Source organism: Equus quagga, chromosome 2, assembly GCF_021613505.1.
Source record: "Equus quagga isolate Etosha38 chromosome 2, UCLA_HA_Equagga_1.0, whole genome shotgun sequence".
Lineage (NCBI taxonomy): Eukaryota > Metazoa > Chordata > Mammalia > Perissodactyla > Equidae > Equus > Equus quagga.
In genome coordinates, this window is record NC_060268.1 from 107385840 (window position 1) to 107960232 (window position 574393).

Sequence of the window (574393 nt, forward strand, 5' to 3'; positions counted from 1 at the left end):
ATTAATATAGACAGGAGACTGAGGCTGTTTTCAATATTCATGGCCTTTCTCACTTTCATAGAAAGATTGAAAGGCTCCTGGATATGAGTCTCAGAAAGTTAATGTTCCTTCAATACTTATCATTTCCAGAGTCAAAATGGATAGCAAAAGTCTACAAATAGATAAAATTCCAATTTTAGACATTGTAAAGCTATGCTATATTTTAGCCATTCCTATTATTTTTGTGTCTTTTAGTCTTTATCTTCTAACTCAGTTGTTTTTCCTAAACCGGATGTTTGCTTTCCTGCATCGACAAGAAGCATCCATCTCCATGCTGAGAGTGAGGTTGTACTGTCATGGCTCCAGGTGTGGCATTGAAGGGCAACTGAAATTGTTAGATGATTATTGTCAGAACAAAAGCTTGAATTCATAAGAATTTGGATCTAGAAGAGCCTTTAGAAAACATTTAGTTCAGTTCCTTCATTTGATCAATGAGGAACGTGGCCCAGAAAAATGGAGTTTGCTAGTCCCTTGCCCCCTGCTACAAGATACTTTCCGTTAGAAAATGCCACTTTGTGTGTCAAATTGGGAACATAGCAATACCAAAATGTGTGTCTGGCAGACATTCTGTAACATTTATGCTGAAAACATAAACCAAAAAAATTAACTCACTCAGAGATGTGGGAATTGATCCTCTGTGCCACAGGAAAGGCATTTAAGTTTAGAGCTAGGGTCAGACCTGGCATGGGCCTGGCTCCTCCGCTCACCTTTGTTAGCCTTAGGTGAGTCTCTCGGAGACGCAATTTTCACATCTGTAAATTGGAGAAATCAATAGTATTTATCTCATAGATTATAAGGATTAAGTGAGGTCATATTGTAGGTAAGTGATTAGTATAATCTCTGGTACCTATCCAAATATACTAGCTATTATTTTTTCTCAAAATCTGAATATATGCAGACTTTTTCCAACCTGGCTGGGTTGTTGGTAGCAGCAACCTTTACATTTTCCTCAAGCCAAAACTATCTCGTCCATGCTCTGAAGCACTCTAAGTTTCAATTGCTTGCTTTTCCATGTACTTGAATATACAACTTCAGAATGAAGCTCAATACTAGGGGAAGTTCATCTTCTTGAAGAGCATTTTTGATATTCTTACACACAAGCCAAGTATATCACCCACTGTCTTACCTTTTACATTAGCCACCAGAAAGCTCAGATATAAATTTTAATGTCTGTTTTCAGTAACGACTTGTTACCAGTTACTGGTACAATTATCTCTCAATTTTCTTTAGCTTGTTTCTAATCTCTCTCTCTCTCTTTCTCTCTTTCTCCCTCTTCCCTCTCCTTCTTTTCTCTCTCTCCTTTTACTTTACATTTTTGTGTAGTATATGTATTTTATGCAAACTTTTCTTGAAGTATAACATTCATTCTTGAAAGTGCACAAATGACAGGTGTACAGCTCTGTGAATTTCCCAAACACTTTTGTGTAACAGCATCCAGGTCAAGAAATGAAACATTACCACAACCCTGGCAGCCCCCTCAGGCTCTCTTCAGCTGCTACTTCCCCTACCCAACCATCACAAAGCGAAATGCATCCTTAAATCCAACACCTAGATTCGTTCCACAGGACCATACGGTGTGCACACTTCTAGATCTGGCTTCTTTTGCTCAACCTTATGCTTGTGAGATTCACCCATATTGTGGCATATAGTTGTAGTTGATTACATCTCATCGTTTTATAGTTTTCCATTGTGCAAATATATCCCAATTTATTTCCACATGCTACTGCTAATGGACATTTGGGTTATTTTCAGTACTTTGGGATTAGGAATCATGCTGCTGTGAACTATATATACAGATATAGAGGGATAGGTATTAGATACAGATAGTTTATTTCTAACTATATATACACATTTGTGTTGGTAAGAATGGAATTAAACAGTTTAACAAAGTGGTTGTACCAATAGTATGCATGCTTTTGTTGTAAACTATCTCAATTTACTTTTTGGAATTACAAAGGCCACAGATATCAATCATTACGGTGAAAGTGTGGCAATATTGACATCATCCAAAATGCCTTTCTTAAGCGTGTTCACTACCTTGCAATATCAGTTCAGGTCAAGTCCAGGTAGGGGAATGTGTACCAGGAGAGGATACCTGAGGTTGAGACACAATATGTCAGTACTCCTGACCCATGTGTACCACCTGCTCTTGCCGGAAACTGTATGACTGACACATGAGCCCTTCTAACTAAAAGAGATCATGAACTCACTGGCCCCCTGAATTTAACTGCTAACCTCTATGTCAATTCAGTGCTATACTTCCCCCTCCTTGATGAACTTTGCCATTGAAATCTTACCTTCCATCCTATGCCCTATTGCCTGGCCCTCAACTAGAGGTGAGGAATCCAATTAAGTTATGGAAAAGAAGATAGATTCTTGACAAATGTGAGGGCAGCACCAGGTATGACCCATCGGAAGTAGTATAGGTTGGAAGACCTGTCCTGTGAATCTCTACAACCTTAAACATGTACATGAATAGCCATGGGTTAGGCTTTCTGGTGGGCAACCTAAAGAATGATCCAGCCATGCTTGGTGTCTCCCTCAAAAGGTGGGGCTCAGGAAAATGGGCTGGTTTCATGGGAATGCAACCTGTGCAGTTGCATAAGACCCTGTATTCAGAAGACCTTCATGCTTGGTTTAATGCTCTGCTGTTGTCATCTTGAAATTCTTAATAATTTTCTTTTTGAACTTGTGTTTTTGAGTAAAGTCTAATGGGACAATGATACATCCACATTAGCTGGGGAGATATGTGCATTATGTGTGTCCACCACTATTTCTTTCCACCACATTCACATATAGCTATGTGGCTTCCATAACACAATTACTTTGTACTTAGGGTTCCATGCTCAGAAGTGCCCTGCACTTGGTTTAATGTTCTGTTAACGGTGCCTTGACATTCTTAATAATTTTATCTCTGAATTTGTGTTTAGTAAACACACAAATTCAAGTCTGATGGGACAATGGAGCATGCACTTGAGTACACTAGATATGTGCAGTATGCATATTTATCATTCTTTGCTGCCCTGTTTGCATATAGTGTTTATGATACCCCATGAGCACAGAATTCCAGGACATTCACAGTGTGTGTGAGTTCAGTGAGACTCAAAGCAGTACAAAGTAAATGTGCTGTATCTACAACTGAGTAAGTGGAGGTGCTGATAGCATCGAGAGGCCAGGCTTTCTGTTGAACCAGAGCTTGCTTCAAACGTAGAAAGAGGGCAATGGTGTTCTAAGAGACATGGATAACCAAGGAACGCCATCAATCCTTTCTCATTCTTGTTACCTCCCTGTGCTGGTCAACCACTTGTGTTGAAAATGATGACATGGAAAGAAAGAGAAAGAGCAACACAGAGCTCCTTGTCCCTTCAGCTATTTCTTGTTCATCAGTAGGCCGTCAGTAGAGGGTGTTGGTAGAACGTGTGGGTGTCAAGAAGTGAAATAGATCAGTGGAGTTAGTTTAGTTTGGGCAGCGTTTCCACTGTCCATGTGCACATCAACATTACAAAATACCAATATGTAATTTTGATGATTCCACATACAAGTAAATGTTCTTTGTCTTTAAAACTGACGTTGCACAATATAAAGATGATCAGTAAAATTTATCTTAATCATTTAAAATTTTAATTGTTCTTTACTTAGAAAAACGTTAGTGTGATAAGCAGAATTCTAAGATGACCCCCAATGACCTCTGCCCTTATACAACACCCCCCCCCCCCCCCCCCCCCCCCCCCCCCGCCCAGGGTGTAGGAAGAACCTGTAATTTGCTTCTAACTGATAGAATATGGCAAAGGTGAAAGGACTTGGCAGATGTAATTAAGACCCCTAGTCAGTGAACTCAAAGTTAATCAAAAAGGAGATTATCCTAGGTGGCCCATACCAGTCAGATAAAGCCTTTAAAAGAGAGTTTAGGAGTGAGAAGCTTTTTCTCCTGCTGGCCTTGAAGAAACAAGCACCGCGAATTGTATAGCTGAAAAGAAATGTCTTCTGCCAACAACAGCATGAGTTTGAAAGAGGATGCCAAGCCTCCCATGAGACCCCAGCCCTGGCCAACACCTTGACCTAAGCCTGTTAGACCCCAGGCAGAGGCCCCAGCTAAACATGCCTGGACTCCTGACCCATGAATCCTAAGGGATAACACACACGTGTTGTTGTAAGTTGCTAAGTTCGTGGTAATTTGTTATACAGCAATAGAAAATTAATACAAATAGCCAATAAAAACACCATGACAAATTGAGAGAGACACCTTGGAGGAAAGGAAAAACCTTTATACTTTAGGCACTTTTCCCCTGCGTTTTGAACAACAAGCCCTGTCTTTTTTCTTTTCACCAAACCCTGTAAATTATGTAGCTGACCCTGGCTGTCACTCCAAGCTGGGAGAGGCAAATCCAATTGCCTACAGGCTTTCCTCTGTGTTATTCAAGTGCACGTAGTATTTGGCACAACTTTTCTGGACGTGGTTGGTGTGCATAATACTTGAGAATACTATGTTGGCGGCTGCATGCTTCCTCTGTAGAATCTGAACATTATCTTTTAAATTTTAATTTTACAGTCTGAACTAAATGCCTACAATTCACACCAATGACAAATTTGGATTCTAAAACCTTTATATGGAATTACTCACAGCAATCTTTAGAGGTAGAATTAATGTAATTCTCCATACAATATTTTAAGGGCATAACAAAACTATTGAATAATATATAACCATTTATGAACTGTTGTTATTTATTCTTGTCAAGTAAGGTGATTGCTACAGACTTTTTTAAAGACTGACTCTCTCCACAATGCTTCTTTAGCGCTGGTCGCAGACATCTACAGTAGTGCTGTTTCCTCAAAATGGTTTGTTTGGCAGATGTTCTGGGGATCTGCATGCACATTCAGTGTGGCCCACTTCCCTAGTTTGGGAAACAAATATAATGATTCTCCTTTTATATTCCGGTAGATTGCGCCAGCTCCACCTACTCATGTTAGCAGGAAATCTAGCATCAGACTTTTATGAACTCTACCATCCCAAATGTCCAAGATCCTGAGAAGCTCACTTGGTCTTACTTGTGTGGCCTCTCCTGCTTACAAGTGACAGGCCGTGTGACCTGCCCACCAATTGGCCTTGGTTTTCAACTGCTGTGGTTCCTGTTGCTGTGATAAAGTGTTGCATTTGAAGACCAGTCGTCCCCCTGGTCCTGATTCCAGTACAGCTCATGAGGGTAAAATTATTCTGGTTTTTTACTCACAAGCTCAAATTCAGAGTGGCTGGATCTGGAGTCGCCGTAAGCCCTTCCCCCAATGATCTAGATACTCTGTACAGAGCAAGGATCACTGGGACCAGTTCTTACTTTTCTCATTTTCTTTGGGGTCTTCAGGGTCCTTTCCTGCCAGAGAACTTTGACTGGCACTAACCTAAACTATCAGTTTCAAACCTCTAAAGGGGCGGAGTCATGGGCTGGATCCTGTTCTTCTCTGAAGCCTACTTAACCCCATGCAAATTTACTTTCCTTCTCTCAGTTTCCAACAAACACAAAAAGGATCTGCTTCTTAAGGCCAATGGATGTGAATTTTACTTATATTTACATAACAAAGAGGGACCTTTTGTAGTATTGTGAGAGAAATCCAAGAACTTCTAGAGAGTTTTCCGTGTCGTGTCCTGTTATGGAAAGGCAGTTGGCAGCACTAACTTAAAATAAATAAATACATAAAACTAATTTACCCACGCCAGACATTTCCTACACAGGTATATGTTGAGAATGTCTTATTCAGTTTCGTTTTCCTCCCTCATCCCCAGAAAGGAGCCCACCACAGTGTCTTTCATAATACATGCTTAATAGATGTTCGGGGAATTTAATAGAAACAATAATTAAAGCTGGCATCTACTCATAGTTTATAAATTAGGGTGTTCTATACTTTGTCTGCTTCACTGCTTAACTAAGAGCTCCTCTGCCGTTTAAGGGCTGGGGCATTGGGAATGGTGACTCATGAAACTAACTTACTTTTTCCCATGCTATCCTAAAGCATAAATCAAGACCAAATCTCTTTGGTGGATTCCTCCAACCAATTCATTGGGCTGATAATCTTTAGGTCCATCTGGGTTAAGAATGGAGGTGACCACAGACCAGGGAGCTCCCCCTGCCATTCTTGATGTCACCCCTGTTCTCTGAATTTATTCTCAAGATCAGTTATGAAGCAGCTCCCCAGAAACCTGGGAGCACTTTTTTAGTGGAAGTTTTTCTGGCTGATGACTATTCCAACATATGGCACCTCCTGAAGAAGCACCAGAAGATTGAAATATTCTGATCTCCGGGCTTCGACTGCATTTCTTGAAATAGCTTGGTTATAAAACTCACAACAAATAAAACTTCCTTTAGCACTCTCAGAGTGTTAGGAAGAGCTAGACTGTGACGTGTATTTAGACCACTTTGTGCCTGAATTTAAATTTTTAACATTCTTATAGGCAACCAGTTTTGTTGAGTGCGTTATAAAGAACAAGAATGTAAATGAATATGTTTGATGTCAAATCTCTGGACCCATTCACTTGTTTTTATTATGTAATATTTTAAACATTCAGAAGAATACACAATACAACAAAGTCCTACATACACATCATGGAGATTTAACCCAGTGTTGGCCCTGTGCTGTGCTTGCACTCTCTGCCACCCTCTGACAGACCCTCCCTTCCTCTCCTTCTCTCATAAACAAAGCAGACATGCGCAGCTGACAGCTCCTTTGTTCCCTCTCCCCACTTCTTCACCCTCCCTTCCAAGAGGTAACCATTACTCTGAGGTTACTGTGTGTTCTTCCCCTTCCCTTTCGGGGACTTATAGATTGTTTCCAGATTTTTCTTATTACCAACGATGCTGCAGTTAGTAGTCTTGTCCTTCTGTACACATGTGCTTAAATTTCCTTAGGATCCTAGGATAGGCCTAGAATTGGAACTGCCAGGTGTGCACATCTTCAGCATTGCCAGGTCACTCTCCAGAGCGGTTGAAGCAATTTACTGTGCCGCCAGCAGCAGACGAGAGTTCCTGTTTCTTCATATTCTACCACAAAACTTGGTGATATTAGACATTTTAATTTTTGTTGCTATATTTAACTACCCTGGCTTCACAGTAGGTGCTGAAATCCAGAAAGGCAAGTCTACCCCCTTCTTCTTCTTTTTTTATATTGTTTAATTCAGCAGTTCTCAAACTATGTCTTTTTTTCCCCTCTAGAGTTTATTATGCATAATTTCTCATTATAAAAAATATAGAGACACGTCACAGAAAATGAAGAAATGGAGGGGGAAATGACTCATCCTACTGCTCTCATGCAAGCGGCATCAGTGTTTTACAGGACAGTATTTCTTCCCAATTTTTTAACTGCATTTTTCTCATTAGTGCAATCATTTTGACACACAATTTTAAAATATTTCATACTTGTAGAAAAGTAGAGAGAATACCCTAATGAACCACCATATAGTCATTACTCAGCTTCAACAATTAACCAACACACTGTCAGTCTTATTTCCTCTATTCCTGCACCTACGTCACTCCCACAACGTTAATTTGAAGTAAATACCAGACATCATGTGATTTCACCAGTAAACACTTCAGAATGTATCTTTAAAAGACAAGCATTCCCCTTTTAAAACATGTCCCCCAAACAATAATTTCCTAATATCATCAAATATCGAATTAGTGTCTACATTTCTCTGATTGATCTCTAAATTCCATTTTCAAAAACAGTTCTCAAATTTTTTGATCTCAGGAACCCTGTACACTCTTAGAAATTATTGAGCACTCCAGAGAGCTTTGGTCTATGTGGATTATTTCTATCAATATTTACTAGAAATTGAAAGCGAGAAGTTTTTTAAATGTTTTGTTACGAACTCATTTAAAAGTGACATTAGTAAATTTATTACATGTGAACATGAATAACATATTTTTAATAAAAAATAATATTTTCCAAAACAAAAAGTTAAAAGAATGGCATTGTTTTATACTTTTGCAATCTCTTGAATGTCTGGCTTAATAGAAAACAGCTGGGTCCTCGTATCTGCTTCTGCATTCAGTCTCTGTGGTATTAGTAGCCTCTGGAAAACTCCACAGTACAATAGTGAGAGAGTTAGAGTGAAAAAGGCAAATTACGTCTCAGCATTATTATGAAAGTAGTTTTGACTTCATGGACCACCTCCAACCCTGGAAAGGGGTCCCTGCATCACACTTTGAAAATGCTTTTCTAGGCTGTTCTTGGTCCTTTTACTTCCATATGCATTTTAGGATCAGCCTATAGAGTTCTGCAAAATAGGCAGAAAATTTTATTTGCATTGCATGCAGCTTATAGATTAATTTTCTAGAAGTGATATATTTGTGATATTGGGCATCCATAAACACAACATATTATGCTATAGCTTTAAGTCCTTTTTAGTGTCCTTCAATAATGCTTTAACTTTTTTTTGTCAAGTCTTATATTTTTTACTGTGTTTTAATCAGGTAGTTTATATGTTCTTCTGCTATTGTGAATAGACCCTTTTAAATATACATTCTTCAATTGGCTGGTTGCTGGTGTGTAATTGGAGTCATGTTGATTTTTATACATTGATGTTGCTTCCAGCAACAGTCTTAAACTCTTCTTTTTTCTTATGATCTGTCTATAGATTTTCTTTTTTCTGTGTAGACAATCACATTGTCTAGGAATAACAGCAATTTTGAAGCTCTTATATCTCTTTTTTGGTGGAGGAAGGATAGGGATTCTTGTATTGGCAAGGACCTTTTTTGCCCAACATTTGTCAAGAGCCGAGCCGAACTGCCAGGTGTTGAGATGGCCAATTAAAATAGGACAAAATTAAAGTATCAGTCAGGGCATTCTGCCACAGTATAAGCAAGAATCTAAACAGAAAAAAGGGTGGGCTCCACCAGTGTTTATTTTTCTAAGGAATGGCTCCGGGTGAGGGTCAAGTGTATCAGCTTAGATGGCAGACCCTTCCAGTGCTATGGAGCTCCCCCTCCCAAAAAAAGGCTTCTGCCATTTATGGATCCAAGATGGCCAGGGGAAAGGCTAGGACAGTACTGAATACTGAGTCAGAGTGGAGAAAATTGTCTTCAAGGCCCCCCTCCTCAAGGTGGTCTTGACGGAGTCACCTAAAGAAGGCCTTGATACACAGCCCACCAATAAGGTGGCCTCTGAACAGAAGAGTTTAGGGGTGGAACATGATCATGCATAAAAGTACTGTGTGTGTGGTCGGGCGTGGGAGCTGAGTCCTTGACTGCAACTCCTCCTTCCTTTCTGTGCACCAAGTCTGATGTGGGGAGGTACGTTTCCCCCGTGAGTCCTGCCACATGACGTCTTGGTCATTGCCAGTGGTGGAGCCTGAAAGATGACACATAGGATGTTGGCCTACATCTGGATTCCTCAATGTTAAATGAAGCCTTGATTATGAGCATCATTTCTTATTCCTGACTTTAGAAGGAATGTTCCAAATAGTTCACCATTATATATGGTATTCGCTTTAGGTGCTTGATAGATACACGTTAGAAGGAAGTTCCCTTTAATGCTTAGATCCTTGTTATTGAATTTTATTTCTTAATCATAAGTATGTCTTGAATTTAATCAAACACTTTTGTGTATCTATTGGGCTAATCATATACTCTTTCTTCTCTAGTCTGGTAATGTGGTGAATTAAAGTAGGAGATTTTCCAGTGTTGAATCACCTTGACTTCCCTTCTTGGCTCTGATGCATTCTTATATATATATTGCTATCTTTCATTTGCTAATATTTTATGTGTAATTGCCTTTTCTTGTGCTATCTTTGCTTTCCCCATCAAGATTATAAGAGCCCTGAAAGATAAATCACGGAACTTTCTATTTCTGTTCTCTGGACTGGTTTGGATGAGATAGAAGTGATCTGATCTTTAAGGCTGGTACAATTTTTTGTAAAACTATTTGTGGTAGAATTTGTTGCTTAGATTGTTTTGGAGACCTGATTTTATGTAATTAAAAATGTCAGATGGATTGCTGTTCCCTAAAGTTTCAAAAATTTTAGTGTACTTTTTATACAGCTATCAAATGTGTAAAAATGTTTGACTAAAGGTTTTTATACAATTTTGAAAAGAAAAAAAGTAGTTGAGGATTGTACTTTACCCTCATGACTCCAGTGGGCACATGTCTGTATTCATCCTACTGACCTCTCAGTTGCATTCAACATCTTTGCCCGCGTACTTTCTCTTCCATGACTCCCATCCCTTGAATTCCTCAACATCACATTCTTTTGTTTTTTCTCCTCCCTTTCTGGATTCTCAGAACCAGTCTTCTTTTAGGCTGCTTTTCCTTTACTCTGTGTCTAAACACTGGGTTCCCCAGCTCTCACTTCTGTCCTTTTTTAATCCCTCCTAAACTTTCTTGTCTAGATTATCCCATCTCTCCAACAGCTTCTAAAAATACCTAAATCGTGGCGACGTCCCAATGTTCATCTTCAGCATACATCTCGCTTCAGGGTTCCAGTCTCAGAAGAGTGTCTCTAATTTAACAGGTAAAAAATGTGACTTTTAATTCCCACCCTCCCAAACATTTCCTATGTTAGTTTTCATATTGAACATTGTCCATTTGCACCTTCACAACCACTACCTTTCTCCACCTTTCTCTGTCACCTTTATGGAGTGCATCAATGGACAAACTGGATTCTGGCTTCTTTCAGAGTTTCTCAGTCGGGGGCACTGGCAGGAGATTGGATGATGGGAGAAGAGGGAAGTTGAAGCCCTGAACTCCCTTCCTGCCAGCCTTTGGCAGGATTGGTAGACCCTGCATTCCTGTACAGAAATAAAGTCATGGTTTTCATGGGACATTCTTCTATAGTTGTAGCTACACCACACTCTTCCTGAATTCCAGGAACTGACCACTCCCTTTGCTATTTCACGCCTAGGGTTGGTAACAGCTCCTTGCATTGCTAGTCCTGAGGTCCTTCCCCATCCCTTGTTGGTCTCCCTTAACTCTACCGCATCTTCATAAATAGTTCCATCATTAAGCTTTCCTCAGTTACCCTGTTTGAGTGGACCATCTATTACCTGCCAAGATCTTGACTGACACTTTCCAGCCTCAGTAAATTTCTACCACCTCTCTAGTTGCTCAAGCCAGAAAACTGACATCATCTTCCCTTCTGTTCTCCTTCCACATCCAATCCATTAGCCCATCCTGTGGATGTTACTTCCTACATATATCTTGAAATTTGCCATTTCTCTCCTCACCATTGCTAAATAGTAACTTCTTACTGGTTTCCCATTTTTGCTCTTGCCTCTTCTAATCTATTCATCACGTGGCAGACAAAGTAAGCTTTTAAAATTATGTCAGATAATATTTCTTCACTGCTTAAAACTCATTAATGGTGTTCTCTTAGGTTTTGAGTGAAATTCAAATTCTTTATCATAGGCATCCAGGGCCTTGTATGATTGGCTCTTAACCTACCTCTCCAAGTTCATCTCATACCTCGCTCCAACTTGCCCTCTGATGCTTCCAGCACTGTCCTCCCTGTTGTTCCTTAAACATAGTGAACTCACTCACACCTCAGGAACTTTGCTCATGCTTTTCCCTTTATAGGGAATTCTCCATTCCCTGCATAGAACTCTTATTACTCTGCTCTGCACATGCACCTGCTTATCCTTCAGGTGTCAGTTGAAATGTCACTTGCCCAGAGAGGCCTTATGACAACCCTATCAAGGAGGTTTCACCATCCCACCTTGTCCACACCCTGTTATTTCCTATGCTTGCACCTTGTTGATTCCTTTAGAGTTTATTACAATGTATATTTATGTATGTTAATAGTTCTTTCTATTTGTTTTCCCTCTTATTTATTTTCTGTCTTCTTTACTAGGCTGTAAACTTTTTGATGACAGAGACTTATGACTGTTTTGTTCACTACTATATAACATTTTTTTAAATACAGTTCCTTGTATTCTAGCACACAGCTGCATTTTATGAATATTTGTTCAATGAGTAGATACGTAAATATTTAAGTGGGAAAAAAGCAGGTAGTGTTTCCTTAAGAGGTTCACAATCAATGGGAATGGAAGCCAAAGAGATAATTTTCTTAACAAAAAAAAAAGAAAAACAGAGAGAGACAGAGAGAGACTTCATATATACTCCTTTTTCCTACTGAGGGAATGATCAACATTTAGATTTTCTTAGCCTATTGAGGATCCAGAAAAACCACTTAGCTGCAGAGGAAATTTCAATTACACAATGGAGATTAAAGTTTCAGCTCTTGGGGATAATTACAAAGATGTTTTCCATTATATTTGCTCAAGAAAAAGAGAAAGGAAGACACGAAAACCCAATGAAAAAGCATTTCAAATAGTAATCAAATTATTACCTTTATTGTAATCACAGGAAAATTATTTCAAAACCTCAGATCTTTGGTCTAAGGCCCGATGACTAATCACTTAATAATGTGGTTAAAAACTCAAGAATAAAAAGAAAAAAACTTGAATTGGGCAGGAATATTTTAAACCACCACACTATTACTAGAACCATTAAATAAAGGATGACATCTGGCTAATTATGCAGACACACAGCAATGTTTCCTCCTCTGAGATGCATTTGTTACTTGTACAACTAACTTATCAATTTAGTGTTCTTAGTTTTTAATTGCATTTGTTTTCATATATCTGTGGCTTATTCCTCACTACACATGTGATAAATTTTGTAGCTAGGGATGTATTTTAAACTTTTTTTTATTGTCTAAATAATCTTCTAGAGGACTGTGTGAACATCTATTAATCTTGCTACTAAGAATCCATTCACTTTTCTTTGGATACAATATGTCCCATAATTTTCCTCTGGGGAAGCCCCCTAGTCCCTACTCTTGACTAATGTCATTTGACGAGCTTGATCCCACTGCTGGTTTAAAACAACAAGCATATTTCCTCTTCTAGACAACAGTAATTGGTCGGACACATGATTCCACATCAGGAGATGTTTTAAAACTGTTCTGGGAGAAACATTCTCTTTTTCCCACTGGGTCTAAATGATGAAGTATGTTGGAAGCCATCTTGGAAGCAATCACGAGAGAGAGAGAGACAGACCGCCTGGAGATGGAGCCAACATGCAGAACTAGAAACAAGGAAACTGGGTCCTGGTCACGTTTGAGTCCTGGGTCATATATCTGAAGAGAGTTAATTCTTGGACTCTTACATTACATAAGCAAGTAAGTTCACTTTTAAAAAATAAAGACTGTTTTGGATTTGTAGGTCTGTCTACCACAACTAAAATAATTCTTGTACACAGTAGGCCCTTCATTATTGTTTATGATTAATTTTTACCAGGTCGCTCTTCATTTCTAGGTCTCTAACAAAGATCTAAAAAAGTTTTCTTGATTTTATTAAAATGGAAAAACAAATCTTTGCCATGATTTACCTCTTAGTTCTTCCGGGCCAATCATCTCTGTTTGAAGTACTGAAAATTATTTATGAATATATTGCTATTTCCAGGCCATTTCTGATGTCTGGAAAACTTTCCCTCTGATATCTCTGGGGGAAAAAAGTACATCTCTGAATTTTATACCTATTTAAAATTAGAATGTATTTCTTTATTCTAAAGAATGCTTTTCCTTGGAAAATTAGAACTCATTTCCTTGTTTTTGTCAACAATTATGTTTGCAATCAAACATCGATTTAGTTTGATACTATACATTACAAAAGAGTCTAAAACTGTTTAAAAACTGGAATAAATTTTTCAGAATTTGAAAGTGATAAATACTTTTGTTTAGCATTAAATGATTCAGGAGTATGAATGGAAAATGAAAATCACTTGTAATCACATCCCTGGAGATAATCACTGATATTTTGACACATATCTTTCTAGAAACTTCTATATGTAGAGATTATTTGTTCATTGAGAAAAATGAAATCATCCTATTTATGCTCTCTGTATGTCTTCTTCATTCAATAATAGTAATAGTAATATTATTAATGACTTTCCATGTCAACATATGTAGATATCATTTTGAATGACTACTCAGTATTCCATTGTATGGATATACCAAAATATCTTTTTAAAACTCTTTAATGATGGGGGCCAGCCCCGGTGGCCTAGTGGTTAAGTTTGGTGTGCTCCACTTCGGCAGCCCAGGTTCAGTTCCTGGATGTGGACATACACCACTTATCTGTCAGTAGCCATGCTGTGCGGGGGATCACATACAAAAAGAGGAAGACTGGCAGCAGAGGTTAGCTCACAGAGAATCTTCCTCAGCAAAAAAACAAAAACAAAAACAAAACCAAAACTCTTTAACCTTAAAGAATATTCCAATTGATTCCTTAACGTGAGTATTATAAGTGAGGTTGATAAATCATCACATATTTATGTAATTTTTTAAGAATAAAATTTAAGAAGTGTAACAGCTGGCACATTTGAAATTTGATACATATTGCCAAATTGCCTTCCAAAAAGTTGTACGATTCAGCTTTCTATATAAGCACAAACCATGTGTATGAACATTCTTGTTTATTTTTTCCCATCTCAAAGGTGATAAATGGTCATACTTTATGTTTTAGTTTGAATTTCTTTGATAACTCATGGGGTGGAAATTTTTTAATGAATAAACTATCAGTTTTTATTGCTGTGTAAAAATCCTCAAGACTTAGGGACAGTCATTCACTATTGCTCATGATGCCAGGTGTCAGGCGCTAGTTCTGAGTTGGCTGTGTTAGCTGTGCCCTAGCTGCAGGAGGCTAGATGACTTTGCTTATGGGGTTGTCTGTCAGTCAGTTGTGGCACCTTGGTTTTCTTCCACATGCTCTAACGTTCAGCAGGAAAGCCCAGGCTGATTCACACAGTAGAGGCAAGGTTCCACTAGAATGAACAGAATCTTGCAAAGTCTCTTGAACTGGACTTGGAAGTGGCACAATGTTGCATCTACCTCATTCTACTGGTCCAAGAAAGTCACAAAGTCCAGTAAGATTCAAGTGGTGGGCAGAGACTTTGTCACTTCTGAGGGAGCTACAAACTCACATTGAAAAGGAGCGTGGACACAGGGAGAGAGTAATTGGAGTTTTTTGTTTTTCAATCTACCATACATGCTTTCTTTAGACCAATATGTATTAAGGAGATCAGAGTTTTTCTCAATGTGAAAGGTAGATCGTGACAGACTTGTTTCTTGGATTAATAACAGGATCAACTTAATGTCTTCTATTAACTGTGTCCTTTCTCTACCACACCAGTTTTCACTTTAGGTTAATTGAAGTGTAGGTTTTCCAAATCAGTTTTTGCTTAGGCTCACTAAAATCAATCCATTATCTGTGAATTTCTTTCCAGACACACTTTGAAAGTTAGAATTACTGAAAGAAGTAAATTTTTTTTTCCATTCAAATGCACTTTGTTTATTATTTTCCAGGTTCTGCTAACAATATACTGTCAAGGTGGAAAACGTTTTTCCTTCAATTGAATTTTCCTGGCACTATGTCCAGGAAATTTCCTTTAAAATTTTCCCCTGAACATTTTTCTACTGCTGAGATCCTGGGGTTTAGAGTCCTTTTATTTCAGAGAGGTATGTCATGCTTGGTAAGAGTCATTCAGAATGAAAACAAAACCTAGATGCTGATAATGCAAATATCCTATTCTGAATATGAGACTGTTCTTACTGAAAGGACAATTAGAAGAGATATATAGTCAAATGATTAGGCTACATATTTTTTATCTGTACTGATTCCTAAGTAATGTAGAGTAAATTTTGAGTTTAAAATATTCCAGCTATCTCTAGGCATGGTACCTATCTCAATATTTCTCATCACCACTTGTTTGTTCAACAAAGATAGAGTCCTTACTACATAACAGACTTGGGAAAGGCATGAGGGATACACTGTCCCTGCTGTCACATAGTTTGCATTCTACTGTGATCATAAGAATGTGTAACAACCAGTTCTTCCTTTTGACCCAGACAAGAGGCTCCATGCTTTCGAGGGCTCCGCATTTCTCAAACCCAAAAGTGAATTCATAGGAGCGCACATGGGTGCTGTCAAGTAGAAAGATAAATCAGGCTCAGGTAAGGAGAGATGATATTCAAAAGGATTACTGCCATAGGGAGAACACTCAGCCCATGAGATCTGCACATCTCTGAGGTCAGGCAGAGAAGGGCTTTTTTTTATAGGGAGGAGAAAAGAAGGTTACGAAGAACTGGGTGTGGGACAGTGGGACAAGGGTTGATCAGAATGTTTCTTTGTGGTCATTCCTTTCTCAGGAGCAGTCCTTCAGGACAGCCTGCTCTGCATTCCTATGCTCAAGGGTGGGCCACTATTGAGGGACCTGGGAGAAGGAGAGGAGCCTGAGTCCACTTTGGTCAAGTCAAGTTAGCAGGCATTTTGTCCAGGTTGCTCAGTGGGGACAAACAGTTCAGCTAATCATTTATGAGACAAAGAATGGGAATTTGGAGGGTCTGTGTCTGGCCTTGTCATAGGTAAACAAGAGGGTCATCCCCAAATCTTACTTAAGTCCTATAGGAAAGGGTGGTTCTTGACAGGAAACCATTTCCAGAACACAAAAAGTGTGTGCATGTGACATTGCTAAACCTCTGCTGTTTTCCAGGAGCATAGGATTCAGGTAGAGCTCAATGTTGCCAGTGCCTGTGACACTGGAGACCTGCTGTTTACTGCTGGTACAGTGAGACCTTTAACCCTAACATCTGCTATCATGACAAAGTGCCGTGACGGAATGTACACGATGCTGTAGAAACCCACACTGAGGCACTTAAAGTCGTCCAGAGCCTTGTAACTCAAAGTGTCATCCTCAACCACAGCACTGACATCATCACCTAGGACCTTGTTAAAAATACAGATTCTCAGGGCCCACTCAGACCTGTGGAATCAGAATCTTCACCTGAAGGAGATCCCCAGGTGATTCATCCACACGTTAAATTTTGAGAAGCGCTGGTTGGGGAAGTCAGGGAAGCATGGCTAGAGGAAATGACACCCAAGTAGAAACATGAAGGAGAAATGGGAGGGGCAGCAGGCAGTGTTCAATATGTAGGGAGCACGGGGGTGGAAGGCTGAAAGAGGTCTGGTAAGGAGGGCCCCCTGGGGGAGACCTGTCCAGAAGGTAGGGTAGGGCCAGGTCACGGAGGACAAGGCAAGTCCTGTAACTTGGAATGTAAACTTAATCAGAAGGGCAATGGGAAGTTAGTGAATGGTTTTAAGAAACGGAGGAACAAGATCAGATTTAAACTTTAGAAATACCACTGTGGATGCAGTATAGCAATGTACGGGAGAATAAGACCAGCTAGAAGATGGCTGCAACAAAGCTGTGAACGCATAGAAAAACACTAATTTGCTACGGTAATGCTCTGGTTTGAAGATTTTTCTACATTTATTCATCATTCACTTAAAAAAATCTATTGTTTCCAAGAAATTTGTATTAGCATCTATTTCTAATAGTTTTCTTTTGCTCTGTAACTACCTGAAAATATAATGGCTTAAAACAACAATAAACATTTATTGTTATCAATAAATTCTCCCATTTCTATGTTTCAGGAATTTGGGGGCAGCTTAGCTTGGCCAATTACAGTCAAGATGTCAGTGATGGCTGAAATCATCTAAAGACTCGGCTGAGGCTGGAAGATGCTTTCGAAGAAGCCCACTCATGTGGCTGGCAAGCTGGTTCCTCTCCACACCAGTCTTTCTGTGAAAAATGTCGTTGGAACTTTGACAGGGGTTGCACTGAACCTGTAAATTACTTTAGGAAGCATGAACATTTTAACTATGCTAATTCCTCCAACCCAAGAGCACGGAGTATCTGTCCATTTCTTTGTGTCTTCTATTTCTTTTGACAATGTTTTATAGTTTTCAGTGTCCAGGTCTTTCACCTCCTTGGTGAAGTTTATTCCTAGGTATTTTATTCCCTTTGTTGCAATTGTGGGATTGTAGTCTTAAGTTCTCTTTTTGCTACTTCCCTATTTATATAGAAATGCAACTGATTTTTGTATGTTGATTTTTGTATTCTGCAACTTTACTGTGTTCATTTATTATTTTTAAACATTTTTTGACAGATTCTGTAGGGTTTTCTATGTATAAAATCATGTCGTCTGCAAATAGTGACAATTTCACTTCTTCTTTTCCAATTTGGATCCCTTTTTCTTGCCTGATCACTCTGGCTAGGATTTCCAATACTAGATTAAATAAGAGTGGTGAAAGTGAGCATCCTTGTCTGGTTCCTCTTCTTAGAGGGATAGCTTTCAGTTTGTCTCCATTGAGAATGATATTAGTTGTGGATTTGTCACATATGGCGCTTATTATGTTGAGGTACTTTCCTTCTATGCCCCTTTTGTTCAGGTTTTTACCATAAACGGATGCTGTATCTTTGTCAAATTCTTTCTCTGCATCTATTGAGATGATCATTTTGTTAAGGTGGTGTATCACGTTGATTGATTTGTGGATGTTGAACCATCCCTGGATCCCTGGAATAAATCCCACTTGATTATAGTGTATGTTCTTCTTAATGTACTGTTGTATTCAATTTGCTAGTATTTTGTTGAGGATTTTTCACAGACGTTCATCACTGATATTGGCTTGTAATTTTCTTTTTCTGCAATGTCTTTGTCTGATTTTGGTATCAGGGTAATGTTGGCTCTGTAGAATGAGTTACGAAGCTTCCCATTCTCCTCAATTTTTTGGAAAAGTTTGAGAAGTATAGGTATTAATTCTTTGAATGTTTGGTAAAATTCACCAGGAAAGCCATCTGGTCCTGGATTTTTATTTTGGGGGAGGTTTTGATTACTGTTTCGATCTCCTTACTGGTGGTTGGTCTATTCAAATTTTCTATTTCTGCTTGATTCCATTTTGGAAGGTTGTTTAATTCTAAGAATTTATCCATTTGTTCTAGATTATCCATTTTGTTGGCATATAGCTTTTCATAGTACTCTTTTATAATCTTTTGTATTTCTGAGGAGCTCATTGTAACTTCCCCTCTTTCATTTCTGATTTTATTTATTGGGGCCTTCTCTCTTTTTTCTTTCATTGACTCTAGCTAAAGGTTTGTCAATTTTGTTCATCTTTTCAAAGTACCAGCTCTTGGTCCCATTGATTTTTTCCTATTGTTTTTTACGTCTCTATTTCATTTATTTCTGCTCTGATTTTTATTATTTCCTTTCTTCTACTGATGTCAGGCTTTGTTTGTGCTTCTTTATCTAGTTCCTTTAGGTGAACTGTTAGATTGTTTATTTGGAATTTTTCTTGTTTGTTGAGGTAGGCCTGTATTGCTATAATCTTCCCTCTTAGAACTGCTTTTGCTGTATCCCACAAATTTTGGAATGTCATATTTTCATTTTCATTTGTCTCCAGGTATTTTTTGATGTCTCCTTTGATTTCTTCATTGACCCAATAATACTCCAGTAGCATTTTGTTTAATCTCCACATATTTGTGGCTTTTCTGATTTTCTTCCTATAGTTGATTTCTGGTTTTATACCATCGTGGTCAGAAAAGATGCTTGATATTATTTCAATCTTCTTACATTCATTGAGACTTATTTTGTGGCCTAATATGTGATCTATTCTGGAGAATGTTCCATGTGCATTTGAAAGGAATGTGTATTCTGTGGTTTTTGAATGGAATGTTGGTATATATCTACTAAGTCCATCTGGTCTAATGTGTTGTTTAAGTCCAATGTTTCCTCATTGAACTTCTGTTTGGATGATCTATCCACTGATGTAAGTGAAGTGTTAAAGTCCCCTACTATTATTGTGTTACTCTCCATTTCTCCTTTTATGTCTGTCAATAATCCCTCTACATATTTAGGTGCTTCTAGGTTGGGCGCATAGATATTTACAAGTGTTAGACCTTCTCATCGGATTGTTCCCTTTGTCATTATGTAGTGCCCTTTTTTGTCTCTTGTTACAATTTTTGTTTTAAAGTCTATTTTGTCTGATATAAGTATTGCTACCCCAGCTTTCTTTTCACTGCTGTTTGCATGGAGTATCTTTTTCCATCCCTTCATTTTCAGTTTGTGAATGTCTTTAGGTCTAAAATGTGTCTCTTGTATGCAGCACATATATGGGTCTTGTTTTTAATCCAAGTGGTCACCCTGTGCCTTTTAGAACATTTAGTCCATTGACATTTAAAGTAAAGTAGTCTCTGTTCCTTTCTTCTTCTTTTACTCTCTTCCCTTGTGCTTTGATTGCTTTCTTTAGTATTGTTTGGGTTCCTTTCTTTTAATTTTTCATGCATTTATTATAGGTTTCTGGTTTGTGATTACCATGAGGTTCATATATAATAACCTACATTTATAGTCTTCTATATTAAGACGATGGTCTCTTTAGTTTGACCTCTTGCTGAAAGCTCTACTCTTTTACTCCCCTCCTCCTACATTTTATGTTTTTGATGTTGTATCTAACCTTTTTTTTTGTGCATATGTATCCAATACCCTCTTAGAATGGAAATAAATACTTTTAGTGCTTTGCCTTCTGACTTTCATATTAGCTTCATAGGTGGTTGATCTGCTACCTTTATAGTATATTTGCCTCTACCAGTGATTTTCAAGACTGATTTTCAAAACTGATATTTTTTGGATGACTTTCCTGCTGCTATTTGCAGTCTTCTCTCTTCCAGTTAAATAAGTCCCTTTAGCATTTCTTGTAAAGCTGATTTATTGGTGATAGACTTCTTTAGTTTTCGATTTTGTGAGAAACTCTTTATCTCCCTCTCCATTCTGAATGATAACCTTGCTGGGTAGAGTATTCTTGGCTGTAGGGTTTTTCTTTGAGCCACTTTAAATATATCATGCCACCCCCTTCTAGCCTGTTATGTTTCTGCTGAGAAGTCAGCTGATAGACTTTGGGGTTTCTTTTGTACGTAACTTCTTGCCTTTCTTTTGCAGCTTTTAGGATTCACTCTTTATTTTTAATTCTTGACATTTTAATTATAACATGTCTTGTCTGGGCCTCTTTGGGTTTATCTTGTTTGGTGTTCTCTGTGCTTCCTATATCTGGACATCTGTTTCCTTTCTTAGGTTAGGAAAGTTTTCAGCTATTATTTCTTCAAATAGATTCTCTGCCCCTTTGTCTCTCTCTTCTCCTTCTGGAACACCTATAACACAGATGTTACTGTGCTTGATGTTGTCTTAGGGGTCCCTTAGACTGTCCTCATTCTTTTTAACTCCTTTTTCTTTTATCCTTTCAGCTTGGGTGATTTCCTCTAGTCTTTTGTCCAGCTCACTGGTCCATTCATCTTTATCATCTACTCTGCTGTTGAGTCCCTCTAGTGAAATTTTCATTTCCATTATTGTGTTCTTCATTTCTGATTAGTTCTTTTTTATATTTTCCAATTCTTTGTTGAAGCTCTGAGTTCATCCATCCTTCTCCCAAGATCAGTGAGTATCCTTATAACTATTAGTTTGTACTCTTTGTCAGGTAGATCATTTATCTCTGTTTTGTTTAGTTCTTTTTCTGGGGGTTTTGTCCTGTTCACTTACTTGGAACACATTCCTTTGTCTCCTCATTTTGCCTCTCTCTCTGTGTACTTATATCTACCTATTAGGTGGGTCAGCTACATCTTCTGATCTTGGAGACGTGGGCTTACGTAAGAGATGCCTTGTGAGGCCCAAGAGTGTACTTCCCTATCATCACAAGTTCCAAATGTTCCAAGAGTGTCCCCTGTGTTAGCTATGTGTGTCCTTCTGTTATGGCAGAGTTCCTCTTGCTGCAGGTGCCCAGGGAGGCTAGGCTGTCCCCCTGGCCTGCTGGTTGTAATGCTCAGTTGCATGTGGCTGCTATGGTCCTTTCAGTCCACTGAAGTGCACCCAGTCACCCCATTGCAGAGGCCCCACACACTCCACCAATACAAGCCCACCCTTTGCGCATGCCCTGCCCCACAGAGGGTGGACTCTTTAGCCTGGCTGCAGAAGATCCAGACACCCAGCCTATGCAGACCCACCAGTTGCAGGAGAGCTTGCTGTTGGCTCATGCCAGTCCATATGGTGGGCTTCCTTCCCTGACTAAGCAGGATTAAATTGGTGTTCTAATGGGTGAGGCAGACGCTGGGCTAACAGGCTCCCCCACTCAGGTCCCCCTCTCCTCCAAGGAAGGCTGAGTACCTTAGGATTGCTCCTAGCTGGCTGTGATGTTCCTCAGCTCAAAGGTGGCTTTTTTTCTCTCCAGAAAGGAATTTCCACCTCTTCCACTTCTGTCAGCACTGTCCCTTGTTATGGGGGTACTTTTTATCCAGTTTTCAGTTCTGTCTTAGGGATAACTGCTCCAAGAGTAGTTGTAAATTCGTTGTGTCCATGGAAGGAGGTGAGTTCAGGGTCTGCCTGTACCACTATCTTGACACTGTCCTCTTTCATGCTGTTTTGACAAGACAGAAATTTGTAATCACCAGGATGCCTTTTGAGAGGAGAATTGAATTTGTTGGTGGAAATCCATGATTTAAAGTTGAAAAGAGAGAACTTCTGTGGGTGACTAGGGGAAGACTTCGCAGTTTCTTTTGGGGCAGTATTTGGAGGTGGGAGGGATGAGAAACATAAAGAGTGGAGAGTAGAGCTGGAGAGATGAAAAATCCTGTGCGTTGTCCCATGAGTCGACTCCTCCCTGCTCTCCAGACTTTTGGTAAAGTTGTTAAGCTCATCTCGTGTACAAGAGAAGTGGTGTTTTTTACAGATTGTGAAGGGACCGGGCATCATGTCTAGACTGCATTGAACAGACTGAGACACACACATGGAGATATGGGAGGTGAGCAGAGAGAAGTAGAAGGAAGAAAACTTGGGGTATTTGCAGAATGGTGGTGAGGTGAGCCATGGTGCACCTTGAGAGAAGCCTCTCAAAAGACATGAAATTCAGGACCATGGGCAACTTTAGCTCTGTCTCTAAGGGACAAAGAGAGCTTAGCAGATTGGTGGTTTGCATTTGATTTCTGGCAATTCTTCCTCTTTACCGAGTCAGACATGCTCATAGTATTGTTTACTGAATTTCAGCTTCTAGTGCTGGCTACTTTTGTAACATTAGAAAGTACAGGAAAGCATCTCAAGTTGGAAGAAAATATTTAGTTCCTTTTTTCTGCTTAGCTTTGGGGGAATGTAGAGAGTGAAATGTAGTTTCTCTTATGGGTAACACATGTTAATGTTGCTGCCTTGATGTTCCCTCTGGATCAGCATGATTTCCAGTGTTTAGGATCCACCTAGTTTATAAGTGCCATGGCCTTTCTTCTGTTTCAGAACTGCATGATTTTAATCTTGCAAAACCCTAGCTAGAATAGAGTGAATGATCTGGAAAAAAGAGTCAATATGACCTTCTATCTTGTTTAACAGTTTTAAAAATCCATTTCAAGAAGCTAAATGCAAGATGACCTTCTTCAAAGAGATTTTTCATGTTAGGAGATTTAAATATATATTTTCTAAGAAGACAGTAAATTTCTCTGAATTCCACCTTCTAAAATCTTAAATAATTTTCTTTAATAGTAAGAAAAAAAAACCTGCTTGCAGTCCTGTTGCCTACCTCTCCTAGATACCTATTAATATGAAAGAAATCTAATGCATAATAGGCTTGTTCTCTGAATCCTGGATGGAAGCCAGCTATAACTTAACATTCTGTACAGCATTTGATGACAAATGATACTTTACGTACAATGCCTTAGTTACCAACTATTGTTGTTTTGAGGTATTGCAGGAATTCTTATCTTTTACCTTAACTCTTTTTTTTTTTTTAATCTTAGCTTTTAAAAGCGAAGCTAAGAATTTTGCTCAGCTCTTTGGTTTCCAGCACCACACGCTATTGGGTGCCAGGTGTTCAGAAACTATAAACTTTCAACTGATTAAGTTAGGCATGCAGAGGCAGAATATTTTTAGTTTATAAACTAAAGCAAATTATTTCTAATCCAATAAGGAAACCCAGAAAACTGGTAAGGGAAATAAATAAAAATTTATAATAAATTATTCAAGGAAACCCAAAATAATGTCACCAGTGTAGTTCACAGTCTAAATTCCTGGAAGTGAGAGTTGGATGGGTGGGGTATAAACATCAAACGATTTTATATTTTCCAGTCCCTGTATTCATCTGTGCTTTGTCAAATCACCCTTTCATGCTTCTCAACAATTGCTCAGCCCCATTTTGTAAGTGGTCCAGCTGAACACTTTAATCTCATCACTAACTCATTGCTCAGGCTCTTTCCTCCCCCAGAACAGGCCAGGCATCTGCAGGAGGGATTTGAAGTGAGATGAGGAAGGGCTCTTTCACTCCTCCGGCTCCTTCTTCTTTTTGTTCTGACTCTTCTGAGTTGGGGTGAAGAGATGGATGGAAAAGCACAGTGTCTTTTGGTACCATCGTAGTCCTCCTTTGGCTGTCCCTGCTTCCCTAGTTAATGCTAGGTGGCCATCAGGACCTGCTGTATAGCAGGTGTGCAAAGGTTGGCTCTCAAGGTGTGCATGTATCTGTTCTTTAAGGCGCCTTATTGGATGAAGGCAGACCTGCTCACCTGGCTGCAGAGGTTCCAGGCACTCTGCCTATGTGGCCCCACAAGTTGCCTGAGCACTTATTGTTGGGTGGGGCCAGTCCCTAGGGCAGGCTGCCTGCCCTGGCTGAGTTGGATTAAATTGTTGCTCTAGTGGGTGGGGTGGACCCCTGGGCAAGAACTCCAATGGCATCTGCCAATGCCTGTGTCAGCACACCTGTACAGGGTCACAATACTTGCCACTGCCAATGTCTCAGTCCCTAGAGACGTCCCACCTCTCACTGAGATGCCCCCAGAGCCTATTAGGTGAGTCTCTTTTCACCAAAGGACTGTGAATGTTTCTGTCTGGTGATTTTAGATTGCTTTCCAAAATGGGTGAATTCATGCATGGGCCCTTTAAGAGCAGACTTTTCCCCCCTTATGTCTGATAGGTTTTCTGCAGATATTCCCTGTGCACAAGTCCTTGACATCAGTTCACCCTTTTCCAATTATCCCCTACAGTACGATGCCCCATCTGCTTTTGCTGTTTGTATCCCCTGTTAAATGACACAACTCTTGCCTTGGGCTACTACCAGCATGGCTTCAAGCTCCACAACCTTCCATCATTCCACCTGATCCATGGGAAATTCTTGCATCCTTACCATGCCAGGAAGAGGTAATGCAGGTGGTTCCTTGGCCATACTATCTCCCTCCTCTGCCATTTTCCTCTACTCCTCCTTTCCAATGTTCATATAGGCACAGAAGCCAATGGCATCAGCAGACGTCAACCAGATGGGGATCCAGTCTCCTTCATTGCCAGCACCTGTAATCTCTGAAAGTGCTTCTCCTCAAGTAGGGGTCAGAAAACTTTTTCTGTAAAGGGCCAGATAGTAAAGATTTTCAGCTTTGTAAGCTATATATTTTCTGTTTTGACTATTTAACTCTGCCATTGCTGTGAGAAAGCAGCCATAGAAAATAAGAAAATGAATGAGCATGACTGTATTCCAACAAAACTACATTTACAAAAATAGGTGGTGGGCTGTATTTGGCGGCAGGCTGTAGTTTGCTGAGCCCTGTCCCAGAGCATCCCCCATTTGGTTTGACAAAGAGCTGAGGCAAGAATCCCATAGAGAAGTGAGGGGAAAGCCCGGCTCTCCTCACCAAGTGGTGGACTCTGGACTCAGATGCTTCTCTTCTCCCTCCCGTCACCATCATCCCCCCTCAACCCCACCCCAAATTTTCTGCTTATACTGATCACAGAGGAGCATGGCAGCAGGGAGTGTGACTGAGGGGAGAAGAATTGATGGGGATATTCAACAATATGGAAGTCCAGAGCCCTACTGCTTGCAGTTCTCTTGAGAATGCAGAGAAATCGAGGCTTCTTTGTCAAAGTTTTAGATCTGAGTCTTGAGCATAAGAAAAGGCCCACTCAACTGCCTGTGACATTCTCTATACATCACCATGTTTTATTCTGTGGGCCAGAGATTTTAAGAACAGAGACAATTCAGGAATAAAGAAATTCAGTTGTAGCTCACTGGGGACAGTTGCTCATTGACTTTGTCCTAATTCAAGCTGTCATGTTCTTGACAAAATTCTAATACTTTCCACATTCTAGAGCACATTCTAGTGTTGCCCCAAATATTGACTTATATAAAATGTATTTGACATTTCTTTTGCTTTACTAGGATAGAGGGGTTATTTTGTCTTTTTTGAGGAAGCGGTGTCTTTTTTTTTTTTTTTTTAGCTCATTTCAGCTTGTGGCCCAGGGCACATTACTGTGGTCAATACTCAGCCTGACATTTTTGACTCTCCTCTTCTCTTACCCCCCTCACCATTAACGAGTAAACTTCTCTCTCTTAATCCTATTCCATTTCAAATAATTTCCCTTTGTGTCCTCCATAATAAAGCTTGTTAGACTTAGTTTCGTCGTTTTGGAATCACGTCTTTTAGAAATGATTTTTTTTCCATTTCCACAGCATGTGTTTTCCTGTCTCATTTCCTACTCTCCTATTTCACTTTCATGTACGTGATGGCCTCACGTGCTTCCCCTGGTAGCTCTGGTCTCCTTCTTTTTTCTTTTTTGAGGAAGATTAGCCCTGAGCTAACTACTGCCTTTCCTTTCTTTTTGCTGAGAAAGCCTGGCCCTGAGGTAAAATCCGTGCCCATATTCCCCTACTTTATATGTGGGACGCCTACCACAGCATGGTGTGCCAAGCGGTGCCATGTCTGCACCCGGGATCCAAACTGGCGAACCCTGGGACACCAAAGTGGAACATGTGAACTTAACTGCTGTGCCACCGGGCCAGCCCCTCTGATCTCCTTCTTTATTTAATGTCTTCACCTCCTCCTATGGGCCACCTTGTTCTACATACCAGAGATACAAACATGAAGACTTAACTCTTGCCTTCAAGGAGCTCACAGTCCAGAGAAGTGAGAAGACAAACATTTAAACAAGCTACCGACACTGGGGTCATGTGGTTCTCTTCTTGGTGGACTGTAGGCACCAATGTCCATAAACTAGGCACACCCCTAACTGTATGGGAGAGAGTCAGGCTGTGGTACAGTATTGTACTCCAAGAGGAGGAGAGAAAGGAGTGGCATTTCCATTACATATGAAGAGCCAGCCAAGATACTGTTAGCTTGTGACTCAAGATACAACCTATTTGCATCATGCTCATAAAATGCCCTCCTCTCCCCCCAACCCAACAGAGCCAGACATAGCTCTCTTGTCCCTTTTACATTTTTCAGCACAGGCCCTAGAGAAGGTTATGGGGCTATGCTGTTCTTGTTGGGCCCACCAAAATGGAGAATGTACGTGGAAAATGATCAGGGTCATAACAGATCCCACAGATTCCTTGGATCTCTCTGTACTAGATCTCAGGGAAAATATACAATGATCCTGCCTTCAGATTGCTTGGGGTCTGTTTGGTAGGAAAGCTCGTCAGAAGGCACAAAGAAGAAACAACTGAATAACTTTCATGGAGCAACGTTATTATCCAGTGCAAAATTGTCTACCAGAATACCTAAAGTTCTGAGAGAAGACAGAAGAGAGGACAAATATGGTTGGTCATAGTTGGCTTCTGGAGAAGAGTTTTGAGTATGAAGAATTTGTTTCCAATCTTTGCTGTTATTTGAGATATATCATGATGAACCTGTCAATGCATAAATCTGTTACTACGTTTGTTTTATTTTCTCAGGACAAATACACCAAAATATAATTACTAAGCCAAACAGTTATCAAGGGAATAAATATTTTTAGAGATTTTGATAGATATTGCCAGATAGTTTCTAATTGCTTCCTAAAAAGATTATATAAATTTATACTCCTCACCTACAGCAATGTAAAAGGGGCCCATCTCACAAAAACATAGCAGAATTAATAACTATATTTTTAAAAACTGTCTGACATTCGTAAAAATATCTAATTTCTTTTCTGTGCATTTCCTTGATTGCCAGTGATATTGAACATTTTATGATCTGTTTATTAGTCATCTTTGTATGTTCTTTACCAACTAGGTGCCTCTTTTTGCATTTTTCTCTAATGATCCACTTTAGATGAGCCAAATGACAGCAAAAGAGCAATACCTAAACTGATATGCTATGTGATTTTGTAACTTTACACTGATCAGGTATTCAGTTGAAAGTCACAGTTCTTAGCACGTATTGATAAAGTTATGTTCACTAAGACAGGTAAAAAGACAGACACCCTTAGAACAGGACATAATTCTGTAACATCAGTGTGTTAGAGATCTGCTAGAAAACAGTGAAGGTTATACATATCAGCACGCTGCCTGAGGTATGTCTGCATATTATCCCCAAATAGGATCAAAACCCTTGATGTACAAAGGGAATTTCAGTTTTAAAAGTTCATTTTAAGGACTAGTAGGATCAACAAAGTGTATTCTAGTATGAAATGATACAAATCTGCATAAAAATTTAGGAGAGCTCATTCAATTTGGGAAAAAGGAATTTGGAATTGTTTTTATAACTTCATAATATCTCAACACAGAGTATGTTTTTATAAACCTAGGTTCCTACCAAATCTTGAAATAAGCCTAAATAATAATGAAAACTAATTTCTTGATATTTATATTTTCCCATTCAAGACTCACAGATACAATAAATTTTTGTTCTGCATTTCATAGAAGAAAAGTAGAAAAATATGCTTTTGATTATCAGGTTCCTGATGCTTTTGTTTGCCTCTGTTGATTACCAAGTTATTTTTGTATATATTCAGGTTAACTACCACAGCTCTATGCATAAATACCAAAGTCCTGTTTTTTTCTTTATTAGTAATTTTTTTTCTGTTCAATGTTTTTCTTGTGGTACAAAACATAAAATTTACCATCTCAACTGCTTTTGAGAATACAGTTCAATAATATTAAATACATGTATAATGTTATGCAACCATCTCTACTATCCATCTCCAGAACTCTTGTCATCTCGTAAAACTGAAGCTCTATACCCGTTAAATAAAAATTCCCCATTCTCCACTCCTTCCCAGTCACTGGCAACCACGATTCTACTTTCTGTCTCTATAATTTTGCCTATTCTAAATACCTCATACAAATGGAAGCATACAATATTTGTCCTTTTATGACTGGCTTATTTCACTCCATAATGTCCTCAGGATTCATCCTTGTAGCGTATTACACAATTTCCTTCTTTTTTAAAGCTGAATAACATTTCATTGTTTATATATACCACATTTTGTCTATTTAAGTTGATGGACACTTAGGTTGCTTCTATGTTTTAGCTATTGTGAATAATGCTGCTATGAACATGAGTACACAACTATTTTAAAGAGATATTTGTGCACTCATTTCAATTCTTTTGGGTATATAATGTTTTCACTCCTTTTGGGTATATACTCAGAAGTAGATTGCTGAATAAATCTATCTTTAATTCTTTGAGGAGCACCATACAGTTTTCAATAGCAGGTGTACCATTTTACATTCTTACCAAGAGTGCCCAGTGATTCCAATTTCTCCATATTCTTATCAACACTTGTTATTTTCTGGGTTTTGATAATAGTCATCCTATTGGGTATGAGTTGGTATTTTATTGTGGTTTTGATTTGCATTTCCCTAGTGATTACTGATGTTGAGTCTGTTCTCATGTTTTTTTTTGGCCATTTATATATCTTCTTTTCCAATTGGATGTTTTCTATTTCTTTTCCTTGCCTAATTGCTCTGGCTAGGACTTTCAGTACTATGGTGCTTAGAAGTGGTGAAATCACGCATCCTTGCTTTGTTCCTGATCTTAGAGGAAAAGCTTTCAGTCTTTCACCATTAAGTATGATTTTCACTGTGGGTTTTTCATGTATGGCCTCCCTTATGTTGAGGTAGTTTTTCCCTATTCCTAGTTTTTTTTCAGTTTTTTCATCATGAATGAGTGTTGAATTTTATTAAATGCTTTTCTACATAAATCAGCATGATCATTTGTTTTTTTCCTTCATTCTGTTAATGTTGTATATTCCATTGATTGATTTTCGTATGTCAAATCATCCTTGCATTCCAGGAATAAATCCCACTTGGTCATGGAGTATAATCCTTTTAATATGCTGCTGAATTCAGTTTGCTTAGAGTTTGTTGAGGATTTTTGCATCAATGTTCATAAGAGATATTGGTCTTTAGTTTTCTTGTAGTATCTTTGTCTGGCTTTGATATCAGGGTAATGCTGGCCTCATTGAATGAGTTAAGAGTGTTCTCTCCTTTTGAATTATTTGGAAAAAAATTGAGAAGGATTGGTGTTAATTCTTCTTTAAATGTTTGGTAGAATTCACCAGTGAAGCCATCAGGTCTGGGGCTTTTCCTTCGTAGAGATTTTTGATTACTGATTCCGTCTCCTTACAGTTATTGGCCTATTCAGATTTTGTATTTCCTTGTAATTGCATCTTGCTAGGTCTTGTGCCTCTAGGAATTTCTCCATCTCATCTAGGTTATCCAAATTGATAATGTACAATTGTTCATAGTCCTCTCTCATAATCTTTTTATTTCCGTAAAATTGATACTAATGGCCCCACTTTTATTTCTGATTTTAGTAATTTGAGTCTTTTCTCTTTTTCTCCTAGTTTGTCTAGCTAAAGGTTTGTCAATCTTATTAGTCTTTTCAAGGAAGCAACTTTTCGTTTCATTGATTTTCTCTATTGTTTTTCTATTATCTATTTCATCTATCTCTGCTCTAAATCTTATTGTTTCCTTCCTTCTGCTAGCTTTGGGTTTACTTTGTTCTTCTTTTTCTAATCCTTAAGTTGTAAAGTTAGGTTGTTGATTTGAGAGCTTTCTTCTTTTTAATGTAAGCATTTATGGCTATAAATTTCCTCCCTAGCAATGCTTTCACAGCATCCAGTAAGTTTTGGTATGTTGTGTTTTTAAGTATTTTCTAATTTTCCTTGTGATTTCTCTTTTGATCCATTGGTGGATTAAATGTGTGTTGTTTATTTTGCACAAATTTGTGAATTTTCCAGCTTTCCTTCCATAGCTGATTTCTAACTTCATCCTGTTGGAGTCAGAGAAGATACTTTATATAATATCTATTTTCCAAAATGTATTGAGACAATTTGTGGCCTAACGTATAGTCTATCCTGGAAAATGTTCCATGTGCACTTGAGAAGAATGTGCAAGCCTTTGTTATTAGGTAGAGTGTTCTGTATATGTCTTTTAGTTTTAACTGGTTTATTGTTGTTTATGTTCTCTATTTTCTTCTTATCTTCTGTCTGATTTTTCTATCCATTATTGTGAGTGGGGTAGCAAAGTCTCCAAATATTATTGTAGAACTTTCCATTTCTCCCTTCAATTCTATCAGTTTTTGCTTCATATATTTTGATGGTCTGTTATTAGATGCATAAATGTTTATAATTGTTATATCCTCTTGCTGTATTGAATCTTTTATTAATATAAAATGTCCTGCTTTGTCTCTTGTAATTTTTTTCATTTAAAGTCTGTTTTTTCTAATATTAGTATTGCCTGAAATATCTTTTTCCATATACCTATATTGAGATGTTTATCTCTCCATATGACTATGGGTTACTGTCTGGTGTCCTTTTATTTCACCCTGCATGACTCCCTTGAACATTTCTTTCAGGGCAGGTCCGGTGGCAAGGAACTCCCTCAGCTTTTGCTTATTTCGGGATGTCTTAAGTTCTCCCTTGCTTTTGAAGGACAATTTCACTGGATATAGGGTTCTTGGTTGACTGTTTTTTCCTTTTAGCACTTTAAATATATTAGCCTACTGCATTCTGACCTCCAAAGATTCTGATGAGAAATATACTCATTATCTTACTGAGGACCCCTTGTGTGTGATGATTCACTTCTCTCTTGCTGCTTTCATATCCTCTCTTTGACTTCTGAAAGTTTGATCATAATGTGCCTCAGTGTGTGTCTCTTTGAATTCATCTTACTTGGAGTGTGTTGAGTTTTTTGGATGTTTATATTCATCAAACTTGGGAGTTTTTGAGCAATTATTTCTTCAAATCTGCTCTCCATTAGTTTCTCTCTCTCTCTCTTCTTCTGGGACCTCCTCAATGCATATGTTGGTACACTTCATGGTGTCCTACATGTCCCTTAGGCTCTGTTCAGTTTTCTTCAATCTTTTTCTTTCTGATCCTCAAATTTGACAGTTTTCATTGTCCTGTCTTCAAGTTCGCTGATTCTTTCTTCTGCCTACTGAATCTACCTTTGAATCTCTCTAGTGAAATTTGAATTTCAGTTATTGTACTTTTCAGCTCCAGAATTTCTTTTTGGTTTCTTTTTAGGTTTTCTTTATTGATGTTTCAGTTTTGTTGAAACATTGTTTTCTTGACACTGTCCACATCTTCTTTTAGTTCTCTCAGCATCTGTAAGACAGTTCTTTTAAAGTCTCATCTAATATATCTGCCATTAAGTCTTTTTCAGGGACAGATTCTGTTGATTTATTTTTTTCCTTTGAATGGGCCAACTTTCCCTATTTCTTTGTATGTCTTGTGATTTTCTTTTGTTGAGAATTGGATATTTAATCTAATAATGTGGTAACTCTAAAAACCAGATTTTCCCCTTCCCCTAGGGTTGGCTGTTTTTTGATGTTGTTTTTGCTTTTTGATTGCTGCAGGTTTTTCTTCGATTAGCCTGAGGTATAAATTTAAGATCTTCTCAGGTCTTTCCTGAGCCTTTCCCTGGGCATACATGGTCACTTTTCAATTTTCCCTGTATATGCAGTTGTTTTTGAATGTCCTAGTCTTTAATGACTGGCTCCCGAAACAGGGAAAAGAGCAAAATGAAAGGAGAAGAGAAAGGGCACTAGCCTTTTAAATTTCCTGTAAGTCAATTCAGCCAGAGTGGGAGGGGCTTGCAGCAGTATGGGAAAGTAGAAACACAATGGCTGCCTGCCTCCTTGTCTGCACCTCTGTAATTAGAAGCTGCAATCAGCGATAGGGGCACAAATTCTCAATATTTGGAGGACATTTGCCCATCCCGGGTCATGCAAGTGATGTGCAAGCTGCTTCTGGAATACATGCACAGCTGCCTGCCATGAGGCTGGGGACGGGGGCCGTGTAGCTGTTACTGTGCTAAGAGCTGAAATTGACCAAAATTAAGGACAATTTAACATCTAAGCCTTCTTTTGTAAGTTGCAAGTCTTCAATAAATTCCAGAGTTCCAATAATAGTTATATCAGACAGATTCTGCCAGAGCAATTGCTGTCTAGGTGGGGAGACAGATTCTTAGTGTTTCCTACTCTGCCATCTTCCCAGAATCCTCTCTAATTATTTTCTTTAAGAGAAATGTAGGGTTTAGCATGAAAAAGCAAAAAGATGTAAAGTGTAGGGGAAAAAATTCTGTATGTTGCCTGAGACACTGTAAGAGCAAATCTCCCGTAGAAGAAACTGATATGTGGAAATGAGTTTTGGGATATGGCCTAAAACCCAGGTTCATTGCCTGACTTTGTCTGATGGAGTGACATCCACAGGTGATAGTTTTACTATTCTGTCATCTCTGCATTTATTTCATTTTGTATATTTTAACAAGTGCTTTCAGGCTGCAAACACCTCTTGGAAACATTAACTTTTCTCCTAGCTAAATGAACAAACAGTAATGATCTGCGCTTTGCATTCATATGATTTAAATAATTTTTAAATAATTGGGATTCTGCACAAGGTTTTGTGTAAAAATAGAGATATAATAGTTTTGTTTAAAGTTTGTAAACCACACCTTTAATACTTTGGTTCACTGTTACCTAGTTTCTCTCTCATAATCAGCATTCCATTGCATAGACATACCAAAATTTGCCCATTCTCCTATTGATGTAGTTTTGGGTTGCTTCCAACTTTTGAGAATTATAAATATATCTGCTTTGAACATTCTTGTACAAGTCATTTTTGTGGACATATGTTTTCATTCCTCTTGAGTTAAAATCAATGGGTCAAAAAGGAAGTCTGCATGCAAGTTTATAACAAGCTGCCAAAATATTTTCCAAATTGGTTGTACCATTTTAGACTCTCATCAGCAATGTATGAGAGTTCCAATTGCTCCACATCCTCGCCAATATTTGATATTACAGTGATCACTCATTGAGAAGTTTTAGTTTGGATTTCCTTGATGCTCAATGATGCTGGTCACGTTGTTTTTTTTTTTTTTTTGAGGAAGACTAGCCCTGAGCTAACTACTGCCAGTCCTCCTCTTTTTGCTGAGGAAGCCTGGCCCTGAGCTAACATCCATGCCCATCTTCCTCTACTTTATATGTGGGACGCCTACCACAGCATGGCTTGCCAAGCAGTGCAATGTCCACACCCGGGATCCGAACCGGCGAACCCCAGGCCGCCGCGAAGCGGAAGGTGTGAACTTAACTGCTGCGCCACCGGGCCGGCCCCTGATCACGTTTTCATGAGTTTATTGTCTCTATATTTATCTTCTTTTTTCAAGTGTCTACTTAAGTCCTTTGTCCACCTTTTTATTGGGTTGTATTTTTAGTTATTGAGTTGTAGGAATTTCTCATATATTCTATATTCAGGTCCTTTGGCAGATATACGTATTATGAGTAATTTCTCCCAGTCTTTGGCCTTTCTTTTCATTTTCTCAGTGATGTCTTTTACCAATAAGCTCCTTATCTTTAGCTCCTTCTTATATAAGAAGTTTTCAATTTTTTGATGCAGTTCTATGTATCAAATCTTTTTTCCTTTATGGATAGTCGTTTTGGGGTTTTGGTTTAGAAATCTTTGAATAGTAACAGTGAGACAGAACCTCTTGTCTTGTTTCTGATTATACTAGGAAATCGTACAGACATTTGCTATCAATGATGAAATTAGTATAGATTTTTTATAGATGTCCTTCATTAGATTGAAGAAGTTCCCTTCTATATCTAGTTTTCTAAGGGTTTTTCCATGGGTGTTGAATTTTGCCAATACTTTCATTGCATTTACTAAGATGATAATATGGTTTTTTCTTTTATTCTGTGATTCTATTGATATTCATGTAATATGATAATTGTATTGCTTGACATTATAATTGCATTGATTGACTTTGTAATATTAAAAACTTTGCATTTCTGGGGTAAAGCCCAAGGTTTTATGATGCGTTATCACTTTTTACATATTGTTGGATTTGATTTACTAATATTTTGTTAAGGACATTTGCATGCATGTTGATAAAAATTATTGCTTTGGACTTTCCTTTTCTTATAATGCCTTTGCCTGGCATTATAATCAAGGGAATGATGGCCTTGTAAAATGAGTAGGGAAGTGGTCACTCTCCTTCTAGTTTTCAGAGATTTTGTGTAAGACTGGTATTAGCTCTTTTTTAAATGTTTATTAGAATTTACCAGCAAATCTCTCTTGGACTCAAATTTCCTCTGTGAAAGGGTTTTTAATTACAAATTCAATTTCATGTGTCAGCTTTGGTAATTGGTGTCTTTCAAGTAAATCGTTCATTTTATCTAAGTTGTCAAAAGTATTAGCATGATGTTGTTTGTAATATTCCCTTCTTATTCTTTTAATGACTCTTACTTCTGATATTGGTCATTTGTGTCTTTCCTCTTTTTTATTGATCTGTCTACCTTGGGTTTTTTGCTCTTTTCAAAGAACAAGTTTTTGGTTTTGTCGATCTTTCTCTATTGTTCCCTCATTTTCTATTTCAATGATTTCCCTATACCTTTATTATTTTGTTCTTTCTACTAACTTTGGGTTTAATTTGCCCTTTTTTTCCAGCTCTTTAATGTAGAAGACAAGATCGTTGATTTGAAACCTTTCTCCTTTTCTAATATAAGAATTTAAAACTACAAATTTCCCCCTAGGGAATGATTCAGCTGCATCTCATAAATTTTTATATGTGATGTTTTCATTTTTATTCAGTTCAAAATATTTTCTGATTTTATCCTTGACTCGTGGTCTGTTAAGTGTTTTGTTTAGATTCTAAATCTTTGGGATTTTCCAGGTAGGTTTTGTGTGTTGCCTTCTAACTTAATTCTGTTATGATTCCAGAACATATTCTATATAATTTCAATCCTTATAAATGTATTGTGAGTTTTTATGACTTGGCATATGACTTATATTGATGTATGTTCCACGTGCACTTGGAAAGAATATGTGTTCTACTGTTGTTGATTTCAGTGTTCTACAAATCTCAATTATGTCAAGTTGATGATAGTATTGTTCATGTCCTCTATAGCCTTTCTAATTTTTGTCTACTTGTTCTGTCAATTACTGAGAATGAAATGTTGAAATTTGCAACTGTTAATTCTGAAGTTTTCTATTTCTCTTTTCAGTTCTGTCTGTTTTTGCTTCATGTATTTTGAAGCTTTCTTTTTATGCACATATGCATTTAGGATTGTTATGTCTTCTTGATTAATTGACACTTTTATCTTCATGAAATATCCCTTTTTATCTTTAGAAATATTTCTTGTTCTGAGGTCTACTTTTCCTGGCATTTACATAGCCACATTATCTGTCCTCTGATTATAGTTTATATGGTCTAGTTTTTCCATCTTTTTACATTTAAAGTATCTTATGCATTTATATTTAAATGCATTTATTTTATACAGTATATAATTATATACTGCTTTTTGGTCCAGTCTGATATTCCTGCTTTTTAATTGGCATGTTAGATCATCTATATTTAATATAATTATCAATATGCTTCACTAAATCTTACGTTTTCTATTTTCATATCTATTCTATGTTGCTTTCTTTTCCTGTTTTCCAATCTTCCTTTTGGACTCATTGAATATTTCTCAGAGTTCCATTTATTGCCTCTATGACTTGCCCTTTCTTTTATTCTCCTTAAAACTACTGTTTTTGTAGCATGTCTCCTTAACTTATCACAGTCTACTTTCAAATGCTATTACACCACTTTATGTATGATGAAAGAAGATCACAACCAGTGTACTTCTATTTCTTTTCTTCCTGCCCCTTTTGTCATACATTTTGCTTCTATATATTTTATAATCTCCACAATATTTTACTTTGGCTTTAATCAGTCACCTATCTTTTAAAGATATTTAAAATACGAAAAAAAAGTCTTCCATGTTTATTTACATATTTCTCCTTTTCAGTGATCTTCATTCCTTTGTGCAGACCCTCAATTTCATATGATATCAGTTTTCTTCTGCCTGAGAAACTTCTTTCTTCTTTCTTTCTTTCTTTCTTTCTTTCTTTCTTTCTTTCTTTCTTTCTTTCTTTCTTTCTTTCTTTCTTTCAGTGTAGGTTTGCTGGAGATCAGCTCTCTCCACTTCTGTTTTACCTTAAAATATCTATTTTTACAAAATACTTCTTAAATTTACAAGTATATTTTTGCTGGATATAGAATTCTGCTTTAACACTTTTCTTTCAGCAATCTAATGAAGCCATTCAGTTGTCTTCTGGTTTGCTGTGCTTATACAAGAATGCAGAAGTTATCCTTAGCTTTGTGCCCCTGTATGTAATGTGCCACATTTTTCCCTGGCTGCTTTTATGATTTTTCTCTTTACCACTAATTTTTCACCAATTTGATTTTGATGTGGTTTCACAGTTTCCAAAAACTGGGGGAAATTTCAGCCATTATTCCTTAAATGTTTTGTCTGCCATCTCTTTTTCTCCTTCTTCAACTCTAATTACATGTATGTTGCACTATTTGATATTGTCTCACAAGTAATGAAGACCTGTTACTATTTTTTCCATGTTTTTACTCTTTGCAGTGCAATTTGGATAGTCTCCATTGTTATGTCTTCCCATTCATTAATCTTTTCTTCTGAAATATCTAATTTCTTGTTAAGTCTACCCAATGATTTATTTTTAATTTCAGATATTGTATTTTTCATGTCTAAATTGTCCATTTAGGTTTTTTTAGATCTGTCATCTCTTTCTCTGTTAGGTTTTATTTCCTTTAAATTGTTGCATATACTTATAATGTGAATATGAATGCTAGTTTTATCATCTATGGCATTTCTTTGATTGTTTCTATTGGCTAATTTTTCTTCCAGTTTTGAGTTACATTTTCTTGCTGATTGGCATGTCTAGCAATTTTTGATAGGACACAGGACATTATTAGTGTTAATTTGATGAGGGCTGTTGCTTTGCTTTTAAAAAGTATGGAACTTTGTTTTGGCAGCAAGTTTAGTTGCTTGAGTGTCAGTTAGCTTGACCTTTTCAAGGCTTGTTTTTCATGCTTTGCTGTTGTAATTCCAGTGTAGCCTTTATTCCAGGAGTAGATTTGTTTTATTACTAAGATACAATCCTCTGGGTCTCCATTCAGTGCTCTAATTTTCCAAGAACTCTTCACTAAGGCTGATTGAAACTCATATTGCCACAACGTGAGAATGTGCACTTCATTGATATTTCTTGGCATAATTTTGAGTTGAATGGAAGAATTTTTAGACTGAGTAGATTTGTTTCTACATTTAGGGCTCTTCCAGATCCCCAAATGTCCTGCTAGCCTGCACTGCCATCTAAGGCTCACATGATTTCTCATAAACCTGTTTATCTTTGGCAGGCCTGCTTCTATATCTGCCTCAGGTAAAGATGCTGCTCCAGCTCTTTGTTCAGCTATGAAGGCTTGTTTTTTTGTAGAATTCCTTTCATCCAGGATTACCTGTGTCTAGTACTCTTTGTCCACCCAATAGAGAAATATTTTTATGGGTTTTTCTTATTGTTATCATGGGCAAAACATACATGATTTTCTGCATTCTAATTGAGCAGTTAAGTTTTTACTTTAATAATGGATCTTAATCCCTGTCATAGATGAATAAGTTACTGCACAAATACAGATACATCCAAATGGAGATGATGCGTTGTTGGCTACATTTATAATATTACGCTTTTTTAAAAATTGTTTTTATCCTACCTACCAGTTTAGGTACAGTATTTGTTTTATAATTTAATCTGTGTCGTCTGATATGAATCAGTTATTCTGTGGACTTATCTGAAATATATATATATTTATATGTAATTGATATATAATATAATAATATAATATATAATAATATATATTTATATATAAATATATATTTTTATGTATATACATACACACAGAGACTTATATATGTTTTTGTAAGTGTATATTTCTTATCCAACATAGTGTAGTGAGCACACATATACACACAAACAAAAATACATTTAAAACCCATTGAGACTACTCAAATGGAAGATCCTTAAATATATGAGAAAATTCTATATCCAAAGAGAATTGTTATAGGTGACACACACATTTTTGGCAACAAAATTACACAGCAATGCAATGCATCCATTTCAAGATGTTCTTTCCATGTAACAAATGTCTTTTGTAAAAAAGCAGTCACCTTCTCTCTCTTTTTAAAAAATAACCTTTTTTTCCCTGAAGGACAGATTGTGAGGTGTTTTGTCTTTATAAAGTAGTATCTAGCCTGCAGTATTGCAGCAGTCTCCCACTTGACTGTACTTGTATAATGCTGTCTCCAGTCTGCTCTCTGTACTGCTTTCGCAATCCGCTTACCTAAAATAAACCTGGACCAGCTCCCCTCCATCCCCATTAAAAAATCTCCACTGATTTTCAGCTGACTTCAGGATGAGTGCTAAACTCCTTAGCATGCATAAAATCTTTCACAGATATTCAAGGTCATTTCCAAACATTCCCAGTTGTGTACCACATGTTCCAGCCTTCCCGTCTTTTTTCACTGTTCCCTGGGCATGGAGCATCTTTCAGGCCTCTGCACGTTTGCATATGCTGTGCTCCTTTGTCTGGAATATTCTTTCTCCCCTTTCTATCTAAGAAGTTTCTACTCATCCCTTCAAGACCCAGTGTAAATGTCAGCTTTTCTAAGGAAATTGTCTTCTCATAACCAGAGATGATTTTTCCCACCATAGCAACTACTCTTCCTATTGCATTTAAAGTTGTATAATACTGTGCTGTAATGATCTGATGGTGAGGCCGATCTGTGTGCCCAAATAGACAGTGAGCAGCTTGAGTGTCTGACTCACCTTTGATCCCCCGTACTTAATAAAGGCTTGGGACCAGGTATAAACTCAATAAACTCAAGAAACGCTGTCAAATGAACAAATGAAGCAGGTAGATGATGACATACAAAGAAAAAATGTCATAACAAAATTTCTAAATGTTTTACTTAAATACTTTTATTTACTTTTATGATAAAGCCAGAAGGAAATCAGATAAGGCCAGGTCATCAAAGATTGGATAGTACATTTTCATTCCTGGATTTTTCTAGCACAGAAAGATCACAGTTCTCACGTTAGACTGCAGCTGCTTTTACTGTGAGTAGCCCTGTTTCCAGTAATCTGTATGATGATTAACTGCTAGAATTCAGTAATGAACAGTGAGATTAAGTGGTGGCTGAGGATTAATTTACAGACACAGTCTTACGTGAGGAAAAGATATTGTATTTTCCCCAATTTAAAGTATTATTTATAGTGTGATCAGTGGTAGAACAAGGAATAATAGATTAAAATTAAGAAGAGAACATTTTTAGAGGAAGATAAGAAAAATTCTCTAGACAGTGAGACCTACTAGACTGTGAAATAGGCTTTCAAGTAAAGTGATGGAAACACAATCCCTGGAGACATTCTAAATAAAGTGACAATGGACTAGAAAGTACTTTGCAGAGAAGAATTCTGCTTTGATAGCTGGAGCAAGAAGGGGGCAGGGAATTGGGATGATGACCAGCTGTGGCCCGTAGAGCGGCTCTGTGCTCTGAAGGAGGAAGGTAGGCTGAGATACAGGAGTCCTGAAGAGGATTACTCAGGAGGAGAGAAGCAAAGATAGTGTGAATAATGGGAGGGGGAACACAGAGTGTTAATTAACATGGTACACAGACAGTTATTTTCAGGTTTGTAGAAAAGACCAGCTAGAACCAAATGTTGACAATGGAAAAGAAGTTTGGATGGAAAGAGTAAATCTAGATCACAGAGGAGCTTGATAGATTAGAAGAGTTTAATCTTGATACCATGGGTAATAGGGGGCAAGTGCAGGCCCCTGAACTGGGCATTAGCCCTGCACCATAGAATGCATGCAAGCACTTACAGTCTATTTCCTTGTGGAAGGCAGGGGGGTTGGGGATTGGACAAGGTGTTACTTGTTTCTGTTAATCCAGTATCTGATAGATAATGAATATTTGCCCAATATTTGTTGAAGAAAGGAAGAATGAATGGATAAGAGTTATGTAGTCAGGAGATTTTGTCAAGTTGATGGGATAGGTGGACTCTGAACTCACCTCCTCCCACAAACACAACCAGATTACAACTATGCTTGGAAAAATTTCCCTGTAGAGATAACTGAAAACTGGATAAAAAGAACCCCCACAACAAGGGACAGTCTTGACTCGGGTGGAAGAGGCAGAAATTACTTCTGGAGAAAAAAAAAAAGCGACCTTTGTGAGCCATGGAGCTTCATAACTGGCCAGGCAGGAGCCACTCTAAGGTATGCAGCCCTCCCTGGAGGAGTGAGGACCTGAGTGGGGATGTGTTACTGCTATAAGCATCCTTCAGACTCAGCACAACTGAGCTGAGTGTCCTACTATCTGGCTTCACTGGCTATTAACTACAACAGGGAATACCCCCAGAAAAGCTATCAGATGAAAGCTGAAAAAAACCATCTCTTAAAGGGCCCACACACAAATTCAGGCATCTTAGACAGCAACCTAAAATTAGCAGAAAGAAAGCTTTGCAGTCCTTTGGTGAAAAGGGACTCACCTGGTAGGCTCTGGGTGCATCTCAGTGAAGGGTGAGACCTCTCCAGAGACTGAGACATTGGTGGTGGCCATTGTTGTAACCTAGTACAAGTGTGCTGACAAAGACGCTTGCAGACGCCGTTGAAGTTCTCCTGCTGGCCTGTTAGCCCAGGGGTCTGCCAAACCCACTAGAGCACATATTTAATCCAGCTCAGCCAGGGCAGGCAGCACACCCTAGGGACTGGGCCCAACCAACAGTAAGTCCTCAGCTACTTGTCAGCCTGAATAGACTGGCTGGCTTGATCCTCTACAGGCAGGTGAGTGTGTCCACCTCTGTTGGGAAAGGTCTGTGTGAGGACTGGGTGAACTGTGGGGGGCATGGGTGGAGAGGTGGGGGTCTCTGCAGTGGGGTGACTGGATACATTCCAGAGGGTTGGGAAGTGTGCACAGGTCAGGACTGTGTTGATGGTGTGTGTGGACCTGTGGGGGTGGGGCTTATCAGAGACAGAAAACCTGTGCTTCATGAACAGCCACAAAGGGGATCAGCCCCACCTTCCAAAGCCTGAAACAATTGGGTACTCCCATGCCTAGGGCCAGCCCCACTCAGCTGCAATCCTAAGAGAGCTGACAACAGCCTTTCAGGCCTGAGGCCTACAGCAACTGTAAACCCCTGAGCATAGCAACCAACTACACTGGGTGCCTACTCAATTAACAGGAAAACTGCAACAGGAATGTGCTATTAGACATTGTAGCCAATGGTGCTGGGGCTCCCCCAACTTGATTTATAAACAGCCAGCTAGGGAAGGAAAGCCTAGACTCCCTGATTACCTGCAGTAAGAGCACCCCTGCCACAGCAGGACACAAGTAGCCCACACAGAGGTCACTCCTGGATCATTTGGACTGGTGACGAGAGGGAAGCACACTGCCAGGCCTCAAAAGGCATCTCTTACATAAGGCCACTTCTCCAGGATCAGGAGACATATCTGACTCACCTAATACATAGGTATAAGCACAGAAAAAGAAGCATAATGAGGAGGCAAAGGAATACATTCCAAGCAAAGGAACAAGGCAAAACTCCAAAGAAGTAAATGAAACAGAAATAAGCAATCTAACTGACAAAGGGTTCAAACAAAAACTCATAAGGTTGTTCACTGATATGGGGAGAAGACTGGATGAATACAGTGAGAACATCAACAAATAATTGGAAAATATAAAAAAGAACCAAACAGAAATGAAGAATGTAATACTGGAAATGAAAAATTCACTAGAGGGACTCAATAGCAGAGCAGATGATACAGAAGAACGGATCAGTGAGCTGGACAAAAGACTAGAGGAAATCACCCAAGCAGAACTGATAAAAGAAAAAAGAATTAAACAGAATGAGAACAGTCTAAGGGAACTCTGGGACAATATCAAGTGCACTAACATTCATATTATAGGTGTCACAGAAGGAGAAGAGAGAGACAAAGGGGTAGAGAACTTGTCTGAAGAAATAATAGCTGAAAACTTTCCTAACCTAAGGAAGGAAACAGGCATGCAAGTACAAGAAACACAGAGAGCACCAAACAAGATAAACCTAAAGAGGCCCATACCAACACATTATAATTAAAATGTCCAAAATTAAAGATAAGGAGAGAATCCTAAAAGCAGCAAGAGAAAGGCAACAAGTGACATACAAAGGAAAGCCGATAAGACTATTGGTGGACTGCTCAGCCAAAACCCTTCACGCTAGAAGGGAGTGGCATGACATATTTAAAGTGGGGAGGAAAAAACCTACAGCCAAGAATACTCTATCTAGCAAGATTATCATTCAGAAAGGAAAGAGAGATATAGAGCTTCCTAAACAAGCAAAAATTAAAGGAGCTTATCACCAAGAAGCCAGTTCTACAAGAAATGCTGAAGAGATTTATTTAAGTGGGAAAGAAAAGACTACAAATAGGGATGAGAAAATTATTTTAAAAAAGAAAACAGCCAATAAAGTCACTGATAAAGGCAAAAATACAGTAAAGGTAGCAGATCAACCACCTCTGAAGATAATATGAAGGTTAAAAGACAAAAGTACTATAATTACCTATTTCAATGATAAGAGGATAATGGATAGACACACACAAAATAAGAGATGAGATATTATTTCAAAAATATAAAATGTGGGAGGAGGTGAGTAAAAGAGTAGAGCTTTTAGAAAGAGGTCAAGCTAAAGAACTCAATATAGATTGCTATATTTTTAGAATGTTGTATAGGAACCTCATGTTAATCACAAACCAGAAAACTATAATAAATAAACAAATAAGTAAGAGGAAAGAAATCAAACATATTACCAAGGAAAGCCATCAAACCACATGGGAAGAGAGTAAGAGAAGAAGAAAGGAACAGAGAAGAACTACTAAAACACCCAGAAAAAAAATTAACAAAATAGCAATAAATACATATTTATCAATAGCTACTTTAAATGTCAATAGACTAAATGCTCCAATCAAAAGGCATAGGGTGGTCTATTGAATAAGAAAACAAGGCCCGTATATATGCTGCATACAAGAGACACATGTCAGACCTAAAGACATTCACAAACTGAAAGTGAAAGGATAGAGAAAGCTACTCCATGCAAAAGGCAAAGAATAGAAAGTGGGTGTAGCAATACTTATATCAGACAAAACAGACTTTAAAACAAAAATTGTAACAAGAGACAAAGAAGGGCACTACATAATGATAAGGGGAACAATCCAACAAGAGGCTATAACACTTGCAAATATCTATGCACCCAACATAGGAGCACCTAAATATATAAAGCAATTATTAACAGACATGAAAGAATAAATAGACAGCAAAACAATAATAGTAGGCGACTTTAACACCCCACTTACACCAATGGATAGATCATCCAAACAGAAGATCAATAAGGAAACATTGGCTTTAAATGACACATTAGACCAGATAGACTTAATAGATATATATAGAACATTCCATCCCCAAACAGCAGAATACACATTCTTTTCAAATGCACATGGAACACTCTCCAGGGAAGATGACAGATCAGGTCACAAAACGAGTCTCAACGAATTTAAGAAGATCAAAACAATACCAAGCATCTTTTTGGACCACAATGGTATGAAACTAGACACCAACTACAGGAATAAAATCAGGAAAGGCACAAAAATGTAGAGATTAAAAACAATGATACTGAACAACGATTGGGTCCATGAAGAAATCGAAGGAGAAATAAAAAAATACCTGGAGACAAATGAAAATGAAAATATGACATGCCAAAATCTATGAGATACAGCAAAAATGTTCTAAGAGGGAAGTTTGCAGCAATTAAGGCCCACATCAACAAACAAGAAAAATCCTGAATAACCAATCCACGACTGCACCTAATGGAACTAGAAAAAGAAGAACAGATAAAGCCTAAAATCAGTAGAAGGAAGAAAATAATAAAAATCAGAGCAGAAATAAATGAAACAGCAACTAAAAAACCAATAGAAAAAATTAATGAAACCAAGAGCTTGTTCTTTGAAAAGATAAACAAAATTAACAATCCTTTAGCTAGACTCACCAAGAAAAAAAGAGGGAAGTCTCAAATAAATAAAATAAGCAATGAAAAAGGAGAAATTACAATGGACACCTCAGAAATACAAAAGATTATAAGAGAATATTATGAAAAGCTATATGCCAACAAATTGGATAATCTAGAAGAAATGGATAAATTCTTAGAATTAAACAACCTTCCAAAACTGAATCAAGAAGAAATAGAGAATTTGAATAGACCAATCACCAGTAAGGAGAATTCAAACAGTGATCGAAAACCTCCCCCAAAATAAAAGCCCAGGACCAGATGGCTTCCCTGGTGAATTCTACCAAACATTCAAAGAAGACTTAATACCTATCCTTCTCCAACTCTTCCAAAAAACTGAAGAAGAAGGGAGCCTTCCCAACTCATTCTACTAAGCCTACATTACTCCAATACCAAAACCAGACAAGGAGAACACAAAAAAAGAAAATTACAGGCCAATATTCCTGATGAACATCGCTGCAAAAATCTTCAATCAAATACTAGCAATTGGAATACAACAATACATTAAAAATATCATACATCATGATCAAGTGGCTTTTATTCCAGAGATGCAGGGATGGTTCAACATTTGCAAATCAATCAGTGCAATACACCACATTAACAAAATCAATAATAAAAATCACATGATCATCTCAATAGATGCAGAGAAAACATTTGACAAGATATAGCATCCATTTATGATAGAAACTCTAAATAAAATGGGTATAGAAGGAAAATACCTCAACATAATAAAGGCCACATATGACAAACCCATAGCTAATATCATTTTCAATGGAGAAAAACTGAAATCTTTCCCTCTAAGAACAGGAACCAGACAAGGATGCCCACTTTCATCACTCTTATTTAACATAGTTTTGGAAATCCTAGCCAGAGCAATCAGGCAGGACAAAGAAATAAAAGGAATCCAAATTGGAAAAGAAGAAGTGAAACTGTCACTATTTGCAGATGACATGATTTTATATATAGAAAACCCTACAGAAACCACTAAAAATCTTTTGGAAATAATAAATGAATATAGTCAAGTCGCAGGATACAAAATCAACACACAAAAACCAGTTGCGGTCTATACAGCAACAATGAAGTAGCAGAAAGAGAAATTAATAATAAAATCCCATTGGGGGCTGGCCTGGTGGCACAGCAGATAAGTTCGCACGTTCCGCTTTGGTGGCCCAGGGTTCGCTGGTTCGGATCCTGGGTGCAGACATGGTACCACTTGGCAAAGTCATGCTGTGGTAGGCTTTCCACATATAAAGTTGAGGAAGATAGTTATGGATGTTAGCTCAGGGCCAGTGTTCCTCAGCAAAAAGAGGAGGATTGGTGGCATTTGGCTCAGGGCTAATCTTCTCAAAAAAAAAAAAAAAAAGGAATAATATCACATTTACAATTGCAACAAAAAGAACAAAATACCTAGCGATGCACTTAATCAAGGAGGTGAAAGATCTGTACACTGAAAACTACAAAACGTTGAAAGAAATTGAAGAAGACACAAAGAAATGGAAAGATATTCCATGCTCTTGGATTGAAAGAATTAACATCGTTAAAATGTCCATACTTCCTAAAGCAATCTATAGATTCAGTGTAATCCCTATCAAAGTTCCAACAACATTTTTCACAGAACTAGAACAAAGAATCCTAAAATTTATATGGGACAAAAAAAGACCCCGAAGAGCCAAAGGAACCCCAAGGAAAAAGAACAAAGCTGGAGGCATCACGCTCCCTGATTTCACAATATACTACAAAGCTATAGTAACAAAAACAGCATGGTACTGGCACAAAAACAGACACACAGATCAATGGAACAGAACTGAGATCCCAGAAATAAAACCACACATCTATGGACAGCTAATTTTCGACAAGGGAGCCAAGAGCATATGATGGAGAAAGGAGAGTCTCTTCAATAAACGGTGTTGGGAAAACTGGACAGCCACACGCAAGAGAATGAAAGTAGACCATTCCCTTATACCATGCACAAAAATCAACTCAAAATGGATGAAAAACTTGAATGTAAGACCTGAAACCGTGAAACTTCTAGAAGAAAACATAGGCAGTACACTCTTTGATGTCAGTCTTAGCAGCATTTTTCCAAATACTATGTCTGACCAGGCAAGGGAAACAATAGAAAAAACAAACAAATAAGACTACATCAAACTATAAAGCTTCTGCACAGCAAAGGAAACCATCAACAAAACGAAAAGACAATCTAACAATTGGGAGAAGATATTTGCAAGCCATATATCAAACAAGGGGTTAATATAAAAAACATATAAAGAACTCATACATCCCAACAGCAAAAATCCCAACAACTCAATTAAAAAATAGGCAAAAGATCTGAACAGAGATTTCTCCAAAGAAGATACACAGATGGCCAACAGGTACATGAAAAGATATTCAACATCAGGGAAATGCAAATCAAAACTACAGTGAGATATCATCTCACTCCAGTCGGAATGGCTATAATTAACAAGACAGGAAACAAGTGTTGCAGAGGATGTAAAGAGAAGGGAACCCTAGCACACTGCTGGTGGGAGTTCAAACTGGTGCAGCCACTATGGAGAACAGTATGGAGTATCCTCAGAAAATTAAGAATACATCCACCATATTATCCAGCTATTCTGCTGCTGGGTATTTATCCAAAGAATCTGAAAACACAGATGCATAAAGATACATGCACCCCTACGTTCATTGGGGCATTATTCACAATAGCCAAGACTTGGAAGCAAACTAGGTGTCCATCAAGGGACGAATGGATAAAGATGTGGTATATATACACAATGGAATACTGCTCAGCCATAAGAAATGATGAAATCCTGCCATTTGTGACAACATGGATTGACCTTGAGGGCATTGTGCTGAGTGAAATAAGTCAGAGGGAGAAAGTCAAATACCATATGATCTCACTCATAAGCAGAAGATAAAAAGAACAAACATGTAGAGACAGAGAGTGAATTGGTGGTTACCAGAGGGGAAGATGGGAGGGAGGAGGGAGAAAGGGGTGATTAGCCACCGTGGGTGATGGTGGATTGTAATTAGTCTTTGGCTGGTGGACATGATATAATCTACCCAGAATTTGAAATATATTATGATGTACAACTGAAAGTTATACAATGTTTTAATCCAATGTTATTGCAATAAAAAAATAATAATATATATTTAAAAAGAACAACATAGTCAACGCATGGTTGTAAAGAAGACTAGTTTTACAGTAGAGTGCAGGACAAATTAGAAGAGAGAGAAGCTAGAGTTAGGGCAAGCATCGAGAAGCCTCTTAGAGCACTGCTCAGAGTACAGGCTTTCAAACATCGTGTCCAAGTAAGAAATACGAGTTATGTTGTGACTCGGCATACATGTACACATACTCACATACACGTTTGTCACAAAACAATATACAAAATAATATTAAGTATGATGGGGCTTGAAATTATTTTTGTATTCAATTTCATGTTGGCTAGGATACACGAAGTTGATTTCATGACTGGCTAATGCTAATGGGTTACAGCCTGCAGTTTGAAAAGCACTGATCTGGAGATAAATAACCAATTAACTATAATCAAATGAGACACACTGAGCAGGAAACATTCTTGAAGAACACAGTGAAGTACAACTTTTCTTAAAGTGGGCAATTCCCAGCAGCCGACAAACTGGTGAGACCATGGAGATGCTGCATCGGTCATATTGGAGTAACAGTACTGCTACCTCAGCCAAACTGAAAATTGTCCACTGAAATCTGCCAGGGCCTTTGTTGTACTCAAAACACAGAACTCAGAGCAGTTTTAGGAATCTTATGAGGGACTCTAGGCGGGGATCAGTTAAATATGCAATGGATTGTTTCGACAACTCAGAATAATGCCAGCATATTGACGAAATCTCAAAAGAAAAAACTATTTTTATTTTTGGCAGAAAATATATTGCTAGCCTTCTAATCTAGGACAAAGTTGAACTAAACTTGAGGATCAAACATTAATCACACCAAGCTTTTCTTATTCCAGAGTTTTTCTCAGTGACAATCTCTTCTTACAATGTTTTCAATTCCTTGTAGTCCAAGTCGCTTGGATAAATATGCTTATAAATTGTTTCAGTTTTCTGTCGCTCTTCCCACTGGTGGACATAGAAAACCATTTTGCTGTCTTAGCTTCTTAATAAGCCTGTTGATCTAATTCGCCCTTCATCTCTTCATATGTGTCGAATGATCCGTTCTGCTATTCATTTCTCTCCTGACAAACACTAAAAGGGCGTCTTACCTCCCTTTATCCCTCTGGCTGCCAATAATATCTTCTTTTCCTTTCTTGGCCTTAATCGACAAGAGTTGTTTATGCTCATAGGGATCCTGTATCCCTCTGCCTTCCCGGTAGCTTTTCAGAAACCACCTATGTCCACACCTCATTGGCTCAGGGCGTTACTTCGTGAAGCCTTGCTGGCAGTCACTCGGTCCTTTGCAAGCTCTTTTTCAATCTCAGCTTCCCCTCTGGGTCTTAACTATGTGTTTCTAAAAATTTTTCAACTTTCTTATAGAGAGGAGGATGGTGATGCAATGGGGTTTCAATTAATAGATCCTCTAGGAAAGAAATTTATAATCCGCTGTGTCTACATTTTGAAAAAGGCAAAGCAAAATAATTGTTGTAAGTCTTGGAAAGCAGTTTTAGCTTGCTTTAACAGGCTCTGTGGGGAGAGATTGCCCTTTACCACCCCTCTGTAAGATGCACATAACACAACTGCTGGGTCTCTGTGTGGTAGGGCTGAAAGAGCACAAATTTGGAGGTGCATGCTTTTGGGTTTTAATACTGGGTCTGCCATCTATTTGCTTTGTGACTTTAGGCTGCCTACTTAGTCACTCTGAGCTTCAGTTTCTCCATCTGTAAAATATATATAACATACATATCGCACAATGGTTCTCAAAATTTGATGTGTATCATAATTACCTAGAAATTTAGAAAGAATACAGAAGCCCACATACATTGAGCTAGAATAAGGTTTTTTGTGTTTTTACCAAGATTCCCATGTGATTCTGATACACGCGAAAGTTTGAGAAACACCAGCCTAGCATGTTGTAGACATTCAATATATATTAGCGCTTTGCCCCATTTTCACGCTCAGAATAATTAAAAAATAATCTTAAGTAACCTAAAGAAAATTAATTTTGACTTAACCTTGAGGTTCAAAGGCCAGAGATCTGAAGAGGAAAGGAGTTATAGTGAAGTTAAATCTTTTATCTTTCCCAATCTGTAGCCCTAGAACTGAGTTTTGGCCAGTTTGCTCAGCCTAAGGTTGCGATTCCTGACTGGTAATTGTCATCTTGCACATATTGATAGGAAATAATTCTCTAGAAATATGTAGCATTATACATTTTAAATTAAAAGTTAAAATTAACCTTACCTTTCATAAGCTTATTTTTATTAGCTGTCTTTCATAGTTTGTATTTTTACTACACTATTGTGCATATTTAATAATATTTTTAGAACATGGCCTTTATTTTCAGGCATAGAATTTTTTAACATATCAAGGCATCATACACTATTTGTATCTTTGCTAGCAGTATTATTTTATTTTGTTTATCTATTTATTTTATATCATGCCTCCTTCCAAAAGGATTTGAGGGAGCTTACAAAAATGTATATGGCTTCCAATTAGGATGTAGCAAGCTGGAAAGAGAGTTTCTCTCACTAGAATAAGAAAAACTCAGATAACCTGCAAAATCACAACTTTTCTTGAGTCTCTCAGAAAGCTGAAGTCACAGAGCAAACAACTGTCTGAAACCTAAGGAAAGATAGGCACCTGCAGGATCAATAAATAGGTCATGAGCCCTGGCTTACCTGTGAGAGAGGAAAGAGTAGTTGCTGTAGAAGTATTTAAAGAGATTTCAGCTAAAATTTTTTGACAAATTGCTAAAGGTTGAATATAGACTTAGCACAGTATCTCTGGGAGTCACAGATACAAGAGGAGTCTCCACCCACTTATGGACCTTGTTGTGTATTCACAAGCTTCAGGGCAGAGCAGGAGACCAGAGAAGGCTTCCCTTAGTAGCGCAGACTTGGAAGAGGGGAGCAGCCACCATTATGGGAAGGGCATAAAGCTACCCTTTCCCCAGATCCGTTTTCCCCATTTCCTCTATGACACAAAAGACTTGAGCCACTGGCAGAAGGACAACAGAGACCCTGGTCCCCGGGACAGTGGCAAAGACCCATCTCAGCTGGGGGAAAGCAAAGGACAAAAACCCTCTACATTTGGGGGAGAGGGAAGACACCATCATAGGCTAAGATCGTTAGAAATCTCTTACCACTGGGGATGGTGAGGAAATTCCCACATAAAATATGCCAAAAATACAAGACGGAGTTTGGCTGCCACAGGGAAGAGGGTCATGATCATTGGAATTCTCCACCACTGAGACTCAGTGTCAGAGGCCTAAGACTGAAGATGACTGAGGAAAACCGAGAATGCTGATCCATGGCCAGCCTAGCAAGTCTCAACTAACAAGTAACAGCAATCTACTACTGAGGAAAGAGCAAGAGCAGGGAGCGAGACCCTCTCTGAGGTTCAGGCACACAGGGAGAGTCTAAAGGTGAGGGTGGAACAGGAACATTGAGAAAAACCCTCCAGCAGCCCAAGCTCCATGCTAAACATAAAGTAATACTAGAGGAATACATAACACTAGAAGGTAATGTTGATGGTGCAATTACAGTAATCGTAACAACAAAGTCCAAATCCAGCTGAACAGGATTGTCCCCACCCCTACCTAGCATAACAAGAGGCATACCCACTTCCAGGCATAAATACTGCTTACCTCAGTGTCTACTCTTGTACAAATGATGTCTGCCTTTCAACAAAAAGTTAAAAGATACACAAAAGGAAAGAAAACAACCACTGTCAAGAGCCACATTCTAAGAACCAGACCTAGAAATAAACATGATGTTGGAACTCTCAGACAGAATTTTAAAATAAAAATGTTTAATGTTGTAATTAATAAGGAGGACAAAAATGCATGAGGAGATGGGGAATTTCAGCAAAGTGATGGAAATTATAAGAAAGCATGAAATAAAAACCTTAGAAATAAAAAACAGAGTAGCAGAGATGAAGACTGGCTCATCAGTAAACTTGACACAGACAAGGAAATAATCAGTGTATTTTTGAAGGTAGGCCAGTAGAAATAATACCAGCAAAAAGAGAAAAAAGAGTTGAAAAAAAAAGAAGATGATACATCCAAGAGCTGTAGGACAATATTGAATAGTCTAAAATATACATAAGTGGAATCTCAGAAGAGAAGAGAAAGAAAGAAGAAGATATGTTTGAAGAGATAATGGCTGAGAATTTTCCAAATTGAATGAAGGATATCAAATACCAAATGCATGAAACTTTGAGAAAATCAAGCAACATAAATATAACACATACACACACACACAACACACACACCTAGACGTGGCATATTCAAATTGCCGCAAACCAAAAAGAAAGAGAAAATCTTGAAGACTGCCAAAAAAAAAAAAAAAAAGCATCTATACATACATACCTACAGAGAAACAAAGACAAGAATGATGGTAAACTTTTCACAGGAAACTATTCAAGATGAAAGACAAAGGAAAGATATTTTTAAGGTACTGAAAGGAAAACATGTCAACACAGAAATATGTATCCACAAGAAAATATCTTTAAAAGTTTAAGAAAAGATAAAGATGTTTTCTGACAAAAAAAAAAACCTGACGAAATTCATTAGCAACATACCTTCCTTTCAAGAAATATTAAAGGAATTTCTTCAGGCAGAAGAAATATGGTACCAGGCAGAAATTTAGATCTATACAAAGAAATGAAGAGTGCTTGAAACTATGAAAATGAAGACATTATAAAATTTATTTCTTTTTAGTTTTAATCACCCTAAAATATTATTGACTGTTTAAAGTAAAAGTAGTGGCAATGTGTTGTGTGTTTATAGGATATGCAAGAGAAAAGTGTCTGACAATGACAGCAGAAATGATAGAACAGAGAGATCGGACCTGTATAGTTGTAAAGTATGTATACTACATGTGAAAAGTACCACATGATTTAAAGGTAGACTGTGATTAATTAGTGATGTATATTGGAAATCCCAGGGCAACCACTGGAAAATATTTAAGAGAGGAATAAATAGTAAGAGAAAAATGGAATAAAAAATGATTTTGTGGAGCTGGCCTGGTTGCATAGTTGTTAAGTTTGCACACTCTGCTTCAGCGGCCCAGCATTTGTGAGCTCAGATCCTGAGCATGGACCCACACACGGCTCATCAAGCCATGCTGAGGCAGCATCCCACATACAAAAAAAAATATAGAGGAAGATTTGCACAGATGTTAGCTCAGCAACAATCTTCCTCAAGCAAAAGGAAGAAGATTCGCAACAGATGTTAGCTCAGAGCCAATCTTCCCCACCGGAAAAAAAAAAAAAAAGATTTTGCTTTTGCTTCAAAAGTGTGCAGAAAGAGAAGAAAGGAGAAAAAGAATAGATGAAACAAAGAAAAGATGCTATGATGGTAGATTATCAATTTTCAAAATGCAGCTTTTTCATTTACTCTGCTGTTTCCCTATTTTCACTAATTGATTCCTGATCTTATCATTCTTTTCTTCTTTTTGTTTGCTTTGGGCTAAATTTTCTCTTCTTTCTCTAATTTTTAAGGGTAGAGGCTTAAATGGTTGATTGTAGACCTTTCTGTTTTTCTAAAATAAGCATTGTGCTGCCCCGGTGGTCTACTGGTTAAGTTCAGGGTGCTCCACTTTGGTGGCTGGGTTCTGTTCCCAGGCACAGACCTACACTGCTCTGTTAGCAGCCATGCTGTGCTGGCAGCCCACATACTAAAAAATAGAGGAAGATTGGCATGGATGTTAGCTCAGGGCAAATCTTCTTTAGCAAAAACAAAAAAATAAATTAAATTAAATAAGCATTTGCTGCTATTAACTTCCCTGTACGTTTTACTACAGCTACATCCTGTAAGTTTGATACATTGTGTTTTCATTCTCGTTCATTTCAAAGAATCTTCTAATTTCCATTGTGATTTCCTTTTGGGCCATGAGAAATGTGTTCAATTTGGTTTTTCTCTTATGTTCTTTCAACTGAACACAGACGAATGAAAACTGTCTTCAAAAATTTCATTTTGTATTTATAGGTTTTGGTGGTTTTGTCTTAAAATCATGGTGGCTATAATAATTGATGGGGATTGTCGGTTGGTTTGCTTTTATTTTTTCTCTCTATGATCCATTCTCTGCATAGCCTCAGGGAATGGTTAAAAATTGAAATAAGTATAACAGAGGCTAAAGAATATTTGTTAAATGAACACACAAATGAAAGAAGGAATCGTTTTCTTTCCCAAAACTTTTCGAGGACTTCAATTCAGTTAAAACAAAATTTAGACTTTTTATTTGGCCCTTTGAGTTTCTACACAATCTATCCTTTTCTGATATCATCTTGTGCCCCTCCCCTTTCCAGCATCATCTGTTTTGTTTGAAAACCAGTGAAGGTTTGCATGTCACGGCGCACATAGACCCGTAATATTTGTAGGGCACACAGGGGTAGACAGAGGGCATTTACCCCAGCCTAGGTTTGTCCTCCGCCTCTTCACATGGACACTTCGTCTCAATACTTCCTGTCTCAACTTAAGTGGAACCTCCTCAGAGAGGCCATCCATGGCCATGTTATATAAAGTGCCCTCCCTATTAATTCTATGTTATGATCCTGAAGATTTCCTCCTAAATGATGACCAAAGGCAAACATTCTTTTATTTTTTGTGTGTATTTGTTTATCCTGTGTGTCCCCATACTAAAATGTAAGCTCCCAGAGAGCGTGGGCCAGGTCTTTCCTGTCATGTAGTTCTGCAGAGGAAGATTTATTATTATTATTTTCTTTTTTTACTTTTTATTATGGAAAATTCAAACATAAGTGAAAATGGAGAATGCTATAATTATCGTCCATACCTACCACCCAGCTTCAACATATTTGCTATATGGCCAGTCTTATTTTATCAATACCACCTTCTCTGTCTCTCAGCCGGATAATTTTAAAGCAAATTCCAGACATCATATCATTTCATCCATAAATACACCACTACATAACCCTAGTGATAAGAACACTTTCTTTAACATAGCTATAATGCCATTATAACGCCTGAAAAATTAACAACAATTTCTTAATATCGTGTAATAGTCAGTCAATGTTCAAATTTCCCTGATTAACAGCTTGTTTGTTAGAATAAAGATCAAAGTCCACCATTGCATTTGGGTAATATACAACTGCTTTCTCTCCCCCTTGCTGTGTTTTAATTGCCATTCATTTGTCAAAGAAATTAGTCACGTATTTTATAGACTTTTCTACATACCGGATTTGGCTGGCTGCATTTTTTTTTAATTTTAGAGACTTTGAAAAAATTGACATATAATTTATATATTATAAAATACACACTTTTGAAGTATGTAATTAAGTTTTAGCCTAGTCACCAAGTTGTGTGACTATCAACACAATCTAATTGTGGAATATTGTAAAATCCCAAATAGCAGTCACTCTCCATCACCCCACTCCCTAGTCCTAGGTAACCACTAATCTGCTTTCTGTCTCTTTCTACTTTGCATATTCTAGACATTTCGTATAAGTGAAATCATACAATACTTTCCATTTATTTGCTCTTCTTTAGTTTCTTTCAGTGATGGTTTGAAGTTTTCAGTTTACAAGTCTTACATTACATTTCTAAAGTTTATCCCAAATCATTTTATTCTTTCTGATGCTATTATTATTGGAACTGTTTCCTTAATGTCATTTTTGGACTTTTCATTGATAGTGGACAGAAATACAATTGGTTTTTTGTATATTTATCATTTATTCTGCATTCTTGTTGAACTCATTTATTAGTTCTAAGAATTTTTTTATTCCTTAGGACTCTCTGTATATGATCATGCCATCTGCAAGTACAGATAGTTTAGTTCCACTTCCTCCTGTATAATCTATCTTTTTTTTTCATTTTCTTGCCTAATTGTCCTGGATGGAACCTCCAGTGTAATACTGCATAGAAATGGCAAGAGTAGACGTCCTTGTCTTCTTCCTAATTTTAGGAGGAAAACACTCAGTGTTCTACCACTAAGAATCATGTTAGCAGTGTTTTTCATCGATATTCTCCATCAGGTTGAAGAAGTTCCTTTCTATTCCTAGTTTTTTGAGTGTTTTTATCATGAAAAGACATTGTATCTTGTCAAATTCTTTTTCTGTGTTTACTGAGATGATCATGTATTTGTTGGCCCTTATTATATTAATGTGGTGTATCATAAGGCTTGATTTCCATATGTTGAACCAACCTTGCATTCCAAGGATGAATCATACTTGGTTATAGTGTATAATCACTTGTATAATCATTTATACGTTGTTGGACTTTGTTTGCTTGTATTTTGTGGAGAACTTTCGCATCTATATTTATACGAGATATGGGTTTGTAGTTTCCTTAGGATGTTTTTGTTGGTTTTGTTTTCAGGATAATACTGACCTCTTAGAATGACATGGGAAGTGTTCCTTGCTTTTGTGGTTTTTGGACTAATTTGTAGAGGATTGCTGTTAATTCTTTTCTAAAGGTTTGTTAGAATTTGCCAGTAAAGCCATCTGGACCTGGGCTTTTCTTTTTGAAGTTTGTTATGTCTTACTAACCCAGTATCCTTATTTATTCTAGATCTATTTAGATTGTCTATTTATTTTTGACACAGAAGCTCATTGATTCTCCTCCAGGATGCTGGGCTACTGGTTTTTGCAGATATCTTGATTGAGCATCTGTTCACTTTCAAGGCTGCACAGGGCTGGGGAGAGGGTTCTGGAAAAAGGGCAAGTTAAACCACCATAAAGCTTACTGTTTTTATAGTAATTCAATTATTTTTCTTAAACGAATACTCTTCATATTATTGCAAGCCTTTGATTAATTTCCAGTACCAGAGGCAAAATCCAGTGTTCTCAAAAAGTTTATGTGATGTTTTTTTTCGAGTGTTCTTCTTGCTTTGATAGAGGAGCAGATTTTTGTATCTTCTTACTTGGCCATTCCTACTTACATCATTCCCCCAAATTTATTTTTTTATGTCATAGCTGGAAGTAACTTTAGAGTTTCATCCAGTCTACCTCTCTCATTTTATATGTGTACAGCTGAAAAATGGAAGATGTGATTTCTCTCTTCTAAATTTAAGAGGTTTCAAGATTTGCTGAACTTTGAGACCCTTAATAGCAAGGACTTTTTCTTGCTCATTGTTTATCTATAAATACTATTACTGGGTCTGGCATGTATCAAGTATGCAAAAAACATGTTGACTTGGTTGTTTTATGCTTGAATAGTCCCCTTTGCCCTTTTCCCTTTACCCTGTGCCCTGAAGTTTGTAATTCAACTGGAAAAGGGAAGGTACTGGGTACCAACAGTGGGCTCTGCCTGGGGTTAAATTCTCTTAGATTTGGCAGAATAACTGCCCATTATGTGTGGAAATTTTACAGATTAATATTAGCTCAGTTTCCTAAATCACTGAACCATACATATACAATAATAATCACTTTAATAACGAGATTGAAACCCTTTAAAAGCCTGAAATACATTCTGAAATATATTTTTAAAATATTGGAGGGAAACTATTTCTTTCAAAATAGTTTGATTGTGTTATAATTCTTTGATAACTGTGAAACCATTCACTCATTTATTCATTTATGTATTTAACAATTTTATGGAATACTTACTCTGGGCCAGGACTTATGCTAAGTGCTGGAGATATAAGGGGGCCTGAGACAAGAATGATGTCCTTCTTTCTCAGGAAATCAATGGCAACTCGAATCCCAGCAGAAAGTGAAAATGTAATCATCAGAGTACCTCATTCACAACCCTTCTGGACAAATAGATACATACTCCAGGAATATCGCTAGAATCTCTTGTGGCATACAGCAAGTTTTTAGGAGAGGTGGAAAACATTTTCAAATAACTTCTCCATGTTCCTCTCCTTTTTCTTGGTCCCTTGGTGTCTCATTTCTCCAAGAATTCAGGTGTGGACTTTCCACTCCTTCTGTAGACTCTTTTCACTTTTTCCATCTTTTGCATTTATTTTGTTCTTCCTCATTCCCTCTGAGAAAAGCCTGATGGCATGTTTCCTTGTTTAAGTGGTTTGTTCCTGAGATGTGGAGGGCAGAGTACGATGTAGGAAGAAGTAAAGAAGGCCACCGAAGGGCTGTAGAATTTCAGACTCCAGGACTTCCCTTCCTCACCAATGCCTGATATTTCGTTATTAGAGACTCTTGTTTCAGAAAGGCACGGACTCTGGCTAAAATCTAAATACAGCTGGAGAAATAATTGTTTTGAGTCTTATAAGTCATTTCAATATTGGGGTGAATGAGTTTATTTAAATCTTTTCCTGAGAACAGGTTTTGGGTGAGAAAGATAGAAAAACTGTGAGCAGTAGGTAACTGAAATTTATTGGGGGAGGAGGTAGAGAAGAGAGGTTGAAGATACCACCATAGAAAGGAGAAACAAGCCAGCTTTTCAAGCTGAACTAAAATACCATAATTTTAAAGTATATTGCTAAGTTCCTTTAAAATGCTCTTGAAATATGATACTAACAATTAAAATTAGCTGAATGATAAGTATTCAAATTCCACTGAATATAACACTTGGGATAGAATGATACGGGTTATATGAGTAGATTTGGAATTCCTCTCTCTATATAGTCGGTGCCTCTGATGTGTTCCTTCTTGCAAACCCCCTCCCACCCCAATCTTAACGGTGTGAATTCTTGGCATTCTGAGTATAGAGTACTAAAGTCAGTGGACGCAAAGTCTAGATTAAAGAAAAACATAAAAAAGGATTTTGGAATGATCAAAGAAATGTTAAAAGGCCAGCCCCAGTGCTCTAGCGGTTAAGTTCAGCACGCTCCATGTCAGTGGCCTGGGTTCAGTTACTACACTGTTCTGTTAGCAGCCATGCTGTGCTGGCAGCCCACATACTAAAAAATAGAGGAGGACTGGCGTGGATGTTAGCTCAGGCAAATCTTCCTCAGCAAAAAAAAAAAATTAAAAATTAAAATTTAGAGACAGATCACTTGTTAAAATGTGATATATTTGGTATATATTCTGTCCTCTTCATATATCAATTCCAGCCTCATACACACAAACCTAGACATTTCTGTACAAATATTCTCACTCTCCTCAAGAAGCTCAGGTTTTAATTGTTAATTATTCTTTAGTTTCAGTAGGACTGTTTTAATCATTCTTTCAATTTTAACTGATTAATTTTAATGATAGATTTTACAGTCATATTAAACAATAAGGTTTTTAATATGAAAGAAATGCCTTCAATGAATCCAGCATTTATGTGAATAGCAGTTGTGTGAAATTGTGTGTGATACTATCCAGTATAAGATATGTGGGCATAACAATTACAGACCATCTGTTAAACTGGCATCTTGCTTGTAGAGGAATGAAATTTCAATTAAGTTTTATTATCGGGAAGTGTAAATGACAGATCCCATACAAAAGTCCATAGCCAGTAAACTGTCTAAATAAAGAGTGGGATGTCATACAGTTAATGAGTTGGATCAGGTTCCCTGATTACATACTTTGTAAATAATGTGTTTGTTCACCAGCTTTTGGAAATGAGTACCGCTGGTAAGCGTGGTGGTTGTTTTTAAAGTGATGCCCATATGGAAGGTAAATTGGAACAGTTGCACAACGTGGTCCAGAGTTGTCTGGCTAATGTTGATTTGCCACTTTAGCTGGAGAGACTGAAATTAAATCATGCCTGTGATAAAAGCATGATTTGAACGAGGAGAAACAAAAAGCGTATCCTAAAAGTCACTAATAAATTTTGATTTGCTGGAAGCCATGTATCTGTGGCCTGAAGACCAATTCACAGCTCCAAGGAACTGATGTTATGATCCAACGGTGTGAACCACTGTGGTTTTGAACCATCCCAGGAGGGAGAACATCTGACACTATCAGCAGGTCTCAGGACAAGGATCTGGGTTATTAACGGGAGAACAAATGGCTTTTAGCAGTGAAATGTATCTCACAACTCATAGAACAGAGTCCTCATTTTCTAATCTGTCATCATTATTAATATCTATTATTGCCGAGGATAGCCAAGAAAAAAGAAATCATACCAAAATTTCCTTGCTCAAGTAGTAGCTTGGAGAGTTGTCAAAAAGAAGTCTAATTTTCATTCCCATAAAATAAGCTAAAAATAATCTCAAGCCATTTCTCTTCAGTGCACTTCTGAAAAATGTATAATTAAGTAGAGCTCTAATTCATCACAGAAGGCATAATCCACAGCTGTGGACCCTTGGAAAGTTCTTCAAAGTCTTCCAGGACTTTTGCTGAGTAATGTCTGTGTGATTCAGTAGGCCGAATCCAGCACTGGACAGGATTTACTGAGGTATCTGCAAGCTGGGTGACCTGTCCCCTCTGGGCCCGGATGCTTCCACGTTGCAAGGTTGCCAAATGGCTATCATATTTCAGAAAGTGAACTCTTTAGTGACTTTTACTGTTAATTCAGCTCTTCTAGCTTTTAATGGAGAGTGGCTTTTTCTTTTTCTTTTGCTATTACCTTTTGAAAAAGAATGGGCAGATGACAAGATCAAGAAAAGTAAGCTTTTATTTGGATTGAGGCTAAGTCCCCAGGTTTTTTTGGAGGCAGAGTAGAAAAAGCAGTGTAGAAGTAGAAAATGAACGTGGCACTAAGGCCACGGCTAGCATTGGGCTGCACCAGAATAGTTGGTGGGTGTCAAGATTGCACATGAATTTTGACTTAATTTTTAAGATTTTTTTATGGAGATGTAATTTATAAACAGTGAAATGCACAGATCTTAAGTCTATAGTTCATTTTTGACAAATGATGCACGCATGTAATTCACACCCTTATCAATTTATAGAATATTTCCATCACACCAGAAAGTTTTCTTGTGCCTTTTCCCAAGCAATCTCTCTGCTCACCCCTGCCAAGGAACCACTGATTGGATTTTTATCACTATGGATTCACTTTTTCTATTATAGAATGTCATATAAATGGAATCACACAGTATGTGTTCTTTTGTGTAAGGCTTCTTTCATGAAGAAGGCTTTCCTTCTATGAAAGAAGTTTTAGAGATTAGCCTATGTTGTGTCTATCAGTCATTCATTTTCATTGATGAGGAGTATATTCTGTTGTATAAATACGCCACCAGAGAGTTTATCTATTTTTCTGTTAATGGACACTTGCTCTGTTTCTAGTTTGAGCTATTATGAGTAAAGCTGCTATGAACATTCTTGTGTAAAATTTTTGTGGGCATTTTATTTACCTTGGATTAATATCTAGGAGTAGAATTACTGGGTTATAGGGTATATTTGACTTTCTAAGAAGTTTCCAGTGTCCAAAGTGATTGTACCATTTTACATACCCACAAGTCACTCCATATCCTCGCCAACATTTGATGCTGTTATTTTTTTATTTTAGCCTATCTAGTAAGTAGGTAGAAGTTAAGTTACTTTCAATGCATTAAGAAGCAACAACAACCCAAGAGATCTACGGTCTAGAGTCTGGAAATAAAGGACCTGTATTTGAAGCTTGTACCAGCGCTTCAGGGGTCAAGGCCTGGGAAGGGCATGGCTGTAAAACAGGAAGATGTGAATCATGCAAAGAGGCCTAGATTTTCATCCATATCTAAGGCAAATGCCCAGAAGTCGTGTCACACGCCTTCCCTCACTCTCTCACTCCCCGCATCTATCTAGACACCAAGTCCTGTTAACCCTGCCTCCTTCACACCTCCCTTTTCTGTTTCAGTGACCCCTGCCCAGTCTTTATGCTTTGTTTTGGTCCTTTGCTATTTCTCATCTGTGTTACTGCAATAGCTTCCTATTCAGCTGACCTATGCACTGAGAGTGATCTTCCTAAAATGGAGATCTCCTCCTGACGCTTCCGTGTTTAAACTCCTTCAGTGGCTCCTCACTTCCTATAAGATAAATAGCAGCTGACATTTATTAGGGATCATGATGCGCCGGGCACTGTATTAGTTTCTTTATTCTGTTATCTTATTACATTGCCATGATAACTCTTTGAAATAGAGTTAGCATATCAGCCCCACGTACCTATGATGAAACTAATGCTCAGAGAATGGAAGCATCTTTCCAGAGTCACACACTGAATCAATGATGGGAATCAAACCCAGATGCATTAGACCCCCAAGCCTGTGATCTTCACCAACACAGCGTGATGAAGTGAAATTTCTGAGCACGGAGTTCTACTTCTGGATGTGGAGTGAGGAGCTCTGTGGGCCCGCTCCCCAGTGAAACAAACAAAACTGCTGAAAACTGTTTAAAAAGCTCAGCCATTTAAAGTCTGAAAATTGTCCCAAGGGCATGCAGCAAATGAAGAAACATTTATCCAAGAAAATCTACTAAAACTCAGTAAGAACAACAAGAGTCTGATATTTGAACAACGAAGCTCTTTTTTCCCTCTGCCTCACCCCCCACTCAGCTCAGTTTGATGGAATCTCTACTTCTGGTAGGCTGTGGCCAAAAAGACAGCCTCCCTTTCCCCTCAGCTCCCAATCAAGGGTTACCATATTTTACTGGGAGGGGCAGGCTGTCAGCTCTTAGCATCTCCTGCAGCTCCAAGTTGAAGAGGCTAAATTCCTGGTGAGTGTGACTGAGAGGCTGAGGGCTACCTTCCTCCATTCAGCCAATACCCAGAGAATGGATACTCCATTGTAGGCAGGGCAAGCTGAAAATACGGGGCCTGATTGCCTCATCCCACCTCGATAATAATAAGATTCCACCTCAGCGGGGAAAGCCAAGAAGACCAGAGACGCCCACAGCCAGCATGCAGAGTGGTGGTTCAGAAGTTTTGTCCCTGTGAGAAGCAATTGTAGGGAGGAAGACTTTTCCTCTACCTAAATGTGGTTTTGTCTGGCCAGAGAACGAATTAAATTCACATGAGACAGAATAGCAAGAGAAAATTAAACAAAGCTTTATGAGGAACCATGGCCCGGGGACTTTCTTCCCGAAGGAAGAAAGGGCACTGAAGAAGTGGGGTGCACAGAGTGGTTACATACCCCCAAACAAGATGTTTCACATATGATTGAAATGTCTTTCCCACAATAGTCACAAGATTGCCCTGTCGGCACAGCGCTTGATGGACACAGCAGTTAGTGGGTTGGCTGTCTCGGATGGTGTAGAAGGAGGCAAGTCTATTGTCTTGAGCTGGGCGGTCACAGGTGAGTGCAGCAATCAGTTCCCAGCCTAAGGAAAGATGCTTAATCCTTAAAGAAATGCCAATGTTGGGAGGGGGAGGGAAGTCAGTTACAGGAGGTTACCAGACAAGCACAATAAAATGCAGATTTAAGTCCTTGCCTTTGGCATTGATTAAGAGTTTCTAAAGAGAAGGTCATCTCCTTTCTTCTTCCTGGTACAGAGAGGGAGGCACCTTTTACAGATAGAGATTTACCTTACAAATGTAAATGTGTCCTAACAAAGGGCAAGTTCCATTCCTCAGAGCCTCCTTCCCTGTCCCAGTTTATCAAAAGCAATCAGCCTCAAATAATCCTGATGCCAAAGAGACATATCTTGCGGTGGCCTATTTCAGGTCCCCACACAATCAATAAGAAAACTCCAAAGCTCTCCAAAGGAACTGACTTTACTTGAAACAGACTGAGAGAAGTTCAAACCTAAGGGTGGTGTCAAGAGCAATAGCTCCTCTTAATTAAGAGCAGCAAGCTAGACCATAGGCCAGCTAGCACACCAGAGCTAATACCACCAACTAGTTGCTCTGAGGAACTCAAGGGTGGGTGTGGCAGCATTTAACTGTTTTTCCAAATTGTTCTTTTTCCTTTTGTTATGTTAAGGAGATGCACGTACCAACCACCCTGAACCAGACCAAGCCTCCTCAGAGAGCTGCACCTACGACCTTTGCCTTGTTTTTAATGATAAGATCTCCTCTCCAGGAGGAGCTTAGGCCTTATTACCATAACCTGCAGTGTATGTGGAAGCATGTTCTCCAACTGAGCCTGTGCAAGTGAATACTCACCTCTCCCTTTTGAATATTCATCCCCCACCTGAAATAAAGTCCCCTGCTTCCTTTTGTTCCAGGACGGCACAACTTTGGAAATGATTCCCCATCATCTCCCATGTGCTGCAAATATACTTTACTTTGTGAGACAACTTACTTCTGCTCGAGAGTCTGATTTAACTTGCCAGGAGGTGAATCCACTTTGGTTTCGGAAACACTAACACAAAATAAACTTTGCTTCAAGATCTTGGGAGGGGTTGTAGAGGGTGGGGGGAGGGGGGGTGGGAGCAGAATAACAGCGATTTCACCCCACTTAAATCCTAAATTTCCAAGAGAACAGAGTCTCATTGCCCTGGCTTGGTACACACCCTATCCTTTGACCAGAATACAGCGGAAATTCTTGGTCAATAGTGATGCGGGGTCGGTGAGCCAAGGAGTCAAAAGAAAGATTTCTTGGACTCTCAAGATCTGGCAGTAGTGCTCTTTTATTTAGAGAATAGTGTAGCATGGGGACAGGACCCATGGGCAGTCAGAGCTTCTGCTGCCGCTGCTTCTGCTGCCCCCACTGGCATGGGGACAGGGCCCATGGGCAGGCAGAGCAGCTGCTGCTGCCCCCGCTGGCATGGGGACAGGACCCATGGGCAGGCAGAGCTGGTGCGTGGGGACAGGACCCACGGGCAGTCAGAGCTCCTGCTGCTGCCCCGAGTTGAGGGTTAGGGCTAAATTTAAGGCATAGGCATGTGAGTCATTTCTTTATGAAGACAAAGGAAAGAACATGAAAACAAGTTAAAATGGTATCAGTGCAGGTGGGCTCTGGTCGTTGGGTGATCCCATGACTTTTAGACAAGAATCAAATCGGATTAAGTAAAGGTCAGAAGCCACCACCCTAAATCAGTTACATGAGATTGCCAGACAGCAACCAACTTAAGTTCTTGCCTTCCCCATTGAGAGTTTCTAGGGATAAGGTCATCTCTCTTCTTCTTCCTGGTACAGAGAGGGAGGCACCTTTTACAGATAGAGATTTACCTTACAAATGTAAATGTGTCCCAAAAAGGGCAAGTTCCATTCCTCAGAGCCTCCTTCCCTGTCCCAGTTTATCAAAAGCAATCAGCCCAAAACAATCCCGATGCCAAAGAGACATATCCTGGGGTGGCCAATTTCAGGTCCCTACAAGCTCATCCCCCCCTTCCTTCACAAATGCAAATATCTCTCAAAAGGGCAAGCAAAATTCCAGTCCTCGGAGCCTGCTTCTCATCTGTAGTTTTAAAAGTAACCAGCCTAAAATCCTCATCATAAACGATGACATGCAATGGTGCAGAAGGTGTTCTCTAAGGGAAAACCAGAAGGGAAAGGAATGGTGCCTGAGAAAATCCAGCAACTACTCTAAGGCTCTAAGTTGAAGTGACGGGGTTAAGACAGGGGCAACCCTTGGAGGGATGTCTTTGAACATGCAGAAGGTGAACTGGGAGAAATAGTGGTGGTAACGATGAGGATTTTACGCTGGTTAATTTTTAAAAACTGCAGATAAGAAGCAGGCTCCGAGGACTGGAATTTTGCTTGCTCTTTGAGAGATATTTGCATTTGTGGAGGAAGAGGGGATGACCTTGTAGGGACCTGAAATTGGCCACCCCAGGATATGTCTCTTTGGCATCGGGATTGTTTTGGGCTGATTGCTTTTGATAAACTGGGACAGGGAAGGAGGCTCTGAGGAATGGAACTTGCCCTTTTTGGGACACATTTACATTTGTAAGGTAAATCTCTATCTGTAAAAGGTGCCTCCCTCTCTGTACCAGGAAGAAGAAGAGAGATGACCTTATCCCTAGAAACTCTCAAGGGGAAGGCAAGAGCTTAAGTTGGTTGCTGTCTGGCAATCTCATGTAACTGATTTAGGGTGGTGGCTTCTGACCTTTACTTAATCCGATTTGACTCTTGTCTAAAAGTCATGGGATCACCCAACGACCAGAGCCCACCTGCACTGATACCATTTTAACTTCTTTTCATGTTCTTTCCTTTGTCTTGTAAAGAAATGACCCACATACCCATGCCTTATAAAATTAGCCCTAACCCTCAACTCGGGGCAGCAGCAGGAGCTCTGACTGCCTGTGGGTCCTGTCCCCATGCTACACTATTCTCTAAATGAAAGAGCACTACTGCCAGATCTTGAGAGTCCAAGAAATCTTTCTTTTGACTCCTCGGCTCACCGACCCCGCATTAGTAAGATACAATCAGTTTTCTTCTTTCATTCAAAAACCTGAGTATCTGTTATGTGCGGTGCCTTGGCCTGAAAATGTGAGTGTATAGTAATAGCCACTCCTCGTTTGAACTTACATTTGTACGGCAAAGACTCTGTGTGGTATGTTGGAATTTTAGCTTTGGCTAATTTGTCTGAAGACCCATTACTTTTCTTAGTGAAACTGATGAAGCTTTTAATGTTTCAGCTATCAGACATTGATAGTTCTATGTATCTCAATGCAAACATACTTCTGCAGGATGCTAAAATTCTAGGACCAGTGGAATATGAGAAGTTATTAAAAACTGTATTTTATTTTTACTGCATATTATTTATTTTCAGGTTTTGCTAAGTAAATTTTTCCTTCCTTCCTTCCTTCCTTCCTTTCTTCCTTCTTTCCTCTCTCCCTCCTTCCCTCCCTTTCTCTCTCTTTCAGCAAATATTTCTCCAAAATTTGGTAGAGAAAAACAGAATCATGCAGCAATCAACTGCCCAGAAATCCTTCAGCCTCAGAAACAGAAAGGGGTGGTGACATGTGTAGTGAATGAGATTGGGGATTTCTTATTCGAATAACAGCAAATCCAGAGAAAGAGAGTTATCCCTAATCATAGTTAGCAAGAAGGCTCAAGAGAAGAGCTGGGTTGGGAGCAGATTATCTCCAGGAATTTTCTTTGCCTTTCTTTATGGGCAGGAAGAAGAATATTCCTTCTATAAGTGTTTGAAGCTATTGAAAATTATGAAAGAGCCCTGTGTGAGGAGAAGTACCCTGTGGATTAGATGAAAACAGCAACGAGCCTGGGAAATCATAAATTAATTTTGGCAAACCATATTGAAGATAAGTGTTTTAAAATGGCAGAAAGAGAGTGAGAGTGGACTAGAAAATAATATAATAGAGGACTGTGAATTGAGCTATGAAGATTTTATTTTAATTAATATATAGGATACATTGTAGAATGTAATGATTGCTATAGGATTACATATTTTATTTCATGTTCTGTACTGAATATGCCAACCTAGTCTTAAACTGGGGATGCAGACCTGGATTGTTCAGTCCATACCAAAAACTTGAACAATTGTACCTAAATTACAATGGAATTTACTGAAAAATGCTGAAAGATTGTAATTCGATAATTTTCTGCTTTTGTGCTATTGGGACAGATTTGAGCATGTTTGCCACTATCGCCAGAAATCACTTGTAATGGTATTGGGAGAAGATGATTGTGCTCTAATGTGAATGTGGTGGCTGTAATGTGCTGGGTCAGCAGTCTGCCCCAACACCTGGACGGCAACTGCACCTGTGAGTCCTCATTCTGGAAGGATGCCCTAAGGCAGGGTTTCCAAACTCCACTGCACGTTAGAATCACCTGGGGAGTTTTTACATCTATCAATGCCTGGGGCCCACTCTACTCCAATTAAATAGTATCTTTGGGGATGGAGACCAGGCACAGCTATTTTCCCAAACCTCTCCAGGTAATTGCAATTTACAGAAAGAGTTGTGAACCAGTGCCCATGGGAGAAGCTGAACAGCAAATGAAATTGCCTGTGGAACTGACTGTGACAAAAGAAAAGAGATGAGAGTAATGGAAAAGGGGGCCAGAAAAAATAAACACAAGAGAGAAGGGCATGGTAAGTTTCAGACTGAGTAGCCAAAGAATACTCACATTTTATCCAAAGTGGGAAAGAGAGCTAGAGCGTCACTTTTTCTGACACTCTGAAGCCCAGAGACACAGCAGAAGAACTCGGAGACTGTTGGAATTCTTTGAGCAAAGGGGATCCCTAAAAAAGTTCAACCCATAGTGGACAATGGTTTCTTTAAAGATCTTGAGAGTCTTATTAACTCCAAAGAATTCTAACAAATCCAAAGGCAAGATAATCTTTGAAGAAGCAGGATTTCTCCACAGGGGTAGCAATGGCTACTGATGTGGGGTTGGTGAGCCGAGGAGTTGAAAGAAAGATTGATTGGACTCTCAAGGTCTGGCAGTAGTGCTCTGTTATTTAGAGAATAGTGTGAAATATCATGGGGACAGGACCCATGGGCAGTAAAGAGCTGCTGACATGGTGACAGGACCCATGGGCAGTCAGAGCTGCTGCAAACATGGGTTGAGGGTAGGGCTAAATTTAAGGCATAGGTATGTGAGTTATCTCTTTACAAGACAAAGGAAAGAATACGTAAAAAGCCGTTAAAATGGTATCAGTGCAGGTGGGGTCTGGTTATTGGGTGGTCCTATAACTTTTAGATAAGAATCAAACCAGATCAAGTAAATGGCTGAAGCCACCACCTTAAATATTATTTTTAGCTAAAGACAAAGGAGGATGTTGGGGGTGGAGGGGGAGTCGATCAGGGGAGATTACCACACAAGCACAGTAAACAAGATGCAGATTTAAGTCCTTGCCTTTGGCATTGATTAAGAGTTTCTAGAGATAAGGTCATCCCCCCTTCTTCCTGGTGCAGAGAGGGAGATACCTTTACAGATGGAGATTTCCTTTACAATGTAAATGTCTCGTAACAAAGGGTAAGTAAATTCTACTGCTCAGAGCCTCCTTCCCATCTGCAGTTTTTAAAAGTAACCAGCCTAAAATAATCTGTATCAGCTACCATGCAGGGCAAACCATGTTCTTCCTGTAGGAGGCAAAGAGAACGATGGTGGAGCCAACTTCAGTAAGCAAAACTTTTAGTAACAGAACAGATTGCAGTGGCTGCAATCTTCAAAAGGCATTTATGCATTTGACATGGCATTCCCATTAGGGTTGCCAGATAAATCACAGGATCTCCAGAGAAACTTGAATTTTACACAAACAATGAAGAACTTTTTAGACTTACATGAGACATATTTATACTAAAAATGTGTGCATTGTTTACCTGAAATTCAAATTTAACCAGTGACTTTCTAGACTTTTTTTATTCCCAGTGACTTTCTAGAAATATTTTCTAACATGCTAGTCTGGGAAGTGGGAAATGGCTGAGTAAAGGAACCAGACCCACCTGGGCGTGTAGATGAACAGATTCAGCTAAAAGTGCTGTACAGTGGTTGTTTGATGGAAAAGACGGAATGTCCACTAAGTACAGCCATCAATTTTCACTGTAAGCACAATGTTCAATAGGGTTTCGAAAAAAGATGCTAGTGTCTCCTAATAAGAAGGTACTCCGGAGTGTGCAGTACTAGAAGTTTCTTGGTTGGTATTCAGTACATAGGACAGTCAACAGGCTGCAGGCTCTGGTCCCAAGAGCAGCCCTAATGAGATCAAAGTAGAGACCCAGAACTAGGTAACTGGGACCCTAGACTGGAACCACAAGTAAGACTAAAAGAGAAGCTTGGTTAGTGGAACTGGGGTACCACAACATCAGGTCCAACTAGCAGCAAGGGCAAACTAGCACCAAGCAGCAATATGTACATACAGATATATCCCTATCTAACTGCATACCTATCTATCTATCTTCTGTCTATCTATCTATCTATCTATCTATCTATCTATCTTCTGTCTATCTATCTATCTTCTATCTATCTATCTATCTATCTATCTATCTATCTATCTATCTACCTATCTATCTATCTTTCTTTCTATCCAGCAGTCTATGTATCTCCTCAGAATTTCATCATAGGAAATGGCCTAATGCTTCATGCCTTGGACCAAAATTGATTCTGAGGACAAAGCACGTTGCTGAACCTGCTGGTGAGGATAGCCTGACTCCAGCCATGGGGGAGGGAACAATTGCAAAGACTTGGGATAGAGACCCACAGCCTAAGCTGGCAGTATCTGTAGGGTTTGTGGGTATCTTCACAAAGCATACTGGATAAATTGTCATGATTCTTATTTGACAGTTTATACGGTGGCAAATCAATGTTTTGTTTCTCCCAGCTATCCCCTGAAAGGGCAAAAGGGGCCAGTGATGGAAAAATGTCTGAAATCTCTGACTGCTAAGCCTCACCCACTGGGTAGGGTTGGTGTCTGTGCAGGATGGTGTGTGGTTGATTTCACTTAAAGAAGCCAGAGAATGTCCTCAAACATCCAGTCAGGAAATGTTCTGTTTAGGAATGCCATTCTTCCAAAAAGCCTAATCCTCATTTAATTTATAACTGTTTAATATTTAAGATCTCCAGTAGCCTGAGAATTCTGTGTTCCTCACAGTGAATGCAGATTCTTGTCTTTGGTCAAACCTGAGAAGTGTTGAGGTTTGACCCTCAGAAATGGTGGCAAGTGGATTCTGATAACAGTGCATGGTCTTTGAACTTCCAACTGCAGATATTTAAGCGGCAACTTCCTCTTTAGCTCTCTAGGCAGCTAGGACAAAATTGAGGGTCCATGATTTGCTAAATTCTGTATGGAATAAAGCAGGGTCATGATCATTTAGGAATCGATCCTGGGATCTCTGAAATCTCTAATATCCATGACGGTTTTTAGGTTGTGTCTACGGCAGTCTCCTAAACAGGTCATTTCAATACAAAGGATCACTTTGAAGGATCAGCTAAGTTAATGGCTTTATATAAAGGTAGAAAAATCAATGTACTGACTGAAGCTTTCTACTCAATGAAATGTCTTGAAAAGGGTATTTGTCTTCCATCTAGGTTTAACTTTGTAATGGAATAAATAGTATTGATCATATTAGACCTCATCGGCAACTTACCTTTGATCTCTAATTAGGTAGTTAAACATAAGAGGTCCACTTGAGGTGTGCTCTAGGAGTAGATACATTTGTTCTAAAGCAGCTTTTATCTTTAAGAGTGACACAGTTCTGTTCTTTTCATAATTAAATGGGAATTAAGTGATTGACTGGTTTCTGAGGTTGTGTGCTGAGTATAGCACAACTTCCATGAGCTTGGGCAGCAGAAAGGCTGGGCAGCATAGGTTGACAAAAGGCTGACTTGTAGCCGGGGCAAAGACAATCTTAGAATTAAGGGAGCCCTTGTGTTCCCTCACCTTTACAGTGTATACCCAAAGACAAATCTACATATTATTTGTACTCCTTTTATAGTTGAAGCACCAAAAAAACAAATTCTGGCAACATCAGAAACCACCTTGTTAGTTTATTGTGAGTACCCATCATCCTATAAACCAATTTAACAGGGTACTATCGTTGCCAAACTGTCTGATCTCCAGATTTTCTCCGCATTTCCCATCTGCTCACACAATAGCCAGAAAAGGTTTACTTTCCTGGGTATAGAATAATGCTTTAAGACTGCCTGAAGGAATCTACTCACTCAAGCTGTTTTAATAAGGTTAAGTATATAAAATATTCATCTCACAGGAAATATGGCCAGATGCTATCACATCATTAGTCACAGAAATGGACATTTAATTATTCTGGTCTCTAAAGTCCATCTTTATGGTTAGACTCTGAGGGACTCCACGAATCAGGCTGTTTTATTCATCTATGACAGTGTTTTTTTACCTAGTGAGCTGGACTTTCTCCGTATTGTCATAGTATTTTATTTGTCTCTCCATCCTGTAAATGGTTATTCCTTGTTGTCAACCATCTCAACATATTTGGAGGCAGATGGCCTCCTGGCATTCTACATACTGCCCTTAATCATCTCCTTTTAGGCTCTCTTATGTTCTTAAACACTCCTATTGAACATTGAAATTCTGTTCTCTCTTCATCAAGATCCAGGAAGGAAGTTGTTGCTTAAATATGTGCAATAAAAAGGCCAGAAACTGTTGACTGGAATCCTCCTTTCCACTCTTTCTAGACTCAAAAGTCCTAGCCCTGGTGCAGGTTGGCCAATAATAAGAAACCACATTCTATGTGGGGGAAGAAAGAGTCCTTGGGCTACTGAAAGGCCATGGTAATTCTTCTCTCGTCTTTCCCTGTTGAAAGTCATCACTCAGATTTGGAACTTAATGGAGAGAGAAGAGGTGAATGGATCCTTAGGATTTACATTTTTCCAGAAGCAGAATTGTCTGCACTTCTTGTTTGCAGAATTTTTAAATCAGCATACACATCAAATAGCACATATATATTTCTCCTGCAGATACTATTAGGTACCTATTTAGATCCATGTCTACCTATGTTTCTATTTATACATATATATCTCGAAGGGTATCTACTTGAATATTAAAAGCAGTTCTCTCTAGGTGGTATAATTATAGGTATTTTTATTTCCTCCTATTTTCTTTTTGGTAGTTTAAAATTTTTTAACCAAGAATATGCTTGACTTGTGTAATAATAAAAAAAAATGTTGAAACAATCATTTCTAAACTGAAAGCAGGATCTGCTTGTGAGCATAAATGATGTATGCTTATCCCAATTATAAAAGCCAGGGGAATCCAAAATAGCCTCCTGTCTATCTCTCCCATGGTGTGGACAGCAGTAATGCACTGATGTGTTCGTTTTCGCCGTGTGGCTGCTCCCCGGAAGAGCCCTAGCAGGGCACTCAGGGAGGAGTCCTAAGGGGGTCAGGCAGAGCAATTGCAATCTTGACTTTGATTTCCTGAGAAAATAGTGGTGGGCAGGAACGTACTATAAAAAAGAGAGTAGAAAGACACCAATGTTTAGGAAGTAGCTATTGATGGCCTAGGTATTTGGTGTGTATTTTGTCTCCTTTTTCCTTCACAGTGTGGTATCATTCCTACTCTGCAGACAGGGAAACTAACACTGGGTGGCTCCTGGTGACTCACCGACCCATGGCAGAGTCAGGGCTTGAACTGATCCTAAAAATTGCCGCTCTTTCCACTCTACCGCACTGCATTATGTTTCCCAATTTCTAGAGAAAATTAAGCAGACCGATGTGACACAGACAACCTGTCAGTCACCCATAACCACCGTGTCTCTAGTGCTTTCCTATCATGATTTCTCCTGACAATGGGGACTAAATACTCCCAAACTCTTTATAAGACTATCCTTTCATTACCCTTTGAGTTACAAACCTACCAAATTAATAAAATCCTTTTGGATCTTTGATAAAACCCTCTATGTATATGATATTGAGGTTCCAGCATATACCATAGTACAATATATGGTAACTAGCTTACTATCAGAGTAGAAATAGCTTTTCAAGGCAAGTCAGAAACCTTGGCATGAAACCATTGATGGATTCTCTAATTCTCCTTGTCTGACTCTAATTGACCATAAGTGGCATGAATAAGATATAATGAATCTTTCATCCACTTTCCAATCGGCCAACTTATTTTGACCTCATGTTCACTGATGTGAAGCTTGACTTGGAAGCTGCCCTAAAAAACAGGCTGGTCCAACCTCCCATGCAACAGCCCTGACAGGCAGTTGCCCTGGGAGCCCTGTCAGAGATGGAGATGGCTCATACTGTGGGAACTCACAACAGTTTTGGAAATTCTTCCTTTTATCAACCTGCAACCTACTTTCCTGCAACCACCACTCAACGCGGCCAGAGACAACTCTTCAGATGTTTGAAAACTGTTATTGGGTCTCCCTCTAATACTGTCTCTTCTCCAGGTTAAACTTGCAATTTCTTTAAACCTATCTAAGCAAACTGTTATTGGGTGCTTACTATATGTTCTCATATTATCTCTTTTCATCCCCACACATCCCTTCTCCCCACCATATAATGGTTTCCCAACTCTTCTCCCTCCTAGTCACTGTCTTTCAATCATATTATAATTTGACAAAAGTCTCTTACTGCATGGTGCCTATAAGCTAAAGCTAACCACAAAAAAGTTTATTCATCTCACCTGTTTCCCCTTCAGTCTTACCTGAAGATAGCACTTTGGTGTGCATCATTTTGCCACTTTATGGACATAAATCTTTCTCTATCTCTGTCTCTGTGTCTCTTGCTCTCTTTCGAATGATTATAAGTTTTCCCATCAGGCACAACATACACATCTCAACTCACTTCGGCTCTTGTTTGGCGTCTCTCAATAATATTTTATAGCTTGCTTCCGTGAGTCCTGTTCCTTTCCTGCTAAATGTTAAAACTATATTTACAATTAAAAACAGTCTTCCAATACTCTGACTAGTTCTAACATTTTAGACTCTCTCCTCTTTAGACTAGTGCTTTTTAAACCATCTTCATGGGAACCACATGGTAAAACACTTGTAAAAATGCACATTCCTATGTCCCCCCAAACCTGACTCAGAATCTCTGGGGATGCACCAGAAACTCACATGTAAATGGATTCCTCCGGGTAGTGTTTCTATACACTGGATGTTGAAGACGCTGCTTTGTACACTTTTCCTAAATAGGACCAAGCATGCGATCCCTCCCGGCCCTGCTGACTCAGATAGGACAGACCAGGCTCCAACAGCTTCCCCCGTCTTCTTCCACAGACCCATGCCACTGTCTTAGGGATGTGAGCAGTGATGTGTGCACCGCACGTGGAGCACTCTGGCATCTTTCAAGATACATTTTAAAAAGGAGCTAACATGGCTAAGCCCAACATTGTTTATTCTGGCAAGGCTGAAAATAGCAGCAACCAACAAATATTTTGCCCTTCATGGGGCCCCTTGCTGGGTTGCAGCTGTTGCCTCCTCTAGTGAAAGTGCCAGGCCCGGGGGTAAGCAGACCTTTAATTAGGTTAGGGTGAGCTCCAGAGACTTGCAACAGACAGGAGAATAATGCCCACTATGCTTCTCATGGAGAACACTTACTGTGTACTGAGAAATAATTGTCCCAAACCGGGGGAGCTGTGCTTTCTTTCTTTCCCTGCCCCCACTCTTTTGACTCTTTGGCTTGAATTCTATGATTTGATAAGGCGTTTAATCTCAAGGAGTGCGCTGGTGCCATTCCCTTCAACCATGCAATAGGAGTGGATGTGCCACGAAGCACTTGCAATTCAGTGTTGCTCTTTGATTCGAGTTCCAGCAAAGGGCAAGTTTCGACAACCGTTGGTATAAACAGTGGGGGCCTATTAGCAGAAGAAAAGCAGTCCATCCCTGGCCTGGCAGAAAAATCAAGACAAACAGGCTCCAACCAGAAAGAGATGCAGTTTACTGAGGAAAATTCTTACTTCGTGGGTAGGACCATGCCCAGGGGAGCCACCGTGGACATTTTCAATATGTTTCACCATGTATTTTATGGTTATTGTTGTATAAAATGACAACCATCTGCTGCCCATAGGCAAGGCTTCCAGATGGTCCAGCTGGAGTTCAGTGAGCCTCTTTTGCCTTCTGAGCGTGGCCAGCACAGTAGCCCTTCCATCTTCACCTCAGCCACAGACTGAGGGGACCCTGTTCCTTTAAGAACCAGAGGAAACAAGATCACAAATACACGTGCGCATGCGCACACACATTCCTTTAGACTCCATTCATTTTGGTGGGCCCAGAGCTTTGTTCTAGTTCCCGTCTTGTTTTTGGTGTCAATATTTTGTGTTTTGGGTTGTTTTTTGTTTTTTAAGATTGGCCCTGAGCTAACATCTGTTGCCAATCTTTCTCTTCCCACCCCCAGCCCCCCCCCCATACATAGTTGTATATCCTAGTTGTAAGTTCTTCTATGCAGGACGCCACCACAGCATGGCTTGATGAGTGGTGTGTATGTCCGTACCCAGGACCCGAACTGGGAACCCTGGGCCACTGAAGCGAGTGTGCGAACTTAACCACTACACCACTGGGCCGACCCCTTTTGGGTTTTTTAAACTATGTTGTTAGGATGGTTCCGTGGTGTGTCAAGTCGGCTAGCTAACCTACACGCCTCAGAATTCCTTTCCTAGTATGTGGGAGGGTAGGCTCTAAGTGACACTGTCTCTTAGAGAGGCGGAGAAAGGAAGCAGCAGGCATTCTGTAGCATGAACACACACCTTCTCCCAAGTATTCAATCAAATACTAATCGAGGTGCTGCTGTGAAGGGACTTTGCAGACATAACTGAAGTCTTTAATCAACTGACTTTAAGTTAGGGCAATTATCCTAGGTGGGTCTCACTCAATCAGTTGGAAGGCCTTGAAAGGGGACTTATGCCTTCCCTGGAGAGAGAGACTTCTCCCTTTGGACAGTAGTTTCATCCATGTCCATGGGGTTCCAGCTGCTCCTGACTTTCTCTTCCTGACAGCCTGCCCTAACAGACTTTGGATTTGTTCAACCAGCCCCAACAATTGCATAAGCCAATTCCTTGTAATAGACCCATAGATCCATCTGTCTATCCATCTGCCAGACCACCATCCATCCATCTATCTATCTATCTATCTATCTATCTATCTATCTGTCTATCTTACTGCTTCTGCCTCTGGTTAAACCCTGGCTGATATAGCTGTCAACTCCTTAAGGTCAAGAACTATGTCTTTTTTGTTTTTTAAGTCCACCATAGCACATAGCACAGTGCTCTGTAAATACACGACACTTTAAAGATTTACTCTTGGATTTTTTAGTAAGTATAGTTACTGTGTGATTTATCATCAGGTAAATACCTACTTCATAACTCACCGAGATTGTTTCAATTTACTTGTAATTACCGAGTACCTGACAAAGGGAAAAGTAGTGTGTGTGTGTTGTGCAGGCAGAGGCATACTAGTCCAGAGATAAAACTAGATTTACTTTTAGGACCTATTCTCAATTAAAGCAGATCCCATGGACTTGCTGGTTCATTCCCAAACTGAATTTTAGTGAAGGCAACAGTAACACAGAATTCAGGTTGCTTGACCTGGTATATTGTTATTCATCTGGTGTTCAGTCACTCCGTTTTCCAGTCATTGTGGCATAAAATGCAAACCTATCCATGCAGAAATATTCACTGAATTCAATAGATCTTGGAGTATTGGATCCACTCAGGCTATCACCTATCACTAGTACGACAGATACATTAGGCTATTTGCAACTGAGGGAATTAGACCGCATATGAAAAAGTACCAAGGGAGGATCTTGTCTGTTAGGAATGAATTTTGACTAACAACTTCTGTGGAAAGAGGCTGATGTGTTCAGTTGAGATTGATGAAGGAAGCCTAATTTAAGGGGAAAGATGGCAAAATGGCCAGGAAATCATTCAATGTGATCTGGGGAGTATAGGCTGCCTTTCCTAGAATGGCAGTCTGTGGGACTGACTGGCCTTTGAACCTCCAAGAAAATACCGAGGCTGCTGTCTGTGCTTGCTGCAGCTTGCCACTGAAAGGAAGTCTGCGTGTCTCATTTCCCTAGAGCTATATAGGGAGGATTTTTTTGACGATGACTGACCACATGCAAGGTCAATTTTTCTAGACCAATAAGATAATGTTAGGAGAAGGTTTTAGCCTCTTATGAATAAAGGTGATATGCAGACAGAGGCATGGATTAACAACCACAGGGAGCTGATCCCTGGTTTTCAGATCTGATTTGATCAACTCATTAAGTATCATGGTGTAACTGCTGGTTCCCTTAACACAGCATAATAAGCTAATTTTCTATTGTGATGTGATCTTTGAAATGAATTTTTAATGATTATTTTTACAAAGCATCTACAGATGCTCAGCCCAATCACATTGACCCTTTAGCTGAGCAATCTCAAACTGGAATGACAATGATAATGATGATGACGATGATGGTGATGATATTACTACTTTGCTGGAGGAGATTGTGCCTTCTTCACCTAGAGTCATTTCAACAAGAAATTCTTCCGATCACGTTTAAGTCTTTTCTTTTTGTTCCCTTCCTCCTCTCCTACCTGAAGCTAAAATCACTAACTATCCAGATAAGACTGCTTCCTCTATGCTACATTAATAGCAGCATCCTCAAATAATTTCTCTCCAGACAGGAGAGTTTGCTCCTGCCTGTTGAGGTGCCTCTCTGGCCATTACCTGGAAGCACAACCCTACCTTTTTGGTTGGAGGAGGGTGGCTCTAACCTCAGGAGACTGGCCTCGGCTCTGTGGCATGGCTTCCTACGGATGTGTAGGGAGGAGGAGATGGTTGGTGCTGGTATCTCCAGCCTGATGAGACAGTTTGCTCATTTGCTCATCCTTTTGTTCCATTGATGGCTATTGAAGGGAGGGAGGGATGAAAGAGCAGGTGCGCTCTGTGGCTGCAGGTGTTCACAGTTGTCCCTGGGGGAAGTCAGCACAACGGGGAAAGTCCAGGGTAGAATGAGGGCTGTGGTTTTGCCTCCCAAAGCCTCTGCAGTGACCCCATTTAAAAACCAGCAGATGTCTGCAGACAAGATTTAAAATGTCAAGGTGCCAACATCACAAGTTGAGGGGTGGGGAGGGAAGAAAATTACAGTAACTGCTTGTAGAATTTAATCCATAGGGTGCAATGGGCAGCCTGTGGGCTAGCTGTGACACATGGTCATAGTTTGGTTTCTCCCCGACAAAATTAGACCACGCTGTATTTTTTAAAATATTCAATTGTGCATCCCAATTTCAAAGCAGACTTCACATAGCATTTGCAAATTCCAGATTACCTCAAAGAATCAGAAACCCTGGTCACCCTGAGCCCCGTCCCCACATACAGCAACCCACAGGTCCTGAGCTGCAACCGCCTGTTTCTGTGGGACTGGAATTCTGCAGGGGGTGCAAATCGCACTGCTCTCTGTTGTCACCCCAACATGGAGCCCAAGGACCTGTCTCTATTTGTCATTCCACATGCACAATTATTTGTCTCACCCCGAAGATCAGAGGGAAGTCACCTTGTAGAAGTGCCAAGTAATCATCATGTTAATAAGATAACAGAGAATGTTGGAAGAACACAACTTAAGGAGCTTTTACGAAACCAATTTGACAACTCTACCCACCTATTTTACCTCCCTGGCCTTGTTGGTATTTGAGTTTGTGAACGTATTTTTAGTTAGTTTGGGGGACTTCTTGAGCTGTCTAGGAAGGGCAAGTTTCTGAACTCAGAGAGAAAGGGCTTCTGGAATTGGGAAGGAGGTAGGGTGACCAACTGTGCCAGTTTTCCCAGATCTGAAGGGTTTCCGGGGATGCGGAACATTCAGGGCTAAAACCAGGAAAGTTCCTGGTAAACTGGGATGGTCAGTCATGAGGAGGAGGCTCAGCCATTGTGGTCAAGGGATCACCAAATGAGTCCTGCATTCTCACAACTGTTTCCAGAGGCAGCCCTGGGAAGCTGCCTGTTTCACTCCCCTGAGCCTAGAAATACCTGCTTCCCTGGGACCCTGAGACCTCACCCATCACAAAGGACTATACACACATGCTACTTCCTTCCCTCTGTGTTCCTGGGACAGACCTGGCTGTGGGTTTAGGCTTGGGGTTTCTTTGAGAAACTCCCAAATTGCTAGTCCATTTAGTTCACTTCTAGCTCAGACACTCATTCCAGTCTCTTTCTGAGATGGAGAAAGAAGGGCTGGGGGCCATTTGATGGGCACTTTGGGATCTGGGAAGGACAGCAATGACACAAAACAAATTGCTTGGCCTGTTATTCATCTGGTTTCTAGCTTACCAGTCGCTCTACTTGAATAGCCTCTGAAGTCGTCTTTAAGAGAAAATCAGTAGTCATCCCTGCCAGAAGGGGATCTGTGGCATCTCCTCTTTGCAGGGTTCTTTGCTCTCTGAGACTGGATGTCCCCCAAGCTTCCTTCTGCAATCCCTGTCCATTCAACTCAGCACTACGCTTACTTCCCTCAAGATCCTTCTCTTGTCCAGCTCCACCTGACTCCGTCACCATCATCAGCCCCTCCTCCCCTGGGTCTCCTGCATCCTGATGACCCAGCATGGTATGCACATGTGATTCAGATTTCGCTCATCTGGAATTCCTGATAATTCCATCTGGGCTGAGATGAATTTTACTGTGGCTTATACTTTATGAAGAAAAGTTTTCACAAAAGAAATGAATACTGACAACAAAATTACGTGGATGTTTAGTTTAATAAAGAGAACGATCTGCCAAAATGTTATCCATGCTTTGGGGCCCGGTTCGAGTCCCTTGACAGATGTAGTGTCTGGCGCACAATACCTGCTGGGCCTCTTCTCTTCCCTTTTCTGGAAACCTTCCCTCATTGTCCCCCTGGGCTGACCCAACTGACCTCTCCCTTCTCTGAGCCCCATGGCAGTTTTTTGCCTGTAGCTTCCTTAGCCGGCATTTGCCTCTTCTGTAGTCAGTTCTCTTTACCCGTGTGAATCAGGCAGCTCTCGCATGCCACTTCAGATGTCTTGGCCTTACCTTCCTCTGGGGCCTTTGGCCACTGTTCTGACCAGTCACCAGCTGGCCAACCACCTGTGGCAACCAGCTCTGCACAAGCTCTGACCAACTCCCACAGCACGATCCCATGGTGCCTCACCTGTGTCCATGGCCTGAATCTCCTTCCCAGTTGATGCTACAGCATGAGATCCTACATGACCCACTAGGGACCCACACCTTGCAGGCTAGAGCTTGGGAGGGTTAACACCTAGGGGCAAATTATGATCAATAGGACACAGAGCCAAAGAACAGTTTCTTCTCCCTTCCTCTCTTCTGGAATGATTGCCCTGAGAAACATTATTCTTACAGCTTCTGGGAAGATGGCCCCATGTGACAAAGCAGTCAGTAGAGGTTGCATCCTGACATGGCTCTCCATCCTTCCCCTGTCACCACCCTTTCCTCTCTCTCCTGCTTCCCTGGGAGTGGAATGTTTAATGAAACAGTTGCATATTAACTTTGGCCTCAGGCAGTGCATTCTGAAGAACCCAAGCAGAGACACCATCTATCTGTCTTATTCTCCCATCCGTCCCTTTGTACCTACCCTGCCTTGAAGTGTCTTGGAGCCAAGCCAAGATGGAAACTTGGAGACAGTCCCAGGGACCAGTAAATGGGCAACAGGTCATGTCTGAGTGTGCCTTTTAGTTCAGGAGGAGGAGTCATGAGCACAGGTAAAGAGAATGCAGGGGTTGACTACGGTGTTACTGGGTCTCTTCCAAAGGGTGCTTAGAGTTTTCTTTGTGTTTTCTTTCTTGAAGTAAAATGATCATGTTTTCTTTGTTGCTGAGTAAATAGAGCACATAAATTTTATTTCTCAACGTATTATGCATGTCTCACACACTTTTCCTTTTCCTGTAAGATCTTAAAGATTATGCAGTGTAGGGTTCTGGCAACATCAGCCAAGCGCCTGCCCCAAGATGGACTCCAGCAGCCTTACCTTTAGCCTCCCAGGTTACACAAGAAAATACACCACATTTTATTTTCCCGAAGCCGAGCAGGGTCAGGCTTTCCAGCACCTGCAATGGAAAACATCCTAATTGCTGCACAGAATCTGTGGCGACATTTTGCCAACTAGTCGGTAAACTTAAAAGTAACAAAATGCTTCCTTTGAAATATTTTAAAATTCTGATTGTTCAAATAGGGTAGACCCCAACTAAGCTGAAAAAGATTTTGTATTTACTAAATATCTTAATAAAATAATGGTTTTTATCCATGTGCCATGTCCCCATTACATGCATACGTTTGCATACGTTTGCAGTTTAGAGGTTATGAATTGTTGGAAATTGGGGACTTGTCCTTTTCCTCCCCTGAAGTCACCAAAGCCTGATGTCTCAAGCTCCATGTCGTGAGCACTCAGGGAACATTGCTGACTCATTACAGGGAGTCTTTAAAATGTTTCTAGGAGTCCAGAGTGCCTTCTCCAAATCTAACACTGGATTTGAGAAGAGAACTATAAAAAGCAAGAAAAGAAACACAGGTGACAGGGTCATGTTTGGAGCAGGGACAGAGTCACTCCGAGTCTCGCCCATGGCACGGCTTCCCCAGGGTGCAGAGTGTCCTCTCCTTAGGTCGTACTCAGCCCTCCCGCCCTGCCCGAGGAGAGGAGGCTGGGGGCCTGGGGTCAGCTGACAGCATGCAGGGCCCACTGCACCCACCGCATCATTCCCTTATCTTCTTCACCGACCCTTAATCATAGATTTTGTTTTATTGTGGGAAAATACACACAACATAAAATTTACCATTTTAAACATTTTTAAGTGTACAGTTCCACAGTATTAAGTACATTCACATTGTTGTGCAGCCATCACCAACATCCATCTCCAGAACTTTTTCATCTTCCCAAACTGAGACTGTCTACCCATTTAAAACTAACTCCCCATTCCTCCCTCCCCCAGCCTCTGGCCCCCACCATTCTACTTTGTGTCTCTATGAATCTGGGCACTCTAGGGGCCTCATATAAGTGGAATCACACAGTATTTGTCCTTTTGTGACTAGTTTATATCATTTAGCATCATATCTTCAAGCTTCATCCATATTGTAGCATGGGTCAGAATTTCCTTCCTTTGTAAGGCTGAATAAATCAAAGAATTTTAAAGCTTAAAATTCTAAATATGTTCCTCCTTTCTCTAAGAGAAAAACAAGCTGAAAATCAGCTTTTGTCGGCTTTGCTAAGGGCTGAATGAGACCCCTCAGAGGCTGCTGTCTGGGTGATGACAGGGGTCACTGGGGGTGGAGGAGAAGGCCAAACTTCTCAGTACCTCAGCTAGGACAGCTCTGTCTTCATCAATCCAGTACTGGGCTTCTGTGTAAGATTTCACTGTGGGAAAAAGGATTCCGGTGCTGAAAATAGGTTGAAAACCCCTAGAGTCACCTCCTTCTTATCCTCTTCCATTCTCCTACATTTCTGTCCCCACCATTTCTCTCCCATCTACTCTTTACCCAGTACATATGAAGGTTTCCACCTCACCCTAGCTCTTTGAGAAGAGGCAAAGAATCTATTCCGGTTCAGACTTCACCAAGGATAAGAAGAATGACCCCACTCTCTGCTGGTTCAGAAAAGGTGGGTATTCTCTGGCACCGGGAGGGACTGAGTTCAGCTCGGAGCACACCATCCCACTAAAGAAATTGTTATGAGATCTATTACTATGAGATCTGTTCAGTGGACTTGAAAACAACTTCACATGCTGACATTGAACTTAATATTTTCCCTCTTCATCCCTACCTAGATCTCTCTGATGCCGGGAAGAAAACCAGAGATTGTAATAATTATAAATAGAAATGCCACACCCTGCATTCCAAGCTCTCTGAATCATATCCAGACTCATGTCTTCCTTCATAGTCTTTGTGGGCTACATAACGAGACTCCTTCCTGTTCTTCCAAACACATCCTAAGATTTCCCACTTTTGTTCATTTGTTAAACACCTTTTCTCCACCTGGAAAGGGCTTCATTTCTCAGCATCCACCTGCTGCAGCCTGCACCAAAGGCCTTAAGTGATGTTTGCCACCTGGAGGATCAACTCCACCCAAGCTTGAGAGCCAAACCCGAAAGGTCATTAAAAGCACCGCTTGACTAGCAGTGTTGGGGGACCTGGAAATAGTCACCTTCCCCTCCGCCCGGAGTCTGGTGAGCACTCGCGAAGGATATGGCACCTTGGCTTTCCAAGGTGGAATCGGACAGCAGCTGGCCAATTCCATACAAAAATGGGGGGTAGCTTGTCTCCAAACTGGCCTTTTGGTGCAGAATCATGGCATCTAGAACCCCCCCATCCAACCCTTATAGGGATGCCCATCATGCTGATCAGAAACTGATGACTGGAGGAATTTGCAGTTTGGTCCCAACACATAGTTTCTGCTAGTCACTTTCCTTTATGCTCTAATTCTGACAAAACCTACTGCTGAAGAACCCCACCCTGCCGGTCCTGGGAAGTAATTGCCATAAACTTTAATTAATGATCTGACCACTGTGCAATCTTAATTCCAAGGAACACCTTAACCAGGATGGCTCACTTTGTCAACGTCAATGTCGTGAATGAATGAATAAGAGGGGTCTCAACCACAGTCAAGACAGAAGCTCTCTTCATCAGGGGATTCCTCTAGCTCTTGGACTTCCAATGGGCTCCAGCCGGTACTTCTGTGCCCAGGGTCGGATGACCCAAAATGAACGTACTAACTGGACATTGAGTTAACAAGGTGTCACACCATTTACTTGCACGACAGCTTGACATCAGCTTCCGCCCATCGACATTTCATCCCAAATTCTCTAATCTCCAATTATCTTTGGTTCCATTTGTCGATGCTTCCCCTGGCCATGTCGCCTGGTAAATGGAGCCAATGCCTGCATATTTGATCTCCAGGCTGCTGTGGTAGATTTGCAGGTCATCTTTGCTCAGCGCTTTGGGCTGTCAAATGGCAAGCTGCAGAGAACCTTCCTAATCTAAGGAACCATCTGGACTACTCCCCTAGTGCTCTACATCCCTGTCCACCTCAGTTAGCACCCAGGTCCAAGTCTCCTGGGTCCTCCACCAACACCTAGACTTTCATCCCCATGCAGCTTTGTACAGCCCTCCCCAATGCCCTAAACCTCTGCTCTGAGCCCTGTGGAACTCCTGGTCTGTCACCAGGTAAGTCCTCTATATTTGTAACTGCTTCCGTGAAAGCTCTCTCCTCCTTCTTGCTCCAACTGAAACACTGCTGCCCTCAGAGGACACTGCTCCCCCTGCAGCCTCCTGAGCTGTACCTCTTGATTCTCACACACCCCATGTCCTTGGACCTGGAGGAACATAAGAGGCCTCCTTGGTCTTCATTGCCACTCCCATAGCATCACTTCTCCGTCCTCAAAAACAAAAACAAATAAACAAAACAAAAAACAACCCAGCTCCTTTAAAGAATGCCATCTGATGCTATCTGCCACTACTCCACCAACTTCTGGCCATGTACCCTTATTCATTAATGATGTTGCAGTGACCCACTGTCCTCTCTCCTGAGTCCTGTCTGCTTCTTGGCAAGTTCAACATTCATATCGACAATCTGCCCTTCTCCCTCCCCCAAACTCCCCAGCCTCTCGGATACTTTGCCTTGCACCTCATGGTCATATTCTATCTGGTCATCACCAAAATTTCATGAGCTCTAAAATCTTGATTTATGACATCCCAGTCTCAGCCTCTCACCTGCCCTAGCTTCCCACTCCAGCACTTCTTTGCTCTCCTAGGACCTCTGATGAAATGGCGCACCAACTTTCCACTGTCTGTCGGGCCCTTCCCCTAATTTCCTCACTTCCTTCCTACCTTGCTTAGGGTCTATGGCCCATTATTATTATTACATCAGTTCCCTTACCACTCTCTTTCCCTATCACATTCACCAAGAAAACCCCAGATGTAGTTAAATCCGACTCTCCACCTACTGCATGCCTGCATCTGAGCACCTGAACGTAGCTGCAGAGAAACACACAGCCATGCTGAGGGGTCTTACTTTTTTTTTTTCTTTTGAATTGAGGTATACTTGATGGGTCTTACTTTAATGTTAGCCAGCCCTGGTGGGCTAGTGGTTAAGATTTGGTGCTCTCACCACTGGGGCCTGGGTTCGTTTCTCAGTCAGAGAACCACACCACCCATCTTTCAGTCGTCATACGTGGCAGCTGTGTGTTGTTGAAGCAATGCCACCAGGATTTCAAATACCAGCAGGTGACCACGTGGACAGGTTTCAGTGGAGCTTCCAGATTAAGACAGACTAGGAAGAAGAACCTGGTCACTCACTTCCAAAAAAAGCTGGCCCTGAAAACCCTATGAATAGCAGCAGAACATTGTCTGATATAGCACCAAAATATGTGAGGATGGCACACGAAGACTGGGCAGAGTTCCGCTCTGCTGTCCACAGGTCACTAGGAGTCAGAATCCACTCCACGGCTCTAACAACAACAAAACCTTTAATGCTGTGACCACAAAGCTCAAGTAGGCCCTTCACGTGCCTCATGATCCCGCTACACCCCCTGGCCACACGACCCCTCCTCTCCCTGGTTCTCTTGCTTCTTATTTCATTGGGAAAGTAGAAGCTCACAGGAGAAAATTTCTCATCCACCCATCACCAAATCCATTTGTACCCTTTGGTCCCATCCTCTTTCTTCCTCCTATTTCAATGGATAATAATGGTGAGAAGACAAAGAACTAACTTTTATTGAGTGCTTACTAATCCAAATGCAGTTCTAAGTGCTTTACTTGCATCAACTCACTTCATTCTCATTGCAGCCCTGTGTGATAGATACATTATCACGTTTATTTCACAGAGGAGGAAACTGAGGCACAGGAAGCTTAAGTTACTTGGAATAACTGTGTGTACTTTTCTATGAGAGACCACTCCTCCATTTGTCCCCTAAATCATGTGCTATCACCTACCCAACGATGATGCTCCTGTGCTTTTCCCTTCCTGCATCTTCATCATCACTTCCTCTCTGCTAGATTATTCCCATTAGCACACAAACTTGCCGAAATATCTTCCATCTTAAGCAAAAATATACTCTTCTCTTCCAGTTATTGGTCTTTTCTCTCCTCCCTTTGATAGCTAGCCTTGTTGAGAAGTCTGCCCTGACCTGAACCTACTCCAGTCAGACTTTCATATCCATCACTTCAATGAAACCCTCCCATCAAGATTGCTAATGACCTCCACATTGCCAACGACCTCCACATTGCCAAATCCTGTCTTTCTCAGATTCTCAGCACCATTTAATACAGCAACCATCCTCTTCAGAAACCTTTAACCCTGGGAGACCACTTTCTCTTGGTTCTCCTCCCACCTCACTCGCTGCTACTTCTCAGATCCCTTTATGGCCCCTTTTCATCTTCCTGACCTAGAAATATCTGACAGTCTTACAACTTTCTCTCTTTTCTTTTCATACTCGCTCTCTAGATAGTCTCCATAGTGGCGTTCCCTATCAGCTCCCAAAGCAACATTATTGTCTGTTGCAAAGTTGGGCAACTCAGTGTCTGTCCGCCTTTAGCTCCTTTCATGTTGAGGAGTCACCCTGTATTTTACTGTTTTTCCCTGAGCTGCATCCACTAAGGCCTGGAACCTTGCCCAGTGGCAGCCTCACCAGCATAATAACAATGGTCAAAAAGAGGCTAACACTTGAAGTCTGGCTAGTTCTAGACAGGCTCAGATGTCTGGGTCATTACTGAGCCCCTATTGCCTCAGCAGGGTTGCATATCATGATTCTCCTCCTGTTGGCCTCATCTAGTTTCTGAGAACTGTCCCTAAATAACTAATCATTCTCGTGTTAAGACCTTGGCTCAGATTTTGTTCTCACTTTGAAAATCTGCTTCTACGCCTACTTTGATGCCCAGCAAAGGTCCCATTTGTAGCTCTAGATCTTCATTTTGAGGCTTTTTCCGGTCATTAAATCTCTCCTCCTGATTGACCATGGACCCATGCAACACTCCATCTGAGCCCTCCATCTCTCTCCATTTCTGTCCGTTCTCCCTGGCCTGGCCTCTCAGCTGTGAGTTGATGTGCAGTTCCTAGAGTCATCTCTTGCATCTAGCAAACACTCAAGAAACATCAGTTGAATTGAATGAACTGGAATGGTGTTTCAGTCATCCATCGTTTCAGGAAAACAAACAAACACCCCAAGACAATGATTTATCACTGCTCATGACTCTGTGGGTTGACTGGGTAGTTCCGCTCTGTGTGATTATGTGGTTTCTGCTGGAATTCTGGGACAGCTGGAAGGTGCACATGGCCACACCCTAGCATGAACTGGCAGCCACCACTTGGGAGCTGGGCTGGAGCCACGGCCAGGGCTTCAGTTTTCCTCCACATGGGCCTCTCCCCATGACTGCTAGGACTTCCACAGAATGACTGAGTTCAAGGCTCTACTTGCCTCGTGCTACCTGATGTCCTCTGGGCTAAAGCTGGTCACATGGCCAAGCCCAGAGTCTGTGTGAGGGGATTACACACAGGCAAGGCAACTGAGAGGCCTGTACCCTGGGGGCCCTGCAGTAGCAGTTAAAAATGGCACATCTCTAATCCCTGAGCAGATTCTCTCTCCTCATCCAATACACACTTCTTTCCAGGTAACTCTGCAAAGTGGTCTTAGGTTAGCAGACATGATTCATATGTCAGCACTTACCTTTGCCCAAGCACTGCGTACTGATGTGTTATTAATAGCATCACGTGGGTGGAGCACACAGCCTCCATGCCCATTTCAACTTAATACCATAATCCTTCACATTCACATGATCTTCTGAGGAGCCCCCAAATCTCCACCTTCTACTCTCATTAGTTCTTACGCCCGTAGAAGACAGGAAGGAGGCAGTTATTCCTCCTTGTTTTACAGATGGAGACTTACATCTCCGCTCAGGGTGATCTTTATAACTACCGAGGGCAAAGAAGAGTTGTCATCTTTCCTAGACTCTCTCAGCACACGGACTGCAGGGTAGTGACAGATTGTCATCAATAATAGTGGAAGAATAAACTTGGAGGGAGAAAACTGAAAACCCATTAATTTGGAAAAATATTTTGGAATTAAAGACATATAATCTAATATGAGCTGGGCCACCCAGCCAGGATGCCAAGTAGATGGAGCGTCTTTTCAGCTAACGTGTTCTTACTTAGAGCCGAAGCCAGGTTCAGAAAGACTCAAGTGCCTCTTAGCTCAATAATGCCGGGGTTTTTGTTTCACAGAGGGGCAGGGTCCCACCACGAGAATGAAAACAATGTTCTTTTCCCATTGCAAAGTTAGATTGTGCTATCCCCCAGAGAGAATTAATGCTGGCCTCCGCTCTATGTGCTTCTTCTGAGACTCGTGAGGAAACCGACCTCCAGCCTTGCTGGTCAGGAAGCGGTTATGGAACTGGTACCTTTCCTCCAACTCCTGTAACTCGAGCCCTCCTCCTCCTTCCCACTTTCCTAGCGCAGAACACCTGACCAAGGGCATCTTGTGCATCAAACCTGAGGCTCCAGCTCTAAGATGGAGACTTTTCCTTTGGGAAAGATTAGAACTTCCTGAGGCAGGCCTGAAGGCACCAGGCTTAGGGACTTGAAAGAAAAGGCTGTAGAAAAAGGAAGTAGTGTTGGAGAGAAAGAGAGAGAAAGACTTGAGCGATGCCCTTCTTTCCAAACCTGCAGTGTATGGTCCCAGCTCTTATGTGGTACAATGGAGTAGCTATGTTGGACCAAGTTACAACATATGCTTGGAGATTTGAGAATTTTGAAGTAATTGTAGTTGGCTGGGTATGGTGATAGGAGTGTCATGAGGAGGACAGGGATACTGGTAAAGCCGAGGCATCTAGGAAAAGAGAGTACCACTAACAATCATCCTAGCTTAGTGATACTTGGTTAAGCTCTAGGGGCAAAACTGTATTCTTCTCCCAGATAACATTACAGGGTGGTTAGGGCTACTCCATTCCAGGGCCTCTGCTAACCCATATAATGCTGTTGTGCAAATTAAGAAAAGATGCCCCAAATGAGGAGATCACAGGCTTATGGGCAGGTGACACAGCTCTGGGAGTAGCGAGGGCTAGCTGGGTTCCAGCCCCACTTTCTCCTTAATGGAGCAACTTGCAACTTGCATAACCCCCCACTTCCCGATTGTGCCCCGTAAATAACCAAGTGACCACTTGGAGACAGAAAATGAGTGATCCTGTCATAACTAGGTTATAATCATAACCACCTTTTTTAAGAGCTTCCTCTAGGCCACACACCAAGCTAGTGCTTTCCTTTTGTTACCTCCTTCAATCCTCCCAACAAGCAGAATGTTCCTATCATTTGCTCCTTTGCAAATAAGGATCCTGAGGCTTCATGAGTTAAATAACTTGCCCCAGGACAAACAGCTAGTAACCAGCAGAACTGCCACTTACCAGCTTCTCCCTCTATAGGTGCCCTGGCACCTCTCAATCTCTCCTCTTATGTTTGGAAGGTTGGCTCCCCTCACCAAATCGATGCCAAGAGGTTGTGTTTGCTCTTCGTTACTTTTATTTTATTTTGCCCATTCTCTTCAAACTACTTGCAGATCTAGGTAAGGTCTAACTGCTAGAAAGTGGTGGATCCCAAAGGTCTGCCTCTCAAGCCTGGGTTCCTTCCACATGCCTCGCCATCTCCCCTCCAGCGCCTCGCCTTCTCTTGTTCTTGCGCAAGTCTGGTGACCTTAGCAAACACTGTCCATCCCATGTGGTCCAGTGGGACAGAGCACCCAGGGCCATGCCCTCCTTGCTCCCACAGGCCCCACTCAGCCTTGTCTCCCCTGCCCCAGGCTGCCACTGCTTTTCCTTCCCCACAGCCCTCCTATTCTGCCTTCCCTGTGGAGTCTCATTTTGGCTGAGCCCTCACAGCATCTTGATTCCAGAGACACATCAGACAGACTCTGACTGCTTTTCTGCCCCTCTCCAGTCTGAGTGGGAACTTGCTGTAACAGATCTCAAGAACAGCTGCTTCTCCTGTATCCTCACCAATAAAGAAATAACCTCTCAACTGGTTCGTTTTACAGTCTCTAATTTTCACTCTCAAGAATCCCCTGAACCTTTAGGAAGAGGAATTTTCCTCTGTGGGAGCTGTGTGTGGCTTCCTCAAGTTCCTGTCATTCCTTGGTCTATTGAATGAACCATCTCGGAAGCAGGTAATATGTATACATACGTGTGTAGCTTTTTGTCTCAATAATTCCTTCCCATTAACAAGGAATGGCCTGATTGCCTACTCGTTAAAGTTTGGTGTGCTCCACTTTGGCTGCCTGGGTTTGGTTCCCAGGTGCAGAATCACACCATCGTCTGTCAGTTGCTGTGTTGTGGTGGCATCTCACCTAGAAGAACTAGAAGGACATACAACTAGAATACACAACTATGTACTGGAGCTTTGGGGAGGGGGAAAAAAAAGCAAAGAAATGAGCCTAATTGTCTTTCACACTCTTGCCCAGCCTCTACACAGAAGTTAAGAACACAGGAGAGTCCTAGTAGGAGGTTCTTCTCATCTTGAGGCTGTGCAACCCCGTGTGTCCTGGGCTGTATAGAAACAGCCCTGGGCAGCCACCTCTAAGTGGAGCAGAGACCTGCTAGGTGCATCTATGTGGCAGGACTGCAGTCACCAAGTGGAAAGACACTGGCAAGGAGACACTCTGTCCTTCTTTAAAAGCTTAGACACTTCTACGTATGTGTGCCTTCAAATTCAGATTATGGAAAAAAGAAACAAAAGGCATAGTGTTTAAAAAAATATAGTTGGGATGATTTATGTGTAACATTATGTCATTTAATGAGATGCAACTTTTCTGCAAATGCTAATTATACAAGGTTGGACTCTCTGCAGAAAAAGCAGAGTGGTAGAAAGGAAATGTTCCTTCTCCAGGTTGGAAGGAGTTTTGTCAGGTTTGCAGAGCCTCTGAGATGGGGGAGCCCCTCTGAGTCTGGGGGTGCTGGCCACGAGATTCCAGGTGAGGAGCTCAAGGCCAGCACCGACTGTAGCCGCCTGCAGAAGAGGGCCTTGAAACGGTTGCAGACTGTGCAAATAAAAATGCAGGATGCCCAGTTAAATTTGAATTTCCGATAAACAACAAATATTCTTTTAGTATAAGTAATATTTGGGACCTGCTTATACTAAAAAAGTATCTGCTGTTTAACAGGAAGGCCTCTGCACCCCACCCTGCCTCTACCCCAGGCCCATAAGAATCAGGAGACACAAGATAAGAAAGAGGTGAAGAAGGAAGGTATGCAGGGAAACTGATGTCTTCTTCTTGGATACCTGAAGGTAAAGAGTTAGAAAGGCTTTGATGTTAAAGATACCTTAAAAAAACAAAAAGACACAGAACTGAGTCGAGCTTGAGTCCACTGGACTTTCCAGCATAAAATATGGCTCCAATGAAATGGAAAGCTGTTTTCTTGAAACAAGACCAGAGTTACATTAAATGGCAATCAGAAGCAGTTCAAATTGGAGTGGACAAGCCAAAATGAGGATCTCTCACGCCCTGTGTCCATAGCGGAGCCAAACAGGAAGAAGAACTTCCTCTTCTTGATACGCAAGAAGCTCAGCCAATGAGAGACTGTCACAACTCAGCCAATGAAAACCCACTATACACCGATCTCTCAATTCCTCCGATGGACTCTGTTTACAAGAACCCTTCAAACTTCCTCTTCCTCTCTATAAAAGAGTTTCCCTTTCGTTGCTACGGGACTTGCGTGGTGACTCAACCATGGGTGCAGAGTGTGAATCGCAATTGTTTGCTGATCTGGAATAAACCCATTTTTTCTGGAGAAATAACTGGCTATTTGTTTAAGGTCAACACTTTGTTTTCCCTATCTTGTTTTCTTTCATTGAATAAATATTGTTGATCAACTCTGTGCAAAGCAAACCTTCAAAATATTCATATTCTCACTCTTATCCAATTGCATCTTTCTTGAAGAGTTGTTAAAAATGAGAGTCACATAAATAAACTTCTATACATCCTTTGGGGCCTGGGGAAGAAGGATCTAGAAATAAAGAGGCCAATTTTGTTAATTCATGCCAACCTTGAGCAAGCTATAAGCTTCCTGCTCCGGTAAAAATCTAACAGCATTGCCAACCCAGAAAAGAGCAGACGCAGTTGTTTTAAAAGTAAAACTCTGAAATGTGCTAAGCTGTGCCTAAATCTCCCTTTGGAAACCCCTCAACAAAAATGAAAAGCGACAGCTTGGGTCATAAAAGAGGCAAAACCCAAGACAGGGAAATATAGGTTGTTTCTGTAATTAATTCTTATGCTGATATTACCTTCAGAAATAGTTTCTAATAAGCTCCTATCATTGCTAGACAGAAGAGAATTAGAATGAGATGTAGAAGGAAAATCATAAAATCTTCTTTGTTTCTGTATTTTTCAAAATCTTTGTCCAGATATAGGGCAGGTCATTTCCGATACCAGGGCCTCCACGTGGGACACTGAGAGACAACCTAACAGGGTTGATTAAATAAATAGTCTGTAAATACTTATCAGCCAGCTTTTATTGTGCATCTCTATCAATTATGAGCTCTGATTTCCCAAACTAAGCAAGTCTCACATTCATGACAACCTTCTCTCTATCTGTGGGTATCGGACATGGACACTTAGTTTCCCGAAGTTTCAGTTTGCTGGTTCTCCCATTAGTACTCACACAAACAGATGTCAGTCGTCCTCCCCGGGCTCATCTCTCCAGCCCTTCTCATGCCATCAGGGAGCTGTCACCGTGGGCAGCCTCTAATTCACAGCCTGTCTCTTTTGGCTGTTTTTAGGCTTGATCTGCCTAAGCTTTGTACTTGAGCCCATCACTCTGCATGAAAGGATGTTCCTGAGAAAGAGTACATTGCCACCTTTCGTCCCTTTCTTCAAAGGGAAATTAGTTCTGTTATGAAATCATTGGTTGACATATAATTTGTTCTTGCTATGATCTCCTAGACAATTGAACATTAAAAGAAAGACTTGACTACAGCAGCACCCAGGCCGAAATGCTCCTGTTATTTCCCAAAGAGACGGACAAAAAGCAAAATGTATCCAAAAATATAGGGAAGAAATGGAAGATTTTCATTAGTGTTGGATGGCCAGCTTGACGATGCTGGAATTCCAGTGGCTATAATTTAACTCCACGCTCAGTCAATTGTATTAAATGCTTCCTTTCCGGCCTATTTTCATGGCCAGAGTCACTGCATCCTATGTGTTTTGTGTGCACATTCTCTTCAAATCAGCTGCCTGCAATTTTGTTCCAGTTCACAGTGTCTTTTGGCCCAAAGATACATTGTGAGTCCAAAGGAGACACAAAGTGATGTGGCTGAATGGCAGTTAACGTTGTTTGCAAGGTCCCAAGGTTAGTACTGGATGTGATAACTTTTCATTCTTTGCACATACCTTTAGGGGTTCATACATAGCCAGTAATTTCAATTGGTGAAATTATTTCATGAGTTAGTTGTATTTACCAATGGTTAGGATGCTTCTGAGGACCACCGAATGTCAGCTCTGGAAGAACCTTCAAAGATCATTTAATGTAGTAGATTAATTTTTTTAGATTAGGAAATTAAAGCCCTAATAGTTATTAGGAGGATTATAGATTATAGATTAGGAAACTAAAGAAAAACAAACTGGTCAAGATCATATACCTCCCTTATTTGTTTTCATTGAGAGTTCTTTTCATTATGCACCAGCTGCCACCCTTGGCAGGTCTTCTGTTTTACACTTCTCTGAACTCCTTACAGAGACCAGCATGGAAGATGGCCATACTCTGTTGAGTGCACGTACATACTTAGAGGCAAAATAATAATAATGCCTACTATTTATTAAACATGGGCTATGAGAAGTGGTTAAATATATCACCTATATTCCTCCTAATAACTATACAGTGTATGTAAAAAATACGGGAAGAAACTGAGATTGAGTGCTTAAGTAACTGGTCAAAGGTCACACAAGTAACAAATAATAGAGATGGGTTTTAACTCAGTTCTTTCAGCCTCAAAAGTGCATGCTTCTTCCACAATATCATCCTGACTCACAAACACCATAGGTTTCAAAGATGCAGTTAGAATTCTTAAGATTTCAATAGAAGCAGCCTGGTTCAATTTGTGTCTCTCTACTGACAGTCATGTGATAAAGTCTCTAATACTAGCTTGAGAAAGCAGAGGACACACAGCTTGTAAATAGCTTCCAACAAAGGCTATCAACAAACCAAAAAAATAAGCTTTACAAGTCTGGGGCCTGAAGGAGTATGAATGGTGGAGGAAAATATGATTTCATCTACACTTGTTTGTGTGAGTCATAATTCTCTATTACTAGAGTTACTTAGAACAGGGAAAACAGAGTTATAGGAGCTGAATAATTCAAGGGTCTTGAAGGCTAGTTGGTGTCTCCTATAGGGGCACCTTGAAAAAAAGGAATGGCTCTCTTACATTAAAATTCCAGGCTTCAATGCATGTGAGGAAGAAGGGGTTCTTAAAACAAGGGTTGGGTTCTCCAGTGTGGTAGGCAAAATAATGGCCTCCAAATATATTTATGTCCTGGAATTTGTGAATATGTTAGGTTACATGGAAAAGGGGAATTAAGGTTGCAGATGGAGCTAAATTTGCTAATCAGATGACCTTGAGATGAAGAGATTATTCTGAATTATTGAGGTGAGCCCAATGTAGTCACAAAGGTCCTTATAAGTGGAAAAGGGAGCCAGAAAAGGAGAGTCAGAGAGAGATATAATGCTGGAAGCAAGGTTGGAGTGACGTGATGTGAGGACTCAATCTGCTACTGCTGGCTTCCAAGACGGAGGAAGGAACCATGATCTAAGAAACACGAGTAGTCTCTAAAAGCCGGAAAAGGCAAGGAAACACATCCTCCCTCTTAGCTCAGAAGAAACATAGACCTGCTGGAACCTTGATTTTAGGACTTCTGACCTCTGGAACTATAAGATAATAAATTTGTGTTGTTTTAAGCCACTAAATTGTGGTAATTTGTTACAGCAGCAGTAGGAAACTAATACATCCAATCTCCCCACTTATTCATAAAACTGACGTTAATTATAGGAACAGCACTGTGTTAGTTAGGATATTGCTTTGGCTGACAGAGACCAAAAAAGCAGTGGCTTACATAAGATAGAACTTTCTCTCATGTAAAAGTCCGAACTGGTAGGTGGTCCTGGAGATAGCTCTGCTTTGCTCCACAAGGAGCTCCAGAGACCTGGGCTCCTCCTATCTTGTTGCTTTGTTGTTCCTCAAGGGGATTGCCCTCATTGGCATGGGTGAGGACAGCTCACCACTATACTCTGGACTCTAACACATGAGAGGAGAAAGGGAAGTTTTATTTCTTTATAAGGACCTGAGGCAGGCAGAGAGATTAAGCAGGGAAACATCAGGCAGCCCCATCGCTGGAAGGGGATGGATCATGGGTCAGAATCTGGCATTCTTAGAATAATCCCTGCCCAATCTCTCTGGATCAGACTAATGAAAAAGGTACCAAGTAACAGAGATTCCTGCAATCGCTGCCACTATCCTGAAAAATATAGCCATAGGCAAAATTCTAAATTGTCCCTATTAACGTTTATGATATAGAGGTATCAGATGGTATCATGTGATGCTAAATTGCGGCCAGGACCATGAAGAATATGTTGCACATCTCATCCCTCAGAATCCCAGTCAGCTTTCTGCACAAGCTCTCTGTCATTTCATTAACCAGTAGAAACTTTGACCTGTATTTCACACAACTGAATTTTTTTGGATGCCACTTGCTGTAAAATGGCAAGCTTTTTACTGTTTTATCTCCTTTAACCCTCACAACAACCCTATAAGGGACATACTACTATTATTTCTATTTTATAAATGAGGAAAGACAGGCCTAGAGATATTTAGTAATTTGCCCAAGTTTACACAGCTCATAAATTGTGGAATGACATTTGAATCACCAAGCAATCTGGCTCTAGTCTTTGAAAAGGTAAGAATGGATCCTGGGGAAAAATTAGCAGTCTCTTCCATAAGTTCTTGGACAGATGTGAACCAAAGAAGACTGTGGTCATATGTAATTTTGTACCAAATAAAAATATACACACAGCCCAAAAGGTAGTATCCAATTGTTCAGAGATGAAAGCCAATATTAAAACTGTACTGGAAGAGGATTCTGGGAGGATGGTAGACTAGAAACACCAGAATTCTGTCTCCTCACCTAGACAACTGCAATGGCAGGTTCCGTCTGATGTAACGATTTTGGCACTCTGGAGTCTATTGAAGGCTTGCAATTTCCAGGGAAAGCCTTGGATGATAAATTGCAGTTAATTTTGGTCAATTTCAACTCCTAGCACAGTAGCAGTTACACATCTCCCACCCCAGCCCTGTGGCAGGCAGCTGTGCATGTGTTCCAGAAGCAGCTTGCACGCAGTTTGCAGGAGCTAGGGTTGGATGAAAGAACCCTGCACTCCAAATATCAGGGGTCTGTGCTCTAACTGCTGATTGCTGCTTTTGATCAAAGAGGTGCAGACAAAGAGGCAGGCAGGCATTGTTGCTGCACCTCCTGGCGTTGTTGCAAGTCCTTCTCTCTCCAGCTGAAGTGACTTCCAGGGAATTTGAAGGGCTGGAGCATTTCTCCTCCTCTTCATTTTATTCTTTTTCTCCTCTTGGGACCCAGGCATTAAAGACTAGGACATTCCAAAGCAACTCCATACATAGGGGAAATTAGACAGTGACCATACATGCTCAAGGAAAGGTAAAGGCTCAGAAAAAGGCCTGGGAAGAACTTAAGCTTACAGCTCAGGCTGATCCTTGGCACAGAGACAGCCTACAACAATCAAAAGAACAAAAACAATAAACAATTTTTTAAAAACCCAGCAAACTCTCGGGAAGGAGAAGAATCTGATTTCCAGGGTTACCACATTATTAAATCCAAATGTCTAGTTTGAATCACAAGGCATACAAAAAAAAGATCCAGAAAAGTATGGCCTATTCAAAGGAAAAAAATAATAAATCAATAGAAACTGTCCCTGAAAAGACCTGATTGCAGACATAGGACATAAAGACTTTAAAACAACTATGTAAAAGAGTCTCAGAAAACTAAAGGAAGATGTAGAATATTAATAAAGAGATAGACAACCTAAAAGGAAACCAAAATGAAATTCTAGAGGTGAAAAGTACAAGAACTGAAATGAAAAATTCATGACTCAAAGGCAGATTTGAGAGGGTAAAAGAAAGAATCCACAAACTTAAAGATAGGACATTGAGTGTGAGGAACAGAAGGAAAAAAGATTGAAACAAAGTGAACAGAGCCCAACAACTCCTTGTAGGAATCCCAGAAGGAGAAGAGAGAAAGGGACAGAGAGAATATTTGAAGAAACAATGCTTTAAATCTTCCCAAACTTGATGAAGGGCATGAATCCAAGAAGCTCAATGACTTCAAAGTAGGATGAACTCAAAGAGACCCACCCTGAGACACAGTATAATCAAACTTTTGAAAGACAAAGACTAAGAGAGAATTTTGAAAGTAGGATCCCTCATCACTTACAAGGGATCCTCAATAAGATTACCAGCATATTTCTCATCAGAAACTTTGGAGGCTGAAAGGCAGTAGGCTGATATATTCAAAGTGCTAAAAGAAAACACATTTCCAACCAAGAATCTGGTGAAATTATCCCTTGAAAGTGAGGGAGAAATTAAGATATCCCCAGATAAACAAAACCTGAGGGAGTTTGTTACCACTAGATCTGCCCTGCAAGAAATGCTCAAGGAAGTTTTGAAGAGTGAAATGAAAGGACACTAGAGGTAACTCAAAACCATATGAAGAAATAACGATCTCAATAGAGGTAAATACATGAGCAATTATAAAAACTAGTATTGTTGTCGCAAGGGTTTGTAACTGCATATTTTGTTTTCTACACGATTTAAGAGATTAATATATTTGAAGAAAAATTTATTATTAGTCTAAAAGCTAGGATTATTGTACCTTTGGTTTGTAACTACAAATCTTATTTTCTATGTAATTTACAAGACTAATGCATTTAAAAAAATCATTAGTTTATGTTTTTTGGCACGCAATGTATAAATATGTAATTTTGTGGCATCAACAATGAAAAAGGAGTGGAGACAAAAGGGGTAAAGGAGCAGAATTTGAATATGTCATTGAAATTAAGCTAGCACTAATTCAAATTACAGTGTCATAACTTTAGGTTGTCAAATGTAATCTTCCTGGTAATGACAAAGAAAACATCTATAGAATATATACAAAAGGAAATAAGAAAGGAATTTAAATGTTTCACTACAAAAAAAAATCAACTAAAACACACAAAAAAAGACAGTAGCACAGAAAATGGGGGACAAAAAAGCTGTAAGGCATATAGAACACAAATAGCACAATACAGAAGTAATTCCCTCCTGATCAGTAATTACTTTATACATACATGAATTAAACTCTCCAATCAAAAGACAAAAATGGGCAGAATGGATAAAAACACATGATCCAACTATATGATATCTACAAGAGACTCACATTAGATCCAAGACACAAAAGTTTAAAAATGAAAGGATGGAAAAGATAGTCTATGAAATTAGTAGCTAAAAGAGTGGCTGCACTAATATCAGACAAAATAGACTGTAAATCAAAAAAGTTTACAAGAGACAAAGAAGGATATAATAAGCTAATAAAAGTTTCAATATAGCAAAAAGATATAACAGTTATAAACATTTATGCACCTTTTAACAGACCGCCAAAATATATAAAGCAAAAACTGACAGAATTGGAGAGAAAAATAGACAGTTCTATAGTAGTAGTTGGAGGCTTCAATATGTGACCCAACTCTTAACAATGGATAGAACAAGCAGACAGAGATAAGTAAGGAAATAGAGAACTTAAACAGCAATAATCCAACTAGATCTAACAAACATATACAGAACACTCTAGTTAAGAGTAAAAGCATACGTATTCTTCTCAGGTGCACATGGGACATTTTCCAGGACAGATCATATATTAGGCCACAAATTAAGTCTCAATAGATTTTTAAAAGGTAGATATCATACAAAGTATCTTCTCCATAACAACGGGATGAAGTTAGAAATCAACAACAGAAACTAAACTGAAAAATTAACAAATTTGTGCAAATTAACACAGTCTTCCTTCTTTTATTTTTTTTTAAGATTTTATTTTTTTTTTCCTTTTTCTCTCCAAAGCCCGCTGGTACATAGTTGTATATTATTTTAGTTGTGGGTCCTTCTAGTTGTGGCATGTGGGACACCACCTCAACATGGCCTGATGAGCAGTGCCATGTCCACGCCCAGGATCTGAACCAGCGATACCCTGGACTGCTGAGGTGGAGCACATGAACTTAACCACTCAGCAATGGGGTTGGCCCCTAAACAACACATTCTTAAACAACCAATAGATCAAAGAATAAATCACAAAGAAAATTAGAAAATACTCAGAGACAAATGAAAACAAAAACACAACATATCAAACCTTACAGGATGCAGTAAAAGCACTGCTTTTACTTGGGAAAATTATAGCTATAAATGCTTCCATTAAAAAAGAAGAAAGGTCTCAAATCGACAACCTAACTTTATAACTTAAGGAAAAGAAAATGAACAAAGTAAACCTGAAGCTAACAGAAGGAAGATAATACAGATTAGAGCAGAGATAGGAAAACAATACAGAAAATCAACAAAAACCAGTTCTTTCTTTGAAAAGATCAACAAAATTGACAAATCTTTAGCTAGATGGACTAAGAAAAAAAGAGAGAGGACTCAAATTACTAAACTCAGAAATGAAAATGAGAAAATTACTTCCAATTCTACAGAAATATAAAGGATTATAAGAGAGTACTATGAACAATTGTATAACCTGGATGAAATGGACAAACTCCTTGAAACACAAAACCTAACAAGACTAAATCATGAAAAAATAGAAAATCTGAATAGGCCAATAACAAGTAAGGAGATTGAATTAGTAATCAATAATCTCCCAATAAAGAAAAGCCCTGGATCTGATGGCTTCACTAGTGAATTTTACCAAACATTTACAGAGGATCTAACACCAATTCTTCTCAAACTTTCCTAAAATATCAAAGAGGAGGAAAGACTTCCTAACTCATTCTATGAGGCCAGCATTACCCTTATAACAACGTCAAAGGCACTACAAGATAAGAAAGTTAGAAACCACTATCTCTTAGGAACATTGATGAAAAATTTCTCAACAAGATACTGAACTAAATTCAGCAGCATATTAAAAGGGTTGTACACCATGACCAAGTGAGTTTTTTCCTGGAATGCAAGGACGGTTCAATATACAAAGATCATTCAATATAATACACCACATTAACAGAATGAAGGGGGGAAATCGCCTGATAATCTTAACTGATTTTAAAAAAGGCATTTGACAAAATTCAACATCTTTTCATTATAAAAACACTCAACAAACTAGGAATAGAAGGAAACTACCTCAACATAATAAAGCCCGTATATTAAAAACCCACAGTAAACATCATACTCAATGGTGAAAGACTGAAAGCTTTTACTAAAAAATCAGGAAAAGGCAAGGATGCCTGCTTTTGCCACTTCCATTGATTGTAGTACTGAAAGTTCTAGTAAGAGCAATTAGGCAAGAAAAAGAAATAAAATGTATCCAAACTGGAAAGGAAGAAATAAAATTATCTTTGTTCACAGATGGTATGATCTTATATGTAGAAAACCCCAAAGATTCCACAAAAAACTGTTAGAATTAATAAATGAATTCAGCAAAGTAGCAGGATACAAAGTCAACACAGAAAAATTAGTTGCATTTCTATATGCTAACAATGAATAATCTGAAAAGGGAATTACAAAAACAATTCCATTTACAATAGCATCAAAAAGAATAAAGTACTTAGGAATTAACTTAACCAAGGAAGTGAAAGACTTGTACAATGAAATCTACAAAATATTGCTAGAAGACATAAATAAATATTCCAATGGAATATTCCATGTTCATGAATTAGAAAACTTAATATTGTTAAGATGTCAATACTACCCAAAGCAACCTACAGATTCAATGCAATCCCTATCAAAATCCTGATGATGTTTTTTGCATAACTAGAAAAACCCACCCTAAAGTTCTTATGGAATCTTAAGGGACTTCAAACAGCCAAAACAATCTTTAAAAAGAACAAAGCTGGAGGACTCATACTTCTTGATTTCAAAACTTACTATAGAGCTGTAGTAATCAAAACAGTGTGGCATAAAGACAGACAGAAAGACCAATGGAATAGAATTCAAAGCCAAGAAGTAAACCCTTGTATATAGTCAAGTGATTTTTGACAAGTCTGCCAAGGCCATCAATGAGGAAAGAACAGACTTTTCAAGAAATGGTGCTGGGAAAAGTAAATATCCACATGCAAAAGAATGAAATTGGACCCTTACCTAACACCATATACAAAAATTAACTCAAAATGGATTAAAACACTAAATCTAAGACGTACAACTATAAAACTCTTAGAAGAAAACACAGGACAAAAGCTTCAAGACATTGAATTTGGCAATAATTTCCTATATATGATACCAAAGGCACAAACAACAAAAGAAAAAATAGACAAATTTGATTTAATGAAAATCGTAAAATTATGTGCATCAAAAGACCTTATCAACAGAGTGAAAAGGCGACCCACAGAATGTGAGGAAATATTGACCCATCATATATCTGATAAAGCATTACTATCCAGAATATATAGAGAACTCCTAAAACTCAACAACAAAAAAACAAACAACCCATTCAAAAATGGATGAAGGACTTGGATAGACATTTCTTTAAAGAAGACACACAAATGGCTAACACATAAAAAGATACTCAACATCATTAATCACTAGAGAAATGCAAATCAAAACTACAATGAGATACCACCTTACATCCATTAGGAGGACTACTGTTAAAAAAAAAAAAAGGAAGAAAATAACAAGTGTTGGCCAGGATATGGAGAAATTAGAACTCTTGTACACTATTGACAGGAAGGTGAAATGGTACAACTACTGTGGAAAACAGTATGGCAGTTCCTCCAAAAATTAAACATAGCATTACCATATGATCCAGCAATTCCACTTCTGGTTATACGCCCACAAGAACTGAAAGCAAGTCTGGAAGAGATATCTGCACATCCATATTCATAGCAGTATTATTCACAATAGCTAAAACATGGAAGCAACCCAAGTGTCCGTTGATGGATCAATAGATAAGCAAAACGTAGTATATACATAGAATAAAATATTACTCAGTCTTAAAAAGGAGGGAAATTCTGACGTGTGCTACAACATGGCTGAGCCTTGAGGACATAATGTTAAAGGAAATAAACCAGGCATAAATCAGACAAATACTGTATGATTCCACTTATATGAGGTACTTACAGTAGTCAAAACTGTAGAGACAGGAAGTAGAATTGTGGTTACTAGGGGCTGGAGGGAGGGGGAGACAGAGAGTTACTGTTTAACAGATAGAAAGTTCCAGTTTTACAAGATGAAAAGAATTCTGGAGAAGGATAGTGGTGATAGTTGCCATAATACTATGAATATATTTAATACCATTGAACTGTACACTTAAAATGATTAAGATGGTAAATTCTATGTTACGCATATTTTATCACAATATAAAAATTGAAGAAAATGTGGGGCTGGCCCCGTGGCCGAGTGGTTGAGTTCGCGCGCTCCGCTGCGGGCAGCCCAGTGTTTCGTCGGTTCGAATCCTGGGCGCAGACATGGCGCTGCTCGTCGGACCACGCTGGGGCAGCGTCCCACATGCCACAACTGGAGGAACCCACAACGAAGAGTACACAGCTATGTACCGGGGGGCTTTGGGGAGAAAAAGGAAAAAATAAAATCTTTAAAAAAAAAAAAATTGAAGAAAACTTCTACTGAACCATTGGGCTATCAGATAAGGCCCTGAATGACAAAGAGAGGAGATACAATAATTTGAATAATATTTAAATATTACTTTACTTTTTTGTGCCGGACACCTGACTAAACACTTTATATGCTTCAATGAAGAGAGCCAGGGTATCCTTTATTATGGGGTTAAAAATTTCATCCTGCAACTTCCTTTTCCATGTGACAGCCTGGATACTTTAATCAGTCAACTTTTTCTATGTAACAACCACTCCAAAATTCAGCTGTTTAAACAACAACCATTTATTAGCTCATGATATTAAAAGAGAAAATAGTCACGGTCCAAGAACAAGGGTGTGTTCCTCTGCAAATTTCACACTGAAGGTGAGTTTTATCAGTCTAAAATGCAAAGAGCATCTTAAAATAACATCCAAAGCATTCATGCCTAAATAACCCACCATATGAAAAAGAACAACAGAGAGAATTCGTACAATATCATTTTACTAAAAAGAACTTGGTCTCAATTACAATGGAAAGCTGAAATGCTCTTAAAATAAAACATGGATAATGGTAACTGGATCAAGATCTCTGTTCTTATTATTTCTCCCCTCTTTCAACATTCACATCCACTCTTAAAACCCCAGGGTCTCAATCACACATTTTGAAAACCTACTTCAATTGCAAGGCCACTTGGCAAAGGGGGTGGCTCCACTGGGCTCAGGCTGCAGCCATCCTGCTTGGCAAGACTCCCAGGCTCCATGTCTCATCTCTGGGCCCCAGAGGTGGGAGTTCCCAGGTATCAGAGAGGCACTTCACTGATAAGAACAAGAGTGTTTACCTGCAACCCAACTGCCAAACTCTGAACATTTAGGTCAGCTTGATGAGAAAATAATTGCCTGTCAAAACACTTAATTGCATTTGAGAAACCTTCTGTCCATCTTTCTTTGTGACAGGTATTCTCAGATTTCTTTTCCTAGATCCAGAACTCTCAGCTGATGCTGGCTTCAGTCTGTGAGCGATGGACAAGCTGTCAGGACACATTAGATTTTGCCTGGTGCCTGGGGAGCCTCCTAGGTTTGAGGAAAGTTGGCAATGGAAAAAGGAACATCAGAGTGAGGAGTAGACTGTGAAGTTGTGGGGTGAGTGAAATTTTATTTATTCACATATCACACTCACAAAAAGGGCATTTCAGGTGGTCTCCAAAAATATATGCATAACAGAATTTTAAAAAATAAATCAGAGTGAAGGGAAAATAGGGGCAAAAAGAATTAATGAAACACTAATGGGGCACAGAGTTTCTTTTTAGGCAAGTCAATCAGGAAAACATGACCAATTATATGAGTCCCAGTGTTCATGAGACAAAATTTGATCAGTTCCTTGGGAGAAGAGCATTTCTTCCCACCATTAGGCTTTGAAGAATATTTCTCCTGGGAGCCCTTACAGAGAGGATACCCTGTAATGTTGTAAACAGCTTCCTCACCGGCCTCCTGATTTAAATACTGGGGTGACCAGTGTTATAGGGCTAGAAGTCAGGAACCTCTGAGCTCTGGTATCACATACATGGGCCTCCTCAGCCCAATTTCCTGATAGAACCCAAACAGACAGACAAGGCTCAGTGGGTTTGAATATGCTGGCCTATTTCAAAGAGCATAGAAAGATCATCAGCAAGAGCTTTGCTTGCCTGTGGACCCCTGAGGGGTTTTTGAAAAGGTACTGTGAGATAAAAGAAAATATATATATATTGGCCTCTGTCCCCAGTTCCTAGCATGGAGCTCTTTGTAAATTCTTGAGTGATAAGAGCACCAGTAGCATCCTTTGTTCTAATGAGGTGACTCTGGGTGGGCTCCTGGATGAGGGCTGGTCACCAGAAAGACCAAGCCATGATTAGAAGCTTGGAATTTTCAGCCCTACCCCTATCCTCCAGGGAGGGGAGAGGGGCTGGAAATGGAGTTAATAATTGGTCGTCCCTATGTGAGGAAGACTCCATAAATCCCAGGACTAGAGGGTTTAGGGAGCTTCCAGGTTGGCAAACACATCCACACTGGGAGGGTGACATACCTCAACTCTGCGGGGACAGAAGATCCTGTGCTTGGGACCCTCCCAGGCCTCGCCCTATGTATCTCTTCATCTAGCTGTTCATCTGTATCCTTTACCATATCCTTTAATAAATTGGTACATATAAGTAAGTACTTCCCTGAGTTCTATAAACTGCTCTCTCAAATTAACTGAACTCAAGGAGGGGGTCATTGGAACCTCTAATCTATAGCTGGCTGTTCAGAAGCACACGTCATAACCTGGGAGTGGGGGAGTCTTGTGGGACTGAGCCCTTAACCTGTGGAAACTGATGCCATCTCCAGACAGACAGTGTCAGAATTTAATTGAATTGTAGGACTCCCAGGTGGTGTCACAGAGAATTGTTTGGTGTGGGGAAAAACCCTTCCACATCTGGTGTCAGAGTGTTGTGAGTGTGGTGGCAGTGTGAAAGTAAAGAAGACACACAGAAAAGAGAAACACAACAACAGGGAGAACTCTAGATTTTACCAGCACAGGTACCAAGAGTTCTTTCAAGGTAACCAAAAGCTAGGTTCCTCTACTTAGAGAAGAGACATTTATCTGAAGGCCACACACAAGTGTATGCCATGGGATTAGCAGAGGGACAAGGGAGACTGCCCAACCTAAGCCCAACTGGGATTGGGGGCATGTGCCTTCTCTGGGGCACAATGACAGGGAGATGTATGCCTAACCAATCCTGAGAAGGTTCTGGACTCTTTCTTTGAGGAAGCTGAAGTCACAGGACTACCTGGGGAACAGGGATGGAAGTGATGAGGTTGTTGCAGGAGGCTCCTGAGCCCTTGGATAAGCCAAGATTGCTAGTTCTTATGAAGGAAAAGAACAAGCTGGTCCAGCACAGGTGCTGATGTTCAACACACCTGGACCTCAGCATTACCACTGATGGGCTGTGTGGCGTGGAGCAAGAGACAGTCTCTCAAACCCTGGACTCCTTCTGTGAAAACAAGTTATGTATTTGCTACTAATTGGCTGCTGCCAACAGAACACTCAATTTCCCCAGGCTTAAAGAGAAAGCTGTTATTCATCTCACACAGCTAGAAGTCCCGGGGTGTGTGGTCCAGGGCTGGTAGGATGCCTCAGCAGCAGCATCAAGGACTCAGAGAAGAAATTTCAGCTTATATTGCATTAGTCAGAAGTAGGTCACATGGTCATCCTTAGCTGCAAGGAAGTATGAGAAGATTGCTCTGTTTGCTGCCCCCTGAAAATTAGAGAAAGACGGGAGAAGAGTCGCACAGTAGCCAGTTCACATCACCTGTCCCAAGCCAGCAACAATACTCCTGTCAAAGCTTTGGCTTTAAGCATTTAGCCCACTCTCCTGAAACATGGAAAGTACACAATAAATGTTCCTATGACTCATGCCACAGAACAGAGCCCCCCAAAACAGGATCTTGGCTAGCTGGACTCAAGGAATTTGTCATCCAAATGTCTCAGATTTTCCAGGCCAGTCACAAGTAAACTATTGGTTGTCTCAACCTGCATTAGATAATGAATCCTAACTTGGGGTTCAGAAAATATGATCAATCGCCATGCTATGAGTTGGTGACAGGAGTTAAAGTAAAAGTTAATTGATATGGTTTTCAGGAAATCAACATACAAGCCCAGGAAATGGAAGAAATATATCCATGAGGTATTTCTATATAGAAATGCAGAAACATAACAACTGTGCTCTGAAAAAACAGAGACTAAATCTCTTCGAAAAATCTAGGCTTTAAGGAAAGAGTAAGGTGTCTTTTCTTCGCCCAGTGAAAATTACAGAGGGGAGAAAGGAGTTTCTTATGGAATTGAGTACAAATATACCAGAGCCGGGATTCAGAGCTCCTTCTCCACCGAAGGAGACTGAACAGAAGCCCTCAGGGCACATATATTGAGAGGCCCCTTAGAATGAAGCCCCTAAGGGGACAGAGTGGTGACCACAATTAGTCCTGGGAGCCAGGATGATCTTGCCACAACTCCCTCCCTGAGATCTGCCTTTCCTGGAGGAAGCTCAATCCCCCCATCTGGTGGTTGGGAAGCGAGAAGGAAACACCAATAGGGAAAGCTTCTATCATCCACCTGCAAATGGCATGAGCTGCCAGCTCAGCTGCGGCCCTCTGCAGCGCCTCACGTGAGCTTCTAATGAGAAAAGATGGGCTGCTGAGTATGACACTGAGGGGTGGTGTCTGGGCCTCTCTATGAAGGAGGTGCAGTCTCTGTGAAACTTGGAAACTTGATCTACTTCCTTGCTGGTGCAACAGTGTCCTTTTCAGTTCTGTATGGAATTCCAGGTCTGCCCTGCTAATTCTCAAAAGCTAAGGGGCCCTCTCTATGTAACGCACACACACCAATTAGAGAACAAAATCCCAAGATGTGGAGGGACATTTCACTATTGAGTCAACCAAGCGTCATAGAGCCCAAAGCTTCAGCAAAGTGAGAGAGCCCTTTCCAGGTGCTCCATGACCTGGAAGCTGCTCTCTGTCTGTCAAAAGCCAGAGCAGCCCAGGTTACCATCCCAGCTGTGAAAACTATGCAGAGAGAGAGAGAGAAGACAGGAAACCATTTCCTGCTAATAGGCAACTGCAGTCTTCACCGTAAAGAGAATGCACTGCGGGAGACAAGCAGATCTTCTTAAAGGCCAGATTGCATCTACTACCTGCTGCTAATTTAGGAATAGAAATCACCAGCGTCTGCCCTTTCTGGGGTCCTCTAAGCCAGCCCATTTCTTTCAGGCATTACAACCCGCATGCCTCTAACACCAAGGTGGCAGCTGGAAAGTGTTACTTTAAAAATGCTACGGCTCCCACTCCCCTCTCTTTTGAAAATGTGGAAATAACATTTCAGCGCCCAGATGATGACAGACACAAAATGGCTGGAGAGAAGCTGCAGCAGCCGGAGAGCAGATAGAGAGGCCTCTGGGAAGTTCTTGGAACCACATAGCAGACCCCTGCGAGAGCCCATGGCACAGTGGCTGCCATCAAGATGAGGAAAGAGAACTCCACTCCATTGTATTTATTTCTGCCATCATGTGCATTCTAAGGAAGGCGTTCGAAAATGTAGGTTTTATTATTATTCAGGTGTGGCAAGTCCAACAGGTCAGGAGACGACTGCCATGGAAGAGCTAGTTTGTTACTCACCGTTCCCAAGAGGAGGGGGGCACGACACACCACAGGGGGCCACACGGGGAAGCACCAGGGCCAGTCAGGAGGAGGTGGAAACACGGGCAAGAGCCTTTATTGTGGTTTCTGTGGGAAGGAAGGAGAGAGGCAAGGTCAGAAGGCTCAGGATTGGCTAGTTTGAGTAATTTCAGGGCTCCGGGGCATAGGGACTGTCTGTGGTTGTCTGGTACCTGCCCTGGGTGATTAGAGCAGGGGGATAGTGGCCCCAAGTGAGAGCCCCATAGAGGAGGAGGCTGGGATGTAGGCTCTGGATTGGTCCATTGGCAGATGGAAGGCATGCTCCCAGTTGAGTTGTTTACTACCTTTGGGCATTGGCTAGCTCTGAGAGGGGCAGTCCCTCCAGGGTAGCAAGGCCCCAGATGTCAAAGCATCACATATAGAAACTAGGAAATGTGATTATTTTGCAAAAAATTGCAAAAATTTTTTCTTGAGCACCTATGCTTGTGAGACCCCATGATATCTCAAATCCCTACTCAAATCGTGCCTCCTCCACGGGGCTTGTTGGAATCTTTCTCCCCCGCTGCACTTTCTTTCCCCTGAAGTCGGCAATACCACTTGTTTGTGGTCATTTACACATGTCTCCATCTCCCCCACTACGCCGTGAGCCTCTGGGAAACAAGGACGTGTCAGTCACCTCTGCATCTCCTCCTGACATCTACCACAGGCCTGGCACAAAAGTGGCCCCCATGGGTGCTTGTAGAATTCATGGAAATGCAGCACTGGGGGGCATGAGGTGAGTGGACGCGCATTGCCTGTATTTGACAGGGTTTTCCCGCTGTGGTAAATCCTCAAGTTACTATCCCACCATTCTTACTAGGGCGGTGATGGAGAGGTCAGATGCTGCTGCTCCACTTCCTGTTGTTTCCCCTCGATGCCCTGCACTCCTAGGGGCAGGAAATTTCACCAGATAATTTTGGGGCCAGGATTTCTTGTTCTTTGTTAATGTCGAGTTATTTGCATTTCAGGAACCTGCATGTAAATGGATGAAAACCACAACTTAATTTGGAATAAACCTGGGTGGAAGCAGCATACTCTTTAAAAAGTTAGGGGAGGGTGGAGTAGGAAAGAAGAATCAATCTGTGGAAAATTCAGTCCCAAATTGGGTTTTCTTTTTTTCTGATACTTTAATTTGCTCCTTCCACGCTTTTTTTATTTGACTTTAAAAAAGCAAATTTAAACGGTGCCAGTAGTGCCTACAGTTAACTATTTCCTTTCCCCTTAATGGTGGCAGCTGCATGTAGCTATATTATTAGCAAATTAGATGATTTCTAATAATTCAAGTCAGTCTGTTTTCCAACAGCTATTTTCTTATCTCCATATTTTTTCTTTGCAGCTCTTCTAAAAAGTCTTTGCCCCTAATCAAGCAAATCAACTTGCATTTTCTCCCTTTCTTGCTCTCTCCACGTTACTGAAAATCAAATGGTTAAGCTTCAGGTCTCATTAAAGAGTAAAAGGATATATTATCAAGGATAGCCTTTTCTAAAACTGTGATTTTCAAACTGTTTCATGTCTTCTGGATGGCAGCCAGCAGTGTAAGCAGGTACAAAGCAGCAAGAATTGTGTCTCTACAGTCTATGTTTTTAAATGGTGCTTTTTAAGCGTCTGACTAAGTCTGTCGCCATGGCTTTAGTGTAGGGAGCAGCTGTGGCTTTATTTCTTTAGGACATGAAGTGAACCCTCCCATCCTCCATCCTACCAGCCAGGAGCAAAGTGGGGAGAAGCCGCCTAAGCCGATTTTCTTTCTCTCTCTTCTTTTCTCCTCGGAGGCAAAGAGCCCTCCAAGCTCAATGGGGGCTACTGTGACTGTCCCTGTAGCCCAGGGGACGTGGGCAGATGTCGGCTGAGCAGTAAAGAGCAGCAAAGAGCATCAGTGACAGCTACTGCTATCAGGAGGCATTTAATTGTGCTACGTAAAAAGCAAATGATGGCACCGTCTGTGGGGACCTGCCTATGGCTTGGACACTGGGCCAGAAGTGCATGGTACATGACACTCAGTAAATAGTTGCTAAATTAAGTTGTTGAATTGAATTGATTCTTCTTCTAAATAGGGTTTAAAATATCACTCCCATTGCAATGGCACAGGAGAGAAAGAAATGGAGATCGGCCACATCACGTATAATCCCATTAACTCATTAAAGAGCAGCCTTTTGCAAAGTACATTAGTGAGAAGCAAACTTTCTGGAAATCATCAACTGGTAAACACTCAGCTCATAAAGACTTTGTCTTCAGTAAAGAGAGAAGCAAAGAAAGAGCCCTGGAGGAGGCACCGAAGCAACCACTGCACTCCCGGGCCAGCACCTTCCCCTCCTTCACTCTGCTCTTGTCTTGTTCCTTGTTTCCCTGAGAAATGGAAGTATCAGGAGAGAACTTTCACACATCTTGCCCCACGAAATCCCCCACTTGGCCTGCTTCGTCCCCCTTCTGTACACGCTGGGGGCCATATCTGAGCCCTCCGCCTCAAGGACAGCATCCTTCAATCGTCCCCCCTTTCATGTTGTTCATCTCTCCCACTATCTTATAAACTTGCTGTAACAGCTCTCATCTCAACAACAACAGTAAGGACAGAACAAGGATTACAATGAAACTCTCGATCCCACGTCCGCTTCCCACTGCAGCATCTTCCCTTTGCTTCCCTTTCCGGCTCCATTCCTGAAGAGTTAGTTACAACGCCTGCCTGTTCCACTTCCTCTCCTCTCATTGTCTCATAAACCTGCTCTAACCAGGCCTTCGTCCCTCCTATTCCTCTGACTCCGCTCTCGTTCTTATAACTGGTGACTTGTGCATTGCTGAATCCATCTGTCAGCGTCTCAGTCTCTGATGACTCCTGCCTTCTAGAAAGACTTTGTTCCCTAAGCCTCTAGGACACCCTCTCTTGGGGTCCCCTACACCTTCTCAGCCTCAGTGTCATTTGCCAGTTTCTCCCCTTTTTCCCAGCTTCTGAGCACTGGTTTCACAGGAATCCATTGTTCTTTGTCCTTTGTTAAAGAGTCCTCTATTCTTTCTGTGCTTACTCCCTGTCCCGCAGCTTTAAAGGCATGCAGAGGAGGAAGACTTCCACATTTATGTCTCCCTCTGATCTGTCTTCTGAATAGCACACTCACGCACTTAATATCTCCCCTGAGGTTCTATAAACCTCTCAAATTTGACACGTTCAAAGCCAAACTCTTGATTTTTATCCATAAACATGTTCTCTCCATAGTCCTTTCCCATTTCAGTTATGGCATATTCATTCTTCAAGCTGCTCAGGTAAAAAATTCTTGAGTCTCCATGTCCCACACTGCACTTTTCCAATCATCAGCAAAGCCTGTTCACTCTGCTTCAAAACATACCCCGAATCTGATCACTCCCACTCCCTGTGCCCTCATTTCCGCCATGGATTGTTGTGGTAGCCTTCTAACCAGTCGCCCTGATTCTGTCCTTGCACCTACCCCACCCCCTGAGAGTGGCACTCGTTCTCAGTCAACACTGGCGGGAGAGCTGAGGCACCATATAGCTGGATTCAATGAGAGTGACATACAGGGAAATGGACGGATACTGTCCCAGCTAGTTCCTGACTGTTAGACCAAAAGTAAAGCCACCACAGTGGTGATGTTTCTGGTAACAAATGGCTCAATTTCCAGTTCCTCGCTTCTCTCTCATTTTCAGGTCTCTGAACTGGCAAAGAGAAATTATAGAAAAATGTATCCTTTCCTTCTTCCCTTTATCTGGGCTAAAGAGTTTGAACATGGATCTATACATGCATGGACAAGGACTTAAGCATGGATCTTCCTGTCAGGGGCATCAAACAGAAAGCCCACCAGACATGCTGAAGGATAATGCAGTTAAAGCCATGAGATACATTTCCAGGAGTTAGGACACAGGTTTTAAAAAATGCTACTGTAGGGGAGGAAGACAATTCCTCTACCTTCACTAGGTCCTTCTGGCTGGGCTACAAATTAAATGGACATGAGATAGAATAATAGGAGAAAATAAAACAAAGGTTTATAACATGCATACAAGGGAGAAACTCAATAAACTGAGCAATTCACCAAAATGACTGAGGTCGCCCACTTAATTACCACCTTCAGCTAAAGACAAAGGGGGGGTCCTGGGGGTAGCAGTTTGGGCCTACAGAGGGAGGAAGGAAATTTACGTGGAAATGGAAATGCAAATAGGCCAACTATAGACAATGTGACCTGAGAGGCACATTTTACATTACATTACAGTTAGCTTATGGTATTAGCTTCTTCCTGGAACAGGCCCTTCTATTTTAAATTCTTTTAGGCAGCTGCAGTGGAGGTCAAAGTTTCTTTCAGAGTCTTTTGTTCTTGAAAATAATCAAGCCAAAGAGACAAATTTTAGGGTAGCCAAATCTGACCCCCCACAGTCCCACCTTTGAAACTTTAAGAAGTTTCATAGTCCAGAAGCTGAGTTGGTAAATTGTTCCATCTCACTGAACACATTTCTTAGTCCTGATAGATAATACAACAGTCCAGTTAAATTCATTTTAGAAGGTGGTGATGCAGGTGGGCTCCCAAAGTTAGACCTATATTGTGAAAGCACACAATCAGGTATTTAAGAGGAAGCATTTCTAAGAAAACAAAAAGAAAGACAAGGTTAATGGTTAAAGCAAATTATAAACCAGTTTCTGAGCCCGAGGGGACAGCCAGTCAAGAAGATTTTCAGATGTCACGGTTGAAGCATCTTATGTAGCTTGAAATGTCTCTGATGATGTCATCAAGTGTTCAGGGATCCTTCTGAGTGGCTTACACAGCAACAGGCATGCTATTTTGGTGATCTCTCAAGTTTACATCAAGTTGTCCAGCTTCAGTTTGCAGGGCTTTAGGAACAAGTGTGGTTTCAGTTCTCAATGATTTCAAATAAGAATGATGGAAAAAATTGAAAACAGTAGCTTGGAGATTTTTGCCAGATATTTTAGGAGACTAGAAGAATTCAGGACCTCCTCTGTTTTATAAGTAGAAAACAAAAACCTCAAAGACAATTAACAGAACTAGAATCTAATATTCTCAAATGTGTATTATAGTTTTTTACTGAAACATAATTTTTCTCTCTAAAATCACCCTCATTTTTACCAAATATAGCCAAATTAAGACTAACTGGTTTGTAAAGTAAGTCTAGTTTCAATAAATTTGGTCCAATTGTTTACATAAGTACCCCAAAATAGCAATAGGTCATACTGGCTCCTTTAAATCTGCTTTGCTGGAACTTTTTCTAAAGAATCTCCAATTGACCTTTAAAGGCCTCTTGAGGCCAGGAAAGCCAAGCCAAGCACTTTTTCATGCAATACTTATAGACTTGGGTGAATCTCTCTCTTCTTTTAAGGTTCCCCAAAACATTTCAAGGTTCCAGGTACCTGCCAGAGAAATGACCTTTTTTACTCACCCAGTAAGGTTGCTTGGAACCCTATAAACAAGATACCAGGCAAATATTTCCAAGTGGGTCTATTTCATAAAGTCCAATCTTTGTTTCTCAAAAGCTGTCTGGTTATATCTGAGTCTATGCATGTTTCTCAAATATGCTATTCCAGTCAAAGCTTTGGTAACATAACAAATGTTTCCTATTGTGTCCGGTTATAAAGAGATCAGATTCTTACTGAACTTATGCAAATAACTATATTGTAATAAAATAGGAATATTTACTCACTAAGAGTTTTTAAATTCTAGAGGGATTGGGTAGGGAGAAAAAGATAAATGTTTCAATTGTGCTTACAAAAAGCATAATTTACCAAATTTCTATAAGTCATAGCCTGAGAGAAAAGAGAAAAAGATTGCCTTAAATCTGAAAAAAAAAACATTTTTAAAACTCAGCAATATTTCAAACAAAAAGTCATAAAAATTAAAATCATCCTCATCAGTTCATTCAGCCCCATGCAATAAATGCTTTTTTTTAAGGATTTTATTTTTCCTTTTTCTCCCCAAAGCCCCACAGTACATAGTTGTGTATTTTTAGTTGTGGGTCCTTCTAGTTGTGGCACGTGGGATGCCACCTCAGCACGGCCTGATGAGCAGTGCCACATCCGCACCCAGGATCTGAACCAGCAAAACCCCAGGCCACCAAAGCAGAGCGTGCGAACTCAACCACTCGGCCACAGGGCTGGACCCCCCATGCAATCAACTCTTGATGCTGGTCTTCTGTTAACAGTTTTATGAAGTCATCAATTTCTCTGTTAGAGTTCTGTGATTTCTTACCCAGTTCAGTTTTGTTATCTGAGAGTCTATCAGAAACCTATATTCTAGAGTAAATGTCAGAGTCTTTTCCGAGAATCTCTCTGAAGGTGAAACATATTTGTAAAAACATCAGGGTAAAACAATAACTGTCTGTAAATGATGAAAGATGTAAAAATGAAAATAGACCAAAAAAACTTGCCTATTTCTGAACATACAACACTAAGATAATAACTAGAATTAAGATTGATAACCAGAACAGATCAGAATTTTAGGAATGTTGTATAATTTTTAAAATATTTATTATATCAATAATATTTACTCACATAATATCATAGGTCCCTATAAAACAAGGCTTAGCTATCCATTTAACCATGGTAACAATTAAAGATTTTCAGGTGAGTGCAGAGAATTAAATAGCTGTGAGTAAAACTCTAGAACCCATGATTAAAGACCTGATAAAAACAATACAAGAAGTTAATTTTGATAAAACATAAAATCCCTACCCTTCTGGTAGACTACTCAAAGAAAAAACCTTTCATAATCTCTTCATTCAGGGAAGGCTAAAAGTTTAAGAAAATTATCCTTTTAAGAGAGGGAAAAACCAAATTCTAATTTTGTACCAGTTTACTTTTGATATTAAAATTTATTCACTTAATTAAATTTATTTCAATCTTAGCCAACTTGACCACACATAAAACTCTTTTTTCAGAATTCCTCTTTTACAAACCTTCTATAATTTTCCTTCTTTCTTTTTTTTTTATTTAAAAAATTGGCACCTGAGCTAACAACTGTTGCCAATCTTTTTTTTTTTTTTTCCTGCGTTATCTCCCCAAGTCCTTCCTGGTACATAGTTGTATACCTTAGTTGCAGGTCCTTCTAGTTGTGGCATGTGGGACACCACCCCAACATGGCCAGATGAGTGGTGCCATGTCCACGCCCAGGATCCAAACCGGCGAAACCCTGGGCTGCGGCACGAACTTAGCCACTCGGCCAGGGGGCTGGCCCCTATAATTTTCTTTTTACATTCAGAATTTGTCCCATGCCTTCTTTTCTTTCTTTCCTCCTAGTGCTTTAGGACAAATTTATCTTTCTTAACAAAACAAACAAATATCTCTATTCTTTATACCTTCTTTACTGAAAACATACATTTTACTTTCCTTGAATACAAAGATGTTTTCCTTATTAATTTTTAGTAGCTTTAATCACATTAGAATTTTTAACCCTTAGAAACCTCAATTTTTAGTGAAAACTAAGTAAGCAAGCAATCATGAACTATCTTTTACATTAGCATTCTCTGGCTTGGAAAATTTATAAACATTTTTCATAATTTTTAGAAGCATGTTACTTTATAGTAGAAGCTTTTAATAAAAGACAAGACAAGTTTACCAATAGACCCAAAACACCTTTTAGTTTTTCTGTAATAAGAAGCCAAAATGAGATAAACATGTATTTAGTAAATAATGTATACTATTTTATCTTATTTGAAAATGATCTAAATACCCAATGAATTTTTATCATTTAAGTTAACCTACCAAAACACCAAAGTTTCAAGTTACCAAAGAGATTTTGGAAGTTATTTTAAATACACATGCCATAAACTCTAATTAGTGCTAAAAGTTTATCTATAAACTCTTATCTCACTTAATCTAAATCTTTTGTTCCCAACAATTATGTTTAGATTAGCCACAAAAACTTTATGAGACATTGGACAAAATTAGTTATCACTCTAAGCTATTTTTGCTGACAAATTTTTAAGAGGGATAAGAGGAGCTTATTTCACTAGTAAACCTAGACTGCGTGTCTGCATCATATCCAATGCTTACAACTCTGAGGACATGTCTATTTTAATCAAAAAACAAATTTAAACAAGCTTTCGTTCACCACAGATTATTTCATATCATATTAACTTGAAAGACCTTTGGGTTAGTTTCTATTATATTTAGAAATAATTTATGTAAGCGCTTACTTTAAATCAATTAAACAGAGCTCTTAATTTTGGCCACACCATCCAGAGGTAAAATATCACACATATATAACATACTCATGAACACATATGAACACACAGGTAGACACAGACAGAGACTTCATAGCTTCCATTAAGTTTTTGGTATGAATCAGGTGCAATATAAAACTCACTAGTTTAAGAGAGACATTTACATTTCAAAGAATGGCTCTTAGCTCCTAGAGAAGATAAAGAGCAGAAAATCTACATCATAAAGGCACAGAGAAAGCAGTCAAGTTTTCTTCAAGATGGAGTTTCTGGGGCATATTTGCCTAATCAGTTTCTAATGTCCCAATCTTTCGTCTCAATGAATATCTAGGAGGATTTTGAGAGGAACAGGGGATGCTTTGGGATTGGCAAGAGAACTTTGAACTGCTTTCTAGAGCCATACCTCTGGCCTGAAGAGATTTGCAAGACAAAGACAGTTTCTACCAGTTCCCCAGAGAACTAGATTACAGCCTGAATGACAAAAAGAGGTTGACCCACCCTTCCAACTACATTTTCCCATTGCTTTTTTATATCAGGGAAATTTTTAACTTAAGAGGAGAATCAAAAGATTTTTATGTTCTAAAAGTTCAGAAAAATGTAACATGCCTTTAAAAAGTATGCACAAAGTGCCTAATAACAAAGGCCTTCTTTCAAAGTGTACAATTTAACCCTAGACCAATTTACCTTGAGGGGAGGAGAGCTTTTATAATCCTTTTTATTAGCACCTGAGATTAGCCTTTAGTTTTTGTTTTGCTTTGTTTTTGTGTGAGGAAGATTGGCCCTGAGCTAACATCTGTTGCCAATCTTCCTCTTTTTGCTTGAGGAAGATTGTCGCTGAGCTATCTCCCATGCCAATCTTCCTCTACTTTATGTGGGATGCCACCACAACATGGGTTGACAAGCAGTGCTAGGTCTGTGCCCAGGATCCAAGTCTGCAAACCTCAGGCTGCCAAAGCAGAGTGCATGAACCTAACCACTACACCACCGATTAGCCTCTAGTTTTTATCTCATACTGTGTGGGATCAGGCAACCCTATTGACTTCCTTTTTGTAAATTTAATTAACATTGTCTGAAGGGCAGATTTATATGCTGTCTTACAATCAGCCATGGGAAACATTCCCCAGTGAGACACAATGTTCATCCCCACAAAACAATCTGTAATACAATCAGGCAAAAAGACATACAATCACTTCACATAAAGTCCTTAAGTACATCAATTTTTCTACAAAGTTTCATTTGAATCCCATCAACTCTTACACTTCTAATCATAGCCCTCATTAGGGCTTTATCAATAGGTCTTGGTCTTATAATTTTGGATAGGGAAAGCATTCCTAGTGAGACATTTCAAAACGTACTCAGCCAAAGTTTATACAACCTCTTTATATAAAATTAGCTCAAACATTCTGTCCTCTATAATCTTATCAACATTATACTTTTACATTGTCTCAATTTACTTGTAACCTGAGTCAAGCTCTTAATGCTAGTCATTATTATTTTTTTATTTCCTTTTTTAATTTGGCCTTTCCATAGGTACCAATAAAACAATTACGATGAGAGCTCTCAAAAGATTTTTGTTTTTCCAATTTAGAAGTTTTTCCAATTTAAATGATCCACTGTCTGGCACACTGACTAGTAGGATCTTAACAGCAACTCATACCAATATGCCTAACCATGGACACAAGAGGCATCCCCAAAAGAGATCCAGAAAGTTTACTTCAAAAAACAGTCAAAGAAAGCAATGGCTATCGTTGCACAACAAGCAAAGAAGCTTGAGACGATAAAGCCCCTTGTGAAAGCAATTGGCAACCCTTATGACAAACTCCCCAAAGAGCTGACACAGCCGGACAAAGAGAGTGTGTCCCGGAACCCCATTCTACTCAACTGGCCACCAAGATGCATGCTAGTACATGCATCTGCCAGATAGCAGAGACCAGAAAGTTCACAAAGCCAAGCTCTCAGGCCATAGAACAAGACAAAAGAAAAAACATCATCATATATGCACATTAACAGCATTAGCTAAGCCTTGGGGCTCTTGGAGGCAAATTAGTACCTAGGCAGCACAGGGTTGGGGACTGTGTGTGGTTTTACAGAGCACCTCATTGTTGCACGGATACTTTCTGGAAGTTGGCAGGAGATCTGTGTCATCTACCCGGTTCTGTGACCAACTCACTAGAGACTTTTTGAGGTGGTGAGCACCCTGATAGCTCCTAACTGCTCAACCCATGCCCACCAAATCTGTAGCTTTTTTGGCTTCCAAGAGGACCCTAGCAACAGCTTCTACTTCATGCATACATTCCCAGACAACAAGCTTATAGATGCCTACTTCTTGCCTCACGGTTTTTCCTTTTCAGGACAAATGACCAAAAAAGAGACAGAGACAAGGGAAAATAGTCACTATCTCTGGGAGGAAAAGGATAAATTAACCAATGAGTACTCAAACCAAATCCTAGAGTTGCTGAGTCCAAGAAGCTAGCTTCACCAATATTTTCTCCTGCTAATCTAAATTTAGAAAAGGAAAAAAACTCACCACTCTCATTTCCATTGGACCCTGCAGGCAGAGATCTGGGAGACTGGCATGGTAAGATCTCTTACCTCCAGCTGGCTCTTGTCAGGTTTCCATGATCTCTCAGCTGCAGCAGTCCAGGAGCGAGTAGTGTCCAGCCAGTGAAATTTTATCCCATCCAAGTTGCCAAACTGTGAGGGAGGAAGACAGTTCCTCTGCCCTCTCTAGGTTCTTCTGGCTGGGCTAAAAATTAAATTGACATGAGACAGAATAATAGGAGAAAATCAAACAAAACTTTATAATGTGTATACAAGGGAGAAACTCAGAAAAACTGAGCAAGTCTCCAAAATGGCCAAAGTTGCCAGCTTAAATACCCCCTTCAGCTAAAGACAAAGGAGGGTGTTAGGGGTAGTGGTTTGGGGCTTCAAGGGGGAGGAAGGCAATTTACATGGAGATGGACATGCAAATGGGCCAACTATAGACAATGGGACCTGAGCAACCCATTTTACATTATATTCTAGTTATCTTAAGGTATTAACTCCTTCTTGGAACAGGCCCTTCTATTTTAAATTCTTTTAGGCGGTTGTGGTGGAGGTCAAAGTTTCTTTGAGAGTCTTTTGTTCTTAAAAATAATCAAGCCAAAGAGACAGAATTTGGGGTGACCAATTCTGATCCCCCACACTACTTATGAGAAACATAAGAAAAATTTGGAAATTTTCAAAGTCAGGTTCTCAAAATAATTGAAGAGAACTTTATAAACCTAGTGAAGACAACTTTTTGAGATCATGAAACAGTGAATGGAGATGACAAATGATCGCTAAAAGGAGAACCCCAGTGAAGGCAGTGCGAAATAGGTGCAGTGTATGGAATATGAGCCAAGTGACTCTAAACCAAGAATGAGGAACAGCACAAGAACACATACACGCAAGAAGGAAAAAATAACACAGAACTGAGGAGTAAAACATAAGCAAATATAGAGAAATCCCAGAAGAGAGGAGAGTAAATGTAACAAAAGAGAGAATAATTGGAAGAAAGCTTTCCAAACAAAGGAAAGACTTCGACAGCAGTTCAAAAGGCTTGCTGAGTTCCAGAGAAAAACGAAAGAGACTAATATTTAGTCGCAGCTTGGGGGAGAACTTGAATTTCAAGCATAAAGTAAAAAATGTTTCTATATCCAGGCAGGAATACCTGAGGAAATCTGGAGAATAAGAAGCTATCTGCACAGGAATGAACAGACTTCTCTTCTGCTTTCCGTTCCAGAGCAATGGAGCTACAATGGAACGCTCTATCCAGCTGAAGTGTCACTGATGTGTGAAGTTAACAGGAAGACATCTCAAACTATGCAAGGATCCAGAAAGTACATTACCTTGGACTCTCCCTAAAACCATCATCTCGTTCTACACATCAGCCAGTTGATCACTGAATTAAAATAAACCTTGAAAAGAGAGAATTGTGTTAAGCTAGTGAAAGAGAACTAGTGAAATAGGGTTAGTTCAGCCCAACCAATTCTTTTGATTACGATATAATATGATACGAACGTTAACATAATCATTGAAAGAGATGCTACAACAGTAACAAAGTTTTAAATAATTTTGATTGTATTATATTCCTCGATTATATTCAGAAGAAACAGAACAAATTAAAAGGGCAGGGAATGTGGCTGAGCCCAGCAAAAGACTACCCACGTCCAGGCATGGTGTATGTCCATGTGGTGTGTGTGACGTTTGTAGTAAAGTGTTGCAGTGGTCCCATTCCTGGGTACATGGCGAGGGTAGCAGTTACCAGTTCTCAGATAAAAGAGCTTAGGAAAAGAAGATACCTCAAAAAATAAAAACTGCAGAGGAGATGGATGATGCTGTTTTATTCCAGTTGTTGATAATAGGGAAAAAGTAGTTTGTGACCTACTTCTTGAGTGTCACCACTAGCAGAAGAAAAATAGGATGGATAGTTTCTAAATTTGTAGCTATAATAGCAGAAAAAAATTCAGTCATTTTCCAGGAACCTTTTGTTGACTTCAGAATAACTGAATTTAGGAACTCTTCTGAGTATTGTTAAAATGGCCACTTGAGCCATGAGGTCATTTTGTGACTATAACTGTCATGATTTCAACACCTAGTAAGGATAAAACCCGGTGAGCAGCATCTTTTTCTTTTATAATTGTAGGAAGAGTACAACCACTTTCTAGTGCATGCATAAATTAGATTGCTCTTCTCATTTTGCTTTGTTTTTAAGCCCCTGTGACAAAATCCTAGCAGACCATGTCCTCTGAATGGACACACCACAATAAAGCCAAGTTATGATTGCTAAAAAAAAAAAAGAAAAGAAAATTGCAAAGTAAATCTTGCTCTAATGAGATTTATTTCTATCAGAGTCAGTTACAGATTATTGGATCCAGAATTTAAAAAGTACATGGGTTTGTTTCTGGTCCTCTGGGGCAGGCATTTCCCAACTCTCTGGAAGTTGCAACATCCTGTTGTTCATTTAATTCTCTAGCTTCCTCTCCAATCCCCTCCACCCAAATTAAACATGCTTTATTTATTTAAAATTTAATGGATGTGAATTTAAATTTTTATTGTTCTGAAAAGTTTTAGACTCTTACGGTATCCTTTTACATAATGGAAGCTATTACCAGACGCTGAGGATCACAGCTTTCTGGCAATATTCAAAGGAAGGAATGGGACGCAGAGCCAGGAGGGGAACAAATAAATCAACAGAGAAGGAACGTGACATAGAGTCAAGAAGGGGAAACACCAACGGAGAATTTAATTAATAAAAGACAATGGATCCCCCGCACGTTCTCCCTCAGAACACGAAGTGAGGGTGGGGTCATATTCATGTTATTGCCAAGGGGACTAAGTTTACTCAATTCCTTAATTTGAAAAGAAATATTTTTGAGCACTTCCTACCTTATGGGCAATGTGCTAGGCATTGCAGAAAAAAATAAAGATGAATAAAATAATGTTTATTCCCTTGAGGAACTTCCACCCTATCATGGAAAAGAAAGGGTAAACTGAGTCAGGGAACAATTAATAAGTATGTTCCTTAAGACAGGACCAGAAAACAGACCCCAGTCTCACCTTCAGATTCCAGCAAAATAGGGCTCCCTTTCTTGTTCTCAATACCACTAGGTGACAGAAAGAACAGCTGCTCTGTTAATTAACCTTGTTGTACCAAACAGCTTGGGAATTGCTCATGAAAAAGAATCCCTGAAGGAATGAAAAAGAATACCCAAGAGAGCCCTTTTGATGTATCTACATTTATCTAGTCAAGAACTTGTTACAAAGATGTCGGTAGTGAGGGTACAGCTCGTGTAGGTAAAGAAGGAGTGTGTATTTGGGAAGGTGAAAGAAAACGGGATGATGAATTCTCACCATCTCATAGCTCATAGCTTTATATTGTATCCTTGTGTCTGAAGATGAGACTGACAGGTCGGAAGGGGATTCAAAGAGAAGTTTAGAGCTAGGTTTCAAGGCTGCCCCTAGATTTCATTTGCCAAAGGTGCACTCAGCAAATGTCTGCCCAATAGCTGGGGGCCAACAATGTTGCATGGCTGGATGGCTGCCCAGATGGATGAACATGAGGAGCGTCTGCTAGTTAGTTCAGATGCAAGTTAGTAAGTAGCTCAAGCACCTTCCCAGGAAGAATCCTATAGCCAGAGTCCTCCAGTTCCTGCTGCTGTCAGGGCATACCGCTGGACAAGGTAAAGGACGCCCTCAAAGAAAAGACCCTAACCCAACGCTGTCATGTGGACTCCTACCTCTGTCTTAGGCTACTTCATCCTTGTAGGCTCACCTTCTGGTGGAAAAGACCACTTCTGTCCTTCACGTGGATTCAAGCTTCCACCAGGCAGTGGACAGAGCCATTCAACAGAGCCCTTTCAGGCTTCCTCCTATCTCATCAGGCTGTGTCTCTGCCTGTGTCCGCTACTCTTTCTTGCTACAGCTACTCCTTTAAGACTATAGCAAAGTAAACGTCCCCAGCAATCGCTCCACACTAACCCTTTTGTGTATTCTCTTCCTTAGGCAAATGCCATCCACAATTATAATGTAGTGCTTATAGCTGTTTGTATTCAGTTTTCAGATTCTTATTGGTTATAACTGCTCCTAGCTTATAATGTCAAATAGTTCTACAAGAAAACCAGCAGTCTCCTGCTATGCTCCTCTTCTCTCCCAATTTTCACTTCCCCCATGCAAGAATTTTAACTCTTTTGCTGTTTTTTATACTGTCATTTCTTGATATTTTTAATAGCTTAGAGACTGTTACCATTTACTAGTTAAAAAAAATAAAGATTTCACTTTCTTACTTCCTACACCACTCACATATTTTTCCCTTCCACACTCATATTCCCTAACATCGAATTTTGTTGCATAATAATTTTTGGATTTAGTGTTTACATTATGACTCTGTAAATATTTGCAGCTTAGCTATTTATCAAGCTCTGATTACATTGTCTTTCTTGAACAAAGTATGTTTCCCTGGAGTAAATGTCTCTGCTGGAGGTATACATCTGTCTCAATACTGTAAAAGAGGTAATCAATTAGTTTCATTCTTTTTTGTGGAGCCCTTCCTCCTGGACCCCCCACCATCCCACCCAATATGCAGAGGTTGCTCTCCGGGTATGTTTTACAACAATCATCTCTTCATCTCTCTTCGGCATCTCCTGGGGGTCGCTTCACTTCTCTCTTGTTGGATTCCTCTTTTATGGAGCCAATATCCTTCTCCTTGTAGATTTATTTCTTTGTTTTCAAAGAGCACATACAATATTTCTTAAGAAAGTGTGCATGGAAGAGTTTTTGTTTTGCTTTGTCCTTGTCTTTGTTTTGTGAGATCCTACATGTCTGAAAACATCATTACTCCTGCAGCTGGACTGGGAGGGCCAGTGCCACTGGGAAGACTTTCCACCCACACCAGTCTGACTCGAAGTTGTAGGAAAATGAGCCAAACTCAGAGGAGACTTTTTCAAACGAGAGGAGCCCTCAGAGGTGCAGAACTTAAGGAAGAGGCCCCATGGCACATGCTACGGCCCTGCTGGTAGAACAGAAGGTACAAGGGGAGATCGCCCAGATGAAAACAGGTGGTATGGACGACATGAGGAGACTGAAGGACAGAGGCACAGAAAAGATCAGTAGAGAGGAAGACCCCACCTGAGGACATCATTTTGTGCAGAAACCATCTGACGACACAAGGCTGCACACATGATGAAGAGTGTTAAGATGAAGGTGAAGAGGAAAGGGATCCTAGAACACAGGAGCAGAAAATCAACTCCAAGAATGCAGATCATATGCCTATGAACTTGTAGAAAACCTCCATGCTTCCTCAGCAAAGAAGACTGTAGAATATCTTCCAAGTGGATGCTAAGCAGCATCCCCATTGTAGGCCTCCACATGATGCTAAAATAAGAAATATTTTCATGGAGGATGCTAAGGCTCAGCTGCTGGCAGAGCAGCAGAACAGAAGAAAGACAGTGAGACATTCTGTGGGTCTACTATTGTGGCTGTGAGTTATGGGCAGCAAACCAACCTTATCACCAGGTTTTCAATGCCCCTAGACGGAGAACAAAGGATCCCTCCAACCACAAGAGTCCTGTGAAGGACAAGGCCACTGATGTCCATCACTATGAGAAGTTTGAGAAAAATAACAGGTATTACTGAGGGTGGCTGAAGGGGAGAAGGGCAGGATGGTATGTAAACAGCACCTTCCCCCCCAACCCGTGATGAGAAAAGGCTTCCTGGAAAGAGGCCTGCTGGTTTGCGGGCAGCTCCAAAGACAGACTCTACCAGTCCTGGTGCTTACTTGCTGGATTTCTCAAGCACTGAATTTGTAACCTTCTGAAACAAAACAATACGCAGTTTTCCTATTTGGGAGCAAACTCTATTCTTATGAGCATTATTAAATCTTTCTTGTTTAAAAAAAAAGTCTTTATTTCCTATACTTAATTGATGGTTTTGCTGGGTATAGAATTCTATACTGATTTGAACTCCTGGTTTATTCAGCTGTATCTTCTTCTATACTCAAGGCTCTTGCTTGTCTTTCATTGTGGTCCAACACACAGTAGACATTAAGAAACACAAGTAGGGGCCGGCCCAGTGATGCAGCGGTTAAGTTCACACACTCTGCTTCTCAGTGGCCCAGGGTTCGCCAGTTTGGATCCCAGGTGTGGACGTGGCACCGCTTGGCACACCATGCTGTGGTAGGCATCCCACATATAAAGTAGAGGAAGATGGGCACAGATGTTAGCTCAGGGCCAGTCTTCCTCAGCAAAAAGAGGAGGATTGGCAGTGGTTAGCTCAGGGCTAATCTTCCTCAAAAAAAAAAAAAAGAAACACAAGTGAAGTGACCTTTATATCACTCTGACCCTTCTCAAAGGAAGAGTTGTAAGGAGAGAAGTAACAACATTCCAATTGTGGCATATGATTTAGAGCATGAAAGTGGTAATCAGAATGTTCAGCTTTCTCTCAAATTCAAGAAAATTTGATTGCACATCAATGCCCCCTCGCCACAAAAGAAAAGAATTCTAAGTTGAAAATTGTTTTCTCTCCAAATTTTGTAGGCACTGCTCCTATATGGGAGGGAGAAAGTGGATATTACTTCTCTCTAGAAGATTTTAGATCTCCTCTTTGTCCCCAGTATCCTGAAATTTGTCCATGATATGTCTTGGGGTAGTGAGTTTTTTCACTCATCTAACTGGGCATTAGAAAGCTACTTTGAATTTCAGTTTTAGAAGTTTTATTGAATTATTTTGGAGGATGATTTTCTTCTCCACTTTTCCTCTATAATCTTTTTTTGGAACTCTTAATACCTGGATGTAGATCTCAAGAATAATCCTTTAACTTTCTTAGCTCTTTCTATTTTTAAAATTTCTTTGCCATTTTATTCTCTATTCCAGATTTCCTCAACTTTTTCTACCAAATCATCTAAAGAATTTAAAAGTTTTTTACTAAAGTGTGTGCAACCACAAGTATTTTGCTTGATGAGTTATCTCCAAGTGAATACATCTGGTCACCACCATGCGGATCAAGAACCAAAACCACATGCCCATTCAAGAAGTCTCCTTGAGTCCCTCTCAGGCACTGCCCTCCCCACCTCTCCGAAGATAAAGCAATTCTGACTTCAACACCAGAGTTTAATTTTGCCTACTTTTGAACTTTCTATAAATGGAATGACACTGTATGAAGACTTTTGTTTCTGTCCTCTTTCACTCAACATTAAGATTGTGAAATTCTTCCATGTTGTTGCATGGAGCAGCAAATGTTTGTTTATTCTCATTGCTTTGTAGTATTTCATTGTATAAATATGAACCATGGGTTATTTGTCTGTCTATTCTGTTGACAGATATGTAGATGGCTGTTAGTTTGGGCCATTACTAATAGCACTGCTATGATGATCTTGTACAAGTCTTTACACACACACACACACACACACACACATATATGAAATTGCTGTCATAAGTCATGAGTTTATCAAACTGTAGTAGATAACGCTGAACTGTTTTCCAAGGGTGTACAAACTTCCCCTCCCACTGACAGTATGTGAGAGGTTTAGTTGCTTCACAACTTTGCTAATACCTGGTATTGTCTGACTTTTTCATTTTAGAATATCTAAATGGCAGGGGGTAGAGGCATCTCCTATGGTTTTAATTTGCACTTTGCTGATTACTTTTCATACATTTATTAACCCTTTGGAGATCTTCTTTTACAAAATGCCTGTTCAAGTCTCTTTCCTGTTTTTCTATTTGGTTGTCTCTCTTTTTCCGTAATGACTTAACATCTTCTGATAGGAAGCCTTTGTTGTTGTATGGATTGTGGTTATGTTCTATCACTCAGTGCCTGGCCTTTTCGTGTTTTTAATTGTGTCTTTGATAAATAGAAATTCTTAATTTTAACACTGTCATTATAATTTATCGGTCTTTTCTTTATGGATAGTGGGTCTTTGGTTTTGGGGTTTTTTCCTATCCTGCTTAACAAATCTTTTCCTATCCCAACGTCCTGAAAATAGTCTCCTATGTTACTTGTTGAAGTTTTATTGTTATAACTTTTCCACATAGATACGCATTTGAATCTTCACCATTTGTTGAAAAGACCGTCCTTTCCCCAGGGTGCTGAAATGTCATCTTGGTCGTAAATCAAGTGTCCATACACAAGGGGGTCTGTTTCTGGATTCTCTTTCCTGGTCCATTGGTATATTTGTTTCTCCTTGCCCAATACCTTTCTCTTAACTTATTTCAGCCCATAATAATTCTCAAAACCCAGCAGTGAAAGTTCCTCCACTTTGTTCTCTGAGATTGCATTGGCTATTATTGGCTATTTGAATTTTCATACAAATTTTAGAATCAGCTTGCAAAATTTCACAAACTCCTATTGGAAACTTGATCTAGATTCACTGAATCTACAGAAAACAATTGAAGAAATTCACAAATTCACAATGTTGCATCTTCTACTTCTTGAACTTGATTTATATCTGCATTTATTTAGGTCCTCATTAATTTCTCTTAATAATATGTTGTGGGTTTTTTTGAAGCCTGTAGATCTTTCATTAGATTTATTCCTAGGTATGTGATACTTCGATACTGTTTTAAATGATATCATTTTTATAGTTTTATTTTCTAATTGTTTTTTGCAGCTATATAGAAATACAATTGATTTTATATTCACTGACCTTGCTAAACTCTCTTTCAATTCTCCTATTTTAGCAGTAGTTGACTTTGGATTTTCTATATGCACAATCACGTCCCCTGTGAGTAATGACATATCGATTTGTTTTTTTCCCAATCTATAAACCTTTATTTATTTTGTTCCTATCCTTTCACACTGCCTAGGACACCCAGACCATACTGGCACTTTTCTCCACCTCTTGGTTCCTTGTTGAGGAACCAAGGCAAACCTTAGGAAGAGTGTTTCTAGGAAAAAACATTTCTCTCTGAGGTTTAGAGCAAAGCTGGCCTAATCTACACAGTCCAGGCCTTCCATGGGGAATATCTCTAGAAAAGAACTTAGGAGAATATTGGGGTTTTCCTAAAGTATCTATCTTGGGGAAAACTGAGGCCTCAAAGAAATAAATTCCAACAAATAATATAAAGAAACAATAGAGAGCTCTCCACCCCCAACCCGCACACCATGTAAGGAGCTTTAATTCCTTGCCTTGCACCATCTCCTACAAATGCAGTCTTCTTATATCCTCCAAATCTGTATTGAATAGAGCTTAGGGAAACTGGCACGACAAAACCGTTATGGGTCTAATTGTACCCCTACAAAACTCATATGTTAAAGTCCTAACCTCCAGTACCAAAGAACATGACCTTATTTGGAAACAGCGTCATTGCAGATGTAATTAGTTAAGATGAGGTTATTAGGAGGAGTCCAAATCAGATATGACTGGCGTCCTTACAAAAGAAGAAAATTTGGACACATAAGGAAAATGTCAAGTGAAGATGAAGGCAGAAACTGGAGTGATGCTTCTACAAGCCAAGGAATGTCAAAGGTGGCTAGAAGCCAGGCAAGAAGCATGGGATAACTCTTTCCCTTACAGCCCTTGGAAGAAATCAACCCTGCTAACATCTTGATCTTGAACTTCCGGCCTCCAGAACTGTGAGACAATAAATTTCTGTTGTTTGAGTCACCCAGTCTGTGATACCTTGTTATGACAGCCTTACCTAATCCAACAGAGTTTTTTTTTTTTTTAAAGATTTTATTTTTTTTCCTTTTTCTCCCCAAAGCCCCCCGGTACATAGTTGTATATTCTTTGTTGTAGGTCCTTCTAGTTGTGGCATGTGGGACACTGCCTCAGCATGGTTTGATGAGCAGTGCCATGTCCGCGCCCAGGATTCGAACCAACAAAACACTGGGCCGCCTGCAGCGGAGCGCGCGAACTTAACAACTCGCCCACAGGGCCAGCCCCTAATGCAACAGAGTTTTAATTTTCTTTTCTCCTACTACCAGCAACAGAGAATATTATGTGCTTTTTGTTTACTGATTGTAATTTCAAAGAGAATTTATGAGTATTAAGAAGTCACTAAGATAACAAAATAATGACTTTATATTGCAACGTTGCACAGAGTATACCTGGCAGAATGTCTTTATTAGAGTTACCTGAGATGCTTAAATGCCTGGACCCCTCCTATGAGCTAATGAGGAAGATTCTCCAAGAGTGGGATAGAAAAATATGCATTATTATTATGCTCCCCTGGTGGTTCTGATGTACATTAAAGTTTGAGAACCACTGCTCTAAAGGTAGACTTTAATCATTGGTGGAGAGATATTTCTCACTCAGGTATTCTACTCTGTACAACTCAAGTCACATTCTGATGGCTAATTCTAGAGGTCAACTTGGCTAGGCGATGTTGTCCAGATATTTGGTCAAATAGCACTCTAGATGTTGCTGGGAATATTTTTTTTTAGGTGAGATTAACATGTAAATCAGCTGACTTTGAGTAAAGCTGATTAATGCGGGTGGGCCTCATCCAATCAGTTGAAGGCTTTAAGATAAAAGACTGAGGTCCCCCAAAGAGAAAGGAATTCTGCCTCCAGACTGCCTTCAGACTCAAGCTGCAACGTGAACTCTTCCCTGTGTCTCTGGCCTACTGGCCTTGCCCTACAGATTTCAGATTTGCCAGCCCCCACAATTGTGTGAGCTGATTCCTTAAAATAAATCTATCTATACATATATAGGTTATATGCATAATGTATAGAAGTCTATATACATCCTGTTGGTTCAGTTTCTCTGGAGAATCATGACTAATACATACATCATGTCCATGGCTGTCTATGCTATCCATGAATAAGGCTGGGCCTACAATTGGTTATTGTCATCATTAGCTCTTGTTGGTAACACTAATTCTCCTTTCATTATTCTGTAAGTAATTTTAAGCACCTACCATGTGCTGAGCCATCTACTAGAAGTAGCAAGACTTTTGCACAAACAGAAATAGCTGTCTGTGTTTTGGAGCCTCAATTTCATCTCTTACTGAGAATAACACCTTAGTTCATGGGGATTTAATGGTTCTTGTTAAAGATGAGTTATAAAATATATTCATTTCCTTTACTAAAAAGAGTTTTATATACACATTTAGGGAAAAGATGACTAAGAGACTTGAACTCATAAGCCAATGGGGATAATATGATCGTGGCTTCCTGGAGCACTGCCGTGTGGGGAGGGCTCTGAGATGCACTTGAGTTCAGAGAGAAAGGGACTGTTCCTGACATCTTCCTTGGGCATGGAGAGGGAACCAGCATCATGGGTGCCCCGTTTCTGCCATTCCCTAGAATTCTGCTTGTCATCTTAAGAACTCAATGAGCTTGATTTCGAAAGCCAGTGCCTTGGCTGAGTTAGCGTTTGGGAGTGGAGGTGTTGTAACTTCCTATAAATAATATCTTGAGCAACTGGTCATGACCATTCGGAATGCTCCAACATTGTGTTAGCATCAACTTAAATGAAGGATTAGATGTTATTTACTGCAGTTTTTCCTATGATTTATATTTGGAATTGGCCTACTTACAGCTTGTTGTGAGTGGTTGAGACTACAAGAACTGTTGTTCCACTGGAAGAGAAAAAGAAGGAAAAATACCATCATAAAATACAATATGATGACTCACGTTCACATTCCCTAAAGGGCAGGCTAACATGAGAAAATGGAGAACAGGGAGGTTTCATTTCACAATGTTTTTATTCCATTATTAAAGCTATTCATCTTTTGAGAAAAAAAAGTTTATCTTATTTCCAATGAAGGTGCCAATTAGACTATGAAATAATACTGCTTATTAAAGGCATAAGAAACTAGCAAAGAGGAGAACTAGTATATGTTCACAAAGTTAAAGGAAATTAATGGAAATTGACAAAAATCTGAAATTATTTGTCTCTTAATAAATTTGTTTACAAATGTCACTTTTCTTACAATAAAATCCAGACACAGTTTTAGGGTCCCTTCCTGACTGTAAAAATTGTAGTAAAATCTTGGGATCAACCATTTAGTTTTTCAGGAAGTAAAAAGCATTTTAAGACAACTTACTGCACATCTCACTGTCTGCTAGAAGATGTAAAGATTAAAAATTAAGCAAAATATATGGACCCTGATTTCAATAATTTAGAATTTTACTAGAGATATTGAGGTGTGAGGCATCTAATTCTCAAAGGAATCTTGTATGTGTTTACTCAGGAGTAGCAATTTGATTGTTTTGAATAAACTTGCCTGATGACTTAGTCAAGTAAAAAATTTAGCTGATTTTTTAATTTTCTGCCTTAATTGGTTATAGACTTAATTGACCAAATGAATTCCTATTTTGGCACAATGATGGCAAATTCTGCCTACCCAATGATAGATCACATGTTCCATTTATACTTTAAACAAGGTGGACAGCACTCCAAGAGTGTATTTGCTTTCCTTTCTTGAAAAATTGGTGTCTTTCTCAGTAATAAGTGGACTCTGGGGGAACTTTTGCTTCAAATATGCTATGTGAAAGCACTTGACAAATCTCAAGTTAGATCCCCCGGTTGGGAAGGCTGAAGCAGGAAGTAGAGTGAAGCGACGGTAGATGTGCATTAATTCTTCCAGATCACTCTCTGGTTTCACGGGGCAAATTCCTACTTCAGTCTCTTGGGTCCAGGGGAGGACCTAACTCGCTCAATTTGTCCACTGTGAGCGGGTAGCTGGCCAGGAGCAAGGGTGAATGAGGACCTGCCACCACTCCCGCGGCAAAGGAAACATTCCAGCTCTCTTTCCCCACCCAAACGTGACTAGGCTGTGCTGAGCTGGTACCTCTTTCCCTGTTGTGGTTGTGAAGGGAGGGAAGATGGCATTTATTGTGAGGCTGAGATAAAGGTGAAGAAATGCTCTTCCAAAAGAAGGGTGGCTTCTCACGACAGGATCAGATTCCGTGACGCTGATTGCTATTGTTTGTTAAGTCAGGCACAGACATGGTGTTAGGCATTGATGAGGTTAGAGCTTACCAGAGACCAACCCCAGGTTGTGCCATCTTGCCCTCTCTTCTCTTCTCCCTTGTGGACTGGGTTACAGCCATCATTTCAGTCTCTGGAAGCTGGTGGAGATATGCAAAACCATCCCTAATTCCTAAGCCATTCACTAAACCAAAGCGCAGCTCAGAAAGGAGGGAAGAACCAGGTGCTGACTGGACAACTCCTTGTTGGCTGCCTGGCCGGGCCCAGGGCACCTCCCAGTTCACAGTGGCAAAGGAGCCTTGAACTCAATGTCACCTTTAGGCCCCAAAGACTCTTCATGAGTGTCTATAAATGCAGACACTGTAATTAAGTGTCTCCCAAAACAACAACATTGGGCTGGAGTTTATTGTGGCAGAGTGAAAAATGACCCCAAACCGCCATCTTCCGTTTTAATGGGGACTATTTGTTAAATGGCATTGCTTGAGCCATTGAAGGACTCCTATGGAATCAGGAAGGGGTTGAGATTTCAAACATCTTCGCCTTTGGTTCAGGGAAAGAAAATGTAGACGTGCATTTATCCCAGTCACAGGGATACCAAGAGTACCCAGGGTTGGGGGTTATGGGGTCATCTGTCTGGTTGTGTCTGCATGAGCAAGGATAGAGTGGATGGGACTGAAAATTCTTCTGCTTTGTTCATGTCTGTATTTCTGAGTTGTGCTTCATGCATGACTGCAAGGACAAACCGCAGGGAATTGGAATGACCTAACATTTCTGTGACATCTGCTTTTGTTGCACCTGAATTCTCCAAGAGACCACATCACAGGAGGGAAATGTATATGGAAAATACCTCATGAACGTCTCCAAGACAGACAATAAAAACGGACCATTCAGAGCTAGCAAAGATCCACTCTGGAGCCTAAGTAACCCTCTTTTGCCATTTATCATGAATTGACTAAATTTCCCAGATAATTGCTACGGCCCCATGTTACCTCTTGATGAATGGACACCGTGTTAGGGTGATGCAAGTGAGGTTGAAGTTTATTAATAATTTTCTAGCCCAGAGACATGCATAAGAGAAGAACACCAGATGTTAGGGCTAGAAGGGACCTCAGAGTACACTAAGTCCCACTGCTGATTTTTACGGATGCAAAATCACGTGCAGTCAGGGTGCTGACTTACCCAGGACCACACAACTAACCATGGCCGTGCAGGGACTAGAGCCTAGGACTGAACACCCAGCTCCGTGCTTTATTTAAAAGGGGGACTGCCCCATTGGGAACAGTAGGTCTGGTGAATGCACTGTTGGCCATACGGACCATGCTCCACTAACCAACTGAGATAGACCGAGACTTACTTCATCAGCCAGGAAGCCAGAAGGGGCAAGGAAACAATTTGGCTCTATAGGGTGGAGACGAAATGGCTTCTTTCAATAGAATGCTAAGTTCTTCATTTTACAAGAGCCAAAGTACAAGTTCAGACCAAAAGCATCTTACAAACAAAATTCTTCCTCTATATAGACATCTGCACTTCTTCAGTGGGGGCTGTGGGCCATTAGGGCCATGTGCTTGTCACTACTACTTGAAGACTTCCCTGTGATGTGGTTATTGTTTAATTCTCCTGTAAAGAGAGGCCTGCTCAAATTTGACAGGATGGCTTAAATTCAAACCAGGGTGCAATGCCCCACTGTGCATTAGTTACAGCGGCAGATCAAAGCTGTAAGAAAGAAGTTCGGGGTTTCTTTGAGTTCTCCAAAGGCCCTCGAAGCTCTGTGCTGTGGTGAGTGGGAGAATCTGTGTCTCATTCTCGGATGCATTTATGTTCAGCTACATTTGCAGGATCATCCTGTTAGGCCTATTGTGCCTTTTGTTCAAAAGGCTAGACTTCGCTTTGAAGTGACCTGACAAAACACAACGACAGAGGGCCACTTGGGCAGGGCCCATGGCCAGAGCCTTGAAAGGGGTAGAAAAAGCCAAATTCCTCATGGGTGCCCAGGTTGCCCCACTTTGCACAAGCAAATGGACTTATTTTAAGAAAGAAGTGTTAAGAAGTTAAATAGTGATATGAAAAATAGCTGTCCACTGTGACCCATGCATGCTGAGGCTGAGAGAGGGATCACGGGACTCCAGTCAATAGATATTTACCGAGTCCCTCCCATGGGCAAAGAGCAAAATGTTGAACAATGTTTTCTTTCAAGAGGTGCTTGTAATTTTAAACCCACTCTCTTATTACCTGGGTGGCAAGCTAAAACACGAATGTATTAGCCATTAAAGAAGGAAGGTTGAAATAATATTTAAAGACGATATATTTAAGCACAGTGATTCACTAAATGAAGAGTGTGCACTTGCCATGGATCCAGGAAGGGAGAGGCTGCTCAGGCTGGACACAGCTTTCCAGGAGAGGGCTTTCCTGGTGGGAAGCATCTGGCCTGGACTTTACTGGATAGTATTAGTTTCTATGTGGCATCCTCTCTTGTGAACAAGTAAGGCTTTATTAGTTTTGATAAGGACTTAAGAGCCAACTGACCTCACAGACCGCAATTCCTTTATGATAAGATCCAGTATAAACAAGAGAAAACACATGGTTAATGATGGCATGGTCTTGTTCTTACATGGCAGCAGGACCAGCAAACTTCCAGATGCGTGTATGAGACTGCACAGCTTTCCCAGCTAACAATCTTCTGCCACACAGCAAAGCCGAGACCATGGATCCCAGCTCACTCTCCTCTGGGCACTCAGAAAAACGGCCCTGTGCTTCCTAGGCTTTACTCGCATAAAAGTTATGGTTCAGATTCTCCTAGCTCCTGGCCTGACCCTCCTCCTCGCCTTCCGGATACTTTTCCGGGTTCACAAAAATGGATATTTATAGAGCTCTTGTCTATCTCTTGTCATAAATAGGCATTTATGGACCTCTTATCTTTTTCTCTCTAGGGACAACTAGCAATAACCTACTTCTGCCTAAACTACATTCATTCCTTTCTTCATTCTTTCATTCGACAGTATTTATTGAGCACCAGCCATGTATCAAGCACTGTGCTGAGAGCAGGGGATTCAACAAGGAACGTTGGAATCTACAGTCAAGTGAAAGGATCTAGGTAAATAAAGAGGGGTGAAAATATTACATTATGTGTAGTGACCCTGACTTGGGGTGTAAAGAATATATCCAAGAAAAGTGACATCAATGCTGAACCCAAGCCAACAGGAGGTGGTCCCGCAGGGTGGACAGAGGAGAGGGGATTCTGGCCAGACAGGACTGAACATAAAGGGGCCTGGAGGCTGGTGAGCGGGACATGTTGCAGAAGCTCGAATGTTGTTTCAAGGGGCTGAGCAAAAGGCGAGGCCAGGGAGACCAGCAGGGGTCAGTGGCTGAAGGCCGTGTACAAATGCCCAGAGCTTTGACTCTGTCATCAGGGCGACACGGAGCTAATGAAGAGCTTCAAGTTCTTCAGCATGACAAGCTCAGAGTGACTTGCCATTTAACACTCACTGGGCACTTTCATCTGTCTCAGCAATTTAAAGACGTGACTGCATCCCAATGAAGGCTTAGCAGGCATGCAGAGAAGCAGAGGTTTTCTCATTTTACAGGTGAGGAGACTTGAGATATATGGAGGTGACGGAGCTTGCCAAGGTCACACAGGAGCCCAAAGCAGAAGTTAACAATCAGCAAAGTCCGTGACAGGACAGGGAAACGTGATGAGAGCACAACAGATATACTGTCCAAATAGAACCGAGCTAAAACACAGTATAAATTCTTTAAATGATTTTTTTAAAAAACCAAATTCCCTGCTTTGTGCATGTTAGGACATCGAAGGTCAAGGCTTTGGAATTACACTCCTCATATCTCTCGTCCTGCCTCCTAAAATACAGCCAGAAAAGAACCATGTCCCCAGGCGGTGGGTGAAAATCAAGAGCTGCTGTGTTGCGGGAGGAATGTGCTTCACTCACTATCTATATAATTGGCAGAGGGTCAACAACAGTGTAAGTGATTTTAGTTCTAGGAAGAGAAATGCAAAAACTAGTGACCTTTGACATATAGAAGTGCAGAAGGAAGAGCTCAGCATCAATCATTCAAAACCACAGGTAGATAGTGGCTTGTTTCCTCCGCTGTAAGAGGAGGTAAGAATTGCACCCACCTCATAGGACTTTAGCAGGAGGACAGCAGGAGTTAATGCATGTGAAAATGTTAGGGCCGTGCCTGGCATGTGGTAAGTACTCAGTCTGCTAGCTGTTCTTTCTCCTGTGTTCCCTTAAGGATATGCACACCCAGTTTGAGAAACATGGTGGTAGAAACGTCTTCTAAAAGCACAAGGCTTCCTGGTGTCTAGGAGTGCTAGAACAGTACCTTTAGCAGAATAGAATCAGGCTAGCCGTGGGACATGTCTCCCTGCATAACCCAGCGTGTAGAACCACAGTACTTCATCCTTCCAGCAACGGTCACCGCACAGCAGAGAAGACTAAGTAATACCTGTGCGCACTCACCGGGGTGAACGTAAAATCGCAGCGCCCCGGATCCTGGTGTGGATCATCAACAACAGGTGACCGAACACAAATGGACAGACACATGCCATGGGAAGAGTGAGTTCACTAAAAGTGCGGTGTTTGAAAATTATTATAGCTTTTAAATTTCATTTGTAACTTAATGTTATATGTACTTCAACTAAATATGTAATATTTAATAAAAATCCCTGGGAAGCCAGATCTGGGTAATACGTGAAAAGGAGGGGAAAATATACCATTTTCTATTTGAAAGGCCACCTTTCCAATGACTTATGTCAGTTTAACAAATCCATGCTCGCTGTCCTTCGTTTACTGACTGAGCCTTTACACCAATCTCTGGACCACAGATTCTATGAGGAATGAAGAAACTTCACTCTTTTGTAAAAGCCTTTGACCCTTAAAGTCACAGTTTAGGGAGATAAATCTGCATAGCAAAATCATCCTTAAAAATCTCTTTAGTCTTTTCTGTGAACAAGAGAGCCAAAGGCGGCCAGGGGTTGTCTAGTTCAGCAACAATTGAAAGGCAAATTCTTTTCTTTAGAAGGCTTCTAATCATCCACCAATGGCTTGTAGAGTGGAAGAATGGGTAGTGCCTGACCTATAAAATTATTTCTCTACCAGCTTTAATATTATGTTATAATTTTATAATTTTTTACTGAATGACCCCCTCATTGCTTTCCTCTGGGTAGTGTGCATACATGAGGTTATGACACTGGATGTTTGTTTCATTTGATGATTTCTTTTTGCTTAGCTTCTGCAGGATATAGAAGGAAACAACCAGAAACAAGCTATTCTCTCTGAACTTTATGCTCTCCAACATGACTAACTCCTTTGACCTCCTGGATCCAGTTTTTTCCCCCCGCTCCAGACTTAACCAGAATGGATGTGCATAATAATCTTGCTTTTTATGTGGCCATGGCAGGAATCAGTACTTTTCATTCCAGCAACAATGGGCTCTGCATATGACCTCTGGTCTATTGAAATTACAAAAGCAGTCAGAGCTAGTAAATCTGACCCCCATTTTAAACTCCTCCCACCCGCAATGTGTAACGTGGGGTCTATAAATGTTTAATTGATAAAGATTTCAATGTTTCTAATATGTCTACTTAATGCTTTGATTAAACTCTAGCACAGCTAATAAGTGCCAGAGCCAACATTCACTATTTATCTGACAAAGGATTTGTATCCAAAATATATGAAGAACTATGACAACTCAGAAGACAAACAATCCAATAAAAAGTGGGAAAGAAAATTGAATAGACACTTCTCAAAAGATATATGAATGGCCAATTAGCATATGAAAGATGCTCAACACCATTAGTCATCAGAGAATGCAAATTAAAAACCCAAGATATCATTCAATGGAGAACTTTTTTTTAAAAAAACTTGACAATACCAAGTGTTGACAAGATGTGGAACAACTAGAACTGTCACACATTTCCAGTAGCAATGCAAAATTTTACAACCACACTGGTTATTTGGCAGTTTCTGGTAAAGTTAACATACAACTGCCATATGGCCCAGGCTTCCACGGCTAGGTATTTACCTAAGAGTAATGAAAACACGTGTCCACACAAAGATACGTATACAAGTGTTTATAGCAGCTTCTTTTTGGTAATAGCTTCAAGTTGGAAACAATTCAAAAGTCCATCAACAGATGAAAAAATCCTGGTATGTCCATACAATAGAATACTATTCAGCAATAAAAAGGCATGAAAAGGAAGGAATAAAAAGCTCCTTGAAATAAATTTGTAGAGCTATTTACTGCTGTACTTTGTGCAATGTCGGCCTGTGTTTTTTTCCTCTTTTTGTTTTTTCTAGCTTTGCAGCTAAGTTTATATAGATGGGACCCCCAGGTTGTAACTCCTGGAACCAACAACATGACTATTATAAGTGAATAAAGGCAAACACACACAAAATATATACTACATAGCATTCTAAATAAGGAGAAATAAACTGTTGTAGTAGAAATCAGATCAGAGGTTGTTTTGTGTATGTGTGGCAGCAGGTTTGTCTGGAACAGGGCATAAGGGAATTTTCTGGGGTGATGAAAATGGTCTCTGTCGTGCATTTGTTAAAATTGATCAAAGGGTGTGAATTGTTTATTTTTAAAAGCGCCCATCTCAGTAGTGTTGTTGTGTGGATTAAATGTAAAACATTAAGCCTATGAAGCTTTAAGCACAGAGCCCCACAATAGGTCCAGCAGTATTAGAAGCTTCTGGTTTCAAAATGGAAACCATAATGAGCTAGAGAAAAACACATATTGTAAAATTATCTATGAATTTAAAACTTCTCCCCAAATCCCAAAGACTTGGGGTATTACAAAAGCAAGTCTAAGAGCTTCAAAGGAAATGAATTAAGGGGAGGAAGAAGAAGGAAAATAGCTTCTCTGAAAAAGATAAGAAAGGAAAGATTAATTTTTGTCTCCAACTTAAAATAGTGTCTTTGTATAATTAAACTACCATTTGTTTGTAAGACCTAGTAGACAGGCAAAGTGTACACATTCAGAATTTGCAATTTAACAAAACATGTTTTAAATAAAGCAAGAAAAGCATTAATTATAAGTTTCGTTTTTTTAATTAGTGTAGGAGACCATGAGGTAGTTTGGTAAAGTCCTGCAGTTTTCTGAAAAGGACTCCAGGCTTAAAGTTCATGAGTAGTTTAAAAGTAATTTATATCCATCTAAAACTACACAGATGCTTTGCTACTCTGAAACCCAGAGACCACTGGAACAAATCAAACCTGGCACAGAGGAGAACTAAGTGAGCCTTTATAATGCGAAAAGGGGAATTTGAGAGTGGTTTCCTTGTCCAAAAAGAACTCAGAGATTTAGAGCAAAAGTGCAGATTTCTGCCATATTCCTTGGTATAAAAGTGGTTCTGAAAAGTTCTTTGAAATAAATTCATGGAGCTATTTCTTCTTGAACCCTGAGCAATGTCAGCCTGTGTCCCTTCTTCCTCCTTTCGTTTTCTCTAGCTTTTGTAGCTGGCTTTATACAAATGGGCCCCCCAAGATGTACCCAAGTCCACTCCAGGGTCTCAACCAACCAGGGATTGGTATTTTGTTGTCTTGCAACTAGTCCTGGGATAAGGGGTGCTGGAAATGCCCCCTGGGTGCCATCATTGGCACTTGGTGTGCCCTATCCAGCCTGGCTTACTAAAAGGTCGGGCTCCTGCAAAGCAGAGCAACACTAGCAGCAGCAGGCAGACCAGCCAATGAGGAGGCGCCATTTGTGTCGTGTCCATATGCAAGGACCGTTGAGCTGCAAACTTGACATGTTTTCCAAGTAGGGGCTGTGCAACAAAGCTAGAGTCATCTTTCCACTTACACAAAATGCAATGGTTTATAGACCACGCATTTGTGTCTTTTTCTGGACTTCTATAGTAAGATTACTAAATCACTATTTCTTGACATTTGATTGTTAGAGAGGATGTGGCAGTGAAATTATCGTTAGGCCAGAAATGACAGTGGGAGCTGCCGTCATTGAACTAGATTCCCTGCATTCATTGGGGATTTTAGGACCCTGGATTGTGAAGCAGAAGCACCGAGTCACAGGCGAGAACATGTGGTAATGGACAGCAGAGCCACAGCTTTCAGTAATCAGACTATTCGGTAATCAGAATAGTCTGACCTGCAATGCCTTTGCTATTGGTCACGCTGTTCCTAGAACTGAATTGTTGGGCACTTAACTAAACTCTTCATTTGTGTAAGTGAAAAAGCTCTACATCTGGTGAACAGAAGTCTAAGCTGAGTCAACACAATAGACCGTTACAGCCTCTCAACCAGTTCTCAGATTTGAGTCAGTTCAAGCCCAGCCCAGGGCAGGGACTAGAGTGAGGCAAGAAAGATCCCTAGGGTGCAGCATTTAAGGAGGTGCTCCCTCTCAGGGTTATGCAAATGCGAGATCACTGCACGCAGGACCCTGAGAGTAATCACTTCCTTAAATTTTGTACACAAGTCCATCTCTTGCCTCACCCTAGCCCCAGCCAAGAGAGCCCCTTGAATGAAAGGGATGCCAAGCCCTCTAGAGGAAGGACCCTACTACACAGCAGACATTCATACTGTACATCTGCCTCCAAAAGGACCTGTGGCCTTTGACCAGAGTGAGTGTGTGTTGAGGAAAGGTAAGTAATTAGACTTTTCAGGGACTACAGGACCTTGGCTCTAAACAAACCTAATTTCTGGAGCCAAACCACCACTGTACTCCTGGAGTCAGAACAGGGGCTTACGAAGGTCAGGCGACCAATTAAGTTTTGTTGTAAGTCCATTTCACAGTGGACCCAGGGGGTCCCAAACCCACCCTTTAGTGATTTCGCCAGTTTGGAATGCACAATTGGAAAACACATGCTCAGCAACAGACAAACTCCACACATTGGTTCCCTGATCTGTGGAGTGGGGGTGTTATGGGAAGAAAGGCCAAATGGAAACCACTTGAGCTGCCTCTACTTAACAAAATAGTAAACTAAAAGCAAAACTACATTCGTGGAGTAATATCAGAGATCAGTGCCACCTAATCAAGGTCTTGAAAGATGCAAGAGTAGTGATTCCTACCATAGCCCCATTCTACCCACCGATTTGGCCTACACAGAAGACAGATGAATCCGGGAAAATGACGATGGATTATCACAAACCTAATTGTGCTGTGACTTCAGTTGTGGCTACTTTTCCAGATATGGTTTTATTGCTAGATAGAATCAATACATACCCTAGCGAGTGTATATAGCTGTTGATCTGGTGAATGCTTTTTTTTTTTCTCTACATCTGTTAGCAAGGACCATAAGAAGCCATTTGCTTTCAACTGGCATGGTTAGAAACACATCTTGAGGGACCAGCCCAGTGGCATAGTGGTTAAGTTCATGTGCTCTGCTTCAGCGGCCCAGGGTTCACTGATTCGGATCCTGGGCATGGACCTACACACTACTCATCAAGCCATGCTGTGGTGGCATCCCACACAGAAGAACTAGAATGAATTAAAAGTAGGATATACAACTATGTACTGGGGCTTTGGGGAGAAAAAAAAAAAGGAGGAAGATTGGCAACATATGTTAGCTCAGGGCCAATCTTCCTCACCAAAAAAAAAATGAAAGGAAGAAAGAAACACATCTTGCCTGTCCTATCTCAGAGCTATATCTACTCTCCAGTCCTAAGTCATATTCTAGTCCTCAGGGAACTTAATCAACTCTCCATTTCACAGGACATCATGGTGGTCCATTATTTTGGAGCTATCATGCTTATTTTTCTCTGGTGAAGAGAAAGAAGCATCCATTGGGAGACAATGTTTTTCACATTTCTGCATGTCTTGCAAGCAGAGGCACTGGCTGCTTTTGTTCTGAACTATCCTTTCAAGGCAGTTTGTATACTGAATAGCCTTGGAAGATAGAGATAGTGTCTCCCTCTAAAGCAAAGTTTAGGCATGCTTACAGTAACATATAACAATGATAATGTCTCCTTCTGGAGCAAAGGGCAGACATGCTTCCTGCCCATTATAAAAGATTCAGTTCTATAAGTTCAGGATTCTTCCCCTGTGATGGAACCCACCGTGTGTGTGGGTGTCACATGGTCCTATTGGTGTTGTCCTGTAGGAACTTGAGCTTGGGGAACTGCTACAAGAAATGCTGATACTCTAGTTACTGCTGTTGCTCTCAGTGATAAAGTCCTTTGTCTCTGACCCAGGAGTTTCATGTCTTCTACCAACATCCATTAAACTGTAACAGGTAACTTGTTAGCTTACAAGCAGGGTAAAATCTAGAGTCTTCACAGTTCTCGACAGCAATTACTCTAGATACTTTGATAAGACTCAAAAGACAGCAACTAAATCCCGCAGAAATCCAGAGGGCTACCACCCTCTTTGTTAAATTTCCAGGAGACCAGTGATTTGGAGTCTGTTGAGATAACCCTTCCAAGATGAAGAATAAGCTGCTGCATTTGGCCCCTATGATACTGTGATTTATAATAAGAAATATATATCTTTGGTCTTCATCCCCATTTCTGGCACAGAGTCCCCCAAACCCTGGAATTTCCTAAGTGATGAGAGCAGTAAAGATATCTTTTGTTATATTAATGAGGTGACTTTTCCACAGCACCTAAGGATGGGGGCTGGTTGTCAGGAGAACCAACCAAGTGATTAGAGGATTGAAACCTTCAGTCCCACCCCTGACCTTCTGGGAGAGGAGAGGGGCTAGAGATCGAGTTCAATCACCAATGGCCAATGATTTAATCAACCATGCCTATATAATTAAGCCTCCATAAAAACCCGAAAGGAGAGAGTTCAGAGAGCTTCTGGGCTGCTGAACACATGGAGATGCAGGGAGAGTGGCACACCCAGAGAGAACATGGAAGATCCACACCCTTTCCCTCTGCCTTGCCCTATGCATCTCTGCCATCTGGCTGTTCATGAGTTATATCCTTTTATGATAAGCCCATGATCTAGTAAGTAAAATGTTTCTCTGAGTTCTGTGAGCTGCTCTAGCAAATTAATCTAACCCAAGGAGGGGGTTGTAGGAACTTCCAATTTATAGCCAGTTGGTCAGAAGCCCAGGTGACAACCTGGACTTGTGATTGGTATCTGAAGTGGAGGAGGAGGGCGGTCTTGTGGGACTGAACCCTTAACCTGTGGAATCTGGTGCTATCTCTGGGTAGATAGTGTCAGAACTGAGTTGAATTGTAGGACACCCAGCTGGTGTCCAAGAATTGCTGGTGGTGTGGAAACTCTCCCACACTCACATATCGGAATTTTAGAATTTTAGCCCTTCTTATCACTAAGAAAGAGGTAGCACGTATTTCATCTGTGCTTGCTACTCCCACCCATTTATTGAGTAATCTGAAAAGTTGCCAGTTTTGAATGGGGCCCAAAACACTGTCCATGGAATTATGGAGAGGCTTATTCTCCCTCATATTATTCCACATAGCACTGCTTCTAACCAAGAGCCTCACTTTTCAGTAAATGAAATGCAGCAATAGGCTCATGCTCATGGAATTTCTTGGTATTACTGTGTTTCCCATAACTCTGAGTTTCATAGAACAGTGAAGTGCCATTTGGAAACTAAGTTACATTGTCAGCTGTGTGACATACAATGTATAATAAACATTCTAAATCAGCTACCCAAATATGATGCCATTTTCCATAGCCAGAAGTCATGGGGCTGGAAATCAAGGGGTGGAAAATAAGAGTGGCTGCTCTCACTATTACCCCTAGTGAAATACATTTTCCTCCATACCATGACTTTGAGCTCTGCTGGTCAGGAGGTCTTAGTTCTCAAAGGATAAACGCTTCCACGAAGAGACATATCAGTGGTTCCACTAAAATGGTTGGTAGGACAGCCCGCTGACCACTTTGGGATCCCCATGCCTGCCAGTCAACAGGCAAAGAAGAGGGTTACTGTACTGGCTAGGGGGATGGCTCCTGAGTATCAAGGGAGAATTAGGTTGTTACCACACAATGGAGGTGAGGAGAAGTGTGTCTGCAAAGCAGCTATTACCTGGGGCTTCTCTGAGGATCTCCATGAAATAGTCAATGGAAAACTGCAGCAACTTACTATAGCAGGACTGCTAATGACTAGAACCTTCTCAATTGAAGCAAATGAGGAGCTATTTCTCAGAGGAGCTTGCTGAGGGCAAAAGGAGTGGGGAGTGGAAGAAGGCAGTTATAACTACCAGCTATGGCCATACGACCACTTGTAGAAATGAAGAATGTAGTAGTTTGAGTACTCTTTCTTTATTTTAATGTGTATACATTAACCATGTTTTCCTCCTCTGTTTTATTCCCCTACTATCTAACATATGTGTTAACGGTGGTTAACCCTGAGTGAGACCCAGCTAGAAACTGATGATCATGCAAAGATGGATAGAGGGGCTTTATCACACATCTTCCTTTGTTTTGATCTTACAAGGACTCACTGCGTCATGCTAGGCAGTAGCAGGAGCTCACTATTATCTTTACTTGGAGGTTACATTTGGTTAAGCGCGTTGTACGTGGGTGCCATGTTGTCAGAGGGTAGACTGCGATGACTTTGGACTGTGTCAACTTAACTAAGCTGCAATTACATTTTCTGGAATTCCTGTCCCTCCTCCATCCTTCTGGGTTAGCTTTGGCTGCAGGGAGCATCTCGTGCAAAATATGAAGGCAGCCCTGCATGTTGTCACTGGTCTACCAGCTCTCCTTGTTACTAGGGGCACACCTGGACCCTCAGCTCTTCTAAATCCAGCCAGTTCTCCATCAGCTTCTACAAGCTCTGGGCGGGAGTATGCAGCTCTGAGGAAAAGAGGCCAGCTTCTCCCATAGTCCCACACGTCATCGAGGTTGGAGCTGAGAAACAAACTCAAGCGCGCCCCTGCTCTCAACCCTGACCAGCTCCCTCCATCCAGCTGACCTCTAGGGGTGTCAGGTCAACAGCAGACACAGAGGCAAGCTGGCTCCACCAGCTCCCACAACTGTGTAAGCTCTAACCTGTAATGAATCCCTCATTCTGTGTCACCCTTAGAGGTTTGGTTTCTCTGATCTAACTATATCTGATACAGAAGATAACATTATTAACAGGATCCTCTTTAAATAGAGAGGATAGAATTTACTAAAAGAGGAATATATGGGAGGGAACAAGAGAAAAAATGATGTGACAGTGAGAGGTTTCCTCAAGGCCACAAACGAAAGCATTGACCAAGCTCCTCTGCTGGGCTGGGCCCCATGAGAGTGGCTGAGTGTAGGCATATTTGCATATGTGTGTGAGTGAGGAAAGGGCCCCTCACAAAAGGGCACAGGAAGACCACTGGGCTCTGGCCTCAAATGATCTCCTAACACACAGTCACGATGATGCACTGAAAGGATGTGAAGATGAAGACATCATACAACTTTAAATCAGACCAACCAACTTTAAATCACTGCTAGACCACATCATGCTTCATGATGGTTAATTTTATGCGTCAACTCGGCTGGGCCACAGGGCCTAGATATCGGGCCAAACATTATTCTGACTATTTTTGTGAGGGTGGTTTTTGAATGAGATTAACATTTAAATCAGTGGACTTTGAGTAAAGCTGATTGCCCTTCATACTGTGGGTGGGCCTCCTCCAATCAGTTGAAGGCATGAGTAGAACAAAGACTGAGGTCCCCTAATCAAGATGGAATTTTCCAGCCTGACGTCCTTTGGACTGGAACTATTCTTCCCTGGGTCTCCAGTCTACCAGCCCACCCATCAGATTTTGGACTTGCCAATATCCATAATCACATGAGCCAATTCCTTAAAATAAATCTCTCTGTTTCTATATGTATAGATAAATACACACACATCCTATTAGTTCTGTTTCTCTTGGAGAAGCCTGACTAATAAACTCAGAGTGAATTAAAAATTCATTTTGAATAATTATTGTAATTATCTTGTGGAAAGCATGGTTATATTACATTGTATTTCCATTTTAAATTTTAATTTGTTAAATGTAAACATTCTTTTAAATTACACAATATTTTATAATCCACTTCTACTATTCTGCCTCTAGCTTACTCTGCTCCAGCCATTCTAGCTTTCTTCCCTTCCTCAAACGTGCCTCAAAGACTTTGCATTTTCTATTCCTTCTGCTGGAAATGCTTTTCCCTCAGATACCTGTATAGCTTGCTCTCTTGCATTCTAAAGATCTTTACTCAAATGCATCCACAGACAGTCTTTATCTACCCTTTGCTCTTCCAAAATTACAACCTCTCCCCTTGTTGGCTCCTTGGTGTTAGTTAAGACTCACCAGGTGCACAGAAGGCCAACCGCTGGCTGTAGACTTCATTTCTGGAGCTGGGAAATGACAGAAAGAGTGAATGATCAGGAAATTTTGTAGTAATCGAAGAGAAAGAATTGGGCATAAGTGCAGATTTATATCTAAACAATTCTATTTCCAGTCCTCAATCTTCTTTCATAGTTCTCTCAGAATGTGAAAGATTCTCAGGCCAGCCCGGTGGCACAGCAGTTAAGTGCCCACGTTCTGCTTCTCAGCAGCCCAGGGTTCGCCAGTTCGGGTTCCGGGTGGGGACATGGCACCACTTGACAAGCCATGCTGCGGCAGGCGTCCCACACGTAAAGTAGAGGAAGATGGGCACAGATGTTAGCTCAGGGCCAGTCTTTCTCAGCAAAAAGAGGAGGATTGGCAGCAGTTAGCTCAGGGCTAATCTTCCTAAAAAAAAAAAAAAACAGGAAAGAATGTGGAAGATTCTAAAACTATATTAAGTAATTTATACACTGACACCTGTGTAGGGCCATGTTTTATTTCTTGTCAAAGAGTTCTCCACTTATATAATGTCAATATTCTCTGATTATGAAAGTGACACATTTGTTGTAGAAAACATAAAGATACAGGAAAACATAAATAGGAGAAAATCAAAATCGTTCAGAATCCAACTCTCCAGAGATAACCAATATGAAGGTTTTAATCATTTACCTTTTAGGCTTATTTCTGTGCACACATTATATATATGTGTGTGTGTGTGTGTGTGTACACATTTTAAATAAATTTTAAATAGTTTGGTTCCTTTTTTTAAAAACCAACATATTTTCCTATGCTCATTAAAATTCTTCATAAGCAGAATTTTTTCCTGGCTACATAAAACACAATATTCTATAGTTTAACTTGGTTATCATTTACCTAATCTTACCATTATTTTAGGACATTTAAATTATTTCCATTTTTCATGATAATTAATAGCAATAAAGTGAATATATTTGTTCACAAATATTTGACATGACCTCCTTTAATATTTTGATACTAACCTTGCCTTTTGACTTCAAGCTAGGTCTGCAAATCCTCAAATTGCTATCTGAAAAGAGAAAAATTCAGTCAATCTGATCAGTGTGGTACTGTAGAGATATTGGCCAGTGCCCTGTCATACACAACCATTTTTTCTTTTTTTTTTACCTTCAAAGATATTCTAAGCCTCAGGTTTTGCTTTTCCTTCTCCTAATTGCATCTCAGAATCAGAATTTGAGAGCCCAGGAATCCTTATAGGCTTTTCAGCCTAATTGCCTCATGGTGCCAAAGAAAGCAGTGGGGAGGGGACACTTGCCAGGGCACAGTTAGTAATGGGGTACCCTTAGGGTTGCCTGCTTTAGCCAAGAAAAATATAGGATGCTTACTCCATTTGAATTTCAGATAAACAATAAATAATTTTTTAGTCTAAGCATGTCTCAAATATTAAATGGTTAAAAAGGACTACGCATTGTCCATCCATATTTTTCTAGCAGCCTAGACACACTGCAAACCCAGGCCTCCCGTCAACCTGGGGCAATGCGCTTCTCATCACCCAACACTGCATTTGGGGACTATAGGCCACTTCTCTCTCCTCTAGCCTCTTCCCTCAATTCTGGGCCTCTGTTCCTGAAATTCTCAGAGGGACTACAGAAAACATGACTTCACAATCTGAAAATTTTGGTTCCATTACAGTGTTGGTGGGACGGACACCTAATTTTTGTGTTTCTCCAGAACTCACATGGCAGAGGTGCTAGTGGCTTCTTTCCTGGATGTAGAGTCCAGCATCTAGTCCTTTCTGAGGAGGTCCAGGCTGTGCAGAGGCAGTGCTGGCGGGGTGAGGCAGCATGCAAAGCACTCCAAGGCAGGCCCTCTGGGTGGGAGCAGCACAGGCTTCCTTCCCCTGAGTGACCCCGAAGAGCCTACGACCGGGAGAAGGAACCACTCAGGAGTGGGGTTGCAGCAGCAGAGTTTTAAATGAGGTGAATCTGTGCAAGCACGTATATACACGAGGGAGAGCTGCTCCTCGTCTCATTGTGCATCTCCCATGTCACTTGTAGACTTACAGCTGCTTCCCTGGGTCACTGCACAGAGCCTATTTAAAGGGTTACGCTGCGTCAAATAGTTCTTTTATAATATTCATTTTCAGAGCAATTACTGAGCCATAGTGGGTACTGGATCTAAACACACCACGATGCATTCAGATCCCAGCAAAGCCCTCAGTAGTCCCACGGTGAAATGAGTCAGATCATCAGCTTATGCATAAGAACAACCCAGATGACGTCCTTCCTTCACCTACTTGTGGGGAATCAGCACCCTTATTCCTGGCCGTGCCTAAATCCCACAACATTGTGTGCATATGTTTGTGGGGGGTGTGTGTATGTGTATATTTTCAAAAGTGTTATTCATGGGCTGGCCCTGTGGCAGAGTGGATAAGCTCGCAAATGCGCTCTGCTTCAGCAGCCCAGGGTTTCGCAAGTTGGAATCCTGGGCAAGGACATGGCACCGCTCATCAAGCCACGCTGAGGAAGCGTCCCACATGCCACAACTAGAAAGACCCACACCTCAAAGATACACAACTATGTACCGGGGGGCTTTGGAAGAAAAAGAAAAAAAAAAGTGTTATTCAGAATTCGGAAAATACTAAATAAAGTATAATGATGAAAATTAGCCATTTTCCCACTGCTCATCCACATCACTGCTCACATTTTGGATTACTTCTTCCCAATTGCTTTTTTTTTTAAATTACTATTTTATTTTATTTTATTTTTATTATTTTCGGAAGTACATCCTATTTCAAATTCTGTGTACATTACATCATGTTCACCACCCGAACACTAATTATAGTGCATCCCCTCACATGTGACCCTAATCACCCCTTTTGCCCTCCCCCCACCTTCCCTTGTGGTAACCACCAATCCAATCTCCAAAGCTATGTGTTTTTTTGTCGTTGTTTTTATCTTCTACTTATGATTGAGATCATATGGTATCTGACTTTCTCCCTCTGACCTATTTCAGTCAGCATAATACCCTCAAGTTCCATCCATGTTGTCACAAATGGCCGGATTTCATCATTTCTTAGGGCTGAGTAGTAGTCCATCATGTATAAATACCACATCTTTATCCATTCGTCCCTTGATGGGCACCTAGGTTGCTTCCATTTCTTGGCTATTGTGTATAATGATGCAATGAATATAGAAGTGGCAAGTATCTTTATGCCTTTGTGTTTTCAAGTTCTTTGGATAAATACCCAGCAGTGGGATAGCTGGATCATATGGTAGATCTATCCTTAATTTTCTGAGGATACTCCAAACTGCTTTCCATAGTGACCGCACCAGTTTGCACTGCCACCAGCAGTGAACAAGGGTTCCCTCTCTCCACACCCTCTCCAATATTTGTTGTTTCCTGTCTTGTTAATTATAGCCATTCTGACCGGAGTGAGGTGATACCTCATTGCAGTTTTGATTTGCATTTCCCTGATAGCTAATGATGTTGAGCATCTTTTCAAATGCCTGTTGGCCATCCATATATCTTCTTTGGAGAAATCTCTGTTCAGATCTTTTGTCCATTTTCTAATTGGATTGTTGGTTTTTTTGTTGTTGAGCTGTATTAGTTCTTTGTATATTTTGGATATTAACCCCTTATCTGATATGCGGTTTGCAAATATCTTCTCCCAATTGTTAGGTTGTCTTTTCATTTTGTTCATGGTTTCCTTTGCTGTGCAGAAGCTTTTTAGTTTGATGTAGTCCCATTTGTTCATTTTTTCTTTTGTTTCCCTTAAAAATCCCAATTGCTTTTAATTTAACTTTACTTTTATATAGTTGTAATCACATTACACATGCAATATCCTATGCTGTTCCTTTACATTATTTGAGAAGTATCTTTCCATTCTACCAGTTAAAATTCTTCTAATTGCAAATGACTTAAATTACCTGGAGACGTGACAATCATACGCCCCAAGACAAGGCTGGCTCTGGGTAAGTGTGATTCGGAGGCTCAAACAATTACAAGGAACAGGTTCCTTGTTTCTCTGATGCAGCTTCTGCAATGCCAGCTTCCTCCTGGGCTCCACACACTTATGGGAAAACTCAAGGAGAGTGGACTAAGCAGGCCCAGGGATGATGCAGGAGGAATCTCGCAGGAGCACTGGCCTGGTCCAGCCCCCAGGGATGCAGCAGAGCCTGAGGCAAGAACTGGATACAGAACGCCCTGCTAGGACCATGGCTGGAATTGCCATGGCCACCAATCCCATGGCCACAATGTCCTTGTGTCTTTAGCACCTAATTAAGGCCAAAACTGGCATATCTGACTGGTGTGGCCTCGGTCACTTGCCTTTTCCTTGGCTGCAAAGGAGGCTGGAAACATGGTATCCGGCAGGGAAAGAGGGGAACTCTGCCTCCTGCAAAGACTCCTAAGGTGAGCAATTTCTCAAACAAAGGAAAGGGTTTAGGTGCTTGGCAGCTGAAATGAATGTCAAATTTTAACTACGCTATTTCATAATACTGTAGTGAAAAACAGAATGAGATAATGTGTGTAAGAGCTTACCGCATAGGAAGTGAGCTTAATAAGCTTTATGTTTTATGACGAGAAGAAGAAGGAGAAGCTGCTACTTGAGGAATATTAAACTCTCCAAATCTGATGTACATCTGGACACATCAAGAAGAGGCAGTGTCATCCCAGGGCAGGCCTTTGGCTGAAGTCTCTTGATGGAACACCAATCTAGAAGAAATACAGGAACAGAGGAGCAGGCTCAAGAACGCCATGGGGACACATGAGCAAAACCCAGACAGTGAAAAACTGTGCAGGACAGTCCACCAGTTTCTTTAACAAAGAAAGTACAAGGAAAAAGTGAGATGGAAGGGGTCCTTTAGATTAAAAGGATACAAGATGTTTTCAGTTAATTATAATGTATGAACCTTATGCAGATCCTACCCAAACAAACTAAAAAATATAATGAGCTAATTAGGAAATCTGAATGCTGAGTTGGTATTTTATGATATTAGGAAATAATATTTTAGGTGTGGTAATGGTATTGTGGTTATGTTTTAAAAAGTATCCTACTATTTTAGAAGTGCATATTAAAATATTCATCAATGAAATGATAAGATGTCTGATATTTTGCTTGAAAAAGTTCATTGTGGGTTTAGGAGGGGAAGGAGAGCGGGGCAGAGATGAAATAAGATCAGCCATGAATTGATAATTGTTGAAGCTGGGCTTGCGTTCATGGGGCTTAGCATTCTTTGTCTATATTTTCACGTTTGAAATTTTACATAATAAAAATTTACACAAAGAAGAAAAAAACTTCCTGGAGTATAAAAACAAGTCTAAGAAAAGCTTCCAAGAGGAATGCAAGACCTATGAGAAGGTGCCAATTACTCATTAGGCCTGTTCCACCTTCCAGACACTTAGGAACTCTGGGATACAGTAATACCGGCTGATTGACTTCATACTTTATAAGAGCTTCTCCATAAATAACCTCACCTCGTTCCTACAGCACACCTGAGTGCAGGAATTTTACTTTTGTTTTTCAGTTATAGACACCGAAGCCCAAAGACGTTGAACAACGTGCTCAAGGTAAAATAACAATCTGGTCTCAGCTCAATGGCTTGAATTCCCAGGTGGATGCTCCTTTCACATTTCCGAATGTTTTTCTATCAAGAGCGGCCATACTTTCTGGTGGCAGGGTGGACAGCCAGGGTGGAAAATCAGGCTGCAAAGCCCTGATTTTGCTTACGCAGGTTTGGAGGGGCCTGCCCTGTTGGTAAAGATGGGCATGTCCCCACTCCCCAGCCTCAGCTCTGCAGGATGGCAGGGGGTTGCTTACCTGGGGTGGGGTGGTGGGCTCCAGCACCATCACATCCATAAGTCCTGTTCTTTCCCACTTTCCCTTCTGTCCTTGCTCCCCTGCCTGTCCAGTCTGCATATTTGGGAAAATGGTCCTCCAAGGCCATCTGTCAGCCATTTAGACAGAATCTGACTTGAGGCAGCTGCTAGAAAGGAGCAGAATAGGGCCAAGGACAATCCCAGGTCTTCCAGCTATCTGTGCTGAAAGTCTCTAGTTGGCATTGTTTCCCAGGGACCAAGAGGGGACACGCATCTCCTTATCCCAACCAGGCCTGTGGGACCATAATAGGACCCCTAGAACCATCTCTCAAGGATCTTCGCCAGCCCTTAATTTCAGGAGCTGATTTGCCAGGATTCCAGCTGCAATGAAAGGCCTTGCTGGATAGAAGATCTGCCCTTGGACATCCGGGTCATTCTGGACCAGTGAAACTCTTTCTCCTGGCTTTCCTCCCTTCTTCATGCTCACCCATTCAAGTGACGTGTCCTCCACAGCCCAGCTCAAGCCACATCTTCTCCCAAACCCCTTCTCTGATCACTCCAGCCTTTACTGTTCTCTTTTCTTCAGCCTGACTTTCCATATATTGATTTGTTTCCTTCATTTTTATTGTGGTAAAATACACATAACATAAAATATAGCATCTCAATAGTTTTTAAGTGTGCAGCTCAGTGGCATTAAGCATATTCGCAATGTTGTGCAACCATCGCCACCCTCCATCTCCAGATCTCTTTTCCTCTCACAAAACAGAAACTGTGTTCCCATCAACCAATAACGCCCATTTCCCCTCCCAAGCCCTTGGCAACCACCACTCTACTTTCTGTCTCTATGCAGTTGACTCCTCTAGGTACCTCACTATCGGTGAAATCATACAGTATTTGTCTTTTTGTGCCTGACTTACTTCTCATAGTGTAATGTCCTCAAGATTCATCCATGTTGTAGCATGTGTCAGAATCTTCTTCCTTTTCAAAGCTGAACAATATTCCATTGCATGGATATACCACATTTTGCCTGTCCATTCAACCACTAATGTGTTGTTTCCACCTTTCGACTATTTTTAACAATGCTGCTATGAACAGGGGTGTACAAAAATCTGTCCAGGTCTCTGCTTTCAATTTTGGGGGTATATACCCAGAAGTGGACTCAATGGATTGTATGGTAATCCTAATTTTTGGAGGAACCGCCATACTACTTTTTATAGCAGCTGTGCCATTTTACATTCCCAACTACTGTGCACGAGGGCTCCTATTTCTCCACCTCCCCACCAACACTTGTTATTTTCTGTTTGGTATTTTTTTTGATAGCAGCCATCCTAATGGGGTGTGAGATGTCCATAGCATTGATTTTTATGTAGGTTTTATTTGTATCATTATGTAATTGTGCTATGTGTATTGGTGTGGTTTACAAACTAGATTATATGTATTTTTAGGGCAAAGATTCTGTTGTATACACCTTTAGTTAGCATAGAATGCCTAATAAGCACCCTGTAAGATGTAAAAGTGACAAATATGATGGACGACACTGAAGTTATATTTCTTCTGAATGCTGGTATGTGCAGTAGGCTGCTACTATTCATTTGTATTTCTTTCCAAAATATCTTTACCACAAAGGAGGATTTTCAAAAGTGTTACACTGAAAAATAAACTATTGAATTTATCAAGCACAATTCAACACCTAGATGCAGGGGATAAAGTGGTGAATAAGCCCAACCCAGTTCTCTCTCTCATAAAGCTTTCAGTCTAGCACAAGAGAAAGTCATTAAATAAGTTTAAATAATTAATTATTCAACTAGAATTATGGTAAGTGAAATGAACTAGAAGTTCAGGAAGCTAGGGGAGCATATATCAGGGACACTTGGCATGTTCTAAGGGGTCAGGAACAATGAATAAATGTTACCTAGGGGAAGATGATGGGGGAGAGAGCCTTTGAAGCAGGAGAAATAGCATGTGCAAAGGCCCTGTGATAGAGAGCATATGATCCCTGTGGCTATGTGAAAATATTTTGTGTCTTCTCCATACCTAGCAGGAGCCCTAGGAAACTCAAGGTTGGCCCAGCCCTCCCACGCAACAATGCCACCATTTCCACTCTCCTGCACCAAGGTGGCATGAGGATATTCTTAGTATCTTGCTGGGCTACATCCAGGCACAGCTGCCTAGGAGCCAACTATCCTCACCTCTTCAAACATAAGAGTCTGTGGAGCAGTGAACAGGACCAGACATTGAGTCTCTTCTTTTCTCAACAACTCTTTACCCTGTTCTTGACTCAGCCTGGAGCATCATCGCAAAATGAGGACTGGAGGTATGGGTCTTCAAGAGGAATGGTTCTGTCTGTTCACATCTCTGTGAAAATCTGCTTTGTCTCACACTGGGGTGACTGAAATCAAGAATCTAGGATCTTTGTTTCACTAGCCAGTGTGGGATTGTTCATTGGGGGGAGAACAGCACCTGCTTTAAAATGTCCCACATTATTTATTAGTCTGCCACAAATTAATGCTTCATATATCCAACCCCACCAGCTTTCAGACCTCACACAGAGTTAGAAGGGGATGGTGGAGTTTGATCAGAGAAAAAAAAATCAATGCACATTGCCCCTCTGGGAAGACTAAAGACATACAATAAGAAGGAAAATGAATTATTCCTAAAGTTTCCCCTTAATTTTCAGTCAGCAGAACCTTTATTAACTTGTCAGGCAGATGGAGCCGAAACCACCCCCTTAACCAGTAAGGTACAAGAGAGCGCGTGAGACAGCGAGGAGGGCCAAGGCTCCTTGAGGATGAATGCACCTAATTAAAACCAACAGCCTCCTTTGCCTGGGCTCCATTGTGCAAACAATTCTGGGGATGATGTATTTCGACCAAATTAAAAAGCAATTAGCTTCCCTTACAGATGATTTATAGGGAAAGACAACGGACTTTGAATGAATGCCATTGACCTTAGACCTAAGTCAGAAGAGAGATCCTTCATGATGTGCTGGCTAAGAGGGGTCAGGAGTGTGTCTGATTCAGCTTTAGTGGGACAGTGGCAGTGTCCCTCTGAGAGACAGTGTGCCTGCCTGGCCCACTTGATTACCGACTAATCCAGGGATCTCCAGGTCAGCTGGTCCACAAGGACATATGTGATAGTGATTATCATTCTGGAAAGCCCTGGGGAGCGGAATGAGATTAGACTCAGGCAAAGAGAATGCCCCCGATATCTCCATGTTCTTACTACTGTAAGAGCAACTTTAGGGCACTTGTCACACTGTAATATGATTCGCGTTTTCCTAGAAGAGGGAAGAGCAAACAATGGCCCATGTCTGCAGTCCTTATGTGACCTTTCTTGCTTTTGACATTGCCCACCACCTATTTCTAGGAGAAAAGTTAAAAATCTACATCAGACAGACTCTGGTGCCCAAATACAGTCATGTGCCATATAATGACATTTCGGTCAACTATGGACCGCACATACAATGGTGGTCCCATAAGGCTAGTACCATGTAGCCCAGGTGTGTAGTAAGCTATACCATCTAGATTTGTGTAACTACACTCTATGATGTTCGCACAATGACGAAGTCACCTAACGACGCGTTTCTCAGAACATAGCCTTGTCGTTAAGCAACACACGACTGTACCTAAGTTTGAGTCTTATAGACACATGTACACACACATATGTACAAAAGAACATATATACACACCCATATACACACACACACATATATATGTATACACGTGTGTGTGTGTGTGTGTGTGTGTGTGTTGCAGCCTTAGGCAAGGCCCTTAGCCTCTCTGTACCTTGATTTCTCCATATATGAAATGAATTTTTTGTGAAGATTAAAGGAGATAATGTAATTTATAATGCTCTGAGAAGCAAGCCTGACAAATACTAAACATAGTAAATGTTAGCTATCATCATTTGTTAAATATGTCCAAGTATTAAAAGGTTGGTGGCTAAAATGCAAGGCCAACTCTCTCACTGGCAATTTTTATTCAATAAGGTAGGTAATCTAAAGGAGCAGGAAAGTAATTCTTCCCCCTGGAGCTCAAATAAAGGTGTTTTCATTTTGATTGACAAAATGTAGCTCATGAATATTTATTTATTTATTTTAATTTGGACCTCAGGTATAAAAGGGTGATCATCGGTACTTCTGATTGTCTTCATCTTCTCAGGACAGAAGCTATTTCAAATGTATCTTTGATTCCTACTATTTACCACAGTGTACAGTGTCCAGAATAAAACAGAAGAAAGAAGAAAGGAGGGAAGGAAGGAAGGAAAGAAGGAAGGAGGAGGGAAGGAAGGAAGGAGGGAGGGAGGAAGGAAGGAAAGAAGGGTATTAAATAAATAACCAGTTCTATTTATATCAGGTGTTGAATATTCATTAGATGCAGCAATTTTTGGTTCCTACCCATCAGACACAGGTTCAAACCAGAACAAGTGCCATATTATTCTGCAAACAATAGACTCTCCACTGATGGGATCTGGGTGGAATGAATGAATATGAACCTGAACAAAACACAGCCGTGCAATGTCAGCATTCTGAGGAAATGACATAAAGCCAAATCCAAGCTCTGCCAACAGGCCTCGTTTTTCCCTGTACCTCTCAGCTCGTCCTTGGCAATTCACTTTTATAACCTTCCTTGTTTACTCCGATCATTTGTTACGAGGCTAGAGAGAATTTCCTTCTTTTTGCTGGTTTACCATTCTTTGTGGAATCTTGCAGCCACTTGATCAACTGCCATCTGCATGGCTTTTCTGCACTTACTCTGACAATAGCCACACTTTTTAAAGTGCACACAGCACAGCCAAAGGAGGGGGTCCAGACCATAGCCCAGGGCCATGGCCAGTGACCACAGTCAGAAAGTCAGAACGCTGTCCTCTATTTCCAGTTCTCCCACTGACCCTGACAATGAGCCAGGGCTTCTGCAACGCTCCATTGTCCCCATCTCTACACCAGGACATGGTGGCCATGAACGTGTAGCAACTGGTCAAACGAGATGGCATGGATACAAACATTCCCCCCACCCATAAACCTGCACACACGGGCGTGTCACACACACGCAATTACTCCTACATTTAGTATTTGCACAATAATTTGAACTGTAGTTAAAAAAGAAACCCCACTCACTATAGAAATTCAATAAGGGGTTGACTTTAAATGAACACAATACCACTTTATTTGTCTGAAAACTATAAACAAAGTCGATCGCTAAAGTCAATGAGTAATATAGCACGCATTTCGAAGGCACCAAATCTGGTTCGGGTCCCACTTCAGCACCTAATAGTTCTCTGACTTTGGTGGGGCAGGTTATTCAGTTTCTCCGAGGCTTGATTTACCTATAAAGGGGTGGGGTGGGTGCGAGAATCTCTGCTTTATAGGTTGTATAAGAATTTAGCAGGTTAACGTAAGTCAGGTGCTTAGTTCATGGGAGGTGTGTTTTAAGATGTGGTAGCTTGAAAACATGTTTTTAAATTCTTAGACAGTCATCCAGCTGAGAGGTTGGGTCTAGGTCCTCAATATCACTCCAAATACGACTAGCAGGGTACCAGGGCCTGAGAGTGGAGCTGGCCAGGAAAATTCTAGGATGAGGCTGTAGATGAGTGTGCACATGCAGATGCGTGAGTGGACTATTAGTTTTCCACTGCTGTGTCACAAATTACCACAAACTTGAAAACTTAAAATCCTACCTCTTTTTTTTTTTTTTAAAGATTGGCACCTGAGCTAACAATTGTTGCCAATCTTTTTTTTTTTTCCGCTTTATCTTCCCAAACCCCCCGTACATAGTTGTATATCTTAGTTGCAGGTCCTTCTAGTTGTGGGATGTGGGACGCCACCTCAATGTGGCCTGACAAGCGGCGCCATGTCCGCGCCCAGGATGCAAAACCTGGGCCGCTGCAGCGGAGCGCACGAACTTAACCACTCGGCCACGGAGCCGGCCCCATAAATCCTACCTCTTCATAAGCTCAGAGTTGTGTAGGTCAGAAGTCCAATCACAGCATAGCTGGGTTTTCTGCTCAGAAGATGAGGGTCAGGCCAAGATTTTTGGGGGCCTCTGGAAAAAAATCCATGTTTAAGGGCATCCTTGTTCTCAGCAGAATTCAGGTCTTTGAGATTGTAGGACTGAGGTCCTGTTTCCTTGCTGAGTGTCAGCTCGCTCTCAGCTCTAGAGTCTACCCACATCCTTGCTACACGGCCCTTCGATCTCGAAGCCAGCAAAGGTACTTGGCATCCTCGGGCTTCGAATCTCTGACTTTCTCTTCTGGAACTAGCCAGAGAAAGCTCAGCTTTGAAGAACTTGTGTGATTAGGTCAGGCCCACCTGGATGATTTCCCCATGTCAGGGTCAAGTTAAGACTATATAATATAACCGAATCATGGGAGTAAGATCCATCATATTCACAGTCCTAGAGATTATGTACAGGGTACACAGGCTGGGGGGCAGGGAATTCGGGGGGTGATCTTAGAATTCTGCCCACAGTAGGTGGGACTGCTGCTTCTCCCAACAGTATACCTGGGGGCTCCTGAGAACAAGTCTCCCAGCCAGCTGGCCAGCACTCCCTCCCTTCCCCAGCCTAGCTCGGCAATTTCAGGTGACCTCGGCAAAGAGAGCTGGGGACAGTGTGTGTGCCTGATGGGTACCATAGAGCTGAGACAGGGAAATTTCCCCTGGGGCTTGCTGTCCCAGTACTTAGTCTGTTCTTCTAACCAACACCCAGTTGTCTGTATTAGAATGGAAAGCCCTAGTACGTCAGGGCCCTGCCCAGCTGGTTTGGTCAAGCCAAGTCTCACCCTTGTGCTCCAGGGACATCACCTGAGGATGATTATTTAACGTTACCTCAATGTAACGCTGACACTTTAAGGCTTGGAAAGCCTGTACGATTCTCCTGCCCCTCTGCCATCACTCTTCTTCCCTGACAGTCTGGTGGCGTCTGCGTGGATGGCATTCATTTATTCAAGAAAACATTTACTAAGGACCTACGGCATGTCTGTGCCAGTAAATGCATGACCTCATCTGGATTTTTATGGTAGCCTCCTAACTAGTCTTCCTGCTTCCACCCTTGCCCCTCTACAGTCTATTTTCCACACAGATGCCTGAGGATCTTTTTCTAAAAATAACTTATACCAAGCTACCCCTCTGTTCAAACCCTGTTATGGCTTTTCCACTCTTCTACAGTAAAAGCCTATAAGCCACAGCCTATAAAACCTGAAGGATCTGGGCTTCTGCTGCCCCTCTGATCTCATCTCCTATCTGAATGTCTCTCCCAATCTGCTCCAGCCACCCTGGCTTGCTGCTATCCTTCCCTGAGGCCAAGCACTTCTGCCTCAGGACCTTTGCACACACACTTGTCTTTCTAGACTGCCTTCCCCAGGATTCCAGCTGCAATGAAAGGCCTTGCTGGATAGAAGATCGGCCCTTGGACATCCGGGTCATTCTGGACCAGTGAAACTCTTTCTCCTGGCTTTCCTCCCTTCTTCATCCTCACCCATTCAAGTGATGTGTCTTCCACAGCCCAGTTTTAAAACAAGGACAGTCCTGGCAAAGGAGAGAGATGAAAAACAAAGATAGAAACAACCAAAACCCCTGTGTTTTTAAGACTTTGGGAATTGTAGAGACTTTAGGCATGTCCTCACAAACTGCTTTATAAAGAGCCATACTGCATGCTATCAAGAGGGGGCCTGTACCTGGGTGCTGCAGGAAGAAAGAATGAGAATGCCTGTTCCTCAGGTAACTCTACTTGGTAGCATAGCAAGCAAAACTTAGATTCAGCACAGTACTTTAATAACCTACTTGTTTTTAAGTGTGTTCCTAATTCTGCCCTCCTTTTGTTGTTAACCTCTCATAAAAGGTACTTCTACTGTTATTGATGGACAACACATAGAGGAAGCGGTACAGAAGACTCAGATCAATGAATTCTCATAAAGTGAGGACAGCCATGTAATCACCACCCAAAGAAACAGTGTTTAATGGAAAAAGAACATCCAACTATGGAAGAATTTTCTTTTTGTTCTCTGAGACAGCAATTCTCTACACCTGGAGTCTGTATACTCCTTGAGCTATGTAAACTGAAGCCTGCTAGTAGCTATGGGAATTCCAGGCATAGCATCAAAAGAAAATAATCCAACCTTTGGTGAGCCTTGCAAATATGAATTGCTTTTTAGTGATGGAAAATTTTACATAACTGGCATTTAAAAATAAATGTTTTTAATAAAAACAAGAGTACACATATGACTGTGAACATGTTTCCTTCTTTTGGAAACTACTCTTTTGGGTTTACTTGGCTACCTCAGCTGTTCTTGATTCCAGTTTGCATGGAGGTGAAAGAAATATAGACAGAAGGCTCTACGTTACCAGTGATGCAGTTAGAATTGTTGCAGAAATGACGGTGGCAGCTACACGGTACAAGTCTGCCTTTTTTTTAGATGATTCCTTTTTAAACAGCAAGAAACTGAGGCCATTTGACTGGTGTATATCCCCCTGGAGGTCCCGCGTGGGCACAAACCAATTAAGTTGAGCACTCACTGAAACTGCTTTCCCAGCCAGGATGGAGGTTGATTGATCATTAAGTCAAACTGTTCACCTGTTAGACTGAAAGAGTTTACAGGTAGATCGGGCCCAAGGCCATTGACACTCCATTTCACTGGCTGAAACACTTCAAGTGGTTAAATGAGGCGGGGGAAAGCCATTTAATTCTCTGCACCTGGTGATGGTCCAACTGGGTCTTGCGTTGGTCTACGATTATGGCATGGAGGTAGGAAGGGGGAACTGCTCTTTATACGCATGGCCGAAGACTGGAAGTACGCCTAAACCAGTGGTTTTCAACCCCCGTGGACTTGAAAGTAGCCGGGGAACTTAAACAACAAAAAGAGAGCCAGATGCTTAGGACTTGCCCAAGACCAATGACTCCGAATGTCCGGAGGTGGAGCCAGGCATCGAGCAGGTTTAATCACGTAATTCCACCCTGCAGCTGTGGCTGACAACGCGGAGCAAAGAGTTCGACTCGGTAGCAAAGCCTCCTCTCTTGAGGAGGGCTTCCAGGACCCAAACCTCCTTCAGAAGGGTTGTCCCGGAGCCTGGGGGAATTTCAGCTCGCTGGTCCGGGTCCCAGAGGCAGAACTCGGGCAACTAGTTTAGCAAGAGACGGTCTCATGCACATCACCGTGCAAACACGCCTCGTGAGCCCGGCGCTAAGGCTGAAGTATAGCGACCCGGACACGGTTCGAACAAGACCGGAGCCCCCAACCCCCAACCCCTGTAGGGGCAGACACCGCCGCGCGCACCGAGGCCGAGAGCTGAGGGCGCAGGCGCGGCCCGAGGAGTGGCGCGGAGGCGCATGTGTGGACAGCGACCGAGCGCTGAGGCGCATGCGCGGCGGGGAGGGCGGTGCTTCCGGCCGGCCGATGTGGGGCCTGAGGCACGCGGGGGGCGGAACCCGTACCCCGGATTGCGACCGGGACCCCGCCTGCGACCCGGGTCGCGACCTCCACCCATCCCACCCATATGGCCCGGCACGTGTTCCTGACGGGGCCCCCAGGTAACCCCGCTTTCGTCCACCTCCGGGATGCCGAGGGGGGCCCATGGGGGAGGGGGGCGTGGGGGGCGCGGTCCGCGCTTTGGGGGAGGGGCGGCCGGCTCCAGGGCTCGGACTGCTGGCCTCCAAAATTCCCGATTTAGATGACAGGCTTGGTGGTTTGAAGCCTGCCTATCCTTTCCCAGAAAACGTGATTGTAAGTCCATAAGGTAGATAGGATTGGAAATGAAGCCAACAATGGAAAGAGAAAGAACGGACTCGTGATTTGGTCATATATGGACTTCTTTATCAAGATATTAAATCGCAGGGTCCAGCGGGGGCAATAAGATCTACTCTAGTGTTGATGTTGTGGTGTGCACAAACCACATTTCAGGATAGCTGCCACAACCGTGATTGACAGGAAGGTGTCTGATGTCTACGGATAGGCGCACGTGCTGGCCTGCTGTGACTCTGGCCTACAGACCTAAGGAAAGGAAGGGCGGAATTTCAGTCGAAGGATAGTGCAACTGAAGATGTAACCTTTTTCGCCCCGTCCAAGTTCACGGACCGCCTGAATTCCCCCCATGCATGAGGCTGCAGGTTGAGAAGACTTGATACTTACAGGAACTCCTTCTCCGTCTCAGACCCTTTGTCTGTGCCTCTCCCCCTAATGCCTGTCATTGGGCAAATCCCTCGACCCTATGGGAATATGTGAATGGGATAGCGTTTTCAAATGAGAGACTAGAAGAGGAGCTGCTTTTTAAACCGAGGTGCTAAACATGTATCTGGCCTAAGAGAAGAGGCAGGAAGGTGGGGGCAGCATCAGATAGGCTAAGGAAGAAAGATGTCTTAGAAAGGAGAGAGTGATTTCTTCCTCTCCTTTGCAAGGTGGGTCTAACTTTCAAGTTAACTGTGAGTTCAGATATCAAAGATTGTAAATCTGGGCCTGGAATTCTCTTTCACTTTATTTTATAATGATTATGTTTAGCCTTACGTAGTGAAGGCTACACTTAATGTTGCAGACTTGAAACTTTTTGCCAGGCAATGGGGAAGCAGTGAGGAGGAGGATGGTTTGAGAAATTTCTGATATCCAAAGGTACTCCCTAGTATTGCAAAGGACTGTTTTCTGAAAGTTGATTTGTCAGTCCTTTATTTGAAACTTGGAATGCCATTTTCACAGCAGGCTGGCCCTAAGACATCTATGTGTTTCATAACGGAGGAGACCTGTTATTGTGATTGTTTCTGCCTGAGTCCTGGAGGTGTGTGGGGACAGAGGTTGGCCAGGCCAGCACTGGGTCTTGTTTTTTCCTTCTTTTATTTATTTATTTTTTTTGGTGAGGAAGAGTGGCCCTGAGCTAACATCTGTTGCCAATCTTACTCTTTTTGCTTGAGGAAGATTGTCCCTGAACTAACATCCGTGCCAGTTTTGCTCTATTTTCTGTATGTGGGATGCCTGCCACAGCATGGCTTGATGAGTGGTGTGTAGGTCCGTGCCTGGAATCAACCTGTGAACCCTGGGCTGCCAAAGCGGAGCACGTGAACTTAACCACTACGCCACTGGCCCGGCCCCTCCGTTTCCTTCTTTATAAAAGTTTTGTGTACACACGGTTGAAAGATGGTTCTACAGTATGGCTTTCTTAAGCCTGTCCTAAAACCCCCTTACCTTCTCTTTCTCCCCATCTTCTTCGTGCAGTTATAATGTGATTTGAATTAACTCAGTAGTCAGTGTTTACAGTATTATGACTATGTAAAAGCTAATCTATAATTTCTTTTCCTTTTATGCACAACTTTTTTTCTCCTTTGTAGTTACTGTCTTGTTGGGGTGTGTGTTTAATTTGTTTGGTATCTATCACCATCTCAGTCCCAAACTCTGCCTGCTGTCTAGATCTCTCTGCATGTTCAGACGGTCAGGTAAAGAGGTCGCTTTTTGCTGTATATGCTCTCAGTGCCCCACCTATGTCTTCTTGGCACTTAGCATTTTTCCCAACTTCCAACTGTTCAGCCTGTGACCTATTGGAGGGCTTCCTCTGGTCGCTGGAGCCCACTCTGCCTGCACACAGGGCAGGCCTGAAGGCCCAGGGAATTCCTGTCCCCCGGAAGCAGCCTTCGACGCAGGATAGGTGGGAGTTGGTGGATAAATGCCCTACTTCCTCATCCCTCAGACAGGATACCTCTGAGCCTTGTGTCTCCTAGGATTCCCCAATGGGATTAAGCTCCAGCCACCCAGGTGGTAACTTAGCTTGATGATGCGGTTACCTCCCTACCAGTGTGTCTTGGGATCACTTCCCAAATTAAACTACTTACACTTGAATCTTTATCTCAGGGTTGGCTTTATGGGAGAACCAGAGGCAAACTAATTCCAGAGCTTTCTGACCTGCTCTTCTTGTCTGCGTATGGTGTGGGGCTGTCATTTTGGGTCTCCTTCAGAGCAGGCCATTTCTTAGCCAGTGTAGACAGCACTAGGGTAGCTGCTTAATTAATAGAGATGAAAAATTAACTGAAAGAATATTTCTAGAGCTGAAGAGGAGAAAAGGGATTTGAGTCAAATGCCTCCTCTCGCTTTACCATGTCCTACCAAACATACAGGACCCATAGTGTCCCTTTTATTACAGCTGCTCCATTTTATCTTTTTCAAAATGTAAACAGTTTTGTTTTTTCTTACATTAAGAGTAATACCTACTCACTATAAGACCAAAAAAAGTCAAGAAAGTTTTAAAGGAGAAAATGACAATCATGTGGAATTCCAGCATTTGGAAATAAGTATAGTAAACCTTTCCATATTCTTCTCAGTGTTTTCTTCTGTAGGCACATACGTAGTTCACTTTTTGTTTATTTATTTATTTATTGAGGAAGACTAGCCCTGAGCTAACTACTGCCAGTCCTCTTCTTTTTGCTGAGGAAGACTGGCCCTGAGCTAACATCCGTGCCCACCTTCTTCTACTTTATACATGGGACGCCTACCACAGCATGGCTTGCCAAGCAGTGCCATGTCTGCACCCGGGATCCAAACCAGCAAACCCCGGGCCGCCGTGATGTGGAACATGCGAACTTAACCGCCGTGCCACTGGGCCGGCCCCATACTTCACTTTTTAAAAAAAGAAAAAACATCATGAAATAATACTGTGTATGTGTGCTGCTTTTTAACCTTTTTCTGCATTTATTTTGGTATATTTTGGTCTGTTTTATGTACTAATAAATATAGGTAAACAGTATTCTCTTTAATGGCTGCATGGTATTGCTGTGTATTTATGTGTCGTCATATACATGGTACCATAATTTAATATTCCCTTACTGAGCAACATTTCCATTATCACTGTTTCTTTGTTGTTTTTTTTTTAAGATTGTCACCTGAGCTAACATCTGCTGCCAATCTTTTTGTTTTTTTTCTTCCTCTCCCCAAAGCTCCCCAGTACATAGTTGTATATTCTAGTTGTAGGTCCTTCTGGTTGTGGCATGTGGGACACCACCTCAGCATGGCCAGATGAGTGGTGCCATGCCCATGCCCAGAATCCAAACCAGCAAAACCCTGGGCTGGTGAAACGGAGCGCACGAACTTAACCACTCGGCCGCAGGACCAGCCAACATTATCACTGTTTTGCTGTTGTAAAGAATGCTGGGGTGAACGTCCTGTTTCCTGTATCTTTGTACTGTGGTCAGATTCTTTACTGAGGCTAAATTCCTAGCCACAGAATTGCTGTGTGCTGTGGTGGCCACCATGCCACTTGCCTACATTAAACAGATTCTTTGTATTTTTAAGATTGCCCCTGAGCCAACATCTGTTGCCAGTCTTCTTTTTTTTCTTCTTCTCCCCGAAGACGCCCAGCACATGGTTGTATATTCAGTTTCAGGTCCTTCTGGTTGTGCTGTGTGGGACACTGCCTCAGCATGGCCTGACGAGCAGTGCTAGGTCTGCACCCAGGATCCAAACCGGTGAAACCTGGGGCTGCTGAAGTGGAGTGCGTGAAATTAACTACTCAGCCACAGGGCCAGTCCCTACATTAAACCGATTCTTCAATGACTTTCCTAAAGCAACAATTACTGAGGGACAGAGCTGGGATTACACAGTTCTCACAGAACTCCACAGTTCTCTTACTAGCCACAGTGAGCCTGTGGCTGGGATCGTCTTAGCTTACTGTTCCAAAAGACCAGATGCCATTGTTAGTGTCAAGTTTGGAGGAGAGATTCATTAAATAAGAGTAATGGATCATATTTTATTTCAAGGAAGCTGAAAAGGCTTCTTGGGGAACCTTAATGACTTTTTGTGGGCAGCTGTAGAAATAATTTGCAACCCTGTGTGTGGTGTCTCAAAATAGCTCTATTGCAGACCTGCTAGAAGTTTTCCCGTTTTTGGGTAATCATGATGTCACTGACTTAAATCTTTATGGGAGTAAAGCTTGTGGGAGTAAAGCTTGTATAAACAAAGTCGTGGCGACAGATCAAGGTCCCTGTTAAAATATATGCTCCTTAGTAGTTGTGTAACCTTGAATAAGTTTGCCTACCCCCTCTGTGCCTCAGTCTCTCCATCTGTAAAATAGGGACAAGGATGGTAACTGACTCAGGGTGGTTGTGAGGCTTTACCCAAGAAAATGCTTGTGAAGCAAGTAGAACAGTGCCTGGCTCCATGATGTCAGTGATTCGTATGTTACATAGCACCTGTTGGTGCTTGTCAACCCCACACGAGTTAATTAGAGCAGTCAGCAGGCTGGGAAGAAAGGAAGGGGTCAGAGGTGTGGAGGTGCATAGCTTCTAATTTGGGAAGGGCTTGGGAGCAAGTCACAGGAATGCTTCCATGTGCTGGAGGAGACGATGGAAGGGATTGCCAACCTGATAGGATTGCTTTTGTGAAAAAGTTTAAAAACTACCATTTCTAGTGGTGTTACTGGTATTTAAGAGAGAAATTTTCAGGAGACAGCAATGTAAGTCCCTGGAGGCATGAAGTGGCTTTGCCAGTGTTCACTGTAGGTCCAGAGTGCCTTAAAGGTTGAAATCCTAGTGTAAAGAGCCAAGCCTTTGACTCAAGCAAGACTAGTTTTACTTCCTAGGTGATTAAGTGTGGCTACCCAAGGAGGAGAGGAACCCCAGGAGAGAATAGAAACTTGTCTCACAGGATGCAAATTGCACTTGAGACTGTCATCAGAAAACCACTTAATTGGTTCTAGGATTGTGTATGTGACAAAATTAATAATGTTTCAGAATTTAACAATAAACTTTAAGATACTATTCATATTGTTGTTATGCTTGTTTCTTCTCGAAATTAAAGTTTTAGCATCTGGAGCAATCAAAATTAAAGCGAAGTTAATATTCATATAATCCCTTTGCATCCCATTTCTCTCCCCACCATGATTGCTGTCAGAGTCAGCGAGTATGTGCTCCAGCAAGGGCGTGGTTCCTAATGAACGCTTTTTTTTTTTTTTTAGGAGTTGGAAAAACAACATTGATCCAGAAAGCCAGTGAGCTGTTAAAGTCCTCTGGTGTGCCTGTTGATGGATTTTACACAGAAGAAGTCAGACAGGGCGGGAGAAGAATAGGATTCGATGTTGTCACGTTGTCTGGCACGCGGGGACCTTTATCTAGAGTTGGGTACTGATGTTTCATTTCTGTGGTGTTTTGTTCTCCCTGGGCACAGTGTTGAGCTGATTGATCTATTCTGTCTTGAAGAATCTTGGGCCTTTATGGATTTCCCAGAGAAAGAGATCAGAGATTGAAACCATCATACGAAAAACACAGTATAAAAATAATCACATTTCACTTAATACTAAGTCCACTGAGTAATAAGCTCTTCTCACTTTGTAATTCATAGCCCATTTCTAGTGCTACTTTCCAAGAACAGTTGGTGCACTAGCTTCCTGGAGTTTCAGGGGTGGACCCGCCAGGGTGACTGTGGCACCCATTGGTGGTGGTGTGCACGCTTAGTGGTAGTCCTGCCCTCAGGACTGCATGGAATCAGATCAGCTTTGCACACCACCGCTTTTTGTGTAGGTGATTTTGAAGGATGATTTAACGTGTGGAAGGCCAGAGGCTCAGTGGAACAGCTAAAACCTAGAAGTCAATACAGGGGTCTTTCAACAAAGAGCATGCTGTCTTTTCATTCAGGTTGGAGCCTCCGCCTGGAAGACGTGAATGCCGAGTTGGGCAGTATGTGGTGGATCTGGCTGCCTTCGAGCAGTTGGCGCTTCCCGTCTTGAAGAATGTGAGTGTGTGGTTTCTGCTTCTTGAGCCCATCTGTTCTTAGTGCATTGTGGGGATTGCTGGCCCTGGGAACAGAGTGGCTTTGGCTCTTAAGGAGACGTCAGTTTTGCATTTTACAGTCTAAAAGTCTTCGAGTGATTATGCCTTAGTAAGGATATGCAACATAATTTGCTGTCACTCTGAACTACAAGTCAATTCCTTGTCATGTAAGTTCAGCACATGTAAATATTTTATATGGGCAGGGCTCTAAGTCCCAGCTACCGAGGTCCCCAAAGTGGTCTTTCCTTTGTCTTCCCCTTGTTTGTATCTTAATGTTGTTTTCACAGCATAGCAGATAAACATTGAGGAAGGGAAAATATTGTATGAACATAGTGGTAAGCACCTAGCAAATTATATCACTGTATCACCTGTTATTTTTTAAAACAGCTTTATTGAGGTATAATTCACATACCAAATAATTCACCCTTTTGAAATGTATAATTCAGTTTTTCCTAGTATATTCAGAGGATTGTGCAAGCGATTATTACAGTCTAATTTTTGAATATTTTTGTCATCCCCAAAAGAAACCCCATACCTACTCAGCAGTCATTCTCCCTTTCTTTATCCCCCCAGCCCCTGTCAATCACTGCCTTATTTTCTTTGTCTATTGGGTATTCTGAACATTTCCTAAAAAGAGAATCGTGCAATATGTGGTGTTTTTTTCCCTAAGGAAGATTCGCCCTAAGCTCATATCTGTTACCAATCTTCCTCTTTTTTTCTTTCCTGAGGAAGATTAGCCCTGAGCTAACATCTATGCCAGTCTTCCTCTACTTTGTAGGTGGTTTGCCAGCAAAGCATGGCTGATGAATAGGGTAGGTCCATGCCCAGGATCCAAACCTGCGAACCCGGGCTGCTCAAGAGGATGCACCAAACTCAACCACTAGGCCACAGGGCCAGCCCAATATGTGATCTTCTGTGACTACCTTATTTTACTTAGCATAAGGTTTACAAGGTCCACCTGTAGCACAGCACACGTCAGTACTTCATTCCTTTTTATAGCTGAATAATGTTCCATTATATGGATATACCACATTTTATTCTTCAGTTGATGGACATTTGAATAAGTTTCCATTTTTGGTTATTATGAAATAATGCTGCTCTGAACATTCGTGTACAAGTTTTTCAGTAGACATCTGTTTTCAGTTCTTTGGGGTGTATGCTTAGAAGTAGAAATGCTGGGTCATACAGTAATTGTATATGTAACTTTGAGGAATCACCAGACTGTTTTCCAAACCAACTGCACCTTTCTACATTCCCCCCAGCACTAGAGGAGAATTCTGATTTCTCTACATCCTTGTCAACATCTGTTATCTGTTATTTTAATTTTATCTATTCTAGTAGGTGAGAAGCAGTATCACATGGTGGTTCTGATTTGTGTTTCCCTAATGACTAGTGATGTTGAGCATCTTTTCATGTGCTTATTATCCATTTCTGTATCTTCTTTGGAGAAATGTCTAATTCATTTCCTTTGCCCATTTTTCAATTGGCTTAGTTCTTTTTATTACTGAGTTGCAAGATTTCTTTATAAGTTTTGGATAACAGTCTGTTATCAGATGTATGATTTGTAAGTATATTATTCCATTCTGTAGTTGTCTGCACTTTCTTGACAGTGTCCTTTGAAGCACAAATGTTTTTAACTTTGAAAAGTCCAGTTTATCTATTTTTCTTATGCTCTTTGTGCTTTTGGTGTTTTATCAAAGAAGGCTTTGTGTAATAGAGTTTCACAAAGATTTACTCCTATGTATTCTTCTAGGAGTTTTATAGTTTTGCTATTACATTTAGACCTGTGGTCTACTTTCAATTAATTTTTGTATTTGATGTGAGGTATGGATCCAAATTCATTGTTTTGCATATAAATATCCAGTTGTTTCAGCATCATTTGTTGAAAAGACTATTCTTTCTCCATTTTATTGTCTTGGCAATCTTGTCGAAATCAGTTGACCATAGCATAAGGATTAATTTTAGACTCTCAGTTCTATTCCATCTATCCTCATTTTACTACTGCAGTGTCCTGATTACTGAAGCTAGGATTTTGATAGAGAGTGTATTGAATCTGTAGTTCAATTTGGGGAGTATTGCTCTCTTAATGGTGTTAAAGCTTTTGATCCATGAATACAAATGTCTTTCCATTTACTTAGATCTTCTTTAATTTCTTTCAACAATGTTGTTGTGTAGTTCCCAGCGTATAAGTCTTACACTTCTTTTTAAAAAATTTATACCTTAGTATTTTATACTTTTGATGCTATTATAAATGGAATTATTTTCTTAATTTCACTTTTGGAATTTTCATTATTAATATATAGAAATACAATTGATTTTTATATATTGATCTTGTATCCTGCTGCCTTGCTAAACTCATTTACTTAATTTTTTTGGTGAGAGAGATTGTCCCTGAGCTAACATCTGTGGCAGTCTTCCTCTGTTTTGTATGTGGGATGCTGCCAGAGCATGGCTTGCTTGATGAGTGGTGTGTAGGTCCACACCCGGGACCTGAACCTGCAAACCCCGGGCCACCAAAGCAGAGCATGTGAAAATCACTATGCCACTGGCCCAGCCCCACTAAAGTCATTTATTAGTTCTAATAATTTTTAGTGAATTCCTTAGAATTTTCTATATAAAAAAATCATATCACCTGCAAATACAGATCATTTTACTTCTTCTTTTCCACTTTGGAGACCTTTTATTTCATTTTCTTGCCGAATTGTCCTGGCTAGAACCTCCAGTACAATGTAGAATGGAAGTGGTGAGAGTAGACATCTTGGTCTTATAAAACATTCAGTCTTTCACCATTAATTACAACTTACAATGTTAGCTGTAGGTTATTTGTAGATGGCCATCGTCAGGTTGAGGAAGTTCCTAGTTTGTTGAGTGTTTTAGAATGAAGAAATGTTGGATTCTGTCAAATCCTTTTTCTGCATCTACAGAGGAGATTATATGATGTTTATTCTTTATAATAATATAGTCTATTACATTAATTGATATTTGGATAGTAGGTGAATCTTGCTTTTTTGAAATAAATACCTCTTGGTCATAGCTTTTTATATGTTTCTGGATTGAGTTTGCTAGTATTTGATAGAGGCTTTTTGCATCTATATTCATAGGGCGTATGGTCTGGAGCTTTCTTTCCTTGTGATATCTTTGTCTAGTTTGGTAGATGTCAGGGTAGTACTGGTATCATAGAATGAGTTAGGAAGTGTTCCTTCCTCTTCTAATTTTTGGAAGTTTGTGAAGGATTGGTATTTTTCTCTGAATGTTTGGTAGAATTCATCAGTGAAGCCATGTGGGTGTGGGCTTTTCTGCATGGGAAGCTTTTGAATTAAATTTAATTTCTTTACTTGTTATAGTTCTGCTGATTTTGTATTTCTTGTTGAATCAGTTGTGGTAATTTGTATCTTTAAGTAATTTGTCAACTTCATGTATCTAATTTGTTGGCATATAGTTGTTTGTATATTCCCCCATAATCCTTTTTGTTTTGTACGCTCTATAGTATTTTCCCTTCTTTCGTGCATTATTTTAGTTATTTAAGTCTTCTCTCTTTTTTTGGCCCGTCTAGGTAATGGTTTATAATTTAGTGGATCTTTTTTTCCCCCAGTCTTTTAAAAATTACTTTACTGAGGTCATATTGGTTTATAACATTGTGTAAATTTCAGGTGTACATGATTATATTTCAGTTTCTGTATAGACTGCGTCGTGTTCATCACCAGTAGTCTGGTTTTTATCCGCACCGTATGTATGTGCCCTTTTACCCCTTTCGTCCTCCCCACACCCATTTCTCCTCTGGTAACCACCAATCTGTTCTCGTTATCTATGTGTGTGTTTGTTTAGCTTCCACATATGAGTGAAATCATGTGACATTTGTGTTTCCCTGTCAGATTTATTTTGCTTAGCATAATACCCTCAAGTGCCATCCATGCTATCGCAAATGGTACAATTTTGGGGTTTTTATATAGCTCAGTAGTATTCCATTGTGTATATATATCACATCTTTATCCATTCGTTTGTTGATGGGCACTTGGGTTGCTTCCGTGTCTTAGCGATTGTGAATAATGCTGTGATGAACATAGGAGTGCATATATCTTTTTGAATTATTGATTTCATGTTCTTTGGATAAATACCCAGTAGTAGAATGGCTAGATCATATGGTATGTCTATTTTTAATTTTTTTTTTTAGTGAGGAAGAGTAGCCCTGAGCTAACCATCCATTGCCAATCTTCCTCATTTTGCTTGGGGAGATTGGCCCTCAGCTAACATCTGTGGCAACCTTCTTCTGTTTTGTACGTGGGATACCTCCACAGCATGGCTTGATGAGCAGTATGTAGGTCAGTGCCCGGGATACAAACCTGCAAATCCTGGGTTGCCGAAGCAGAGTGAGTGAACCCAACCACTCTGCCACTGTGCTGACCCCCACTATTTTTAATTTTTTGACAATTCCCCATACTGTTTTCCATAGTGCCTGCACCAGTGTGCATTCCCACCAGCAGTGTGCGAGGGTTCACTTTTCTCCACATCCTCTCCAATACTTGTTATTTCTTGTCTTCTTAATAATAGCCATTTGGTCAGACGTGATGTGATATCTCATTGTGGTTTTGATTTGCATTTCCCTAATAACTACTGATGTTGAGTGTCTTTTCATGTGCCTTTTGGCCCTTTCTGTATCTTTTTTGGAAAAATGTCTGTCTACATCCTCTGCCCATTTTCTTTTTTTTTTTAAAGATTTTATTTTTTTCCTTTTTCTCCCCAAAGCCCCCTGGTACATAGTTGTATATTCTTTGTTGTGGGTCCTTCTAGTTGTGGCATGTGGGACGCTGCCTCAGTGTGGTTTGATGAGCAGTGCCATGTCCACGCCCAGGATTCGAACCGACGAAACACTGTGCTGCCTGCAGCGGAGTGTGTGAACTTAACCACTCGGCCACGGGGCCAGCCCCTCCTCTGCCCATTTTTTGATCAGGTTGTTTGTTTTCTTTTGGTTGAGTTTTATGAGTTCTTTATATATTTTGGAAATTAACACCTTGTCAGATATGATTTGCAAATATTTTCTCCCAGTTGGTGGGTTGTCTTTTTGTTTTGTTGATGGTTTCCTTTGCTGTTCAGAAGCTTTTTAGTGTGATATAGTGCCATTTGTCTATTTTTTCTTTTGTTTCCCTTGCCTGAGGACACATGGTATTTGGAAAGATACTGCTAGGATCAATGTCAAAGAGTGTACTATGTATGTTTTTTTCTAGGAGTTTTATGGTTTCAGGGCTTACGTTCAAGTCTTTAATCCATTTTGAGTTAATTTTTGTGTATGGTATAAAATAATAGTCTACTTTCATTCTTTTGCATGTGGCTGTCCAGTTTTCCCAGGACCATTGATTGAAGAGACTTTCCTTTCTTCATTGTATGTTCTTGACTCCTTTGCAGAAGGTTAGCTGTCCATAGATGTGTGAGTTTATTTCTGGGCTTTCAGTTCTGTTCCATTGATCCATGTATCTCTTTTTCTGACAGTACTATGCTGTTTTGATTACTGTAGCTTTGTAATATGTTTTGAATTCAGGGAGTATGATATCTCCAACTTGGTTCTTTTTTCTCAGTATTGCTTTGGCTATTCAGGGCTTTTTGTTGTTCCATATAAATTTTAGGATTCTTTGTTCTATTTCCATGAAGAATGTTAGGATTCTGATTGTGAGTGCATTGAATCTCTGTATTGCTTTAGGTAATGTAGACGTTTTAACTGTGTTTATTCCTCTAATCCATGAACCTGGAGTATCTTTCTATTTCTTTATGTCATCATTGATTTCTTTCAATAATGTCTTATCCTTTTCAGTGTATAGGTCTTTCACCTCCTTAAATTTATTCCTAGATATTTTATTCCTTTTCTTGTGATTGTAAATGGGATTGTATTCTTGATTTCTTGTTCTACTATTTTGTTATTAGTGTATAGAAGTTCAACTGACTTTTCTGTGTTGATTTTGTACTCTGCAACTTTACTGTATGTGTTAATTATTTCTAATAGTGTTTTTGGTATATTCTAGGGTTTTCTGTATATAGCATCACGTCATTCACAAAGAGGGACAATTTTACTTCTTCCTTTCCAATTTGGATCCCCTTTATTTCTTTTTATTGCCTAATTGCTCTGGCTAAAACTTCCAGTACTATGTTGAATAGGAGTAGTGAGAGTAGACACCCTTATCTTGTTCCTGTTCTCACAGGGGTGGCTTTCAGTTTTTGACCATTGACTATGATGTTGGCTGTGATTTTTTTTTTAAAGATTTTTTATTTTTTCCTTTTTCTCCCCAAAGCCCCCCCGGTACATAGTTGTGTATTCTTCGTTGTGGGTTCTTCTAGCTGTGGCATGTGGGACGCCGCCTCAGCGTGGTCCGATGAGCAGTGCCATGTCCGCTCCCAGGACTCGAACTAACGAAACACTGGGCCGCCTGCAGCGGAGCGCGGGAACCCAACCACTCGGCCACGGGGCCAGCCCCATGTTGTTGGCTGTGATTTTGTCATATATGGCTCTTATTATGTTTAGTTACTTTCTATACCCATTCTATTGAGAGTTTTTTATCATAAATGGTTGTTGGATCTTGTCAAATGGTTTCTCCACGTTTATTCTTCATTTTATTAATGTAGTGTATCACATTAATTGATTTATAGATGTTGAACCATTGCTGCATCCTTGGAATATATCCCACTTGATCATGGTGTATTGTCCTTTAATGTATTCTTATATTCGATTTGCTAATAGTTTGTTAGGATTTTTGCATCTATGTTCATCAACGATGTTGGTTTGTAATTTCCCTTTTTTATGTTTTCGTCCTGTAGTTTTGATATCAGAGTAATGCTGGCCTTGTAAAATGAATTAGGAAGCATCCCATCCTCTTCAATATTTCAGAATAGTTTTAGAAGGATAGATATTAAGTCTTCTTCGAGTGTTTGGTAGAATTCTCCATAGAAGAAGAAAAGTCCTGGCCTTTTGTCTTTTGGGAAGTTTTTGAAGACTGTTTTCAATCTCTTTATTTGTGATCAGTCTATTCAGATTCTCTATTCTTGATTCAGTTTTAGGAGGTTGTATGATTCTAGGAATTTATCCATTTCTTCTAGGTTATCCAATTTGTTGGTGTATAGCTTTTCATAGTATTCTGTTATAATCCTTTGTATTTCTGAAGTGTCTGTTGTAATTTCTCCTGTTTCATTTCTAATTTTGTTTATTTGAGCCTTCTCTGTTGTTCTCTTGGTGCGTCTAGCCAAAGTTTGTCACTTTTGTCTGTCTTTTCAAAGAACCAGCTCTTAATTTCATTGATCCTTTCTGTTGTGTTTTCAGTCTTTGTTTCATTATTTCTGCTGTGATTTTTATTATTTCCTTCCTTCTAGTGACTTTGGGCTTTATTTATACTTTTTTTCCAAGTTCTTTTAGGTATAGTGTAAGATTGTTTATTTGAGATTTTTCTTGTTTGTTGAGCTAAACCTGTATTGCTATAAACTTCCCTCTTAGTACTGATTTTGCTGGATCCTGTCAGTTTTGGTATGTTGTGTTTTCATTTTTATTTGTCTCTAGGTATTTTGATTTCTCCTTTGATTTCTTCAGTCATCCATTAGTTGGTCAGTGGCATGTTGTTTAGTCTCCACTTGTGACTTTTCCATGTTTTTTCTTGTAGTTGATTTCTAGTTTCATACCACTGTGGTTGGAAAAGCTGCTTGATATGATTTCAGTCTTCTTAAATTATTTGAGGCTTGGTTTGTTTTCCAACATATGGTCTATCTTTGAGAATGTTCCACGTGCACTCGAGAAGAATGTGTATTCTGCTGTTTTGGGATGGAATGTTCTATATATACATCTGTTAAGTCCATCGGTGGTCTAGTGTTTCATTTAAGGCCACTGTTTCCTTGTTGACTTTCTGTCTGGATGATCTGTCCATTGACGTAAGTGGGGTGTTAAAGTTCCCTACTATTATTGTGTTGCTATCAGTTTCTCCCTTTAGGTCTGTTAATAGTTGATTTATATACTTTGGTGCTCCTATGTTGGGTGCATCTATATTAATAAGTGTTATGTTGTTTGGTGGAGTGTCCCTTTTTCATTATATAACGCCCACTTTTGTCTCTTGGTATCCTTTTTGTCTTGAAGTCTGTTTCGTCTGATATAAGTATGGCTACACCCACTTTCTTTTCCTTTCCATTTACTTGGAGTGTCATCTTTCATCCCTTCACTCTGAGCCTGTGTTTCTCTTTAGAGCTGAGATGTGTTTCCCAGAGGTAGCATATTATTTGGTCTTGTTTTTTAATCCATTCAGCCACTCTGTGTCTTTTGATTGGTGGATTCAATCCGTTTACATTTAGGGTGATTATTGATATATGAGGGCTGATAATACTCCCATTTTTCTCTTTTGTTTTGTGGTTGTTCTGCACTTCTGTTATTTCTTTTTCCTTGTGTTTCTCTCTGCCATTTCAGTTTGGTAGTTTTCTGTGATGTTTTTCTCAGTTTTCTCTTTACTTACAATTTGTGACCCTGCTCTGATTTTTTGTTTTGTGGTTACCGTGAGGTCTGTATAAAAGATCATGAAGATAAGATAGTCCTTCTTCTCATAGCCCCTTACCTCCATTAGCCTGTGCCAGTTCCGTCCTTTTCCTCTACTTCTCTTGTGTTTTTATTGTCACTAATTATTCTTTGTGTTGTGAGTTTGTGGCCTAATTGAAGTGGTTATAATTATTTTTGATGCTTTCTTTCCCTTTTTTATGTTACAATTCTTTACTAAGCTATTCTGATATGAGCTTATTCTGTCTATTTTCTTCCTTGCTCAAAGCTTTGTAAACCTTTGCCTTTTTGTTTCAGGTAGGAGGGCTCCTTTCCACATTTCCTGTAAGACTGGTCTAGTGCTGATGAACTCCCTCAGCTTTTGTTTGTCTGTGGAAGCTTTTATTTCTCCATCTTATCTGAAGGTTAGTTTTACTGGGTAGAGTATTCTTGGCTGATACTTTTTGTCTTTCTGTATTTTGAATATATCATTCCACTCTCTCCTAGCCTGTAAGGTTTCTGCTGGGAAATCTGCTGAAAGCCTGATGGGGGTTCCTTTGTAGGTTATTTTCTTCTCTTGTGCTGTCTTTAATATTTTTTTGTCATTGTCTTTGGATAGTTTTAATATATGCCTTCTAGGTCTTTTTGCATAAAGTAATTAGGAGTTCTATTAGCTTCATGTACTCTTATGTCCTGTTTCTTCCCCAAGTTTAGGAAGTTCTCAGCTATTATTTCTTTGAATAAAGTCTCTGCTCCTTTCTCCCTCTCTTTTTCTGGGATGTCTATTATCCTAGGGTGCTGTTCCTAACTGAGTCAGATATTTGTCCTAGAATTTCTTCATGTTTTAAAAATCTTAGTTCTCTCTCTTCCTCCAGCTGAATCATTTCCAGGTTTCTCTCTTTGAGCTCACTAATTCTCTCCTCTACATGTTCTGCTCTATTTTTAATGCTTTCTGTATTATTTTTCATCTCATAAATTGTCATCTTCATCTCCAGAATTTCTGGGGTTATTTTTAGGGTTTTGGGGAAGTGCTCCTTCTGTTCATTAATTTTATTCCTGAGGCCATTGAACTGTCTTTCTGAGTTGTCTTGTAATTTGTTGAGTTTCTTCACTGCAGCTATTTTGAATTCTGTGTCAGTTAGATTCTCATCTTCTGTGGCTTGAAGTTTGGTTTCTGGAGAGTTGTCATTCTCTTTCTGTTCTGCTGTGTTACTGTAGTTCTTCACAGTGTTTGATGAATTGATGCTCTGCCATTACTTTTGTGGTAGTAACCACCTTTTTCTTTGGGTACGGCTGTGGTTACTTTGATTCTGAGCTGCTTCTGGCTGGATTTGAGAGCCTGCACTTTCCACCCTCCACTGTCTCTGCCAGAGGCATCAGCAGTGCCCTCCTTGTGCCTCTGAGGTTGCTGGTGCCTTACTGCTTATGATGTCACAGGTGTCACCACTGGGGTCACCAGATTGCGAGTACTTCTGTTTCTGAGATCACCTGGGTCTCGTGTTCCTCCACTGTTTCTCCATGGGCTCTCTGCGGGCTTGGGTGCTGCTGCCCCATGCACCGCCTGTCCTACTGCTCTTGGATTATCTGGAGTTGTTGGCTGCACTACTGCCAAGGTGCTAGCTTCACGAGTGTTGCTGTTGCTGCTGGGGTCTGGGGACCCAGGGCTTATATGCATCCTCTGCTGCTGGTGGAGGCAGTGTCCAGTGTGCTGCCACTGGGGGCTGGGTCAGCAGTTCTCCTGTGGTTACTGAAGCCTCTGGTCGCAGGGGACACCTGCCACTGCTGAGGGGGAGCAGGAGCTAGGCAAGGAGAGGTTGTTATTGCTGCTCGCTCATAATTCCGTGTGAAGACTCCAGCTTTGGGCACTGGATCAATACAATGAATTGATTTTTACTTACTTTGCTTAGAGCAGACTAAATCCTGGGAGGGCAGCGTACACAAACGTGCTTAATGTCTATCTGTGAGATTATGTAAGAAATTGTATGCCAATCGGAATAAATACTTGAATCTCTTCTTTTTTTAATTAAAGTAGTAAGAAAAGCAGACTTCTCTCAACTTTTTATACTTTGATTACCAAACCTAGACATTCACATTCTAGGTAGGAAAAGTTCCTGGGCTGCAGGTTCTTACACAGTCAAGGTCATGGATTTCTTTTCTGAAGCAGAAATTTTCTCCCCATCTCATGTATTTTATTGGGATGAAGAAGGGAAAAGGGATTAGTGTTTTGCTTTTATACTTAAAAGAAAAGAAAGAAAAAAAGTGACTAGGCAAAAATAGTGGACTATAAAGAGAAGTTTTATTATTGGAGATTGGAATGACCAACTAAAGTGAACTGAAAGCTTTAGACAGGTGAGAGCATTTACGTGGGTGAAAGCTTTATACAGGTAGACAGCAGGTTAGTGTATAGTGTTGGGATGTATAAAAACACAAACTCTGACAGTAAGTTAAGAAATATCTATTAAGTGCCTCCTATGTGTGAGAAATTTCACTGTGGGTGAAAAATATTTTGAGTTGTTTTCTTAAATGCTATGAAAAACATAGGAAATATAATTCTCGGCTTGCGCTATCAGGGCTATGCCTGCTGTGTACTGGGAAGCATGAGTGTGGCTGGGAGCTGAGAAGCACCTTGAGTCTGGGAAAAGGCAGGAGGAGCTGGCCCAGGCATGACCCATCCCCATCACACTGTGGCACCCTGTGTCATTTCCTAGGCAGGAATGAGGACCTATTGACTACCATGGGTACATGTGGGAAATAAAGAAAAATAGAGCAAGATTGGTAAACCTTCTAGACTTCAGTAAGATTTTTAGAAAGTCCTTTGTAGGGTTAATTGTTGTTGATTTTTTTTCATTCCATGGGTGACATCTTTCCTTATTTGTCAACATTTATTTTTTTCTTAAGTATTAAACTTTACATACTCAAGGTAGAAAATATGTAAAAAAAAAAATGAAAATAAAAAAGGAAATATGAGTAGTTCATAATCTTGTCATTGAGTTAACCAGTATTAGCATATTTTGTTTCTGCCCTTTTTCTATACCTAGTTTATTTATTCAGTCATCCAAAATTGGGGAAAATGCTATATATAGTTTTATAGGCTTGAGTATTTTTCCGTAATATGATCGAGTGATGTGGGAATGGTCTTAGAACATGATAATCTTCAAAACTGATAATTCAATGATTGCTTAATGTTTCATGGTGTGGATTTTTACCTCTGGTATAACCGTCATTCCCTCAGTGTCAGACATTTAGGTTATTTACCACCATTGTGATGAGGAACCTTGTAACACACAGGCTTTGTACATCGCATCAGTCTCTCCAGCTGTGATTGTCTCCCTGGGAAGGGTCTGAGAGTGGAAGTACTGGGTGAAGGGGGGTGAACGTTCAGGGTTTTGCTGTGTGTGCTGAGGTGCTCCTGGGACAGCTGTGTCACTTTTCACCCCACTGCCAGTGCGTGAGCGTGTCTGTCCTGCCGCACTCTTGCCAACACTGAGCACTATGCTGATTGCCCATACTAAACATGCTTTTATTTAATTGAAATTTTATTTAATCTTTTATTTAATCTAAATTATTCATTCTTTTCTCATTTTTTTGTCTTTTGGCTTAAAGAGATCTTTTATAAGGCAAATAACCTTTTCATATTTACTGACTATATTCTTCTGAGTTTGTCACTTTGGTTATTTTTTTTTCTTTTTTTAACTATTGAGAAGGTCTGTCCCTATTCTACGTTAATATAAAATTTGTTTCTTCTTCTTTATACTTTTTTTAATGTTGATATTTTTAATCCATCTGGATTTATTTTGAATGTAATAGACAATGAGACTCTCAATTGATTTTCTTCCAAATACTTAGCCAGTTTACAAAAACCATTTGTTAAATGAGCCATTTCTCATTAGTTCATATGCTTCATTAATTATATTAAAAATACGTGTGGGTATGTATAATATTTAGGGTATCTGTTCTCTTCCATTGATATGTTTGATCCTTACATCAGTACCATACGTTTTTAATTATCATGGTAATTACTTGTATTATTATTCTTCAGAAAATTATCTTATCTGTTCTTTTTTGTTCATTTTTCCAAACTGTATTAGGATTGGAGGTAATAGTGGTGATGGTGATGATGGTAGTAGTGGCAGTAGTAGTTAAGAGCTGTTGAGTACAAACTGTGTGCCAGACACTCAGTCATTTAATCCTCAGAATAACACTATCACTATGTTTCTGTTTTACTTGTGAGGAAACTGAGGCATAGAATAGAAATGAACTTTGCCCAGAGACACACAGCCTGAAGGTGGTAGAGCTGCCATGAATTGTAGAATCAAAACTTTATTATCCATTGTACAAAGTCGTATATGGAGTAATTGGAACTCTATGAAATTTTAGTTATTTAGATATAAAGAGTATCTTAATTTTTCAGACAACCTTCATGCTCCACCACCAAAACCATAGTATCTTTTTTCATTTCTTTCTTTAAAATATTTTTGGTAAGATTATTCATAGGTCTCTTCCATTTTCTGCTGCTACTATAGCTAGGATTTTTTTTTTTTTTTCAGTTTTCTTATGATCAAGACTGATAGGATAACGTGGACCTTTTTCATAATGGTCTTTTTGACAACCACATGAATGCTGTATTAGAATTTGATGCAAAGTAGGATTTAACATTTTGTTGGCTCCCTGCTTACACAAAAAAATAACAATAGGTTATAATATTTTGAAAAACAAAGGACATCTACCCAAAGCCCTATTTTCTAGGCTGAAAAGTGTCATTTTTTAATCAAGATCTGTGGAAGGAATTGTAAGCTAGAACCAGAACACCCAGTGAAAGTATTTCCCCGTTTTGATCAAAATAAGGCTTTTAGTTTATATTTGTTTTTGAAAGCAGGATCTACATTTGAATCTGGAATAAGACTCTGCTTCAGATCTTTGAAATTTCATTTGAGAAAACTCCTGTCTCTGGAAGGGTTAGTTTTTATCACTTGACCTGCAAATGCCATTTAATATTTCAGGCCTCTAGGCTTTAGACAGAATTTAGAAAACTCAAGTTCTAGTCAGGATCCATTCTTGAAAGGTTGCCAGGAGCCCAAGCATTACTTTAGAATTTCCCTCATTGTTAGCAAATGTGACATTTGTTTCTTTGTTCCTCCTCACTCTCTATTTCTGTACCTCATGATTACACATTTGTGTTGCAAGATCAGCCAGGGAAATTAAAAGCTCTCTGATGCAAACATAGAAATTAATTTTAACATTTTCAGTAAAAACATTTCTGCAGTGAATCAAAACAGGAAATGAACTGAGAGCTCAGTGTGAGGTTGGCTCTGCAGTTAATGTAGGACTTGTCACAGTGACCCTCCCTGTAACCTCCCTGATTCCGCTGGGTAGGTCTGATGCGTCACTGTTGCTGTCTGCTGGCCTTGGCGAGGGTCTCTGGAGTTCAAGGCTGCGCAGCTTCTGCCTTGGGTTTTGGTACCTTCATGCAGTTCTCGCAGCCCACTCCTGAGAAACATGGAAGAATCACATGCTCCTTAAGTGGGACTAGGGGAAAATTTGTATAAACTGCCATCTTTCTCCTTCTTACTCATTCGCTTTGTCAATTTCCAATACTTCCTTCCGGCTGTCTCCTCCCGTCCACATCAGTCCAAAGCCCTCCACTCCGGGAGGCTCACACGTGATGAGCTGGGGGTTTCCTTGAATCTGATGCTGAGAGAGTGTGCGTGTGAGTGTCTCCCTTTTTTGTATTGATTCTAATTTTAAAAATTAGGAAAAAAAAGTTGTTAAAAAAACTTTATTTGGATGTAATTTTACTGTCAGAGAAAATTGCAAGAATAAAAATAGTGCAAGACCACTGGTATGCTTGCTATCCAGAGTCAGCTATTTTTAACATTTGCCCTATCATTTGTTCACTCTTTTTCCCCGTGTGTGTGTGTGTGTTTGTGTAAATATATAAATTTGTGGGGGCAACCATTTTTATTTTGCATTAATCGGGGTACTTAACTCATAAATGTTCAGTATATTTTTCCTAAGGATAAGGATATGCTCTTATATAATTGGTACAGTTAGCGACCACAGCAAATTTTACACTGAGGAAATACCTTGATCTAATCCACCATCCCTCTGACAGTTTGTCAGTTGACTTAACAGTGTTCTTTGTAACATTTCTCTTCCTCCAGTCTAGAGGTACCTATTCCATTTAGTCATTGTATCTGCATAGTCGCCTTTAATCTGCAGCGTTTCCAGTCATTCTTTGTCTTTACGGCATTGACGTTTTTGAGGAATACAGTTCTACTTTAAAAGGACATTCCCCTCTTGGAGTTTTTCTGACGTTTTCTCACGATTAGGTTTAGCCAGAATACTGCATAAATGGTGCTGCCTCTTTCTTGGGCATCACCTCTGGAGGCATGTGGTGTTTGGTGGTGTTAATTTTGATTTTCTGATCAAAAATTGTCCATTTTATCCACTGCATGTTTGCTGTTTTTTCCTTTGAAACTAATAAGCGGTGAGCAGGGAGACACTTTCAGACCATGCATATCCTCCTCATCAGAATTTCTCCTTGTTAATTTTAATTTTTTTATCTTCATTAGATTATCTTAAGATAAAAATAATTTTCTCTTGAGGCTTTAACTAGAAAGCCAATTTGACTACTGCCTTTTGAAATACTTTCTGTAACCAGGTGAGCAGTAATTAACAAACATATGATCACTGTACAGGGGCTGGCCCCCTGGCTGAGTGGTTAAAGTTCCGCGTTCTCCACTTCAGCAGCCCGAGTTCGCAGGTTTGAATCCCAGGCGCAGACCTACTCCACTCAGCAGCCATGCTGTGGAGACATCCTACATCCAAAATAGAGGAAGACTGGCACAGATGGTAGCTCAGAGCTAATCTCCCTCACCAAAAAAAAAAAAAAAAAATCATTGTACATTCAAAAGCTGAACTAAAAAAGCTGTAATAGTTGATTTTTCCTAATCTAAGCTGTTCTCTGTATTTGTATCCAGTTACCTCATTAGTTAGGAAAAAAGTAATCACCATTTTACAGCAGCAGAAACAAATTTCTCCCCTCCAGGCAATGTCTAATGAAAGGATATCGGGTATCAAAGATACCAAACTTTTATCAAAAGTTTAAATATTGACTAAAATTTTTGCTAAGTGAGTGAAACTTAAACAAAAAAAGATGTTGGGGCTGGCCTGATGGTGTAGTGGTTAAGTTTACATGCTCTGCTTCAGCGGCCCAGGGTTCATGGATTTAAGCCATGCTGTGGTGGCATCCCACGTATGAAAAATAGAAAAAGATTGGCTCAGTGACAATCTTCCTCAAGCAAAAAGAGGAGGATTGGCAACAGATGTTAGCTCAGGGCCAACCTTCCTCTTACACACACACACACACACACACACACACACTCAGAGTTATTGTAAACACTATTAGCTGGTAAGGAAGTGGCAAGAGTGAGTACATTGGGACATTCCTGGTCATTTCTCTTGTGCTGTGTGTAAGGAGTTGTGCTTCTAGTAGAGGGAAAAGGTCCTTTCACCTGCAGGTCGCATCTGCCTACTGAAGGGGACCATTCTCTGTACTTGATAAACTGATGTTGGTGATAGTAACTGTTCTGAGACCCCAAACATGTAGGTCTTTTTGTGTAATTGAAAGTAGTACAGTTGCTCCCCCAAAATTAGGATTTTCCTGGCTCTGCCTCTGTAGGTCCCTAGAGACTAAAGTGTTGCTTCTCATTGGAGAGAAAAGTAGTTTCTTCATGGTTTGACGACTGTCTTAGGTTCCTTGTTTTCCCTATTTTATATCGAGAGTGTGCAGGTGGTATTGCACACGGGGTGTGGAAGAGAGCTTTGACATCAGGTGATCTTGGGTCTGACTCGCAGCTCTGTCACTTGGAAGCTCAGTGACTTCACACTCATTGTAAATCACTTCCTTTCCTCATCTGTAAACCAGAGATGCTGATACCTGCTCCATGAAGTTATTAGGACTGAATGTGATAATGCTTGTAAACGGCGTCAGTCCCTGGCGGAGAGGAGGTGCAAACACAGGGATGGTTCTGAATATTCTTCTTGAGAAAGTGAGCGAGGTGACTGTCAGCCGTATTGTGGGAGGAGCCTCATATGAACAGTCTGATTTGTATTTACTGGGAACCCGGGGGCCAAAGAGAACCATAAATCTGTCATGGGCACCCACGAGCCCAAATGTCCAGGCTGGTCCCCAGCACTGGGATCACAAGGAGTACTGGGTGCTCGATCCCTTGGGCTGACTGTCAGCCAGTAGCTGCTGTTTGAGTCCCAGGATAGTTCTTGCAGCTTGGAAAATGCCAAGGGTGCTGTTCTGGTGCCCTGCGATCAGATGCTTGTGTCCCGGAGAGTCCAGTTAGGACACAGGAGGAGCCTCAGAGCTAGTCTGCCGGGCCCTGGGCCAGGGATCTCCGGCATGTCAGTGGGGGCAGCTTCCACCCAGGGCACACACGCCTCAGATGGGAAGGGCTGGGCTGCAGGGCGAGTCAGGCAGTCTAGGTATCTCATCCTGGCTGCCAGCCTGTGATTTTATTCCCTGAGGACAGACAGTCGACTTGCCGCCAGACTGCTAAGGGCTTCTGAAATTTTAGGCTTGGAATAAACACGCATAAAAGTCTGATTGGAGCCCTGCATGTTTAGCTACTGACTTCAGAGGATCTAGGGGTTGTGGGCCGGCTTGGCTGTGGCTGCTGTTATCACCGTTCACCTTTCCAGCTTCCCTGGAACTCGTGGCTCTTCGGGGCGAAGGGCCACGTTCTGCCTGACTTCTGAGCGACACCCCCCGCTTCTCTCCCATGATTTTTGATACTTGCTGTCCCAGACAGGCAAGCTCAGAAGCCAGTCTATGTGTCTGATGTTAAAAAAAGCTAACCTTGATACCATCAGAAATATTAAATGATTCAGAATAAGGCAAAAAACACTTTAGCGTTCTCTCAGTTCAATATTTTGGTTAAATTGCGTATTTTATGTTTACATTTTCTTTGTATTCTTCAAAGTACATACAAAGATTAAACAGAGGACCAAAAAGATCACACTATTTTCAGGTCTCTGGCACGACCAGTACAAAGATATTTTGTTGTTGCTCTAAATCGATTTAATCTTTCCAGAAAGCAGACTAGCTGAGTGCAACCAAAGCTATAAAATTATTCATAGTTTCTCTTACCCCTGGCTGGTCAATTTTAGGACTCTATCACCCCAAGGATATATTTTCTCCCTCAGAACAAACAGACGGAAAAATAGGCTTTGCACAAAGAAGTTTTTCTGAGTCTTTGTCACCGTGAAAATGTATAATCAGCTGAGACAGAAGCCTAGGAGGAGGGCGTGGTTGGTGACAGGGGCTGCGGTGGAGCTTTCGGCAGTCCTGCAGCCTGTGTTGCCCTCTGGGGAGAGAGGTATGCGAGGGAGAAAGTGCGTGTGTGCGTCTGGATGGTGTGTACCCAGGACTTGCGCCTGGTGGCCCAGAGCCCTCGAAGTTCTTCGGGAGCTCCCTCTTCCATTTTACTCCCCCTGCAACCTGAAAAGGGGAGGAGGGGGCGGTTTTCAAACCTGGGTCCTAGTGTTGTAAGGCCGTGTCTTTATCAGCTCAGAAGAGAATTTGGAACAGTGTAAACAGGGTGAATATTTGTGCACTGGCTTATTTTTTGTTTTCCTCTAAAGTTGCTTGAATTTATTTAGAAATAAAACAGTTTTGAACATGAGTGATTCTTTTATTAAGTTCTCGAATATGTGTTATTTAGAAAAACAAACTGAGGGGTTTACAGGTTTCTGAGTGGCTTAGCATCTGAGATCTGTCTCTCACTTGAGCATGAATACTTCCATTTTCCATTAAAAATCCAAGATTTATATTTGAGATTCCTGTAGTTCCTGGATAATAAAGTCCCTCATTCTGGACAGAAGGAGGCTTTTATATAAGCTCAGGTTTTAAGATGAGCGTTTCCAATTGGTAGGAAACAGTGTTTGCCTGTGTGTCCAGGGACCTTTGTGCGGAGTTTAAATGCTGCTGTGAGCTGTCGCTGGTGTGTGCTGTGGAGCACAGTAGGCTGGCTGTAGAGCCCTGTGCTGTGCATTTATACCTGCTCGTGTGTATTTGCATCCGTGACTGCCCACATATGGACACTCCAACAAACACATACACGGGTACGCACATCCTTTCTTATTGTCTCTCTCTGAGTTGGCTGCCTTGCTGTCATTTTCATGGCCAGAGTAGAGTTCTGTTTGGCTTTTAGATAGTAGCCTCTGGAAAAACAACATTTACCTTTATTCATTGTCTCTGGAGGCAGCAAAATGCCCCAAGTACTCCTTGATAAAGAGTCAGGGCAATTGGAATGGCTTGCTCTTGTGGAATTGTCTTATTTTTATGCTTATGAGCAGGTGGCTGATAGTTGTTTTATTTCTCCCAAATTTGACATTCATTTCTGAAGAAAAAGTTTGGAATAAATAGTAACTTACTCCACAGACACTCCCCCTTACTCCCCATTCCTCCCTCACCCCATCAGTGGAGGTGATGTTGGCTGCCTCACCTTAGCCTTGCAGCATCATTCGATCCCATGAGAAAGAAAAAAATGACTCTAACTCTGTCCCTGTATGTATGTGTGTGTGTATATATGTTGTCCCTGTATATGTAGATACGCACAGACGTAAACCAAATTGAACGGTAACAATGAAGTGCATTAGAAACAGAAGTTTGCGTGATTGTTTAGACGTCTCTTGGATGATCACAACGGATCCTTTCCTGGTCTTTCTGCAAATAAAATGAGTGGAAAATAAGTTATATGTATGTGCTATTAGGTAGGAAAATAGAGTACCACTTACTTAAGAGTTTGAAAACTGCTGCTCTGATGCTTTTCTCCAGTCACCTCCTGGGTTTATACCCCACAATCTCATATTGTCTATTCCAAAAAATGTCCGATGTGTCTTCCTGACTCCACACAGCTAGTAGCCTTTCTAGCACAGCTTGTGATCCTCCCTGGCTCAGAATCTCTCAGCTGTTGGCCAAAGTCTCCATCCCTCTGTGCATCGTACACAGGGTTTTAGGATCTGCCCCTCACCCTGTCTGTCACTGGCTGCCGCCAGCCGCACTGTACCATAGCTTTGGTATTTGGAATTTGAGCAAAATCTAGCTTAACTCACACATACATTCTGAGAATGTGCTGATGTCATTATTTAAGGAGTCTAAGAATTATCGTGAACAGTACTTTGTAACTCAGCTTTACATACAGGCTTCAGAATGACCTTTTATGCAAAGATATATGAAATGTCACCCAGCATTCACTGCAGAGTTTCTTATGTGTTCTGTTGTGCCCCTGCTTTGGAAGAACTGCTCAAAGTCATGGCACCGTTCTCTGGGAGGGCTTTCCAGAGAGCACGTGAATATTAGTCGTCCGTTCCTATGTAACAAATTACCCCAGAATTTAGCAGTTTAGAACGAACGTTTACGACCTCTCACAGTTTCCCGGGGTCAGGAATCCAGGGAGGGCTGCGCCGGGTTTTCAGGCCTGGGGTTCTCGTGGGTCGCAGTCATCTGAGGCTTGGCTTGGAGGGACTCGCTCCCATGCTCCCTCTCATGGGTGCTGGGAGGCCTCAGTTCCTCTCTAGCTATTGACTTGAGGCCTTCAGTTCCTTCCCACGTGGACCTTGTCGTCGGCTGCCGGAGCGTCCATACAACATGGCAGCCGTCTTCCCTCAGAGCAAGTGATTCAAGAGAGAGAGAGAGAGAGCATGTGAGCATGCACCAGTGAGAGAGAGAGACAGAGATGTTGAGAGATTGAGACCAAGACGGAAACAATGGTCTTTCTTACCTAATCTCAGAAGTGACATACCATCTCTTCTGTCATATTCTAGTGGTCCCACAGACCAACCCTGGCACTGCATAGTAGAGTCTACACAAGGGTGTGAATCTTGGAAGCTGGGAATCAGGACTCTTAGAGGCTGGCTGCCACACCTGTTCCTAGTGGGGTCTTCAAGGAAGTACTGGATATGAATTGGTCATAAAGTCACTAGAAATGTGAGATTTAAAGGGCACAACCCTCACTTTTTTTTTTTTGAGGAAGATTAGCCCTGAGCTAACATTTGTCACCAATCCACTTCTTTTTGCTGAGGAAGACTGACCCTGAGCTAACATCCGTTCCCATCTTCCTGTACTTTATACGTGGGATGCTGCCACAGCATGGTTTGACGAGCATTGCATAGGTCCGCACCCGGGATCTGAGCCAGTGAATCTCAGGTGGTCGAAGTGGAACATGCGATCTTACCCACTGTGCCACCAGGCCGGGCCCTCACTTTTTTCTTTTAACCAAGACTCTTTTCCTTTTTCTTTTAACTTTCAATTCTTTCTACCAACCCTCGTGGTACAGATTATGAAACACAGGCGTTTGCCTGCACCAGTTACCTCCTCCCAGCAGACAGGGACCCTCATATGACTCAAAATGGACAAAAAGAGACCAGTGTTAGTAAGTCCACCCACGTTTGCTGTCTCATTTCTTTTAAACCCAAGGCATTTGGGTCTGTTTACTTTCTGGGTAAATATACATATAAAGCGTGGTTGTTCTTGGAACCACTGAAAAGTTGCCAGGAAAACTGGGTGGCTCAGAGTGTTGAGTGACCCAAGTGCTGCCATCTCCCAGGGAGCTCTTCGGGAGGGGTCTGCTAGGTAATTGCTCCCTGTGGACCACCAGGTGACCTCCTGTCTTCCAAAGTGTAGTTGACTCACCCTGGTGTGACTGCTGGTCAGTGAGTGACTGAGGAGTGGGACCCCAGTGCCCTTTGCTTAATGTGACTGCAGCGTCCCAATTAATGTCTCTGTCATCCTTAGGCGGGTTCCAGCAGTGGCCCAGGGCAGAGAGTGTGTGTCATTGATGAGATTGGGAAAATGGAGCTCTTCAGTCAGCCTTTCATCCAGGCTGTTCGTCAGACACTGTCCAGCCCAGGGACCATAGTCCTTGGCACAATCCCAATCCCCAAAGGAAAACCGCTGGCCCTCGTGGAAGAAATAAGAAACAGGAACGACGTTAAAGTGTTCAGTGTGAGTACAGCCAGTCCTGCATATCTGCAAAATGGAGCAGGTGACCCAAAACAGCGGATGGCTCTAACATATACCTTTGTCACTGAATTACTGTTTTTTTTCCTCTTAGGCTAGAATATAGGTGAGTCTGATTTTCTCGGAATTTATAGGACCTAAATTGTATCTCTACTCCATGAAAAAACAAACTTGCCCGTAGGGGAGCCGCCCGCCCATCTCAGCTGCTCTGGCTGTGTTCTCCACCTTCCCCACGAGGCACCAGGACCTCCCCGGCGTCCAAGTCCCCAGAGCAGCTGGTGCTGTTGGTCTCAGCACATCTCTTCTCAGGGTGATGGTCAGGTTGGGATACAGAGGCAAATCAGTGCCGTTTTATTGTAAAGGTTTCCCTTTCGAACTGACCCACTTCTGCTTGTGGGGAGAGGAAGCTGTAGCTGTGGTTTGAAGCACGGCTTCCAGGTGCTGTAGAGCAGCATTGTCCAATAGAGTTTTCTGTGATGATGGAGTGTACTGTCCCGTGCAGTAGCCGTTAGCCACATGTGGCTATTCACATCTAAATAAAATAAAAAATTCAGTTCCTCCACTTACACTGGCCACATTTCAGGTAGCCACATGGACAGCACAGCTGTGCAGTCCTGCTAGGCAAAGTGAGGTTTGCAGACCAGCAGTGTGGGCATCACCTTGGGAGCTTGTAAAACGTGCATTGTTGGAGGCCTCGCCCTGATCTAATGAATCGAGCTCTCTGGGCCTGGGCCTGGTCCTGGTCATCTGTTTGAATGTGCTCTCCAGTGGTTCTCAGGCCCCCTGCAGTTAGAGGGGCCGTGCCGTGGAGCACATGCGAGAGATGAGTAGTTCTGTCCTACTATTTGGTGGCAGTGTCTGAGCCAAGTTGTAAGGGACTTTGATACCACTGCTGGCACTTTGCCTAAACGCTTGGCTTTTCTTTCCTCATTGTCTTTGTGTCCCCTTCGTAGTCAGATATTGTCTTGCCCAGCTCCACTTTGGTTTGTGTCAATGATAGCCACATTCTTGGCTGAGCTCTGCTCATGCCCCTCTCGCCCCACCCCCCAGTTTAAAAGCTGACTGGTCCTGTGGGTACCAAGTGAACAAATCAGGCTGACAGGGCCACCCCTCTCGGGGAGAGCAGAGAGAGCTCTAGCTGCCGAGTACCCATGAGCACCTTACACCACTGGTTAAAATGTCACCATGGCTGGCTGGCCCTAGTGTGATATCCACATTTGTCACCAAAGTATCCTGGGGTACTTTGGGGGCAGTAAACAACCATTAGGATTAGAGCAGCCAGACTTGAAAAAATTTGTGCATTCCTTCATTCTTTTACTCTTTCATTCATTTGGTAAATATTGGTTGAGCATGTGTTGTGTGCTGTGCATCAAAGTCTTGGTGATGAACAAGACTGACCGAGTCCTGTGCTTACAAAGCAGACATTCCAGTGGAAGGGCAAGATAATAAATGGAAGCAAACAACTGGGCAGTTTTAGATATTGATAAACACCAAAAATAAATGAGAGCAATGTGGTAGTTGGGGCTGGAGGTGGGGGAGGGAGGTGGTGATCAGGGAAGGTCCCTCAGAGCAGCTGACATGTGAGCTGAGGCCTGGGAGCCATGCAAGGTCGTGTCCTCAGTGATGGCTTTGAAAAGAGTGTGGGCTCTCGTCTTCCGAGTTTTTAAGTTGCCTTCTCTATGTCTGCCTTTACATAGCCTCCATATTAGAGCTTTTGGTTATGATTCTAGAGTTTCTACGGAAATAGAGGCAGTGAATAGTTAAGATCATGAAAGACAATTAGTTTTCAAGTCAGATAGCTTCCAGGCCGGAGGCTGGGAAATTGCTAGTGTTAAACTCCAGGGATTGGCTCTCTGCAAACTAATCTAATCTAAAAGTCCTAAGGTGGGATTGAGGGAAGTTAATTGTTAAGTCCAGAAAAACACATTATGTCTTAAGATAATACCACGCTTTGTCTAAGACTGGAAGTTATTCTCCTGGCAAGGTAATAATTGTTCCTAATGATGTGTAAGTACAGTGATTAGCTTATGGTTAATTATGTAAGAGAGAGAGGCTCACATGCCCCATTATTCTTGCCTATCTTGTGTTCCTTTGGGGCTTGTGTGGTCTTTCTGTTACTGTTTTATAAATGAAGAATCTCCTTTTCCTTATCTGCAGACTTAGGGATTGGATGAGATATTTCTTGGTCCTTTTCTAATACACAGTGAGGTTGTCTTAGTGCAGTTTTGAGAGCATCCCTTGCACCCAGCACTTGGTCCATGGACAGGCACATGTGAGGCATGTTCCCTTCCCTCAAGAGAAACAGACCATGGGATGATCAAAATCTGGGGGCAGAGGAGGGAGAGATTTGTATGAGCAGCAGTGGGGAGAGGGGTCCTGAAGGAAGTGGTTCTTGGGTGGATTTTTGAAGGAGGAAGTGAGGAAAAGAAGGGAGAATATTCCAGGTAAGGAAGTAAGTTATGAAAGTTGAGGCGGGCAGGCTCCCCTTGCTAACAGGTGAGCATGTGAGGGTGGAGACGGAGCTGAACTCATGATCTAGGGAAAGGATTCCACTCAAAGTTGCTCATATTATCTCGTCTTATTATTCTTAATAGTGTCAAGTAAATAGAGCGTTACTTTTCAGAAAAACACTTGAGAACAGTTGTAGTTCTAGACAAGGTGGAATGGACACACTTCTCCCTATTTCTCCTACTAAGTACAGCTAAAAACCTTGGGTGTTATACATAAAACAAGCATAAGGAGACCTGAAGAGAAGGCGGTGTACTGGCTGAGGACCGCAAGGAACCACACAACAGACACAAGTGAAAATCACTTCTCATACCAAGAACCAGGAAAATCGACTTGAATGAGAAAACACAATCATCACATGCCAACAGCAAGATGACATAGATGTTGGAATTACAGGGCAGAGATTTTAAAGCAGCCATCAGAGAAATGCTTCCTGGATCACTTACAGACATGTTTGAAACAAATGAAAAGTAGAAAGTCTCACAAGAGAAATCAAAAGTTTCAGCAAAGATATGGAAGACATAAAGAAGAATCAAATGAAAATTTTAGAACTGTAAAATACAATAACTGAATGAAAAAGTCTCTGGATAGACACACCAGCAAAATGGAGATGACAGAGGGAAGAATCAGTGAACTTGAAGGTAGAACAGTGCAAATTACCTGACAAAGAGCAGACTGAAGAAAGAACAGATTGAAGAGAGAGCCGAGCCTCAGGGACTTGTGGGGCTGTAACAGAAGGTGTAACCTGCATGTCATTGGCTGATGGTCTTAATAATTTAGAAACTTCTGTCACGGTGCAGGCTAGGGTATTGATACTTGCCTTCTTGAAATTTCTTTCTCTTTTAGAAGTTTGGTTAGAATTTTTTTTTCTCATTTCTTCTAGAGTTTACTGCTATCTAAGTATAGCCACTGGAAAATGTTTTTAATTTATTTCAATATTTGGTTATTTGAGGCTAATTGTCAAAAAACATTTAATGATGTTAATGCTGTAGAGGCAAGAGATGAAGACCTTCATGGATCAAGATTACTAGAAGGAGCTGTGTGTACTGTTTTCATAGTTTTCTAATTAACATGAAAAGAATATTTTTGTCTCTGCTAATCACTTCTTACTAAAAAGTACATATAAATGAATTTGGTCATTTTAATGGCATTTAGGAAGCATGTTTCATCATTTCCTTTGAAATATTTCCTTAGTGGAAATGCCGGAGAGCATTTGTTACCTGCTGAAGGGACAGCAGTGGTGCTTGGAGTCTGCAGAGCATTCATTTCAATACAGGGTGGCTCGTGCATACGGACTTCACAGCAATCTGGGGAGGTCAGTCACACCTTCTCCATTCTATCCATGGGAGGTTGCATGGCTGGTCCAGGGTCACTTAGTTAGCAGGCGGCAGAGCTAGCATTCAAACCTCGGTCTGTCTCTCTCCCAAGCCTGAGCATTAGCACAACCTTGCTGTACTGCTACCTTCATTGATAGAGGTGAGGCAGGTGATTTTGCTATAAAAATCTCAGATCCCTAGAAATTATTTGGTTTTTCTACTTTATAAAGATGTTACTAAAATCTATTCTCTTCTGAATTCAGAGCCATTTAAACTTGTTTTTTCCATAAAGCAGTTTTTATTCTTTTAGTTTTTATTTGTGGATTGAAGATCACAAGAATAGTGGGAACTAGGTCCCAATTTTCCTCCAATGTGGAAATTTTTAGACTTCCTCTTCCCTGCCATGAGTTTTTTCACAAAGAGTGGCATAAACCATTTTAATCGCACCAGGAATTTGATGCTGTCCTCTGGGTCCATGGACTCCTGTACTGTAGATACAGGGGTGAGAGTACATCTGCCAACCTCTAGGTCAAAGTGAGTAGGCAGGGTTTTTTGTAGAAAGTGACAAGCTAATCCTGCAATTCACATGGAAATGCAAAGGACTCAGCTAAAACAATCTTGAAAAAGAACAATGTTGGATGACTCACACTTCCTGATTTCACAACTTACTACAAAGCTACAGTAATCAAGACAGTGTAGCACTGGCATAAGGATAGACCCAGACCAATGGAATAGAATTGAGAGTCCAGAAGTGAACCCTTACATCTTTGATCAATTGATTTTTGACAAGAGTGCCAGGAGAGTTGAATGGAGTTGGACCCTTACTTCACATCATACACAAAAATGAACTCAAAATAGACCTAGACCTAACTAAGAACTAAAACTATACAACTCTCAAAATATAGGAGAAATGCTTTAAACTTAGGGTAGACAAAGTCTTATTTATACAACACTAACAGAAGAAAAAACTAAATTGGACTTCATCAAAATTAAAAATTCTTGTGCTTCAAAGGAGACCATCAAGAAGGTGAAGGATAACCCACAGAATGGGAGAAAATATTTACAAATCATTTATCTGATAAGGGATCTATATCCCAGAATATATAGAGAACTCTTACACTTAATAATCTGAGGAAAGAAATGGGAAATAAGAAGTGTTAGGGAAGATGTGGAGAAATTGGGACACTCATACAGTGCTGCTGGGAACGTAAACATTCAGCCACCATGGAAAACAGTTTGGCAGTTCTTCAAAAAGGTAGACGTGGAGTTACTGTCTAACCCAGGAATTCCCCTGCTAGGTCTTCGTGTGCCCAAGGGAATTGAAAACATATGTTCATGCAAAAACTGGTACATGAAGGTCCATAGCAGCCTTATTCATAATAGCCAAGAAGTGGAAACAACCCAAATGTCCATCATCTGATGAATGGATAAACAAAATGTGATACACACACAGTGGGATATCCTTTGGGAATAAGAAGGAATGACATAGTGATACATGCAACAACATGGATGAATTAACGTCGCATTATGCTAAGTGAAAGAAGCCTGTCACCAAAGATTACATCTTCTGTGATTACATCTGTATGAAACGTCCCACACAGGCAACTTTATAGAGATAGAAAACGGATCACTGGTTGCCAGGGACTGGAGGGAAGGAGGAAGTGTTGAGAATGACAATGGAGTTATTTGGAGGGAGCTGATGAAAATATTCTAACTAGGTAGTGCTGATGATTGCACAACTCTGTGAGTATACTAAAAACCATTGAATACCCTTGAAGAGGTTGAATTTTATGATATATGAATTATATCTCAAGAAAGCTGTTTTATATACACACGTCAGTAGACAGGATGCTCACACAAAGGAGCCATCACACCGTTCCTCCTCCTCCGGGGGCGCTTCCTCCTCGTGCTACCCGGATGTGGACATATAGTCCCCTCCCAACCGTGGGCCCTGGCTTCCTCATATCCCCACTGGCAAAATAATTCTTTGTTTAGAAACTTTAACTTTCAAGAAAGAGTAGAGTTCCAGGGTTTGCATTCATGAATGATCCTGTTTTTAGGTTCAATAAAATAAAGACAAAACATGAAACAGAGAGACTAGTAATAACTTATGTATTAAGTTATAATAATGAGCATTGTCAAATTAATCTCAGTTTGTAATCCCTTGTTTATGAGAAACTTCAGGGTCCTTCCCACAGTTTCAAGGAAATGTATGTGGTTTTGCTTTTCTTTCTTGCACATAGTATATGTACTGAGAGGCATTTTCTCCCTGACTCTCGCTCTGTCCATATGTTCACGTTTTTCCTGGTGTTATTTATGGCACCCAGGTTGTTGACTGTTGACTCTCAGGCCCTTCCGAGGCCCCAGGAGGCACAGAGCTACTTAGATGGTCTAAGTCTTCATAATCTTTATGTAACCACTCAGCCCTATTTCAAAGTGTCTTCTCAGCTTAGAATTTACTAAACATTTATTGAGCACCCACCATGTGCAGAGACAGGATGAAGGAGAGGCAGCACCGTCCCCATAGAACTCAAGGTCCAGTGTTCACCTTGCCTAGGCCGGGTGGGTGGCCCTCTTGCAGCCACTGGGCAGGGCGGAGCTCAGGCTGCCCTCAGCCTCCTGCATTTCTCTCAGGGCTGCAGTGCAGAAGGCGGGGAACAGGCCACCTTGGTTCCTTTCCACAGTCTTTTCACCTTCTTGTTCTGTTCCCAGCCCCCACTTCCCTCTTCTCATTGGCCTCAGGAAAGACTTTCTGCAGCCAAAATTCTGTGGTTGAATAAAAAGACTAGAATTCTACATAAAGAGAGGGGCCCCAAGGTCAACAGATGATGCCATACTTGTCCTCGCATGTGAGAGTTTGTCATCTGTGTACAAGGAGCATAACTGAATACAGTAGACAGTTTCACATAGACATCTTCCTGCATAACTTTCAGAAATAATCTAAGGGAAATCGGGGTGGGGGGTAGCAAAATAGTGTAGTTTTTGCATTCTGTTCATTAATTTTTAATGAGAAAACGTTCTCCAAATGCGTCTTTTCCAGTTTTAGTGTTGATTCTTTTTATATCTAACCAAGGCTGGGAGTTCTCTGAGTGTTGGGGCGGCCAGCACTGCCCTGCTGCAGCGCCCTCAGCCGTCAGCAGCTCCTGAGGAGGGAGCGAGGCAGGGTCGGGGCCTCACTCGGTCAGGACCCCTGGGTGATGGGTGAGGTGTTTGTGCTCATTAATCTTTGAAATGCTCTCGTCTCCTGTGCCTTAGTTTTCTCTTGTATGAAGTGGGGATAGTCGTGCATGTCTCATGTACCATAGAGGCCTGGTTTGAAGTTGAAATGAGGTGAGAGAGGCCTTGACAGCTCTGTGTACTGAGGGCTGCCACACGGTTGTGGTGATGGAGAGGACGAGGCATTTCCCTAAAACACCGAACTGGAGCTGTGTGGCATGCGAGCGCTTCTTGGGCCTCTTGTTTTATCTCTGAAGCCTCACTCTTGTTAAACCCAACTCTGCAGGCCTTGGCTATGCCACTTAAACAGCCTTTGCTCAGGACCCGTATCTTGGATAATGGGGTTTTCCACCTTGTCGCCCTTCACTTCCCTTCATGTGCCCCCTAACCATTCTATCGAAGGGCTTGGGGATTGAGAGAATGGAAATGAAGCCTTAGTAATGACCGTAGGAAGACAGCCTCCCTTCCTTCCCCCATCCTCATGCAAACTGCTCGGTTCTGTTACCTCATGTCTATCTCATCGCACCAACGCGTATTTACAGTTGATCAGCATCAGAGCTGTCCGCTGCAGAAGTGGTGAAGTCGAATGCTCAAGCTCCATCTGTGATAGCTCTCTTTCATTGCTGGAGGGAGAAATAAGGGTCTCCTCAGGGATAGTGGAGGCCGTGGTGCCTTGAGCGGGCAGTGATGTACTTGCCTCTCCTCAGTACTCACTCTTGCAAAGTTAGTTAATTCTTTCCATCTGGACACAGTGTTGCCTTCCTTTCCTCCTCTCCCCCAACCCCATTTCTCTTTTGTGCTTCTTCCCTCTCCATTTCTCCCCTTCCCAGCTCAACATCTCGTCCTTTCTTTTACACTTATAAAGGACGTGATGAAATGTTCAGAGAAGAGGAAATGGACCAAAATGCCCCTCATCTCCAGATTTTCCTTTGAGGCATGCGGTACATTCTCACAGACTCTGAAGGCAGAACCTGTTGTAATTCCTGGTGACGTCAGGGTGGAGAAAAGGGAACTAACAGCTCCAAGTCTTGCCACCTGTCCTTTCTCCACGCTGCTGCTAAAGCCATATGAGGCTCCCCGGCGAGCCTACTGAGTTCCCACCACTGGAAACCCACCTGCCTCCCCCTTTCCACTGTTCCACATCAGGGGATTTCCTTGCATGCAAACAGCAAAAATGGACTTAGGCTAATTGAAAAGAAAACAGCAACAAAAAGCCTTGCATGGCTGTGCGATTTCTCTTCAAGCTGAAGGCAAAGCTAATGGCCCTCACTTCAGTGGAGCCAGAGTTGCCCCAGGGACCGGCATGGTGAGGACCAGTGGACAGTGTCCCTGGACACTACTGTTAGTGTCTCAGCCTCAGGCATTTGCCACTTAGCTGACTTCTTTCAGGATTCTGATTCTCAGGAAGATCTCCAGGGCCCGGCTTGCACTCCTTGCCTGTGGGCTGGTTTCCTAGCCTATGTAGTCTCTCAAAAGAAAACCAAAGCATTCTTAGAAGAAGGGTAAGTGGCTGCTGAGGACCCCAAAATGATGAAGTCCACTATGCATTTCCTCATGAGACATTTATTTAGCACCTACGGTGTGCCAGGCCCTCTGTTAGACACAGAGAGTGTGAAGTTCTGCAGTGGGACCAGGCCCATCTCTCCTCTCAGGGTTCACCTACACTGAACCCGCTGAAGATTTCCAGATGCACGCCCTCTTGCCATGATTCTTTGCTCAGGGCCTTCTCTCTGTCTGGGTGCCCTTCTGTTGTTCACCTGTCAAAATTAAGTGCAGGCATCAGTGCCCGTGGAAGCCTTTCCTGCCCCCTGCCCCCTGCCTGGCTCTTGCGCGCCTCTCCAGACTTTTCTCGCAGATCCTTTTCCATTCGTTGCTCTCCTTGTTGTTCATGTCTGTCCCTCTGTTCTGGTCTGTAGGCTCCATGAGGTTAAGGTCTTTTTATGAGCATTGCTGTATTCCCAGCACCTTGCCCCATTTCTGGTCAAAAGTCCATCAATGTATGTTGAACAGGTGGATGTTGTATGGTCCCAAACAGGAAGGGACTGGTGATGGGAGAAGAGGTGGCCCTGCCCTCATTTGAACCTCCCCATGGTGTCTGAATGCTTCTGTTGTACTCATTGGGACTGTGGTAGTGAAAGAAAGAAAATAAAAAACACACCACCACCTAAAGCTTAAATAAATTCTGTTACTTGTGTTTGTTTGGGTAATGCTATTAATTACAGAGAAGGCACACTGGGGCCAGGGGACCTGAGTTCTAGTCTGTACTGTGTTACCAACTCCCCTGAGATCTCAGGAAAATCGCTGCACTTCTCTGGGCTCCACTTTCCTCATCTTTCAGATGAGGAGTTGACTGGTGTCAGGGGTGCCTTGCAACACTCTGATTTTCTAAGCTGGTGGAGAGAGGGAGTGGATTACTGACCTTTGTGAGCATCCCAGAATTCTGGGTGCGACTCATGGCCGGAGGACCTGCCTCATGGGCGAGTTCTCCCGGCTTCACTGAGGCACTTCCTTCTGTTCAGTCAGGGTGCACTCGGGCCGTGTCCCAGTGTCCCACCCCGTCCTGCACTCCCATCATCCGTCCCAGAGCGCCTCGCATGGGGCTCAACTCCCAGCTCTTCCCGTGGGTAAAATCCAGCAGTCATCAAAGCACACTTTCACTTTTTGAGCCGCACCTGTCCTGTGTTCAGAGTGCTCCTGAAGAGCGGGCCTTCCCCCTCTCCCAGCCTCCTGGGTTCCCTGTCAGAGGACTGCAGAAACAGGAAGGAACTCTGAAGCCCACTCTCTTGCTTCTTCCCACAGGTCACCAAGGAAAACAGAAACCACCTTTTGCCGGATATCGTGACGTGCGTGCAGAGCAGCGGGAAGTGAAGAGGATCTGTGTTGTGCTTGTGTGCACGGGAAGGACTGTTGCCAGCTCACAAGGAGCCTGAGCAGGGCGCTGCCCACCGAGGTCTCCTGCCTTAAGGTTTAGGGAACCTTGTGGGCTCTTCCCAAGAAAGCCTAACAGCTGGTTTCCATAAAATGTTTAAAAGATCAAATTAGCCCTAATGCTGGATTGACTCTACAAGATTAACAGTGCACTGTGGCTTGTTTATGCTGAGAGATTTCTGTTTGTTTCCTCTTGCAGTTGTGCGTATGATTTGGGTAAATTACAAAATGAGAAATGGTTTTCAGAGTATTCGATGGAATTTGCCCCATTGAGTTTGTGCACGTGTCCGGGGAAGCGGGAGGGAAGAGCCCACTGCCTGATCAACTCTGCGTGTCATGAAGATTCACTCCTCCTGGCGCAGCCGCGGTCTCCTGCAGCTTCAAGTGATAGCAGTTCATTGATTTTTAAAAATTATTATTCAAAAGAAAACCATTGTAGGTCATCCTCTGACCCACCTCTGTTTGTTTGTTTGCTTACTGCTTAATAAAATAAAAATAAATGTGGTGGTTACACACATGCGAGTCCTCATGTGGGAGGGATAAAGAGTCTTTAGCGACATTGGTAGCAGTTGATACTCAGCGGGGTCAGGCCTGTGGGTTCAGATCAGAGCCCCACTTTGGCCACATTAACTTAGACATGTTATTAAACCTTTCTGTGCCTCGTTTCCCTTCCAGAAAAGGGGGGAAATAAGTGTTGTCGAAGGAAGGCAGTGCCACACCATGGAAGGAAACCATTATGAGCCATCCACATGATCCCCGGAGAGTGCCCAGTGCCGGGGCCTGGAGCCGGCAAGGATAGTGATATAGAAGGATGAGGTTCAGCCCACAGCAGGGCACTGTAGAGAACACTGCTGAAACTCCAGAACTCATGAAGGGTAAAAACGGCCCTCCAAGTGGTTGCTGGTGCTGGAACGATAAACAGTTCAGTGTTTTTAGGTCATTTTTGGTGAAGATTTATGAATTTCCAGGATTTTTTAGCAACTAGCATTAGCTACAAACCCAGCTGGTGTTAATGCCAGGTGTACCCCTGTCTCACCGTGGACCAGTCCAGATGTTTGGGGGGCGAGGTGTCCCATGAGCTGAGCACTGGGCGCAGTGGACAGTGCAGGAAGCATTCCAGTCTGTAAACCACGACAGCCATTTGCAGCCTATGATAGGCTCTGAAAGTCAGTATCTTTCCTTAGTGCTTTCTCCCAAGGGAGCTTTCTGAAGCTTGGTCTGGATTTGCCAAGCCTTTGAGGAATCATACCTGAAAGGCCTAATAGATTGTGAACTAATCCCTTAGAAAGGGTGCTTTGTCCCGTGCAAGGAAGAGGGTGTCTCTGTCCCCCTGTCCCTGCCCGTTTGGGTTGCTCAAGGAGGCTGAGCTCAGGACATCTGACAGGCTGGGTGCGACCTCAGCCATGCTCGCCGGGACAGGAGGTGCACTGAGCACAGCTGTGGTCTGTGAGCTTCAGGAGGCTGGGATGGCCCCTGCCTGTGAAGCGGGTAGACGCCTCTCACAAAGGCCGGGAGCCTGGCCTACAGGAAACCTACTCTCATCTGACTCGCACTGCGCTGAGTGAGCCCCACTCAGCTCTCAGGAGACTGAGAGAGAGGGAGGCAGGCTGGGGAGATGATGTCCCCGTGCTCCCCAGAGTCAGGCCCAGCACCCAGGCCCAGCAGAGCTGGTCTGCCCCTGCCAAGTGGGACCCCATCCAGACGGAGCCTTCACAGGCGCCTCCAGGAAGGGGCTCTATCTACGAGGGTCCCCATCCATCTGAGGTGTGAAGGGACATTGTCCTTCTGCCGCCTATCCTCTGTATTCAGTGTTTTCGGTCTGGACGGTTTAGTAGCCTTTAATTTTGCCTTAGCTTAGAAGGAATGCTAATGAAATTTATTCAGAGGCACTAAGATAGCTAGTTTGAGGGTTCTTGGAGCCGAAGCCCAGTGTGCTCGTGGAGGGCGAGAGTGTTAGCATCCCCTCAGAAGATCCACGGTGCAGAGCAGAGTCGGGACGGCCCCTGGCATCTGTAAGGTGCTGGGGGCTTCTGCACTTTCTCTCTAATCGTAAAGAAACAAGCTTATGGTGGCAGATCCAGGATTTGAACCCAAGTCTGTGTGGCTCTGAAGCCCATGCTCTTTCCACTGCCCCCACTGCATCCTTGGCCAGGCTGGCTATCTGTTCCAGGGCATCAGGCACCCCTAGACCTCAGAGCTGACATTTGGCTGTGACAAGCTGTAGCTGCTATCAATCAAAAGAGCATCTAGTGTTCACTGAATAATTACTGTATGACTTCGTCACAATGACCAGGGAGCATGGATGAAGCTGTCAGGTGCAATACCTGTATTTTTAGAAATGAAATTTAATAATCAATAATGTTATGGTCTGAATGTGTGTGTCCCCATGACAAATTCATATGTTGAAATCTAACCCACAATCTGATGGTATTTGGAGGTGGGCCTTTGGGACGTGATGAGGTCATGAGGCCAGAGCCCTTATGAATGGGATTAGTGCCCTTCTAAAAGAGACCCTGGAGAGCTCTCTCGCCCCTTCCACCATGTGAGGACCATGAGAAGACGGCTGTCTATGCACCGGGGAGCAGGCCTCACCAGACACCGAATCTGCCAGCACTTCCATCTTGGACTTGCCAGCCTCCACAACTGTGAGAAATAAATTTGTTGTTTAAGCCACGCAGTCTATGGTACCAGATAAGATGAATTCACCAGTAACTCCAACTCAGGGCCGAAGGTGTCCAGCCTGTAGGCCAGCATTCTGCTGAGGTTTAAAGGAGGAAGGGATACTGAGGTCCACTCACTGAGCACAAGCCAGGACCAGAGGAGGAGACTGAGCACTGAGGTGAGGGGCTCTGGGAGAGGAAGGAGTGTGGCAGGAATTCTCTTAGACCTGAATTTGAAAGGTCTACTGTTCAAACAAATCCAGATCCCTAACAGCTAAGTGGGTATGAGTCCAGACTTCAAGGAAAAAGTCACTTTGAAGAGCACCAAATTGGCATATGTATGCCTGTATGAGGAATTTAGGTTAGCATGGTTTGATGAGACAAAGAGCTGACCTGGGGAATGAGCTTACAAAATCATTCTTTCCTCTTCCCCTGTAGCACATTGTACCACCAGCCACCAAACACAGCATTTTAAAACCCTTCTTACTCTGAGTAAGAGTAAGCACACGTAGGGAGATAGACAAGTCTTTTAAATTCTTGAATATAATCTCTCTGCTTATCAAGGCTGACAGGACGAGGTCTCCAGTAAGGCTGCAAGTTCAGTCCTCACTCCTTCCCAGCCCTCAAGTCATCAAGTAGAGGGTAGGGGTGTTGGGAGCCCAGAAAATATGGAATGGGCCCTGACCCCCTTTCTCTTCCTGTCTGTCTCGGTATTCATAGAAGCTTGTGTCTGCGAAGATGGCACATTGTGTGTGTGTGTGTGTGCGCGCACACGTGCACGCACTGTGATGATGGCAGGTGCTGTGTCCCTGAAGCATAATGACTTGGGACAAAACAGCAGAAAGGGGCAGGCGGCTCGAGAGGAGAGGGCCAATAAACAGGCACTGCATTGCACACTTTATGGGCGAAGAGAAGCTGGAGCATCATGTGATTTTAGAAAACTACTTGCCAGGCACAGATGGTCTCAACACAGTGCAAAATTTAGAATCAAGGATGCCAAATTAGCCACATGATTTATATAAAACCAAGCACTACAGTTTTTGTTACCTTTAAAGAAGAAACAATTTTGTTGAGGGCCCAAATGGAGAAAATAACTCTTCAGCTGTATGCTGACAGAAGACCTGAATAACCGCAGGGAGAAATGCCACCTTAGGAATATCTCCTTTGAAAGGGGGCTAATAATACAATATTTTGCAAGGACCACTGTCTGATAAACAGCTGACTGGCTGAAGACCAGATTAACAAGCTCATGAGTTGTAAATATAACAACTGTTATAGTTGTTTACCACAATTTAAAAAAAAGTGACTGCATCATTGACAGCCACGAAGAGTCCTGGAGTGAGTCCAACAGTGATCCTTTGGCAGGCACATACACCTGTGGATGTAAGTGTGTGTGCATTTACACCTTCTCAGTACACACACTCAGGATCATTTGACTCTTTCTTGGGCAATGCACAGTTGCATGCATATCTGAGGAATTTGCCCCACCGTTGTTGATAAACTAAATTTCCTCTCCCACTGCCACCCCCAAAAGTCTGCACGCAGAACTAGGGTAAGCAATGGATTCAACAGAGAAGCAACTCACGACTCTGCCCAGAGGAACAAGATGGAGGAGCACCCAGGGCACTTCCGCCTTCTCTCCTGCATCTCCATTTCCCTACAGACTGGTCTTCCAGCTCTTTCAGGAGAGTTCACTTTCTGGAACCTGGTGGCTTTCTGTGTTTCTTACTTCTGGATGCCCGAAGAGTGATCAGCTGTGCATCAGGCTGACTGCTGCTGGGTATTTGTCATTTTTCCTACTAAATTCAAGGAGCCACCCTAGTGCAGGCCACGCTCACAGCTCAGGGCTGCCAGTGGTCCTTAGGGCTTGGCTGTAAAGCCGCCCAAGAGGATTTCAGGAGCTGCCGGCCAAGTTTGGTTTGAGCGACCTGGGGAACTGCAGTGAGGTTATATCAGGTCCTCATGAGACAAGCACATGCACGTCAATCAGCAATAACCACGTTTGCTTCTCCGGGGACGGCTGATCCAAGAATAACGTCCCATGTCTCTGATTATAGAGCCCACTTATTAATTGCTAATTCTTATTTTACTGAAAAAGCAGCCTTGCAATCTACTTCCAAGGGGTAAGGAATTCTCTACAATACCCTCCTCTCTCCCCACTTTTCCAAATCCTAGATACCTTGAAGAAGTTTGTGACTGTTTCCAAATTGAGTATTACTAACTCTTGTCTTTCCGCAAGAGGTGATTCCCCAGGTCAACGATGATGCTCCTCATGGACTGTGTTCTAGACCCCTGCTCCATCCCTCACATCAGCAAGAAGCCAGGTTTCTGCTCTGCCCGATGGGAATCTAAAGATGAGGGTTGTCTCACAATTTGCCCAAATTTCATTCTCACAGTAAAGGAAACATTTTTTGAGAAATGACAGTAGTTTTAGCAGAACTCAAAGAACTGGACACGGCAATAACTATAAACACTTTAATTTCAAAAACAAAGGTGTGTGCAAGTGTTCTGTGACACAGTAAGGACTGCTTGGCTTGGAAAACAAGTGTGCGTTCCTGTGAGGCATCTGGGAGCCCCGGGCGAGGTGTGGCTTGTCGTAGGAAGTTGCCCTGACTGTAGGTGAGTGTCAGGTCGGCTTCCTGCTCCGCCTTGCCTTGACCGCTGTGCTCCCATCGCTAGGTATTGTCGTTTCCTCCACAGGGTAGTGTAGACGTGACTGCATGCACTAAGTTTCTTCAGTAAAGCTGTCACTGGTTTATACTTAACATCTGCATAAGTATTATAAAGAAGGGAGACTGACTTCATACACAGATTTAACCTTAGCGTGTTTGCCCAGCTGATGGTGTGACACGGGCTGCTATTCATTTTTTTCATGGTAACAGTAATGTATACAACGCCAATTATTTAACATGCAGTTGTCTTATTTTCATCAGGGCAGGAAACATTTAATGTGCTCTACTTTAGTCATTTGAAGATATCACATGGCTTCTGTTTGAATTTTCAAATTCTGGAAAGTGCCCTGTGCCTCCCGCACTCTGCAGCTCTGGGGCAGCGGGCGAAGGAGGCGCAGCGCCAAGGTTTTTATTTCCATCATGTGAGATATTTTTCAAGAACCTGAGATAAAGTTATTCTGTTTTCTCCAGCAGCTCTCATTTCTCCACAGGAAGGGCCTCCCAGGGATGGCAATATTTGCTCGGTTTACTTTTGGGGAGCACAAGGGAGAAAAAGAAAGGCGAGGCCGTGGGGGACTCCCTCCCCTGAGTGTGCGGGTCCCTCCCGGCCTCGGGCTCCCTACTGCTCATCAGAAGCACTCTGCTGGGAAGCCGTGTCATCTAGGCCCATGTCCTCCTGGCTTGCTCTTCTGCAGATCATCCCGAGGGTCTCTGCCAGGGCCTCAGCCAGGCGGTGGTCGTGAAGCTGTCCCTCCTCGGTGGCCTCAGTGGGTTCACATGGCTCCGAGAAGTGCTTCCAAAGAGAACAGAGAACACTTACTGCCACTTCTACCTACGACCCGCACTGCTGTTGGTATTAACCGCCCATGTTGCAGGAACCTGAGGTCAGATTCTGAAGTCAGGCCAAATTACAGAGAACCAGCGGGCTGGCCACATGCAACCGAAGCCACGGATCTAACCTGGTGGCGGGGAGGTGCCTCTGAACGCGGGGACCTTTTCTCAGGTAGTCTGGACATGCTGGGAAGAGATGACCTTGAGTAAAAGGTCATTTGTGTGCCTGGGTTTCCTGGGTTTTGGTCAGTGTCACTTCATATACACTTAGCCCCTCTCACGAATGCTCAGCCCTGCAGCTTTGACCCCGAACAGTAATACAGAGGCTGTTTTATTCTGGATGCATATAATCCCAAGGACTCACTTGTCCATACTGGAGAGAGGGAAAGAGAATTTACCAGAATCCCAGAACTAAACCCACAGACTGTGTCTTCAGCACAGATTGGGGGTGGGAGAAAGGTGTGATACTGTGTACATTTTTATTGAGGATATGAAAAAAAGGGAGGGAACTTTGTTTATACTTTAGTTATCTAACTAAACTCAGTTAAAACTCCTAAAGTAACCAGAGTCCTTGCACTTGGCCAGTCTGGCCTGGGGACTCTAGGAAACCCATAAACCCTGCCCTGAAAGATGGCACACCACTGCTGCAACCCCATGGCTCTTTCTAGAGGGTTCCTGCCAGCTTGGTTTCACGGTGGCTAAGTGTGGCTGCTGTATTGTTTTCCCTGGGGGGAAAGCACCTGGCTGGAGGGCTTCTCCCCATGGCAGGGTCGGGGGTGGGGGAGTGTAGCCCCATCACCCACTCTGAATAGCTGCATCTGGAACCAAAAGCCGGGCAGGCTGTGACTCTGGTGCTTTTTAAAGAGCATGATCTGCAGGCAGGAGAATGTGGCGAATCTCCACCCTGACACAGATTTTTCCCTTAGTGTCTCCTCTTTTTCCCTCCCTACCGCGGTACCTAAGAGAACTATTTATTTACTTGTGAAGCTCAAGTATTTGTCTAATGTCAGCTAGCTTGGAACTCTGGATAAGTAACAGACTATTTGGGTGAAGTCCTCAAAACTCTTTTTCTAATATTTAAATCCATAAAAGTAGAAGGTCATCTCAGCGGCTTTAAAATTAAACCAGGTGGACAGGAATCAATGATAATCTAACTCCAGTGGTGATGTGTCTCCTTTCCTCTCCCTCAGGCCAGACTAAATGCACAAAGAGAATGAAGGAAAACACATTCCCACTGCCGGGATGAGTGAAGCTTCCTGCTCGCATCCCGGGTTCAGGGCTAAGGAGAACAAATCTGCTGAACTGGCATCCAGCACCCCCAGTAACCCCTGCCTGGGTGTCATTGCTTCCAAGACGAATGCTGTATATCTTCTCTGCCTAGGAGTGCAGCTGACCCATCTCTTGTCTAACTACCTGTCATCTGTCACTCAGGAATCCCTATGGGGAAGGTGACGGGAGTCTTCAGGCAGCTGGATGAGCGTCATCAGGCCAGGAGCCCACACCCCACCTGGCCCACCCTGCTGAGCCCCTTACCCGTGTGGCCTGGCTGGCTGCCCTGGCCGAGGGGCCCATCACGATGTTGACGCTGCTGGACGACTGAGTGTCACTGGTGTTGCCCCCCTCCGCGGCAGAGAGTCCAGAAATGACGAGAGCACTCGAGAAGCTCCTCTTGCCAAAGAGGAAGCTCAGGGTGGAGCTGGTGGACGAGCCCAGGCTGGACCTGATGAGCGCCTCGGCCCGCTCGCGGACACTCAGGTGGCCGGTGGTCGTGACAGGTGGGGGCTGCGAGTGCAGGGACGCGGCCGAGGTGTGTAAGGAGAGCCGGCTGCCCGAGAGCCTCTGGGCTAGCTCGTGGACTGACGTGGATGTCTGGAGGAAGGCCTGGTGGCTTTCTAAGTTCGGGCCAGACGAGCTCAGAATGGGTGGCCGTTGGCCTAACGCCCCTGGTGCCTGGACAGACTGACTCCTGCCTTTCCTCCTCCCTTTAAAAGAAAGCAGAACAGGTTGCCAGAGCAGGTGGTCACCAACGTTGGTGTCGGTACAGTGCGATGGTGCCCTGCTCTGGCTGGGCTTGAGGGATCCGGGTTGGTCCATCACCTTCAAGGCCAGGCCTGAGAGCTGGAAGCCCCACTGCAGGTCTCGACCGAGGCCTTGAGAACTGAGGGGTTGACCCCAGGGTGCCTGGCAGCCCAAGCCTCGGGTGGGAGGTGCTGATGTGGGGAGCAGCGGCTAGGATGATGGATCCTTCTGATGGCCCAGGACTCCCATGGTTTTAGCACTAAAGTCCCGCATCCCTGGAAGCCCCCAGCCCTGGCAAACCAGGACGATACCAGCACCATAACTTGGCCTCACAGAGCAAATCCGATTCTGTTCCTGCTTCAAGACCTGGGCTCCTACACTCACCTGATAAGCAGTGATAAAAAGAAAACATGAAGGTTTTTATCATTTTTAGTTGCCTTAAAAAAGGGTAAAAAAAAGTGAGACACCTTTGTTTTCTAGAAAAGTTTTCCCTTAAGATCAAGATCTTTAAGAGGAAGTCCTCACAGGCCCCACATACTGGCCCGGCCCAGGCCTCAGTTAACACATGTGTGGCTCCCACTTCCCTTGTGCCAGCCCTCTTCTGAGGGGTCCCTCCCAGCCCAGCTCATGCAGAGACTTGTCAAGATAAGGCCATCTTTGACGAAAGGGACTGGACTGTCCAAAGGTTTGGGCCCGTCCACGTCTCTGGAAGAAGGACTTGAAGTGCACATCTCGTGCGTGACCTGCCTGTGCAGCTCCACAGCCTAAGCAGTTAGGAGGAAAACCTGTGCTCACTACAACGCTGAGCTGCTTAACGTAAGTGCCAGTAATTACTAGGGTCTGATTTTAAAGTATTCTTTTGAAGGGAGCAGCTAATGACATCGCCGTTCTACCAGCTGCTTTGTCGCCATTTCTCCTGAAGCTGCTACAGTCGGGCATTCAATCAATAAAACAGAGGAGGCCGAGGAGTGGGTATGCAGAAGGATTGCCCAAGCATTTTCTCACGTCCCACCTCGCCCCAAACGCCCACATTATTAATGGCGCATCTGATGATTCTAAAATATTTATGTGCGTCTGGAGGAGGACCCGAGAAGAGACACATCTTTTCAGAGATAGAGCTCCTTAGGGAACAAGTGTGAAAATGGAGATTCCGGGGAACCCCTGCAGCCCCACTCCTCCCCACAGCAGCTGCAAGGGCCCTTCTGCCTCACACTGACCTAAGTGCAGTGTGGACACTGTGATGGTGGGGTGCCCATTTCCAGAGGGCATGTGTTCCCACCTGGCCTGTATGCTGAGAAACGGGGTGCCCCCCCCATCCATGGTGCTGTTCACAGGGCTGGCCTGACCCTCCCGGGATGAGTGTGGGCAGCCCCTGGCATGGGGCCCATCTGAATGGTCCTTGCTCAATAGTTGAATAAGTTACCCTTTTAGAGGAAAGAAATGGAGGAAAGGGACCCTGACAAATCAGAATTAAGAACGGAGACAGTGATTTGTTAGTTTATTCAGAATTTGGCAAGGCCAAACATCTGTTTGTGATTTATACCATAACGCTGATTGCTATCCCAAAATACTCCACATTCATCCGCAAGTCAGTGATAAGATGCTGGACAGAAGACCACCCCTGCTTGGTGGGGGAACGTCTCAACTGATTCCAGAAACAAAGGGATGAAGAGCCTTCTGTGCGTCAAAGGGGAATGGTCTACCTTCTATGCAAGATGAAGACCCCCTCCCCAATTGCATTGCTTCAGATTTTCTTTTTGATTTTTGGTCACTCTTGATTTTTTTTAAAAAGTTAATTTTGCAAATGGAACAAATACGAAACATGCTAAATGCATTTGTGCTACTCAGGATCATTATTTTATAGTTTAACTTATTTCCCAATCACTTCATTATCAAATTATTAGTGTTTCTAGGGAAAACCTCCATAGACCCTGGGTTGAAATTCCACCCACATACAATGCCCTCTTGGTTCATTATCCTGGCACTATTCCTTCATCCTTGGCTGTTATCTGAAAGGTTATGGAGCACATCCTCAGCCAGGAGAAGAGCTGAGTCTTCCCCTCCGCTGAGTCTTCCCCTCCAATTTGGGATTCAGGTTAGTTATGAATCTCTAACTGCTCTCAGCAGTAAGACACCGGCCTCCAGCAACGGGCCAAGTCCCCTTCCAGCTGGACATACACTTTCACCCCAGAAGAGGGCTGCAGGTTGTCAGGCCACAGTCGAGGCTGCATAGTGAGAGTGTGCCAGCCCAGCATGAAGTGTGGGGCATGCTGAGGAGCACACACACAGTGTGGCTGCCCTTGGGAGAGGGACCCCAGTCCCCTGAGATTTCGGCAAGGGCCCAGGATTGGGTTACTCAGCTGGGAACTGAGGCAGGGACAAGGGAGGGAGCACTTGGGTCCCCAGTTATGGGCACTGAGCCTTGGCACTGTGAGTAAAACAAGGGCCCTGTTATTAGAATTTGGGTCGCATTCATCCTTCAGAAGTGTTCAGTCACTGCTCCGTGGCTAAGCGGCTCTGTCAAGCCCCGCCCACAGAGTCAGGTGCTCCCACTCCAGCCCTGGGACTCCCTCCCGCATGGCACTTAGCACACGGGTCTGTTTGCGTGTGTGGTCTTACCAGGCCCCCTCCACCATCCGCCCTGCCTCTCTGAAGTGACGGGCGATGACTGCATTTCTACAGGCTCAACACACAACACACTGACTGGCAAATAAGGGGCAAGAGGGACCAACCTGTACAACTGACTTTGCGTTGAAACCTCAAGCTTCTTAAATTCCTGATTGGGAACAGAGTTAGCCCCAGAAAGTTGGGAGTGGGCAAAGGCTTCGTAACCTCGACCAATAGAACCCTGTGGGAAGCTTAAAAAATGCTTTGACCTAGAAGCTCAGACCCCAGGTGTGCACCCACAGTCTGAGGCTGGGGCCTCCACTGTGGCCTGGAGGGCAGGCTACGGGCCGGAAGCTGGGAATGTGATTTCCTTGTTCCACGGTCAAGTTCAAAGATCTGGGAGCAGGAATATCCTCCCCATAGCTGGAGAACAGCCTCTGACTTCCCTGCGCTGGCTGAGCAGGCTTCTGGCTTCCTTTCCGAGAGCTGTGTCTCTCAATTCACAGTGGTTTGATTCAACAGGAGGAGGGCGAGAAGGAGCCAGACAAGCCCCATGGCCGAAATGAATCCCACTCTCTCTGCAGCACCACAGGAGGTTCCCTTCAGGCGTCCTGCCCTGTTGGGAATGGAGCATGGGAGGCCTCTTGGACTGCTCTCCTTCCTTCAGGAGTGGTCAGGCTTCTCATCATTGGCTGCATCGTCTGTGAAAGAAGTCCTTGGAGGCAGGTACAAGTGTCCTGGGGCAGGGCCAGCCGGCCAGGCAGGGGCTACTGTCCACAGGGCCTCAGTAACTGACAACTTCGTGCTCTGACCCCTGTCAGAGCCAGACACCATCCCTAAATGCCCGTACTGTCTGCATCAGCTAAGGAGGAGGTCGGCATAAGGGGGAACCTGGCCAGGCCTTAGAGGGCCATGAGCCCCTGGGGGCAACTCTCCTCTCTTGTGTATCACAGACACGCTATGAGCCTTTGTTGTTTATCAGGTGCTGAGGGTCCCCAGCGAGGGAGGCCTCAGGAAGCTTCCACCTTTCTGCACGATGGTTCTGAGTCCTGGAGCTCCAACAGGCTGCTTACGAAATGGGGCATGTTTCTAACCATGGAGGGATGCGGAGATGGGAGACACAGGTCCCGTGCTTGTATTGCCCACAGAGAGCGAGCAGGTGCGATGAACCACAGCGGAAGGTGGCCAATGTCCCTGGGTGGCTTTAACCACAGTGGCAGTAAAAAGGTGATATTTAACTTTTCCAGGGAGCAGGAGGAAGACGTGTCTGTGTCCTGAGTGTGGGGAGGCGAGTTGTCCCTCTCCATACTATCTGGGGCCTTTCCAGGTTTCCTTCAGGGACCTGCTGTGGCCAGGAGGTCTCGGGTTTCCCTGCGGTCTTGAGGCTTTCCCGGGGGTCCCAGCTGCTGGGTTCAAGCAGATGTCCCACACATTGCATCCTTTAGGGCATAAGTTTGCACTCCAACCCTGTCCAGTTGGCCCCCTGGAACATGTGTTTTGCTTATGCTCAGCTGTGAAACCCCCAGCAAGTGTTCAAAGAGACTCACCACAGGAGCCCTCACTCAAGGTGGAGCCCAGGGTTGCTGCTGAGCAGGGGCGTGTGGGGAGGCTGGGCAGTCTCTGCATCCACCTGGAGCTTGGGCAGGGTGAGGGGGCAGGAGGGGCAATCCCTGTCATCCAACCTCGGGATTTGTGCCCCTCAGCTCACTGGGTCCCCTCGGGGACTCTGATGCAAATGGGCTGAAAAGGTGGCTGCTCTTCAGCACTTGTGTCCTTCAGTGGACCAGTCGGGTTGCATCTGGAGACAGCCTGGCTATTCTAGGGGTGGGGAGTGGCCTGCAGGGGACCATGGGTCTGGTCCTCAGCTGCCTTCTGGGGTTCCACTTCTTCCCAGTATTATGCCAGCTTGATGTGGCCAGGGGTCTCTCCCCAAGGCATCACCAGGAGAGCATTCAGTCTTGGGTTTCCTGGAGAACCTTTTAAAGATGTGAAGTCGGGGTCCCGGTGGGATTCTGGCTGGGGGCTTGGGGCACCAAGGACAAACCAATAGGACCAGCAACTCTTGGCTCCAGTGCCCTTGGCTGTGATGAATGAAGCTAGCTACAGCTGGAGTCCCACGTGGGAATTCTGTGACCCAATGGCCTGACACCCTAGCCCTCTAGCGAAGCCTTAGTGGGAGTGGCTAAATTTAGCCCTCTGAGTTGGGGAGAGGGAACCATCCATTCATTCATTCTTCTGGTGTCTATTGAGCACAACTCCACCTTGGACCTGAGTGGCCAGCTGGCCCAGCACTTTAGAGGACCCACTCGGGCTCTCCTCCTGCTACACTTCCCTACCCAGAGACAAAGGACATGCTGACCAGCCCCCACAGACTCTTGCTGGGCCATATGCTAGGTGACTGGAACAAATTCCCTGCCCAAATCGAGAGCCTGCACAGACCTCTTCCCCAGGCTTCCCTCCCAGGGTGGACCTTGGGGGGGGGCTTTCCTGCAGGCATGTGCACCCAAGGCCTGGGGCAGGGGCAAGGGCAGCTGTTGGCAGAATGTGCACATGGACATGTAGACTAGGTGGTCTACACATGTGTACAAGACCCCTTGCCATGCAAGAAGGAGTGGGGGAAGAGTGGGCCACGGTCTCCACATGTGCTTCTGTCCCGGGGCCTGCAGAAGTTAGGGCTGGCCTGACCAAAGGTCCACCATGTGCTGCACTGTCCTCGGTTCGGGCAGCAGACAGCTCACAGGCCTTGACCACAGACAAGCAGACACAGTGATTGGTGGGGCAGGGCAGAGCCGGGGGAGAGCTTTGTGGATGGCTGGTCAGGGGCCACTCTGGTAAGGTGGCATTCGATCAGAGACTGAGCGAGTGAGCAAAGAACCATGCCAACACTGGGAGAAGCACGTCCGAACGAGAGGAAGCAGCAACAGCAGAGGCCCTGAGGGGGAGGACGCTTGACAGGAGTGAGGGACAGCGAGGAGGCCCGTATGGCTGGGGCAATGGCAGCCAGCAGGAGTGGGTAAAGAAGGTATCAGAGAGATAGCAGGTCATGGAGAGCCCTGCAGGCCAGGTGATGGCCCCCTAAATTCATGTACTGAAGTCCTAACCCTCGCACCTCAGAAGGGGACTTTATTTGGAAATAGGGCTGTTGCAGGCGTCATTAGTTCAGATGAGGTCACACTGAAGAAAGAATGGGCCCTAATCCAACATGACCGTGTCCTCATACAAATGGGAAATTTGGACACAGACGCACGCAGGGAGACGCCACGTGAAGATGAAGAGATCAGGGTGATGCTTTCACAGATAAAGAATGTCAAAGATGGCCTGCAAAGCTCCAGCAGCTAAGACAGAGACATGGAACAAATTTCCCCTCACAGCCCTCGGGAGAAACCAAATCTGCTGACACCTTGATCTTGGACTTCTAGCCTCCAGAACTGTGAGACCATCAAATTTCTGTTGTTTAAGGCACTCCGTTTGTGGTACTTTGTTCCAGCTGCCCTAGCAAACGAATACGGATCTTCCTTGACTTATGATGGGGTTATGTCCTGATAAACCCACTGTAAGTTGAAAATATCCTAAGTGGAAAATGCATTTAATACACCTAACCTACCGAACATCATGGCTTAGCCCAGCTACCTTATTACGCCAGGAATACTGACATTAGCCTACAGCTGGGCAAAACCATCTAACACAAGGCCTGTTTTATAATAAAGGGTTGAATATCTCATGTAATTTATTGACTACTGTTCTGAAAGTGACAAACAGGATGGGTGTCTGTACAGAATGGTCATAGGTGTATCTTGTTCACCCTCGTGATAGCATGGTGATTGGGAGCTCCTGCTGTTGACGCTGCCCAGGATCACACTGCATATCGCTAGCCCAGGGGAAGAGAAAAATTCAAAATTCAAAGTACAGTTTCTACTGAATGCGTATCATTTTCACACCACCATAAAGTCAAAAAAATCATAAGTCGAACCATTGTAAGTCAGGGACTGTCCATACAGGCTTATTCAGGGTGCGATGGGAAGCCATTATTCAACAGAAGAATGAACTGAATGGACTTAAGTTGAAGTAACAGCACTCTGGCTGCTATGTGGAGAAGAGAGTTATGATTTTGTGCAGTTGTCAGGGCTGCATGAACAGCCAGAGAGAGAAAGAGAGCAAGAGAGAGGGTTTTCCTTTGTTTGAACTGGGGAGGCCAGTGGTGGGCCTTGGTCCATCTCCTTTCTCCCCCCAGCTCTCTGATCCTCTGCAGGGGGCACCCAGTGTCAGGATAACTCCAGGGAAGTGCCTTCTTTCTGCAGGCATGTCAGCTTGTTGAGCAAAAAGAGGGCCTTGTCTGTCCCTTGCCCCCTGCCCCCCGCCCACAGTGGGGACCCAAAGGAACCCCAGCTGGCTGCTTCAGGAAGAAATGGGTGCCAGCATTGCCTGCCTGTGGGCCAGAAGGAAGACCAGTTGTAAGAGGAGTCCTTGCCAGCCACAGGACAGGACAGGGACAGGAGAAAGTCAGGCGGGGCAGGGACACTGCCAGCAGCACAGATGGTGGCGCACTGGGAGCGAGTGCAGTGTTGTCGCTCCATCAGCTCATTCCCAGACTAGAGGACAAGGTAGCACCTGATGAGGAGAGGCATTCCCAGGGCTGGATGACCGGACCGCGTACGGTGGTTAGGATCACAGGTTCTCGGCTCGCCTTGCCTGGATCCGAATCCCAGCTCAGCCACTTACTAGCTGGGTGAGTCTGGGCAGTGACTGAACTTCTCTATGTCCCAGTTTGTTCAGCTGCAAGAGGAAGATGGGGAAAGTGCCTATCTCTTGGAGTCACGGGGAGGATTAGGTGATCCTGCAATTGTGAGCCACTCAGGACGGTATCTGGCACACAGAAAGCACTGGATGAGTGTTACTTACTGCGTTTTATCACCGCAGCAGGGGTGCAGTGAGTGCAACCAGAGCACAGCAAGAGCAGGAGCTGTGGCGAGGCGGGTTTCCTTCAAAGCCGCGGGTACTTCGCCGAGGGCTTCCCAAAGTCCCCGGAGCAGGAGGACACTGGTCTCAGAGCCCGGGGCAGACTCAGGCTGCAGGTGGGGCCAACGGGCACCATGTGTGCCTCGTTACCTTGTAAAGTACCAGAAGCCAGGAGTGCCCTTGGTAGGAGCCGTTTTCGGAAGTAATCATAAAAAATTTACAGCTGGTTTGGGCTCCGGAAGATCCTGCTCCAACATCTGCCACAAAAGCCTGTGGCTGCTCCCCGCCCCAGGCCTCTAGCATAATTGGAGGAACATTCACTACTGACAGCATCAGGAGAGGAAGGAAAACTAGCTTTCCCCAGGCCAAGCCAGTGCTGGCACCGTTCTACCCATTAGAAACAGAAGAGGCATCTCCTAAGTCAGAGGCTGGTCCAGCACACCCGTGTCCAACTCTAAAAGCCCGTGGCCCCTCCGGCCAGGCTCCCCATGACTCCACCTTTCTCTTGTTCAGACAAGTCACCTGGACATTACTAGCAAATGCCAAACCCTCAGGCGTCTCTCCATTTGGAAGCTACCTCGCATTTTCCCATCTGGAAAATCACTTATGTGATTTTGAAACATACATTTCTCATACGCCTCAACTGTTAACTAAGCAATGAGAAATCCTGGCCTGAGAGCTAGCCATGCACTGGATGCCTCTGGCGGGGCAGGTGCTCTGCTCAGGGCCAAGGGCAGATGGCGCTGGGCTGGGGGAAGTGGGCCCTTCTCCCCTGAGAAGCTAGAATCAATTACTTTGCCCATCTACCTATCTACCCACCTATTTATCTATCCACCTCTCTCTCTCTTTTCACCTACCTCTCTCTCTACCTACCTACCTATGTATTTTCCCTCATTCCTTCCTATCTAGCTATCCTCTATCTTCTAACAATTTATCTATCTTCTATCTATCTATCTATCTATCTATCTATCATCTATCTGTCTAACTATCATCTGTCTCTATCCCCCATCTATCTATTATCTGTCTGCCTGTCTTTCTCTATCTCCCTGACTATCTATCATCTCTCTCTCTCTCTCCCTCTCTCTCTATCTATCTGTCTATCTATCTATCTATCTCTCTGTCTATCTTCTATCTCTATATCTATCTACCATCTGCTTCTGTTTATATAAATCCTCACTATTTCAGTTAAATCCTCAGCCTTGCTCTGAGTACGTCCAGGAGGCAAGGACTGTTCCTTGCTAACGCATTCAGTGCAGAGCTGGCAAGTGGATCATGTACAGTGAGGTGCTTAATGAATGCTTCTGGATGGTGAGGAAACACTGAGGCCAAAAGGCGAAACCACTAACAGGCTTTGAAGGGCAAAGCCAGGCACTGATGGGCTGGCGGAAACCAGGACAGAGCATTTGTCTTTCCTGCATCCACCTGGGTGTGTCCTCTGTGAGCCCTCAGGGTCGGCTTTTCTAATCCAGCCTATCCTCTTTCCAGTGGAGCGGGGTTTCAGAACCTCATCCATCTTGTCAACCCTAACTAGGTGGGCGTTAGTGTAAACGTGATTTTAAACTTTAAATTTGGACCAAGTCACCTCCTCCATTACCCTCTGCGGGCACCCTTCTTCTCCCCTTTTCTTATCCTCTGAAATGTCAGGTATAAGTAGAAGAAGGTGAGAACTAGAGAGAGGCAGGGAAGGGAGGGCTGGAGCCTGTCTGTGCACACACACACTTGGAGAGGGTGCAGGGGTCAACCTGCAGGAAAACGAAAATGCCATCATGGCGCAATAGCCATGACACAGCGAGACACAGAAGCCACGTGATCAAATGATCACTGAATGAGTAAGAGAAGAGATGGAAGAAGTGACTACTGGACAGATGGACAGACAGAACGATGCCCGGCTGACGTAATGGATAGAGACAGATGGATAAGGGATAAAAGCTGACTCTAACAGAGTTTTTTCCAAGCAGAACCTACAAGAGTCAGTAAATTTTGGGCATCCTTTGGCTCAAGACTGATTTTTCTTGCAAGAAGCTCTTAGAGATTAGAATGACAATATAACCCATGGCATTGGTCACTGGGACCAAAGGCGGCTTTATCAGTAACCAGGAGACCCCTGCAGCACCCACCTGTCCTCCGTGTCCTTGCATGAGGTGACCAGTGGTGAGTCCCAGCTTTTCTGGGCTGTTCTGTGCTGCTCTCCTGGCTGTCAGCACTCGGGGCATTGCTGCCACCTGCAGGTGGGCCCCCTGGTGGGGCCCCCCCTCCATCCACATCTTCAATGTTGCCCCCGTGGTGCTGGCCAGCATCGCAGTCCTTCCTCACTCTGTGGGAGGAGAAAGGCTTCAAGGACTCTCACCCAAACATTTCCAATACCCTTGAACACCCACCACCTTCATGTCTAAGTCAAGATCAAAGATGACACTCTACAGGTGAGCAGCACACCTGTGGCACAGGTGGAGAGAGGGGCTTCTGTTTCCTGAACCTCGTTGTCTAAGACATGAACGAACAGCACCAGGACGAATCAGCAGCATCTGAACCTTCCACAGGAACCCTCAGCTGTGAGGGCAAAACATCTTAGGATTCCTTCCAACTAACCAGAGACATTATTACAACCAGGTAAGGGGACTTGTTGGATGAGAGATGGGTGCCGGGGGAGTTCAGGCCTGGTTTTCTGAAACTGATGTGGGACAGTTACTCCTGAAGACCCATCACCTCTGCTGCTCTGCAAGAACTCAAGCCAGCTTCTCAGCCTGTGTGAGTGTGAGGGGAACAGATTCTCCTCTGTAGGAGGTTTCCCACTGATTGGTAATCTGAAACTGCTTCGTGAAACGAATGACCTGTCAGATGACACTGGGTAGGGCAGTTTCAGTCACAGGAGAAAACAATGACCCACAGTGGAATTCTAACCAGAAGGATGAGAGCTGTCTATGCCCCCACCCCCTCCCCAGCACCCAGATAAAGCCGTCTATTGTAAAGACCCACCTTAACCACTTGGTTAGGAACCACGTCCTGATGTTGTCCAACGTGACCGGCCCGCTCCAGATGTTCTTCAGCTGCCTGTGGGTCCCTAGATAGGATGTGGTTAGGGGGGAGACGTACATGGGGTACCCCAGGGGCTGATCACAGGAGGAATTAATCAAGTTTCGTAGGACCTGCTTATTGTTCTGGATGCTGCCACGCTCTGGGTTGCGGTTGCGAAGGAATATGAGCTCCTGCTGCTGCCCGGCCCAGAGTCCTCGGACACATTCTTTGTTAACCTACAGGTGGGGAAGGAAGAGGGGAGAAACGCAGATGGTGCGTGTTTTCCAGTCTGATAGTTTAACCTACAATGAGGGAGCAGGGCTCAGGGTCTGAATAGCTGTGACTACAACAACTGGCCTAAAGCTCTTTTCATAGTCAAGCCAGAATGGCAGTCGTACAAGATGGATAAGCTGCCATTTTCATGGGGAAACACAGCAAGTAAAAGAAAGTACATTTTGGTTTCAGCCCAGTGGTTTGAAGCTAAATGAAAAGAATCACTGGGAAGGAAGTACTGGGGTCCAGGAATAACTGGAGGAATTATTGGAGAAAGGTCTAGAGTTTTAGAGAATTAGAAAGTCTAAAAACAAGCTAGATCCTGACCTTCATCTACACATGTGTCTACCAGGACTTCTTGCCAAAGCTCTCACCTGCGTACTGGTTCCCTGAGGTGGGAAGTGGCCCTGGCAGGGGAACGCAGCCCCGCCTAGCTCCTCGGCCAGCCTCTGCTTGCTGGCCAACGCTCCTCCGAGCCTGTGTCTCTGTACAGAAGATGCTGGCACAGGGACTCGAGCATTGCTGCTAACTGCTGTCCTATTGCTTCCCACGTATTCCCCTAACTGGAGACTTGTGCCAACCCGGGAAGTATGGCCACTGTACCTTGATCACCTTGAAGCTCAGGAAGCTTCTGTGGAGCATGATGACCTTGTACTCATCGGTACCCTCGTCCACCACGTGCCGCAGGGTGAGCAGCTCCTCCTTGTTGGAGAGCACCGCGCCCCTCCAGGCCGGGTCACCCTCATGGCAGATCACCACTTTCTTCTCAAAAGACTGGATGGCCTCATAGAGGACCACTGGGTCTTCATACTCATCAGGACAAGTGAACTGGTCCTGGGGGAAAGAAGTTCATCCGTGGGCTCCAAGAAGACAAGAGAGCCAATCCTTGGGTAAGTGTGCAGATGGCGACTTGGCCAATGACCTGCAAAGCCAAGTCCACTTCCATGTCGCACTCTCTCCCTGCTCTTTTTCTGAGCCTTGAGCTGGAGAGAGGACACTTCCTCATTCAACTGCCCTAACCTCTGGAATGTGCCTAGGGAAATGTGGCTTAGGTTCCTATGACCTTTCAAAACAGTTTGGGCCCTTCTGATATGTCATTTTCTCTGGACGATTCCCCTCTTCCATCCTAGTGGATATCACCACCTCCTAGCAGCTCCTGAGGGCAAGTCGCCACTGGCCAATGTCAAGAATATCCAGGTGGCCTCAGTGCTTTAGTAAGCTAAGCAATAAACCCACCCACAAATGTCATGCCAAGAAAGGGGACCATATTTTTGAAAGGTCATTTTTCCCTAACGTTTCAGGCTTACACTTTTTTTAAAAAAATGGATTTTTACCTGGTGAAGCTTCAGGGACATCCTGATAGCTGGGGCGACAACTTTATGCAGTAAGTCCATGTCAGCAAATACCCACTCGTCTCGTGCTGTTATTCTAAAGTCACCTTTGAAGAGGGTGTGAAGACCATACAGGAAAGAATCCAGGCTGTAAAATAAAGTCTGAATGACTGTCCCTTCACCCTGAACGTACAGTGTTCAGAATGTTGTCACTTTGAGCGAGGTCCAAGTCTCCGATTTGTTACGTCAAGAATGATCTTAAATCTACAGGCTGGTCCAGCAGGTACTACGCCTGCCCTTGCAGCCCGCATTCAGACCCTCATGACAATTGGCGTAACAGTCATCTTCAGTAATTTTAGGAGCCACCGAAGTATTTGATCCCTACATGTGACAGTAGAGATAGATCTGGCCAAACATGGATGCACTCAATTAGGGGGCTGAGACAACAGGCTAATCTATTCCAATGATCCGCCAGGTCTCCAATTCTCAGGAGGGGCGGGGCTAACTGTGGGACAGGCCAGGAGCTTTTATTTTTCTTTTCCGTCTTTCTGGATATCACTTTTGGACTATGTTCCTCATAATAAAAACTGGATTCTCCCACAATATGGAGAGAGAAAATGAAGCCAAATGAAATCTCAAATTGGTCATTTAGAGTCTCAGAGAATGTCCACTTTCCAACCCCACCCCTTTTATAATGACTAGGGGAAGAGGCATAAGAGAGAGGTTTAAACAGAATGACCACAGGATCTTTCAGGATTATCCAGGTTTCTATGTTTCTAGGTTTTTCCTTCTTTGCTTCCATTCCCTGCATGTCTTTGAGCATTGCCTGCATTGGGAACATGAGAGTCACTCAAAGGAAATCTTTCAGGGTCTGGGTCCTTTACCTTCTGAGGAACACAGGGAATCTGGGTTTGGGAAAGTGACTCACCCTGTACTGTGAGGAGAGGAAAATCAGTTCTTCCTTTCTCCTTTCCCTTTCTTTCCATTAATATACTCGATCACCGATCACGCCGCCACCTCTAAAGACCTGGCCTCTGCCGTCCCTGAGGGATAGTTATGAGGCAAGTACGAGAAACAGCATCCCTGATAGCATGGAACTGGGACAGACTGAGCAGGAAAATGTGTGTGAAAGCATCTCTGAGGATGACTGCTCATAAGGATTTAATGAGTTGGCTTACTGAGCAAGACTTTTGATTCAACACAGCGCATGAGACCTGCACATCAGGGAAATAGTTCCACTGATTGCTATTTTAGCATTTCATTGCAAAAAGCACCACTATCATTAATTTCCTTCTAGAACTCCCTTGAGAGAGAGGCTGAGGCTTCGAGTCAGAGCAGACTGTGGGAAACGGAAGCGGCCAGGGTATAGTCAGGGTACTGTGTCCTGCAGGAGCCCAGAACCTTCCAGAAAGAGTTCCAGGAGGCAGCCCTCCTGAAAAGGCTCCCCCCTCAGAGAACAAAGACTTCCTGAGGCTGTGAGCCTTAGCAACTGACTAGGATGCACCGAGAGGGGAGTCATCGGACAGCAGAGCCAGGCTGCAGTGGGGCGAATGCCAAGTGAAGCTTTTGAATAACGAGTACTCTCTGCATCAAGTGAAAACATTTGAAAATGCTCCTGTCGTTGGTCAGGAGCTAAGTACTGCTAAGGGAGAGCTGAATCGTAAAGCATGAGGGGGTTTCTTCTGGAAAGGATTAGAAACGCCACGTTGCTGGCCCACACATTGAGAAGACACCCCTCCACTTGTAGGGATGGGAACAGTGGCACAGGCAGCTTAAGGAACTCGTCTGGATACCCAGAGCAACGTCCGCAGACAGAACAGAAGAGCAGGAATCCCAGGCCCCGGGCTGCTGTTTGCTCGGCAGCATGTACAGGGCAAGCGCAGACGGCCCAGTTACCAGGCTCCCTGGGAGCCACTCCACAGTGCCTGCGTTCCCATCCAAGGCCCCCAACAATAAATGCTTTATTGTCATTTCTATTTCCACAGAAAAGTGACACATTGTGACACTTAACGCCGTTCCATTAAAATGATTCTCAATGTGGAAAACAAAGCCTGCATCAGAATCCCAAGATTGGGGGTATTCTCCCCAGCACCTCAAAGGTAAAGGCATCTGAAGAGGAAGGTGTTTCATTACCTGCGTGTTATCCTCGAGGGGATGAAGGCAAGGAAGGCAGAGGGATGTGACAAGCTGGGGAGGCCACTGAGGGGAGAGAGCAGGGGTCTGCAGGACACCTGCAGCACATTTCGGATTTGGAGCTTCACAGGGCTTTGTCTTTTTAAGACTCTGCTGAGAGATGACAGGCTCCCACCCCCAGGCCAACAGCTGGAGTGGGGAAATAGTGTCCCATCTGAGTCAGTCGAGGTTGGCCTTGATGGGGACTAAAACAGCCACTACTCGGCCCCCTGCTCCCTCCCTCACCCCCAGCCAGGTCCTCTCTTCCCATCCATCATAGTCTGTCAGCCAGGCCATCAGCAATGAAGGCACAGTCGTGTCCAGTTGTGTGGGATTACGTAGGGGACAGGGCAGGGCAGGCCCCAGAAGAAACCTGACACGTGTGTAATCATTGTTAGAGAAGCAGATCCACACAGACACCCTAAGACTGTGGTGCCGGGATGTGCATGAGCTTATATGGCACCACACAGGTGCTTAAAATTTAATAAACAAAAATAGCACGAAAATATTACCGTCTAGTATGATGACGAGTAGTGGGTACTTGCATGTGTTTTCTTTTTAACTGGAAAAGGCTGGTCTGTATCGCTCAGGCTGTGACACTGCACCACTCAACCCAAGAACAGTTCTACCGCTCCACCCTCCACTCCAGTCCGTTCGAGGGGGCCACGTCTGCACGCCTGCCTTGTTAGCCCCCTGCCCCTCTTCTGCAGGGCTCAGTCCTTGTTCCAGAGAGTCAGGACTTGAGTAACGGTCTTGCCTTTGTAGCTGAGTGTGCATGTGTGCACGTTTGTGTGTACACACATCTGCATGTGTGTGTTGGAAAGAATATTCCAGCCTTGGCTTCAGAGTGACTCTGCACCCCAGCAGACACCGACAACCATAAAGCTGGGTCTCAGTGATCCTCTGACCGTACTAACTCCTGTTCTTGTTGTCTTTCTGGTTCCCCACCCAGTTTCCTATTATACAATGATGTAACCGCTGGTGATGCATACAGATGAGAGGCTGAGCCCGTCAGTACTTAAGCGCAGTTCTTCACAACCTTCCTGGAAATGGGCGTTTTCTGGCTTTGGCTGTTACTCACAGAGCTGGCCACTGCCGATACTCCAGCTCACGGTTTGCCCCAGGCCGATGCTTCAACAGGTCCAGGCCATTTCAGTATCCCCACCCATCACCTTTCACAGCAACGACAATTTGAGGATGCCCAGATGAAGCACAGTCGTCTTCCCTCTCTTGTGTCTCAGTTTTCTTTATCCACAGAGGAGTCTTCAGAGCTCTATTCGAGCCAGAGATCCCCTCTAAGCCTTTCTTTGGTTCAAAATTACTGACCAGTTCAGCCCAGTTATCACCAGCACCCCCTCTCACTGATTCTCAACTGGTGCAATTTTGGCCCCCGGGGGATGTTTGGCAATGTCTGGAGACATTCCTGGGTGTGACAACTGAGGATAGTGGGGCAGTGCTACTGGGATCTAGTGGGGAGAAGCCAGGCAGGGCTGCTGCTACAAGGCACAGGACAGCCCCCGACAACATGGAACCATGCAGCCCAAATGTTAATAGTGCCTCTGCTGAGAAACCCTGCTCTTTCATAAAAATAAGAGTGCCATTGGAGGACACAGATTTTAAATTTTGGACAACGGGGCCATTATCTTGGATCCAGCTTTAATGAATCTGATGATTCAGAGGGAAACAACTTTAATGCTGAGATAGTTTCTGCAAGACACCCAATGGGCACTCCATAATAATGACAGATTTATTCACTTTAGTTAATTTCCAAACAGGCCCATACACCATGTGTTTACAGATCGGCATTGCGAAGGACCTTCTGTTGCAGCGTATTGCCATAAATGGTGCGCTCATAGAACATATGCAAGCAATTCAGTGTGATTTGCAGGCGGGGTTTCCCGTGTTTGCTAATTGGTAACGGAGATAGAGAGACAGTATGTGCTTGTTACCTAAGTCCGTATCCTGGCTCAGAGAGCATCCCCACTTCGGGAGCAGCACCATGCTTCACACTCGCTTTATTCCTCTCTGTGGAATCCTGCAACTATGCACTGGTTTCACGGTCAATTCCATCACTCTTGACCACACTCTCCTGCTAAAGTTCCCCAAACAAAAACAAGGTCCAGGTCACCAGCACCACCTCTGAGCAACTAGAAGTGAGGCAGAGAAGGACGATGCTGTGCATTTGTCTGGTGGTTTGTGGACTACTAAGTGTTTTCCATTCCATCAGTTCATCTCATGCTTGTGGATGCCTATACAAGATATATCATGATAACCCTTTCATATAAGAGGAAACAGGCTGGAAAGAGTTGAGAACGAGGATGAGACAGGTGGGAACAAATATGCAGTATCTCATGTCACACTGAAGAAGCATTGGAGCAAACTCAGGGCTGCCTCCCGCCTACTTTCCTCTATAGGAAGCAGAGTTGCTTTAAGACGTGGAACTGGAGCCATGTTCTTAAAGGTCAGCTCAGAGGTCGGTCAGAATGAACTAACTGCTTAAAGGCTTCAGTGGAGCCATACAGTCAAGATACTAGGAGTTCTTGAACTCACCCCCACCTCACCTTGCTGAGGTCGATCACCAGCAATTTTCCAGTGTCTAAATTGCTGTAAATACTCAGCCCACATCCTGAATTGACAGCGTGTTTATCATTCTTTCATGCCCTCTTTGTCCAGGAAGTTACCCTAGTGGCTTGAAAATCAAACCTGGTTTGGGCCCCAGCTCTCTGCTACCTGGTGAAGAGCACTCGGAAAGAAAGCAGCGGTGTCCCCCATGTAGCTCCAAGATACTTTACTTGGTTTTAGAGTTCTGGCACCACACAGAGAGGCAGCATATGACCCAGCAGAGCTGCAGAGATGAGAGCCAGAAGCTCCAAACCTAAGCTTCAATCTTGGCTCTGATACTCGGGCAAGTGTCTTGTCCTAGTATCACCTATTTCTTTCTGTGTCCATCCTTAGGATCAAGCATGTCCAGGGGTACGTGGAGGCTGGGTGAGGGGCTTGCTAAGCAGGACTCTGGAGTCTGGCATGACTCTGCCATGGTGAAACATTGCACAGATCACTTCTCTGTGCTTCGAGTTTTCCAGCAGTAAAAGAGAGCCATTAATACCTGCCTTATCTTCTCCCATGCCTCGAGAGAGGACAAAATGCATCAGCTCATGTAAAGCACTTAGCACTGTCCCCAGTACAGAGTGAGCATATCGTAAATGTTCACTGCTACTGTTATTTTTATTTTCACCTTGAACTGGTTTGCACAGGCAATACAAGCTTTGGATATAAATGAAGGATGTTTATACTGCAGAATCTCATATAATCATTAGAAAGCAATCATGTGGCTGAAGGATTTCAGTGATATGTTTTCAAATAAATCCCAAATAAATTGTGAAATCGTAATTCCCAAGCAAGAAATAATTAAAAGGTAAGATTTGGTGAGGAGCTTTTTAAAAATACATTTGACCTCATCGTGTTATAAGGCCCAACAGTTCTATGCTTCTGAGCCTCCATATCGATGGGATCAACTGCTATTATCTAGTGCGAAAACCTTCCTAAGGCCACCCTGAGGACCAGTGTCAGGTTGGCTGCTGAGGAACCAATCACCTGGCAGCTTGTTCAAAATGAAAAATAGATTTCCAGGCTCAATTCCCAGAGACTCTTAAGTTGGCGGTTTGTGATGGGACCTGGGGTCTATATTCTTATCAAGCTGCCCAGGTAATTCTGAGGAGCAATGAGGTTTGGGGTTCAGGGGACAAGAGAACCTGGATGTCTTCTAGAAGTATTCAGACATTTCAGAGAAGCAAGGGAGCTGGGAACATGGACACCAGGCCAGGGTAGGAGAAGACTTTCCCACACGGTGTTACAATTGAAGCTCCCAGAAATTCTTGCCACTTCTTCTAGGTTAAACATTTTTTTCTCTGCTTTAAACTTACATATTTTCCCCATGCTCCAAGATTTGGAATTTACCTTGATGCCTCACTTTAATCTCCTAGGTCAGGATGTCGCATCATGTTTACTTTGTCTGTTTTTGTTCTAGATTCTGATTTCTGAGTTTTCAGCCCCAGTCTGGCAAGTGGACCTTAATCTCTTCTGCAAGATGATCCAGTATGACATCTGGCCCTAGTTTGGGGCCTCATCTCCAACAGAAGATTGGGAGGAGACACTGAGCTATGTCCTGCATTTCTAAAGAGCACTATCTTCCTCGTCCACTGCGGGCGAGAGGGGTGGGTAAGTGGTAGACGTGACCTCAGACCACAGCAGTGACCTCCTGCCACAAGGTCAAATGTCAGGGCTCTCCCTGTCAGCCTCCCGCACAGGGCCTGGCATAGCACATCTATGGCTGGCTTGTTTGCCTATCATTTTTCAAGGTTACATTTATCTTGAAATTTTCTATCCTCTTGGAAGCCTAGTCTACTCCAACAGTCAGTAAAATTTCTTCTTCAAGGAAACACGTTGCTGCCGTAAAATGCAGCCATCTTCTCACCTTTTACCTCTATAAATGGACCATCAGCCAGGATCTACTCATCACCTTTCATGAACTTAAAGACAGCAATTAAGGCTTCTCTTGGCCTCTGGAGTCAGTGACACCATTTTGACTTCCTATTAAAACATCCCTTCATATCTGTATGCCTTTATTCAGTAGGAGACACAGTTCTCCAAAGGAGATACGCCCCAAACTCCAAATTAAAAAAATTATCAGTGTTGCTTGTCACATCCACATTAACCCATTCTAGCTCCAAAAGTATCGACATTTTATTTTAAGACTTTTTTATACTCTTTCGCCCACCTACATTCAGATTATCATTTAAGATGATTCTCAATTTATTCATCCTCCCTAATTTTGCATGCACATATTTTTCTGTCTTGAGAATTGTCCATCAGAGTTATGTCACTATGGTAAAGTCAAAATATTTCCCCAACAAATCCATCAAATGAAGCAGAGCTTGTGACTTTGCTAGGCCACTGTATAAGACTTACCTTGGGAGTCAGTGTTCAGAAATCATCTGTTACTCTTTAACTTTAAATATGTGAGAATGACATGTTGGGCCTCATAAAGTACACCTAAGGGCATACTCCTGACTTCAAAATTATACAAGGATAGAGTGCACGCGCGCACACACACACACACATCATGAGCCACTCATACTTTGAACTTAGCTATAACCACACCAAATAAAATATTAGCAAATTGAACCCACCATTGTATAAAAAGAATACTATATCATGACCAACTCTGTCTCAGAATTGCAAGGATGTTTCAGCATGAGGAAATACATTAATGTAACCCACTACATTAATATATTTAAGGAGAAGAATATCATCTGAACATGTACCCATAAATTTTAAAAGAATTCAGCATCCTTTCCTGATAAAAGGTTTAGCAAGCTAGGAAGAGAAGGAAACTCCCTGACTTGATAAAAATGGTCTCATAGGAACCTAAAACAAACCTTATAATGCTAAAATATCGCTTGTTCCCATTAACATCTGGATTAAGGCAAAGATGTTGTCATAGGCAGAATAATGGCCCCTCAAAGATGTCTATGTCCTAATTCCTGGAAACTGTGAATACGTTACCTTACGTGGCAAAAGAAATTCTGCATACGTGATTAAACTGAGAATTTTGAGATGGAAAGATTATCCTGGATTATCTGGGTGAGCCCAATGTCATCACAAGGGTCCTTAAGTGAAAGAAGCAAGCAGGAGAGGTAGAGTTTGAGTCAGAGAGAGATTTGAAGATGCTACACTGCTGGCTCTGAAGACAGAGGAAGGGGCCAGGGGAACGTAGGCAGCTTCTAGAACAGGGAATGGATTCCCCCTCAGAGCCCACAGAAGGAACACAGCCCTGAGGACAACCTGATCGTAGCCTAGGGAAACCCATTTTGGACTTCTGACCTCCAGAATTATAAGATAATAAATTTGTGTTGCTTTAAGCTACCAAGTTTGTGGTAATTTGTCAAAGCAGCAATAGGGACCTAACACAGATGCCCACCTCCAACATTGCATTAGAGGTCATAGCGAAGGTAATATGAAAAGAATTGAGCATAAATATTGGAAAGAAAAAAATCAAAATTGTCATTATTTTCAAATATGTCTTTCCACCAGAAAATCAAAGAGAATTACTGAAAGACTATGTTTATAATGGAGTTTAGTAGAGGAACCCAGAATAAGATCAATAAAAAAAAAAAACACTTTCTGTATACTAGCAGTAACCAATTAGAAAATATGATGGAAAAAAAATTCTGTTCATAAGCACAATAAAACTATAAAATACCGAGAGATAAATCCATTAAGAGATTGCAAATCTCCAAAAAATGATAAAATTTTACTAAAAGACATTTAAAAACACTGAGTGGTTACAAAGATACACCATATTATTGAATGATGTTTATGTTTTCCTCATGTTAATTTGTAAATTCTGTATAATCTCAATCAAAATTCCAACAGAGGTTCTAATAAAATGTGATTCTAAATTTCACCTGAGGAGAAAATGAGCAAGAATAGTACCCCACCACAAAACTATAAGAGACAAGAAAAAAGTAAAGACAGGACTGGGCTTATCAGATTTCAAAATGATAGATCACTCTAGTAAACCAAATAGTATGGTTTTGTTGCAAGAATAGAGAAATTAATCACTTTAACAGAAGACTAAAGCCAGAAGCACACCACTTACGCATGGAAACATAGTATATGGTATTTCAAGCCAGTGATGATTTTAACTAACTAATTGACTAAATAACTAATGAGCTACTTAGCAAACACTGTTGGACTGTCAGCTATCTATTTGGGGAAAAAATTGGATCCCTATCTCCCACTGTGTATGAAAGTATATTCTATGTGGATTTGTTGGGAGCCAATACTCTTTAGATCTCGTTCTCCAACATGTCCTACTGGGAGAGCTAAGAATGCAAGGCCCAGGCCATTTCTCAGGGTGAACATCCTTGAGGAATGAAGTAACATCTCTCTTTGCTATAAAGTGGCTGGTTCCCTGAGCTCAGTGGTCTTTCCTGTAATGGAGCATGGGTGCTCTGCATCACCCTCACGGGGTTGGGGGCAAGGGGAACTGATACAAATATGCCGATGCTCATCCTGCTGCTGTGCTTTGAGAAATAAAGTCATTTGTCTCTGACCCAGGAGTCTCATGTCCTCTTACAGAATCCATGAAACAGTAACAAGGAGCTAATAAGGGGAGTAAAATCAAATCCCAAGACCTGTCAAGATTCAAAAGCTAAAGAAATAAAACTATAGAAGTAACAGAAGAAAATAGGGTCTAATACTTTTATATCCTGGAGCTGCAGAAACATTTTAAAGAAAAACACAAAATCCATAAATCATAAGACAAAATTTAAAAAAGATGTCATAGATAAAAATAAAAGACAAACGCACCTTGATAGAAAATATTTTTAACACATAGTAATATCTTAATATGAGAATAGCTCCTCAAAATCAGTAAGTACCTAATAAAAATGGGTAAAGCATATAAATGGACAGACAATTCACAGAAAAAATATGTGACTGATAAATACGTAAAAAGGTTCCTACCCTCACTATTAATAACAGAAATGCAAATTCAAATAAGAATGAGATCATTTTTCACTCGTTTTCACCCATGAAACCAGAAAAATGTAAAAAGACTGAATACCCAGTATTAGTGAGGGTATGGCAAAACTCTTGGTGAGAGTACAAAGTGGGCCGGCTTTTTTGGAGAGCAATCTGACTATATCTACATAAATTAGGTTTAAAAATTTTGAGCTGTGGAACCAGCTTTATAAGAAATGTAGAGCACAGCTGCTGGCTTGAAGCCAAGGTGGGGGCTCTGTCAGGCTCCAGCCTCCCCTTTGCATGTGTCCCTTGTCACTCCCCACAACATATCCAACTAAGTCAGAACTTCAAGGACTTTAGACCCTGAAACCACTGGCTTAGGGCAGTGTGTAAAATAAGTTACCTTTTGTAAGACAAAGATTGAAATGAAATCATCTCGTAGGATTTGACTGTGGTATGGGACCCCTCAGTAAAGTGAACGAGTCCTGGATCATCAAATCTTCCCCTAGAACACCAAGAGTATTACTCCCCAATTTCTCTCATCACTCTGTTTGGAACAAGTGGAGCTGACACTGAGTATCAGAAACTGTCTGAAACAAAGAAAATCCCATCAAAACAAGGTTTAACAAAGCAGCTGGTTAAGCATGGTGCTTAATCAAGGAGAAAATAAATAAAAACAACCAATCAAGAAATACCTTGATGAGGAATATTTGAACAAGTTACCCAAGAACAAGACTGAAGAAGTCTTTGAAAATAGATAGGAACTGAAAGAGTGAAATCTTTGGAGCATTTTACTTGCGATTTGTAAAGAAAATTTGAAATTTATGAAAAATCTCAAATTGATCACACAAAGGACCATCTGCCTGGATGCTATGAATACTTGAAGACTCACGTTGTGATTTTGAGTCCAAATCTGAAGCTTTTCTCAAACAGTATTCTCTGTTTACAAGTTAATAAGGATTCCCCGTGGGAGCCACTGTTTCGAACAGCCTATGAATGAGCCTTCTGCTAGACTTTCATACAATCAGCAAATTTAGTCCCAGATGACCAGAGGGGAATTGCCCGGATCCAGTATGAGGCTGAGGCAGGTAGGGGGACAGAGGGAGGCTGGAAAGCCAGGCAGCAGCTCCCCAGAGTATTTTCCTATAATAGGTATTAACTCAATACTTTAAGGGTAAGTCAGTTAGCCTTTCTCACCTGCAAAGAAAATCATAAACTTGTGAGAGGTGGGAGCTGAGAGAGTAGCTGATGTCACAAATTCTACCTACCTCAGTTCTCTCACCTTTCCATCTTAGTGAGTCAAGGCTACGCCTCTAGAGAGAAATGAAGAGAAGTGCCAAGCACACCTCTTCACCCTTGATCGGTTCACAGCACGTAATCCATGATGCCTTTCCACAACTTGCCACCAGTAATGACTCAGCCATCGCTGGCAGGAAGGGCATTCGGAAACACAGTCAACAAGCCTTCATGGACTTGTTGACTTAACGGCCAGGGGTTGTGAGAGTAGTTAAACAAATAAATAACACAAACCTCACTCAAGTTGAATGTCAAAAGAGCTCCTTCTGCAGAGCACCATATCAGTGATACAACAGAGAAATATTGAAGAAAGTCCAAGTAGAGGAGAAACCAGTGAGGGAGTCTAGACAGAAGAACTCTTTCTTGGTTAAGCTCCCAGGTTCTATATGATTCTCAAGCTGGGCAGCTATAAACATCTGTGGGGTCCACCCACAGAGGTTCTGATGCAATTGGTCTGGACTTGGGTAGGTCCTGAGTATCAGAATATTTAAAAGCCCCTCAGGAGATTTAATGTGCACTCATTGACGTGATTCTAATGGATAGGCAGAGTTCAGAACACCTGGTCCACAGTGCTAAATACCAAAGGAGAAGTCTTCGAAATGGCTCCCATTCGGGTGATGAGAAGGTGACTGGAGAAATTCATAAGATCAGTTTCGCTGGAATACCAGGAGAGGAAGGCAAACCGGCCGTGAGACGGTGGGCCGTGAGCACAGTTTCATTTGTGAATGAAGGTTCGAGTTTGTTTGTGAATGCAAGTTAAGACCCCAGTGACAGAGGGTGAAAGGGCCAGGAGAGAGTTTAATTTTGTTTTTGTCCTTTAAGAAGAGAAACTTGCTCTATTTACATACAGAGGGGAAGATCTGGTAGAAAGAGAGTTTGAAAAAACAGGAGAAGGGACATCCAATTAATCAAAGCTCCACTGAGATAGGGCAGAGTAGGGTCTGGATGAGAGCTGAGCTGCTGTGAGGAAACTAACATTTATTGAGCATTAATTTTGCTAGATACCAGGCTAGGCACTTCATTTGCATGATTTCATTCAGTCTTCCCAGCAAATCTTTAAGGACCTTTGTAACATAGAAGGTTCTATATCAAGAATTTGGGGTTTTGACTGTTCCATATTAAGGCCATTTCCAAATCTAACACTCCAAATGATTACAGTGATCAAAAAAGTCTTCTCATCGGCCTAACATGATTTACTATAGGAAGAACTATCTAAAAGAAGTATAAAGCAGTCCAACTTTAAAATAAAGAAAATGATTGACAGAAATCTGTCAAACGTCTAGAGTGCCTGTACCAACTGTTCCCCCCCAGTACCTGAGGGCCATATTGTGAGCAGCCGTTCCCAGAGCTCTCCTCCCCAGGATACAGAGGGCAAAGGACAGAGTCACTAAAGGAGAGTCCTCGTCACTGTCCAGGTTCTTCGAAGACTGAAAGAGCAAGGATGTTAATTTAACTTTCACGCGGGTTCCAACATGCACCAACATAGAGTCATAAATGCAGAGTTCTAGGAGGCTAAGTCAGCATCGTGGTCCTCCAGTCCCCACTAAAACGACCAGAGGGATGAGGAACCCTCTGCTTCCTGAAGCAGTTTCTTAGTGGTTGGACATGAAAAAAAGATTAAAACAGAGAAGCTACTTTAGGAGAGAAAATGGGCTAACATTTGGCTCCCTTGCCTAATTTCCTGGAATTTTGAATATGGCACTTCAGGTCATGAAGATGGTCAGAGCTTACAGTCAAATGAATGCTCACCTTAACACTATCCAGTGCCATTTTAACACTATCTGGTGCCACCTTAACACTATCTAGTGTCACCTTAACACTGTCCAACTCAGGGGAGAGGCATGCCTAACAGGGAAAGAGGAAGTACAGGAATGTCGCACAAATGAGGGTTTTGTGTTTTCCCTATAATGAGGAGCCCACTGAACTGACCATAAGTCCACAGTCAACAACTAAATTAAGGGGGTCATCCAAAGCCAGCTTTAAAAAAGAGGCAGGGGGAAAGGCAGAAGAAATTTAAAGTCAAAATGTCTTCTGCAAAAAAAATGAAATGATTTTATGAAGCAACTAAGGAAAGAGGAGAGCCATCACGGGGCTAGCCAACAACATCAACAGATTCTTTGAATCTCTCAGTCACCTGAAGAGGCTTAGCATGGGTTAAGATAGCAACACACATTCTCCTTGTTGCACCTGGAGAAAGCGAATTCTGCCACCTGCTCTTCCTACCATCTGTTTTTAAGCACTCACGAAAAAGTCAAGGACCTGGGCTAACGTCATACTTTGGTTTGCCCTTTACAGGTCATAGGATACTTCATCAACTGCCGAGGGGGTGTCTTCACCTTGGATCTATTGTCTCCATCAATAACATGTTGATTCAGCTTTTGTCAAATCCTGACAACCAAAGTCAACCATCAACCGTCTCGCTCCATTTCCATTCTTCCCCTTTCTCCTCCCTTTCCTCCTCCTCCTTGCCTGCCCTCCTCCTCTTCTTTTTATAAGCTGTCATTGTCCTTGGTTTCATTTCTAAGAGGCCGCATTCATCTCCAGAAGTGTCCTCAGCACGTGAGCGATAACGCACAAGAAAAGTCACTATGGAAGAAACTTGAACCATCTGATTGCTAAATAGAATTTGCACGTCCACGATTTGGTAAGTTCAGTAAGTCCTCTGGATTTCAGCACAGATGTACTCTGTACAGAAATCTCAAAAAGTAAATTTACAAAGAAGTAAAATTACAAAGAAGTTCCCAGAATTTTAAAGACCTGCTAGAGGTTTAAAACTGCACTGACCCCTGGGCACAGTATAGACAGAAACATACCTTCAAGTCTCCTTCATTGGAGACATGGTAATGAATTCTTAAATTTAATTTTGCTTAAGTGTTAAATAAACATTTATCCAAATACACTTTTTCTCTCCTCTATTTTATTATAGTCTACCATAAAGTATAAAGACATGGACTTTACAATTTTCCTTGTTTTTTTAAAGTATTCGATGCCTCCAGCTCTCACCTCCCTTACCTACCTCTTGTCTTTTCTGTGCACAGTACTGAATCCACTCTAGATAAACATTACAGTAGCTGGCTCGTGTTATCCCCTGGAGACAGGGGACATAGTCATCATCGATGTTAATGTTGAACATCGCAAGGTCACGCTCAATGTAATGCCACTTGGTGAAAGGCTGCAGGGACGTCAGGAGTGGTTCATTTTTGATCCAGGAGAGGAGTTTGGGGGATGTCACCATAAAGTATATTATACTCTGCAGAGAGAAAGCAAGATTGTGAGCGCTTACAGCGATTCTAAAGCCAGAAAGACTTTTTATTTACTCTATCTCCTAAAGTAAATAAAAAATCAATATCAGTGAAATATGAGACATGAAATCCCCACATGTGGTATCATTTGTAGTCCCTGCTAGATTTAATGCATAGAGCCCATTTGAGACATTCTAAAGTGCCGTCTTTTTAAGGGTCACTGTAGGGAAGTGAGAAGAACAGGATGCTACAGAATGCACCAGAACAGAATTTCCCTGGTGAGAAAGAGTGACAGCCAGCCCTCTCCTCTCTGAGGGAAGCACCCAAAGGCACTCTTGGGTTACTGCAGGCTTCTGTGGATGCTGGGCTGGGCTGATGCAGCTGAAAGACATTGGGGCAGACCCTCTTCCAGGGCCCTGACCAAAGAGTGTTTAATGAACTAAAACAACATAGTTCTTGTGGGAAGCACTCATGGCGTAAAACTCTTGCAACACACATACACACGTACTTCTGGGTGCCCAGACAGTGGACATCTGTGATGCGTTCAAAAATAGCCCATGTTTCCCCTCCATCAGACACTCCACTTATGAGTCCCATTTGGGGAAAATGATACCATTGGGCTTTCTTATTCTGAGTCACAGCTTTACTGAAGGCCATCTTGTAGTTTTCCGATGAATTCACCCTTCAAAAACGCCTGGAGAAGTAAAAATGTGACAGAGAAAATGGAAACCCAAGTTTCGTGTGGGTACATCAGCCAGAGATGAACGTATACAGTGGGGAGTCCCTTCTACGCTTTACTACATCTTCATTTTCTCAGGAAAAGGGAAGTGGCCCTCAGGGCCACTGAGGCTGGGGAGGATCCTGGGAACTCCTTCTGCACCTCCTCTGGAAATCACAGCAACAAGGAGGGGCAGCATTTGATGCAAGGAGGCAGTGACGCGTGTTCCCGCAGAACCAAAGCCTTAAAGGATGGCCTTCTCTGATTATAAAAGCACATTCTTTCCAAGTGAGAAGACCGAAGTGACGCATGCGGAATGGACGTGACAGGGCTTAGGGGATGAGGCTGTGAAAGTGAGCCGGCAAAGAGGCACTTTTCTAGGCAGCCTCCCCCGTCCCTCCTGCTCTTCCTCCCTTTGGCTGGGATATGAAATCTGGAGCTCCAAGGAGGTTGCTGAGGTATCTGGTTTCAGGTGATTTCAGGAGTTTGAGCAGGTGAGCAGACAGCAGACACACATGGTCTCTGGATTTGGGCTAAACCACCACAGATGCCTGACTCAGCCTCTCTCTGCAGGGAGGACCGAGGGCGGCCCGGGCAGGGGGAAGGCTAATGTGTGGCTCATGGTGTGCAGCCTTCCTTCTTTTGAATATATTCTCTAGTGGGCTCCACAGTCCACCTGACCCCAAAATGGGGGAGGAGGCAAAGTGAAGTCCACAGACAGTAAGTAGAATTCAGTAGTTCACTTGTCCTCCCACCTTCCGTAGCCCTACACCCAGGACAACAATGCCGGCCTTAAGAAATCCCTTCGATGAAAGGAGGAGGGAGAGAGGAGAGAAGGAGGGTGGGAAGGCAGAAGAGGCCAAAGGATGCTGACAGCGGAGGTGAGAAAGACAGAAGTGCTATTGATGCCCCCTTTTCATCAGTGTTTTGAGGTTTAAAATGAGAGAATGCCTATGAAGCACTTAGGTACATATGCAAGAAATAAGAGCAACGGCCCTATCTTTGGCATCTATGACTTACCTACCCAGCAAGCTCAAGGCTCAGGGCGGGCAGCAGTAGCAGCAGCCTAGGAGAGGTTTGGAGCAGGGGGTGAGGGGCTGGTGGCATTAGGGCACAGGAGACAGCTGAGCCTGTGGTGGCCACGGGAGGGCACAGCTAATATTTAAACATGTAAATTCTGAATCTGGAGGGTGTTCTATTGTCTTCTTGCTGGCAGGATAATTGAAAGCTTCTGTGAGGTAGAGGTTAAGTACCTGGTCCAAAGTTACAAGCAGAAGAGGTTCTGTGACCGTGGCCAAAGGCACAGCTCCTCAGCTGACAGTTACGAAGGGTAAAAAGAAATGTGGGCTCTCTGAACATCTGGCTCTAGCAAACATCTGATCTAATTTTTCCCAATACATTCTAATCACGTACCAGACAGGAATAACAAACAAAAATTGAAAGACGAACGTTTACTTCTTCATTCATTTCGAAGGAAGAGTTAAAATAACCCCTCAACCGATGAAGTCAGCATAGTTAACGAGGACCTTGAATCCCAGAGGCTGAAACTTCCTCCTCTAGGTCTGGCAAAATCTTGCAGTGTAGACATCCGAGAATAACCCTGGCCCCACGCTCAGCTTTCCCATGCGTGCGGGACTCAGTACTACCCCTCTCACCAGGAAAACACACAATCCCCCCAACTAGGTGCAAACCATACCCATTTCCACTTTACTTAGCAAGAAATTCTGTCAGACAGACATAGTCAATGAGCAGTGTGAAATCCTTCAGAATCTGTCAGGGTGAAATGGATACAATACTAAGCAAAACTGATAAGTAAGGACGTGAAAATGAATTGACTGTGGAGAACTTGATCCGCGTCGAAGGAAGGGCGTCCTCGGCATTAATTCACCCTATCTGGCTCCTCCAGCAGGGATCCTCCTGGTTTCTCATTTTAATTGTAGATCAGCGTATTCCATCAGACAACTCACTCGAGGAAGGGGGCCCTGGCAGGCAGACCAACGTGTCGGGTCTTTCACTCTTCATTCTGCAAGGCAGGCGATAAGCGCATCTCCTTTTGGAAGGAGCTGGGCAGAAACAATGGCAGCAGGAAAACCAGCCCCGCTCAGAAAGCTGATTTCTTGACTGCTAAGAGGGTTTTAAACACTAATAAATGGAGGCGAGATGGAGGAGACACCAGGGAAAGCCTCAAGTCGTCAGGAAGGAAATGATTTCAAATGTATTCATAAAGGGTGGGGGGAAACTGACCCAGTTTATTAGGAGACAAAAGGAATTATTCCAAGTGTTTCTTCCTTTTCAATTTGCCTGTTCAATAAAAGAATGAAACGAACTCTTGAAACTCGAAGCGATTCAGAGCTACAAAGGCAATTTTGTTTACCAAGTAGCCAAGGCCAAAGAAGAAAATATTCATTTGTTTTTGCCCTAAAATGCTGTTTCTTCCCAGTCCTGAAATTTCCTTTAACTAACTACACCAGGGCCGTGTGTGCAGTTCTGAGCTGCCGCTCACTGGAGGGTAGGAGGCACTGAGTGCTGAGTTCAGAGAGAGCCTCGCCTGAATAGGCCTATTGGTGCAGAGGTGAATTAACCAGGAGGGACCCACCGTCAGGCCCCACCTGCCCCCAAATCTCAGCCCCTCCTGAGCGCTGATTTGGAGTTAAGAAAATTCTGTTTCTGTTGAGCGCAAATATGTCTATAGCGGTTCTCAAGCTATGTGTCACATCACTTAGGAAGTTTATTTCAAAATATTGGCGCTTGGGCACACCCCAGGCCCATAGAATCAGAATTTCTGGGTAGGACATGGACATCTGTAATTGTCTAGCTTTCTGGGGGAGTCTGATGCCACCAGTCTGCCCCTGGATTGTGAAAAGCATCCTGCTAGGTAACAAACCATCTCACTGCATACCTCTCCTCTCCGCCTGAAATTCTCATGTTAGCATCGCTCCCCTTTCTTAGGAAGCAGAGTTAAGGCCACTGTTTTCCCACAAGCCAACTATTACCTGGCAGATTCTGGGGGCTTCCCTCAGCCCTCTGCCATTTGCAGATCATCTTGGATTTGTTTATCAGATTGCAAATTGTCATTTTAGAAAACATGCAAGGGATTGGGAGGCACATTTCCAGGAGTTAGGCGAGGAAGAATATCAATTACCAGTCCAATGGAGGGAGACATGAAAAAGCAGGTCCTGATAGGGGGCCCCCGAGGCTTCTGGAAAAGCCAAGAGGGTAGATCCAGAGGGCACCTCATCCATTCTCTCTGCCTTCTCTCCCACTCATGGTGACCTCACGTGATGGGGCCAACTCTGTCTACATGACTGGCCCATGGAAAGGCCATTTATGGGGAGCTCTAGATTCACAGAGATATGGTTCAGTATTGAACCCCATTCTCGCCAATAATACCTGGAGCAGGTCGCTCAGACTCTTGCCTAAATTTGGATCTTGTCCATCCAGACTATATGGCCTGGACTCTGGATTTCACATTATCTGGAAGCTTTGTTCATTCAGTCCAAAAAAGGCGCTGGGTACCTTGATACGCACGTCATCACACTGAGCTCTGGAGACCCAAAGAGGAATCTGTTGTGTGCAGTAGCTGTGCTTAGGGAGTTTCCAGAAGGTGAAGTAGAAAAGATTTCAGAGGAAGGGGAGGTGAATGCCAGCCACAGACCCCAGGGCAGCCTGGAGCATGCAGAGAATACAAGGAGAGAGGAGCAGGAAGAGGATGCAGCCATGAAAGGGGGTAGAGATGGGAAGCACAGAGAGTGTGTGCATGTGCATGCATAGGAAAATGAGGAAGCGGGGAGTGGAAACCCATACAGAAACAACAACGGAGGGCTCTGGATGGCAAAAGAAAGAGTGTAGCCCTATTCTTGAGGTAACAAGTAGATGTGTGGCTTCAGGGCTCATCCAACTGGCCAATCTAGACTCATACTGCTAGCCCCAGCTATCCTCTTCAGAGTAAACTCCTGGCCACTTGCTTCATGGGCCTGCCAGTCTCCTTGACCAGTCAGGCCCTGGATCCAGCCCTCTTGCAATGACCCCATCCTGTTGCCACCTATGAACTAAAAGGGATACTCAAGGGACATTTTCTCTCCTATTTGAGGGAGGTGTCAGAGAGAGCTGGTTGCCATTTAACATCTGTTTTCTCTTTCCATGAAAAAAACAAGCATTTCTATCTGAGTTCATGGCCGCCCAGAATACACTTTCCAGACCCCCTCGAAGCTGGCAAATGACAACTTTCTGGCCAACATGATACAGCAGGAGCATACTGTGACAACTTCTAGGATCTTTCTTAAGGAACAGCTGGTGCATGCCCTTGGTCTTCATTTTCTCTGTCCTTTTGTCCATCCATTTAAGCCTGGAGCTTAAGATGGGGGAGACACTTAAAATGGCGAACCTGGGAGCCGGAAGGAACCTGGGTCCCTGAGAAGTTCATGGAACAGAGCTACCATACCAGCCTTCATGTGTGTGTGAGAGAAATATACTCCTTGTGTGTATGTCCCACTGTTATTCCATGATCCACGCCAAATCTAATACCAATCGATATACTGAGTTTGCCTAGAGTGGACTCCATCTGAAAAACTTCTCGTTGTCTCATTTGTAATGGCTACTGGAACACCACGGAAGCAAAAGGTCACAACTCTCTGATCTCCCCAATTTATGTTAGGTTAGGCAGAACATATATAGTGTTGTGTGAGAGTTGGATGTAAAGTTTTGCATGTCTCTAGCACACACAAAAGTGGTGAGTATGAACCGTTAGATCTGTTTTAAATATTCCGCCACAGAGAAGGGTTTCACAAACATTTCTTGCTGAAACCACTTTGGGTTGTGATAATTAGAAGTTATTTAACCTTCTGGCTTTCACAGTCTGTTTTCTATTTTCTATAAACTTTAGCAGCGATTGCTGCAGATGCTGGGGCTCCTCAGAGCAGCTATTCCAAATTTCCTCCTTTTTAGTTGGTTGAAACTCCTGAAACATCAGGCACCCAGGTTATCTTTTTATTTTATATTTCCTCATTTCTGCTGAACCACCTGTCTCAGCCTCAGCTGGCAGGGAGTTTGGGGTCTCAGATGGCTGAGCTTCCTCGTTTAGAATGTCATTAAAATGTGGACCCCTCTGAGGATCATCCAGGGCTTCCAGCACACAAAATGCTCCCTCAGAATAGGAGCCACCACAAAGACTTCCTCAGCTACGGCTGTCCTCGCCTGTTCCTTCTCTTAGAAAATACCGTTGCTCCTATTATCACGCTGCATCCTTGGGCAAGTCTCACACTTGTTCTCCAGGAGACTTATTCCAAACCAGTACATTTTCTGAGGTTGAACACAGGTTGGGCAGAGGTGGGTACGGAGCAACTGAAACAATATGGCCTTCGCTCCCACACGAGTGAGGAGAAAAGGCTGTCATCGTTAATCCTGATTGGATCATTTAGCTACATTTTTGAGTTTTTATCATCAGCTTAAAAAAATAATTCTAGTTCTAAAGCGGAAATTGGCAGAGCATCTAAATTGACATGGATAACTCGTAAACACTGAGGCTTGGTAATCTTTCCAGGATGTTTCAATTTATCATCACTATCATCACGAGCAACTCAATGCTGTGTTACAAGTGAAGAAACAGATCTAGGTAAGAAAACAGACACCTCTTAGTGCCTAGGCTTAGAATACGACCTGGGGTATGAACCTTAGGCTAACCAAAGCCCTTGAGAATTCTTCATGAAACCAGTGGTTCCCAAACCTCGCTGGGCCTCTGATTCAGAAGCTGAGGAGAAGCCTCAAAATCTAACTCTTTATGAAGTTTTTCAGGAGCCTCTTGAGCCAGCCCAGCATCACTACTTAGACAGGTGCATGGATCCCAGGGCAATACCTTGATGTAGAATCGGATGAGGATCCTTCGGAGGTCAAACACCTGCAGCATGGTGGCCGCGTTGTTGTCAATGATGCTGTAGCCCTCCAGGATGTACTGCGTGCGTGTGATCTCCCAGGTGAGCCAGCGGAGGTTAAAGGCGGCATTGCAGGACAACAGGTGGGGCAAGTGGCCCGGTTTGCAGCAGCAGCAGCCTCTGTCATCCTCGTCCCCTTCCATGATGGCTTCCACCTCTCTCTGCTGGCAGTAGGTTCCTGGCAGAGCACAAACACGAGGGAAGTTATACAAGAAGTCCCAGGATAACCGTTTAGAATGGATTTTCCCTTTGCCTTCATTAGAGGGGAAGACGCTGAAGAGAATCTAGGAATCAGGAGATTTATTTAATTCTTAGTTCAAACAGTGCCCCCAAGTAAGTCACAGTTCTCATAATCAACTCTTGTACTAATTCACATTCATTCTGATTCTTGTCTCCTCCCCCATTTTTTGTGTAAAAGGAGACACACTCTCATGGGGGTCATAAACACAAATGGCTGAAATGTAGGATGGTTATAGCCTTGAGTTCCCCTTCCAGAAACGTGCAAGTCAAGGCTGAGCAGATAGGATGCTAAAGAAAGACAGTAGGGGATATGTCTGTGAGCAACCAGGTGCATGTTGAAGTGTTAGCAGGAGGGGCGCCCTGGAAGAGCTCCACTGCCAAGCTGCAAGGGCACAGCACCTCACCTCATGACGGGGAGCAGGACGTTGGGTGGGTTGAATATATTTCCAAAGGAGTTAATTACAAAAACATGATAAAAGAATGAGTGTCAACAATCTTTGAAAATGAGACACCATATCTTCTTCAGCATTTTTGTTAATGATTTGAAGGAAAACATATGTAGTATGCTAATGACATGAGGTTACTGGTACCATCTGGAATGCAGAGTTCACAATCCAAAATCATCCTAGCAGATGGGATGGCAAACTGAAACTAATACACTGAAAATTAGTAGAAATAAATGGAATATCCTACATCTAGGTTCAAAAAACCAGCTACACAATTTATGAATATACAGTAACATATTTAACAAATACTTTGGTAATTTCATTGATTATCTGAACCCCAAGTATGATAATACTTAAAAACTGAATGTGATCTTGGTAGCATCAAAACAAAGGGATAGCATGGTGCAGAATACACCTGGTATTATTCCTTTGTATGCTACACATAAAGAGTCACTGATAAAATGAAATAAAGCTGGAGGATCTGAGCAAGTTTCACTTTCTCCATTAAAAAAATGATAGTACATTAGTACTGATTTGAACATGAATATAAAGATTGTTAGTTATACATCAAGAAAATACAGGGTTGTAAAATAACTCAAAATTATCTTACTGAAGAATGACTGAAAAATCCAGGACTTTGACTTTGCAGAAAAGAAGACTTTGGGGAGAATGATGGTTGCCCTCAAGAACTATCTGAAGCTATCATACGGAAATGGGAACTGGATGTTCTCTGCAGTTCCAGAAGGCATCATTATGACCAATGAGAGAAAGCTTCAGGGCATAGAGTTTATTATAACAAAGATCATTTTAACAACTGGGAGTTCAACAATGAAATGGACTGCCCAGCAAGGATAAGAGGATAAGGACAGAATTGGTGGTGACAAAACCAAAGTAAGAGGTAATAACCATGGGTACAAACCACTTGAAATATGAGTCACAGTGAAGAGAAGACTAGAAATAAGAGCCAAGCTAGGAAGGACAGCAGAATCAACGGAAGTAGTTGTTATTGGTGGTGGTGGTGGTCTGTCTATTTTTCAAGATAGTTGAGTCCTAAGCATAGTTATTGACAGAAGGGAAAAAGAAGGACAAAAAACTGAATCACAGAGAAGGATGAAATCAGAGTTCTAGAGGACAGATGAACTGGGTAGCTTAGGAACAGCAGAAAGAAAAGGCGGATATAGGGATGAAAATAAAGTTAAATGAAAAAGCAGCTCACACTGGAAAATAAAATAGTCATTTGAAGCAGAGTCAGGAAGGAGAAAAAGTACAGGAAGTGGTAGAGAGTGGCAGAAAAGAAAGAGGGTATGAAAGTCCTTCATTTTAAGAGAAGTTTGCTTCAGTATGGGCCTGCATCCAGAAATTATTTGTCAAGAGTTACTATTTAAATATGTTTAAAGTATTTAAAATAATTTGGGGGTATAGGATATCTTATAAATTTCAGCAGAGAAGAACATTATTTCAGTGGAAGGCAGTTGTTAACAAACAGGTTTTGAAGGAAGGTAGTAGCTACTTGATTTTGGTCAAGTTAGTTGACTGGTCCACACTTATTTCTTCATCTGTAAAATGGGCTGTTGTGAGGATAAAATAGAGTGGCGTTTGTAAAGTCATTAGTAACCACTCAATAAATTACTATTATTTCTACTAGACTGTAAGCTCCATAAAGACAGTGACTGGCAGGTAGAAATTAGTGAATAAATAAATAAATGAATGAGCTAACATACAAATTAATTCACTCACCAAATATTGAGTACCTGCAGGGTGTCAAACACTGTTCTATGCACTGGGGATATAGCAAAGAAAAATATAAAAATCTCTGTCCTTGTGTAGCTTATAAACTTAGGTTGAAGAACACAGACAATAAACAAATCAATAAGAAAAATATAAAATATGTCAGATGGTGAAAAGTAAAACAGCAAAAGAGCACAGGGAGTGCTGGGGTGGGTATAGCTATTTTAAATGGGTGGATCCCAGGAAGCTTCTGGGGCTGTGTGAGTGGAGTCATGGGAGAGCAGTCAGTGCAGGTAATGTCTGAGAGAAGAGTACTGGAGGCAGACAGAACACCAAGTCAAAGGCCTTGGGGTGGGAGCATGCTCCTCATGTCCCCAGAACAGCAAGGAAGTGGCTAGATCTCTAGGGGAGTGAGCAAGCAGGAAAGCAAAGTGGTAGGAGATGAAACAGAAAGGTGACAGGGAAAGCTCCCACTGGAAATGAGTTGGGGAGCCCTTGGATGGCTTTAGTTCAGGAGAAATGTTGCCCCTAACTTATGTTAGAGGAAAATCACTCTGGCTGCTGTCCAGAGGATGGACTGTCGAGGGAGCAAGGGTGGGAACCAGGACATCAATCATGAGACTGTTAGTTAACAAAGATGAGAGACAATGGCGTTTTGGAACAACATAGTTGGAGGAAGTAATGAGAAATGATGTGATTCTGCGTATATGTGAAGGTAGTCTGGTAGGATTTGCTGACCAATTTGGATATGGGATGTTGAAAAGATGAGCTAAGAATGATGCTAAGTTTTCTAACCTGAGCAAGATGAAAAATGAAATTACCATTTACTGCGAAGGGGAAGATTGCAGAGGGAGCAGCCTTTGGGTGGGCTGGTGGGAAGATCAGGAATTTGCTTTTGCATATGTTAAGTTTTGCCTGCCCATTACTTATCAAAATGGAGATGTCAAGTAGGCAGTTGGATTAAGAAATCTGAGTTCAGGGGAGAGGTTCTGGGCAGACATTTATAACATCTGAGAGAATTATCAGTATGTAAGGGTTACGTAAAATAATCTGGGGAAAGAGTACAGATAGCATGGAGAAAAAGTCTGAGAACTGAGCTCTGAGCATTCCAACATTTAGAGGTTGGGGAGGTGAGGTGATACCAGCAAGTAATTGAACAAAGTGGCCTGTGAGGTCAAAAGAAAACCAGGAAGTCACAAAAGTCAAGTAAAAAAACAAAGAAGAGTTTCAAGAAAGAGGCAACATCAGCTATGTCAAATGATGCCTATAGGTCAAATTACATGAGGAATCAACTGTTAGATTTGACAATATGGAGATGAATGGTGATCTTTGCAAGTTGCAGTGGAATGAAGAGAAAGGGAGGGAACACCCGATTAGAGAGAATTCAAGACAGAACGGAGGCGAAAACTCACAGACAGTAAATGTAGGCAACACTTTTGAGGAGTTTAAAAAATCTTTATGACCTTATTTTTATTTTTTTGGCATCTCATTGCACAGGGCCTGTACAATGTTGAAGAGAAGTGGTGGCAGTAGCATCTTTTCCTTGTTCTTGAGTTTGGGGGGAGGTATTCAGTCTTTTAGCTGTAAGACATTAGCTGTAGGTTTTTCATCATGGCTCTTGATCAGGAGGAGGAAGTCTTCTAGTTTTCTAAAAATTTGTATTGAAATCAGCAATAGGTATTAAATTTCAGCAAATGCTTTTATTGCATCTATTGAGATGACAATATGATTTTTCCCGCTTATTCTGTTATGGTGAACTATCTTGATTAATTTCCACATATTAAACCAATCTTCCATTACTGGGATAAACATCACACGTTTATATGTTGCTGGATTTGGTTTTCTAATATCCTGTTAGGAATTTTCGCATATACATTCACAAGCTACATTGGTCTTGTTTTCTCATGGTGTCCTTGTCAGTTTTATATATGGAGTTTATGCTGACCTCACAAAATGAGTTTAAGAAGTGTTTCCTCTTCTTCTATTTTCTGAAAGAGTTTAAGCAAGATTGGTGGTAATTCTTGCTTAAAGGTTTAATAGAATTCAATAGTGAAGCCATGTGATTCTGGAGTTTTCTTTGTGGCCAGGTTGTTTTGTTTTTGTTTTATTTTCCTTACGAATTCAATTTCTTTAGAACATGTATGTCTATTCAGATATTCTTTTCTTCTGGTGTCAGATTTGGATAGGTGTTTTTCAATGAATTTTTAATTTCATGTAACATGTTAAATTCATAATATTCCCTTATTATTATCATAATGTCTGTAAGATCTGTCGTAATGTCCCCTTTTAAGTTCCTGATCTTGGTAATTTGTGTTTTATTTCCTTTTTTCTTAATTGGTCTGGGTAAAGATCTTTCATTTGGCAGACATTTGGTTTCACTGATTGTCTTCTATTGTTGCTCTATTTTCTCGTCCATGGATATCCTGTGTTTATCTTTTTTATCTTCTTTTCATTTGCTTTGTGTTTTACTTTATCTTTTTCTTCTAGTTTCTTCAAGTGGAAGCATAAGTTAGAAGTTGCCAACTTCTTTTCTGTAAAGAGCCAGAGAGTAAATATTTCAAGATTCGTGGGTCACATATGGTCTCTGTCACTGCCTTCTTCTTCTTCTTTTCTTTCTCCTTCTCCTCCTTTCTCTCTCTCTGTCTCTCTCTCCCCCTACCTTCCCCTCTCCCGTCCTTTGAAAACTGTAAAATTCCTTCTAAACCCTGAGTCATAATTGGCCAACCTCTAGCAAAGATCATTGATTTAAAACCTTTCTTCTTTGCTATTATAAAACGTTAGAGCTGTAAATTTTTCTCTATGCATTGCTTTAGTTGTATCTCACCAATATTTTATACGCTCTGTTTTTGATTTCCATTCCATTCAATTATTTTGTAACTCACCTAATCAGTTTGTATTTCTTATAGCTCTGCTATTAGGTGTATGCACATTTAAGGCTGTTTTGTCTTCTTGATGAGTTGACTTGTCAGTTATTATGAAATATCTTTATTTTTGTAATATACCTCATCTTGAATTCTGATATTAATACAGCCATTCCAGCTTTCTTATAATTATCATTTGTAAGGGATATAATTTTTTAACCTTTTATTCTAACCTATCCATATCTTTGTATTTAAAGCATGTCTCTTGTAAGCAGCATATAGTTAGAACTTGCCTTTTTATCTAGTCTGATAATCTCTACCTTTTAACTATAGTGTTTAGTCCACTTACATTTAATGTGACTATTTATGTGACTGGGTGTAAATATACCATCTTGCTATCTGTTTTTATTTGTCCAATTTTTTTCTTTTTGTCTTCTTTCCAAACTTTTCTTTCTTTCTTTCTTTTTTGGATTGAATAACTTTTAGTATTTTATTTGGTATCCTCTATCAGCTTTTATATCAATTAGCTATAACTCTTTATTTTTGCAGTTTCCCTAGAGATTACAATGCGTATTTTTACCTTATCACAATCTGTCATGGATTGATTTCATACCACTCTTTCTATAATGTAGGATTATTACAATGGTATATTTACCTGCTCATGTCCTTTGTGTCAAACATTTTACTTTAGCCTATATTTTAAACCCTACAATATATTGCTATTATTTTGCTTTAAACAGTCAATTTTTAAAGGCATTTTAAAAGAAAAAAGTATCTTTTCTCACTTATGTGATTTTCGGTAATCTTCATTCTTTTATGTAGAATCAATTCTCCATCTGCTATCATTTTCCTTCAAGCTGAGGAACTTCCTTTAATATTTCTTATAGTTCAGGTCAGCTGGTGATTATCTCAACTTTTGTTCATTTGGAAATATTTAAATTTTGCCTTCACGTTTGAAGGAAATTTTCCCTAGATGTAGAATTCAGAGTTGATAGTTTTATTTTCCTTTCAGCACTTAAAAAATATCATTCTATTATTTTCTGGCTTGCATTATATCTTATGAGGAGTTAGTGATAATTCTCACAGTGGTTTCCTTGTATATAATGTTTGTTTTTAAAACTCTCTCAGGGTCTTGATAAAGTTATGATAAAAAATCTCAGATGCTCTTATGGTTTTTCTTTACCTTTAATTTTCAGCAATTTGATGAGTATGTGCTCAGGTTGGGTTTTCTTTTCATTTATCTTGCTTGGATGTATTGAGCTCCTGGGATTTATGGATTGATATTTTTCATCAAATTTAAAATATTTGAATAATGTTCCCTCAACTTTCTTTCTGCTCCTATTTATCACTTCTCCTTTTGGGACTCCAATTACACATATGTTAGAATGCTTGATATCGTTTTATTTTCTTTGGTCTTTTTTTCTTTTTCCTGAGGAAGATTAGCCCTGAGCTAATATCTGTGCCAATCCTCCTCCACTTTATATGTGGGTCACTGCCATAGCATGGATGAGGAGTGGCGTAGGTCCATGCCCGGGATCCAAACCTGCGAACCACGGCCACTGAAGCAGAGTGCACCCAACTTAACCACTACACCACAGGGCTGGCCCCTCTTTGGTCTTTTTATTATTTATTTGGATAGTAGTTACTGCCTTGTCTTCAAGTTCGTTAATCTTTTCTTCTGTTAAATCCATCCTCTAAATTTTCCATTTCAGACATTGTTATTTTATTCATTTCTAAAATTTCAATTCTTTGATATTCTTTTCTTCCCTATTGATAGTCTTCATTAGTTCATTTTTAGGATCATTTTTCCTTTGAATTCCTAAATATTTTAATATCTGTTTGAAATTTCTTTTTTGTTAACTCCAACATCTTTGTGTGTGTTTCTATTTACTGTTTTATTTTCCTGGTTATGGATCATGTTTTTCTGCTTTTTTATATATCTAGAAACTTTTATTATATGTTGGGCATTGTTGACATTATAGTGTTGACAGTCTGGACTTTTATTTTCCCTTAGAAAGAGCTATATTTTGTTACAGAGTTAATTTACTTGCACATCAGCTTGTCAGTTTGATCCTTCTGGAAGTTGTTTTTAACCTTTGGTTGGTAATGTCTAGAACAGTCCTTATTCTGAGATGATAAGATCTCCATTCTTAAAGTTTGGCCTTCCTGGGGTCTCAGTTGAATTCCTGGTATGTTCAATAACTCTCCACCAACTGAGTGGAATTTCTACATCTCTCAGATTATGGCCTCCATAATCTCTACTTAGCTCACAACTTCCCAGTTACTGTTCTCTGTCAGGCTTTGCCTACATTAGAGCAGGTTAATATTCATCCAATCACTAAAGGGGATCCCTATAGTGATTTCTGTAGCTCCATCTCTGTGAAATTCACTTCTGTCTGGTACTCTGACCCACAAAGTCCAGCTACCTTAGCATCCCAGAACTCTGATTCTGTCTCCCTGGCTCAGTAAGACCACTGTGCTGTTTGGGTCCCACCTCCCTGTACTACAGATAAGAAAGTGCCTCCAGGAAGAAAGCAGGGGCAATTATGAAGTTCACTTCGTGTGTTTCCTTTCTCTCAATGATTCAGAGCCTTGTACTGTCTATGGTCCAATATCTGAAAACAGTTGATTAATATATTTTCCCCACTTTTATAACTGCTTATGGCAGAAAGGATACTCCAGTACTGGTTACTTAGTCATGGCCAAAAGAGTAAGTCTCTGAATCTTTCTACATGTCTTTTCAGACTTAATTCAAACATGAAACCTGTCCCTATACTCATTTCCACACCATTCACTTTTTCTGGAATCCCTTATCATTATTCACAGTGCCTGGTACTCAGTAGGTACTAACAAAGTGGAATGATTGAAGGAACAAATGAAAGAATTCTTATCCAGATCACTGTATGCACAGGAAACAGATGCCCTGTTGAGAAAATACATGGCAGATGCAACATACTCTATTATGTTATTTACGGACACAGATAAAGAAAGGCAATGGTCAGACTAAGCCTCTGTACAGAACCCATGAATGAGATGGTCATTACAGTCAGAGATGGAAAATTACAACCTTCAAATAATACTGTACACACACAACTGTTGGGAAATCAGTCTATGAAAAAGGAGTCAAGATCAAGAAGGAGAAAGCAAGTAGGTTATATAACATAAAGTGAAACAGTAAAAGGCTGATCCCAGATCTATGACTCCATTTGTCTTTCTCCAAGACCTTATTGCTTTGGGTCTTAGCCGAAAGTACTCTTTTTCAAACATTTCAAAATTCTCTTAGCTCATTCTGCAATATAAAACTTATTCCCTCTGGTAAAAATATACAGAAATACATAGGTGAATTGTAAGCAGTGAGTAATTCAGACCATATGTTCTGAGGCATCCAGAGTGAGTAATGACCACCGAGTCCTAACTGATCTGCCCCCAGAACCAAGGACTGCAGGCACTAGACTCCAGCGCTGGGAGACGTCTCCTCCCACCAAAATGGCGCACTGACAACACTGGTTTGCTGCAAGTTAGTAAACTAATTTAGGAAGAAATTATTCCAATGGGAGAAGTAGAACTATTCTTAGAAATAGACTACATGAGCAAGAAGCATAAAGGAGGATTTTCACCTTGCAAAATTGGTTAAATAACCTGCCTCCAAAATCTGAGTTTCTTTCCAATTTTTCCCTCCTTCATTCTTCCATCTGGGTCTAGCATTTATCACATTGGGCTGAATGTCAGGTTCTTTAAAAAATTAAATCAAACAAACTGGAAGGATTGCTCATGTGTGTGTGTTTCTGTGTGTGAGTGCACACACACGTGTGTGTCTTCGTGTACAAAAGATGGTGCAGATTTTGGATTTCTACCATCCAAGTGAAGTAAGTTATTAAGTGAGCTAGGTCTCCCGTCACACACTGTGAGAAGCATGGGTGCATTTCTACATTGATGGAAAACCAGTTGAGGAAACAGTTGGCTATGAAGGATGGCTAGGCTTGGCAGAGACATCACAACCGTCAACTGTTGAAACACTCAGCTCAGGGGGCTCTCGGTACCTTCTCTGAGGAACAAAAGATTCATACTCACCACAGCATAAAAGAATGTGAAAATAATGAAAGCCAATCATTTTTGCCAATGCTCTAATTTTGCTGTTCAAATGCAAATCAAGGCCCATATTCTTCTCAGAGAGGCTCACAAGGTTTAGAGTACATTCCCTTTAAAGGGAACACTGAAGGTCAATTGCCCCCACATTGTGACCTTTCATGCCACTGGTGGAGATGAATGATGTCTGTGTCTGGTGTTTCCATTAAAACTGACTCCTAGCATCTTTTATGTTGCTGTGTTCTCATGGTCTAAGTCAGTAGGACATAAAAGGCATTCAATAAATATTTTTTAAATCAATTTTCAGAGTATCTTGGAACCTTTTAGTTCTGATAGACGAGAATGCCTCATTAAAGCTGATGAAATTTAGTGTTTGAACTGAAAATGTATCTAGTAGATCCCAGATGTCTTGCCACACAGGATATCTATCCATTTCCTGCGTGTGGCCAAAACGTGAGGCAACCACTGCTGCTGCGACTGGCAGCCCCCTCCTGACCAGCTGACCCCTTCTGCCTCCCTTTTCTTGTTTCCAAAGGAACAAGCACTACCCCCATTTAAGTGCTGTTTGCCACATCTACCAGCGACAGGCCAGACCTGGTTTATCTATGCACACTTAATTTCAAAAAGGAATGAAGTCGATCTAAAAAGGCATATACAGTGTGAAAGCAAGTGATAAAATTTAAGTGAAAATGGGAACAAGAAAAACAGGATGAAGCCAGGATAATGTCAAGAGACCCTAACTGTGTTCTGTGATGCCCTCTGTATTTATTAAAGGTGGGCCACAGATCTCACTTCGGCTTTCTGGCAGCCAGTGTAGAAAGATAACTTGAATAGTTTCTTGAGTCCTTAAGACAAAAATGAAATAATTGCTTGGAAGGACCATAGCTATTTCTGGCAAAGACAACAGAGAGATGATATCCCCAGGATCCTCATAAAGAGAACATTGTGCAATACGGTGAACATCATCCTTAATAGCATCGCACAGGAAGCCCAAACACAAGGTTTGCTGAGCTGTTCTAATATGGTCAAAGTGCAATAAAGAAAAAGCACTTCTTTAGGTGGCCCAAACAATTCAGCCCTAGGCATGTGATTCTCCAGAGATCTGGTATCACCAAGAACAGATTTAGAGATGCTTGAGGACTGGGAGAAGTTCATACCTTTCAGGAAGTCCTTGGTATGGATCATTTCTCTCCCCCTAGTTTTGACAATTATTGTGTATTGAGCAGCAGTGAATTTTAATGTGCTCTCTTTGACAAGCACAGGAGTGTAGATATTCTGTGTGGCTGGTTAGTGTAGGCACACCTGCTGTGATGGTCAGCCAGGTGGGGCTGATACGCCCTCGGGAAAGCCGGGAAGCCAAAGGAGAAGGGTTGTCTGAATAGAAGGTCCAGCAACCAAAAATCAACCAAAAGTGCCCTCACCTCCATTCCAAACAACCCGTGAGGGAGGCACCTTCCTGGCTGGAAGCCTGGGCCCAAGGACAGGATCCCTGAAGGGGGAGCAAGGGGCCAAGGCAGGCCGCTGGAGTCAGACTGTGTGGGAACCTGACTCCTAGGGAACTTAATTCTGAAGGTGACAGGCAGCCAACGGGGAACCTTAAGTCCCAAGGAAACATGAGGGAAGTTGCACTTAAGAAACATTCCCTGGCCACCTTGGAGGACTAAGGAGAAGAGACCAGTGATGGAGAAATCAGCCACTCACAGCCCCAGGTCAGTGAACAGGGGGTTCACTGGAACCAGAGGAAATGATGGTGAAGCTGGCCATTATGTGATGAGGACATCAAAGGGACACATTAAAAATGGTCCCTGCAGCAGAAAAGCTACACAGCAAGAACATGCATATTAAAGCCTAAATGCACAAGACGTTTTAAAGATTGGGTCTTCTGGCCCTCCGAATTTCTTCCTTATCTGATACCAGTGCTTTGAGAAATAATGCTCAGTAGTCTCAAAGAATCTGACTAACTGGATTCCACAGAAAACCCCAAATATCATCAGTATCATATTTAGCGTTATCTACTAATAATGTTTTAAATAACTTTACTAAACATTTATTTGAGCTGAGTTTTAATTTAAAATAGCCACTGACCTCATCATCCCAGTGTGCCAGGCACTGGGCTAGTGACATGACTAAGGTCACAGAGCACAACTAAAACAAGCCGTAGGATTGGCCTGTTCAGACACAATGAGTTTAGTTCTTTATTATTTTAGCGGGCAGTTTCTCCCCTAGTCCCAATTTCCAATCCTTCAGCAGAATGGGACTCATGCCTCTTTTAACTATCACACTGAGAGTCCAGGAGACCTCCTGGTGACCTCATTGCTTGGCATATGTAAAACACTAGCCAGCGTGCAGTAGAGGAAAAAGACAAAAATACATTAGAATAATTTATGACATGTTTGATTTTGTGGGCATAGCAGAGATTTTTATTACAACAATTTTATATTCCAAAGAGCCTCACTCTGCTTTAAGATCTGTCCATAAGAATAAAATTTTTCCTGGGGCCTGTTTGGCAACCTAGATTTCAAATGTGGTGTAATACCTTTAACTGAAACAGCATAGATTTTCTCAGAGAACTTTTATTGCAAAACGTGATGTATTTTTGTGAGGATGTGACTTACCAACTTAAAAAGTGATGTGTCAGACAGCATCTCATGTGATGCACACATCAACCTGGTTACGCATGTGTGATTTCTCTTTTTATAAAGAAGGACATTGAGTCTCAAAAGCCACTTGTCCCGTGGAAGAGTCTGGTCTTTTGAATGTAAAATCAGTATTTTTCCTTTATCACACGCTGTCTAATGAGGCTTGGCAAATGACGAGCGAAAGTTTCCTGAACTTACTTTATTCTACCAGCCCACAGGAGAAAATGAAATGAACCAAGTCGCTTAGTACACAAGACAACTTACATTGGTCAGCTCTGAAGCATAAGTATGAGAAATGTGTAATATATAATAATTATCTCCGTAAATGATATGTTTTTCCCCCACTCCTGCCCCATTTATGGATGAGAAAAGCAATGTGCTCAACTGTACTCAGAAGAGTTGGGTACTTTCTAATTCATATTTAATTCAAAGCTGTATTATCTTCCTTTTCTCCCACAAACCTATTTTTGAGTGTTGAATGTTAAAGTATGCAGACTCTGTGACTGTTCCACAGGAAAGCCCCTTTTCTTCCCAGACTTGCTATCTAGACAAGTATGGCTTTATCTCTCCCCCCAACATGTCACACAATTTGAAATGAAGAAAACCATGTGTTTAGGAATTCTGAATGGAGAATCTAGTATTTTATGGGTAAAGTTTGGGACCAAGGGGTTTAACAGATTACCCAAGTTATGTGGACATAAGAATTAAGGACTCACTAACGACCTAAACGTTGCCATAGAGAAGAGAGAATTCTAGATAGTTCCAAGATTAGGGGGAGATCAGTGGCTCTGCATGGATTAGCCAGTTAGGATAAAGGTTTGGGTTGGACTAGCTTTAGATAAGATTAGGTTACATAGATATTTTTAAAATGTCCCCCTAGGCTGGTGATTATGGGGTGTTAGCCAAACTCTGAGATGGCTGATAACATTTCACACAGACAGGAACATAAATCCTATTTTTTGATGTTTTCCAGACCCAATGGTCACGTGTAGCTACATCCTGATAACCACAACTTTGCATTCCATGTTCAGTCTGCAAGAGGCATCCAGGCTTCACGGTTGCTAAGGCAGAAAGTAATTCAAGAAAGTGAGCTGCTCAAAGTGATGCTGCCATATTAACATTTAGGAGCACATTCCGGTAAAGCTTTTATTTTTGAGTTTCAACAACCAAATAGATTGTTAAAAAAAAAATGGTTACTCATTCTTTTCTTTCATATTCTCTCCTTAGTTATTCTTCCTTCCGTCTCTTCCTCCCTCCCTCCCCTCTTCCCTTCCTTCCTTCTTTCCATCCGTCCTTCTTTCCCTCTCTTACTCTCTCCTTTCTTTCCTTCAATGCTTCCTTCCTTCCTCCCTCCCCTCCAATGCAGTGGGGTCTACTTCTTTCAACTCAGCCACATCTAGGTGTTGACCCCTCCTCCACACCGATGACCGTGAAGCCTTGGGCAACTTGCTGAACCTCATTCACCCAATATTCTCATGTGTAAAATAGGGAAAATAAGATGTACTTACTTCCTGAAGTTATCATAAGGAATATTCTGATAGTATAAGTAAAGTGCTTAGAGTGGTACCTGACATATAACTGGTACTCAGGACACTACAGACTATCTCTATTTTCTCACTCAACCAATATTTACTGGGCATCCTACCATGAGCCATTCAATGTCCTGGGAGTGGGACCTGAATAAGGAAGGTGTGTCAGACTTTGAGGGTCTCACAGTCTAACAGAGCCTGGCTTAGTCAGCTTTTCATAGCCCGCAGGAATAAAGAACTGAGTATATAAACTCTGCAAGAACACTGAAGATAAACTCGCTTTGGTTTCCAAATTATTACTTATTATTTTTTTATGAAGAAACATCGATACAACATGCCCAACATCATGGGCAATGTCCTGATCTCAGGATTAATGATTTACACATATAAACACCTAAATACAAACATAGTTTTTATCACAACTTTGTTTTAAATAAAAGGACAAAGTAACCTACATTGATTTTGTGTTGTTGTTTGAACTAGTATATGAGCAAAATACTTGATCACACAGCAATGCAGAAAATATATACAAGTGCAGTAACATTCATCGCAAGGAAACACTGAGAAGTGAATAAATTAAGAGATAAAAATGTAGTTACACAAATAATAGAAAAGGTAAGTGTCCACATAACACCATGCATTTCTGATTTCATTTTTCCTGAGCTTTCCAAAAACCCACTTTACCAAATGACTTTTTTATATTTCCTAAGACCTCCCCTAAGAAGATCTCTGGAAAAGATCTTGCTGTGATAAAATTGCAGCAGTGCTATGCTAACGAGGATAATGAAAGTTGCATGCATACCTACACGCATAACTAAATTTCATTTCAGCAGCCTCAAAACTTTCCAAGCATGTGACCCAGGCTTAGATGACAGGATCCACTTCATCATCCCAAGAGACAATGTTGCTTTACTGCCGTTCAAGTCATTTGCATGGGAAACCCAGGACTCCCTGCAGGCTAATTTCCATACTGTTCTACAAGTCACATTTTCTAACCCTGTCTTAACCACCACCCCAGGCAGAAACTCTTGAAGCCCTTTTGCCGTACTCTCTGGAATTCATGATCTATTCCTCAACTTCGTTTCCAAATGTTCTCCCCTTGTCTTTAGTGCTCTACTGGAAACCTGCCTCCCTCTGTTCCTCTGCAGCTCTCCCAAGTGGGACTGATGGCTCTCACACACTCCTCTCACCATTGGGTCTGCAGAGGATAGAAGATATCCTCTTGTTTCTCACTGACACTTTCAGGACATTCTCGCACCATACGCCCCCCCCCCCCCCCCCCCCCCCCAGCACCATCCTCTCGTGTTGACGTCTTCTATGGCCCCTCTAGGTCACTTCCAGTCCTTCCATGAAGATTTTGGCTCTGGGTCCACTGGCACTCTCCAACATACCTCTTGCCATCATTCTTGGGATTTCAGTATCCACAGGGATGCTACTTTCTATATCCTGGCCCCCAACCTCCACTCCTGCAATAGTCTCATCTTCCATTTAACCTCAGCCACTCATTTCCATTGTCAAAACCCTAGACTGCTTAACCCAAAAACTGGTTCCCCACTATAAATATTGGTTTCAAACATTATACTCTCCAGCAACCACCTCTTATCTTTCCAGCTTATTTCCTCTAATATTTCAACCTCAACAAGGGTACAATCCTTGAACCCTTTGTGGATCCAGGAAGTCCTATCACCAGGTCCTCTTTCCCACGTCTCTCATACCCTCACTTCCCTCCTTTCTCAACTTACATTCCATAGCAAGGCATTATAATCATTACCACCCCCTTGTATACACTGTCAGTTCCCTTCTCCTTGTCTTACTTCATGAAACGCATTTGGCTTAATCCCATCCTGATTAATTCCAACTTTGCCCTTCCATACCTGCACTCATGAAGCTGAACATGGCTGAGAAAAACACAAGCAATATTAACAGGTCTTCCTTTAAAATCATGATCACTAACCTCAAGTGAGCTCTTCACGATGCCCAACTATATTTCCCCACCCCACTCCTTCTCCCATTCTCCTGCCTTCTCTCTAACACCCACTCTCTACTTGCATCTGTGCTCTATGTTCTCCCTTCTCTCCTGTGACTGTGGATGAACTACCATGGATTCCATCCTCCCAGCCCTTCGGATTCCATCACTTTTCATCATAGCAAGTCCTCTTCTTTCCTTTGCCTGGAATTCCTCCATTCTGCTTCATCGCTGTGGTAGGGCTTCCGACGCCCACTCCTCTCCCCAGTCTACAGACTAACGTTTAGGCTGTCAACCTTTCCTGTTACAGCAATGTATCAACAGGAAGTCAGCAGCTGCTCAACTTCTCCCCTTGATGCCAGCTGTGGTCCCAAGCACTGGGATAACCACCACCAACACCTACTCCCTGGAGGGAATTATACTCAAACTCCAGCAAGGAAAAGAAGTTCAACTTCCCCCCAACTACGTCGTATGGTGGAAGCACTTCATATCTCCTGAACTGATGCGCTGTCAGAGCTGGAAAGGAAATCACACTGAGGTGCTGGCGAAGAAATCGAGGCTCTGAGAGGCCAGGTCCCAAGTGCTGCCCTGTTGAATATCCTGATATAAAGTGGGGGTTTTTGAACTAGAAAAATGATATGGGGTGTTTGTAAGGCTGAACAAGTGACTGAAGGCATTACATCCCAGTTACTTAGTGTTTAATAAACCAGATAAACACTATGGCACAAATTTCAAACAAATACCTGAAAGGAGGAGTGAAGGAAGAAGAGAAAATGATCACGTAGAAAGAGAGGTTCTGGTTAAAGATAAAGAATCATTATTAACTAGCGGTGAGCCTCAGGAAAGTACTCATGTCCTTGGGCCTTGCTTCTCCCATTAGTTAAATGGAAGAAGGAAGTGATGGGATTGTGGCTGTCCTGAGGGTGCATGTCACCTTCACAGGGGAGTGCTCCCTCCTTAGCTCAGAGTTCACCACTGTCTCATAAAAGACTCCCTCCAATACCTTTGTCTTTTTGCTCCTATTCTTGGTTCTCTGCCTCTTCAGACAGTATTTTCAAGTTGCCTGGCTCCTCTAGTTAGCAGCACTGTGACTCTTCATTCATTCCTGTCCTCTTCTAAGAGAAATAAACTAACTCACCAGCCTAGGTCACCTAGACGACTAAAGGAGAACAGAAACGGATTGAACAGATAACCAACTCTCATTTTTCCATTTTCCTGTGTGCACCTACTCAAATGACGGTAAATGGAACTTAAAATCCAACAGATTCCATTTCTTTTAAAAACCCTTGAACTCGGTGCCCCTCACACTGTGGCCTTCTGAAGCGCATTATCTGTTACCTTGACTTGGATTTAAAGCCAATGATTAATCTGTCAACTCTTGAATGGTTTCCTTAAAGACTGGTTAGGTAGATGAAAGTAATACTCATAAACCCAAGAGCACCAGGGGAACTGCAACCCTGTTTCCTTACATTAAAGAGAAAAGAATACATTGCTATTCTGGGATGCATGAACCAAGAGGAGTAGAAGAGAAAAACACGGCTTCCTTATTTGTATTCTTGATTTGAATTTGTACCGATCATTCACTATAGTACCAGCCAACAGAAATAGGATGTGCCATGGACCTGGATCAATCTTTTGGGCTACCTAGGATCTAAGTTTGGAAAATTATCCACTGTGCCAGAAACTGGCTAACTGTTCAGCAAACCCCCTTACTTTTTCTCCTGGGTACTTAGCTATACAACATTTTCCAGCTTCTCTTGTAGTTACGTCAACTGTGGACGTTAAAATGTAAGAGCAGGTGATATATCACAGGTTCAGGCCTGGCCCATAACAATCATCCATGGAATTCTCTACTCGGCAGCTTGATATTGAAACCCAGGGTGACCTCAAAAGCAAAGTGCTAGGGAATAGGCAGAGCTTCCATTAGCCAGGTCCCTGGTAGTGTGGACTGGAACCATCCGCCACCCCCACTGCCTTCTCTCACTGACTGGACTCTATGTGAGTACAAAATAAACATCTATTGAGTCAGTCATGAGATTTGAGACAACTATTACAGCAGTTAGCATGACTTCAACCAAGGTACCCATATTATGAGTCTCACCTCCCACTACAGGAACTGAAAAATCAGACACTCTCTTTCCCAGACACCTTTGCATCTAGAGCACATACACGTGATTTCAGCTTTGTCCATCAGATGCATCCACACCAGATGTTGGCTAATGAGCTGGTGACACAAAGAAGCAGGGCTCATGGGGAACACATTCTGGAAGGGAGGTGGCCTCCGGGGCTCTTCATCCAGTTTCCAGGGCAGCAGTGGTAGCGGCAGCATCCAGTATCTGGGGTCATAGTGATGATGTGAGGGCAGTGCCTGGGTCCACCAGCTGCGATGTGACCTCGTCACAGGATTAGTGCTGCGGTGTGATTTTACACCTGGCTCTTGTCTGATCGCCACCAAGCCTGCTTCTCCAGCCTTCTCAGCAAGTTTGTGCCTGTGCAGTACCTTATCTCGCTTAAGCTAGAGTTGATTTCTGTCACTTGTAACTAAGAGTTCCTACTGATACAAATGCATCCGTTTCAGTGAGAGAAAGACAGGTGGACCTCCTTGCTCCCTGGCCTTGGGGAAGCTGCCGTCCTCCGGGGTGTATTATTCATTTCCTGAGAGTCAGGCTGTGCTGCGAGCAGCTCGGGTTTCCACTGACGGCTTCAGTGCGCTTCAGGAGGAGAACCAACACATCTGTATTTTGACTGCCCCAGGTTGTGCTAAAGTAGTTTAAAATTTGACCAGAAGCAAGCCGGCTATTTGGGAAAGTAGGAAATTGGAAAGAAAAGTGAAATGCTGAAGAGCTCTTTTACAAAAATACCTGAGGAGGAGAGAGAAAACAAGAGCTTCCCTGGAAATACTGTATTATACGGTACAAAGAGATAAAAAACAGAACAGTCATTTTAGGTCAACTGGATTCTTCCTGCAACAAAAGCATAATTTAGATTTTGTCAAGCTCTATGCTCTCTTAATAGCCCTGTGTTCCAAACTATAGCAGAACTAGGTCAAAGAAAATGTATTGTACAAGAGAGGGGGGTATGAGGGCAAGTCAAACGGCATGTTTTTTCTCAAGACATCATTATTGTGCTTCAGCCACCCCTACAGCTAGGTAACTTTTCTCCTCTGGTTGGCAGGAGGAAGGAAAATTACCTCAAGGCGGTTTCACCTTAAATACAACCACTGCCTCTATCTTGTGTCTGACGGACCACATCTACCTCAGTTTCAAGCCTCCTTCCACCTTTCACTGGATGCAGTTTCTGGAGTCTGGTGTGTTGTTATAAGATGGGTCCCCAGTGAATCATGCAATGGGACAGGGCCCCTTTCCTACCACTTGAATCTGAGCTGTCCTTGGGAATGGCTTTGGCCAATGGAACGTGGCACAAGTGACATGGTGCCTGTCCTAAAGGCTGGGCCGGAAGAGGCCTTGCAGTGTCTATGTTCCCCCTTTTGGAGTCCCAAGACCACCCAGCTGTGAAGATTCCTCATCCAGTCCACTGGAGGCTGAGCAGCATCTGGAGGAGAGCCACAGGGCCAGGGTTGGTAGCCAGTCCTGGAAGTGGCCATTTGAACCTTCCAGCCTGGCTCAGCTGCTGGGTGAATGCAGCTGCATGAGCAACCTGGGGTGACAGCAGAAGTACCAGACGACCCACACAAGAGTAAGAAAGACCACGTCCTTGTTGTCCAAAACCATTAAGTTTTGCGGTGGTTGGTTATGCCCCCGAAAATAATTGATGAGGTGAGACCAAAACATCTAAATGTGGTAGATTAAGATGTGATGAGGAGCTGGCAGACAGACAAAGTACTACAAACTTCTAAAACCTAATGAACTTTAAAACCCTTTAAACTCAAAGATCAGTTAAATTTGCTAAAGAGGCTGTAAGCTGAAAAGAACTGCGATAGAAACTATAACTCAGCGTTAACAAGGCTAACTTTAAAAGTTCTTCCTTTGAAATCCAGGAAAATTCCAGGAACAACTGGAGTTCTCAAAATAGATGATTCTGTTGCATTATTGCACCAGAGACAGTTAATTTCCACCGCCTCTTCCGGCATTTTCTGGCATTTGTGCAAAATCTCAGAGAAACTCTGCTTCTCTGATTCTTCTGTAGAATCTAATCACTACTCCCTCAGCCCAAGAACCTTTTCCAAAGCAAGCTCCCTAAACTAGATTCCTAAAACTCATAAAAATGCACAGAATACACGCCTAAATCATAGACCCCACCACTCTAGAAAAAAATCTTTTGTACAAGTTTGCTTATGAATATTAACAAAAGGAATGGATATTCACAAAACTTAGAGATTTTCATTCAAAGAACCAAAAGACTTGATCTTCTTGAGGTAATGGTGTTAAAGATGTGAAATGGGGCAATTTATTCTTGGCTAAGAGGTGTCCTTCTGTCACTGTGAAGTTCTTGGTGGCTGCGACCTGGCTGCTACCTACCTTTCTAGCACTGTCTGCAACCCGTTCCTCCTAAACCACCTGGAAACCACATCTGGCTACTTCGTGCCTCTCTGTTATCACCACAGCAGTTCCCTTCTCTCCTGCAGCCTCTCCTCTGTCAAACTGACCCACACTTCAGTCTGATTCCAGTGCCCCTGCTCTGGTCCCCGTGGCACCTCAAGTATGGCGCTGCCACAACACTAATCGCTCTGGACAGTAATTGCTTATTACGCATCTGTCTTCTACTCAGGGCTCCGAGTTCCTGAAGGTGGGGGCCTTCACTTCTGTATTCGTAGCACCCAGTCCAGTGCTTGACGTATAATTAGTGCTGAATAATGTCTCCTGAATGAATGTAAGACTCAGCTGTCCAATTAGCTATTTGATATATTCACTTGGATGAATCAAGGGCATTTTAAAATGAAAATATCCAAAACGGAGGTCTGGATTATACCCCCAAACCCTAAAGTCATGCTCCTCTTCCAGGCTTCTCAGTTTCAGTAAACGTGCCTCTGTTCACCCAGGCACGCAACCCAGAAACTGGGGAGCATGCTGAGCGCCCCCCACTTTCCTCACTCCCCCATCTAGTCCGGCTGTTCCCGCTTCCCAGTCTCCCAGCACTTGTCTGTCTCGATCATCTTCTCCTGCTCGGGTGACTGCAAAACATCCCTAAACAGGCTCCATGTTTCCGCTCTTGTCCCCTATGATACCTTCTCCACACAGCTACCAGAACAATCTCTTAAAGTGCAAATTAGGTCAGTCATTTCCCTTTCCAGGACCCCTACAGGGCTACCCATTACGCACAGAATAAAATGCAACCTCCTGGCCCTGGCTGTGAGGCCCTGCCTGACCCAGCCTCCCGCCCCATCTTGTGGGACACTGCCACCCGCACGCTATTTAGCTCTAGTCACATTAGTCCACTCAGGTGTCGGGAATGCTCTGAGATACTCCAGACTCATCCATTCAGCACTTATCAGTTCCTGGCCTGGAACATTCTTTCTGTTCTCCTCCTCTAGAGGCCTCTCGTGATGATCCCATCTAAGGTGGCACCTCCTCACGCTCACCCTCTGCAGTGGTTTCCATCACAGACCCCATTCACGTCCTTCAGAGCATATTCCCCAAGCTGTAATTAGCTGGCTCCTTTATTTACTTGTTTATTTTCCATGTCTCCCACTGAAGGGAAACATCCTGAGGGTAAACTCAAGGTCCCGTGCCCACTGTGTCTCCAGCATTAGAACAGTATCTGGCACAGAGGAGGTGTTAGAAAAACACGTATTGAATGAAGGAATAAACAAAGAACACAGAAGAGGGGAACATGAGTACATCTGTCATGCTAACCCCTGTATACCCCACACATGACTCCAGCATCTGATTAATGGGAAAACTGGGTCACACTTTCAACATTCAGGCTGACTCAGTAACCACAAAGCAATAAGCATTCATGCATGCCTTCAGACACACCATCTCATTAAAACCACACAACTCTACGAGGCAGCCATTCTTCTTCTTATTATCATTTTACAAATGAAAAGAAAAGCTCAGAGACACTCAATGACTTGTCTGCAACAGCCCCCAATACCTGTAACCCACAGAACTAGGTTCTGTTTTAGGTCTGGCTGACTCCACACAGAGCCCTTGCATGTTCCACGACCTCCTGTTGGTTCTGAGTTTTTCCCAGAAGGATTGAAACCAAAGTTCTGACTTGCTTTTCCAAAGGTTTACACTAGACTATATGTTTCACTTTATTATTCTCCAGTTAACTGGGGTTTATTTATGTCAGAATACATGGATAAAGGCAGTTGTAGCAAGCTCCCTAATTCTCATTCTATAGGACAGGCATTAAATTCTTCCTCTTTAATGGTGGCTTCTTATTGAAAGCTTTGCATGATAATTAACTCCAGTGACTGACTTCCAACAACTTCCGCAATGAAGAGATTCTTACCTCGGAATTCCAATCCTCGAAGTTGAAAGGTGACAAGACCATTGCCGATTTCAATCAGGTGAACAAAAGCATTGAGGTAATCGGAAGCCAAAATAAAGCAATCGCCAGAGCTGTAGTTACCCCATCGACCAAGAACTAAGTCTCCACACAGGGACTCCTGGAGGGCCCTGGTCAAGTGCTCGTAAAAGATGGAATTGAGATTGTTGTCATCGTTCCCTAAAGACAGAACAAGAAATATGCTCAGTGAATGTTTATTCCCCATGTACTCGGATCTAGGAAGCAGTGAGTTGTCATTTGATGAAAGGCAAATCAGACATTTCAGATGCTTTGCCCATTTTAGTGGATTTTGTGAGACCCTCTGCTTTTTTCCCTCTATACTCGTTCTGGGCAATCTCATCTACACAAATGGATTGAATACAGATCTGTCTAAATGCAGACCACTTACAAATCCCTATCTCCGGGCGGCATCTCTTTTCTATCTCTAGACCTATACACCTTCTTGTCCACTTAACATCTTCTCTTGCACGTCTCAAGTGCTCCTCACTTTCAACATGCCCAAGTTGGGCCCCACTTCTGTTCCCCATCTTAGTCAGCCATAACCTAGGGATCCTTGTTTCTACTCCTTCATATCTAAGCCTCTCAATTTTACTTTCTTCAAGTATTTTTTGCATCTTTCTACTTTTCTCCATTTCCATTATCCCTACCCTATTCCACGCTATATTATTTCTCAAGGGGACAACCACAATAATCATGTCTTACCTATGTATCTTCACTGGGATCTGCTACCAAATCTATTCCCTACACCACAGCCAGAATGAGCTTTGCAAATTGAAGAGCTGAACAAGCTACCTAGGACCCCCCAACACCATTGCTCAAAGCCCTTAGTGGTTTCTCAATCTGCTTAAGATAGAGGGAAGACTTCTTAACATCACCTATAATGGATCCCATATAATTTATCATTCACAGGTATAAGCTAGGACGGTCCTGAGCAAACTCAGGATATATGGTCACACAGAGGCACTGTGTGGTCTGCTGTCTACTTCAATCTCCATCCTTACCTCACACGAACTCCATTCCACCAGCTCCCTTATGCTCAGCAACAGAGAAGTTCTTTCAGTTGAGTGACCCACGTGCCCCTTCCCACCCTGGGCCTTTGTAGATACTGATCTTTCTGCCTGGGTTGCTCTTCTACTCCCCTGTGGCTTATTAACTCTACTATTCTTTAGGCCTCAGCTCAATTACCACTTCAAGGAAGCCTTCATTGACCACTTCACTGGGCCAAATTCCCTACTACAGGCTCTCAGCACTGTGATCCTCTGCTGGGAAGCACTTGTCACGGTTGGAATTTGACATTTGGTTTTGTGTGTATGTGTGTCTATAGTTATTTGATTAACATCTGATTTCGCCAATGCACCATAAAGTGAAGGAAGACAGATCTATGTCTGAATTTGCTTCTCTTTGTATCGCACTAGTAGCAGAATTCCTAACATGTAGTAGGAACGAACTATATAGCTGTTGAATAATAGATAACCCCATAGATCATACAGCTTCTTTAAGAGAAATTTTGTTTTTAAGAACATACCCATCAAGTTACTCCAGGGGTTTTTTTGAAATCAAAGTCATCGAGGCATAATTTACAGACAATAAATGGCATCAATTTATATATGTATATTATATAATACATATATTACATACATATATAATACATATAATACATAATACATATATTATATATGTATACATATATTATATATATTATATAATATAAACAATTATTGCTACTATTATGTTATATACAAATATACATTTTTATATATGTTATATATACACAGAGATAAATTATCATATTATATAGATGTCATTTGTTGTTTTTAATTATATATATATAAAAAACTCAGACTTCTTGAGAAATATATATGATAAGAAGATCAAATTATGAATATCTTTGCCGGGCATTCATAATAGCTAAAAGCTGAATTGAAATCGGTGCATTTATAACCTAATTATGATTAATGGAAAGAAATAAACCATTCTGTGGGCTGAGTCATGTCATGTAGTTTAATAAAGTATCAGGATGCTTAATCTCCTATGCAGATTAAGCCTGCCTGACCTGCCATTAAATTCATTTTCTATGATGAATCATCATGCATCTAATTAGACGCTAATTAGAGATTACTTTGGGTCTCCGGCACTTTTAAAAGAAAAGCCTGAATGAGAGAATTTACTTTTAATTGTTCAAACTCTTTGATGTTTAAACAAAACAAAACAATTTAAACCATTAAAAGTGGAGATCTTCTTAGAACACATTGACCACACATCTGCATGATTAGATTAAAATGAGACAACAATTATGGATAACTAGAGGCATGATGCACTTGTGAAACTGTCGTATGCCTGTATCAACGGCCCTGCAATGCCACAGAGTCCCACCGCTGCACATCAGAGATATTTGTACCCCAATCGCCCCTCCCAAGTTGTACTGACACAAAGTTCTACAAAAAATAAAGCCCCCTCTCCAGGTATTTCAAATTTCAAATTATGATTTCAAATTAATCATGTGTATGCTTTCAAATACAGATAATGAGCATGATGCAATTCTTCCTAGACAAAATTTTTGGCACCGGGGGAGAGGGAGGTGGATAAAAATAGAGAACAGTTAAAATTTGCATTCTGATATGAGGGAAAAAAGGGGTAGAATGGTTAAAAATGAGATAGATTATGAAAAGAAAAAGCAAAATAATTTTCTAGCAGGTAAATCTTTCCATAGCTTAAAGTTGAATGAAGTTTCGGAAGACTTCTGGAGCCTGGATCTTGGAATGGTTTGCTTTTGTGGACATCATAATGTTGATGTTTTTTCAAAGAATGTTTTGCTAAAAGACCAATACCAAGGTTTATAGTCTGTATTTGACATTTATCATACACATACTAAACTGTCTTTAATTAAAAGTCATTCAATGCTGAACGGGTACCTAGTCAATTCTAAATAATGGAGGAGTGCATTTCCAAACCAAGTCAGGAAGATTGATCAGTCTACCTGCACAGTTTCATTTTTCCAGTTAGCATATTTACCAATAAATGCATTGTCTCCACCATGATTAAAAAGAGTGAGTACTGAATTCCCCTTTTTGGACTGAAGAAATCCATCTATACAACAAAATGAATAAAGAGTTTTAAAAAAGAGAAGGAAGATATCCTCTTACCTGGATCTTTTTCAATTTGGACAACCAGTCTTGTGTTGGAATTATCCACACGCCTTGTACTGGAAGGGGCCACAAAAGGGTAAAAGGTCATGATTAGATCTCTATGAATGAGCTAGTGGGTTTGGGCATCAGTTGTGTGACTGGGAAATGCAGGGGAGATGGAGCTCACATATCGGGATGACTGGTCCAGTTGGCAATGCTGCAGGAAGAGAGGGGTCTCATGTAAAGAAGGGAGAGAAAGTACAAGAGACGTGGAGGGAAGAGATGACTAGTTCAAAGGTTTAAGGAGAATGGCTTTGTGCCTTCTATCAGTTTTGAGCACTGGGTCCACAAAATAGATGCAAGCACTTGACCTGCCAATGAAATGTCACTCACTTTCAGAACCTGAGAGCAGTGCACACACAAGCATCTTTCTTTTCAAATTGATTCCAGAAAATCATGGTGAGTCGTCAACGTCTCCACCACTTGTTTTCAAGAGCTGGGCGCGTTCTTAAAGGCCTTTCTTAGGTTGCACCACGAGAATAAAAATAGCTCTCACCAACTTAGGAGAAGATGAATTGTCTGTAACCATGGTAACAAGTGGCCACAAGAACCAGTTTTAAACCTCTTCAATTATGACAACTCATCTCAGTTCACAGCTTTTGCAGGCCAGCCAATCCACGGCTGACCCTTGCTTCTGAAAGTCAGCCAGGGAGGGAGAGACTCACTCCAGACTTCTGAGGGGTGACCGATCAACAACAGTCTCCCGAAGTAACTGCCTGTGCAGATACCCACTCGTGCCTCTAAACCGTCACAGTCCTTGAACTTTGCATGTCCCGAAAACCCTTTATAAGTGCAACAGTCTGCTGCGCTCAGAGAAACTGTACCTGACCAGCTTTGTCTTTTTATTTCACATATTGATTGGTGGTCTTGTCATCCTTTGAAGAGGGAATATGAAATTGACATCAACCATATGGAGTTGATATTATCCAACGTTTGTGACCTACAAAATGGCACTTTCATATGGTTTAACCTAAACCATTAAGAAAGGGCTTTCACTAAAAATATATCATTCACCATAGGGTTACATATAAATTTCAACATAACAAGGGTCCTATTAGTGTTTGTGAAAAAACTGAACTTTAGCTTGCCTGTCCCCTGCCATTGCCATCACTCTGCCCTTTGCTTTCTATGCTCAAACCACACTGGGCTTCGTTTTCCATGCCTTCAACACGGCCCAACTCCCTACTTCTGTCACCCTCCCTGCCCTCCATCCTTTACAGCTGCTGAGTCCTCCAGGAGGAGTACTCGATTTCCAGTCCCACCCACTTTTCCTCCCGGACTCAGCTCATCCTTCAAGTCTAGCTCAAGTATCACTTTCTCAGGGAAGACTTCCCTGATGCCTGCTCTAGGTGACATTCGTGTGTCATGTGCTCTTTCACACACTGGGCCTCCCCTTTGGAGCACCAGTCAAGGTTAATATTACTAATAATGATGACAGCTTATGCTTAGGTAGCACTTCCTTGTGTAAGTACTTTACACGTATTAACTCATTATAGCCGCACAACTACCTTATGACGTAGATGCTACTATTATACCCACTCTCACCGAGGGGGAACCTACGACACAGTGAGATAAAGTAACGTGCCCAAAGTCACAGAGCTAATAGGTGGCAGAGCCAGGATCTGAGCCCAGGTCAGCGGGCTCTGGAGCCTTTACTCCACACTACGTCATACACTTCTTTGTGCAATTATTTGATGCTGTCTGCCTCTTACACCAGACCATGTACTACGAGGGCAAGATTTTTGCTCACACCTCGCATGTTGTAGTCCCTCAATAAACATCCGTTGAATGAATAAAGGAATAGTCAAAGCTAACACTGTTTCTGAAGTTTTGTTCTCTCATGATACCTGCTAAGAAGAAAGGGCACTAGCTGCTACGAGATAACATTGAAACATGATCGTTGACATACTGAGTATGATTTAATACATGACGAGCACTTGTTGGTAATGATGCTTAGGAAGAAACCTCAGACTGTAGACTTCTTTTGTGAACTTGTCTCTTGGGAATCAGAAGAGATGAAAAGATACTTAGATGGAACTGCAATTTGAATAAATGAGAAAGTTTGTCTCCAGAAAAAAAAACGTATTTACTTTTCCTTGCGCTTCTCAGATATTTGAGAACCATCTAGGTCAGATCCTGTTTGAGCTTCCTGGAACAGACTCCACAGATGGGCTGAAGAGAAGAAGCATTCCATTGCATCTCAAAAAGGCTGCTAGCTCCAGCATGCTGTTCTGTTACTGCTTCAGTTTTCCTTCTAAATACCCCGAGATCAGCTTTGAAAATAAAAGAGCCCAGGGTGGCAGAATATGAAGCAAACAACAAAATTTCCTTCTAATGAAGGCTGAAATCCCATGTTGGCATAGTTGGTCCCTAAATGGAATTTTAATTTCACCTTAAGACCCAGGACAAATGGAATTTTCAGCAGCAGAATAAACAATTTTTAAAGTGGGATTGAGCCAAAAGAAAGTCATTTACCAGACTCCTTAGGGAATTAAAACACCTTCTAAAACTATGTTAACTGGAAAGCTATCTTTTCAAAAGGCTACATAACGCAGGGTGCTAAATTCTGATGAGCAATAACTAAGCTAAGCTGCCTGTGCACCCCAGAGCCTCTGGCTCTCCACCAGACTCTAAGAAGGTGAACTGTCAGCCATACTGGGTAATTTGAGCTTTTCTCCAGTGCTTTCCTCCTGTAAATCTGGTGCTTACCACTCAAAGGTGCTAATTAACTCAGTAATTGGATTTCTGCCTTAACTGTCCTATTGCATGAACATCAATTCTGTTGCTCAAAGAGAAAATGGGGGCTGTATCTCACTCCCCAGTCTCAGGGGGACTACAGAATGCTGGTGCATCTGCACACGTATGCTTCTTAACACCTGCCTGGCAAAGTCACTGTGAATTGCTAGGCAACCTTGTCCTGAGGACCACAGGCAAAGAGTCTAATAATAGTTCTTTCTAGAGAAGTCGACTTACTCCAAAGCGTCTCTCCCTGATGTTAAGATGAAATGCAGATAGAAAAGCCAGTTTCCTCCCTTCAAACTTTGCTTTCCCACCTCCTGATCTGTCTCCCTAAGTCAAGAACTTTCTCTCTTATATGGTTTCATCAGAAGAGCTTAAATAACTTGAGTAATTTCCTTAATTATACTGCTTCAAATTCCCATTTGTCAGTGCACACAGACTATTTACGGTAGAAGTAATCCCATTATTTGATGGGCAAGTGTGACTGGCTGGAGTGAGTGTCTGTTTGATGGGTGTCTGTTCATATGGCAAACCAAGATGGAGTTACAAACGGACTATATCCTTCTATTCATGGGCAGGGCAGCCTTAGAGAAATCTGGACAACGAGAAAGCAGCCAGAGCTTAAACAGAAGGACGCTGTCACCTTTTAAGTTGAATATATACTCGAGGTTCACCTGAGTTTGTTTTTCATCTTTCATTTTTGCTGCCACTGACAGCCACATTAGTTCTCTCAAAGCCAATGGTGCTCTTCGAGCTCCTGGGTCGCCATGTGCTTCCGAAGGACTTGCCATAAGAAGAATCTCCTGAGGGTACTGTATTGTGCAGGTGGCAAGGTGGGCTATTCCCGAGCTCAGCCGTCTGGGAGGCCTGGCTTAGTTCTGGTTCCCCGGTACCTTAGGAGACAGCTGTTTGGAATCCTAAATTAAAGGTGGGGGTCTTTGTCAACATGGTTACCTCAGATGGGACTGAGCTTTGACTTTCTTTCCACTTGCCTTTCAAGACCACAAAGCATAGTTCAGTGTGGCTATTCCTTCTTCCAGGTCAGCAGATGCTCTTGGGGTGAAAATGGGTGTAAGTGCTGGGTGCTTGCCTTCTCCTGGATTTTGGCCTAAACTCTTCAGTACCTTGAAGGTTTTAAGAAAGTTATGGGTTTTTTCTTTATATTTCATCCATTTCTCTTTAGGTGCCCTCATTATGGAAGACTGCTCTTAATTACCTAGAATGTCATTACTAGGAATTAAACTACTGTTATAGCTTGTAGAAATTATGAAAAGGGGAGGGGATTCTTTTAATTGCCTAATATATAATCAGTGTTTGTTAATATTCCATGGGCACTTGAAAAGGTATATCCCATTTCCTGTATGTACATGTAAGTGTGTGTGTTCCATAATACATATTAGAACTACATTATTAATTAGTTATTTAGGTCTCTATTTGGGAATCTAACTAACCTATATCCTTACCTAATTTTTGATTACTTGATTGGTCATGAACTGAGGAAACTGAATTACAGTTCCTACCCCTACTGTGTTTCTACGTCTTATCAAATTTCTTTTTATTCTTTTCTTTATGAATTTTTCTTTGTGAATTAATGCACTGATATTTATAACATATCTTCATTGTGAATTTTAATCTTCATCATTATAAAATGATCTTGATCCTAATGAGTTTTATCCCAAATTCGTCTGTGTTTATTTTTAAACCACAACCTCTGCTTTCATTTGTTTTCATTTGCTTAATACTTCCACCCATTGTCTTATTTTCAACTTTTCTGAGTCAATATATTTTACTTGTGTCTTCGCATTTGCTGAGATGTATTTGGTCATATCCTAACTTAATAGTTTATGTTATTATCTAATTTGATTGTTTCTTTGTTTTTAAACACATTACATTATCATCTGATTACAAAATCACAAAAGCAATACTATAAAGTCATAAATCAAAAGGTAAGCCCATGAACAACTCTTTCCCAATAAATGTGAAAACAAATGAAATAAGTAATGTCCTATAAAAGTACAACATACTAAAACTAACTAAAGAAGAAAGAGAAGAACAAAATAGACTTACAACTATTAAACAGATGGAGCTCAGTAGTTAAATAACCACCCACACATAAGAAAATACAAACATCTAACAAGAATGATTTACCAAAAAAAGAAGAAAAAAAGGTGAAAGGAAGAAAAGAGGCAGGGAGAGAGCGAAAATATGAATAATTACAGTGGAAAATAAGAACACAACTACATATATTCCTCTATTGTCTCTATTTAGAAGTCTCCTATCTGACAAATAAAAATGGCAAGTAATAGGATATATTGGAGAATATGAGGAAGCCATTTGGTGTAAACCTAATTCAGCCTGACCTTGTCTTTCTAAAAGGGCCTGACCAAGGCTGTTGAGCATGCATTGTATATCTGCTTTAGAGATTTCCTATGGCAAGAGCAAAAGGCCCTTGAGATAAAGGTGCAACTTCTCTCCCCCTCGCAATGTTGGCATCTCCTTAAAGATTAAGCATCTTTCTTTAGGCTGGGAACTGATTGCAGCGCTCATCTGTGACCCCCCCAGCCAGAGGCAACACACCTGCCATCCGGCGGCGTTCACTGAGACAGCAGACCTATCTGCCGTTTCCGTCAATCGCTGTGCTGACAGAGCAGCCTCGTGACTATTGTAAAAGGGACATTTCAATCATATGTGAAACATACTCTTTGAGAGTATATAACCACCCTGTATACCCCCACTTCTTTGGAGTGCTCTGTTCCTTTGTGGAAAGACTCTCCCGGGTTATAATCCTAAGATTTAAGCTCAGAATAAACTCACCCAAATTTTCATTTATAGATTGGTTATGGATTATTTTTGTCGACATATCAGTCATTCTATTATTACTTAGCGGGTATTTTTCTGTTGTTTCTGAATGCTTTTAAGATCTTTTCTTGGTTGTTATTAACGCTCTGAAACTTCACTATTGTGTTTAGAAATGTGGGTTTATTTTTTTTATTATGGTCATGACTTGTTAGATTCCTGAGTCTAAGAATTCATATCTTTCATCAATTTTGAAAAATTCACATTATTTTCTCTTGAAACTATGCTTCTCCTTATTTGTTCTATACCTTCTCCCAAAAACTGCTTCTAGACTTCTAGTTGGCATCTTTCATATCTCTTAGCCCTTCTGGAATATTTATCATATCTTCATCTTTCTCTGCTGTATTCCTGGCAATTTTCTTAGAATGCTTTCCAGTTCAGCTCTGTTTGACTACTTATCTGTTATACTATACATTTTAATTACCGTACACATTTATATTTTTAAGCTCTATTTGTTCCAATTCGTCATTTTTGATAGCATCTTGACCTTATGTTTTTATTTCTTCTTATATGACTTTTCATTCTAAATGTGCGTACAATTTATTCGTTTATTTATCTAGAGCTTTGGAGGTCTGCTGTTTATTTTGTTTGCTGACTCTCATCCATGATGACTATTTTTCTCCTATGTTTTGTGGGATCAGATTGAGCGCCCGCTTCCAGTGGGTGTTCAGCTGTGGGATTAGGTGAGGATATGTCCCTCGAGAAGAAGTTCACATGTGCCTCTGTCAGTTACTCCAGGGGTATGATATACAAGTACCATTTTGATGTTACTGTCTCAACTTGAGGATTTCCAGACACAGGGAGTATAGTTTTGAACGCCAAATCCACACGTGGCACAGGCATAGCCTTGCACACTCACAGTGGAGACTTGTTCCCATTCTGATCTCTGGCTGACACAGCTGAGCTTCCTTGTCCGTGTTGAGAGTTCTCCTTCACTGAGGGAGAAGCCCTCCAAGGGTTTTGGCTTTATGTAGAAGAGTCCGTTCAAACTTTCTGCCTCTGTAGAACCAAGGCCTCAACGCCCAACCTGACATAGGTTTTTACATCTCAGCCGCTAAATTCCTGAGACCCGCAACCCTGATTCCCTCCCACCCTGACCCTTCCCACACAGCGGCAGTGGTTTTGCTGCTTTTTCTCCCTCTTTTTTCCAGCCCTTGGGAATTTGCTAACATTCTTGCCGTGCTCAAATAAGCATCGAGAAGGGATTTTACTATCTACCATTTCTCGGCACTTGTAGGAGGAGAAAGTTTTGAGAATCTCTAATCTACATCTCTTGTACCGAAAATTTCAAAACCAGATTTTCATTAGGGATAGAAAGATACTTCAATTACACAGCTTTTGGAGGTAATTCAGTTTTAAATTACAAAACTGAATTCAACTCCATTTTCTTCATTCTATGCTTATAAAGCTTGCCAAACTTTACACCACCCTCTTGATGAGGATCCCATCATGACTGATTTTGAACTAGCCTTTTTGCGCTCTGTTTGCATTTTCTTGACTCTTTTCTGATCTGCTCTCGTCTCCTACAGAAAATCTGTAAAACATATTCAGTAACTGCACTGTGTTCAGCCTACCTAAAGGTAACATTTCTAGGACTCTATATAAACCAATATGTGTGCTCACATGTAGTCATATGGGCAAAATGAGGCAATTCTCCTAACCACTAATGTTAGTGTGAAAGTCTATTTCCTGAAAGTCTATTTGAGGCCTGCAGTGAAAGAACACCTCATTATACTGGTGTCCACCACATTGCATAGTCATAATACTCACCATACAAATATGCAGGGGACGGACCTAAGCATGAATGAATAAATGCAGGTTTGTTGTAGTCTTCTCAGAAGATGGAGTTAATATGATCTTCCCTGTTCTTCCCACTAAGTATAACCAAACCCCTGAATATTATATATAATAAAAATACCTTCTAAAAGGTAAAGAGAAGAAGGCAGATCATCCAAGGACTGTGGGACCCAGGAAGGATACTGAGGTAAGTCCCCTGGGTTTTGTTTTTGCCTCATATATCCCAGAAACTGGCACCCAGAAACACCAACAGGAGCAGAAATGAAAACTCCAACAAAACCACACTCTTTCTAGCCTAAGAATGAGGAAAAGAGTAGCCTAGTAAGATAGAAACCTTTTAGACAATAACATCGCTATTCCAGCCAAACACCACAGAAAAAACTGTGGCCCCACCTAACCCACACTAGCAAAGGCTGAATGGAGAACCTAGACTTCCACCCTTGCGAGGCAGTAATGAAGTGCTCCTTCTCCTCCCGCTGGGATGGTGTCAGAAGGCCCAGTACAGAGTTTGGATTTTCATAGTTGCCCGGGGTAAGGAGGCCTCATGGAGAGCGGTAACAAACTACTTTACTCCCTCTCATCCAGGGGAGTATTAGTGAAGGTCTAGCGGGAAGTCTGAACTCTCACCCCCAACAAGCAGTAACAAGCAACTTTCCCCATCGCAGGCGTCAAGAGAAGCTGAGTGGGGAATCCGGGCTTCTAACACCACCTGGAAGTAACAAAGCGGTGGCCCCCTTTGTCCTGCCAGAGTGGTGTCCGAGAAAGCCAGTTGAAACAGAGGTTTAAATAATACCCAGAATGTCCAGATTTCAATAGAAAATTACTTGTCATTATAAGAAACAGGAGGATCTCAAAGTGAACGAAAAAAGACAACTAATAGATGCCAACACTGAGATAACAGAAATGAGAAAATTATCTGACAAAGATTTAAAATTAGTCATCACAAAAATGTTTCAATGAGCAATTAAGAACACTTTTGAAAAAAATGAAAAAATAAAATCTCAGCAAAAAAATAGAAAGTCTCAGCAAAGAAATAGAAGATATAGAGTCAAATAGAAATTTTATAAGTAAAAGAAATACAATAAAAAATTTAAAACTCAGTGGAAGGACTCAATAGCAGAATGAAGGGGACAGAGAAAAGAATCAACGGACTGGAAGACAGAACAATGGATATTACATAATCTGAACAACAGAGAGAAAATAGACTGAAAAAGAATGAACAGTCTCAGAAGAAAATAGCACAATATTTTCAAGTGCCAAAAGAAAAGAACTGTCAACCCAAAATCCTATATCCAGTGAAAATATCCATCTGGAATGAAGAAGAAACAGACATTCTCAGATGAAGGAAAACTAAGAGAATTTGTCAATAGGAGATCTACCCAAAATAATAGACACAGGAAGTTCTCTAAAAAGAAAAGATACAATAAAAGGATGAACCTTGGAACATCAAGGAGGAAGAACAAGATAAGCAAAATATGAGCAAATATATCAGACATTCCTTCTTCTCATGTCTCTTCTAAATTATATTTTACAGTTGAAGCAAAAATTATAAAACTGTCAATGAGGTCCTAAATGTATGTAGAGAAAATATTTATGACATTATATTAGAAATAGGGGAGAGTAAGAGGACACGAAAGGAAGGTAAGGTCTTTGCACTTTGCTTGAATTGGTAAAATGACAATACCAGTACACTTTGATAAGTCATTTATATATAATATAATGCCTACAGCAATCATTAATTGATACACTCAAAACTTGTTATTGATTTGAGAAATAAATCAAAATGGAATTCTAAAAAATTTTAAAGAAACACAAAAGAAGACAGGAAGAAAACAAACAGGAGAATGACAAACAGAGCAAACAAAAAGCAAAAAATTAAATGGCAGACCTAAGCTCTAATACATCAATAATTACATTAAATGTAAATGTTCTAAATACACTAAGACAGAGATTGGCAAAGCGAATTAAAAACATGACCCAATTACATGCTTTCTACAAGAAGCATACTTCAAATATAGTGAGGTAGGCCAGTTGAAAGTAAAAAAATGGAAAAAGATATATTAATCACAGAAAATTAGGAATGGCTATATTTATATCAGATAAAGAAGACTCAATAGCAAAGAAATTTACCAAACACAGAGACAAAATGATAAAAGAATTATTCCGTGAAGAAAACATGTTAATCCTAAATATGCATGCAGCAAACAATGAGGTTGCAAAATATGTCAACCAAAAGCCGACAGAACAGAAAGAAGTAGACAAATCCACAATTATAGTTGGAGACTTCAACACCCATCTCTCCACAATTGATAGAAAGACTAGACAGAAAATCAACAAGGATATAGGGGAACTCAACAATATCATCAACTAACAGTATATAATCAACATTTATTGACCACTCAACCCAACAACAGACTATGCATTCTTTTCAAGTGCCCAAAGAGCATATACCAAGGTGGACCACTTCCTGGGACATAAAACAATCTCACAAATTGAAAAGAACTAAAAGAATACCAAGTGTGTTCTCCACCCATAACGGACTCGAACTAGAAATCAATAACTGAAAGATAACAGAAAAATATCCAAACATTTGGAAACTACACAGCACAATTCTAAATAACCCATGGGTCAAAGATAAAGATTAAATGGAAATGAAAATACATTGAACTGAAAGAAAATAAAAACACAACTTATCAAAATTTGTGGGACACTGCTAAAGTAGTATCGAAAGAGAAACTTACATCACTAAATATACACATAAGAAAAAAGGAAAGGTCTCAAATTAATTGTTTAATCTTCCACTTCAAGAACCTAGAAAAAGAAGAGCAAAATAAGCCCAAAGAAAGAATAAGAAAAGAAATAAAGAGCAAAAGTCAGTGAAAATGAAGACAAACAACAAAAAGAGAGAGAAAAATCAAAGAACAAAGAGCTGGTTCTTTGAAAACATCAATTAAGTTGATAAATCTCTAGCAAGCCTCTCAAAGGAAAAAAAAGAGAGAAAACACAAATTACCAATATCAGGATATATTACCAACCCTGCAGACATCAAAAGGAAAATAGGGATTACTATATGCACCTTTCTATGCATACATTTTACAAGTTAGATGAAATGGACCAATTCCCGAAAAAACGCTAATTACCACAATTCACCCATTATGAAATAGATAATTTGTATAGCCCTGTAACTATTAAGAGAATTCTATTGGTAATTTAAAAACTCCCCAAAACAATCTCCAAGCATTGATGGTTTTGCTGGAGAATTATATCACATGTTTAAAAAAGAACCAACACCTATTATACACAATCTTCTCTAGAAATTACAAAAGGAAGAGATGGTTCTCAATTTATTTTATGAAGCTAGTACTACCCTGATACCAAAACCTCAAGTAGACAGAATGAAAAAAATAAAACTACAAACCAATATCCCCCAAGAATATAGATGCAAAAATCCTTAACAACATCTTAGCAGATAGAATCAAACAATATATAAAAAGAACTATATACCATGACCACGTGGGGTTTATTCAAGGATGCAAGGCTGGTTCCGTATATGAAAATCAGTCAGTGTAATCCACCATACTCACAGGCTAAAAAAGAAACATCACATGATCATGTCAGTTGATGCAGAAAAAGCAGGTGGTAAAATCCAAAAACAATTCCTGAAAAAGAAAAACTCTCAGAAAAAATAAAAATAGAGAGAAACTTCTTCACCTGATAAAGACCATCTATGAAAAACCTACAGCTGGGGCCAGCCCAGCTGGCCAGCGGTGCAGAGGTTAAGTTCACATGTTCTGCTTCAGCAGCCTGGGGTTCGCCAATTCAGATCCCAGGTGCAGACCTATGCAGTTTGTCAAGCCATGCTCTGGCAGGTGTCCCACATATAAAGTAGAGGAAGATGGGCACAGATGTTAGCTCAGGGCCAGTCTTCCCCAGCAAAAAGAATAGGATTGGAGGCAGATGTTAGCTCAGGGCTAATCTTCCTCAAAAAAAAAAAAAACAAAAAAACCAAAAAAACCCTACAGCTAACATTATACTTAATGGTGAAGGACTGAATGCTTTTCCCATAAGATTGGGAACAATGCAAGGACATCTACTTTAACCATTCTTATTCAACATAGACGTTTTAGCCAGTGCAGTAAGGCAAGAAAAGCAATAAAAGGCACACAGTACAGAAAGAAAAAAAGCACATATTTGCAGATGACATGATTATCTAGAAAAAAAGCACATATTTGCAGATGACATGATTATCTAGTAGAAAATTCCAAGAAAGCTACAAAAAAAAAAGGAAGAAAGAAAGAAAGAAACCTCTCAGAATTAGTAAGTGAGTTCAGTTAAGTTTCAGGGTACCAGATAAGTATACAAAAATGAAATGTATTTCTATGTAATAACTAACAATGGATACCAATATTTACAAGCATTGAAAGAAAAAAAGGGAAAACTTAGATTTTGTTAAATCTAACAAGACATACACAGGACTTGTATGCTGAAGAATACAAAAATTCTGATGAAAGTAACCAAAGGAGCTCTAACTAACTGGAGAGACATACTATATTCGTGGATTGGAAGATTCAACATAGTAAAGATGTCAGTTCTCTCCAAATTGATATAAAAGTTTAGCACAATTCCTATCAAAATCCCTGCAATTTTTTTATATATATTTAAGGAAGAACACGAATTATACACAATCTCTTCAAGAAAAATAGAAAAGGAGAGGACATTTCCCAATTCATTTTATGAAGGCAGTATTATTCTGATAACAAAAGCCAGATGATGACAGATGGAGAGGGAGAAAGAAAAGAAAGGGAAAAAAGGAAGGAAGGCAGGAAGGCAGGAAGGCAGCAAGGAAGGAAGGAAGAAAGAAAAGAGAGAGAGGAAGAGAGAGAGAAAGAAAAAGAAAGGGAGAGAGAGAGAGGGAGGGAGAGGGAAAGAGAGAGAGAGACAGAGACAGAGAGAGAGAGAAAGAAAAAAAGAAAGAGAGAGAGAAAGAGAGAGAGAGAGAAAGAAAGAGACAAAGAAAGAGAGAGAAGGAAACAGGGAGAGAGAGAAAGAAAGGAAGGAAAGAAGGAAGGAAGAAAAAAACTATAGATCAACATTCTTCAAAAATATATATTTATAAATATAAATTATTCTAAAATTTATATGGACAGGCAAAGAAATAATATTAACTAAAATAATTTTTAAAGAAAGAATAAGAAAGTGAGAGTTTACTCAATTTCAAGACTTCTCATGTAACCTACAACTAGAATGTACAATTACGTACTGGAGGGCTTTGGGGAGACAGAAAAAAAAGATTGGCAACAGATGTTAGCTTAGGTCCCAATCTTTAAAAAATCTTTTACAAAAGACTTATCATGTAGCTTCAGTGATGAAAGCTGAGTAGAATTGGTGGAGAGAATGGCATAGATCAACAGAACAGAACAGAGAATCCAGAAAGAGATCCAAACAAATATGCCCTACTTATTTTTTAAGAATTTATTGAGGTAACACTGATATAACATAAAATTCACCATTTTAACCATTTCAAAGCATACAATTCATTGGCTTTTAGTACATTCACAATGTTGTATGACCATCATCACTATCTAATTCTAGAATATTTTCATCACCCCCAAAGAAACCTCCTACCATTAAGCAGACCCTCCCCATTCATCCCTTGCCCTAGCCCCTGACAAGCACCAATCTGCTTTCTGCTTCTATGGATTTACTCATTCTAAACACTTCATATAAATGGTTTCTTCAATTTTGTATAATGTTTTCAAGTTTCATCTATGTTGTAGCATATATCACTACTTCATTCCTTTTTATAGTTGAATAATATTCCATTGCATGACATACGACATTTTGTTTATTCATTCATCAGTTGATGACATTTTGGTTGTTTTCACTTTTTTGGCTACTATGAATAATGCTGCTACAAACATTTATGTACAGTTTTTTTTAAAACCTTCTTTGCAGTTTTCTTGGGTATATACCTCAGAGTGGAACCATCTTTTCATTTTCTTGATAGTGTCCTTTGATGTACAAAAGTTTTTAATTTGGATAAAGTCCAATTTATCTAAATTTTCTCTTGTTGCTCCTGCCTTTGGTGTTTTATCTAAGAATTCATTACAAATCCAAGATCATGAAGATTTACTCCTGTATTTTCTTCTAAGAGTTTTATAGCTTTAGCTTTTATACATAGGTCTTTGACCCATTTTGAGTTAATTTTTGTATATGGTGTGATGGAAGAATTCAACTGCATCTTTTGCATGTGGATATCCAGTTGTCTTAGCAGCATTTGTTGAAAAGACTCCTTTTTGCATTGGATGGTCTTAGCACTCTTATGGAAAGCCAACTGACCAATAGATACATGGGTTTATTTCTGGACTTTCAATTCTAATCTATTGATCTATAAGTATACTTGTACCTGTACCACACTGTTTTGCAGTAACAATGTAACTTTGCAGTAAGTTGTGAAATCGGCCAATGTGAGTCCTCCAACTTTATTGTTTTTAAGATTGTTTTGGGTATTTAGGGTCCCTCAAAATTCCATATGAATTCCAGAATGAACTTGCATTTTACGCAAAAAAGGCAGTTGTAATTTTGACAAGAATTAACTGAATCCTTAGATCAATTTGGGGTGTATTGCCTTCTTAATATTGTCTTCAAATTCATCAACATGGATGTCTTTCCATTTATTAATGTCTTCTTTAATTTCTTTCATTGATGTTTGTAGTTTTCAGTGGCAACATCTTTCACTTCCTTGGTTAAATTTATTCCTAAGTATTTTGTTCTTTGTACACTATTGTAAATGGAATTGATTTTTAAATTTCTTTTTCAGGTTGTTCATTATTGGTATATAGAAATACAACTGACATCTGTATATTTAACTTGTTTCTTCAAAATTTGCTGAATTCAATTATTAGCTCTAATAACTTTCCGTGAATTCTTTAGGGTTTCCTATACACAAGATCATGTCATCTGTGAATAGAGATAGGTTTACTTCTTCCTTTCCAATTTGGATGCCTTTTTTTCTTGCCTGATTGCCATGGCTAGACCTTCTGGTACAATGTTAAATAGAAATGGTGAAAGTGGACATTCTTGTCTTGTTCTTTATCTTAGTGAGGAAGGCTTTTAGTCTTTCACCATTAAGTATAAGGTTAACTGTGAGTCTTTCATAGATGCCCAGTATCAGGTTGAGGGCATTCTCTTTTATTCCTAGTTTGTTGAGTGTTTTTATAATGAAAGGGTGTTGTACTTGGTCAAATGATTTTCTGCATCGAGATGCACTTGTGGTTTTTTCCTCTTCATTCTACTCATATATTACACTGATTAATTTTTATATATTGAACCAATTGCATTCCTGGGATAAATCTCACTAGATCGTGATGTATAATCCTTTTAACAGGCTGCTGAATTTGGTTTGTTAGTATTTTTTTAGAATTCTGAATATTTTTTGAGGATATTCAAAAGGGATATTGGTCTATGTTTTTTCTCTTGTGATGACTTAGTCTAGGTTTGGTATCAGGATAATACTGGCCCCACAGAATGATTTCTAAACCAATCCTTCCTCCGCTATTTTGGGATGTTTGAGAAGGATTGGTCTTAATTCTTCTTAACATATTTTATAGAATTCACCAGTGAATGCAACTGGTCCTGTGCTCTTCTTTGTTGGGAGTTTTTTGATTATTAATTCATTCTCTTTACTTGCTATAGGTGTATTCAGGTTTTCTATTTCCTCTTTAGTCAGTTTTGGTAGTTTCTGTGTTTCTATGAATTTCTTTAGTTCATCTAGGTTATCTAATTTGTTGGCATAAAATGGTCTATAGAACTCTCTTACAACCCTTTTAGTTATGTAAGGTTGGTAGTAATGTCTTCACTTTTATTTGTGGTTATAGTAATTTGAGTTTTCTCTTTTTTTCTTGGTCATTCTAGGTAAAAGTTTGTCAATTTTGTTGGTCTTTTCAAAGAACCATTTTTTTTTTGATGAGGAATATTCACCCTGAGCTAATATCTTTTGCCAATTTTCCTCTTTTGTTTGAGGAAGGTTGTTGCTGAGCTACCATTGTGCCAATCTTCCTGTATTTTGTATGTGGGATGCTGCCAAGGCATGGTTTGATGAGCTGTGTGTAGATCCATGCCTCAGACTTGAAACTGCGAACCCCAGGCTCCTGAAGCAGAGTGTGCAGACTTAACGACTATGCCACTGGGCTGGCCCCCATCAAAGAACCAAATTTTGATGTCATTTGTTCTCTCTATTGTTTTTCCATTCTTTATTTCATTTATCTCCACTCTAATCCTTATTATTTCCTTTTGTCTGCTTGTTTGGGGTTTTGTTTGCTCTTTTTTTATTTCTAGTTCCTTAAGGTGGAGGATCAGGTTATGGATTTGAGACTTTTCTCATTTTTAATGTAGACAATTACAGCTATGAATTTCCCTCTGAGCACTGCTTTTGCTACATCCCATAAGTTTTAATATAATATATTTTTAAGTACCAGTTCTTATGCTATTAAGTCTAGCATCTAAAATATATAAAGAACTTTCAAGACTCAACAGTAAAAATCAAAGAATCCAATTAGAAAATGAACAAAAGACATGAACAAACATTTCCCAGAAGAGGATCTACAAATGGCAAACAAACTCAGAAAAAAGATGTTCAACTTCATAAGCCATTAGGGAAATACAAATTAAAGACACAATGAGATATCACTATATACATATTAGAATAAGTAAAATAAAATTTAGTGAAGACACCAATATACTACCAAGAATATGGAGAAACAAGATCTCGTACACATTGCTGGTGGGCATGTAAAATGATATAGCTCTTCTGAAAAAACAGTTTGGCAGTTTCTTTTAAAAAAATCAAAACTACCACATGACCCAGTAATTGCATTCCTGGGCAATTATCCTAGAGAAGTGAAGATTTGCGTTCATACAAAAATCTGTAGATGAATGTCCATAGCAGCTTTATTCATAATAGCCAAAAGCTGGAAACAACCCAGCTGTCCTTCAAGGGGTGAGGTGTTAAACAGACTGTGGTATATCCATACCATGGAATACCAATCAGCAATGAAGAAGAGAAAACTATTGACACATACAATGACCAGGATGAATCTCCATGGAATTATGGTGAGTGAAAACAGTCAATCCCACAAGATTAAATACTGCATGATTCCACTCATATAACATTCTTGAAATGACAAAATTATAGAGATGAAGAACAGATTAGTATTTGACAGGAATTAAGAAGGGAGGAGGGAAGGAAGGAAGAGTGTGTGCCTATAAAAGGGCAACAGGAGAGATCTTTGTGGTGATGGCAATGTTCTGTATCTTGACTGTATCAACATCAATATCCTGGTTGTGGTAAATTTGCACGATGTTGACACCTGTTAAATGGGTAATGGGTACACAGGGGAGAGCTCTCTGTATTATTTTTTTCAACTGCACATGAATCTATAACTGGGCTTTAAAAAGTTTAATTTAAAAAGTCTCCATAGCTAACAGCAGGCCTAAATTTAGTGACTATAATGCATTCATGTTTGATTCTCATCTCTGATGCTGACTTGTTTACATTTTGAATTGGGATGGCTTCTCCCATTTCAGCCAGAAAGATCCAAGATTATCCAACATTTCAAACCCAGGATATGAAGTTCAACAAGTCATTCACTGGAAAGTCATAAATATTTAGGGGGTGAAAAGTGTTTCTTCTCTTCCTGCAAAGGCAACTAATAAAAATAGTAATAAAAAATTCAAGTTGCATGCGGTTAGGCAAAGAGTCAGCCAAATGGGGAATTGAATAAATGTTACAACTGATACATAAGGATTAAATTATCGAGGTGCTGCTGGATTTTTCCCCAAGTTTAATATGCCTGATTTAAGGTTTTGAATTCTGGATGCAACATCCTTCTGGTAAAAAGAAGTCCAATGTTATTTATCCGATAATGTTTTATTTAGAGTTGTGGGTGAAATTCCTCTTGGGGATGGAGACATATTTATTTATTTTTATTAGTTACCAGTGGTATGTACAGAATTTGGATCAAGATGAGCACCCACATGGCAAAAAGAAACGGCAATCCTTGGCAATGGAACAACACTGTTTACGCAGTGACACACACAGCCCTGATGAGTTCACTCAGGTCCTTCAGTTTTCATGGGCACTTGTCTCAGGAGAGACGGCAACTTGAAAAGACACGTTCCTGGATCATGAAGCCCATTAATACACAGTGCTGTTTTGTCATCAAGGGATGTGGCACTTAAAAAAAATCTCACCACCAACATTTCCCACTGAGCTGGACTTCACTTTTCCTTTGCTATTTTATTCACTCCCAAAGCATACCACTGTCCTTTGCTTGCATTCAATCTTCAAATCTGTTACAAAATCAAATCCAACTAAAATTATGCTCCTAATTCTACAATCATTTTGAGGTTCCTTGTCAAAGGAGTTACCCTGAGATTATAAGCGAAGAAATTTATTATAAGCAAGTTTGACACCTCGTGTTTGCATTTTTCATGACGGTGCACCCTACGTAAAGTAATTTAGCCTGGAAACATTCCACTAATGATAAGGCCCAAGAATAAGACTGCAACTTGAAATCAATAAATACGATTTCTAACAAGTGCCTAACTTGCTTCATGATTTATTAAATTATTTGAGGGTGTAAAGGAGGAAATCACCTGGTTCTTCTAAACCCCAGTTTTCTGAATGTATAAATGGCAACTAAATATAGCACAGGACTTCGGGTAGGAAATTAAGATGCAGAGTTGCATCTGTGACTGCGGACTTACTGCAAAACCACAAAAACAATCATTAGAGCCAAGTTACCCAAGGGAACCATGAGCGACAATGGCACAGAGAAGATAGTGTTGATATCACTGAATCAGTATATCTGAGGGTAGAGTTCTTTTAATGAGGAAAAAGGAATACTATTTTTGATCCCGACAGTGTTTTTCAAATACTGATAGATTGTGTTGAATCTTGGCTCCAGGATTGCAAGGACAAGAGTCAACAGAAAATCAGTTCATTCACCTGTCCCAGTTGTCCTCCACTGGCCCAGCTTTCCCCAACACGGGTTCTTTGACAGCGAGAAAACCTCCTCAGGGGGCTTCCCAAGTGTTTCTCCTTTATCCATGATAACTTTAACGAGAAAGCTAGTGTTGTATCATTCTGGACCACTCTTAATATTAGGCTTTTTAAAAACTTCATTTTCTAGGGGCTGGCCCCGTGGCCGAGTGGTTAAGTTCGCGCGCTCCGCTGCAGGCGGCCCAGTGTTTCGTCGGTTCGAATCCTGGGCGCGGACATGGCACTGCTCGTCAGACCACGCTGAGGCAGCGTCCCACATGCCACAACTAGAGGAACCCACAACGAAGAATACACAACTATGTACCGGGGGGCTTTGGGGAGAAAAAGGAAAAAATAAAATCTTAAAAAAAAAAACAAAAAAACTTCATTTTCTACCCAAACAAATTTTCTTTAAATCTACTAGGAATTTTCTTTCCTTCCTTTCTCCCAAACCTCAAAGTATACCTCTCTCCAAAGCCTTCGTCCCTCAACTATACAACCTCCAAAAGAGAGAATTTTTTTAACATAACATAGTCAGACATCACACAATGGAAAAGGAATACAATACATTAAATTACCCTTATTTTTATTGGATAATAGATTTTTTTTTTAATTCTCATGTATGTGATTATTTTTCTATTACTGGCCATTTTTCATTTAGAAAATCTTGAAGGGGAGCATCAATCTACTTAATTGTGTTTGCAGAGAGAAGCAAACACAGCAATCCAGACATGAAAGAGCATTATAAACCCTATGGAATGGTGATGATGGCAGAACGTTTCCAAAATGACAAGAAAAAAAAAGTATGGCTTCCTTTGTTTACATAATGTATGAAGTTCATTAGTCAGTCAATACTACCAGGTACCACAAAGCAGCAACCATATGCGAAGTCTAGGCAAGGTCTTGGCTTTTAATAAAGTAGGATTAAAGTCAGCCTTGGAAATATGCTCGGGGTAACAAAATTAAAGAAGCCCCACCTATTTCTAGAATGCTAAGGAATGAGTTTGAACCTGGAGTCTCAAATTGCAAAGTCCCCCAGGACCTAGAGCGGCCTTCCCATAGCCTGATCTCAGTAATGGGAGGGTGTGGCTGGTAACATCCACTTCCAGTGTTGGCCGATCACAGAGAAGACTTTTAACATGCTCGGTGCTTGGCATTGAGGAGTGAACCCTCACTGTGCAAGACCCTCGGATCTGCCCAATAAATCTCTTGCACCGTGTACATTTGAGCCATGCAGTAAAAGGACTTGAGACAACGCAGATGGAAAGCTAAACATTTCATGCCTTCCTTTGTTTAAAATAAATCAATCACATCTGCAACACTTTCCTAAAAGCTGGAAGAGCTGAAGACTCTCCTCCCCTCACTTGTTTCTGCCTTCATGCTGTATCGGACTTACACTCCCTGCACCATCCATCAACCTGACTCGCCCACAAGGCCTCGCTCCTGCATGACCTTGAAGCGTAGAGTCAGCAGCACGAGACAGCCAGGAGGCAGGTGGGCACGCTGGACTCCTTCCTGTGGGCACACGGTCAACTTCACGACTCTGCACTTTTTAAATTCTTGAACTGCTCAGCAAAATGGAACACAGGACCCTGAGTAAAATTATGCACCGCAGCATAATGAATAATAAGCTCGAACCAGTGGATTTGAGAAATTTAACACACTGGAGTTCCTCAAAAGCATCATCCTTCTGGAATATATTTGCATAATAGCTCATCACCATACCTGAAGTGTCAAACCTTACCCCTGGCTATGTGTGTGAGAGCTTTCTCATCCATCAGCAAAACAGCGGGATGGGGCCACACTCATCATTTAGTTTCTCAGACATAACAGTGTTCAGACACAGAGCTGGAATCCCAGTTGAGGAAACCCAAGGCAGAGAAGGGAGGTGGAAGGATTGGCCTAAGACATAGGGCCTCTCAGACACAGAGCCAGGGAAGGCTCGAATGCCAGTGTGCCGCTCGACCCTGGAGGTACACTGGAGGATGCTGGGTACCTGCTCTGCATTCTAGACAACTTAGACCCACAGAATTATGGCAACAAAGGTCTGACCTTTGTGTTGTCACTCCCCAAAAGTAAAAGGTGTGGGGGAAGTACCCCTCTGATGACAGCCGTCACTTGCTTTTTTTTAGAAGTTTTTTGATTTCAAGTGACAGAAAACCCAACTGAAATGGCTGAAGCAAAATATGGAATTCATTAGCTCCCACAGCTGAGAGGCTGATTGGGCTCAGCTGGACTCAGGGGTTAAGGTGGTGCCATCTCCGTGTCCCTTGGCCCTGCATTCCTCTGTATTTGCTGCATTCTCAGGCCCTTCCTGCCTTGTGGGGAGACAAGAAGCCTGCCAACAGCATGAGGCTTGCATCCCACACCGCCGAGCCCAGTGGGAAAGAGAGGATTCGCCTTCACTGCAGGTCTCCCCTGCCTCAAAGTCCCAGAAATCACTGCGGCCAGGGGGGAACAAGAGAACCCTGGAACTCTGGGTTTCACACCTTGTCTATTGCCTTGGCCCTTCTGGCCACAGTCTCACTTGCTTGTCTGTTTCTTGCTTACCTGTGGCCTAAAGTCCGGGAAAATATTTTACGCAGAGCTAAGTTTTCTAGAGGGAAATGAAACACCAGGCAGGCACTGCACGGCCGTAAGTGTACAGCCCCGACGCGTGGCCCCCACCACCTGGCTGAGGTTTACGGTACAAACCCTTGAGTTCCTTTGGCTCCTGGGTCTGTCTTAGCACCTCCATTTCATTGCACATAACTAAGAACATTTCTTGCTGCTGTATCTCTTCTTCTATTACTTTTGGAAAGTTCCAGACTTGCTCCACACTCCTACTCTGGCTGTATCTGTGAGTCCGGGAGCCAGTGCCTACCCAGACGTGGCCCTGCCACAGCCAAGCCGTGTTAATCCCTAAACACAGCTCGTTTACCAATAGACAGACATGTGCAATCTCAAAGTGACTCCCAAGCATTTTACATTGCTCGAAACTCGACATTTATATACGCGTCCAGACAACTGTGAGTCCCTTCTGGGGAGGATCCTCAAAACCTACCATTAGCTCCTAGGAAAAGTGAGGGCATTTCTTGATCGTTTTCACAGATGTATGAAGTTATTTAACACTCTCGAACACTAAGGGCAACGATGGCCTCAAACAGGAATTTCTCAAATCACCCGCTTAGAAAGAAAATTGCATCTGAAATTAACTAGTTTGACTCCCTTTCTGGGCTTGAGATTTTATTCAGAACCACAGGCTTCTTGCCCTTGAAGGTCATCAAAACTGCCTCCTGCTCTAATTTCATGGCTACACACCTGGAAAGGACTAGAACCAGCACGCCCCACACCATTATTGGTGATGGTGGGTTCCCCAGTCTGAGTGGTGCCACAGTCACAGCTCTGGCCACACTGGACAGCAGGCCACCCCAAAGGGCTGCTCCTCACGCCTCCAGGGTGTGGAGCTGCTGAGCACCAGGCCGGGCCACAGACACAAGCAGGGCCTCCTGAGGGAGGTGGTCCCACTGAGAACCGCTGCGCCCTGCCTCGGGGACACAGGGAAGCACCAGGAAGACCCCTTCAGATAGGAAAAGACAAGCTCACCAGCAGATGCCTTTTCCAGACCTTGCAAAGTGGCCCCTCACCACGCTCTCACACAGCCTGAAGAGGGGGCTGCGTGCATTTGAGCTACGCGCCTTCTGTGGTCCACATATCACAAGTGTGAAGCTCAGTCTGATGATTTAAAGAACAATCTTGAGAGTCCTGTTGGTTCTGACTGCTCAAGGAACCACCGTCTGCTTCCGAGGAGCACTTCGAAGATGACAGGGACCACAGTGCACCTCAGCAGCACCTGGAGAGCTCCTGCCACTGGGAGGGTGCTGCACAGTGCTTCCCTCTGGGACGGAGAGAAGCCAGTCCTGCAATAAGGGACACTCAGTGAGTGGCCTCAGCCCTTCCCGCACAGTCCCCTCCAGACAGGCTCCAGTGAAAGCAAACACTCTTTCTAGTCACACGCAAACCTTTAACTGGCATTCACTGAATTTTTCCTTTCTCTCTCTCTTTTTTTTTTTTTGGTGTGGGAAGTCTTTGAGAGGCTTCAGGACATAATGGAAAGTGCTCGGGGCTGGAAGAAGACCAGACCCGGGTTAATGTCTTGGCTCAGCTACTGACTTGTTCTGTGACCTTGAGCAAGTTAGTTACCTTCCCTGAGTTTCTTTTTTCTGATCTGTGAAATGAGAAAAATGAAATTCTACTTCCAGAATGAATAAGGACTAGAATGAATATATTTGAGAAGGTGAGCAGGTGTTCAATAAATACAAAAAGATGAGGATCGCTATGGCTGCAGCTCCTGCTGCTGCTTCGCCCCTATGACCTTTATGATTATCATGAATAATAATACATCCAGCACCCAACACACTGTGGGACAGATCTGAGAGCTCCGACAGCCCTGAGACCTCTGACAAAGGAGCTTCAGGACTTTTAGCTCAACAGTAAAGATGTCCAGACAGTTTGTAAACATACCCAAATAAATTATGGGGTAGCTTAATTGCAAGTTGAAATATGTAAATCCCTCCCCTGAATAATTGCAAATTCTATTATAGTGCTGCATTTTCCTATTAACCCATAAGCCATATACACTTCCTGCTTTGTACTTAAGAAAAAAACTGCCTTTTGAGAAGCTCAATGTTTTGCACAAAGATCTCACAAACCATGTTTAAAGCAACTCAGTAGGTAGAGAATATTCAGCGAAATCCTCTCCATTCTGAAAAAAGTAAAAAAATAAAGTGTGAAGTTGAGAACTTCTGTCTTTGACTTAATCCAGTCAGTCATCCCCAGTTCCGTCTTGCTCATCATCATTAACAAATCATGGATGAAGACCCAGATGGTGACAGGCAATCCCATCTGCAGACAGCACAAGTGAGGGGGCTGGAGAGATGATGAATGACTGAATTCAACCTCTATGGACTGGAATGTTGAGTTAATGCCAATAGGCTGGAAGTTGATAGAGGAAATGTAAATTTCTGATTTTCAGTAAAACACACACATGAGATCGGGATGATGAAGATTTGGCTTGGCAATACTTGAGTGAAATAATCGAGAGATTTTAGATTTTAAGAGGCATAAATGAGAGCAGAACATCTGGCTCACAGGAAGTAACAGGTCCCTCTACTCCCAGCTGAGTAGATGACATCTGGAGCAGGCTAAAGAGGAGAGGGTTAGGGACAACCCAGTAAACATCTGGATGAGGCTGGCTAGGATGCCCAAGGTCTACATTATGTTACACAAAGAAAAGTTAGGGGTGTTTAGCCTGAAGAAGAAGGCAGTGAAGGGAAGGAGAGCTGCCTTCAAAATGGTAAAGGATGATCCAGCTATCCCACTACTGGGTATTTACCCAAAGAATATGAAATCAATAATTCAAAGAGATTTATGCACTCCTATGTTCATTGCAGCATTATTCAGAATAGCCAAGACAAGGAAGCAACCCAGTGCCCATCAATGGATGAATGCATAAAGAAGATGTGGTATATATATATAATGGAATACTACTCAGCCATAAAAAAGACAAAATCATGCCACATGCAACAATATGAAAAATGCAAAATAAGTCAGACAGAGAAAGACAAATACCATATGATTTCACTCACATGTGGAAGATAAACACATAGATAAAGAGAATAGATTAGTGGCTACAAGGGAGAAGGGAGTAGGGGGAAGGCAAAAGTGATAAAGGGGCATATACATATGGTGATGGAGAAAAACTAGACTATTGGCAGTGAACATGAGCAGTCTGTATAGAAACTGCAATACAATAATGTACACCTGAAATTTATACACTGTTATAAGCCAATATGACCTCAATAAAATTAAAAAATGGTGGGGCCAGCCCAGTGACACGGCAGTTAAGTTGGCACACTCCACTTTGGCGGCCCGGGGGTTGCCAGTTCAGATCCCGGGTACCAACCTATGCACTGCTTGTCAAGCCATGCTGTGACAAACATCCCACAAATAAAGTAGAGGAAGATGGGCACAGATGTTAGCTCAGGGCCAGTCTTCCTCAGCAAAAAGAGGAGGATTGGTGGCAGGTGTTAGCTCAGGGCTAATCTTCCTCAAAATAAATAAATAAATGGTAAAGGATGGAATGTGCAGGAGGCAGGAGCATGCTGGCTGCTCCAGGATCAGCAGGTGCATCCAGGTGACTGTGGTATCCAGGTGATACCACAAGGCGCAGACTCAGCACAGTGAGGAGCCCATAGTTGCAGCAGACAAAACTCACAGGGGCTGCCTTTTAGGCAGAAGGTCTGCTCCTCCACCTGGAGTAGGAAGAGGCCAGAGGTCTTCCTTCTATGGATAGCACAGAGGGAATTCTGTAACTCCAAGAGTCCATGCTAGCCTCACTTCTATATTACAAACCCAAGAGGGGGCTGGGAAACAACACGGTAAGATTCACCAGACGCCACTTAGACTAGTTGAACTATTTTGATCATATATTTTGTTATCTGATAAATCACCAAGAGTGGAGCTTTAGAGACCCTGTTTTTCCACCAAGGCGGCTGTGATGCTCAAAGAATAGAACCTGGGCTCTATGACTGGTTAGGCATCAAAATAAACACAGCCCCTGAAGGTGAAGACTAATATTTACGGGGCATCTCACAGCACGCTGGTTGTGGATCTGACGTTACGTGGTCCACACATGTGTCCTTTCACTGGTTAATACGATTGTGTTCTGCCATTTCAGAAAGAATTTCAGGTAAGTTGCAAGGATACATAAAATATGTTAAGACATAATTGAAGTACAAGTTGAATGAGAGAAGACAGAAACCGGGAAGGAGAACAAAATGGGGCCAGGAATAAGGATAGAAATGCTGTACATTCACCACAATGAGCCATATCTCTTCTGGTGTTTATGACTTCTGGGAGGCACACAGAGACAGTCATCCCATTTTACAGATATGTTAATGGACGCTCACAGACTGAATAATTTCCCAAAGTCAAACACCTAACCAAGTAGATGGGCTGGGATTTTAATGGAGGTCTGACTGACCACACAGCTCGCGCTTTCCGATGTACCATCACCACTTCAGGCAGAGCTGAGGATTAAGTTGGCTGATTATCTTCTCGCTGACAAGGGTGGGATCAAGGACACAGAATGCAGAGTTGACGTTTTTTGCAGACCAATCCTGTAGAGCGATTCCTATTTGTTAAAGCCTCGCATAGTGCCCTCACATGGATGCTTAATGCATATTTGTTGACAAGGAAAACGCCCAGAATGATTTAACATTGTAAAACCAATCTGGAGAGTACGATAGAAAGGTAACAACTATGAAAGCTACATTTGCCTTCCAGGTAGTTGTTACATGTGTTTCCTTATAGCTATAGTTTTTCACATTTTTTAAAGACTTTTGATATATCAAAACAAAATCACTGTCAATGGGACTTTTCACTTTTAGAGCTGAAGATACTTAACTTCTTTAGGACAAAGACATTTGCTGAAACAACCATGGACAGGAGTCAAATACTTTCTGGTTTAAACATTTGTTTCATGTTAATGACAAAGTTTGGCTATTTAGTGGTTGTTTATATGTAACGAGAAGGATGATAAATCATAGCAGAATTTGTTTCTAAAGCTTTTTAAAATGCTCTGACATAAGGGCATTTATAAACACAAGGCACTATTATTACAGTGCATCTGCTATCATCGCCTGGAATTTAAATGGAAGCACCAGGCAGAGCTCATCAAGATGTATTTTAAAGACCTTATTAGTCAAGAACACATCAGTTTAATGGAGAACATTCTAACAACGGCAAATGAAACCCAGATTGAGATTTCCTTTCCCTTTTACATAATATTGTTGGACTTAATTCATTTAAGAAATATTATAGAACAGCTACCATGTGCTTGGCCCCATAGGGACACAAAGATCAAAAAGAAATAAGTCCAGACTTTGAGGGAAATGCAGTCTATACGAATCCTGGGCAGAATTTACTGATGGCCACAGAGCAAAGGTATTTTCTAAAGACGACTGCGACAATACCTCATATCCTACAAGTCCTTCTTGAAGCTTACCACTCATCCATCAAGAGGTGGAACATAATTCCCCATCTTTTGAGTCTGGGTGGGTCTAGATGGGAAACAGAGAGGTGGAGGGAGAGATGAGCATGTGAAGGGCACAGCCCAAGGAAACGTTTGAAAAGAAAAATCCACAACATGTGCTGCATGAGAGTGTTGTGGGAGATGGGCTAGAAAATGAGATTAAGACTGAGGAGTGTCTATATCTGCGCTGTTCAAGATGGCAGCCTCTAGCTACATGTGGCCATTAAAATTTAAATTAATTAAAATTAAATGGAATTAAAAGTTCAGTTCCTCAGTCACACTAGCCCTGTTTCAAGTGCTCACTAGCCACATGTGGCTGTTGGCTACCATATTGGACAAGGCAGATATGGCGCATCTTCCTCAGCACAGAACTGTACTGGACAGTGCTGGCCTTTGTGGTATTTCTCCTTGTTCCTCAGGCAGCAATGGGCCACCACAGGCTTTTGAGACAGGACATAGCCTGGTGTTATGTGTGGGGAATCGACTAGAGAGTGGGTTAGGAGGGCAGAGGACACGTTTGTCGTCTGTTCCCCTGAGGAGCAGACCTGGGAACAGCAAGTCTGCGGATTTCAAGACAGCCCAGGCTGGGAAAGCAGCCGAGCCAGCGTTATCAGGTAGCTGGGGATTTACTTATCGGCTCCTCAGAGTATTAAAATGGTTTCATTACAGCACAGCGCTCGCTGGAGACTTGCAAAAACCAAGCCAGCTTTACAAGGCCTGAAATAAACACCAGGGGACTGGAAAGCGAGAGAGCAGGGGTGGAAAGGGAGAGGAGGCCCAGGGGAGGGGATGGTAAGTGCCTCTCCCCACACCCTCATGTCTGGGGTGGCTGACCTGGGCACCCACAGGGCAGAACGGGCTCACCAAAGCTCCAGAGGACAAGGTCTTTTAAAGTGCCAGACACCTAGTAAACAACTAAACAGAGTCGATCACGCTAATCCTCTGCTCCTTTGTATCAACTGAAAGGAGGTAATGAGAACAGCGGCAGAGACGCCCTAAAGGAAGCACGCTAGAAGTCATTAGTACCGGAAATAAAACCCAGCCGTTTAAGACAGATAGAATGAGCTTTCCAGAGCGTTGGCAGGCATCCAGATGAAATTTCCCGCCATTTTCTTCCCTGGTACCCACCACTCTTAACTGTCCTGAATTCCACCGCTGATCTTTTCAGCAGACAGGCCACAGGACTCTGTATTATGATGCTTAACACAAGATGACAAGAGACCTTCAGGTGACTGCGTTTTGTATCATGAACGTTTTCCCCAGCGGGAGTGAACATTTTCTCCAATGTGGCTCCCTCAGAGACACCTAGCAAAGGGTGGACGTTCTTATACACACCCACAGACCCCGACCCACAGTCCCCCTCCCACCATGGACAGGCCCACCAAGGGTCGATCCCTCCCACACAGAACAGATGCTAAATTGAGGAAAAGAATAGACCACAACAGAATCAATTCTTGGTGAGACTGAATAAAAAAACATAAATCCTGCTCTACAAGCCCTTACTTTTAAGTAACTCACATAAACCGACAATTCAGACCTAAATGTATCTTCCAGAACGGGTGGCATAATCTTGGAAGCAAGGAGGCTAAATAAGAACGCGCATAACTTGCTCTGCACAGGTGTTAGGATGCCTCCCAGTAATAGGACCTCCTCACAAACGTTTCTCCATTCCCCTTTCGACGGGGAAGCTGGAAACCCTCCCCAGCTCAACGGGGGGTGGGGGGGGGTGCATTTTGATCAAACCAACCCTCCCAGGCCAAAAAGACTGGTTCCTGACTTATCTGAGAACAGGAGACAAAGAGAACGTTTTGCATTGAAGATCAAGTTTTAAATAGCTTGTACTTTCCTTTCCTACATAGTTAAAAGCGGGAGAGGTTGCCACTGCTCTTATTTACAAGCGTTTCCAGAAGTGTGATTTCCAGAGCTCTAAAAACGTTCCCCAAATTGTTTTCTCCTAAAAAAGCTTAAAGGCAAGCCAGTTCTGGTAGTTTTCTTTTACTCTCTGGCTCTGTAAAGATGCACAATATCTCTTTAGACAAATGTAAAACAGGACTCTTGTTTATGAGAAAAATTCAGGATGACTTGACTTGTCCTGCAAAAATCCTGCCTCTCTTAGAATATGAGGAATCTGCCAGGAACGCGAGGGCCCCCCCCCCCAACCTCTCCTTGGTCTCCCAGCACCGGCTCGCCGTGGGGTGCTCTGGTCCGGTTAGTTTTCCCCAGCACACCCCTAAATGTGAGCTCGCGGGATGTCACGCACTTAGTCGTGGTAAACACCTGTCAGTATGGGTCAAGAGGGAACAGAGACCTCTCTGCCAAGCAGTCAGAGAGGAACCACCCAGCGCAGGCTCCCATGGAGCTTACGCCCCGCAAGGTCCTCTTCCAGGTGCTTTACCTAAGTTAACCCACCTTCTCCTCACGAGTCCGTGATGTGGGTCTTATTATTTTGCCCCCATTTTACAGAAGAGGAGAGACAAGCCTGAGGTGACCAGTGTGAAGCGGGAAAGGTGAGGTGTGAGCCCGGGCAGGCTGGCGGCCCAGGCTGTGCTTAACCACTATGCTTTCCTCCTGTCCTGGAAAGATGCGTTTTGGGTTCACGGAAACCGTCTAAGGGGAGAAAGAGAAGCCACAGATCTCCTAACTTAATGTTGACCTCTGTGAGCCACAAAGGGCACGCTGTTGTGTCAGAGTTGTGCAAAGTATAGACATATTATAGGAGGTGGATTAGGGTTTATACGGCACAGCAGAGGCATGGCTAGAAAATTGGGACCAAAGAGGTCTGAAACGGAGTCCCAGGACACAGAGCGATTCCTCTGCCCCAGCTGAAGACAGGCTGGCTCACCAGGCCGCCTCCTCCGCTGTTCTCAGGCCCTTCCCTCCACAGGTCATTAAGAGTTCTTGAAAATTACTTAGTGAACCATTCCTCCTCTCTCTTCACCTTCCCTTAAAAATAATTGCCCCCACTCCATCACTGTTTGCTTGAGGAAATATATGACCAGCCAGACCATGCACTTGAAGAAAAAGTGCATAAATCATCTTCTACGAGTTTAATGGTGCTGAGAAAAATTGGTGTTCTCTTTATGTTGAGCTGTGATGCGTGTACACGTGTACATGACACGCATATTTAGAACGCTCACAGAAGGGAACATGCGCCATCCAGGGGCGATCTCGGCATGTCTCGGCCCTTCAAACGACCTGACGATGGTTCCGTAAGCAACATTTCCCAGGGCAACTGCTAAAATTTGGCAATTATAGCTCATTTTCCATTCATAACTGGTGAAACCTGGAGAAGTGTCCCAATTGCAATTTTCGATCAGTTATGTTTTGTGCTAAGCCTGGAAGCCCCCGTGGGTGCCCACCCCACAGCAGGATGAAGCATGAAGCCTGGACCTTTCACAGAGGAAGGTTAAGGAGCATTGTGCAGCCCAAATCTTCATCAAGCAAGCCAGCATCAACTTTAGGTCTTACTTGTAGTTCTTCTCCCAGAATTTCACTGGCCTGACATACGAGGTGATGAAAATGACACTCCCGAGAAACGGGCTCAATGGAGTAGAAAAGATGGACGTGGCAAACGTCTGAAAGAAAAGCATGGCAGAATCTGAGAATTTTGAGTTAAGGTGAAAAATTTTTTTCATCGTTATATTTCTAAGTATCATTTTAGATTTGGAGTAGTTTGCATTAAAACTATTTTCTCACCAAAGAAAGAAAGATGCCCATACACTTCTCTCTCTACATACATATTTGGAAATATAAACCTTTCAGTAGTATCCTGCTAGGTCTCATTTCACCGTCACGAAAACCAAATGATTCTCATAAAAATCCCAGAAGTCTCAGTATAATTCATGGCAAAGATTTAATATCGAAGGTTTGAAAAGAACAGTTTCTTTTTACTAAGATATCAGTAGCCGAAAAAAAATACACTATGGATTCAAGTACTAAGTACATTTATAAATAATTAAAATTAAATTACACTTTTTAAAATAAATAAATAGCATCATTTGGGCACGCAGCATCTCTGTTTTTCAAAGAATCTTTTCCCACTACTCAAAAATATGTATTCTTTATCATATATTGAACACCAATGGCTCAATTCAAGTCATGTCTGGTTTATAAGCTAAAAATGAATATATATAAAGTCACAGCATTTTGTGGGCCAAGTCGCCCCTTTACACTCTGTAGGGGTTTCTCACTCACTGGCGTACCTCATTCTCACACAGCTTGGTTCGTCAGAAATGCAATTGTTCAATATTAAAATCAGGTAGGCTGTAATATTTGGCTTACACCCAACTGATCTCTGCAAATCTGAGGGAGGTGCCAGAAGGGCTGGTCCCTCCCCACTCTCGCTCCATCATTGGCGACCTCCTCCCAGCTGCCAATCACACACACATCACTGTGGCGCAGGGGCGACGGTGGGGCCTGTGGCTGGAATCGGAGAGGGAACTGAGGTGGCAGAGGTCAGCCGGGGGCCAGACTGCCCAGGTCTCACATGTGCACATTGTTCCTTGTCCCCAGGGGAAGACTCGGGGAGTTCCACTACAGGTCTGATCTGATCTTCCCACCTGGAAGGGGACATGTGCTACTTTCTCACCGCTGCACAAATGGAGGTCTTATTTCTTTAGCCTGTGTTCCAAAAGTTCTGGCAGAATGTGAAAAAAGAAATGTCTGGCATAGATAGGGAGACTGTGTGTCTCAATTCCAACTAGAACATGGAAGAAGGAACTCAGGTTCAAAGCGCATGCGCTTATTATCAGTGGCGGGGCTTAAGTTCCGTGATAGGGGAGGGCTGGCGATGAGACCTTCATAGCCCCACTTATATGAAAATACAGAAAAGGGAGTGACAGTACTTGTGCTGTCCACAGGCACTTCTCCATGCATTTATGCATTTTCACAGATTTAATCTCGGAGTTTTGCTTCAGGACTAACTGTGGCATTTCTTTCTCTTTTTTGCTATTTATTTCCAAACACCTTCAGGAGTGAAATGATACATCCTCCATCAGTAATCCATTCTGGTGGTGAATTGTTTGGGTATCAAAAAGATCTCTATTGTGCTACAATTTAAATCCAATTCCTTTCCTTTGACCCAGGTTCAAATGGAGGACTATAGCACAATCCGCCACAGCCACGTCTGTCATCACCCGTCAGCTTCCTCTTCATCTGCAAGCGGAAAGCATCTAAATACCTCTGTCACAAAACACACCAAATTAACTATGCCCCCCGTCACTGGAAGAAAAGGGAGCTACGTGGGAGACGTCATTGAGCAAAGGTACTGGAAAATGTGAGAAGGCAGAGTGAGGTCCCAGGGGGAGTTCCCTGGTGGGAGAAAGGGAGCCAGGGAGGAGGGCAGGAGAGGAATGTCCACACCACCAGGTGACAGAGGACACTGTGGGGCTTGCAGAAGAACCAGGACAAAGCCGAATGCAGCCAGGACTGGGCAGAATGCTAGAAGAACTGGCATTGCCTTTCTTTTTGATTCTAAACATTTCCTCCCAAATTATCTTGTCCATTTTTTAAAGGCTAGAAACAATTATCCAGAAATTAAGAAGGGAGAGAAGTCGTGCTAGGCTATAAATAGGTAGGAAAGGAAATGAAGTTCAACAGGCCAGAGGGCAGAGGTGGGGCAGAAGTGAATAGGTGGACTCAAGGTTATTTTATTTAGGGAAGATCAGGAAATAAATATAGCATGCTCCGGGCAAATCTGAAACTGTGACTATTACTGCTAAGGCAGGGCCGAGAAACAGGGACTCCTAAGCGAGTGAGCACATGCAGCCCTCTTTATTTCTTACTGAGAGCAAGCCAAGAGGTTAGCCTAAGAGCTTTAAAAGCTTTAAAAGCTCCAGGTTTATTTGAGTACATTTAAAATGAAAAGATCAACGTCAATACTTAAAGTAAAAAAAAAATCATTAGAAGCTCAAAAGGGTATACCAAATAGAAGGCAGCCTTCCCCATACACCCAGTTAACAGAGGTAATCTGGCTAAGTCTGTCTAATTATCAGAAGACAGTGGTCTTGCCTGGTCTCTGCCATGTGAAAAGGGTGAGCGTTCTCATCTTTCCCTGGAGGTCACAAGCTCAGACACCAACACAGGCGACCGAGGGAGCAAACACGCTAGGACTGAAAAAAGCAATTTCCTAAACAGTGCCCTGCTGGCCTGAGAGCTAATTCAATTCCAAAATGGAGCAAATTAGTCCCTTCTCAATGCCAGGATGGACCCATAGCTTCTTAATAGAGTGATAAAATAATTAACATTTCAAAATTAGTCAAGATCCAGGGCGGGCATTTAGGAACCTGGTAGCTTTGTCTTGAAGGCATGTATATTCCAGTTTTCTAAACCATTTATCTCTTTACATTCGGAATGGTTGGACATTAGATTCCAAATAACAAATATCAATCTTTACAAGTGGCCAAGGATGGGAAGGGGTCCTTGGATGATGGAGAGGGGAGCTGAAGGCCCTGTGAGCCATCACACAGCTTAAGGGGTCAGGCTCCTCCGTCCCTTCGAAGGCTCTGTGGCTTAGCAGAAGCGAGGAAGTGGATGTCACTAACAGGGACAGTTTTTAGGAACAAAGCATGGGGATCCATCCAGTGTTCAAAATCAGAACTACCCAATGCCCAATAAAATGCACATCTCAAATGTGTTCAGTTTCTTAAGAGTCCATCCATCATGGAAGCACCTAGATTTAACGCGCGCTGTGTGCAACTTGAGATAGATGCTAACGCTGCTTTTATCCTTATGGGCGAAATTAAGTGTCAGATACGATGTGCTTGTGTGAGAACCCTCAACACACATATAGGTCAGGTAATTGAAAGTGACGGCTCCCAGAACGGTCTTAATTCAGCTGTGGAACTACAAGGAGTAATTAGCATTAGTGAACTCACCTATCAAGGCATAAACAGCCAGGAGAAACGCTGCAGAGCCACACGAGACCAAAGGTAGGGGGAAACTGGGAACCATAACTTCAAGTTTCAAATTCTCAGTGCAACTCCTCAACCACTAATTTGCATTAATCTAATAATTTTTATTTAATAAACAGCTTTACATTCTAGACAGCATACCTTAGACACACTTCAGAAATAAATAAAAATCGCCTCACTCTTTCATCACACTGTCTTTGTTTTAAAGGACTCTGCTTAGAAAAACTAAAATTACTGGTATTATAGAAAATGATTGCAGTTAAAGGAAAAGGGTGGTGCATAAGCTTACACTTGTGAAATTTTTTTTCCTTAGCTTGTTTTGCCAAATAACCTTGAAACACTTTAGAAATATCAATGCAGGTTTAAAAATAGGAACACAGGACAATGTGCATTGTGAGGCCAGCTCTTGGAATACTTAAAAAAAAAAATTTTTTAAACAAATGAGTCTGGAGGAGAGCATTTTTTAAATTCTAGAATATATTATCACTTGATGACTAATCTCAAGTGTGTTTTCATCCCTGTGCACGAAGTTCAGACCCCAGAGATTCTTTAGGAATTGTCTTAACGAGCCTTATGCAAACTTCACATGAAAGAAGGCTCTGAGTGGTCATTAAAACCAGCTAATAGCACCCATAATGGGACGCTAGAGTCTAGAACCGTGGGGCACACACATCAGTGGGTTAAGAATCCCAGGCGGCGTGTGAAGATGGAGATTTTAGGATCCATGCCCTGAAATGTGATTTTAAAAGGATGTGCTGGGCTCAGGAATCTACTTATTTAACAAGCTTCCTCAAGGATTCCAACACAAGCAGTCCCTGAACCACATCTGGGGAAATACAGGTTTAGAAAGTACACATTCAGTGGGAAGGACAAACTTTGAGGGCAAATTTTAGGCCTGAGTCAAATATTTTTGTTTACTCTCTGTCTTCAAGAGTATTTTTTACTAATCTCTCTCTTTCTTTCTCTCCACACACCCACACACACACACAATTTAGCTCTCTGGTCAAAGTGATCTTTAGAAGGACCAACTCAAATTTGTTTTGAAGTAAATTGAAACTAATTGCCATTATGGAAACACTTAAAAACATACAAGAAAACCAAATGAAACTACACATGATAAAACTAGGCTCCTTGGCTAATAGGAACTAGAAAACAAAACCAAAAATTATTTTTTTAGTCTTCAAAGATATTTGGGTAATTCTATTTGCACCTAATTCTGGGTTTTGGAATATTACTCAAGTAGCTGGCAACTATATCACAATATAATGTTATATAATCTATGATAATATATCGAGTACATCAAGCTTATCCACACTGCTTAATAAGAGCAAATTGATTTGCACTATTTTGGACAAGCCAAGCTAATCATTTAAGCAGTAACTTTCCATTTAAAAGACAGGATATCTTAATGCAGGTCTGGGCAAGGGAAAAGGAAGAATCAGAAAAAAATAAAGTAACTCCTGAATATGCATTAAAAAGGAGGAAGAGTTCAAAATTAAGAAACATCTTTTAAGGCTAAGTAGCCTAAAGGGAATCCAAAGTGCCTGCCCATGTCCCCACTGAAATGCAATCTTAAAGACTTTCACATCTTTTTACTGCCAGGGTTCATTGAAAAGCTTGCATCCGTAAAATGTAATCTCAGCTCTCAGGTGAAACCAGAAGGAGAAAGGATACGCGGGATTGCAAAGAGCTGAGCAAACACATGAAATGAAGAACCCCAAGCCATCTGCCAAGGAGCCACATACGTCATGACGAACTGTAACTTGTGAAGCAGGTCCCCGAGCTGAAAGAAAAGAAGAGAAAGATTCGTCAGAGACGACAACCACAGTGGTAGCTGTGTCAAGGTCATTTAAGGCGCAAGCCTTGCAGTCAGGAAGAAGTGAAACTACTGTTTTCCCTCTTATTCTTATCTTGCTCTGTCCTAAATGTATGGCAGCTGTTTGAGAATATTTTATAACAGCAATAAGACGATCAGAAGAAACCCTGTGTGGTTAATCTCACCAGATTAATGATTTCAGCCAATACAGTGTCATCTCTGCCTTTCTAGAAGAACACTCACAGCTTGGTCTTCACACTGTGTCTTTTAGAGGGAGATTCATACAGAAACGTTTCATCACTGACATTGTTCAAGTTTTTGTGTATGAAGTTCATCTTACCTCTTCAGCTGCTCTTGCTGGAGATAATAGCTCCATACCATTGAATTTCAAGTAGGATATGGAAGCTGTTGCATTTGCTAGACAAGCCAGCACTGGAAAAAAGTGAGCTCTGGGGGAAGTAGGCGGTGGAGAGGAGAGCCCTTATCTGGACTAAGGATGAATATGAAGGGGAAACATGCTCAATGGTTTTGGCTGGAGATTGAGAATATGAACATGCTGAGAAGGATGGAGAAGAATGGACTGCCCTGGCTGTAGACCTCTGTTTTGTGGTGAGAAGCAGCTGATGAATCCCAGATGCGAAATTCTACTGCTGTCACTTCCACATACAGCAGTAACTCCAGGATGTTCCCCAAGATTCCATAGATACTCTTTGTCTATAATGGAAACTTCAAATAGCAGGATGTGTTTGTTCCTAGACTAGCTATCATAGGAGGTAGTAAGATACATGCATGAAAGTAAAGGCCATGATGTGAAAGGGGGAGAGAAAAGAGAATTCTTAATTAGGTGCAGTAGGTGTTACAGAGAACATCAGAAGACCACAATGAAAAGAAGGCAAAGGTTGGGAAATAGGGCCATTAAGGAAAGCTCCAAGGAACCAAGATAACTTAGTCCTTCAGTGAAAGGTCAACCTTGTGATTTTGAAACCAAAAGACGAGGTTACTTTGAATTGTTCCATTAAAGTGTAATGAGAGAAAATGAAGTTAACTAGAATCCTCTCCAAATCTTCCTGTCACTTTTCTTGTCTCACCATATTCTCACAAATATCCTGGTTTGGGAGAATAACTTTAAAGTAGAATTTAACATCATTGGACAGGCCACAGAAGATGGACCATGGATAAAAACGTGGAATTCTTAAGAAGTTACAGGCATCTGGTTATGTATAGAAACCCTGGGGTCTAAATGTGTCCACTGGGGACTCTGGTCACAGACATAGTGATGAGGAATCAGAGGTAGAGAGAAGGGAAGGGAAGGTGGCAGAAGGAGAGGAGGAAAAAAGACAAAGCGAGAGGGATAGGAAAGAAACAGAGAAAGTGGAGAGGACAAAGCGAGGGTAAAAAAAAGGAAGAAAAAATGGAGAAGAAAGATGATATGATTAAACTTGAAGAACTGAAAAGGAATATGGATTCTGGGAAAAAAAGACAGATGTTTGTTTTTTGCTAATAAATTTTCTCTCTTTCCTCTTGCTCACTTGCATCAAGCTGAGAGGGCTGATCTCAATTAGCTCCCAAGTTCTTTCAGAAAGGGCACTTTTGTTTTAATCCTGGGGTTGGTTTAAGCTTCCTAAATCCATTCTGGATGGGACTCCACAGCTCCCAGTGCCTTTGAGATTCTGACCATTGAGAGAACAGCAGCTTACTCTGTCATGTCAGCTTGAGGTCTCCTCTCTTAGGGTCACATTACAGTCTTCTCCCCACCACCTTACTTTTCACCAGTCACGAGGTCACTTTACAGACTGAAACTGACAGTTCTAACACAGACTCAAACTCTTGACTCACTCCTGTTAAAAGATATGATTTCCTTTAAAGCAATAGCATTTCCTTTCATCCCACCATTAACCCAACCAGAGGAGGAACGTGGTCATTACAAAAGAGAAGACATTCAAACACAGGATTCTAGATTCCATCAAAAGCAAAAGTCCTGAGAAGTAGTGCTGGGCTCTTTTCTCTTAATTTTGCTCATTTATGCCTAATCAAACTCATCAGACAAAATACCTCTGGATTCGAAACCCTCTAGTCACCCCACTGTTAAGAATTCTTAGTCTAGTTATTAAGAACCTTGTGACTCATGCCTAAGTGAAAACTGCAGGCATGAACAATATTACCTTATGTGATGTATGACGCCCCTAATGGATCATGGGTTATGGAAAGTTACTCCTGTTGGGTTTTCAGTGTATGACTATACCCTGGGAGGCTTTTAAGCCACCTTCTGGAAAAGCTGATAAGTAGGTCAGGCACAGCAACTACAATCAGACAGGCAGCCCTAGGGAAGCCTCATCTGCAAGTTCAAAGCTCTAACAAGTTAAACTTTGCCGCATTATGATTAAATGAACGTATCACAATTATTTTTTGCTTAGCACAGCAACTTGTATTTACACATAAGCAAAACCAGTAATCAGACACATGCACTCTCACGCTCTAATTGCAGCCACAGCCTCAGGTATCTTCGCTCTTTTCCTGTGTCTCTCTGTGCCTCAAACATCATGAAGAATAAATGCAGCCTTTGTAAAAGATTTTCTCTACGTGGCTTGTATAACAGACTGCTGTTCTCAATAACTGAAGAAGCTCTATCTCCGGAATGACAGTCTTTATGTATCTACGATTCCCCCACACCATGGTAATTTAATGTTCCTCCACAAAGCCCACCAGGAAAAGGATGTGCTGTCGATTTGTCAGATGCCAACACAGCGCAGTGTTTAAGAGCATGGGCTCGAGGGCATGTGGCCTCGGGTTTGAAAGCCAGTTGCTACCTATCATGGGGATGATAACAGTACCTCCTCACAGTGTCATTTGAGGATTAAACGACTTCAACTGGAAGTGCAACATAAGAGTTTGATGAATAAATGTTGGGACAAGTGGCATCTTATTTTGAAGATGTACTTAGCTCACAATCAGGAAATTCTAGAGCCCCGTCTAAAACAACTGAGGCTTACCAAGGCCAGGTCCTCTTATTTTTCATGGGAGAAAATCAGACCCAGAGAGGCTAAGCGGGCTGCTTAGATCAGACTGTGAGTCACTGGCCCATGTGAAACCAGAGGCTTACGTTCCTGTTCCCTGCACCTGGTGATAGATATTTCTACCACCAAACCTGACCACGTCTCCTTGAGGCCATGAGCCTTCCTTGAAGGACAGTAGCAGGAAAACTGCCTGATGTACAGCAGGGGAGGAAAGGTGTCCTCTAGCTAGGCCTTCCTGCTGACAGCAAAGGGACAGAGTTACAAGTGTGGATGTGACAACTGCGGCTGCAGCCACTATCAGGGACCTCTTCTTCATGTGCACAGTGACCAAGGGCCCTGCTCTGTCCTGGAACGCCCCTCTCAGTACAAATGCCCAATTAAAAAAATACGATACCACCTAACAAGCCTGGTGATGCTCAAGCAGATCTTAAAAAGGCAGGCTGCTGGGTTACCTGTGCTTCTTGATTGCACAGCTCCAAGAAGATTGATGTGACCTACATATTTGTTCTTAAAAGTGTGGAGAGGTATGCTCCAGGTTAAAAAGACTCAACTTCATATTCTCTCTTTGTACTTTGTCTTTCTCTTCAAGAGTGAAATCAGGTGAAAGAATGAAAAATCTGTGAGAATCAAAAAAGTGATATCTAAGCACAGAAGAAAACCTAAATACAGTCACTCATCACTTAACAACAGGGAAACATTCCGAGAAGTGTGTCATTAGGCGATTTCATCATTGCGCAAACAGCATAGAGTGTACTTACACAATCCTAGTGACATAGTCTACTACACACCTAGACGATATGGTACTAATCTTATGGGACCACCGTCGTATATGTGGTCCATCATTGACCAAAACATCACTATGCAGCACATGATCATATCGATCATTAATGAGAAGCGTATATGAAGAGGCACTTTACATCATATTAGGTCATTGCATATAAAACAATAAAACATTTAAGATAGGATTTAATGGAAACAGCAACACCAACACCTTTCTAGTAAGCACCACCACTTGCAGTATAACACTGCATTGAAGTACTTTAAATAGAAATCCCATTTAGATTCACTATGAACTTGCATCTCCCTAGACAGTTTGAGGCCTCTGTTTTTATGAAGCTTATCTCACTCCTAATCTTCTGCTTCCAAGATCTTAAATCCCAGCCCTATTAAAGCATAATAAACTTCACAAGTTACCCAACTATGACTATAAGAAAAAACAAAATCATTTGGGTCTTTTCCACTGAAAACACTAGGAAAAGAGTAAAGAAAGTCACAATGGAGTAATTCTGGCTGTTTCCCAAAGAAAGACCCCATAAATATTCATTTTAAGTGACTCTTCTTGGAAATATCTTTTCAATTAGGCAGAGACATGCTGTTATATCTCTGCTATAGATAGGAAACCCAATCTGCATAAATCCACAAGCCATCTTAAGAGAAGTGTCACCAAATAAAGATGACCCCAAAACATTTCTTTGCTCATATATTCTGAAATAAAACACATGTCATCCTGCCTCTGGGGACTGCCCCCACTTTACCCCCAATGAAAAAGCTGACCATTTATGGAACGCTTTTACGTTGGGCACTGTCTTAGGAGGCTGCACATATGTGATTCCATCTCATTAGAGTAATTCTCCCTCACGATCCCAAACACCACCTTTTCTCCTTGCTCCAGGTTTACTAATGTCCCAGATTAGTTCTATCACTTGCCATTCTTTTGCATTTTGTTGTCAGATTCAGCTAGATTCCTTCTTAGAAAGATATGCGGTTAACTTCACACCAAACTTGTAATGATCAATGTCTCAACTTGAAGAGGCATGCAAGACTGAAAGGAGTTCCAGGAACTGGTGCTGAATTCAGGAGGAACTGAGTTCAAAATGAGAGAACACTGAGGGGGCAGAGGCTCTTGAGTGCTAGGAAAGGAGATAGAAAAATGGGAAGAAATTTGGAGATTCAAAAGGGAACAAATTAATGAATTCAGGTGGGAGCCCAGCTGAGGGATTAAAAGCCAGGAAGAAAAGAACTGGAGACAACTATGAGAACTTTTGAGGCACAGCTGGTGATGTGGGAAGTAGAAAAATGTTCAGAAAAGAATGGAAAAAGTAAAGCTAGTGACATCTCAAATGTGGGACATGACTTTTTTGGAAAGGGGGAGCACTACATTTATAGAATAACAGATTGATAACAGCAAATATGATAATTAAATTTGGGGATATTCGCTTTAAAATGTAAATATTCTCAAATAGGGGCTGACACTATGAACTAGAATTTTACAAGTTAAACAAACATATTCAGGAAGTAGTTAGAACTGGTTACAAGACTGAATTCCAGAAAGTCAGAAACAGATTCTACCTCAATATGCAACGTGTATTGGGAGCCTATTAAATAGCTCACAGTTTAGCAAAAATACCGATGGGCTTCAGGGAGCATGGTAATGCAGAGAGGTTACCACCCCACTGTAAAAATAATATAAAGAAACCTTAAAGATTGTAAGGAAATAATAGTTGAATTCAAAAGAAGGGAAACCCTGAATAGTCAGAACTGAAGAGGGAATTTAAAATGAGAATGATAAGTCTGAAGTGACACCATCATAACCCGAGAGGACAAGACATGGATATGGATCTTAGGAGCTGAGGACTTGGATTTTAATGGACTTGAAGGGCTACCATGTCCACAAAAACATGGATTAGAAAAACCCCACCTACCAGTGCTGGGAAAAAGCAAAAAAGGTTACCTTCTGCCTGGTGTAGGGTAGATAAAAATCTGTCACCCACAATACACCAAAACCCTGGCCATCATAATGCAGAGGAGTAGAGTTTAAACGTAAACTATTCCACAAGAACAGGAACACAAAACCAAAGAAACTAATATAAAACACAGTAGAGGATGAGAAAACTTTTTTTGCAAAAATAAGTGCTTAAACAGCTTTCAGCGACACTTTCATAACCAGAATACATAGGTCTCCCACAGATAAAACAACAACGTCCCACTAAAGGTCAGTCCACAATGAAAATTACAAACTACACTAGGAAATGAGCAAATGAGCAAAAGTCAGTAAATGCAACACACAGGATAACCAGCAACCCAAGAATTTGAGGTAATAGAAAAATTATAAAAGAATCTAAATAAATGCATAAAGAGCTGACATAAAAAAAGAAACAATAATAAAAGAGTAACATAATATGAAAGATTAACAAATGGAATTAAAAAAGAAAGAAGTACAAATTCTATAAGTGGAAAGTGAAATCATTAAAATAAAAAAATCTCAGGAGACGGATTAAAAACAGATTAGTTACAGCAAAACATAAAAGTAGAGAAATGGAAGGACTGAGTAAATTAGCCAGAACACAGCACAAAGAGATGAAAAGATAAAAAAAATCTGAGGGGCTAAGAACATGGGTGACAGAATATGAAGATATACATACAAGTGGACTTCCAGAAGGAAAGTATAAAGAAAAGGGGAAAGAAAATATTTGAAGAGCAAATGGCTCAGAATTTTCCAGAATTGAGGAAAATATCAGTCCCTGATTGAAGAAGTACATCAAGTCCTAAACAGATAAATAAAAAGTGCCCCCACCTTACTGCACATGGTAGTGAAAATGCATAACACCAAAGTCAAAGAGAAAAATCTTTCTTATAGATTACCTACAAAGGAATTATGAATGGAAAGCAGACTTCTCATTAGCAAAGATATATTTCAGAAGACAATGAAATAATATTTTTAAGATATTAAGAAAAAATATCAAGTTAGAATTTTGTACAGAACCCCAGTGCCATTTAAGTGTGAGATGAAATAAAGACCTTTCCAGACAAAGACTGAAAGAATTTATCACTTATAGAACTTTGCAGATAAAACAAAGAATTTACTTTAGTAAGGAGGAAATTTCCTCCTGAAGGAAGAAATGACATACAAGAATAATGGCGAGAAAAGAAAGTGCTAAAATGTTAGAATCAATAAGAATTAATTATAAAAACAATCATAAAGATAGCGACTCATTAATTACCTTCATATGCTAATAAAGTGTGCTTATTAATAATTTAAGCATAACCATTAAGCCACTGAAGTTTTCAAACTTTAATATGCATCAGAATCACCTGGATAGCTTGTAAAACAAAGTTCCTGGTTCCCACTTGCAGAGGTTTTGATAGAGTAGGTTTAGGGTGGAGCCCAAGGATCACTTCTCAGGTGATGCTGATGCTTCTCATTTGGGGACCACACATTGAAAGTCATTGCACTAAAGGACTAGAAACACAATATTCAATTTCCAAAGCACTAGAAGGAAAAAAAGGATCAAAAATAGTTCATTACATTCAATAGAAAGCATGAAAGAAGTGGTGGGAGAACAGAAAAAAAAAGCATCTTAAATATAAAGCAAAAAAATCATGACAGAAAAACATACAAACGTATGAGTAGCCACAGTAAATGCAAATGGATAAAATTTGCCTATTAAAATATAGAGATTCTCAGTCTGTATTAAAAAGAAAAATCTTGCTAGATGCTTTTATAAGAAATATTAAAATAACTTGGAAGTTTTAGGTAAGATAATGAGAAAACAAAACAGGTAAATCCCAACCAAAAGAAAGCTTTCTTACCATATTAATATTAGACAAAATAGGGGGCAGCCTGATGGCCTAGCAGTTAGGCTCACGTGTTGTGCTTCGGCGGCCCACAGTTTGCCAGTTTGGATCCCGGACACAGACCTGCACACCGCTTTTCAAGCCATGCTGTGGCAGGCATCCCACACATTAAGTAGAGGAAGATGGGCACGGATGTTAGCTCAGGGCCAATCTTCCTCAGCAAGAAAAAAAAAGGAGGATCAGCAGTGGATGCTAGCTCAGGGCTAATCTTCCTCAAAAAAACCCCCCAAAAACCAAAAATAGACTTTTATTCAAAAAAGGATAAAAAGTACTACATATTGATAGAAGAGTCACCAGGAAGATAAAATACTTGGAACGTATGTACTTAACCACATAGTTTCACAATATATAAAGTAAAAATGGACAGAATTACAAGGTAAGACTAACAAATCTACAACAATGGGGGAGATTTTAAGACATGCATGTCAGAATATTACAGTCTAATTAGACCATAAATAAACATGTAAAACATTTGAATAAAAGAATTAACAAGCTTTACCTAAGATGTGTGTATTAGAACCTTGCAGCCAACCAAAAGAGAAAAAATATAATTTTCAAGACTATGTAATTTATAAGAATTGATGACTTAGATATAATCAACAACAACAACAACAAAACACTGAGTTAACTACGAATAAATGATAATCAAAACCAGAAAATATTTAAAAATAAATGACAATGAAAAGCAGTAGTACCAATCACGATTTGTACTCAGCTAAACAATTTGTAGAGGAAAAGACATAGCATTAAAATATGCATGTTAGAAAACCTTCACAATTTATATTGGGAGGCTATTTTTTGATACAAAAATTGAACAAGAATATTATGAGAAATAAAAATATAGATGTTCTCATCTATTAATATAAATGCAGAACTCCTCAATAAAATATTCACAAAATGGATCTATAAATGTTTAAAAATACATCATGATCAAACCTAGTTCATCTCATAATGGCTTAATATTCCAAAAAATGTCAACATAATTCACAAAATTAAGAAAATAACAAAAGAAAGACCATACGATGCTCAGTTGATGCAGGAAGGATGCTGAAAAGTAAATTCAACAGTCACTCAGAAAAATCCCTTGCAACCTAGTAATAAAAGAATTCTTCTTAAACCTGATAAAGGGTTCAGTGCCATATTGCATTAAACATTTAATAGTAAAACGTAAAATATCAGAATTACTCAGCTCTAAGAGTTATCAAGCAAGATGAATCTGATTAATCTACAAAAGAAAAGTGAAAATAAAACCATTAAAGGAGACTAAAATCTAAGGAAGGATAAAGGAACCCAGCATAATACTTTATCATCTGTGAAGCGCAGTTTGGAAAATTGTAACCAAGAAGAGAAAGAGGGATAAAGCTAGGATGAGAGTACCCAGCAGGGGTAGGCTACTTAGGCAAATGACTGTGCAGCTAATAAAGGAAAATGCAACAAGCCCTGATTCTTTGATTAGCCAACTTTATGCAGCCAGACAAATTCAGACCCCTAGGAAAATATGAGAGAAAATATTAGTTGGGTTCATATTTCATCACCACTAATTAGTGTATCCATAAATGCAAATGAAGTCACCACTGCACAATGAAATCTTACAATCTACTAAGAGGTAAGAACGCACAAAACTCAAAGGTCTTGTCGAGACTCCTGAGAATTAGGAATTAAAGTAATTCTGTATCTGGACGTGAGTTTCTCCTTGTGGTGGACAGCAGGGGTGCAGCGCAGGTGTGTGGAGAGTGGGTCACTGAGGAAGGAGACAAAGGCAGACTTCAATGGAAGAAACAAGAGATAATGAAAATAACTGTGAGAGAGGATTACCTTTGCTCTGTAGCATCCTGCCCAAATTGACCTTGGAGGGAAGTAGGAGAAACAATATAGTTTATGCATACATTCTGCCTTCCTCTTCAATTTCTTAATCCTTTAAATGCCTACGCTAGCCTCCATCCAGCTACTCCATATATGATAGTTTCCCCATCTTTGTTTTGTATTTTATTTAGCCTTCTCTTTCCTGTGGAGAAAAGGCAGCTTTCTGGATTCTGTTTGGAGGGGCTTCCTCCTTCTTGAAGGTCCTCTATAATCTTATGGGGGACAAATGCTGCCTTTAGGAAGAAGGTGTGGAGCCAAGTTCACAAGCTTCCTATAGGACACGCTGCTGTTTTCACCCACATAGCATTTTAGTGAGAGAAACAAATCACACTAATATGAGCAGCCATGAGGCAGCTTTTCCTCCATCTTTCTTGAATGTCCTCCTGCCCATCCCATCCCCCACATACCTCCTGGATATCTAACTTACGTCCTCTCCTGAGATCTTGTAGTTGGAACAACATTTCACCAACCTAGTATACACAGGAATAAGGTGAGTCATATAGCGATGTTCCATATAACTGAAGCTTTCTGATTTAAGCACCTGAAGTTTCAGAATTTGGTTTTTTAAATAAAAATATAATACAGGGTCATTTAAAAAATATCAAATAGTTCAGAATTGCATAAAGGGTAAGCAAAAAGTTCCTGTTACCCACCTCATTCTGACCTAAGCTCCAGTACTAGCCACTGTCAATAACTGGTTGAGAAGTTCTCTTTCTTGGCATTTTCTACACATACACATGAACAATACATGTATGTGAATATATATATATATTTTAAATTGAAATTGGATTAACAATGTATACTGTTCTGAAACTTGATTTTTCTATCTCGTATATCATGAACATCTTTCAACACTGGTACAGATCGCTCTACCTTACAGCTAAGGAGCTGCATGATACTCCATTGTTTGGCTAGACAATCTACTAAATCATTACACTACTGAGAGACATCTACATTGCAAAAATTAATTTAAAACCACAGCTGAAGAAAATTTTACACACTTATCTAAGAGATCAGACAAAGTCAGTGCAGTGGCTGTTAATACGGTGTACTCCCCCAACCTTGACCACTGGGCTGTGGGCACATGGTCTACACTGGGCAAGTCACAGTCTGACATCCCCCTCTACACAAGAATTGAAGCAGGAGTAAGCAGAGTCTGAGATACAGACAACAAGTATAGGATATTATTTTTACCAGCATTGCTACACAAAAGTAGCACTTCTGGTAGCCATCTTGTTCCTTGAATGGAGAAAAGGTGCATGGAGAAAGAAGCCAAGCAGAATCAAGCAAAAACAAACAGAAAAGAGAAAGTATAAAAAGACAAAGCCCCACTATCATTGTTTCTCTGGGTATGGCTACATACCAAGTGAGATCCACATGTGGTCATCCCACTTACATAAAGCAATGTAGTTCCAACTTTAAGTTGAGTTTTTGTCACTTGCCATCAAAAGGTTCTGACTAATATATCAAAATTTCATGTAAAATTAAAAAGTTGTTCAAAGAGTTTCCAGTCTCTTCTCTGGGACATAGAAAGCAGAAACAGAGCATTCCTCTTACCCTTAAAATGAAAAAAATCAGACAAACTTCAAATTCATGACGTGTTTTTTTTTTTTTTTAACCCAGTGGAGAACTGGGTTGTAGAGCAGACACCTACTCTAAAACCTAAAGACAGACAGGCATCTTAAGGGAGAGAGGAGACAGTAAGTACTCGCTCCCCTGGGGTAGATGCAACCAGACACCGGTAGGAAGAGTTTGGCCAGAAGAGTTGATGAATTGAGGACAGCCAAATGTGAGCCGTGTGACACCGTGAAGCCCCTGGGGGCCACAGAAATTGTAGGCTCTTCCTCCCTGAACTCCACTGGGTGCTCAAAGAAAAGAGTGGAGGGAAGCCTAAAAAAGTATTTGATGTGGTACAGACCTGAAGGAAGGAAGCAGCATACACATGGAGAGGCACAAAACTCTGCTGGATGCTTTCTCATGATCTCTCCTACGGAACACCAATTTTTGTGTGGAGGAAAGACTGTCAGTAAACATTGTTGTCTTTAGGGCATCGGTGAAAATTCAATGCAGCTGGGGGAAGGGAACATCATCACCAACAAAACTCCACTCCTGAGAAAGGGGCAGGAGTACCTGCTGGACCCGCAACTGGAGCTGGGGGCAGGACAGGAGAACTTAGAAGGACACACCCCCTCAGACCAAGGGACATCGTGAAGGCCTAAAACTGAGGTTTAACTGGAAAACAGAGAACGTCCTCTCCTTCCACCCTCTCCCCTCACCACCAAGCTAACAAGTTTCAAGTAGAAAGTAAAAGCAGATACTGAAGGGAGAGGGTCAGGATGTGCACAAGAACACACAAAGAGACATCCTGAGGGGCTGAGGACTGAGTGGACATTCTCCAGCAACCCAACTCCCAACCTAAACACAAGGTACCCCTCCAGGGGTTTTGAAGCTTGTGGTGCCCTGAGGGTAACCATCGAAACAACAAACCCCCAACCTGACCTACTTCCTGACTAGACTAACTTACACTCCTACATTAAAAACCTAGCAGAAGGAAAAGCATGCTCAGTCCCAGACATAAAAACTATTTACTTCATGGTCCTCCACTTACCTTATTAATTTTAGCACTGTCATCTTTTCTAAGTATACATAAAATGCCAAATCTCTCTCATTTACCAGTTAGAAGTATCCCCCAAACATCATCTAAACTTTCCATTATCACTCAGTTTAAATATTTTCTAATGTACGTTATGATTTATTCTATGACCTAGCTTTCAACAAAAAATTAGGAGGCATATGAAAAGGCAAGAAAAAAAATATCCTAAAAGACAAAGCAACAGAGCAAGACTCAGATACGATACATATGCTGGAACTATCCAACAGGAAAATTAATAACTATGATTAATATGTTAAGGGCTCCAATGGAAAAGGTATATAACATAACATATTAGATGGGTAATTTTAGCAGAGAAATGGGAACTACAAAGAAAGACTCAAATGGAAATGACAGAAATGGAAAACACAGTAACAGAGATACAGAATGTTTTCAACACACTCATAACGCTAACAGCTGATGAATGAATGGATGAATTTGAAGCTGGGTCAACAGAAATGACCTAAACTGAAACACAAAGACAAAACTGAGTGCATTCAAAGAAGAAAAAATTACTGAATATCCAAGAGCTGCATAACAATATCAAACTCTATAACATATGCATATTTTAAACCTCAGAAAGAGAATAGGACAAAGAGGTATTTGAAGAAACAATGGGCAAGAAATTTCCAAAATAATGACAGAACCAAGCCACAGAGTCAAGAAGGTCACCTAATACCATGTGGATAAATACGCAAGCAAATGACAAATGAATAAACAAACAACAAACCCTACACAACAACTAGACATGTCATGTTCCAACTGCTGAAAACAAAAGATGGGGAGAAAATCTTGATGGCAGTCAAAAAGAATAAAAAGACACATTACACAGAGAGGAGCACAAGTAAAAATTACAGAAGAGTTTCATGAGAAATCATGTAAGCCAGAAGATAATGGAGTGACATGTTTCGAGTGCTAAAAGAGGTTAGGGGGTGGCTGTCAACATAGAATTCTATACCCTTGCAAATATCTTCAAAAACGAAAGACAAATACTTTCTCAGGCAAATGAAACTGACAGAACTCATTGCCAATAGACCTAAACTACAAGAACTGTTTAAGGATGTTCTTCAGACAGAAGAAATATGGTATTGGTTGGAAACCTGGATCAAAACAAAGAAATAGAGCATCATAAATGGAATGTGACAATAAAATAAATTTTTTCTTATTTTCAATTGCTCAAAAAGAGCAATTTTGCAGGAAAGCAAAAATAGTAACAGAGTATTATGTGTTTACAGCATCTGTAAAAGTAAAATGTATGACAATAGCACAAAAGATGGAGGGAGGAAAGTGTTGAAATTCCTTACACTACACATGAAGTGGCATTACATTATTTGAAGGTAGATTCTGATAAATTAAAGTTTTAAAATTTTAATTTAAGAGCAATGATGTAAAAAAAAGGTATAAATAATAAGTCAATAGAAGAAATAAAATGGAATTAAAAGTAGTTGGAAGTGACATCCCCTCTAAAGTTTGTCGTGCTACTCTTCCCCTCACCGCCCTAATTATCTGCTTCCTCTGGAGGCCCCCACAATATTTGGCTTATAACTTTCTATCACGTAAAATGTAGTACAGCATCCTAGTGACAAGATTTGGCTTTGGAATTAGACAAACCTGGGTTTTTTCCAAGCTCTGACTCTCACTAGTTGTGTGATTTTGGGCAAGTTTCACTCCCCTGAGCCTTAGTTGTCTCATCTGCAAAAGAGATATGGTAATGGTACCTATCTCAGGAATTTATTGTGAAGACTAAATGAGATAATCCATGTAAGTTTTTATCTCAGCATTCAGCATATAATAAGTACTCAATAAATACAGGTTATTTTATTTATTGCACTTGTGACATTGTTTTAAAAGTATTTTTCATATGTTTTTCTCTCCTGCATCCCCCATTGGAGTGTAAGCTCTTGGCAACAGACATTGGGTATTATTTATAGTCATACATTTATCTTCTAGCACATCAGTAGTATCGGCACATAGTGGATGTAAGTGCTGTAAGTGTTTTCCAGAAAGTGAAACAATGTGTGAGTGGGAGCTGAAGGTGTTTTTCCAACTCATCAGTGATATAACCCACAGCTGGAGTGGACATGTGTTCAGTGGAATTTTCCTTGTTACTTCCTGATTCTCATTTACATGCCAGATCTTTGAAATTGCCATGAATTTTCCTTCTAAGAGAGGCATTTATCATTTTTTTTCTCCTTGGATGTTTTAAACGTATATAGAAACCATCTCAGTCTCATCAATAGTCTTTCTTCAACTGAGGCAGAGGCACCATGCTTTGGTCCATTCAAAGTACTTCCATAACTGGTAGCTCAAGGAAAGAAAGAATGGAAAAGTCTGTGACCTTGAAGATCTTGTCCTAAATATGAACACCTGGTAAAGGACACTATTTGGAGTCTGCAGGTTCATATACATACGTTGTGTAGAATCAGAAGCCTTCAGCCGGTCAGGAGGACAAATGCCAGTGGTTGGCTAGGTGAGAAAAGTGTTGCCTTGGCTTATCACCAAACTGAGCTCTCTCTTCAGGAAGCATTTTAGCGAGGGCTTTAAGGAGGGCACTCCCAGGTGCTGAGTAAGGGAGGTTTTCAAATTCTTCCAGTGAAGAAGTCTAGAGTTGTCACTGTTCCTGAATTCCCTGAAGCCACTCAAGCAGCTTTTGTGTGCCTTAAAAATATGTCACTGCCCCATTCTGGTGAAGATTCCGCAGCAGTGGCCCTTCAATCCTCTGTCTTAATGAAGGAACATCGCCACTGTCCTAAGGGGAGGGACTGCCACGGTGAGCCGGCGAGCAGCCTCCTTCAGTAGAGAGAGCTGTAGATTGTTTTTTTAAATGGGAGAACCGTAAACACTTCTTTGACAAATTAACAGAGACACACTTAACTATGTAGATATTTGAACAACAGGACTAAATCCATGTATTTATTATAGTGTACTTTAGCATGAGAACAAAGGAGAAATGAAGAAAGTAAAAGGTATAACTCTTGCATACCAAGCATGATGTCCCAAATGGGGAGGAAAAAACTGATCCTTCCTTTGAAGGTTGAGGTGGAGAGTTGCTGCCAGCATTCATTTCAGCCCCACCTCCCTTCCCAGGAGATAAATTACAGTAACTTGCATGGTTTGAGTTAAGGGAAACCCACCCCCCTGATGTGTGGGTGCTGTGTTGGGGAGTGGAAGACAAGAAAGTTGATGCGTTAGGCTATAAATCTGGACTAAAGATGTTTGGAGCTATTTAGGCACTTCCTAGCAATTACATGACACAGTCAAGAGTGGAGTCACGGTTGTGGCCACATGTAGTGAGCTGGCCATCAGCTCGTTACCACTCGGGCAGATGCACAGCTAGAAGCAGACTGTGTCTTACCCCTCTCCGTTTTGCAAGAGGGGCTCGGCTGATCACACAGCACAGAGCAGCACATTCACAGCAGAACAGCCAGCTCTGCCGGCCATGTGTTAACTTCCCCACTGTGAACAGGACAGCAGGCAGCAGGGAGGCAGCTGCAAGATTTATAAGAAGCCAAGAAAATCAAAACATAAACCATGAGAAGCCCGAGGAGGGAACTCTAATGACCCAGATGCTCGATCTAAAACCTTCCTGCCTCCCACGTACTCTCCTGCCCCTGCACTGTGACTCGTCATCTTTCTAGAATAATAAAACGTCATCCAACCGCCACATCCAAGCTAAGACTTCACCGCTCAAAAACCAGTTTTTCCATTTCTGAGCTCTCCACTGAATTCAATTAGTATGTATTAAGGACTCACCGTGACCTTGCATTTTGTCACATGTTGCCCAAGGTAGGAAATAAATAAGCACACTCATGGTCCCCCATCGAGAAGTTTCTAATCTCAGGAAGACAGACATATTGGACTGTATTCTTTGTTTCTGGACATAGTGCAGAGCTTGTGAAATTCTTCTCCTGAACCATCCTGGGCAGCCACTACAAGTGGACAAGTATCCCTGAGAGTCAGGAAGATGTGCTATGCTCCTGCAGCGGCTTCGTGAATCTTCTGCAAACCATTCTTTACTTCTGTACTTGGGCAGACTAGGAAAAGGACTGAGTTCAAGTCTGGCTCTGCGAGACAGTGACTTTGGATAAGGTATTGAATAATTGGTGCAAAAGAGCAACATTTAACATTGCACAGAGGTTGATTGTATGCTACTGTGTGCCTGACTCTGTTCTGGACATTGGGACATACGAGCAAAAAAAATAGGCAAAGATCTTTGTCCTCATGAAACTTACATTCTAGTGAGAGAGACAATAAAATAATAAACAAGTCAATGAGAGAATATGCTAGAAGGTGATGAACGCTATGGCAAAAATGTTAAAATAGTGCATGTAAGACGATTGGGAGGCTGTGTGGAGAGCAGAGTAGGGGCAAGTTGCAATATGAAACTGGGTGGTGAGGGTAGGTCCCACTGAGAAGATGAGATTCTAACAAGGCCTTCAAAGAGCTTATGGAGTGAGCCCAATGGATGTATGAGGAGGAGCATTTTTAGACGGAGGCAACAGCTAGACAAAGGGGTCTAAAGTGAGAGCATGCCTCCACAGTGGAGGAATTCCAAGGACAGCTGGATTGAGTAAGGGGGAGAAAAGGACAGGAGGTCCAGAGGAGTAACAGGGAACCAGCTGGTGTTGGTCTGTGGAGCAGTGCAAAGGATTTGGCTTGACTCTGTATGAAATGGGGAGTCCTCTCAGGGTTCTGAGTAGAGGCAAGCTGTGGTTTGCATTTTAAAAGAAAAACTTGAGGGACTTCTAGTTTCAGCTCCAACATGAAAAGAAATTAGAAGCTGTTACTCCCATTTACAACAAGAAAAAGCTGGACAAACTGAAAAGCAATGATTCTTCTTAACCCATCAGACAACTGACGTCTCCAGGAAAGCCGCCACTCTGGAACCCGGAGAGAGAGGGGAATCCAAAGAGTCAGGCCTGCTTACCTGGGGCAGAAGCTGCTGGAGCCATGAACTGAAGGAAACAGACAAATGATGATTTTGACAAAGTGCTGGAGGCTGAGTGTGAACTAGCATGAGATGAAACTCCTAGGCACCACTATCTTAGGGAGCCCTCCACACTTTCATGGGTTTTGCCTTCAGAAACTTCAGCAGGTTCTCATGGTGAAGAGCTAAGAAAGATCTCCTCAGGGGTCTGGCATGGAGAGGGAAGATTAACCACTGTGAAATGCAATGGCCCACCCTGAAGGGTAAAGGGCCCTTCCTGAGCCTTATCCCAGTTAGGAGAAGGGAATTCCTTCTACTCCAGCTTATCTCACCTAAGGGAACAAAGCACAGTCAACAGGGCCAGGGCCTCAGGAAATCGACTGAGAATGCTCCCGCCAGGGAAGGGAGTAGAGTGCAAGGGGGGAAACAGGAGTGAGACACAGGCCCAATAAAAGACTGAGATTTGACTGGAAGATAATAGAATGTTCTCCCTCCCCCATACCTTAGAAGCACACCAACCAGGATCCAGAATAGTAATCCTAGATTACAGCTAAAAGAACTACAAGACACAAACTCTCTCTGAGGAGGAGTTTTTAGGGAAGCCAAAAGTCAAGAGGAGAGAAAAACAAAGACAGCAGGAAAATCTGAAGCCTCTGGGACCTACTGCTACAGCAAACATTAAACATAATCCAAATCCTAATCAGAAGAACAGAAATCCTCACACTAAATGCCTATTTACTGCAGTTCCTATTACTCTATACAACACATCCAGCTTTCAATAAAAAACTAAGAGCATGCCAAAAGGCAAGAAAAAACAGTCTGAAGAGGCAAAGCAAGCATCAGAACCAGACTCAGATATGAAACAGATGTTGGAATCATCAGACAGCACTTAAAACAACTATCATTAATATGTTGAGAGCCCTAATGGAAAAAGTAGACAACTTGCAAGAACAGATGAGTAATGTAAACAAAGAAAAGGAAACTCTAAGAAAGCATCAAAAGAAAACCCTAGAAATTAAAAACACTCTAACAGAAATGAGAAATGCCTTTAATGGGCTCATCAGTAGACCTGACACAGTCAAAGAAAGAATCAGTGAGTTTGAAAATATGCCAATAGAAATTTCCCTAACTGATTGCAAAGAGAAAACACCAAAATATAAACAGAACATCCAAGAACTGTGGGATGATATCAAAAGGTATAACATATATGTAACTGTACTACCAGAGGAAGAAGAAAGAAAGAATGGAGCAGAGGAAATATCTGAAGTAACGGTAGCTGAGAATTTGCAAAATTAATGACAGACACCAAAACACAAATCCAGAAAACTCAAAGAACACCAAGCAAGATACACACACACACACACACACACACACAAACTCCTAGACATATCATATTCAAATTTCAAAAAACCAACAGAGAGAAAATCTTGAAAAAAAGCCAGAAAGAAAAAAAACACCTTATATACAGAAGAACAAAGACAACAATTGAAGCAGACTTCTAACTAGAAACCATGCAAGCAAGGAGAGAGTGGAATAAAATATTTTAAGTGTCAAAAGTAAAAACTCCACCAACCCAGGGCTCTATGTGCAACAAAATCATCCTCCAAAATTGAAGGGAAAATAAAGACCTACATGGTCTTTTTAGATAAACAAAAACTGAGGAAATTCATTACCAGCTGACCTTCCCTGTAAAAAATTGGATAAGAAGTTTTTCAAGCTGAAGGAAAATGATACAGTTCAGAAATTTGAATCTATATAAAGAGCATCAGAAAAGAAAAACTGAAGGTAAAACAAAATATTTTATTATTCTTATTTTCGATTGATATAAAATATAACCCTTTGTTTAAAGCAATTATAGGAACAATGTATTGCATGATTTTAACATATGGATAAATGAGATAAATGACAGCAGTGCCACAAGGGACAGAAAGGAAATTTGAAAATACTCTGTTATAAGGTACCTGTGTCAGAAATGAAGCAATATTGTGTCATTTGATAATGGTTCTAGATTAGCTTAAAATGTATATTGTATGCTTCCACTTTGGGGAAGATGAAGTAGACATACTTTTCCATATTCCTCCTGTTAAGTACAACTGAAAACCCTAGACATGAGTTATAAAATAAACCTAAGAAGATTCTGAAAGTTGGAGAGAAGGTGGGGGGAGACCAGCTGGGGACCTTGGGATCTAGGGAAAGGACTGATGGTGAGCTCCCTGGATTTTTCTTTTTACCACATATATTCCAGACTTAGAGCTGAACAAGCCAGCAACCCAGAAATGGCAAAAGGCATGGAAAAACAACCAAATCCTGCTTTCTCTAACCAAAGGATCAGGAAAAGGGCAGTCTAGCAAGACAGAAAAATTTAGTAAATAACCTCTCTACTCCAGCCTAACACCACAGAAGATCTAAAAAACTACACCACTAAGAGAATGAAAAGACAAGACTAGAAAATGGATATCCAAAAAAGGACTTGTACCCACAATACGCAAAAATCTCTTAAAACTCAACAATAAGAAAACAAAACCACCCAGTTAAAAAATGGGCAAACTATCTGGAAACTTCAACAAAGAAGATATACAGTTGGCAAAAAAGCATATGAAAAAGAGGTTCAACATGATTTGTCATTAGGGAAATGAAAATTAAAATGAGATACATTATAAATACCTATTAGAATTGCTACAACCCCAAAAACCAACAGTATAAATTGCTGGTGAGGGGGTGGAACAATAGGAGCTCTGATTCATTGCTAGCAAGAATGCAGAACAGTATAGAGCATCTTGGAGGAAATCTGGAAGTTTCTTACATAGCTAAACATAATTTTACCATAAAATTCACCAATCATGTATTCATCCAACTTATTTGAAAATTATGTTCAAAACCTGCACGCAAATGTTCATAGCAGCTTTATTCATAATCACCAAAAACTAGAAACAATTAAGATCTCCTTCAATAGGTAAATGTATAAACATCTGTACAGTGGAATACTATTCAGCAATGAAAGGAATGAACTATTAAGCCAAAGTCACACAAAGACATGGATAAGTCAGAAATGCATATTGTGAAGTGAAAGAAGGCAGTCTGAAAAGGCTACATAAGTATGATTCCAATTATATGACATGCTAAAAAAGGCAAAACTGAAGAAGCGGTAAACAGATTAATGCTGCCATGACTTTGGGGAAAGGAGAAAGGACTGAATAGATGAAGCACAGGGGATTTTTCAGGGCAATAAAACTATTCTGTAAGATACTCTAATGATGTGCACATGACACCATGTATTTATGAAAATACATAGAACGTTCTAACACAAAAAACTTAATGTATGCAAATTTAAAAAATCATCTAGGAAGTGGGAGGACCCCAAGATGGAATGCAGATTGTGACAAAACAATCTAACTCTATTACAAATGTATGAAACAACTTCACTAAGGGAGGCCAAGAAAAAAGGTACCAATCCAAGTAACTTTGAAAATGAGTGGATTTTTAAAAAATTATTTTATTTAGATAATGGTTTACAACATTGCATAATTTCAGGTGTACACTATTATTTATCAGTTTCTCTATAGACTGCATCATGCTCACCACCAACAGTCAAGACTGGAAAGAAATACAATTGAAAAAAAAAGGACTTGAAGGAGAAGGAGCAGGCAAAAAAGAAAGAAAATGAGTGGAATTTGTAAGACTAACGACAAAAGAATAACTACACTGCATATAAGCAGTGTACTCTAGTTGATAAAGTAGTTTCCCATGGGGTGTGGGTTAACAATTATGAAACCACTATGCAAGTATGCCGAAATTGAACAGTTAAGTAAGCAGATGACAGACGGTGGAAGTCAGGTTTCTCACTGATGGAGTGGGAAGTTATGGCAAGCAAGAATTGACTAGAATGGTCCATGTGGTAACGAGTTAGACTTGGAGATATCAGTATTAACTCACGTTTAGCTTAATATGATGCAGGTGGTTACACATGGAAATATTTCTATATATGTGTATATACATGGGTATAAACACATATATTTTGTTCCTCTGTCAGCTAAGAGGGACTGAAAGCAATGACACTCAAATATCAACAAGCACACTAGAGTCCAGATTTTGATTTCTAAATATCATTCTCTAATAAAAGGAAGCAGGGCTCCTTGGAGAAATGGCCAATTCTATGACTAAGGCAGGAAATATGGAAGACAAGCCTAGAACATCTTATAGTGTCAGAAAGCAAGAAAGTGCTAAAACACACACGCAAAATGATGGGCTTACGTCAAAGGTAGGGACATAGAAACCAAGTGAAAGAGCACCAAATAGCCAAAAGAGCAACAGATGAGTACAGTAATTTTGTATTATTACCCAAAATATAAAATAAATACCTATGACTCCATACTGATATAGATCAATCGATACATGATGGATAGATAGATAGATAGATGTAACAAATCTCCCATGCAGAAGAATCAAAGTATTTTAAAAATAAATCACACAATTTATGTAGACACTCCCCTTCAAGGAGGTGGAACATTAGTCCCCACTGTTTAAACATGGGCTACACATAGTGTCTTTCTTCCAAAGAATACGGAAAGATGGACAAAAAGGTAACTTTACAGTGGAAAACCTGACAAATACTCCCTAAGGCAAGTTCAAGGGCAACATCAGCAGTGATGTCACGTTGCTAGCATGAATCATTGATATGATGTGATGGGAACGGCACTTTATCTCTGTTGTGTTCCTCCCAGAAACCTGTAAGTCCAGTCTTAACATGAGAAAACATCAGATAAATTCTACTAGAAGGACATCCTACAATACACCTAACCAGTGCTCCTTAAAGCTGTCAAGGTCATCAAAAACAAGGAAAATATGAGAAGGGTCATAGCCACGAGGAGCCTAAGGAGACATGACAACTAAATGCAATGTGGCCTCCTAGGTGGACTCCGCAAAGAGAAAAGAACATTACAGAAAAACTAAGGAAATCTGAATTACATATGGAACATACGGACTTTAGTTAATCATAAAAGATCAATTTTAGTTCATTAATTGTGACAAATGCACTAAACTAATGTAAAATGTTAATAATAGGAGAAACTGAGTATATGGTGTGTGGAAACTCTAAGTTCACATCTTCTCTACAAATGTAAAATTATTCCAAAATAAGTTTACTTCAAACAAACAAACTCCTCTGGCCACTCTGTTTAGAATACGCTGTAGGGTAATGAGGGTAGAAACAGCAAGGCCAGTAACCCATGTGAGAGATGATGATGCTAGAACCAAAATGGCAGCAGTGGAGGTGGCGAAAATTGAGTAGACACTCGTTATATTTTCAAAGGTTGATCTCTGCATAAGGAGCTGAGAAAGCAATCAGAATTTTAGAGTGCCTGATGATGTAACTTAACTCTTTGCTATCTGTAACTATTCCATCTGCCCCACTAGAAATGCTCTAAGAGGGCATTTCTGCCAAAGCATCTCAGTTCCTTAGACAGCATACTTAGTAGTCAGTAAATAACAACTGTTGAATCTAATTCTCTCTGCTGTATAATGAGATACTTCAAGCCTCTTTGCTTCTGTTTGGGCTTAGCACCTCCCAGAACACCGGTAACCCAACCTCAAAGCAAATGTAATTCTCCTACTTATCTTACTGGAGTAGAAACTTTCCTTTAAAAATCCATCTAATTAACTTTCAGATTAATTGACATTATATTTGCTCTATAAGAGTTATTGATGAATCCCACAATCCAATGAGTTCTCAAGGCCAGGAAGTCATTTTTTCATTCATTTGTACACTCTTGACCAATTCTACCACTTGCACTGAATGGTGGTTATGCTTAACAAGACATGGTTATACTTGTTGCCAAAACCGTTTATATCAGTTTCACTTGTCACTATAATGATTTTGTACTTCAACTAAATATACAAACTGATGCAATACGAGTACAAACGAAAGAGAGTTGCTTCTATCACAACGAAGTGAAGTGCTAATGACCTGATGAACACAAGTCTCTAAAGATATTGCCGTGGACTTGGGTATGAATGAGAAGAGATTTGGGAACAAAGAAAATGTGAACTGCTCTCAGAATACTTCACAAATAACTTTAACTTCTCACTTCATGTAGAACTTAAAAAACAGAAACAGAACATCCTAGAAACATATTACGGGCATGGTTCATGCAATAAGAGCATAATTCAGTAGATTCCCACCCAAAGAAAAGGCTCTGCTCTCCCTCAAAAAACTGGTAACAAGAGTTCATTATAAGTTTCAAGCTACTATAAAATTATAAAGATCGGTATATGTAGGTATCATTTATTATTATTTCCTGCTTAAGTTTTTCAGTTAACCAACCAACCATCTGCCAAATTTAGACAGATACTGTATAAAGTTCCTACTGCACTGATCCCCCTTCCCACTCATTCCTGTTTTCCTTTTCTCTCTCCCCATTTCTTTCTCATCAATACTTTTAAATGACAGGCTGCCAGCATGATCCAGATAGATTTCCTACAGAAAGTTGCAGATGACTTAAAAGTTTTATCAGAGCAGACTTCATTTCCTTGAAGATAGGGCATCGCAAGTTATAAAGATCACTCCAGGCCTTATGAATTAATGTTATTACAGGAGTTAGTCTAATCTATATGAGCCTGCAAGGTGACCTTACTAAAGACTCCAAAATTATGAAAAAGATCAATAAACCTGATAAGTCCATTCTTCCACTCAGTGAAGGAAAGTGAGCTAAAAATAAACTGAAGGTGGAAAATGGAGCATCAGTCAACATTATTTAGCAAAAAGATAATGCAGAGATGCTACAACCACTGGTTTATTTCAGGATAGTGAGAATTAGTCTACATAATGACCCTGTGAAGGAGGCGGGTGCACATGTTAGCATCTAGAAACTCAGAGGAGGCAGCGGGAAGCCATGCTGAAGCGAAGGGCACCAGAGAAGTAACATTCGTTGTCCATGATTTCCTGGCTGGAGATGCCTAAGAATGCAATTCTCATATTAAGTATCAAGCCCTACACTATAAATCTAGAGATGGCGGCATTAAGTAAACGTTGTACACTAGCCCTTCACATCACATATTTAGCATGTTTATGCCTGGCAAGGGCAGTGGACTAAATCTTTTATACATAAGGGGAATATCGTGTCTAAAGGCTTTACCTCTTATAAGCCAATAAAGTATCAACAGCCCTAAAGTGGGGGTTGTTGCAGAGTTTTCTCTTAAAGACAGCTTCACTGAATAGCACGCTATAATGTTCCCCACAATAGCCACATTTACATACACTGACCTGTGATCAGTGAGATACTCGGTCATTCTAAACAGGCATTGAGGACCCACTGTACCAAGATCACTGCAGTAGGCACAGAGGATACAAAAGATAACATAGGATCCCCGACCTTGAAGAACTGACATGACCCCTGCCAGGTCCACATGTCAGCAATCTCATCAATGACTTCTCCATCGCCGAATTCAGTGGCTACCTTTTGGTCTTGGGCTTTGACCTCTGTGAAGCCTCTGATATTGTTCACCAGTCCCTCTTTCTTAAAACTGCTTTCTTTCTTATCATTAGACTTTACTTCATCTTGTGTCATGGGTCACTTCTCAATCTCTTTTGTCACATCTTCCTCCTCTACTTGTTTTCTAAATGCTGGGTAATCCTTGTTGAAGGCAATGTAAGTCTTTGGGAAGGATTCTCTACTGAGATTCTTTCATGTACGTCCTGTTGACCCAGCTATTCCCTTTAGGAATCTAAGTTTCTGAAGCACTCATGAGCACCAGGATGTTAATTATGATCTTTGTGTGGTCAAATGCAGTAGCATCAGACACTTCCCGTCTGCCCTCTTTCTTCCCTCCCTGACCCCCAGTGCCTGTAGTTTGGTTAGGACTCAAGGGGCAGGCAAGAGACCCAGGTCTCATTGACTAGAGGACTTGCACCCCTCTGGCCACTGTACCTGGTCCATGGATGAACACATCACACAAAAAAAGTCAATGAGACTCTCCCCCAGGACTTTGGCGGAAACCATCAGGAAAGATGCTTTCTCTTCTCTCTGGGATTATTAGCTGTAAGATTGCCATAAACCTAGAACTGCTGGTGACCATAGTTACACCATGTGGATAGAGCCAATCTAAGAATGAAGCCAACAGAGAGGACAGTCAACAGATGGGCAAGAATGTGAAATAAAAACAGAATTTTGATGGCATTTAAGCCTCTGAATCATCCATCCAGTTATGTGAACTATTAAATTTTCTTTTTTTATTAAGCCATTTTCATTTAGGTTTCTGGAGTTTGTGAACATAGAAATCTCAATTACTACAGAAAAAACCCTGAAAACAAACTACATGTCTATCGATTTGGGAATGGTTAGTCAAATTATGGTATGTGCTATGGAATATTATGCAGGTCTTAAAAGGCAGAGGCATTGTCATACATACTGTCATGGAACTTCTCTAAGATATATTTTTAAGCAAAAAAAGGGAAGGAAAAAATATGTAAAGAATGATCCTATTAATATTTTAAATTTGTGTGTGTGTATGTGTGGAAATGTGCAGAAAACAGAATGGAAGAAATTATTCTGAAATGCTTACCATGATTATCATTAGGGAGATAAGGAGTTAAGGAGTGAGAGATGTGTATAAAGACAGATTTTCTCTGTATTTTTTCAACTTTATTACAACTTGCATACATTTATGTATTACTTATGTAAATTAAAATATTTAAATGGGAAACAATCCTGTTCCCTAGGTCTTTACTATTGGTACTCATTGCTTCTCATTTCACAATTCAACACATCTAAAATCAACATTCTTTTTCTCCAAAATGTCTTTCTTTTTTTTCCCCTCATCTAGTTAATGACACCACCTAGTCACTAGAGTACGTGATCCGAAAGTTCTCCCAGATGTAGCTTTTCCTCCCACAGTCCACTTCCCCCAATATCCTAATGGTCGCTGAATGTTATCAACTCTATCTCCTAAATACCTCTTGAATCTGTCCCCCTCTCTTTGTCCTCACTTCTGCCACCAAAGTTCAGGCTTTCCTTATGAGTTGCCTGGATTATTACAATACTCTCCAATTTCCAAGACTCCATGCTTTCTCATCTTTTACTTACTCAGAGTTGTTTCTAAAATGCAGTTCTGATCCTGTTACTCCTCTACTTATCAACCTTCAGCTGATGCAATAATAAAGTCCAAACTCAGAAGCGTGGCATGCTTGGCCCTTTGTGATCTGACTTATGACATCACCTCCAGTTTCATCTCTCACCACTCTCCTCCCCATGTCATCACACTTACCAAATATCTTGCAGTTCCCAGAACATGCTAAACTCTCTTGCTTCTGTGCTTTTGCACAGGTGGTTTCCATAGCTCCCTTTTCCCTGCCTTCCTTGTCTGAATCACTCCCTCGCTCTTCAAAGTTCAAGGTAAGCATCATCATTTCTGAGTCTTCCGGGTGGGATTGGGTACCGCTTTTATGTGTGCTCTTGAAATTCTCCGCCATGGCCACCGTCCTTATCATACTTTACTGCAATTAACTCTTTACCTACCTGTCTTCCTTCTAGATTCCCCAAGCAAGGGAAGCAGCATCACAAAGTACAGCCTATTAAATCTGCTCTACCATTTAATAGCTGTGAGACCTTTGGCAATTAACTTAATTTCTTTGCCTCTGTTTTCTCACTTGTACGATGAAGAGCACCCACCTACAAAGTTGCTGTGAGGATCAATGCGGTCAATATGTGCAAAGTGCTGAAAACAGTACCCGGCCCATGGAAAGCACCAAATAAGGATTTGCTATCATTCGTATTATTAGTAATCTTTGTGCCTAGTACAATGCCTGACACTTAAGAGATGCTCAATAAACAATTACTTTTTTGAACAAAATATTTTTAATAAACACTTCTGTAAAAGCATGCATTCCCCCCAAAATGGTTGTATTTTAATGCAAGACTTTCCACTTGCATACAGAAAATACAGAAAAATGCCATGTAGAAACTCTGATTTCAAATAATTTGAATGCTAACTGCAGCCATCCATAAAATAGCCACTCATCATGACTATGGTGTGATTATTCACACAACTTTACATAAAAAAAACATCACCCATTAATTTAAATTTCCTAAATGGTAAAAGTGCTAGTAGCCCCCGTGTTGAACTAATGGCCTGTAGAATTTCATATTTAATGCATTCTGAAAATGCTGGCAGAATTATCCTCTGGCAGGATTTTTTCAAGTCCTGCTTCTACAACTAAAAATTACTAAAAATTTCAAGACAAGATAGTTCCTAAGAACTCTTTCAAGACCAGTGGGAGAGCATGAAAGAACTTTGTCATCATTGTTTCTGTCACAACCAAATATTCCTTGCAACCAAATGGCTTCACCTGGAGCATATCTTACTGTCCACCAAAGATCTAGGCAGCACAGAAATGGTGCAAATCCATTACAGTGGTTAGTTCGTAGAAGAATGTCTAATGGGCAGAAGAGAGAGAGGAAAGGGACTGAGAGAATGAGGCACCAAGGAAAGATGGACCTCACTTCTCAAAGGTGATGAGCCACACGGGGTGTGTGGCTGGAGCATCACATCTCAGGCTATGATATGCAGGGGCTGTTCTTTCCCTCTGGCCCCGACACGCGAGCCCAGGACACCATCCATGATGAACGTCCCATGCACCACGTCAATGCATGAGCTGCACTTAACCTTCCCCGTTGGACTCTGGCCCTGGAACTCATTATTTCCCATTTTTCACAAGGTCTGTCAGACTGAAGAGACTAGTCGACATCCATCTTCCAGACCTCAGGGGGAATTCGAGGAGTCAGGGAGGCAAGGGATAACACGCAGGCAATGCCCTCTGGAAGCCACCTATTGTATTCTCTGGCCTCCTGGTGCTTTGACCTCACTCTGTAGATCATCTCTTTAATCGCATCTCTCCTATCTTACTACCGATAAAGCCTGGAGGATGAGGGGCAACAAACTTATAATAAGGAGTCCTATATTCACACAGCTCCCTTCTTTCGAGGAACCTGGATGCCCTTCCCGGGTCTCTTCATTAATCTTGCAGCCCTTCCGTGACGTGGCTGCCAGGCATACAATGACTCTCTATTTAGCAGAACAGAAGCAGGGCTGGGGAAAAGGGCATAGAGATTCTGAAATGGCCAGATGAGAGGACATGTCATAAGCAGGACTCTAATGAGCCTAGTGAATAAATAAAATTTCCTATTGTGCAATGAAGAACCCTAAAGAGCAGTATTCCTTGCAAAAACAATATTGGAGGTTTCTAGAAAGTCTCTAGGAAATATATTAATAGAGACAATTTTTTTAAAGATATATTAAAATGAGGATAATGTACAGGAAACATCAGTTGGGATTTGCAGGCAGGACATTTACAGGAAACAGTAACTGTGGGCTTCCTCATTGCCACCACCGTCTTCTGTCAGTAATTTCTACTGGCTTTGTTTCCAGGAAGATCTCAAATGCTTAAAGTATATTTTTTATCAGGGAATCAGATCTTGTTTCTCATTCCGGAAGATGCACTGCTGCCAGCTGTCCCAAGATAAAGAGTCAGCAGGCGTCAGAAAGAGTTGGGATATGTCAGGACTGACTCACTCGACGGTATGTTCATTTTTCTAGCTTTTGTCTCACTTGCTTTGCTTTCTTTTGCTTTTAGACTCAGCTATTAGCCCCAGCCCAAAAGTAGACTATTCAAATTATGTGTGCTAATGTTCCCTCAATTAGAGAAAATAAGAATGCTGCTACTACAGTTCTGTCTGAAATTATTAGTATTTTATTTGATGTTTCAAAAAGATTATGGCAAGTGAAAGGCAAACGCCTACAGCAACTAAGTTTTTATGGATTTAGTTTCAGATTGTGTCCCGTCAGGTCCCCCCCGCCCTGTTACCCACAGGACGGCACTGTGTCCTCCTGGACGGGAAGAATGACAACAGCTATGCATAATTCCTTTTTTCACCCCAGCAAGCCTCGTCATCCAGACGCCTGCATCTGGCCGCATACTTTCAGCAGTGCCCTGCTCTCCGTTGACCAGCAGGCAGCTCAGTGGGGAAAGACGCCTGAGCCCCAGAAAATGAAAATCACTCTCCTATCACAGATGTAGAATCACTATAAGCCGTGTTCTGAAGACTTGCACAGCCAAACCCTCACGGCACTCGGCTGTGCTTTTGTTCACCCAGCACCTCTCACTTTATAAGATGATACTCAGGTGGACAGTTCGCTGCGGAAGCTGGTCACACTCCTCACGTAGCACGCAGTGTGTTTAAAAAGAAAAATGATCTTTTTCTACTTACAAAGGCTTTAAAAATTCTGCCTTGTATTTGGAAAGCACATTCTACTTGAAAACTTCTTTTATAGTTACAGTAATTAATCCTCTCAACACCTGGGTGAGCTTGGCATCATTATTTTCAATTTTCAAGAAACAGGTTCAGAAAGCAATATCAATATCACCATGTCAAAATATAAACAAGGTCAGGGTCAGGAATTCAACTCATCACAGCATGTTTTGCATCGGATAATAAGCTCTTACCTCCACGTGTAGTAAAATTATTTATAATAACTTTATAGATGCTTTAAAGATCATAGGATATAATTTTACATTTATTATGTGAGATAATGGGAATTTATATATAATGAAGGATAACAGAATATGGAAGCCTGTGATTTGAACCATCAGAAAAATGGGAAAAGTTTATCAAGACCAGATAGAACGCAGACAAACAAGAGAACAAATGTTTGGAGGTAAAGGGCGAAGGCCAGGCTTCTGGAATGATACGGAAACTGCAGAAGTAATAGTAAGAAGTGACAAATGATGCAGAAGGGACTTAGACAACTGAAAATTCAGTGTTCTACCAGCATTCTAAGAGGAAATGTGCAGGCAGTGATGGGGTGATCACAGTTACTTATGGCGCTTCTCATATTCCTTAAAACATGAGACTTTCAAATTTTTGTTACCTAAAACAGGCAGAGAGAAAGTCAGTAGATGGAAAAGATAAGTAATAAAGAGAAAAATTAACAGAAGTGATTCAAAAAAAGGTGAAAACTAAGTTCAAGAGGAAAACCTTAAAATTTAAAAATTATTAACCAACAGGGGAAGTTGTGGCTATGTCCCTCTCAGGGCAGAAAGCCCCTGGCTGCTGCATTGAACTGAGTGCAGGAGGAGGCCGACGGGAAAGGACCTGTGGGGTCACTGAGCTTATTTACCAGAACTGTTCCAAATTCCTTTTCATTTCTGTTTACAAACCGGGGCCTTGTTTCAGTGCTCCGAACATACTCAGGCGGGTATACAGAGGCCCTTCTCTCCCTCATGTTATGAGGGAGGCGTGAGGACACCATCCTCATAGATTTGCTTGAATTGTGATTTCTCATTGCCCATGGATGAATTTTCAATAGATGGAATCCTGACCTGAGAATAGCTAAGGGAATGAAAATACTCCGAGGACCCGGCTCTAGGGTACCAGGTCTCAAATTTTACCCCAAGAGACAAAATCCTAGCTAAGTAAAAGAAAAAAATATTAGTCTGGTAGCTCATCTTTAATTGAATTCAGAGCATTTGAGACCTAGGGAAGTTCCATAATGAGATTGTTAACAGAGACAAGATCATAAAATTTCAAGCAACACTAATGGCTAATTCATTTTAATTAGTGATTTTTGGCAAATAACATGGTATATTTCTATTCCATGACGAATGTTCCTAAAATGGCAGCAGGCATGTAACATGCATATTAATTCAATTTAATTTCATTCTACAATTTTTTTAAAAAAGACAATGTTGAAAACTCTCAAAACATTTGATAAGAAATGCACCTTTTAAATTTTAAAATGAAGATGATAGCTAATGAACTTGCCTTGCTAAATAAAATGGACACCATGAAGAAATCCAGTAAGAAACTCTCTGAAATATCTTTGTAGTCAAAATGGAAAAAGATTACAGTAAAGCTCAAGTGGATAAACTGGTGAACTGGGTTACAGAAAGCCGTCCGCAACAGCTTCATGCCGGCGATGATCATCAGAAAAATGTCCCAGCTGTTGGAAAGGAAAGAAAAGAAGTGATCAATGACGCCATGCGAACCGGTAGGTGAGTCACAATAGCTCATGTTTCTTGAGCATTTACTGTGCATTACGCAGTTTACAGGCACGAGAAACCAACTTGGTGGGCCCCATTATTATCCTCACTTGTCAGTGGAGTAAACTGAGTCTCAGAGTTCGAGTCACTTGTCTGAGGTCTCACGGGGCGGAGCCAGGATTGAAACTTAATGCCAAGCAACTCTGGAGCACAGATTCTGCAACTTGAGGCAGCCCTTTTCCACCATATGCTTTTCACAGTTCCCTGTCCTTTGGCAAGGACACAGAGCTCCATGGAGCTTATCTGAAGGACTACTGCAGGGACAGATGCCACGGACAGCTTGATGGAAAGTGACAAAACAGAGAGCATACTGTCCCTGTTAGCATCTGCTCAGTACGTGCCTTTTTATTATGAAAGAATCTCACTGAAGCAGTGACGTCATAATGGTTAACAGTAGATGCTGAGAAGAGGAAAACTCCCAGCATCTTAATAAAGCCATTTTTACCATAACATATTAACTTCCAATGTTTGCCAGCATATTTGTCATCCTAGTGAGCATAAGCTGTCTGGTCTCCCTTTTTTTCTGCTGAAAATTATATCATCAACATTTTTTCCCGCATTGCATAGGCCTCAATAAGGAGCTCACCGAAGCAATCCAGCAAAGAAATACCAGGACTTTGCTTTGAGGACTGAACTCCTGAATGCTCTGGTCTAGGGAGTCAGATTGTTAACCTGTGTAGAGAGCATGTGTTATGTGTACTATTCTACCAGTTGATGAGGTCAACAATGAACGGCCTACCGACCTTGAGATTGGAAGGTAAATGATAAGAGCTCAGAACAGCCTGACAGAGCAAGCTACTACCTCCCAGAGGGCTCTGTCTTTCTGCAGGAAAGCTCTGCAGAATTTAACTAGGTTCTTCTCCAATTATAACATCCTATGCGGGAACTCGAAAGACAGAAGTGGGAATACTTTCCAGAGAATGGTTGCACCTCTAAGACAGAGGTTTCCTTTTCTGGCTAAGTACAGAAAACTGGGGCTGTACCTCCATTTCCACAAGCCTAGAGAGATCCTGGGCTCTAGACCCTTATCAGGATTATTAATGTGTTTAAAAAGTGCTTTCAAAGTCTTTGCACCTATCAGGTGAAAAATTGTCATTTTTGTAGTCAAAAAGGTCTAATGTTAGCAATTCCATCTGCCTCAATCTGATACTTTATACCCTGCAGACCTTGGGCTGCGATTGTTTCCACTCTGCTCCAGGATGCGTGGGGTGAGCTTGGCCCAAGGCCCTGAGTGAGAGGCTTAGATTCAGCTTCTGAGAAAAACCAGCCCTTGGTTATATGCAGATCTGGGGAGAGAGGGAATGTGTTTCCGTAACCTCTTATGATCCTGCCGAGGGCTGAGCATTGCCCCATGACCTGCCTTCCTTTTCTAGTGGACAACTAACGCCCACGATGAAACCACAGCATGAAAACATGACCTAGACAACGGCCCAGGGTACAAGAATCTCTGTGGGCCAGCCAAAGCCCTGGGGGAGATATGGCATCTCAAGACTAGAGATATCTTGGTTTTCAGGGGCGACTGGTGATTTGCTGGGTTATTTAAGCCAAACTGAGATGAGGGTCAACTCTGAACTTTCTGTTTTCTGTGACTACAGTTAGAATGGACAAAATTCACTTTATGTTTATTAATGGTGACTGGTTAAGACTATGGAGATCTTGAAGACTGATGTTTAAGGCTTTTATAACATTGCAATAGTAATGGTTACAGTTATTGGTTCATAGATAACTGTAGGCTTAGCTGAAGGATTTATACAGGCTTCTGTAGCCATCTGTGAACAATGGCCTGGGAGAGATGCAAAGCATCCATTTAGATGAGGCTGGAAAATACAAATACTAACAAGATATCACAATTCACCCACTCATCCATTTACCAGCCTCCTCTCCCACTTGATCACCCATCCATCCATCCTTCTACCATTTACTAGAGGTTTGGCATTGAAAACTGAATAAGAAACAGTGCCTGCTGTTGAAGGGCTCGCTATCTGACTATCTTACAGTGGTTCTCAATGAAGGCAGAGTGGGGGCTAAGCTTATACAGTTTGAGCCAGGTCTCTGATACTGATATACAGCCTCCTGCTGTCCTGTTTGGAATAGCTGGTCTAGTGGGATGCTTGAAATGTTGAGAGATTTTTTTTAAGTCTTCACATAGATGTCTCAAGAATATAAGGGCCTGCCCTTTGGCACAGCAGTTAAGTTCGCACATTCTACTTCGGCGGCCCGGGATTTACGAGTTCAGATCCCGGGTGCAGATCTATGTGCTACTTGTCAAGCCTTGCTGTGGTAGGCATCCCACGTATAAAGTAGAGGAAGATGGGCACAGATGTTAGCTCAGGGCCAGTCTTCTTCAGCAAAAAAGAGGAGGATTAGTGGCAGATTAGCTCAGGGCTAATCTTCCTCAGGAAAAAAAAAAGAATATAAAGGAATTGTGAGCTTTGGGCTTTCAAAAAAATAATTCTGCTGGTATCATCTGAGAGTTGAGAATATTTGGAGGTTTATATGTAAGGTGCTACTTTCTAACTTTAGTGTCTGGTAAAAACTTACAGGGGACAGAGAGTAATATTACTTTAAACTGGACTCTATCCAAACTGTCTGAATCTGCTTGACTCCCAACCCTCACATCCATCCTCTGCCAACAGTCAGAACTCCTTGGCCTCGACCTGCAGGCTTAGTTCAAGGTCCTCATCCTGATGCTGCATAGGGAGAAATTTAAGTCCTTCAGCCTGACAGCCCAAGGCAGCAGTGCCACCTTCTGTGCTACTTAGCTTCTGACTGAGAGCCCTCATTCTAGAAACTGAAAATCTGCCTTTTCCGGGAGGTTGTCATGGGGTCAGCCACGACTGTACCATACTGGAACCACCTGCCACTAAGAGAACACACGATGTTCTAGATGGAGAGTCATCTCCTGGAATGGGGACCCACCCAGACTCTAAGAGATCTGCAGTCCCCTTGTCTACTTCTTTATTCAGTGAAACTAATTTTCATCCCTGGATCTTAAGTATAGGATTTTAAATACCAAAAGGTATGGACTTCTTGCCCTGGCCTAACTCAAACAGGTCTGGACTGGAAGGAAGGCAAAGTCTGATAAAGACAGGAAGGCTCTAGAATCGTTTCATGTCATGACTGCTTTGTGTGACCATGAATCTACCCAGAGTCCGACAGAGTATTCAAACACCTTTTATCTTAGCTTGCTCAATCTTTGGCAAATATTAATTAATCTGTCCTCATCACACCCTGAAAGGGGTTGACTTGGGCGCGTAGTGTTTAAGCAACGTGACTAACAAGCAAATCTGGGGAAGAATCTCTTTGCATCCTCCTACTCTAACAGCTTCTTTGACCCGAAACTTCAAGCCTTTGTCAGAACGACACATACACAAACCATCGAAGAGATTCCCATTTGTAAATTGAGTTAATGTTAATATATAAAACTAATAATTCAACTGTACATTGTTAATGCTTTGCAAAAACACAGACTTGATGGCATGAAGTCTCTGTGCTCCATTTTTTTAAATTATGAGGCTCCTCCTGATAAATGCAGCGGGAGCAGTGATAGTGATTAATTTCCCCCTCCCTCAAGCACAAAATGATAGCGTATTCGCTAAATGAAATGACACGAGGCAGTTCATAAAGCTCTAAGCATGATGGTAGGAGCTCCAGGAACCCCGGGACCATACTGTGCTTCCGTCATCTTATTAAGGCTCACTGACTAAGCTCTTGCAGGATGATTTGCAAATCTACTGACATTTATTCACAACATCACTTCAAGCAGAGCCAACTTCATTTGCACCCCAGTCACTCCACAATAACCACGTAGCTCTAGTGAGTTTGAGTAAAAGACCACCATGGCTTACTTTTACATGGCCAATAATTAGTAGACAGAAGTTGGCTTCTGCTGTGCCTGTTTAGAGAAAACCCATTAGATTTTGAAAACGTTGTGATCCAAATCATTAAGAGAATAAACCATGATTCACTTACTGGGTACCAAGCCTCCGGTAATTGCTTATTAAAAATGCATCAATAGTGAGGGCATTCAAAATTATTGCTGGGTACAAGATATATTTTTCAAAACACTGAAGCCAAACATAGAGTCTTTCAAACCACATTAAATGGGCGACATCTGAAAGAAACACAAAAACCACTTAGAACAGCCATTGATCAAATTATTTTTCTTTAAGAACACGTAATAATAAGTAATATCCCCCCTTCAATTCAAAAGCTGCTGATTCAGAACTCCAGATACTAGATGTTATATACCAATTTTCTTTCCAGGCAGCAACTCTTAGGTTTGTTTCTACATAGTTCAGAAATAATAATATACAATAATATAGGTCAGTATCCCAATTTTTCAAGTCAATTGATTTTTCCATATATAATTATCACTGGAACCAGTGAAACGAGCTATGACACAGCATCAAGGCATCTCAGAGCAAGCAAGGGTAGAAAGTGAAAGATGAAGAATTGGAAAAAATCCCACGTGCCCATTCCCTCTTAAGGTCACTTCTGAGGCTGGGGCTGGGTCTTGGCCTCTCCTCTTCCTCTTTTTAGTCTTTATATCCACATTCAAATCCCTGGGAAATACATACAAATAAGAGAAAGCTGATCCCCAAGCCCGTATCACTATGAATGTAGACCTTCTCGCGAGCCTTCGTGACAAAGGCAGCACCATGGAGACGGAGGTCTATTCCCACAAGGTCACAGTTTTAAGTCAGGCCAATCCGGGTTTGCATTCAGACTCGACCAACCACCAGCATGTGACCGCAAACTATCACCCTCATCATTATGAGCCTGTTTTGTGTGTCCCGCTCATCCTCTGAGTCTGCGACTGGGGAAGTAGTCATCTCTCTTTCCTACTATTCACGGCAGAGGAGAACTCTGCTCTCCCCCCATGAGGGGGTAATGTGGAATGTATACTTGCAGCCTCCCACCCATCTCTTACTAACTTTTCTCTCTGGGGAGGAGAAATGGCTGGTCTGATTGGTCAGAGCACAAACTTCCTTAGGCCATAGTATCAGGAGGTGGGAAAAACTTTATCCCTGTGAGAACTCTCCTCTGCCTCCACCTCTGTGAGGAGGGCATACCAGGTTCAGGCCCAGGGTCCTCAGACAGGGCCATCTCACTCCTTGCCAAATCTTTCTGTCTGCTAGTAACTGTGAGGCTGAGGTTGACCCCAAGCCCCCACCAGACAGCTAGGCAAATGAACCAGACATGCTGGCAGTTCAGTTCTCTCCACAGGAACTCTCAAAGTCTAGATCTGCAAAGGGCATGGGCAACTCCATCAAACTTCTGGAACCACATTCTTCAACAATTTATAATAAAAAAGCTTATACCCCAGGAATCTATAGTAAAAAACAAGAGAGCCATGTAGTTTTTACATTGTTTGGATTACACAAGAACCAACTCAGGAAAGAGAAACAGTTGACGCCTACCGTGCAGAGAGACACGGCAGTGACGTAAAATGCGCTGTCCCCTCCAGTATCTTACCCAGGATTGGGACACAAATTACCTGTTTCCAACATACTTCACTGGGACTTCATGTAAAGGATCTCAGGAAGCAACACAAACACACACACAGACCACACACACCAAACTGGGAACTGATATTTCACTTTCTTCTCTACGTGGCCTATGTTTCTATGTAGAAATATATTATCTTTTTAACTCAAAACACAAAAGCTATCTTCACTTGATTAAAAATATGAGGAAAATTTTGGCATTCTGAAATCTTAATTGAAAAGAATTCATTTGAATGAGATAGGAATGGTGAGAGGAAATACTTCATGACGTGGGAAATAATAAGAACAAACACCCCAACAATTCACTTAATAAGTAGAAGAGAGATATAGTAGGAAACTACCAATATAAAAATAAAAAAGTTTTGGCTACACTCACTTTCTCCATAGCTTAGCTCACTTTCTCTCCTGTGTCCACTCCAATCAGAGTCTCACCCCAACCTCTCCACGAAACAACCTCCCCATTGCTATCTCCAAGGGTCAATCTCAGTCTCCATGTTACGCAACTTCCCAGCAGCATTTGTCCCAGTTAATTTCTACCTTCTTCTTGTGATTTCCTACATGATCTTATTCAGTTCCACGGCTTTATTAAATATTGTCAATATGCTGTTGATTACTAAAAATATAGCTCCATCCACAACCTCTTTTCTGGCCTCCAAACCAGTATATCCAACTATGTAACATATCTTGAATGTCAAAGAAGCATTTGAGCAAAGTTCTTCATTCCATGTTCTCACTTAAACCTACTCCTCCCCAATGTCACTATTCATTCATTACACAAATCATTACTGAGTGCCAGCTATGTGCCAGGCACTTTTTTTAGGCACTTAGGATAATTAGTGCCCAAAACATTACAAAATTCTTGCCCTGATGGAGCTTACATTCTAGTGTAGTCAAGAAACAATTAACATAATAAATAAGTAAATTACATAAGTATATTAATAAGAAGGTGATGAGAGATGAGTGTTTTATGTAAAAGAACAGAGCAGAGTGAAGAGGATCAAGAGTACTAGGTCATTCGCATGGGCTACACTGTAAAATAAGATGACATAGAAGCATAATTGAGGAGGTGACATTTGAGAAGCAAGATGCCATTTGAACATCTCATTAAATGGCCCCACCCAGTCATCTAGTTTCTCAAGCCAAAATCTTTCCTCTACTCTTCCTTTCACAGCTTACATAGCCAACCTATAAGCGAATCTCATCGGCTCTACCTTCAAAATCTCTCCCAAATTCAACTACATTTCTCTTCTTGTGCTGCCATCACCCTGGTCCAAGTCACCATCATTTCTTGTCTACACTAATGAAACTTCCTTAAAACTGCTCTCCTTACTTCTTTAGTGTTTCCTAGACCCAGAGCTGATACTCTACCAGCAGCCAGAGGGATCTTTTAAGACTTTGTTTTTATCCTATTAAAGAGTCTCCAATGGCTTTCCATCCTAATTATGATAAAACCTATCTGAAACAAATTTTATTTAGCTGATCTCCAAAAATTTAACACTCCTCTTTGCATAGAGCTGACATTGGGAAGTGGCTGACCAGCTGAAGATTACATTTCCTGGTTATTCCTTGCACATAAGAGGACCACATGACTCGTTATTGCCAGGAGAATGAGAGCAGAAGTTCCGTGTGTCGCTTCCAGGTCAAGTAGTTAAGTCCTAGGTACCTGAGCTTCCATGTTTCCTCCTTCTATCCGCTGACTCAAGAATGTTAGGATTCAAGGGTGACCTTGAAACCACAATACGACAGGTTCATAAGATGGAAGAAGCCTGGTCCTCAAGCGACCAGAGCCCTCCACTACACAAGGGACAGTCTCACTAGGAAAAATCTTTTGACCAAATTCCCATTGGACTTTGCATGTACAAAAAATAAGTTTTCACTTTGCTAAGCCACTGAGATTTGGGGGAATTTGCTATCATTTTTAACCTCTTCCTGCCTCCTAACTAATAGAAAACTCAATGTCCTTACCATCTCTTAGAAGACCCTAAATGATTTGACACCTTTTTGATCTTATTTCCAACCACTTTCTCCATTATGTACTCTCATCCTAGTGATGTTCCTTGAATATTAAATATACCAAGTTTGTTTCCTTCCAGAAGCTTTCCACCTGCTGTTCACTCAGCCTGGACTCTTCTCTCCAGACATTTTCATGGCTCACTCTCTCATTGTATTCAGGTCTCTGCTCAGGCATCACATCCTCCGTGGGTCCTCTCCTGACCACCATATCAAAAACAGCCTCCTCCTTTCACTCTCTACTTCTTTACTCTAATGAATTTTCTTGATAAAACATATCTCACTTTGACATCTTGCTTATTTATCTGTGTGTTTATTTATTGTCCACTTTCCCCACTAGAGCTTAAGCTCCATGAAGGCAAGGACTTTTCTTGTTCACTGCTGGTATCCCCAATGCTGGCATAGGAATCACTCAACAAATGCATGTTGAGTAAATGAATGAATGATCTCCTTCGCTCCAGCTTCTTTATGCATCATCTGTTTTTCTGCTCTGTTGTCCCCAAAGATCTGTTTCAAACACAATCTAACCATGGTATCTCTGTGGCTCACAGCTTTCAACGGTTCTCCGCTGTGGCTGTCCACACATCCCCAGTACCTTAACATGGCATATAGGCTTTCCGTAATCTGCCGCTTCGTAACTTTCTGGAGTCATCTTCCATCGATTTCGACTTACAGTTTATGCTGAACCGGTTACCTGAATTAGCCATGCTGCATTTTAAAAAACCTTTTCATTTAACTTTCTATACACAGAAATATGTACAAATCAGACACGTAGAGCTGTGTCTCTAGAATCTAGATTAGGAAAGGTCCCCATGCCTGCTAACAGTCACTGCCCACAAGGTAACCACTGCCCAAACCCTGAACTCTGCTGTTCAGCTTTGCCTACTATCCTTTGTGTCTTTTTCTCAACATCATGAGATTCACCCACATTTTCATGTGTAGCTGTCATTTGTTCATTCTCAGTGCTGTATATGAACATACACTGATTATTTTTCTAGTCTACTGTTCACGGACATTTGGTTAGTTTCCAGTTTAGTTCTATTATGAAGAGTGCTGCTATCAACATTCTTGTACAAGTCGTTTGGTAAACATGTACATTTCTGTGGAGTATACAGTTAAGAGTGGAATTGCTAGGTTATTAAGCATGCATACAGGAAGCTCTAGGAGATGCCAGCAAACAATTTTCTCAAGTTATTGTGCCAATTTACACTCCCACAAACAGTGCAAAGAGATCCTTCTATTTGTTCCACATCCCTGCCAAAACATTTTCTCTCTCCTTCCTTTTAGCTACACTGGTGGGTGTAGGGTGGTATCATATTATGGTTTTATTTTGCATTTCCCTGATGACTAACACAGTTGAGTACCTTTTCATATGTTTCCCGGCCACTTGGATATACACTTTTGTGAAGTGGTTCTTCACATCCATTGCCTGGTTCTTTTTCCTTCAGAATTACACATATTGGGAAAATCTTCTCCCCTTTTATAGTTTGCTTTTCACTCTCTTAATAGTATCTTTTGTAGAAAAGAAATAATTAATTTTAATATGCTCCAACTTCTCAATACTTTTCATTTTAGAGTCTTTTGTGTTCTGTTTAACAGACAAAGATCATGACCACATTCTCCCATGTTCTCCTCTAAGACTTTTATTGCTTTATCTTTCACATCTAGATCTGCAATCTATTTAGAATGGATGATTGTGTACAATGTAAGACAGGGATCGAGACTGACTTTTTTCCATGTGGCTATCTAATTGACCATCACCATTTATTGACAATAACTTCTATTTCCCCCATCCACTGCAATGAACCATGCTGTTTTGTATGCCTTTCTACATGCTGGTGCCTTCTGGAATGTCCTTCCGTATTTCCTACCTGGGAAACTGGCATCCTGCCATGTGGAGCTTTCTTTGACCTTTTACCCCCACCCCTTCACCACTCCCAATACAGTCACTACCAGTGGTTGCCAGGGGCAGGGCATTTGAAGTGTCCATCCCATAGAAGGAGGGTTTATCACCGATACTGTTTAGAATTGTCAGCACATGGTGGCAGTACTAAGGAGTTCAACTCTTGATTGGCTTTACTATTGTTTGTAAATTCTTTATAAACAATGCACCTGGCTTTCTCCCTTCTCCTGGGTGGACCCCCGCCCTTTCCCACCTTTGGTGCTCCACTGCACTGCCATATATCCAGCACTCGTTAGGTGTCTGCCAGACACTTAGCCAGGCATTCCGTGCATATTATCTTTAGTTTTAAGGCAAAATATGTTACTCCTTTGTGCCATCACTGTACACTGTGAATTCTGCAATTGCAGTACCTGTCACATCATAGAGTAAGTATTCATTTTAATATTAACCTTCCCACTAGATTGTGAGTTTGTCAAGAGAAGGTGCTAGGTCTTAAATGGTGTAGTATTTGAAGTACCTGGCAAAGTGTCTGGCCTAAATTTAGGGTTCAATAAATGTTTGTTTATAATCTTAACATTTTTTAGTAGTTGGGGCAACTCTGAATAATTAAATTGAACAAAGGGGGATTAAAAAATATAGCCCCTTGGGATTATTTTTTTCATTACAAAACCAAAAGCTTTCTAACTTTAACATTAAACATTTCCCATTTTAATCTCCCACAAAGTACAAATGGTTACAGTTTTGTTTCCTTCCATACAAAATTATTTTTTCCAATTTCTCCATTTATAAGAGATCAACAGTGTCAGATTGGGGTGCTCACATCAAATGCAATTCAGTCTGCTTATAAAAATCCATTTACAGAGTTCTATCAACATTTGTCACCAATTCAGAGAAACAGGAGAACCTTCACTAGATTCCTGCAAAAATATGTAAATTAAGAGACATATAAGCCAATCTCATCCAGCAGTGCTGTTAGAAAAACATTTGAATTAAAAGAATCACTTGAGTGGCTCATCACCATAGAATGAACTGGGTACCATTTGGATAGGGGAGCGCGGCCAGACTTTCAAATGCTTGTCACATTTACTTTTAGAGGATGAAATTTTCCACTGAGGGGGGATAAGGCTGACTTGAGGGCAGGGACACAATCCCATTCCAGTCTATAATGATTTACTGCAGATAATGATAACAAATACGGTTTGCTGTAAGAATTTCAGTGTATCCATCCCAGAAACACATAAAGCAATGAATTTCAAATAATATAGAAATTACCTAAGCTCTGAATTCACCATCCACGTCTTTCAAAATATTTGAGAGCAAAAGATATTTGGTGAGATTTTAACCCTCTGTGGTACCCAGGTGTGTGTGCATGTGTGTGAAACTATATCACAGACACAACTTTAAGGCATGTGGCTAAGGCATTTAAGACTTTTGGAAGTCTTGGATCGTAAGCACCATTCTGTTGTCTGGCTTTGGAACAGCATGTTCAAAGGAGCTATGTTCAACATGGCCACAATAACATATATGAACAGTCAAGGACCTGGATCTTTAAAAGGCAATAACTGGGTCTCTAGTTAGAAGCAAAGCAAGAGGATAGCTACAAAGGAGTTCTATGTCGGACTTTTGAAAGATAAACAGAACTTCTAGAGAACTAGAAATCAACTCATTCATAAGTTAGAAAATCTTCACTATTTTTTAATAGCACCCTTAAGCCAGAGACACAAAAAAGATTGAGCTGGAAGTCAAGCTGTATGATATAATTCAGCTCTAGTTTACTACCTGAGGTGCCGGAAGGAAATGAAAGCGACAATGACTGACATCTGATGGATACAGAAGCTCCCACATGCCTCCCACTGATTGATTCTGAATCTCTAAATGAGAGGATAGCAAACGCATTTCACAGTCTGCACACACCAGCAAGCACGGGTACACACACTGTATATTAAGGGGAAAACATTTTAGGTAAAGATTTACCCCAAGGCACGGTTTTCCTAGCTGGTGCTCAGCACAACATCTAACCCAGGCAGGGGTAGACAAGGATGTGGAAAGGAAGGGAGTTAAAATGAATATCTAGGAATGACAGAGAGGAGAGCAAACCCCCGAGATCACCAGCTCCAGACTTTTGACTTCGGGTTCTGCTAATCCTGTACATTGAAAAAAAGTTAATTTCACTTTAATTCTTACATATCTGTAGAATCCTACCAAGTTTAGTAATTTACTCCAATGAAATGCTACGATCTCCAGATTGTAGAAAATCTTTAACAGATAAATGGAACTCGTACTGAATGTTTATATTTGGACGGGGGGAACAAATAGAAAAGTGAATAACAATGTAGAAGGAAGCGAAAACAGAAGTGTTCGTGCAGAATTCTGAATTCTGAAAGACCAGACTTCTGGCTTTCTTATGGGGTAACCATGAAAAGCTAATAAAAAGGAAAGCTGACAAGTGCAATAACATGATAAATATGTTTCTTAAGTCTGCAAACTCTCTCAGTGTTCATACAAAGTTAAAAAGAAAATCTTTGCAATGGTATTTTATAACTGCCTTTCTGTAATGTCCTGAATATGCAGAGAGACCATAAAAAGACATTACTTTAGCATCGTTATTTCTCTTTTCCCTAGAATATTAGGCCCTTGAGAAAAAGAATGCAGACTAACTACGCCATTTACAAGTTTATATACGACTTATTACAACTGAACGCTTTAAATTTTCTCAAAGGCTTTTCAGGTTGTGTTTTACTTAGATGCTTACGTTCCTAAAATAAGTCCTTCTCAATAATTAAAAGTTAGTCAAAAATCCCCAGGATGCTTTTATCTGTAGGAAGGTAGTTTTCTCCAATTCAAATCTTGACTTACGATTTAAGCTGCAAGGATGCACGGCCCCCTGCTTCACAGGGGCCAGATGTGTTTATAAGCACCTGAATATGGAGGCAGCTCGGTTCAATTGGCCCTGTCACCCTGAGGCATGTAAGGCAGAGACCCTGCAGAGTGGAATTACCACGTCCAGGCTGGTAGCATCCCCTTATTAGAGGTAATTGTTTATTCCTCTGAGCATCTCTCCCTCGCATCTTTCTTGCTGGGTGACATCTCAGATTGTAAAGTCCTCAGCACTAACATGTACACATGTCACGGTTTATTCTCTAGAACCAGGCTTCACCTCCAAAACAGCAGCACGAACTGAGGGCGTGATCACCCTTAGATGTAAAGCAGATCATATCACCCTGCCTCTCACACCCTATCATTCTGCTCAGGATAAACCAAGGTCCTCACGACCTTTCCATTCTCATTAGCCAGTGTAGGGTGTGCCCGTGGCATCTTCTCATGCCTAGATTCCCCCTCTTCCACTTTGATGGCTAACCCTCTCTTTAGCCTTCAGGCCTCAATTTGAATGTCACTTCCTCAAAGAAGCCCTTCTTTTTCCCTCAAATCTAAATTAGGATCCCTTTATACTTCCTCCTAGCTGCCTATAGTTTTTCTTCATTGGACTTCAAACACTGTGTGGATATATTAATCTGTGTGATGAATGTCCATCTGTCAACTACAGCCAGGGGGCCAGGGCTGTCTTTTTCCATCATATTCAGCATTTAGCACTGTACCCTGTCCACACGAGCCATGCAGTAGATTCAGGCGGTACCACTCATTAACTGGCTGATTAATAACTTAATTAACTAAAGCAGACGCCTAGTAGAATAAAGTCTGAGGAGAAACTGGGGCTTCCACAGTGGGGCGCTGCCTGCCTTTCAGGGGTTCATGACTTACTCCTGGTGGACACACTCCCCTTTCTCAGAAGGGTCACCCCCAGGTGAGGCCATGCAGGCCTCGCTCCGAGGGCTTCCCCAGCATTCTGCACAGTCCCTGGCACATGATAGGTTGTATAAATATTTTTGAATAAATTAATAAATATTATCAGGTTCAGCATCATGGTAAACTCCTCAGAGAAATACAAGGTGGAAAGAGCATCATGTGGGGATCAGAGTATTAAAATGTACATTTTTGAGCAAATAAATTCTTTTAGTTGTTTCTTTAGTAGTTTTTGACTTTGGGGTCACGCTTGGAAAATTATTTTCCTCTTGGCCAACCAAGATTACATAACTTGATCTGTATTTTCTCGCACTGCTATTCTGGTTCTCTCTTTCTTCTTCTTCCTCCTTTGTAAAAAAAATTTTAAATCTTTAATCCATCTGGAATTTCATTTGATTCAAAGTCTAACGCAATTTTTTAAAACTTTTAGCTCATTTTCCCAAAACCATCCCATTGATTTTTTTCATTAATTCAGTGGGAATAAAATGCATCCTTCAGGGGCTGGCCTGGTAGCATAGTGGTTAAGTTCATGTGCTCAGCTTCAGTGGCCCCAGGTTTACGGGTTCAGATCCCAGGCACGGACCTATAGACTGCTCATCAAGCCACACTGTGGCAGCATCCCACATACAAAATAGAGGAAGATTGGCACAGATGTTAGCTCAGCAACAATCTTCCTCAAGCAAAAGGAACAAGATTGACAACAGATGTTAGCTCAGGGCAAATCTTCCTCAAAAAAAGCATCCTTCACATCTCCTCAAAGGGATGGAGAAACTCTTGGGAGAATCAGTGCAATAATGTGCTTTCTCTTCTTGACAGAAAGGTCCTCAATTAATACGAAATCATAGTATTTAAAACAAAACACCAGTGAAATCATTCGTAAATTTTTGACATAAAAAAGGTTAGGTCAAAATTTTCACACGAAGAGGGTTAGGAGGTTAGGAGAAACTTTCCAATGTTCTCACCACGGCCACATGAAGGAAGATGCTTCATATTAGAACGACCTTCTTGCTGAGAGCAAGAATTCTGCTCTCGCTCAGCTTTGCATTCTCAATACCTAGCACAGCGCCTAGGACATAGCAGGTGCTCAGTGAATGTCAAATTTATAAAATCAGAATTCCTCCCCCAAGTAAAGTGTGAGTGGTATGTTATATAACTTACAAGATTACTTTAAAACACCATTTCTACTTTTCCACTGGCATCTCCATATATTATCGATCATAAAGTGCTATGAGGATTAAGGTACTTCAGATAAGATCAACAAATGTACATCTTGCATACATCGTGAGCTGCATATTAAGACTTCCTGACTTTTGGTGTTAGTTTTTTTATACCTCTCCAATTATTGACAATTCATTTGATTTCTGCATTGTTTTAGACTTATCCGCAGTCTAGAAGAATCCTGCTTGGGTAAACACCCGCTGGCCTGCTGAAGAGCTGGAGTCTGAGATTGGCAGCTAATCACGGAGCTCTGTGCCCATGCTCTTCCCCTCTTAACGCTGGCTGGGGTGGGCCTGTGCTTCTCCAGGCTTTCCTCTGCCTCGCTCCCCTTTGAGCAGAGGGAACTGGATTCCACTTTTCTTTTTTCCTGCTGCATTGTGAACCTGGTTTCACTGCCAAGCCCCTGCAGCCACCTCCATCCAGCCTTGTGGAGACTGACAGAAAAAGATAAGTTTCCCAGTGGACTAGAAGGAGATCAGCCAGACTGTGAGCGTGCAGGAGGAGCAGTGCCTGGCAGGGAGGGCAAGAAAAGGAGAGGAGGAGAAGGTGCATGAAAATAACAACAGGCGGAATAATTAACAAGACAGGCTTCCTTCCAACTGACAGGCTATTTTCTGACACGTCAACTCTAAGCCACTTCTTTGACATCTGGAATGCACTTTCCTACAGAAGCATTGTAGCAAGTGAGACTATGTTACTCAGCTAGCACTAGTTCAGTTCATGCTCCAAAGTATTTTAGTCACTTTGAATTAAAGAGGCTTTGGAGGGCCTTCTAGTTCTCTAACTACCTCCAGATGCTAGCATTCTTTTACGTGGAGAAAAAAAGGGGGTAAGCAATACATTCTTCCTCCCAGAACCACAGCATCTACCTCATCACACACAAAGATGAGACCTTCCCAAAGACCCCAGCACAGCCTTTATGTTTGGGAATCAGACAATGCCTGCCATGCCATATTCTTTTATCTAGCACTATATACATTTTAACAAATTTTTACTTATATTATTGGGTTTAATTTAATCATCACAAAATTCTGTGAACTTGGTCACTGAGGTAGTACTATCACCTGTTGACAAAACTTTCAAAACTGTAGGATATGGACATCCAGATTGTAAAGGCCTACCAACCACCTAGCACACTGGGTGAAACAAGGCACAAAGCAAAGTGCAAAATGACTGGATTTCAGAACCCTGGGGAAGAGGAGAAGGAGGGTGCACTTATTAAGTACCTTCTGCCTGCCAAGGACTGTGCCAAATGTCCTTCAGCTATTATCTTGATTAATTTCATCCCCCAACAATTCTTTGTTGTGGGAACCCTCAACTATAGAGGACAAAACTGAATCGTGATGGTTAAGCACAACTAATATGTGACAGAGCCAGGATCTGAGTTCACCCAGTCTTCTTCCAGAGACTGTTCTCTGGGCCATGACACCATGGTTCCCTTCTAAACTTTCCAAAAGCTTCCTGCAGAGAAAAAGCTGGACACATATAAAGGAGCAGAGAGTCAGAAAATCATCAGACTGCTCAGCAGCAGCAGTGGGAGCTGGAAGACGATGGAACATTACCTTCAAATTCTGAAAGAAGTGTTTCTATCCTGGCAGGCTACACACTACAGACTACCCTTTAAGAGCAAAGTAGACTGAAAACACTTTGAGACAGATCAAGTCCCAAAAAGTTTCCTTCCCATGAACCCTTTCCCTGGAGTGACTGGTGGATGAGTTTATTCCAAATGAGGGAGTAAACAAAGAAGAAATGGAGCAGGTGCCAGGAGGGAGTCTGAGGAAATGGAACCAATAAAGTATCTGACAGGTTTGCCTGTGTAGAAAATGGAATGGAGAGATATTTTATACAGCTATTGGAAAGGGTGGCAAATGCAAAAACAGAAATCTGAACAAGAAAGGAAATATATTCATGGTATACAATCAGCACGAGAAGTGAATAACAATTACACCAACAGTAAAAAAACAAAAAAAAACAGTATATGTTCAACAAAAATATTAAAACTACACTGGGAGGAAGGAGAAAGGGGAAATGTTAATGTACAAGGGAAGATAAAAGAGATAAATCCTTATCTTTCATAACAGGAAGTCAGTAGACTGGCAGCTGAAATATCGAGAAATAGCAGAATGTGCACACTATTTAGAACTATGGTGAACACCAGAAGAAACGTGTAAGGAGTAGGAAGCAATTTTTTCTGGAGAAGGAGAATCAGAGATGGGGAAAAGTTGACAGAAGTCTGCTGCTTTTCATTACAATGTGTTCTATTTGATTTTTAACACTATGTATTACTTTGATAATAAATGAAAAATACGTTAGAAAAGGCAAAATCTCTCAGAACGGTGTCTGTCGCATGGCGAAACCAGTCTATCTGCAAACCAACAGGCAAGATTTGCTAAAACGCAAAGTCACTCTCATTTAGGAATTACAAATTCAGGATTCATTTGTGAATTAGCTTTATAATAGTGAATTTCTAACATTATAATTTAAAAGAGACTTTCAATTGATTTTTTAATAATTTCTATAACCTTTTATCCATTTATTCTAATATATCCAAAAATTATAACTTAAGCTTTTCAGCATCCATTTTTTCACAGAGTGATGACCTGTTGGTATATATGTTCTTATACACAGGTACACTTGAGTCCTTCAAACCAGCCTGTACCTCACCAGGTTTTTTCTGCCCATGTCAGCCTACGGGAAACTCTTTCTTCAGTGAACTTACAAAGCACTAATCATTCCTTTGTTCATTCAACCAATATTATTGAACACCAATGCTCCAGACATTAATTCAACATTTAGTTATAAATTCCCATATATTTTCCATTTTATATGCAAATCCAACCAGCTGGAAAAGCTTAATCAATGAGCATGAAATTAATTGTAACCTCTTCACTTAGGGCCTTCTACTTCTTTGTATTTCCTGCAATGCTGAACACAGCACTGACGCCACGTCACTGTGTGTGTGACAATCACAGCTCTTCTGTTCTGGCACAGCCATAGGTTTGCTTACTAGATTAGAAACTCTTTGGTTACAGAAACCATGTTTTAGTCATCCTATCTCACTTGTTCACAGGCTTGGCATCATGTAGGAACTCAATAATTTTTTTTAATGAATAGTATATTCATAGCATTTTCTGAGTGAATAAATAAGTAAACAAGTGACTACCAAGAGTGAACTTATTCTTTATCTCAATCTCTTTTAAAGCCATGAAAACCCACTTTTATGGTTAAGAGTCTGGTCATCAGATCAGATCACTTCAACTTTTCTTAGATTCTTATGAGCCAAGAATGATAATATTATAGAAATTTCTTTCTGTAGGCCCATGTGAAAATGTGACAAACACTATTATTCCCTTCTAAAATGACATGATTCCCTTGGAAAGTTCTTATATAAAACAAACTGTCAAACAGATTCAACCTCTTAAATAGGGGCCAATCAAGGAAGTCATTTGTCTAGAATCATCCTCATAATTCACGATAATAGATTTGTCTTACTTTCTAAAAATCCAATGCTCGTTAAAAATTTAGTCTCAAAAGTTCCATACAGGACTAATACGGTGCCATTCGTAGCACTGCCTATCCTGTTATTTTCAGCATTATTCACTTAGATTGGTGGGAAATAGAGCAAAACAAAGGGCAACTTCACGCATACCCATTGATAGAACAGTTATGCCCACATCACCACCACGGTTCATTTGACTGCTGAGCTGTACTATAACTAATAGAGTTTTATTCTTTTAGCTCAAATATTGGTGAAATATCTTGCTGGGGATAGGATAGGATTAGGTTTACTTAAATAAGCCTTAAAAGTAAAGAACTGAATTGGTTAAAAAATATATGTTTCAATTTACAGTTTTCAACTTGAGTTGTAACACAGTTCCATTTTATCACAGTCTGAACTTCATATCTAAATTAATTTTGTACCTCCAAGTAGTTTTACATACAAGTAAAATTACTTATCGGAGGTATGTAGGAAAAAAGTAAACCGAAAGAAAGTATATGCACCAAGTTTAAAGTTTGTTCTAGCAAATATAGGGCTGAGGATATTTAAATTAAACGCAGTTCAGTAAATGCAACTCTGTGCCTGGCACCACAGCAAGCACTGGACTTTGGAGAATATAATGGAAAGGGAGGTTTGAGGGAGCAGCCAGGAAGTCACTCTGGTTTAGGTGGTCAGGGAAGGACTTTTGGAGAGACTGATTTTTAGTCATCTGGCATGAGTCTAGTGAAGCTTGAGGAAAAGCTCACAGGCAGAGGAAACAGCAAGGAGAGGACGTGAGAGAATGTGGTGTGTTTGAGAAACTACAAGAATGCCCAGAATTTATTGCGGCAAAGGGGTTAAAGCTTTATTGCGTTCGTATCAGACAATGGCATGTTAGACTTTACAGGACCTACCGTACTGACGTGGCTCATCTGGGTAATGACGCCTGCAAAACAGTCTGAGAGCCCCTTTCAGATGGCATAGCATCTGCCCCTGGACTGAGAGCACCATGGTACCAGAGAGAGCACCCAGCTGGAGTGAGTGAGATGACCCAGGTACAGGTCACTCACTGGCTACAAACATGGTAGAACCCAAGTTATATCCCCTGACTTCTCTAAACTTCCTTTTCCTCCTTTGTAAAATGGTGGGATAGGATTATATTAACCGTAAGACAGGGACAGCACATATACCTCATTTTACATGCCAATTCCAATTGACTGGCAACGTCTGCCGCTGGCCCCATCTTAGAATTGTTCTAGTTAGCAGTGTGTGCTGTGGGACCAGGGCATTCCAGTGGTATGCCAACGACTTGCCAGCTCTGCTCTGCTCTTCCTTCTTTTCCAGTTATAATGTCTGTGATCCTATAAGGAAGATTTGAGCATAGTTTTCACATTAAAATTATATGATCAGTCTGAGCTTCCGGTGCATGTTTTCTTGCTAGTAGAAGAAATGAAGAGTGAAATACCTAAAAGGCAGAAGGCCAGGAAAAGGATGCAAGGAAATTCTGGGCATGGATGATACCAAAATGGGTAACAGGGTTTCACTGAGTTCATATGAATATATTTTAAATATTTGGATTTTCCAACATACATAAATTTAAAATGCAATCTGTTCTTCATTATATGCATAATTTGTGAAATCTATTACTCTTGGCTAGATTTCAGGTGGCTTATAAACAGCTAACGGAGGCAAGTGAGAACATCCCCAGAGCCTCTGCTGGAGCTTGTGCAAAGGGGCTACATTTCTCCCAGCCTGCCCTACAGGACAGGGGCCAGGGCCGCCTGCTCGCTCGCCCCTCAAAGAGAAGTCAACATACAAACTCACTCACCTTACTTGCTCTGGATTCTTGTACTGAAAAGGCCATGCAGGCTTGAAATATCTAAGGATTCTAATTTAAACTGGGCTCTGTTAGATTCAGGAAGAAAACAACCAGACTAAAATAAAAAAAAGATTCCCCAATTTTAAACTGCCCACTCTTATCTTGCAATGTTGAACTCCACACTCTGAACTGCCACAGAAGGGGAACCCAAGGGTCATCTGTCTCATTTTCCTTTCTCTCAATTTGGCAAGTTCTCTGTCCTCATGGCGAAGCATATAAACATCCGGGTACAGGTACAGATCCAGACGATATAGCACAGTTTCCTGAATCAAAGCATCTTACTTCCAATCTCCATCAAAAATCAATGATGCCAAAATAACAAACTCCCAAATATTCCACTCATTTCACCCAAACTTAGTCTTTCTAAAGGTTTAGAGAATGACAGGGAAACGTGGCCTTAACATTGCAGAAGTTCAACAGAAACCCGTCTTTTCCTCAGCAGGCTCCTGTTTGGGACAGATCTTTCTCCCCAAGCGGACTGTGAAATGAACCAGCCGTTATAAATCGCAGCAACTCTGAGCTTCTCTTCCTTCACCTTTTATAATACTGATAATAATTTGCATTTAAGTAGCACTTGAAATTGAGCAGAGCATTTAAAAGCTATATCACGCAGCGTGACCCTTACATGAGCCCCTCACGTCAGAGGTGGGAAGAGCAAGTCCCCAAAGGCAGAGGGTCCAAGTTACCCTTCTCCACTTTCTAGCCCTATGCTGGCAGCAGGCCCACTACGCCTTATTTCTCCCCAGAACAATCCAGTTTTCCAGATTTGGCTGTTTCAGATTAAGGCAGCTCCTCATATCCACCCAGAGATATTCCTTAAAGAAATGCTCTCCATTCTTTACAGCATCTTAAGTGATTCTTTCGCTTCCTTATTTTTTTTATAATTCTCCCCTCTTTTCCTTTTGTCACACTGTCTACTGAAGTTACTGATGACAACAAACCTGGCTGAGTCCAGGACATTCCTGCCAGTGAGCAAACTATGGTGTCACTCATGTACCCTTGTGGTGGAGAGTACCTTTGTGTCTGCAGTGGGAGATGACTAGATAATGCGCGTAACAACGGCAAAATTACAATGGGCTAAGCAGTTCTGTGCAGAGTTAGCAGCACTAACTAGTTATAAACTATAGCTGTAAACTGTGACCAATAACTTGGATGTGTCTGAAAATGGAGATAAATCAATGCTTTTGCCATCTGTTCAATCACAGAGCAAGGGGAGACCTGGCAGAGAAACTCCTGAGAGAGTTCTTTTCTAGAAGCTCTGACACTGTCAGGATTACCGGGCTATTACACGATGGCGGCCAGAGACAGCCCAGGAACAGCTGAGTCAATCACATACAGGTCTAGGCCCAGGTGATCAAGCAAGTTCAACAAAATTCAAGGGTTCAGGGGTCCTAAGGGTTAAAGGTCAGTCTCTGCCACATCCCCCCCATTTTGTGGAGGATGGGAAGGTGGTCAAGTGATGCTCTTTCTGGTTCCCAGTTCAAGGTCAGCTGGAACAGCATAATCTTCAGGTCTGAATGATATAAATTAATTTTTCCTCAATATTAATAACCAATTACTATTTTTATAAAACATACTTCTAATTCACCCCACTTCAGCTTTCTTGTTCTGGGAACAACACTGTATACTACAAGATACATGCTCTCCTTGTTTTTATTGTGGTAAAATATAGATAATGTGACATCTACCATTGTCACCATGTTTAAGTGTACAGCTCTGTGGCATTCAGCGCGTTCACATTGCTGCGCACCTGCTCCGGTTCCGGAAAGCCTGCCGCTGCATCATTTCTTTCATGAGGGATGCGTTACTAACCTCGCACTTCCCGCTGCTGGTACTCTCTGTTTTTAAGCACGGGGTGTGAAATCCACATCCACGGATGGTGCTTGCGGAGCTGAGGCAGCATGTAATGGGTCACAAATCCCACAGCGCCAGCCAGGGCAAACAGCACGACGCTGAGGAAGGGCTGCGGCGAGAGAGGGCAAAATCTCATTATTTTGCTTAGAAGGATGGGGCGAGGGATGCCCATGAATAATACATGACACTATTGTCCTCTCCCTTTTTCCTCTTAAAGAATAGACAGCCAAGCCCAGTTCTTGCTTCAGGCCTCTGAAAATGCCTTCCATCTGGCCGGAGACCCATCACCGTGCTGAGAACCGCGAGGGGGTGGAGCATTGGCCCATGGGAGCACAGAGGCCTAAGGAATTCTGCCCATTGGACTATTTTGCTTTTGTTTTTCCTTAAAAGAAGAGGTGGAGAATAATGAACTTAGCTAATAGACTTTTCTTTGTTGAAAGAAGAGTTCATAAATATATAATCCTTTTATAGAGAGAGATGGCAACTGCCTGTTAGAATGGTAAGCCAGAAACCCCATTTAGAGCTCACTATTTTTGTTGTTCGAACTGAAAACAGTGTTCCAATCATCTTTTTGGCTCTGATATGGTAACTCCGCCATTCTCTGCTCAGAGGAGCCGGCCGTCAGCCTGTCTCATCACTACTGACCCTCCTCAAGGCGGATTCCACGAGATGGGCTATTGTTCTTGCAAACAAAACAACTCCCCAGATGGGGACAGAGAAAGAGTGAAGCACCTGAACCTCATCTGTGATGCAGACCAAACAGCATCTTGGACATAACTCGTAACAGCACATGGATACGTTTCCTAAACCTCTCAAGTGACACTTGGCTTTCTTGCTCTGGCTCCACTGTCCTGTCAGTACCCCGGAGCTCCACCATGGGCTCTGTTATCAAGGGGAATAAAGATGTGGAAAGAGGATAAGTTTGAATGGTACATACTCGCAAGGACAGGAACACAGTGCTGGCACTGATTGCAAATGACAGAACAGCAGCCACCGAGCAGATAATGAGATCCGACTTTAAGATCTCCCTCTGTAAAGAGAAAACAATGGTACAGTTCGCTCTTCTTTGTTTCTCGCAGCACCTCTGTGTCACCATGAAAATCAGGAGACAGGATATTGACCCTGGATAAATTGCTCTTCAGCCCATCGCTTACCTGATAGATTCCCAGTGGTGCACACTGGAAGGGCTGTTCACCCTTCCTGTTTGAGGAATACCAGGGAGACAAAGGCAAAGAGTAGGGGAAACGCTAATAATCTGGCTTTAGCACAGCATGTATTCTAACATGCAAACAGCCTGGCCGTGCCACACAGACGTCTCTTACACATCTACTTCTTTCTTTGGATCAGAACAGATGTTACATTTTAATTTACCCCTCAGATAGGGTAAAGGCCATTTCCAAATAATTTAAATATGTATAAGTATTATGTACACATATGTGGAAAATGAAATGTCAGTAACTTGCTAATAATTTTCCTTCACACAAAATTGTGGTGCAAGCAGCGGCTAGGAAAACAGAGCAAACTTAGACTAAAGAAGGTTATTCATACTGCAGATGTACGGAAGGCCTGTCGGCTCAAATAGGGCACAGTGTTGCTGACTGATGGATCTGAAAGGGATGTATGGGACCATCAGTTGTTTTCTTTCTACAGAGGCTGGCTAGCTGCAGCACACGATTATTGAACATTTTAAGGTATCACAGTGTTACCTGGAAACTCTGAAACCATCAACACAAATACATCAATATCTCATATTCAAAAGGAATTATGCTCTTAAATAACTGTTTTGAACACCACCTGCCAGAAAATTGTAGAGAATATACACCTTTGTTGCCCTACATCCCCAATTTTCTTTCTTCTCTTGTTTTCATTTTTTTATTTATTTTTTTATTTTTTTTATTCTTTTTTTTTTTTTTGAGGAAGATTAGCCCTGAGCTAACTACTGCCAGTCCTCCTCTTTTTGCTGAGGAAGCCTGGCCCTGAGCTAACATCCATGCCCATTTTCCTTTACTTTATATGTGGGATGCCTACCACAGCATGGCATGCCAAGCAGTGCCATGTCCGCACCCGGGATCTGAACCGGCGAACCCTGGGCCATGGAGAAGCGGAATGTGTGAACTTAACCGCTGTGCCACCGGGCCGGGCCCTCTTCTCTTGTTTTTAAAAGTAACATATAGTTTCTTGCAAGCCATACTGCTGGCTTTCTGGTTGAATTAAAATCCAAAGTGATAGGAAGAAATCAGGAGGATAGTTTAAATAGAGTAATAACGACCTGAACCATGTGACAAAAAAATCAACATGGCTTGGTTAGAGTAATTAATAATACAGTGATGAGTACGTTCTCAACATCAACTTATCAATTATCTGCTAAAGTTGTTTTGATTTTCCTATCTCAAAAGTATACAATTCACATAAAGATACTGAATATGGGAGGACTCATACAGTGATAAACTATATTCTTAATAATGGTAGTCTGATTTTTGAGTACAGAAAATGACGGGTTTTTAATTCTGAATCTATAAAATTTTGGCCATCAGAGGTTTTTGCCAAAAGTTTACTATTAGCAAATGGCCAAAATTCAGGTACGTCCTTTCATTCTACACCCTTACAAAAGGTGAGACCTTACCGGAGGAAATCTCTGCAATTCACTGCGTCTTCAGGCTGTGGTGATACGCTAATTTTTTTTTCCCTATTTTTCACTGACATGGCTTTATGTCACTCAAAAATTACTGAATGCATATCCAAAAGGAAGATGAACATTTTCCCAAATATTCTAACTTAAAATTGTCATCTTTAATTGACCACTCATCCTGGTCTAAAGGCAAAACAGTGGGTCAGCAGGGCAAGTGCTGGGGGAGGAGGGTTGCATTTCTAGCAAGAGGGAGAATGAGCTCAAATTATTGTTAATTTTTTCACCGTTGGATGATACAAACGAATTCCACTGATTTTTGTCAATGCCACGAGTATCCCTTGTAAATACAAACCATTAAACCACCTTTACTCATTAAAATTTTCTTTTTGCCCAATTCTTTTCTGTATTGTAATTTTTAAACAGTTCTATTGAGGTATAATTGACATACAAAAAGCCTGCATATATATAAAGTGCACAATTTGATGAGTTTTGACATATGTATCTCCTCATGAAACCATCACCATAATTAAGATAATTAGCACATCCACCATGCCCTAAAGTTTCCTCTCCTGACCTTTTCTAATCTATGCCCCCTTCTCTCCTCACTCTGTCCTCAGGCAACCACTGATCTGCTCCATCACTATAACTTGTTTTCATTTCCTAGAATGTTATACAAATGGAATTCTAGAACATTTATTCTTTCTTGGTCTGGGTTCTTTCACTCAGGGTAATTATTCTGAGACTAATTCATGTTGTTGTATGTATCAATAGTTCCTTCTTTTTTATTACCCCATAATATTCCTTGGTATGGATATACCAGAGTGTGCTAATCCATTCACTTGTGGATAGACATCTGAGTTGTTTCCAGTTTTTGGCTATTACAAATAAAGCTGCTATGAATACTCACGGACATGTCTCTGGACATGTGTTTTTGTTTCTCTTGTATAAGTATCTATTAGCAGAATGGCTGGATCATATGGTGGGCTTAGGCTTAATGTTTTAAGAAACTGCCACACAGTTTTCCAAAGTCATTGTAACCGTTTTACATTCCCACTGGCAGTACATCAGAGTTCCGATTGGCCCATATCTTTGCCAACACTTGGTGTAGTCAGTATTTTTTATTTTAGCCATTCTAGTGGTTGTGTAGTGCCGTGGTTCTCAACTGGGGACATTTTACCTCCCTAGTGATAGTTGGCAATGTCTGGAGACATTTTTGACTGTTACATTTCTGGGAGACCGAGGAGTGATGCTAGCATCCGGTGGGTGGAGGCCAGGGATGTAGCTAAACTTTCTATAAAGTACAAGACAATCCCTGACAACAGAGAGTTACCAAGCCCAGAACGTCAACAGTGTAAGGTTGAGAAACTTTGGTATAGTGGTATCTAATTGTGGTTTTAATTTGCATTTTCCAGTGGCTAATGATGTTGAGCATCTTTTCATGTACTTAATTTTTAAAATACCATTTACAATAGCATCAAACAATAATAAAATATTTAGGGATAAATTTGACAAAAAATGTGCAAGACCTGTACATTGAAAACTGCAAAACATTGCTGAGAGAAACTAAAGAAATAAAGGAGAGAAATACTGTGTTCATGGATTTGAAGATTCAATATTGTTAAGCAGTCAGTTCTTACCAACCTGATTTATATAAGATTCAATGGCATCCTAATAAAAATCCTAACAGGACATTTTTGTACAAATTGGTAAGCTAATTCAAAAATTTATTTGGAAATGCCATAGACCTAGAATAGTAAAATAACTTTGAAAAAGAAGAATAAAGTTGGAGGATGTACAATATCTGATTTCAAGGCTTCTTACAAAGCTACAGCAACCAGGTACTGATAACACTGCACAAAACACACATCTAGATCAAAAGAATTGAATAAAGTCAGAAATAGACCAAAATATAGACGGTCAACTGATTTTAAACGAAAGTGTCAAGGTGAAGCAACAGCTTTCCCCTAAATGAGGGAAAGAACAATTTTTTCAACAAATGGTGTTGGAACAACCATCTACAAAAAACAAAATAACAAAATACACCCTGAGACTTAACTTCATATCGTATATAAAAACTCACTCAACGTGCATCATATACCTAACTTAATCTGTCAAATTCCTCAAAGAAAAGATAAAAGGAAGTCTCAGTGACCTCAGGTTTGGCAAAGCTTTCTTAAATAGGACACTAAAAGCAGGAACTGTAAAATAAAAAAGAGGCATTAAATTGGACTCCATGAAAATTTAAAGCATTTGCTCTTCAAAAGACGTTATAGAATGAAAAGGCAAGCCAAAGACTGGAAAACATACTTGCAAAACATATACCCAACAAAGGACTTTTATCTATAATATATCCAGAACTTTACACTCAATAAGAAGTGAAACAACTCCCTCGACCCCATTCGAAGCTGCACACGGTCAAAAGGAGACGGCAAAGGGTAACTACCAAGCTTTTCACTCTTGATGCTAATTAATGAAACTATAGACCATTCTTTTGAGATTGGTGAATGTAACATCAGCAAAATAAAAAGGAAATGGTTTCCTCTTTCCCTACAGCCAGCAAAAAGCAGATATTATCCTGCTCCAAAAATTTATTCTTGAAAATACTATTTTTAAAAAATAGTAAATTTTGAAATGATTGATAAATCACTGAAATAGTGAATCCTGAAAACCACTTGGATGTCAGAGATGGTTGCTATGTCCTGTGAATGTAGCCTTTAATATTGTAAAAAGTTTGTAATTTTGATTGGTTTTCTTGTTAAGTAATTTTTTGCTCATTTAAATGTATATTATTGTACATCTCTGTTTCTAAAAGATATAAATATGAGTTTTGGGGAGGGGTTTCTTTTAGTTTTAGTTTTGTTACACAAAAGGAGAATTACTGAGAATCACATGCTTGAAGAACAAAAAATCTATGATTGTTGAATTACTTATTTAAACAAGAGTTTTAGAATTTCTGTTTTCTTTTGATAAATACCCTAATCTTAAAAGTGAATCATACGATGTTAGATCTTACAAAAATGAGAGTACAAAAGACCTAAGCAAAACGCAAATTTAGGTCTCTGCAATTTTTCATTGTTAACTAATGTTTCCATTATGGATAACAGAATAACACTGCAGTACTCTAGAACGTAGAGAAAAAAGGGGAAAGACCATTCACAACCATTACATCCCGATTCTAACAATATTAGTATTTTTGTGTTTTCCTGGCCAGTAGTTTTGCCTGTGAATGCTGAACCAAGATTCTAACTTATAATCATGATGTATATGGGTTTTCTACGCATATTTTATAAAGATCTAATCTTAAAATACACATAATTTTCTCCCTTTTCAACAGTACTTTCTTTGGTAAACCTTATATATATTATTGCATAGACTTATTAATAGTCACTGAATGGCTAAATAATTCTCCATCTAATGATGCCATACACATATACACACATACATATACAAACAGTGCCATGATGGACATGCCATGAGGACACTCAAAATATTGAGTGAATGAAACTGACTGAGCTATAGTTGGCGCAAACATTTTCTGACTCCTAGATATTAAGCTGCCTTCCATTTTTTATCATGATGAATTATAGTGCAATCATTATCTTTATGCATCAAATCTTTTTTCATCTTTTGAATTAGTTCTCTAGAAAAACTCTGACAAATAGATTCACTATATCATAGGATATGAATATTTTAGAATGCTTGATAAGTTATGCTTTTCCAGATGATCGTAATAATTTACACAAATATTAACAATGTCTAAGAGATCGCATCTTGTCACAATTGGCAATATCATTGCTTTATCCTGTGCTGAGTGGACCAAAAAATGCCACCTTATTTTAATTTGCATTTCTTTATTTACAAGAAGAGTAAACATATTTCATACATTTACATACTAAATGTTTTGCTCCTAAATGAAATATATAAATTAATATCATTTGATTTAGAGTTTTAAAAATTAAATAGTAATTGTCAGAGTTGTTAGTATAAGAAAGATATTTAACTTTTGTCAAATTTGCAACAAATAGCTTACCAAATTATTTTAATTTTATTGCCATTTTTTTGCACACAGAAGTTCACAATTTTTACAGACTCAAATCTAACTATGTGTGTGTGTATGTATGTATATAAAATATATATGTACAATTTAAATAATAATTATAAAGTGAATGCCTCAGTAATCACCAACTAGTTCAAGAAATCTAACATTTACAGTACCTAAAAAACCCCTGTATGTGGCTCCCTGATCACAAACCCTTCTTTCCCCTCCTGGGGGTCCCTATCAACTATTCTGACTCTCATGAAAATAATTTTCTTGTTTGTTTTTTTTTTTTAAAAAAGTGACTTTACTACATATGTAAGCAATTGTAAGTGGCTTGGTTTAGTCTGCCTATTTTTACCCAATAGATGGCACCGTACTGTTTGCATTTGTTTGTGTATTTCTTCCTTTGCTCACATTATGTGGTTAAGATTCACACACACCATTGCATATGGCTCCAGTCAGGTCCTTTCCACTGCAATATCCTACTCAGTCTACTGTGGGTGCAATTTCCAATGGCTTCAGTCTGGAGCTCTCATGAATAGATGCTATGATGAACAATTTTATATGTCTATTCCGCTCCACGTGTGCGAGATTTGCTCCAGGGTAAACATCTAGGAGTAGAACTGCTGGTTGTAGTCTATGTATTTTCAACTTTATAATACTAAACCGTTTCCAAAACGGATACACTAATTTACACTACCACGAGCAGGACATGAGAGTTCTGCTCTACACTTTTGTCAACACTTCATACTGAAAGAACTTTTAAGTTTTTGTCAGTCTGGTAGGTGTGAAACGGTAACTCAGTGTGGTTTTGGTTTGAAATTTCCTGATTATTAACTAGGTTGCATAGCCATTCCTGTTTTGGGCCATTTATATTTCCTCTTTTGTGAAGTACTTGTATTTTAATTGAGATACCAAGCTTTCTTATTGATTTATAAGAATTTTATACTCCTCTTAACACTGGTGCTTTATCAACTATGCATATTTTTGAAATTGTTTCCCATTTTGTGGCTTATTTTATTTAGTCTCTTTTTTGGTATTTTTTGATAAATCAAAGGTCATTAAGTTTAATGAATTTGAATTTTTGTGCTATTTAAAAAAATTCTTTCCTACCAATATTATGAAGATAATTTCCTTTCTCATGATTCTAAGTGCTTTCAGGTTTTGTCATCTCATATTTAGGTTTATAATCCATCTGGAATTGACTTTTAAGTACAGTGTGACAGAGGAGTTCTATTATATTTTGTTAGTTACGACAAATTTCTATTTTCTATCATTCCATTTTTCTCTCTGTAGAGGGTTGGACGTTATACGCTGTTTCTATTCCTTTAGTAGTTACTTTAAACATTCCAACATGTGTACTTGACTTATAATAGTCTAAAGCTAAGCACTATCTTTGTCTCCTGGACATTACTAAGAATTTTTAAGTCTTGGAGTCCATTTCTCCCTCCATCCAAACTTGTATGTTACTGTAGTCATGCATTTTAATTCAACCTTACATTTTTTAAGCCAATCGTACACTTTTATTAAGGTTCTATACAGCGAATGTTTAGATTTACTGTTAGAAATGTATCTGACACTCTCTTTTCTCTTTTTCTTTCTTGCAAATTAGACTTGCCATCTGAGATCACTTTCTGTTGAAGAATATCCTCCAGAATTACATTTAGTGAGGGTCTCTTGGCTTTTGCCTAAAATATTTTTTCAATTTTTTTCTTTGAAATAGACTACTTAAAAAAAATGTTTTTTAAATTGAGGTAGCCACTTATCAATAAAAAATGATGAAATCTTGCCATTAGCAACAACACAGATGTTCCCTGAGGACATTATGCTAAGTGAAATAAGTCAGATGGAGAAAGACAAATACCTTACGATTTCACTCACATGTAGAAGATAAACAAACAAAAAAACAAACACATAGATCCAGTGAAGAGATTGGTGGTTACCAGAAGGGAAGGGAGAGTGGGGGGAGGGCAAAAGGGGTAAAAGGACACATGTGTATGGCAACTATTCCTTTGGTAAACATGATGTAGTCTATACAAAAGGTGAAATACAACGACATACACCTGAAATTCATACAGTGTTACACATCAGTGTTACCTCAATTTAAAAAAATGGAACAGAATGGAGAGCCCAGACATAAACCCACACATCTATGGACAGCTAATTTACAACAAAGGAGCCAAGAACACACAATGGAGAAAGGAAAGTCTCTTCAATAAATGGTGCTGGGAAAACTGGACAGCGACATGCAAAAGAACGAAAGTAGACCATTATCTTACACCATACACAACAATTAACTCAAAATGGATTAAAGATTAGAATGTAAGACCTGAAACCATAAAACTCCTAGAAGAAAACATAGGCAGGACACTCTTTGACATTGGTCTTAGCAGTATCTTTTTGAATATGTCTGCTTAGGCAAGAGAAACAAAAGAAAGAATCAACAAAATGGATGACATCAAACTCAAGTATTTCTATTTTTCCCTCGTTCTTGAAGGATATTTTCACTGGGCATAGAATTCTAGCTTGGCAGTTACTTTCTTCACAGAACTTTAAATACATCACACAGTAACTGTCTTCGGGCTTCTACGATTGCTTTTGGTAAGGTATCTTTCAGTCTGCCATTCATCTGAATGTAATCTGTTCATTTTCTTTAACTGCTTTAAGATGGTCTGTGTCTTTGGTGTACTGTGGTTGCACTATGGTTTGTCCAATATGGATTCTTTCTTCTTTAATTTATCCTGTTTGTGATCACTGGGATTCTTGAATCTCTAGATCAGTGTCTTTCACCAATTCTGGTAAATTCTCAGACAGTAGCTCATCCAATATGGATTATGCTCTAGTCTCTCTCTCTTTTTCTGGAATTCTGATTAGATATATGTTAGATCTTCTTACTGTGTCCTTCACATCTCTTCATCTCTTTCATATTCCCTAATTTTTGTCTACTAGTGTTGCATGCTGGACACTTCCTTTTGTTTTTATCTTTCAGTTCACTAATGCTTTTTTCAGAGGTATCTAATCTCCCATGTCTGTTTTTTTACTTCAATTGCTTCATTTGTTTTTGTGTTTGCTTTTTATTTAGGTAGGTCTATTTGGCTCTCTTTCAAACAAGCTGGGTCATTTAAAATATTTTCTATTGTCTGTAAACTTTTATGCCTTTTACTTCTTTAAACATAGTAAGTATAGTTGTTTGAAAATCTATGTCTGATTGGTACAATATCTGAAGTATTTGCAGACTTGTTTCTGCTGGTTCCTTGTTTCCTTGTGTAGTTTTAAATTTTTATTGAAAGCTGCTCGCTTCCCTTAGAAAATTGATTTGGGAACACTTGCAGTTCCCGGAGAAAGGAATTCTCTAGAGAAGATTCACATTTTCTTTTGCCATGAGGTGTTTCCAGTCAGGGGCCACTTTAACCTATATTCATAAATCAGGGGTTTGTGTTATCCAGATGTTAGAATTTGGACTGAAAATCCATGGAAAGCTACATCTCAAGGATTCTCTTGTTGCTGTTGTTGTATTCAACACTGAACAAGTCTGCCTGCATCCCCCTGGCACTGAGGAGATGGAACTGATTTCTTCTGGTTCATCCTCCAGCCGAGAGTGGGCCCTTTAGTGTCCCAGCTGAATAGATGGTCTCCCATTGGACACCCACCTTGGCAGGCTTGAGCCTTCATTTCTCTTCCCCACAGTTTGAAGGTTGAAAACTGAGGCTTAAGGTTCCCCGGCTGGGCAGACTCGCTTGGGGCAAAGAAGCTTCCTGCTCTGGTTCCTCCAGGTTCCCTTGTCCACTCAAATTTTGACTTGATAATTCTTTATTATTTTGTCAGTTTTTTGTCACATTTAAGAAGGATTTTTTGGTATTTTATTCAGAATTTGCCATTTGAATCAGCAGAGAGTTTGGGTGTAATAATTTAGACTGCCATAATATCAGCGATGGAAAAGTCTCATTTGATCTCTCTCTTTTTCTTTCTTTCTGTCACTTACATTGGTGTCTGATGAGGGATTAGCACATAAAATTCTTTTCTCCCTCCTACCGCTAAACAATTACCTCACTGCCACACATCGAATAATCAATTCTTGATTGTGACATTTAATTCCCACATAATACATTCATATAAATAATTTGTCTCCTTTCTGGGTTTTACTGACTCACTAATCCCATTCTCTAATCTTGGATGAGTCTCATACTTTTTTCTGATTACTCAATCTTTATAATATACTCTTAAATCTTGAAGCGCTAAGTTCCTCCTTCTCATTTTTCTTTTTCAGGTTTTTTTTAGCTACTATTAACTGCCATTCTTCCAAATGGACCTTGGAATCATTTCCCCAAGTTGTGAAAATAATTCCTTTGGAACTGTTTTGAACTATATTAAACCTATAAATTTATTAGAAAGAACTGGCATTTAATAAATCAGCCTTCATATCCAAAATCAGGTTACATCTATTTATCACTACTTACTCAGAATTTCATTTACATTTTAATAGGCTGCCGTAGTTTTCTTTATTTCTGACACTACTTATGAAAATAATTCCTATTATCAACTTATATATTTTGTTGCTATTGCGAGTTGGATGTTTTCATTATATTTTCTAAGGTTATTTCCGATGTCTTAGAATGCTCTTACTTTTCTAAATTTCCTTGTCCTTGGTGGTATTTATGAATTCTATTAATCATAGTAGATTTCCATAAACTTTTCTGTGCATCTATATGTATATAATACTATAATCTACATTTTTTTCTCTTTCAGGACTTACACTAGCCAGAACTTCTAAAACAATATTCAAGGATATTAATATTTTGTTCCCTATTTTAATGATGAATCCATGCATGCTTGCCTAATACATATATTAGCTCTTAGTATATTGCATGTTTTAAATTCACTGTGGCATTTTATGTAGCACTTCATGCTCCAACCCTAAAAAGAAGCTTAAGAAGCCCTAGTCCAACACTACACACGCAGCAGATTCAGACGACACGGGCCCCAAATATCTAGATGATACAACCAGCAGTTTAAAAGAAGCTGTTTGAATTGTGCAGATAAAAATTAGGAAGTTTTGTTTGTTTTTTGCCTCTGGGAACTGAGAAAAATAGATACAATGAAAGTAACAAACCTGAACGTGATGGAAAGAGTGTTGAAAATGATGATGAGTGAGGGTAAAAACTGAAAGACCACACTAACAAGGCATATGGAAAAAGACCAACTGGGCAAACCACTAGTGGAAAGTTTATATTTTTATTAACTATCGAGTTTTGGTAATAAACTTTGCATGCATAACTTATGTTGCTCATATGGAAGTGTATCAGCCCGCTGACAGAGCTCTGGGTATCGCTGTTTCTAGATCAATGTCCCTATAACACAGTCTGTGGGTCACCTGAACAGAATCATCTGGGTGGACAGTCTTGTAAATATGCAGCTCCCCCACCCCATCACAGGCCAAATGAACAGAACGGGAAGGAAGGTTGGAAAACTGATTTAATGAGGCTCCCTAGGGCCTTCTCATACAAACTGAAATTAAGCAAACAGACAGAAAGGAAAAAAAAAATAATAAGAGAGCCAGAGAGAAACACAGAGAAACAAAATCAGAGACAATAGGAGGCAAATTTTATACTTGCATGATGACACAAAAGGTATTATTCATCAAGTGGTAAAAGGTGAATCTGAGAATCCCATTAAAATATTATAATTAGACTTTTCAGAGGGAAGAACACACATATCACATTAAATCATCTCCAAGTTGTGCTCTCCACATTGTACAAAGCGTTTCAGACTGTATGAACACCGAGCGAGGCAGCACTTAACCCATCACACCTAATTATCCTAATGAAACGCCATCAGCTTCTGTGAGGCAAATTTCTTGTCGGGTTTCATTGTAATTCATGCACTATTTTTACTGCAACAAATCAGAAAGCATCTTCATCACTCATGAAATCAAGAAATACTTTGGGGCTACAGCTTTTCTCAGATACCCACGGGAAACCTTCTCGGTAGACTTTGGGCCACTCTATGGCTTCTAGGAAATTGATCTGGGAATGTCAGTTTGATCTTGTCGCTGTAAGAATCCTGCTGAAAATATTAGAGAGGAGGTGTTGATGCTACGTTTGAATGTCTATTGTCTGCCTTCTTTTTCGCTGCCATCTCCTCAGCTCTTGCAGCTTCACCTCTACCCTGCTTTTAAACGTAAAATTAATGAGCCACATCCTTCTTCTTAGTAAGTGATTTGTGTTTTGATTCCCTTGTGGTGACAAACAAGCATGAGGGCTTTAGCTTGAGTTGTAACCACACTTGAAGGCACAGAGTGCTGTGTGTGAATTTTTTTAAATGTTATCACATTGGCTACGAGTCCTGCACATTGTCTTGAAATGGCCGATTGCAATTTAACTCGTCTAAATTCAATGGAATGTGCTGGGCACCTACTATGCATGAGGCACTGGCGCTGTGGAGACTAGCACAAATGAGACATGGCTTCTGGCTGGGGGAGCTTGCAATCAATAGACTGTTAACTGCTTTTCCTTTCATCTGTCGTTCCTAAACAACACAGGAAAAGGATGACTCGAAGACATCAGACTGCTCCTAGCCCAATACTCAAGCGAATGGGAGGTCGTATAATCAGTGAGCATTGCTTCTCAAAGTATTAATGTTTGGAAGTTGATACCAAAGAGATACACCTGCTCAAAGGATGTCTGAAACTGAACCCTAGCCATTTTCCTGGTAAACAAAGACATAGCACCATTCTTCTACAGTTCCCCTCATGCGCTCCAACCAATATGGTGGCTCCCCTCTCCAAAACCCCAGACATAAGTCTAAAGCTCAAGGGGCCCTCACAAGGGCTGTGAAGATGTCAATCTTGAACCACAAGACCCAGGAAAAAGAGCCCTGAGCTCAGCATGGGGAAGACTGTGGGGGTCGGGGGGGGGGGGGGGCGGCACATCCGTAATGCAGTTTGGTTGCATTTTTATTTAACAAGCTTTTATTCGTGCGCAGCCCGCCTGCTGCTTGGTGCCAGCAGAGGGCGGAATTGACTGAACTCGGTTAACTGGAACATCCGGGCAAACTGCGTCAACTGAGGACCCAGGGAGCACCTTGGCACGTGTGGACAGCATCCGCCTTCGAGAGGCTGTAAAAGGTCCACACACGCAGGCAGCTCAAAAGTCCACATGCCAGGTTAGGTCAACACAAGAAGACGAGGCCCCTCTCTCTGCAACAGTCACTCTCACGCCCGTCTAGTCAGAGCCCCGTCGAGAACCTAAGCTCCGCCCACAAGCTCCACGCCATGGCAAGCGACGCCCTTGCATACATGATACAACACGAATGTCTCACCACTGAATCTTTCATCTTCTTGGGGAGAGGGTCTGCAGCCAACTCTTCCAGATTTTGGTGTAAAAATTTAGAAAACAATCTGCAATGAATAAAGGACCTGAAAGTGGAAAAAGCACACAGGTTTTGCTTTTTAAAATATGTGTCTATTACAATGTTTGAAATAAACAACCTCACCTGAAACCTCACACTCACAAATGACAAAAGTGAGTGCTCTCTACTTTAAATAATTCATAATGAAGGAAAAGAAGTGCATATTCAAGTGATCACAAAAAGAATTTTTTGATTTTCAAATTCCATCCTAATTAAAGCGGTCAAGTACCTCAGGAGGTATAGGGACCCCTCAACTGTCAACAGTTAACCAAATTCGAGGAGATTCTCTATTTCTGCCTGCCCACCAGGGTTTCAGCCTCGCGCGCACACACAGACACACACACACACACACACACGGCAGCAAAACTCAATATTCCAGGACAATATGTGACATGAAAAACTGTACAAATCGTATTTAACTTTTCCCCATTTTTCCATGCTTTTCATCTTGCTGCACCTGACAGCCTAAAATTATGGGTTCTTGGCTCCCAAACAGTTATAGCTATCTTAAGTGAAAATCTTCCATAAGTTTGGACAAATGACATGAGATAATTGATACTTGATTGCGATCGATTGATATCTAAAACTTTGGCATCATGCAAAAGGTTTTTAGTCCCAAAGTGCATATTTATCAAAGATTTAAAAGACATGATTCAAGGAAAGAATAGAAAGTATATTTTCCAGTGACTGAGGATTATTATTAAACATATTTTAAAACTCTGGTGCGAACTTCACTTTAAACCCAGAGGGCACTGGTTGTATTGGGAACAAAACACAGAGAACAAAACCTAAAGCTCTCCTTTCCGAGGTGCCAGTCTAGTCTCCCCAGGGTGACCGCCTAGAACACAGGCAGCGATGCTGCTTAATCGACCTAGTGAGGGTCCTTGTTGAGGCTGGAGCTTCTCACCCACCCCCAACACTGAGGGAAAGGCAAAGACAGCGCTTGAGTGCTAGCAGCCGTCTGTGCCTGGCATTGTGCGTTTTACTCCAAAAGCACTAGAGCAAAGGTTATACGTTCGTTTGATTTTCATCAGTTTCTGGTCGGTCCTGCCTTTCTCCCACCCTCGTCCAGTGACCAGCTAGTTTAACAGCAACACAGTCCAACCACCAAGAGCACTGACGAGCGAGCGCAAGGCGGCGCACAGCTGGGTGTGTGTTACTCACAGGAGCACAGAGGGGTCGCTGCTCTGACGGCTCAGATGGAAGGAAAGTGCAACCAACAGGCCACAGAAGGCTGAGAACAGCGCTGGGATGTGCTGTGTGCTCCACGGTTCCTACGGCAAAGACAGCAAACAGCCAAGTCACTCCGCGGCTGGGTGAGGAATAGCAGGATTGCGCTCTACGAAACGCTCCGGTATGCACCCCTGAGACCCAGCTGGCTGGATGTGGTGTCCTGTGATCTCTCCGCCAATGGCCACGCCAGCACCCCACAGTCACAAAGAAACCATGCCTATTCATGTACAAACAGTGATGTTGACAAGGGATGGGGGCGGGGCGCATTTCAAATTAATCATTGATGTTTATGAGAATATATTTACTTAATCTTTTCTGAGAATCTATTTACTTCATGTTGTCTGAAATTAAGTTTAGGATTTTTATAAGATGTAACATTAAACATGTGTTGCCTCTTCTGAATTTAATGTAATACTTGATGATGATAAGAACTGTATTTCTCGGTGTTTATTTAATCAGTGATTTAAAAGGTATAATGCATGTAAACATGCATTAGGGATCGGATTGACCAGTGGACTGAAACAAAACTCAGTCAAAATTAAAGACAGTCCCCTGAAGAAAGAGAAAAATGGTTTGAAAACAGCACGATACTTCAGGTTTGATTTGACAGAAGTACGGATGCCTGTCATCGACACACTGTGCTCAGAGTGGAAGGGCAGAACGCAGGAAATGGTGTCCATCCTGAGCAGCGTGGTCCCTTGGGACCCTGTTCCCCTTCCACCCATCCCTGACGTTCCTGCCAACACACACGTGTCTTCATATACACAGAAAACTTCTGTCTAACCTTTCACTCACCATCAATAGCAACTACGATGCCCTCTGAGGCTGAATCTAGTCAAGGACTTCAATACTTTTCTCTCAAGATTTTGAACCCTTAACTCACCAAGTGTTTTATTTGAGAAGGCTGGGTTGGTCATTATGCTTAAAGTCAAATACACAAATGAATGAGTCAAGCGTGCTCACATCATATTTGTAACCGCTAAGAAATGCTGGAGAAGTGAATGCTACCCTGGGGAGGGCGAGTGGTTATCTTTCCACAGGCCTTGTTTTCCTACAAATTAAAATGCATTTCCTTGATCTCCCCCACAGTGATGGCTAGGAGCCTGAGGGAGCAGCACCTGGAAGGGAAGTGAAGGGAGCCAAGCTGAGCCTGTAGCTAGACAGGAGGTGAGATGACCGGCTCCATACACACCATTCAGGCAACCAGCCTCCACTGAGGGATGCCCTGCAAGCCCCTCAGATCAACGTCCTAGCTGCACGGGGCTGCCGCGGTGACTTTCCCAGCGTCCTCAAGGCACCACAAGGCAGTCATTATTTTTCTGATTCTGTGCAGATGTCTTCCCCACCAATTTTGCCGAGAAGATCCAGGGCCGTGATCAAAGCGTTCTCCGCTGCTCTCTTCTCCCAGTGGAGTCCCCTTCAACAATGCCCTCCCTCCCTGAATCCAAGGGAGAGGGGCACTTCCTCCTTCCTAAGACCACCCCTCCCCCCGACCACATCCTCCTCTAATTCCGCTGACACCCCCCAGATGGAAGAGAGAGAGAAAGACATCCTCTCTTTTCATCGGTCCCTTCTGCCCCACCTATAAAAATGCTTAAGTTGCTGAATCCTTAAACAATAAAAAGGCCCTCCCCTTCAAGCAGTTACCCTCAAAAGCCATGTACTTCCTCTCTCCTCTCCTTCAGTGCCAGCCCAGCCTTGCAGGAGGCTCCCTCACCAGCCAGTGACTGGCTAGTTTCTGTCACGTGGGGCTCCTCCCCGGGGTGCAGCACCTCTTCACAGCATGGGCTTTGAGCTGGGCAGACCTAGATCAGAATCCTGGTCCTGCCAAAGATGAGCAGTGTGGCCTTGGCTAAGCTACTTAACGTCTCTGAGCATTGGGTTAGCTTTCTCTTCTTTCGAAAGGCAAAATAATACACACTCAAGGGTTGCTGTGAGGGTACTTTTCAGTACCCTGGGCCATTTTTGAAAGCTTTTCACATGGGAGGGTTCAGTGCAGTCCCCACTTGGTGACCAGAGCCAGAAACCAGGCTCTCCTGGGAGATGTTCCCCCTCTGCCATCTCCAGAGTCAGCTGCTCCTCATGTGTCATCAATACATCTTCACTCTCTCTCCAATATGTCCCCTCCTTTCACTGCATCCTGCTGGGGAAGGCCTCCCCTGTCTCGTCCCATGAAGCTATTGCTAATAGCTTCATAGAGGGAGGATGGGACGCCAGGCTCCACATCCCTCCCCAACTCCATGGTCCCATGCTTCATCCTCTCCCTAGCAGAAGAGGGGTCCTCTTCTCCTAAAAGGCAAATCAATCACATGATTGCCCTTCATTCCATATTCTCCAGTGATTCCTCACTGCCCACTGAATAAAATCTACTCCACAGGAAGCTACATAAGCCAACAGTTTCTGGCTCTAGACTATGTTTTCAGCCCCAGTCCTCACATCTAAGATATGCGCAGCAGCAAAACCATAAAGATACGTTGCTTCCTGGCCCCCTGCCTTTGCACACAGGGTTCTGTCTGCACAGAGCGCTCTTCTCTGGCCCTACTCCACTCCCCTCTCCATGGTGAACTCCTACCCATGCTTCAGTGCCCACTCTAAGAAGTCCCACCTACTTGGTGCTGCCTCCTGACTTCCCAGGCAGACTGGAGCCCTCCTCTGTGCATCAAAACCACCTTTAAAGACTTCTTCTTTAGCACTGAAGACTTCTCACTTCTGTTACTTATGCGCATGGGGATGACTTGCCCCCTCATCTGAGAACTGCTGACCACAGTTGTGCTTAGACAGTGCACTCCCTGAGGAGGGGCAGCCTTGCATCTCTCTCTCCCATGTTCTTGTCACAACTGTTAGCACATCGATGCATCCCTGAGTGAACAACTACAAGATTTCAGTCTGCGTGATTACCTCAGTCCCTCTTCTAGGACCTGCGTGGAAAAGAACTTTCAGCAAGAAAAGAAGGTGAGGCAATGAAGTAGTTTAGATCAACTGTGGACCAGGCAGTGAAATGCCACTGAAATGACCTTAGAAGTCTAATTTTCCCTACAAACAGCACCGCCAATAACAGAAAAGTTATTGTGAAACTTGGGAGTTTTACCCTTTCCTAAGAGTCCATTCTTCAAACATCTCTGGGCCCGCTACTGTGTGCCAGGCACCAAGCAGCACACGGGGACGGACGCAGGGTCTCGGGAAAGGAAGAGCACACGGGTAATTGCGCTATGACGAGCCATGAACAGCGAGGTGCTCAGTGTGGGCACTCACAGAGCAGGAAGCAGAGGCTGAAGGGAGTCACGGGAGTGGCTTGTAAGTGGAGGCTGCACTGAAGAAATGCCGGAGAACACGGTCCTCCCCTTGCAGGAGCTTCTAGAAAGGCCAAGCTCGGCTCTGCAGGCGCTGGCAGGTGGCTGGAGCTGCCCTCCTCCATCCTGGCATATCCTCCTCCACTCCCTGCTCTGGCCACCCACCCAGGGCTTCTCTTCTTTCACATCCTACTTGGCTGTTACAAAAACAAGTATGAAAAGTTTTCCAAAAGAGAAACCTAGTAAACGCAATTTCTTTCCATTGATTCCTCTGCGTGTGCCTACGCTGCGTACTAAAGTCACAATTCCGTGAAGGCAGATGCATTGCTTTCACGGGCCGCCCCTAAAAATGCAAACACTGGAAAAAAAATCACCACGAGAAGGATTTAGTAACCGTGACCATGGAAATAACTGCCGTTGCGTGGAACAGAGGGAAAGGGTAAGAGAACAAGCGCTGGTGGAAGCTGATTCCAGGCTCACGGCTTCCTGGAGTGAATGATTCTCAGTGGCTCAGCTTCCTCCTCAGTAAAAGGTGACAATGACACCTTTATTGAAGCCCTGCTACAACGACTTAATGAGATCTGAAACACTCTTACAAACTGCAAAGCAGAATGTCAATGTTAGTTTTTTATTAATTGGAAAAGGAGTACTCATGACAGATGGTCTTCAAAGACAATAGATTAAAGCCAGACTACATATGTTTAAACAATTAAGTTTACCTACTTTTATTTACCCAAAACCCCTGCCCTAATTCTTCTCTCATTTACTCTCTATTTAATTAAATCTCTTCAACGCAAACGCAAAAGAACAGCCACATCTCTCTCGTGCTGAGGGACCCTCCCTCCTTACCTTCTAAAATAGCAATTGGTAGAAAGAGGAGTGAAAGGTAAAAACGTCCAATCAGAAACAGCGGAGTTGGAGGCGAGTGATGTTGCCCCCCCCCCCCTTCTACTGCCCATCTTTGATCTCAGGCTATGATTACACATCTGTATCCATGACCATGTGATTAACATCTGATCCCTCCACAGGGTCCAGGCCTTCGACAGCAGGGACTCATCTGTGTAGCCCAGTGTATTCTGAACACCTGGTGCAGGGCCCGGCTTGAGAGGCATTTAACAAACACATATGGAACCAACGCACTGGATCTGAGCGACCATCACCTCCTTACCATACAACACAGACCTGAGAAGGGAAACGGACGATCATTTTACGTAAGTATCTACAAGTACACAGAAGGTTGGCCTTTTGCAGAACAGTAGTTCAAAGCACGGGCTCTGATGTAGGATTGCCAGCTTCAATCCTCACTCTGCTGATCATCTGGACTAAGGTATTGGGCAAGCTATTAAGCCTCAGTTTCCTAAGACAATTTAATAGCGCACCCCATAGGGTTGCTGCAAATATAATGAAATACTGTCTGTAGAACACTTAGTAGAGTAGCCAGTATAAATGCTCAGCAAATGTTTGCTAATACTATACGCTTTATGAGATACTGTCTCAGTCCATTCGGGCTGCTATAGCAAAATATCATCAACTGGATGGCTTATAACCAGCAGAAATGTACCGCTCACAGCTCCGGAAGCTGGCAAGTCCAAGATGAAGGCACCAGCAGATTTGGTGTCCGATGAGAACCCGCCTTCTGGTTCATAGCTGGCATCTTCCTGCTGTGTCCTCACATGGTGGAAGGGGTGAAGGATCTCTCTGGGGCCTCTTTTAGAAGGGCACTAATCCCATTCATGAGGGCTCCATCCTCTTGACTCAATCACCTGCCAAAGGCCTCCCTCCTAATACCATCAACTTGGGGGTTATGATTTCAACACATGAATTTTGGGAGGACACAAACATCCAGACTATAGCAGACACATAAGGGGATTAAGGATTGCAGTGAAATCTCTTTTCCTGGAAAAATCAGAATTCACCTTACGTCTGGTCCTTTTCTAGGAGGCAAAGGGAAGAGCAATGATGTTCGCAGATTCCTTTTTCCATTCTATTTCTATACCATCGACAGAAAAGATGGAAACAGGAACTCGTCTACAAAATGTGACTCTGACCTTGCCAAGATGTGATATTATTCTCCCAAGCTGCACAATTTGAACAGACAGATCTTAGCATGGGTAATTCTCTTTTATTATTTTAAGCTGTTCCATTCCTTCTGGTCTGTGTCCCATACTAGTAAAAGTAAAAGTCTGTATTCATTCCTCCATACACGTGATTTCTTTTAAGCATAACCAGTAGCTTCGGGATAAATTGTTACACATGAATGAATGGCAGTGTGGCCACAGGGGCAGGACAGAGAACGACTGTGTCCTTCAACAAGGTAAAAGCAAAGTGATGCCAGAATGGCACGCTGCTTCTTCCAAGGAGAAGGGTAGGAGGAAGGATGGCAAGGAGTCCATATTCCAGCTGCTGCTTTGCAGGTTTTCTAGCCCAACCTCAGATCTTCACAACTCTTTCTAAGAAAGAAACTGGGCTTGCCTGGGCTTGGACAGATTGTAAAAAGGCAGACCGCCTGGATCTTCCCAGGCTCACTGCTGGCAACGGCCTCAAGCTCCAAGTTCTTAGCCATGTTCAATTTTTTCAACAGACACAGATAGATATATCGATCTATATCTACAGATACCTATATAGATAGACATACCTCTCTCTCTCCATATATATAGAGAGAGATATATCTTTAGAGAGGCCAATTAAAATAAATTTCTATTATATATAAAATAGGAGGCAAACTTCTCAAAGAAGCAATGGTAGGAAAGACTACTTGAATGTCAACATGAGTTATTCTTTCATGTGCAGAGTGCCAAAATTTGCAAAACCATGGTATCTTTAAAAGAGATTATTTTTGATTTGGAGGAGATCTCATGGCTGAGCTGGCCTCACCCCTTCAAATTACTGATCAAGTAAGAAAACAGGAAGAATGGAAGAAACTTACCCAAGGTGGCAAGACTAGGCCCAAGCTCCCAGTGCAGTGCTCTGTATACCCCACTAACCAAAATGTTTGTATAGCTAACTGTGCAAAATATGCAGACATCTCACCACTTTCCATATTAAAAAATGGAAAAAATGGTTGGTATGCTTTCAATCATCACTATAAGCTAGAAGGTCCCAGCTCTACAAGCTGTCTCATTCATGTATCCATCCCACGTTCACTAGGGCTGGACAGCTATTCAGACAGCTACCTGTTTCAGTGCTTGTTGTAACACATGGTAGAGTGAAAGCCCACAGGAAGAAGTGATCAGGGGTGTGGGGGCGGTGCTCAGAGGCAGCCTCATGGAGGAGCAAGTATGAAGCTGGGTTCTAAGGGTGACTAGGAATGAACCTAAGGAGAGCAAATTCCAAGTCATGGAAGGAAGCGATGCTTCCAGGCTGCATGAACCAGCTCTCAAGGATGGGCCTGGTTATGCTGTGGGATGGGGATGGCTGGGCATCCTTCCAGAGGAATAGCTCATAAAACATATGAAGATTACAGGAATAGATAAAAGTGGGAAGTGGTTAAGCTTGGAGAAAATACATGGAAGGGAAATGACCTTTATTGTTTATCACTGCAGAATTTTCTAGACTGAGAAGAGAGGCAGCTTGGTGCCATCGATTCTGAAGATCAAACAAAAATAAATATGCTTCAGCATCAGCAACGGCATTGGAATGTAATTTAAGGAAGAACTTCCGAACATTGGTGATTTGACAAAGTTACAATTAGGGAAACATTAGCACTTCTTTCTCCCAAATTATTTTAAAGCATAGATATCTTCCTTGGAGAGTTAAGATACAAGCTTGCCTGAAAGAGAAGGGAGGAAGACGAGCTTGCTGAAGGCTTTTCTTCTTACACTTTTATTGCATAGAAACATCCTACTGTTTTAACAGCTCCACAATTTATGCCCACCCCCCACACATGCCTACACCCAACTAAGCAAACTGAGTACAAGAAGGAGCTTTCCATAATTATTTTACAGAATTAAAATTTGGGAGTGGGGGAAAGCTAACAGATAAACTGCCTTTGCCCCATTTTCGTATCCTGTCTCCTTAACTTCCTGATGACTCTCCAGGCTGTTCAGTGTGAATCACCCGCCAGCATCACCCCCAGGGGCCCAGGCTTAGCTCCCCTGCCCCCTCCGGGCAGCTCTGCCCTGCATAGCGGGAATCCTGGGCAAGAACAACACTGAGAGGGATGGGGCTTTCTACAGCATCAGGAGCATCTAGGGGCCAAACTTCTAGAAGGACTTGAGCTTGTTGAGTCAGGAATACGGTAAGAAGGAAAAAAAACGCCTTTGAGGATATTTTTATTTTAATTTTTATTTGGGGATAGAGAAGGAAATATTGACATTTGAGGAAGAGGAAGACAACTGACCTGAAGAGGGATTCGTCAAAGAAAATGATCAAACGCGCTGTGTATTTCAGCCGAAAGATTTAATTCAGCGCTCAGTTTCATTTCTACCAAGAGGAGCAGAATGGAAGAGGCGAAGTACTGACTGACATTTCTAGGGGATTTTTTAAAATAAACTTTTATATTTTAAACATATATGTATTAATCTTGAATTTTATTATATATTTATATATTATTTATTTATTATACTTATACACACATGCACGTGGACGCACAAATGCATACATATATATTTGTATATATATATGTATGCGTGTATGTGTGTGTATATATACATATAAAGACTTTGGAGGGTGATAAGGTTTTAAGTAATCTATCACCCACTGATAATGAAGTGCATACCATGTGACAATTTGCTTCAAAATTAACATCCCTAATTGCTTTGAGATGCGTCTCATGGGCCCCTGAATTAGGAATGATATGGATTGATGCCAGCTCCATGAAAATCCCACAGGTTTTGAAATATTTTTACGAAGTGGAAATAAAACTGTCTAATAGTCCTACAATCCTGTGGTAGATTTCATACGCATTTGGGAATTCTTTTGATGAAAATGCATAGAGAAACTCAGCTTTATATAAAAGTACTCTCTGAAGGGGATCTTAGCTTCAGCACCTTTGTTCTTAGAAATTTTAGACATCTCTACGATGGAATTTATGGGGCAGACTAAGTGAGGGTTTGGTTATAAAGTGAATGCAAACAGACCAAATTCTAACTTTGCTCTGCCCTTTACATCAGGTTCACATACTTTCTTCTTAAGGAAAAAGCAATGGATTCTTCTAAGCCCATTAAACACAGGGGCATTTCTGAGATCCAGGTTTTGATACACCCTAAAATAAGAACTAGACCATATTGCTGTGACTCTGATATAAGTTCTATTTCTAGGTCTATTTTTGACCTGAATCTCATCTTTAAGTAAAAGGAGGTCTGTGCACCTAAAGTTCTGGAAACCAAGCAAGGTCAGACACGTCCCCCAGTCCTTGTACTGTGCACTCTATTCATACTGCACAACCCCGGGTGTCACGGGTCATCATGTGACCAGCACTCATGAGGGTGCACCGGCCACAGGCCGGGTTCCGCCAGCACCCAATGCTCATCTGTAGAGTCCTTGCTGACATTCCTCACAGACCACGAAAACCCTGGGGGGCCACCCCAGGGCCCAGCACTGAGTCTAATTCAGAGTGGGTAATCACAAGTGCTCAATAAATAAATGAATGATCATATTAACAAAAATGACAAATCAGACTTCACTGTTTACTAAAAGTAGATTTTTCTTATTTCACCTTCTTTTTCATTTTGGCAAAAAACATCGTATGTTTATGATTCAAGAAAATATTTTACTTTTAGGAATAGCGACTGGGGAAAAAATGAGATCATTAGCCTACAAGACAGACTGACAAGGTCCCATTCATCATAACCTATCTATATGAACATAGACAAATACATACACACACAAATATGTGTACTTTTTGGGAAATACTGACATTTACTTTCCTTCTCATAGCCTTCTTCTCAGTTACCTGTATTTATTCAATCCAAAAGTTTAGAGAACACCTTTCATGTAACAGACACTGGACTTCTTATGGGATATGGAAACAAGTATTTATAACCAGAGTCTATGACTTTGAGGAGCTCCCGGTCAAACCGGGAGGGATGGAAAGTGTTGCATAAACACCACCACCACAATAATGGCTCCTGTGTACTGAGCAATGACTTGACCGGCCACTTCACACAAGTTATCGCATTTAGTTCATAGCACCCCTTAAAGGTAAGTATTGCTCATTTTAAACATGAGAAAACAGGTTTTTACTTTACTTGCTATTATGGTGAGGATCCGTATTTTCCACACAGAGCTGATTACATACAGAAAAAAGTACTGAGTGAACACCAAAAGGACAATATTGTCCACGAGATTTTGGAAGAGAGAAAGATAAACTCCTGCTGGACAAGCATAGTCTTCCATCTCTACTAGGATCATCATTGCTCAGACTCCAGGCCCAGAATTTTCTTTGCCACCCATGGGCGTCTGTCCCAATCTGTCACTCCAAACTGGACATCACTGCAACCTGCGATATTGACTTCGTGACATTTCCTGGATTTGAACCTTTCATACTCTGCTTAGGACCAAAACCTGAGTCCAGATCTTACTCCACTTGACAATTGCAATTCCATTTTGAACTGAGCTATCACTATTCTTCCTGTTTTTTTCCCCAATCAGTATCACGGGACACTGTCAAAGCTATCCAACCCAAGCTTGTAATGGATGATGACAATTCAGCCTTAACTGGGTTTGCAGATCAATTACCCTTCTTTATCTTTCTAGGAAGGGAAGTGTGACAGAAAGTGCTAGCCATATACATAACATCCATTTCCCCCTCCTTCCCCACTAGCAAGAACGCCTTTACTAGTTGTTCAGATAACTAAAAACTAGTAATTCCACTCCCTGGAAGTGACATAATTCTAGCCATAAAATACAATCTGAAGTCTAGTATAATAAAAGCAAATCAAAACTGGGATTGTCTTTTCAAACTTACTACTATTAACATTATCACCATCATGTTCACCGTTAACTATTTATGCTAATAATAGTTACCATTTGTATTAGTTTTCTATTGTAGTGTAACAAATTATCACAAACTCAGTGGCCTAAAGGACACAAATGTATGATCTCACAGCGTCTATGGGTCAGGAGTCTGAGCATGGTGTGGCTGGCTCCTCTGCTCAGGGTCTCACCAGGTTGAGATCACAGTGTTGGCCAGGGCTGTGATCTTACCTGCAACTCGGGGTCCTCTTCCAAGCTCACTTGTGGTTGGCAGAATTCAGTTCCTTGCAGCAGTAGGACTGAAGTCCCATTTTCTTGCTGGCGATCTGCTGGGGTCCACACTAGCTCTAAGAGGTCCTTGACAGGTGCCCCTCTCCAAAGGCAGTTCACAACATGGCCATTTACTTCTTCAAAGCCAGCAGGGGAGAGTCTCGCTGCTGCTTCCCCTCTGACCGCTAGACCCTCTTTTAAAGAGCTTGTCTGATTATGTCAGACCCATCCAGATTATCTCCCTTTTGATTAATTTAGTCAACTGATTAGGGACCTTAATTACATCTGGAAAATCCCTTCAACTTTGCCGATAATGTAACCTAATCACAGGAGCACCATCCCATCATACTCACAGGTCCTGCCCACACTCAAGGGGAGAAATTGGAGAGCATGGGCACACCAAGGGGCAGGAGTCTTGGGGCAATTTTAGAATTCTGTCTACACCCCATTTAAAGAGTCACCTTGAGCTAAGCACTTTAGATACATTACCAATTTAATTTCATTTACTTCTGAACATTCACATGAGGTAGGTATTACTAATCCATTTTACAGCTGAGAAAAGCAATGTGAATCAGCCACGTGCCCTTAGGCAAATAACTTAAGCACTGTGCTTCACATTCGCCATTCGAATATAGAAATGCTATTATCTTCCTTATGTATTACACGGAGCTATAATAAAAGGCAAATGAGAAAACATTTGGGAAATTATTTTGAAAATTAAAGTACCATAGATCTTCAAGGTATCTTATATGCCTGTGAATTGTTCATTTGACTAGAAAATATATTTACACTTGAAATGTGTTAGAGAGGATGGCACACAAGTCCAGACTGAAAAGACACAAGATCTGGGGTCTGGGATGTGTGATGCTGAGTAAGTCACTTACTATCTGGACCCCCATTTCCTCATTTAAATAATAAAAATGAAGGGATTGGACTAAGGGATATCTAAGATCCATTTCAGTACTAAAACTATTCTAGAATTATGAGTTTGTTTTATATCTACAATTATATTTGAAATCCTCAATGCAGAGGAAATGCCATTGTTTTAGCTGCAGTCTGTAGTATCTAGAAGAACATGGGAAGCACTCTCCCACAAGCAGTTGTTAATGACGCCTGGGAAACGTTAAATTATAGTAATGTGCCTCAACCTCTGGATCCCCTTGCCATCAATAAAATAGAATCTCTTTGTTAGGAATAATAAAAAATAGAAATCATGGTTTATCCAGACATATACAAACCCCAGCTAATTAACTACTAAGCCATTTCTCCTGGGAGCAAATATTCTGGTTGATTCTGTATAGCACTGTCAAATATTTAAGTCAATGAGGGAGTCCATTTATATGTTAGTTGCTACTATCTTGGATGAGTCAAAGGGAATATGAAATTAAAAGAGAAATCAAAATTTTTTCCCCTAATAAATATTCCAGACAGCAAAGTTAACTCCTAGTCCCTCATTTGCTTCTATCAAGTGAGAATAATAAAAATCAAAGATGTAAACACACATCAAGACCCATATAGAGAAATACATCTCTAGCAAAGCAGCTGACGTGCTGAAATTGTTCATAAGGGCCCATCCATCCATCACGGGGCAGCAGAAGATAAAAGGGAAAAATCAATTCCAGCAATGCAAAGAGTAAGCACAAAAGGCATAAACAAAAGCATCGTTAAACAGGAAGTGGAATCACAGCTCTGGGTAAGTGTGTTAGGATGAAGATGGGTGAGCTTCTCTTTTTCCCTCAGGACCCCCTTGCAGATTTGCTCACCACATTCATTCAATTCACCGCATTTAATAGGTGCTTCATTTTGAAGTGGAGCGTCAATCTGTGACCACTAGAGATCTCAGGACTCACAAATGAGAAGGGAGAAATGTAAATTGCTCTATTTTTACCAAAAGATGTTTCAAAATATAGATAGAACTTTAAGAACCTGTAACAACAGACCATGCTATTTATCACAAGTGATGCTTGTTCCATGCTGAGCAAGGGAAGTCAATAGCTCTCTGAGATGAAATAAACCTTTCCAAAGTACTCCAGTTCCAACTGGGAAGAAGCCTGTTTCAACACCCAAGTAAACCCCAGGGCCTTTGAAATGTTCATGCCCATCACAGAGTTAGCAGTGTGCTTTCAAAATGGAATCTATTTACTCTGATCCAACAGTTGCTTATGCCTGCAGCATGCCATAAACAGAAAGGAAAACAGAAATAAACAAGTCGCAACCCAGAATAGTAAATAGCTCTGATCAGTTGGTACTGGCTGCCTGTAGTACTGTGTAGGCACCCTGAGGTCCTATTGATCTCAGTGAGAAAAACTGTTGTGATCAATTAGTAATGTCTGATATGAGGAAAGTGTCGGACTTGGGGAAGTAAAGAAATGATAACGCCTGTCTCACAAGTAGGTAAAAACCCAGAAAACTTGTCTATTTGAATACCAGATTCTTCAATAGTTTCTAAAACCCTCTAAGAATCTTTTAAGAAAAAGTCATTTAATAATCCCAGGAGTGTACATTACTTTTGATAATATTTGAGCCAGTAATAATGAGCCTTTAGCATGTGTCTAACGAAATGGGTTTTTCAGAGCATACAACTTCTCCTTTAGAAATTAATCTAAGTCCCATGAGCTGTTCCTCTGTGGAAAGCATCCTGAGGATGGAAGAATATTCTGTCTCCCATAGATTTAACCATGATTCTATTATCAATGAATTATTTTCCACTATCAAATGAGTCTTACCTGCTCCAAAGCATGAGGTGTGAGACAAAGGTTGGCCATAAGTCAAAGATTTAGAGTAAGCAGGTGTGATTTAACAAAGAGATAGCATGGAGAATTCAGCTGATGGAGAAGCAAGAATGAGGTTTTTGGTCTGACCACTCATGCACTGATTTGGGAAGTCAATTGCTGGAACTTTTTAAATGCCTTTGCTTCCATCACCACTGGGGCCATCAGCTCATCCATGGCACTCAACATCTTAAAACTGATGACTTCTTTTTTCTATAAGTTCCCTTCATGTAACCACTATTCTCACGATGCACAACATGCCCACTGGATCAAAAACATACATTTTTAGCCTTGCCTTCAAAATTGTCCATAACTTTGATGCATCCTGCTCAGATATCCAATCTTCTCTCTCATTCACCATTTTAGTAGGTTAATTTTCTTACCACCTCCTCCATCTGCCATAGTCATTCATTTCTAACTCCGACAAAAGTGTTTCACAGGCCTGAGTGAATACTTTATGGCAAAGTTCTCAGCCCAATGACAAAACGTTTGAAGGCTGAGCTGAACAACCACCTTCTATGACTGATTTTCTCTTTTCTGATCATCCACAACATATCATCACCTTTGATGAATGTTAAACTCCTGAGGAGAAAGAACTGACTTTTTCTCCTCTCACATCTCTGGAGTACTTGGCAGAGTAAGTTCTATATAAATAAATGTATGTTGACTATGAGTGAATGTGACCTTTTCAGCCCCTGTATCAGGTACAGAGAGCTTGCATGCTCCCATTCCCAAAGAAAAGAATATTGATATCAAATGCCGTTTGCTATTCTGGGTTGTAAAGAGTGAAGAAGTGTGGAGTCTTGGTCAAAAGGGCACTAACACAGGGAACTAGCTTTCCCCCTCTCAATAATGTCCAATAAGATACTCAAAAACAGAAGAGCATAAATCCGCTCTAGAAGCCAGAAAAGGTACTTGTGCACAAGCCACAGGCTCTGAGGAATTTAAGTCAGATCTTCTCTTACAGATGAGATGAGACTGAAAGAATGTTTTGAGATGTGACACACGACCCCAATTCCCACTCTCCATTTGAGAGAGAGAGTAGTGTATGGAAGAAGTAAGCAGGGAAAGGTCTCGCTACATCCCTGCTGACATCACCTAAATCAGAGGCGGGAGGGCTGGAGTTGAGGCAGGCCATGGGGTTGGCAGAAAACACAACAGTTGGACTTGCATATCTGTGGACTGGAAGTATCTGGAAACTCCCACTGTCTTGGAGGCAGCAGGTTTTACTTGGTCAGTTCACGGATGGAAATATTGGAACAAAGAGGGTGAAATAGAGACAACCACTGCCCCAGCTACTCCATTCATAGCCACTGACTGTGATGAAGCTTCCTGATATAACCACCTAAAACCCCATCAATAAGACATTTTCCCAGGGCAAAATTATATCTGAACTGGTAGCATGACACTGGAACATGCTTTTGTTTTCTTTTCTTTTCTTTCCGTATTTTGGACCTGAGGTACCTCTGGAAAGACTTGGTCAGGGAGCCTTAAAATTTTCTGACAGAAGCTCAATTCATAAAACCTAATGTTCACCTGAGCAGACCAACGCCATACATACAATTATGTGGGCCAGGTATGAGAGACGACAGGGCATGATGAGATCTGTGAGTTTGGGGAGCTCTGACTCACTATTCAGTTTCAGCAGATCGTTACCAAGTGGGAATGTGGGCCCAGTGTTGCCAGAGCTTTACGTTATTTAATGGAAGTAGGAGAAACATATTTTCATATCAAATGGCCTGATTTTAAATGTTGGCTATGAACTAATTTTAAACACTACAGAGGCCAAAAACAAAACAACTCTGTGGAGTGAATAGAGACAACAATAGGTTGTCAAAGAAAACCCTGTGAAGATGAGAGAAAATATAAGACAAACAATAAGCACCCTTAAAATGAGATATTTCTCTAGACACTACTTAAAAATGCTTTCTAAAACATATTGACTTCAAAAAGAAAATGTTTAGGAAAGATCGCCTTCAAAAGATTCAAAAGTACATTATCACTTTAAAGGTAAACAAGCAATTACGAAGGGAGAACAATATGAATGCCATGTTTCAAACTTCAATTTAGCAGAAAACCAAACAGTGATCAATGTAGGAAGAAACTTATAACTGTAAGATTAGGATAACAATAGGACTTGTCTCACAGGAATGCTGTGTGGAATAAATCATATAAAACATGTAAAATAACTAGTACAGTTCCTAATACATGATAACTTCCCAACAAATATATGCTGTTATCACAAGGAGAAATTCTGGAAACTATACCACAACACAAAAGAAAAACATAAAGAAAGGAAAACCATGAAAAAAAGAATGAGAGACATCAAAGACATTCAGAAACAAAAGTCTGTGAAAAAATTAAAAACAGATCATGTAAACAAAATCAATAATGTCATTAATCAAAAAATAAGAAGGGGAAATGTTTCCTATTTGTAAGAGTCTTCAGTATGAAAAATGAGAATGGACATGATTTTCCAGAAAACTTAAAGAAAGAGAACCAAGTCTAGTCATAGTCTATTGCCTCTTTTTTTTTAGAAGATAAGAAAGAATTCTACAAGAATTCAGGAAAAATTCAAGTTGGTCTCATTCTTGTTCTCCTCAAAACTAAATATTGATGAGCGATGCCTCCACTTCAGGTGTAAAAATCCACAAGAGTATGGCTCACCTTTTGACTATAAGAAAAAGCCAGATAATTTATAAAATCTCAACTTTAAAATAATTATAATTAATATATTAAAGGATCTAAGAATTGGTGGACAATATTCATAACACATGGGTAATTTCAAAAGAGAAATGGAAATGCTAGGAATAAAAATACATGATATAAGAGACTAGATGCAGCAGAGGAAAGAATTAGCGAACTTCAAGATGGGTTGATAAAAATTATTCAAAAGAAAACCCAAAGAAATAAAGAGTAGAAAAAAGAACATAGCATCTGAAAGGTGTGGAACAATATTAAACATCTAACATATGTATAATTGGGAGGCCCACAAAGAGAAGAAAAACTGAACAAGACAGAAGACATATTTGAAGAGATAATGGCCAAGGATTTGGAAAAATTAATAATAAAAAAACAGTGGCCAGCCCCAAGGTGTAGTGGTTAAATTCAGAATGTTCCACTTCAGTGGCCCAGATTCACGGGTTCAGATCTTAGGCGCAGACCCATACCACTCATCAGCCATGCTGTGGCAGTGACCCACATATAAAGTGGAGGAAGATTGGCACAGATGTTAGCTCAGGGCTAATCTTCCTCAGCAAAAAAAGAAGAACAAGAGCAAGAACAAGAACAGAATAAAAGAGCTCAGAAAATCAGAAAACCTAAGTAAAACGAAAGATAAACACCAAACACCATACACTTAGTCACATCACTGTCAAATTGCTGAAAACCAAAGACAAAGAGAAAAATCTTGAAGGTAGCCAGAGAAACTATAAACATTTATAACAGAGGAACAAATATTGGAGTAACGGCAGACTTTGGTCAGAAAATATACAATACAAAAGAAAATGGGACAACATATTTAAAGTACTGAAAGGGAAAAAGTGAAACTGTTAACCCAGAATTCTACACCAGTAAATATAGCTTCAGAAAATGAAGGCAAAATAAAGAATGTTTCATACAAAAGCCAGAATAATTCACTACCAGCAGACTTGCACTGTAAGATTTGTTAGCAAGCTCTTCAGACAGAAGGAGTTATGATACCAAATACAAAGTTGGATCTACACAAAGTAATGAACATTAATAAAAATTGTAAAAATAAGGGTAAAATAAAACAGATTTTATCCTTATTTTGAATCTCTTTATTAGATAATTGATCATTTAATAAGAGTATAAAACAGTGTATATTGCATCTTAAGAAATCAGGAAAAAAGAGTAAATTATATCCAAAGTGAGCAAGAAGAAGGAAATATCAAAGATAAGAGTACGCAACAATGAAAATAAACATAAAAACAATAAAATCAAATATTATTATATAAAGAGTTCAAAAGGATTAATAATAAACCTCTAGCCAGACCAAAAAAAAAGGCACAAATTACCAATGTTAGGAATAAAAGAGGAGACATCACTACAAACACTATAGACATTAAAAGGATAATAAAAAATATTAATAAATTTATGCCAATAATTAGAAAATATAGAGGACATGGACAAATTCCTTGAAGGATACAGCTATTTCAACAGTAGATAACATGAATAACTATATTTACTGAATCCATAGTTTAAAACCTTCCCACAAAGAAAACTCCAGGCCCAGATGGCTTCAACTTATGAATTCTACCAAACACACATGAAATAAATAATACTAATTCTATATAAACTCTTTTAGAACACAGAAGAAAAGGAAACACTTTCCAACTCATTTTATGAGGCCATTACCCTATGACAAAACAAGACAAAGCATTGCTAGGAAAGAAAACTAGAAAACTAAAAATCTCATGATTATAGATCAATAAAATGTTAGTAAATAAAATTGAGCACTGTAAAAAGGATAACATATTATGAACAACTGGGCTTCATCTTTCAAATGCAAGATTGATTCAACATTCAAGTCAACCAATGTAATTCTCCCCATCAACAGACTAAAAGAAATCATTGTGATCTTCTCAATAGATGCAGAAAAAGCATATGGCAAAATTTAACATCCATTAACAATAAAAACTCCCAGCAAGGTAGGAATCTAAGGGAAATTACTTACTCTGATACAGGGTATCTAAAAAGATCCTGCAACTAACATTACACTTAATAGTGAAAGACTGAATGCTTTTCCCCTAAGATTGGGAACAAGGCAAGAATGTCTGATGTGAGCAGTTCTAGTCACACTGCTCTGGAGATTTCAGCCAGTGCAGTAAGGCAAGAAAAAGCAACAAAAGACATACAGATTGGAGGAAGAAATAAAACTGTCTTTATTCACAGGCAACATGACTATATATGTAGAAAATCTCAAAGAAGCTACCAAAAAAAGCACTAGACCTAACAAGTAGATTTAGCAACTTACTAGTTGCAAGGTACATGCCAAAATATACAGAAATTAATTGTATATACTATCAATGAAAAATTGGAAACAAATTATACAAGACAACACTACTTACAGTAGCATAAAACACATGAAATAGTAATAAATGTGAAAAAATATGCACAGTAATTGTAGGCTGAAAAAAAATATTTCTGAGAGAAATTAACAAAGACTCAAATTAATGAAGCAACACCATGGTCATCGATCAGAAGATTCAATATTGCTATGATGTCAGTTCTCTCCAAATTGATCTATAAATTCAACATAATTTCAATCAAAATTTCTGCAGGCTTTTGCTGTAGGAATTGACAAAAACATTCTAAAACTTATATTGAAAGAAATAAGTTCTATAATAGCTGAAAGGTTTAGAAAAAGAAGAAGAATATTGGAACACTCACACGATTTGATTTCAAGACTTATTGCAAAGGTACAATAATCAAAATAACAGACATATAGAACAATTGAATAAAATACAGTCCAGAAATAGACACACACTTGTCTGGATAATTATTTTTAATTGACTTTTATTTTTTAGAGTTTCACAGCAAAATGTTAGTTTCACAGAAAAATTGAGCAGAATGTAGAGAGAGCTATCACATACCCCCTGCACCCACATACACACTTCTCCTCCACTATTAAAATCTTGCACCAGAGTGGTACATTTGTTACAACTGACGCACCTAAATTGACAAATCCTTATCACCAGAAGTCCACAGCTTACACTATGGTTCACTCTTGGTGTTGTACATCCTATGAGTTTTGACAAATGCTAATGAGAGGTATCTATCATTATAGTATCATATAGAGTAGTTTCACTGCCCTAACACAGTATTTTCACTGAGCTCTGTCTATTCATCTCTCCCTCCCTACTAATTGCTGGCAACCACTGATCCTTTTATTGTCTTCATGGTTTTGCCTTTTCCAGAATGTCATGTAGTTGGAATCTTACAAGATGTAGCCTTTTCGGAATAGTTTCTTTCACTTAGTAGCAGGCATTTAAGATTCCTCCAGGTCTTTTCATGGCTTCATATCTCTTTTTTTTGGATGGTGGGGGATGCTGAATAATATTCCCTTGTCTGAATGTACCACAGTTTATTTACCCACTTACCTACTGTAGGACATCTTGATTGTTCCCAAATGTTGGCAATTCTTATTAGAGCTGCTATAAACATTTGGATGCAGGGCAGGTTTTTGTGTGGACTTAAGTTTTCAACTCTTGGGTAAGTACCAAGGGCACAAGTGCTGGGTTGTAGGGTAAGAGTGTGTTAACTTTGTAAGACACTGCCAAACTGTCTTACAAAATGGCTGTACCATCACCAGCAATGAATGAGAGTTCCTCTTGCTCCACATCCTCGTCAGCATTTGGTGTTGTCAGTGTTCCAGATTTTGACCATTCTAGTAGGTGTGTAGTGGTATATTATTGTCATTTTAATTTGCAATTCCCTAATGACATCTGATGTTGAGCATATTTTTATATGCTTACTTGCCATCTGTATATCTTCATTGATGAAGTGTCTGTTCAGGTTTCCGTCCATTTTTTAGTCAAGCTGTCTTTCTTATTGTTGAGTTTTAAGAGTTATTTATATATTTTGGGTAACAATACTTTATCTGATAGGCTTTTTGAAAATGTTTTCTCCAAGTCTGTGGCTTTTTTTCTCATTCTCTTGACAGTGTCTTTCAAAAGCAGGAGTTTTTGATTTTAATGAAATTCAGTTTATCAGTTCTTTCTTTCATGGATTATGCCCTTGGTGTTGTATCTAAGAAGTCATCATCATACCCAAGGTCATCTAGATTTTCTATGTTATCTTCTGGGACCTTTATAATTTTGTGTTTTACTTTTAAGCCTATTATGCATTCTAAGGTAATTCATGTGCAAGGTGTAAGGTCTGTGTATAGATTTATTTTTCACATGTGAATGCCCAGATGTTCCAGCACCAATTGTTGAAAAGACTATCTTTACTTCATTGTATTGCCTTTGCTCCCTTGTTAAAGATCAGTCAACCATATTTATGTGGGTCTATTTCCAGGCTCTCTATTCTGTTCCATTGATTTATCTGTCTATCCTTTTGCCAATACCACACTGTCTTGCTTATTGTGACTTGATGGTAAGCCTTGAAGTTGGGTAGTGTCAGTCTTTCAATTTTGTTCTCCTTCAATATTATGTTGGCTATTTTGGGACTTCTGCCTCTCCATATAAATTTCAGAATTAGCTTTTCACTATCCACAAATTAACTTGCTGGGTATTTGACTGAGATTGCCTTGAATCTATGGATTAAGTTGGGAAGAAGTGACGTGACAATACTGAGTCTTCCGATCCATGAACATGGAATATCTCTCCATGGAGAGTCTAGTTCATTGATTTTGTTCATCAGAGTTTTGTAGTTTTCCTCATATAGGTCTTGTATTTTGTTAGATTTATATCTAAGTATTTCTTTTTGGGGGGGTGCCAATGCAAATGGTATTGTTTTTAATTTCAAATTCAACTTGTTCATTGCTGGTATATAGAAAAGTGATTGACTTTTGTATATTAACCTTGCTAATCTATATCATTGCTAAAATCACTTAGTTCCAGGAGGTTTTGTTTTTGTTTTTGTTTTTGGTCAATTCTTATGAATTTTCTACATAGACAATCATGTCATCTGTGAACAAAGACAGTTTTATTTCTTCCTTCCCAATCAATGTACCTTTTATTTCCTTATCTTGTCTTACTGCATTAGCTAGGATTTCCAGTGTGATGTTGAAAAGGAGAGGTGGGAGAGGACTTCTTTGCCTTGTTCCTGATTTTAGTGGGAAAGTTTCCAGTTTCTCACCATGAAGTGTGACGTTAGCTGTAGATTTTTTGTAGAGGTTCTTTATCAAGTTGAGTAAGTTCCCCTCCATTTCTAGTTTGCTGAGAGTTTTTAACTTAAATGGGTATTGGATTTTTCCAAGTGCTTCTTCTGTATCTGTTGATATTGATCATGTGATTTTTCTTCTTGAGTCTGTTGATGTGATGGATTACATTAACTGATATTTGAATATTGAACAAGGCTTGCATATCTAGAATAAATCCCACTTGGTCCTGGTGTATAATTTTTTATATATTGTTGGGTGTGACTGACTAATATTTTGTTGAAGATTTTTACATCTATTCATGAGAAATATTGGTCCATAGTTTTTTTCTTCTTCTTGTAATGTCTTTGTCTGGTTTTAGGGATAGGATAATGCTGGCCTCAAAGAATGAGTTAGGAAGTATTTCCTCTACCTCTATCTTCTGAAAGAGATTGTAGAGAACGGGTACAATTTCTTCCCTAAATCTTTGGTAGAATTCACCAGTGAACCCATCTGAGCCTGGTGCTGTCTGTTTTGGAAGGTTATTAACTATTGACTCAATTTCTTTAATAGATAGAGGCCTATTCAGATAGTCTATCTCCTCCTGTGTGAGTTTTCAGCAGATTATGTCTTTCAAGGAATTCCATTTCATCTAGTTTATCAAAATTGTGGCCACAGAGTGGGCATACAATATTCCTTTATTATCCTTTTAATATCCATGGGATCTATAGTGATGTTCCCTCTTTCACTTCTGAAATTCGTAATTTGTGTATTCTTTTTTTTTCTTAGTTAGCCTGTGTAGAGGATTATCAATTTTCTCGATCTTTTTCAAAGAACCAGCTTTTGGTTTCGTTGATTCTCTCTACTGATTTCCTGTTCTCAATTTCATTAATTCCTGCTCTAATTTTTATTATGTATTTTCTTCTGTTTACTTTGGAATTTTCTCTTCTTTTTCCAGTTTCTTAAGGTGGAAGCTTAGATTTTTCATTTTAGATCTTTCTTCTTTTCTAATATATGCATTCCAAGCTATATTTTCCCACTAGGCACTAATTTTGCTGAATCTCACTCATCTTGATAAGCTGTATTTTCCTTTCTATTTTTAGTTCAAAACACTTTTAAATTTACCTTTATATTTCTTCTTTGACTCATGTTATTTAGAAGTGTGGTGTCTAATCTCCATGTATTTTGGGATTTCCAGTTATCTTTTTGTTATTGATTTCTAGTTTAATTCCATTGTGGTCTGAGAGCAGACATGGTAAGCTTTCTAGTCTTTTAAATTTGTTACGATGTGTTTTTTGGCCCAGAATGTTGTCTATCCTGGTGAATATTCCACGTGAGCTTGAGAAGAATGTGTATTCTGCTGTTGTTGGATGAAGTAGTCTACAGATGTCAATATATCCAGTTGATTAGCAGTGCTTTTGATTCAACTATGTCCTACTGATTTTCTGCCTGCTGGGTCTGTCCATTTCTGACAGAGAGGTGTTGAAGTGTCCAACTATGATGGTAAATTCATCTATTTCTCCTTGCAGATTTATCAGTTTCCCCTTTACAGATTTTGTTGTTAGGTGCATACACATTAAGGATTGTTATGTCTTCTTGGAAAAGTGATCCTTTTAATATTATGTAATGCTCCTCTTTATCCCTGATAACTTACCTTGCCCTGAAGTCTGCTCTGTCTGAATTTATAATATAGTTATTCTCACTTTCTTTTGAGTGGTGTTACATGGTATATCTTTGTCCATTCATTTACTTTTCAGATATACGTATCTGTATGTTTAAAGTGGGTTTCTCGTAGACTATATACAGCTGGGTCTTGTTCTTTGATCCCCTTTGACAATTTCTGCCTTTCAATTGGTGTATTTAGACCATTGATGTATCCAGTGATTACTGATATAGTTGGATTAATATCTACTGTATTTATTACTGTGTTATACTTATTGCCCTGTTCTTTGTTCCTATTTTTGTCTTCTACTCTTGTTCTTCCTTTTGTGAATTGACTTAATGATTTCATTTTCTCTCCTTTCTTAACATATGAGTTGTATTTCTTTTCTTCTTAAACTTTTTGTAGTGATTGCCCTAGAAAGTGCAATATACATTTACAATTAATCCAAGTCCTCTTTCAAATAATACCATACCACTTCATGGGTAGCACAAGCACCTTATAATAACTAAATATTCTTAATTCCTCCCTCTGATCCTTTATATCATTGCTGTCATTTTATATATATACATACAAATATAAGTATAAACACAATATATAAATATAGACATAATATAGACATATTTTCAGCATATATAGTCAAATACATGGTTGCTATTATTATTTTGAATAAACTGTTATGCTAGATCAATCAAGAAGAGGAAAAATATGTTTTTATTTAATCTTCACTTATTCCTTCTCCAATGTTCTTCCCTTCTCTACGTAGTTCTGAGTGTCTGACCTATATCATTTTATCTCTCAAGAACTTCTTTAACATTTCTTGCAAGGTAGGTCTACTGGCAACAAATCCTCTCAATTTTTATTTGTCTGAGGAAGTCTTTTCTTATCTTTCACTTTTGAAGCATAATTTTGCAGGGTAAAAAATTCTAGGTTGGCAGGTTTATTTTTTTTCCTCTCAATACTTTTAGCTATTTTACTCCACTCTCATCCTGCTTGCATACTTTCTGACTTACTCAGCTCAGGCTGCCATAACATAACAAAATGCAATAGACTGGGTGGCTTAAACAGCAGAATTTTATTTCTCACAGTTGTGGAGGCTGGAAGTCAGAGTTTAGGGTGCCAGCATCATGAGGTGCTGGGAAGGGCTCTCTTCCTGACTTGTCAATGCCTACCTCCTCTCTGTGCCTTCACGTGGCAGAGAGATCAAAGGCTCTGGTGTCTCTTGTTCTTCTTATAAGAGCATTTATTCCATCATGAGGGTGCCACCCTCATGACCTCATATAAAACTAATTATCTCCCAAAGGCCCCATCTCCAAATATCATCACACTGGGAATTATGATGTCAACATACAAACTTTGGGGAGAGACAACTCAGTCCACAGCAGTTTCTGAGAAGTCAGATGTAATTTTTATCTTTGCTCCTCTATAGGTAAAGTGGTTTTTCCCTCTGGTTTCTTTCAAAATTTTCCCTTTTTCTTTGATTTTCAGCTGTTTGAATATGATATGCATAGGTGCATTTTTTTTTCACATTTATCCTGCTTGGTTTTCTCCGAGCTTTCTGGATCTGTGGTTTGGTACCTTGTATTAATTTGGAGAAATTCTCAGTTGTTAACTGCTTCACATATTTTTTCTGCTCCATTCTCTCTTTTTTCCCTGATATTCCATTACATATATGTTATACCATTTGCAGTTGTCCCACAACTCTTAGATATTCTATTTTTTTCTCAGTCTTCTTTCTCTTTGCTTTTCCATTTTGGAAATTTTTATTGACACAATCTTAAGGACAGAAATTCTTTCCTTAGCTGTGTTGAATCTACAAATGAACCCATCAAAAGCATTCTTCATTTCTGTTACTGTGTTTTTGATCTCCAGAATTTCTTTTTGGTTCTTTCTTTGCATTTCCATCTCTCTGTTTACATTGTCCATTTGTTCTTGCATGCTGTCCATTTTATCCATTAGAGCCCTTAGCATATTAACCACGGTTGTTTTAAATTCCTAGTCTGATAATTCCAACATCCCTGCCACGTCTAGGTCTAGTTCTGATTTTTGCTGTCTCTTCAAACTGTGTTTTTTGTTGTCAGAGAAATGCAAATTAAAACCCCAATCAGATACTAGTATGTAACTAGAATTGCTACTATTTTTAAAAATTGACAATACTAAGTGCTAGAAAGAATTTAGAACACTTAGAAACCTCAAAGATTATAGGGAGGGTAGAAAGTGGTACAGACACTTTGGACAACAGTTTGGCAGTTTCTTATAAAGTTAAATATAGACTTACCATTTGATCCAGCAATCCTCCTTCTAGGTATTTACTCAAGATAAATAAAAACATATATTCACACTAATATCTGTACACAAATGTTTATAGAAGTTTTATTCTATATAATAAATTTATATAATTTTCAAGAACTGGAAATAGCCACAGAAACACTAGTTCTGAAAAAAAAGAAACAAACTACTGATACACGCAACGACATGGTTGGACCTTAAAGCATCATACTAAGTGAAAGAAAAGCTACATACCATATAAGTCCACTCCTATGAAACTCTAGAAAAGGCAAAACTATAACAATAAAAAGTAGATCAGTGGCTGCAGGAACCTGGGCATGGGAGAGAAATGACTGCAAAAAAGCATGAGGAAAACTTTTGGGGGTGATGGAATTATTCTATATCATGATTGTGATGGCGATTATTTGGCCTTTAGATTTGTCAAAACTCATCTAATTGTACATTCAAAACTAGCGAATTTTACTGTATAAAGTTGATTTTTTTTTAAGTTATAAGCAGAGAAATCAGATCAGTGGTTGCGAAAGGATGGAGTTGGGAGAAGAGACTGATGACAGGGATATAAGGGAAGTTTGAGTTGGAGGAAATGTTCTAAAACTTGATTGTGGTCTTAGTTACGTGACTATAAACACTTACCGAAACTTACCAAACTATATATTAAAAAGCTGAATTTTGCGGTATATAAATTACATCTCGATAAACCAGATTTTCAGAAAAATAAATATGTAAACACACACTGGAACACAACAGAGAAATATACAAAATGTCCTGCAAGTAAAAGCTTGTGACCCCCAAACTTTATAGGCAGCTGTTTTACCAAAAGGCAGTAGAAGGAGGTCCTCGGAAGGGCAAGGACTCAGAAAATACCTGTCCAAGTACTCTCTCTGAATGAAGTACCTGGAGTCCTGTGGCAGAATAAAGGAACGCATTTTGAAAAAAGAACACCAGAAACACTGATTAATTATCTAACTGTTGTTCTATATGATAGGACAAGCGTGGTAACAGACAGAGCCACCACAAGCACATAAATACCTTTGTGTATTAGAGAAAGGAAACTTCCGCTCCTTTCCCCTCCCCCTTTTGTTATCTGAAAGAAAATATCTATATGAAAGATAGGGAGGGAGAGGGAGGGAATGATGCCAATGAATACCACAGATAACTTAACTGTGACGCACTGGCAGATAACATTGAATTCCTTCCCTTCCACAAAGGGGGATAAACAATTATTTTTCTGTCACTAAACTGATCAGTTGAATGGAAGATTTTATGTTAATATTTTTAAAAAGTTAGTAAGAAATGTCATATGACATATATTAAAAACCCTTCAGAACATACATTATTTTTATTTACTCTTTTACATTTAATTTTTATTTTATCAAAGAGATACCTTCGGTTTAAAACATTAAATGTAGAGTGTCCATAAGGCTAGGAAATCTGTATAATATGAATTAATTAGCTTTTTCACTGATTGAAGATGCCTCTGACAACATTGCGTATATTCTTGTTTTCAGAATTTATGGCGTCTCTGTAGTTGCACAACACTGAGCATGCACAGCAGCAGTCCCCTGCCCACATCATCTCTTTGCCCCTGTTCCTGCTTCCTAAAGGCAATGCCTTTGAGCTGTTTCCTCTTCACCTACTAACCTCCATGCTTCCAGATAACATGCTTATCTTGTTATTTCTTGATTTTTCTTTTTAAATTTTAGACAGTATTTACTGACTTTCTAATATGGAAGACAGGATTAAGATCTCCCCAATGCTCTCACACACACACATATACACACTTCAGCTCCCCCATTCTTCCATTATAGAGATGACTATTATTCAGATCATTATAAACAAAAAATATGACTCACAGCTGAGCCATGCATGTACAACAGTAACATTTCTTTTCTGATACAACTTTTTCCTTTCCTAAAGTTAACGCCTGTCTTGTTTTTTCATCATCTTAGGCTTCCCTTGCTGCCAGCCTAGCTTTCAGCTTTCTACTTCTGGATAAGTCTATAGACTACAGTCCATCTGTTTTTCAGATTCTAAAATTTTGTTGCTGTCATGTCCTCTCCCGTTCTCTGTCCATATAGCTTTATGCAATTTTATCCCTTTAACATCTTCTGAGTGGTATTTCAGAAGGAAGTGAAGGTATACACATGAGCCCTGTTGACCATCGTACTTAAGCAGAAGCCCCTCCCAGTGTCATTTACTGACCATGCCAGAAAGACACCTGTAGAGGGGGGGTCAGACCAGGTGGGCTTTGTGTTCCAGGGCACATCAGGTATCTTAATGTGTCTTCTAACCCCACTGAGCCCTTCCCTGCCAGGCCCTGCTATTCCTAATGTGCTCAGATCCCATTTCTCTTGTAACTGGAGAAAATCTTTGTTTACTTAAAACCTTAGTTGATTGAATGAGTGTGAGAAGAACAGTGAAGGGCCTGGGTCCTCCCACCTACCTTCACTGCGCTGAAGCAGAACACGTGGAGCAGGGCGGCAGCCGCGGCACTCCGAGCCACGCTGTAAATGGCCGACGTCATCCCAGAAACAGCTGGAACACAAACACCAACAGTTCCTTTCTCCATTGACCAGTCACACAATCAACAAATGTTGTAAGAAACTGAAGAGAGGGTTGTAGCTTTCAAATACAAAATGCCTGCCCAAAGGGCAAAGAATAAATCTACGGGATCAATCAAAAACCACTGGGTGACTCTTTGTACAAGAAAATGACTGACCATTTACCAAAAATCCCCGAGGAATGTATTTAGAAAGGACTTTGACAACATGCTTAGAAGAACACGGTGTGAACGTGCAGTGTGGAGATGGGAAGACCGCCTTGCTCACAGGGGAAAGCTGTTGGCCAAGATAAAGATCATGAAGAGCAATTTCTACAGAGGAAAGGAGAGGGATAGAGATAGATAGATAGATGATAGAGAGATTGATAGATAGATAGGACAAGCAAGTGCCTGTGTGTATATGTGAGAGTGTGTGTGTGTGTGTAATGAGGTGGTAACAGTAACCCATCAGCCACTATGGTCTAGCGCTTTGTGTACATGATTCCATTTAATCTTTACAGCAACCCCATGAGATCAGCGTGTTCACTTGCATCTAGAGAAGAGTAAGCTTTAAAGTTAAGCAATCTGTGTAAAGTCTCCACGTGTTAGATGAGGTTTTACCCACCTTGGTCTGAATCTAAAGCGCGATATCAAATGTGAGGACACGGGTCACTGTCTGTATAGGCACACACACAACACGCACTCACATGTCACATTCTCAGGCTCACATTCACACACTCGCAGACTAACTCATACGTGTATGAGCTCAAATACACAAACGCACACACCTATATCCACTCCTTCACAGTCACACACACAAACTGTTTTTCCAAAGAAAAGTTAGAAGGGCCCCAAACCTATTCCAAAGCTCAGAGAATTCTACTCTTCTCTTTTCTTTGCTTGTGTCTCTACCAAACTTTCAGTTTGCCTGAATGAATCCCGATGGGCCCACCATCCACCTGACTGACCCAAACTGAAGTAGTTCCCATGCTGAGGACACAGAAAACCTAACTCTCCAGGCTCTCATTCTATCCCCGAGGGTCGTCAGCCCCTGTCTGAACTTCAGACTCCTTTAGAGGAAGCGTAGAAGGTAAACGACTTACCAGAACCTCCAAAAAACAGCATGTCGATTTGTTCCAAAAGATAAATGCAGAAAGTGTTGATCTGCGGGAAGAGCCCGAGGAGGGAAATTGCAGGGAAGCAATACAAAAATACTGAAAGGGAACAGACAGAATGGACAGTAAGTGTGCAAGAACTGTCTTGAGGTCCCCGTGGCAATCCCACCTCCCTCCCCTTCCCACCAGCCTGTCCCCGACCCCAGGAATCCTGGAGGCAACACTGGACTCCTCTCACGCCCCCACCAGGAGGAGAGACTGGACGCTGAGCCGAAAATGTACCCCTGTGGAAGTAACAAGGAGCTACTCCCGAGGAAGAGGCCCGCCGTGGAAAGGATTGCAGGCCCAGACTGAGCAGAGACTGAGATGGCGAGTTAGAGCCCAGACTGGGCTTCAGTTTGCAAGAGCAGGCTCGGATTTAGGGGAGATTGGGGGGGGGGGGGGGGTGGGGGGAGAAAGAGGCCTGGGAAAATGACAGGAACATGCAAAACCCCAGAACAGGAGTTATGGGATCTCTTCCTGCAGGGTAGGGGGAGCAAAAATTGGAGCCAAAGGGGCTCCTGGATCTGCGCTTCTGTGCCCTTAAGCACTTGAGTCACTGAGAGTCTGCCACATTGAAAGGCTGACTGAGATTTGAGTTCAGTCAGGACTGCAGACTCTCACAGAGGAGGGAGGGAGGGTGCTGATTAACCAAGAAACTCTACACCCTGCGGGGGGGCGGGGGGGCACACCGAAGGGCCAGTCCTCAGGTGGAGTGGATCACCTGGGAGATGAAGGTAGCCTTGCCTGAGGGGAGGAATACTACCTCTCAAAATCCTAACAGTGCAACTGGATAAAACATCCAGATGCTGTAATTCAATGTTTCACAGAAATCATTTGTTGGAAGAAATAAAACACAGTAGAGTTCCAGCAACTTCCCTCTCATCCTTTCCCAGTTCTATTTAAGCTGGGTTTCATAGAAACGCAGGAACTCCCATTAGTACTGCTATAATATACCTGTCTTCCTTCCTGTCTCAGTTTATTGGGTAGAATGTCACTGAAGTTCGATACTGGTAAACTTTAATAAAACTAAGGAAATTTGATTTGAAATCCAATATGCCCAAACATGGAACTATGTCCTGATATTACACATAAACCACAGCGAACAGGAGGAGTAGAGATGATAGAGGAAGGGGTTTCAGCTTTTTCTGAAAAATCGGAAATGCAAACTGTCCATGGTGAAATTGTAGGAATGAGAGGATGTGTGTGTCCCCTTCTCTTGCTAATAGCGGCTAAAAGCAAGTATGGGACAAACTCATCTAGGACAACACCAAGGAGCTGTTCCAACTCTTTGTGAAAGTAAAACCTCATGTAATGAATGTGGCCTTTGCTCGGGATTGGAGCCATATTTTGATACACAGGATGATTTCTGCCGTTCTGGGGCAAGATTTTAACTATATTGTAAAAACCTAGAGCATCTGTGAGTAAGACATTTCTCAATCAAAGTAGGCAATACCAATCTGCTGGATGTAACTGTAGAAGACACAATTTCTTTTTTCAGGTTTTGTGAATGGAACACAGAGATATGAAAGGAAAAATGTAAGAAATAAACAGAAATTTAATTATAGAACATCTACTTATGAGCATCAAAATTTGAATCCATATAATTTCAAGCAAACTGACTAGCTCTTCTGTTAACTTTAGGACTCACAACACAGCAATGAAGACTGTATGCTACACTATATTATTCATGGCCAGGAGAGAGGCAGAGGGAAGATGCAATGAGATTTCATTCTTTCACCTTCTCAGGTTCTGTGTGTGTTACAAAAATGTCACTGAGAATGAAGAACTACAGGGAAAAGTGTGGGCGTAAAATAATATTAAAGGCAGTCAAATAGTGGAAACTGTTCAGAAAAACATGGATAAAGAGATATGCTCTATAAGAAATACACTAGGCAATGAAACCAAAACTAATGAAGCAAAAAGAATTAGAACACAATGAACGATGGCCTGCAGAAAATAAAATGGTAAGAGATACTGGGGAGTCCTAACTGAAGATGCTCTGGCTGTGCACACAGCACTGGGACTTAATGAAACAAGAGAAGTAAGACTAGTAGTCAACAGAGAGCCCAGGACCCAGACCTTCTCCAAGATGTATTAGAGGAGGAAATCTCTAGTCTTTAAAATCAAAACTGGGGAGGTGGAACGAGAGTAAAATGGAGCCGACGGGACACATGTCACGTTGTATTTCACGTGAATGAAAAAGTAGCCAACGCTTCTTGCATTAGCAAGACAAATGGAAAATTACATTTGAAGTTGCTGAAATTATTTTGTTCTTTTTTCCAAAAGTAAGAAATAAAGAAGTCCCTGTGGTTATTGGCAACTTTCCCTGTGAACAAACATTTCCTGCTAGCACACCACTGAGAGGGGTTGTAATTCTCTCTCACTTCTCTACTCGTCATTTTCCCAATAATTACCATAAATGCAGAAACTTCTGGTACAGTTCCATTTCTTTTCAAGCAAAAGGTATAAATAAAAACATTGTAACTTTCTTATTTCTTTTGCTAAATGTGAATAATAATTCATTACTATATTTGCGGGTTTGGGGTGAAAGCATGCAGAATTAAAATAACATGGAAATAAAACCAAAACCTGTAGAGTTGATGTGAATGTATACATTGTGTGTCTCCAATGTGCCATATCTGCGTATTAACTAATTGTCCTGACATGGACTCCTGAGGCCAGGAAACGAGTCTTTATACAAGACCTAGAAACGTGAGGGCTGAGCGTGCAGAGAAGAATGAGTACAAAACCTCCACTTATCTCCAGGGGTTACATGATTGAACCTGCACTATTGTTAGTAGGGGGTTATGGTCCTAAGGACTAAAATAAAACAAAACTCTCAGATGTGAAAAGGACCATAGATGCCATTTGATAAAGAACCCATCCAGCACACAGAACCCATCCACAACTGATGGCCATCTCACCTTGCCTGAACTCTTCCCACGTCAGGGAATTCCCTGCTTCATGGGCAAGCCATGCTCCTACTGGACAGCTCTCACCCAAACCATTTTATGGGTCTTTCTTGCAGTGAGCTGTAACCTACCTACCACGTGCAGGACCTAGTTGTTACGGCTACAATAACAGAGAACAAAATCCCTGCTCCCTTGACCCGGCAGCCTTTTAACCATCTGAAGCCCAGCGTGTGTACCTCTAGCACATAAGCATTCCTCCTCTAGGTTGGACATCCCCATTCCTCTGTCCCATCTCCAGACCCAGTGTGGCCCATGCGGCTCCGTTCCTCAGGACACACTCCAGCTTTGCTACTGCTCCTTTTGAAATATGGTACTAAGAACTGAAGACCTCTTGGTTTCTCATCCATAGGATAATTACAAAGCCAGCCTCACTCACAAGCTTTTGCTGAAGTTACCCAAATGGAAAGTAAGAAAAATTCCAGCCCAGAGGTCACCAGTCTCTGAGTGACACAGGAAATGACTGCTGACTAAGAAGGCCTTTCCCCTCACTCCAGGAAATAAAAATAAAGACTTGTTCCTTATAATGAAAGAGAAGTGATGGAAGCACAGAGTGATATTCAGAATATAAATGAGGGATCATGAAAGGAAAAGAAGTTATGTAAGAATATTACCCTCAGTGTTTCTAGCTCTTTAATTCACCCCCTAGCCTATAAAAGCAAAGACTCCCTGCCGCTGGCTTTGTCTTTCTTCTTGTAGCAATTTCAGCCCCTGAGTTCTTTGCTCCTGTCACTGTACATTCCTCCTTCTTCTAGCGTTCTATCACCTGATATCCCTTTCTTGCCTTTGAGGAATGTTCTTCTCCTTGCATTATATATGACAACGAGCTTCTGCATCTTTCCTATCTGCCCAGCTTCCACCTGCTCACCTCCTACCCTGGGTCTCACTCAGCCCCTTCTGCCCTGAGAGGCAGAATAAGAATGACTCAGCTCCACCGGAAAGCAGCAGACACCGGATTCCCTACCTCCTCTCCTATTCCTCTTTCTCTGCCACCTCCTCCCCCTCTGCTAGGTTGATGGTGCTCGGCAGAAACCAGCCATAGCAGTGGGGAACAGAAATATCACCAATAAGGCACAACTCCAGGAAATATTTCACATTTCCCAGCACCAGCCAGAGAAACACTCCCACCACTTTCATAGTGTGAGGGACATGACAGTAAACATGGGCTTGGTGCTTATTTCTCTCTTGTCTTTTTTCTTAAATGCTCCTTGTTGAATGAGTTGAACCACATCCCTCCAAAATATGATGAAGTCCTAACCCCAAGGACCTATAGGGGTGACCTTATCTGGATATAGCGTCTTCACAGATGATCAAGTTATGATGAGTCATTAGAGTGGGCCCTAATCTAATATGACCATGTCCTTATAAAAAGGGAAAACTTGGATATGGAGACAGACACACAGAGGCAAGATGACATGGAGGGAAGACGATGTGAACAGACACAGGGAGAAGGCCATCTACAAGCCAACAAGAGAACCCTGGACCAGACGCTTCCCTCCTGCCTTCACAGATTCTAGACTTCTGGCCTCCAGAACTATGAGACGATAAATTTCTGTTGTTCCAAACCCCCTGCTTGTGGTCCTTTCTTAGGGCAGCCATAGGAAATCAATACATTGCTTTTTCTTCCTAATAACTTTTTGTTTTCTCCTAATTTTTTTCTTCTCTCCTTCTAGTCTCTGAACCTCACAATGGCAGCAGCTATGTACCACTTGGATCCCTAGGTCGCTGAGCAACAGAAGGTGAGGAGGTTCCACATCTTCTTGGAATAAATGACTTTGAATTGCCCTTGTTTTTCCTCACAGTTAGAAAAATATATAACCCTCTATCACCTTCCTCTCTTTCCCAGTTGTTCCAAATTTGTTCCATAATCTTTTCCTGCTCAGTGCAAATTACTATGTTTAACACATTCATCCCAAAAAGATTGCTATCGTTCTATTTTCCTACTTGTCTTTACCCCAGAAGTCATATTGTCAGCTTGTTGGATTATTTATCACCATTTTTACCTGTCACTGTTGACAAGCAGACAAAAATGCGTATCAAGGAGAAGCTTTAATGAGGGAAAAGGAATTCCAGTGAGAAAGATAAGAAATGCCATATACCCTGCCCCAACTCACTCCCTAATGGAATTGATTTGAAGAAAAATAAAATGAGAACATACAGAGCCAGTAGCTTATTCTAGAACCAGAGTCAATGCAAAAAGTAAAATCTTAAGTTTTTACCAAGTAAACTAAGATCTTATTTTTTGAGCCTTAATAATATTTCACACTCTGAGCTATGGTAAGTTTGCTACGCCAGGACAAGTACATTTATTCAACACTGTTGGCCCTTTTATAGTAGCAAACTAAAGAAAAACAGGAATGAGGGAGACACCCATGCCTAGAAAAATAATTTCAAAATAGAATGTATGTCACACTTTTCTTCCCCTGAGTCTCTTTTCTACATCTCATCTGCCAAAGGTACTTGTTAAGTCCCTTCTTAGTCTAACAGCTGAGTTGAACAGCCCAACATGACCCCAAGTTTTCCTTGGCTTATGAATGGGAAGTCTACTCAAACTCTGACGACTTCACTGCAGCTGATCTCAGGAGGAAGATGGGTGAGCTAATTTATGAGATGGTAAAGTGACTGAAAGTCCTTCTTGTTTTGCGTGTGTGTGTGTTCCAACTGACAGAACTTCAAGGACTATAAAAAAGTAAAGTGAAAAATATCAGGCAGAGTAGAAGCAAATATTCTTGGGCAAGACAGCACTGACCAGGAGTCTAATCGTGGGATCAGTTTCTATTTTTTTTCCAAAATGTTTGTTTTCTATTTGAACTCAGAGATTCTGTGACATGTGCCTAAGCCTTTGGTAATAAGAAGCTCCTTAGCTCCTCACATGACAGGTGTTGAGGCTGCAGACGAAGGTGGGCTCGTGGTGGGTTGGATGGAGGGGGAGGGAATAGTTTGTTACCAATACAGCAGAAAGAGGAATGGCGAGATGGTAGATGGGAAAGAAAGTCAGAGGGTGGAATGTCTACTACAGTTTTCACCAATAAGGAGCACAAAGAAAACGTACAACATATCTGAGGGCCCTCCCCAGTCCCACTCACTGGAGAGATTCAGGGAGCTGTCATGGGAGTCAGAGAAAGGAAGATATGGGGCCTAAGGCTTAGACAAACTCCTCTTGAATAAGATTTCCAGCTGGCAAGCAACAGATCAAGGGAGTGATGTCTTTGGTAGCTGCCCTTTGTCAACTCATTTGGTCAAGGTGATCACAGCCAATCACAAGTTAGCATGTGTTTTAACCTCTGGATGTCATCACAGGAATTCGCAGTACACTGGCAATCCAGTCTTCAGAGCTGCCAGCCAATACTGGGGCAGCCCTTCTGCATAATAATGGCAACAACAGTTAATACCTGGTGCCAGGCACTGTTCTATATTTTAAATATACTAACTCACTTAGAACTTGCAACAACCTCTGAAGTATGTACTAATTTTGTCCCCATATTAATTATAGTTGAATTTTGCTCAGGGCACACAGCTAGTAAAGAGGCAGAGCTGGAATTTAAACAGCCAGCCATGTGGCTGCAGAGCTGGGGCTCTAAACCATTACAGTACACAGGTCATGCGTGTAAATGGAGAATTTCACATCAGACACTGCCTAGACCTTAAGGCAAGCAAAATGTACCAGTGGAAGGCAGTATGACCAGCATATCCAGGACTCCACCTGGACTGAGAACCAAGCCCACTGAAGCATTACCAGAGCATCTGTGCCATGCAGATGGGGCCGTAGCCGCCGCCCTGCTTGCAAGACCACCCCCACCGCGGGGAGCCCCGCTGACACCCACACCAGGCATCACAGCAACCAGCCTTCACATATTACAGCGCTGCAATGTCTTGGTCACGGACATCAAAATCCTTGAGAATAATTCCGTTGTTGGATGCTCGGCAGCTTGGCTCCCAGACAGTCTTCTGAAGATGTGCAAGCCAAGAGGGAAATGTACATGTCTTTGTCGAATAATCAAGTAGAGAGGTTTCTCCAAATAGGGATTCAGAAGATAATGGGGAGACACATCCTCCCTCCTCTATATTCTTCCCCACAACCCCAAAATTAACTCACCTATTAAGAGGTCCCTAGCTGATTGGAGGGACCTTGGAGAGAAGAGCTTCAGGCCATAGACAACGTAAGAGGGAGGGTGCCTGGCTTTGGCCCCTGTATCAAGAAGCAAAATAAGGCCACACAGCACACAAAAATAGATTGGTCTGCTATATGTTATGATTTGGTTGTGTCCCTAGAAAACAAACACAATTTCTGAATGGTACCTTTTATTTTGATTAAACGACAAAAGCCTCATAGTCAATAATTTATACCACATCATACAACTTACACAATAAAACACATTCTGGCTCCTCCCCTGCCATAATTCATACACACAAAACACAAGGGAAAAAAAAAAAAAAACAAGAACCTGGAGTTTATTCTGTCAAATAAGAATGAGAATATCAAAAAGAATGTTATGTCTCTCAGACTCAACAAGATTTACATGAAAATTTAATTACTATCCTTGGATACAATCCAGATCTAATTCAATGCTTCCCCAACAGTGAAACTTTCGTTGTACTGTTCATTTCAAGTGCAAAGCTAATTTACACCAGTATTTGCTCTGCATGGTCTAACTTGAGTTCCACTATTAATAAGAAACAGAATTATAAGTTGTAGGCTTCAATTTCCTCATGTCTTAGAAAGCAAGACAATACATGTGCAAAGTTATACCTGCAGAGATTGCATAAAATGTCTGAGTGTAGCACAGCGGCATAATCCAATTTAGAAAACTTGCTATTTATAAACAGTTTCCTCTAAGGAGGACCAAAAACTTAAGAGATCTCATCTTAGCCCTCAAAATATTGTTATGAGAAGTAGTAGAAATATTTTTTTATTCTTCTTCTTGAATGGATAGAAAAATTAAGGAAAAGCTATAACATCACCTTTCCAGGGCAAAAGCCAATGAAGAATTTACATTTCACAAATCAATGCACAATTGATAAGGTTCAAAAAATCAACAAAAATGAATTAGAGGGAGAATATTCTTTGCAATTCATGAACTACTTTAAGTATAAAAAGTGAAGATTAAAGTGATATGGTTTCAGATATGAATTTTTAAAGTCACTGCCTTGAACATGTTATATTTAGAAATGCAATTTAAATTCCACTGCTTCTATAATAGAAACAGTCCTATTCTGAGACCATCTTTTAATAGGAGGGAAAACACAGGCTGTCCGTGGGGGCTGGTATGTCTGGCCCTGAGTCCAGGATCAGTTTTGAAGGAATATTTGCACTGTTAGGAAATTTCCTTTTGAATCCAACTAGGTCATAGATTAATCAGTATGGGAATACTTTCTCTGTATTAAAAAAAAATTGAAACTAAAGCCTAAGTTAAATCTTACTGCATTTCTTATCAAGTGAATAGCCCAATAAATTGGTTGGTGTAAATAGCTATGCAGTATATAAATACACAAGCACATGAGACATTTCCTCAAACTGACATCATTTAGGAAATATAGTTAAATAGCTAATTCCCACTTGCCCTGATTCTTCCTTTTACTAAAAGGTTAAAAATACACTTTCTAGAAATTGGAAGTCTTTGGCTTTGAACAAGTTTGAGATATCATCTTGGATCTGCCAAGTCCAACTTTATTTATTGGGCATTGGAATGTGTTCTTTGTGTTTGTAATTTATGAGACTAAACATGATGCTCCCTGAGAAAGAGCCTGCCCTCACCATCCTGCTCACGCTTCGGCTCACTTCTCATACTACCTTTTGGGTCCCCAAGCCATCCTAAGCATATTGCTACTACATGGCATATAAGTCACCATTATTTGCCTTGATTCCTAAGAACACCTACTAATAAAATTTCCCTGCTTTCTAGGTCCTTCTTTCACATATGAATCAATCATCAAGACCCCCAAGGATTGATTGTTTTTTTCAATAGAAAACTTCCACTCGCTCCTCCAGGTGAAGTCTAATCGTAATCTTTCAAAACGTATCCAAGTATTTCCCATCTGGTTTTTAACCTTAAAATACACTGGGGGAGCACCACCGATGTCAGCTGTGGGGCATCTTGGAGGCTATTTCACAAAAGCTGGTCTACGTGTGCATGTGGGCTTCCTAGCAGCCCCAGCTACATATACAAGGTCACAGCCCTCCCTCTGCTCTCAGTGCAGCGAAAGGTAAGGTGAGAGAACCTATCAAAACCTCCAGAACCCCACTTGTGGAGACAGGTGGTGCATGTGGCTAATGGACGAGGCCATTCTAATTATCCTCTAATCAAGAGGGTGGGCTGGTGAAATGCTTCTAACTTATTAAGAAAAAAAGGGGGGAAGGGTATTATAAGGAAGATGGGGTGTTTGAGAGATCTAGAGGTCCAGGAGCCAGTGCACAGCCAGCTGCTTGAACCGGGTGTCAACAGCCAGGTCACACTGCCCATCCCATCTCAGCTGGCCACACGTGCCAACTCCCGGCTTCCTGCAGACCAGAGTTTGTTCTTTGCTTCCTCAGTCCACAGGGCAGAAAACTGCTGCCTCTCCCGTACTGAGTTTGCAGAAGTTCCCTCTAGCCACTTTCAGAGGTCCAGCCCACGTGCACACATAGTCCAGCTTTTGATGGCTGATGTAAAACAGCAAGAGCTCACGTTCAGGCAGCCTTCCCCGTGCCCCAGGCACTGTCTACCTACTTTAAATGCGTCCATGTGGCTAATCCTCCACACGCTGTAAGAAGTACTATTATTCTCATTTTGCCAACAGTAAACTGAGGCACAAGGATTAAGAAATCTCCCCAGGCTGTACAGACAGAAAACAGTGTGGCAGAGCAAGGATTTGGACCCTGGCCACTTGCTGCCTGCCCACCTGGCCACTACATACCGACTCCCGACAACACCCAGGGAGATGACTGCATTGGGCACAGGATCCTCCCAGGCCCAAGGACCCAACCTGACTCTGCTAAATTTCATTCAAAATCATTATTCTTTAAACACATAATGTGAACGTCTCTCACGTGAAGCAGATACACAGTGTGTGGAAAAGCATTCGTAACAGCTTCCAGGTGCGGACTTTCCTAACAGGGATCTGGAGCGGGAGAAGGGCTCCTTTCCTGGGGCAGGAGTAGAAAAATACATACGCTCTGGCCAGCCGCTCTGTGACATGATGTTCACCTACACTGAATTCTCATCACTATAATAAGGGTTAGCTGTTTTTACAGTTTCTTTTGATGTTGTGGGTTAGTTTACTTAAATATCATTTCTTGGTGGCTGTTGATAAATTCTTTTTTTTTCAGCTTTAGCAATTCACCTGTCGATTTGAAGTCATCCTGAGCATTTTTAACTATACACTTCAGTTTCCCTTGTATGTGGTACAAGAGGAGGACAGCAGGGGTGGGCACGCTCTGCCCTCCAGAGCTGAACTCGAGTAAAAGCCTAGGCAGCAAGTATTCTCTGCCTCACACTTGGTGTATATAAGGGAACCCAAAATATTTTCGAGAAAGCAGTAGAGGAGATAAGCCACAACCAAAGGGTCAGATAATTCTTACCAGTTGACTAGTAAGACCCTACTTCAGCTTAAGTGCAGTAGAAATTTGATAAGCTACTTTAAATATTGAAAAGACATAAGCAAATGAGTTTCTATAAGCTTCGTTTATAATTCCATTCTACAGAATGATCTATTTTAGGTCCAACTTCCTAACTTTCAGGTCTATAAACCTTGACAAATGGGCAGATGCAGTGGTCCAAACAAGAGGGCAGTGAAACTGATATCAAAGTACTCCGCAGAGCGATGTCCGGGGTGCTGCCCACTCTGCTCCCGTCTATTTCCCATATTTCCCACTTCCTCAGCATTTCCCTCACTGGCAGTGAAGGACATGGGGAAGGGGAGTGACTTAAGTTCTGCCCCTCTTTAATGGCATACATTTAGTACATGAGAACCAAAAGAAGGCAATTCGGAATGGCTCATGCTTTAAAGATTACTCTTTTGAGCTAGTAACTATACAAGTAAATAGAAAATAGGTAAATATTACTTAACTTTTAATCAGATCCACTAAAACTAAGCTGACCTTCTTATATCTAGGTCTGAGGATTGAGAAATTATTTTATGTCATTCAAAATCACTCCTCGGAAAAACACCACCCTAACTAGGTGGTCACGGTCAACATCAACAGTGGTAAGTCACGTTGACAGTATGCACCCTCGATACGATGTGATGAAAATGGCTCTTTACCTCTGTGGTCTTCCTCCCCAAAATCTGTAACTCCAGTCTAATCATGAGATAAATACCAGATAAGTTCCAACCGAGGGACAGTCTACAAAATCCCTGAGCAACATTCCCCCACACTGTCCAGAGCATCAAAAACAAGGAAAGTCTGAGAAGCCGGCACAGCCAAGATGAGGCCAAAGACACATGATAACTGAACGTAATGTAGTAAAGTAATGTGGTGTGGTAAAGGCAGTAGGTAAAACCTAAGGAAATCTGAGTAAAATATGGACTTTAATTAACAATAATATATCAATATTGGTTCATTAATTGTGACAAACGTAGCATACTGATGAAAGAGGTTAACCACAGGGGAACCGGGTATGGGGTTATATGCGAACTCTCTGTTCTAGCTTCCCAATTTTTCTGCAAAACTAAAACTGTTCTAAAATAAAAAGTTTATTTAAAAAAATCATTCCCAGTGACTTTTATATAACCTGAAGTGGTACCAAATGCCTTCACTTCACAGTAGCCACAGTTCATTGACTAGAACATGTCATAAGTTATAGCCCTTGCTCTTTAGTTTGTACTGTGAGCAAGGAAACAAGATAAATATGCAGAGTGGAAGGAGAAAGGGAAGGAAACGTGACGTGTACACAGGACTTTGTATATTCCAGGCCCTGCAATGGGCGCATTGTGTATATATATATATATATATAGTGTCCAATTCACTCTTTACCAAATCCAACTGAGGTGGTTATTATTATCCATATCTTACTCACAAAAAAATTGCTAACATTTGCAGAACACTTCATGTACATTATCTTGTTTAATCCTCTTACAATCCTATTTTATTACTTCCTCCTTTACAGATGAAAAACCTGAGATTCAGAGAAGTGACTTGCCCAAGATCCCATAGTTTGTGGATGGCAAGGCTGGAATTAATCCCAAACCTGCTGGCTTCCAGCTACCCACGTTTCTCATTGTGATCTGAGATTGCCTCCACCATCATTACCCGGGGATGTGGGTCGGGAGGGGGGTGAAAATGCAGATTCCCAGGGGCTGCCCCGGCCGCACGGACTCAGCGTCCCTGCAGGTGCTGAGAATGGCCCCGACCCTGGCTCTGTGCAGGTGATCCCAGTTTTTGCCGCCTGTCAAATATCCTACTGAATTTTGCTTTCTGGGTGATCATTAGTGGTTATTGTTGGTTAGACCTGTGTATAAATCTGTGTCTGCTAAGTAATATCCTCACCACCCATTACTATACTGCCAGTCTCTGATGCTCAGATTGCTTCCAGTATCCACACCGAACTCTCAGGTTTTAAGCTCTCCTGGACCCATTTTCTTTCACAGTCAGATGCATTTCCTTCAAGCCCAGGGTATACTGTGCCATATCTATTAGCATGTCATTATTAATTCTGCACTTATATCTGAAATATATACAGTGTTATGCAAAAACTTTACTTTTAATTTGTTATTTTCTGGTTTTAACAACTTGCCCAAAATTTGCCACTTCTGTGCTCCTGGAAGGAAACAAAGGAAAAAAGTCAATCACTCTAAGAGCAAGAATTGACTGAACTTATTAAGAGCCCCTCCTTACAAATGTACAAAATAAAGTAGTTTAGAAAAGCACTTTGGTTCAAGTGACAGTCCCTGATGAGTGACAATTAGCCAGGGGTAGAGACAGTGGCAGGCTTGAGGACCGTCTCCGCCCAGACTTGGTTCACTCTGTTGACCACCTGCTTTCTGAGGTTTTCTCATCCATCACTGGACATAATATATCAGCCTTCTAAATGCCTGCATGGCTCAGTTAGGTTGCAAGAGGAAATATTTCAGAGCTTCCACATTTTCTTTCCTCACTAGAACTGTTAGAGGAATGCCAAGTCAAATCAGGGGATAATCTACTTCGAAATTTGTGTAAGGGAATTAATTACTGCAATAAACATGGTTAGCTGTCTGACATGGCTTACTGTGACAGTAAGAAAAGTCATTTCTTACTATCTCACCATGACAGGCTGGCTCACATAAAGGGACAGCAGCTTGATCGACTCTTCTGGCAACTAGATCAATACAGCCAATATAACTCCAGCTTCCAGCAATGACACAGAGGTCCAGCTAACAGACATTACAGATCCACAGGGAACACACAGCCGTTCTCGCCATCCACCTTGACTAGCACGTTCTGCATTACTCCTGAAAGCACATGCAGGAAATGAACGTTTAATAGCATCCAACACCCCTCCCCCCAAGTCACCCAGAAAAACAGTGACACTAAAGTCCTGTCACTAGAAAGCAGGGTTTATTTACTGAAGCAGGAGGACAGTGGTGTGGCATCTCAGGTGGGCTCGAACAAAACACTTCAGAGCCGCACATCTCTCCTCGCACCACCTAACCCAGACTTCTGAGGATAATCACAACAATGCATCTTCATACCCTAATTATGCTGCTTCTACTTATCTTGACATTCAGACTCTGGGATAAAAGAAGATGTACTATATGTAAACCAATTATGGGGAACAGAGGAATTTAACAAGACAGCAATGTACGCCACCGATCGTCCAATTATAAGCTTTTTTAATTACTACGAGCTAAACATAAGCTATCACAGATTTAAAAGCAGTCCTAAGTCTGGATATGAATTCTTCTAAAACACAATAGAGGGAAGATCAAGCTTTCTTTCATTGGAAGGGTTTTTCGAGGCCCACAGGAGCTTGCCATAACAAAGGAAGGAATGTTTCTCAAAGAGCTGGGAAGTCCACCAGGCAGTGGCTCAGTGCAAAGGCATGTGGTGGCATACCAGGGGACAGTGCCAGACCCTGCCCGACAGGGTCCCATAGGGGAAGGCACAGCCGAATCAGTAAAAAGAGTAATGATTCATGTTTACATAACTGACATGACCAATAATGATAGCTACCCTTTATTAAGCAATTCCTATGTCCCAGGCACTGTTTTAAGCATGCTACATGGATTATTTAATCCCCATAGGCATTTTTATCATCCTTATCTACAGATAGGGAAACTGAGGCATGGAGCATACACATCTTGCTCAGGGTCCAACATTCAAGCCCAGGAACCACGAAACAAATGTAGGCAGTCTGTCTGATTGCAGGGCCTACAGTCTTCCCCACCAGGCTGCACGGTCTTTCCTGACACGAGTCCAGTGGGATAGAAAAGACTCTCCATACACTCTCGTCCATACCCCACTACCACTCACACCATGCTCTCAGATCTAAAGCCTGAACTTGGCCACCAGGCACTAATATTACCATTTACATACTCAAATATATGTACATTGATATATATTTTGCCTTGCGAATAGATTTGGCTGTTCCCCTATCTTCAACACAAGCAGACAAGACAAGCTACGTGCCTGTTATTGGAAACTTACATGTATTGGCGAGGCGGGGTCAGGCTGGACACTCTAGAACACAAATCAGAAGTGTCTGTGTCATCATCTCATGATTTCAAGGATACATTAGTGATGGTAAGAATTAGACGTGGTCTTGCCTTTAACAGGGAATACTGGCAGCTGGCCATGACCAGGCAGAAGAGGAGCACCCACATGTCTTTGCAAAAGCCTCGGTTCAAGGTCAGAAATCCCAGTAGGGAAACCAGGACGATGAGTAAAATCGCCAGCACATTTTCCTTGACATCTTCAGTTCTGCGCAAAATAACCAAATAAAAACGAAGGTGATAAAAGGTAAGTCTACCTCTTCTTCAACAGAGAACACCGGCATGCTTCTACAAAGACACAGTCACAACACAGTAGTTATCCCAAGCATGCCTCTGTTCTGCTAACAAGATTTTAAGGTTTCTTCCTTACTTTATTCCTGTGTTTTATAAACGAAATCCATATTTTAACCCCAGATTTCTGTTATTGAAACAAATGAAATATAATCCCATTGGGTCTCCTGGTCCACTAAGCTGGGTTTACTGGGAGAAAGCAATTAATCATTCCATCCACAACAGTGAAATGTGTCTCAGATAAAGACCTTCACTAGCTCCTTTAAAGGGGGGAGGAGGTGCATTAACACCTGGCTAAAGCAGGAAATCCTCTCCACATACAATCTCCACAGCCAGGATTTGCTGCTTAGTTTCAGAAGCTGGGAGAGCTCCAGCCTGAGAGCTGACAGTGCAGAGGGTCTGACTGAGGTGTGTCATGACCACAGTCTCACTGGGTGCTTTTCTCTTGGGGGACTTTGCATAAGCGGGGTGGGCCAGAGAGGTGGGCTCATGCAGAGTGGGGTGTTGTCAGTGGGTGTGCAAAGGGACAAAGTAAGGGAGTTCTAGGACGTCAAAACAAAGGGGCTGAAGGCTGGATCATGGAGCCTAAGTAGGATGCGGAGGGAACTGAGGACAGGAAGAGCTGCCAGATGGGAGAAAATGGGGGGCGGGGGGTCAAAGTGCTAGCAATGGTATGGGAACGTTAAAGGGCATATGACAGATGAGCAGAGGCTAAGATGACGACTTCAGAGGTGGGAGATTTTCACAGGAGGACAAGATGCAGGGTGGAGTTATGGGAAGGGGCGATTGAAACGGATTAAAGGAGGTTGGCATGGACCACAAGGTCAGGTAGATGGGTCATTCACAGAATTCTGAGTATATTCCTTACCTCATCAATTTTTGCTCATGTACATACTGGTCTCTCATTAAATTAAGCTCATTTTTCGACAGGGACAATTGGCTACTTCATTCCTGGCATGGAGGCACTCCTGAGCATTATTTTTTTAATTAATAGACTTTATGCCTTAACACAGTTTTAGATTCACAGCAAAATTAAGGGGAAAGTACAGACTTTCCACACAGCCCCTCCCTCCAAACACATATACCCAGCCTCCCCCACTATCAATATCCCCCACAAGAGTGGTACATTTGTTATAATCGAGGAACACTGACACCTCATTATCAACCAAAGTCCCTGGTCTACATCATGGTCCATTCTTGACGGTGTACATTCTACGGGTTTGGACATGTATCTACCGTTACAGTATCATCATACAGTATGCAGCCCTTCCAGATGGGCTCCTTTCACTTAGTGATATGCATTTAAGGTTCCTCCACATCTTTTCATGTCTTGCTGGCGCATTTCTTTCTATTGCTGAATAATATTTCACTGTAGAGATGTACCACAGTTTGTTTATCCAGAAGGACATCTTGGTTGCTTCCAAGCTGGCAATTATGAATAAAGGTCCTATAAACATCTGTGTGCAGGTATTTGTGTGGATCCAAGTTTTCAGTTCATTTGGACTAAGGAGCATGATTGTTGGATCATATGGTAAGAATATGTTTAGTTTTGTAAGAAAATGCCAAGCTATCTTCCAAAGTGGCTGTACCATTTTGCATTTCCAATAACAGTGAAAGAGTTCCTGTTGTTCAACATCCTCGCCAGCATTTGTTGTTGTCAGTGTTTTGGATTTGGCCATTCTAACAGGTGTGTAGTGGCATCTCATTATTGTTTTAATTTATAATCCCCTAATGATATATGATGTGGAGCATCTTTTCATTTGCTTATTTGCCATCTGTATATCCTCTTTGGTGAGGTGTCTATTCATATCTTTTGCCCATTTTTCAATCAGGCAATTGAGATGCATAGAATCAAGAGGTACAGAAAAGTGAAGAACTCAAATATCATGATGCTCAAGTTGAAAATTAAAAAGAAAAAATTGAGGGGGACCAAAATATCTTGGGTAAAAAGGGAAATCTATGTGTTTTCTATTTCCCATTATGCAATTTTTATAGAGCTAAATATATTTTGTCAGTTCAGGTCCATAAAACTCATTATGTATTCTGTAGTGTGCTCATAACATTTTGATGTATACTTAAAGTATTGAAAGGTTTAGGAAATAAAATGAAACAAAAATTTCAATGAAGAAAACTTTTTTTCTACTTGGGGGAAAGAATAAAGTTTTTAAAAAGTATTATTTTTCCCCACATTCTCCTCCACGAGGACTTCACTCCTCTACCCCCCCCCCCCCCCCCCCCCACTATCACTCCCCTCCCACAGCTCCCCATGTATCTATATTTAAATATCAGGTTAAATGTTTTACTCACTGGGCAAGGAGTATCATGATTAAGGCTGTACTTTAGAAAGATTTATCTTGCAGGTTTACAAGATGATAATGGAGGGAAAAGAGACCAGAGCAAGGAGAAACAACATTCCAGGCGAAAAGTAATGAGAGCCTGGGAAAGTGACATGGCTGAGGAATTAGAAAGGGCATGTGACTTTAAGAAACAAAAAGAGCTGGGCAGAAAGGACTCTGTGATTGAATGGATCACATACATTGAAGGATTGATCAAAAGAATAAAGATGATCCCAAGATTTCAATCTGAAGAAACACGAGTCATGACACAAGGGTCATGGCAGAATCAATGGCAGAAATTGGGAAGGGGAGCTGGTTTGCAAAGGGAAGTTGATTCATTCATTCATGCAACAAAAGTGGTCACCACTGCTCAGGATGCAGGGGATACATAGAACAAAACTTATAGAGCTTCCTTTTCAGTGGGCAGTGAAATAAAATAAGTAATACACGCAAAAAAAATAAGTTTATTGTATAGTATCTGAAGATAATTAGTGCAATAGAAAAATGAACAGAACAAGGTGAGAGGAATTATGAGTGTGTGGGCAGGGAGCCGTTGTAATTTTAAGCAAGAAGTCAGGCTAAGCCTCACTGAGAAGTGACGCTAGAAAGACGAGGGGGTAGGTCATCAGAGATCTCAAGAAAGAGCGTTCCAGGCAGAGGGAACAGCCAGTGCAAAGGTCTTAAGGCTGGAAGAGTGCCTGGAATGGTGAAGAATAACAGGAAGGCCAGTGTGGGTGAAAAAGAGTCTGCAATGGCAGCAGGAGGTGAGGCCAGAGAGCAAACGAGTGGCTAGCTCTTGGGGGACTTGCGGGCATTATGAGCCCTTCAGCTTTCATTCTGAGTGAAACGGGGAGCCACTGCAGAGTGGTCAGCAGAGCGGGGACATTTTAAAAGCCTCACTCTGTTGTGGTAAGAATGGCGTACAGGGAGAATGGGTAGACGCAGGAGATGCTATCGCAGTAACCAGATGAGAGATGAAAGTAGCTCAGACACGGGTGTCAGTATCAAAGGTGGACAGATGCAGCAGACACATCTGGAGGAACAGGAAACATAATTTCCTATGAGAGACTGAATGTGGGTGTGAAAGGAAAGAAGACACAAGGATGGCTCCAAGATTTTTAACCTGAGAAACCAGAAGGACGAGGCTGTCATCCGCTGGGATGGGGAAGACCACAGGTGGAGCAACTTGGGATGAGATGGAGATAAAGAGCTCCTTTTACAATCATGAGATGTCGATCTCATAGTTAAATATACAAATCTAGAATTCAGGAGATAGGTCCACGCTGGAGATAAAAATCTGAGAGTCACCAGCACATCGATGTATTTAAAGCCTTGAGACTAAGGCAATCACTTTGTGAAAAGTGGGCAAAGAGAGAAAGGAAGATGAAGAGCCACACAGCATCTCGGGACTCCCACATTAAGGGCTCAGAAGGCAGAGGTTACCTGCAAAGGTGATTGTGCGGGAGCGACCAGCAAGGGAGAAGGAAAACCAAGAGGGGGCTGAGCCTGGGAAGCCAAGAGAAGAAAGCATACCAAGGAGAAGCAATCAACTCTGTCAAATGCTGCAAATGGGTCTCAGTAAGATGAGGACTGAGAGATGTGGTCAATGGTGACCTCAACAAGGGCAGGCTAAGGGGAGTCCTGGGGTCGGGGGAGGCTGAATGGAACGAGTTTATGAGAAAATGGGAGAAGAGAAAACGAAACATGTAAAGGCAGCTCTTCAAGGAGTTTTGCTGCAAAGAAGCAGAGAAACTGACAGTAGCTGCTGAGAAAATGGGGCCAGGAGAGGACTTTTAAGGATGAGAGAAATGAGAACACGTTCTTGTAAGAAAGAGGAGGAGGATGAGCTCAGTTTGAGAAGCATGAATGATTTTGCCTCTATTTGCCACATGCCTAGCTCCCTCTTTTATTTTATAGTTCAGTTTGCGTGTTTCCCCTCAGAAAAGCTTTCTGCAACCACCTGTTCTGCCATCAGTGTCCCTCCTCCCTCTTTTCGTCTATCTCAGGCCTTCATGTGTATCTTTCATGGCACCTATTACAGCTTGCTGTTTGAGCCTATCTCCCCAGTAGACGCAGGCTCCATGAGGGCAGGACCATGTTTTACTCATCACTCCTCACCCAGTGCCCAGTAGAGAGCCTAGCATGGAGTTGGTGCTTGGGTTTTGTTTTTTTCATTTGTTGAATGAATGAACGAATGAATAAAATGATGCACAGATGGGCAGCTTCTTAGTTTAGATGCAAACCTGATAAACTAGATAAATGAAAATGAACCCTAGGTGTTTTCCAGAACGGGGTAATGGCAGAATAGAAAATAAGAGAAAATCAGAAAGGAGAACAAGGACAAGTCCAAAAATATCTGAGTGGAATGGATGGCAGACTGAAGGCAAACAGAAGAGGCTGCAATTACAGGAACCACAAAGCTCTGACCAGAGATCAGCCTGAATTCCAGAGCAAAGCTGAAAAATGCCAAGTGGAAGGCCTTAACGGGTGGGAGTTCACAGCAACGACTGGCTCAATCTCAGGGCTGGTTATTCACCAATTGCTTCCACTTCCTGCCCAACCCTTAGTGTTTTTTATTATGCACACTTTTCCTTTCTCAACTTACATTTGGCAATTCACGTTTTTAATCCATGTGTTACTTTAAATAGAATGTCCCTCAATGAATATCAAAGGAAATTTATTTATGCCTTTCAAACAAAAATATAGCTCTCAGGGTAAAAAATGTAAAATTTATTGTGTGAATTCCGGTTTTCTTAAACCGACCTTTCAGATCATACCTGTTCTAGTTAAGAAGGTGAGCTAGTGAGGTGAGCCATAAAACAGCCCTGCACTGTGCTCAAGGGCACGTCTCATGCCTGGGAGTCTGCATTTTTGCAAAGCTCCCAGGTGATTCTGGTCCACAGCCCTGTTTGCAGGTGACACTCTCCTTGCAAAGGACCCAAACCACTTGGTTTTTCTGGGTCGGTGTTTTGAGTTTTTCTTCCTCCTTCCTTGCTGTGAGCTGGGGGTTCATGTAGTCACTTTCTCCCCTCTTAATTGACTGCACACTGGAACACCAGATCACCAAGCTTGCTAACAGATGCCTGAAAGCAGGCTTATATGGGCTCTGAATAAAGGGTGATTTCTCCCGTGAATTAAGGCCCTAAATTTTAGTGTCTGGATTTGACAACATCAACTTTTGCTACCCTGATTCTATTTTTTATTCATTTTTCTTCTGTCTGGGTTCTGGGCCACATTCCAGGTAATAATAATAATAACAGGGGTGGCCCAGTGGCGCAGCAGTTAAGTTCGCACATTCCGCTTGGGCGGCCCGGGGTTCACTGGTTCAGATCCCAGGTGCGGACATGGCACCACTTGGCAAGCCATGCTGTGGCAGGCGTCCCACATATTAAGTAGAGGAAGATGGGCACGGATGTTAGCTCAGGGTCAGTCTTCCTCAGCAAAAAGAGGGAGATTGGCAGCAGATGTTAGCTCAGGGCTAATCTTCCTCAAAAAATAAATAAATAAATAAAATAAAAAATAATAATAATAACAGCAACTAACAATTGAAGAACTCTTTCTTTGGCTAAATTGGTTGAATCCTCACAACCTCCCTGTGGTATAACTATCCCCATTTAAAAGATAGGAAACTGAGGCACAGAAAGCTTTCCCAGCCATCCTAAGATCACAGCACCAACAAGTGGTGGGGACTCAATTTGATCACACGGGGATCTCAAGAACCCAGGGGCTCCCACGCCAGCTGAGGGATCTGCAGATAAGGGAGCGGTGCTATTGCCAGGTTATCCCTGAGCACAGAATTTAAAACTCATTGCGGCTTGCAAGAGAGGTGACTAACCCATAAAACGATAAACTTTTAACAACTGCAATAATCTTCTTCATCATCCTTTTTTAGACCTTAACTGGATTTTCAGTTAATTTTTTGTCACCGAGTGGATTTTAAAATAACACACCTAGAACTCTACAGAAATGTTTGTTTTTAATATGAAGGGTTAACACAAGCTAGTGCAACTTTCAACAATTACTTTTTAATAGAAAAAATATTTCAAAAAACTGCCTCATCTAATAGAATGTATTATCTTGGATTATTTTAGTTAAGTATGAAACGTTCATCTTAAGTGTGTGCCCCTTGGGTAACATAGTGTTGTTAGAAAAACCATCATAACTCCATTCCCTGACTTGTGGGTCCTGAAATTTACCGTTGTAATTTTGCATGGCTATAGTTTTTTAGTATGTGATCACACCATTGAAGACATTACTATAATGAGTAGTTACTGAGGGACCAATTACAGCAAGGCAGGCACCCAGCCTTCCCACTGCCCCCACTGGCTGGCATTTAACTGTGAAACTCGGCATTTGCTGATGGCAGCATTAGTAGCAGCATTTTGAATTTTCAAACCAACTCTCCAGTCAGAACTACACAGCCCTTAAAGATCATAATCCAGTTCTTTGAGTATCTAAAGGTGAGGGGGATGGAAATGGGAAGTCCCCTACCAGGCCCCATCTCCACCACACCTTAACCAACCTGACCCTCCCTCCCCACCGGTCACCACATCTCCAACCCCTCAGCATTTTATCTTGAGGAACAATGATAAGCAGAGGTGAGAAAGAGTAAAAGGGTTTAAAGAAGAGATGAACATCCCAATTAGTTTATGTCGGACAGGAGTGAGAAACAGAATCCAAGTTGTCCAAGGGGAGAGCTAGAAGTCACTCCACGTCATCTTCTCTCCTCTGCTCAGCTCACGCCCAGTCAAGCCAGGCCCTGCCTCCAGCTTTCCTACAGAATTCAGACAGCTGTGAGTAGACCAGCTCCTAATATTGTCCCCAAAGCTATTCTTAAATCTAAGCCATCTCACTCAATTCTCACACCTCCCATTTTAATTGCTAAATTACAGCTTCTTCAGTTGTCAGGATCTCACTGCTTCCGCTCTGGGTTTGCAGCTCGAAAGGTTTACAATTTGAAAATGTTCCAGAGAACCTTAGCAAGTGGCATTTTTCTTCCATAAGCATGCAAGCACACACTGTTACACCCCCATTGTGTCGCTCATCCATCCATGTGCACGCTCAGCAGCTTACCGATCAAGTAACGCCAACAAGGTAAGTCGATCATACCAGACTTTAATCCACTTGCCAGGGAAAATGATGAATTTGTAAAACTGTTCTCGGTTAAATTTTCCTTGTGTCGAAGAACATGATGAGTCTTCCAGATCCTGACTTACATGCTTTCAGATACCAAAAGAAGCAACAGAGAAAGAGTTTCATATTGACACGTTATTATCATAAATATAGCTCATACTCAAAAGTACAAAAAGCCAATATCCAAATTCTGAAAGGTAAACTAACATATTTCACAAAAATGGGTCCTCTAAAAAAAGAATAATGATCAACAAAAAGGGTCTTTCTTACTAATACACTTCAATTCCACTATAATGTACCATTAAAATTATGCTACTCATCATATCAAAACTACTGTTAATTAAGGCCAAGAAACTGCCATGAAAATAATTCTTATGAAAGATCAGAATTCAACAAAAGATCTTAAATGACTTAATTTTTGAAAGGCATGTTATTTAACGTAATGTTGAGATAAACATTCAAATTTTACTGAGTAAAAAGATTGTCATTGGCAATATGTAGGTCATTGGTGAGGCTTGATATAAGAAAAGCCAGAATATTTATAGAAAAAAAATCTAAACCAATAAAATAGAAACAGGCAGGGAAATTTAATCCCTGATTTAAAACATTTTAACCCCAAATTCATCTTTGATTGACTCTAATCGAGTGAGGAAGAATTCAATTTTGAAAAAAAGGTGAGTCTTCATTGATTTGTCTAACAAATACTTAACGGGTGCTTCCTACAAGTCTGGCACAAGGTTGGAAATAGGAATATAAGAAGAATAGGGCAGACTCAGTCCTTGGCCTCCCAGTGCCTGTAAGAAAACATCCCTTTGACACGGTCATGGTCACGCAGACTCAGACCAGACACTGATGGCATGCCAGGGCCAAGCACGGGCACACCAGACAACAGCTGGGCTCCACCTGAGAAGCAGAGGGGACGCAGACCTTGAGGAAGTGAAGCCAAGGGCTCCACAAGGGGAGGAACACAGAGGACAGAAAGGAGAAAAGACCAAAGCTTACCTCTTCTGACACCTGACGCCATATTTAAAACATAAGTAGTTAAAACAGCCCGATAGGATGGCAGAGACCACGCTTGCAATTAAATATCAATTAATAGTTACCTCATTTATTCATTATCAGGGAGGAATAAAATGTTCCATATTGCTGAATTTCTCAGAAAACTGAAGATTACCCTCTTTAAATCTAATGTAGTTAATATTGACCTCTGTCATAGCTGTCTTCCAAAAATGTGCTGTTGTAGCTTCTTGTGCTCCTAAATATGGTCTGCGGGGTGCCCTTGAACACTTCCTTCCTGTCTGGCTCACGTCTACTCACTGCTCATCCACAGTGTTCACAAACCAGGGAAAGCCCAAGGACTGTGGGGCCTCAGCGTATTTTCCCTACAATGAATAACACCAGGTACCACGCTTTTAAAATATATACAGTTTTACTAAATATTGAGTCAATGCAAATATGTATAATTTTAGATGTGTTAAGGTGCAAAGAAAAACAATTCAAGGGATACCTATGTGGCTATCACTTAGCATAAGAAAAAGAGCATTAGCGTTAGCAGAGAAGGTTCCTGTGGGCCACCTGAACCCCGTCCTCTTCCCTCCAGAGATCACCACTGCCCTGACTTTTGTGTTTATCATTCCCTTTCATCTGTGTTTTACTATGCTTATATCCCAAACTTTTTTTTTTTTAAATATGCTTTTTGGTGAGGAAGATTGGCCCTGAGCTAACATTTGTTGCCAATCTTCCTCTCTTTTTTTTTCTCCCCAAAGCCCCCCCCAGTACATAGTTGTATATTCTAGCTGTAGGGTATTCTAGTTCTTCTCTGTGGGACGTCGCCACAGCATGGCTTGATGAGCAGTGTGTAGATCCACACCTAGGATCCAAACCGGCAAACCCCAGGCCGCCAAAGCAAAGCACACAACCTTAACCACTCAGTCACTGGGCCGGCCCCGCCCCAAACTTCTATATTGTTTAGTTTTGTATGTTTTTGAACTTCACAGATATGAAATCTCAGCATATGTATCCTTTTGCAACTTGTATTTTGCTTTTTTCCCCCATTCCACATTATGTTCCTGAGACTGATCCATGATGTTTTGTAGTTCTAACATCCATTTTCAGCTGTATAATATTCCATTATATGGATATGCCATAATTTACTTATCCATTTTCTTGTTGACTATTTAGGACGGGTTTTTTCTCACTTTTTTTACTATTACTATTTTGAACATCCTTGGACATGTCTCCTGGTACATATGTGCAAGAATTTCTTTAGAACATAGACCTAGGAATGGAATTGCTAGATATGCAAATGTTCAACTGTACCAGATGTTCAACTTTACTGGAAACAAATTGTGTGACTTTTCCAGGAAATGCACAAATTGACCACAAACGGAATTACTGGGTATGGAAATGTTCTATTTACTAGAAAACACTGTAGAAAAATAAGTTTTCTAGAGTGATTCTAGGAGCTTACATTCCCACCAACAGCATATAAATGTTGCATCGTTCCACATCCTCACCAACATTTGGGAGCAGCAGGTCATTTTTAATTTTTGCTGATCCGGTGAGTATAAAATGATATTTCATTTGTATTCTAATGTGCATTTCCCTCATTATTAATGAAGTTGAGCATCTTTGTCCACTTTTAGTTTTTCTTCATGCAATCATTTGCCCTTTTCTCTGATAGGTTGCTTGTTTGTCTCTCATTAGTTGACATATGTGTATGTGTGTATCCATATGTATACGTGCATGTATATGTATGTATATGAGCATGTGTGTGTATATATATGATCAAGATCTTTATTAATGTGTTACAGATATTTTCCCAGTTTATGGCTCGTCTTTTCACTTTCTTTATAGTGTTATTGATAAACAGACACTCTTAATTCAAGTGAAATATAATTTATTCATCTTTTCCTACAAAGTGCAAATTTTTTGCACGTTTTGCACTTTGTTTATCAAATCTCTTTCTACCCCAGAGTTGTAAGGACAGCCAATTACATCACCTTTCTTAAAGGTGTATAGTTTTGCCTTTCACATTTGTTATTCTACCAGGAAATTTTGTACATGACATGAGATAAGGGTCCATTTTCCTTCTCATAGAGAAAACCATTGCCCAGTGCCATTTATTAAAATGTTCATCCTTTCCTCACCAGTTTACCAGAATACCATTGCCTTCATCTGGGTAGTATCTTAGCCTTTAAATTTTAAATTATTTTTGCTGCCCTGTTCTTTGCTTCATCTCCTTCTGGAATTCTGATGAGGAGTCTGGCAGCCCTCCTCCCCTGACCTCCACACTTCTCAACCTCCTTTCCTGTTTCCCTCTGTCTCTCTGTGATACATCTAAATCATTTCTTCAGATCTAACTTCCAGTTCATCAATTCTCTACTCTTATGAGCCACATTTCCTGTTGAAACCTTCAATGTTTTATTTTCACTAGTGTATTTTTCAGTCTAGTATTTGGTGCTTTTTCTGATCTGCTTGGTCACTATCCGGCCTTTTGCTTCTTACTTATATTTTCAACCTCTTTTATTTCTTTATACCTATTAGACACGCTGAATCTGAGCAGGACAATTTCTAAATTCACTGCGAGTCTGTTTCTGCTTGCAGCTGGCTTGGCTGGCTCTTCTTCACGGTGGCATGTCTTCTAGCATATTTTACAGCTCTTCGCTTAACCACATTTTCCTTGGATCTTTATCAGTATGAATTCTTTGAGAACAATATTAAAGTTCACTTCTTCCAGATTAAAATTTACCTTTGTTTCTGCGAGGCACCTGGAGGCACTACCAACCTGAAATACAATAAATTCTTTGTCTGAGGTGTTTGGACCATCCACGCGGCGGGAACCGGCTGCAGAAGTTATCTCGTGGTTACACAGTTTTAAGAGGGATCTCTGTCCCCTTCCCCCACACCAAGCTTTGAGGCAGGCAGTTTCCATGCAGTCCCCTTAGTGAAGGTAGTGAAGTTAGAGTGTGCTTAGTTAATATGAACAGTGGGGTGTGGCTTCTTGGGGTCCCAGATAAAGTGGGGAGATGCCTGTTAGATGTCCCACATTGTGCTTTGTCTCTTGTTTTCCGTGCACAGGGGCCGTAAAGCCACAGCTCTCATTCATCGCCCCCTTCACTGCTTGGCCCTTGCTTGTCCCTTCTTGCTGCTATCAGTAAGCCATCTCTAGATGCCTCAGCCACCTGCAGATCTTCTATTTCTAATTTGTATTTTTTTAAGTGTGGTTAAAAAAAACACATAACATAAAACTTACCATCTTAACCACTTTTGAGTGTACAATTCTGAAGTGCTAACTATAGTCATATGGTTGTGCAACAGATCTCCAGAATTTTTTCATCTTGCAAAACTGAAACTCTGTACCTACTGCCATGGAACAAGCCCCTGGCAAACACCCTTCCACTGTCTGTCTCTATGGATTTGACTCATCTAGGTACCACTTATAAGTGGACTCATACAGTATTTGTCTTTTTGTGACTGGCTTATTTTACTTAGCATAATGTCCTCAAGGTTCATCCATGTTGTAGCATGTGTCAGCATTTCCTTCCTTTTTAAGGCTGAGTAAAATTCCAGTATACGTATATACCACATTCTGTTTATCCATTCATCTGTTGACAGACAACTGGATTGCTTCCACCCCTTGGCTGTTGTGACTAACACTGCTACGAACATGGGCATGCAAATACCAAGGCCCTGCTTGCAATTCTTCTGGACATGTACCCAGATGTGGATTGGTGGTATCATTCTAATCTGTATTTTCATTTGTTTGCTTTTGCCCTGTATTTTTCCAAAAAGGATTTACAGTGGGCTCTAATTTCCTGTGGGCTGGCAGACATAACACACCGGAGACTGGCCAGCCCTGTGACGCAGCGGTTAAGTTCACATGTTCCGCTTCTCGGCAGCCCAGGGTTCGCCAGTTCAGATGCCAGGTGCGGACATGGCACCGCTTGGCACACCATGCTGTGGTAGGCATCCCACGTATAAAGTAGAAGAAGATGGGCACGGATGTTAGCTCAGGGCCAGCCTTCCTCAGCAAAAAGAGGAGGATTGGCAGCAGTTAGCTCAGGGCTAATCTTCCACACACACAAAAAAAGACACCAGAGACTGATACCAAGGGTCAAGACAAGAAAAGGGAGGAGGACAGGACAGAAGGGCAGTCATGGAGGTGATGCTGTCTTTTAAAGGTCTCGCACATTTCTCTTTGACTTATAAGGCAGAAGGTTATAACTTGGGCAGACTACGTGATTTCTTTCTTAATTCAGTGAGCGTCACTGATGTCAAGGTTCCCGGCATGTGTAAGGGCAGCACCTGCTTCATCGGAGACCACTGCAGAACTCTCCAGGAGGCGACTTTCCCATCTCTCTGTTCCTAGATGCTAATTCCCTGACTCAGCTTATGGAGCAAGGAGTTATTCTGATTATAAAACGTTAACGCAAAAAGCATTTCAAGGGAAAGCTGACCCCTCACAAAGGCAATATGCAGGATGGATTGGACTGTGTTATTACAGGAAAGCTGAGACGGTAAGTGCTGCTTGTGTCTGGAATTCTATTCCAACATAAAAGAGAGCTTAGTGGAAACTGCCTGGTGTCATGTCAGCAAGAACGGCATCTTCTTCGAAAGAAATTGAATTGGTGGTTTATAGTAAACCTTCTACCCAAAAGGGATCCTTTTCCTGTATACTCCATGGACAGAGTGCCCGTAAGAAATGTGTGCACAAGGTAACCATGGTTTACTGTTGTGTGATGTGGCAATTCACATATGACACATAACGAGGCCAAGGGTAAGCAACAGCAAAGATGAGAGCATTCTTTCTGAACTGTAAGAAAAATATTCTCCCTAAGTTGAGGTTTAATATTACACCTTTGCTGTCTGGGACAGTCTCTATCAAAAAAATATCACATGAAGCCTATGTCTCCATCTTTTGCAAAACTTACTAGAGATTCCGGCATATTGTGCTATTGATTGCTGCTTAAATGAAAGTCCTTGTTTAAAAGACATCTCAGAATTTAATGCAGCGAAAAGGTGATTTGCTGTCTCTGTTAGTTTGCTAGGGCTGCCATGACAAAATACCACACGCAGAGTGGTGGCTTAGATAACAGAAATGTATTTCCTCACAATTCTCGAGGCTGGAAGTCTGAGATCAAGGTGTCAGCAGGGCTGGCTCCTCTGAGGCCTCTCTCCTTCACTTGGAGATGGCTGTCCTCGCCCCATGTCTTCACATGGTCTTCCCACTGCGTCTGCATCCTGATCTCTTCTTACAAGGACACCAGCCATATTGCAATAGGGCCCACCCTCATGACCTCATTTGAACTTAATTACTTCTTCAAAGACCTTATCTCCAAATAAGGTCACATTCTGAGGTACTGGGGGGGTTACGACTTCAACATATAAATTTTGAGGTAGCACCAATCAGCCCATAGCAACTTCTTCTATGAGAAAATAAAGCTCATGTAATGACATTTTTTGCCTTCGATGCCAAGGAAGCTCAGAGCTAAATATTTCAGTGAATTATAGCAACTATTCTTAGCCTGTTTTCTGGTACAAATTTCAAATTCAAATTTTTCTCATCATTTTACTCACTCATTTATTCACTCCTCCAACAAATATTTATTGTAGATTATCTAAGTCAGATACTATATGTAGTCTATGCTGAGAATTCAAAGGATAACACAACAGAATTTCTACCTTAAAGGGGTTTAGAAGTTCCTGGAGAGTAGACAAGCAAACCAGCATTGAAAACACAGTGACACACACACACAAGTATAAACATATCTATATCTGTACCTATATATCTAGAGAGAGGGACAGACGTGAGCCATGGGAGCGTGTAAGAGAGATATCTCTGGAGAGGGCATGGAGGAAAGGGGGCCAGGGCAGAACTCCTAGACAGCATCAGCAATGACGGGGCTCACAGGGGACAACCCATAATGCAGACTGAGAAGGAACTTCCTATCTATGACTCAGGTGAATACATAGACACGCTGACCAAAGGGCTGCGTCGTCTCTGATTCATTAATTAAGCCTCACCAAAGAAAAGCGTGTCACACTGCCCAGCAAGTCAGGCCGGCAAGCTTTATTCTACTCCCAGAAGAAAGAGATTACTAAAAGTAGGGAGACAGGGTATAGCTGAACACAAGTACTTTTCAAGAAACAAGGTAGCTGCATTTGCTCACGCTCCCCATATGGATTTATATTTACAGCACAATACTCAAGTTTCATTTAATCAATCTGAACTGTCAAGAATAACTTAAATCATGATCAGCATATTCAGTTTAAGAAGGCAGGGAAGTATATATAGTACATTTCAGAAATATTTTGGGGTAGAATTAAACCATTTGAGAATGTAAAATCTTCCTTCCTCCCCTAAGCTTCCTGAAAAATTAGACTGTTCCAAATAAGGGCACCTTCAAGAGTTCCATATAACTGATAAGAATTTTTGTTTTTTTGAGGAAGATTAGCCCTGAGCTAACTGCTACTGCCAATCCTCCTCTTTTTGCTCAGGAAGACTGGCCCTGAGCTAACATCCATGCTCATCTTCCTCTACTTTATACGTGGGACGCCTATCACAGCATAGCTTGCCAAGCAGTGCCATGTCCGCACCCGGGATCCGAACCAGCGAACCCCGGGCCGCCGAAGCGGAACGTGTGCACTTAATCGCTGTGCCACCAGGCCGGCTCCAAGAATTTTGATGATATTAATAACCGTCACTGATTCTTAAAGGCATAGTTTTGCCACATATTATCTCTAATCCTCTAAACCTCACAATAACTCTTCTACATAGGTATTATTATCTCCATTTATAACAATAATAATAATAATGCCACTCTCACGCTCATAGACTTACACAGAGCCTTAGTTTACAAGCACATTCACATACATGCTATCTCATTTTTTAATGTGGGATAAGTTGAATGGGTTTGAAACCAGATCCAGGTGAGAGTAAACGGAAACAGAAAATGCTATATTCCCAAAGATCCAACAGTGTCTTTGAGTGGACTGGGCCTGCCTCTCAACCAGCAGTGTAATAAAGAAGATGTTTCAAAGTGATTACTCAAACACTTATACAACATAATCGAACAATATAAGATTTTAAAGTCATGGTAATGAACCTATAGAATATACCCAATGAGATTAGAAGTGCATGATGGGTAAACTGAGGCACAGAGAAGTACCCGTTTATAACATGGATGCATGTGACACTGTGATTGCTAATATTCAAATCCCCTCAACGCTAATCTGGAGTTCAGGGAACAGATTTCACCAACTCCACATGTACACCAATCTTCGTCCTTCTCTTTTGTGCTCAGGAGCTAAGTTCTGCAGCCATGATGATGAAAAACAACCTCTGCCACTTGTCTGCCAAATACAAAAAGAAGCTGACCAGCCCTCCTGAGAACATCCCTTGCAGAGCTGCTTCTTTCAATGCACACACATTTTATTTGTGCCAGGAAGAATCTCCAACAAGTCCTTTCTCTGGTCTGGGCCCACCTCCTGGCCACCATGGGACCCTGTAGAATATGGTCCTTTGCTAGAATGAGAAGAGTTTACAGGACGTAGTGGTGGGAGGACTCCCAGTCCACACATGCCACACTCGGGCAGCTGTGAATGACAGAGGGAGGGAGGATGGGGGAAGGGAAGTCATTAACTAGTTTTGCATTCAGAGCCCTATTTCTCACTTATTTTTCCTGGACTTAGCTAAGAAACAGCTCCTCATGTCATTACCCCTGTGCATCTATGCTCCAAGACTAGTGAGCACACCTGCCTTCTGTCTCCCCTCCAGACCTCTGCCCAAGCTGTTTCTCTGCCTAACTTCAGCTCATCCTCCACGTTTGGCTGAGATGTCACCTCACTGAGGAAGTCTCCCTGATCCCCTGCATCCTGGCTGGGGGCTTCTTCTGGGTCCCAGACCTGAGCATATCTCATCATCATCTCCATCATAGACGGCTATGGGTTGACCAGTTAAGTTGCCTGAAGGCAAGGGCTGAGTCTCTTTGTCACTGTGTACCATGCCCCTAGCACAGGGCTGAAAGTACAGTAGCCTTGACTACATATGTGTGGGATAACAAACAGGAAACAACTTAATTTTTACTTTGTGGGCAAAACCTAATCTAATTCCCTGGTGATATCAGTTAAATTTTCAAAACTAAACAGTAAAACTAAAGCATTTTTTTCTGATATGAGACCTTTGTAAGCATGCACTGATGGTCTAAACATGAGCCTGGATAGCAATCTTCATTTTTCCACCTCTATACTTACATACAGTAAAACTTAACATTTTTTAAACTTTACTTAAAATTAAGAATGTTAAAAAGGTTGAAGTTCATCAATGAATTTGGCTAAGTGATTAACAACGAAATACTACATATGAATTTAGTTTTTTATATACTCATTTACATAATTGTGCCACTTACAAAATTTTAACTGTAAAATAACGAGTGGTATGACTCAATTTATCCATGCAATATTTACCTCTTTCTGAGCTCTGTTCTATCTGGGAGGTTTCTGAGATGTTAAATCAATGGATTTGCATCTCTGACAATTTGAAGTTCCTAGTTGCCCCAGGGCTCCGCCACTCATGAAATCAATGACATTCCCATCTTCCCAAACTACCTGGATACTTTCAGTAACCTTCCCCTCCTTGGAGGTTCAACACTGACATTCTGCAGGCAGGAAGGGTGGTAGGGAGCTGGAGCTTCCCAGGTCTTGTCAGGGAAAATGCAAGTTTCTCAGAGAAAACTCACATTCTGCAGGGCCCCCCCATGCACTATGGCTTGTGGTGGGAACTAGGAGTGGCAGCTGTGTGCGGCTGGGCACAGGGCATGTAGCATGGATGACAAAGCTGGGGTCCAGGCCCACAGGAGCACACAGAGGTACAGAAAAGATTGGTGAACCCAAAGGTACCAGTGGAGAGGAGGCCGCAGAATGCAGGGCCCTCAGAACTGAGGGCTAATGGCAGTCAGCAGACCCCAGCACTGCACCCTAACCAGGCAGGAGCAGTCACCCCTTTGCAGGCACCATCCAGCACGTCTGGTGACGAGGCTGGTGCCAGGCATCTGAGCAACGCTCGGCCACCAGAGGCACCCTCCCACCTTCACTTGCCTCCCTTAGTATAGGAAAGCTTCCTGCACACAGAGGCAGTGGAAAGGAGGAGAGGGAGAGACTGAACACACAGAAGTGAAGAAATAGCCGTAACTAACTGAACACTTGTTCCCATGGAAACTCCTTCAAGCCTGAAAGGGATGATTACCTTTCACTGGCACTTTTAGGTCTTCCCTACCCAACCTCCCTTCCCACCTAGTCAGCAGGAATAAGGATTCCAGAGCAATAAGAGGTCAGTTAGAAGATAACACGACAGTTTTTTTTTGTACATGTGACCAACGATGTGTACATTTCAACCCACTATACTATCAAGCATCTTTTGGAAAAATTTGGTTAGGCAATCATAACTGTATTATTTCTTCGTAGGTGAGGGTCTTTAGAAGAAATCAAAACATTGCCAGGAGGACAGTAAACACAGCACAAAGACACTTCACTAACTAACTAACTCACTCACTCACTAACTCGACAGTATCCTGTCTGTAATTCTGTTCTCTCAATCTGTACCAACTGAAATTCAGCTTTCCTCAAGGTCCAGCCCAAGGGTCCCTTGTTCTAAGGGGCCTTCTCCATCCTCTTTCTCCGAGATGCCCAGGGTTGAATCTGCAGCTCTAAGTTCATGTCTGGGTGTGTGTCTTACTCCTCATGTGATGCTTTGAATGCTTCACTCTGCCCCTCACAGGGTCTTATACTGAATAAGTGAATGAACATTAGTAAGTTACCTTTTGGGAGGCTTCAGATTTTAAGCCCGTCATTTGCTCTAAGAATAAACTCTCCCTTTAAGTCAAACATTTATCTTTAAGAATCTCTGAATGCTTACTCTGTAAGGCCATAATAAATTAACAAACATCCAGGTATTTTCCAAGCCATGGGGAAAACCAGGAATTCGAACCGAATGAGCTCCTGTGGGATTTGGGCATCCCGGCAACAAAAGATCGATGTAAGTGAATTTCTAATGCATTTGGAAGACCGATGAAGACAGTGGCAATCGTGTCAGTATCGACAGAAGGGTATCTGTTACCCAAACGGTTTCTTTTCACATTTGTTCAGCAGACTACCATGCAGTAATACATCCACAACCCGGTGACGTAAAATTTAGGGCAAGACTGACTAATTCTGTTAGCTAATCCAGACTAGAAACAGGTTTCAAGACCCCTGCTTCCGGAACACTCACAAACAGCGATGCTGGAATGCAGGAACATACCCGTGGGGTTTCTGACTGTGTCCTCCGAGCCACCATTAGTAACAGCTGTTGTTGAAGTGCACTGACTGCAGGGTCCCCGGAAGAAGGATCTTGACTCTCAGAAGTTGTGGTACTGGAGGAATTGATCTGCATCTCTCTGAGGATGGGCAAAACAAAAGCTGTGGTCACCTGGAAGTATGAGAAGTCCTCTGTCTACTATACACACACACAAGGACACTAGGGATCCCCATTGCAAGTAGAGGGTAAGCCTTTACAACCTTATATAAGCAGTTAAGAGTTGAAAACTGTGTATATAAAGCTACCTTCAGGCAGAAGGGGAATCATCTTGCACACATTCAAATTATGCAGGCTGTCCAGGGTTGCAGTTTGCCATGGGGTAAATACACAGATGCCTGGTGTTCTAGAAATGATGATCTTAATTTTCTGTATATTTAATAGATGGGGAGGTGGTAGCAATAGTTTCTAGCCTCCTATTTTGTTAAAACAATAAACAGTGGGCTGGATAATTCCCAAGGCACCAATCAGGAAGAAACTGTGGTCACCTAACACCTCTGCTACGTCCTCCAACGCCACACTCTCCGCATCTCCTCCTCACCACCCTACCTCGCAACCCAGGGCAAAGAAAGTGCACACTCGGTAAAAGAAATGCCTCAGGTATGAAAAAGAGGACATTCCTAAATTAGTTAATGATCTATATCAAAATAGTTTTATCATCTTTAATCACATATAGATTGACAGGACGTAAATTAATCTTTAAGCTAACTCACACCGGGCATTTTTCCTTTGGTGCAGAAAGCAAAACCTAGGACACACTCCACCTGCTTTTCTAGCAGGGTGCCAATACCTTCGAGGAGCCAGTATTCCTGCCCTTCCCACAGTCATTCCTAACAGAATTCCTGCTAACATAACTCTAATTTTATTCAATCATCCAAGACTGTGTGCTTCAGAAGAGAGACTAGGTCCCTCCCTAGTCCCAGGGGTAAATTCTGGTCATTCCATGCCCATGACGGTAAAGCCCTTCACCCTGGCCAGTGCCTGGCTCTGGAAGGGAGTGTAACACTGTTCTAGGAGGCCACCGTGCAGCAAAGGCGAGTCAACTAGTGATAAGGGAACTCATCAGCAAGTTTTCCTACTTCTTAAAGGTAACAAAAGTAAGAGACCATCTTTCTCCTGGCCTTTAGATGCTATGTGAGTAAAAAACACTTGGAGCTGCAGCAGCCACATTGTCATCATGAGGACAAGCTTGAGGACAGGAGCCCTGAGGACTGCAGAGCTGAGAGAAGGAACAAAACAAGTTTCTTGATGACAGCAGCGAATCTCTGAATCAACCACCTTGGCCCTGATGATCCCTTTGGACTTCTTGTTTTCTAAGTAACACATCTTGTTATTGTTTAACCCATTTTGAATCTGGGTCTCATGGTACTTGCAGGCCAAACCACCTCAAGAATGTGGAATCTACACTAATGCAATCACCTTCTGATTGCTAACCTCACATTTCATTATAAAGTCTCTGACAAGTTTGTGGATCTTTCTCTTTCCTAACTTCCTACTACTAGCAACTATTCATAAACACACAAATATTTACTCTATAGGAACAGTGTTGAAAATACTTCCACTATTCACACACACACACACCCACAGAAACTTCTCTACATTTTTTTAAGATAGAATTTACAACTTTGATGTAAATTCAATTCGATGATATATTCAATAAAGGCCTCTTTGTAAAGCGCCATTTAGGAAACATCATATTTTAAAGTTGGGGTTTAAGAAATGAATCAGGTGCCATAAGTACACCGAGTTTGAAAACTTAAAAATTCAATCATTCCATTATCTGGACAATTGTTCTATAAACAGGGCTTTTGCTTCCTTCTATATTAGTGATGTAATATCTGTCACAACAAAGAAAAAATGGTTAGATTTCTAAAGACAATGTTCAGGGGCCAGCCCCGTGGCTGAGTGGTTAAATTCGCGTGCTCCACTTCAGTGGCCTAGAGTTTCGCCAGTTCAGATCCTGGGTGCAGACCTAGCACGGCTCATCAAGCCACGCTGAGGCAGCATCCCACATAGCAGAGCCAGAAGAACCCACAACTAGAATATACAACTATGTACTGGGGGCCTTTGGGGAGAAAAAGAAGAAGAAAAAAAAGATAATGTTCAAACTTTTCTGCTTTGTACAGAAACCAGTGAGTTCTATAACTCTGTCCTTTCATAGCGAAATACAATAGGATTGAAAGCACTTTGTTAATACAAATTCAGAGAAATCTACACTCAGCAAATGCCAGAACTTCACTAAAACTCAAAGATTAATCTGACACCACTGTAGGTAAGGTATGTGATGATTATAAATAAGCAGGGGTGGGATGGAAATGTGTGCTTCTATGGGAAAATCTAGAAAGCATATAGCACCCTCTACTGCCAACTGAAATAAAGCAGGAATTGACCACTGTGTAAGGGGTAACAGACAGCTATGTCACAGCAACCTCCTCCTGCTGGGAAACACAATACAAGAGGAAGTGTGGATATACTGCTGCTTGATTTTTGCATATTACTTAGCATATTTCTCATCATAAAACGATAATAAGTAACATCATTTTCCTAGGCAAGCCATTTAAAAATCCTATGTAACAATGTAGGGCTTGGTTTTCTTTTCAAAATCTTTTGGAGGAGTTCTAGAATTAAACAGAACTAGGTTTGAACTACTGCTCTGCTGCTTACTATCTGTGACTATAAGCATGTTTTTTCCTACCTCAAATCCCTGTCTATAAAACAGGAAGATACCCCTCTCATAGGGACTGTTGTGAGAATTAAACCAGACGAGGTATGTAAAGCACTGAGCAAGTGCCTCCCATTGAGGATACAGTGACCATACCTAAACTTTGTATTTCCCTCTACTGATGTAGGACCTGACTTAGCTTATTCTCATATTAACTAGCAACATGGCCCCTATGCTTTTCACATACGAGAATAACATATTAATCCTAGTTGTCTGTATTAGCAGGAATGGGGGAAGAGTGTCTGGCCCTCAACTCACACCTAATCCTCTCTGTTTTATAAAGACAGACTCAAACAGCATATTAAGTTCCCTGTTAATTAACCTCCTTTACACACGTTGAATATTCTAGACAAGTCACGGTGATATGAAGAAAGATCCCCCTCCGAGCTTTATGACCCGGTATGTCCTCATCAGAAAACCTGGACTGTCATGTGTATATGGGCTTCCTGTTTGCCAGGAGGAGGTGATTAAATCTTACATGTCTAAGCATCGCTCAACTGGAAGAGATGCATCCCCTTCGTTTGACACAGTTTTCTGGGGTCCTGATGCTGCAGTCGTAATCCACAGCACCAGCTTGCCCACTCAAGAGCCAAAAGGGCTACCATGTCACAAAAATCACTCAGTGGAGGAGTCTTCCTGCCAGTCCTTGAAGAATTCCTATCCTCCTTCACTTGTATCTCTACTGTCCGCTGCTTATTCTCCCTTTTTTACCTATGGGCCATGTACTGCATAATCATCTAAAAAGTCTCTGTTTTACTAACTTAAGGCCCAAGGTTTCCCCCGTGTTAATAAATATAATGTGAAAGTGCTAAGTTTCAAGATACATTTCCTCCTCTCCCATAGCAATGGAAATGGAAATAGTTCAAACCCATAGTAACGATTCTCTGAACTACAACACGGCAATCCTTGCACATCTGGCCTTGATTACCCTGCTCTCTGGTTAATCTCTGGTAAACTAGTTTGGTTCAGGGCTATAGCATAGATATATTGATTTAAACTAGACTGAGCTCAGAGCAATAGCAGTTTCCACTAATGGCGGAAACTACAAAAACAGAGCAGCCACCAGGAGGAAATAAAGATGGACCAGGGGCTAGAATCTAGTCTGAGCCAGAATGGTGCATTTCTGAATGGGCAGAGCTGGGTATCAGAGTGATGGTGAAGAGATTCCACCATATGGTACTCCCCAGGTTTTCACTCATCTCAGCTTCTACAAGCAACAAATAGTCGAAATACATGTGCTTCCTCGACATTTTCCCATTGATGTGGAAAAACATTCCTGAAATTCTTCATCTTCCCCAGATCTCAAAAATCACAGCCCACAGCCTGAGGGAGAAAGCCTCTCTTTTTTTGCCTATCCTTCCCTGTTTCTCATGCTTACTCAGGGGACCTGGGAACAAGCTACACAGAGGGGCAGCCTAGAAATGAAAGTCACAGCATATGTTCAATATCTGGGATATTTAAATAAAGCAGCCCTGTTTTGAAAACTATAACCCACAACTTAGAATTTTAACAGGGATTCTTGTTTTAAAGTCTGCAAACAACTCTTACGTTACATGACAGCAAAATTCATCTGTGCATTTGAGAACGAGTGAGCCCCAGAGTGGCCGTGAGATGGGGCTTCCAGCATGGGGTCTGACTGCCACCGTGTGGCGGTCGGGGCTGTGACCAGGGGAACAGCATCCCACTGTGCGGCAGGGCCTCTTCCCAGGGATTCACAGAAGGTACCTCTTTCTAGAGGCAACCTCAGAAACCTTCCATCCTTGTGACTCTGTGCCTGGACAAACATTCAATCGCTCTCTAATGTGTCTAAAAAACCAAAATAAGGACTACAGTGAAAGGATCAGAGAGCAGCAACTGGAAAACAAGAGAGAGAGGACACAGACTCTCTTTGGAAGGGCAGAAACTCTTCAAGGGCAAACCTCTAGATGATCACTTGCTTCTTCCTGATCACTGCCACCTCTATGTGATCAAAGGCACCGAGAACCCCCAAAGTTTTGAAATTTAAAGCAGTAAAGACATAACTCTCTATTATGCAAGTCAACAGAGCGATGCATCTAGATGCACACTCTCCAATGTTTAGAATTAGAGCTGAAAGTTTCAACTGACCAGGACATAGAACTCGGCATATATAATATTGGGAGAATTCACAACATTTTACCGTACATTTTGAAGATATAATTGACTAATTTCAGTGCCCCACATTCTGGTTCAGTTATTCCACACCAAGGATCACCGTTTCTTCTGACTAATATAAAAAAGAGAGTCTAAAAGAGATTATTATTTTTTACAACCTTCTGCCTGCTTACCTTCTTTGGGAACCAGGTACATACTTAAGCATCGTGGCTTTAAAGGGCCTTCTTGAGAGTTGATCCCAATAAGCAAGGGAGGCTTTACTGAGATAAGAGTCGGACAGGCTCATAATGTCAACAAAAGAGTAAGAATTCTGAGGAGGCTTCAATCCACCTCTGAAGAGCAGCACACAGTGGGTTTAGAGATTTAGGGCAGCTTTGGAAAATAAGCCTAATTTATAACCAGAACAATATTTGCTTCAATATGCATTATAATGATTCATAAACAAATAAAAGCCAAAAATAAGTGAACCCAGATAAACATTTTATTCCCCAACCTACTCCACTTTTTAAGTAAAAACAAGTTGAGGTATAAAAATCCCCAATAAAAATCCTGTAAACTAATTTGCCCCAGAATGAGTCTTCCATTCCAGTTAACGACTATGCCTACTTTATGAGTAATAGATACTCAAAATGAATGTAAGTACCACGTCTTCCCATCAGATTTCACTGAAGAGCAGACGATATGCATTTCGTATGCATTTTCCTTAGACTGCTTATGACACTAGAAAAGCCGGATTAATACGGAAGCACAGTTCTATATCTTTCACAGAAGGAAGCTCTGCCATTTGGCTTGGAAGAATTTACAGATAAAAGAAATGTAAATCTTTGCTGAACAAAGAACAGAAACCATCAAGCTTTAATTGCAAGACCTACAGGGGAAATAACAAAAGTCCATTCCACAATGAACCCTTTGGACACAAAACACTTCCACTTTCTAGACAGTTTCACCTTCAGCTTCCTAGGCAGACAGCCTACTTCAGCTTCGACTTTCCAGGCAGATTAGCTCATTTGAGGCTCTGAGCTACTGAAGTGATCCTGCGTCCTGGGTAATGAATTCACCCTCCGAAAGTTGTTTTAAGTAGCAATTCTGAACGCTGCAATCCAAGCCATAGTTCCCTCATTCTAGTTTCTGGGGAAGCAGAACTACATTAGATAATGTTACCAAAGGTACCTGCTTTATGGACAGCTATTGTGCTCCCGGGAAATGCTGCTTATATTTCTTTGACAGTTAATGAGCAATGTCTCAGTTCCCACAATGACAGTGGGGCCAACAAGGGAACTTTGCTTCCTCTCCTGGTTTCCTCCAGAAATCCCCAAAGAGACATGGAAGTTACATTGCAAACAATTCCCTATTCATACTTGGGAGTCAGAGACATAAAACTGTCACATGGCAACTAGGCTTAACAATGGCGAAGAGAAATGGCCTTCTTGCCAGTAATAAGAATCGGTGGTTTAATGGCCCAGTTGGAGGCAATCCCAGCCAATGAAGTCAGCTGACAGGGAAAAGGCTTCTTTTCCAGTATCTTCCATGGCTGCAAAGCTTAGAAACAGCCTCAACTAGGAATCCTTCCAAGTTCAAAATCAAAGTTTATGTTTACTATAGTAGGAAAACTCAAAAGTTAATGGCATTAAAAGCCAAGGATATAATATTAAAGTACCTACTCTAAAACTGCCATAGAGGCTAAAATGTTGGAACACAACAGGTTGATGGGCAAAATACAAAGTACTTAGCCTTAAAATCTCACAAAGTGACTGATAAAAGTGCTAGAGGAAAGGCATCCACGTGGCCTGAAGTCAGGATCTTTTGCTCTATAAAGTCATAGTGAACTTCCGTCACTGTCCACCTGCTTTCGTTTAAAGATAATAACAACGGCTAACATTTACTCAGTGTCTCTGGCAGGTATTGTCCTAAGCACTGTATATACTACTACATTTAACTTTTAAAGCTCCCCGGTGAATTAACTACTAGTGTTATTTCCATTTATGGATTAGAAAACTGATGGTTAAGACAGTTAAGCAAGTTGTTCAATGTTATAAAAAAGTTATGATTAGTGCTGGAATTGGAACCTGGACCAGTCTAAGACTAAAACTCGTATTCATGCCGCAAGATGCTAAACCTCAGATTTCAGACAACTATGGTTCCTGATGACATATTTTCCATCACAGTCACCTTTCCTATGGACAGAGAGAATTACTTCCCCTGAATGAATGAAACACGGGACAGGAAAATTTAATTTGTCTGAAGCTCTGATTTCTATGTAGAGTGGCTTAAAGAGAGTCATTTTGCAGGGTTTTTTTTCCCCTCCATTTTCCAACTTATAAAAAGAGAAGATCACATTCTGTATTCAACTATGTTAACCAGGCAAACTGCCAGTGCTTCTGGCTCTTGTCCCCCACTCATCACAAGGGGAGGAAGTTATTTGTTGATGTCATTTTGATGATTCCATCTTCATCAGGTCGCATCTCTCTGCAAATAGGTTCAATGACTCCTGCGGCAAAGAGAACAAAGCGTGAATTCCCAACCAGGCTTCATGGTCTCCATGGCCTGACTCCTCGCCTCCTGTTCAGCTTCTCAGCTGCTACCCCTAAGTGCCCGGCTGGACTCCGCACTGCCCAGAACTCCGATGGGGCTATCTTTGTCATTTCCAATGTTCAATTTGATTCACCTCAATACTTATTGAACATATATGTACAGCAGGCTAAGTGAGGGCTATAGAGGCACGCTAGTCATAGTCACTTCTCTTTAGACAAGTACAATCTGGAGGAGATGGGAGTCCTGTACAAATAAATGAAGTACCAAGGACAATGTGATAAGCACTGTTCCGACAGCAACAAGGAAGGATGGAGTTATTTTCATGGCAGGGATCGATAAGGAGAGAAGTATAAAAGAGGCAGATTGTAATTTCTTCTTTGAAAGATGAGCATTCCAAAGGTGGAAAGGAGTGGAGAAGGGCATTTGAGGCCAAGAAGAGCAGATGCTTGTGAGAGGAAGGGTTGAAGGTCGGCTAGTGTGGGTGTCACGGAGAGGGGAGGGGAGGGATAGGGCTGTAACGGGGGTCTGGAGGAGCAGCTCACTGCCTACCTGCTCAGGCGGTGGGGACCACGTAAGGGCGTGTCAATATCACACGTGTTAGCAAGAAGGGCGGCTCTACAGCTCTACGGCAGGGCTCACAGCTCGGAGTGAAGGCCCAGGCTTCAGAGAAGGCCTTGACAACGGGCAGCCCGTGGGCCACAGCCAACTATACACGTGTCCTCCGTGGCCTGGGGTATCTCAAAAAAATTAAAACTGACATTACACAGAATAGGTTTTTACAAATACATGTGGATTTCTAGCTCTTTCTGGAACAAACTGGAAAATCTGGTCACCCCAGGCTTCCTGAGTTGGCAGAAGGAAAGTGAAGGTAAGTAGCAGCAGCCCTCTGTAGTCAGGATAAATGCCCTCAGGGTACTGTCGCAGCCACCCCTCCAGTCATTCGACACTGCGCCCGCTTCACCCATCTATGTTATCTGCCTGGGCACCAGGAACTCTGAGCTTGTGGCCCCTGCTCTGGGGAGAGGAGAAGGGAGGGAGATTTAAGTGTCCATTGGCCACTTCCTGGTTACAGAGGTTGAGCACGTTTCTTAATCAGTCTTAGTTTCTTTCTCTGAAAAATGGAGCTAACATCACCTACCCCAGTTTTGTCAGGCAGAGGAAATTGGATAATGTAATACTTAGCACCTAATACATATTTAATAAGTGGTAGCTGCTACTATAAGAATGATTACAGGAAAACGCTTCCTTCTGGGCCAGGAAATGACATAATGTGGCTTCCCAAAGAACGACTTGAGGCACATCAGAACACGGGCGTAAGGTGTGAGTGACTTGGCACTCCAGGTTGCAAAATCCTGAATTGCTGGCATTGTCCTTAATCAGTGGCATTCTGCTCTGATGTCATTCTTTGTTAGAGATAGAGATGACGCTCTCCTCCATATACACACAAACACACACACACACACATAGGGGTATGTTAATAACGGGATTAAAATATTTCAACTGAACCAGCTTGCTTGCTTTTATCCCATTTTACAATAATTTTTCTTTCATACAACCAATCCAAAGATACCCAAGTCATCACCACATCATGAGCTTCCACGAAAGCCAAGGCTTATTACAAATCCAAAGAAATTAGCTTCTCATGAATGGGAGGCAGAGCTTTCAACATCTCTGAGTCTGGGGAGGAGTTTGAGACTGTTGGAATATCCACTATAAGCCTGCAGACAGCAATTTAAATCCAGAAGATCATCTGACTCTACGTAGCACTGAGCCATTTTTCCTACACATGAATTTAAACAGATGGCAACCCTTTAACTGCTTTTCCAGAACTGCCTAGGGAGCAGCTTCAGTGCTATAATTTTGCTAAGTGAGGTGACTAGAGTTTTGTGCCCGTGCATCCAACAGGAAGCAATGCACATCTCCTATGTCCAAATGGGCCCCAGAATTGCCATAAAACCCCATAACAAAGTCCCCTCTAAAGGACTAACTTATTTCAAAGAGTAGACAGTGTAGAGAATACGTACATTCTCAAATAATAGTCTATATATTTAATAGCAAACATATATTATTTTATTTTATCTTTGAAGCACAAGAAAGAGAAGATATACATGGCAATATGTCATTCTTTCCTAGAACTCTTAAGACCAATGCTCTGTCAAGTTACCTTGGAGAAGGAGCAGGAGGTCAAAGGCTTAGAATGTGGCATGTGAGGCTGGTGGACCAAGACCTTATCTATCAGAATGGTCACGTACAAGAAACGTTAAAGACAACTAGGGACATTACATAAAGTCTCTCTTTAAGGGGAAAGTTGCTTTTACAAAACCTGATCATCCTTCTCTTCAAAGCAGCTCAGTAATTAATTCAATTGCCATATTACCAAATAAAGAGAGTCTTCAGGGGTCATCTGTTGATTTTTGCTGCTCAGCAACCATCCACCCTACTCCAAATTTCCCTCTGAAGAGCCACTTTCATACATTCTCAGAGGGAGCCTACAATTCCAATTCTGTGTATGAACACAGACTCAAGCCAAGGTCTTGCCTTAGTGATAGGGCTCAGAGTACACGGCCAGTCAGAACCAATCAGAACCAATCAGACACAATGAGACTTATATCGGGATTTACGGAAAAGAATCACATTGTCCCTGCTGGACTTGAAAGAGAGAAGACATAAGATCTGGGGCTACTACAGCCATTTTTTGACCACCAAGGCGAGGTGTTTGAGAGTGGTGTCAAAACAGAGGAACAGGAGAGTGACGGAGAAAGAGAAACCACACCCATGAAGACGTCTACTCAAGACATCTCAGTTGCATGACCCCAAAATTCCCACGTTGATGAAGCTGGTTTAGACATGGATGGCTCTCACGTGTAACAGAAAAGGGTCTAACTGTTCTACGTACATGAAAAGGCACAGCCAGGAAAGGACTGATATTCTGAGACTGTCCACGAAGCCACACGGTTTCACAGGAAAGCTCAGCTAAACACATTCAGAATCTCCCAACACCCCAGCCGCGCTATAACATAACCTTGCCAAAAGCATTTTCACTACAAGTAAACACATCATGGAAAACCGAAGCCCGGGCAGCTCTGGAAATGGAGGCAGGTTACAAAGAAGAGAGCTCTAATATGGAAAGGAACGTAGGGAAAATGAAAGAAAGCAGGAACTGGAGGAAATTCAATAAAGAGAGAGAAATTAAGGCGAGACAGTGAGATAATGGGCGGCTCTCAGTGAAGCATGGTGGAAGAAAGTGGGCCTGTTAAAAACCCTGTTGCACTCTCTCTAATTCTTATCCACACGTTGTATATTTTCAGTTTTTTAAGGCTCTGGATATGTGGCCTTATTCTAACTGGCATTACTGGTAAATGCAGTCAAAGTATTTACCCAGGAGAAAAGTGAAGTATATTTATCCAAGAAAATAAAAATCAAAAAGCCTTGTAACTTTATTTTGGGATAAAATAAGAGGTTTATATTTGTTGTAAATTTAGTTTAAAAACACTACAGCTTTCAACCGAGGATTGCAGAATAATATGATAGCTTTCAAAGCTGTGTTCTCATGTAACTAAACATTTCGTCTGAGAAAGCTGCCATCGTTGATGACTAAACTCATGGAACCATTCTAACAGAATGTCCCGGAGGCTCGAGCTAAGATGTGGATGGCAAACGTCCCTCCTGTCTTGGGCCTCCATTTGCATAGGGACTTTGCACGCTTTTTGGCTGCAGAAGGAGAATTTTGTTTCCTGTCTGTTTTAAATGGTACATGGTGACCTGAGGGAGACAGAGGAAGAGTGGAAGGCAAGTCAGCGATGAAGAATATGCCTGTTTCCCCACAGGAGTGACAGTGGACATAAGCAGCCTGCCCCAGGGTTGGGGCCCAGTGGGACTGTGTGGTCCAGGACAGCCATCACCCGCAGTACCTGTCAGATCTACCAGAAAGGCTGACATTAGCATTCTTAAGCAGGTGAGAAGCGGCAGCGGCTGCAAAGAGAGAATACCCTAAAAGGGTGGCACACAACAGAACTCTACCTGGGGGCCAGACTGCAAGGACAAGGACAGCCTTTATTCGATTCTAGGCACACAGGAGCCTCCCCTTGAATTTCCCATACACACCTAGTAAGCAAACTTTGACCTTGGGAAGGAACGCTGAATCACAGGATCTGTAATTAAGATTCCTGTAACTTCTTTTACACTCTCCAGGTGTGAAGTCTAAGGTATTCCAGTCACACTACAAAAGTCTCCCATAAACTCTCAGATACACAGACAATTCTGAAGAAATGTACATGAAAAATTCATTTCCACACTTACAGAAAGCAACTGAGGCTTGCCCATATAGATTATCCTCAAAAAGTCTTGAAGTCCAGGATGAATGATAAATTCGGTCTGCCACTAAGAAGATTGACAGCTTGCCCACTGCCACCATTAGTCGGAGTATGTTCCCGATATGCAAGCTAATTTAATATCAACTTCATTAACATAATTAAGAAAGTTATTCAATACATTCTGAAGGAAAATAGAAAAGATGCTTAGCCTATCTATCTACAAAAGAGCTCGCCTTCATTTGTGCAGACAAGAACTAACTACATTTCTAGCTCATTCCTTGCAACAAATGAAATAACATGTTCCTGAGCTGCATCATCGTCTTTCCTGTAGGCAACATTATTATTTAAACAGCTTCCTCTCTATTTACACCTACGTGTTACATTCATTTTTGGAAGTGGCTACTATGAAAATGGTTCCATTTATTTTTGATGATTCTACAAGGCCAGCTTTTCTTTTTCTTTCACATAAAACCCACATGCTTTGACACCTACAAGTAGATTAACACATTCATTCTACACCAGGATCCTCACTTCATTTACAGTCAGAGTAAGCTGCATGTCCCCCAGCAACGCCACAGCTCGCAACCCGAAAACAGAGCTCCACTTACCGAGCAGGAGAGAAACCATCATAATTTGATGGCTGATGCTGTAAAGGGTCTTCTTTCTGATTTCCAGACTTTAAATAACAGGATCTAATTTCCCCTACAACATCACAAAATTCCAGCAAAAATATTACACAATTATTTCTATATGATCATTTCAGCTTATACTTTTTTCCAGATAGAGGGAACTCATTTTGTACTGTTTTAATAATAATCCTTGGTTATCTAGGTCCACTCTTTGTATTTCTCCACAGAATGTGTAACTTAACTAAGAAAATCTTCTTGACATACCTCTCTGATAACACGCTAAGACAAGTTAGACTCAGTTACTTATTCCTTAATTGCTTTTGATCAATTAATTTGTGCCATCCCATAATACACTTTCATATGTTCTCCTCGATTCATTTTTTGGTATATTCTCATCATGTGTCAGAGGTGGAGATGCCGTAACTGGCTGTTCTTTTGTATTGTGTACAAAGAGAGGCTTGTTAAGCACGTAGTTTTGATTCATGGACCACATGAGACCATCCCCACCTCTGAATTTGCAAATGAGCAGTGGCATAGCACACTGACTGGGGTGTCAGCCTGGTAATGAGGAAAAGCAAGAGATGGAATTAATTTGCAGAACTAAATTAGCCTGCTGAGGAAGTTCAGGGTATTGAGGTGTGAAAATCAGTTTACTCTGTAAAAGTAAATGGTCTCTCCCCAGAAGAGTTTTCAGGAGTACCTTCTTCAGGTGACACAGGAGCATAATTAACCTTGGCTGTTGTGAGCAGCTGGAATGTAGACTGGAGCCTGGACCTTTCCTCCCACCAAGAGAAACAGTAACGATGACAACTGCAGCCCTTCTGGAAGCTTTGATGTAAGTGCTAACGTTGTTCTTTATAATGTAAAAGGCTCTATGTATTTCTGCAGGTGCGCAAGCACTTCAAACCATGAACTACTGATCTATAGATAGGATAACCATAGAATTTATGAACCAAACCAGAATTCCTTTGAGAGTAAAACAAGCATTAATTGATCTGCAAGGGCCATAACCGAAGGCTTATCCTTGAAAGACTAGGATATAGATCCCTTATCAATAGAACTTTGAACTTGCCACTTAATGATTCTTTCTCTCTCCCTCTCTCTCTTTCTACTATTTTAAATCCTTTTTATAACAAGGCACTAAAAAATATTATCAAGATCAGATTTTCAACATACATTCAATAAATATTTACTAGATGCTGGGCATTGTCTTCCTGAAATTTACAGTTGTGAAGGGGAAAATGAAAATGTCATTGATCAAATTATTATAAGTCAATAAATAATTAGAAGCTGTGATAGTATTGAAGAAGGAAAAGGACAGGGTGTTAAGAGAGCAAAAAGCAGAGGAACCTGATTAAGTCTTGAGAGTCTAGGAAAAGTTTTCCTGACTTAGAATTGAGATCTGAAGGATAAATGGTACATTGTGGGTACCAGGACATGGTATGTGCAAAGGCCCTGAGGTAGGAAGGAGGACACACTGTTCTAAGAACATTATACATGAGCAATTGTAAGATTAAGTCTTCCTGTTCCAAGGTCTAGTACTCAGGCTAAGAGACCACATGGGATCCTGAGAAACCTGCCAGCCTTACCCTTTCTTCCTCATTAGTAAAGAACTCTAAAGACTTACCATGTTCATCGATGAAGACATGCATAGCGTCCACAGAAATCTCGTCTTGCACAGATGTTTCTGGCCCACTGATGACTTGCAAGACAGAACTATCTTGTTGGGAAGTTACCCTGTAGATTATTTGTCTTTGTCTATTGCCCTGGAAACTTAACATAAATAAAGGTTTCAAAAACTATTAGGAACTCGTCCTTATCCTTAACAAAGCATTAAAAGCAGCAGCCAGTAAATGAGGCTGTCTCACACCTTGAACCAATGCAAAGCTAACTAAGGAAGCTCTCCTTACAGGGTTGTGACCTTGGCAGGCTCATTGAGCACGGGGCTGGCGCTGGTGTGGTCTTGACTCTGCATGTCTGGTTTTCCTTGCTTGGAATTACCTCCATTGGGCTTTTCACTTTCCAAGATTTCCTCCTTTTTCTCCTGGGAGCAGTCATCTGAAAAACATTGCTTTATGTGTCACTATAATATTAAAGAAGAAATTAATGTGAAAGCACTTGGAAATAAGTTACCAAAACTGAAAAAAGAATAGATAGAAAATTTAAAGAGCTCCTGTGAATTCAGAATGCATTTAAACAAATTTTCCTTTTACTAATTATGCAAGCACCTAAATATATTTGAAAAATAGGAACGCATATATGTTGGAGACATCTTATCGGGACATCTACAAATACCATCTGCCTCATGTACGGATTCGGGGACTCCTTTGAAATAACTCCAGTGACCACTGGCTTACCCAGTTGAAATCAGTCATTTAGATTAGTTAGGCCTGAAAGGTTCATAACTCATATTGGAAAAAGAATTACATAAACAAACATGTCTATTTTAGAGCAAGGTCCCATTTACCATTTGAAAATCTTAGCAATCTTTCCTTCTTATTCATTCTTCAAACCTAAATTTTCACGCTAAAGTAGAGTTGCCCCCTTCATACAGTAGATACTTGTTAAGTCAAGCTGACTTTGAAGCCCATGCTTGACAGTGTGCAGGACACAGTTGAGACATTGCACCTGCTCCTTACCCGGAGAATATTTTAAGGTGAATAAGAAGTCCAAGATCAGTCGTACAGACTGGTTTCTTTGAGTTTTTAGAATCCTCTTTAAATAATGGACCAAAACAAGCGGCTTAGCTTACACCATTATGCAAAATGGAATCTGCCCCCAAGGGTCAGCCCTTCCTGGTCTGAAGACACACCCCAACAGCCACTGCTAAGGTCACAATGACCACTGTATTCCCAAGACCAAAGCCACCGACAGCTAGCTTTTGAGTAAATTTTTGCCTGAGAGAAGAACACTACTGAGTGGTTTGAACCTACAGGCTCTTTCAAGACATGCCATTCGGAAAGCCCACCCAGATGTGTCCAGGCCCTTGTAGGGGAGGAAGACATTTCCTCTACCCACTCTGGGTTCTTCTGGCTGGAAAACTAATTAAATTCACATGAGACAGAATAACAGGAGAAAATTAAACAAAGCTTTATAACATGTATACATGGGAGAGGCTCAGGCAACCTGAGTAACTTGCCAAAATGGCTGAAGTCACCACCTTAAATATCATCTTCAGCTAAAGACAAAGGAGCATGTTGGGGGAGGGGGAGTCGATCATGGGAGATTACCACACAAGTACAGTAAACAAGAGTCAGGTTATTATGCAGACTTGAGTCTTTGCCTTCCACATTGATGAGAGTTTCTAGAGATAAGGTCATCCCCCCTTCTTCCTGGTACAGAGAGTGAGACACCTTTACAGATGGAGATTTCCTTTACAATGTAAATGTCTCTTAACAAAGGGTAAGTAAATTCTACTTTTCAGAGTTTCTTTCCTGTCTGCAGGTTTTTTTAAAAGTAACCAGCCCAAAATAATCCTCATGCCAAAGAGACATATCTTGGGGCGGTCAATTCCAGTCCCCCACACCCTCAAAAAGTAAAATCACGTTAGCTTCCCTGGGGTTTAAATCACATCCTTATGTATATGACAAAGTTTTGCATCCTTAGACTTCAAGTATTTAGAGAAACATTGCCGGCTTCTATGTGAGTCCTGAAGAGAAACATTCCTAGCACATCTGTCAAACTACCGTTGAAATTTTTTTGGTATAAAATGTTTGCATTTCATTTGACAGCTTGTCAAGATAGAAGTTCTCACAGTTTTTGAGAAACACATTTGTGAGAAAGTGCTATCCTAACCAGTAGCTTTAGTCAGTGATCATATCACATAAAAAATTGCAGAAAGGCAAATTTGTTCAGCTCTACCCCTTCACACGACATGTATTTGGAATCATTTGTTCATGTCTCTATCATCTGTTAGTCTCTCCTTCTCTTAAATGGGTACATTGCATATGCCAACAATATGGACTATTTTGTTTACTTTTTCCCTTTAAAAACTAAGCTATAATAGAGATGTTATTTTATAACTTTTATATTCATCTTAAAGTATTATAAATAGCTAATTACATTAGCTATTCTACCTCATCCAAAAATCGTAGTTACATAATATTATGTTGATACACTATAACTTATTGAATTAGACCCCAATTGTTGTAAATTTAGGTTGTTTCCATTTTTCTATACTACAAATAATTCTTCAATAAGCATCTCTACATACATTCATAATTATTTTCTTAGAAATTCCAGAAAAGACTGAATACACAAATGGACAATGGCCAGACAATATCTATAAAAACAGAACTCTGACTCACAGTCGACAGCAACCAGCCCAGGAAACCAACCCATTATCTACAGTAACCAGCCCAGGAAGCCAAGATACTATGTGGAAGTCAGACTTACAGGAAGTGAGACCACTATTTCTAGCAAATGGTCTAAGAAACTGAACAATAACCCCTGTAACAATCAGCCCCAAATGGTCAAGATTTGATTAATAACTGACAGCTTCCTTAATTTTTGTCCCTGATTCCAACCAGAGAAAGTCAAGCAACCAGAGTACCCCAATATGCTCCCCTAACCAATCACAGAGGATGTTCTAGTCAGCCCACCTCTCTTCCCAGTCCAACGGGCTCCAGTCATTCCTGAAGCCTTCCTTTTTTCCACTACAAAGCTTTCCCACTCTTCTGCCTGCCTTTCAGTCTCTGCCAAAACACAGTGATGGTGGGTGACTCCCTTGCTATAGTAAGCTCGGAATCAACCCCTCTGCTTCTTCTCATTTGAGTGGCCTTTATTTCCATAAATAAAATAAAGCTGTATCAAAACAAAACAAAAACATGGTTTTGAAGGCTTTTGATAAGTGTGTGGTTTTCCATAGCCCTGAACTTTAGGATATCCCCAAGGCCTGAAGATAATCAAAGCCCTTTGTGGAGATGAGCTGGGTTGGAAACAAGAGCGCCATAGAGAGAAACTGGGAAATCTCCTCTCTTCTTACAGTGTGGTGCAAGCTTAAGCATTATTTCACTATCAAGCAGGAGAAAGATTAGGGACATTCGCTAGGCTGCCAATATCATTAAACACTGCCATGTTGTTTTATAAATACCTCCAAAAATGGGTTTTTAGATTACAATAAATAAGAAATTATTATTTAGTGATAGAGGAGTAAGAAGATATTATCAGCCTCAAAAATATAAGGTACCACTGAAAAACCATCTAATTCACCATCTTTGCCACTGACTGCCTTCCAAGAATGAAAAGACTTATTGTCCTTCTCTTTCATCCCTCAGTTAAAAACCTCTGTCCTTTCCTGGAATAGACATATAATCCATTCCAGCTCCTCCCTCCTTGCTGCCCCTGCCAGTTCCTGACAACCAAGCTGCTCCTTTCCATAGAAAATCTCACAGCATCCGTATCTCTTTGCACGTCCCCTAGGTTCTCACTTCAACATTGTTCTGCCCGAATGTGGCTGGCTGCAAAATTTAAGAAGAACAGAAACTTAAGAAGACAAACCAAATAAACCTTACATATTGCCTGAGGGGAAAATCAGGAAAAAAAGGCTGAAATTGATCACGTAGCACGCCTTTTCATATAGTTTCCTAATTGAACCCTCACAGTAAATCTGTAACATATTATTATTCCTGCTTTATTGAAGAAACTATGACTCAGATGGATTTGGTAAATTGCCCAAGCTCATCCAGCTGGTATGACAAAACCAAAATTTGGCCCTGGGCTACCAGATTCCAAAGCCAGTGCTCCATCCACCATGTACACAGCTTCCTGGGAACACACACATGTCGTCTGGATCAACGTTGTCCAGTACGATAGACGGTAGCAACATGTGGCTATTTAAATGAATTAAAATTCACCAAAATTAAAAATTCAACTTCTTACTACACAATCCTTATTTCAAGTATTTAATAGCTACATGTGGCCAGTGGCTACTGTATGGGACAGCAGATGTGGGATATTTCCATCGCTGCAGAAAGTTCTGTTGGACAGTGCTGATCTAGATGTATGAATCTTTCTATTAAATAGATGATAAACACCCAAATCTTATAGCAGAAAGATTTTTATCTCAAAGTAACCAACGCTTTCTTGTACTGCCTACGTTTGTTAAAAAATTTAACTGACTCTTTCCTGTTCTTATTAATTCCAAATGCAAAATCTTAGATATATTAACATAGTAAAATGGAGAACATATTAATGACATAATTTAAACATTCAAAATTAATGAATTTTTAAGCAAGAGTGGACCAATGAGCACACATAGCAATCCCTTTGGCAGAGCACCGGAAAGACCAAAGAAACCGGAGCAAATTGCCAGGAGCTGCCAACACAGAACCAGAGGGGCCCCCTGGCTGTCCCAAAGAGTGGAGAATGACCAGCAGCAAAGGGACAATCCTAGCACGAAGAAATGCTACAACCTACAGCAAAGAAAATGAGCTGCCACCTGCAGCCACAACTTCTAGCAAGCAATCCTATTATATAGACACTATCTCACCAGAAATACATGCAGAAATGATGTACTCGAAAATCACAGCAACATGGACATTTGAAGTTAAAAGACTTTTTTAAGAACTCTAGTCCAGTGAGCACACTGAGGCCCAGAGATATTAACTAACCTGAAAATAAATGAATCTTTTATAGACAGAGGAAACATAGTTTATTTTTTATGAGCATGGACTCTGGAGCAAGGCTGCCTGGGATAAAAGCTCTGTTCTGGTACCTCCTACGCTTAGCAGACTAACTTGGGAAAGTTAGTGAAAATCTCTGACCTCAGCTGCAAAACAGGAATGACAACAGTACCCATCACACAAGGTTACATGAGGAGCAAATGAGTTAATATGAGAGTAACTGTATAATTTATTGTTCAAACTGGGAACACTGTTGAGAGTGAAAGGTGGGGCTATTAATAATTATTTTGGCAAAACAAGTGTAAATGAGGACCCTCTCGGGGAAACCGCGATATACGGTCACCCTTGTTAATAAAAGTGCTCAGGACAGAGCCTGACATACATTAAGAGCTGTGTAAGTGTTCGTTACAATTACATTTACAACTTGGGATAATTAGGGATTTCCGCATAAAGGATTTTATAAAGGAGTTCAACAGAAAACTGGATTCACTTAACAGAAATTTGGTTTATGATCAGCTTTTCCAGAATGCATCTATTCTATAAAGAGAGAGATTAAGTTCTTGCCACATGGTAAATATAATTGCTTATTTCCTTGGAAATAAATATTCTTGCCTTCTAAGGAAGCCAAAGGTTCATTACTATGCCTTAAATTGCCTGGTGGAGTAAACCAATTTTGATATATGCTCATCGCGTAGTTTAGTCTTGGCACATCCGGTAAATATCAGTGATAATGCCAAGCAGCAAATAACTGCCTAATAGCTGGCCCACTATTTGCAAAATCAAATCCCAGGAGGCAAATAACCAAGAGCTGTACTGCCACCTTTGTATCATCAGGACAGGAGTGATGCGAATCATACCTCTGAGCAGCCCCCTTTCTCTGTTCCCCTCTGCTGACCCATGCCTTTGGTCAGAGGCCACCATCTTGGAAGTATTAATTGATTCTAACAGGGAGACAAATTCCAAGAAGTTGGATTCATTTGGTATTTGTCCTTCCTTTGCCTCGAGATCAGATTTGGAAGTTGGTATTGTTTTCTCTTTCTCGTTGGTGATTTCTGGGGAACTTTTGCACAAGAAGACGTCTGTCCCACTGTCAACACTGAGGACCCGGGCATGTCTCTTTTCATGACTGGTCTTACAAGATGATGGGTTAAGGTTAGCCTGGCCTTCCCTTCCCGCTTCAGACTCAAAGACCATGTTAGGTGTGAGCGGGGGTGTTGTTTCACACTGGTCTCCTGGGGAAGGACCATAGTCGTTGGTGGCCTTTCCCCCGTCCCCAGATTCATAGCCAGAGCACTGATTGGAGGATGCCTCCACCGTCAGTCTCTCTGGAGTCCTTTCACTTCCATTGTCTTCAGGACAAACAACGTCTCCTCCTCCATCCTCAGACAGCTCGAGGGTGATGACAGGAATTCTCATCTGCTCCACGTTTGCAGGACTGGCCACCCCTGGGGTAGCCAGCTCAGCATCAGACTTTAAACCAGTTCTCTCAGTGCTAATGACCTTCAGGTGGAGCGAGCTTTCCAAGTCTGTCAGGGAGTTCTGGGTACTGCTCATGGTGATGACAATTTTAATGGGTTCATGCAGACTCAGTGGATCTCCAGGCTGAGAAGTGTCAATAAGAGTAACAGCTACCTCACTATCTGAGTAGTCCACTTCCTGGTTCAAGGGCGGGTCCACCTGCCAGGAAGCATCCACTGGTCTGTGCTCAGCTTTGGCGATGACCGTGTTACACTGAGGGCAGCTACTGCTCAGGCTGTCCTGAGGCGACATGCTTTGCAACTGTTCCCTTATGGAGCCCTGGGCGTAATTCGCAGGTTCTGGAATCAGGACGGAATTCTCACTCCCCCACGGCTGGAAGGAGACGTCTGTTTCTAGTAAGTCATACTGAGACAAAGACAGGTGTGGCAACTTCTTCGAGCCTTCTTTATCCACTAAGCCGCCCTCAGATCTGTGGCGGAAAGGGGGCTGCCCCTTGGCTCCCCTTTCTTTCCCTTTATCATTGATAAGAGTTTCTGCCACAACTGGTTTCAATGGCATTGCTGACGTGGTCATGGTTTCCGGCATGAACCCTTTAGAAGCAGGTAAGTTTTCTGTTTTGATACCAGGTGAGGTAGATGACACTGGAGCTACAGGTTGGTCTTCTGACAGAACGACACCTGAAATAAACAACAACAGCAGGCAACTTTATTAGCATACAAAATGGATGAATAATGTCCCAGAGCAAGATCTAATAATAACAAAACCAAAACTAGCACTAGCAACAAATGTGATGGGATGCCTATCTCAAAAATATCACCTCCACTGGGAAATTGTTCTGGAAATCTCTATATTTAAAATAACAATTCAGACTTTTAGCTTTTGCTGTTTTGTGGCATTGGGAGGCAGACCAGTACGGTTTACCAATTTGGGCGTTGCAGCCAGAAAGGTCCTGGCTCTGCTATTCACGAGCTACGCTACCTTGGGCAGGTTCGTTAATCTCCAATCCTCAACCTCCTTAGTGGTAAAATAGAGATATTTATACCAACCTCTTAAGGTTGCCATGAGGACCTATAAGGATGGACAGGGAAAGCGCTAGCCCGAGGACGGTCAATGGGCTCGTGGGCACCTTGACCCATGGACAATAATAATCTCATACTTCTGATGATTCATATATTTTCAAAACATTTTAAATTGCATCTGCAAACAATATTTACTTACGATGCAGGGGGCTGAAAGTGAGCTCTGTGCCTGCTTCCCTTTATCTGTTAATGACGCTACCATTCCCTACGCCTCTTATGCTAGAAACTTTGGGGTCATCTTTTGGTTTTTCTTTCTCCCCTGGCCTTATGGTCATTCAATCAATTAATGCCGTCACCCTTTCTTTCACTTCTATCATGAAGAGTATTCTCTGGCAGCACAAGGGGTGCATTGTCCCAGGTTCTGCAAAGCCATGGGAAAAACAGAATGAGCAACTTCTCATTTACTCAAATATTGGAGGAAAAAAGTAAGTAACACAACTCTTGAGGTAATATACCTTATTATCAAAACAAATGGGCATATTATGAAAAAGACGAAAAAAATTTTATGATATAACATGTATTTTTTTTTAAATTAACCCTTGCCTGATCCAGCCTATGACCCCCAGGCCTCAGGAGGCAGGGGCCTGGAGCAGGCAGGAGTATTCACTCACTCTCTACTGCCTTCAGGGGCACTTTGGTAGAAAGAACTGAGAGACCCTGCCCTACAATGCTCTAGTCAAAAGACCCTCTTTGACTCTAAAACAAACTCCAGGCACAACTCTCCCACCTGGAATGTTCTTTCTCCTCACCCACTGACAACTCCATTCAAGGCCTTATTCATATCCCTCCTTCAACATGTAATTTCCCATGATCACCTAAACCAGAAATAAACTCTCTACTTCTGAATGTTTTAAGCATTTAATGTCTGTAAAATTAAACTTCGCTTACAATATACTTCTTGAATTGTAGTTTTTTTAACATACATTTAAATTATCTTCCCAACCGGACTATATAGTTCTAGAAAAACAACTATATTTTATACTCATTGAATCCTCCAAAGAAATGAGCATGTCATCTTCTCCATGCTCAAGAATGTTGGTTGATGATGATCATGAATCGTGAACAACCCTATGTAAGTTATCCTACGAGGCAGGGTAGATCCTTTCCAGGAAAACAGAACAGAAGAGAAGAAACCTGTCCAAGGTCACAAAGCCACTGATGAAACCGAGACTACACCCAGATTTTCTGAATCCTGGTCTGACCCTCCTCTGCTCTCTCGCATCACCTCTGCATACATGTGTATGGCTACTCTACTTTTTGTCATTCAGATCCCAACTTGAATATTTTCTTGTCAGAGAGGCTTTCCATGACTACCCAATGTAAAGTTCGCTTGTCGAAAATTAATAAAAATATTGCAGGAAAAATCCAAATCACCAGGCAGGGCCTGAGAAAAGGGCTCTTGGGCTAGACCTGTAAAAAATAATTTATTGTTTCATTACCTCCCACACTACACAATTGTGATTGCACAGGTTAGCAGAAACCAGGACCATTTTCCAACATACAAGATGAGAGGAAAGAGCACGCCATGTTAAAAAAAAAAAAAAAGGTATTTAAAGCAAAGTGCGGTGGGAGTTCACCTGGCATGTCTGAAAAACAGAAAGAAAGTCTGTGAAGCTGGAGCAAAAGAGCAAAGGGAGCGTGAGAGGAAGAGAGATCAGCAAGGCAGGCAGGGTCCAAAATATATCAGGCTCTACAAGCCAAAGTAAGAGCTTGGACTTTACATTAAGAATAATGTGAACCCAGCAGAAGTTTTTCAGTGGAGGGAGAGCACATGACCTGAATTAGGTTTTTAAAAATAGCTCTGCCTACTGCATGAGGGACAGACTGCAGTGAAGTACAAGAATGGAGGAAGGGAGCCCGGCGAGGAGGCTACCACAGTTGAGAAATAGTGGTGTCTCAGACTAGCGTGGTAGTGGTGGGCATGGAGAGAAATAGATACATCTGAGCTACGCTTTGGAGTAGAGTTGACAGGACTTGCTGATGGATTGAAGCTGAAGGCAGTGAGTGAAAGGGCAACCAAGGAAAACTCCTTGATTTGGGAGCTTTGCCAACTGGATTGGTCATGGGACTGTTTACTGATAAGGAGAAAACTAGAGGAAGTACAGACTTAGAAACATCAATTGAGAAATCCCTGTGGGTGGTAATCCATTTGATATGACTATTAGACATCTTATCCAGGAGGAAATAGGTGTAAGGAGCTGAATGCATGAGACTGAAGTCCAGAGAGAGGTCAAAACTGGGGAACAGATTCACTCATCATCACATACATGGCATTTAAAGATATGTATGACATCACCAAGGGAGAGCTGGTATCTAGAGAAGAGAAAGGGGCCCAAGACCAAGACCAGAGGCACTCCAGCCTTTATCTGTCAAACAACAGTGGAGGATCAATCAAAGCACTCTGAGAAGGAAGAAAATCAGGAAAATGTGCTATTATGAAAGCCAAGAGAAGGTTGGTCAACTACAATTTATTGCATATAAACGAATAAAGTCATATTGTGGCCTGTAAATGTGTCTTTTGTGAATATGTTAGCATGTCATATCTCAGTGCCTGCTTAACCCTAAGCAAAAATGGTAATAATGAATTTCCTACCTAGAAAACTAAGAAAAAAGTTGGCCTAATGTGACCCCACCAAGATATTGCTTAACAATGAAATCTAACCGAATATAATAATCTGGCTTCTATCATTGACACTTTAGCTATAAAAACATACCATATTACTAAGAAAAAGATACATCAAGAAAGACACTATGACAAAACTACATGATCATGTCAATAGATGCACAGAAAGCATCTGACAAAAATCCACCACCATTTCATGACAAAAACATTCAACAAACTGAGATTAGAAGAGAACATCCTCAACCTGATACAGGCTATTTATGAAACACTCAAAGCTCACATCATACATAATGGTGAAAGACTGAATGCTTTGCCCATAGGATCAGAAACAAGGCAATGATGTCCACTCTCACCACTTCTAATCAACATTGTACTGGAAATTCTAGCCAGGGCAATTAGTCAAGAAAAAGAAATAAAAGGCAACTCGATTGGACAGGGAAAAGCAAAGGATCTCTATTCATAGACGATATCATTTTGTATATAAAAAATCCCAAGGAATCCACTAAAAAACTATTAGAAGCAATAAACATTCAGGAAGTGTGTACATACAAAATCAATATGAAAAAATCAATTATATTTTTATACACCAGCAATAAACAATCTGAAATGAAATTAAGAACACAATTCCAGTTATAACAGCATCTAAAGAATAAAATACTAAGGAATAAGTTTAACAAAAGAAACACAAGACTTGTACACTGAAAACTACAAGACACTGTCAAAAAAAAATGAAAGCAGATCCAAGTAAGTGAAAAGACATCCAACGTTCATGGATTCAAAAACTTAATACTGTTAAGATGGCAATTCCCCCCAAATTTATCTACAGATTCAACACAATCCTTATCAATGTCCCAGCTGTCTTTTTCACAGAAACTGATAGTCCACATGAAAATGTAAGGGCCCCAAAACAGCCAAAATAACATTGGAGGACTCACAGTTCCCAATTTCAAAACTTATAATACAGCTACAGTAGTCAAGACAGTGTGATACTGGCACAAGGACAGATATAGGAGCAAAAGAATAGAACTGAAAGTCCAAAAATAAACCCTCACATGTATGGGCAACTGATTTTTAACAAGGGTGACAGGACGAGTTAGTGAGGGAAATAGTCTTCGAACAAATGGTGCTGCGCCAACTGATAAACAAATGCAAAAGAATTAATTGGACCTCTACCTCACATCACACACAAAAACTAACTCAAAATAGTTCATAGATCTGAATTCAAGAGCTAAAACTATAAAACTTTTAGAAAAAAATAGCAATAAATATTCATCACTGTGGATTAAGCAATGGTTTCTTATATATGACACCAAAAGCCCAAGCAACAAAAGAATCAATAAAGTGGACTTCACGAAAATTAAAAACTTTTGTGCTTCAAAGGACTCCATTAAGAAAGTGATAAAACATGGGGCTGGCCCAGTGGCGCAGTGGGTAAGTTCACATGTTCCGCTTCGGCGGCCCGGGGTTCACTGGTTCGAATCCCGCTTGGCAAGCCATGCTGTGGTAGGCGTCCCACATATAAAGTAGAGGAAGATGGGAATGGATGTTAGCTCAGGGCCAGTCTTCCTCAGCAAAAAGAGGAGGATTGGTGGTGGAAGTTAGCTCAGGGCTAATCTTCCTCAACAAAAACAAAAGAAAGTGATAAAACCACCCACAGAATGAGAGAAAATATTTATAAATATATCTGATAAAGGACATGGATCCAAAATATACAAATAACTCTTACAACTTGCCAACAAAATGACAATCCAATTAAAAACTGCACAAAGCATTTGAATAGACATTTCCCTAAGGATAATGATGATGATGAAAACATCATTAGTCATCAGAGAAATACAAGTCAAAACCACAAGATACCATTTTACACCCACTAGGATGGCTAGAATCAAAAACATGGACAGTAACAAGTGTTGTCACAGACACAGAGAAATTGTGACCCTTACACGTTGACGGTGGAAATGATGTGCCTGCAATCTAAAACAGCCTAGTAGCTCCTCCAATGGTTAAATATAGAGTTACGAAATAACCCAGCAATTCCACTCCTAGGTACGTATGTACCCAAGAGAATGAAAACACATGGCCACACAAAAACTCCCACACGAATGTTCATTGCAGCATCACTCTTAATAGCCAGAAAGTGCAAACAACTCAAATGCTCATCAACTTATGAATGGATAAATAAAATGTATATCCATTTAATGGAATCTTATTTGGCAAGAGAAAGAAATGAAGTACAGATATAAGCTACAACATGGATGAACCTTGAAAATGTTATGCTAATTGAAAGAAGCTGGTCACACAAGACCACATATTACATTATTCCATTTATATGAAATGTCCAGAACAGGCAAATCAATAGAGCCAGAAAGGACACTAGTGGTGGCCCAGGGCTGGAGGAGTTGGGGAGATTGAAGGGTGAGGGCTAAGCTGTGTGGTGTTTCTCTTCAAGGTAATAAAAATATTCTAAAATTTATTGTGACAATGGATATACAACTCTGTGAATATACTAAAAACCATTGAATTATACACTTTAAATGAGTGAATTGCATGGCATCTGACTTATATCTCAATAGAGCTGTTAAAAAAATAAAGAAAACCATTGTGCCTTTTAACAACAAAAAGAATTGGATACTTGAATGGTAGATTATGAGATCAATCTAATAAAAAAATCACTTCAATGCAGTGTTGCTAAGAAAACATTGGATTTAGCAGTCAGGAATGGGTCTAAATGCCACCTGTACATTTTACACATTATGACTCAGAACGAAACGACAATTGCAAAACCTCTACTGTAATTTCTAGTACACAGAAGAAAGGAAGGAATTGTTTCAATTGAACGATGAAGCTAAAAGGCCACAACTAACATTGAAAGGATGTAAAGGGTGCGTGTTAACAGCAGTGATACACTTGATCTGGAAGAATACATAGTTTAGTACGGGGAAAAATGTGTGTGTGTGTACAAATAGACATAAGTAACATTGTTATGAAACTGTGTGTAACTAAAATATTTGAAACCGAACTAATGCACATTTAATGTCAGCAGTATAATATAGAAAAAAGAATTCAGATAATCCTTTATATATTATTATCACAGAATTCAGCGGAGTGATGAAAAAGAAACTTTATTTTAGGTTTTCAGGGCCATGGTGCTAATTTCATCTGTTTTCCAAAAAATAAAATATTATACTATTTTTTAAATTTAAATAAAGCATAAATTTCTCTTTGTAGTACTACTGCCAAAAAAAAAAAAAAAACAGAATTGCAGAAAAAGGAAGGGGTTAATTCAGGTCTCCAAAAGTTCTTTTCTAAGTCTTCTGAAGGCAATAAAAAGATAAGATGAAATCTTTGTAAAAAAAGTAAAAGAAAAACTTAGGGTGTTAAAAGAAAGTTCCCAGAAACAAAATTTATGACTTGAAAGAGATGCAGATATACAGAATGCAATAAAATTTCCTCTGTCATCTTTCAATGTAAGTACTACAGTAAAAAGTTTGTAGGTTGATGATGAATTTATCCTATTTTATATCTGCCATTGGAGCCATCTGAAATGAGACACTGGAGAAAGGACAATGAAATATGATCAATAAAATATCATAATTCGAAGACATGAACGAATTCTGACAAGAAATAATTAAAATTAAGAGTCAGAAATAAAGTTAAAATATAACTGTGTAATCTTAGGTACAGTGCTTATTTTTAATTAATTCACTGCCATTCTGTTTTATAAAAATTATTTTTTACTTCACTCAGGATAATGCTATGATAAAATATTAAATGATAATAATAAACACTCTACCTTTGAGATCTTCCACTGTTTCCTGTGCTGGCAACTCCTAAGTAAACAAAAGAACAAAAATCAATATGTGACTCAGCTCCCTGCCCATTTCCAGGCAGTCAGCAGACACCGAGCAGCAGCCACTGCTCTTCTAAATGGCATGTGGGAACGAGACTATAGTGTCCACTCTGCTTAAGCTTCTAACAAAATGAGCAGCAAAAAGGAGGACAAAAATATATGTAAGGATAGACCTCCATCCAAGGCCACACTGTGATAAAATTAAGAAATTAAAGGAGAAGAAATAATGTGCTACTTTATTCTACAGTGAATGGAGCCCAGTGAAGTTAATCTAGAAGAAAGGTGATTTATTGACTTTCCAAGAGGCAGGTGCGATTTAACGTGGAGTAGTGGAGTTGATTCCAGGAGAAGGCACTGCAAATATGATGGTTCAGATGAATGACAGACAGCAGACGGGAGAGGGAAGTGAAGGTCTGCATTTCGGCTCTTCTAGCCAGAGGGACAGGCTGAGCAGGGAGGGGCAGATGGCAGAGGAGCCAGTGAGCGGGCTTCTAGCATATGACCGGGCATTTATCTCATGGTCCCAGAGCTGGTTGTTTTACACTCTGAGATGTGATACTCCAGACATTCCACAAGCACAAGGGCTAGTCTTTACCACTCGTGTGTGTAAACTACAATCGCTGCCATTGCACACTTTCACTCTGGGGGGATCAGCACTAGAGGAGCAGGAAGAGAGTGAAACAGAAAAACAGACCGCTCACCAGTGGATCACCAGAAGATTGCTGAGAGTGTATGCTTTGCCCCCTGGAGCTGCAGCGGAGAGGAGGCGTAGAGAGGTTCTGGTGGGCCTGTTCCTTCTTGCCATTGTTAATCTGCCTGTTATTGCTAATCCAACATGAGGAACACAAGAGCAGTGATATTACCAAACAGAACTACGACTCTTTCGGTAATAGTCCCAAAACAATTTTTTTCCTAGATTCCACTTTATCATATTCACTATATACACATTTTATTTTTAAGAGAGAGTAATAAACATCACTTTAAAATATGACATGCTCTCTTAAGGAACTATCAGAAATTAGGGCAAGAATAATGACGATGCTTAACCCAAGAATTACTCTCAATATTTCAGTTCTCTGCAATGTATTACTTTTATATTAACAGACGCAAATGTTCTTTTTGAAAATACTCTAGCATGCACAAAACACTTAAATGACAAGACAAAAATACTGACGTAAAATATTTTGCTGTGCTAAGCCTAATGCACATGAACTCCAGAGCATTCCAGAGCATGGCATAAGCTCATATTAATAGTTAAACCCTCTCAATTAATATCAATTTTATGCTTAAGTGTATGCTTAAATATAAGAAAATGTACATATTTGTATCTGTCTGTACTGGCACATTTTCACAAACAACTAAGAAATGAGAAAAATTATTTTAATCAAAATGTAAACATTTAAATTATGAACTGATATATTAATTAGAGATGTTACCTTGGGTTTTTGTGGTTGGTTACATGTTCACTGTTGGCCTCTTTGTCTCTACTGGGCTTTTCTTTCTTTCTGGAAGGCCTTTGTTGAATCACTTCCCCTTTATCAAACATGAGGTGGAGGCGGTAACTGACCACTTTGATGACAGTGAAGAGTATGGTCACTGAACTGCAGTAAAGAAAGACAGTGATGGCGTGTGGAGGAAAAGCCTAAAGAAGAGAAAAGAAGGGAAAAGTTCACTTGCTTATAAGATTGTCTTTTGTCTTAAATGTAAAAGCATTTTTAGATGATTTATTGAGTATAAATGGGGCAAGCTTTCAGATTTTATTAGTTTTATAAACTTTTCCTGGTTGCAACACCTAAGGAGACAGGGCAGCCATCTTTCATAAGAAGTATCTTGTTTCTCAGGTTGTGGTACTAGTTGCATTAATGACCAACATTTGATTTGCAGGCAGGAATCCCACAAAACGAAAGATACAGTGAGGCTCTCCATTTCCTACCAGCTCTTTTCCACAGCCTAGTCTGACCTCTCTGTGCATCTGGCCTTCAAGGTCAGAGAAAGGCCTTTGAGATGCTGTTTCCTCCAACAAAACACAAAAAGCCTTGTGGAGAACAGAGATGAGAGGGAAGGAGAGAGGTTAGTGTAACAACCCCTTCCTTTCCTCCCTGACTCCCCCTGTGTTAACACCATCAGGCCACGGATTTTCCTAGCGACGTGATGCAGGCAAGGGCCACCAAAGGGTGTACTGCTTCCAAAAGGAAGAGGGCTATTTCCATCAGTGACAAAGGATCTTAGCATGGAGATCATGGTGAAGGTCAGCTCAATTCTGTTCAACCCCCTCAAAAAACAAAAAGAATCACTGGAATCCACATAACTGGCCCACTCTGTAGCATCCCCCACACCCCTTCCTAGCTCTCTCCCAGGACCACGGAACAAGACAGGTTCTCTGGTCCTTCCTAAACTGAATTCTTATCTTTTGGGATGAAAATGGATCTCCGAGTGTCTCAATATGACATCAAGGACAGCCTCAACAAATCAAAAAGCGAGACCCTTTTATCAATGCCCCTCCCTGAAGGACCTCAGAAATCCGGTGATCAGGCTAGTCTGTGCTGCCACCTGGAACACAGGCCTGCAGACAACATGGCCCGGCCCACTCTGCTCCCGAGCAGTCCCTGCACAACCTGCAATGGACTTGTCTGATAGCTCATCCTCTAGGTCAGATCTCTCCTAAAACTCAATAGTCAAACAAAAAGAACAACAGAGCAAGAGGAAAACTATCACCAATAAGCAAAAGCTGAAGTGAAGAATTTTCACCATCACCGACTTGCTTTTATTTCATGGAGAAAAGTCTACAAATAAATATGAATTAATAAATAAATGAGTGAAACAATGGCTAAACAAGATAATATTAGATAGATACATAGATAGATACATAGATAGATACATAGATAGATAACAGATGAAAGTCAGGTGCCCTACCTGGAAGCAGATAAGTTTCATATTCACACATGTACCTCCTGATGAGAAGCTGTGAAGAACCTCAAGCAATATATAGACAAGATGAAAAAAAAGGAAGGGAGTGACAGGGGCCATTAATAGCTTCCATCACTTCTTAACATGTCTATTTATTTCTGATCTAAAAAGTTTAGTCTACCGCTAGAGAGTGAGTTTGACGAAACTGATGAAAGAAGAAACAAAACCCAGAAAATGATCATGAGAATAGATCAGCATCCTGTCATATGCAAATTATATTCAAAACTTGTTTGAATTATAATGTAACTTGGGCTTCATCATACTCCGATTAGTAGGGGTAGCAGAGAGATCCAGTGCTCACTAAATACTCCATGTACTCCCCTACATGTCCCAGCCTCCCCTGCAGTTAGGCTGGGGCCATGTGACTACTTTTGGCCAATCAACTATGAGCACAGGTGGCCAGTGTCACTTCTAACCCTAGATAATTAGGAGCTACGTGCTTCCTCCATCCCCCTCTTCTCTTTAGTTGGTTTAAATTTGTTTTCCAGGGGCTGGCCCCGTGGCCGAGTGGTTAAGTTCGCGCGCTCCCACTGCAGGCGGCCCAGTGTTTCGTTAGTTCGAATCCTGGGCGCGACATGGCACTGCTCATCAGACCACGCTGAGGCAGCGTCCCACATGCCACAACTAGAAGAACCCACAACGAAGAATACACAACTATGTACCGGGGGGCTTTGGGGAGAAAAAGGAAAAAATAAAATCTTTAAAAAAAAAAAAAAAAAATTTGTTTTCCAGATGATCCATCTACAAGACGATAGAGCTTCCTTCAGCCTGGATGCATGGGTGATTCTGTGGAACAAGGCCCTTCTAGGCCGGAGATGGACATGTAATCAGAGTGAGGAATAAATCTTCGATTCATTTAAATACTGAGATTTATGTTTTACCTGCTGTGGCAGCCAGCATTGCTTAACCTAATTAATATTCGGGGTTCCATTTCCATGGGGAAACTTCTATTCAAAGTAGATCAGAGATAAACTGAAGAAAACCCTAAGGCATTGGGAAGAGAATGCTAGGGAAGAAGGGTGAGAAGGGAAAGATTCTATACAGATATTGGGAAAATTCATTTGGAAAAAAACTGACTTGCCACAATAAGAAGAGAGATTACTTTTCAGTTTATCCTCATAAATATGGACTACAGCATTGGCTTGGTAATGTTGAAATTAAGAGAAAGCAAGAAGTTAGAATTTAAAGTTAACGTGAGGGTTAGTTTCTAGTTTGCAACCCAGGTGAGAACAGGCCCTTGTGTCATCCTCTTCGAAGGACCACTTGGCATGTCCCCAAAGAGCCCATACACCTCACCAGGCCATGGTGGGAGACAGAGGTTTTACTGAAAATTTCCAGGGAGAGAGGAAAGGTTTTACAATATGCTATACAAGGTATATTACTTCTCCCAAAATTCCCCGCTCTCATGATTCCTTTAAAAATCTCTCCCTTCAGAACAAAATGTAGCCCCTCTCAAAGATCCCCTTTTTTACTCCATGTATTTAAGCTCTGCATGGGCTCCTCCAATTGTCCATTCCCAGGGACATCACTGAAAATTACGTTCAAGGCCATTTTACTGATGACATCATTGTGCTCCGTCAACAAAAGATCTCCAGCTTCTAGGATTTTCTCTCCCTGTAAGTATGAATGCAGGGAGAGGAGGAAGGTTTAAGAAACAATGTGTCATGGATGAGCAGTTTTAAATTTGTTTTTAATTTATATCACAGGTTCCCCACCCGATATAAGGTATATTCATATTTTGAATAGAAGTTGACTTGTTCTAAGGAAAATCGTAATTTTTTCTTTGTTTCCACAAGCCTTTATCATTTTAACACATTCTGACTAACAATAGAAGGTAACATTTTTCAAGATTACATCGTTGGCCATAAAAGCTGTATGTTGTTCTCCGACCCATTATTAGGATAATTAGTAGTATAGTAACTCATCTGACCAAACTGTTTCTGACAAAATTTCATGAAAAACAACATGCTGTTACCAACAAAGCAATTACAAATACAGTCATTTGTATCTCTCACAAAACTGGATTTGGCGCCATCTAGAAGTGCCTGGCTATGTGAACACCCAGACCATTCACAAACATCCCCACAGGACCCACTTCTGTTCCTTTAGGCTCACAGCTCCAGCTCTCTCATAGTCACCACTCTTTTTCTTTTTTTTTTTTTTTAACTTTTTCATTGTGGTAAAATATACATAACATAAAAATTTACCATCTTAACCACTTTTAAGTGTACAGTGCAGTGGCATTAAATATATTCATTGTTTTGCAACCATTACCATCATCCGCCATTAGAACTTTTTCATCTTTCAAAAAACTGAAACGTTATACTCTATAACCATTAAACAATAACTCTTCATTCCCTCCCTCCCCCAGCCCCCAGCAACCACTGTTCTACTTTCTGTCTCTATGAATTTGACTCCTCTAGGTATCTCATATAAACAGAATCATACAGTATTTGTCCTTTTGTGACTGGATTGTTTCCCTTAGCATAATGTCTTCAAGGTTCAGCCATGTTGTAGCATGCGTCAAAATTTCCTTCCTTTAAAAGGCTGAATAATATTGCACTGTGTGTATATACCACATTTTGTTTATACATTCATCCGTTGATGGACATTTGGGTTGTTTCCATCCTTTGGCTATTGTGACTAAAGCTGCTATGAACATAGGTGTGCAAACATCTCTTCGTAACCCAGCTTTCAATCCTTTGGGGTATATACCCAAGTGGACTTGCTGGATCACATGGTAATTGCATGTTTAATCTTTCGAGGAATACACGTACTTTTTTCCATAGAGGCTGCACCATTTTACACCACTATGGCTTTTAACTTTAGGCTGATGGGTTATTACTTTCCACATCCTGAGCAGCCTGGAGAGATCACTAATCTGGTTGAGTGAGCACTAGCTATAAATAATGCTAGTGTCCAGTGAGAATAAACCACTTCTGAGGGTTTCAGTGTGCAGACGTAAAGAAGGACACTCTTCGGGGTCCAACTTTTATCAATGTATATTTCATAAACATACTTCACCAATCTACTTTCACACAGTAATTTTGAAGAAGACTTCTGGGAGTGATTATTTTCATTTTGAAAATGAAGAATCTGAAGCATAAAGTGGGTCATACTACAGAGCTGATAAGTGCACATATCTCCTTTTATCTAGAAGTTACTTACCTAGCCCCTTCAATGACCTGATAGAGAACTAAGGACTCAGAAGAAATTTTTTTTTTAAAAAATGGCCTCTGGACAGTGAAAACACACCACCCTCAGAGGGAAACAATTCCTCCCACTCATCTCGTTCCAGGAGAGGGCATTATTCCCTCTACGCAGCTGGCCTCTCTGAACGTCTGACTCACTCTCTCCTCTGACTGGTGATTCTGGGGAGCAGTGATTTCTGACCAGTGATTTGGGGAGTAGGACCTGGGCATGCCTTAGTCATGCCTTCCCCTTCTCTCAGGAGCTAGGCTGGACCGAGGAGGTGTACGTCTGGGCAGCATCTCCATGCTACAAGATCTCCAGCATCTGCTTCAGAGATATGAGAGATCCCATTTTGTTCATCCACTTTGTCAAATTAAGAGAGATGATCTTTGTCCATCCAGTCATCCATTCTCCAGGCATTCATTCAATAGAGAAGTGTGGAGTATCTTGCCTGTATTAAGGCAATAGTCCCAAGAACTTCACTCAAGTAGGACTCTTGATTCCTCTCTAAGTAAACTATAATTCCTTGGGGGGTTGGGCACAGGTCTATATATCAAAAATTAGGCCACAAGATAGAGAAGTAAATCATTTCGCTGCATTTATATATGTGAAGGAATTTATAGGTTTTCAGATCTTAAATAATAGTTCATTACATAGTTCATGAATTTCCTTTATAAAAAAATTAACAAATTTAGTATTTTTTCAGAAAAGCTGGAACTTCTGGTTATATACTGAGAACTGGAATGAGCTCAGCGGTAGTGTGGATCCTGGGAATATGGATCAAGAACTCCTGGAGGCAGCGTGTCAGAATGCATGCTGACGTATATGAAACTGCCTGACAATATGGGAGGGAGCCCTCAATGCAGTACCCTTAGAAGCAGACCAGCCTTGCAAGTATGTACTTATTTAAAAATGATGAGGTGGGTAGAATCAAGAAATGTGACTGGTTCTCAAGAGACAGCCTTATTTGCCCTTCTACCTTACAAAGTAAGTTGGACAAAAAGAGGAATATAACACTTTCTCTTGGGCCCGCTGCTTGACTTCCTTTGGTCTGCTGTCTATTTCTCATTAGATCTGCTCTGATTTCTTTGACCTCCTGGGCCTCTTTCTTTGTGTACAGCTTTCAGGAGGGAAATACTGGCTAGAGAAGTGGCAGGCAAATATTTGGATTGTCAAGATAGTGCTACGGGGAGCAATACAATGGAAAAACAACCGAAGGTTGAAGAGGGAGAGTTGAGGAAGGGTTATTAAAATGAGAATATTTGCAGGCCTAAATGCTTTGAAAACTATTTAGAAACCTGGCACCTGCAATTACCCAATCCTCTCTCTCTCACTCTTCTCTTCTCATAAAGAATACTGAGTGGATAGCTTAGTCCATGAATGCTTAGTATAGTCAGGAAATTTGGATTGATACTGTCTTTTTGATTTCGGATGGTCATGGTAAGAGTTAACATTTTATTTACAATTTTAACGTACAGTCAGATAAACAAGATAAATTAACCAGGAAGCTCAGTAAAGGCAAAGAGATGTCCACCTCAATGCAATGATAAGCTCAACCATAAATCTGTACTGATATTGAGTTTGACTATCACTGAACATCAGTGTCACGTGTTTCCTAGTAGAAAGAAATCTGTTATTTAGAATTAAAAATGAGAATTAAATAATGTGAATGTTTATGAAATATAAACTATTCCTGATTATTGCCATATTTGATTTGTAAATCTAAACTTACATATTCATTTTTCATAAGGAATTTTCAAAATACTTCTGACCTCACAAAGCCACTAACCCAGTACTGAAAGTTCTGAGTTCATTGTCAGCAAGTTCCTGGACTCTTTGTGTTTTTATGTGCCCTCAAAACCCAAATGAGAGAAAATGTTTAGTGTCATGAAGTTTCAAATGTGTTTCAATTAATATTTAAATTTAATTATTTCTAATATTACGTTTCTTAATTTTTAAGCAATATTCTTCAAAATCAATTACATTAAAAGAGTAAAATCAGTCAGTAATAATGCTTTTTTAAAAGAGATAAAAATGAGTTGAATAGACTTTTACCTTACACATTCTGCTTCACAAACAAGCAGACGCTGCAATGCTGTCTGAGTCACAGAAGGACAGTGCTCCCAGTTCAAGGTGAGAGAGTTCTTGCAAGGCTGTGCTAGAGGGGATCCCTGTGCTTTCCCCATGTTCACCCACAAATTGTGCATACCTTCTCTTGAAGAAACTAGATCTTGGCATGCCTCAGAATCCTCCTTCCCTTCTACTCAACTGCAAGCATCTTTAGTCTGATTCTTCCATGGGCCATCCCACCAAGGATTGCCCAGTGGCTTTCTGCTCTTTCCCATTCAGTGTTTTTCAACGGAATAGAAGTTCCTTCGGCACTTGAGGTCCAACAATTTCTCATTGTGCAAGATGTTTAGCATCTCTGGCCCTCACTCTTTAAATGCTATGGTAACATTGAATTTAAGTGCCACTATGATAAAGTCATTGAGAGGAACCCAGAAATGCTCCTCATAAAAACTGCCAAGGCCCTTTGGGGGCAGTTACTGGTCCCAATCTAGATTGTGCCTACTTAACTATAATACAGAGGAATAGGTATTATCATGCTGCAGTAAATGCCACTAGAGTCATAGACATCACCCATTATTATATAATATTATATAACCCATATTATATAATGATCACCTTCATTTTTTTAGCCTAGAGTTTCTCAATCTCAACACTATTGACATCCTAGACCACACGATTCTCTGTTGAGGGAGCTATTCTGTGCACCATGGGATGCTTAGTAGCATCCCTGGTCCCCACACACTAGGTGCCAGTAGCAACCCCTCCAGCGTTATAACTGAAATTGTCTCCAGACATTGTCAAATGTCCCTGAAGGGAGTGAAGAGCTGCCCCCCCCAACCCCCGCAGTGAAATGCACTGCTTAGCCCATAAATATATATGTGATTACTTTGTACCAAACATAGAGATAAAAAACATAGTTCCTATTCTCCCAGAGTTCAAAGGTGAGATAGATGAGTGACAATTACAAGGTAGGGTAGCAATTGCTATAATTCTGGTGAGGTGAGACGTGCCTAACTCAGAGTGAGGGTTGGGGATAAAGGGTCAGGGAAATTATTCCAGAGGAAGCAGACATCTGTGAGAACTATGAAGAATACCGAGAAAAGCCAGGCAGAAGGCACAGCAAGTGAGAGCAGAGCACCTTCCAGGAAGTGCAAACGTTTCAGAATAAGACACACGTGGCATCCAAAGTGGGAGGATGGCGGTAACACACAAAGGGTCTCATACACCATATTCTTCAGGATTTGATCTTCACCTTGAAGAAAGGGTGCAGAATACTAACCATAGAAGAGAAAAGTTGGTGTCCGCATTTTACAAGATCATCAGTGTGGACGGGACACTGGAGTGAGGCTGGCCAAGAGGAGACCGGAAAGGGGCTGACCTACTTCACAGAACTCTTGTGGAGTTTAATGAAATCATCTATGTGATTTTCCATAAAATTGCTTTAAAAACTGTAAAGTGTGCTATAAATGTAGACATAAACTATTGCCTCTGCCCTCCTATGGCAGCGATAGAAACTCCAAAGATGTTTCTAAAAGAAATGTCTGAGACCATCAGGACCAATGGCAGGACTGTTGGGACAAATAAATAATCTTGCAAGGTAACTACTTGGAAGGACCTACCATATGGTAAGTTGCTATATCTTTCATTTTAAAAACACATTATTTATGGAAAATAGTATGGTGCTTCCTAAAAAAGTTAAAAATAGTATAACCATATGTTCCAGTAATTCCACTTCAACTGAAAAGAAGTGAGAGCAAGGTCTTGAAGAGATATGAACACTCATTCATGTTCATAGCAGCATTATTCACAACAGCCAAGAGGTAAAAGCAACCCAAGTATCTATCTAAAGATGAATGGATGAACAAAATGTGGAATCTATTTACAACGAAATATTATTCAGCCTTAAAAAGGAAGGAAAGGTTGACACGCTACAACACAGATGACCCTTGAAGACATTATGCTAAAAGCGAAATGAGCCAGTCACAAAAAGACAAATACTGTGTGATTATACTTACATGACGTATGTAGAGAAATCAAATTCATAAAATGGGAAAGTAGAATGGTGATTACCAGGAACTAGGGGAGGGGAAAATGGAGAGTTGTTGTTTAATGAACACAGAGTTTCAGTTTTGCAATATCAAAATGTTCTGGAAATTCGTGGCACAACAATGTGAATATACTTAACACTACTGAATTGTACACTCAAAAATGATTAAGACGGTAAATTTTTAGTTACATGTATTTTACTGCAATTTAAAAAAGTAATTATTTTATAACACTTTAGATTATGTATGGCATTTTCCAACTGAGAAATATGAACAACCAAATCACATTAGGTCCCTTGGTTCCTCCCTAAATGGAGCTTCAACAGGACCAGTTCATCAGAGAGCCCAATGATGCTCCTAGAATATCTCCCAAGATCAAATCGCATCTACTCAACAAGTGCTCGCTGCCCAAAGTAAGCTACAAGGAAAAGGCCCACCTAGTCAGCTGGATCATAGAGAGACACAGCCACCTATTCCTTTAGGCTTTCACAAGTACTCACTGAAAACATATTCTGTGCAAGGCACTGTGCTTGGCTCCGGGGGGAGAGCTGTGAACAAAACAGGCAAATGTCTGTCTTCAAGGAGCTTCCATTATAGCACAGGACTAATTACAACTCATCATAAAATTAACTTATTTTGGTCCAACAAGAGAAGCTAACCTAGTTTGAAGTGTCAGGGGAAAACCCCGTAAGAATCTGGTATTTAACGTGAGCACTGAAGGATGAACTTGAGTCAAGTTGGAAAGGCAAGGGGGTAGTTTCAGGCAGTGGGAACAGAGTGCACAAAAGCCATAAAGGGCCTTAGAGACACAAAGAAGGCCTGTGCAGCTGCCAGCCCTGGCGCGAGGGAGGAGGAGAAAGCAGTGACATGAGGCTGGAAAGACGGGAGCGGCCAGATAACAGGGCCAGATGTGGAGCCCTGCCAGTCCTCCCTCAATCCCTGCTGGAGGCCCTTGGTGGCTTGCTTGCTAATCTCCCCACCCCTGCTCTACAGTTGTCTGGATACTCCCTCTCAAGCACCATTTTAATCACATCACTGCCCTATGAAAATACCTACACTTAACTCTCTCCAGCACTTCTTTTATTAGTTCCAAACCTTTTCACATCAATGCCCCCTTGAGCCTCCAGACTCTTGATCGTTGCATGGCAAGAGTGTGCCCTGCTGTCCTCCATCGAGTCAAAACCCCAAATCAACATGGGCTCAAGAAGAAAACTACTCAGATGGTGAGATAAGTGTGTACACATGGTGTACAAACAATACAGAGTGACACACAACTGAAGGGCTCACTCAGGTAAAGTGTCCCACCTGAGTGTGAGGCTGTCCAGTTAAAGAAGATGGAGACGATCACAGAGCATGGGAGCTGTTGTTGAGGGCTCCATGGAGAAGCCGGGCGTCAATCATGATGTAGGAAATAGATAACGCAAGACGTGGAGCAGGAATCTAGGTGGAGGCAGGTGCCAGGCATATATCGTTAGCACAGATGCAACAGGCAAAGCCATCAGGGTAGCTTGACTCTCAAAGGAAAAGGAAGATAATGAAATGCAGAGAGAGACTTGAAGAGAAGGCCCACGTGGAAGGAAAAAGGCAACATGGAGCCAGAGAACACTAAGAAGCAATGAATGACAAGTGAAGGAGGAGGAAAGCCAGGATATATGTTTCTTTGCAACATCACAGGCTTTACTAACCAGTTGATTAGTAAGTGGTTTAGTGCATACTATCTGTTAAGCACTCTGATTTCCAGGTCAGCTATTATTTGTGCCACCCACAGAAAGTTATGTCACTTTTATGGACTCTCCTTTCCAGTAATTATAAACTCCTTGAATGCAGGGGCCAAGTCTAAATCTTTGTATATCCCGTAAGTCAGCATTGTGCCCTGTCTTGGCTTTGGCAATTATGTTGGGCCCTAGTCTCCCTCGCACCCATTTTCAAGGCTCCCAAACAGTGGCAAGGACAAACTGTGCTTTCCTCAGGAGCTGAGAGAGCCAAGTGTAGGGAGAAGTCACAAGACGTAGCTGACTCATGGCAAGATGTCAGGGCTCCCATACTGGGCCCCCTGTTAAGGTCCTCTTGAGATGACAAATAACGGGGTGAGTAGAGAGAGAGAGGATACTGCAACAGTGACCTCATGTCAAGGAGACCAGCATCTCAAGAAGCAATTTACCACCTGGATGGAAAGGGGGATCATGGGCCCCAATCTTATAAGTCAGAACAAGGAAAGGTCTCAAAGAATTGTGGCTGGTGATGGGAACAGGGGTGCACTTCTGTGCAGAGGGAGTGGAGATTTCTAAGAAGTGAAGGTTTTCTGATAACCAAGGGATATGAATAGGATTGTATGTTTCTTCTTTGGTGTCAACCCTGCTTCTCCAGTCCTTTGCAGCTGGAGACAATGATGCCCTCCACTCCATTCTATTCTAGAGCCAACCACAGCCCAGTTGTAGGCCTGGGACGCAGTCCTACTGCTAACACACCAGCTACTCCAGGTGGTAGAGCTGAGCCCTTTTGGCATCCAGTAGAGCTCCCATATTACAGCAGTAATGCCCTGTTGTCCTTTGGATGCATCCCACTCCTACACGCATAGCATTATATTATGATCTCATGGGTGCTCAAATTAACCCATCTTTGGCCACCATCTACAAGTTTACCCCCACAGCTTTTAACATGACCTTAGTATTCTTCAATAGCTTCTTTGAATTTAGGGTCCTCTTCTACATTTTCTGGCCCAGACCTGGAATGTGCCATTTCTTCAAAGAGCCCTAGTTCCTTTTAGAAGGAAATGGAATTTAGAGACACCCTTTTAATCTCTATATAGCTTCTGCTTTTTCCACTTAACAACAGATCCTGAAGATCACTCTATAGCAGTCTAATTTCTCATTCCCTTTTTCACAACTGCATAGTACTCCACTATGTGGATGTACAGTAATTCATTCAACCAGTTTCCTATCAATTGACATCTGTTTCTAGTCTTCTGCTATAACAAGCAGTCTTCAATCAGTCACCTGGTACATATATCCCTATGAATTTCTGAGAATGGCTATTTATTTAAAGCACATTAAGTATTACCTTTTAAATCTCTGCTACCTAGATATGCCAAAATCATATTATTTTAATATGTATTTCTTGTATTATTATTAAAATAATTGTTCACATGTTTGCTGAATATATATATATGTATGTATATTTCTCTGTGTCAATTGTCTATGTCACTTTTCAAAGACTTTGTTTTTCTTATTGATTCTTACATATCCATAAGAGCCATGTAAAGATGGTTAGTTCCATGAGGAAAGGAGCCAGTCTGTCTTCTTCTCTGCTATACTCTCAACATCCACCCTGGAAGTCAGCAAATAGCTGCTCAAAAACATCAGTGAACAAATAAATATTTATGATAGCAGTGTATGTCTATATGTTTTAAATTTTTCTCAATTTAACAATTTTGCCACTTTGAGGAAGTTATTTAGCCTTCATAAATCTCTGCTTCTTCTGTGAAATGGGAATAAGAGTTCCCAAAAGCATTGTTAATTATTTTATTACTACATTTTCTGGTAGATAATAAGAACCCAAATGTTAGTGTCACTTCACAGCAGCAACAGCATCAACAGATCATTCATCAATACCACGAAATATTAAATCAGAAATGGTATTTTGAGATGGAGCCAAGAACAACAGAGCAAATGATTTTATTGCCTGCATAGACCATCAGATGTGTTAATACATAGTGAGAAAAAATAATTTTGAAAGAAGCCAGACAACTGTTTTCTTGGCAGAATATTTGTTTCAGGAATTGCTCAGGGATATTTCTTACATTTGCGGATTTTTATGCTTCCCTGATTATTAAGTATCTACCTGTAGTTTTGAAAGGAAGAATAAGTTATCAAAAGATGAGGAAAACCAATGGGAAATAAGTATTAGTTCTTGATTTTCTTTTGAAATGGTAAAGATTCAGAGGAAGGAAGTAAAACATACACATAATCCAGTATAGAAAACTGTTAAGGTGCCCTCACAGTCCAGAACTTCCATATTTTCTTTCTAATTTGTAAGACTAATCAAGATCAATAAACGAGGTAAAGTCATTTTCATTTGGTCCAACGATCTTTTTTTTTTTAAGTCTAAGTTTCCCATGATGGGGAAAAAGTTTATAATTATTTAATAATTATAAACTTAATAATTTCATGGAAGAAATACATAATTGCCACATAAATAATAAAACAAAGGTCATCTTGGAAACAACAGCAATTTGAACTTTAAGGCAATCCAATACAAAGCTTAACACCCCAGTTTTCAAGCTCCATTTGTGACGATCTGGATAATCCAGATGATTTGGATCCTGGCCACAACATCGTGGTGAGTATATTGATATGGGCCTGCCCACACACTGTTGAACACACTATCAAAAACGTGTCTTCCCTTACTTAACCAATTGCCTTAACAGAAAGAGCAATCTGATTACCCACTGTGTCAGAAGCACCACACCAGGGACCCAGAGGGAATTCTAATCGCATCCCCACCCCCAAGATTCCTGCAAAGCTGGGGGAGGGATAAGCCTCTCTTGAACCCAAGTCTCTCTCCAGATGTTGTGCCATTTCTCTGCTCCTTGTGTGAAAGAAGAGTCTTTACCAGTGTCTTCACTTCACCTTCCATTGCCTCCTAAACCCACAGCAATCTGGCTTCCACTCCCCAACACCCCACTAGAAATGTTCTTTCAAAGTTTCTAAAGACAAAAATGTAATACAATTTCCCTTTTCTCAGCAGCCCTCAATGCCGTTGCTCACTTCTTGAAACACTCTCTTCTTTCTGCTTCTGAGACGCCATCCTCTCCTGGCTTTTCCTGTGCCTCACTCACACCTCCTCTGTGCCCTGTGTCTGAGAGTAGGGCTCCTCAGACCTCCCACTTAGCCCGCTTCTCTCTTTCTACACATTCTGCCCAGGAGCTCTCACTCAGTCCTTGGCAGTAAATATAATCTCTATACCGATGACTTTCAAATTCATATCTCCAGCTTAGATTGCTCTGGTAAGTTCCCCACACCTATATCCAACTGTCTACTCAACATCTCCATTTTGATATCTAAAAGGAAACTCCAAACTAACACGTCTAAAATTAGGGGTTTGGTTTCCCATCCCTTTCCACCAACTGTCTTTTCCTACCCTTTCTCATCTCAGTCACTGGTACCCCATACCCCTGCTGCTCAAACCGGATAACCAGGCATCACCCTTGATTCCTCCCTCATCCTCACTCGTCCACGCCAAAAATGAACTTATCACTAAATCTTATCCAATATATTCACATTTCTCCATCTTCACTGCCACCACCATCCCCTGGTTGGAGTTAGTACTCCCAATAGCCTCTGAACCTCCCACTTCTGTTCCTGCTCTTTGTCTAATCTACTTTCCACCCAGCAGCCAGAGAAATTTTTGATAAAGTAAAATAGTATATCTTCGTAATGAGTTTTTTGAAACAGGTTAAAGTTTTATACCTCCCAATATTATTAAATCAATGAGGATGGGGAATAAAAATAGAATCACATACCCACAGATGAACCTAATCATATATAAAATTGATAGCATAACCACAAAGATAAGTCAAAAACTAAAAATAAAGAATAATCCTATAAAATTTTTAGACTTGACACTAATATAATGTTATATGTCAATTATATCTTGATAAAGAATTTTTTAAGAATTAATCCAAGTGACTTTAGAACACAATACTCTCACAGCACATTATTGGTATAGTCTTAAAAAATAATAATAAATCAAAGCAATCTTGAACTTAAAGATTTTGTTTTGGTAGTGGTATGGGAACAGACATTCCTGTGTATACTTTAGAATTGAAAAAATGATATTGGTGGGAACCAGAGATCTCACTGTGGGAAAAAGGAGATACAAATGTGGAGTGAGTAAAGGAGAGGGAGAATCCTTTGCTTCTCATTGGACCAAGGTTTCAGAACAAACTCTCAACAGACAGATAGATCTCCCAGCTGTATCTACGGAAAGGATGCGGGGGCAAAGACAATCCAGTAGCAATGAACACAACTATTGCTGTCCTAAATCTTGGTTTCCCAATGCCATTCTCCACCCAAAGGATCAGGGCTCCTTAGAGAAACGGCTGATTTTTCCAGTGCTGAGGTAGGGAAAACACAAGCTGGGCCTGGACTATCCCAGGCCAGAAAGCAAGAAAGTCCTCGAAAACTGATGGGGACATGTCCAAAGGACTCAGGAACTGCGTGAAGAAGGTTCCACTTGCCAAATCTTGGGTAATTTGAACATCAAGAAGAACGATGATAGGAAGGGATTATAACCCACTGAATAAAAAATAACAAGCACAACAAAACTATAGTGGTAGGGGGCAAAGGAGCGCTTTCCTTTACAGAAGAGTACCAATAATAGAAAATTACTCTTTTGCAACTACCCTTACAATAATTATTTTAGACAAGAATCCTCAATTTATGCTACAACCATTGAGTGAAAGTGTTTTGGGAAATATAATAATATGGGCAGTCTCCAGGTTTCCCCTCACAGATTACTTATTAAATACAAAGGGGAAAATAGGTACCTTTACCAAAGAGAAATCTGGATCACACCACCTTAGCTAGTAGCACCAACTATGCGGGAAATTGTTGAGACACTACATGCCTCTGACATGACACAGAACAAGGACACATCACTTCTGTAGTATTCATGCCAAAAAATGCATAATCACACATCTAATCTCAAGGAAACAATAAAAAAAATCCAAATTAAGGAATATTCTTCAAAACAACTTTCAAGGCCACAAGACAAAAAAAATACTTGAAGAACTTGTTCTAGATTAAAGGACAAAGAAGAGACAAGACAACTAAAAGCAACGTATGATTCTTGATTGAATCTTGGATCCAGAAAAACAAAAAGAAGGGTTCGGCTGTGTAGGACACCATTGGGAAAATGGGAAATTGGATGGGAACTATATATTAGACGACAGCATTATATCAATGATACTTTTTTGAGTGTGTTAACTACATGGGAAAACGTCTTTTTCCTTAAGACATACCTGCTGATGCTTTTAGTAGGAAAGTTTATTGATGTCTGCAACTTATTCAGAAGTGATACAACAAAACTAAAAACGTATAGAGAGTGATGAAGCAAATGTGACAAAATGTTAACTGACGAATCTAAACGAAAGATATATAGTATTCATTGTGCTATTTTTGCAACTTTTCTGTAGACTAGAAATTTTTCAAAAATGAAAGTGGGGGATAAAAAAGTAGTATCATACTTCAATTTTGACCCAAAAAAAACTCATCAGTGTGTGTCACTGAGTGAAAATTAAACCCAAACTCCTCCTCATGGTCTACCATTTCTGCTTGGGTGACTCCTAGTCATTCGTCAGGCCTCAGATTAGAAGTTATTTCCTCTGGGAAGCATTCTCTAAATACCAAACCTAGGATAGCGTGTCCTGTCTTTACTATATAGCCCCTTATACTTCTCCAATATAACAATTATCATTGTTTTATTCACGTCGGTTTATCTTTATGTGCTAACTTCATGAGGAGAGATACCAATCTATCTTTTGCCTGTTGTTTCCCCAAGATCCAGCAGAACACCTGGCATTTAGCCCGTTGTTGTAGACATAAGTGCTGTCCCACAGATATATCCAGTTCTTCCCTTAGAACACGGTAACTCTCTCTTTGGAGTTAGGTGTGACCATGTGACTTGCCCTGATGAAGAAGTCTGAACGCAAGAGGTATTCACCATTTCTAGGCAGAAACTTCAAGAGCAAGTACATGACCCTCTCTCTCTCCATCCACTATGGTGACTAGCAGTGACCAGCCAGGATGAGGATGATGGGGAACAGAGCCCCTAGCCCCCCAAAATGGAGGTTCCAGCAGCCTATATACCTACATTCCTACGATGAGCAGGACGCCCTGCTAACCATGTCCCCCACCCCCCACTGACCATGTTGGACGTGTAATATGAAAAATAAACTGGATAAAGCCAGGAGATTTTGAGGTTATTTGTTACATCAACACAAACTAGCAGAGCCTAACTGATAGATATGTGTTCAAATACTGAATGAACCTTGACTCAAATAGCCAAATATTAGCAATAGGTTAAAAATCATTTGAAAACATATCTTTCATAGAGGGAAGGTCAAATAAATTACTCTTTACTCACACAGTAGAATACTCTGTAGACCCTAAAAATAATGAAGTAGCTCTTTATATTATGATCTCCAAAAGATGTTCCAGAAAGTAGAAAAGCAAGGATACGTACACATAAGTGACTGTGATGTATATGCATATAACAAAATATTCAATTGGAAGTGTTGACCAAAAAGGTAGGGTAGATGTCAGATTTCAGTGCAACTTCTGGGACAAACCACATCCAGAAACTTCTAAATAGGTTATGAAAATGAGTTACATGCCCCTAAAACCCCTCACCCAAAATGAGGATGTAACAGGGTCTAGAATGAGAGAATCTGTGAAGATTTTTGGAGGGGACCATGGGTATCCAGTGAGTCCTGTGTATCAACCAAAAGCAAGACAGAAAGCTTCAGTGGCAACCCTCAGAGACTTAACATGAGTTCCCCACAATTTGGACAGGGAGCGGGGAGCACAGAAGACTGGTGTCTGATTCCTTCCCAGAAGAGCTAAAAGATGAGACTGGCTGGCGAGCTGCTCTGATGGAGGGGCGAAGGAGAAGTTACTAGGTTGAGCTTGGCCTGCCCTTCCAGAGTCTGTTGAGGGAGAGAATACCTGAGTGTTCACATGGACTGTGTGTGTAAGGGTCAGCAAGAGTTTGCTTTAGATGCCGAAAGGGCTGCCAGAGCAGGGGAGACTGCACAGAAGAAAGCTGGAATAGACGTCAAATTTCAAGGAACTCTGGAAGGAGCAAGGAACCAGGCAAGACAGAAACACAGCAGCCCTCCTCCAGGGAATTGTGGGTGGGAAAGCGCTGGCAAGAATGGGGTCTCGGACAGCCTGCGAAGGGACCTTGCCAGAGAGAGTCAGCTGGGAACGTACTTTAAGAGGCCAGAGCCAGCTCACTACCATGCCAGTTGACAAAGCGCCTTCCTGTTCTTCAACGCCAAAGGCGTCGGAAACCTGAGCCAAGGCGAGAGAGACAAAGAGAGTGAGAAAAGCCCAGGCTGTCCACACACCTTCCTGCCTGTAGAAACCACCGCGACTGAAGCTCTGATCACCCCACGGAGCTGGATGCTCCGAAATAGGGATCAAGTCTGCGTTTTGTTCCTTTAAGCAACTACAGGACAGGCATTACCTGTGACCTGAAGTCATGGGGCTTGCACTTGTTTCTACCTAGGAGCAGAGAGAAAACTCCTCCACAGGGTAAACCGAAAGGGACAGGGGAAGAAAGGGGGTGGCTTTATGGTTAAACCCAGGACCCCTCACAGCAAACTGCCACTCACGTGTGTCTAAAATATCACTGGAAGAACCTGGAGATGCATGGTGGTTGCCCCTCGCGTGGGGTCCTAAAGACAAGTGTGGGGGTGGAATTAACTTTTCACTATATGCTGTTTCGCACGTTTTCAGCTTTTGTATCTCTTCATGCCAATGTGCAGGCAATAGATGCCCATGTTGTGAAGTTACTGGTCTTAGAGGCGGTATGGCTGCATGGGTAAGAACTCCAACTGCCTGGGCTCTAATTCTGGTTAGGTCAGGACTAGCTGTGCATCCTTAAGCACATTAACCAACCTGTCTGTGCCAATTTCACCAACTGTAAAATGAGAATAATGACAGTGCCCCTCTGGGTTTTTGTGAGGACAAGATGATTTAGTTCATTCAAAGTTCTTACAACAGTGCCTGCCTCATACACACTCAGTGAATGTAGGCTGTTATTATTACCTATTCGAGCAATATATATTAAAAAACAATAATAATATAATTATAAATGTTAAAGGGGAAAATTCCATACGAAAAAAAGAAGAAAATCTGAATACCATTAAGAACTAGTTCGTTCTTTTCTCCCATAGTAAACAGGAAACAGATTTAGAGTGGATAAAATGGAAATAAGGTTAGGTAATATTTCGAAGTAATCATCTGAGAGGTGAAATGGTTAAAATCAGAAAACAATAATCTCCTGATAAGTATGAACTTCCATGCAAAAGAAATATTAAAGTGGAATTAAAGGGTATTACAGCTGGAAAAAATAACAGTCTATCTAAGGGGAGCAGCATCCAAATGTCACCAGTCACTAATTGGGAGAAATCTCAACAAGCCCCAAGAGAGGTGGGGGGGGTGGGGGGACAAAAATTTAACCACCAGAAAATTAGTCATGAACTTGCAATACTAGAACAGAAAGAAAAATTTTTCTTAAAAAGCATGATTTTTGGAGGCTGCTCCAGAGGCCGACATCCGAGAACAAGGCAGGTGCTGGTTCTTTTGCCACAAACATAAAAACACAACCTGCCCGCAGACGTCCATGTGTCTAAATATAAGCAGGAGGAATTTTGCAGAAGGGGGGCCATCGTCACTCAAGAACGGGGGTATTAACTTGAATGACGGAAGACGACTGCCCTGGGACGCCTGTGGGATGGGGGACATCCTAGTGCAAGTGCTTACCCCAGAGAGACAAGCCCTTTGCACACACAGTCCAAACAGCATGGAGAGCAGCAATATTCTGAAGACAACTGCATGGGGTGGCATTCAGCCCAAATCTAGAAGGCCAGAGTCTGCACCTCTGTTGGCGGCCCTGGATCCAGGGCAGAATGGCTTTAAGCATCCCCAGGCTGCAGTCCCTTCACCTCAAACCCCACTCTGTTTCACGCAGGGGAGGGCAGGAGAAAGGAAGTTCAGACATTCCAGTGAGTTCTGGGGAAAGAGGATAGGGGCATGCATCTCACCGTGAGAATAAATAAGGCCCCGAAGGTAGAATGAGCAGATAACAAGCTCCTGAGAGTCAAAGGAGAGACAGTATGGACCACGTGATTCGAGAGCAGAAAGTCTTTCTTACAAAGAAATTCATACAAATGCTGGGACTGACCAGGATGAGAGGTAACCTTTTGGGAACAGCAACATGTCAAGCAGTCCAGCAAAGTAACAACTATTAGGTGGACCCGTCCAGGCCCACTATGTAAGGCCACCAGCTGACAGGGTCAAATGCTGGCTGAAGTCCAGTCCCCAAGTCCTGCGCCAGGAAAGGGTACCTTCTTGGACAGACCGCTTCTCCATAATTCACACAAAGGCAACTTACCTGTTAAAAGTGGAGGGGGAAAGAGGGGTAGCCCAAGAAATGCAAAACCTAAGGAAAAACAGTTCCGTACCCAAATGGGGAATGGCTACCGACTATAACAGAAGAGTCACCAACCAGGTGTAACGATAACAGTTGGTACGTGCAGTGCGCTTACTGTACGCCAGCGTTATCCTAGCACATGACAGGGAGCCCCATTTGACTATAACTGTGGCCATTAGAAATAAACTCGTTCTTATCAAAGAACGTCTTCAAGGCTAAATTAAGAAGCAAAACTGGAAACCGAGAAAGTCTGGCTAAAATGAAAGGAAACACTCTTACATTCATAAAGTAAAAGACAGGCTTCTGTGTGAAAATCATATATGATGTTGCCCTGCACGGGATCTGGAAGAATGTGAAGGGTCCACCCCATTTTTTCCACTACTCGGGATGACCATACCACCACCAAGATAATCAGAATTCCACTTTATGTGGGTCCACTGTTTCAGGGGTTCAAACACTCTCATGTGTACCAGGTCAGGCAGCACAGTGTCATGGAAAGGCCAAAGACTTGGATACAAGATCTCAGCTAAAATTCTGAATTTTACCACCTATTATCTAGACGGTCTTGGACAAGTACCCTAGTCCCTCTGGATCTCCACTGATAAATCTATCAAATGAAACCCACTGTCTCCATTTTGCAGATGAGAAAACTAAGGCCTGAAGAAGTAAAATGACCTGCATGAGGTCACACACTTGACAAGCGGTAGAAGAGGAACATCTTTTGATACTAGCCGGTGCTGTCAGAACTTAGACGGGGGGCCAGCCCAGTGGTGCAGTGGTTAAGTTCACACGTTCCGCTTCTCGGCGGCCCAGGGTTCACCGGTTTGGATCCCAGGTGCGGACATGGCACCGCTTGGCAAGCCGTGCTATGGAAGGCGTCCTATGTATAAAGTAGATGAAGATGGGCATGGATGTTAGCTCAGGGCCAGTCTTCCTCAGCAAAAAGAGGAGCACTGGCAGTGGTTAGCTCAGGGCTGATCTTCCTCAAAAAAAAAAGGAACTTAGACAGGGTCAGAAGCAGGCCCAGGGTGCTCCTGTTCTAAAGCTCGACATGAATCTCAAAAGAATAAGCACAAGAACACATGGAATAGATGGAATAGATGAAAGTTTAAATGTCTCTGATGACAAATGCATCTTTCAGTTTGTCCAAAAGAAAATTAGGTTGATGATAAATCAAAGTAAAACTCTCTCCACATTATCCAAATTGGCTTAATGTTTGTAGTTGTGTATTTTCGAGCATTTCTCAAAAACATACAAAGAGTTCATAAGTGCTAATAAATAAACTACTTTCCACATTATCAACCAGACCTATGTAAACTCTAGGGCTGAGAGATAAGTTTGCCTCAATAATTAATGGTAAAATTCTAATTTACATATTCAAAGTCTCCATTAAATTAAAACGTGGATTCTCCCTACAGTGGAACTGTTTTGATTAAACGTGTTTAAATCAAATTGTGCAAAAAACAGAAAAGTTCAGGGTCCCTCATAAAAGTCCCTTAAATAACAGAACTTCAAATAAGCTCCAGCTGTCAGGGAGCAGCCAGGTATCTTTTTTGGACCAAGCTCTTGTAAGTGGAACAAACTGAAAAAGATGCACACGATCACAGGCAGCATTGAAGGGCAGAAGAAAACATTTAAGCATCAAGACCCAGAGAACAGAACCCCCATTGGGGAAGGAGGGTCTTTTATTTCTAAGGTCGCTTTAAGAGACCAGAAGACCAGAGCAAGAAAAAGGACAACCTGCAATATTTGCTAAGATAGGCTACATATTAAAAAGTAGCCTAACAATAAAAGGACTCACAGAAAATTAATCTATAATAGTTAAAAGCACACTGGCATAAAGATATAAAAATTTGGGTATATCTGGTCTGATCCCAAAAATCCAAGGTAAGAGTAAAATTATTTAAGGGATTAGCTTTTTACTTTCTAAATTCTTGAGATTTAGCCAAAAATTATTCCAAAATATCACTAGAGAGGAACTTAACTAAGGACAATTTCCTATTTACAAATATAAGGTAGAATCGAGCTACTCAGTAAAGCATAATTAGGTAGAAATGAAGGGTTCTGATGCTATGCATACATAAAATCTTAAAAGGAGTTATGTAAAAATGAGCTCATATGCACAGAAAAAACTTCTGTAGGAATATATGTTAAATGTTAATGTTGCTGTTGCTGAGTAGCGGAATTAGAAGGGAAATATATATTGCTTTCATTATCAGGAAGCACTCAAAATATGTAGAGAAGCAGACAATATAATGCCGGTTGGAAGAGAAAGAGATGCAGGTTGATTTTATTCTTGGATATGAGATCATTGTTAACCAAACACAGAGCCCTCTGCTAGGCACAACAAGGAAAACCAAGATGAATCAACAAAACCAAAGCCCGAGTCCTCAGAAAGCTCAGGATCTTGGAGTAGAGGTAAAATACATACTCCAGCAACTAAGCACAAGGCAGAATTCAAAAGGTGCTATAGTGCTAACAGTAAACACAGAATGCCATAAGGGCAAGACAGAAATACCAGCTGAACGGAATCCGGGAAGCCTAGACAGAGATGGTCATTGTCTTTCCACTGGGCTCTGAAGGATGGAGAGATTTTGGCAAGTGAATGATGGGAAACAGAAAAAAAAAAAAAAGGCCAGCTCATCTTGAGCAGTCACTGTGTGCCCGGTACTGAGAAGCACTTTCATGCATTCATTCATCCAACTATTCATTAATTCATTCAATCCTCATATTCGCCCTATAAGAGAGGTACTATTATCCTGCTTTACAAACCAGGAAGCTGTAGCGTGTTGAATCTCACACAACTAGGAAGCAGGAGAACCAGGCCTGAACCCAAGCTTGTGTTCCTCATCACTCTGCCCCACCTCCAGGCAAAGAGAAAACACTGGGACCTATAGGCGAAGGAAAATGATGAACAAGGTCACGGAAGAAGGAAACTTACATTTATTGAAGGGTCTCCATGGTCAGCCTCTGGATTAAGTGCTCTTTGTATGAAATTTTATTTATTTTTCCTATGAAACAGTCATATCACATGTATTTTAAGGACAAGAAAACTAAGGTTTAGATAGGTCAAACAGCTGATAAGTAGCAAAACGGAAATTTAAAGCAGGTCTGAGTCCAATCCCAGGTCGAGCTGGACAGATGGATGGTTTTACCTGCAGTATCTCATTTAAACCTCCAAACCACCCCATACATCTAGTAGCAGTATTTTTCTCATTTTACAGCTAATGAAATGAAAAACCAGATAAGGTAAGTAACTTCCCCAAGGTCACAGAACCGGAAGTGGACTCCACATTTAAGCCAGGCAGCCTGACTTCGGAGACAGAATTCTGACCCTCTGGATAAACTGCCAGAAGAGTAAAAGGGAGCCAAATCATGGACAACCTCTAATGTCAAACTCGGAATCGATCAGCCGTACAAACTCACTGAAGATTTCTGCTGTGGAGGACATGATCGAATTATGTTTCAGGAATAAAGTCCTTCAAATAAACATCAAAATTAGATTCTTGGCACATAAAGTTTAATAAGACATGGCTCACCTTACCTATACAGCTTTTCAAATAAGGTTAACCATTGTTTCTATTAGGCATATTTAATTTACCTAAGAAGGCCATCTATGTAGTTATCCTGCAAGTACTCAATTCTGGTAACCCTACGAAAGTGTCAAGCCCTAACTGAGTGCTGTAATACTTTGCTTAGCATAAATTCCATTAGATTTACCCATTAATATATCTTTCTACAGATTTCTTTACATAGTTGTGGAGAAACTGCAAGTTGAGTAACAATTGAACCTGCCTTCTCAAAGCAAAACAGGAAGGGAGGAGGGGGGCGGAAAGATCAACAATTGAAATAGGTTTGCTTTTAACATTTCATTCTGCCTTTTGGCTACGATGCACAGTATCTTATACCAAATATAAGCCCAAGCTAACCAGCCAAGAGGCCTAAAGTTGTCCACCTACAAAACAGGTTCAACATTTCCCAGTCACAAGCAGAGTCTGACTCATCCTAACAGCCAGCATCAATTCTTAATGAGTCCCAGAGGCCCCAAAGTCCTTTCTAATTCTTTTCCTGCCAGTCGGTCCCTATCCCCTCTTCCCTGTACTTGCTCCGTCCCAAATTCCTGAAGACCTACCCCGTCCCACCTCTTAAAAAATCACTGCCAACCCTTTGCATCACGAGGCAGACACACAGGTTTGAGTCACTTTCTCTCCATCTTCCCTCCCTCCCCACGACTCCCCAGGGCTTGAATCTCCCCACTCACCAGGTGCAGGGTCAGGGGCAGCAGCAGCAGGAACAGCCACAGGTAGAGGTGGCAGCTGTTGGTGAACTTGCTCTGCTCCGGGTCGTGGTACCAGCCCCCCGTGAGCGCGGCCCACACACCCTGCCGGAGCAGCTGCAGCACCTGGGACACCATGCCTGCTGCTCCCTGGGGCCGGCGCGCAGCGTGCCGCACGCTGCCCGCCGCTGCCGGGTCCCCGGACGTCCTCAGCTTTAATACCCGGGCCTTCGGGCGGCGCCAGCGCCGCCGCCGCCGCTGCCGCCGCCCCCTCCACCTCCTTCCGCCCCACGGCTGAAGCTCGAGCTGCTTTTCTGTCCAGACCCGCGAACCGCGGCGCCGGAGCCGGCTGCTGCCGCCGGGCAGGTGGGCGCCATGTCCGAGGGAGGAAGGAATTTCCCATGGTGCTCAGAGGCGGCTGCTCAGAAGATGCTCCAAAGGCTCCTCCCAGCGCCCGCCCAGAGTCCTTCCATAGGCCTTCCTTGAGGGGTGAGAAAGATTTCTGTGAGTCCTTCCAGGCTCTCCTCTTTTGCCTCTGCCCCGCAACCCCCTCCTTGTCGCCCAATCCTGCAATTAAGGGGCGTGAAAGGCTTAAAAATCAAAGATGTTCTCATGCAGAAGAGGCAAACCGGGACATGTTCCTTTGCCTTTTCCTTTTTTGCCTCCTGCACCAAAATATTTATGTAACTCAAGATCCTGTCACACGTCACTCAGTGTACTTTCCTCCCCTGCTCACTGCCTGCACAGCTTCATTCTCAATTAACTAGCTGCTGACCCCAGACGTTCTACTAGTCTAAGCTCTACCTAAGCCTTTGACACTGACCTTTTTTCCTCCCTCTTATTTTCTCCTCCTTCTCCTGTTGTCCAACTTGGTAGATAATGAATAATTCTTTATCTTCCTGGAATAATTTCAGGAGCCTCAATTCGGCTACTTGTCTTTTTATATATTTCCTAGAACATAATCCCAGGCATCAACCGGCTATTTAGAATGTTAGTCTAAGTTTCCATACTGTTTAGATAGGAAGACCCACTAGACGGTATCATTGAACTAACAGTCTTTAAGCTTTTGTAATATTTTCTCATTTATAGTAGATTAATTTCAGATTCTTTTCTGAAAGCAAGTTTTGGACGAGGAAGAGATAAAGAGGAACTCGCCTTCCTTAGAATAAGGAATGGAAGCCCCCAGTATTAGTAATTAGTAACTTAAAGTAAACAAGTTTGAGATTCTTGAAGAGAACAGGTTTTGGGAAGGGAGGCGATATAAGGGAACTTGTCTTCCTTAAGAATGAACAGAGGAAGCGCTGTGGGAGCTGGGGCCTTTGGGAAGAACAAGAACTAGAAGGCTCCATTATCCCGAACGTTACTTTCCTGCATCATGCTTACTCATCTGTCACAAACACATCGTACCTCTTCTCTGATATGTGCACCTGTGTATGCCCTGGCCACACGCTGGTCTCCAGCAGCATCTGCTCATGGCTGCCTCAGTTAGGCCTAGTAAAGGCACACCAGCCTTTCTATGCTGAAATGAAATAGCAGGAGGTCCATCATGAGGAGTGGGTCTAGACATGAGAGTCCACTGGGTTACAGCAAAAGCCTCATATTGGTGTGTATACCTTCAGCCTTAACCACTCTTTAATCTACTCTGCATTTGTCTGCAGGAATGACTAGCCAAATTGTAATAATGATGCTTTCTGTATTGGGCGAATAATTTTCTCAAAGACACAGAGGATGTTTGTTTTCATATGGTCTCAATGCTTTTTAACCTACCAGGTATTCTATAAATGTTTAATGAATCAATCAATCAACTCTGCAGGAAAGACCCGCACTAAAAGATCACTTTCATGGGCCTAGGAGGAATGGCCATGCAGCAGGCCCATTCCTGCACTGAAGGAGTGCCCTTATCCATTTGTGTCTGATTCATCAAATATTTATTGAGCACCTTCTGTGTGCCAGGCATTTTGCTAAAGACTGGGAAACCAAATATAAATAAAATATAGTTCTATCACGACAGAGTTCACTGACTACAATAGGAGACAAGAAAATCAACAAAGACTTGCAATAAAATGTGCTGTGTGATGTAATAGGATTATTTATATGTATACTATTGGAGGAGGTCACAGAGAGGACATGACCACCAGTTGACCCAAGAGCTGGATCCTGGCAATCAGAGGCTCCTTTACCCCCCACCCCCACCCCGTGGTTCGAATATACATTCCACCACCATTCCCACACTGCGAGGATGCAATCTTGAGAGAGTAATGTGTTATTGAGAATGTCTGGACTAAATACAAGACTGAACCCCATTAAGGCTTCTATATAAACTCTTAAGATGCTGGCGGGTGAGTGTGGAGATCTACCTGTCTTGTGGCCACCCAAGGCAAGCCTCATATGCAAGTTTCCTTACGTATTAAAAATAAATCTGCCAGGGGGCCAGCCCGGTGGTGCAGCGGTTAAGTTCCCAAGTTCTGCTTCGGCAGCCCAGGGTTCGCTGGTTCAGATCCTGGGTGTGGACATGGCACCGCTTGGGAACTCATGCTGTGGTAGGCGTCCCACATATAAAGTAGAGGAAGATGGGCATGGATGTTAGCTCAGGGCCAGTCTTCCTCAGCAAAAATAGGAGGATTGGCAGCAGATGTTAGCTCAGGGTTAATCTTTCTCAAAAAAATAAATAAATAAATCTACCAGGCACATATATGTCAAGAAAAAGAAACATGGCAATTTTGGGAAAGTGTCAGTATAGTTGAATATGCCTAGAAGGTAGGACTGGAAAGAGAGGAAATGGAACAGTCGAAAACTTAATGAGAGAGATAAACAGAGGTCAGTTTTGAGGTTCTTCAGACCTCATCCTAGGCCATAGACAGGCATTGAAAGGCTTCAAGCATGGATGTGACCTGAACAACAGCACAGGGGGAATCGTTGAATAGCTGAACCAGCAGGAATGGACACAATGTTGAGGGATCAAATAGGACTTTATGACTTAGAAACCAATTCCGTGTAGAGGTAAAAGAATAAGGTACCTTTCCAGTTTTGGTTGGGGTGAGTATGCTGTAAAATTAATCAAGTTATGGAATATAGGCTGTTTAGCAGGAAAAAATTATACACTGAATCTGAGTTGCCTGAGGACTGTGGGAGGTCAAAGCAGGGCAAGTATGGTTCTGGAGCTTAGCTCGGAGAGGTGTCTGAAATAGAGATGTTGTCTTGGGAGAAATCAGCATCTAGTCCCATGAAAGAGAATGGCAGTCTCCTGGGAAAGAATGTGGAGTAAGGAGACATGAGGATTGTGGAGCACAAGGATTAAAGGCACAGGCAGGAGAAAAAGAGGAAGGAGAGTAGGAGATCAAGGTGAGCCTGTTACCACCAATTAACTACACGAGGAAGGAGTAATTCAAGAAGGACATGGCTAACAGTGTCAAGTGCCATAGAAGAGACCAAATACAAAGACTGAAATTTGTCCTTAGGAGCGACCTGTGCCACAGAAGCTTCAAGGACTGAAGATGGTGAAGTGGGCAGACACCTAACTGCATTGTGTTTTTTAAAAAGTGAACATTAATGAAGAAGTAAAGGCAGCCAAAGTAGGCCACTCCTTAGATGCCGTGAAGGTAGGTGTGATCTAAATGCAGGTACAGGGTCAAAAATTTTTCCTTTTGACTGATTGGCTCTTAATCTGGGGAAAAATTAAGCATGTTTCTTCTCCACTACTCTGCTTCTCCTGGGATGGTCTTAATCTGTTGTGCTGGCTTTATTTATTATGTATATGTTGATGACCGAAGTCTCTATATCCAGCCTTGACTTCTTTTCTGAACTTCAGATTTATATCCACTGGGGTGCTCCCCATCTCCAGCCCCTCAACGTATTCAAACATGTGCTCACTGGCTTCTCCCTTATTGTTACTTTCCCTTTGGACCTTCTGTATTTTGGATCTCTACAATCCACCCAATCCTTTAGAACCCAGAAGCTCTCCTAGGTTCGTTCTCTCTCTCCTTCTCCTCTCTCTTACCACCATTTCCAGTCAATCACCAAGTCCTATCAATTTTATCTTCAAATGATTTTTAACTAGATACGCTTTGCTCTGTCCCTACTACCAACTGCTTCAAGTCAAGTCCTCAGGATTTCTCACTTGAACTATTGCAGTGGCTCCTAATGGGTTTTCCTGTGTCCAGCTTAACCCTGTATATCAGTTAAGGTCCACCCAAAAAAGGGGAGCAACTCTGGCTTTTGAACAGAGATAATTTTTACACAGGAAATGGAAAAGCTGAGAAAGTAAGCAAGGGATGATGAATAACCCAGAGATTAACAACAGCAGAAGCAGAACTCCTAGGACTGGAGGAACAATGAGAGGAGGTAGTATTGTCAGAACCTAAAAGCCAAGGATCGGCAGCAGGAGATAGAGCCATAGCGGAGCTGTCTGGAGAGAGCTGGACCCTGGAAGATATGCAGCTGCCACAGGAGGTGATTGTGCCACGTGAATACCCTGACTTCTCTTCTCCAGCCTTCCAGTCTCCTACCTGTTCCTTCCATTGGCCAAACCTCCCTAGAAACCTCAGTGCAAGGAAGCCTGGGAAATGTAGTTACCTGTAATACAGATTAGAGCAGGTAAAGGAGAAGCCAAAGTGATGTACATAAAATGTAAATCCACCCAGGTTATCCCTTCTTAAAATTCTTTCCATCACACTTCGAATAAACAAACCAGAAGCAGTTAAGTGCCCTTGAAGTCTTGCCATCACCTAAGCCCTCCAACCTCATCTCTGAAACCCAAACTGCTTTTCTTTCTTTGCACATCCCATGTGGCTTCATGCCTTTCTGCCTTTGCTGATGCTCTCCCTCAACAAGTCAACAAATGTCAACATGTCTACACATACATACACACACACACACACAAATTGGTGGGATTTTGGTTGGGATTACAACTGAATCTACTAGTCAATTTTGAGAGAATTGACATCTTTTCAATATTGAGTTAGAGATACAGTATATAGCTCTTCATCTTTAAGATCTCTCAAAAACATTTTATAGTTTCCTATGTAGAATTATTGCATATTATTTATTGAAACCCAGTGTATTCCATGATCCAATTGGCTAGGGGTGAGAGAAGCAGTGTAAAAATTGAAATATTATGGAACCAGAAATAATTGGAATTGAAATATTGAAATAATATGGGAACCGGAATAGCACCCCTTCATGGCCAGAGGCATATCCAGCTTCGTTTGGTAGGAATTTCTTGCTAAGTGAAGTGTATTTGTCTAGCAGCCCCAGATGTGGCCTACAGAGAGGGCAGTGTTTCAGCCATGTTTGAGTCACCAAAGTATAAACAGCTGGGTTGGGTGGAGTAAGATAGCTTTGCAGAGCAGTAAAATCCCTGAAGTTCTTGGCTTCCCAAAGCCTCTTTCACTAGTTCCCTCTGTCAACTACAACTCTAAATTGATACAGACATTCTTAAGATTGTTTCAGCAGAGGATGAAGATAAGGTTATGCCAAAGAGCAGACCCTAGTGAACAAATAGAAGTAGTTTAGAGCCCTGGACAAAGGATTGGCTGTTAAAGTACCCACACCAGCCTTTACCCTGGTGTGGGCTGCCCACTGAGACTAGTAAAGAGATAATGTTGCTGCTCAAAGATCCATGTTGCTCAAGAGAGAGCCCTCATCTGCCAATCAGCTCTTGGCCCGTGGGCCCCAATGAGTAGCTGCCCTGCAGGCCCATTCTTGCTCACTAACAATTCTGGATCAAATACTCTTTGGACTCCCCGAGGGTTCTGAGTGTGGGCAAGTGGAAGAAGTTGTACTTACTAGACAAATGAAATGGTGATTGATAAAAGTTCTTGTAGCGGTAAAGCTACCTATTAATCCTCATTAATTTAAAGAACCTCGTTTATAAATATGAGCAAAATATCAAAATTAAAAATTAGTAGCATAACTAAAAGTTTAAAAGCTAACCACTCTAAGAAAATGGCCCCCACTAAAATAAACACATGAAGAAAATGAGAGATCTTTAAAAATTATAATTAATATTATCTGTGAGATTTGAAGTAATATTGCATTGATTAAAAATAAAATAACAGGGGGCAGCCCAGTGGCATAGTGGTTAAGTTCACATGCTCTGCTTCAGCAGCCCTGGGTTTGCAGGTTCAGATCCCAGGCACAGACCTACACATCGCTCATCAAGCCATGCTGTGGAAGCATCCTGCATACAAAAATAGAGGAAGACTGGCACAGATGTTAGCTTGGGGCAAATCTTCCTCAAGTAAAAAGAGGAAGATTGGCAACAGATGTTAGCTCAGGACCAATCTTCCTCATCAAATAAATAAATAAAATAACAGGCTATTATTAAAGAGGAGCAATTGGAAAGAAAAGACAATTTTGACTATTAACGGAGCTTGTGATTATCATATAGAAACACTTTCAGAAAATAGAGAAAGAAGAATACTTGTTAACTCATTCTATGAGGGAATTATTTTCGTGATACCAAAAACAGATGAAGACATGACAAGAAAACAAAACTACAGACCACTTGTTATCCCTCTATAACAAAAGCAAAAATCCTCAACAAAATATTGGCAGTCTGAATCCAACAATATATAAAAAGGATTATATACTATGATCAAGTAAGATTCATTCCAGGAATTCAAAGTTGGTTTAACGTCCAAAAATCAATTAAGTATTTAAGAGCATGCCTCATCTTTGTGTTGCAAGCCTGCTACACTCTTGTATATCCATTCTCAGAGCTACTGGAAAATATGCTTCATCAAAATGAGTACATATACTAAGGAAGAGACAATCATGGGACCCAGAAAACAAGCTACTGAAAAACAGAATGAGAAAATAAAAAAGAATTCTCTAATTACAAAACAGCAGACCTAGAGAACAGTCAATCCAGATGAAGCATCAAGATGGATTTTGAATATGGTATCTTTAACAATTTTAGGTCTATTTGAATATTTCATTTCTTTTGACTTTTTGGTCAATTGTATTTTTTTAAGAATTTGTCCATCTTATCTAAATTTTCTACTTCTATTGGCATCAAGTTGTTCATACTATCCTCTTGTGATTTTTGTAAATGTCTGTAAGATACACAGTGATGTACACCTTTTCATTTCTAAAACTGGTTATTTGTGCCCATTTTTCATGATCACACATCAGGGATTTATCAGTTTCATTAGTCTTTTCAAAGAATAAAATTTTGACTTTGCTGATCTTCTCTATCAAATTTTTGTTTTCTGTTTTCTTAATTTATGTTCTTATCTTTGTTTTCCTCTATTCTGTTGTACTTGAGTCTATTTTTTTCTTATTTTTCTAACATCTTGAGATGGATGCTTGGCTCATTTGTTTTTTGCCTCCCCCCACCACCAATGTAAACCAAATAAATTTCTCTCTAAGCATGGCATTAGTTGCACTCTAAAATTTTTTGATATGTTTTATTATTGTTCAATTCAAAACATTTTCTAATTTCCATTGGGATTTCTTTAATCCACAAGTTATATAGAAATACATTGCTTCTAGATAGTATAGACACATATGAGCATTTTATAATAATCTATGATTTCTCATTTGATTCCAGAGAACATTCTCTGAATGATTTCAATCATTTGTTGAGACTTGACTTATGACAAAGAATATGGTCAGTTTTGTAAATGTTTGTATGTGCTTAAAAAAATGATTTACCTGTACTTTTAAGATACAGTATTCTATAAATCTCCATTTATTAAATCTGACCATCGTTTGTTCAAATTTTCTATATCCTTACTGATATTTTGTTTGCTTTTCTATTAGTTACTGACAGAGATGTGTCTATTTGTTTTTACATTCTGCCAAATAGAAACACACATACACATTTACAAAGTATTCACAAAATAGACCATATTCTTTACCATAAATCAAACATCACTAAATTTCAAATAATTGAAATCATTCAGATTATGTTCTGTAGAATTAAATGAGAAGTTAAAGATTATTAGAAACTCATCGTACATAAAAAATATGCAATATATATCTATAAAAACATATACACATATTATATATACACCATGTTATTAGGTATATCTGATTAAAAATTTTTACATCTTCCTGAAGAAATGAATCTTTTATACTCATGCAGAGTCCCTCCAATAATTTTTTTTTTACTTTATTTCAATTTTGTCTGATATCAGTTTAGTCACCCCAGATTTCTTTTGGTTATTTGTTTGTATGGAATATCTTTTTGCATCATTTTACTTTCAACTCTTCTCTGTCATTATGTTCTAGGTTTCTCTCTTATAAGCAGCTAATTAGATTTTGATTTTTACTTAGTCTGATAATCTTTGCTTTATAATTGGGATACTTAGTCTGCTTACATTTAACATAACTATTAATATATTTGGATTTAATCATATCATCTTACAAATGATTTTCAATTAGTCCTGCTTCTTCTATTCTCTTTCTTGGTCTTTTGGATGGATTGTGTTTCATTATTCAAGCTTTCCTTATGTTACCTTAAAAGTCATAAACGCTTAAACCTTTTGTTCAAGCGATCAGAAATATAAAGTGGTATATTTCTAATGGAGGTAGAATTATACAGTAGACAGGATAATGTCAGGACGTGGGGGACATGTGGAGAAGCAGCACAGAGAAGTACAGGCATGGGATAGGTATTACCCTGTTGTGTAGGAGGTGGAGGTAAAGCAAAGATAATTTATAATGATGTAGGGATTTCACAGAGCATAACAAAGAATTTGGAGGGAACAGAGAAAAGGTAGGCTAATCCTCAACCAGTAGATACAAAGAGGTAAGGAAATAAGAATAAGACTGTGTTTAGGGGAAACTCCTGATATGTGGAAAACTAACACTTTACTCCAAGATGCTTAGCTCTGCCTAAGAGTAAACATATAATAATGTTTTTTGGTTCTTTTAACTGCATATTATAAATCCAACAGTCAAGTCTGAAGTAGAAAACACCCATTATTATTATTAATTATTATTATTATAGGAAGACAATAATGGAAGAGGAGGAGAGAAAAAAGAGAAAAACTAGAGTGGCCTTTATCATTTGTAGCACTAGGTGGCACCAGAACATCGCTTCAAATACAGTAAAACACAGATTGCTGGTATTATAAAGCAAGAAAACACTTTAACAAAGGGTGAATTCAATATCGCAGAAAGCTTCCCCTAAATGACAGTTCTGGTTTTTACCTGATTTATTTGTTCATGTTTTGTGAAGGTGAGTGTGTAATGCGTGTGTGTGTGTGTGTTGTGGGTGACTACTATTATTTTTCTAAATTATTCTTTCTTAAACTTCTATACAAATTAGTGTCCCTGAAGGACAGGATAGAAATAATAGAACCTAAGGTATATGCTAAATTATAATTAAAGAACTTTTTAGAAAGAAAAGAGGATTTTACCTAAACATTAAAAGGTTAGATCATGCCTCTATCCTCAAAATGAAAAAAAAAATTAACATTAAGATCGATCCTATGGCAATTGACATCTGCAGTCGCAGAGTAAGGACCTTGGTAAACTCACTCTCCCACAAAAGCAATGAAAATACAGGCAAACCAATTAAAATCGATCACTTCAGGATCCTGGACATTAACCAAAGCCACGGATTAAACTGCGAGTAATCTATCCAAGAGAAACTATTGAACTTAGGTAAGAGAGTGGAGTCTGTGACATTTTATCAGGGGCTATTCCCATCACTCCTCCATCTCAAGCTCAGTGACCTGCCCTACGACAATATACAAGGGTGTCCTTTAGGCTGAAATGAAAGGACACTAGCCAATAACTTGAATCCACACAGAGAAATAAACAGCACCAGTAAAGGTAGCTACACAGGTAAATATTTAAAAAGCATAACTGGGGCCAGCCCCATGGCCTAGTGGTTGAGTTCGCGTGCTCCACCTTGGTAACCCAGGACGTCTCCAGTTTGGATCCTGCGTGCAGAGATGGCACCACTCATCAGGCCCCGCTGAGGTGGCGTCCCACACAGCACAACCAGAGGCACTCACAACTAGAGTATACAACTATGTACTAGGGGGTGCTTTGGGGAGAAGAAGAAAAAAAAAGAAGATTAGCAACAGTTGTTAGCTCAGGTGCCAATCTTAAAAAAAAAAAGTATAAATATATTTTTGTTTATAACTCCTTTATTCTCATATCTGTTTTAAAAGACAACTGCATAAATAAAGAATTACAGAACTGTGTTGAAAACTTTATGGTATATAATGATGTAATTTTGTGAAAAAAATAGCACAAAGAAAGTATGAGGGAACAGAGCTATATTGGAACCAAATTTTTGAATAATATTGAAATTAATATTAATCTGAATTAGATTGTTTTAAGATGCTGATTATTATCCCTAGGGCAACCACTAAGAAATTAAATTTAAAATACCGTAAAAGAAACAGTAATGAAATTAAAATGGCACACCAGAAAATAGCCATTTAGCAATAAAGAAGGTAGAAATGGAGGCATAGAGACACAAAAAAGATATAGAACATATAAAAACAAATATCAAGACAGCAGGTGTAAATCCTACCTTATCAGTAATTTCACTAAATACAAATAGACTAAACACTGAAATCAAAAGGCAACGACTGGCAGAATAGATTAAAAAACATGATCAAATGATAGGTTGCTATAAAATACATACCTCAGATTCAAAGACACAAACAGATGAAAAGTAAAAGAGTCAAAAAAAAAGATATAACATGCAAACAAAAACAGTTGGAGTGACTATACTAATACCAGACACAATAGACTTTGAGAAAAAAGTTGTTACTAATGAAAAGAAAAACATTTTGTAATGATAAAGGATTAGTTTATTAAGAAAATATAATAAGCGTAAACACATATGCACCTAACAACAGAGCCCTATAACATATGAAACAAAAACTGACAGAATTAAAGGGAGAAATAGACAATTCAACAATAATAGTTGGAGATTTCAACAGCCCACATTCAATAATGAGTAGAACTGGGCAGAAGATCAACAAAGAAATAGAAGTCTTGAATAACATGTTGTGGATATTCTGTATAGAATCAACCCCCATCCAGAATTCGGTTTGGATGTCAAGACTGATGATACCACACAAACACTAAGAGAGCATGAAAATTTTTATTGCTTATGTAATGAAGTTTTCTGGAGAAAGCAGGGAAGGTCTCCCAAGTAAGTCTGCAAAGGGCTTGAGAGAGTGAAGAAAGGAGAATGCATTGGGTTTCTATTGTAGTTAGGGAGTGGGACCAGGGTGAGGTTTACACATAGGCAGAGGCTTGTGTTTTGAATCTCCTGCTGGTACCAAAGGAGGGACCACCTAGACTTTGTAATCATATGCCCAGATGTGGGGAAAAGCAACACTGGGAGAGGTGAGGCTTAAAAGCTGTGAGCAGTCGATAACAAGTATTGGTAAGAATGTGCAGAAATTCTAATACTCATTTGTTAGTGTGGGAATTTAAAATGGTGTGGCTGCTCTGGAAAACAGTCTGGCAATGCCTCAAAAATTAAGCATTAAATACCATATAACCCATCTATTTCACTCCCAGGTATATACTGAAGACAAATGAAAACATATATCCACATAAAACTTGTATATAAGTGTTAATAGCAGGATCATTCATAACAGCCAAGAAATGGAAACAAACCAAGTGCCCACCAATTGATGAATGGATAAATTAAATGTAGTATATCCATACAATATTATTTGACAATAAAAAGTAATGAAGTACTGATATATCCTATAACATGGATGAACCGTGAAAACATTATACTAAGTCAAAGAAGCCTGTCACAAAAGGCAACATATGGTACTGTCCCATTTATATGAAATGTCCAGAATAGGCAAATCTATAGACAGAAAGGGGATTAGTGGTTGCCTGGGGCTGTAAGCAGGGGATCAATTAATGAGGAATTGTTGGTAATGGATATGGAGATTCTTTTCAGAGTGATGAAAATGTTGTAAAATTAGACAGAGGTGATGGTTGTGCAACTTTCTCAACATACTAAACACCAGTTTAAAGACATGAATTGTATGGTATGTGAATTATATCTCAATAAAGCAGTTTTTAAAAACAAACCAAAATATATGCCTACAGGTATCTGACCACTTTCACGTGATAGCGAAGAATTGATTTTGAGGTTTGATTTTCCCTTGGAGTGTTTACCAATTCTGAAAGAAGTAGTTTAGACTGAGAAAGTTTTGATTATAAAGGGCCCTCAGAGGGCTTCTGGGATATGAAAATGTTTTGTATCTGTACCTGGGTCATGAGTTTATAATAATTCATTAAACTGCCTCTCTCTATATATGTTTCGTACATTTTTCTCTATGAGTGCTATATCTTAAAATAAAAGTGATTTTAAAAAGAGAGAGATTCTAGTAAAGTTATCAAACTTCAAAGATGAAGAATCTTTAGGCAACCTAGCGAAAAATAAAGTTACCTATAAAGGGAAAATATTAGATTGGCCTTGGAATTTTCTTCAGAATTATATAATGTGAGAAGTTGATGAAATTTGTGCTTACAAAGTCCTCTGGGAAAGATCAATGTAAGTTCTTGCTACTATTGTGGTGGATCTGAGAATTTTGCAACAGATAGCAATGGTTTCCCGCGTCTAATCTCCTTGGGCTAGGCACTATTATAAGCATTTTCATCTATTAACTCCTTTAGTCCACAAAACAAGTCTTTGAGGTAGGAGCTATAATTATCCCCATTTTACAAATGAGAAAACAGGCCTCGAGGGTGACGGAAATCGTCTCTGTGCTAAGGAGCAGAGCTGGTTCAAACCAGCAGAATGACGGCAGACGCCACGCACCAGAGCTGAATCTTAACCTCTGTATTACACGTTAACTCAAGAGTCATTCAAGCATAAAGGCAACAACAAGACACAAGAACTCAGAAAACATCATTTATATGACTTTTCTTAAGAAGGATTACTAAAGGATGAACTTCAGTTAACCAAGCAATGAATTGAGAAACTGTGACAAAAAAAACTGCAGTCAGCATTGAGTCCATCTAGTATGAATGAGATCAAAACAAATTTATGGCTTGTGTTTACAGAACAGAATGTAAATAATATCAACTCTATAAAGAAAGAAATGATATAACTAACTAAAATTGGCAAAAGGAAGAGGAGAGGAGATAAGAGGTCAAAACATATTAATTCTGATACATCAAGTAATAGATGTATCAATATGTTCAAAGACATAAAAGTGAATCTTAAGAAAAATAAACTTATCAGGTAAACTTGAGTACTAAAGGGAGAAAAGAAAAAAAATGAATTGAAAAGAAACTATTTTCAATCCTGTTCGTAGTGAGGAATCAATGGACAACGTCTAAAGACAAGATTAAATTAAAACGTTAGAGTTAAAAAGGTAACTCCAAAACCAAAAACGATACTTTCCAAATTATCAGAGGATACACAAAACGAAATAATGAAAACTCAGACCAAAAAGTAAAATATTTTTAAAACATGAAAGACACAAGTAAAACAAAATATGATGCAAAACTGGGGACAAATATATCGGTAATATCTATAAATGTAAATGGCTTTAATTACTTATTAAAAGAAAAAAGACAGAATGAATAATAAAGCAAAATGCAAGCATTTATTATTTAGAGGAGATGTACCTATGAAAGAGTGTCTCAGTGAGATTGAAATAACAGGATAGACAAAAGCGTAACAGGCAAATGAAAGAAAAGGGTTTGAGGGAGGCTCAAAATCTTGCTATCAGACAAATCTTACCATCTGAATTCAGACAAAATCATTAAATGAGAGAAATAAGTCAGTTTTAATAAAAGAAGCATTCACAATACAAATCTTGAAGCTATGAGTATCTGTACTCAAAGGAAAATATCATCAACATTTATCAACTAAATCTTTTGGAATAAATAAGGAGAAACCAAACAAAGGTTTAATTTTCCTCTCTCTACCTCATTGCAGATAAAATAAATAATAAAGTTATCACTAAATATTAGTAGAGATTAAATAGCATAATTGATAAATATCAATTATATACCCCATTTATATAGAATATTCTATCATTGCAAACATTCACAGAACATTCAAAAATCTGATCATATATCCAAGAAGAATATTTACGATTATTTACAAGAAGAGAAACAATTCAAATAGTATTTTCTGATCATATTTAATAAAAGTAGAGGCTAATAACCCAACTAGAAAACAAAACAACTCCTATCATCTAGATTTTTTTTTCCTTTTTTCTCTCAAAGCCCCCCGGTACATAGTTGTATATTCTTCATTGTGGGAGCTTCTAGTTGTGGCATGTGGGATGCCACCTCAGCGTGGCTTGATGAGCAGTGCCGTGTCTGTGCCCAGGATTTGAACCAACGAAACACTGGGCCACCTGCAGCAGAGTGCGTGAACTTAACCAGTCGGCCACGGGGCCAGCCCCCCCATCATCTAGATTTTTAAAAAATCTGTTGGTTCAAAAAAAGTGGTCAAGATCAAAATAATGGAATACCTAGAAAATAATGAAAACATGATATATCAGAATGAATAAGATACAAAACATATAGTTCTCAAAGGAAAATTTATAGCCCCAAATAATTGTGGTGCTAAAAATGTGTAGAGGAGACAATGGATTGTCTCTGAAAAGCCATTGTCCCCCTTGTTCACGAAGAATGACATAAACAACATTTCCCCATCCCTATGGACTATATAATCGCAATTTTTCTTGGTTAGCTGTGGCCCTGTGACTACATTCTAGACTGTGAGTGGAAGAGATGTGTACCACTTTCCAACCTTGGCACAGCCAACCTTCTGGGTGCTCTTCCATGTCCTCCTCTTGGCTGGGTGCCCACAACAGTACAGCTGTTGTCGGAGCCACAAGATATAATCAGCCTGGGTCTCTGAATGACCATGAGGAGAAAATCAGTATGGCTGACCCAAATTGCTGCCCAGGATTTTTTAAGAAGCAAAATATAAATTTTTATTCTAAGTGATTAAATTTCAGGGGTTTACTTGTTACCACAACATAACCTATCCTAACAGAGAAACCATTACCTTGAAAGAGTGTACAAATATAATAAAACCTAAAATAGCTGGCATTGGCTTACCAGTTGTTTGGCAAGTGAGAAGCATGAAAACACATTGCAGGCTGGAAAGACAGAGACCCAAGTTATGCAGTAGTGAAATATTTAGTAAAACTCTCACCTTCAGGGACTAAAATGACCCACCAACAGGTTGCCTGTGACTCGAGAGGAAAAAATTGGCGGGCCGGGGGGGGCAAAAGAGGAGGGAGGAGAAAGAATGTTTATGCATGATGACTGTTCCTGGCTCCATTTAACAAGAGAGAATTGAATAGTTTCACAGCAGAGCACCAGGGCCCTGAATGGCCTCAGCATGGAGAAGCTGATTGGCCAGTCCAGATACCTGCTTCTTACACGGAAATAAATTACAATAGAAATAAATTAAGCTCTATTACATTGTCACCAAAATTTGGGGGATCCATTTGTTACTGCAGCTTAGCCTACCCTAACTAATACAAAAAGTAATGAAAATAAATTAAGCACTGAAATCAAGAAATAAGAAAAATAATAAACCTAAGGAAAGTAGACAGAAGGTATTAATGACTCTAAATGCAGAAATTAATACATTAGAAAAGAAAAACAATAGAATTAATAAATAAATACAAAAGCTGGTTTTGTGGAGGGGAGAGACAATAAAAGAGATAAATCAGTAGCTCACCTAAACAGAAACAGAGAGAAAGCATAAAAGAAATAAAAAGGAGAAAATAAGTAGAAAAGAAAGAAATGAAAAGAATCATAAGAGAAACCTTTGTTTCAGAATCTATAAATAAATGTGGGAACCTAGGTGAAATGAGTAATTATCTAGGAAAATATAAATTATCAGATCTTACCCAAGAAGATAGAAAATCTAAGGAAAACAATGACCTTATGGAAGAAATAGAAAATATTATCGCAAAGCTACACATTCATAGAAGCACTAGGCCCAAACTGTTTCACAGTAGATTTCTACAGAAACTACGAGACAAGTAATTCCAGTGTAATTTAAATTGCTTCAGAACACTGAAAAAGAAGACAGACACTTTCAAATTATTTATATTAAGTAATATAACAGACATTCCAAAAATTGAATGAAAATGCATAAATATACTCAATCACAATTATGAATATTGATATAAAATCCAAATTAAATATTAGTAAAATGCAGCAACACATAAAAATTGAAGAGAGGTTCATTCCAGGAATATAAGATAATTTACCACCTAAAAGATGCTCGCCAAGGCAGGAAAATTTAGGATGTTCAAAAAACTATTATTTGATATTGTCTGTGGGCACTGGTCAATGTATTAGAGAAGACATCCATATGAGGAAAAGCTTAAAGCGCTACCAAAGGAAACCAAAAAGACCTAAACAAATGCAAAGGCATAGAAGGTTGTGAGCCTGGACGATTCAATGTTACAAAGAGATCGATTCTTGCTGAATTAATTTGCAACTCTAACATAAGCCCAGTTTTGAAAATCCAAAGGAACAAATGAAAATTACACACAACAACACACATGAATCTTACAAATATAATGTTCAGCACAATAAGCTCAAAAGAGTACACAGCATATTATTCCATTTGTATAAGACTAGAGAAGAGGTAAAACTAATTTATGATGTCAAGGCAGTGACTGGAAGGAGGCCCAAGGGAGTTTCTGGGTTTCCGGTAACGTTCTGTTCCTTGATCTGGCTGCTGCTTGTACATGTGAGTTTACTTTGTGTTCAGTGTGGAAAAATAAGCAAAGAATTGCCAGGAAAATTCTGGAAACAAATATTAGTGAGGAGGATTAATCCCAGCAGATAATACCATATTGTGGCCCTGAGGCGCAAGTAGACAGAAATGTCAGTGAGACAGAAGGCAGGGAGAGTAAAAGAAAACTTATGGAAAGTCATTTTCAATAAGTGGGGGAGACTCTTCCACTATGACCTGGAATCCATAAAGGAAAAGAGTCAACTAGATAGAACTAAAAAAAGAAAAAGGAAAAGAACTTCATAAAAACATCTAGACAACCCAGTAAAAATGCGTGTACCTCGTATTTAAGACATATAAAATCATTCAATATACACAGACCTCCTAAAAATCAATAAGAATAACCAACCAAAAATGGGCAAAAGGAAAGAACAGAGAGCTCACAGAAAGGGTAATTCAAATGACTCAAACACCTGAAAGATGTTCAGTCTCGTTCACAATAAGAAATACAGTTTAAAACTATAGGAAATCCACTGTCACTATCGGATTAGTAAAGAACAGAAGTTCCATGTCGCACTGTGTTGAGGAGGGTGTGAGGAAACACACTGCTCGTGGGAATGAAAATGGTACAAGCTCAATGCAGGACCATTTAGCCAAATCATCGAAAACAAATACACATCCATTTTGACCCACAAATCCCATTCCCTGGAACTCAGCCTATTCGCACGCTGGCACTCGTACAAATGACAAATGTACAAACACAGACCCTGCAGCACCATTTCTGATAACAGAAAATTAAAAGCAACCCAAATTTCCATCAAAGGACATCATTAAAGAAATTACGGTGCAGAAAACAGTAGGTACTAAGTAACAGTTAAAGAGAACAAGGCAGGGCCAGCCCAGTGGCGCAGTAGTTAAGTTCGCATGTTCTGCTTTGGCAGCACCAGGTTTCACCGGTTTGGATCCTGGGTGTGGGCCTAGCACCGCTTGTGAAGCCATGCTGTGACAGGCGTCCCACATATAAGAGTAGAGGAAGATGGGCACAGATGTTAGCTCAGGGCCAGTCTTCCTCAGCAAAAAGAGGAGGATTGGTGGCAGATGTTAGCTCAGGGCTAATCCTCCTTAAAAAAAAAAAAAAGAGCAAGAATGAGGCAGCTTTAAGTGTTCTGCTGTGAATGATCCCCAAAATACATTAAGTGGAAATAGTAAGGTATAAAATAATTCACAAATAAATGTACAGTATTTGTACCAATCCGTCTCTGGAGAGATACAAAGGAAATTCATCAGCAAGAAAATGGATGGCTGGGGGGTGGAGGAAGGGTGGGGGAGAAATTTAACTTTTCAAGCTATCCTGTTGCATACATAATTTTTTTTAATATGTATTTTATTTTAAAAATACGTATGCAAAAAATATTTAAAATACTCATAGAAGATTTTCTAGATTCCTTCTAGATGGATTCTAACCATGGAAAACATTAAAAGATAAAGACAACTAATCGAGAGAACAATAAATTGCTAAAAGAATATTAATTTCGGGGCCCACCCAGTGGCGCAGCGGTTAAGTGTGTATGTTCTGCTTTGGCGGCCTGGGGTTCACCAGTTCGGATCCCAGGTGCAGACATGGCACCACTTGGAAGGCCATGCTGTGGTAGGTGTCCCACATATACAGAGGAGGAAGATGGGCATGAATGTTAGCTCAGGGCCAGTCTTCCTCAGCAAAAAGAGGGGGATTGGCAGCAGTTAGCTCAGGACTAATCTTCCTCAAAAAAAAAAAAAAAAAGAACATTAATTTCACTTGAAAAAGTAGGCTTAGAAACTAAGTAGGAAAAATAAGATTTCCCATACCAAAGTTAATATTAAGGAGAATCCATATCCCATATAAGTGGAAGCTGGGGCTCAGATTCTACCTGTTAAATAATACCATAATTTGTCAATACTTTTTCAGGAGGTTTAATTTCAAATCTTTGAGAGTTAGGCTGAGGTTTTTTTTAAAAGGATATCCTTACTGTTGTTTTAGAAAACCAGTTTGCCCGAGAGCTTATCAGATAAGAAAGTACCCCTGAAAGAGATACTTACTGGACGCTTTCCCTCATTGAGCCCTCAACTTTATCAAGCGACTTGAGAAAAGATTAGGAAGACTTCAAATAAGCCTGCAATTGAGTAGCAACCACAAAATAAGACTTTACATTTATACGGCACATTACAGTTTTCACAGTACTTCATGTTCATCAGCTCCTTCAGGATAGAGAAACTAACCTTACAAGGTAACGATAATGCCCATAAAATCAGGAAGTCCACAGCATGCTGTGGATGCTGTGGCTTTGGACCCTGGAAATTCTTACAGAGAATAAAACCAGCACTGAGGCAAAGAAATGGTGACAACAGGAATGGATTAAAGGAGAGTCATTACTATAACTGGTATGTTCCACATCTGCGGATAAAGGAAGGAAAGGTCAGCTGGGTTAATTTAAGAGTTCTGAAGAAATTTCAGCAGAGATTTAAAAAGACAGAAAAAGAGATGACTTCATGAAAGAAACTTGAACCACATAGTCCAGCGCTGAATTAGCATGTGCTTAAAGCAGTAATTGAAGAAAAATGCTTGGATTCATTTAGTTTTTTTCTTCAGAGAATTTTAAAAGAGCTGTTTAATTTTGTTATCTTATTAATTCTCACGGCATTCATCATACTCTTAAAAGAGTATGCCAATATTCTTCTAATTTTATATATAGATTAAAAAATTGTGGGCTGGCCCTGTGGCCGAGTGGTTAAGTTCACGTGTTCTGCTTTGGCGGCCCAGGGTTTCACTGGTTTGGGTCCTGGGCGCAGACATGGCATGGCTCATCCGGCCACGCTGAGGCGGCGTCCCACATGCCACAACTAGAAGGACCCACAATTAAAATACACAACTATGTTCTGGGGGGATTTGGGGAGAAAAAAAAGGCAGAAAATTTTTTTTTAAAAATCGGAGAGTTGAAACAAAAGCTCAATGTCTCAAAAAAGGTCAGTGATGCAAGTTTGGCTTTTGCTCTGTGTCCTTGTCTAGTTTAGGAAGGTTATGCTCCAAAAATAGATCTGATATTCGGGAAACCATCATTTTCATAGAATGAATACAATAAAAGGACACTAAAGAAAAACTCCATTCATAGTAGTCAGCTCACAAAAACAGACCGATCAGTGTGTGATCCATGAGTCTAAGAGTTATATTCTAGCCAAGAAGATTAACTTACCGTACATTTTGTAATGTAAGTAGCAAGCTTCTGGCACTTAACAAAAAAAAACATAGCAAGGATAAACCCATTATTCTTTGGTTTATTAACTATGATTTTAGGAGGATGACTTGCTCTTATTATTTTTTTTTAATTATCTTTGTCTTTTGTGTCCTCTATTTAGTATTTCTATAGCAAGTTATAAAGAATTAGTCATTATATTTGAAAAGAGTCCAGTGAATTATAAACAAAATAAAACTACTCTTGATAGGACAAAATGTACAAAAATGGCAACTCAGAATGGAAAGCAACCTTCCTATCTGAGACCCAAGGTCATAAGCTTTGTAGGTTGACCTCACAAGAGCTATCTTCAAGGGTTTGAAAGACCTTGGCTCTCTGAAACCACTCTGAGTTTTACATTGTTGTATTATTCACTGAAGTGCTTCATTGTCCATTTGAGCAGGCCTGACAGTAATCTGTAACTTTAAGCAAGCACAGGCAAAGCTCCAGGCTTGTCCAGTGATTAAAGTTACAGAAATTCTAAAAATCACGATTACTCTGTCTAAAGCTGAAAGCCAGCTGAAACTTTGAGAATAAACAGTAACATAACACACAGACTGAATGCAAAACTTCGACACTTACAATACATGCCAATAAATGTTAACTTGTTATTGTCACTGTATCATCATCATCATTAGTGACGTTATTATTCATTTCACCCCACGTCTTTAAACTCATGAAAAGGAAGGCAGAGCACCAGATGCAAGAGAAAAAGGCTACTTTACAATCTCAACACATTCAAAAAATACTTCATGCTACTTTTTACTCATACCACATTTATTTATAGTTTCTCAACTGCAATATGGAAGTAATGAGTCGGGCCTGCCTGAGAATGTCAAAGTCAAAGTATATTGTGAACTCCCTTTTGGTATTTGCTCACTTAATCTTCCTCAAGATAACTGCTTGTCCAATTCCTTTCTCTCCTTCCAGTCTGCTCACAGCCCACCTTCTCAACAAGGCAACCCTGCCCCCTCCACTCATTACCACAACATGCTCCTGTTTACCCCATTCCTGATCTATCTTTTCTTGCTCTTCTTTTCATTTTTATACAGGAGTTATCAAATTCTAATATACTACATGATTTACTTGTTTATTTCCCATCTACTGCTGCTGAAATATAAGCTCCATGACGATAGAGAACTTTCCTTGTTTCATTCACTTTTATACCCCAAGTACCTAGATTACTGCCTGACACTCAAAAAAAACAAAAAAAAACAAAAAAAACAAATAGATGTTGAATGATGAACCTATGCTTTTTGTATATTCTGTCCTATTTCTATTCCAAACTATCTCAATTATTATTTGGTTTTATTATAGCATGTTCCATGATGAATAAATAACAAGAATGCTGGTGACAACAGGATAAAAGTTATAATTAGTCACATATATGTACAATTTGGTTTGCTCAAAAAGCATTATGTTTTGGGATGTGATATGCCAAAGAGGCTTGGAAATTACCATTCCCACTTTTAATTCTAACCACCCTGTGAAAAATTTTTAATTTCATTGGCAGATGAAATTGATTTTTGACAAAGAAAAGGCACCACATGGAAACAAATAAAAAAAGAGGACAAATAGACTTTCTGTTGAATTTTCTATTCTAATGGGTACTGCATGAACAGTAACTAAATTAAAAATCTTAAAAGTTAACATTTATTAAGCACTAATTAAGTGCTATGCTTTAATATACTAACTCAATGAATCTTCAAAACCACACACAAGGGGCAGATACTATTGTTCTACCATTTTGCAGAGGAGACAATGGAAGAACAAAGATTCAGTGTCGTGAAGCAAGTCAAAGGCAAAGTCAGGATTGGAACCCAGGACTGTCTGCAAAGTCTTGCATACCGTGTCATAGTCCCTTTCACTGCTCAGCAGTTGATGATAGGTTAGACCAAATTATACCACATCCATAAAACATCATACACACAAACATCTCCCCAGTATAACCCAAGACAAGTAAAGACAGCTGGCATTTCCAAAGTCCCAGGATATCAAAATGCTTTTCATCTTAAAAAGTTTGAGCAATTACATTGAACTATTAATCTTCCTAATATTCTGTGTTTTACATCTAGAAGTATGAGGGTCTGAGAAAAATAACTAAAAATTCTGGGAAACTTTTTTTTATCCCAAAGATTTTTCCATTTTTTAAAAGACTCCACACACTTCGTGAGGGCACATTTTTCCTCACTCTTCCTTGTCACCTTTCCGGGGTTTCTCATCTCTCCTGATGTCCAGACACCTCAGCGCATTTTTTAAGTTCTTTCTAATGCGGCTTCCTTTCTCAGCTCTTCCCAAGAAAATACCCTTTCCTGGAGCTGAGTAATCTCAACGGCCTGTGAACAACATAATCGTTTTTTCTTCTTTATGTTTTCTTCTTCATCCTCTCATGGTCCAGTCCTTACCATCCACTTCTCTACCCCTACCAGCCCTGAAAGTCCCCGCTCTAGTTCCCTCTTACCTGTTAAACTACCTCTGACTGAGGGCGACCAGCCATCCTGGGATTTCAGTACAGAACGGCCTGTGTCCGAGAACCTGGGACAGCTGGTCACCTTACATACAACCTTTTTCTCACTGATCCCACTATCTTTCAGCTGCTCTCCTATGCCTTTCTCTTACAGTTTCCTCATGTTTGTTAGTCTTGCCTCTGTAAGGTCCTTCGTGTCAAGGAAAGCTCTAGATTAATTTTCACCATCTCCACTTCCTCAACCCTGATTTTTTTCACTGTAAACTACATCCCCCTCTGCAATACTGAAGCTGAATTTTTAAACGTCAGAGATCTTCTCATTGCTAATTCCAATGGCAACTTTATACTCTTCTTCTTCTCTGGGGTCATGGCTACCCCAGTGGGTAGATTAGACCCCCCACAAAAAGAACGATCTTTTTTGCTATTAGCTACTGAAGTTCCTTCAGACAGGAAACAGGAAGTCAAAGCAGGTGGGAGAGTCAGCATGGTTCTCAGCACACCATCCTCAGGTCGGAGCGGAAGTCCATGAGAGAAAGCTAGATTTTCCAGCTTCATGTGAAGGTCTGATTCCATTTTGTAGACTCGTTGACTTACTGATACCTTGTTTAAATGTCCCAGCTTTGTCTGTACTGGCCTGTGGTGTTACAAGGTGTTGAACAAAGGGTCTTATGCCTCTATTTGAATAAAAGCCTTATCAGCAGAGCTGGTTTTTCTTTTTGTAATCTCCCTTTAACCTAGGACAACTCTAAATTTTTTTTTAATTTTTTTTTTCTTTTGAGGAAGATTAGCCCTGAGCTAACTGCTGCCAATCCTCCTCTTTTCGCTGAGGAAGACTGGCCCTGAGCTAACATCCATGCCCATCTTCCTCTACTTTATACGTGGAACGCCTGCCACAGCATGGCTCCCAAGTGGTGCCATGTCCGCACCCAGGATCCTAACCGGCGAACCCTGGCCCAGAAGCAGAAGGTGCATACTTAACCGCTGCGCCACTGGCCGGACCCCTAAACTTTTTCTTTAACCTCAGGACCCCTTTGCATGCTTAAAAATTATTGAAGACCTCAAAGTATTTTTGTGTATGTGCTTTCTAACTACCAATGATCCCTGTATTAGAAATTAAAACTGAGGAAGTTGTAAAATACATATTTATAGCTTTATTTTAAAATAACAATAATAGGGGGCCAGCCTGGTGGCGCAGTGGTTAAGTGTGCACGTTCCGCTTCTGTGGCCCGGGGTTCGCCGGTTCGGATCCCGGGTGCGGACATGGCACCACTTGGCGTCCCACGTATAAAATAGAGGAAGGTGGGCATGGATGTTAGCTCAGGGCCAGTCTTCCTCAGCAAAAACAGGAGGATTGGAAGCAGTTAGCTCAGGGCTAATCTTCCTCAAAAAAAAAAAAAAGAGAGATAATAATAAATATATTACATGATAATATTTAACACATTTTTATGAAAAATATTTTATTATTTTTTCCAAAACCAAGACATCTAGATAAGTTGGCTGGCATTGTTTCATATTTTTGTAGATCTCTTCTCTGTCTGGCTAAATAGAAGATAGCTGCATTCTCTTATATGCTTCTGCATTCAACGTGTTGCAAAATATTGTGTTGGTGGAAATATATGGAAAAGTTCTGGCCTCGTACAAATAAGTGGTTGGAAAAGGCACGTTTGCTTTTTTTTTTTAGTTTTTATTTGGAGAGATTTGTAGAATTATATGCAGTTGTAAGAAATAACACAGAGAGATCCCATATAGCCCTTACCCAATTTTTCCCAATGGTAGCATCTTGATAACTATAAGTACAATATGACAACCAGAAACTCAACATTGATTAAATCTGGAAATTTATTTACGTTTCACCAGTTTTATCTGCATTCATTTGTGTGTGTGTGTGTGCGCGCATTTAGTTCTGTGCAATTTTATCACATGTGCACAGTTGTGTGCCCAGCACCCAGTCAAGATACAGAACAGCTCCATCACATGGATCTCTCGCACTACCCTTTTATAACCTTAGCCACCTTCCGATCACTCTCTTCAACCCCCCTAACTCCTGGACACCACTAATCTTTCTTTCTTTTTTTTCCATGAGGTACCAGGGGTTAGGTCTTCACCCTATGAATTTTTTGGGGTGAGGGGAGAACATAATTCAGCTCATGACAGGTTCTTTAATGAAAGGTATTTTAATTCCCAAACACTCACTCAAAGGTTAAGAAAAATGATTGAAAACCTTAGGATGTTGGGGTATCTTTCTAAAATTATACATTATAATTTTAGTACACTTATACTTGTTCTCACCTTCCTTTCCTCCACTTGTTAATTTTATATAGATTGCTTTTACTTTGTCAAGATTCCTATTATTTGCATTATGTTACTTGACAAGTATAATTCCTATCGTCATTTAGTTTTAGCTCTATATTTAATTGGTTCAGTGCTCACTACCAGTCTTATCACAGTTTCTCTAGTTCATTTCTTGCCCACTGTCTACCATCAGGTAGAATTTTCAAGAAGGGTCCATAGGCACCGCTAGTTCATGAGTTCTTTCACACGGCAAGCTATCAGTGTACCGCCTCTCCAAGATTAGACTTGTGGGGTGTACCATTCTTGGGTCTTATTTTATTTCTTTTCCAGAGGTGATGACCTGGTCACTTACCAACCAGTCCAGCTAACAGACAAATTGTGTTTTCCTCAGTAACATTTAATAAAATTGATTTTGTTGCTGAAATTTAAGAGTTGGGAGAATTAGGACAGAAGTTTGGGTTTCTGGATTTTCTTGAAAATACTTGAGATCTGGTGATATGTCCTTTTAACTATGTTCTTATTCCCGTAAGGCAAAACTGGCTGTAGTTATCTTGTTTTATAGTGTGTGTGTGCTCTCCAATTCACTGAATCCAATCTGACTCAATCACTTATATGTCCTGCCTCATCCTTGTAGGCAGTAGAGTTTACAACTCCAGCCTTAGAATTTTATTTTGACATTGCTCTCTCATTCCATGGCACTATTTTTTTTAATTGAGGTATGATTGACATACAACATTATATTAGTTTCAGGTGTAGAATATAATGATTTTTTATTTGTGGATTATACAAAATGATCACCACAATACGTCTAGGTAATATCCATCACATACATAGTTACAAAAGTTTTTTTCCTGTGGTGAGAATTTTTAAGATTTACTCTCTTAGCAGCTTTCAAATATAGGCAATATAGTATTATTAAGTATAGTCACCATGCTGTACATTACATGCCCAGGCCTTAATTATTTTATAACTGCAAGTTTGTACCTTTTGACCACCTTCACCCATTTCACCCACTCCTCACCCCCTAACTCTGGCAACCACCAATCTGTTGTTTGTTTCCTTGGGGTTTTTTCAGATTCCATATATAAGGGAAATCATATGGTTTTGTCTTTCTCTGTCTGACTTACTTCACTTAGCATAATGCCCTCAAGGTCCATTCATGTTGTCACAAATGGCAGGATTTTCTTCTTTTTTATGACTCAATAATATTCCATTGTATATATACCACAATTTCTTCATCCAGTCATCCATCAGTGGACACTTAGGTTGTTTCCATATCTTGGCTATTGTAAATAATGCTGCAACGAACATGGGGTGCATATATCTTTTTGAGTTGGTGTCTTTGTTTTCTTTGGATAAATACCCAGAAGTGAAATTGCTGGATCATACAGTAGTTCAATTTTTACTTTTTCGAGGAAGCTTCATACTGCTTTCCATAGTGGTTGTACCAAATTACATTCCCACCAACTGTGCACGAGGGTTCCCTTTTCTCCACATCCGTGCCAACATTTATTATTTCTTGTCTTTTTGATAACAGTCATTCTAACAAGTGTGAGGTGATATCTCATTGTGGTTTTGATTTGCATTTCCCTGATGATTGGTGATGTTGAGCCCACCACTAACCTTTTCTAAGGCAGAAATATTTTTAGTAGCCTTTTCAAGTAATCATGGATATTCTTTGATACAATTCTGAGACTTGACAAGTGGTGGTCTTTTAAAGACTAGTTGTAAAGTAGAATCTGAAACCATTATCAATGAACTTTTCATAATCCACTTTTAATGGTCTTTTATCCATTCATAATTTTGCAATATCACAAAATTGGAAAATGTTGGTTCACTAAGGTACATAGATCTTCCAAACGTCAGCTTATTTTGGTATACAATGTCAAGAAATCACATTTGTTAATATCACTTCCAATCCTATCAGAAAAGTCTTTAAGTGTTAGGGAAGTTGTTGACCTCATGAAAGCAGCTATGAGTTTTCCAAAATCCCGATTTTTGCTTGGAAGCTCAAATTTCTTTCTTTTTTTTTTTTTTTTTTAAGATTGGCACCTGGGCTAACAACTATTGCCAACCTTTGTTTTTTTTTTTCTGCTTTATCTCCCCAAACGCCCCCTGTACATAGTTGTATATCTTAGTTGCAGGTCCTTCTATTTGTGGGATGTGGGACGCCGCCTCAACGTGGCCTGACGAGCGGTCCCATGTCCGTGCCCAGGATCCGAACCCTAGGCCGCCGCAGCGGAGCATGCAAACTTAACCACTCGGCCACGGAGCTGGCCCCAGAAGCTCAAATTTCTCATTGGTGACAAATACTATTTGTTGTTTTCCATGAAATAATAGTCTCACTTCACTCATTTTCGAGAATATGTCTTCCAAATATCCAAATCTGAATAATTATGATTTGTCTATTAGTCATTCTTTCAAGTAAAAAGGGTGTTCCATGAAAAAAAAGTGACTAGGATATAGCTCAAAGAATCACCCAGGTGCTTTTTCTTAAAACAGCCATCATACTCGGGTATGCAGCAGAATTGTTTTATATGGATTTCCCATGTTGTCACATAGAATATAAAAGACCTATACTCAACATTCAAGATTTAATAAAATTAATAATTTTTACTGCTTTGTCAAGGACATTTCAAAGAGAATCTGGCATTTTTTTCTTTTACTGCAAGTGTTTGACATTGAAGAATACAAACGCTTGTAAAATTTGGTGCCACTGCTTTGATTTGCTCTACTAGCCATCGCTTTTGCACCATCAGTGCAAATGTCAACACAGCAAAAAAAGCAAATAACATTTTAGTATAATTCTGAAAATAGTTTTGACCTTGTGGACCCCCTGAAATGGTCTCGGGGATCTCTTGGGACCTGCTCACCACTTCTCCTTCTAGAACCAACATTGATGAATACAACTTTTTTTTTAAGAGAGCAATTCCATATGGCCATTCCTTTTGTTTTCTGTAACACTAACCTGTAATCCTCTTTGTCTGATCCTTTTTCATTTTTTCCCTTGGTGCTTATTTTATCAAATTCTATTTAAATATACTTGTCACCAAAGTTCTGTCTTAGCCCTCTGTTCTTCTCATGTTACTCTCTTCCTGGTGGCATACGCTGGACTAGACAGAGTGGGTGTGGATACAGTACACACCTCTGAGTAGTGCATGCATCTATGCTACTTCTCCAACTGTAAGATTTGGGCATTAGAAAAAAGACACAAATGTAACAAACGATAAATTTTAGGATGAGCAAGCCCAGACAGACTCCCTGCCAGGACGGTTTTCTGCTCAGAGGTCCTAACTGGGGAAAAGGTCCCAGGAGATCACACTGCTCAAAGTTCAAAGAGGTCTACAGGAGAAGTCTCTGAATCATGGGATGGAGAGTTACAGCCACTTGGTACTCCTCTTAGTACTGGGTGTGAGACTCAAGCAAGAGCTCAGGTTTAGCCCTGTTAGAAGGCTCGGCAGACTCATCCCTCTGGAACTTAAAGGCTGAGTCTTGGCAGGCAGCAGAGAGTCCCTGAAGGGCATGAAGAATTTGCCTGGGTGAATGGAACTGTCACACAGCTGCAGACGTGCCTTGTAACTCAAAGGCACACACTGGGTTTCCCTGCTCTCCACGCAGCGCAGACATCCTCTTCAATGCATGACATCGGCTTAGAGAATTACTTGCAAAATTCAATTCCCTCCATTCCTGTTCTCCCTTCTGAGGTCCTGATTCTCTGACATTCTAACTATATAACTAGTTGCCCCCAATCATCCTAAACTCAACATGCCAAAAACTAACCTTCTCCCTGAAACTATTTCCTAGGTCATTTAACATCATTACCATCCACCTAGTTGCTTAAGCTAGAAACCTGTGAAGTTATCTTGAACACTTCCCACAAACCCTTATCCATAATTCTAAAGTCCAAAAAGCTCTGAAAACCAAAATCGACTCTGTAAACTGGTGTCAAAAGTCATTTGGCAACATGGGGCTGGCCCTGTGGCCGAGTGGTTAAGTTCGCACGCTCCGCTGCAGGCGGCCCAGTGTTTCGTTGGTTCGAATCCTGGGCGCGGACATGGCACTGCTCATCAAACCACGCTGAGGCAGCGTCCCACATGCCACAACTAGAAGGACCCACAACGAAGAATATACAACTACGTACTGGGGGGCTTTGGGGAGAAAAAGGAAAAAAAATAAAATCTTTAAAAAAAAAAACTCATTTGGCAACAAAATTTAACTTGAAATGACACAAGGCTGTTTGTGGTCTTTATTTGTCCCACTTGGTGTGACTATTTATATATTTGGGGACAGAAATATTAACGTGTTTGATTATGGGGTGCTGTCCCATCCCAATTAGTAGAGTTAATATTCATGTATGCACTACATTACTAAAATCCCCCAAATTCCAGATTCTGGAACTTATCTGGACCCCTGAGTTTGGATAAGGGGCTGTGGGCCTGTAATTGGTGACTAAGTCCTTTTGATTCTCCTGTACATACTGTCTCTTTATTTCCCGATGCCAGTACCAGAGTCCAGCCCTCCTAAATTCTCCTTTATTGTCACAGTGGTCTCTCGCCTGGTTTTCCTGTTTCTTGCCTTGCTCTTGTCAAATGGGCTGTTTCTATGTTTGCTAATGTCACCTTTATGCAGTTTAAATGGAATCACATCACCGCCCTGTTTTAAAATCTCATGGGGCCCCCGTCACCCCAGCCACGTTTTCCAAACTTCACTCATTCCCATACAGCCTTCTCGATTTTCGCCTTCTCCTTGTGCCAACTGTACTATTTCAATTAGGTTTTCTTTTAAGTTGATTCATTTTTACTCCATTTATTTGCATAAGAATCTTATTTTCATCGCTACAAATGGAAAACCCATATCGCTTGTCATAAATAGAAGGCAACCATAAATATAAATACTAGAAAAACAAAACAATTAGAAACTATTTTTACCAAAGGGACTGACCAGAGCCCTGCTTGCTCTCCTTATTGAAAAGAGATATTAATAATAAGAGCTAATATTTGAGACCTGACTATGTGCTAAACACCTTCCCAAGCCTTTACATCTCTTAACTCAATTAGTCTTCCCAACACCCTATGAGGTAGACACTATGTCACATTATTCCCATTTTACAGATGAGGAAACTGAGCCTCAGAGAAGTAAAGCAACTTGCTCAAGGTCACACAGGCAATAAAGGATATAATTGAAAGACTGAAGGAAAGCTGGAAGGGCAATGCATTTCTCATTATGTGATTCAATGTGATTATATGTCCTATTTTCATAAAACCAAAATAGCCTCTCCATTCCTGATGGTAAAAGACTTCACACTTCAAGAAACTCTGGCCTCCTACAGGATACTCCTATTTCTTCAGAACTTTTATAACTGGGCTCTCTTCTATCTTTCTTGCCTCATCTCCTGCCACAGGAACCCCTTAGTCTCTACCAAGTCCCTGTGCCCACCATTTATTGGTACTCTCATGCTTTTGCTCACATTGTCTGGAATCTCCTTCTTCCTTTTTCCTATTAATCCTAGTCATACTCAGCTCAAATTACACACACGAAGCATTCCCTAGCCACCCCAGGCATAATGAGCCCAGGACTTGGTTTATTCTTCTGGTGTGGAACCTACTTTATTCTCTCTTGTCATTCTCTAGAGCAAGGGTTTTGTAATCCCCCTTCCTTCACAGAGTGTCTTACACAGAATAGGTCCTCAATAACTGTTAGTGAAATTAGATGTATTCCCACCTGGAGAGCTTTCCCCACGTCTCCATCAATAGAGAGAGGAGATCACACGTCTGTGGATGACCGTGGCCTGTCACGATCGTGGTGGGATGCAGGGAGAATGCGGTGGAGAAGGTAAAGCCCCTGTGCCTGGGCTGGGCACCGCCACCCTTTCAGCTGCAGAGGAAGGGAAGGCTGGCGCCATCTCACAGCGGCAGTCCAGCCCAGGAGGACTAATTACGTTATTCCCCTCCACAGCCCTCCTCCCCAGTAAACCCTCAAAGATTTTTTTAAAATTAATGAAAAAAATTACAGAGAAGAAAGCATGTTCACACAAGTAAATTTCAAGTTCCTCCCTATCCTTAGACCGGAAATGGCCCCTGTCCCAAACATTAAAGTTTCACTCTCTAGCTCTGTTGGAAGGCTATTCTTCGCTACACAGAGCAAATGGAGGAAGGTGGAGGCCCCGCTTTCCAGAAGGTTTATGTACACAATTCGTCCTGTGCGGAGCGCCAGGTAAACACCGGGTGGACTCTCTTGCTCTATTCGCCTTTCCTGGGAGTACGTGAGGCCAGAGACTAGCACCCAGTCGTTGCCAATGCCTCCTAAACCCAAACCTGTGGGTTCCCAGGGGACCGGCGGTCTTCTCCCATTTGAGTAACCAGTAACGACAAACGTGGGATTATCTGTCACGAAAAACGAGCTTCCGGGTCTACAGAGACCCGCGGCTCCCTCTGCGCGGGGATCTGCAATCGAGTCAATTCCGGACTCCGCGGTGGATTCCAAATGCACGCAGCCGGGTAAACTGGTCTGGAGCCGCGCTCGGATTTCTTCTGCAACCTGTTCTCGGAAGCATAGGGACTCTCCCGGAGCTGCAACCCCCATCCCTCGCGTCACGCCCTAAAGCACCAGGAGCTCTTCAGCTGCCGCTCCACCTTTTCGCAGACGACTGGACTCCCTGAGCTTTAACCTTGGCTTAATTGAAACTCCCGAAAACACCTTGTAGCGCTCGGCTGGCTCCGCCTCCCGGGCCACGTGGGTGCAGCACATCCAAGGCTCAGAGCGCCAGCGGGAGAGGCGGCCACCGCCCTGCGGTCAGGGCGGGCGCAGAGGAGGCGTGGCGGGCCACTGTGGTGGGCGGGTCCAGTAAGGGAGGGGCGTGAGGGGCCACTGTGGTGGGCGGGCCCAGGAGGAGCGGGGCGGGCATACCCGGCCCAGAGGGGGCGTGGCGGGCCACTGTGGTGGGCGGGTCCAGTAGGGGAGGGGCGTGGTGGGCCACTGTGGTGGGCGGGTCCAGGAGAGGAGGGGCGTGGCGGGCCACTGTGGTGGGCGGGTCCTGGAGGGGCGGGGCGGCTGGGCCGGGCTCGGAGGGGGCGTGGCGGGCCGCCGTGGTGGGTGGGTCCTGGAGGGGCGGGGAGGGGCGGGGGCGGGCTCAGGCTGTGGCTAGGCCGAACGTGCTGCAGGCCGTCCGCAGGCCCAGCGCGCCACCATGGTGCGACAGCGCCCGCGGTCGCGGGGACCGCTGCAGCAGCAGAGGCGTCCGAGGAGGAACGGAGGCTGAGGTCGGGCCCCAGCGTAGTCGGCCCGCGCACGCCCGCCAACCCCGAGCCGCGACTCCTCCTCCCTGCCTTCCTGGGCGCGGGCGGCGACCCCGCTGGACGATGCGCGCCCCCGGCCGCCCCGGAGGCTGAGCCCGCCGCTCCGCGCTCGCCCTCCCGGCCGCCCCCATGGCGTGGCCGGGCGCCGAGGGCGCGGCTGACAGGCCGGTGTCCCCGGCCCGGGGCGGCCCCGCCGGCTCCGCGTCCTCGTCGTCCGCCTCCTCCGGCTGCTCGGCCTCTGCCTCGGCCTCGGCGGGAGCGGGGCTGTGGGCCGCGCTGTACGACTACGAGGCGCGCGGCGAGGACGAGCTGAGCCTGCGACGCGGCCAGCTGGTGGAGGTGCTGTCGCAGGACGCCGCCGTGTCGGGCGACGAGGGCTGGTGGGCCGGCCAGGTGCAGCGGCGCCTCGGCATCTTCCCCGCCAACTACGTGGCGCCGTGCCGCCCGGCCTCCCGCCCCGCGCCGCTGCCCGCCGCGCCTCCGCCGCCCCGGCCCGGCTCGCCCGTGCACGTCGACTTCGAGCGGCTGGAGCTCAAGGAGCTCATCGGCGCCGGCGGCTTCGGGCAGGTGTACCGCGCCACCTGGCAGGGCCAGGAGGTGGCCGTGAAGGCGGCGCGCCGGGACCCGGAGCAGGACGCGGCGGCGGCGGCCGAGAGCGTGCGGCGGGAGGCGAGGCTCTTCGCCATGCTGCGGCACCCCAACATCATCGAGCTGCGCGGCGTGTGCCTGCGGCAGCCGCACCTCTGCCTGGTGCTCGAGTTCGCCCGCGGCGGAGCGCTCAACCGCGCGCTGGCCGCCGCCAACGCCGCTCCGGACCCGCGCGCGCCCGGACCGCGCCGCGCGCGCCGCATCCCCCCGCACGTGCTGGTCAACTGGGCCGTGCAGATCGCGCGGGGCATGCTCTACCTGCACGAGGAGGCCGTCGTGCCCATCCTGCACCGGGACCTCAAGTCCAGCAACAGTAAGTGGACGGGGGGCGGGAGGAGAGGGACGCCGCTGTGCCCCGCGCAGCCCACCTCCGTGCCAGCCCTGGGCGGCCTCCACCGGGCATACTGCCAGGTGGAAGGAGGCGGGGGTCAGCCTCCTGGTGCCACAGACTCATGCACAGGTCTTCCAGGGCCCAGAGATCCAGCTAGACCTTGGTTACTTGCTTTGGGGCAGGTGACACACTTACCTTGATTCGTTGCTTTGGGGTGCCTTTTAAAAAAACTTGCTTGCAGACTAAACGCTTGTGAAATATCTGAATCTTCTGGAAACCTCACGGTGCTGTTGACCTTTAGGTACAGTAAGTGGTTCATTTGGGTAGAACTTTGCAAACCAAGGCGTTCCTCAGATTATGAGGAATGCGTGACCCTCCTTCCCCCCAAGTGGCCTTCGTCGAACTCCCTGTTTCCTTCACACTTAAAAGTGGTGTGTTGAGGTCGCTTGTTTCCTGCTTTAAACATGGCTTCGTGTCCTTTGACGTTCCCGAAGACTTTTCATTTAGATGTCTCTGCACATGAGATCTGATTTTATTATTGGTTCAGTGGCTTGAATGTTGGGGAATAGTCTCCAGACGGGAAACACTAGTTCTCGCCATTATGCACATTTGGGTTGATTAAGAGCAGGTTCATTGTCCTTGCACAGGTATTTGGAATCCTGAGGACCTGGCTTATATCATTTACTTTGTTTATAAATCAGGGCGGACTTTCCAGATGTCAGTAAACAACTGAGAAATGAACTAAGCTCAAATCCTATGAAATTTCACCTATTATCTTCAAAGAGCTAATCGAATTGCTGTTTGAAGTTGGTTCTTCAACATTGAAGATCGCTTCATATTCTTAGAATGAGATGAAATATGAAAGATTAAAAGATGCAGCCAGAACTGGCATTGGCCTACCATGGCTGCATGTCTTTCAACCTTGTAAAACCTGCCAGGACAGGAGCTAACTCAGACGCAAGCATTGTCCTTCTCCAAGTCTGCAGAAAGAAGAGTGACAAGACGAAATGATACATTGGTTGTATGTTTGTGTAGATTTTTTTTCTATTCAAAATCCTTCAGCACTGAAATTTACTTGAAAATGACTAATGTAGCAGTTTCCTTATGGGAATTATAAGTAATTTGAGTGTTGGTAACCACATTTAAGAATTGAATACTTTTCTTTTAGACTTTATTTTTTGACTCCTGCTAATCCTCGTGTCTTATAATTTAGATTGCAACTGCTTAAGAGACAGGAGCAAATTGTAAGAAAATATGGCATAGAAAAGTGGTGGTGGTAGTGTGTATTCTTAGGCTTTTGACAGAGGCCACATGAAGGACTCCAGAATTATTTACTTTTGGACTGTTATGGTAAAGACATAGCACAATTTTCAAAGTACATATTTTTGTAAATGCTTCAAATCTGACACAGTCTTTACTACCATTTAGTGTTTATTTCCTAAAATATGCTTTTATTGAAAGAAATGTTTAGCCTCCTGCCATAGAACAAGGCCTGTGTGTCCTGTCCGTGCGCCCCATAAGCTCTCTCCCCAGTGACATCCTGCAGGCCTGTGTCTGCCGGGAGTTTTCGGCAGAACCAGGCGTTTTAAGGACAGCAATAGCATCATTGCTCGCTCTGCCTCTTGTCAGTTGGAGCAGGTCTGTGCTCTGCTTGGAACTTGGCATCTGACAAACTCGTTCTGTTGCAGGACATCAGATCACCAACACAGGCAAACGGTTTGGGCTGGATTGGTCCTTAGACCAAAAAGTTAAATGCCTGTAACTATTATTTTCGCAGTATGCTTAGTCTGTTTTGTTGGATTGTAATAATGATTGCCATCCATGTGAGCTGATGACAGGGTAGAGCTTGTTTGCTAGCGATTGTAAAAGCATAGAAGGGGAAATTAATCCGTGTTCCAGTCGTAAAATTTTTAATATAAATTAACAATGTAAAGAACTAATACTATTAAATAGGAAAAAGAAATAGCATGACCTTGGAATAATAACTATGGTTAAATAATTTTTACTGATACCAGAAAAACGTGTACAGTGGAACTGTAGACTACTTTGTAAATAGTAGATATTATGTAATTTGAAGGTAATTATATGCTGCAACTTAGTTTTTGAAAGACTTTTCACCCTCGGAATAAATTGCCCAACTTCCTGGAGCATTTTAATTCCTATAATTGTCAGGCAAGGTTGCCTTTGCTTTAAATTGTTACACTTTAACAAAAACTTAATTGGCTAGGTCACTAGCCTAGCCAAATATTTGTTACAATATTACCATTATCATAGTTATTTAATTACCGTAACATGAACATTTTGAAAGGGCCTAAAATGTGCAAATCACAGCATTTAGCACATTGCTTTCTCCTGGCTCTCTGGTGTGGTTTATTCAAAACATAAATGCAGATACCTTGGAATTCTCTTATGATAAATGAAGCCATAACTTCTTGTTCAGACTTTTGAATACAGTAGATACTCTATTACAGTATGTTTTGTTTGACTTTATTGGTTATTTGCTAATGGGCTAGTGAGTTAATGATAATGTAAACAAGGTTTTAAAAATCAATATTGAATTTTAGTTTCATTCTGTAGTCTACTCATGTAACAAAGAACCAGTATAAGACTACTTGAAGCCAGGTTAGTAGAAATTATTGTTTAAAACAAATGTTTAGATTTATCAAAGGAAGATATTGCTCTTGAAAGGTTTTCTTTCCTCTTTTCAGATGGGTCTTGATAGCTTTTTTCATAGTTTAAGACAATGTACATGTTGAAATAGTAGCTGATATGTTGTGATGGTACAAACAACTTTGTCCCTTTCTAACAAAGATTGAAGTTGAGCCAAATTAGAAAGTTTTAAGCATCATTTACATTCTTAAAATAAGCGAGTCCCTCTCACTCCCAGGATGCAAAGAAAGGAGAAAACATTGTGCCAAATCTATCTACATGCAACAACTAGAGAGCCATACAAGGAAACTGGGTTATTGTGAAAACAGCGAGTTTTACATACATTCAGAGAAGAAAGAAAAATCGTCGTGAGCTGGACATCATTTATTCAACACATTTTGAGTGCCCACCCTGTGCCAGTCACTTCTGGGCCCCAGGGACACAGTGGCAAACCAGGTGACAATATCCTCACTGGTGTAGGGTTTAGGCTAGTAGGAGAGAGAGGTGGCAGTCATGCAATGGCAAATATTAGTAAATGCTATCAAGAAAATAAAGCATGGTGAGGAGTAGAGAGTAACAGGGTGGAGGATGAGCGTGCAACTGTTTGGACGGGATGGTCAGGGAAGCTGCTCTGAGGAAGTAACAAACAGAGACATGGACGAGGAGGAGGCAGGAGTCAAGCAAAGATCCACGAAAGGGAAGATGAGGCAGAAATGAGCCTCGCTCATTGGAGGAGTGGGAAGAAGGCTGGAAGGTTGAGAAGGAGAGTAGAGAGTGAGGTAGAGGTGGGTGAGGTGGGCCTTGCAGGCTGCGACCACGTGGAGGTTCCTCGCTGAGTGCCGTCCACCTGGAGCCTTGGAGCATACTGTGCAGAGGAGCCGTGTGGTCAGATTTCTGTGTTTACAAGATTATTCCGGCTGCCCTGGAGGATGGACTAATAGTTGCCGTAAGTGAAGGCTGTCGAGGTTGTCCAGGCCAGTGAAGGCAGTGGCTTGGCCAAGGGTGGTGGCAGTGGAAGTGGTTTTCAGGGAAGTTAACCAGGGAGGAATGAAGATAAAATAGTACAATATGTGAATTGCTGAGGATGGTTTGGATTATTAGAATTTAGTCTAAGTGTTTTGTTTCTTCTGGCATAGTTCAGGATTGAAAGAAGATTGTGTGGCATAATTTATGATTTTTTTTTTAATATTGCTACTGTGTTCTGCCTTTTTTTTTTTTTTTTTTGGTGAGGAAGATTGTCCCTGAGCTAAGATCTGTGCCAGTCTTCCTCTATTTTTTTTTTTTTGAGGAAGATTAGCCCTGAGCTAACATCTGCTGCCAATCCTCCTGCTTTTGCTGAGGAAGACTGGCCCTGAGCTAACATCCATGCCCATCTTCCCCTATATGTGGGACACCTGCCACAGCATGGCTTGACAAGCAATGGGTAGGTCCGCACCTGGGATCCAAACTGGTGAACCCCGGGCCACCAAAGCAGAACGTGTGAACTTAACTGCTCTGCCACTGGGCTGGTCCCAGTCTTCCTCTGTTTTGTATGTGGGATGCCGCCACAGCATGGCTTGATGAGTGGTATGTGGGTCCATGCCTGGGATCTGAACCCGTGAACCCCTGCCACCAAAGCAGAGTGTGTGAACTTAACCGCTACACCACCAGGCCGGCCCCTGCATTCTGCCATTTTTTTAAAGTGGAAAATAAATGTTCCATGAGAAACTGAGCTCTAAATTTTGGTAGCTGTCTACTTTTATACTTTTATTTCAATGACTAAGCATCTTTTTATCCTGATATTTTTTCTCAGCCGTCTGGGAATAATAATTCTCTCTGTTGTTATCTATAGTGACATCTACAATCTATAAATAGACATAGTTATATGTATTGTGAAATGCAATTTGGAGCTCTAACTAAAAAAAAACTACAAAAGGAATCTAAAGTTTTTTTAGCTTTTTCATTAGTACAAGGTAAATAAAGGATCTATTTGAGAAAATTATAGCAAAACTACAAATAAGGTGCTTAAAAAGCTTAGGAGAATGATTCGGAGGAGCTGTTCATTATGCTCTTATCAGTTAAAAAAGTGCGTCTTCTTCCTTCTCTGGTCTGTCCTTTTACTCCAGACACGCAGCTTCGTGCCGTGACCCCTTCTTGTTCAAGGGGAACACACAGGTGAGTCCTGAGATCCCAGTGGTGGCAGAGGGCTGGTCTGCTTCTGAAACAGAATCAGCTAAAGGATGTATTTTTAGAAGAACAGCAATCACAAAGGGTCACCACATCTTCCCCTATCCTACTTGCATATTAAAAAATAAATAGGCCACTTCTCATTTCTTATAGTTGTGAGGGGCAGTTGTTTAGTTCTGGATTATGCAAACTGGCTCTTCACTGTACACATGGGCTGGTTTTTGTGGTCATTGTCAAGTATATCAAAGCACGGTAAGGGAGGAGGAAAGGGGAGAAGACCCCCTCCGCCTGTTTCAGAAGGTCGTCTGTAGCCCTGCTTTCTCGCACTGAGGTGTGCGTGCTGAACTTTTCTTTCCAGTGCAGTTACCGAAGGAGCATTCGCTTTAAAATCAGACCTGGGTTTGCATACTGGTGTCATCATTTACCAGCTGTATGACCTTGGGCAAGTTATATAACCTCATTGAGCTTGAATTTCTTGATTTCTGATACTGTCTGCTGGATTCTTCTCTTGGACATGGGCAGGAGTTCTGGAGGGAAAGTGTGTTTAATGTTTCTTTAACCCTCCAAAGGCACTTGGGTAAATACTGGCATGAAAGCATAGGGCTTTTTAAGGGAACAGGGAGTAGTGAGGCGTGGCTAGAATGAAAGATAGACAAGGGGTTTTGTGGGAAGGAAACAGGTGTTTAGCATGTGGCCAGTGAGTGAGTGCCTTGAATGCCATGCTAAGATGTGTGGCCTGCCTGAGGGCAAGGGTGAGCCATTGAAGGTTGGAGGAGGAAAGTGATCTGATCTGCTGAAAGATAAACATCTAGAAAGGAAAAAAATAGAAGCTTTATGACTGTACTATCATAGATTATCAGTAGGGCAGTAATAAAAAATAAAATACTTAGATACTGGTTTAACGTAAATTGTTTATCATTTATGACTGGTACCTAGTTTTTATCATCACTCTTTGTTTAGTGAGTTAATTTAGGGCACCTTCTCCCTCTGATTCTCCAGAGTTAGAAAATACTGACCAGAATTACTACGTTAGGCTGATGATTTTAACTCCAGCTGTCAGTGTGACTGTCCCCACAGCCTCTATGGTACTTGAGGGGCTCCCAAAAGGTGGAAACAGCTCAATGAAAGAATTTTAGGGGACAGAAGACAGGTCACGTGCCTTGTCAGAGTTGAATCCAGGGCCTCTAATCCCAGAATGTGAGCTTTCATCTTCTTTATTTGTTCTCTAGATTAACAGTTCTCAAATGTTTGTTGTAAGGACCCCAAAGAGCTTTTGTTTATGTGGGTTATAGCTATTGATATTTACCATATTAGAAATTTAAAATGATAAATTTAAAAATATTTAATAATATAAAAATAACAATTGACCCATTATATGTTAACATAGCATTTTTAATGAGGGGGGGAAATCCCTTATTTTCCAAAACAAAATTTAGCAAGGAGAGTGGCATTGCTTTACATTTTTGAAGCTCATTCTGATGCCAGACTTTATGGAAGACAGACAGATATACATATCTGCTTCTTACTTTGATCTGTTGTCATCTTAGAGATGCCCAGGGTTCCCTGGACCATACTTTGAAAACTCCTAGGCTAGATGATCAGTTCTGTGGATTAAGAGTAACACTCTAGAGCAGTTGTTCCATGCCTAACATAGCATCAGAAGCTCCCCATGAGCTTTTAAAAAATAAAATTTCCTGTGTCACTTTTGGATATTCTGATTCAGTTGGCCTTACCTGGGAATAAGCAATGGATTTTTTTCTAACATTTTATTTTGAAAATCTTGAAATACGCAGAGTTGAAGGAACTTTAAGTGAACACTTACATGCTTACCACCTGCATTCTATCATTAATGTCTTACTAGCTTGCTTTAATGCAAATCTACCCCTCAACCCGTCTGAGCTTTTTCTGCAGCAATGTATCTTTTAAAAAGCTCCTGGATGGTTCAGATGAGTTTTTGCTATTCAAAGATCCAGATTTGAAGTTTCCTTCTTATTGTTATCTGGATTGATACCTAAATTCTTCCATGGCCACAGACTATATCCCAACCCCAGTTAACTGTCTGATGACATTGGATGGTTGGTCATGGAAGGCGCCAGGTGAGAGTATGGGTGGCTCATTCTGGGCTTGTGCCTCTGGGGAAAGGAATATCTCTAAGCATTTGTCTCTATGATGTCAGGGGACAAATAGTGCTATTGTGGTATCTGAGGTTTGAGCTTGACTGCTGCCCACCAGCTGTGGGCTCACCATCTGACTTTCTGAGTAGGGTGTGTGAGGATTGAGTGAGACAGTGTATGCCTGGGGTTGGCACACTTTTTCTCTAAAGGTCCAGATAATAAATATTTTTGGCTTTGCAGGCCATAAGGTCCCTGTTGCAACTATTCAACTCTGCTGTTGTAGCCGAAAGCATCCGAAGGCAATGTATAAACAAATGAGTGTGTCTGTGCTCCAATAAAACTTTATTTGCAAAATAGGCATTGGGCCACATTTTGCCCATGGCATATAGTTTGCTGACTCCCGGTATATGTCAAAGTGTTTAATAAACCGTAAGACGTGTTCTAAATGTAAGCTGGTGACTATACACATTTTTAGATATTGTTTAGAAACACTTTGAGTGCCTTAATTATTTCCTACTTTTTATGCGTGTGAACTCATTGATCCCTAAAAGTTGTCTCCAACTCTTTATAACCTAAGAACATTATTACTCATTCTGCAAAATACAGTGCCTTGTAATCATGTATTTATTCATCTTGGTTGGAGGTGAGGGTCTTTTTAATTTGGCTCACTTGCTTGAGTCAGGCCAGCCAGCAGTATGAGGAAACAGTCCTGAGCTTTGTTCTCCGTAGGAGTGCTGCCATCTGCGTGCTTTGGCAGGTCTGCTTGTAACTTGGGTTGATAAGTGGAGGGTCAAGGAGGAGGCACGAAGTACTAAATTGCTATTGTAACTGTTTCACTACCAGGGCGCGTTGCTAGTGCATTTTCAAAGCTATTGAAAAAAGAGCAAATGACATGCCATTTGGGGCAGTACCTGGGCTGCATATAGGATGTTTGAGTTGTTACTGGCTTAATGTGATTTTAAGGACTTTATTTCAGGTTTTCTGCAAATGCTGAATCAAATAATATCAAATGTATTCCTTTGTTTATTAGTATGTTTGTGTTGACTGTTGAGGAAGAGTCCTCCTTCGGCTTGCTTTACTACTTACTTTGACTGTTAAAATACTCAGGTGATAGAAATATAGAACTAGGTTTTCACACACAATGAGATGTAAGAAGTTTTCTCATTAAAAGTAAGTATTGTATGTGTCCATGAAAACGTTTCCCCAGTGGCTTGTGTTTTGGGCATAAGAGCAATGTGAAGCTCTATTTTAGCTGACCACGTCTGTATTTTCTTTATAGAAGTCCATCTCTTGTATTTAGTAAGCTAGCTCATTTATTCAGACAGCAGTTATTTATTGATTGTACACTATGTGCCGGGAACTCTCCTAGACTGTTGGCATTCAGTAATGAGCAAAGCAGACACAAAGTCCTCCCCTTGTGGACTTTACATTCCAGTAGACAACAGAGACATTAAACAATAAATAATAAAAGATGTGGTATGTTGGAGATTGGAACATGCTTCGTAGAAAAACGAAAACTAAAGTTGAAAAGGAGGGTGACTGTGTTCGGGCGAGCAGTTGGAGTTTTAGATTGTGTGGCTAAGCAGGCCTTCCAGAAAAGGTGGCTTATCAGCAAAATCTGAAGAGGCGAGGAAGCGGGTTGTGTGGGGAAGAACACTGTTGCAGAGGGAACAGAAATTGCAAATCCCTGAAGCCGGAGGCCAGCGTGACGGGAGAGGAGGGAAGAAGAATATAATAGGACATGAGGGAGAAGGGACATCAGGTCCTGCAAGGCCTTCAGCTTTCCTGTGACACCGGAGAGTTTTGAACGGAGACCTGGGGTCTGACTGACATTTTCATGGGGTTACCCTGCTCTGGTTTTGAGAATAGGCTGAAGGGTAGGCAGGGTGGAGATGAATACTGGGGAGTCATCAGCGTATACGTGGTATGTAAAGCCCTGAGATTAGGGAGGTTATCTGGAGAGTGCGTGTTGATAGAAAAGACCAGAGAGGTCTAAGGACCGAGTCCTGGAGGTCTTCAGTAATTAGAGGTCAGGGAGAGAAGGAGGAACCAGAAAAAGGAGCAGCTAGGAAAGGAAGAACCAGGGCATGGGGTGGTGCTCTGGAGGCCAGCGAAGACGTGTTTCAAGGAACAATGATCAACTGTCAAATGCTGCTAATGGGCCACTATTCAAATAACTGTTTGTTCTAATTATTTGTAGAACAGTCTTCATTTCCTAATACTATGTTAAGAGGGCAGAGATCAGTTGGTTTTCTATAATCGGCAGCTGACTTCAAATGAAAAAGCGTCTAATAATTCTTCTTCTTCATATTCCTTCTTCCCCTTACAGTATTCATTTACTCAGTCATTTAACAAATATTTACTGAGCATATAAAAATGCTAGTTCTGTGCAGTAAAAATAAATAACTAAATAGGATTAATTAGGTGCAAATTCTGTCCCCTAGTTGCTTATAATTTAATTAGGTAGGTGAGACTAACAAGTAAGATAAGGCAGTATTTAAGTGTCATGGGAGTGGCAAACTTAAGTTCAGTAGAAATGCCAAGGACTTCTAGCCCAGGCTGTGAGGGAAGGCACCCAAGGGGAGGTGTGGTTTATAAACTCATATAATATTAGAGCAGGAAGAGAGTGACGAAGTTGTTCCCCTTTCTAATAGAAGGAGAAATTGGGATTCCAGAGGCTAAGGGACCTGTAAGTGGTCTCACAGTTAATGCCGCTGTGAGAATCCCGTGCCCGTGCCCTGGCGTTAGCGTGGCAAGTGGAGCGCCGAGTGTGGTTTTTATGGAGGGTGGAAGGCGCTCCATCAGCAGGTGCAAGGAGGTCTGGCGACTGAAAGATGCCGTGGTGTGGTTTGTAGATGTGGCTTTTAGTACACAGAATTGTTGGAATGTAGGGTTTGTTTAGGAGAATACAAGAAGAGCTGAAAAGATCATTTAATGGGATTGAGAAGGGACATGAAGGCCAGGATAAAAGTCTGGACTTGACTCCATAGACTAGTGAGTGAGTGAGTGGTCTATGTGTGTGGAAGGGGCGGGCAGGTGGGAAAGGGCGGGGAGAATAGATGGAAAGCAATGTGAGAAAATTCAGTGCTATTTGGTAAACTTACCATTTATTGCCTGTAAATGGTTGATTGTTTTCAGAGTGGAAATTCGTGGAGTAACCCTACTGACTGAGAGAAGTGGCGTTTGTTAATATGTTCTTTCACGTTGCTTTTCTCAACTTGTTTTCTTTCTTAGGACTTTTTTTGATAATATATTCCTAGTTAAAGATTAATTGAAACTAGCCCATTTGACTCAAATGGAATTTGGACACAGCAGTCTCATAAATGTTGAGAAAATAGAATGGAGGCATTGTAATGGCTTTAAAAAAATATACATTATATGCTACAATTCTGAAAATACCAATGTGAAACTTCAAAGGAGGTGGAAAAATCAAGCGCCTCATGGTTGAATAAGTAGACTAAGTACAAGGTTGTAAGGGCTGATTGTTAAAGACTGGGGCTAACAAGGGTCAAAAATCTTTACTGAAGTCACACAAAAGGGGGCTCAAACACTGGTCGCTATGTTACTAACAAGAATTTACCATTTCTATGGCCAAAAAGTTTATTTGCCTGGTTTGTACCTGATAATTTCTGGTGGTGAGCTGGTGCACCATAGCTCTTCCTGGTGCCTGGCGGGAAGCGGAAGTTGGCCTCCAACCTCGTGTCCTTAGGCTGAAACCTGGCCAGGTGCCCCATTGTTACCTGTCGGGACACCAACTATTTTTGGTTTCGGTCACTTTGCCCAAAAGATAAGGAATTCCAGGAATTCTGCTGAACACCTCTGAAATAGAATCCAAAACAATGGGCCTTTCATGGAACTCTAAACTTTTGACATTGAGTGTTATTTTAACTGGTTTTGTTAGTTCAAAACCAGGAGGCACTCAGCTCCTGCGCAAACTTTGCACTTGGGGTCGGGGGAGGTCTTCTAAACCGTCAGTACAAAGGCGCTGATGGAACATTCTGCCATGACGTTGCTTTATAAATGCAATAAATTTTAAATATTTAGTTTTTAGTTGTGTTTTCACTTATTTTAGACTGCCTTTCTTTGGCCTTTGCTTTTCAAGGGCCGCCAGGCCTTACTCGGGGCCTGGGGATGGGGATTCGTTTTAATCAGTACTTCCTCATGCCTTCCTTTCTGGATGTTTGTAAGAATGAGGAGATAATGTATGTAAAAGTGCCTTAGAAAACAAAGTTTCATAGGACTGCTGGCCATCTTGGTCATTAATTTGGAGTCTCTTTTGGTAGTAAGAATAATCATCGTTTAAAAGTGAAATTAGTAGTAAGATCGGGCAAAAACATAACACAGTTTATGAAGTAGCTAATTAATTGATCTATTCTTTTGTTTTTGTGGTTTAAGTATATAGGGCCTTAAAGGATTAGATATTTATTTTTCTTGATGTTCATGAAGAGTAAGGACTGAGGAATAATACACCTTAAGCTGACATGGAAGGAAGGCAGTTCAAAAATTAGTCTCTTAAGCAATATATAAAATGAAATTTTATATATTAAATTTATATATTAAATTTTATATTATAAATTATATATATAAATTTTGTATATTAAAATTTCTGGTTGTTTTGCCTTCTTTTTGTAACTGACAGCTTTATCGGTAGCACAGAAGACTGAGGGGATAGTCATGCAGATGGCATCTGAAACCCAGCTCTATATGTGTAGCATCTGATCTTGGATAACATTTCTACACTGTAAACTTCATAGGGGGATCAAATGAGACAGTAAATGTGTGGAAACAGCTACACATAGAAGAGGTTCAGTAAGTGGTAGGCAATATTCTTATTATTAGAATTGGTGCTAATTATCATTAATAAAAACTATTCCATTGGACATTTGATGTACAAGATAGCATGGTAGGTGGTATTGGGGGATACAGGGAAAGATATCAAGTGCAGTTCCTGGGAATAAGTAGTTTGTACATAATTTAGGGTAAAAAGATAACTGACAAAACAGTATGAAATATGGACAATGAATGATTGGGAAGGTGAAATAGTTGCTATTTTGTAGGATGCTTTGGAAGGTTTTCCTAAGGAAGCTGGAGCTTGAGAATATGTACAGTATAGATGGACAGAAAGAATAAGAGGCTGTTCCAACCCCGAGTGAGTCTCGCCCCGACTTCCTCCATCCTTCACTATGTAGGACACAGCACTGAGATTAAGAGAGGAAAACGGTAGAATTTTGACTTTGCTAGTTACCAACTGTGTAGCCGTGGGCATATGACCACCTTAAACCTGGTCTGTCATCTATGTAGTGGATATAAAAATAGAGCAAGGAGTCCTTGCTCTCTTAATCTCACAGTTACAAGATCACCTGCGGAGAGAAACATTACAACACAACCAATATTTATTTAGTATTGGCGACTCACATGATAAGTCCCGTTCAGATATCTCTTCATGTTTAAACCTTCATGTTGTTTCTCTCCAGTTGCAGTAACTCTTTGACTTTTATGACTGTCTAATATTGTAAACATTTGATGATGTGATACATATAAAATGTGAATCTGTTGCAAAGTGAAATTTCAAGCCTTGCAAAAGATAAAGAATTTCCTGATCTCCATGAAAGTGATTTTGAAGATTTGCTAAAAACGTGTTCCAACCCATTGAAGTGTGTGTGGGGGGGTGTAATGGTCATGAAATGCATATTACTATGTTTCAAATGGTGTTCTAAGTGCTTTACAGGTATTCAGTTCCTCTTCACTGCAACCTTATAATGCAATAGTATCCTAATTCCCTGATAGGCAAGGAAACAGAAGCACAGAGTCCACACGAAGCAGTACACTCTTCATCACTGTGCTGTACTGCCTCTACTTAGGTCAGTTGATAATTATCCAATGACAGGCAGACAGAAAGGAGGAGAATGGGCACCGGAATAGAGAGTGATTTCCAAAGGATGGAGAAAACTCTTGTGAAAAATTGATGAAAGCTGAGCAATGTAGACAGTAGTTAGTACCGTGGGCTCTGGGGTCAGACTGCTTGAGCTTCACTGCTCCTTAGCTGTGTGACCTTGGACAGATGACTCAGCATCTCTGTGTCTCAGTTTCTTTATCTATCAAGTACAGATAATTAATAGTATATGCCTATAGCATTGTGGTATGGCTTATCTCATTAAAATACTGATAAGTGTTCCTGACAAATAGAATGTACTCAGTAAATTATTCCTGTAACTAACATTTGGAAAAATGGCCCTTATTTATGATCATGTTCCAAAAATCAAACATGAAGATTGTCTTAGGCCATTCTCCAATTTTGTTTGGATAATTTATTCTAAAAAACCTCCCACACTTGTTTCATTTTTATCCTCCTAAGAGCACACGGTTGCTATGCATGACAATGACAAAAATGTTAAATAAAGAATGAAATAGACTTATTTTTCATTTTATTTATAAAACCTGAAAAACAACCCCCCCACACATATACCCCATTAACTCTGAAATTTGGATTACTGTTTAATGGGATTCACTTTGTCACTTTCTTTTTTTCAGTGTTGATTATCTTCTGATAATGAAGACCTGTCTCTTGGGATGTTTGTGAGGATTGAATGAAATAATACATGTAAAGTGCAAGGCATACAGTGCATACTCAATCCTTGTTGGTGACTCTTTTATTTGTTGTTATTTCTATTAGGTGGGAATGGCAGGAGCAAAGGACACATACAAGAATGTGCGTGTTTTGTTCCTTTCGTTTGTAGACATTGAGCGCCTACTCTGAGTGAGACCCGACACAGAGAAGGTGCATGCAGAAGGACGTGAAGTGAACAGGTCTCTCCCCATCTTCCTCTTCTCCCCGCCATCTCTGACTCTCTCTCACACACACACAGTCTTTCAGACCCACACACTCTCTCTGCGCTTACTCTCACTCACTCACTCTCTCAGAGCTAACAGACTAGGGAGAGTCAGAGGTAAAGACAATCATTGTACCCCCTGCTTCGTCAGTGCAGTAATGGCAACACAAAATCCATGTGAGTGTGGGGGGAGGAATAATTTCCTTTGCTTAGGGGTATTTGGAAGGTGTTGCTGAGAAGATGATATTTGGGCTGGATGAGAAGCCCCCCTGGCTCCAGCAGAGGAAGCTCACCTGCAGGGAAGGTGGTGTGGCGTGAAATGTAGGGCGCTGTGCAGATGTGAGGCTGTGATTGCCCAAGTCTGGGAATGTGGACATTATCCCCGAATTATGGGGAACCCTGAGAGTTGTTTTTCTCCTTTTGTTAACACAGATTTATTGAGGTATAATTGACATATAGTAAAATTCACCCTCTGAGGCTGCTCAATTTGAGGAGTTTTGACAAATGTCTGTAATCCTGTAACCCCCACCACCATCAAGGTATAGAATTTGCATCACCCCAGGAAGTCCTCTTGTGTAACTTTCCCGGCAGACCTTTCCCCTCAGCCTCTGACAACGCTGACCTGATTTCTGTCCTTTTCCAGAGTGTCATGTGGAGGCATAGTGTGTAACCTTTTATGTCTGGCTTCTTTCACTTAGCATAATGGTTTTGAGATTCATCCATGTTATTGCACATATCGGTAGCTTGTTCAGGGAAGGTTTAAAAAATAAAAGAATGCCATGACGGTTCAGGAAGATGAATTGGCTAGTGGTGATGTATGGATGAGGGAGCGGGGCAGTGGCAGCATCCAGTCCAGTGAGAAGGATTGTAATTCAGGTGTGGGGCGGGGAGGCCAGAAATACGGTAGTGGCAGGGGAAATTGAGAAGAGGGGATTTGCAGAGCATCCTGCTGAAGTAGAACAATGGAGCTACAAGTTGGAATGCAGGGTTTTAAAGAAGGAGTGAGGAGATAGGTTAGAAAGAACGGTGGGTTTAAACCTCCCCCTTCATAGCAGATGGGAAGGAGGAACGTGGATAGGTGGCTGCGTTAGAGCCTCATGGAAAACCTAGGGAGCGTGTCTGCGTGGGTGCAGGCAGAGGAAATCAGCCAGGGGAGAGAAGAACCAGAGGGGCTGGGAAGGGCGGGATGGAGAAGCACCTTGTGTTAGCTGCTGTTCCCTGTGAGCTCAGGGGCGGACTCTGGCGGGAGCTCTGCCCTGAAAGTTGCTCTTGTTCATTCTGTTTTTGTCAGGAGGCTGGGGGCTGGAGAAACCAGTGTCGGAGTAATGTTTCTCTCAAGCTTTTAATTTTGTCTATATTTCAAGCTTTGGTAAAGCCATCATATCTCATAAAATATCTTCATGAGTTACAATATCTATAAGAATTTTGCCATTTTAATATAAGATGTATGATGACAATGATTTATGCGAACATGACATCTATTTGCGATAGTCTCTAATACATTTAGTAGAAAAGACTCTGCATTTAGATCAGGACCTAACTTTGTGGAAGAAAGCAATATATTTTTTTTCCTATCAGATAAACTTTCACACACTTCTGATCCTACCTCTGATATCTCAGTAAATGTTTCTTGCCCCTGGAAATCATTTACTTTCTCATAAAGAGAAGCATTCATAAAGAATACTAAGCTGTCGAGTATCTGTGGATTTTTTTAAAAATGTGTAACTTCAGGCACAAATGACCCACTTAAGGGTTATGATCTATGCGATGTAAGTACGATAAAATGGTAAAATATGTGTTCATTCTCATTTATTCTGCCAATGGCAGTGGAGATTGTGTTTTAAATGCCAGAGAAAAATTGTGACTTAAAAATTCTAAGAATATGAAAAACATCCCACCTTTGAATTTTTTGTTTTAGTTTTGCTACTCGAGAAGATAGAGCATGATGACGTGTGCAATAAAACATTGAAGATCACAGATTTTGGCTTAGCAAGAGAATGGCACAGGACCACCAAAATGAGTGCGGCAGGCACCTACGCCTGGATGGCGCCGGAAGTCATCAAGTCCTCGCTGTTCTCTAAGGGAAGCGACATCTGGAGGTAAGCACCATGCGTCTTGCTTTTGCAGATGTCCGCAGAAACTGCTGCCACGCTTCCTTTAAGTGAATCCCGAAGCAGTCTGTGGTTCTGCGCCTGAAGGGCAGTATACGCCTTTTCAAAGAAGGTTTTATGGTTTTGATCAAGACAGTTGTAATCGCAGTGAAACAGGTAACTTGAGATTTTTATTGTCATATCACTTCCATTTGATAGGAGAACCTTGTTAAATCTGAGGTTTGATTAAAACTGGTTATAATTTGAATTAAAGGTAATGCCAGCATTTTGTAAGGCCTGTCAGTAAATAGGAGTAAATTTTCACTTTAAGCAAAATTTTGGTTCCTCGTGATTCACAGAAAGAATATTAGCATGGAAGGAATTTGAGAAAAGACTTTAGATTAGCCCCTTTGTTCTACAGATTGCATCATGTAAAGATTCAGGCTTCCACTTTGAGGATGGAGGTCCCAAGTGGGATCCCAAGTTAGCTGGGTTTTCGTTCAGCTGTGTCTCATTAAGGGGTGAAGACTCTTATCAGTAACAGAACAACAAAGAAACGTCGCTCTGTTTAATAGCTACGATGCACCGGGAGCTTACTTGCCTTTATTTAATGCTCATAAAATCCTCTGTGGCTAGTAGTAGAATTCCAGGTTTTTTGTTGTTGATGTTTTCTAACAGCTTTATTGAAATATAATTCACAGATCTTACAGTTCATCCATTTAAATCGTACAGTTCAGTGGGTTTTAGTATATTAAGAGTGTTGTGCATCCATCCCCACAATCAACCCAAGGCAACCACTAATCTAAGTTTTGTATCTTTAGATTTGCTTATTATGGACATTTCATATAAATGGAATCATACAACACGTGGTCCTTGTGACTGGCTTTTTTCAGTTAGCCTAATGTTTTCAAGATTCCTGTCCTACAATATGTCAGAATTCCGGTCTTATTTATGGTCAAATAATATCCCATTATCTGGACGTACCACATTTTGTTTGTGTGTTTGTCAGTTGATGGGCACTTGGGTTGTTTCCACTTTTTGGCTATTCTGAATAATGCTGCTATGAACTATCGTGAACACGTTTTTGTGAAGACGTGTTTTTGGTTCTCTTGGGTGTATACCTCAGAGTGAACTTGCTGGGCCCTTATGGTGATTCCATGGTTCATCGTTTGAGGAGCTGCCAGACTGTTTTCCAACGCAACTGTACCACTTCTCCTTCCCACCAGCAGTGTAAGGGTTCTCATTTCTCCACGTCCTCGCCAACACTTATCTGGCTTTTGTTTCTAGCCATCCTGGTGGTTGTGAAGTGGTATCTCACTGTGATTAAAATTCCAGGTTTTTTGGGGGTTTTTTTTACATTAGAGAAAACTAGGGCTGAGAAAGGAAATATCACTTGCTAAGAGTCCCTTTCTAAGTGGCAGAACTGTTGTTTGAACCCAGATCTGTCTGACTTCCAAAGTAATGGTCAAAAAAAATTGTTTTCCTGCTTTAATCATTGGACAGGCCAGCAGTTGGTCACGTCGAGTTAGTGGCAGAACCCCTGTTAGCATAAGTTCCAAAAAATTTCTTTAAATTTAAAGCTTATCCTACGCATTTAAAATATAATTTAATTGTCCTACTTATGGCTTGTAAGAAATTCATCAACTGCGTCATAGGTTCTATAGTATCTTAGGGCCGTTTTGAAAAACACAAATGCTTGAGCCTCCCCCTGGCTTGATGAATTAGACCCTCTGCTGGCGGAGCCTGAGCACGTGTCTTCATAAAACATTAAATGTGTTTTATTTGATTTAATTACAATAATTTTCTGACCATATGATAATACCAAAATACTTAAGTGAAACAGGTGATTCAAGAAATTATACTTCAAGACTCAAAAAGCTAATAAAATATCATAAATCAATAGTACATTCAAAATAGTATTAGACTATAACCATTTCATTTTGTGTGCTTTTATAAACTATGTAATTACTAGCTATACAAGTGCTGTACAGTCTATCTAAATGCTTTGTAGCAACCTCATCTATTGTAGAATAGAGGAGAATCAAGAAGTAAGAAGAAAAAATTTCTAAAACCACTCAAAATGTAGGTCTTTGAGTCCATACGCTCATTGGAGCAGTCTTCTCTCAAAATCTATTTACTTCTAAGTCTCAGATTTACAAGTGTGCTTACCTGATTTTCAGTAAAAGCAGCTATTTAGAAGAGGGAAGAGGAATGAATGCTAAGCTGGTCGTGGCAAAAAACGGTAGCTGAGAACAAAGTAGGTGACAGGAAGAAAAAAAGCATGAAATGCTATGAAAAGGACTAGAAACTAGTGACCTCTAGAGCCACCTAGTTGTGGAGCCAAGCATCCCCACACATCTCTGGAAAGCATTAATATAAGCATACCAGAGCGCTAGGATGTCAGGATGCGCAAGGGCGGGGAAGGCCATCCCTCTGAATTGTACATGCCCTGCTATAGAATCTCCTTTTATAATATTCCCATAAAAAATAATTTCATTCAAGAAACATTGCTTTCCTCTGTGCAGTACTGTGGACTAGTATATCTATTTAGTGTATTTCCTGAGCATCTTCCCCTCCTCCTTCCTGGTTATTACACTACAAGGTAACTTAGATCTTATGACTGAATTTTTACGGCATCTCCTGTGATTCCCCCGGTTTCAGAGAGTGGGTACCCAGGGCACTGAGAGGTTAGGAAACTCCTCAGGGTTGTAAGACTAGTAAGGAGCAGACTCAGGTCCCAGGCGTGAGAGCGTGCTCCACAGCCCTTCATCATTAGGCTACTTGAGGTCTCGGAGAGCGCTTTGTTTATACTGTATCCTACCTAGTTTCAGAGAACAGAAAATAAGCATTACACTTTAGAAATAGTTCCATCAAAATAGTTTCATTTTTTCACGTTGGTTTTTAACTTTTGCCTGGAAAAATGACCTATCCTGAATCATTAATTCTCTGAAACTTCCAATCAAAGTTACATGGTTGTTATTGTTTGTTTTAGCTTCATTATTTGCTAATGAGAATAGCAAGGAAGCTTCTTAGAATTTAGACAATTTCCAGTTATTCTAAGAAGTTTTTGGTCCTCTGCTCTGAGGTGAGTTTTGTTGATTTATCTATGAGTTAAATTTACTTATTCTTGAAATTAAGATGTCTCTGCTAATAAACTGTAATATAGAAAATTTTCAAGAAACTAAACAGATAACCTTTGAAAAATATTGGATTCAACTTAGTTGGTAATAGTTATAGCATTATATAATTTATACATGCTCTATTACACATTTATTTTTTTTTCAGTTTAGATTGGCGCCAGAACTAACATCTGCTGCCCATCTTTTTCTTCTCCCAAAAGCCCCCCAGTACATAGTTGTATATTCTAGTTGTAGGTCCTTCTAATTCTGTTATGTGGGACACCACCTCGACATGGCTTGATGAGTGGTGCTAGGTCTGTGCCCAGGATCCGAACTGGCGAGCCCCTGGGTCGCTGAAGTGGAGTGTGTGAACCTATCCACTCGGCAACACTCGGCCACAGGCCTAGCCCCTTACATGTTTCTTTTTTTAACTATAAAACAGTGCTTTGAGATGGTAGAGCAGATATCCTATTATTTCGTATTTGAGTTAATTCAAGATCCGCTTTACGGGCCTTGTGAGTGGAGAGGTAACTAGTAAGAAGTGATACTCCCAAAGCCCAGACTCAGGTCTGCTGCCTCCAGATCCAGTTGTTTTTCATGGTGCGCTATAACTCCTCCTGTTCAGGGCAGGAGCCCCGGGTCCTCAGGACTCAAATCTCTGTGCTCAGGGCCAGTAGCATATCAGCTGGATGATCCCTAAGGCCCCTTTGACTGGTCCAATCTGTTGTTTTTACATTGTTTTTCTGAATGTTTTCAGTAGATGGTCTCAAGTCCGATAGGCACTAATGCAGAGGTCTTTAAATGACAAGTTATCTATCCAGGATGACCTGAACCTGGAGCCCAAAGACTTTCCAGCTCTTTGTAGAGCAAGTCTTCTTCCTAGAGGGCTTTTTCTCTTGTATTAGTGACACGGTGCATCCTCGCATCTCTTAAGATCAGAAGATAATCTAAATTTCAAGCTTTTTTTTTTTTTACCTAAAGCTAATGAAGTTTTAAAAGATTAGGAAAATAGATAGGACTGTACTAGTTACATTAATAGAATTAAAAAAGAAAGTAAATGTATGTTCCTTATATGCTTATGTGTTTCAATTTAAAGGCAAGTGAGTCGTCTGGAGTGACTCTAGTTTTTTATGCTTTCACAAAAGATAATTTGAGTGTACTTTATGTTTTGAAGAAGATGAAAGGGGAGACAGAGGTACTGACCTGTATCGTAGAAGAGACTGAGTATCTCTAAGGAACAAGGCTCATTTCCATGCCACTGTGTGCTACCTTGAATTGAGGCACCTTAAAATCTTAAACCTTAAATCTGTGGTGTGGATGTGGAGTGAAATTCTGTCCTTCGGCTTCATTTAAAAAATCCATTTAGAAGTCCTTCCATGTGAGTTTTCTTGTTCTTGTTTGTAATTACACTTGCCTTTGAAGAACTGAGGCAGTGGTGAACCCGCGTGACCTCTGCTGACCTTTAGAGAGCATGGCAGCTGAGGTGGTCCTTTGTTTTCACTCTTATTTCGCTTCAACTTTCTCCATTGCCAAAAAGAGATTTTGGGGGCCAGCCCCAGTGCTCTAGTGGTTAAGTTCGGCGTGCTCCACTTTGGCAGCCCGGGTTCAGTTCCTAGGGGCAGACTTATACCACTCGTCTGTCAGTGGCCATGCTATGGCGGCAGCTCAATACGAAAAGAAGAAGATTGGCAGCAGGTGTTAGCTCAGGAGGAATCTTCCTCAGCAAAGAAAGAAAAAGATTTTGTGTACTACCAGCAGGCACCACGGAGCCCCACATCAATTTCTTTTGTCCATTACTGTTGAGTGATATGGTGGAAACATTAGTAACAAGTCTAAAATATAAAAGGAGAGGCATACAGATAAACAGTTTCAAAAAACTATTTAAATAGTATGATTCGATCTCAGTCCTGTGATGTGTGGCATGAGATATCAGTAGGACTAGAATCTTCAGTGTCATAGCAATCCTCAAGAGTTCTGTGTAGGTGTGGGAAAAATGAGGTAGAAGGAGCAACATCAAAACTCTTAAAACATTACTCTTAAAGTGTGGCCTGGTTCTGCACCCTGTTTAATTCAGTTATGTGCTGCCCCTAAGCTTTCCTGTTCACTAAGTAGTTTTCATTCCTGTAACAAATGTTTAACTGATTTCTGGGAAGAAGTGTATTTGCATGTGTTTGCGTGTTAACTGGAAGAGCCCACCTCTCACCTTGGGGTAAGGGCCACTTATGGACTCTGTTGTAAGAGAAGATCCTTACTAGGAGCCGGCTGAAGGTACCGATGCATTTGCCCCACTGGTTGTGTCCTAAGGAAACAGCACCGTGTGACCCGTTTAACTTGATAACAACTTTGCTTTCTAGCTATGGAGTCCTGCTATGGGAACTGCTCACGGGAGAAGTCCCTTATCGTGGCATTGACGGTCTTGCTGTGGCTTATGGGGTCGCCGTCAATAAGCTCACTCTGCCTGTTCCATCCACCTGCCCTGAGCCGTTTGCCAAGCTCATGAAAGGTATTTGCACACATCTGTTTTTGTGTGGCTGGCGGGTAGGGAAGGGGACTTGCTCATTAGAACATCTGTGTCTTTAACTAGAAGAGTAATTCTGTGATTCTAATTTTCAAATGCTTTTAAGTAATTATTCTATTTTAAGAGTTAGAAACCTTGTCTTTGATGTCAGGTAAAGTTTTGATGAACTAAGTAAGTTAAAAACAATCCAGTTTTATCAGTGACTTATTTTTGTATAAAATTTAACAGAATGGTAATAAAGTTTGCACCACATATGCTAGTAGAGTTCAAAGACGATATTGAATTGGCTCCACATCTGCTGTTTTACCTAGTGATCAAAAATGTTTTACGTTCTTAACTGACATGGTTTTGCCATGGCTTTATTTGATCCTTATCTTTTAAAAATTAACTCCCTCTTTTTATAAGCAGCAAGTTGCCTTACTTCATTATTATCCTATTTCTTAGAACCTCTCTTGAGACTTTGGTGTTCTTGGGTTGAGTTCTAGACTCTGTGTCAGGAAGTCATCTGGCCAGGGCAGCTTAGGCCAGAAGACACAGACTTCGTGATAAGGCTTGGAAAGCACATGTCCACATGTTAATATCATATAATATAAGCAAGAAGAGCCTTGTCTGATAGTAATTATTATGCATGCTGCTGACATGGACACTGTGTAAAATAAAATTTTCAAAATTATTATCAATAGATTTTAAAAATCTTCAGCAGTCATAATCAACATGGGCTAATAATCCAAACTCTGCTCAGAAATGGAGTTTATGTGATTCTTGCTTATTGTAGAATGCTGGCAACAAGACCCTCATATTCGTCCATCATTTGGCTTAATTCTTGAACAACTGACTGCTATCGAAGGGGCGGTTATGACTGAAATGCCTCAAGAATCTTTTCATTCCATGCAAGATGACTGGAAGCTGGAAATTCAACAAATGTTTGATGAGCTGAGAACAAAGGAAAAGGTGAGAGAGATATATATAATTGCATAATATACTCACATTTATGAAGATTGTGAAAATGAGTCAAGAACCACTCAGCATTATTCTAAAATATTTTCAGACATCAATATTTGTCGATTCTTGGCTTTTCAATTAAAACAAAACAGAATTGTACTTGAAACGTGTACTTGGAAAGGAAACAACCTTTTATTAGGAGAACTTTCAAATGTTAAAAAAAAAAAAAGACTAGCGTAATAAACCACTTGTATGCGTTAACCAGCTTCAATAATTGTCAATATTTTGTCATTTTGTTCATCTCATTTCCCCATTATCATCTTTTTTTTAAACTGGGTTATTTTAAGTTAAATCCTCGACTTACATCATTTTACCCTTAAACGATTCAATATGCATTTCTAACTGGTAAGAATTTTAAAAATAACTTTCTTGCCATTATTATCTTAAAAAGTGACAGTAATTCTTTGATGTCACGTAATACTCCATAGTCAAATGTCATAGTTTGTCTCAAATATGTCTTCTTACAGTTGGTTGATGCAAATCAGAATTTAAAGATCTACAGGTTGTTTTTAATTATGCCTTCTGAAACCTGTTTTATGCTAGTCTACCTCCCAAAACCTCCTTTTTATCTCCAAGGCATTGCTTTGTTGGAGAAACTTGTAAATATGTAATTTTTGAACTTCTAATATGATGTATTAAGCTCTGGTTGGTTAATATATTTTAAAAAGAAGAAGAAAAAAACCTATATGTTAAGTACGATGAAGCTGCATTTGTGCTACTACCTCCAAAGTGAAATATGAGAAGTAAAAACACACCTAATTGAAGGCAGCCTTGTTGGAGAGTGAATTCAGTTAACTGATCTCCTCTGCCTGGTGACACGTGCCTGTTAACGGGCACTGAAGAACCCCAAGGTCAAGGCATGGTTCTGTGCTGCAGTGGCTGCAGTTACTTTGTTAAAGACATTTTGTACTACTTGAGCATTTTGAGGAATCAGGGTTTATTCTGGTTGTCCAAGTTGTATAATTGTTCAATATGTTAAATTCCTCTGCTGTGTGTGCAATGAATTTATGGGCCAAAGCATAACGTTGCAAGGTCTTGATAATCTTTATAAAGCCTTACAATCTTCCAGGAAGGAATTTTTATACCTTTTATATTTATGATTCTAAAATAGTGGAATTCTTTTTAAGTAGGCAGTAATGCTTTGCTAGCACAGGGTCCACTTGCTAATTCCAATTATGACATTGAAACATGGCATTGTAGTGTAGCTGAGAGTCATTCTCCCATGGCAAAGTTACCTTGGTTTACGTGGTATGGCTCTACATTACATCTCTAGACTTTCACATTGACCATGATACTAAAGGCCTGTAACCAACCGAAGTGCAAAGGAAAGGGCGAAAGAAGGAATAACAAGCTGTGGTTTGAATATATACTCATAAGCATTTCTTGAGCTAATATATATAATACTGTGCGGAATACCAAGACATGATATGCCCAAATTCTGTCCTTGAGTAGCTTCTTCTACTGTCATTTTGCTGAACTGGCAATTAATGCAAGATATGTCATAGGTATTCCCCAAAGTGCAAATTTTCTTAAAAAAAAATATAATTTAAAAATGTGTCTATGGGGGGCTGGCCCGGTGGCGTAGCGGTTAAGTTCGCATGTTCCACTTCGGTGGCCCGGGGTTCGCCATTTCGGATCCCAGGTGCAGGCATGACACCGCTTGGCAAGCCATACTGTGGCAGGCATCCCACATATAAAATGGAGGAAGATGGGCACAGATGTTAGCTCAGGGCCAGTCTTCTTCAGCAAAAAAAGAAGGGTTGGCAGCAGATGTTAGCTCAGGGCTAATCTTCCTCAAAAAAAAAATGTGTCTATGGGAAAATTGTTCTTTCAATGTTACAATTTTTTCAGCGAGCATATATGACTATCTCTTGTGTGCTGGGAACAGTGTTAGAGTCCTAGGATACAAAGATGCATGATATGGCAGTCTGTATCCTGGGGAATGGTGCTTTGAATGCCAAGCCAGGCATCAGGACGTTGTTGACAAGTTTTGAAAGGGGGCTTGATGTACCTTCCTGGCACCAGTTTCCAGCCGAACACTGAAGTCAAAACTTCCTCCTCGCTCCCCCTCTGCCTTCGCTCATTCTGCTTCCTTTTTATCATAATGGGATTACTGTTCTCTTAGGTACCCAGTCTCAAAGGTCTTTGAAGATACTTCTCGTGATCTCCTATGTGACAAAGACTATCAGTGGTAATTCACTCCCCTAGTTCGTGTTGTCCTCACTTAGCGCCAGCATTACGGCAACAGCATCCTCCCTAGTTGCTCTGTGTCCAGTGTTGCTCCCCTAACTTATCCCCCACCACGAGTGACCCTTCTAAAATGCAAATCTGAGCATCCTTTCTTCAGTGGCCAACTCCAGTTCCTCATCAACTCCCTTTGTCCTTCCTTATTTACCTTCACTGTGTCCTCAGCCATACTGAATTCCTCTCAGTTCTTCTGGTGCCATGCACTTGACTTTTGGCCTTTGTATATGTTCTTTTTTCTGTTGAGGACAGTGTTCTCAACTGTCCCCTCACTAGCTTTTATCCCCACCACTCAATTGCTGGCTTCTTTGTTTTCAGTCCTTCAGAGCTCCCTTCCCTCCTCTGCTGCACCAGATAAACTGTCTGTCGTAGTATCCTGCACTTCCTCATCGTGGCTGGCACTAGAGTCATACTTTATTATTATCTGTTTATTTAATTGTTCTTGGTCTGCCTTTTCTGCTGGATAAGAACTTCATGAGCTTTGCTATTCATTCTTGGTCGTTTTCATCCACAGCATTGAACAAAGTACTCAGTACATGGTACGCATTAAATAAATACATTGAATAAACCTCAGTAAGCTTTCTTGATATGTTCCTGATATGTATTTTATTAGGTGAGAGATATTAGCAATTAGTATTATTACTGTTTTAAGTGAAAATGGAATTTAAAAGTATAAATTTTATGAATTCTGTTATGACTCTTATGCTATAAAAAGCATACAACTGAGCTGTTTAACTTCTGGTTATATGTTCTTGAGAAACTCACACACATGCACATACGGAAATTAAGGTTATTCACTTAAGTATTATTTGTAATAGTGAAAAATTGGAAACAACCCCAGTATACATTAATATGGGAATAAGTACCTAAAGTGTTATATATTCGTACAGTGGAAATCTGTATAGTAGTTAAAAGGAATGAACTCTAGCTACATGTTTCAACATGCGTGAATCTCAAACATAATATTGGGTGGAAAAAGCAAGTTGCAAAAGAAGAGTTACATTATATACCATTTATGGGACTTTATAAAACAGTACTATTCAAATGTACAAAAGGTCTAAAAGTGTAGGTAGAAGAAGGATGCAACCAACTTGAGAACAGCAGATCTGAAGAGGGGTGGCATAGCATAGTCTGACGCACAGAGGACTTTAACACGTCCGAAAACGAGAAGGTAAAAATTTAGCATCTGTTAAATAGCGAGGGTGAGTGCGTAGATATTTGCTGTTCTCTCTAATTGTAGCGTATTTAAAATATTTCATAGTTTAAAATGATTAAAAATAAAGGTTATAGAGAAATATGTAAGCTGCTAAAGTCATTTTTTCCCTGTAAAGTCATATTTTTAAGCTGTAGGCTTATAATTCACTCTCTTCCTTAGATCTTTCAGTGTTTTGTAAGTTGAAAAATACACAACGGGCAAATGCAACCTTCGACCCTGCCATTGCCAGTGTATACATAGAGCTCATGTAATAGGAAATAACAGTGCTGTTTGATTCTGCTCCAATCGTATTCAGTGCTGTGTTTGATTGTGGGCACCAGCTTTTAAAGAGACTCCCAAGGAGCAGGGCGGGAAGGCAGGAGAGGAGCCTGGAAACCTGAGCAGGCAGAGGACAGAAGTGGGGGTGGGGGGTAGATTGTGGGGGCTACCCTCGAATACTGGAAGAACTTTCTAGTAGAGGAGGGAGGAAATATGTTTCACGTTGTTTCAGAGTTCAGAAGTAGGACCTCTTGGGTGAATACTCCAGGGATTAAAATCTGCTCCCCGAATCAACAACTTTCTGACGTTTGGAGCTGTCTAGCTGTGCAGCAGACCCTGCGTCAGCTGCTCAGCTCCTTGCCTCAGAGAACTCCAGTAGACTGCAGGGGACAGCTATGTGGGGTTCTAAAAGTGATGGTGATACACCCTCCGCTCCCTTTTTTTTAATATTAAGTCTTTAGTGGAATTCCAAAATCTATAGCAATCTAGTGTGGTGGTGAAGACCCAGGACTGAGCCAGACAGCTGGGTCGGAGCTGGGGCTGTGCCCTTTGCTGACCTGTGACTGTTCTCTCCCTGCCTCCTCCTCCGCCTCCTCCTCCTCATTCTCATTGAATCTCCCTGGGGATCTGGTGTGTGGGGGTGGGGAGGGGCTGGTGCTTAAATGAGTAACTACCAAAGTGCTCAGAGCAGTGCTGTTAGTAAGTGCTAAATAAGTGTTAAGTGTTAAGATTTAACCTCAGAACAAAGAAAGGGGTGGCTTTGCCTGCAGCCGGGGCAGGTTCTGGCAGCCACCCCCGTTCCGGGCCCAGGCATTCTGAGCCATGATGCTTGAAAATGACGGACTGGATGACTTTTTAAATCCTGCCGTTCTCTGAAGGATTACTATCAGAGAGATTATAAATATGTTTCTCGGAAACTTTAATACATTTTTTTGACTTACAGTGATAAAGACTGATTTTCTTTTTAGACTTCCCCAAATTGTTTTCAGGAATCCTAAAGTGAAATGTTTAGTAGCAAAGACAACAAAGACTTGGAGGGGATGGGAGAGGGCTTAGAGAAAGAATAAAACTTGAAATCACAGAATTTAAAATTTGGAAGTGATGTTATTACTAATCCTTATTTTAAACTATTTTATTTATTTCTCATTATTGGTAATTATTTATAAAACTGCAGGTTAGGGGCATATCCAGTGAGTTAATTCTTTTTAAATGTGGTGTAAAAGTCAAAAAGCTTGCTTCAAGGTGGGATGTGTGCCCTTTCTCTGTTTTGAGGTTTATAGGAGTTTCTTTGTTATCTTTGGATTCGTTTTTGAGCTATCCTATAGTGGTACCTTTGCTTTTTCTTTGTATGTGATTTTTGTGCTCCTCCTTGAAATACAGCATAAGAAGTATCTTCTGAGCCTTTGATTTACAATTAAAGGATATATAACACTTTTTTTGCTCAGAAGTTTCTAATTGCATCTTTTTTGATGGAGTCAAAAGCACAGTGTGTGCTCTATCTGCCTCTATTGTTCACTGATTGCTTAAGGTGGGAGGCGTCAGACTTGGAATTAATGGTGAGTGACTTGGCTGTGCTCTGTGTTATTCAGTGAGCTGTGGCCTCCATAGATACCGGTTCCTCCCTGAATTCCGACCTTCTTATCTCTCTGTGGCTGTCTGCGTGCACTGGCTGCATGCACCTGTCTTTGAGCCACTGTGCGAAGGCATGTCGCTGTTAATGATTGACGTCTACTGCCAGGAACCTGGCTTTGCCATTAGTAGAATGCCTGTGTCAAGCAATTAAACAAATACTCCTGCTTGCTAATCTCAGCAACCGAAAGAATTTTTTGTGTGCTTCATAATTTCAAAGTATTCAAAGGAATTCTAATACCCCAGACTTTCTCTCCTTTTTTCTTTTCAGTGTTCTAAAATTCAGTGAGAAAGAAGAGTACTTTGGATGCTTTCTCTTTGATCTTCTTTTTCTGTCTCATGAAGTCGTAGGCAAGTGATTTTTTTCTTCATAGAGTCGTTGCAAGGGGATTCACATTTTAGCCTGGGACCTGGATTTAAAAGTGGTTTCTTATTCAGTTACTGTAGTAGTAACACACAGAAAGCCTGACTGAATTTGCTGCCCTTATCGCTTCCTCATGCCATTCCATTTCACAATGGCTAATTGGATTGATATCAACACCGCTGAAAACTAATATCTTAACAAAAGGGCAGACAGTAGTGACTAAGAAATTGGAAGTTGACTGGAAATGATCCTCTGCCCCAAATGCACTACAGTTAAATCTCCAAATTGGACAAGCAGATAGTAGAAAGCCACCAGTTAAATAATGGATTCCAGAATTTTTTTTAGCAAGTGACATTTTCTTCTTCTCTCTCTTTTTTTTTTTTTTTTTAAGATTTTATTTTTTTCCTTTTTCTCCCCAAAGCCCCCCGGTACATAGTTGTGTATTCTTCGTTGTGGGTTCTTCTAGTTGTGGCATGTGGGACGCTGCCTCAGCGTGGTCTGATGAGCAGTGCCATGTCCGCGCCCAGGATTCGAACTAACGAAACACTGGGCCGCCTGCTGCGGAGCGCGCGAACTTAACCACTCGGCCACGGGGCCAGCCCCTCTTCTTCTCTTTTTTTAAGTAATAAATAGTAATGTATGTCTGGCACAAAGTAATAAAGAGCTACTGATCTGCTCTTCAAGAATCAGCTGGTTCATATTAGCAGCAGTGATTTGAATATCAGTTGGTCTTAAGTAAATCATTTCTCATAATTTTGTTTATGACCATTGTTTAGAAAAACTCATGTTTCAAAGATGAATCAAAGGTGAAACTTTGGTGGACTTGAAATTTGGTAGAATTACCATAAGTTTGGAATTAGTTTGATCTGAATAAATAAATTTTTGGTTTTTAGAGCTCTCTAGTCTCTTCTTGATATTTATTTATTTATGGAAGGATAGCCTTCTGTTTGTTTCCTCTATGATAATTGTACTGACAGATGGCTTCCCATTATTCTTTGAGCCCATCTGTAAAATGCCAAGGGATTAGCAGAATGGAGTTGGTATTTTAGTCCCATGGTTCAGCTCTGGTTTCTTCCATGAGCCTGCATCCTACAGTGTTTCTTCGTGCATCAGTATTTTTGAGGTGGGCCTGTGTAAAGTGTGGCCTGCTGCTATAAAATCTGACATGTTTGCGCGACACTCATAGCTGTCAAAACTCACAGCCCAAAGCTCTACCTGAGAACGTGGAGTTTCTAACAAAGTTTTTGGTAGTTAGGTATTCTAAGATTAAGTTTGTCCGGAGCAGTGGAAACAAAAGTTTGCAAAGGCCTTGATTTCTACGTGAGTGCTTGATTTAGTAGCAGGATAATCTAGAAGAGAAAGTAATTCAACACTAAAAGCAATATTTATGTCTCTGGTAAAGTACAGAACACTTTACAGAAATGAAATAAGAATGGGATTTAAAACTTTGTGGCATTCTCAGCTTTACTGTTGAATAATTTTTTTCCTAATAGTTGTTCAGTTCATAGATGTTCTGTTTCTCGGGAGTTCTATAGTTTTAAAACCAAAACTAAGAGGAGGTTAGATTTTTACTCAGTAAGTATTGTGACAGAGGGACTTTTATTTAGCTATTTCATGATATCTGTGTATAAAGTGATACCTTCCATTCATCCATGGGATCCTGAGAAGTTCTTTGTCTACTGAATATACTTATTCTGTTGGCTTACAATTTTAGAGAGGTCTGGTTTGAATTTCTGATGAGCCTCCAACTGACTCGACACATTAGCTTTGTTTTTTGCCATAATCTCTCCACCAAAATGTTTTAATCTCTAAGCAAGTTCTTAAATGCCCTAAGGAAGTCCCTAAGTGAAGAAAGCTGAACTGCAGTCTGTTGTAACTAGAATAATTATCCTTTAATTAGTCAAGCTTTAACTTTTGGCTTTATTTTAAAATTGGCCATTCACATCGATACTCTGTTGCTATGTGTCCATTTTATGTGTTAGGTGATTATAAAGGCTAGAAATGAAGAGAGAGAAATCTTAAAACAAGATTTAGGGGGCCGGCCCAGTGGCATAGTGGTTAAGTTCATAGCGCTCTGCTTCCACAGCCCAGGGTTGGCCAGTTCAGATTCCTGGGTGTGGACCTACACACTGCTCATCAAGCCGTGCTGTGGCGGCATCTCACATAGGAGAACTAGAAGGACTTACAGCGAGGATATACAACTACATACTGGGGCTTTGGGGAGATAAAATACAAATCAGATTTTAAAAATTTGCGGTTTAGGATCATAAAACTGAAAGTGCAAGATGGAGCCTGTGCACAGGCTTTGGTTTCAGTCTGAGTTGGTGATGTTCTGGAAAGGTCTTAGCCCTGATCCCTTGACTGCCAAGTGGGCCGCCCCGTGAGGACTCGAATGACCAGGTGGGTGGACTGTGGGAGAGGCACCTTCTCCTCCCTGCTGATGTTGGTGTGACTCTGTTGCAGGAGCTGCGGTCCCGTGAGGAGGAGCTGACCCGCGCCGCCCTCCAGCAGAAGTCTCAGGAGGAGCTGCTGAAGCGGCGGGAGCAGCAGCTGGCAGAGCGCGAGATTGACGTGCTGGAGCGGGAGCTCAACATTTTGATATTCCAGTTAAACCAGGAGAAGCCGAATGTGAAGAGGAGGAAGGGCAAGTTCAAGAGAAGTCGTTTAAAGCTCAAAGATGGACATCGAATCAGTTTACCTTCAGGTAGGATTTTGTACCCATGTTTCGTAAGACTCTCGTATGTCATCCCTTTAAACAACTTGTTTGTTTCACCACAACTTGGAAGAGATGGGGGAATGAGATTTTCAAACCTTATAGAAATAAGTAGCTTCCATTGCTTGCTTCAGTTCACGGTCATGATGTAATGACCTCACGAGTGTTCCCGGGTGAAACAGCACGCAGCGTGCATTGCGGTAATTCATGCTGAGCATTTAATGCTCAGCGTACTTTCTTATTAATGGATTTATCCATTTACTCCTTTTGAAATCAAAGCAGAGTTCCTTTTTAGCTGATTGCCCTGAACCAGCATTACATGGCATCGTGAAAATCTACAACAATAAAACTATTCCTACTTTATCGTTAAATTTATTGCTTCTGCAAGGATCTATAAGGCTATCCGGTAGCTGAGTTCATTTGGGACACTCATGTTGCTGTTAGCATTTTAAACAAAAAATATCAAGTACTTCAATTACATGCCTGCTTTCCTCTGAGGGCTTAAAATCCTTAAGATAGAAAACGAACCAGTAAATCTAGGGAAGCTTTTAAAAATATTTTTTAAACGTTGTGACAATAACATAAAAAGATACATGTGTTGGGAGAAACTCAACAGAATAGAGTATAACAAACATATTAATTCACGAAATTAAGTTCTTTAATATTATGTGTTATGCTTGATTTAAGGAAAACCAAATAGCTCTGTGACTCATTGTAATACCAGGGCAGAATGGTGACAGAACAAGAGCCGGCTGCACTTTTATAGAATGTGCGTTAGATATCTCTGTATCTGTATCAGCCTATTTCTCTATGTATGTATTATCTACTGGAGTGTTTTATAGATTCTAGTGTTTCCCTAAGGTGTTTGTTAACGGCATGGAAATTTGATTTAAATAACAATCATGACAGATTTGTTTTATTTGAAGTATGTATAAATTGTCTTGTGAAATACTTATTATGAAATACTGGAAGCTTTACAGCGTACTGTGGCTTTTTAGGTTATTGCAGGAGTCCTCAATTGATCAGAAAATTGCCAGTGTGGAGTAGTAATGAGACCACAGTATACATTATTGATTATTTGGTTTGATGAGGTGAGAATAGGCAATGGGTCATTGTTCGTTTTACCTTTGACCTCTCTAGGCGGAAAAAAAGGTAGTTTTCCAGGTTCTTTTCTGATATTTGCTTTTAGCCCAAGTGCAACTTGGAGGACCACTGACTGGATCATCTTGTATGTCAGATATAGTTTAAAATAGTCTATTTTATTTATGATGAGGCTTCTGCTTTCACATACAGATGATAGAAAAACTCGGGTACTCCATGTGAGTTTTCTTCTCGTTTTTAGCTCTATCAGTATCCTTCTGGGTGATGACTGTTATCATAATTAGTATTCGTTGATTCCCTTGGAACACTTTGGGATGGGTGGCTAATGATAAACTGATGGCAAATAAACCTGGGGGAAAAAATAAAATCATTCCGATGATTCTTTAATCTTCAGTGGGAGAGTGGTTAAGTAAAATATCTCAGGATTCCTGAGGTCAAACTTTCACTCTTGTTTTTCTCCTCAAATGTTGCTTGGCTAATACCTTGCATTTATTCAAAGCAGACTGAATATATTTGACTATTTTTGTTAGATTTATATTATTACTGGATTGCACGATTTGGCTTTGTTTCTCTTTCTGAGAATAGAGGGGACATTTTAGTGAAACATTTATTTACCTTGTGGCACTTAATAAGTTTTCAGTTAAGAAGTAACTAAAAAGTCTACTGCTATAATCCTGATCCATCCTGAGGGAATGAAATTCGGCTTCTGTAATTTAGTGTGGCAGTTACCGCTTCTGCCCACAGGGTGGCGCTATATTGCTGTGACTGTTGCCTCTATGGCAGCTCTTTTTCTCATTAGAATTCGCTGACTCTACACCCCCTCCCCCACCCCACCCGCCACACAGTTTCCTAGCACAATGTCCCAAAGTAGGACACACATCCAGAGAGCTGGAGAGAATGATAACTATAAAAATAATTATTTTTCTCCTTCAGGAATTTTGCTTAGTATAGAAAAGAAAGCAATTATTTGTGCCTTGAGTTCAAAGGAGTTGGCTGATTCCAGTGTTATCATCTGCTAGAAAATTCTTTGAGTTACCAAATTTTAGTACAATTTGATGGTACGCTGCTAAGGAAGCAACATCGGATAGGTAATAGCTTTGCACAGTGGTGGTACCTTCCTTTCAGCAGACCAGATTACTTAAACCCCTTTTGCAGGATTTTTGTTTATGTGTAACCAGTTTACAACATCTCACAGAAATGTATTTGAGACTCCTACAAACTGGCCCTTAATACTTGTTGTAAATCTTTCAAAAATTTGTTATTAAATGTGAATAATTGTCTAATTATTGTCATTTTGTCCTTCAGAATCACTGATGGTAACTTTCAATCTTATGACTATTTATGGCTATCGTGACTTCAGAATCACTGATGATAACTTTTAATCTTATGTCTATTTGTAGCTATGGTGACTTATTGCTAGAAACCTCAAATGTACTTATTCTTGCTGGCAATCCTTCATGGGTGGCTACCAAATAACGAAGATAAATGCTTACAAAATGAGATATCATAATGTAAGATTGCAGTTTTTAAAGTACACTTCCTGAATTCTTGGAATTTCCTGGAATTTGTAGAAAGAAAAAGAATGGTCATGGTAGATATTTTTATATCGTGACCACTTTGTGTCACTCCCTCTGTCTTGTGTTTATTTTGAACCAAAGTTGTGGTTTTTGAACACAATAAAACAAAGCAGAGAGGTGTTAAAGGCTTCAAAAGTTGGCATGTCTCTAAAGCACTGGCATTCTAGCTCAGCTGCTTCAGAAGTGCCAAAAGCCGGCACAGCCCTCTGCCTCCCGTGGGTGAGGGTGAGAGCGGGTGCACGCACGTGTGCAGGGCAGAGACGGCAAAGGCCGCATGAGGATTCTCTGAAGAATGCTACCACTTTCAGTTAAAAATGACTATTCCCGCTGGGGCCACGTTAGCTTCCTTAATGGAACACAAATATTGCCAATAAAAATGTAAGTATTTTACCCCAAAGCCTGTGGACCGTGTGATAATCTGCTATGAGCAGATATCTTGAGAACAGTTATTCCAGCAAGTACAAAGAAAAACTGAACATCAGCCAGGGTCACTTAACAATTCAGCTTTAGTTTTCCTAAAGGCATAACTGGAACAGCATCTACCTTTCCCTGCTTCGTAGGGACAAGGATGTTTATAATAAAGAATATTTTCTTTATGTCTAAAACAGAGAGAGTGATACGTGGAATCTAAAAAAGCAAACAGAAGCCAAACTGAGCTCATAGATGCAGAGAACAGGTGGGTGGTTGCCAGAGGCAGGGGTTGGGGGGTCGGCGAAACGGGTGAAGGTGCTCTAAAGGTACGAACCTCTAGTTGTAACATAAAAGTCCTACGATGTAACGTACAGCACGGTGACCACAGTTAATGATACTGTATTGTATATTTGAAACTTGCTAAGAGAGTAGATCTGAAAAGTTCTCATCACAAGAAAAAAAAATTTGTAACTAATATGGTGATGGATGGTACCCAGACTTACTGTGATCATTGCACAATATCGAACCAGTATGCTGTACACCTGAAACTAATATTATGTTACGTGTCAATTATGTCTCAATAATAAAAGAGAAAACACACACATACAAAACCCACAAAGAGTGCCTCTACTCCTTGGATGAAAGTATTTACACGTTTTCAGAAGATCAGAAGCACTCTGAGTCTTAGGAATTGTTAAAATCCAGCCTTTTGCCCTTGCTACTCCTCCTTGCCCTTACAAACGTTCCGTGCTGGTTACTGGACCTCTGCTAAGTATCTCTTCTTCCATCATTTGTCCTCGCGATTTGTCCTTCAGATGCCGTGGCCTGGCTCTGTGTTCTGGTCGGAGGCTTGCAAGAGCCCGCCTGCCTTCTGCTCTGGGCTGGAGGCTCCTCCTGCTGTAAAAGCTGACGGAGAATTTGCTTCCATGGGGTTAGGACACATCACAGGGCTAGTTGAACCCTTATAAAGCACTTCAATCTAAAATAAACTGTTTCATATCTGTGGGTAAGAGTATTTCTTTTATTTACCATCTCCGCTTCACCCCGCAAATCCAGCCAGTCATCGTGTCCTGCTGAACTGTTTCCTTGCATCCAGTCTTTGCTTAAACTGCTCTGCCTGGTCCAGTCTTTTGTAATTTCTTACTGGGTAGATGAAGGAAGCCTTCCATCTGATACTTCATTTCCATTTGCTTTTCTTCCAGACCAGCTCTCACCCTTCTATATGTTTCTCAGCAATTAACTTGAAGCACCAGTTTGATCCTGTTGCAAAACCTTGCACATTTTCTCATCTGAGGATCTACCATGAACCAAGTACTAACGATTACAATAAAATAAACATGATCTCTGCCCTCAGGTTACTTATAATCTTAAACAGAGAAAATATTCATTCAGCAAAGATTTACTAAGCAGCTTTTATGTGGGAGACCCTGTGCCCTTTGGAATGGGATCCAGCCGTGATGGAGACTGTGACGGCCCTGCCCATACAGAGCTGACATTGTATTGGGGGAGGAGGGTGAACCTGAAGCTAATAATTAAGCAAATACTTATTTGCCTGCTGTAATTATTAACTGGTGTGAGGGAAAAGTCATATGACAGTGATTAGAAGACAGATGTCACTGGTCTACGAGATCATAGAAGGCTTCCTAAGGAACTAACATTTAAATTGAGACTTAAAGTAGGAATTTACCAAATGCAGAGGGGAAAGGAAGAGAGTAGGCAGAAAGCACGTGCAGAGAAAGCTGGGTTTCTTCCAGGAACTGAGAAAAGACCCATGTGGTTTGACCAGGGGTCAGCAATCTATGCCCCATGGCCAAGTCCAGCCTACCACCTGTTTGGTACAGCCCACAAGCTATGAATTTCGCACATTTTTAAATACTTGAAAAGAAGAAGGAAAAGAGTATTTCATGACTCACGCACATTATATGAAATTTAAATTGGAATGTCCATAAATAAAATTGTATTGGAACACATTCATGTATGAATTGTAGATGACAGCTCTCTCGCTACATCAGCAGATTTGAGTAGTTGTGACAGAGACCATATGGCCCACAAAGCCTAAGATATTTGCTGTCTGGCACTTTACAGGAAAAGTTTGCTGACCCGTGGTGTAGACCACAGTGAGTGATGGGAGAAGGGGGCAAGATGAGGCTGGAGTGGCAAGAAGAACCCAGACTCAGACCTGCAGGGGTTATAGAGTATTTTACGATTTTGATCTGTAATGTAAGAATTACATGCAGCCTTTGAAGGATTTTAAGCAGGGGAATGACAGGGTCAGGCATGCATTTTTAAAAATGCTTCTGGCGACTGTGAGACAGACCAGAGGGGCAAAAGGGACATGCAGGGAGATGGACGGAGAAGATGCAGCAGCGTTGGCATGAAATGATGGTGGCAGTGCAGAGGGAGAGAACAGAAAGGATCATAACACGTGCTGTGCATTTATTGTGTCCTGAGCCCTGCACTAAATATTTTCTATACTTTTAAAAAATTTTTTTAAGTATGCTTTTTTTGGTGAGGAAGATTGGCCCTGAGCTAACATCTGTCTCTCATCTTCCCTTTTTTGTTTTTTTTCTCCCCAAAGCCACAGTACATAGTTGTATATCCTAGTTATACGTCCTTCTAGGTCTTCTGTGTGGGACGCTGCCACAGCATCGCTTGATGAGCATATGTCCACGCCCAGGATCCAAACTGGTGAACCCTGGGCCACCAAAGTGGAGTGCACGAGCGTAACCATTTGGCCATGGGACAAGCCCCTATACTTTTTTGTATTTAATTTTTCATGGCTGTCCCATGAAGTAGGAATACTTGTTTCTTTCCGGTTTTGTAAATGAAGATGGTGAGACTTAAAGAGGTTGTTACTTTTCCGAAATGCATACGGCCAGTGAGTGGTAAACTGGGATTCAAATGCAAGTTTTCAAACTCCAGAACCTACAATATAAATTTCTCAACTGTAACTCTAGGAAGAGTATACAACACAGATTTTACAAGATAGTCTTTGATTGGATGTGGAGGCTCAGGGAGAAGACAATATCAAGGCAAATTTTCAGATCTCAGGCATGAATAATTGGGTAGATTTTTTCCTACCAAATTCCAATTTCTCCTCATTTCAAATACCACATGGTTCCTTAAAGTTCTTTAAAGGATAATTTTCGAAAAGGTAAATTATAGCTCCCTTGCAAATATGAAGTGAACATGTGTCAAAGATGTTATTCAACTCATTAATTAATGAGGAAGCAGTTGAAATTGGTTCAGATGAGAATTTGAGGAGCTAAGTGTTTATGGGCAGTTTAATGAAGGCATGTTAGGATTAGATCATTAGGCTAAGTGCAAACCTGGGTAATGCCCACTGTGGCAATAAGCCGTCACCTCTGGGATTCTTTTATGCCAGAGAGAAATTATTTTCATCGTCCCCAGACAAAATCTGCAAGTTAACCTCTGCCCCTACTGAGTTGCAAAAATAGTCCCATCGATAGATAATCAATCAAAGGTGGAGATCAATCAAAGAACGCCCACGAATTCCTTTTACCAGTGTCTAAGTTTGCTATAAGTTTTCTGATAGGTAACAGAGTTTTCCTAAACACTCTCCTCTTCCCTCTGGTAATATTACTGTTTCTTCCATTTATTGCCGTAGATCTTGGCGTCTCTCTGTCCTGACAGCTCCCCTATGTTACAGTTAGGTGGTAGTGACTGTCGGTATAGGGTGCCTTGACCACAAAGTGCTTTTAACTGTAGGGGGCAAAGTTTTCCTTGACCTTCTTAGACTGGCTGGGTCTGAAAATTAAACTGACAAAGAGAGATAAACAGGGGAAAAGCATAAAAATTTATTTAATATGAATTTTACATGACATGGGAGCCTTCATAAGAAAATAAAGACCAAACAGACCTGAGTATTTGTATGCTGAGTTTGAAGATTGGAGTGTCATGTAGAAATGTGACAGGTTCAGAAGTTTTGGGGCAGCATGTCCTGAACCCCACATAATCTATGTTTTCTATTTTAGTCACCACAGCAGCCCTGGGAGATGCTTGTCGTTTCTATCTAATGGTTGAGGAGACAAGCTCAGAGAGGCTGCTCACTGGTTTGAGGTCCATATTTGTTAGTGACAGAATCAGGCCTTACTTAAATGCAGGGTGTCTCCTATCTCAATTTTGTTTTTAACTGTGTCAGACTGAATGAAGGTAATTCTTCCTTCCCAGAAGATGTGAGTTCTACAAGTACTCATTAATATTTCGTTTTTCTGTGAGTGTGAGTGTGTGTGTGTGTCTCTGGACCTAAGATGTCATAGAGTCTGAGTTATTATTTATTGACTTGACCCCTGAAGGGGAAGATAAATAAGAAACTAAGAAACAGACTCCGAGATACACTTCATTCCTAACTGTCTGCAAATTTACGCTTTTATTGCTTTGTGCTCAAGAAGTGGCTGTGAGTATAACTTAAAACCGTGAAGTCTCAGTTCTCACTTTTTTCCATATCCGACAGATTTCCAGCATAAAATAACTGTGCAGGCCTCTCCCAACCTGGACAAACGGCGGAGCTTGAACAGCAGCAGTTCCAGTCCACCCAGCAGCCCCACGGTGATTCCCAGACTCCGAGCCATACAGCGTAAGCCTGCTCCTCCGGCGCGGGGCCTCCGTGCTGGTTTCTGTTCTTAATTGACTTGGATTCAAGTTAAGCAGACATGTTTTGTAGCTGGTTGTAACGAAGCAAGCATGTGACATTTAATAGGTATCACGACTGTTTGGAAAACAAAATTTGTTCTTACATTTCGTAGTCTAATTTTGTTTTTATTGAGGTACAATTGACATAGAGCATTATGTTTCAGGTGTAGAACATACTGACTCGATGTTTGTACATGTTGCAAAATGATCCCCGCAGTAGGTCTAGTCCACGTCTGTCACCGTGCATAGCTACAGAATCTTTTTTTCTTGTCGTGTGAACTTTTCAGACTTACTCTCCTAGCAACTTTCAGTATGCAGCACAGTGCTGTTAACTGCAGTCGCCATGCTGCACGTTACATCCCCATGGCTGATTTGTTTTACAGCAGGGAGTTTGGCCCTTTTGACTCCTTTCACCCGTTTCACATACCCCTCACCTCTAGCAACCACCAGTCTGTTCTCTGTATCTGTGAGGTTTGTTTTGTTTTTGGTTTTGATTCCACATATAAGTGAGACCATTTGGTATTTGTCTTTCTCTGTCTGACTTATTTCATTTAGCGTAATGCCCTCAAATGTTGTAAATGGCAAGATTTCCTTCTTTATGACTGAATAATATTCCATTGTATATATGTGCCACATTTTCTTTATCCATTCATCCGTCGATGGACACTTAGGTTGTTTCCGTACCTTGGCTGCTGAGCATAATGCTGTAATGAACACAAGGGTGCATATGTCTTTTCAAGTTAGTGTTTTTGTTTTTCTCAGAGAAATACCCAGAAGTGAAATTGCTGGATCATATGGTAGTTCTATTTGTAGTTTTTTTGAGGAACCTCTATACCATTTTCCATAGTTGCTGCACGAATTTATATTCCCACCAACAGTGCACAAGGGTTCCCTTTTCTCTACATCCTCGCCAACACTGTTACTTCCTGTCTTTTTTTTTTTGAGGAAGATTAGCCCTGAGCTAACTACTGCCAATCCCCCTCTTTTTGTTGAAGAAGACTGGCCCTGAGCTAACATCCATGCCCATCTTCCTCTACTTTATACGTGGAATGCCTACCACAGCATGGCTTTTGCCAAGCAGTGCCATGTCCACACCTAGGATCCAAACTGGCAAACCCCGGGCCACCGAGAAGTGGAACGTGTGAACTTAACTGTTGCACCACCAGGCCAGCCCCAATTTCTTGTCTTTCTAATAGCCATTTTAACAAGTGTGAGGTGATATCTCGGGTAGTTTTCATTTGCATTTCCCTGATGATTAGTCATTTGAGCACCTTTTCACGTACCTGTTGGCCATCTGTATGTCTTCTTCAGAAAAATGTCTATTCAGATCTTCTGCCCATTTTTCAGTCAGATTGCATGCTTTTTTGTTATTCATTTGTGTGAGTTCTTTGTATACTTTGGATATTAACCCCTTATCAGATGTATGATTTGGAAATATTTTCTCCCATTCAGTAGGTTGTCTTTTTATTTTGTTGATAGTTTCCCTTGCGGTACAGAATAATTTTCTCATTTTCACAATGAATGATTTTTAGATTCTGTGCAATTGGTGATGTGACCAGGCCACAGAGTAGAAAATAGACTACCATATCTTGAGACATTTTGCTAAACACTTTTGTGCAAAATTAACATAACCTAATTAGTAGCATATTTAGGGATATTTTGAAAAATGAAATCAGGAATTCAGGTTACTTCCATTTATTTCCTTGTTTTTATAAAGAAAAAAATGTTACTTTTTGAGATTTAACTTTAATTTGGTCTGTATTGGCCAACCTAATACTCCAAAATACCATGTAGTATTTTGGTTTTAGAAAAAGTGTTCAGCCTGGTAGAAAAAACACATGAAGCTAATTCGCCTGGCATCTTTGCACTGTGAGAGTTTCAGTTAGTTCCTGAATCAAAGTTTAGTGGAATGAAATAAAACTATTAATTTTTTTCAAAGATGAGTCCAAATAAACCCTGAAAGTAGGCTAAGCAAAAGAAGAATGTGTTTATTATGTATGTATGTTAGTACTCTGGTAATCAGCCCGTTACCATATTAAAGAATTAATTTGCATCTTCTCCTTGCTCCACTAAACTTAATTCTTTGCTACTTGCCATCTTTATTTGGAGAAAAAAATTCCAAAGGAATATTTTTTCTAATCAGGCCTACAGTCAATTTATTTTTTCCTGTTGATAATGAAAACCTTGGCATCAGCACAGATAGGTTTTTTGTTGTTGTTTTTTTGTGTGTGTGTGTGAGGAAGGTTGGCCCTGAGCTAACGTCCATTGTTAATCTTCCTCTATTTTGTATGTGGGATGCTGCCACAGCATGGCTTGATGAGCAGTGCATAAGTCCACACCAAGGATCTGAACCTGCAAACCCTGGGCTGCTGAAGGGGAGTGTGGGAACTTAACCACTCCACCATCGGGCCAGCCCCAGCACAGATTTATTTTTTAAGATTTTATTTTTTTCCTTTTTCTCCCCAAAGCCCCCCAGTACATAGTTGTATATTCTTTGTTGTGGGTCCTTCTAGTTGTGGCATGTGGGATGCTGCCTCAGCGTGGCTTGATGAGCAGTGCCATGTCCGCGCCCGGGATTCGAACCAACAAAACACTGGGCCGCCTGCAGCAGAGTGCGCAAACTTAACCACTCAGCCACAGGGCCAGCCCCCTGGCACAGATTTTTTTTTAAAGCTCCCAGGGCACTAGTCTCTCTACAGTTACAGGGAAATAATATAAATAGATGCATCATATGATCTTAGAACTTAAAGTGCCATCATCTTATTATAACTGCTTTGTCTTTCTGAGGGTGCCTTTGTCATGAAGCCACAATTTATACCTTGCATTTGCCTAGACAGAGTAAGGGCTTAATTAAAGGAGCAAAAAGGGTGTCAAGTCTTGTCCCACAGCTCTGGTGAAGACAGGGGGACAGAAGGCATGATGCCTCTGTTTTTGCCCAGCTGTTCCTCTACTCTTTTGCCTGTTGTCTTCATATATATATAATATCTATATAATATATATATGTAATATAATATTTTTTTTTATAATTTGAGAATTTTTTTTTTCAGAGCAGTTTTAGATTCACAGCAAGATTTAGAGGAAGGTACAGAGATTTCCCATATACTGCCACCCCCACACACACACAGCCCCCGCATCAACATCCTCCACCACAGTGGTACATTTGTTAGAATCGATGAACCCACATTGACATATCATCACCCAAAGTCCGTAGTTTACATTAGGCTTAACTCTTGGTGTTGTACATTCTGTGGGTTTGGACAGATGTATAATGATGTGTATTCACCATTATAGTATCATCCAGAATAGTTTCACGGGCCTACCTCCCCTGTGCTCTGCCTGTTCCCCCCTCACCCCTGGCAACCCCTGATCTTTTTACTGTCTGCATAGTTTTGCCTCTTCCCAAATGTCATATAGTTGGAATCATATAGTACGTAGCCTTTTCAGATTGGCTTCTTTCACTTAGTAACGTGCATTTAAGGTTCCTCCATGTCTTTCATGGCTTGATAGCTCGTTTCTTTTTAGTGCTGAATAATGTTCCATTGTCGGGATGTGCCACAGTTTATTTATCCATTCATCTACTGAAGGGCATCTTGGTTGCTTCCAAGTTTTAGTTTTGGCAATTTTGAATAAAGCTCCTGTAAACATTCGTGCACAGGTTTTTGTGTGGACATAAGCTTTCATCTTCTTTGGATAAATACCAAGGAGGGTGACTTCTGGATCGGATGGTGAGAATATGTTTGATTTTGTAAGAAACCTCCATAGTGTCTTCAGAAGTGACTGTACCATTTTACATTCCCATCAGCAATGAGTGGGGGCTCCTATCTTCACATCCTTCAGTTGGGAAGACCAGCCTCACTGAAGTGGGGAAGTTGTCCCTGGATACGCCTGGCTAGGCCCAAGATTCGTACTAGTTCAAATTGAATACTTTGGGATTTCAGATAGATTCTAACTCTGCAGGGTTGAAATGGAACCAGCTCAGGGAGCGTCTCCACTTCCCCCAGATGACGGGGTCCTCAGCATTCATTCTCTGAAGTAGCAGATGGAAACATTCAAATCCGGATATTCCAGACAGGACCAGCTCTGTGTGCAGGATCTGTTCCTTCACATCCTTTAATCTGAATCTTGGTCCGTCGTCTTTCTGACCCCAGGCGCTACCCCACAGCTTCCTCTCATCTTCGTTTCCGTGTCTCCTCTGGTTGCTAGCCTGCGTAGATGTCCTGTCATTTTTACAGTTCAGTATAGCTTGGCAGTCACGAGCCTGGCCTCCGGAGCCACACTGCCTGGGGCTGAACCCCAGCTCTGGGCCGCCAGCACGTGCTTTTGGACTAGCTCCTTAACCTGGCCACACCTCAGATTCCGTTTCTGTCAACTGGGGCCGAGAGTGGTTTAAAAGGGTCAGATGTATATTAAGCACTTAGAACCGTGCCTGGCGCATGGTGAGAGCTCCTGAGTGTGCTGGCAGTTGTGATAATTATTTTTATCCTTATTCTTACTGTGAAGCTCTCTGTGGCCGTGGGGGCTGTCATTGTGGTCTGCCTTGTGGCATGAGCGTGTATTCGCTGTGAAGGCTTTACCTTTCTTAGGTGGAGCAGGGTATATCTTTTTGTGCATCCGATTCAGAAGAGTGGGCTGCTTTTCACTGTGAGTTGTAGATGTGGTCTGGCACATTTACTCTGGACCAAAGATGGGGAAACGTGAGTAAACTTGAATGAGAAAAATTGATATGAAAGCATCATAAGAGACCAAAAAAAAAAAAACCCCTCTGAAACTGAAGGAAAGGATAATTATATGTATTGAGAGAGATTGAATCATTTCTGTGAAACTGAGCAAAAAAGAGATTACCCCAAAGAGTGTTTAAAGAATACCAAAGTAAAGGGCCTTACAGTATAATCTTGACTTTGGATAAAACCGTGGATATTTTACCATCCACGTGCAAAGAATCACTGTCTGCTAAAAAAGAAGCACCATGTGGTATTTGCACAAAATATTCTCTTACTATTTTTTCTTACTATAACTTCCTCTGGCTTTCTTTAATGATTGGTATTGTTTCGTGGCATCATATTTAGGGCACACTTCTCATTGAGAATAAGAAATAATGGAATTCACTAACTGAGAATTTCAAGTTTCAGGCTGTGTCTTCTGATTGACGTCTTAAAGCAAGGACAGAGCTCACCTTTTTTCTGTTGTCGAATGGAATCAACTGGTGGAAAAGTCAGTTACATGGCCTCCTGTTACTCCAGGAACCTGCTGCCATCGTACATCGTTGGCATATTTTCCCATAACAGAGTATCATAATGGATAGTGAACTTAGAGCACTTATTTTCCAAAGAGATGGCTGATACAAGCTGAAAATATCAATAACCCTCCCCTGCCCACCCTGTCCTCCTTGTCAATCTGCATAGCAAACAGACGAAAGCCGAGAAAGCTCTGCTGACTGCAGATGTTCATGACTGGTCCCTGGGTGAAGACAGGTGGCAATATCAAACTATTAGCTCTATAGAGGCAGGGACCTTGGGACCCAGGCCCTGGCACAGTGACCACAACACTGTGTACTCACGGACTACTTGCTGTGTGCTGGGCGCCATTCTGAGTGGTTTCCGTGTGTTAATCTATTTAATTCTCAAAAAAAACCCTCCTGCAGCAGATGCTATTGTGATCCCTGAATGAGGCACACAGAGGTTGTGAAACTTGACCTACCCCGTAGCTACAAAGTGGTGAAGCTGGATTCAAACACAGTCTCCAGAGTGTGGACTCTTCCTCATTCCCCTCCCAGCCTCTTCTTACAGTGACAGTTCAATAAATGTGACGAAAGAGAAAACAGAAGAGCAGATCAAGAGAGGGAGGAGAGAGGGAAGGGAGGAGGAAGATGAGGACATAAAGCCGAGGGCGAGGCTAGCCCTGGGACCGTGGGCTGCTAAGTTGTGTAGTTGACTTGCACTCAGGTCTCAGAATCCCCCAACCCGGAGCTTTCCTGCCCTGCTCTGCTGCTCCATTGAAATGAGAATGCCTGACCCACTTCTCTCTGATTCTACTGTAAGACTCTTTCCATAGAGTGAACAACTTCTGCAAGATTGTCAGACACACACGTATACACTTATGTGCTCAAACATATGTATGCCTATATGTGTATATTTTTAGATGTGGAAAATATTGAAACACACAAAACAAATCAAGCATCACCCTTAATGTCCCCAGCTGAAAAAAATGATATAAAGAAGTTAAATTTCCCACTTTATATAGGTAATCCTCTCCATTAAAGGTAACAACACGTTAATAAAAGTTTGGTATCTGTATTTATAAACTTCTCCTCCATGTGTATGTGTGTATATACACACACATACATAAACACTTAATTTTTAATTTATTTTAGTTTTTTAATTTTTGGGTTTTTGCTGAGGGAAATTTGCTCTGAGCCAACATCCATTGCCAATCCTCCTCTTTTTTTCTTGCCTGAGGAAGATTAGCCGTAAGCCAACATCTGTGCCAGACCTCCTCTATTTTGTACGAGGATGCCTCCACAGCATGGCTGATGAGCAGAGCAGGTCCATACCTGGGATCCAAACCTGTGAACTCCGGGCCGCCAAAGTGGAGCCACTCAGCCATGGGGCCAGCCCATAAACACTTAATTTTTAAAGAACTTGTTGTCCCTGGGTATCCAAAGGGCATTAGTTCCAGGACACAACCCCCCAAGTCCCTCAGTCAGCCCCTTGTATCCGCGGATGTGGAACCAGTGCGTACAGGTGGCTGACTTTATATAATACGTATAATATAAACATTGTGTATTATTTTCATCTGTACCTCATTTTTATGGCCGCTCAGTATTCCACTGTGTAGATGTGTCATAATGTTTTAAATTATTTTTAGAACATCTGGTGTGATACAGTACTGTTTTTCTAAGTATAGTAATGATAGCCATTTTCCCCAGTGATTTCCAAATCAGTCGTAAGTGCGCTTAAAGGCTGGAGGGATAATTTATATGTGTATCAGCAAAATGTGGATGTAAAACATGAATGTAAGCCTCGCTGTGAGGTGACGGAGATGGCAGGACCTGGGGAAACCATTAAATGCTTTCAGATTCTGAGGTAACTGTAGCCAAACTGTTGTGATGACTGAGCAGAATTGGGATGACCCACGAAAAGTGGGCTTAAATTACAATTTAAAGATACACCTCTGTTCCTTAGGGTCAAAACTTTAATTGATTTGGTTAAAAATTAGGGTACTAAGTTTGTTTTAGGTTAAATGTTCAGTTTGGCTCCTTTATTCCCAAATGAAATGAGGCCCTAACTGTCGCAGAATGTTAAAGAAACAGATAAAAATCAGCTCTTTGCTACTAATTTACCTTGAATTTGCATCTTTTCTTTTAATTTATTCCACTTTCCTTGCTGTTTTTATGATTCGAGAAAGCGGTTTGCGTCACTAGGGTGAAAGCAGTCCTTTCTTCCTTGTTTGCGTGTTTTGAGTGATGTAGTTTTACAACTGTTTTGATTCATTGAACTTAAAAAGATTTTGTTACTTGGTTAATGAGTGATGCTGTCTGTTTAGTGACTTCAGATGAAAGCAATAAAACTTGGGGAAGGAACACGGGCTGTCGACAAGAAGAATTTGAAGATGTAAAAAGAAATTTCAAGAAAAAAGGTTGTACATGGGGACCAAGTTCAATTCAAATGAAAGAAAGAACTGATTGCAAAGAAAGGTACGTGTGTGGTCCTGGTGGGGTGCCAGCGTGTGCTGTGACAAACAGCAGTGCCTTTTAAAGAATCACGTTGGCCAGACTTAACTTTTAAAAAGCAATTCAAATAATACAGAGATAACTGAATATTAATTTAATTTCTAGGATGAGTTTATCATACTAAGTTAATTATTATTTGGTTAAGCTGTTAAAAAATTCTGTGATATATTTTCTGTCTCATTTTAAGGTTTTATTTGTACTTTGTGAGCTCTTCAAAACACAGAATGTGTTCTCTCTGCTCCCTTAAAAATACGATAGGCCTGTGTCCACCAAAACCTAATTTGTGTGTCATGTGGTTCTATTATATCAAAATAAACATCTTTCTCTTGTAGAATAAGACCTCTCTCAGATGGCAACAGTCCTTGGTCAACTATCTTAATAAAAAATCAGAAAACCATGCCGTTGGCTTCATTATTTGTGGACCAGCCAGGTAAATGTGCTTCAGGAAACAGAGTATGTTTGAGTTAGACGTAGCATCTGAGTGTTCTAGAAGCTTTGCTTTAATAGTCTCGTGTGGTCATTCAAGTAGCATAGGAAGGTCAGCAAGCAGGAGCATTGTTTCTTCCTTTGCCTCAGTTCCGAAGTTATTTTCTGTCCTCTAAGTCTTTATGGCAGAAGGTAATTAGGCTCCGCAGTGTTTATTGGAAATTTGTAATTCCTGTTCTGTACCAAAAGAATTTGTATCATAACTAATTACAAAGAACCAAATTAATTTGGTATAGGAGATGGTAAGTATCAAAATAAAGACACCCTGAAATTCTGCTGCGATTAAGGGGTGTTCCTGGCCATATCACCACCTCTTGACAGTGCAACCCTGTCAAGCAGGTCAACTGTGCAGACCACTGCTTGGAGAGTGTTATGTGGAATCTCTGTTTAATTTAAATGAATCCTAATTAGTTTCAATATTCAGTATTCCTATTCAATATTCAGATATTAAAAAGTTGAAGAGAGATGGAAATTGTTGAAAAACTTCATGGATTGTTATTACCAAAGAAAGGAAAATTGGTCTTCATATTTGACAATTTAAGACAGCCCTTTCATACTGTGGCCAAATTAAAGATGTTTTAGCAAAACACAGTGTAAATTTCTTGAATTTATTGTTGGTGCTGTGCTCAATTTTACAAGCACCTTATCGCTCACTACGCATGCTCAGTTTTTTTCGGCATTGTCATGAGGATGTAGTTTCAGTGTAAATATCTCCATAAATACATTTGGGTGTACACAACACGGGTGTTCTCTAACTCCTGGATAAATGCCTTCTATTGTCAGGCTCGCTATTGTGTTCTGACTCCTGCCTATAAAGGCAAGAGATTCTCATATTGCAAACTATGATTTATTGTTAAACATAGTTTGAGGACTAATGAAGAACAAGTAGTAGTAATCAAAGTGTTATTTCTGTAGCATAGTTTTTATTATTTGTGGCTGTCCAGATACAGGGATTAATCAAAGAAGTCTTCCTGCCTTTTTCAAAAAATTCTTTTACTCTTTCTTAGAATATTTTGATCCTATTCATAACGCCTCCAAAGGACATTTGGGGAGATAAAAGGATATATCTGACTGACTCAGCTCGGTCTCCTTAAGTTAATTAACCCTGTAGTTTACTTGAAGGGCTGGTGAGCAAAGATTTACACTTGTCTGTCCTGCCTGAAGGGCCCCTCCCCCTGCCCATGTGAGTGGCCCATCCTTCTAAGCATTCATGTCTCAGCTCAAGAGTTTCCAGAAAGCCTTTCCTGACCACCTTAGCTGAAGTCGTATGCCACCCCATCCCTCTATCTCGTGAGCCATTTTAATTTATTCACAGGTCTTACCTGAAATTCTTACCTGTCTACATTGACACCCATAATGCTTGTGTTCTCTGTCACCCCCAAACTAGAATGTCGACTCCAAGCCATGGCAAGCAGTCTGTCTGTCAGATGCCTGAATGAACCCTAAAGGACAGTTGATCCTATACAGACGCTGATTATGTTTGCCTTGGTTTGGGGTCCACAAATGCATGTCATAGGTCATGAGAAGAGAAAGATTATGATGGATGTGTGTAAGTCCATGACCGCTTCAGGGGAAAATGTGTTTGTTACTGACCAGTAAAGGTGCAGGCAGACACACGTTAGGAAACCCTCAATAGATTTGAATCTATGGATTTTACTTTTCAGTAGCTTCCCTCCTTTTTTTTTTTTAAAGATTGGCACCTGAGCTAACCTCTGTTACCAATTTTCTTTTCTTTTAATTCTTCACCCCAAAGCCCCCTAGTACATAGTTGTGTATTCTAGTTGTAGGTCCTTCTAGTTGTGTCATGTGGGATGCCGCTTCAGTGTGGCCTGACAAGTGGTGCCATGTCTGCGCCCAGGATCCGAACCAGTGAAACCCTGGGCCACCAAAGCGGAGCGTGCAAACTTAACCACTCCGCCGTGGGGCCAGCCCCTCTTTTTGTTTTTTAAAGAATGGATTGATGATTTTTATTTGTTACATAGACTGTGCATTCATTTCATCAGAATGCTTTTGTGCCTGCTTGAAGGCGCTATTCAGAAGACACAGAGGTCAACGTTGTAGGAAGCTGTCCGTCTGCAGGCGTTCTCACAGTGCCTGTGACCTAAAAGTGCAACAAAGAGGGAAACTGAGAGATGCTGCAGGGGCCTCAAAGGAAGCCGAGCTTGCACCAGGGAAGATGGGCTGTGTTAGGCAGCGTTAGTGTCAGGTGGTCTTTTGAGCGAGACCTTTATGAGGGAAAAGGGGGCTTGGGGAAGCAGGGTTAGAGGGTGGAAGGAGGACGGAGAGAGAAAGAAGAGGGCACCCTGAGGAAAAGACACTGATGGGAAGTGCAGGGGCCTGTTAGGAGGAACGCTGGCATCTGGCTCGTCTAGACTAGAAAGCGCGTTTTAGTTTCGGTGGGGTGTAGCAGTGGAGAAATAACTGGAGGCTCCCCTCTGTGTTGCTTTGAACAGCAGATGGAGGAGTTTGCGGTTTTGCTCATTCATTGTTAAGCGCCTGAGGGATGAGAATTTTAGCTTCCTCTTCAGCTAGCAGAATTTTCTCCCCCTTGGCACTCTCTAACCTCTTTGGAGACTCTTCCTCGGTTGCAGTGGCTCGCAGACTTTAGTAAAGCCTTAGTAAAACACAGACCGCTGGGCTCCACCCCTAGAATTTCTGGTGCCATAGATGGAGTGGGCCAAAAATGTGCATCTGTACAAGTTTCTGGGGATGCAGGTGCTGCTGGCCCAGGCAGCACACTTGAGAACCCCTGACCTGTTGCATGGCAGTTCCTTTACACACAGACGGGCTGTAGATCCTGGGGCCGGACACATTTATTTAGCTGCAGAAAATGGTGGATTTTGTCTGACATTACAGTGCCTATCTATATGTGTGCTCATTTCTCTATCTTGATGACTTTGTTTCTACAATGATTTCTGTTTTCCCTGCTGATGAGGAGCCACCTCCTGAAGGATAGGAAGCAGCAGGTGCTTGCTTGTGGGCCCCTTGCAGCGCACTTCGAGTCATAGCGCCCCCTCCCCTTCCTTCGCGTCCTCCTGGACGAACCATTTGCTGAACTGAAAAGCACGCCCTGTGTTTTGATTTAGAATATTTATTTATTAGATTTTTTTTAGCTTTATTTTACAGTATAGTTTAAATGATTTTTGCTGTAAAATGGTAATACCACGTGTGTATTTATACCTTTATTTAGGTGCTTGTGAAGAGCCAAAGCTTTCCCCTGATGGCTTAGAACACAGAAAACCAAAGCAAATGAAATCACCTAATCTAGCCTATGTCGATCTACCTCGTTGGAAGGATGGCCAGAGAGAGAATCCAGTGGAACCTGAAAGCTGGGAGGAGGTCAGCTCTCCCAGCCCTGCTGCCGGCACGCCTCAGGTGACCCCCCCAGACAGTCTGAGCAGATCCTCCCAGAGAAAGAAAACAGAGTCTGCTTTGTACGACTGCACTGTGCTGTTGGCTTCAGTGGCTCTGGGACTGGATATCAGAGAGCTTAATAAAGCACAGGCTGCTGAAGACCTGTTTCCCAGGGAAGAAAGGAAGAAACGGGATGGCATCTTCCAGCGGGCGCCCAAGTCCCGCAGCAGTGCGAGCCCTCCCGCAAGGCTGCCGTCCATGGGTGAGGGCGCTGGCAGCTCCCCCTCACTGCCTCCATCAAGCGCCGTGAGCCTTCTGTCCATGCCCTCTCTCTCCACAAAGTGCTTGCTCCAGACTGACGGCGAAGATTCCTTCGAGGGCAGCACGCACATCACTTGTGACCCTGAGATGCCCACTCCAGATTTTTGCCCTGCCATTGGAGGAGGTAGTTGTGAGCCAACCTCCATGCCAAGACTGGAGACCAGTCGCAGTGTGTGGGAAAACGTGTCCTCTCCCTTCCCAGAGCAGACACATGGGAACATGCCTTATTATGCTTCTTCAAAAGAACGAGCATCCCGTCACAGACGGACCATGTCTGATGGAAATGCTTTCCAGACCCCAAGTAGGTTGCGTTGGTTGGGTGAAAGTACAAAACACGGCTGTAGAGATTCAAATGTGAAATTCTATGGGTATCTGAATTTGTCTTTTCCAAGTGATTACAGTTACCAATTCATGTTCACTGTGCACATAGATCTTCGAATGTGACCCTACTCTTTTATTTGACTTTAACTCTCATTTGGATTCTGGGAAAAGCATGTTTAAATTTCAGTAACGTAAGTATATCATAGCATATAGAAACAGAAAGAGCATGTGGAGAATAACTGCCCCCAGCCCCTCATGGTAGAGAAGACAGGTCATTTGCCCCAAATCTGAACCAGTAGTTAGTGGGAGAGCTGAAACTGAAGCTGATCATCTAACCTCCCCTCTCATACCTTCTCTTCTACGTCACCCGGCTTCGCTGCACAGTTTATGTAGAGATTAGTTTAGCAGGTGTAAAAGTCAAACAGCACACCAGGTGCTGTGTAGGGACTGACTCTCATTTCTTTCGTATATGAAGATAATTACAACTACAGTCATGTGCCGCATAATGACGTTTCAGTCAACAGTGGACCGTGTATACAACGGTGGTCCCATAAGATTAGCACCACGTCGCCTAGGTGTGTAGTAGGCTGTGCCATCGTTTGTGTAAGTGCACTCTAGGATGTTCACACAATGCTGAAGTCACCTAAGGACGCTTTCTCAGAGTGTCTCCCCATCGTTAAGCGACGTGTGACTGTACTTCGTGTATCTGTCATGAATGTTAAGTGAGATAAGGTTTATGAAAAATGCTTTTTAGATTGTAAAATGTTACGCTAGGGTTGGCTATAAAGTGTATTAAAACTGAAACTGATTTCTTTATCTTTTCCTCTGCCCCTTTAAGGACTATATCAAGACATGAGTTTTTTCAGATTAGTGTTTATTGTCTTTAGATAAATCTATTACTCTTTTGTAATGCAATGAAGTATTAGTTTTTTATAATTGCATGAGAAGAAATCCTAGCACAGTGATCCCATAAGAAACCATTCTTCTTCTCTTAATTATAATTAAGCCAATAATGATTTGCTGGGGTGGTGGTGAGTCAGCTCTTCAGAACAAAATAGAGAAGCAGTAACATGTAAAAATCTACTGCTTTCTTATTTTCATTAATTTTTTCGAATCATGATCTGAAGGTGATGTTTAATCATATTAACCATCATTTTTAAAAGTCTTAACTTGATTCCAGTCTAATCCGTTTTGAAATCCACCCTGTTTATAAACCAGTCCTGACGATCATTGGCCTGAGCACTGTGATGATGGTTGAGCGCTGGTTCCATAGGTTGAAGTGCTCTTTCCAACCTCGCAGGACTTTTTCATAAACAAACATTATATGCTAACAGTTTTAAAAGGTTTGTGTTCAGGTTTCTTTGTGAAGCTCACTTTATAGTGATTACCTAATTGAACTGTCATCCTAGTGATTTTTCTTGATACTCGTTGTTTTAGAAGTCACTGTTTCTAATTGCACACTGTCTTTGATTTCTCAACTAGCTGGTACACCTCTTAACTCAACCGCTGGAGCCTCTGAACTGCCACCTGAGTGGGTTTGGGGGCTGCCCCACTCCTCCGGTCCTCACAGTCACCTGCCAAGTGAGGTCCCACCTGAAAAGCAAAGAGCTCTCCATATTGTGCCTCTGCCCCGCCCGGCCTCCCTGAGAAGCCGACGAGATTCCCCGCAGGCCTTCCCACAGAGGACGCAGTCTCAGCCCGTACAGCCTGACCCTGTGGTGGGCGGTCCGGGACGGACCCCTAACTGTCCCCTCGGTGCCAAGGAGAGAACTAAAACCCACGTGCCTTCCCTCCTGGATGCCGACGTGGAAGGCCAGAGCACGGACTGCACGGTGCCCTTGTGCAGGATGAGGAGCAGAACGAGCCGGCCGTCCATATACGAACTGGAGAAAGAATTTCTGTCTTAAGTGCCTTATGTTATTCAAGCATTTCTTTTTTTTTAAGGTGAACAAATTAAAACACTGTGTCTACCTTTGGATTGTTTCATGCTGCTGTGTTTGCAAAAGCTGTGGCCATGTTACTGAAACAGCGATGGATGTCTAACTTCTCCCAAAACGTGCGTGATTGCTGTCAGCGGTCTATGTTGTTTTTTCCACTGGGTTTTTACCTACTGACTTGAAATACACACAAGTGTAAGACAAGAAATGTGCAGCAATGTAAAACTATGCTGGGTGGAGTTACCTTAAGCACAATTCCCATGCTGTGTCGGTTCCGTTTATATCCTTGTCTGTTAGTGCACACAGAGATTGTAACGAGTGCCTGTTTTGTTCCCCGCCTTCCTTTTCCTATTTTCTTTCTCTTTCTTCCTTTTTTTTTCTGTATTTGTGCAACAAAAAGCCAAGAAGAATAATGTGATATTAGTAAGTAAAGGTGTCTATATAAAAAAAAATTGATGACTAGAATAGATGAAGAGTCTTATTTTAACTACCTAAACCCAGCGGTAGGCTTAAATGCATAAATATGTCCAGATCTCACCTAAATTATGCAATATTTCTCTCTTTGAGGAAATTTTACTGAATGTAACGTAAAAGTTTTATTGAATGTAACTTAGAGCCATTTTGTCCATTAGAACTCCAAAATAGATTTTTAAAAGATCAGTCGTTGACGTTTGACTGAGACCTTCCTAGATAAGCCTGAGAGAAGCTAAGCTATAGGCTCCTCCTGGAGAAATGCCTTCCTCAGGAGCCACTTATTTGGTATCCAGAAGGGTAAAACTTTTTCATTTTGTACTAGAATTTTAAAAAATTGACACATGTATCGTGTATTGTAAACATTCATGTCATTTAATTTTATTTTTCCCTATTTAAGTGTATAATTATCCTAATGATCCCAAATACACTTAGAGAGAAACACTGCCAAGTCAAGAAAGAGCAGTACTGTTAGAATTTAACTATTTTGTAGTTATTTCACATTTCATTTAGTTGTGGATAAATGTTAGACGTCTGTTGGGATAAGCTGCTATGGTGCAAAGGGCAAATATATTATAGATTATTTTCAGATAGCGATTTATAAAATGAATCTTTGGATAGCAGATCAGGATTTTAAATGATTTAAAATTAATTTATAAGTCACTTTTATAAATCATACATATGTGACACAAATAGACTACTGAGTTATTAAGCTACAGAAACGGCTCTCCAGGAGTTCGGGAAATTTGCCTGGGTTTCTTTTGTTAAATCTGTTATGCTGCCCTCTGTCCCTAGACTATGCTTATTCAGATAACAGTCAATAAATGTTTAAATTTTCCCATGCAACGAAAAGCTCAATTACAAACGTTACTTGATATTCATTTAAAATTTTACCTTGCTTAGGGATTACTGGATAACTGAAATGTCAGCAGTTAAAATTAAATCAGGCATGATAAAATAGCCATCTACGGTAGAAAAAAAGGAAAATTATATTATTTGGCCATTTTGGAATATCTTAGTCACCTGGCAGGCATGCCCCAGCAGATGATGGGCAGGGCAAGAAAGGATTATATTCACATGAGTGCATTTCGTCCTGAGGAAAACAGTCTTGTGTTTCTTGCAGCAAAATCTCAGGTATTTACTACATTTTGTTGTATTATAGTCCATTCTATGATTTGGCTTCACTCTTGGGTGGTGGTTGAATTATGTAATTGAGACTTTGTTTCCTCAAAATGTTATCGCATTTGTAACTATGGTCAGCTGCTTCATATTTTTGCTTCTACCAAAACACCACGTGGGGGGTGGGCAGTGGTGGGCGTGCATCTCTACTCCGTTCCTTGTCCTGTTTAGCTTGATTTTAGTCAACTCTACCTTATGACGAATTTAGAAATGAAACTAGATTAAGAAGATAATTGCGATATAAGGGTTTAATCTCATGTCACTGCAGTTATTTTTTGCTGAGATCACTTGTACATTTGCAATTTTCTGTGTGTATTCGTATACTTAGCAGAATCTGGGTATTTATTTTCATGTAGACTTGATAGCTCACTGAAAGATGAATTAAGCTGATTACTCTTAGTCAACAATTGAGGTGCTCCCACTGCAGAGACCGAAGGCCTGGGCCTGATGTGCTGTATTATGAAGCCTTGTGACTGAAAAAGATGTTTACATATGTTGTCTATTTTTTTAATAAACTTTTTTTTATGGCTAGTCTATTTGCTCAGTGGCTTTGATCTACTCCTGATGATTGTGACTATAGTATGTAATGGTTTATTTTGTATTTAACAAGAAAAAGTATGTTAATAAAGATAATTGATGGTTAACAAGCCGGGTATTAACCTGCTAAATTCATTAAACTGAAGATCACTAAATAAATCATGGGATTAAATACTTTTTAAGAAAGTATAATGAAATATTTTATTTAAAATGTTGTTTGGCTTACATATGCATTGAAAAGTTGCATTTCATCGTGAGAATTTTGCACCTCCGGCTTTTCAGAAGGCACACGTTTGCAGCATGGAATTAGTATATGAACTAAATGTCAGTTGATGTTATAGGAATGTAATTAATGAGATATGTTAATTATTAACATGTTTAAATCAGAAGAATTTCAAAAACCACTAGACATCTGGTAATTCTTACTAAGTGATAAAAGTTTGAGTGAATTAGAAAAACAGCTCGTAGCATTTCATGCAGATCCAAGCATCAGCCTACCCTATGAGAGGGAGGGAGATTGAATGTCCCTTGTACATCTGCTAAGTATTAAGGACCCTCCTGGGTGCCTATGTAAGACTCCTCCTGAAACTATTTTTAATAAGATTTGTGAGGTAAGTAGTAGTGTCCCTGTTTTATTAGATAGGAAATGGACACAGATGTTTGGTAAATTTCCAAAGACTCAGTCTGTGTCTAGTCACTACCGTCTACCTGTTCACATCTATGGCAATCATATGCATAATATAGAGGATGAAGACACCTCAAGTGTGAGCTTTGTAAATGGGATCCAAAGCTAAGGTAGTTTTTCATTCATCAAAATGTTCGGAGGTCTAGAAATGTGTGAGTATTTACTTAAAAGCAGAGCTAACTGGTTAAGACTGTGGGATACTTATAAGTAAATGTAAAACGAAATAGAAAGTACTAAAATGTGTGTCTAATAGGTCAACTCAAAAATGGAGCATTCTGTACAATGGGTTTATAAATACCGTGAAATTATTTAACAGCTGTAAAATAATTGGACTTAAACTGTCTATACTCCTGAAAAGGCTGACATACTAAAACACAGTGAAAGATGAAGCCTTCATGAATAAAACAATGTAATAGGTACCATAAAGTGGAGCAAAAACTAGCTATTTTTGCAGTTAAGCAAAATAGGTAAATTGAATTAATGAACTTCCCTATGCTGACAAACTCATTGAGTCGCTACTGTGACAGGCACTGGGAAAGACTAAAGAGATTTAGTGGTGAGCAAGAGAGACACCACCTGTGTACCTTTCCTGCATGATTCTTAAGATTTAGTAAGACATTGAATGAGTAACTAAGTAGGGCTGGCCTTGTGGGTATGCGACTTATGTGGTTGCACAGGGCCTTGCCATCAGAAGGTCTCTGAACTT

General features: G+C 41.2%; 3 protein-coding genes and 1 pseudogene across 4 annotated transcripts; 3 read left to right on the forward strand and 1 right to left on the reverse strand.

Moving 5' to 3' along the window:
• Positions 1-108828: 108828 nt before the first annotated feature.
• Positions 108829-124564, forward strand: LOC124235199 (telomere length and silencing protein 1 homolog; annotated as a pseudogene).
• A 36641-nt stretch (positions 124565-161205) lies between these two features.
• NTPCR (nucleoside-triphosphatase, cancer-related) lies at positions 161206-199563 on the forward strand. 2 transcript variants are annotated; one of them, XM_046655152.1, is made up of 5 exons: positions 161206-161355; positions 166749-166911; positions 167425-167521; positions 188856-189065; positions 198920-199563. In XM_046655152.1, the coding sequence occupies exons 1-5, from the start codon at positions 161322-161324 to the stop codon at positions 198986-198988; spliced, it is 573 nt and encodes a 190-aa protein (XP_046511108.1). In that variant the 5' UTR covers positions 161206-161321; the 3' UTR covers positions 198989-199563. The 2 variants fall into 2 exon arrangements, with proteins under 2 accessions (XP_046511108.1, XP_046511109.1); XM_046655153.1 differs by lacking the exon at positions 167425-167521 and having other exon boundaries at positions 166749-166906.
• A 4693-nt stretch (positions 199564-204256) lies between these two features.
• Positions 204257-485340, reverse strand: PCNX2 (pecanex 2). Its single transcript, XM_046654236.1, has 34 exons — positions 485025-485340; positions 460706-460911; positions 459971-460094; positions 459213-459249; positions 451096-452394; positions 445526-445673; positions 445243-445388; positions 443595-443688; positions 431233-431368; positions 419874-420019; positions 412228-412381; positions 412109-412141; positions 404603-404774; positions 397484-397594; positions 396285-396376; positions 368753-368862; positions 367499-367595; positions 354451-354543; positions 353472-353622; positions 335833-335974; positions 331583-331760; positions 300541-300649; positions 295424-295553; positions 265407-265465; positions 262207-262422; positions 240219-240472; positions 233424-233657; positions 231722-231834; positions 219413-219557; positions 218682-218912; positions 217767-218041; positions 216911-217107; positions 206745-207193; positions 204257-205173 (listed from the first exon to the last, which is right to left on the reverse strand). Exons 1-34 carry the CDS (start codon positions 485175-485177, stop codon positions 205000-205002), a joined length of 6408 nt encoding a protein of 2135 aa, XP_046510192.1. The 5' UTR covers positions 485178-485340; the 3' UTR covers positions 204257-204999.
• A 31685-nt stretch (positions 485341-517025) lies between these two features.
• MAP3K21 (mitogen-activated protein kinase kinase kinase 21) lies at positions 517026-572996 on the forward strand. The gene is made up of 10 exons (XM_046654393.1): positions 517026-517995; positions 533691-533871; positions 539336-539484; positions 540275-540450; positions 548676-548916; positions 556489-556611; positions 564210-564360; positions 564729-564826; positions 568073-568858; positions 570361-572996. The coding sequence occupies exons 1-10, from the start codon at positions 517164-517166 to the stop codon at positions 570783-570785; spliced, it is 3162 nt and encodes a 1053-aa protein (XP_046510349.1). The 5' UTR covers positions 517026-517163; the 3' UTR covers positions 570786-572996.
• The last annotated feature ends 1397 nt before the right edge of the window (positions 572997-574393 follow it).

Coding starts and splice junctions, on each gene's coding strand:
- NTPCR (XM_046655152.1), top strand. CDS start 161,322: ATGGCCCGGCACGTGTTCCTGACGGGGCCCCCAG. Junction 161,356..166,748: donor GTTCCTGACGGGGCCCCCAG/GTAACCCCGCTT, acceptor TTTTTTTTTTAG/GAGTTGGAAAAACAACATTG. Junction 167,522..188,855: donor CGCTTCCCGTCTTGAAGAAT/GTGAGTGTGTGG, acceptor TGTCATCCTTAG/GCGGGTTCCAGCAGTGGCCC.
- PCNX2 (XM_046654236.1), bottom strand. CDS start 485,177: ATGGTGTCCCAGGTGCTGCAGCTGCTCCGGCAGGGTGTGTGGGCCGCG. Junction 445,674..451,095: donor AGAAAGGGGGCTGCTCAGAG/GTATGATTCGCA, acceptor AATGTTTTTCAG/ATGACTGCTCCCAGGAGAAA. Junction 331,761..335,832: donor TACCGGAGGCTTGGTACCCA/GTAAGTGAATCA, acceptor CCTTTCCAACAG/CTGGGACATTTTTCTGATGA.
- MAP3K21 (XM_046654393.1), top strand. CDS start 517,164: ATGGCGTGGCCGGGCGCCGAGGGCGCGGCTGACAGGCCGGTGTCCCCG. Junction 548,917..556,488: donor TCGAATCAGTTTACCTTCAG/GTAGGATTTTGT, acceptor CATATCCGACAG/ATTTCCAGCATAAAATAACT. Junction 564,827..568,072: donor ATTATTTGTGGACCAGCCAG/GTAAATGTGCTT, acceptor ACCTTTATTTAG/GTGCTTGTGAAGAGCCAAAG.